Genomic DNA, 567,788 nt, shown 5'->3' on the forward strand with positions numbered 1-567,788 from the left:
CGGGCCATTACTCAAAGCTCAAATTAAAGACTCGCCATAAACCAAATGAGATCTGTCATTTGGCCGTCAAAACGGGAGCGCATACGCAGGAGGCGGCCGCTCCCTTTTACGTGCGAGGAGCGTCCATGTTTTTTCCATCATGAGTCTATTGAGATGTCAAGGGCTGTCACGAACGCAAGAGCCCGACTGCGATTGCTACTCGTGCTACTTTTTCCTCCGACGGCCGCAACGGATGCGAGGGACGCTTTGAAATTCTCCACCGTACTTCATTAAAGATATTCAAAGTCATTGGTGTTTAAAAAAAAAGAGAAAGAAAAGAAAAAAGGATGCCCAGGACCTTGGACATCCATTTTTTTTTTCAATATCGAGATTTTCGAAAAGACAAATTATCTACCAGAAACACTTCACATTAGTTACTCATCTCACCTTAGGCCTAAAAATCAATAGTTTACAGATAATTTGATTTGATATGTCACCTTTGAAACCTTTCATTAGAAGATCCGTGACCTCACAAAAACCTGAAAAGGTTTTTTTTTAATAATTGATGCTTCACGGCATTCCTTTTCAAATCTAACAAGTTACACAAGTACATTTCCTGAAGAAGAATCAAAAACCACTTACATAGGGGACCTTATATAAAATATATTCTGTGCGGCGACTCAAGTATGTCTTTGTACTGGACGACACGACTAAGAAATTAAGAGTGGTAAGGATTGAACCAGTCGGGGTGTAACGGCTCCTATTAGTTTCTCGCTCAGGGATTCTTTGACCGCGGAGCTCGGGCTTGAATCATTCACTGTGTGTTCTCCCGGAAGCTTATCCGTTTCTCCAAAGCCGGGATGACTTTTCTTTTTGAAATCTCAAGAAAGGAGAAGAGGCGCTAAAAGAGTTCCAAGACGTACCTGACAACAAAGATGGCAGTAGCTGTAGCATTGATCTAAGATTCAAGACTTTGTTTCTTCCTTTTTGCAATTTTTGGTTTGTCAGCGACATTCGTTCGAGATTCCGAACTTATTTTCGGCCTCTCTAGCTTCTGTTCTTCTGCTGACATTCAATCTTTTCAAATTTGAAAAATAAATGAAATACTCCTTGAGGACCTTTGAGCCCAGGTCCATGCCGCGTTGCCTTGAATGAGCTTGACAGATATAGAAAAACTTCTCCTCCACGTCAAGAGGAGCCAAATGAGTCGGCTCGGGCAATGGTGAAGTGGATGGGGACTCGCGGAGAAGATTTCGCTTCTATTGGGAAAACGGGGCCGGTCGAATTCATATTTTTACCACCCAGATAGAGGAGCCAAATGAGGCGGCTCGGGCATCTGATTAGGATGCCCCCTGCACGCCTCCCTGGTGAAGTGAATGGGGACTCTCAGAGAAGATTTCGCTTCTATTGGGAAAACGGGGCCGGTCGAATTCATATTTTTACCACCCAGATAGAGGAGCCAAATGAGGCGGCTCGGGCATCTGATTAGGATGCCCCCTGGACGCCTCCCTGGTGAAGTGGATGGGGACTCCCAGAGAAGATTTCGCTTCTATTGGGAAAATGGGGCCGGTCGAATTCATATTTTTACCACCCAGATAGAGGAGCCAAATGAGGCGGCTCGGGCATCTGATTAGGATGCCCCCTGGACGCCTCCCTGGTGAAGTGGATGGGGACTCACTTTTGGATCAAAGAATATGCCAACGACGACGGCATTTTTGCCGGCGTTTGCGGCATTCGCAACTCTTTGTCGTCAATGATTGCAAGTTGCTCGGCTAAAAGCGCGCGTGAGATTGTCGACACGCGCCGTCAGGAAATGCAGCATTTCGCACGGCCACCTGCCATAAAAGGTGGGACCCTCCCTCGTCTCCGTTCCCGCAAACGGTTGCCGCGCCTTAGAAGTCGGCGACAGCTTCGGGTGGGTTTTTTTTTTCCAGCCTTGAAGACATAATGACTAAAAGGACTGTGTGTGTGTGTGTGTGTGTGGAGGGGGGGGGCATAATGGTTTTAACATGGCCTCTGCACAAGAGCTTTGTGCCATGGCTCTTCTCTCTGAAGAGCTTTGTGTGCCGATTTGGCTCCAGAAATAGGCTACGTTTCAAAAGTCTTTAAATGTGCCTTGATGCCTTTTTCATTTTTTTTTTTTCACAATCAAATCATGCCAATGAGATTATGTAACGCTTGTTGTTTGTTTTTGTTTTTCCACACAGTTTATCAAAGAAGTTTTTTTTTTTCCTGTGATCTGCTTGAGAGGTGGACACAAAGCAATAAGCGCTTTCATATAAGAGGTAGGGCGGCCCGGTAGTCCAGTGGTTAGCGCGTTGGCTTCACAGTGCAGAGGTACCGGGTTCGATTCCAGCTCCGGCCTCCCTGTGTGGAGTTTGCATGTTCTCCCCGGGGCCTGCGTGGGTTTTCTCCGGGTGCTCCGGTTTCCTCCCACATTCCAAAAACATGCATGGCAGGCTGATTGGACGCTTTAAAAAATTGTCCCTAGGTGTGAGTGTGAGTGCGAATGGTTGTTCGTCTCTGTGTGCCCTGCGATTGGCTGGCAACCAATTCAGGGTGTCCCCCGCCTACTGCCCGAAGACAGCTGGGATAGGCTCCAGCACCCCCGCGACCCTAATGAGGATCAAGCGGCTCGGAAGATGAATGAATGATGAATGAATATAAGAGGTACCGTGTTGATCCTGCACATCATTCCAGATCCGCTAAAGATGATCAAGACCACCGCTACTTGTAATGTACGGCATTTTAAAAGACGGCGTGAGTGCAAGCGAGACACGTCTGCCATCTAGTTGCATGTGGTGGTATTACAACATGAAACTACTACAAAATAAAATCTTGCTTCATTCATGTATTTCTTTGCCGTTTCGCTTTTGGTTCTGCGCGGAAGATATCTTTGCATTCCCGCCAGGTCTCTGTTGCGGCGCTTTCTCTGCTTGGACGGGGGGGGGGGGGGGGGGGGGGCCCGAATACATGTTGGAATGTCTTCCATTGTGGATCTTTTAAAGCGAAGAGCTGAGCTGTTTTGGCAGGGCCGGCCGGCCAGCGCGGCCGAGTCATCCTTCTTTTTCCATGCCCCGGATTACCCGGAAAGCCTTCATACCTACACTTTGCACGGAAGTTGCCTTTCGCGGCAGGTCAGGCTCCAGTGATGCTTCCCACAATCCCTTCTCCAAACAGTCCGAAGAGGAACTCCATTTCCTCCCCCCCTAACCCGCCCCCCCCCCTTCCCAGATCCTCCGCTACTGTCTCTTACAACTTCTCCTTGCCAGGCATGTTGCGTGACTAGAAGGGGAGGCGGTGATAAAAAAGATTTCGAAACCCGTTGGCACGTGAGCCCTTTGTCTATTTTAGGAGAGAGAGAGAGAGACAGTGTGCGTATTCGGGGGCTTTTTTTTTCTGCTTTGAAAACAAAAAAAAGCCACAGGGAGAAATAGGCAATAGCAAGGCAAAAAAAATGGGGTCTGTTTCTCATTTGGCCTGGGCCTCGCCAGCGTCAGAAGAACCACAGCGGTACGCGGGGGGAGGAGGAGGGTGGCAGACCAGAGGGGTGGTGGGAGGGGGGTTGGGGGGGCAGAGTGTTTTTCCTGCAAAAACCACAGCCAAATCTTTTCGGGGGCCCTCGCCTCTTCAAGACTTGTCACTTAGCAACCCGACCCGCCCCGGCCGGGCTGGGATCCCATTCCGCCGCCGACTGTTTTTATTTGTGTATTGTTTTTGGGTTTTTTTTGTGTCACTCCCAACTTGCAACGTTTTGCTCTTCAATCTGCCACCGGGAAATTTGCGCTTCTTCTTTTATTCGTCTTGTTGGTTGTAAATCGTCTTTGTGTGACATGGCATTGTTTCGGAGGGACTCGGTTGCGTGGGCATCGCGGGGCGATTGCGTGCAGCGGTTTGTCGATTCACTTTTCATGTTGGACTACTCGGCCGCTATACTTAGCTTTTCGCCAAGTATGTAATTATGCCAGTTTGGCAAAAAAAAAAAAAAGAAAGCCGCAGTCCAAGTTTAATGACTCACACGGCAGCGCGATGAGATGTTCCGTGGATGATGAAGAGTTTCCCATCATTGATTGAACTTTTCTGGTCAAGAGAAAAGAAAAAGCAGTGATGAGCGTCCGACCCCCCCCGCCCCCCCAAAAAACCCGCTTTTTATGTTCTTTCTTTTCAAAGCTACGCGGTCGTAAGTCAGGAAACGTCGGCGAAGGCAAACCGAGCGTGCCATCATGCCTCATTGTTATCTACTGAAACGTCTCTATTGCTGAATCTTAATAACTCGAGGATGGACGTATGCGTCGAAAAGACATTTGCAGCAAAAGCCGAGACGTCCATCGCCAGCGCAAAGCCCATCATTAACTCTGAAGTATTATCTGGAGGAGCCTTTCATTTTCGGCTGGAAAAATGCCTCCCAAAACCGCATAAAATCATGTTCCGAAAGCACAACCGGTCCATCAAAAAGTACTTTTAGCGTTCGTCTCGTTGCTCTGTTGTTAGGCTGAACTTTGTTTTGAGCAACTGGTGTATTATCTGACCAATGGCCTGTGAAAAAGCTTTTTTGTGGCATACCTCAAAGATCCGTCTGTGATCCTCTGCCTTTCTTACCTCATGTTTTACACATTTGCCACGTCGCCACTTGTAAGGGATTTTACGGCATCGTGATGGCACAGATCGATGAGTTGATGAGGTTGAGGAATATATTTAAGTATGGTGGGGGTGGGGGGGGGGGTGAATGTAATGAGACAATTTTCCTGTGATTTATAAGCACCCCATAATTTCATCATGCTTTCCTTCAGAATTGTCATGTTGAATTATATTCATTCATTCATTCATCTTCCGAGCCGCTTGATCCTCACTAGGGTCGCGGGGGGTGCTGGAGCCTATCCCAGCTGTCTTCGGGCAGTAGGCGGGGGACACCCTGAATTGGTTGCCAGCCAATCACAAGGCACACAGAGACGAACAACCATTCGCACTCACACTCACACCTAGGGACAATTTAGAGCGTTCAATCAGCCTGCCACGCATGATTTTGGAATGTGGGAGGAAACCGGAGCACCCGGAGAAAACCCACGCAGGCCCGGGGAGAACATGCAAACTCCACACAGGGAGGCCGGAGCTGGAATCGAACCCGGTACCTCTGCACTGTGAAGCCGATGTGCTAACCACTGGACTACCGGGCCGCCATGTTGAATTATACTTCTTAGTAAACTTCCCTTGCATCCCTCTCGGAAGCGAGACTGCTTGATATTCATCTGTATTTATCATCAAAGCTTGAGAAAGAAATGCATTTGTGCAAGATGTAGCTAGCAGCTACAGCTAGTAGCTAGCATGAATCATGCACCAGCATGATTCATGCATCTAAAGTTTCTTTGTTTGTGGTGCAAAAGAACGCCCTGACATCCCAATGCACGGATGAGGATTTTAAATCAACTTCCGTTTTAATCTAAGAAGTGACTTGCTGCCTAACAAATTGATTTAGGCGGTCCTCGGTTGGACCTGTTGCCTTTCAATTTGGCATTTTCAGTCATTGGGGTTTAGTGAAACCTTAATCCGGCGGGATTATTCCAGCAAAATCGATTAAAAAAAACATCAGCGGTGGCAGAATCCTTTTTAATATCCGACGGTGCATCTGCCCAAAATACAGCTGGCCATGATGCTAACACGCTAACAGCTAGATTTGAAGCTAACATGTTTCGCTCGGATAACTTGGCGTGCATCCGTACCATACCAAACCTGAATACAAACAAACTCCGAACTATATTGCAATATTTCCCCTTGAAGGTTCGCTATCATGAGTGAGCATTCTTTTTATCGCTCGCGTTCTGGACATATCAAAAGCGACAGCGCTACGTCTCAGCTCAATGACATGCAATTGTCATTATCCTCATTTCTTGTTGAGAGGGAAATAAATAAAGATTTAATAAGGAGGCCAATCTGGAACACAATTGATTGTACTGAACAGAATGTCTGGTCTGTGTCATTGAAGTTTATTGCTGACTCGCAAGATGACATTCCATTCCCAACGACGCTACCCTTTTCAATCTCTTTTTCTATTATTTTGTCAAGTGGTCAGGAAGAAAAGTTCCTGTCCTCATTAAAAAAAAAAAAATTGGAATGGTTCTCAAATAAGCAGCGGATGATTCCAAAACACTCCACATAATGGCAGTTTTTAATATAGATTTTTTTTGTGTATAGTATTGATGGTTTCCTTCTGTATAACGTGATAGTGGTGGAGGGGGACTATCTGGCCCACGTAACGGCAAACGCTCCCCCCCCCCCCCCCCCGCCACTGGGCGATATATACATTATACCACCAAAGAGACTACTGTTGCCCGATGCTGAATCAATACATTAAAGTTGGCCGCATCCCAACGTGTTGCCTCGGAGTAATCAAATCAGGCGTTCTTCTCCGCTGCCTTTGCCTCACTTTCCAATTTCTGCTCTAAACATCTCGGTGTCGTCTTACCCGGCGCAGACTGCCCGTCTCTGGGTAGCGTGGCTCACTTTCGGGGTTACGAGCACACGACGCAAGTCCGTTTTGTGCCTCAAGGGCATCGAACCATAGCTCGTCGCATGGAAGCTCATGATTTGGAGCTGAAAAAATGAATATGAACACAGTGGGAACCGTATCAGTAGAATTTTGACCGGCAAATCTCGTGTCACTTCATATAATTGGATCATTTTACATATACGTATACATGCATACCTCAAGGGACATGACGAATCTATACGGTAGTTCATTATAGCCATTTCCAATCAAATGTCCGCCAACTACGATGTATCATACAGTAAGAACGTTCAGAAATGCAAAAACCGAATCATGTCATATTTAGGACGTGCCGCACCCGAAGCTGTTTAACCATGCATCCATCCATCCATCATCTACCGCTTATCCGGGTCCGGGTCGCGGGGGCAACAGCTTTAGCAGGGAAGCCCAGATTTCCCTCTCCCTAGCTACTTCTTCCAGCTCTCCCCGGGGGATCCAGAGTCGTTCCCAGGCAAGCTGGGTGACATAGTCTCTCCAGCGTGTCCTGGGTCTTCCTCGAGGTCACCTTGGGACATGACTGGAACACCTCACCAGGGAGGCGCTCAGGAGGCATCCGAATCAGATGCCCAAGCCACCTCATCTGGCTCCTCTCGATGTGGAAGAGAAGCGGCTCGACTCGGAGCCCCTCCCGGATGACCGAGCTTCTCACCTTATCTCTAAGGGAGAGCCCGGACACCCTGCGGAGAAAACTCATTTCGGCCGCTTGTATCCGGGATCTCGTTCTTTCGGTCACGACCCATAGCTCGTGACCATAGGTGAGGGTTGGGACGTAGATCGACCGGTAAATTGAGAGCTTCGCCCTTTAGCTCAGCTCCATCTTCACCACGACAGACCGATACAACGTCCGCAAGCTGTTTAACCAATTTCATCTTTCAATCTGTTGACCCCCGAACTCTGCCGTGATTTTGTTGCCATGACACATGATTGTCGAAATGGTTGACTTTGCTAATTCGTAGTCTCGGCTGAAATTCGACTTTGCAGATCGCGGGATTTGCTTCCGTTTAGTAGACGCGTTTTCAGACCAGGTGTGCCGTGCCTCCGGAAGTACAACCACGTACGATTCGATCAGTAGTATTGCTAAGCAACGGAGGGGAATCCCGCGCTCGACAGTTTTGTTCATAAGCAAGGTCGCGGGGACGGTTAGCTTGCCACGGTCCGTTGCTACGAAGGCCTTTTCGCTATTTTGTGGGGAAAAAAATCTGGTCGTTGAAGTTCTAAAGGTGTCCTCTCTAAGCAAAATGGTCCAGTGGCAATTGAACGGCGTGAAATTGGGACTTATATGTGAACCTTATAACGGTGAAAGGAAGTTTGACTGTATGTCTATATAAGTTAACTCCATTATTCAACAACTGTATAGTATACATCTGTGACTGTTTCTGCTTTGATGATTTAATTTCCCCGAAGGGATAAAAAAAAAAAAAAAGAATTGAAATCTCTCTCATCTTTCTAGTTTGGCTGGCTTTTTCTGCAGCTAGATAAAGACAGATGTTTTTTTTTTCTTTTTGCAGCGTAAATACAGTCCTGTATCATTAGATGACAGGGCATGTCAATGGCAAAAAAAAACTTCAGAGACACAAATTCAATGTTTAATGCTCTGCACAAAATGAGATTACATAAGAAAAGTGCAGCATACACTCTCGCATATGAAAGCTTTGAGTGCTCATAGTTTTCAGTCCAGGAGGACTTCTGGCACATAAATTCACTTTCTTTCCAACAAAGTGCATAGAGTGGAGTTTGCCAACTTTTTCTCCGGCACGTAGAAGAAAAAAAAAAGAAAAGAAAAGGGGTGACTACTTCCAATGGAAAATACTTTAACCTTAAAAGTTCCATATGCTTTCATTTCGACGACTAAGTGTGTTACACGGCTTGAAAAATACGGAGATTTTCTATCATTATGAGCCCGACTCAGGAGTGTGCAGTAAGCCACTCAGCGTCTCGTCAAAATTTACGGCTCGTAATTGCTTACTCTTTTCATCGTTTATAGGAAACGATTAAGGTTGAAACGCGGGCAAGAATGTCATTGATGTCGTCGTCCCTCTGAGGGACCGTCATTAAAAATCAGCCTTGCGTTTGGTAATCGCTCACCCGATGATTCAACGTTAATGTCGCACATAAAAGGCCACGCTTATGATGTAAACTGCATTTCCAAAAGTGATTTGATTTGTGTTGCAATAAACCACCAAAGTGGCTCGCATCAAGACACGGAAGTGTGAGCTATTACGAGAGCGTGACGTTATTCTTCGTCTCATTTCATCTTCAGGTGGAAATGACCCGGATTTTCTCCATATAACAATAGTCGTCGTCGTATCTCAAAACGAAAGAGCCAATGAGACGCCCAAAGAAAGCATCATGGCCACTTCAAACTGAAGCGTAGGAATCGTATGAAGATTTCACAGATTGTCACCCAGGCCTCAAAATGGCGGCCGCCTCAGTCGGTCGAGTTTTATTTGCGGTAGTGGAAACACCTACGTCTGGTGTTTCCACTCACCCGCTCAGCTTTTAAACACACTACTCTACGCACACTTGACCATTAAAGACAATCTTCAGGCTTGATTTCCTTGACGGTGAAGGCGCAAGGCCGTAGCTAATGCTAGCAAGCGCTAGCAAGCAAACAACGTGCAAGCATAAAACGCTTCACTTTGTCTCATTTCCCGAGACACACAAACACGCAAACGACCGCTTGAGGAGATGTGAAAATTCCTTTCCTAAAAGTCTATTACGTGACGTGTTGCTAGCATGTTACAGCTAAAGTATGTTACAATGTGATTATATACGATGGGCCACTCATGGCAGTCTTTAGCTTCACGTATCCGTCGCTTCAAAACATCAATGACACTCGGGTGGATTACAAATGTTCTTTTTATCGTGGCACTGCAATGGGAGCACCGATGAAGCTGTGAATTTGGGCACTGGTTTCGGAAAAATCAAATAATAAGGTGATAGCGCCGTGTACTCTCTACATTTGAGGAAGTGAAATAAACACCCACGCAGATGACTATAAGAGGAGCTACAGTACCATGTCCTCCTTGACCTGCTGGATTTAATATTGCGCGATGGTCGTGGGAGGTCTGCTCGGCGAAGTAAACTTCGGGGGGGCTTTACCGTCCTGACATTTATCTGGCACAACAAGAAAGCAAACGTACGCTAGCTGGTAGTGCTTGAACCGTGACACAGATGCCGCAAGAATGACATCAAAGCCGGATCATTGTAACCTAGCTTGCAGGTATAAATCATGTATGCTAGCGGCTCATTTTTGAAAGGTTTGTCGGGCAGGTTTAGCTGTTGCCGTGAGCCGTTAATTGCTGCTCCGGCTAATTAGCCGCGCGGGATATTATTGCTTTGGTTATCGGTGCGGACACCTGGCGCTCGCGTTCCGTAGCCCTGCCTTCTTCCGTCTCACTTAAAATAAAACATTAAGCTAGCATAAACATCCAATTGTTCACTGGGAAAGACAAAGTAAAAAAATGGGGGCAATCGTGAAGGGCGTAGGCTGTTTCGCTACAACCAAATCCAGAGTGGCCTCATGATCACAAACATACAATTGTTTGTAGTTACCCTGAGGGGGATGTTCATGTAAATTGCCCCATGATCAAATGAAAGCAAGTATCAATGACGATGCAGAAGACTACGACATTTTGGAGTGCTTTTCAGTGTGAGATCAGAACCGAGTCGAGTTGTTTGAGGCCGAGAGCAGCGCACTCATTTGCCAGCTCGTCTGCATCCCGACTTCAAAGTGAAATTCTCAGAGTAGCGCAAAAGTCCCCACCGAGTCTCCCGAGAAAGACATTCTTCCCTCAAACCGACCGCAGTTGACCATCCCAAGTGCTCACACTGTTGCGACAGGATCTACGTTATGTTTATACATTTTGTGTGTTCTCAACTCGAGCCCTGGAATTATTTCTCCAGTGTCAGTTCTTTACGGAGGGACTGAAGAAACTGGGATGGAAAGTCTCAAACTGTGGTGCGTTTAAAAAAAAAACAAACAAACAAAAACCGGTAGGCCAGTGGTTAGCACGTCGGCTTCACAGTGCAGAGGTACCGGGTTCGATTCCAGCTCCGGCCTCCCTGTGTGGAGTTTGCATGTTCTCCCCGGGCCTGCGTGGGTTTTCTCCGGGTGCTCCGGTTTCCTCCCACATTCCAAAAACATGCATGGCAGGCTGATTGAACACTCTAGATTGTCCCTAGGTGTTTCTGTTTGCCCTGCGATTGGCTAGCAACCGATTCAGGGTGTCCCCCGCCTACTGCCCGAAGACAGCTGGGATGGGCTCCAGCACCCCCCGCGACCCTAGTGAGGATCAAGCGGTTAGGAAGATGAATGAATGAATGAATGAATGAAACAAAAACTCTTAAGCAGAGTTTAAACACATGTAGTCACGCGGGAGCGTTTGGGAAACAAACATCGTATTCACCGCGGCTAATGAGCACATGGTTAAGCTCCTGGATTGACTGTGGCTCCCCGTGCGACACTTTCAAAGCCCCCGTTAGCATTAGCATGACGCTAAATGTGTCAGCCGCGGGCTTGCCAATATTGAACAGATTTATGCGTGACTTTGAACACAGCCGGGAGGTTACTGTACCTCGTTAAAAAAAAAAAGGGGGGGGGGGACAAAGTGTGGAGGGCTGGCGAACGTTGGACTTGGTGCCATGTAGGCCACGCCGCCACATCTGGGAAGCAGCTTGATGCTTAATGAGCGAGAGTTGGTGAACAGTGATCTGAATCGACACATGCCCGTTGATAGGTGCAGGTGGGCGGGAAAGGCGACCAGAACTTTGTGTGTGTGTGTGTGTGTGTGTGTGTGCGTGTGTGTGTGTGTGTGTGCGTGTGTGTGTGTGCAGATTGTCTTGCTATTTTTATTCCTTCTCAGTAAGACGAGTCAAATTTTTTTTTTTTCGGACTGTCCGAAAATGGTCTTGGCCCGGGCGTGTCAAAGGTCATTAAAGGTCTCCGGGCGATGAATAACTTTGAGCACCCAATTAAATCTGCCGCCGGCGTGCGGCACTGCGCTGCATATGAACGAGCGGACTTGATCGACAGGCTTAGATCAGAGGAGGGGGGGGGGGGAAACTCCTCTGTGATTTTTGAAGTTTCTCTCAGGAATCACACATTCCCTGGAAGAATCGTGCCAAAACGCTGGGAAGTGAGACTCAAAGTCGGTCATTTCAAACGGCTCGCCGGAATCATTTGCATTCCTCGGTTGTCCATTCCGGTGCTTCAGCAAAAGGAGCGATCATCAAGCTGTGGCGATCTGGAAAAAACATCAGCTCCAACGATTCCATACGATGATGACCTACTCTTGTTCCTAATTACTGTCATTATTGTACAGACACGAATAAAACGTGTCTCCTTATGATTGGGAGTGCACTTTAAGGTTTCCTTATTTGATTATTTGTAATGGGCATGATGATGACGTTTTCGTAATTGATGACCAGAGGAACAATCATGTGACAGAGTGTGCCCATGGACTTTTTTTTATTATATACTATATATACTGGCCCGGTAGTCCAGTGGTTAGCACGTCGGCTTCACAGTGCAGAGGTACCGGGTTCGATTCCAGCTCCGGCCTCCCTGTGTGGAGTTTGCATGTTCTCCCCGGGCCTGCGTGGGTTTTCTCCGGGTGCTCCGGTTTCCTCCCACATTCCAAAAACATGCGTGGCAGGCTGATTGAACACTCTAAATTGTCCCTAGGTGTGAGTGTGAGTGCGAATGGTTGTTCGTTTCTGTGTGCCCTGCGATTGGCTGGCAACCGATTCAGGGTGTCCCCCCGCCTACTGCCCGGAGGCAGCTGGGATAGGCTCCAGCACCCCCCGCGACCCTAGTGAGGATCAAGCGGCTCGGAAGATGAATGAATATATATACTATATTATATTATATATCTTCCTAACCGCTTGATCCTCACTAGGGTCGCGGGGGGTGCTGGAGCCTATCCCAGCTGTCTCCGGGCAGTAGGCGGGGGACACCCTGAATCGGTTGCCAGCCAATCGCAGGGCACACAGAGACGAACAACCATTCGCACTCACACCTCGGGACAATTTAGAGTGTTCACTCAGCCTGCCACGCATATTTTTGGAATGTGGGAGGAAACCGGAGCACCCGGAGAAAACCCACGCAGGCCCGGGGAGAACATGCAAACTCCACACAGGGAGGCCGGAGCTGGAATCGAACTCGGCACCTCTGCACTGTGAAGCCGACGTGCTAACCACTGGACTACCGGGCCGCCCTTGTCTGAATCATTTCGGTTTCATTTTGACTCTTTGAAATACTATTTTTTCCAGTAAAGTTTTTTTTGTTTTTAGCCCCCCAAATTTTCCAGTTTTTAAGACCTCTGTTGGTACGAGGTCCAATCTGTTACCTTTCATGCCGATGGAGCGGCTTCGATTCCTGGTCGGTGCCCCAAACCCAATCACAGTCGGGCGCAAGCACAAGTCCCGATTAAAAAATGCAAGTGAACCACCGAGATGAATGTCACAACAACAAAGACTGATAATTAAGTGCTTGGTGAAATTGCCTTCTCGCGCTGCGCGGGCCATATTTTGTCAAGAGGTGCTTTGAGGCTCCAACGTGAGATTTGCCTCTCCAAATCTGATTGCAAAGCGGTACTTGGTGGTCTCGATAGCTTTGTCCTCATAACGGGCTCTTGAGCCCGGTGGGAGGTCGTTCCGCAGCCATTTGTGGATGTTTCCCTTCATCATCATAAGGCTGAGTTACTGTTTCGCCAAACGCATCCAACTGCGCCCGAAAAGCCAGCCAAGCGCACTCTTGCAGCGCTTCCACGAGCTTGTACCTGACATATTTACTAAATAGTTGTCGGGGCCTTGTTTGCTTGCTTTTCATGTGGCATTAATACGCCGCATATATCTCCCAGTTGTTTGAAGACTCTTGTATAAATAATAGAAATCCTCCTGGCAGGCGAGGAGGGCACTCAGACGGGTTTGATGCATTGTTTGTACAAAGTTGTGTCTGGCCGGCTCTTTTCTCTGTTGGCCTCTCATCCAAACATTTCATCTCATAAAAGTTGCAGTACCGCTCCCACGGCGCTATTCCGCCAAGTGGGATGATCAATATTTGTCGTTCTTTCGTGTTGAATCACACGCGACCATTTCGGAGGCTGTCTGTGTTGCATTATACATTTCCGCCACTGGGGGAGCTCCTAAATGTCTCCAGTCCCGGATTTGTATGGTATTTGTGTGTGTGAAAGATTTGTTTTTAGCAGTCCAGTTGCAGGACCTGGATGAATGAGAATATCCACAAGCACGTTCCAGGGGGCGCTACAGATCAAATTTGACAAGCCTGCGGTGTCCAGTGGGGTTTCGATCACGGGAAAGCCTTCAAAATGAATGACTAATCAGATTGGGTTTGTGTGTGGTCGCTGAGGACTTCTCCCGATCTCGGTCTCCTTGATTAAAGTTCCAATGGGTCTCGTTCAAAATTCATTACAAATCGCATTTGCTAGCTTAACTCTCGCCCACAGATATGGTGTGGATATTGAGTCATGATCTCATCATCCAACGTTTATTGGATTGTCTTTCTTCCAGCTAACCGTAAACAACTGTATCATCCTGACGTGGCCCCGTAGTTCGAGTAAGAAAGATAGCCGCTACTGTGTTAGTCGCAAAACCGTCTGTGCTGCATTGCATGGATTTGCATAATCTCTCCTCGTCTCTTGGCGTTATCCAGGGAAAATTGTATTTTGCGATGAGAGGCAGCTGAATGTTCAACACTGGATTGAACACGTTTGATCAGCATAATAGCTCCTCATTCGTGCAAGGAACTAGAACTAGAAAAAAACTTGATTTCCTGATATGCCCGATTGTGACTTTGAGTCATTCCCAAGCAAAGCAAAACAAGAGTCAAACCTGGACAGTTTGTGGGCCGTGAATAATGCACAGGTCAAAGGTATGCTGGGGGCTCAAGGATATGGAGGCTGCCTCTCGGCCAAGACGCAAAGTCGAAGCATCCCCTTTATTCCAATTTGTCAAAGTGAGGCGAAAGCAACTGGCCAGCCGTTGGGATGTTGAGCTTCGAGTGAGTCTCAACAGCAACATTATTTGCCTTCTTCCTTTGTGCGATTTTACTTCCTGCCCGCTCACGGTACTCGACTTATACATGTGCACAACGGCTTTTTGTGTGCGTTCTCAGAAAACGGGATTTAGGTTCACAATTGCCGTGTTATTTTGAATTGACCTTTTTTTTCCCCATTATTATTCATACGAACCCTTCTACAGACACCCTTGAGGTTTGGAGGCGCTATCACAAGGGCAAGGCGGGGAAGTCGTCACTCAGGCAGGAATAATCGCTCTTTCATTTGAGATGTTCTATTCATTGCCCCCCCCCCCCCACAGCCCCCACCAAACTTCTCGCTTACATCGCACCTCTGGGCGGTCACTCGCAACATGAGGTGCTCTGCAGCAGAAGAACGTACTTTCCATATTGTAATTTTTTTCAAATCATTTTTATGATTTTGACAGCTAACAAGAAGCAGTTGAGAGGAAAAATATAGAATCTGGATAACAATGATCTCCGACCCCACTTGAAGCACAGGGAAGTCTCATGCACATTTTTTTTTACATTTTGTTTAAAATAACACCAAGACATCCAAGTTCTTTGGACCCAAAGGAATATGGTCAAATGGTGCAAAAGCAAAGAGGAGCGGGCTTGGGAGCCGCGGGCGGAGCAGTAAAACCAAGCATCGGTATGTTTGGGAAAAATGTCCCTTGCAGAAAATGTTCTTTCTAAGCACTTGGACTACATTTGGAAGCTGTGCTCGCTTCCCTCCGCTTTCCTTGATTGAAACAAATGAGGCACATTAGTACAGTTTGGCTCTATCGGCCTATCTGTAAAAAACGACTGCAATCAGCAAGAGAGGCGGGGCGCAATAATGATCATAATAATAATCCAAAATTGCAATTCCCTTGAAAGTTGATGGTTAGATAGGCCATTTAATCATCCGCTATCCCGTTTTCATACCGTTTATCCTCATTAGGGTCGTAGCTGAGCTGGAACTTTTCCAGCTGACTTTGGGCGAGAGTTGTGGTACACCCTGACCTGGTCCACAACCAATTTTAGGGCACATATAGACAAACAACTGTGGTCAGTCACATACACAAACTCTTTAAAGTCTTAAATGCAAGCCTGATAATGCTCCTGATCATTTGAATCAGGTGTGCTGGAGGTGGGAAACATCTAAAATATGAAGGATAGTGGCTTCCAGGGACGTGACGACACATGACTGCATTTCTAATCACAATGTATTGCGGATATTAGCATTTTGGAATTGATAGAAAATTCTAATTTTGACATGTTTCAATGCGACATATTTTCTAATTAGTTAAATAACCAATATATTCAGAATAGTTGCTATTATACGCGTTGAGAATGCTTTGTTTATTTCATATCAAAAAGAAAACGGAAAGAATTCCAGGCTATGAGACGTTGGTGCCGCATTTAATGAGGAAACACTGACCCCCTCAGCAAACAATACAGTATTGCAGTTTAGGGAGAACGTGACGTATCACTGCACGACGTGGACAACGGAAATGGTTCCAAGATTGGTGCTCTTTCAAAATACTCACAAAACTCTTGTTATATGCCTCCAGAACATCGTCAACACCCTGAAACGAAAATTATTGCGTTATTTATTCAACTTTATTAAATGTGAATTTAATTAAAAGCACTTAAACATGGACTAACGCACCTTTAAAATAGGAATATTTTTATTGCGAAGTGACGTCAAAGCCGCTGCTTGGCTGGATGCAAGGATTTTCAGGATGAGTTGTACAGAACGAGGCAGCTCACGTAAACAGCAGCTATGGATGTGACATTGCACTGATCTGATTAAGTAGACAAATTGGCGCTTTTTCCCTGCGCAAGTGTAATATTTTATTGCGTTCCTGCGCGCTGTTTGACCTTTTTTTTTTTTGCACGAGAAAGCAGAGAGTCAGATTTAAGCTAGGCTGCCACATAGCCAGAAGCCACATCAGCTGCATTTAGCAATCGGCGTAGCATCAACGTAAGCGAACTCTGCTCTTTGATGTAGTACTTGCGCTGTAAAATTGCGTATTTTTCACTGTCTTCTCAGATATTTCGGCATGGCAGAGGGAATCATGAGCAAAGCAGCCACGATGGAGATTCCCATTAACAGCAATGGAGACACTGGGACACAGCCAGAGGATGACAGTCTGGAGCAGGTCAGTTGATATCTTGTTTGATGGAATGTTGTTTGTTCAGCATCTCAGTGTCATGAAAGTATTCACCACAGTGGTACCTTTACTTACAAGCTCACTGAAAATGAATTGTGCCATCATCTCCCCCCCTTAAACAAATTCGTTTTTGTTTTGTTTTCAATGAATTAAAAAAAGTAGCGCTGTTTTTTTGTTTTTTTGGGGGGGGGGAAGGGGTGTGACCTAAATTCGTTTCATAAAACATAGTTGAGTTGACTTTTTTCTCACCACTGCACTGCATCAGTTTTTCTTAATTGTACTTCTTTGTAATGCTATGCTAATTTCATCCACAACTTAATTTTCTCTTTAAACTCTCCTGTCAACTTCAGCTTTACAGATGCCCTTTTATCCACAGCGCATTATGTATTCATACGTAGGCTGCCGTACTACTGGTTGTGACTTTGTGGAGTCCGCAGTGTATCATCATAAAGATATTTCTTTTGTTTGTGGCTCAGGATTTGCAACAGGTGATGGTATCGGGGCCCAACCTGAATGAAACCAGCATCGTCTCGGGAGGTTACGGCGGTCCAGCGGGGGGCATCATTCCAACCAGCACCATCAAAGGTAGTGACCACAATAGCACAGGCGATTCATTCCCCACCAACAAACCCAGAAGAGTTTTTAAATAGCGTTCAGTGACCGCAAGTGGTTGCCATGAAACAATGGAGGCTTTATGATTTACTATGATTGACCGTCACTGTACACGTGCTGACCTCCAGGCTGCTGCTTTATATTACCGTATCTCATAGGGCCTGCCATTCGTTTCAACCCCGAATATTTGGACAGAGGACGTGCCCCCGCACCTGCACCAGGTGCCTGTGCATTCTGGCGATGTTTCTCAACTTTAACCCTTTGAGTCTTCATTTTTTTTTTGTGTGTGAAAACTTTCCTATTTGGACAAAAAGGACTTGTATGCAGCCTTGCTCGCATGCCTACATTGACAGTTGAGTGGAAACATTGGTGCCTTAGCCCTCATGTTATGATTTGGTTTTTTTTTTCCAAGAAGTGTATTTGACAATAAAACGACTGGCCAATCCGGTTTCTCACCGCGGTTATGTACAAAAATATTGTATTTTCTGTCGTGGAGGCAGCACCTCTTTACAAACCTGCCGATCCGTGCATTGGGCACATAACGAAAAAAACAAATAGTTGCATAAAACATGGACTTGCATACCTGGACTGTTGCAAAAAACAAACAAACAAAAAACCCGCGACAGTGGTTAGCTTTTTGTGGTGGACCGAAGACACAAACATAACAGGAGGGTTAAAGGATGCACTAACCAACTATGAGCGTTTGTAATACTGGACTTTATCGTATGGTAATATTCAGACTGGCTGTCCTCGATTGCATTTCATCTCATTAACTCCATTCTTCCATGTTTCTTGAGCGCATGACAAAAAAAACCGCATGCTGGCCATATCTTCAATCGCTGATCCCAAAAAGACACATTTCACTTTTCGTTATCCAAAGCTTTTCTCACCCATCTTCCTCATCCTCGCTGCCCCGCCCCTTGCCCCGCCCATGCCCATCACAGACATCCGCATGAAATCCCGGGCCGCTAGCTTGCCCACCAGCCAGCCGGCTGCCGGTCGACTGGCGCAGCGCGGCAGCCAGCAGTTCTCAGGTATCCTCATTGAAGCCCGTCAGTCACCATCTTGTCATTCCGTAACTCTCGTGTCCATCGTAAATAACGCGAGTCAACGCTTTTATGCCAGTGCCCCCTTTGTTTTTCTTTTTGGAAGGCTCCTCAAACCATAACACCTGCAACGCGATTGAGGAAGTATCCCGTGGCGTGGCAGTGGAGAAGCTGGACAGTGTGAAGAAATGGGGCATCAACACGTATAAGGTAACCGCTGGATATTTTGCTGTTTGGGGGCGCACGCTACCGGTTCCTCCAATACCACTGCACATAGAGCCTGTCCAGGTCGTCACGCTAATGGGATGCATACTTTAGGCCCGTAGGAAATTGAAATTCAGAATACTAAGAGCACTTTGGAAGGGTCACTCGTGCCCTTTGTCACATCTCAGCTGGATTTCTGTCATGCGCTTGACTTTGAAGTCAGCCAATCCTCCATTAGCCATCTCCAGTTGGTCCAAAATGCCGCTGCTCGATCTGCCGCTGCTAAGATCTTGGCCTTGCCCTACCTTACCTCTCCGAGCTCAAGTTAATTTTATTTCAACTCTGAGCGCTCCCTTAGTTGTTTTTCAACCATCCGTTAAACCCCCCCATCAGTGCACCAAGCAGATGTTCTCGGAGCGCTTCGGCCGAGGCTCGCGGACGGTGGACCTGGAACTGGAGGCTCAGATTGACTTGCTGAGAGACACCAAGAGCAAGTATGAGAACATCCTGCGGCTGGCCACGGCGCTCACCAGCCACTTCCAGAGCATGGTGCAAACACAGCAGGCTCTCGGTGACACCTTCACCGACCTCAGCCAGAAGTCACCTGAGCTGCAGGTAGCCCACAGCGCGACTCCAGTGTTTCAGTGGTCATGTTCATTTGAAAATCATCTAAAAATATATTTGGGGGGGTAAAAAATAATGCCATGGAAATGATTTGATTTGGACTTTTTTTAATATGAATTCATTGGCCGAAATAAGAATTTTCGGACCAGTTTCGTGATCATCGGCTGATGATCTCTCACTACGCAGCGGTTGAGAAATCGTTAAGGATGTGCACTTTTGTCCCCCCCCCCCTCCCTCATCAGGATGAGTTTGGGTATAATGCAGAAACTCAAAAGCTATTGTGCAAGAACGGCGAGTCCCTGCTGGGCGCCATCAACTTCTTTGTGTCCAGCATCGACACTTTGGTCAACAAAACCATGGAGGATACCCTGATGACGATCAAGCACTATGAAAATGCAAGGTAACCCAAATGTTGGGTTGGGGGGTTCTCCTGCGTGGGTTCCCCGCAATGTGACGGCCTCCATTTTATGTTGTTTCGCGCCCGCTCAGGTTGGAGTTTGACGCCTACCGCTCCGACTTGGAAGAGTTGAGTTTGGGCCCGAGGGACAGCGCCGCCATGGTCCGCATCGACATGGCCCAGCACGACTACCAAGTGCACCGGGACAAATACGAGCGGCTGCGCAGCGACGTCACCATCAAGCTCAAGTTCTTGGAGGAGAACAAGGTTTGCTGCGCTCCGCTTCACTTATGTGACAAAACTGCACCATTTACACTGCTACCTTGTGTTTACTCTTTAAAAAAAAAATAATAATAATTCCGGTATTCTGAATAAGGCGGAAGTCACAACAACATCTGAGCTGTGTGACTTGGAGGGGGGCTAATGACAATGAAGCTTCTCCCTTCAGTTCAATGTAGGTGCAGGGCACCGATATGCCACCAGATGGTGCCAAAGTCCATTCAGTTCAATGTAGGTGCAGGGCACCGATATGCCACCAGATGGTGCCAAAGTTCATTCAGTTCAATGTAGGTGCAGGGCACCGATATGCCATCAGATGGTGCCAAAGTATTAAAAGCAATCATTGTCGTCAGCTTTTGAATGGCATTTTTTTGTCATAAACCGGCCTAAGTTATTTGCCGGATATTATCACAGGTACATTGACGGAATGTCTGCAGCTCACACAAGTCTTTTTTTTTTCTCATGTCACAAAGCTAAAAAAAAAATAATAATAATAATAATCCAGCAAGCACCATCGAGCGCAGGGACCGCCGGGCGTCATGTTTTTGATGGCGTCTGCTGTGTCCCAGGTGAAAGTGATGCACAAGCAGCTACTGCTGTTCCACAACGCCATCTCGGCCTACTTCGCCGGCAACCAGCAGCAGCTGGAACAAACTCTGGTGCAGTTCAACGTCAAATTGAAGCCGCCCGGCGCCGACAAGCCGTCCTGGCTGGAGGAACAGTGACAGGTGTTCTCTGGTGGGATCAACACTGAATATTAGAATGAGAAAATATGAAATAGTGCTTTTTTTTGGTGTAAATTCTCACTTGTTTACGGTACAAGTTTTATTTATATACATATATATTGTTTAGCCGCACACTATTCTTTGATGGTCCATTTATTTCCATGTATATAACAAATTGTAAAGTATAGACTTTTTTTGTGGACATAGCTGTTGGGCATTCTTTATTTTTGTCGTCTTTTTGATATTTTTTAGAACAGTAGATGAGAGTTTGGAAGTGATCCGTGTTATGTTGTGGATATCATTCCGGTCCGAGCAATACAGTGCAACGTTCCTCTTGAAATTGCTTCGATTCTTCGTTATTAATTTTCATCTCAAGAACCAAGGCCTGACAATGCACTGAAAGTCTGCCATTTTTCGGGGTCATTTCCAGGGGTTCTTTCGAGACAAACGTTTGTCCAATTACTCCAAAATTTGATGTATTTTGGACAGAAGGATGGCAGGAAGTTATGAGAATTTCAAGTTTCGCTAATTATGTCTGGGCGGCCAAACTTTTAATTTATTCCAATTGTGATTCAAAGCTGCCATTTTGTGTCAATTTCAGACATATCAGGTGTTCCTTCCAAAACCGATTTCCAGAGAGTTTGGTCTATTGCCACGGAACGTGAACTAGGTGTAGTAGACAAACGAACGTCACGGAATTTTGCAATTTGTAAGTCGTCATCATTATATTTGGGCAGAGCATGTTTGACGAATCACCATTGCGGGACTCTTAATGCCTCAACTTTTTGCAAGGTCTCATTTAAGGTCTCCACGCCGCGCTCCGAAGCGTTTTCACAGGCAGAAACGTATACACGCAATAACCGCTTTCATTTCTGCTCGCTTTCTTATAGAGCTGCCTCAATTGTCGTTTTACAAGATGAGACGGAACGTGTATATATTTATGTATATATTGAGTCAATCTCTCTCGGCTAGTGTACAATCTTTCAACTCCTGCTTTGGGTACCCGCTGAGCTAATTCAGCACCGTGGCAAGCGGCCTGTTAACAGGTTTTTTGACAATGCGTTTGAGATTCCGATTCATTAAATGCTTCGAACCGAAAAATGAACAGTGGTCATTGGTCAGTATTTTGAGCGAATGTGTTCAGAGAGTCCATTCTCTTTTCGGTTGTGTTTCTGCTGTGTTGTCTACCGTATGCAAGCAAGCGCCTTGTATTTCCACGTCGTTGTCCTTGTTGTGGTGCACTCGCAAATAAAGCTCTGCTGGATGATTTTGTTCCATTTAATGTGACGTCGATGTGCATGTTTATGATCTACGCAGTGTGATATCGCATGGAGTACTGTACTAGGACTTTGAACAGAATGTCTCTGGTTTGGTGTTGTCAGCTGCGGGGGATTTTGAACCACCCGCTAAAGCCCATCTAATCTATCTAATATGTGCCGTGGCTTGCCTCAGCGGCTTTTGGGAAACACGTTTTTATGGCAGTTCCTCAAAGTGAAAGTTGTGAAAAGCGTCCGATGGGATTACGTTTGGATCGTATTTGTTCTGGGAATCCCTGTGATAAAATATCATTTTTTTACTTGACCGCTTGTGATTGCGAATGGAGAGCATGCTTTTATTTATTAAGCAGTCGTATACACTATTAATTCACATTTAACTATAGTAGGCATGACTGTTTTTTTTTTCCTAATTGGGTTTATCAGAATTGAATTGTTCAAATCGCTATGATGAGGGCAGACTTTAAGATCAGGGCAAATCTTGAACTTGTCCCCCAAGAAGTGATTGTAAACAAGCAGCTCATTTGCATTGAGATGGATGATTACCCAAAGATTCCATCTTCACTGTCTCAGTGTTTGAATACTCATCCGAAGATGAAAGAGTTTCTATTCAATCACTAAGAGTGTGTGTGTGTGTGTGTGTGTGTGTGTGTGTGTGCGTGCGTGTGCACGCCTTGAAAACAAATCAATATTAATCTCTATCTTTCAAGCGCACCTCATCACGTTGCTTGAGTCCATAAATCCAACAGAGCTCACAGTCCAACCACTTGCCTAACAAGTAAGGGAGGTCCAGCAAGGATCCCAGAGGCGCTCCTTTCCCGGGAAGGTGAGCGCACGCTCCCTCCGCCGCCTCCTCTCCATGGGTGTGTCTTTCTCCTTTGGAGGGAAGTGGAATTGCGACACTCTTTCAAGTTTCAGCACGAGAGGAGCCAAGCTGGAATGGAAAAGTAGGACGCGGGATATCTTTTTAAGGGGCAAAAGCAAAGGTGAGTTTCTGCTTTACGACTCGATTGATGAAATTGCTTGTTGAGTCACTTCCGTAGTCTGCTATTGGATTTTGTCACACGGTTGCCCCTTGTTTCTTTATTGATGATATCTCTGAGGTCAGGTCCTAAAGACCACAATGCATACGGTTGCCAAAAACTGAGGGAGCAAACGTTTTCACACCCTGTACTCTTGAAGTAGAAGTACAGATATATGTGTCCAATACATTAATAGAAAAAAACTTCGAAGAAAAAGACTGGAGTTGACCTCTGAACGGACAGCTTGTCTGAGAAGAAAGATCACATGAAGTCTACAGTAACTGTTTTTAAGTGGGAGCTAGCATTGGCTAGCACTTTAAACACTTTAAAATGTGCTGTTACCAGAAAAAAAATATGTGCGGTCTTTTAAGTATTTGGTGAAAAAAATGTGTTATTTTTTGTTCGGGTTTTTAATATACTTACAGTTGCTGTGAGGTAAACGGCGTTGTTGGTTCATGCCGAATAGTGAGCCAACATATTGCTGGGAACGTCTTTTGTGCGAAATATTGATGACAATGCGGAAGAATTTGCGTTCATCACATCTTAAAATGGGCTACGTTTTTTGTCTTTTTTTTTGCAAACTTTTTTTGCTCGCAAAGACGAACCATGGTTGTCTGCCTCAAGATTCTGGCTAAAATCGAAATTGAGCCACTGAGAGGAAGAGTGGGCTTGCTTCACATTTGCCATTTTTAAGTTAAATATGCAAGTGTGATGAGTAAAGCTAAAAATCTATTTTTTGGTTACAATTTCGGCAGGTGGGGGGCAGTCTATTAATACAATTAACATTTTTGGAGTGGGGGGGGTGCAAGTGCATCTGCATTTTTATATGTGGGTTTTTAATTTTATTTTATTTTTAAACTTGGGATCACTCTGCCGCGAATGACAATGTCAGCAGTGGAGTTAGCCCACTTTAGCGCCCTGGTTGCTCTGCTCCCTTCACTTTCAGCAACTCTTTAAAATAAATTAATAATAATAATAATAATAATACATTTTATTTGTGGGCGCCTTTCTAGAAACTCAAGGACACCTTACAACAAGCAGTTAAAATCACGAGTACAATGTTAAAAACTACATCAAATAAGATAAGAAAAAATACAACAAAAATAAATAAATAAAATAATGGCTTTATGGTCTGAGTGAATAGGCATTAATTGGACGATTTTTAAAATTAAAATAAAATAATAAATAGTAATAAATAAATAATAATAAATAATAAAATAAAAATTAAAATTGGACGATAATTGAGCAATTTATTTTCCTTGTTTTTTTTTTTAAACTTGGGATCACTCTGCCGCGAATAACAATGTTAGCAGTGGAGTTAGCCCACTTTAGCGCCCTGGTTGCTCTGCTCTCTTCACTTTCAGCAACTCTTTTTAAAATAAATTGGACGATAATTGAGCAATTTCTTTTCCTTGACTGCTGATTTCAAATCTTGTCATTGTAAATATTATGACAAGCCCATCATTCACAATCACGATGGTCCTCTGAGAACAAACGCAACGACAATATGGTCTGCGACGTCATACTTCTTATTAATGATTACAAATAAAGTACCAGTACCCTTCGTGTGAAGTACTACTAGAATGAAATATGAACCAGCCAACTATATGATATAATTGTGTGTCTTTGAAGTAATAAATCTGTTGTAACAACCCCTCCCACCCCACACACCCTTTTATTTCCCTAGAAAGAATGCATCACTCTTCCTGTTATTGAGGGCACACCTGTTACACCCAAGTCCGATGAAAACAAAAAACCTGGTGCTGCTGCTGGCGGGCTTCTTGTCAGCCGGCATGCGCAGCTGAGAACACCCAACACCTTGCTGCTGAATCCCAATCACGATGGAAGCCGGTGATCCCCCGCCACCACCTCCTCCCCCGCCGCCTTTACTGCCGCCCCCACCTCCGCCGCCGCCACCGCCGCCGGCGCCCGGCCAGGGCGGCTTGAAACTGGAGCGTCGGCGCTCCAGGATGCGCAACTTCAACTGGGAGACCATCCCCAAGCACACAGTGATGGGCAAGCGCAACATCTGGACGGAGGACGCAACGGACGGCGACTACGAGCTGGACACGGAACACATGGAGGAGCTGTTCAGTCATAAGCGGGCCCAGCGACGGAACCAGCAGCTGCAACAGTTGGCCACCCTGGGCCGCCGCGGGGCCCTGGCGCCTGCCTCTGGGGCGGAAGTGGTGAGTAGCATGGGCTTCCCCTGCTTTTTATTACATTTTTATGACGCATATCTACTTGTCGCTATGGTTTGTCACTGGATTTATTGAATTTTTTTTTTAATGGACTTTTACAATCTATACACATTGCTGCCTTGATTTACGAGAAGGGCTGAAAAAAAAATGGAATGCAAAAAAGTATTCAGTCATCCCGTCTCCCTTCCCGGTCCCCTCGATGTTGCGATAAATTCTGTATTTTTTTTTCTGTTTTTCTCGGACCACTTTTTTTTTGTTAATAAACACAAGCGGTGAATTGTTCGGACCTACTGAAAAAAAAATGGACACATTTTTGGAGGTGCTGGAACGGATTAACAGCATTTCCATTCATTTCACTGGGGAATGTTGATTTCAGGGGCGGCCCGGTAGTCCAGTGGTTAGCACGTCGGCTTCACAGTGCAGAGGTACCGGGTTCGATTCCGGCTCCGGCCTCCCTGTGTGGAGTTTGCATGTTCTCCCCGGGCCTGTGTGGGTTTTCTCCGGGTGCTCCGGTTTCCTCCCACATTCCAAAAATATGCATGGCAGGCTGATTGAACACTCTAAATTGTCCCTAGGTGTGAGTGTGAGCGTGGATGGTTGTTCGTCTCTGTGTGCCCTGCGATTGGCTGGCAACCGATTCAGGGTGTCCCCCGCCTACTGCCCGGAGACAGCTGGGATAGGCTCCAGCACCCCCCCCGCGACCCTAGTGAGGATCAAGCGGTACGGAAGATGAATGAATGAATGAATGAATGTTGATTTCAGATATCACAGTTGCAAGCATAGACACCGAATGACTAAACTCGTAAGTCAATGCACCACTTTACTTGCTTCCTGTTATGCCTTTGCTTGTGGGAAGGGAGCGCTACAGTCACCGATGCAAATTTCAACTGATTATCGAATGCTGGAAGACTGACTGCTGTCGACCACAGCTCACGCCCAGACAAAATACATTTACACTCGCTGATGTCACACAGTTTACCCCGCCAGGCCTCGCCTCTTAAAGGCACCTAACTTACTGTTTACAATATAATTAGTGTGTTCAAATATGTATCAAAGGGTTAAAGCATGTGGCACATTTTATTCTCATTTCACTTTTTTTTTTTTTGGTGGGGGGGGGGGGGTCTGTGGCCACGCCATGAATAGACCAAATGATGTAACAGCTACGTTGCAATAAACAGAACTGAAGTGTAACTGAAGCAAGTTTACAGCAAACACTCAGCAGAAAAAAACGATTCTGCGAGGCTGTGAAAAGTGTCAGAGCGCTGTGTGCGCACGGCACACACAAATAAAAGGCAAACACGCCACGACGTCATGGTTCAGCTGTGTGATCTTTTTTTTCACACAGTGTGTGTTTGCTCAAGGAAGGTTGCCCCGTGCTGTCATGTACGAGAGCGCTCTCTGATGTCGTGTCAAATGGGGCCGTTTTTTTCCACAATATCTCGTGTCTCATGTTTGACATTTGTGTGTATGCGTGTGTGTGTGTGTGTGTGTGTGTGTGTGAGAAAGTACCTCAAGCATTGAATGTACTTTTGTATTCGGATTTGAGACTCTTGTTGAAACGAGCCTGTTTTGAGGGGGCGGTCACGTGGATGCATTTTCCCCTCATTGGAGCAGCACTTCGTCACTAAACTGCCATTTTACGCCAGTCAAAACTTTGTGTCTTCTTTTCTTTAGGTGTCCATTCTCAGCGCTAAGAGGAGTATGAATATTGGTATTTTCCTCAAGCAGTTCAGGCGGTGAGTCACTAACTTTATGCAACAACAGCACATGGCGCAACACAACAACGTGACTGCGTCACACTCGCGTGTCCCGGCAGGCCCGGTGGAGGTGAGGCGAGAAGCGTGTTGCGAGAAGCGACTGAGCGTGCGCTGAACATTCCGTACTGTCAAGTCTGCCATTAAACGCGGTGAAGTACAGTGCTGCCTTGATTTAGGAGTACCACTTTTTCATTCTTAGGAGCAAAAATTTGACTTCAGAGTGAAGTTCAGACACTCCACCTCTAGATGGCGGCAGCGAAATTTAACGACACCAGGCCGCTATGAGTTCACATGGCAGCCTCGCAGTGAAAGTATATGAGTTGGGGGTTTTTTTGGGGGTGTGTGCATATTTTGGTCCTAAGAAAATGAGCGAATGATGCCTATTGCTCCAAATTGTTGACAAATTTACCGCTGTATTTTGTGCGCCGCTTTCAAACCACATTCATGTTTGCCAAAAGCTTGCTTGCCGAGGCCCGCCGGTGCAACGGCAACGTTGAGGCGCTCCAACCTCAATAAAATGGATTTGAGAGCTGACCGCTGTGACATCAATGATGATGCGCACCCCATCTATGTTTGCCCTTCAATCCACAGGCCTGTCATGGACATGATTGGGGAAATCCAGGCGGGACACGGCCTAGGTTTTGGTCCCGGGAAATTGAGGGAGCTGCGTAAACTGCTGCCGGATGACGACGAGGTACCCGCGACGCCTTCTCTCACGTCAACACACACTGTTGACAGCGTTCTTGTAGCACAAAAAAAAAAAAGATTTTGTTAACCATTAATAACGGGACACACAGAGAAGTTCCTTTGATCAAAGTACATAGCAAAAATATTTGCCTTCATGAAGACTTTTTAAACAGTTTGTTGCTATGTCTGTTGACACATAAAATGAAGATGTAATCTTTTTTTAAGTCGGGAAAGAACTGTAAATTTTACCCAACACATTACTATGACCCTTGTGATTTCTTTAGAAAGGGTTTGTGTAAATTTGTTTCCAATTCTTAAGACTTAAGATACTACAGATACTGTGCACATACCTTACAAGACTTTTGGGCATTGTTCTGATATTGTTGACACTAAAATAAAGAGCTAAAAATGGAATTAATATCACACTACCCTTAATAAAGAGTTATAGATGTCTTATTAATGTGTAATTACTATTTTTAACAATTTAAGTCTTAGCTTTTTTGAGTAAACTAAGAACTGCTAGATTGACCAAATATGCTACAAAACACCCATATACCTCTTTGCAAAGATTACCTCATGAAAGGTTTATAATTTGGTTATTACTGCATGCAATGACACTTTGTAATGACTTGTTGTCATACACTGCTACAGAGAAATTACTAACTCTTAGACTAACGCTTTTACGCCCCTTTGCAAGGCTGCCCTTATGAAGAGTTTATAAATGCTTTATAAATTGGTAATTACTACTGGTTAGTAATGCTGTCAGATGAATGAACTACTATTAATTACGTTCAGATCCGGCACACTTGTGATGTTGGATTACATTTTTTTTTTTTTTTGCAGGTAAAAGAGTTGCTTAAATTTAGCGGCGACCAAACAAGCCTCCCAGATGCCGACCTCTTCATGCTGATGCTGATCCACATCCCTGGGTGAGAGCCTCATTGGATTCACGTCCTCCTTCCTTACTTTTGGAAGTTTCCGTTTGACGGGATGAGGTTCACTATTAGTGTGTGTGTGTGTGTGTGTGTGTGTGTGTGTGTGTGTGTGTGTGTGTGTGTGTTTGTCAGGTATGAGGAGCGTCTGAGTTGCTTGGTCCTTAAGGAGGAGTTTTTCCCCTCTATGGCTGAAATGAGAGAATTCATTGGCACTTTGAAAGCTGCTGGAAATGGTGCTCTACTTTTACTTCTTTTTTTATTTTTTTCAAAGCTAATTCTTTGTGCAAACTGAGCAAAATTCCCTTGTGTTTGTTTTCTCAGAGCTTTTGGATTGCGACAGTCTGCACTCAGTCATTCGTCTGGTTTTGAAGACGGGCAATTACATGAATGCCGTGAGTGAGCGCGACTGTGGGTGTGGCCACGTGATTGGCGCTGTAGGGGCGTGTGTCAGCTCAGCTTGTTTGGACAACAGGGCGGATACGCCGGCAGCGCCGTTGGCTTTCGGATGGCATCGCTGCTGAAGTTGGCGGACACCAAAGCAAACAAGCCCGGGATGAATCTAATGCACTATGTTGTGATGGCAAGTGGGACCGCGTGGCTTTCATCAAGTCGCTTTTTGCATGTCTCTCATGCATCTTTTCTAATATCATTCCGACGCTCTCCTCCAGCAAGCTCAGAACATTGACGTGGAGCTACTTGGGTTTCCCAAACAACTCGCCCACATTAAAGCCGCTGCAAGGTAAACACACGTTTGAGCCGGCGTTTCCGCATGGGCGTCGGCAGAAAGCCCCCCGTCGGCTCTGTATCGGTCGGAAAGCCGGATCCCCATTTCATCCACCCGTTTTTTTTGATCCACTTCTCCTCACAAGGGTCGCGAGCGCACTGAGGCCTATCCCAGCTGTCTTTGGGCAGTAGGCGGGAGACATTAAGAACTGGTCGCCAGCCAATCGTAGGGCACACATAGAGGAATGACCAATCGCGCCCACCATCACACCGAGGGACAATTTAGAGTGTTCAATCAGCCTGCCATGCATATTTTTGGAATGTGGGAGGAAACCGGAGCACCCGGAGAAAACCCACGCAGGCCCGGGGAGAACATGCAAACTCCACACAGGGAGGCCGGAGCTGGAATCGAACCCGGTACCTCTGCACTCCATTACCTTGTTTTTGAAACCTGGGAGTGGAGCGGAGTACCCGTAGAAAAGCCACACAGGGACAACGGGAACATGCAAATGCCACACAGGAAGGCCGGAGTCCGAATCGAACCCTGCACCTCTGCGCTGTGATGCCAGAGCCCCGTTTATTTATTTGTACTGGTTATTTCGTTTGTTTCTTAGCGAAACCAAAGTTGCCCCTCCTCCCCTGCACCAAACTCCGTAACGCCTCATGGAAAATTCGGTCATTCATTTCTGTGTATCGTCGTGAGTCAAGTCAAGTCAAGAGTATTTCTCGAGCACTTTCAAACAGCCATCGCTGCATACAAAGTGCTGTACATGGAGCGATTTAACATGCACAATAAACAGTAAGACAAATCGGTAATAAAAGCGGTAGAAAGCACCAAACAGTAAAATCAAGAACAAATCATGCTGAGTCCATTGATTTGTCGCGTCGGTATTGTCACTGTCAATTAGGAGTGTCTTCTTCCCCAGTTCCAAATATATCCTTCCGCCTTTTTCTCTTCAGAATCCATCAAAGTGACCTCGAAGCGGATTTTGATCGCCAGCGCCAAAAAGTGAACGCCGCCAAAGTGAATAGTTTGAAGCAAGAAGACCTCAAGGTTCAAATGGAGGATTTCCTCAAGGTGCGAAAGGCCTCCGGTCGGAATCATTGCGTGACTCTAATGAGGGCGTGACTAAGTGCTGTTCTCGGATCAGGATGCGGAGACCTGCTTGGACCAGGTGGAACAGGACCTGCGGGAGTTGCAGTCAACCAGCGACTCTGTGGCGGCGTACTTCTGCGAAGACCCCAGCAAGTTCCGACTGGAGGAGTGTTGCTCAATCTTCGACTCGTTTTGCAACAGGTTTCTACGAGCCGTGCAGGTTAGGTCCCTTGATTCCTGAACATGCCTGCGTACGTTCTCGAGTCGTTGTGATGCGCAAAAGCTGAATTGAGGCAAGTGGACTGTGTAGGGTCCTTCAAGGACTTTGTGCCAGGATTTCCGTCCTACAAAATCATAGCATAACATGGCGTCGTGCGCTCCAAATAATGGGACCACTGACGTATAAATTTGAACCGAAGAAGCCTCTTTGAAAACAGGTCCTCACCAACCAAGTCCAGTTGCCTCAATGCAACTTCCAGATTGATTCGTCACGCTTTGCCGTTTTCCCGCAGGAGAACACGGCCCGGGAGGTGGCCGAGGTGAAACGGCGACACAGGAACCGTCTTCAAAGCGCCGCCAAGCGCAGATCCACGGCCACCTGCTCAGTCAGAGACAAAGAAATGGAGGGGATCGCTTTGGAGTCCATCCTGCAAAACGTCCTGAGCAACCGACTCCAGAGGAGAAGGTCGGGACGACCCTCGTCGGTTCACGGCAGCCCGTTGAGCGCAACCCCCCAAACGGGAAGCCTTTCGGAGATCAGCTCTCAGCCGAACCTCCCCGAGCTGAAACGTGTCGGATCTTTAAAGGCGGATGCAATGGCGGAGAAAGAGTGGAATTCAGCCGCGGAACTCGGCGCAACTTCGCGCCAGCGGGAGAAGAGCTCGGACAAGGACACAGATGCTGCGGCCGAAAAGGCGAAGGGAGAGGAAACACTTTGTGCAGTCGAGGACTCGAGCAGTCGGACTCCCAGTGTTTCCTCCTCGGCTCGAACGTTCTCCGCCGCCACGGACAGTGACGTGGACGATATCCAGGACAATAATGAGGAAGAGGCCCAAAAACTGCGCGAAGCCTCGAAGAAGGTTTTGCTCTACCAGAGCAACCGAGGCAGCGTCTCCTCCGCTGAGTTTTCTGTTGAAAACCCCAAGACGAGAGTCACCCTGACACGTCAGCGGACCTTTGACATGGAGACCGACCGGTACCCGGGAGACCCGACAAACGAGGATCTTGTCAGATTCTTGCTCAGCTCTGCGCCTTCCTCCAAACCTAGCATCCCCCGCCGACACACGCTACCAGTGAAAGTCAAGAGGGACGAAGTTGAGGGGGAAGAGGACGACGACTTGTGGGCTCCCATCGCTGGACCCAGAGACACGCCCCAGAAGACCGCACGCAAGTCCAAGCAAGCGTTTGACTTTCCTGACCTACCTCAAAAACGAGACTCTCGGTCCACCGAAACGGGGCTTAGCCTGGCACCACCCGTCAGCCGAGACGAGGAGCCAAGCCACGATGAGAACGGTCAAAGTGTCCCACCCGAGAGTTCGTGGAGCAAGTCGGAAGCTCCCGGACGGTCGGACGGCATTTTCAAGCACCTTGACGATATTGAGAGCAAGGAAACCTCCCGACAATGTCTCGGTACGGCTGTGTAACGCGGTGTTTCCCAACCTTTCTTAAGCCAAGGGAGAGAGCACCAAAGACAAATGTCACTTAAAGGATATCAACCCGAACTAATGCTGATCTCGTCCCAGTTTAGAACTGCCTCAGGGATCCGGTCGCAGCCCCTTCCTGTTTGCAGGAAGAAAGTTATGTCCCGTGATCTTTGAACAGAACATTGTTATCTGCAGTGGGCACGTGGAGCAGGTGGACAAGAGTTGAGAAAGGGGGGGGGGCACGGAAGAAAGCGGGGGCTAGGGGGGGGGTCAGCGAGGCTGTGGGGTGAAGAGATGCAGTACTTGGTGGGTGGAGGGCTTGAAGTACGATTCACGGCGAGCGATGTGGGAATGGTGAAGAAACCGATCCAAGCAGGTCGGAACGGGTCTAGGAAAGTGTCAGGTGGGTCATGTGATAGAAGAGCCTCAGCTTGGGTGTGACGGGCACGAGAGGTTCTCTTTGAAAGTGGGGGTGTACGATTACACATACAAGTAAGGTCATCAAAAGGGACAGCCGAGGTTCGACCTTTTGGAGGCGAGGTCAAAGAGACTTGGACTTGAACTTGTTCAGAGGATACAGAGTGAGCGTGCAGGCTAGACGGGAGGTTGCGGAGGATAGGTGGAAATAGATGATGTGCCGTGGCGACCCCCCAACGGCACGAGCCGAAAGGAAGTGATTTTACTTTCAGTACCTTCTGGTTTGTTTCATGTGTTCTGTAAATGTAAACACAATCCTGCAGGGTTTGTGTGATTTGAAATGTAAAATAAAAAGTAAAATCCAGATTGGGCTTTTCGGAACTTCCCTGAGGTATGCCAGATGAGCGGGGGGAAAAAAAAAGGCTCCGCTTGAGTCAAGTTTTCATCAGAAGTGAGCGTTTTTTGCGAGTGCGACCACTAGATGGCAGCATGCTGCAGTCAGACGGAAAGTTGCGCTCAATCAAGCAAGATGTTGCGATTTTACACATGCGGTTATGTTTTGGTGTCGAGGTATCGCTAACTTGACAAAGTTCTTTCTTGTGATGCGTGCCGGACCCTCGGAAACATCTCCACATCTCATCTTAGGTGTTTTGTTTACATATGCGATCTTCATATTGTCCATCCAGTGATGTCATTTGGGTGAGTTTTTGCTTTCACACAATCTCGCCTTTGTTTTTTTTTTCGGGGGCGGGGGCTAGGGGTGGGGGTTCGTTTCGAAGGGGCTTAAATGGGTCATTGTTACAAAGGCGGCCTGTCACTTTGTGGCATGTTGCTAGCGCTGCAGCATTGTTGGCCCACCAAATAAACAAACACATGACGGTCGGCGAACATGGCAGCTTTTTGCTGCCCCCCCCCCCGCCCCCATTTGGTGCTTCGATCAAATACAAACATGAACGTCAAATGTCATCTTGTTTCAGTAAGCAAATACGTTTGTTTGCTTTTTTTTTTACGGGAAGGGATCATCTCAGGAGGCCGGAGCTGCAATTGAACCCGGTGTTGACCTCTGCACTGTGAGGTCAACGCGCTAACCACTGCATTACGGGCCGCCTACCGTGTTACATATTCAAGTTTTTACATCTATAAACGTTCAGACTGTATTCCAGGTCGCAGTTGGCGGCCATTTTCTGATTCGCTATGTCCCTCGAGGTACCTTGTAACCAAGTTCGACTGTACCAAATGAACGTCGCAGTCTGTGTCATTTATTTATCGAGCTATACCGAAAACCACCATACTGAAGTTATCGGGACACGATTGTTGCTCAGATTTTGGAACGGGATCATTTACTGTGTCTACTTTTTCAGGCGTTGTCGTAGATGTCGGGGTTTTATCGAATTCAACGAAAAAAAGAGGGCATACGCAAGGAACGTCGCTGAATGTCACCTTCACTCGGCGTACTTGACGCGTACGCTCGGTGCCAGGATGCGGCGGGGCGGCCATGTTGTCGGCGCTCCGGTGTGGAGGCGGTCTCCATGGCAACCTGGCAGTTGCAGAATGAAAAGCGGGAGATGACTCTGAAGGCGCCCCACCCCCCCTCCCGACAAACAACCAGCTGCCTTCGCAGCGCAGCATCACACCGCACGTCCCGATCAAAGTGATTGATTTTGTTCCTTTTTTTTTTTTTTAACATAACTGAGCTGAATCGAATCATTGCGGTGACTTTGTGCCATCTTGAAATATTCTCTATGAATTATTTAGTCAGGCATCGAGAAGCGGAGACCCCCACCCCCTACCCATAGTCAACTCTCATCTTTTTTTTTTTTTATTAATCTCCACCCCCCCCCCCCCCCGCCCCCCCTGGTAATCCTCGGCCTAAAATGTAATAAACGCCATCCTTTGTCCTTTTAAGGTGGACTAGCTGGGTGGAATCTTAAGCAAGCCAACCCCCCGCGCCCCCCCTCCCGCTTTTTTTTTTTTTTTTTGCATCACATGCACTCCTCTTGCCGTCTGTCCCTGAGATTTGGATCCTCACCCCCCCCTCCCCCTCATCCCAATCCCATGCAATTGGCTCATTTAGCTCCGCCCACAGGATGCCTGACCAATGCCGCATACATGCCACTCCCATCACGGCCTCCTCCTTCCTTTCCTTCCTCTCCTTTCCCTTTAGCCCCCCCCCCTCCATCCCTTCCACCACCCTCCTCCTCCTCCTCCTCCTACCAGGCAGACCCTGCCCTTTCCTTTGCTTTCTGTGGCTCCTCTGTACGCGTTTGGGACTATCGGACCGGACCGCGGGCTCGCACAATGGCCGGCTTGCTGCCATCGAGCCTGCGATGCTGACGCCCCGGCTGCATTCGTTCATCGCTGCTCCTCCTGCTGCTGGGATTTCATGTGAGTACCCCCCCCCCAACCCCAAGCCCCCCAGTACATGATACGGACATACACACGTAGCTCCTTTTGATGCTTGCCCCGGTCTGCACTCCCGACCTGCTAGCTGCGAATGAATAATTGATGTTTTGTGAAGTGAGGTCATCTGCTTTTAATTTGTGTTGAACCCAAGATGACCCCCCCCCCCACAAAAAACACGATTTTACGGGGTGTAAACATGGTGACAGGCCTCTTGTAGCAGGTGTGCCCCGTCTGCGCAGTCTGTTCAGTATGCGGGGTACATGTGAGTCAGCTTGTTTGCTTATGTCACTGTTGTGTGTGTATGGGGGGGGGGGGGGGGGGTTCACTGCAGCAGCCAAGTGATGTTCCCTTTGAACGAGAGAACGGCGGGCCGGATGATTTTGTATCGATGAGCGGGTCTTTGTGTCCGAACGAGCCCTCAGGCGTGTCAGAGGGAGGTTCCCTGGTTGGCCTGAGGGGAGACGATGCTCGTCCGCAGCGTCGCTGTCGGAATCCGTCATTCGGTGCTCGTGGAGAGGCGAGGGTGGCTCCGCGGCGGGATGTTCGGTTAAAATGTCGCCACGTAAGTGCGTTTGTGTGTGTGGATATTTTTTTTTTTGCCATCGCCCGTTTCACTGCAGAGATAATGGAGCTGGCGAAGGCCTCGTCTCGGTTGCTCAGGGAGCGTAGGCGCCCAAGTGAACGCGTCGGCTCGCTCCCACATCCCCAAAACATGGCAGGTGACACTCTTAAGAAGAGTCGGGTGAAAAATAACCCCAATCTGAGTCCAAAACAGAACCGATCCACCACTGGGGGTCAATTTGACCCAACTTTGGGGGTCAATTTGACCCAAATTGCTTTGTTTGAAACAACCCCACAGTTGACTTGTTAAAAAACAAAACAAAAAAAAAACCCGGCACGGTCAGACGGATCCAAGGAGCGGATTGGTCCATTTATGAGCCAAATTGGGTTATTTTGTCCCCCAACTGTTCTTGGAGTAAGGGCGGCCCGGTAGTCCAGTGGTTAGCATGTCGGCTTCACAGTGCAGAGGTACCGGGTTCGATTCCAGCTCCGGCCTCCCTGTGTGGAGTTTGCATGTTCTCCCCGGGCCTGCGTGGGTTTTCTCCGGGTGCTCCGGTTTCCTCCCACATTCCAAAAACATGCGTGGCAGGCTGATTGAACACTCTAAATCAGGGGTCACCAAACTTTTTGAGAGTGAGAGCTACTTCATGTGTCCTGATTGTGTGAAGGGCTACTAAATTGATACACGTCTGAAATAACTTTTGTACAAATTACATTTAAGCTAATGTTCTAATATTAACATTAGCTAGCTAGATATATACTGTAGCTAGCTAGTTAGATAGCTAAATAGGTAGCTATAGAATCTATAATACTGCCCATGTTTGCATTTTTAAATCATAATTTCTACGAGCAAATCACAATCCTAGCACTGGCGGGCTACTGGTGTGGTCCTCACGGGCTACCTGGTGCTCGCGGGCACCACGTTGGAGACCCCTGCTCTAAATTGTCCCAAGGTGTGAGTGTGAGTGCGAATGGTTGTTCGTTTCTGTGTGCCCTGCGATTGGCTGGCAACCGATTCAGGGTGTCCCCCGCCTACTGCCCGAAGACAGCTGGGATAGGCTCCGGCACCCCCCCGCGACCCTAGTGAGGATCAAGCGAGTCGGAAGATGAATGAATGAATGAATGTTCTTGGAGTAGGCGGCGTGGCGGTCGACTCGTTAGCACGTCACAGCGCATAGGTTGCAGGGTTCATTTCCGGCGCCGGCCTTCCTGTGCGGGATTGTCCGCCACCCTCGTGAGGAGAAGCGGATCAGGTCGTGGATGGATGGATGGATGGATGGATGGATGTTTTTACAGTTAAAGGGCCACAGTTATTGTGAACGATTGTTGTTCTATTTATGGGTGCGCCAAAGGTTAGCTGGGATCGATTTCAGCTCACCTTATTTGAGGACGAGCACGATCGAAAAATGTTTCGATGACGCCTGTTGGGATATGTTGCGATTTACAGTAGAAGTGTTTGCTACTTCTTTTTTTGTTGTTGTTGTCGTTGGTTGCATCAAATCATGAATGAATATTTCGGTGTGACTTCCGGAGCGACACATCAAAGTATCAGAAACGGATCCGATATTACGGATCGTACATGACTACGAAAGATGTAAAACAAAACATGTTCACGTTTCTCCATCGCTGCACGTTTTAACGCGCGTCCTAAATTGGTGCTAATTTGTGAAAGCGTGAGAAGAGGTGACGGGATGAATTGATGCCGTCTGCACTCTCTCTTTTGTTGTCTGGTCAAAATGCTGACGAGTCGCGTCGCGTGTTTGTCAGGCTTAGTCAAATGTGAACAAAGGTGACGCGCACGCTTTTGGTCAGCAACTTTGCAACGGGAGTTACGTAGCGTACTTTGGCCTCCGTCCGGATCGTCAAAGCCTTATCGATTTTCAATCGAGCAAAAGTGCGTGACTCCCTTGCGTGTATCCTGTCACCCCCCCGTGTTTTATTTTGACCTAACAGCAATTTGTCAGAAAATGACCAATTTTAGTGATGGCTGAGTACTGACGCCGGGTATCGGTATCGGGCCGATAGGAGCTTCTTTTATATCATTGTGTACTCGCGGAGGCTGCCGATACCAGCCCTGATAACTTATTTTAACCCTTGTGTGCTTCAAATTAAAAACACCTTAAGTTACGCATTTTACAATTTTTGTAATGATGTATTTTGTGTTATAAAAACATTCTTTTTTTTTTCAAACACTCAAAATGTTCAGAGGCATCTGTGCTATCCATATATATATAGTTTTTATTAGTTCTTAGGGGGGCAGCCCGGTAGTCCAGTGGTTAGCACGTCGGCTTCACAGTGCAGAGGTACCGGGTTCGATTCCAGCTGCGGCCTCCCTGTGTGGAGTTTGCATGTTCTCCCCGAGACTGCGTGGGTTTTCTCCGGGTGCTCCGGTTTCCTCCCACATTCCAAAAACATGCGTGGCAGGCTGATTGAACGCTCTAAATTGTCCCTCGGTGTGAGTGTGAGTGCGAATGGTTGTTCGTTTCTGTGTGCCCTGCGATTGGCTGGCAATCGATTCAGGGTGTCCCCCGCCTACTGCCCGAAGACAGCTGGGATAGGCTCCAGCACCCCCCCGCGACCCTAGTGAGGATCAAGCGGCTCGGAAGATGAATGAATGAATAGTTCTTAGGGATTTTTTATTCTTTATTTTTTGCAAAAGGAAAAAAAAATTGTGTCTGGAGGTCCCAACCAAGCCCTACTAACAATCCCGACCGGACGTGTGGTTTGAAGCCTCCTGCAAAAAGCCAAACTCATTTGCGATCTTCTGGCCCCACCTAAAAGTTGCACAATTGGAATGACCTCAACCCAACAATGTGTCATGCATAAGTCTGTCCAAGCGAAAACAAAGCCATTGACGTAAAAATCGCGTGCAATGCATGTTTACACATTAGGTTTACGATGCATTCAAAAATATGAATTATAATGAGTCTCTATGGTGCAAAATATGTAAATTGCGAAGATTACGGTATCAAAACCTTTTTTATTATTGCTGCAATCCCTGAGAATTATCAGACGGTGACGTCATGAAATTTAGGCCATTTTAGAACCCCTCCATACGTTTCAGCTCTCTCGTGTTTTTCCGAATGCCTTTGCCTTTGATTCAAAGACATCATTTTACATTTATCGCAAGCGGTGCACTACGAGGGTTAAATCAAATTTCACACATCAAAAGTACAAGAGGTATAGGATAACGTAACTCTTCCTGGAACTCCGCTCGCTTTATGCTAATATACGTCGCAAACAATGTGAATATAAAACGCAAACCGTGCAGGAACACGTGGAACAAAAACAATTCATTTAAAAGCGGGAAACTGACTTGAGTCATGAGTCAACTGAACTCTTCTCGCCCTTCCTGACCGTCGCTCGTTATGACTCTCCCTCATCCTAACCGGACTCGTTAAGCTAAGCAAGGCTAGGAAAGTACAAATATTGCTTGAAAAAACCCTGCTTCCTGCGTCCTCAGCATCCAGCCGAGTTAGCGTGATGCTAGCAGACTGAAAAAAAACCATCATTGTAAACTGTGAAGGACAAGTGAAAGCTGCACCTCGGCCACGGATTTCATCTCGCTATGATCTGCTGCGATGTAGGCCTCCATCTGCTCGTAAGGTCGTGGAAATCTTGTTTGACGGAAAGCATCCAGTCAGAAATGTGGATGTGATGTGGCCAAGCGTAACAAGAGCTTGTTTTTGGGAGGAGCAAAGCGTTCTGGGATGAGTCACCGCTGGCCGACCACATCGAGTGCGTGTTGACCCAAAAACACGCGTGCTTGTGTGTTGCAGACTCGTTTTGCTCGGCCTTCTCGCTGACTTCTGGTTCATGAAGGAAAATATGAGAAAAGGTTCTTTTTCTATGGTGGTATAAATATCACACTAAGGTTGGTTTTTTTTTTGTACAATAAAGTAAGCCGCGCTTTAAGCAGCCGGTATATGACCACAACTGGTGGAGCAACACATGTGGACAGATAATATAGCGATATTCTATTACAGCAACTGCATAGGTGTTGATTCCAACCCTAACCTTAAATGCTAACCTAACCAGAACCCCAACTTCAATCCTAACCCCTATTCCAACCCCAACCTAAACCCAACCATAACTCCAATCCTAAACCCAACCCTAACTCCATCCCCAGCCCTAACCTCAACCCAAACCACAACACTAACCACCCCAGCGCTAACCTTAACCCTAACCTTGACCCTTACCCCAACACTAACCCCAACCTTGACACCAACGTTGACCCTAACCCAGACTTGTCATCTAAATTTGAAACCCAGACCGAGGAACAAAACCCTAACCGTGGCTTTAAACCCTGACCACCATTTCAAACCTTGTCTCGAAACCCTCATTTGAATTGCTAACCCAGGCCCCAAACCCTACTTTGAAAAGCGAACCTCGGCAAAACCTTTCACTTGTCATCCAGAGTCGGATGCCTTGAGCTCGGAATGAATAAAGTCCACGCAAAATGCCGTTCACTTCAGACCCTCTGTGACAAGATTAGCTCGTCAAAGCCTTCCCGATGGAAGAGGATGATTGACAGGGGAGGCCCGAGCGAGAAGGGAGGCGTCGCCGATGCTCGTCTATCGCTTGTAAGCCGCTGGCGGGTCAAGTGGAGGCGCCGCCACGTTTCTGCATCGTCTCATTTTAATCTAGATGGCAGACATGCCCCCCCCCCCCCACCGGGTCCCCCTCCCCACCTCTCGTGGGATGTTAAGAAGCTTAAGTGCACTATCAGGTGAGAGTGGCAAGTGGATGAGCTCGTTAGGTGCCGATTTGATGGCGCAAAACAGTCTGACGTCAAGACAGTCCTCCTGGCCAGTAGGTGGCACTATAACTGTGGGCAGTGTCTTTGGTCACCTCTTTTGCGAACGTGTTCACTGACTTTTTATACATCAAAAGTACTTGCAGTATTGGTACTCGGTATCAGTGAGTACTTAATAGTAAATTGGTATCAGTGTGGGGGGGGTGGGGGGGCTATTGAACATTTCTGCTCTCCATTGTTTGAATGTGTGAACCGGAAGTTGAAAGGATTCTACACTTGAAAGGGAATTTGAAACTCGAACCTACATGAACGCCTGCGTTCCAGTTGCTATTTTTAATATTTCAACACACGTGTCCTCTCGGAGTTGAGCATTAAAAAATTTTTTTTTTTTGGAATGCTCACATCACATCTCATGCAGAACAAACGGCGTCAATATTCAAAGCGGATGAGATGAAAACCGAGAGGGAGCTTGTTCGAGAAAGCTTCACTCGAGTGGAAGGAACTTTGACGCGCCGGCTGTTGAGATAGAGGAAGGAAAGCGTGGGTGAGTGGGGGCGGGGAGGATTGTCGGGGGGGTGGGCGGGGTTTGCTGACGTCACTGCGGTAAATCAGAGTTCATGTGAAAGGAAAGTGTGTGTGTGTGTGTGTGTGTGTGTGTGTTAGGAGTCTTGGTCAACAAGGCAAGCTGGAAAATGCGCAGGAGGTCGCACAAGGCCACGAGTGCACCGAGAGAAGAAAGCCAAGACGACGAGCTGTTGAGCTGAGCCGGAATGTCGGTGTGAGCTCTGGTTTTTGCTGCGGAGGGGGGGGTGGACATGGGAGGGGGGGGTGGACAGCTGCCTGCGCACTGTGCACCAACTCAAATTCTCCTTAACCCCCAACCCCGCTCCCTTTACCCGCACCGGCGGGCATTAGGCAGGCAGGTGGCGCTGTCTGGAACTCAGCTGCCAGCTGGGCATGCAGGAGAAGGAAGTCCAAGAATTGCGGAGAAATCCGCACGTCCATATTTAGGGAGGAGGTCTGAAAGCAAATGGCTCGGATTGTCGAGTTCAGGTTTCGAGGCGGACGTCAGCGAACAGCGCGCGGGGCCATTTCTGTTCTGTTTTTTGTTGATTATTGCGTGGCTGTCAGCGGCGCGTGCGGTCTTCATCGTAAGCCTTTGCCTCGGCGCTCATGTCGGCGCTGCGTAATCCCCACATGACCCACTGACACGCAACATGGCGTCCGCACACTTCCTACACGCTTATGGCCGACATGAACTCATTCAATACCGGCCAATTCTGGACCAAGTCTGAAAAGACGTTTAAAACCGTCTTTGGGAGTGAATGGGAGTTAAATGGGAGGAAAGGTAAGGAAGTTCGGCTGACCTGGTCTCCGCGCAGGTCCCCCGTTGGCCTGAAGCTGCGCGTCCATGGCCAAGCGCGAGAGCGGCGGTGGCGGCGCCAGTCCCGTGGTGAGGCAGATTGACAAGCAGTTCCTGGTGTGCAGCATCTGCCTGGACCGCTACCACAACCCCAAAGTGCTGCCCTGCCTGCACACCTTCTGCGAGAGGTACGCCGGTTGCGCCGCCGTCCGACGCCCGCGCAAAACATTTCCGCTCACCTGGCACGTCAAGGCGGGTTCAAACGAAGGTTTTCCGGGTTGGGAATTCAAGACTTGCAAATTTGGCTTTCGAACAAGACTCAAGTGGCTTCAAGTGAGGTTTTCAAATGAGGATTAGGGTTTTGAATTAAGGTTTCGAACCGGAGTCTGGCTTTCAAATCAGGGCTAGTATTCCAAATTAGGGTTTCAAGACAGGCAAGGATTGGCGCCTGTCTTCCTTTGGAATTTCAAGAAAATGACGGCTTTCGGGTTCGGGGTAGGGTTTCAAATCAAGGCTTCAAACCAGGGTTGGCTTTTCGAGCCAGGGTTATTAATCCAAGTGCTGATTTCCTTGATCTTTTTCAAGTCGGGGGTGGGTTTCCAATGATCCATCCATCCATTATCTACCGCTTATCCGGGGCCGGGTCGCGGGGGCAACAGCTTTAGCAGGGAAGCCCAGACTTCCCTCTCCCTAGCTACTTCTTCCAGCTCTCCCCGTGGGATCCCGAGTCGTTCCCAGGCAAGCTGGGTGACATAGTCTCTCCAGCGTATCCTGGGTCTTCCTCGGGGTCTCCTCCCGGTGGGACATGCCCGGAACACCTCACCGGGGAGGCGCTCAGGACGCATCCAAATCAGATGCCCAAGCCACCTCATCTGGCTCCTCTCGATGTGGAGGAGAAGCGGCTCGACTCTGAGCCCCTCCCGGATGACTGAGCTTCTCACCTCATTGGGTTTCCAATGAGTCTTTCAAAAAAGACGAAGTGAAGGTTTAGAATTTCAGAGTCAGTGTTCGGTTTTCTAACAAGAGTCCATTATCTGACTTGTGCTTCGTCCGCCGTTTGAGAATACGACTGACTCCGGGTGGTCTATTGCGTGTCCCCTCCCCCTTGCAGATGCCTGCAGAACTACATCCCGCCGCAGTCTCTGACGCTGTCGTGTCCGGTGTGCCGGCAGACGTCCATCCTGCCCGAGAAGGGCGTGGCCGCCCTCCAGAACAACTTCTTCATCACCAACCTGATGGAGGTGTTGCAGCGGGACCCCGAGCGCAGCCGACCCGAGGCCTGCAACGTCCTGGAGTCGGCCAGCGCCGCCGGCGCCTCCCAACCCCTGTCCTGCCCCAACCACGAGGGCAAGGTGAGCGCACGCGGGGCAAACTTTCAACCACCCCCGCCGACACATATCGGATTCATGAATGAATCTGTCCCCCCGGGACGATTTGATTGACGCCACGACTTAGACCGGCTTTTCGCCAGTCTAAAGTCCAATCTCCTTTCAAGAGCAGTGAACTGCAATTTCACATCCGATGAGCGTTCTGTTTTGTTCCGGCGGTACTTCGATGGCCGTACGAAACGCTCCGTTGCGCCTCCCGCAGGTGATGGAGTTCTACTGCGAGTCGTGTGAGACGGCCATGTGTCTGGAGTGCACGGAAGGCGAGCACAGGGAGCACGTGACGGTACCTCTGAGGGACGTGCTGGAACAACACAAGTCGGCGCTCAAGAACCAGCTGGACACCGTACGCAACAGGTCGCCAGTGACGTCAGCCCCTTCTTTCCGCTTCAAATCTTTGCCTTGATTTTGGTTTTTATGGAACGCGGGTCTTAGAATTTCTAATGCTAACGATTAGCATGAGCGCCGATAGCTTGGGTCGGGCCGTTTCACGTTTTGGTGATACCGCGGCGGTTTGACTTTGACTTTGCCGTCTTTGCAGACTTCCCCAGTTGGCGGCGGCCATCGAGCTGGTGAACGAGATCTCCAAGCAGCTGACGGAGCGCAAGCACGGCGCTGTGACGGAAATCAACGCCACCTTTGACGAGCTGGAGAAAGCCTTGCGCCAGCGCAAGAGCGCCCTGGTCGCCGAGGTGGACAACATCTGCGGCGCCAAGCAGAAGGTCACCCCCAGCCCCGCCCGCCCGCCCGCTGGCGCTTTTTTGCGCAAACATCGTACGGACGCGGCGGTTGTTGTTGTTTTTTTTTTTGCGCTCAGGTGCTGCAAGCCCAGCTGACGTCCTTACTGCAGGGCAAAGAGAACATCCAGAGCAGCTGCGACTTCACCGAGCAGGCCCTGAGCCACGGCAGCGCCACCGAGGTCCTCCTGGTCCAGAAGCAGATGGGCGAGCGGGTCAGCGCCCTGGCGCGCCACGCCTTCCCCGAGTGCCCGCACGAAAACGGCCACCTGGAGTGCCAGGTGGAGACGGACGGCCTGCGGCGCTCCATCCAGAACCTGGGCGTCCTGATCACCACGGGGGCCGTGGGCCACACCAGCGTGGCCACCGGCGAGGGCCTGCGGCACGCCCTGGTGGGCCAGCACACCACCGTCACCGTCACCACCAAGGACAAAGACGGCGAGCTGGTCAAGACGGGCAACGCCGCCTTGCGGGCCCGGATCGTGTCGCCGGAGGGCGTGGCGGCCGAGGCCGAGGTGACCGACAACAAAAACGGCACCTACGAGGTGGGCTACACGGCCCGCGCCGAGGGCGAGTTCGCCTTCTCGCTGCTGCTCTACGAGCAGCCCGTCCGGGGGAGCCCCTTCCGCCTGCGCGCCGTCAAGCCCTCCGACGTGCTGCAGTCGCCCGACGACGTCAAGAGGCGGGTCAAGTCGCCCAGCGGCGGCGGAGGTCACGTGCGCCAGAAGGCCGTCAGGAGGCCCTCCAGTATGTACAGCGCCACCAAGAAGAAGGAGAACCCCATCGAGGATGAGCTCATCTACAGAGTCGGTGAGGCCGAGTCGCCAGCGACGAGCCCTTAATAATGTTTTTGTTTTCTTGTTTTTGTGTGTGTGGGGGCGTCGCAAATTTCATACTAATCGCAATTCTTTTAATTGCGCAATTAATCAATTAATTGCAATTAATTGCGCAATTAATCGCAATCTGCGATCCAAACTCCTTCTCTGTTTACCAGGAACGAGAGGACGCGACAAAGGAGAATTCACAAACCTTCAAGGCATCTCCACCTCCAGCAACGGCCGCATTGTGGTGGCCGACAGCAACAACCAGTCCATACAGGTCTCGCTCGCACGCACAGACACGGCACTCACTAAAACTAACGAAATTATATGCTAATTTGTTTTCGGATTTGTCAATTCATCTGAGACTTAAGCTTTCAGAGTCCATTTTAACTTGGGCGCTTCCAGCGACGCTCGCGCTGCTAGCTCTTCTAGCGCTGCTAGCTCTACTAGCGCTGCTAGCTCTACCAGCGCTGCTAGCTCTACTAGCGCTTCTTGTACTGTGCGAGCGACGTACAGTCAAGTTTTTGTTTTTTTTTTTAGCGCCGTTAATTAGCGATTGATCGTTATTTCAGGACAATGTATTGTTGTTGAAAGCAACGGTTTTTCAAGGCAATAAACAAACCCCCTAACGCGGGCTGGAAAATGAGTCAAGTTAGCCATTTCGCCGCAGCGAGCTGCCGGGAAGAACTTGAAAATAAAAGCCAGTCGAAGCTTTCTTCCGCATGCGTTATTTGGGTTTCAAACAAGGGTTAGGGTTTAAAAGTAGGGATCCAAACTAGGTCTAGGGTTTCCAACTAAGGTTGGGCTTTCAAAGTAGGGTTTCAAACTTGGCTTAAAGTTTCAAACTTTGGTTAGGGTTCCAAAGTAGAGATTCAAACTATGGTTAGGGTTTCCAACTAACGTTAGAGTATCCAATAGGGTTTGAGTTTCCAATTAGGGTGTCAAATTAGCTTTAATGTTTCAATGTCAGGTTTCAAATTAGGACGAGGGATTCCAAAATCTCAACTAAAATGAAGTACTTTCTTCTCCCAAAATAAAATAATAAAAACGAATGAACCAGCTCTAAAGACTAACAGAAACTAAATCTTCTTTGGCGTCTCCTTCAGGTATTCTCCAACGATGGCCAGTTCAAGATGCGCTTCGGGGTCAGAGGTCGCTCCCCGGGTCAGCTGCAGCGCCCCACCGGGGTGACGGTGGACATGAATGGCGACATCATCGTGGCCGACTATGACAACAGATGGATCAGCATCTTCTCCTCGGACGGCAAGTTCAAGGTCGGTCAACAAAACAAGGAATTTGATGTCCTCTCAGAAAAGTTTGTCATTACTCGTCGTTGCCACAAGATGGCGGCAAAACGGTTGTTTTTAATGAGACAAGGCTAAATAAAGCCCCTCCCCTTAACTTCCTCTAAGTTGCTTCGGCACCACGATGCAAAGCAAAGTCAATTCCGGACTATTTTTTTCCCCCACTCAATGTTATGCATTTTTCATTGTAACTTGATGACCAAAACGTTTTTCCACGATGCCCGTATGTCAGAACAAAATCGGAGCTGGTCGTCTGATGGGGCCGAAAGGTGTGGCCGTGGACAAGAACGGACACATCATCACCGTGGACAACAAGGCTTGCTGCGTCTTCATCTTCCAGGCCAACGGAAAGCTGGTCACCAAGTTTGGAGCCAAGGGAACCTCCGACAGACATTTTGCAGGTGTTATTCGTAGCCTTCTGAGCATGAGCGTGTTTATTTCAGAGTCAAAACGTCTTCCTGTTGCGAGAGACACATTCCAGATGACGTTTGGATATTTTTCCAAAACAAAAGTTGCCTGTTTCTCGAGCTCGCTAGCTAGACGGCTAAGTGTCTTGCTAGCTGGCAAGCTGGATATCTGTCAACGGTTTTTGCTAACGTGTGTTATGTTTCCTTCTCCTTGCTAGACAAAAGTGGCGCAAATGTAGCACTGGAACAAAAGCTGAGTAAATCAGGCCCAATGTTCAGTAAGTATATATCTATATATATTTTTTTTAAATAATCTTTTGCTAGCTAGACCAACTCACCCATTGTCCATTTCCTTGTGTGTCTCCTGTAGGTCCTCATTTTGTGGCAGTCAATAACAAGAATGAGATTGTTGTGACAGATTTTCACAACCATTCCGTGAAGGTACAGATCTTTAAAAAAAATATATTTTTTGCTTTTTGTTCAATGTGTGGTCACGCTGTGCATTCCTCTTCAGGTATACAACGCAGACGGGGAGTTTCTGTTCAAATTTGGCTCGCACGGTGAAGGAAACGGGCAGTTCAACGCACCCACGGGCGTGGCCGTCGACTCCAATGGGAACATCATTGTGGCCGACTGGGGCAACAGTCGCATCCAGGTTGAAAAAAAAATCCCATACATATGACGAAACTACCGGCAATAGCGAAATCTAGCTCCGATGACAGCATTTTACCGAGTCTCTTATATTGGAAGTAGTCAGAGAAGAAGTACAAATCTACTTTGTTTGTGTCAATGTGACTGTACGATACTGCCTCCCGGTGGCTAAAGCGGGCGCAGCAGAAGACGCAGCACAATGAATTTGATTGCAGTATGAAATCATGATGCAGACACGATTTAGATCTAGTTGGTGCTCTGTGTTTTGCATAGTATATTCAATAATACTTTGAAAAATGGAAAACTGTACTGAAATAATGATGGAATTCACAATTAATTTATATAGGTAGATAGAACTACTGCTCTTTTTTTAAATATATTTTTTTTAATCTGACGCCACGTGCTGTGTTCCAAACCAGGTGTTCGACAGCTCAGGCTCCTTCTTGTCCTACATCAACACGACGGCGGACCCCCTGTATGGCCCACAAGGCCTGGCCCTCACCTCGGACGGCCACGTGGCCGTGGCCGACTCGGGCAACCACTGCTTCAAGGTCTACCGCTACCTACAGTGACACGCCAACGCCACAAGAAAGTCCACAAGGGTGCAATAAAACCTTCGGTCTCACACGTCGGCGTGAGGCTGATGGTGTGCGCAAGGAATATAAATAAATCAATAAATAAATAGATCCCCCACGTTTGGTGACTTAGCTTCCGCCAAGGAGCAAATGGCGGCTACACAGCTAGCTTGATAGATTCAAGTATTAAATGAGCCATAACTACGTCCAAATGCATGCGATTTGATTTCATCTCCGCAGTGTGGTTCAGTTATCCACCGAGTATTGGGGCCACGCTCAAAAGAAAATAAATAGTCAACAACAGGGCGGCCCGGTAGTCCAGTGGTTAGCACGTGGGCTTCACAGTGCAGAGGTACCGGGTTCGATTCCAGCTCCGGCCTCCCAGTGTGGAGTTTGCATGTTCTCCCCGGGCCTGCGTGGGTTTTCTCCGGGTGCTCCGGTTTTCTCCCACATTCCAAAAACATGGGTGGCAGGCTAATTGAACACTCCAAACTGTCCCTAGTTGTGAGTGTGAGTGCGAATGGTTGTTCGTTTCTGTGTGCCCTGCGATTGGCTGGCAACCGATTCAGGGTGTCCCCCGCCCACTGCCCGGAGACAGCTGGGATAGGCTCCAGCACCCCCCGCGACCCTAGTGAGGATCAAGCGGCTCGGAAGATGAATGAATGAATGAATGAATAGTCAACAACAACAAAAAGCGAAAAAGTTGGATTTAAGTTGCAATAATACAAATAAAACTCAATTTGTAATTCTGCAGGGGTTTTTTTTGGATCCTGAGGGGGCAAAAAGTGATGAGAAAAAAAATTGGTCAAATTCCCCTCCCCCGAAAAAAATGTTGATTGTTAAAATGTTGACATTTTTCCTTGAAATTGTAAAACAATGACTTTTCTCTTCAGCTTGCAAGATTCAACATTAACCAGGTAAACTGTCAAACGTGTCCTCCTGGACTTCGGGATCAAAATAGTCCCGTTGAAATTCCTTGACTTGATTTGTTTTCCTTTTGAGTGTGCCTCACTTACTCGCCTGTAGTTTTTTTTTTTTTTTGACTGCTTAGCGTGAAACAAAGCAAGTGTCAAAACACGACCCGTGCATCGATTTTCTGTCTGTACTTAGTGTATATAGCTGAAGAAATGTAAATTATTGTGTATATTAAACCACGACGACGACAAGGGCGCACGTGCGTGCGGCGGCGGCGGCGACGACAACACTGAAGGCAGCTGTTTTCACACGCACGCTTTTCAAAACTTGCTTGACCAGCATACACTCAAAGAATATTTATTGCCATTCAAGCAGCACAAGAATCGTTTTTGCTCATCACTTTGGTTTTATGGGACTTTAAACGAGGAGGAGCAATAGTGAAGCAAAGATCATTTATTTGATGCTATACACCAGCTGTGCTTTGACACTTTTTGTTTTTTAAATGGATGTGCTTTTTTCCCTCTGATATATTGCTCTTTTTTCCTCTGTCCATATCACCTTTAAAAAGAAAAATATTTGAAATTTGTGATCATGTGAAACATGGTCATCAAAAGACTGATCGAGTGATCTATTTCATAAGTACATACAAAATAAACACATGGCAAATAAATACATTATTTCAACTAAATGTGAATTTATATTAAAATTATGTCAATGACACCCCCACCTATCACAAAGATTATTATTTTTTTTAATTGAGGGACTCATCTCAGGAGACACATGCTGGCCGCAGTTTTTATTATTGATAGAAATGATCAACCCACGATCATTCTTATACTGAAGGAACTTTTAAAAACGTAAATTAGCGACGGCAGATTCAATGAACGATGATTTTCTGCATTTCGTGTCCGCGCCATCTTTGTTGCGACTCCTCCTCCTCTTCGCTTTGCCTCCCCCTGCCGGTGATTGTGTGCCAACGCTCGTTGAATTGATTCAAACGAATATCCTGTTTTTTAAATGCTCCTTCTTTGCAGCTGTGACCTAAATACGAAGCATTTCATCATTGTGATATATTTATATATTTGTGTCTTTCTCACACACACACACCACTACAACAATACCTGGTTTGGTTTCTAGAAATATGCACTGCAAAATTGGTCTGGCACAGCTCTGGGGCAGACACGGCACCCCACATGCTTCAATGAATGACGGTCCTGCAGTGGCCCGCGTCTGGCTTCCATGATGTGGGCCGCATTCAGCCCATATCTGGGCCGCATTGTAAAACCATATCTGGCCCTACTCCGGCCTGACGCTGGGCCAGAACAGGTTCCCGATATCAGCCTGAATTCAACCTCCACTAAGCAACATCTTTTATGAGCCATATTTGACCCACATTAAAAAAGTCTAAAAAAAGACTTATATAAAAATATGTTTATTGTCATAATTTGTCTTTTTTTTCGGCTAAAAACGCCTTACTATACATGGTCGTTTTTTTGGGCTAAAAACGCCTTACTATACATGGTCTTTTTTGGGGGCTAAAAACGCCTTACTATACATGGTCATTTTTTTCGGCTAAAAATGGCTCACTATACATGGTCGTTTTTTTTTTGCAAAAAACGCCTTACTATACATGGTCTTTTTTGGGGGCTAAAAATGCCTTACTATACATGGTCGTTTTTTTGGGCTAAAAACGCCCTTACTATACATGGTCGTTTTTTTGGGCTAAAAACGCCTTACTATACATGGTCGTTTTTTTTGGGCTAAAAACGCCTTACTATACATGGTCGTTTTTTTGGGCTAAAAACGCCTTACTATACATGGTCTTTTTTGGGGGCTAAAAACGCCTTACTATACATGGTCATTTTTTTCGGCTAAAAATGGCTCACTATACATGGTCGTTTTTTTTTGCAAAAAACACCTTACTATACATGGTCTTTTTTGGGGGCTAAAAATGCCTAACTATACATGGTCGTTTTTTTCGGCTAAAAACGCCTTACTATACATGGTCGTTTTTTTCCCGGCTAAAAACGCCTTACTATACATGGTCGTTTTTTTCCCGGCTAAAAACGCCTTACTATACATGGTCGTTTTTTTGGGCTAAAAATGCCTTACTATACATGGTCGTTTTTTTCGGCTAAAAACGCCTTACTATACATGGTCGTTTTGTTTGGGCTAAAAACGCCTTACTACACATGGTCGTTTTTTTTCATCTAAAAAACGCCTTACTATACATGGTCTTTTTTTGGGGGCTAAAAACACCTTACTATACATGGTCGTTTCTTGGGGGGTAAAAACGCCTTACTATACGTGGTCATTTTTTTCGGCGGAAAATGCCTTACTATACATGGTCATTTATAGTTTTACATTAGTTGATCACATTTAAACACGAGAATGAAAAGACACCAAAAAATATTGAACAATTATTTATTTGCAGACCAGCGCTGTGCTTGTGGTCTATGTTACAAATACTTACAAGCACATACTGTATGCGTCCCCCCCTCCCATTTTTTTTTTTAAAACAACCATTCCCCAAAACATCCAAATAGTATATTCCTAAGTACTATATTGATGTATATACATAAGTACTGTACATACATGTGCATAAGAGAGTTCACTCCGAGCATTAGAGGACATAAACCAAGCACGATACAACGCGTGGACGGTGAGGATTAACGAGCAGGTTGCGCAGTGGGGGGGGGGGGAGAACCCACATCAAAATGTAAAATATGACAAATTGCGTAGATGTCCTTTTCCCTCAACGTAAAATCCCCAAAGCATTTCACATGATAAGAATGAAAAGTGACATGCACACGGCAGAACGAGGTCATCCATTACCAGAGATGATTTATGGGAACGATTCAATCAAGTTTGAAGGCAATTCGGACGATTCGTAGCGTGAAGCAAAGGAATATGCGAAGCAACGGACACAAAAGATGGCAAACTCGCTACAAAACATTTGACATTGTGTCCAACTTCATTGCGCTCAATTGAGATCTCAACCGCTAAAACGAACCCTAAACTCGTTGATGCCAACGGTCGATTTGAGACATTTTTAATGGACTATTGTCTTGATTGAACAAAATAACGTAAAAGACAGTGGGTGCACTTTTGCCTTCAGTAATTCAGCAGTTTGACATTTAAAGTGTAATAAGAAGCACACACAGCTAGACATGCACAAAGTGTGATGGGAAACAGACGAAAAACGCACCAGTTGCCACAAGTGGAAGGAAGAGATGCGTCCGCTAGCACCTCTGACACTAACCACTGACACTTTTGTTGTGTTTTTTTTTGGGGGGGGGGGGGGGTCGATGGGGTGGTATCAGAAGAAAACAACAAAGGACGAGAGAGCGTTGAAAGACATCGGACGGGACGCGCTTCAAGTAGATTGCGGAACACAAGCAAAAAGCTCTTGAGGCGCAGTTTTCTTTTTTTGTTGTTTTTTTTTTTAGTTCTTCAAAGGTGAGGCACTTGCAAAATAACGCAGGAGTGTGAAAGACACACTGATAAGAAAAAAAAGAAAAAAAGATAAAGTTGTAATTTTCACAATGGGGGGTAATCGAACAGCGAAAAGCAAAAAATTTTTTTTTCTCATAAAATTTCTTCTAGCAAAACTATTTTTTTCTTTTTTAATTTCACTAAGTTGGACCGTGATCCTGTTTATTTAGTACATCAAATGACAACTAAATTTTTCTTGTAGAATTGTCATTTTCTCCCAAAATAAAAATTTTGTTCAAATAACGGGGGTGTTATAATCAGACTATAATCTTGTCCTTTTTCATTTTAAATTTTCCAATTTTATTCGTGTAAAGTCAGGATTTATTTTCCTTGTAAAATTAAAAATAAAATCCGAACATTTTATATTAAAAAAAAATCCCCATAAAATGACAACTCTATCCTTTTTTTTGTGTCATGTAAAGTTTCGCACTTCTCACACAGACATACACACACGCATACGCACAGACACACACACACACACACTCCATTGTTTTCTTTCCTTTTCAATATGCGCTTACTAGTCCTTGTTGGAACCGGATGTTCGACCACGAGGCGCTCGTTCAGACTTCGGAGCAGTCACCGAGTGCTTGCGTCACCATTGGCTGGCCGCTTGCCGACGGGGAGGGCGCATCCTTGGCGTCACGCTTGTGCCGCACCAGAGCCACCAGCAGCACCACCACCAGGATGGCCAGCAGCATCCCGACTGCCACGCCCACCATCAGCACGGGCCCGTCTTGGTCGGCGCCGTCCTCGGCGTCGCCCAGCTCGCGCGGGACCACCCCGTCGGGGACGAGGACCTCTCTGGCGAGGTCGGCGGCGTCGGCGTCGCGCGCTCTGCGGTTCAGTGCGATGTGGAGGATGTTGGTGCCGCGGTTGTTGTCGGCGCCGATCTCCTCGACGTCGGCGGACCGGCGGTGCCGGCTCAGCGCGTGGTACTCCAGGCTCCGCTTGCCGATGCCACGGTTGGCGTTGTCCCGGGAGCGCACTGTGTAGATGGTGTGGATGAACCACTCTCGACCGGCGGACACCTGCCAGCGCAAAGTGCACATGTGTGTCACTTAACCGTAGTTTGAAACCCCAACCCTAGTTAGAAACCTTAACACTAGTTTACAACCCTACTATGAAACCCTAACCCTAGTTACAAACCTTAATTGGAAACCCTAACCCTAGTTTGAAACCCTACATTGAAACCCTAACCTAGTTAGAACCCCAACTTTGAAATCCTAACCGTAATTCGAAACCCTACTTTGAAACCCTAACACTAGCTTGAAACCCTAACCTAGTTAGAAACGTGATTTGGAAACGATAACGCTAGTTTGAAACCCCAGCCCTAGTTAGAACCCCAACTTTGAAATCCTAACCATAATTCGAAACCCTACTTTGAAACCCTAACACTAGTTTGAAACCCCAACCCTAGTGAGAAACCTTAACACTAGTTTACAACTCTACTATGAAACCCTAACCCTAGTTACAAACCTTAATTGGAAACCCTAACCCTAGTTTGAAACCCTACATTGAAACCCTAACCTAGTTAGAACCCCAACTTTGAAATCCTAACCGTAATTCGAAACCCTACTTTGAAACCCTAACACTAGCTTGAAACCCTAACCTAGTTAGAAACGTGATTTGGAAACGATAACGCTAGTTTGAAACCCTAACCCTAGTTAGAACCCCAACTTTGAAATCCTAACCATAATTCGAAACCCTACTTTGAAACCCTAACACTAGTTTGAAACCCTAACCTAGTGAGAAACCTTAACACTAGTTTAAAACCCTACTTTGAAACCCTAACACTAGTTTGAAACCCTAACCTAGTTAGAAACCCGATTTGGAAACGGTAACGCTAGTTTGAAACCCTAACCCTAGTTAGAACCCCAACTTTGAAATCCTAACCGTAATTCGAAACCCTACTTTGAAACCCTAACACTAGTTTGAAACCCTAACCTAGTTAGAAACCCAATTTGGAAACGGTAACGCTAGTTTGAAACCCTAACCCTCGTCAGAACCCCAACTTTGAAATCCTAACCGTAATTAGAAACCTTACTTTGAAATCCAAACCATATTTCGAAACCCTAACCCAAGTTTGAAGCCCTACTTTGAAGCCCTCACCTTCGTTTACAACCCTACTTGAAACCCTCACTGCAGTTTGATACTCTAAATTGAAACCCTAATCGCAGTTTGAAATCTAAATTGGAAACCCCAAATCTAGTCTGAAACCGTAAACCTAGTTTGAAACCCTACTTTGAAATCCTAAGCCCAGTTTCAACCTCAAAACTGGAAACCCTCAGCCTTTTTTGAAATCCTAATTTGAAACCCTAACCCGAGTTTGAAGACCTAGTTTAACGGTTGATTTTGTGTCCACAATTTTCCGTCTAATCCTCCAACTTCAGTCTCAAAATTGTTCCTAATGTTTTTCTGCTCAAATTCCAACTTGAAATCCAGCGTGCGTGTTTTCGGTGACCTGGAAGAGGGCGGCGGAATCCATGCTGAATCCATCTGATCCCGGCTGTCTGACCAGAGGGAGCGCGGCCGGGTCGTCCACGGCCAGGCGGGCGCTGAAGGCCACGTTTCCAAAAGACCCGGCCTGGGTCTCGGGCTGGGCTTTGTCCTAGCGACAAGACAAGATTACCGTAATTACATTTATGTGGGAGCCAACCAGTCCTCCATCACGTGTTTCCAGTTGATCCAAAACACTGCTGCTGTTCCACGAACCGTAGCTCGTAGGAGGGACCACATGACTCCAATGATGGCTCCCTGTTTTCATGTGGTCATGAAACAATTCAAAGGGGATTCCCTCTTATCTTGGGGCAATCTTTTAGGTTTGAGGCCGCAATGCCGCGCCGACCCCCTTCGAAGTGGACTTACGATAATTTTGAACCTGTAGAGTAGCGACGGCGCGTCAGCCAGGCAGCCAAACTCAAAGCCATTTGGGTTGTACTTGGGCACGTAGCCGTCCGCGCCCGTGCACAGGAACACTTTCTCAATGTTGCAGATGAAGGAGTCGCCCAGGTTCTGCACGGGGTCCACCATGACGCGTCCGTAGATGGTGTCGCCTGCACAGACAATTATCAGCACGAAGCCCCCGAGCGCGCCACGAGTTACTCCGCAGGGCGGCACCTTGCGCAAAAGCCGTGTCGCTGGTCTGGCCAAAGCCCGCGGAGCCGTCCGAGAGCCACAGGCTCTTTTTGGAGAGCAGCATCATTTCGGTGTTCAGACTGAACTCCGCAGCCACGGGATCGCTGACCTATGACAGCACGCAAGATAAACAAGAGTCAAGGTTAATATTCGTTTTCATACCGTGTGGAAATATACTTTATTCATGTCAGAATGAAGAAAAAATGTCCAAAGAAAAAACAGGTATTCGACTCTAGAAAAAAATGGATCCCACAGCAAAACTATTCAAAATAATTGTATCTCAAAGCGTCTTTCCCTACTGAAATGAATGGAAATGCCATTAATCCGTGCCATCGCATTTTGAAGGGTACGCCGATTCCAGCGAGAAAATTTCTGACAATAACTAGTTGCTTTCCTTTCATTCATTCATCTTCCGAGCCGCCTGATCCTCACTAGGGTCGCGGGGGGTGCTGGAGCCTATTCCAGCTGTCTTCGGGCAGTGGGCGGGGGACACCCTGAATCGGTTGCCAGCCAATCGCAACCACACTCACACCAAGGGACAATTTTGAGTGTTCAATCAGCCTCCCACGCATGTTTTTGGAATGTGGGAGGAAACCGGAATACCCGGAGAAAACCCACGCAGGCCCGGGGAGCCCAAACTCCACACAGGGAGGCCGGAGCTGGAATCGAACCCGGTACCTCTGCACTGTGAAGCCGACGTGCTAACCACTGGACTACCGGGCTGCCCCAGTTGCTTTCCTTTCGAGGATAAATAAAAAAAAATGTGAAAACACAATTTGTGGGAAGCATGACTGCCTCACAAATAGTCCTAAATTGATCGTTCGTAGAACTTGGCTGTTCTCATCTTGCATATGAGCAAAACTCAGGATCCATGATACCGTTTAATTTGGAGGGGCTCTTAAATGTTTTTTCTGGAAACCATTCATGCTTCTAGAAACTTTTTAGTTTTTATTGAAATGAACCATAAAACCTGAAAATTATTCCTCATCATTTTTTTTTTTGGTGTGGGTTTGCTGCAACAAATAGACTTTGCTTCAAGTTTGCAAATGTATGCTTCGGTTTGTGGTCACGGTGAAAATGTCGACAGTGTACCCCACTGGCGAGATTCACATTTCCCTTGCATCGTACCTGCTGAAATCGGATGTCCAGGTCAAAGCTGACGGGCTCTCTGGGGTTGCACGAGGGCGGGAAAGCGAACTCCAAGCCGGGAGGCGACGTGCACGGTAGCAGCTTCACCGTGTAGGTCCCCGAATAGTCGCGTACCTGAACGTGACGCGAGCACACCGTGAGACGCCGGGAATGAGGCGCAAAGAAACGAAAAAGCGCCAACGTTTACTCACAGCAAAGTCGGAGACGAAGGTCCACTGCTGGATGGGCTGGTTGTAGGTGGGCTCGCTGCGCACCAGGCTGAGGTTGAAGGTCAAGCCGGGGTGGTCGGCGCACATGACCATGGAGGTGAGGGCGGCGGCTGACCAAAAGGCACAATGTTCATTGGCAAGCTTTTTTTCTCAGAAGGTTCCAGAACCCGCAATTGTCACGTAAACAACTCAATATTGGTGAGATTAAAAAGCGAGGGCAAAATTCCTCAAGTATTTTCCAAAAGGTTGCCAGGAAATGTTCGACGCGGTCTTTATACAAGACAACCACAGATCACGCGTTGCTTGGCTGCAGTAGCAATTATATACCAGTAGAGGGTGGTGATGCCCTGTGAACTGGCACGAGTACTTTGACGACGTCCCGACGCTGAAAACACATCCGTGCCAGCAAACATTTTGTGTGGACTTTGGTGGGTTTTTAGGGTTAGTTATCCGACTTAGTTGACTTTTTAACCCAGTCCTTTTTCCAACATGGAACTTTTTCACTATGTTCACATTTTCTGAGACACTGGCTTATGGTTGCTTTTCTTTCAGCAATAATCAGCAAAATTACAAGCAAAAAGGGCCGCGTGTAATTTGATGTGTAATGATTCTTCTATAATAATAATAACAACAACAATAATAATAATAATATTAATAAGTACCATAAAAGATCTGCAATGCTGTGACACAATATGGTGAGTGACAACTGACTGTATTTTGTAGATTGATATTTAAAAAAAATACACACACACACACACACATATATATATATATATATATATATATATTCATTCATTCATCTTCCGAGCCGCTTGATCCTCATTAGGGTCGCGGGGGGTGCTGGAGCCTATCCCAGCTGTCTTCGGGCAGTAGGCGGGGGACACCCTGAATTGGTTGCCAGCCAATCACAGGGCACACACAGACGAACAACCATCCACGCTCACACTCACACCGAGGGACAATTTAGAGCGTCCAATCAGCCTGCCATGCATGTTTTTGGAATGTGGGAGGAAACCGGAGCACCCGGAGAAAACCCACGAAGGCCCGGGGCGAACATGCAAACTCCACACAGGGAGGCCGGAGCTGGAATCGAACCAGGTACCTCTGCACTGTGAAGCCAACGTGCTAACCACTGGACTACCGGGCCGTCCTTTTATATATATATATATATATATATATATATATATATATATATATATATATATATATATATATATATATATATATATATATATATATATATATATATATATATATATATATATATATATATATATATATATATATATATATATATATATATATATATATATATATATATATATATATATATATATATATATAGAAGGATTCTATAGGATAGAAGGATTCTATAGAACAGATTCTACCCTATACTGAGCAGCATTCCAATCACATCTCTACTTTAGGAACCAAAGCAAGAGCATTTTCTGCTCAACCGACCTTCACATGGAGCTAAAAAAGAAGCTGAAACCATTAAAAGCCGATCGCAGGGCAGTCTGCAGTTGAAAAAGAACCAAATTCAACATACCAGGATGCCGAGAGACAAACAAGCCTCGAAAGCGAGCCTCGGTGCGGAAGTTGACCACCAGGCGTCCCTGCTCGTTAATGCGCATGCTGGTCGGGTAGAGCGCGCCTGCGAAAGACATCGGGATCCGTCAGACGGGGAACTGTCCTTTCTCTCGACGGAAAGGGGGAGCATTTGTTTTCAGCTGCTTTACCTTGGAGCTCGGCCTCCGGCGGGCTGCCGATGCCGTCCCTCCACAAGATGGCGGTGTCGTACACAAAAGTCAGCCTCAGCTCGGACTGGAGGTCAAAATGCTGCCAGCCCCCGGCCCCCACGGGCGAGTGGAACACGTAGGACACGTGGAGCGGCACCCGCAGCGTCACGTAGGACTGGACCAGGTTCAGTACCTGCCATGAAAAAGAGGTCTTTACTTCACAGAAATCAATAGAAATTAGAAATGCAACACGTATCATTGCCTTGGTTTGATGTTTAGTTTGACGATCAGCAGCTTGACACTGGTTTTCAGAAGAAAAATTAGAAATACAACACGTATCATTGCCTTGGTTTGATGTTTAGTTTGACGATCAGCAGCTTGAAGCTTGTTTTCAGAAGACGTGATCACTATTTGCCACTTGAATTCACTGCCACCGTACAGTAACGAAATTGCTCATTTCTGCTTGCTTGTCCAAGCAAAAAAACAAATAAACCGTAAATAAAAATTCCAAGAGATGGCTCAACATTGATACTGAACAAGTCATGTGTGTACAAATGGGACCGTTGCTGTTCTCGATAGGGCTGCTGTTGTGCCCATTGTTCACTCTAGAGGAATATCATGATTTATATTGGCATATAATTCAAGGAAATGACAGCAGTGTAGCAAACTGGACGGCCTTCACTTCACGATGCAGCTCGCAGCCACCAGGGGGAGTACTCGCATTGTATTCATCTCATAATGCTCCATATCAGAAAAACACAACTGGCGATCGTTTTGTTTTTATTTGTTTGTTTGTTTTTGGGGGGATGGGGGGCTTAATTCCCAGGGAGTCGAGAAAGATTTCAATATCATAGGGCTCAATTCCTTTTTTTTATCTCTCATTTTTATTTGCACCATTTCTCTATTCTTTGCGTTGCTTTGTATGATGTCATTCCATTGTTTGAGTTTTGGTTTTCAGACCTTGGCGTCCTTATGCAAAGGCATGACAACAGCGGTCTGGTATTTCTCATCTTATCCCCCCAGTGTGGGACAAATATAAGATATCTTATCTTATCTTATCTTATTCTGGCTATTTACTTTGATGTGTGCTGTATTTGATTCGGTAATTGCGTTTTTTTTTCTTTTTCTGGTGGACCTCGGATCTTTTTTTTCCAACGCACGCATGCAAACATTCTCGGCAACCGCAACGTGATTGAGTTTTACATTGGGAACGGACGGACGGGTGTTAAAAGTTCAAAACGCACCAATTTCGCCCGACTTGCTCTGACACGCGAGGCTCGAAAGACGAGCTATCCGCACCTCTCTGACCTGCCGCGCGTGTGCCTGCCTGCCTGCGCCGCTCGGGTGAACGTGCTCAGGCGAGCCTCCGGGCGTGCATCGTGTGTTCATATTCATCCCCCTTGACACGACATGCTAGGCCGTAATAGATGGCCGTTCCTCCATTAGCTTATGTGGCTTCTCAGGGAAGCCCTTGCAAATTCAAGGGCCAGCCGGTGCTTCTTTTTCCACTTCATTCGCCCTTGTGGGTTTTGTCCATGACACACGTTGCATTCGGAGATGTGTTGCATTCTGACAAGGGTGGGGCGGACACAAGACAACAAGAAGTGCCACGAGTTGGACTATGTAGCTGAAAGAGCTTCCAAATGGCAGAACACACGTGGCTATGACCAACCTGTACTGAAAATGAAGCGGAAAAAAACATGTTGTGTTAGCGGTTGTGCCACCAAATATACCCGCATTTTTGTACTTCCTAAAAAATCAAAATCAATTCCTGGTCAGGAAGACAGAGGAAATCAAGTGGATCGCAACACTTCCCCCATTTTAGGGAAACGGTTGGGAATCAAAGCCAGCATCAGGGGTTTGTGAAAGACATGAGCTAGCTAGCTAACATGGGCGCTACGGTACACCCTTCGACTTTAGCGTGAAACGCGCGCGCCTGTGCCATCCGTTCGGCAACAGAAAAGTCAATTCATTAGTCGGTCCCTCAACGATCACGTTAATTAAGTCTGAATTTCCATCACGTCTAATTTTGGCTCACCTGTTCAAATATAACGCGAGGCCGGCCCTCTGGCTCCCTTTCCGAGCAATTTGCTGAACGTAACATCTTGTTTTCTACTGACAGTTTACACATTGAAATGACAGTGGGAGGAAAGAAGGCTAAGATCGCGGTTGAAGCCGGTTGTGGCGTCTTCTCAATCGCTCTGCCTTGGTCAAGGAACACCGAAGGGTTTTGTTTGGTAGTCTTCTGCCACCCATTTTTTTTTCTTTCAGTTTTACTCCCACCTCTGCACTCCGGCACATCGTAGTCCACAAGAGAGAGTTCTTTAATGAAGGTGGACAAAGACCTAGGGCGACCTCAGCTGCTCTACTCACAGGATGAATAATTAAAGCAGCGCGCTGGCACGTCTTATTTATGACACTGATAAAAGGCTTCTAAACAAGCGCGCAACCACCTGCCGGCAAACGTAAACTCGTCTTGTTATCTCACCAGAAAATGGATTATGAACATTGGATGCGGTAGTGTCCTGTATAGACGGTATTGCTCAAAGGCAATATCAGCGGTCGCGACGTATGATATGCGCGATGAAATACAAGAACAGTTTCAGAAATGCAGAAATTTACAAAAGGCAACTGGAAGCGCACGGCGGTCGAGAGCAACCGTTAATCCCGTTGGGTGACATTGTATGATATTTACCACGCAAGTTAAAACTATTAACGTCGTCTTTTTGAATGACAGGAAGAAAAAAAAACGTGCATCTTAGAAGTGGATCCAGGTTGGAATCCACTTCTAAATTATCTAAATTATTGTTGAAAGATTCATTCATTCATTCATCTTCCGTACCGCTTGATCCTCACTAGGGTCGCGGGGGGTGCTGGAGCCCATCCCAGCCGTCTCCGGGCAGTAGGCGGGGGACACCCTGAATCGGTTGCCAGCCAATCGCACGGCACACAGAAACGAACAACCATTCGCGCTCACACTCACACCTAGGGACAATTTAGAGTGTTCAATCAGCCTGCCACGCATGTTTTTGGAATGTGGGAGGAAACCGGAGCACCCGGAGAAAACCCACGCAGGCCCGGGGAGAACATGCAAACTCCACACAGGGAGGCCGGAGCTGGAATCGAACCCGGTACCTCTGCACTGTGAAGCCGACGTGCTAACCACTGGACTACCGGGACGCCCCTGTTGAAAGATGATTCTAGTAATTTTAAAGGGACAATTGTTCTTTAAAATTCTTTAAAAATGTTCTCATTTTTTTTAAATGAGCAAGAAACATGAAGTCAATGCACATGATTTACTTTTACGGACCACATGACATGACATGGGAGGCCACATCAGGCCCCCGGGCCTTGAGTTTGACACCTGCACGCGAAACCAACCCTAATGCTAGCCACCCAAAACTACACACCTGGAGCCTTAAACTTGTTCACCGGCAAGTAATTTTCACTTTGAGGTGGTCGCTCACTTCGCCGTCAAGATCTCAGAGGTCGGCGACTGGACAGATAATCCTCGTATATTATCTGCATCAATTGTGTAATGAGTCATAAGCGCTACGTCGATACGGGCCGTTGGCGCTGCGCATGGAGATCAGCCGGACCGGACGTGGCTGGAGGCAGATCACTTGCATTCATTAAAGGCGCACTGAAATGAACTGCAGACTTTGAAATCCCTCTTTAAATCTTCTTGTCTTTTGTCGGGAGCGAGGCGGCAAGGTGTCCAGGTGGCGGGGGAGGGGCGCTACAGCTAGTCACAGCTGCTGCAGAGAGCGCGTCAGGCTCATGAAAAAGGAGTGTTTTGTTTTTTTTTTAAAATACAAAATAGAGATTTATACATGATGAGCGCTCACAAACTTGCTAATATGGACAAGACAAAAGAGTGCGCCTGGCGGGGGATGATGGACGCCCCATGTGGGCTTTGTCATCACTGCGGAAGAGAAACGAGATTAAGGACGCGAGGGTCCTGCGCAGGCTTGTTTACTTTCAAGTCTTAAAATGAAGACTCACGCCAGCAAATTCTTTTTAATAGACGTGCAAATGATCTCAGGGTGCACTTACATTTGACTTTGCTCTTTTTCTACTTGTGTTTATTTCTATTGCGCAGGGTGGCGAGAAGAGCGGTTGCATTCAACATATGACGGAGCTCATGCGCGGCCATGCACGCCTCGGACTTTGTCGATGATGTTTTTATTTTATGAGGATTTATTGCAGTTCTACGAGATATTCCAAGTTGTGCAAGGTGTCGTTGTCATTTAAAAAAAAATAAAAATAAGGTAACTATCAAGAGCCACATGTATCGAACTTTAGGTGTCAATGCACCTCCATCTAGTGGGAGCGGAAGGTACTGCACTTTGATGGCATTGAACTTTGAAGCGACTGTTTACCTGCCCGTCAGTGCCGATGGTTCCGCCGCAGTCGCTGAGCAGCTCGGACATGTCGTAGTAGGAGGTGAACTCCCACAAGCACGCCTCCAGGTTGAGGTTGCGGTAGAAGCGCAGCGTGCTGGCGCCCCTCAGGGCGGCGCTGTACTGGTAGGGCGCCGTCTCGCCGATCACCTGCGGGTTCTTGGTGGCGTTGCTCAGGAAGCCGTGCCGCGTCTGGACTTCCGAGTAGTCCAGCAGGTTGGAGCAGCGGTGGTTGCCCACGCGGGTGCCGTCCGGGCTGAGGGTGAGCTCGAAGTTGGACAAGGCGCGGGTGGACACCACAGGTAGCATACCTGTAAAATGGACTTTTGAAATCACTTGTGGACGGAACCAAAGCCATTTGACAGTGTGGGGGGGGGGGGGGGGGGGGGACCCATAATAGTGTCACTTTTGTGGCCTTACCATCAATGTGAGGCATGTTGACAGTCAATTTGATGAGATTGGGATGGTCGGGGTTCTCGGCTCCGGTGTAGCGCAGCTTGGCAGAGAAGGGCTCGGCTCCCACCGTGCCCGCTACGCGAGGCTGGCACATGCCTGCCGCCCGGCCGCAAAAACAAACATCAAACGTTTAGTTAGCTCACCAAAAAAAAAAAGTGCGCGGAAATGATTTTCAGTTGCCAGAGCAGCGACGGCAGCTGCTCACGGCATGGTGGCATTAGCATAACAAACAAGAGCCAACGCTGAATCACCCGTGACCGGCGGAAAGGAAACAGCAATGAAATACCCAAAAGAAGGTAAAACGAGACCGCCCAAAGCCACTGTATTTTTTTTTTGGGGGGGGAGGAAGGGTGATATCAAATGTGATTAAATCCTTCATAAGCACAAACGATTAAAAGAAGAGTTTTGGCATGTTGAACATGTTCAGTGGGATTTTAATTTCCAACTGCTGCCTCAGGCTGGCGAGGAGATCCAGGATAGACTTTGAAATTGAGATTGGGATCGACACGGAGAAATGTTGCTGTTTTGAATCATGTCGTAAATATGCGGTTGGCCGCCGGAACACCAGAGCAACGCAGACTCATTTTGCTCTTTTAATTCTTCAAATTTTTTACTTTTTTTCCATTCATGCACGGACCAACCAAACCAACCAGAATCGGTTGGTAAGAAGGGAGAAAAATGGCTTCTGTCTACGATAAACAAGACCAAATTAGGGGGTGGGGGGTGGGGGGGAATTGTTCATGACGCCATGAACACTTTATTATTACACTGTAATGTGGTGGTGGGGTGGGGGGGGGATTTGTTCATGACGCCATGAACACTTTATTATTACACTGTAATATCACCACAGATTTAAACTACGGCCCAGGGGCCCATTTGCGGCCCGCCATCAATTTTTCAGTGGCCCGTGGCCTCTACTAAAAATGATGCTTGACGCAGCCCACAAGACCAGTAGAAAAAAAAAGAAAGTGAGGTTGGTGGTTGACAGAGTGACAATGGAGGATGTCGAAAAAAAATTGGTGCCGCTATACTCTTAATTGATTCGCATTCTGAACAGTTTTTGTGGGTCTGCAAAGATGCGAATGAACGACAACTAATTTTTATATTGTATTTATATTATATTATATTATATTATATTATATTATATTATATTATATTATATTATATTATATTATATTATTCATTCATTCATTCATCTTCCGTACCGCTTGATCCTCACTAGGGTCGCGGGGGGTGCTGGAGCCCATCCCAGCCGTCTCCGGGCAGTAGGCGGGGGACACCCTGAATCGGTTGCCAGCCAATCGCAGGGCACACAGAAACGAACAACCATTCACACTCACACTCACACCTAGGGACAATTTACAGTGTTCAATCAGCCTGCCAAGCATGTTTTCGGAATGTGGGAGGAAACCGGAGTACCCGGAGAAAACCCACGCGGGCCCGGGGAGAACATGCAAACTCCACACAGGGAGGCCGGAGCTGGAATCGAACCCGGTACCTCTGCACTGTGAAGCCGACGTGCTAACCACTGGACTACCGGGCCGCATATTATATTATATTATATTATATTATATTATATTATATTATATTATATTATATTATATTATATTATATTATATTATATTATTATAATATATTGTATTTACAACTAAAATAATTTCACTTCAAAATATTAACGAATAAAGACAATTAAATTTCAGAAGCTAAAATGGAGGCTGTGATCGTAGAGTGATTAGTACTCTGCCTTGTGGCAGCAGCAACCCCGGTTTGAATCCGGGTGATGGCATGCTAAACTTATTCGTTTGTTGTTTAGGGCGGCCCGGTGGCCCAGTGGTTAGCGCGTTGACCTCACAGTGCAGAGGTCGTGGGTTCGATTCCGGCTGCGGCCTCCCTGTGTGGAGTTGGCATGTTCTCCCCGGGCCTGCGTGGGTTTTCTCCGGGCACTCCGGTTTCCTCCCACATTCCAAAGACATGCATGGCAGGCTGTTTGAACACTCAAAATTGTCCCGAGGTGTGAGTGTGAGCGCGAATGGTTGTTCGTCTCTGTGTGCCCTGCGATTGGCTGGCAACCAGTTCAGGGTGTCCCCCGCCTACTGCCCGAAGACAGCTGGGATAGGCTCCAGCACCCCCGCGACCCTAGTGAGGATAAAAGCGGTTCGGAAAGCTAAAATGGTTTCTTCCACTTTATGCGAATGAACATGTCAGATTCATTATTCTCAAGAAGATTTTATTTTCTCAAGTGGTTGATTGAAAGAAAATCATCTGGATCCGGATCCATTTTATATCCAAATTACGTTTTGTACAACCGCGTGCCGAAACAAAACACAATCCAACACACCGCGTTGATGTTTTTAACGACATCGACAATGCACGGACGCTAACCAAAATGGCCGACATCGCGCACTCACCCTCGTCCGTGCTGATGGTCACCACGGGGCTGCTGAGCTCCAGCCCCTCGTCGCCGTCAGAGTTGACGGCCCTGGCGGCGCATTGCACCCTGGAGCCCGCCTGGAAGTAGATGGCGTCCAGCGTGATGAGCTTGGACGAGGTGAAGAAGGTGTCGAAGTCCACTTCGCGCATCGGGCCGGTGACGCCGTCCGCTCCCTTGGGGGCGCTGACGAGCCAGCGGTAGCGCGTCAGAGTGTTGTTGATGTTCTCGCTGGCGCAGATGGAGCCCGTTTTGTCGTAGTCCGGGTATTTGAGGTTACACGCCTGCGCCGAGGAGGGGGGGAAATAAAATGTCAAACTAGCGTCACACGCCGGCTCGTCTAGACTTTTTCACCATGAAGTCTCGGGGGCACGTAGAGACTGCGCAATCCCCGATATGATTTGAACAAACAACCTTTTATGGACACAATTCTAGGGCGGGCGCGTTTTGAATGCCAGCCGCAATTTCCAGCCCTTCTCCGGCGTGTGTTTGCATTTCATTGTAGATTTGCCTGGCGGCCCGGTAGTCCAGTGGTTAGCACGTCGGCTTCACAGTGCAGAGGTACCGGGTTCGATTCCAGCTCCGGCCTCATGTTGCATGTTCTCCCCGGGCCTGCGTGGGTTTTCTCCGGGTGCTCCGGTTTCCTCCCACATTCCAAAAACATGCGTGGCAGGCTGATTGGACGCTCTAAATTGTCCCTAGGTGTGAGTGTGAGTGTGAGTGGTTGTTTGTTTCTGTGTGCCCTGCGATTGGCTGGCAACCGATTCAGGGTGTCCCCCGCCTACTGCCCGAAGACAGCTGGGATAGGCTCCAGCACCCCCCGCGACCCTAGTGAGGATCAAGCGGCTCGGAAGATGAATGAATGAATGAATGAATGTAGATTTGACAGTTGCACATCACCACCATGCCGCCGGCTCGTCAACTCGTCATGCACTTTGGTGCATCCAGCCACTTGGAAATTCCAGTCTCAATTCTGTTGCGAGCCTGCCCGCTGCTCTCATTTTCATTGTGTGCGTGTGAATTTGATTTAATATGAAAATGAACATTCATCTTCCTAACCGCTTGATCCTCACTAGGGTCGCGGGGGGTGCTGGAGCCTATCCCAGCTGTCTCTGGGCAGTAGACGGGTGACACCCTGAATCGGTTGCCAGCCAATCGCAGGGCACACAGAGACGAACAACCATCCACGCTCACACTCACACCTAGGGACAATTTAGAGTGTTCAATCAGCCTGATAGCTTTGACCACCCCATGAGCAGCCCCAAAGAGCTCGCTCCACCATTGCGTGCTATGATGCTAATGTTAGCTTACAGGTTAGCCACAATATTTTACTTTATTTTTTTTTTGGATACGTGTGAAAAATGCTGGTAAAGCCGCTCCTTTCTTCAGAGCACTTTGAAACAGTCATTCATCACATGCACATTGCTGTAATGCACTTTACTGCCAGTCAATCCTCCATGAAGCATCTCCAGTTGGTCCAAAATGCCGCTCCCCGCCTCTTGACTGGTACTCATAAAGAGTGAGCAAAAAAAAAAAAACGTTTTGTTTGCAAACGCAAACATTTTTGTCACGGTTTCAGTTTCGATCGCTTTCCCGCCGAGCCGACGTAACCCGCTGCCGATTTCAAGCTAACGATGAAAGGCAATCGCTCGGATGACAACGGACGGGAGACGTACGGTGACGCAAACGACGGGGTAGCCGGCCACAGGCTGAAAATCTCCGTGCTTGTCCAAGTCGTCGTAGTGAAGCAAAGAGAACACCCTGGGCACCGAGGGGAAGGTAACATCCGCCATGCTGTTGCTCTCCTCGATGTAGATGACGGCTTTGGTCAGCTGGGGAGGGAAAAGCAAAGGCGAAGCTCAAAGTTAATTGCTCAGCGCCGTGCCGCTGACTCGAATCTTTCCAGCTGTTTGCCTTCACTTCTGCATACAAAGTATCTCTTCATGTATCGTTTGCCTCTCGCTCGTGCACGTGCACCGCATGTATTATTCACGTGCAGCAACTAAAACACGCCACTGCTCGGATTCGGCTCACTCTCGCTAGGATGTCTCGGGATCGGGGTGAGCCCCCATCCTGGCGCTGTTTAATCAAATCTCCAGTTACGGCGAAGAGTTTGCGAGACATTTTCTTAGGCTGTTTTTTTTCCCCTGCAAAAATATGCTGCAAACCCCCCACCCCCCCTCCCCTGTTACGTTGTGTATTCATAAACTTGACTCCTTGAAATTCATTGTGCCTTTTGTTTTTCTTAAAAACACTGATCTGGGAAGTGCAGTTATTGTTTTTGATTACATCGTTAATTCCTTATTCAAGTCAAAGCGCGCGTCACTGACCCGTCAATATTGAACATGGAGGAAAAAAAAACATCTTAATATAGCATTAGGCTGAAATACATCCGTCAATATTTTATATTTTTGTCATATATCCATCCATCCATCCATCATCTACCGCTTATCCGGGGCCGGGTCGCGGGGGCAACAGCTTTAGCAGGGAAGCCCAGACTTCCCTCTCCCTAGCTACTTCTTCCAGCTCTCCCCGGGGGATCCCGAGGCGTTCCCAGGCCAGCTGGGTGACATAGTCTCTCCAGCGGGTCTGGGTCTTCCTCGGGGTCTCCTCCCGGTGGGACATGACCGGAACACCTCACCAGGGAGGCGCTCAGGAGGCATCCGAATCAGATGCCCAAGCCACCTCATCTGGCTCCTCTCGATGTGGAGGAGAAGCGGCTCGACTCGGAGCCCCTCCCGGATGACCGAGCTTCTCACCTTATCTCTAAGGGTGAGCCCGGACACCCTGCGGAGAAAACTCATTTCGGCCGCTTGTATCCGGGATTGTATTTTAGTCATATATTTTAGTCAAAACAATCTCCGTTATTGATTGATTTCTTTTTAAATGACGAAGCAAATTGAATTCCATTCAACATCCCGAACCTTCTTTTGTTTTGTTGCAGGTCAAGTAAAAATTCGATCATCAGACAGATTCAACATTGCTGGTGACAAAACAGGTGGAACGAGCATTGTACGATCTCATTGTTCATATGTTTTTTTTCTATTTAAGATTCAAGATGGCGCCCGAGTAGGCAGCCTTCGGCAAGTGCTCTTCAAGAGCCTTGCTTTTTTGTTCTTTTTTGCCGTTTTTGTCTTTTGTTTTGTCACATGTTGTTTGTTGTTTCATTGTGTGGACCTGATATGGACCGTTTTCAGCGCTTTTTGGCCACGACATTCGTCAAAGGAGCAGTATCTGTGCTTGGTGGTTGCGCCTTCTCGGCAGCACGCCTGTACCAGCGCAGATTTTGATTGGGAGGAATGTCGGCCTCATTGACTGTCGGTGCTGGACAGACCTGGGGCGCTTGTGTTTTTTGCGCCAGTAATGGGCAGCATTTTTCACAACCCCGATTTGTTCAGTGGCTATGTCAGCGCTGTTGGACAGTCGGCGTTGGTGCGGCTGGATGGATGGCCGCTGAAGTTGAGGATGAGGAGAGAGGAGCGTTGACGAAGAGCGCCGATGCGTATTTGGAACCGTGAGTCGCCGCTTGGAATTGAAGCGGATTTCCATGGGACAGGAGAAGTGAACCAATCTCTTCTTTCGTCAATGGATGCTACAGCTTCTTGTTGACTTTGAAACTTAGCTTGTAGCCGACGTGTGCACATTTTGAGCATGACGTCTCTGATCCACTGGTTAAAGGACACTTTGATTCTCTCCTCTTTCATCTCAAACCGCTTCAAACAACAAAGCGTGTGACGGAAAAGTGGTTAGGACTGCACGACTGTCTTGTGTTTATTATTTTACCTTATGTTAACTGTTTTGTAAAGCGCTTTGTTACAGCTGCCGCTGTTGTGAAAGCGCTATATAAATCAGCATGTATTGTCGTCTGCTGTGATGCGGACGTTGTATCGGTCTGTCGTGGTGAAGAAGGAGCTGAGCCAAAGGGCGAAGCTCTCAATTTACCGGTCGATCTACGTTCCAACCCTCATCTATGGTCACGAGCTATGGGTCGTGACCGAAAGAACGAGATCCCGGATACAAGCGGCCGAAATGAGTTTTCTCCGCAGGGTGTCCGGGCTCTCCCTTAGAGATAAGGTGAGAAGCTCGGTCATCCGGGAGGGGCTCCGAGTCGAGCCGCTTCTCCTCCACATCGAGAGGAGCCAGATGAGGTGGCTTGGGCATCTGATTCGGATGCCTCCTGAACGCCTCCCTGGTGAGGTGTTCCGGGCATGTCCCACCGGGAGGAGACCCCGAGGAAGACCCAGGACACGCTGGAGAGACTATGTCACCCAGCTGGCCTGGGAACGCCTCGGGATCCCCCGGGGAGAGCTGGAAGAAGTAGCTAGGGAGAGGGAAGTCTGGGCTTCCCTGCTAAAGCTGTTGCCCCCGCGACCCGGCCCCGGATAAGCGGTAGAAGATGGATGGATGGATGGATGGAAAAACGTGGCGTACCTGCGTCTCCGCCACCATGTTCTCATCTGGTTTCAGGTGCACGGTGAAGGCCTCCCTCATCTCTCTGACGCCGTCGTATAAAACCTCCACCTCCACGTGGCGCCGCGTGTCCCCTTCTCGGAACACCAGCTCTGGAGAGAGAAGAAAGCGCCTCGGTCAAGCATCTCGTCGTCGGTTCGGCTCAGTCCAGCCCTCGCTCACCCTCTGAAATGGGATGGTAGTCCTCCCCCGAGGTGGCGGACCCGTCTTTGGTGTGGACTCGGACGACGGACGCCTTGGAGGAGTCGCCCACGCGCAGCACGGGAATTCTGACCACGGACACTTGGCCTCGTTCCTTGGGTTCGTTCACACTGAACTTGGTCTCACCGAATTTGATGACGGGCTCTGAGGAAGGAAAACCCGACGTCGGAGTACAAATCAACCGGGCGGGCGACGCATTTTGACGTCGGGTCAAGAAAGGAGACGGTCGTACTTACTGTCGGCGTCGTCTTTGATTCTGATGAGTGTTTCGTTCCGCCGTCCGATGGAGGCGCCGAACGGAGAATCGCTTTTTGGGCTTCCGAGCACGAGGCGCAGCTCCTCCTCGTCTTCGTGTTCCGTGTCGTCAACCAACTCCAGGACGCAAGGCTGCTCCACCTCCCCTGAGGAAATCCACAGACACTTTAGCAGGATTAGTTTTACATTCTTGGAAAGTGTTTTCGTTCGTTCTCAATCATACAACAAGCTGCATTTCCGAAAAAGAAAGGGGCCTAATACAGAGCCTTGGGCTATGTTGACATTCCACAGGTCAGTCACCCCCACATTCGTAGCCTTGAAAGCACCTTTCGGCCACAAAGGGTGACAATCGTATAGGGCAGGGAGCCAATTTGGCAACACGAGCTTCTTATTTTTCCAAACGATCGCGGCTGAAACAAAGTGCTACGCATAAATTAAATTGAATGTAAGGTACAAAGTCATTTGTAAACAAAACAGAAAAACATGGGCAAAGCCACACGCTGTCATGAAAAGGACCAATTGGCTTCAGCCAATTAAAGAAAAGGCCACGCGACACGAATGCGGCAGCAGAATCACGCCATTGTTCCAGACAGGAAATAAATAAAGGTTCAAGATAATAATACGTTATTTTACAAATGGCCATTCCAAATATCATTGGAACACTAATTAGAAATTTGGGGAACAAAAGTTCAAGGAGGATAGGAATATACGAGGCAGTGCGTTCATCTGAATTTAAATATATTCATTCATTCATTCATTCATCTTCCGAGCCGCTTGATCCTCACTAGGGTCGCGGGGGGTGCTGGAGCCTATCCCAGCTGTCTTCGGGCAGTAGGCGGGGGACACCCTGAATCGGTTGCCAGCCAATCGCAGGGCACACAGACACACCTAGGGACAATTTAGAGTGTTCAATCAGCCTGCCACGCATATTTTTGGAATGTGGGAGGAAACCGGAGCACCCGGAGAAAACCCACGCAGGCCGGGGGAGAACATGCAAACTCCACACAGGGAGGCCGGAGCTGGAATTTAAATATAGACGTTTTAAAAAGTAGGATTTCACATTTCTAGAAACGTTACAACAAAACTTTAACGATAGGACAGAGAGACTCATAATAATCATCATCATAAAAATATTATGATGATTATTGTCACTGCACTGATCAACACATTATTCCAGCATCAAACCTGAGCATAAGTAGCTTCATTTTATGTTCCTAATGTACGGAGTGTATGTGGCATTTTGTTGTAGGCCACCTGGTAGGAAGGTGACGACGGAAGCGTCCGTGTTGGGCCTCTCCACGAAGTCCATCATGACCTGGGCCGTCCCTTGCCTGCTGTAGCATCGCACCGTGGACTTGTGGCCGATGTCGCCGCTACGGTACACTGTTGCCGAAATCCGCCCCGACTTCTCGTCGCCCGCGTAGACGGCGTCGCGGAATTGCACCTTCGGCACTGCGACCGAAACAAAACGTAAAAAGCGCATAAATAAATCACAACCGACAATTGATCCGTATTTCACGATCCGCTCTCACGGTCTGATACGGAGTCGTTGATGAGGACGGCGGCCTTGGCGGGCTCCCCGAGTAGGCCGTTGACGGGCATCTGCAGCGCCAGCTCAAACCGCTCGGGGCCCTCCAGCGCCGGCTGGCCCAGGTCGTCCAGGATGGTCACGCGCAACGTCTGCATGGCGACACCCGGCGCAAAGTCCAGATTCCGGCTGATCCCTACGTAATCCGCTCCAGCTGTCCGCCGACAAAAAATGCGCGTGAGTGAGGCATGATTGACAGGACAGGGCGCTCGGGGGATGTGCGGCCAAATAAACCCCCGCTTCATCATCACAAATTACATTCCGAACCCCCGACCGCTATACGGGAGGGGGTCGATGCCCGACGTGAATCCGTTTGAACTTTCCATTTGAGCCTGCACAAACATTTAAACGTATCCAAACACATTTTTTAAAAACACATTTGGCCCCAAAAACGTCAAAATATTATATATATATCTCCATCCATCCATCCATCTTCTACCGCTTATCCGGGGCCGGGTCGCGGGGGCAACAGCTTTAGCAGGGAAGCCCAGACTTCCCTCTCCCTAGCTACTTCTTCCAGCTCTCCCCGGGGGATCCCGAGGCGTTCCCAGGCCAGCTGGGTGACATAGTCTCTCCAGCGTGTCCTGGGTCTTCCTCGGGGTCTCCTCCCGGTGGGACATGCCCGGAACACCTCACCAGGGAGGCGTTCAGGAGGCATCCGAATCAGATGCCCAAGCCACCTCATAAAATATATAAAAAATTACGTCAAAATACTGGCCATATTGCAACGCGTTTGACACGTGACATCGGTGAGTCAGCGCGCGAGTTGTGTGGGCGTGAGTGGTGGTCAACAGCAGCTCCTGTGCGGTGTGTGTTTGCGTGCTCATTATGTGGATGTGTTCTACTGTTCTCTTGGCGTTTGATAAAAAGCCGTTAGTGGCTCTCCTTTCCCACATACGAGAGCATTACAGTAAATATACTGTACCGTGATCTCCCGCCATTTTTTTTTTTGTCCCGCCATGCTCTGTTATTTGCTGAAAAGTTCACCTATTTGCTGTTTTAGTGTGCAGGACAACGCAGCAATTGCATTTTTTGAGCCCTATCGGGTGGCATTTTATTGCCGAGGAAGCACTTGAAGGAGAATCGGGAGTTTCAAAGAGATAAAAATGTGTTCTTGGCTGCCCTCTTGTGGCATTGAAGGGTAGCTATTTCCAAGCAACGCAAGCAAGATGAAAGGATGTGTCGACGCAAACGGCATCATTATTTGTCCTCTACTTGTTCGTTAAAGCCTTGCTGGTCAAGTGGCTCGCACACTCAGATAAAGCCCCCCCGCCCCCACCCTCCCTCTTAAAAAAATAATAACAAAGAGCACATTCATTCACAGTGTTCAGAGGAGAACCTAAAGAGAAAATATTGAAGCTATTAGCTGGTTTTTCATTTGATCGCATGCTTTATGTTCTTGATTTGATCAACGTTTGATTTATCGGAGAATTTTCTGTGACACGTTTGATTTCAAATGTCATAAAAATCCGTTCCTGCTTATACACATGAATCACGCCGTTTCGCATTTTGCTCTCTTAGCGTGACCATGCTAGCGCGCTTCGAGGCATTGCCGCCAAAGTCAATTTAGCTAATTGAATAAAATAATTTTTAAAAAAAGTTTCCAAATGGGAAATGTTTTGAATCCAAAGAGTTTCTTTTATATCAGGGGTCTAAAAAAATAGCCCCGAGTTCTCGCACCACCTAGTGCTTTGACCTGCACGCAAATATCCTCGTTTCCACGCTCGCTTTGAAGAGCCGGTTCAGATGAGGCCGGCCTCCGCCCACGGGCTTTCCTCATGTACTTACGACCGACCCAAAAGTGAGCGAGCGAGCGTTTGCATATGATTAGATGGTTAGTTACTCGCGAGGTTAAGATGCAGTCGAGGGAGTCTGAGCGAGAGAGGGCGGCGGCGACGCGGGAAGAATAAGAGCCTGAAGGGATGAGATAATAGCGGCTGTGAGAAAGGCTGCAGGAGACAGCGACTCAAAGTTGAAGTGCAAATCAACAATCGGAAGGAATTCCGAAAGCTTCGTTCGTTCCCAATCACACAAAAGGCTGCATTTCCGAAAAAGAGAGGGGCCTAAGACGGAGCCTTGGGCTTTGTTGACATTCCACAGGTCAGTCACCCCCGCATTTGCAGCCTTGAAAGCACCTTTCGGCCACAAAGGGTGACAAGCGGAGCCTATTGTTGACATTTCACTTAGCACCTAAAGCTAAAAGCTTGCCCGGACACGTACCCTCCGCCGAGACCGGATCCGTCTTTCGGGAGCGCACCGTGACGGTCCCGGCTTTGGACAGGTCGCTTCCCGTCCTCCACACCCGCACCTCCACAAAGCCGTCGCTCTCATCCACGTGGTAGTTGCCGTCGCCAAAGTAGAAGACGGGGGCTGTGAAAAAAAAATACAAATAAAAAGGACGGAAGCTCACATCGGGACGCCATGCATGCTGTAATCTTCTCTTGGCTGCACGACAACAGCGTCTGCTGCGTAAGAATGTCGCTGATTACAGGAGAAATGAAGGAAATGTTTTTATAAGGGCACACTGTAATTGGAGTGCTTTAAGTAGGACTCTCTCGCTTCCTGGATTCATGTTGGGGGGGGGGGGGGTTTACACCTGCAAGCACCAACATTTACATTACATTAGCGGTACGGAACATACAGTGCCGTGAAAAAGTATTTTCCCCCTTCCTGATTTCTTTGTTCTTTGCACGTTTAACTCGATTTCAGTTCACCAAAGCAATTTTGTTAGCAAACAGAGACTTTTTTTTCACCATATATTAGACGCACCGCATTATAAGACGCAATCTGCAATGCCTCCATTAGAGGGAGCTAACCTCAAGGAAACGCCAACGGAACGATCAGATGTCACAGTTGACTTAACCAGCAGCAAGTTATAACATTGACTCGTTAACGTCGAACTCTGTCGCCGATCGAGTTTGAACTCTGCGTTGTCAGCATGTCTCGAGCAAGGAGCCATTTTGTGGGGTTGACATATTACCGTAATAACCGTACATAAGGTGCATCGGATTTTAAGGCGCGCTGTGAGCCTTTAAAAAAATGGAAGGATTTTAGGTGCGCCTTTTAGTACGGAAAATACGGTATGATTATTTTTGAAAAAGCAACATAAAAAATACAAATCGTGCGTTTCTTATGATGTCACACACACAACCGATGAAGTGACCGATCCAACTTGGTCAACGGCGGCATTCGATCTCGAGTTCTATCCGAAACGGTTCCGCCGGCCCAAACGGCTGGGCGTCGTCCGCTCTCCAACGCGCTGCCACGAGGAACAAAGCCCAGGTGTTCCTTTCTCGTTTACGAGAGGCACGTAATGCATCGCCGGTGACGACAAATCGGAGGAGGCGGCGGCGAAAGACGAGGCAATAAACGCAATGAAATGAATGGTGACGGCCACGGGCAGAGGAGTTGTTGTTTCCATGACAATGGAACCGAGCACCTTGGAGAGGCTACTTCAGCGGTGGCGATGTGTGCGCGATGAGTGCGGTTGAGTGAAGGGGAGGGGATAAGGGGGGGGGGGCGCCGTGGGAGGAGGAGGAGGAGGAGAGAGCGTTGAATAAAATACGACGGCGGCTGTGTGAAGATTGGGTTATCTGAGGGAAGCCGAGCACGAGAGCAAATAAAGAGATCGTCATTTTGCCAAACATGGGCGATAACTGTCACAGATACGATTGCGTGCTCTGTCCGAGCACGCCGCCGCGCTTCTTTCCAGCTTCCAAACGGTGCGCCGTGACAGAGTACGCACACTGGTGTAAGGAAACGTGGCACAAGAAGGCACTTCAGGCCATGCTTGCGGCTGCCCCCCCCCCCATCACAGGAGCAGCCGTCCAAATAAAATAAAATACACAATATCGGAATTCCCCCATTAAAATACGACCGAGGCATGTTTTTATCGCATTTCTTTTTAAAGGTTTTTAAACACGTTTGGGAGGGGGCGGGGGGGAAGCTACAAATTGAATAATGTAAACACATATATTAAGAGAGACAGAACAAAAAGATTGTACAGTGTGACCAGTGTACGGATCCCTCTGTTTTTACAGTAAAAAAATACATAAAAATAGACAGCCTTGATTTTGTGGAGGCGTAAAAAGCAGGATTGCAGAGGAAAAACATTTTCAACCAAAACTTGCTTTCAAATTGACACCGTCTGAAACTAACTAGTCTCGTAGTCTGTAATTACATTCAAAATAAACAAGAGGTCAAATAAAATAGTTGTGAAATAAACGTGAGGGATGGACAGAGGCTTTAAGATTTTGTCAAATTGTGACTTTGCTACCGTGCTCGCATAAAGTGGTGACGGACAACTGCGCATTGCGCACACATTGGACTAATTCCAAAGTCATCGTGCAGGTCCGACTTCCAAAGCAGTACAAAATGGAGAAGTTGTGACTACCATTTTAAAAAATAAGATACAAATCACCATAGGCTGGAAAGTGAGTTGCTTGTAGGTGTAGAGACTCGCCTCCTAAGGACAATCTGTAATCTTACTCGGCACGATTGCCATTGAAAGCGAGGTGGAGAACACCCATCCATTCACTCAGTACACTTACGACACAGTTCAACACGTATTTGACACAAGCGGCATTGATAGGAGCTTTTAGGAGAACTTCTTTCCTTCTAAGAGGTATGATGAGGAGACGTTCAAGGTAAATCCTTGGCATTTCCACGTGGAAGTCGTACCATCTGGCCGGCCGGCGGATGCGCCCGCAACAGGACGAAAAAGAGCGGCGCTGGCGTCTGTCGCCGCGAGCTTGGCAGGACAATGAACCCCGCATCAAGAGTTGTGACAGGTGCCAAATTGCTTCCCCCCGCGGCAAACAAAGCAAAGACGCTTCGGGCCGCCTGCATCCGCCCGCCAACACCAGGAGTAATCAGATCATGTAGCAAACCGAGGTTGGCAGCCGGAGGGAGCTGGGCTCGGCGCGCTTTATCGCCGGAAAACGCCGGCGGGGAGCTTCAAAGAGCGACGACTCATTAAGTGAAAGGTAAACCCGCAAAGCGTCTCCAGTTACCTGAGCGTGAACGCGGATGATCCGCATTTAGACTTCGAGCGAGGCTGCAAATGATGAGAGGAATGTTCATTCATTCTAAAAACAACTTCAGGAAAAAAAATAAAAATAAACTTCCCGTTCCCATTCTTATTGTTCCTTGTGGAGAAAGTGTCGAGTCGGTTGCGGAGCAAACGACGGAACGCCGCACGGCAGATGATGGACAAGACAAAGGCGGTCAACTCTTGCATCAAACAATCGAGATCTCAAACGTGTCGTTCTTAACTTGGAACAAAGCCTACTTGAGTCACCTCGTGCGATAACCGCATGCTGCTTCACCAAAAGACAAAAGGCCGCTCGGGCAAAAAAAACAAACAAAAAAACGACAGGAGGGCTGTTTACAAGGAATTGTACGCGGTGAGACTTCTATTCAAGTGAAATTGCTTTTGACGTTGGTGCCCGATTAGCATTGTCACAGGAAATAATTCTCCCGCCGCGTACGTGCGGACATGAAACAAAGTGGAAAGCAGGCGCGCATTCATCCATCCGGCCCCCAGAGGGGTTGTCGACGGGCTGCTTGAATCCACTTGAACTTTACGTGACACCCCCGCGGTGCCGAGTGGCTTTTCTAATGGCGAGATTCAATTGAACCCTGGCAGGAGCTACCCCCCCGCCCACTCGGTGCTCCAGACTAAGATTGCTCCGGCAAAGTCAACTTTGGATGACAACGAGGCACTCGAGTTTGGAAAAAGCAAGCTGCGGCCAATGCGTCATACACAACAAAGTTTGGGGTTTATTTGTCCACATTTTTGGATCTGAATCATCTTTTTAACCGCTGACGATAACTCGATTTGTGACGATGTGTAGCAAGCTGTGACTCGATTTAACTTGGGCTGTATCGATCGCCCGAATCTGCCGAATTCAAACTTTCCTTACGAATTTGAGTCACTCAATGTTGCCTCTTGCGTGAATGATCCGCACTCAACGTTGCGTTCAATGTCCGGGCGCTTCATCGGAACAAAGAACGATTAGTTAGCATCTTGTGATTCTTTGCGCAACATGTATTTTGTTGTTGTTTTTGTTGTTGTTGTTTTTAATTTTAAAGAAAGCGCATTCAATTTGTCACTTTGTTAAAACAAAAGTACGTCACCATCTCCTAAACACAAGTCAAGAATGAGCGACTTTTTGTTTGGGGGGGGGGGGGGGGGGGTTACATCACCGTCCTGGGGAGTCCGCTTCTCGTAAGTAAGTGCCATTGACTACTATCGTCCCCGCGGTCGTATTTGCGTATATTTCGCGGCTTATCGGTTCATTTCAACAAAGCAAAACACTCGCCGTCGGCCGCGAGTCTTGACTCGACGCTTCATTGAAACAAGTCGAGAGCATTTTCGCCTTCGCCAAGTCTTTTGGGCCATTGACTCTTTGTTGAAAACAGGTCAGTACGTTTAAGTGCTTTGGACATCTGTTTACAAATTGAAGGGGAGGAATAATAACAGGCTGCAATTTTTTCCCCGTCCGGAGCCTCATACACACACACACACACACTGTCTGCATGGCAAGTCCTAATCATACCTTCAGAACCTGAAGCAGAATTAACTGCCAAGCGGACGATAAACGCCGCAAGTGGCGTCTTGTTCTTCCCCGAGCGTTCCGACGGCAGCTAAACACGCATCCGGATGCAGAGGCGCTATCCAAGCGTAATTACCTCAGCAAGAAAGGGCAGGCAGGTCTGCCGAGAAGGCGCTTTAAGCACAGATGGGGCCGTCCGCGGCCGGCGGCCCTGAGTCTTATATTCCGAGGACGGCCGTCCATCCGAGCGAGCCGCTTGTAAACTCGAGACGGCGGCTCGAGCTTTCCAGGCGAGTCGATAGGCCGGCTTTTGACCTGAGCGGAAGTTTCCAAGATGCGGCAGAAGGTGAACTGAGGCAAAGGCGGTTGAAGGCAGACTCGGTGCCGTACTGACGAGACGAAACGATGGCGCGGTGAGCGAATGATATCGATGGTCAGACGGTTTCATTAAAACAAGGTTAAGCGATCGACTTTTCTCGCCTTCGCTTGCCGGGTTATTAAGACAAAGTCACGGCGATTGGCTTTCATCTTATCTTCTCGCCCATCGACTGTTTTCTCAGCTATATTTGCTCGACGGTTGATTACCGCAACGTAAGAAGCGTCGAATTGTGTCTTAAATGTCTCGCAAGTCTTAAATAAAGACGATGGGGGGACTGACTTTTTGTCTCATCTGTTTTTGCACTAAAACAAAGAAAAGACAATCAACGGGTTTTTTGGGGTTTTTTTTGAATGGCTCCTGAATCTTTGGACACTGTTTGATTAAAAGTCAGGGTGATGGACTTTTGTCGACGCCGTCTTGTCTCCATCGTCTTTGCTTGACGATTGACTCCAACCATGTAACGGCGTTCGCCTTTTTGTCTGAACGACCCCGACTGCGAGCCTTTGCGCTCTGGTTCCTGAAGAACACCACCAACGTGCTTACTCCTTCAGGCTGTTTTGGTCGTTCCGTTTTTTTTTTGCCGCATATATCTGTGTGCCCTGCGATTGGCTGGCAACCGATTCAGGGTGTCCCCCGCCTACTGCCCGAAGACAGCTGGGATAGGCTCAAGCACCCTCCGCGACCCTAGTGAGGATCAAGCGGCTTGGAAGATGAATGAATGAATGAATGAATGAATAAAAGGTTCAGAGAAATCATGACAGTGTGACTCAGACAACGGCGCAGTCCTCTATTTGTACATTTGATGGCATCAAATGCGCACTTGAATGTCATGTCCGTGACCTTGACGCACACAAAGCGCGCTTCTTGCTAATGACACGTACATCTTTTCCATTTCCTTTGGTCTTTGGTTACTTTCGCTCTTGGGAGACACACGGATGTCTCCCGCTTCATGTTTTCCCTTTGACTCGGACACTTTCTTTGCCTCCGCACTTCACAATGTCCTTGCGACTCCTCGGATCGAACGTGCGGATTACCCCGAGAGAGCCGTAATGATCCGCGGGGGCTCCTTTAATCCCCATCCCGGGCCAAGTCTGTGCAGTCTATTTTGCGCGGAGTAAAGTCGGAGGCCTTAAGATATGTAAATGAGGCTACGAGCGGTTTGAAGTATTTAAAACAAAGACTTGGGATTGCGTGACGCCTCACAATCAGAGCGCCGTTTTGTTTTGTCGCGGGGGGCCATGTTGCAAATCAGCCGTGGCGCCGCCCCCTATTACATTCCGACTGAGAGACTCGTCCCCGTGTTCATTTGGCAGTTTGTTTCCCACAGACGACCAACGTGCTATCTTTCGCGCCTGAAAGCCACAAATCTCAGATCTCACGATACGAGTGCCAAACAAATCCGATTTTTAATTACACCCCGGCGGTGGGCGAAGGTGTGCTTGTTAGCGGGACTGAACGAGGCGCTCGGAAAACAAACCCTGCGCCGCATCGTTGGGGTGCGCAAAGTTATCAACACCGTAGCACTTAGCAGCGGGGTACAGCGGCTTGTCAGATGGACTGACAATCGGCGGCACATGCGGACACTTTTAGGGCATTAAACACACACACACGCATGTACACGCGCAGTCTGGGGACGTAGGAACACATACAGGAAGAGGACCAAACCAAAGCAATTATGAGAGGACCAAAAAAAAAAATCTGTACAGTCGTAATCCGAGGACCTTTCTACTAAAATCTGAAAACTCCTACCTCTCTGATCACCCAAAAAAAAAAGCGTACACATTTTGTGTACACATTTCATTTAATTAGCAACGACCGTTTAGTTCCGACGAAGAGCCAATGAGAGCGCAACTAAACGTGCGCTCACGTGTCTCTGGAGTGCCTGCCCACCCATCAAGTGTGAAATTACGCAACCCAATCTATCTTTTGCGAGCGTGTCGGAAAATGTGCCCGTGAGCAAAGTTTTGGCGGATTGTGTTCAGCAAAGTGTCTACTGCACGCGTAGATCTGTGACACAAATAGAAGTGCCGCCGCCGTGATCGAAAATACCGCAAGTGATGATTTGACTCATGTCTGGGCGCACCTTCTTCATATTCCGGGGCTAGCACTGCACAACTAGTTGCCGCTTACCTGCTTGCAAGCCAGTGGTTCGGCCCTTGATCGTCATGGTAACAAAACCCATACTCATAGACGGACGGGGCTGCCAAGTGAGGAGTGCTGATGTGAGGCAAACGAGCACGCTCAGGTACCCTCCGTCTTCTTGACTGCATTTCCTTTGATTGTTTTGGACTCACAGCCGAGAAGTTCAAACACAAAAGCAGGCGAGCGCTATTTAGACAAAAAGAGAGCCATGCCGTCTCGCGGACTCCTTATCGTGGCATCGTTTCCTAAACTGATAAACCAAACAACGATCAACAGTAAGAATGTTACCTCAGAAATCGACGAGTACATTTGAATGCGCGTCAATGCTTCGGTATTTGTTGAATGTTTTTTGGTGGGGTGGAGGGGGGGGCAAAAAAACGGATGATATTTGAATGGGTTTGAACATCATTCTCTTTGCCTGACATTGGGATGCGCGAGTCAATATCGGTCGATTAAATTAGCCGGCGATGTGTCGGTTGCTAACAATCCCGGCGCGGAAAGCTCCCGTCGGCTCGCTTTGAAGCCTCACAAATCAGCGCGATCAAAGCTCCATTCGGAACCCGAAACACAAAAAAAGAGGACAAAAATGACAAGCTGGAATGCCAAAAGGATGAAATGAATTGCAGCTCCATATATCACAGGGTACTGCAACACCACCTTGATGCGTCGCTAAATTTGCGAAAGGAACGCGGACGACGCCACAATATCATTCCTCTTCTCGCATACAAAGTCCAAAACTAATAGCAAGCCCCATCGTCCAACGAGACGGTCTTTAATTCCATTAAGTGGTGTTTTTAAGTGCCACGACAAAAAAGACGGCAACAAACAAAACAATAAATAACGAGCAGAAAAATTATGTCTCCAAAGCGTGACCTCACTCAAGTCAAGGAGGATGTGCCCAAATTGAGCTGTGCCGCGCATCCCGTGAAAAAGCTTTAGCGGCATTCCAGCAGCTGTCCCCGAGAGGCCACAATGCCCCCGTGTTCACCGCTGCTCAGGTTACGGCGAACGCCGCATTCCCGTCACGTCCGCTCCCCCTCCTCCTCCTCACTACTTAAGTAGGTCAAACAAATCCACTTGAAGCCGGACTTCCATGGGAACCTGTTACGCCGTCTGAAGCCCGTTAGCTAGCCAGACGGCGGCTTTGTTGCGCAGGTAGCAGGTTGGACGCAAGCCAGCTGGGGCTGCAATAACAAGACGGAGTTTGTGACCATCGCAACTTTCTGGCAAGCCCGGATTGACGAGGAGGTGCCAACTTTGGTTTTGCATCATCACACCGATGATCCGGCTTTCGGTTCCACCGGGCCTTTTTTTTTTTGGCATGATTGCGATGGCATCTGATTGCAATCAGAATCTGTGGAATTACAATCATCAGCTCAACTTTGTTACTTTTGCTTGAAATTAGCGTGTTTTTTTTTCATCTAAATCTAAATATTATCCCGCGTGTGTCCCTGGGAACCAAAATTGACAGCCTCCCATAACCTGCTTACTCAACAACACTCCGCCATATATCAAGTCCAAACCCCAACACATGCTAAAAATGCTAATGCAATGAGTTTTACCATCAAAGCTATTAGCATTTACATGATCAAAAAGCCATACACATGCCCACACACACTTCTTTTGAAGTAAGGCGTTTTTAGCCGAAAAAAACGATCATGTATAGTAAGGTGTTTTTAGCCGAAAAAAACGACGATGTATAGTAAGGCGTTTTTAGCCGAAAAAAACGACCATGTATAGTAAGGCGTTTTTAGCTGAAAAAAAACGACGATGTATAGTAAGGCGTTTTTAGCCGAAAAAAAACGACGATGTATAGTAAGGCGTTTTTAGCCGAAAAAAACGACCATGTATAGTAAGGCGTTTTTAGCTGAAAAAAAAAAAGGACGATGTATAGTAAGGCGTTTTTAGCTGAAAAAAACCCAACCATGTATAGTAAGGCGTTTTTAGCCGGAAAAAAACGGCTAAAAACAAGTATAGTAAGACGTTTTTAGCCGAAAAAAAACGACCATGTATAGTGAGGCGTTTTTGGACGAAATTTTTAGCCGAAAACACCCTCAGATGTAAAACACCCTTGTGGAAAATAAACAGAACACCCCCCCACTCCCTCCCCCTCGAATGTTTCGACACACGCTTCACTAGGAATGATTTGTCTAATCCGGTGGACGAATAGAAAGTTGAAAGGTGGTACGATGAATCCCTCTTCACGGGGAATAAGGACAGAGTGGACCCTCTTTCTTCACGGGGGAACGAGACCGAAGTTGACTGCAAAGAGCAACATTTCCACGAATTGCAGGGGGTCACACCAAAAAGTGAGTTTGATTGTCTGTAAGAGTTGAAACTTATGCCAATATTCCCACACAAAAAAGGTTTGTAACTGCCTTTAGATGCCACAAGATGGCAGGCAAAGCACTTTTGTGTATTAGACAAAGCTACGGCCTGACGACATGAAGCTCCTCCTCTCATTCCAACATAGCGTCTGGGCAACAAAATGTCAACCGATAGTGCCGGAGCGATATTTATACAAGACACAGCTTTGGCCACAAAAGAGTGAACAGGCAAGTTTCTCCGCAAATAACGGAGCGTATTTTGTCTCCCAAAAAAAAATAAAAAATACACAATTTTATCACTTTCATTGTAGCCCAAATTAAAACCATGGCAAAAAGCGACGCCGTGAGTTTATGTAAATATAAATGATGACCGCGCTACACATCAAAGACATGCTAATATGGGTGCAACGCTGATGCAATTGAAAAAAATTAAACCACCAACAAGCAGTTCGCTTCTCTTTTGGTGGATGACCATTTTATCTTTTGGCGGGGCTTACCGTCATCCATGTCGGGCACGATGGTGACGCTGGCGCTGGGGAAGCGGTCGCCCAGGCGGCCGCCCATGGGCATGCTGAGCGTGACGTTGAAGCTCTCCTGGGCCTCGTAGAGCGAGTCGTCGATGATCACCACGCGGCACGGCTTTTCCACCTCGCCCTTGTCGAAGCGCAGCACGCTGTGGTGGTCCTCCGGCCGCGAGATGTAGTCCGAGTAGGACAGCACGGTGGTGGGCACCGTGCCAGTGGCTGACCCTGAGGCCGGCCAAAACACAGCAATTACCGCTAATGATCGGCGCAGTTCACACTCAGACCTCCGGGAGGAGTCAATGGAATCCGTTTTCTTTTTTGGCCCAATCACATCGTTATCAAGTTGGCTTCACAAATTTCCAATGGAATGCCAAGCAAGTAGTGGGATTTTTTTTTTTGCCCTTTATGGGACTTTTTGGATTGTAAAAAAATGGAACATTATTGATAAATTCTGCTCTAGTGATGCGGGTCAAGTTGACCCAACGTTAAGGTAAAACTATGAATCACTTCCACTTGGAGTGATCAACATATGCAAAAAAAAAAAATTGGAAAATGGAATTCATGACGGAATTTCCCTTTTTTTCGGGCACTCCGAGATGATCAAACATTTCGGGTCAAATTGACCCAAGAACGTTCGTTTTTGTATTTCATCCCGTTGTTACTGGAATACTTGGCTCACAGTTCATTTCTTCGAGGTTTGCAATGAATTTTTACGTTTCAACTTCCTGTTTTGTTGAGTTAAAATTAAAAGTAGAAACTAACTGGACAATGAAAATAGTTCATTTCACATTTTACAATGGGAGGCTTCGTCGTGCAGTTAATCATCAGATTTTTTTTTTTTTATTGCATTTCTGAATCTTCGGATTGAACATAACCGGAGGTTTAAACAAGCTTGTTGTTCTTTTTCTTGTTTTCTTTTACGCTCTGGCGTGATGTCTGCCTCGATGGCTTTGTTTTTATTTCATGCTCCTCAAGTGTCCCATAACATGGTCACCAGCCCGACTTTGCCGGTTTTATGTCAGGAAACTTTTGGAAGATGTTATTACTCTTGGAGGTTCGAGAGAGCCAGAGTTTAGATATTATTCATTCATTCTTTCATTCATCTTCCGGACCGCTTGATCCTCACTAGGGTCGCGGGGGGTGCTGGAGCCTATCCCAGCTGTCTTCGGGCAGTAGGCGGGGGACACCCTGGATCTGTTGCCAGCCAATCGCAGGGCACACAGAGACGAACAACCATTCGCACTCACAGCTAGGGACAATTTAGAGCGTCCAATCAGCCTGCCATGCATGTTTTTGGAATGTGGGAGGAAACCGGAGCACCCGGAGAAAGCCCACGCAGGCCCGGGGAGAACATGCAAACTCCACACAGGGAGGCCGGAGCTGGAATCGAACCCGGTACCTCTGCACTGTGAAGCCGACGTGCTAACCACTGGAATCACAATCATCATCATCATCTAAAGTCATTTGCATGCCCCCCCCAAAAAATCCACTCTCCCACCATTTCTTTTACCTTGCTGGGTGAAGCAGACCACCATGAGCTCCTGGCTCACATCGCCGCTGCGCCTCACTGGCACCATCAGCTCGCCGACGTCCTCCTCGATGCTGTATGCGCATGCCGGAATGAACACGGACGACTCTGATGGGGGGTGCGGGAGGGGGGGGGGGGGGGTGAAGCATTAGGAAAGACAACTTGTGCTCACATCCCTTGATATCATTCGTTTGAGCGTGATGAAGCGAAGGAGAAAGTGCAATGAACTATTAAGGGAGCCCAAAAATCATTTAAATGCAAAACGTGAAGTTCACACGCCAATGGATGTTTCCGTCGACGGAACATTTACTCCCGGCGTGGAAGGGGAAAAGACGACTTCATGTTTCAATTAAAAAAAAAATTACGGGGCGGGTAGCAGCAGCACAGCGCTTCGACGGGATCGACACGAAAATGTACGGTTACTCAAATACAAATGTCCGGGAATGTCAATTATCGGCGGATTTTCATGAATCGTGGACCAAGCAAAGTTCTTCCAAGATAAAAAATACATAAATAGCAATTTTTTTTCTTGAAAATTATCTTATTATATTATCTTGAAAAATTTGTTTGTAATAATTTACAATGGTCAACAGCAAATTTTAATTCCAGATGGCCTTATGTGTCCCAAATGTATTTTGTGGGACAATACATGAGACATTTTCATTTCTTCTGTCTTTAAATTTGACCTTTCACAATAAAACTTTTACCATCCACCTTCTAATAAGCGTCATCTTCACGAAGGTCGTGGGCGTGCCCGAGCCCATCCCAGCCGCGATCATTTTTTTACGGGCACTTTTCATTCCCGTTGGCTCCACTTCCCCAATTAAAAACCACTTGAACCGCCTCTCTCTGTTTCTTTGTTGTCATGGTAACTACAACAATTTTCACGAGGCAGGACCGCCCCCTCAAAACGGTTTTTTCCCGAGGCTTACGTAATGCCAAGTGGAGTGCTGGAAGTTCTTTATCTCGGGGAGTAGTTTGACAAACGCTTGTCGCAGACACGTTGACGACAATGCAAATACGTCTTCGTTAAGCGCGCCAATCACGATGCGTGACTCATCTCTCTTGCGGCTTTGTTTGACTTTTCGCGAAGGCTTCAGTCATCATCGTGCACATGAACGCGACCTCGACAACACACACACCACCTCCGGGCGCCAGAAAACAAACAGCAGAAAGTGTTTTTTTTTCCGTCTTCCTTGAGCGGCCAAAACGCATCCAAAAAAAACCCAAAAAACAAATTCCTCAGGTGATAACGAACTGGTGTTGACATATTGCTTGGCGATTGTCCACTCGCCAGAGGCCCGATGTTGCAGCAGGACAAACAGAAAACAAACAGCAGAAAGTGTTTCTTTTTCGTCTTCCTTCAGCGGCCAAAACGCATCCCAAAAAAAACAAAAAACAAATTCCTCAGGTGATAACGAACTGGTGTTGACATATTGCTTGGCGATTGTCCACTCGCCAGAGGCCCGATGTTGCAGCAGGACAAACTAGCGATTAAACATGTTGATTAGCATAAATTGTTGACAGTCAATCTTGCCTGTTGCAGCCGGCAAAGTCCCCAGAGTCTTGCAAATGCATATTTATACGCCGCACTTTTCCCCAGCGGAGCACTCGTGTTTACAGAAGCACCTCTCCCGTATTTATTCCATGGCCGCTCCACATGCTAAAGCAGCGCTTGTTATCTGAACTTCCTCGCGGCCGCTTTTTTTTTCTTTCTTTTTTCGAGCCGTGCCCCGCATTTCCCCGCCATGAAAGCCTGACCCTAATGTGGTCAGATTATGATTCACATCCTCGAGATTGTCGGTTCTTCCCGGCGGCTCGTGAGGTTTCGAGCGGGTTTCGAGCGGGTTTCACACGTGGCGATTTCCCAACTTCAAACGTCAACTGCTTTCCGGGAGAAGATCAAATCTGATAATCGGGGCCTTTAAGCGATTGAAGGAACGTGCTCGAGTGCGGACTGATGATGTGTGTACGCGCGTACCGGGTGTAATGCGCTACTGGGTTAGGTTTTGGTGTCAAATATAAGGCCCGGGGGCCAGATGCCGCAGCTTAAACAAGTGAATTTGGAAATTTGAACCGACCTCAAAAGTCAAGGATGTAAACAACCTGTAAAAAACGACAGCAGTCCGAGAGTGGTTAGAAACCATGTTATCTCGACCATAAAACGCATATCAAAGTCTTAAATTCTCCACAAAGTAGATAGAGCGCCTCATCGTGCGGGTCGCGAATTCCAAAATCTGCAAATGCTGTTGTGTGACATAGACGTTATGCCGACACACGGGATATTTGGAGGAAAAGCGGACGTCACCGAGGACAGCGTGCGGACGTTAAAGCGGGCCACCATGCCCCAAGTAGGTGCCAGACATGTTTGATGGTAAACTTGGCCAGCTGTTCATTTCGGATGCGGAAGATCAAGACTTTGATGGATGGAGTTGATGATGAGGATTGATCCAAAAACAACACAAGTACATTGTTAAATACTTCAATAAAGTACAACCGAACTCAGTTTTGCTCCCACTAGCTTTTTTAAAAACAGACGCTTGCATGCTAGCATTTAAGCTAGCGCACGTTTTACAATGCCTGCGTACATTAACACATTGCATCTTGTGTATCTGTTAAACGCACCACCGGGAACTCACACCGGGGCTTTTAATACGGAGCGACCTCTTGGTTGTAAAAAGACGAGGGTAAAAATGCAGTGACTGACCGTCAGAAGGGTCCACAATCTCCACGCTGGCAGCCTCTGGGAATTCAAGGACGGCCATCACAGGCTCGGAGAGGACAATCTGGAAGGCCTCGGACACCTCGTACTCGCTATCTGGCAGGATGCGGACCCTCCAGGTGGCGGCGGTCTGACCCGGGTTGAACTGCACCTGCTTCTGAGCTTTGCCGCGAAAATCTTTATCCTTGAGGGCCGTTCCGTCTTTGGTGCCGATGCCTTGGCGGAGGACGCAAACAAAAAGCTGTGAGCATTCGCTATTTATTTATTTATTTATTTATTGCCACAATAAAATAAAAATGACTGACAATTATGCTGAAACATTTTGTTTTTATTTATTGTCAACAATTGCTTTATTTATAAAGAAACCTCCATTTATCGGAGGATCTGTTGCTAGCGATTCCCATTTCAGTTTCATATTCGGGTAAATTTAACAAGTCTGAATTTCGCTGATGGAACCGTCACCTCCAAACCAAGATATGCACGGAAATCGGAACTTTTGGTGCACTGTTAACCGAAAGCAGAGTGGATGTGGTCGCCCAACAACATTTGTCACCTACAAACGTCGCTGGCTTCCCAACCGCTTCGCTAGTCATAAAGAAACGCATCAATAAAACCGGGCCGAGTCCCACCGCCGCCTCCGTTGCTCAAAAGTTAGGCCGACATCTGCCCATCTTCAGTCCCAAGCTGCGCGTCTCAGATGGTTACGGTCGAGCTGAAGCCAATTATCCAACCTCCTCCGTCCGGAGCTCGTGTTTGACCTTCAGCGCGTCTTGACTTGACAGCGCGCGAGCCGTTTGACTGTCGCCGTGGCGCTGGTGGCGGGAGCGCCGAGGCCAGTAAAATGTCACACACAGCGACTTCATTGTCTCTTCTAACTGACCCAACAATACGTCGCAGGGCATTGGCAGTAAACATGGCGGCCCACCGCAGAGCAATTATTCCGGCAGTCACAAATGCCGGGAAAAAAAAGAAAAAAAAAAGTAAAGCTTGAAGTGTTGGTTTTTGGAAATGGGGGTCTTGAGAAATGTTTTAGGGCATCTTTGGGCATATTTACTTGTTTATTTGATCTCAAATGTTTGAGCACAAAGGTCATTTCGCAACAATTTCATTCATTCATTCATCTTCCGAGCCGCTTGATCCTCACGAGGGTCGCGGGGGGTGCTGGAGCCTATCCCAGCCGTCTCCGGGCAGTAGGCGGGGGACACCCCGAATCGGTTGGCAGCCAATCGCAGGGCACACAGAGACGAACAACCATCCGCACCCACACCCACACCTAGGGACAATTTAGAGCGTCCAATCAGCCTGCCATGCAAGTTTTTGGAATGTGGGAGGAAACCGGAGCACCCGGAGAAAACCCACGCAGGCCCGGGGAGAACATGCAAACTCCACACAGGGAGGCCAGAGCTGGAATCGAACCCGGTACCTCTGCACTGTGAAGCCGACGTGCTAACCACTGGACTACCGGGCCGCCCGCAACAATTTCAAGAAGGTGGAATAAAACGGTGAAACGCCGTTTTTTTGTGGTCAGTCAAATTTTGATCCTTCAAAGCATAATTGATGACTCCCACCACATTTGATGCACTTTGGATGACGTTTGAATGCCCAAAAGACAATTCCATTGACCTACAAAAAAATCTGAAGAAAACAGAAAACCATTTCAAGAAGGGCCGTTGGTGCTCGGGCCTCAGCAGAAGGAAAATGTTCAATAATTCCGCTTGTAGGAAATAAAAAGGTGTGCAGGTTACACACAGGAAATGCATATGTTTTACTTTTTTTGGGGGTGGGGGGCACAACAGATGTATTCACCTGCTTTTTGAAATAAAAGCAATGACTTTGATGTGTAAGTGGAGACATGAGGCAAAGAAGCACGCGCACAGCCCGACGGAGATAAGACGCTCCATTTTAGCATCCCCCCCACCCCCCCTCCGGTGGCTTGACTTGGCAAAGAGAACGTATTCATCGGAAAACTTTAGCATGCTCCCTGCGTGGCAGCGGTGACTCAGACAGACGCTCGCCGCACTCTAATGGCTGCCTTGGATTGCGGCCGGCCTTTTCCTAAATGACGGCGAGACGCGCCGCTTCATTTTAGCGAGGGAGGCTAATTGGCCAAAGTTATTCGCATGAAATGATTAGCGTGATTATCGACCGAGGCGGCGTGTTTGTACAGGCGGAGTTTTAATTCAAAACGTTTGATCATTTGGTCAGGTCCGCAGATGTTTGACCTTTTTGTTTGGGAAAAATAGGTGTTATTTTCTTTACGGCGAATCACGCTCGAGGGAAATGCGAGGCCGCGCTCAATCTAGTGAGCAATGTACAACATAAAAACGTGTATGGCCATTGAGGGGCTTATAAGGACAAAATTGTTCGGACTTATCCGATTTCAACGTTTGTGATCTTTCCATCACCGGACGGCAGGTTTATTGTTCTCGTTCACTCTTCATTGATCTGACGAGAGCTGCGGACCACAAAGGGCTCGTATGGCATATGGGCAAGACAAGTATTAAGACGCGGTCCATCAACGGGAGGTGAAAAAAAAATTGTTAGCTGCTATAACAGCTTTCATGCTTCCGGGACAACTTTCGACGAGGGCTTTGGAGCGTGTCTGAGGGGAGTGTTGAGCTCTGTTGCAAGACCGGAGCCAATTTTGACTTGATATTCTTGTTCCAAGGATGAGGAGAGATCAAGTTAAAAAAAAAAAAAACTAGTGGGCCTAAAGCATTTCTCTGAGGCACTCCAAAACACCAAATTGTGCTTGATTGATTGTTATTTTGGATGGGTTATGAACAAAGTCTCGACTACAAGGACAACGGTATTGGGACAAATGTCCATTTTGGAAGGATGTTGTGCAAAATCACGATTGTGGCGTGAACTAGGGCAACAAAATATTGGCTAATTGGCCAAAGTTATTCGCATGAAATGATTAGCGTGATTATCGACCGAGGCGGCGATAATCACGCTAGGATTATCAGGCGGGAGTTTTAATTCAAAACGTTTGATCATTTGGTCAGGTCCGCAGATGTTTGACCTTTTGTTTGGGAAAAATAGGTGTTATTATAAAAACAAAAAAAACTAGTGGGCCTAAAGCATTTCTCTGAGGCACTCCAAAACACCAAATTGTGCTTGATTGATTGTTATTTTGGATGGGTGATGAACAAAGTCTTGACTACAAGGACAACGGTATTGGGACAAATGTCCATTTTGGAAGGATGTTGTGCAAAATCACGATTGTGGCGTGAACGAGGGCAACAAAATATTGCCATAATTTCCCTCATCCAAAAAGTGTTTGACGGGCTTTTTGGACCACACCAAAATCATCTGAGCGTGCCAAATTGAAGTCATCCAATCTGTCTATCGCTAAATAAAAAAAAAAGAAATGAATTCAGTTGCAGGGGTAATTAAGTCGCGTCGTCTCAACTCTGACTGATTAATGAAAGATTAGGGGCAACGTCTCAATATTTTAGTCAATTTGCTGCATTTGAATGCATGCGGCAGCCTCGCCGTGTTTTGAATACAGACTGCGCGCCGAGTTCAAAGTGAAATTTTCTTTCATTTACAACGCAAGCATGAATAAAAGAGCAAACGCCGCTCTCCGGATAATCAAAACAATTTGAGTTTCCGCCCACGTCCTTTAAATACACATCCTTGTTTAGCTTTAATTTGCGAGGCTAGCACACGGGGATCACCGTGCAGTGATTTCACTTGTAACATTCCTTTTCACCCCCCACCCCCACCCCCGCCACCCCCCTTATAAGTAATTAGAAGTGAGCTTTTCCAATTTCACACCCCACATTCACGCCATACTGTCAGCTGCAATCTCCTGACACTTTTTTTTTTCCGTAACGATTCACGCAGAAACAGTTGCTTTTTATTTCAAACAGCGAGCGAATCGTGGGGGGGGGGGGGGGGGGCGAGGCGGGTGCCAAGCTGAACAAAGGTCAGAAATTTGCATCTTGCCTCCAGAACCGTTGCATTCGTGTCAGGGAGGGAGGTTGTTAATGACGCCACGCTAGCTGACCTTTAACGTCAATTTTAATGATCCTTTAAATCTATAGATGCCTAAAAAGCAAAACAAAACAAAACAAAATGCGGTATCCGAGGTAAACTTCCACTGGTGCGGCGGACTTCGCTAAAGTGGCTCCAACTGTCTCTGGCAGCTTTATCGTTTGTTTGTTTCCGGTCGCTAAATTGCTGGGTGTCAGCAATTGCAGGTGACCTCTCACGGGGGGGATGCCCGCCGAGCGCTATTGTGCATCTCCGGAGTAAACAGCGGCCCGTGGAGAGAGGTTAAGGGGTTGTGCATGTGTTGGGAGTTGGATAATATTTGCAGGCTCATAAAAGGCACAAGCAAATTACCCTCGCGGGCTCGAATGCGCATCGTGGCGCCGGGATTCTTTGCTTTTTTTCATAATGAGGAGGCTAGCCATCGAGCGTTTCTTCTCTGCAGAGATGCCGTCGTCGCTATCGGGCGGGGAGAGCCTGTGACGGTTTGTCGCAAATGGATACCGTTTGCTTTGCGACCACGTCGTCTGGTGTTTTTACACGTTACGAAGCCATTTCACGTGTTGAAAATAGCTGCAGAACAAGTCTCTTGGAAAGCTTGAGCAGTATCGTAAAAAACTTGCTCCGGCTCTCACTGAGAAAGTATGGATTTTTGTTTTTCTTTTTGAACTCAACTCAAGTGTATTTCTGGAGCACTTTAAAACAACCGCCGCTGCATGCAAAGTGCTGTACATGGAGCAAAAATAATTCAGACATACAATAGAATCTTCAAAAGAACTCTAAGATGAGCGAGCGAAAGGGATGCCAGAGTCGGAGTTATGTGCTCCCCTTCTTACGAGTACCAGCCGATTAATCGATCCAACCCCAGTTAACTCATTCAGTACCAGCCAATTCTAGACCAAGTCTGAAAATACGTTTAAAAGACGTCATTGGGAGTGAATGAGTTAATGGAGGACCGTTTGACTCCAAAGTCAAGCGCATTACAGTCAGCTAGCCGAGATGTGACGAAGGCATGAATGACTCTTTCAAAAGTGCTCTCGAGAAAGGAGAGATGAGAACGAGTACAAATCGTGAGATGAAGTACATCTGGGCAAGCCAGTTTTGTTTAATAACTGATTAGTTGTGATGATAGGATGTCGTGGGCCGTTGAAAATGGATGGTGGGCCGCTAGTGGCCCACGGGCCGGTGATTGGAAACCCCTGGGGTTATATGGTTAACCGACAGTGTGCATCCACCGAGGACGCCATTTTTCCATCCAGCTATTGTCTCGGACTTTGTATTGCCTCGGGTTCTGGTTTTTGACTTACTAACGAAGGAGGTCTCCCCCAGGTACCCTCGACGTTTCAGCACCACTTCCAGGAACTTGAGCTCCTCATCCACCACGTAGTGACTCCTCTCCAGTGAGATCCAGGCCCAGTTGAGACGGAACTGCTGGTTCCTCAGTTTGTTGCCGCCTGCAAAGCAAAAGAAGACTTTGAAAAGATTCATTTTTGACGCCCATTCGGGGTGGCGGGCGACTCGCTCGCCAATTACAAAGCACCTATAGAGAAAGAGATTCATGTTCAGCACCGACAGAGAATTTGGAGCCTGACGTGCAAGTTCTCGGGAGGTCGGAGGAAGTCTCCGGTGATGAAGCGCTTTTGAAAAACGACGCTGCGAGCCTTTGAGTGTCCGTGGGAGGTATGAAGGGCGGCCAAGCTTTACACCGGATCCGTGGGATCCGAGCCGCTTCGCTTCTAATTAAGATAAAAAGGTGCGGGGTTTCCCCCATCTGAACTGCTTCCATTCATCCTGGCCTTTTGAAGCAGCTTTCAAAAGACACACTTAAACCCCCCACCCCCACACCCCCTCGAAAAAAAAAATAACATGGCGCTCGTTTGGCGCCAGGCCCATCTGCTAGGCAACTTAGCATAGTTAGCATATTGTAGTTATGTAGTGTGTAACAGTCGGGGACGTGCAATCAGTAAACACTTCTTCATCTTTCGTAATCATTGTTGATGATCTCGTGATCAGCTGATCGTCCGGCTGCCGGTCGGAGATCGCGTGCTAGCTGGACACATCGGTCATCTCTCTTCTGGTGGGACGGCAATGGTGCCGGATTTCACCGCTCAAAAACCGTCGTTCCTCTACATCTGCGATCGTCACGATAGCCCCGCCCCCTGACGTAGTTGGTGCCAGAGCCCCGCCCAACAAATAATTGGGGTTGCATTCAGTATCAGAGCTGGAGCTCGACCCAATTTCAGTGGGGGGGGGGGGGGGGGCTAAACTGGACACTAACCTGGAACTAGCATGAGCACAAGCGCGATGGAAAAGGGCCACCGGACCTCCTACAGTTCTCAGACCAGGTGAAGTGTTAAAATAAGCAGTGTACACGTTGATAGAAAATGGTGAGGAAGTGGGGGGGGGGGGGCAATCTTTATGTTTGTATGTGTCAAGCTCCTGCAGGCAGCTGAAATAATTGCTTCCTAAAAGTCAACACACACTCAAGAGAAAAGATGGAGAGAGTCGCTGCCCGCTGGCTGAGGCAGCGACGATGATGCGGCTACGAGCGTAGAAGTCTGGCAGCTTGGAAAAGAGTGTGAAGGGGGGGGGGGGAATATAAATCATGTGTGGCGAGGTTCAGTGAATTCTTAGCGTTTGTGTTCAGCGTGACTGGACTTCTCTCGCCTTGTCCCAACCCCCGACCTGGATGTTCCGGTCAGTAAATCGGCCACCTCGCAACTATTTCCATTTCCTCTCCCCGGCGGGCATGTTGAAGATGTCGCCATCGACTGCTCTATTAGCTGCGACGCGTGTCGAGAGGAGTGCGCGGTCGACTCGCCGTTTCTTCTTTCCTTTTGACCCGTACGCCTACTCGGAGGCAGTCGAAAAGAAGTGATATTAGAAAGAAGTTGCCGAGCTATTTGGAAATTATTTCAACACCTTCCCTCGAGGCAGCCGCACTCTCTGAGTGGCGACCATCTGAAGCCACTCAAATACAATTAAAGCGTCAAGCAATTTCGGGACAATTCAATTGTCAAAGCTTGTCGCTGTGCGCCACCAATATTTTTGTGGTTTTTTTTTTTTTGTGCAAAATGGTTTGTTGTCTGGCTGTCGGCTATTCAACTCATCCCAGACAAGGCGCGCGGATGCATCGTTTCCAACGACGCCTGTGGGAGGTCATTATTCCAATATTAATTAAACAAAGCTGCTTTTCTGACGGCCTTAGACACCCCCCCTCCCCCACCCCCCCGGGCTTCATACACGTCACCTATTTCTTTTTGACTTCATTAACTGCTCACGATCATAATCACAGATGAGCATAGCGTTAATCTATTATTAGTCTTTTGCGGGAAAATGTGCCTTCAAGATTGTTCATTCATTCATTCATCTTCCTTACCGCTTGATCCTTACTAGGGTCACGGGGGCTGCTGGAGCCCATCCCAGCTGTCTCCGGGCAGTAGGCGGGGGACACCCTGAATCGGTCGCCAGCCAATCGCAGGGCACACATAGACGAACAACCATCCAAGCTCACACTCACACCTAGGGACAATTTAGAGTGTTCAATCAGCCTGCTATGCATATTTTTGGAATGTGGGGGGAAACCGGAGCACCCGGAGAAAACCCACGCAGGCCCGGCCAAGCCTATTTGGCCGTTTTCTTCGCACGGTGTTTACACACTCAACACTTGGCTCTGCCCTTACGTGCTAACCACTGGACTACCGGGCCGCCCCCTTCAAGATTGTCTGTTATGTAAATAGCCAACTGTGAACGAGGGGACCAATCTAATCTTTTTTGTAACTCGGACTTTTTGGACACCCCGTAGAAGTCGTTAGGCAAACTAACGACGCCGTGTCACGCCGATGAGTGGAGCAGACCTACTTCCCCTACTTGTGGCGTTTCCACCAAAACATTTCTACCTCCTCCCGCCTGACTCCTCTCTGTCATTGTGAAATGAGCCACGACGCACACAAGCGACCACATTTAACTTCCGTAAGAAATTGGGACAAAGTATTTAAAGTCATAACAACAGTAATTCCAAGAGGACCCAATTAACAATCATGAATCATATCACCTGAGGATATTTTCTCTTTAATTAGCACCTAGCTACAGCCTCGGCGCTGTTGAGAGCTTGGTGGTTATAAATAAAAAAAGCCCCATTTTGGATGCTGGCTCAAAAACAAAAACAAACATTCCGTTTCATCACGTTGCGTCCCGGCGATCGACTGCGAATCTTTTGATACTTTTCACGCTACCATCGCTAGCGCAATGAAGGCACGTTTGGCTAAAAGGCTACAAAAGGCGTAGTATTTTTTCCTTCCATTCATCCATCCATCCATCCATCTCCTACCGCTTATCCGGGACCGGGTCGCGGGGGCAACAGCTTTAGTAGGGAAGCCCAGACGTCCCTCTCCCTAGCTACTTCTTCCAGCTCTCCCCGGGGGATCCCGAGACGTTCCCAGGCCAGCTGGGTGACATAGTCTCTCCAGCGTGTCCTGGGTCTTCCTCGGGGTCTCCTCCCGGTGGGACATGCCCGGAACACCTCACCAGGGAGGCGCTCAGGAGGCATCCGAATCAGATGCCCAAGCCACCTCATCTGGCTCCTCTCGATTTTTTCCTTCCAACAATGACTATGCCTTCTTCTGTGAGGCGAAGACGATGAATAATCAATGAACACCTGATTAGCTTCACTTTTCCAGGAGTCACTCCATGGCGGCGGGGGGGGGGGTTAATGGAGTTCCTGAGTTCCTGACATGGTCATTGCGATTAGCAAATCATAATGTCAAATATGGTGAATAGGAGTCAAAGATTGAGACATGGAAGAATAATCATCTTGCAGAGAGCCGCCTTTTGATAGCTATTTTCCGTGTCCGGTCAGCCATCAAATGACGATGCGATTATGAATAGTCCAGTTCATCGGGTGCAAATTCATCATCGCCCAATTGCTCGCACCGATTCCCCCTCCTCAGCTGTCACACGAAGGGTCTATTTGTCTTTCTGCCTATCCACCTTCTCACTTGGAAAAAAAAATTAAATTCATGCCTATGGTTGTTTTTTTGTTTTGTTTTGTTTTAAATGCTGCATTCGCCTTGTTCTGCTTTTGGACAAACGAAGCCTTAGGCTTGGCACGTTGCTGTTATTCATCCAGCCCGCTTGGCGGAGGAGGACCGGTTTGACATTAACAAAGTAGAAGCTTGTCGACGCTTAAACTCAGTGGTGGATTCTTGTGTGTTCTGCAGCAGTCAACCGGCGAAAAACAGGTGACCCGAGTATGACGGGAAACCCCCGTCCCCACCCCAGCGGGGGTGAAGGAAGTGAACTTTGGTACTGGATAAATAAAAATTCACACACTTTACAGGACTGCACACACACAAGGCTAAATGGAGGCGGTGGAAGAGGTTCAACATGACTTCGATTTGTTCTTGATTTTACTGCTTGGTGCTTTCTACCGCCTTTATTACCGATTCGTCTTACTGTTTATTGTGTATGTTAAATCGCTCCATGTACAGCACTTTGTATGCAGCCATGGCTGTTTGAAAGTGCTCCAGAAATACTCTTGACTTGACTTGAAAACAAAACAATGTGTAAAGAATAAATATCCATCCATCCATCCATCTTCTACCGCTAATCCGGGGCCGGGTCGCGGGGGCAACAGCTTTAGCAGGGAAGCCCAGACTTCCCTCTCCCTAGCTACTTCTTCCAGCTCTCCCCGGGGGGATCCCGAGGCGTTCCCAGGCCAGCTAGGTGACATAGTCTCTCCAGCGTGTCCTGGGTCTTCCTCGAGGTCTCCTCCCGGTGGGACATGCCCGGAACACCTCACCAGGGAGGCGTTCAGGAGGCATCCGAATCAGATGTCCAAGCCACCTCATCTGGCTCCTCTCGATGTGGAGGAGAAGCGGCTCGACTCGGAGCCCCTCCCGGATGACCGAGATTCTCACCTTATCTCTAAGGGAGAGCCCGGACACCCTGCGGAGAAAAATCATTTCGGCCGCTTGTATCCGGGATCAACTGGCTGAGCGCCAGTCCACCAAAATAAGGTTGCAACAAAGAAATTTGCAGATTAAAAAAAAAATTTTAAAATAGAAAAAAACAGAATCAGGTTTCATCCAGAAATCTTTGACACAATATAATTTTTTTTAGAACAACAGGTCCATTTTGCAACCGGCTGACATGTTAATGTGTTAATAAGGAGTCACGTGACGCCATCCAGTTGCATGGCGTCGAGTTCGGCATGGAAGGCTCACAAACATGAGCATCCTTCGTCAGCCGGCAACTGCGAGCCATTTGCTCAGCCTCGAACCTCCGCGACAACGAAAACACCCCCCCCCCTTCGTCGCCACTATGTTTACACTCATCCATCAGTGCCGCGCATCAACATTCACACGCCGCGCCCGCCCGACTCTTTATCGCCTGTCACGGAAACATTAAGCATGCAAACCCCATTTGAAGATTCTGTATTTTTAGACGTATTGTGTCTGGTTCAGCCCGCGGCCCAATTTATCCGCCCTAATCAGCCCATCGGACTGTCTGCCCTGCTGGCTCAATCGACAGATGAAGGGTCCGCCGGGGATGCTCGCCGATGACCAAATAAGGCGCGTCTACTAAATGGGAGGGGGCGGGGGCTTGAGCCCAGAGGGCCACCGAGCTGGCACGACCCGGGCCTCGCATTCTTTGGCCGGCTCTCTAAAGGATTGTTGTCGCTCGTCATCCGCCCACTGTGTTAGTGCACGGAGTTCACGCTCTGCACTTTTGTGCGGGGGAGGGGGGCTAGGGGGGGGGGGTATTTGACACCAAGGCAGATTAAGGTTAATGTGCATGACGAACACACAGCGCTGTGCAAAACAAATTTACTTTGTTATTTTGACACTTCTCTTATGCTGGGGGGGTCAAACTGACCCCCCTCCCCTCCCCACCCCCAAGAGTAACAAGTAGTTTCTTTGGCATAAAACTCCACCCATTTTCCATCGCTGCGGTTTATCCCGACTGATTTTGGGTGTGAGGCGGGCTCCATCCGAGACCAGTTGCCAGCCCAGCACAAGAAGATAAAAACAAACGCGCATTGACACTTCAATCCGCAGCTACAGACGATTCAAAGTCTTCAATGAAGCTAGTATGCATGTTTTATGGGACGATGGAGGAAGGCGGGCAACCTGTCTCGTAAACTGCCTAATGAAAAGGTCAATTTTACGGCTTATGACCCCTTCAGGACTGCATTTGTACACCTGTAGAACAGCTTGCTGTGCTCTATTTCCCTGCTTTCCTTTTGGCTAAAGTGTCCTCCCCCCCCCCCCAAAAAAAAAACAATTTAAAAAAAAGAACATTGAATGAAATGCAGTGTTAATTAAAATATGCAGCAAGTGAGAAGTGACAGAAGACTGCAAGAACTCAATCAGGGGATCTCAACTCACTCCGAAGTAGGTTGTCTCCAGCACCACATGCAACTCTTCATCTGGAGACATTCATTCATTCATTCATTCATTCATCTTCCGAGCCGCTTGATCCTCACTAGGGGGGTGCTGGAGCCTATCCCAGCCGTCTTCGGGCAGTAGGCGGGGGACACCCTGAATCGGTTGCCAGCCAATCGCAGGGCACACAGAGACGAACAACCATCCACGCTCACACTCGCACCTAGGGACAATTTAGTGTGTTCAATCACCCTGCCATGCATATTTTTGGAATGTGGGAGGAAACCAGAGCACCCGGAGAAAATCCACGCAGGCCCGGCCAAGCCTATTTGGCCGTTTTCTTCGCACGGTGTTTACACACTCAACACTTGGCTCTGCCTTTACAAACATGAAGTTCAATTGTGAGAGTACGTCACCGGCTTTCATTTAAATAAAACGGTCACGTTCTCTCCGAATCATTGTGGAAATCAATTCATTGAACAAATCCTAATCATTATCCCGTGAATAAGATTCTAATAGCAGCCCCGTCGGTCCTGTGACACGACTTGTATACAAATGAGCGATACCGCGCAGAATCCCTGGAAAAAGGTCAACTTTCATCGACGAGACTCCAGCACTCAGTCAATGGCAAGCCCCCGAAAGTGTAAAAAAAAAAAACAACAACAACAAAAAACATGACTCGGTTTAAGGAATGAAAAGGAAAGCAAAAGTCTTCCTTCGGTATTCGTCATTGCTGGCAGCTTGAATGATCATTGCTTCGTTCTACGACTTTATGAATGTTATAAAAATATCCCAGCAGGACAAGTTGCACAGGTGCAGCACTTTTTGTTTTTCACTTCCCACTAAATCATTCCGTTAGGGCTGTCAGGAGACTTTCTTCTAAATCTTTTTTCATGCGATGAAAGTCATAATGGCGAGTCTAAATTCCAATTTCAATCAAATCCATACTAACGGCCGCTAATCCCAGCCTCGGCTATATTTTGACGGAATGTTTTGATTCAATAAAGCGCGAGACCGCGCCCGCATGCCTTTCAGCGGTCCAATTAAGGTGGAGGGGGGAGAAGATAATCCTGTAGAAGGGAGGAGAAAAAAAAAAAAGCGAGAGTGAGCTATATGGTCGAATCACCCTGAGCCTTGTATCGGCGCTAATGAGAGGGGGAGTGGAAAAGATTTCCAATTGGAATCATTTCACACACACCCTAAAACTAAAACCTCTTTTCTCGCATCCAGGGCCGCATGGCATAAATTGCAAAGAGCGCACCGACACCCCGTACCTATCTGCTCATTTCGAGACACCCCCGGAGGTGCCTGAGAGGAGGGCCGAAGGCGCCTCGGAAAAAAAAAAGTGGGGTCAGGGAAGCATGTGAGGCTTAGAGTGGAGTGAGGCTTTGCTCCCAGCAGGGAGAGTGCTGCGAGATTAACATTTGAGGCGCCGCAATGGAGCCGCTTTGGCCCCTCCAGACATGAGAAGGATGATAGAAGGATCATCAAAGGCACAAAAAATGGATTCTACTTTTGTGCCTGGTGCAGGTCTGGTCAAAATTTGAGTTTTGATACATTCGTAGACCAGTGCAAGAGGAGGGTGCCGCATTTAAAAAAAAAAAAATAAAGCAATTTGCGCCGTTGTGGGCGTGGACACGGCCAACACCGATCAAAGTAACTCCTCTCAATCCCTTAAGTGGTTAACATGGCGGAACAATAAAGTGATTTGCTCGTGTCCTACGACAGGTCAAGGCGCGCAGAATCCGTTTATAGGGAGCTGCGAGGGGACCACCCATGGGCTGGCGATATAAAGTTAGCTTGGGAGGTGACACATTTGTGAAGCTCCGATTGTACGTATGTTACGACCGATGCTTTGGCAATCACGTTGATAAAAATATCAAAAAAAATTGAGGCTACGACCACAACGCTACACTGCACTGTGGTCAACGGGTTCGCATTTCTGCCTGTCAGTGTAGAGAGGTCCTGCGTTCGATTCCGGGCCCGACCTTCCTGCGTGAAGTTTGTATGGGTTTTTTTGCGGGTATTACGGTTTCCTCCCGCATTTCAAAAACATGCATTGCAAAACATAGAGAGGTCCTGCCTTCGATTCCGGGCCCGGCCTTCCTGCGTGAAGTTTGTATGGGTTTTTTGTGGGTATTACGGTTTCCTCCCGCATTTCAAAAACATGCATGGCAGGAGTTTGTATGGGTTTTTTGCGGGTATAACGGTTTCCTCCCGCATTTCAAAAACATGCATTGCAAAACATAGAGAGGTCCTGCCTTCGATTCCGGGCCCGTCCTTCCTGCGTGAAGTTTGTATGGGTTTTTTTGCGGGTATTACGGTTTCCTCCCGCATTTCAAAAACATGCATTGCAAAACATAGAGAGGTCCTGCCTTCGATTCCGGGCCCGGCCTTCCTGCGTGAAGTTTGTATGGGTTTTTTGCGGGTATTACGGTTTCCTCCCGCATTTCAAAAACATGCATTTCAAAACATAGAGAGGTCCTGCCTTCGATTCCGGGCCCGGCCTTCCTGCGTGAAGTTTGTATGGGTTTTTTGCGGGTATTACGGTTTCCTCCCGCATTTCAAAAACATGCATTTCAAAACATAGAGAGGTCCTGCCTTCGATTCCGGGCCCGGCCTTCCTGCGTGAAGTTTGTATGGGGTTTTTTTGCGGGTATTACGGTTTCCTCCCGCATTTAAAAAACATGCATTGCAAAACATAGAGAGGTCCTGCCTTCGATTCCGGGCCCGGCCTTCCTGCATGAAGTTTGTATGGGTTTTTTGCGGGTATAACGGTTTCCTCCCACATTTCAAAAACACGCATTGCAAAACATAGAGAGGTCCTGCCTTCGATTCCGGGCCCGGCCTTCCTGCGTGAAGTTTGTATGGGTTTTTTGCGGGTATTATGGTTTCCTCCCGCATTTCAAAAACACGCATTGCAAAACATAGAGAGGTCCTGCCTTCGATTCCGGGCTCGGCCTTCCTGCGTGAAGTTCGTATGGGTTTTTTGCGGGTATTACGGTTTCCTCCTGCATTTCAAAAACATGCATGGCAGGAGTTTGTATGGGTTTTTTGCGGGTATTACGGTTTCCTCCCGCATTTCAAAAACATGCATGGCAGATTGATTGATTGATTGATTGATCTCGTTCTTATTTTGAAAGGTCAAATGGATCGTTCGGCTCACGATGGCCAGTTCGCAACTCTTGAATCGTGTACGGCTTCGGTATGGCGGATTCTGCCTCGATTTTGTGAATGCTCCGTTTGAGCTGCCGTCTACCACAGCACACCCCCAGACACTCGCGCACACTCGCTGACATCACATGAGCAGCCAACCACCTTCGTCACAGATCGATCGCAGGCAACCACAACAATGACGGGATTTTTAGACTTTCATTTTATGGGGTGTTAGATTGAATACATTTAAATGTGTCGAAAGCAAAAATTTTGTTCATTTTTTTTTTTATCATGGTTGGGGGTGGGTCTGGAACACTCCCAGCAATGAACGTGGGTCCAGATCAATTAAGTTGAATAACATTTTATTAGCATTGTATTATTTTCAATGAAACCTGGTAAGATGCACAAGATTCGAGCAGTGCCCTTTTTTTTTCCCTCCCCAGGATCACAAAGTCGAAGCCCTTGACTGAGCACAGCGGTCTGGAGGAAATTCCCAAGGCTCGTATTTCAAACGGGCCTCCTTTATGCGTGTCCCAGGAGACTTTAGAAGCAAAGGAAATACCGTACAAGGGCGATTGTGAGGAAAGGTCGTCTCGTCCTGGCACGCCGCTACACTGCCTCAGAATTCCCTAATTTGTCTTCTCAAAGAATTTGCACAAAATAAAACTCCAGCAAAGTTCTTGCCGGCTGCTTGCCGGGTCATTGAGGAAACGCGGGGTGTCGGGTTAGCGAAGTGTCGCGACAGACATGAAAACGGCGCAAAGATGTATTCTGCGCCTTGTGACTTCACGGCGGGATTTCAACGCTTGATCCCACGCGCTGTGCCTGCGAGCGACTGTTGTGAGGAATAATTCAAGGCACCTCGGGGGCAGGAGTGCGACGCCCGCGAGTCAACGAGCGCGGCGCCTGCCGCCTTGCGTTGCGGCTTGCCGATTTGCAGCCCGGAGCACGAGATGTTCCTCTCTAGGGCGAGCTGAGGAGTACATCGTTAGAGTACATCAGGTTCAGATATGAGCAGACTTATTGCAAAGTAATACCCGGCTTTTAGCTTCGCGTAGAGACGTGGAAGCAGACTAATCCCCCGTTTAGGGAAGCGCAAAGATCAAATCGTCAGCGTGGTTTTGGTACGGGTGCCTTTTGAATCATTTGTATGCTTTCCGCATCTTGACTGCAGAAACTCGTATTGGGCGGGATAATAAGCGAGAAATTAAAATGCGCCCTAATCTCCTGCGTCGCTGCGAAAGTGAACGCATTGATCACTTAGCTTAGCGGAGTTTCTACTTGGAAGTTTTGGGGAAAAGTTCAACGTTGTGACTGGTGAACAGAAATCATTACAGTGGCGGAGAGCAACAAAAAAATAAATAAATTGACAGGAAATCCAAGGAGGCATTACCATGTTGGAAAGAAAACAATCATATTTGTCATATTGTTTCACTCCAGCCCTGTAGGTGGCAGTAGAACACTGGATCTCCATTCATCAACCCACAACAAGCCACTATGGGTGAAAATGGTTGACGGCGAGAGATAATAATAATAATAATACATTTTATTTATAAGCGCCTTTCAAGACACCCAAGGACACTTTACAATCAGGAACAAAAACAATACGTATTTTATTATTTTACCCCTACGTCCTGATACACGCCTGTAAGAGGCGAGGCCTAGTGAGGTGGCACGTGACCCGTGCTTGCGAGTTTTTGGCCGTGAGCTGACAGCAGCTCCCGGCGTGAGTGTGCTGGTTGTGTTTATGTGCTCGACGGTTCTTCCAGCATACAAGAAATTGCTGACTGCCACACTAGTTCTCTCTTTTCCCACATGTGAGGACATTATTACGATCTATGAGATTGAGCAGGAACTCCAGTGACAGATGTGGGTTCAAAAAAAAAAAATAAGGTCTGCCATCTGGTGGTCTTACCAGAAAAAAAAAACATTTTTACCATTTGACATATTTTGGTCACAATAGGACATGTGTACACTTCCTACAAGATGTAGAAAACTGGCTCCAGCACCACTTTACTAGCACTAGCGTCGCTAAACTTTGATAAATGGTCGTGGCAGGAACCTTCCGGATAAAAGTCCAGAGGAAGGAATTTCACGGTTGAGTAAGAATGGCAGCAAAATAGAAAATGGCGACAAAACGAATGGCCCTGAATCGCATTTCTTATTCCTACATTTGCAGTTTTTTGTGTTCTTTTTTTTGTGTGTGAAACACCCTAAAATGCTGAGCGATTGCGTCAAACTATCTCACAGGAAAGTAGTAACTGGATTGGAGAATATATCTTGAGGTGAGGCGGCCCGGTAGTCCAGTGGTTAGCACGTCGGCTTCACAGTGCAGAGGTACCGGGTTCGATTCCAGCTCCGGCCTCCCTGTGTGGAGTTTGCATGTTCTCCCCGGGCCTGCGTGGGTTTTCTCCGGGTGCTCCGGTTTCCTCCCACATTCCAAAAACATGCATGGCAGCGTGGATGGTTGTTCGTCTCTGTGTGCCCTGTGATTGGCTGGCAACCAATTCAGGGTGTCGCCCGCCCGAAGACAGCTGGGATAGGCTCCAGCACCCCCCGCGACTCTCGTGAGGATCAAGCGGCTCGGAAGATGAATGAATGAATGAATCTTGAGGTGACGGATCTCAACTGCGGTAAGTAATCGGAGTCACAAGAGCACGTTCAATCGATACCACTCATCTGTCCGAATACCTTTCTCGCTTCTTCCTCCAACGTTTAGCCCGGGTCGTTGGCAGAAATTGCGGAGAGTCCTGCCACGTGTTTTCAAATATTTTACAAATGTAGTTTGTGATATATTTGGGGTTGAGACTATTGAAAAAAGCAATCAGAAACAATTTGGCGGGAGCGGGGGGGGGGGGGGGTCTATTATTTGTGAATTTTTTTCGCTATTTGTGGGAGGTCTAAGTCAATATCCCCTGCAAGGTAGTAGCCATTTTGTTCTCATTGTAAAAACACAAAGGAAATCACTTCCTGGCTCACACATAATGGGCTCATGGAGACCAATAATGAAAAAAATGCTGATTTCAGTGTGACTTCCACTCGGTAGCGCCGCTGAGTGAATAGAAAGGCAATGACGAGGAGCTACAAGAGGTGCCGGGAGAAAACAAAAGCAGCACAAAGAGGCAGCTTGGCCAGACTCGAACAAGATGGCGGCGGTGGTGGGGGTGCTTTTTCTTGACCATCCACCCCCACCCCACCGCCCTCACTCCCCTCAATCGCGCTGTATTTGCTCTCCCTCGTCAAAGCAAATAACGGCGGACTGTTTGCCCAATGCGGCGGACGTGAAGCCGTTGAATCTAAAAGTCGCAGCGCGGGCCCCCGAGCGCCATACTAATAAGAGCCGTTTTCTCCCGCCCCCGGGCTTGAAACGCAGACCGCCGGGGGGTTACATGTCGCCGTCGTGACTTGCAAATCGCGGCGAAGGAGTGACGGCGCCTGAAAAGGTAAAGCGTCGTTAAACGACCGCCGGCGCTTCTTTGTTTGCGGACGCTGAAAGGAGGCTTTCGATTGGAGCACAAAAGCTGCGTGCGCCCGATAAGCTCGCCCGCCGCCTGGCATTCATTAAAATGAGAAAAGAAGAACAGAACATCTCCAAAGGATTTACGGCCGTTTCTGTCTGCGTGTTGTAATACGCGATTGAAGATTAGCGCGCGCAGCAGAGTAAACTTCAGGTTGGCAAACGGATTAAGTGCCGAATCCAAACGCCCACTCCAACCTCAATCCACGGCTGTTGACCTTTGACCTCGGGAGAGAAGAGTCCCCGAGCCTCGTTCTAACCCTAACGGGCATGCATTTTCTGCTCGTCTCACTCAAGTTTTCCTTTCCCCGCGGTCTGAGGTTTGCAATTTACAGGCGGGATGGATTAGCGCATGTTGTGGTATTCTTTGGATCAAAGGCGATGTGAGCTAAGAGCTGTTCGGCCTCGCTACCAGACGATCGGATGTCACTCAAACGTATTTAATAAAGCAGCGACACAGTTCACAGTTAACGTTAACGTCGAACTCTCTTGCCGCTGCTCTATTTTCGTGTTCAACCGCGTAACCGATCGCCTTAAGTTTGAACTCTGCGTTGTCGGCATGACTCGAGCAAGGAGGCATCTTGGGGGTTGACATATTACCGTAATAACCATACATAAAGCGCATCGGATTTTAAGGCGCGCTGTGAGCTTTTAAAAAAAAACGGAAGGCTTTTAGGTGTGCCTTTTAGTACGGAAAATACGGCATTGTAACTGTATAACTTCAAATATCCGTTTCCCCCCAAAGCTAAACCGAGTAGCAACAGGAAGGACAGCCTGTCGATCTTGTTTGCTAACATCCATTGCAAAAGCGGCCCAGGCTGCTTCAGAGGGCTGAGTGATTATTCATTCATCTTCCGTACCGCTTGATCCTCACTAGGGTCGCGGGGGGTGCTGGAGCCCATCCCAGCCGTCTCCGGGCAGTAGGCGGGGCCTACTGCCCCTGAATCGGTTGCCAGCCAATCGCAGGGCACACAGGGACGAACAACCATTCACACTCACTGTCACATGCACAACAACTTTGAGTGTACAATCAGCCTGCCATGCATGGTTTTGGAATGTGGGAGGAAACCGGAGCACCCGGAGAAAACCCACGCAGGCCCGGGGAGAACATGCAAACTCCACACAGGGAGGCCGGAGCTGGAATCGAACCTGGTACCTCTGCACTGTGAAGCCGACGTGCTAACCAGTGGACTACCGGGCCGCCCACTCGGTATTATGTGGGTCTTAATAGCTGGTATTGAATGCGTTACATAAAGTGTGTCAAGTCAAGTCAAGAGTATTTCTTGAGCACTTTCAAACAGCCATCGCTGCATACAAAGTGCTGTACATGGAGCGATTTAACATACACAATAAACAGTAAGACGAATCGGTACTAAAGGCGGTAGAAAGCACCAAGCAGTAAAATCAAGAACAAATCGAAGTCATGCTGAGTCGAACGCCAAAGAATACAAGTGAGTTTTGAGTGTGTGAACGAGCCACTGCCGTTTGCTTCTGTAACTCTCCCAATAGTCACCTGAAGCCGTTTTAATGAGAGCGTAATTGTCGTGGCATCCTAACGAGGTTCTCAGTGGCACACATTTCATTTGTGCTTTTACTTTGAAAGACGACGGGAGAGTGCGTGAGGTACAATTTTACAGATAACGCAATAACGCCGCAAAACGTCTGCACGCCTCTCACGTTCAGCCGCGCTTCCACGCCGAGCTTTTGTTCTCGCGGAAAAAAATTCCCCCCCGGCACCTTTTTTTTTTTCCAGTGTGAAACTGATCTCATTCTTCATTCCTCTGGGCTTCCGCTGTCCCAGTGTGAGACTTTTTGGGGGGGGGCGTATCGTGTCAGCACAGCGTGCGGCGCGATGTCAAAGTCGCTTCGCAAAGCAGCTTTTGGAAACACTAGAAACTTGCGTTGTGTAAAGACAGACGGTTATTTGAGACAGATTTATTGGCGTTCATCACTCAGCGGTTAGCACGTGGGCTTCACAGTGCAGAGGTACCGGGTTCGATTCCAGCTCCGGCCTCCCTGTGTGGAGTTTGCATGTTCTCCCCGGGCCTGCGTGGGTTTTCTCCGGGTGCTCCGGTTTCCTCCCACATTCCAAAAATATGCATGGCAGGCTGATTGAACACTCTAAATTGTCCCTAGGTGTGAGTGTGAGCGTGGATGGTTGTTCGTTTCTGTTTGCCCTGCGATTGGCTGGCAACCGATTCAGGGTGTCCCCCCGCTTACTGCCTGGAGACAGCTGGGATAGGCTCCAGCACCCCCCGCGACCCTAGTGAGGATCAAGCGGTTAGGAAGATGAATGAATGAATGAATAATACCGAGTTCGGTGGCAAATTCAACAAAAACCACCACTTTCCGGCCAAAGAGTAGAGAAAATTAGTTTTTGCGAAGGGAACCATGTCAAGCAGAATGGTGACTTGAGTCCCATAATTCTACAAGTGTCGGTCGTATAAATACACCAGCTTTAAAACATATTTTTTGGGAATAGGCTAGCCGTGGTTGTAAAAAAATAAAATAAAAAAATGGAATCTTGTGACGTGTTTGTGTTTCGTCGGCAGATCATTTGGATCAAATAAAGCATTTCATTCCTTTTTTCAAAGACAAGGCCGGGCAGTTGAATGGACGCAGCCCACGTCACACACAAGGAAAAGCGCAACACCTCAAAGCTTCAGAAACACAAAAGCAAAGACACGAGAACTAAAAAGTAGCACACTAAACAATTATTAAAAGGACGGACACTGACAACAATGACGTGGATTAAAAAACAAAAAGCTTTAAAAGGTCAAGTAAAGGAATGCTTGTCAAAAGTAGCGTCCTAAAGTTGCTGATATTGAAATTGATTTCAAGTGCTTAAAAGTCCTTAATTAATTTTTAAAAGCCCAGTTCTTGCGATCCCAATGCCTCTTAGCGGGCTAATTTTTAACTCCTCACTGTGAGAAGTCGGATAAGCCCGGACATGGTTGAGTTGATTTCACGCTCCAAGACATTCTTCTTGGGAGGGGGCTGGGGCTTAAGGAGAGGAGATGGACTCTGGACTCTTTTTCGTACTTCTGCCAAGGAAGACAGGTTTTCACCGCAGTTTCTAGTTATGTGTAAGGTCCGACTGACCATTTTGAAGCCTTGAATCCTTGAATTGGGACTTTCGTTCATTTTCATCCTTGCCATCATGTCCGGCTGCTCCAGGCATTTGGACTTTTGTTTGTTTCTGTCAAACTGACAACACGGAGCTAACATTGAAGGGAAAATTGCATGTAAGGGGATGACAACATCAACACAAAAAAAAAAAAACGCCTCTGCTTTGGGCCACTTTGAAACGGGTCTGTCTTGACGTAGTGATCGTGTGATTGACACGTCTTGGGAAGAGTGTGGATAAAAGTCGAGAAAAACGGTGCTTACGCTACTGTTCACAAGTTTCAGGGCACAGAGACGATTGCATGCTTTCACGTTCACAATGTCGAGACCAGACAAAGTCAGATACCCAAAAATGACTTGTAGCCCTTGAGCGGAAATAATTTTTTTTCAATAAATGTAATCATTTAGAACTACAACAACACCAACCGTAATACAATAAAAATAATAAAACACACAAAACGAGCTTTGGGTCGTGACCGAAAGAACGAGATTCCGGACACAAGCGGCCGAAATGAGTTTTCTCCGCAGGGTGTCCGGGCTCTCCCTTAGAGATAAGGTGAGAAGCTCGGTCATCCGGGAGGGGCTCCGAGTCGAGCCGCTTCTCCTCCACATCGAGAGGAGCCAGACGAGGTGGTTTGGGCATCGGATTCGGATGCCTCCTGAACGCCTCCCCGGTGAGGTGTTCCGGGCATGTCCCACCGGGAGGAGACCCCGAGGAAGACCCAGGACACGCTGGAGAGACTATGTCACCCAGCTTGCCTGGGAACGCCTCGGGATCCCCCGGGGAGAGCTGGAAGAAGTAGCTAGGGAGAGGGAAGTCTGGGCTTCCCTGCTAAAGCTGTTGCCCCCGCGACCCGGCCCCGGATAAGCGGTAGAAGATGGATGGATGGATGGATGGATGGATGGATGGATGGATGGATGGATGGATGGACAAAACATGACGCCCTCCCGGCATAAATCGAACACCACAGAGATCAACATGTCGCCGAGCTCCGGAAGAGCATTTTTGAAACGACGAGCCAACCTGAATCCAACTTGTAATCCTGCTACATAATCCCAATTATGATTAGACGTCGGCAAAATCGGAAGGTTACGTGATGTGCTCCCTCTTACGAGTAGCAGTCAAGAGGCGAGCAGCAGCATTCTGGACCAACTGGAGACACTTCATGGAGGACTGGCTAACTCCAAAAGAAACCAGGTACGGTAATATGTCAAATTTTTTTTTCTTTTTTTTCTTCTGTTGCTGTTCAACCTTGTCGGAATTCTGCACTCGGCTGAGTGGCGGCTTGTTATCATGGCTTTTAAAGCTCTTCGGACTGTCAAGGCCGTCCGAGTGGATGTATTCATTGGTCTCGCGCAAACACTCAAGCGAGGTAATTGGGAAACCAGGCACGCTGTGCAGGTTAAAAGAAGCTTTTTATTGACACCTTTGCTGCCATCTTTTCCTTAAAAAAAAAAAAAAGCAAGATATGATTTGCGGGCCGCCATCTGCATTCTAACAAAACATGACTCGCTCCTCAACACGGTTTGTCTGCAAGACGTCTTTTTTTTTTTTTTTATCTTTGCCCCACGTTAACGATTCTGTTCGGGGGCTTTAATATTCGCTGTCGCATATTTTTAGACGTGCCCGGAGGCCTCCGCTACCCGTCTGATCCTTCATCAGCACGTTGGAGCCGTCCCGGCAGGTGACAGGAAGAGGCGCGGCCGCCTTGATAATACCACAAGCAACGGAGCACGTCTATCTTTCATCTCCTTCGACTGCCTTCACCTCCCACGTTTGCGCGGGAGGGATGATTCCACGTTGATGGAGGAGGGGGTCCGCACGCAGGCTGCCTCAAAGGGTTGCATCAACACCTTTCATGAGATAAGAGCGGCCCTATCGCGAAGATAGCGCCGGATCCGACCGCGTTCCGGCACTTTGCTTCCCGCCGCGCAACATGTCCCGCCTTGCGCTGAACTACATTTTGTCGGCTTACTCAACTTCCCACGCGTTTCGATTGCGCGCGTTTTTCTGTCCTACGTCATCGCGCCACTAATCAAAGGAGAGCACAGCTTGAAATCGGAGTTTTCGATTAAAGGTTCAGGGAGACGGGAAGCCTTGTGAGCATCTGATCCGGTTATGGATTAGGGCGGCTGGCATCGTGGTGCGTACACAATGCATGTTTTGAATCCATGATTCGTGTCAAGTCATCTCTTCGTATTTCATTCCATTCGACTTGTCGGGGTCGGGCTCAGGGGCAGGGGGAAGTTGGAGCAAGTTCAAGTGCTCCGTTTTGATGGAATGCCGAGATCTGGTATTTTATGAAAGAACCGTGACTTGAAAAAATGGCATCATGGGATGTGACGGAGTGATTTGGAAAACTGTCCCGGATATAATTTCACATTGAATTTGTGTCCATGTGTCATTCATATTCAAAAATGCCGTGACTTAGAATAGTGGAGAAAAAAAATTATGCAAATTATGTAGTAACATTTTTGGCCATAGGGCGGCCCGGTAGTCCAGTGGTTAGCACGTGGGCTTCACAGTGCAGAGGTACCGGGTTCGATTCCAGCTCCGGCCTCCCTGTGTGGAGTTTGCATGTTCTCCCCGGGCCTGCGTGGGTTTTCTCCGGGTGCTCCGGTTTCCTCCCACATTCCAAAAACATGCGTGGCAGGCTGATTGAACATAGAAATTGTCCCGAGGTGGGACTGAGATTGGATAGTTGTTCGTTTGTATGTGCCCTGCGATTGGCTGGCAACCGATTCAGGGTGTCCCCCGCCTACTGCCCGAAGACGGCCGGGATAGGCTCCAGCACCCCCCGCGACCCTAGTGAGGATCAAGTGGTTCGGAAGATGAATGAATGAATGAATTTTTGGCCATACACAAAAAAACGGACAAAAAATATTGCATTGGTAGCTGCCAGATTTTCTCAAGGTCACGTCTGGCATGCTACTGTCAATTTACCCCCAAAATGCTCTTTGGAAGTTTGTGCAACATATGTCAACTAGCAGACGGGAGTAATTAACACCACCCCCCGCCCCCAAAAAAAGAAAAGAATGGGAGGGGGGATATGAGAAGAATCCAGGAATCCATCCATTTTCTGAATCACGTATCATCAACAGCCCATCCCAGCTGACTTGGGGCAAGGGGCGTGGCTTCACCCTCGACTGGTTGCCAGCCAATCACAGGGAACATGTATAGATTCAAACAATGAGACCCCCACCCCACCCCCCTACACACACACACACACACATTTCACACCTCTAGACAATTCCGACTCTTTAGTTAGCCCTGAGATTAAAAACCAGGATGGTGGAGGAAGCTGGAGGTCCTGAGGAAAAGCCACGCGAGCTGATCAAACACAACCTCTCTCTCGAGAGAGAAAGAGAATGGCATCGTCAAGACTTTCACAAAGTTTATCCTCAGAGGAGTTATCCAGCAAATTGGAACTAAAAAGCCGCGGAGAGAGACGACGACGATGAGTGAGGTGTCTTGCCAAAGACAGCTGCATCAAGTCACACTTTGCTTCCCCGCTGTTTTTCTTTTCCTCGGGTAGATCACGTTTCTCCAGACACTAATTAATGTGCCCGCCAGAGGTGTGGATTATTTGTCAAAGACGAAGAGCGGGAACAATTTGTACAGATGATCGCTACTCTGCAGTAACCTGAAGTGACGGGACGGCCATTGTGATTCTGATTCTGATTCTGAGGGTTGGGACAGTTCCTCTGGTGTCAGGGCAGACCTTTTCACCTGCAGCGTCGAAAGTCCGGTCCTTCGAGAGCGCCTATCCAGCCGGTTTTCGATGTCTCCCTTCTACGAAACTGCTGATCCAAATGATCTGGATGGGGGGAGGGAAAGGGCTTCTACAAAGCTTTGGGGGAAGAACGAGACATCGAAAACAGCCGGAAAGGGGCTCTCCTCCAGGACTGGACTTGGACAGCCTTGATCTCAGGCAAGGTCCACACAAACGCACAATCAGGCCGCAAGACCAGCTTGGTTATTGCGAGGTAGTATGATGCTAGGACGATGCATCGGGGATGAGTTTAAAAACGGAAGCAAAATGGGGGAGGAGGGGGGGGGAAAAGACATGCTTTTGCCAGGGTACAGTGCAGGATCCCGGGAATTAAAGTAAGTTATTTTCAACTAAAATGGAAAACCTTTCCGATTGTTGATTGATATATGCCCCCCTGTGTGTCGAGTGATTGCAGGAAGTAGGAGTATTCATTCATTCATTCATCTTCCGAGCCGCTTGATCCTCACTAGGGTCACGGGGGGCGCTGGAGCCTATCCCAGCAGTCCTCGGGCAGTAGGCGGGGGACACCCTGAATCGGTTGACAGCCAATCACAGGGCACACAGAGACGAACAACCATCCACGCTCACACTCACACCTCGGGACAATTTAGAGTGTCCAAACAGCCTGCCACGCATGTTTTTGGAAGGTGGGAGGAAACCGGAGCACCCGGAGAAAACCCACGCAGGCCCTGGGAGAACATGCAAACTCCACACAGGGAGGTCGGAGCTGGAATCGAACCCGGTACCTCTGCACTGTGAAGCCGACGTGCTAACCACTGGACTACCGGGCCGCCGGAAGTAGGAGTAAAGTAGCGAAACACCGGCCCCACGTCATGATTTAGTCACACATTTCGTTAGCTAAATACAAGAAGACGCAACAGCTGATGCACACTTGCAATGTCACGCTTAAAGAAAGGGCAGTTCTTCTCTTCCGGCATTTGGGAGGATGAGCCGCGTCAAAGCCGGAGCCGTCGTTTTGTATACCTGCACCTTTCCTGAGCTCTTTCAATGTCAACAACAAATATCGAATTAGCCCAAGAGCATTCCATTTTAGCCTTCCCATATTGCTCCGTTGTTTTGAACGCTTCGGTTTGCCCGAACACGTTTGAAGTGTTCTGATGGCATCCTGTTGCCATGGTAGAACGACAGACGGAAAGAAAGAAGACTCCTGGCCGGCCTTGAAGCAAATAACAACCCCCGCCCTCCCGCCCCCACCCCGTCCCCCTTCGTCTGAGCTTTTCTTCCCAAAGAAGAGGAATTTTCTTCAAAGTCGGGCGCTTGAGGAACCTCAGTTCTGCTCCAGCGATATCCTAAGACGGCGATGACGACACGTATCATCATCATCATCCCAGGGAACAAGCCCGGGCCTGGAGAACTTAAGCTGCCGCACGCTGACTTTGGCAAGTTCAAGACGGAGGTCGGCAGGGTTTTCCCCCGCTGGTGAAACCGAGGGCATTTCAGTTCAAAAGGGTCTGAGAATCTTTCCGGAGGCGGTGCGCTTGGCTAGCAGGAATTTACAATGGTAGCCGCGCTTGAGATGAATACAAACTGCAATTCCAACACAACCTCTGGTCGATTATAGATATAAACTGTCCTGATAATTTCCATAGTTGAAGTGATTTGGTCGATTGTGGGGATGGCGGTGCACCAGCGGTGAGATTTAAAGGTGAGATACAAATTGTCAAATCATGTATTTTTTAAAAAATATTTCGTTCATTTCATTTTTGTTTTGGGGGACTTTAGAGGCGTTCTCCGGGGCAGGAGACGGCGTGTGCACGAAGCTACCACGAGCTAACTTATTGGATACTTTAATGCAGTCTTTCTCAAATAGCAGCGGGGGGTGTCGGTCGGGTGTTTGCAATACCAGGGGGATGCGCGTGAGTCAGGAGAACATGATTTGATGCGTTTTGTTTGGACGTTTTTCCTGTTCTAGAATTACGTGTAATTACACATCCGCTACAGTAGATGGCAGTGGTGCTTTATTTTTTTTCCCACCTTCAATTTCAGACGAATTGATGCATTTCAAACTTTTTCTGTTACAGATTTTTTTTTTAAACGGTTAAAAAAGTTATTCTTTGTTCTAAGTTGATCTGTATTTCTTTTTTTTGTTTTCTTTAATATTACTGAGGGAACAATATGATGCAGATGTGCGCTTATAAGAATGTCATGAGGAAATGTTTTCTTGTTCAGAAAACCCTTGCATCTAAAAAAAACGGTGTCGATTTTTTTAAGATAAGATAAGATAAGATATCCTTTATTCGTCCCACACTGGGGAAATTTACAGCCTCCAGCAGCAAGAATGTATGTAGAAAGAAGAAAGAAGAAAGAGAAAAAAAACAACAAACATCTTTCAATTAAATGCAATATGAACACAAAATGGATAAATAGCAGTACTATTTACAATTTTCCTTCACATCATTTAATTACTATTATTATTATGATTGTTATTTTTTATTCATCAGCCTGACAGCAGTCACTTTTGCTCTTCACTTTTAAAATAAAAGTCAACGGGGGGAAGGAAAAGTTGTTAATCATGGAGACTGCGTGCAACATAAGGTCATGCGCTTCTTGAATGTCAGTTTCGCAAAATGGGAAAAAAGTCATAAAAATCCCCGCCCCCCAAATGTCCCAAAAAACCCACATCTCCTGTGTTATAATGCATGGTGGCAGTTTGAACTTTTGAGGCACAATTGTCTCAAGAAAGCGCAAGATGAATACCAAATTCAGGCATTGGTGAACGCCGTATGTAACAAAATTGCTTTTTTTTTTTTTTTTAAGACCATAAGTCACTTTTTATTATAGTTGTGTTCTGTTTGCAGTGGTGGAGAACCTCACTTGGGAAAAACACCCGTCGGTAAGATACAGCGTAGTTGTACACGGAGCAATAATACTAAAAAAAAAAACAACAACCCCCCCCCCCCAGCCCCCATTGTTAAATGAAGACCCGCTCATTCAATTGTGCAGTGTATATTGTGACTTCGCTGTGATCCATCAACATTTTCAGGTCTGTAAAATAAATGAAAAGAAATCCGCGTTCACAACAGAGAAGAGGAATCGTAAAACTAACAGACATCTGCGAGAATGTGAAATTGAAACCTATAATGGAGCCGCGATGATAATACTTAATTCGTAATCGAGTAATAAACCTCTCGCCGAAATGTGCTTATTTTCTGTGCGTGAATGCGTGCGTGTGTGTGTGTGTGTGTTGGGGCGGGGGTCGTAAACAAAGGGGTTTGTTTAATCTCAAGCTGAGGGAAACGACGTTGTTTGGAGTCTGTTAGGCGTTGATCCATTTTTCACGCTCAGGCCGCTGAGCAGCCTGCAAATCACACGCCCATCAAAGGTGCAATAAAAAGGAACGAGCTAACAAGGCGGGCCCTCGCGCTCGCCAATAAAAGCTGCTGAGACAACAAATGAGTTTCGCGGCTCCAAGATGCACCTCGGCAGCAGCTTTGCATTCCCATACAGACTCCCGAGTTGCGCAAAGCGGCCTCGATTATCCCACGGGTCGCCTGGATCGATTTGACACTCACATGCGGCGTCAACGACATGACGCGGCACTACTGTCGTGCGCCAGCGACGGAATTTGACACTGGCGGTGTGCGGCAATCTTAAACCGCTCGACTTTAGCCTCGGAAATAAATGATCGCGAATGCTGAACTGCAAATGCGGATTCAACAGAATTCAATGTTTACCAATGATCGGTCATCATAAAATTCAGACAACGCAAAGCCAAGCATTTTGAGACCAATCTCAACCCCATCAATTTAAAAAAACGAGTAAATATTTGGTGAGCTGCCGAGTTTCTGACAGAAGTCCTTTTCCTGCTGCGGCGGCGTAACTCAAATGGATCCTTAAGTCGAAGCGAAGTTGTCATTACTCAACTCAAATGGATTTCGACAGCAACCACTACTTTACACAAAGTGCTGTATGTGGAGCAAAAAAATAATTCGGACAACAAAAAATAAACTAAACTAAAAACCGAGCCGGGCGGCCCGGCAGTCCAGTGGTTAGCACGTCGGCTTCACAGTGCACAGGTACCGGGTTCGATTCCAGCTCCGGCCTCCCTGTGTGGAGTTTGCATGTTCTCCCCGGGCCTGCGTGGCTTTTCTCCGGGTGCTCCGGTTTCCTCCCACATTCCAAAAATATGCATGGCAGGCTGATTGAACACTCTAAATTGTCCCTAGGTGTGAGTGTGAGCGTGGGTGGGATGGGCTCCAGCACCCCCCGCGACCCTAGTGAGGATCAAGCGGTACGGAAGATGAATGAATGAATGAATGAATAAAAACCTTAGCCTCATGCTAAGTCCAAAGCCAAAGATGAAAAATGAGTGCAGCAGCATTTTGGACCAACTGGAGAGGCTTCATGGAGGACTGACTGACTCCAAAGTAAAGTGCATGACAGAAATCCAGCCGAAATGTGACAAAGGGAATGAATTACTCATTCAAGGTACGCTTTTACAGTCAATGTTTGTTCAAAAAGCACCAGGAAGCCATGAACGGCAAACCCTTGATGGTACATCTTGTTCAGATACGCAAGACCTACGGTGAGCGAACAAAGCCGCGATCAATCAAGTGTTGCTTCACTGTCAAAAAGTGAACAAAGACTCAAACTCCAATTTAGCTACCCGGCACCTAGAGTGTTTGTCCTACACAACTAACAAGCTTGTAAGCCTTTCTTTTCTTGAAAGTAAAGCAGCTGTCACACGGGAGCAGCTCTGTAATCATCTCCCAGATGTTTTCGGAAGCAAACGCAGACAAGAGGTGGGGCGGCTGTGTAATTTACACTCACTTTGCAGCATTTTTAAATTTTTATTTCTTGCAAGTGTATAATTCCTATCATTGCTGCCAAGGACGGCGGACAAATGTCTCACACAGGCAGATAAGAGCGAAGGCGGAAAATGTAATTAATAATAGCGTAGAAAACAAGACAAGGAAAATGCAGAATCATCATTGACGGATGCCGCGGCGGTGGTGCCACACAAACACGAAGTCTATCTGGCCTCTCACATCCTGACCACCCATCATGCTGTTGTGCTCCGGCATGCTAAGGCGAGGCAGATAATCCCCTCTAACCTTGGGGCGAATGGGGGGGGGGGGGGGGGGGTCCGACAGGAGGGCGAGGTGGGCGGATTTAAGTGTGCCACAAGGTGTCACAAGCATTTACACGATGATCACATTCACGCGGCAGGCGAAACGCGAAAGGCTGAGCGGACACTTCATTAGGTAGACCCACGCAAGCTATTCATTCATTCATCTTCCGTACCGCTTGATCCTCACTAGGGTCGCGGGGGGTGCTGGAGCCCATCCCAGCCGTCTCCGGGCAGTAGGCGGGGGACACCCTGAATTGGTTGCCAGCCAATCGCAGGGCACACAAAGCTCACACTCACACCTAGGGACAATTTAGAGTGTTCAATCAGCCTGCCATGCATATTTTTGGAATGTGGGAGGAAACCGGAGCACCCGGAGAAAAGCCACGCAGGCCCGGGGAGAACATGCAAACTCCACACAGGGAGGCCGGAGCTGGAATCGAACCCGGTACCTCTGCACTGTGAAGCCGACGCGCTAACCACTGGACTACTGGGCCGCCCTCCACGCAAGCTAATCGAGCAAAATTTCTCTGTTATTTTTTTGTAAACCTATTTAATTAAAAATATGTATTGCAATCGTAAAATCCACATCATTAAAAAGAATACAATTGCATACATGTTTTGTTTTTAGACGTTAAAATGGTAGATTTTCTGGATTTTGGATGATAGAAAATAAAGACATTTCCATTTTTTAAACTATTACATTGAAAATACACGTCAGATAAAGCTCAAATTAATATTTTTTTACATCAATTTTATATTTGAAAATGGTTTTATTACACAAGGAATATAGAATAGAAAAGTTATTGGGGCTTCTAATATAACATAACTAGCTGGTTCGCCGCCCTCTGGGCGGCTTATCAGCTGGTTCCTGCGGAAGGCTGGTAAGGTGGGCCTTTGGCCCACAAAAGTGTTGTTGCTTGGTTCAACTTTTTGTTCATCTTCATTGCTTATCGCGAAAATAAAGAGATGTTTAGCTCTACTAAATAACTAACAATTTCATTGCAATGCTTGTGGGTAGACAACATTTTTTCGCTAAGATGCCCGCGCGATCGTAGTGAGCCACTGCCTGAGCGGCGCAGTGGCGGCGCAGTGGCGGCGCGCGGCGGCGCGGTGAAGTAGGTATGTTTTGAAAAGGGACAGACGGAAGGACAGATCGCGTGCGGGACGACGCGCAATATATATATATAGATTCAAACAATGTAAAAAAACGGCCTAACATGTACATTGACAATATGTTTAAAAATGCGCAATGTATCCAATGCGGCCGTTCACATTTTCACACATATCAAAATGGCCAAAATATATCTTAGACAGACAGACATGGAGCTAGAGATAGCTTGCTAGACAGCTAACTAGCTAACTACATAGTTAGCTCGATTTAAAATTTTTGAGAAATAAATACATATTGTATATGATACAGTATCCAATTTAGCTTATCACATTCAAAATCAGGCGGCCCGGTAGCCCAGTGGTTAGCGCGTCGGCTTCACAGTGCAGAGGTACCGGGTTCGATTCCAGCTCCGGCCTCCCTGTGTGGAGTTTGCATGTTCTCCCCGGGCCTGCGTGGGTTTTCTCCGGGTGCTCCGGTTTCTTCCTACATTCCAAAAACATGCGTGGCAGGCTGATTGAACACTCTAAATTGTCCCTAGGTGTGAGTGCGAATGGTTGTTCGTTTCTGTGTGCCCTGTGATTGGCTGGCAACCGATTCAGGGTGTCCCCCGCCTACTGCCCGAAGACAGCTGGGATAGGATCCAGCACCCCCCGCGACCCTAGTGAGGATCAAGCGGCTCGGAAAATGGATGGATGGATGGATGGATGGACATTCAAAATCGAAAGCTATCATTGAAAAGAGCAACGTGTATCCAAAGTGTTGTTGGCATTTACATTCCCTCCCGCCCGCTCTCACTTGGAACCCAACCCAGCTGATTTTAGGCCAGAAAACCACAGTGGGTACTGGAGCAGATGTTGAATTGCTCCACGGCCATTTGCAAGGTACATAAAGAAATCAGAGTTTCTTTTCATGAACCGCAGAAACGAGTTAAGTGCCAGTGCGGAAATTCAAACCCAGAACCTTTGGACTGCGGGGCAGACTCGTCCCCGAGTGCTGATGCAAGTGCCACATATTAATTCAAACGCGCTCCTGCGGTGGAACCTGCCGAACCTCAGCGTGGCAAGCCAAATAAAAAGCGCGTCTGTCAGTAATCACATCTTGGATGCTGACGGAGGGGATCAGAGCAGATGTGAACGCAGTTCCAAAAAACACTTTAGCGGGTAAATCGGGCCTCGTGTGTGTGTGTGTTCAAATAAACCCACCTGAACCCCCCCACAATGGTGCACTGCGGTTAAGCAACCTGTTGATGCGTTACACAAACGCAGCAAGAAAGCGCAAATCCTTTCCCGAAGCAGGATACTTTTAGAGCCATTAAGCAGCCTTTCATCACTTCCACATCCAGCTGTGATGTTTTTACGAAAACAGTACACCCCCCCCCCCCTCCCCGACTCCCTGCCCAGCCGCCACCCCCCCACCCTCATCTCGCCAACACACTTATGCACCCTGGCAAGAGTCGCCAAGCAGAGGAATTCACGAAAAGATCAGCGCAAGTCACAGGTGGAACAAGAAACCCCCCCCGACGGGAGACATTAACATGCGTGTAATTCCCGTCGACTGTGACTCATATTTGACGGGAGCCAATAGCGGCTGGCTGTGTGCAAAAGGGACATGGGGGCTAAGAGAGAAATTAAAAAAAAATGTCAAAAGCAAAAGTAATCGAAAGCCAGGCTAGTGGGATTTCCTTGGGGTTGAATAAAAACGTGCTGTTTACTGCGACTTGGTCACCGTTATTCTCATTTGCATCAGGAATTAGCTCTGACCAAATCCTACTCAGGAATTAGCCCGGGGGTGGGCAATTTAAATGCGGGAGGTGGGCACAAGTTTTCAGCGGTGCTAACTTAGGGCGAAGGACGACAAAGAAGGAGCTTTCTTGACGTCAGTCGTATCATCCAGCTCGTAGAAATCTTTTTTTTTTTAGGCTCCCGGTGATCGCAACAGCCTAAGCTAACGAAGCTAGCAAAGCTGGCAAAGCTATCCTGGTTCTCATCCGGGTACATTTTTACTCTCGGAACCGATTTCGCTGGGAGAATTAAGAAAGCTTGCTGCAAATCGACCGACTGGAAAGCGAGAAGCCAAAAACAGCCGTGAGCAATTATTCATTCATTTCATTCATTTTCCGTACCGCTTGATCCTCACGAGGGTCGCGGGGGGTGCCGGAGCCTATCCCAGCCGTCTCCGGGCAGTAGGCGGGGGACACCCTGAATCGGTTGCCAGCCAATCGCAGGGCACACATAGACGAACAACCATTCGCACTCAGACTCACACCTAGGGACAATTTAGAGTGTTCAATAAGCCTGCCACGCATGTTTTTGGAATGTAGGAGGAAACCGAAGCACCCGGAGAAAACCCACGCAGGCCCGGGGAGAACATGCAAACTCCACACAGGGAGGCCGGAGCTGGAATCGAACCCAGTACCTCTGCACTGTGAAACCGACGTGCTAACCACTGGACTACCGGGCCGCCCTCAGTGAGGAATTAGTCGACTTTTAAATTTTTCCGAGGTCGATAAGAGTTAGCTTGTCGGCTCCACCCACAACTCTCTTTCGCTAGGGAATTCATCCAATCAGTCACAGGGTTCGTAAATAGATGGTTGATACCATTTTTTTTTTGCCTACGCCATTGAACGTGGGCCGCTCATGCCGTCAAAGCGACGTCATTCTCTTTACAACTCCGTTACAGATGGAATGTCATTCGAAATGCAAGCTGATCAGGTTGACAAGTCGATCCTGTCAAACAAATACGTTAACGAATGAAACTCCAATGGCGCATCCATACCAATTACTGGTCGACAGCAAGAATCCTCGTCACGCTTTATTACAGCTGTCGTGCGCAAATGTGGCGACAGATAAAAGTCATTTCGCTCTGACCCATTGCCGAAGACGTTCGAGAAGAAGGTTGGGGGTGGGTTGGGGAGGGGTGGCTGTGTTTTCCTCAGCTGAAATTGACGGCCGACTCAATCCAATCATCCACCCAGCCCCCAACCCCCACCTCGATACCAGAGGCTCCATCGAGGGATGCAGGGCAGCCACCCGGCAAAAGTAAATCTTATTAGGAAAAAAAAATGTTCCTTCTTCACGGCCTCATAAGCTGCAGTGGAGTCAGCGTTTAAGTCCGAGTGGACAGGTCACACCACAAAACGTATCTGCAGTCATTAATGGGCCACCATAAAGATGATTGTGACTGCTTGACTGCTGTTATTTTGTAGCAGCCATTTTTTTCTGTGCAGAACAACCAAAGGTTTGTTTTTTTTTACACCACTGTGGAAACCCCTTCAAGTCAAATTTGAAATTTGACCTTGATTGCCAGAAAAGAAATAGGCCTAAAAAAACCTTAGCAGCCTCACACAAGCTCAGATTAATAAACATCCACTGTTAACAACAGGGGGCAGCCCGGTAGTGCAGTGGTTAGCACGTCGGCTTCACAGTGCAGAGGTACCGGGTTCGATTCCAGCTCCGGCCTCCCTGTGTGGAGTTTGCATGTTCTCCCCGGGCCTGCGTGGGTTTTCTCCGGGTGCTCCGGTTTCCTCCCACATTCCAAAAACATGAGTGGCAGGCTGATTGGACGCTCTAAATTGTCCCTAGGTGTGAGTGTGAGCGTGGATGGTTGTTCGTCTCTGTGTGCCCTGCGATTGGCTGGCAACCGATTCAGGGGGTCCCCCGCCTACTGCCCGAAGACGGCTGGGATAGGCTCCAGCACCCCCCGCGACCCAGGCTCGGAAGATGAATGAATGAATGAATGTTAACAACAGTAACTAACATGTTTTTGGGGGGGGCAGGGGCTGTTAACCTTCCTTTTATTTGTCAAAAATCAAATTCAGTTCAAGATGTACAATAACGTGCGACAATAACACATTTTCACTTGTGGTGACAGCACTTCACGGCCCCACACCCACGTGGAAAATTGAATCAAGCAAACGAGTATGTGCCGCTGATTTAACGCTAATGCTAACGTGTGTCTCCAAGATCACATTCACATCCTCAGGACGCCGTATGTATAATTCTTCAACCAACCTAAAATATGTGGGAGGAACCCGGAGGACCCGCTCAATTAAAAAGTCAACTTTTCAGAACATGACTCCCGTATAGTGTGTCTCTTTATGGTGTCAAAATGGAAACAAACTTGTTGAAAGAAAAAAAAAAAAACCCCTAAGCATCGTATAATTAAAATATGCAGTGCAGCAAATTTGAGAAAGTGACAATTGACAGAAGAAGATGACAAGAAATCCATCCGAGGCGATCTGAACTCTCTGCAAACTTTTTCGTGAAGCATTTCAACCCGCCTGTCACCGGAGACGAGAAAAGGGCGCAGCGGGGGGGGGGGGGGGGTGCACGTGGGAACCAGGGGGCCCCCGTGAAGGCTCATCCTTTGTGCGGCCAAAAGGACTCGCCGTCGGGCACGCTGCTTCGGCTAATCGGCCACACGGACGCGCTCGCCTCGGCTAACTCATCTTCCTGCGTTCGCCAATTGTTCCGTTCATCACACGGTCGCGGCGCGAGCGTGCACGATCGACTGCGAAGCCAGGTTATTAAAAATGTATGTTCCTGGATTCACGACGTACTTATTTCCCCACACGGCCGTAGCGAGCCGAAGCAACTCAATGTAAATCTTCCATCTGTGCAGCCGGTGTTTACCCTTAATTAAAAAACATGGCGAAGCGCGGCTGAGCGTGGCTTCACACCTGCACGGTAGAAATGAAGATCAGCTTCATTTTGTGTTTTTATCTTGATGCGGTGGGCGGGGCAGGGTGGTCCTCGATTTAGCACGTCGCCGACATTTTAAGACTTTACGAGGTTAGCTAGGTAACAAGCAGGTACTTTCAGTAACCGCCATTTTTTTCCCAAATATTTGTGATATTCAGAATCATCTTTCTTTATTTTTCTTTATTTTTATTATTTTTCTTTTTATTTATTTATTTTTATTTATTTATTTTATTTTTATTTATTTATAGTTATTTATTATTTATTATTTATTTATTTATTTATTTATTATTTTTTCTATTATTTTTCTTTATTATTATTATTCTATATTTACAGCCCAAAAAAGGGTTTTCATTGAAATATTGACTGGTTATGACTTTGGGCTGCAACAAACAATTATTTCAATCTTCAATTAATCTGTTGACAAGAAGGCTAGGGCGGCCCGGTAAGTCCAGTGGTTAGCACGTCGGCTTCACAGTGCAGAGGTACCGGGTTCGATTCCAGCTCCGGCCTCCCTGTGTGGAGTTTGCATGTTCTACTCGGGTCTGCGTGGGTTTTCTCCGGGTGCTCCGGTTTCCTCCCACATTCCAAAAACATGCATGGCAGGCTGATTGGACGCTTTAAAAAATTGTCCCTTGATGTGAATGTGAGCGTGGATGGTTGTTCGTCTCTGTGTGCCCTGCGATTGGCTGGCAACTGATTCAGGGTGTCCCCCGCCTACTGCCCGAAGACGGCTGGGATAGGCTCCAGTACCCCCCGCGACCCTAGTGAGGATTAAGCGGTAAGGAAAATGGATGGACAAGAAGGCTTGACTTCAAAAAGAAAAATCAGGGGTGTAGCCAGAAGGTTTTCAGTGGCAGTGGCCAGCGTGACACAATACCTCAAGTGAGTACTTGAAGGAAAGGTTGTTTTGATTTCTGAAAACGGCAGGGTGCCTCGTGTCGGTTCAAACTTTGCGCGACTTCTAGCAACTTTGGTACCGACACGGGTTCTGTTTCCACGCCAGGATATGGAGTTCCGGCTAACGGGTGACTCACCGCTGTCTTCGATGGAGAACTGGAAGACGTCGTTGGTAGCGCCGGCGCCCTTCCTCAAGACGTAGCAGATGGTCATGTCGTTGATGGCCGCTAAATCAAGAGATGCCAGAATATCAGTCGTTGTTGCTTTTGACCTTTAAAGGTGCTCACGGCGCAAAGACTAAGGATGTGTGGTGGTGGGTGGGGGGTGGGGGGTGCTAGACACGCCGTTGTTCGCTTGACGCACAGATCATTCACTAAAACGTCTGAAATGATGGTTAATTCACAGCAAAGAATGTATCTTATCTATGCCGGTGATGTATAGTGACAGGCAGAACAATGAAAAAATGCTCGTCCACTAGATGGCAGCAGGTACAATTGTCCTTTGTGCCCACCTGTTGCCATTCTTACAACACAACAATAGCAGGCGCACATTTCTCACTGACTAAGTGCAATTGTGACTTCATTGAGAGCGGACCGTCGCTAGTTGAGTACGTTTAACTTTGTGAGACATTTTCGCCGGCCGGTGTGCTCGTTTATTTATTTTCTGGTAATATCAAACGATGAGAAGAGAAATCTTTTCAAATATAATAAAATAAAATATTGTAGGACCTACACAATTCAATGAAGGGAAGTAAAAAAATATACGACTGAGTTGCAAAAATGTGCACACCCTCCGAACAACTGGGATAGGCCATGTTAAATAGGAGGTCAGCACACACTGGCCCCTTTCATGTCTTTCTGATGAACCGCAAATAAATTGCAGCTGTTCTTGGTGGCTTTTCTTGATTTTTTATTGATTTATTTTTACTTCTAGCCCGAATCGTTTTGGGCTAAAACAGACTGTTGGAATGATGGGCAAAAAGCTTTGTTTCACCAGACCACAACAAAATGTCCACTGAAGGTGGCACTGTGCTCAATAAAGTCTAGGGAAAAAAAACAGCGCGACGCTAACTGACAAGTGCATCAAGTCCAGTGTATGAAGTGCTGCCTCCACAAGTGAAAATTCTTTTATTGTCTCTCCGGGCAGTTGTTTTTTTTTTCACCCGCATTCGCGAGTCGAAGCCGCTCACCTCAACGCAACGCCCTCATTCTGCCCCCGAGGTCATTTGGCCATTGAATTGCGCTTCAGCACTCGAATCGCAAAGAGCAGCAGGAAATGCACTTGACTCTGTCACGACCCTTGAATCATATAAAAAATACATTTGGCTCTATTCCTGAGGTTCCTTTCTTGCTCGACAGACTGTTTTTCACAGCTCTGACTCCGGAACAGCCGCAGGTTTACACCCATTGCCATCTTCAATATTTGATGGCCAAGCGTTTTCCCTTCAAAGAGATCGATGCATAGAAGAGCATCTCTGCGTATGACAAAAAAAAAAAGCCCAGGAGACGGCGTCCTTATTTACTGTCTGTTTACTGGTGAAATATTGAACAGGCCTCTCGGCGTAACTTGCAGTGCGCAAAAATTGAGCGATGCGACATGACCTCCACTCTCTCCCTTTGACGTATTTGCCAGTTATTTATTGCGACGCCTGTGATCTTCCTGTCTGCGAGCGCAAAATGTGTCTCCAGTATGGTACGCATCACCTGCGCTACGCTCCCTTGAGTGTAATCCATTAGGCTCTCTTTGAAATTCTCCCGTGAGATCCACGGCCGCCTGAGGAGCTGGCATATTTCGGCACTCGTAATAGCAGAGGCTTCTTGAGTGAAATTTTTTTTATTAATTAAGACATGAAAATCGTTCAGCATTTTTTTTGGGGGGGGGGGGGGCGGGGCACCATTGCCGCTGCTCAACCCGTATTGTTTTGTGTTTTTTGTTATTGTAAAGTGTCCTTGGGTGTCTTGAAAGGCGCTTATAAATAAAACTAGCTGGTTCGCCGCCCGGAGGCTAGTTTGCTACTAACATCAGCTAGTTCCTGCGGAAGGCTGGTAAGGTGGGCCTTGGGCCCACAAAAGTGTTGTTGCTTGGTTCAACTTTTTGTTCATCTTCATTGCTTATCGCGAAAATAAAGAGATGTTTAGCTCTACTAAATAACTAACAATTTCATTGCAATGCTTGTGGGTAGACAACATTTTTTCGCTAAGAGGCCCGCGCGATCGTAGTGAGCCACTGCCTGAGCGGCGCAGTGGCGGCGCGGTGAAGTAGGTACGTTTTGAAAAGGGACAGACGGACAGACCGCGTGCGGGACGACGCGCAATATATATATAGATGTATTATTATTATTATTATTATTATTATGAGAAACACAGCAAAATACCTGCCGAAATTAAATATATTATGGAGAAAAACAGACAAACATGAGCTGTCTATGAATGTAGTCTCTCGATTTCTTTCCCACCCAGCCAGTATAGAATTTCATAACGAAGAAAATCTTTTGTTTCTAAAATTGAGGAAAAATGAAACAAAACAACATTTTGGCCAGTTGTGATGTCGCGGTCCAGCTAATTCTACGACATCAGAACTGCATTGTAAACAAAGGACATTGCCCGTAGCCACACGCCCCATCTAGGCTGCGTCGTATTTAAAAAAACCCGAAACAAAACAAAGCACAAGTGAGCTATTTGCATGTGAAGAAACTCACCGACAAAGCACAAGTGCCTCTCAAAACTGAAATCATTTTTTTGGAGTGACCAGCAATGACCTCTTACCTTGTCTGAAAGCGGTGACGGTGGCATTCCCTTTGCTCGCGTCGATCAGGTAGCCATGCTGCGGCGGGGCGGTGATACGAAAGAGCACGGAACCCTGCTCGCTGTCTCGGTCTTCGGCTTTCAGGAATTTGCTGGTGATCACAAAGCCCAGGCGCCCGCCGTCTAGAACCCGCAACGTCGGCGCGCCCCTGTTGACCACGATCTGGGGCACGCCGTTGTCCAACGGGAGGATGCTAATCTTCATGACCTGGGGCTTTCGGGTCTCGAAGACGGTATCGGGGAAGACGTAGAAGTCGGCGTGTGTGCCGTCCGTGACCGTGAAGGAGAAACTGTCCTCGGCGCTCTCGGTTCCATCGTGCTTGTAGCTGATCATGTTCTCGTTCAGGTCCTGCTTGGTGAAGGAGGTGACGGGCCGGGTGGTGTTGAAGAGCAGGCGCCCGTGAACGGGGATCTGGGTGACCGTGAACTTCAGGAGTCGGTCCGCGGTGTCTCTGTCCTCCACCGTCAACTCGAAGGGTGTGACGAGCTTGTTCTCGCCCTCCGTCACCGTCATGCCGTGCACCGTCACCACCGGCTTTTTGTTGTCCACGTCCGCGATGGATATACGGAAGGTGCGGAAGACGGGGTTGTAGCCGTCGGTCACTTCAAACTCGAAGCTGTCCATTTTCACCTCGTCGTCGGCCGTGTGGGTGTAGAAGATTTTGTTGCCTGCCAGCTGAAGCTGCGTGAAGGACGAGATGGGCATTCCGGGCGTGTCCGTGCACTCCAGGTGGCCTCGCACCGGAGCGCGGGTGATTGTGAAAACTAAGTGCTCATCCGGGCTGTTGTGGTCGCTGGTGCTAAGCAGGTCTGTTGTCAGAGTGACCCGGCCGCCTTCTTTCAGGGACACGCCTTTACTGACCACGTAAGGGAAGACCATGTCGATGCCGCCCACCGTCACATAAAAGTATCGGTCAATTAAAGGGTTGAAGCCATCCGTCACGTCAAATTTGATGAGGTCGCGGACACCCTCCTGGCCGTTGTGCACGTAAATGATTAAACCCTGGTCCAAATCGGCCTGGGTGAAATTCATCCCGGCGGTGATGTTTCGCAGCACGCCGCTCGCCGTCGTTTTCTGCAAGTAACCCTGGCCGGGCGCGTGGCGAACGACGTACGTCAGAGCGCTGTCCTCCGAGTCCAGATCGGTGGCCCTTAAAATGTTGCCGTTGATGACTTTTACCTCGCCCACTTCAACATCGAGACCGTCGTTGATCGCCATCCTGGGCGTCTCGTCGTCCACGGGGATGATCATGACGATCACGGTTTTCTGCACGCCGAACTTGCCGTCGGTGAGGAGCACGTCAAAGCTGTCCTGCGTGGTCTCCGTATCGTCGTGCTCATAAACGATGCTGGAGGCCTCCCGGATCTGCTCCAAGGTGAAGTTGGACACGGGCACGGTGCCGGTGGTCAGTTGATTGAGAACAAATCCGTGCGCGGGGGGTCTGGTGATGACGAACGTGAGTTGGTCAGAAGGGACGTCGGCATCGGCGGCGTTCAGGATGGGGGTATCGATCACGATGTTCATGCCCTCCATGACGACAAACTCCCTCATGTAAATCTCGGGCTTCTCATCATTCGCCGGGATGATGTAAATGGGAAAAAAGTGCTTCTCCGAGAAATTGATTCCGTCGGAGCATCTGAACGTGAACCTGTCCTCGACTGGCTCCGCTCCTCTGTGGATGCTTTGAACGTAGTAAATGTGATGGCGCTGAATGTCCTTGATGGTGAAAGCGCTGACAGCCACGCCGGACCTGGATTTCTCCGAGCCGGGGGCCGGGGAGATATTCTCGACGTAGCCCGAAGTCGGCTGCACGATGATGGTGCACAGAAGGTCCTCGACGAGCGTGTCCACATCATCCGCGCTGATATGATGAGTCTGAATGGCATTCTTCTCACCCTCCAGGACGGAAAACAGCTTGCCCACAAAGACCTCCGGGGCCTGGCTGTCTAGGGGCAGAATCGTCACGCGCACTCGGACTCCGGTAATCTTATTGCCTCCTACCGTCCAATCGTCAGACATGTCCGTCAGAGTTAAGGTGAAAATATCTTCTCTCGTGGTGAAACCCAGTTCGCCGCTGGTGTGGGCGTAGATCACGTGGCCGTTGATGATATCGGCCTGGGTGAACATGGCCGAAGGGACCCCTCGGACCAAAATTTCGCCGAGCGATGGCGGATCCTCCACGATAAAGGTCAAACGTAGGTCGTCCGTGTCCTCGTCTCTACCCTGAATGACATGACTGGTAATTTCCGTCGCCCCGTTCTCCAGGACATCGATCGAGGAGCCGATGGTGCCTGCGGGGAGGCTGATAGACGGGGTCTCATCGTCAATCGGTTTGACGTTAATCTTGACGTTGATCGGGACCACGTGGACCCCGTCGCTGACGTCTATTTGGACCGAGTCCGAGGTCGATTCGTCCCCGTTGTGAACGTAAGAAACTCGACCGTTGTCAATGTCCTCCAGGTTAAATGCATCTCCTCTCATCATGTCCGCGAGCAAGAACCGGACGTGCCCGTGCAGAGGCGGCTGAGAAACAGTAAAAGAGATCCGTTTGCTGTCAGTGTCTGAATCCGAGGTATACAGCTCGGCGCTCGTTATGGTATGCGCGCCCCGCTCCGGCACTGTAAATCCAGAGTTGGTGATCAGCGGCGGCTTGTTGTCCACAGGCTTTAGGAAGATCGTGAAAACACCGTTGGCGCCGTTCCCCGAAATATCCTCCACCGTGTATCGGAACTGCAAAACGTGCGTGGTGATTCCCAGCTCCAGATCGGGCGGTCTGTAAGCTATTTTGTGATGGTTGATTTGAGCCTGCGTGAAAGTCGTGACTTCAACCTCGGGGTTTTCGGTCAGAACCAGAGCTCCCAATACCACGGGGCTGTTCTCGTCAGTGTCCGTCGGCGGTCGGACCACGGCGTACTTGAGGTCGCGATCCTCCGAGTCGAGATCGGTGTAGCGTAGAAACTTCTTCCGCAAGTGCGTGAGCTGATACTCGTGCACGGTCATTTGCAGCGTGGCTTCCGGGTGCAGCTCAGGCGGGAGGTCGTCCACAGGGAGGATTTTGATCACGAACGAGCTCTCCTCCGAGCGGTTGGGGGGCTCGTTGTCATCTTGAACGCGGAACTTGAACTGATCCATGAGCGTGCGGGTGCTGTGGGGCCCGACGTGCTTGTAAAAGACTTTGCCGTCGGTCACGTCCTGCTGCAGCCATTCGGTCACCGCCTTCTCGTACATTTCCTCCTCCTCGTTGAACTTCCACGTCGACGGGTCCTCCGGGGCCTCGGCCTGGCGTAGCAGCACCTGCCCGATGGCGGAAAAGGGCGGCTGGATTGAGAATTTGATGGTGGAGTCCTCCGAGTCGATGTCGGCCGCGCTGAGCATGAGGGAGGAAACGGGCACCATTTGGTTTTTGAAGAGGACCAAACCGGTGTTGGCGTTGATTATCGGCGGCTCGTCGTCGGTGGGCACGACGGTGATGGGAAACAGAAACTCCACCTCGTGCGAGCCGTCCGTCATTCGAAAAACGATGTTATCGCTGTAAGTGTCGCTGCCGTCGTGCTGATAAATGACTCGGCCGGCGTTGAGGTCGGCCGGCGTGAAAAATTTCCCACCGGCCCCCGAGACGCTCAAGTGCCCGTGTTTCAGGCCTTCGATCACAGAGATTTTGACCTTGTCCAGGTTGTCTTCGTCACTGATCTCCAGATTTTGTGAGCTGGACAGCGGCCTGGACTGTCCCTCGTACAGCAACTGACCGGTGTTCTTGGTCACCACCGGGGCCAACGTGTTCATGGGCTTCACCACGATCATGAAAGCAAAAGGATCCGACACAGCTCCCTCCGTGTCCACCACCTCGAATTCCAGCTGGAAAATCCGCTCGCCGTCTGAATCCACCGCGGGGGGCTTGTAGGCGATTTTGAAGTCTTTGAGGTCACCCTGATAAAAGGACATTATGGGTAAATTCCTGTCGTCCGTGCTGACGATGTAGCCCTCCTCGTAGGACAGTGGCGACGTGATGTTGAAAATCAACTCATCGGGGTCCGACTCGGCATCCTCGGCGGCCAGCATGTCGCCGGTGAGTGCCGTCATAACGAACTGGTCCACTTCCATCATCATCATGGCCAGGAAGCTGGGCTTGGGCGGTGTGTTCTCCTCGCCCTCTTTAATCCTCACTAAGATTTGGAAGAACTCCTGCTTGAGAAGGTTTCCCTCCTTGTCATGAAGCTCCACCACCATGGGGATGTAATCTCTGCTCGGCGACTTCAAAGGAAACGTGTGCCGGTAGCGGAGGTTCATCTCGATGAATTCCTCGCAGTCGGTCATTCCCGTGGCCAGGTTGCTCTCGTCGACCAAGACTCCATACCGGGGCAACGCGCCTTCTCTGGTCAGGGGGGTGATCCTGCACCGCTGTGCCAGCCTGTCAAATGTAAATTCCAAAACGCGCCTGTCGATGGGGTTGCTGGAGCCCAGCACCTTCTCCACTGCGAGCGGCATGTTTTTGGTGAGCACCTCCAGCTGCGTGAAGACCACCTCCACCTCCATCATGAAAGGGATCACAACGGTGTCGGTCTGCGTGTCGTACCTGAGCTGCAATCTCACCCGGTCCCTGGCTGGACTCCGCGAGCCAAAGTGGGAATACTTGACATCGTTGGGGCCAAATTCACACGGGAACTTTTTAGGGGTTAAGGTCCCGGGTCTCTGGGACAGAGGGTCATTGTCCAGCACGGTGATGCTGCACCTGTCACCGGGCTGAACTTGAACCACCAGGTCATTGATGGGGTCCACAAAGGCTGACCTCCCGAAAGGCACGCGGATGCCGTTGTTGGCCACCAGCACGGTGTCCTCGGACAGCTCGGACCTCAGCGCGTAGGACAGCCCTCGGTCGTTCCCAAACTGCGCCTCGCTCGTTGCGGTGAGGACGAGCGCCAGCGTGAGAAAAGCGGCGCCGGAAGCGTGCGCGCGCGGAGGAGGCACTGCACCCATTTGGAGCTGCACAGAGGAGACGCGGTTTAACTTTGCGCACACACACACACGGGGACTCACTCACACACGAGCACGCACGCAACTAAAGTTGAAGAGTCACACGGCGTCACGCAGCCCCCACCACCAAGGTGCACCATTCTCCCGCAGCGTCTGTACACTGGCGAGCCAAACTTCATGCTCGCTGCTCTTGGAAGGAGTAAAGCGCGGCCGCGCCCCCCTCGCATCCTATTGGCCGCCGTCACGGGGGCAATCTGATTGCACGGAGAGGTGATGAAGACTCATCGCGTCAATTCTGTCCCATCCGGCATCTTTCCACTTGGGTCTGTGTGGAGAAATCCCCTCACAAGCAACGTATTTGCGTTGAAAGACGAGGGCTGAAGAAAAGGTCTGCAAGTGGAAAGCTTTGTCTCCCTCTTTCGGCGAGAGCCGCTCATGACACCTTTTAACGAACGCGTATTCTTGACCTTTCTCGCCTTGTTCTCCAATGTGCAAAAAGAAATGGATAGAACAAAATAAGTCGATGGGGTGAAATGACCCCCCCCCCCTTTTTAAGTACACAATCAAATACAAGATGCACCGATATGGATAGCGACACATATTGATGATTGTGGGTGACGTTTGCGTCCCATCAAACTCCGGTTTATTGATCATGCGTTTCAGGCTAAGTGCGCATAGGCAAAAAATACAATACACATCGAAAAATGTCAGGATGTAGTGACTATATCTGCCGCTCAAAGAGTAAAAATGTACACGCTCGGGGAAGTATTCATTTAACGATGATATGTTTCTGGTGCAATTTCACCTGCATGACACTAAATATGCAATTATGTCTATTTCTTAACAGGGCTTATAAAATACACAAATGGATCTGGTATCAACCAGCCCGCGTTATCATTTGAAGTGAACTTCTTCATAACTCCCAATATAATTTCTAGACCTTTTTAGGACCTAAAATGAAGTGAAAACTGCCTGGTAAAGAAAGAAGTGCTTTGAGTTTTTAGTGAGGCTTTTTCCTCTCATCACGCCAGGCCCCAAGATGTCAGCCACTTCTTTCAGCGACCCCCCACGCGCCCGCCCATCCGTCAGAGGAACATTCTCCGGACGCGCAACAAGCCCGGTCATGATCCGCCACATCAGTCTGCGGCGGCGATGATGAAAAGAGAGCGGACACCCACGCCGAGCAGCAGAGCAGCGGGGCAGGTCAAAGTGAGCCGTAAAAAAATATCAAAAGCCAGTTTGAAGCATCATCCACATTACTGAGCCGGGGGGGTGGGGAGGGCAGGGGCGCCTTGAAAAATAGAAAAATGGCTCTTTTGGCTTAGTCGGGCAGTCGCAGCCTTCCATCTGCGTTTGCTTCGCCGCGCGCAATTTTTTCGTCCCCTCTGGTGCCTCGTCGAATTTGACCTGGGTCATCACAAGTGACCCCTTGACCCCATTTGGATGCTTTTCATGTCATCCTGAGGCCAAAACAGTGCTGGACCGTGTTGATAAATGCGGGAGGGGCAGCCATGATGAACCCATCGATCAACAAAGAGGTGATGATGAGAGCGCGGCTTCACAAACATTTCTTGTGTGCTTGAAGCCAAGAAATGTTTTCGGGGAATTCCTTCTAATTCTAATATCGCTTCAACACTGCCATGTTGAATGCCTTTCGACTTTGAAAAGCCCCCTCGTTAGGGGGAGAGATGTTGATTTTTTTTTTTTTTTTTGAAGGGCTGAAAACAAGCAGCAGAAAGTGAAATTTGTTCCCAGCGAACTGATTTTCTGCCTCCGTGACAAAACAAAGGAGCCGACCCGGGTTATTCCTTTCTCACATTTTGCTAGCGATGCCAGATGGGCCCTCGGCGGTCATTCCCCAGACGGGGGCCCGCCTGACGTCATCGCGGAGGCAATTTCAGTTCATCAACTTTCTGTCAGGTACGATTCTTTTCCGCCGCTTCAAGCGCAAAACAGTGGCAGCGCCGACGCCGAGCTCGGGCCCCACCAAGGCAAATTGTGCAACGTGCGGAAACGGAAGGCCGAGCCGCCCGCCCGCCAAATCCATCTTCCCCAATTTTCATTACCCTCGGGATGCCGCCCGACTCAACAGGCGCCATAACCCAGTCAGATTTAATCGTATTCTTTACCTTGGCGGGGCGCTCCAATTCCCCCTCAGCCCCAGCCCCCCCCAACCCCTTTGGGTATGCACTGTGGCTGGACTATTACGGATGGCGGGAGCAATCATACGGCTTTCGCAAATAAGTCAAATGATGTTGATTTACAGCCTTTCATTCATAAATGGATTCATTGCAGGCGACCTGCAAACTGAAGATGATACGCGGGGATGGAAAGAGAGGAAATTCTGCATCTCAACCAAACTTGCTTGTGACCTTTCTACATTGTTTTGGTGTCTTAAAACATGACGGAGCAAACTGTAGTACGATGCCCTCAATGGAAAAAAATCCTACTTTTAACCTATTTTTTATTTGTGTATGTATATATATATATATATATATATATATATATATATATATATACAATACAATACATGCTGATTTATATAGCGCTTTCACAACAGCGGCAGCTGTAACAAAGCGCTTTACAAAACAGTTAACATAAAGTAAAATAATAAACACGACACATAACATAAAACACGGACAGTCGTGCAGTTCTAACCACTTTTCCATCATACGCTTTGTTGTTTGAAGCGGTTTGAGATGAAAGAGGAGAGAATCAAAGTGTCCTTTAACCAGTGGATCAGAGACGTCATGCTCAAAATGTGCACACGTCGGCTACAAGTTAAGTTTCAAAGTCAACAAGAAGCTGTAGCATCCATTGACGAAAAAAGAGATTGGTTCACTTCTCCTGTCCCATGGAAATCCGCTTCAATTCCAAGCGGCGACTCACGGTTCCAAATACGCATCGGCGCTCTTCGCCAACGCTCCTCTCTCCTCATCCTCAACTTCAGCGGCCATCCATCCAGCCGCACCAACGCCGACTGTCCAACAGCGCCGACATAGCCACTGAACAAATCGGGGTTGTGAAAAATGCTGCCCATTACTGGCGCAAAAAAACACAAGCGCCCCAGGTCTGTCCAGCACCGACAGTCAATGGCGCCGACATTCCTCCCAATCAAAATCTGTGCTGGTACAGGCGTGCTGCCGAGAAGGCGCAACCACCAAGCACAGATACTGCTGCTTTGACGAATGTCGTGGCCAAAAAGCGCTGAAAACGGTCCATATCAGGTCCACACAATGAAACAACAAACAACATGGGACAACAAAAGACAAAAACAGCAAAAAAGAACAAAAAAGCAAGGCTCTTGAAGAGCACTTGCCGAAGGCTGCCTACTCGGGCGCCATCTTGGAAAAAAAATATATATATATACGACAGTCAACAGTCCACACAAATAAGACCACAGTTCATACCTGTTGTAGGCCACAGCTCATACAGGGACTTTCACACACAGGCAACCTGACCACTCGACTACGCTCCTTAAAGGCACACTACAGCACAGTTCACCATCTTAACTCCGTCAGAGTCGAGTGATTACACTTCATAGAGCCCCTTTTTTTCTTTAAAGTCACTTTCAGTATGTTTTTATACAAGACAGTGATATTTTTCTTCTATCTCTAAAAATCGGACAAGTCAAAGGCCTAGCTAAGCTGCCGCGACTCATTCATCCGCGCTTCCGACTCGACACTTCACATCTGTTTTTAAAATCTCAAACTACCCCGCGGAGGTGTGTTCACCCGTGGTTCAAAGTTGACGTCGCGTCATCATCATCATCATCGTGCTGCCACCGAACCTGCGGGGGCTACTTTTGGTCTCTTTACACTGCGAATGTCTTCACTTGTTTTTGTTTATTCTTTTGGACGTGTTTTTGTGAAGTACATTGAGTTGCCTCCTGTATGGAATGTACCATACAAATAAAGTGACACTAATATAACCTTTTAGATTTTTCGATTTGAGTCCCTATTCAACAACACTCGGTTGAGTGCCTGTTGCGGCCCAAAACATTGGTGGGGAGGAGGGGGAATATTTCAAATATTTCCACATTCCTCCTGCCGTGCTGTAATGGACTTAATCTGCCCTCCGAGCCATCTGTCATCTGTTAACTGGTGTCAATGATGCTTCCTGATAGATGTAGACTTCACTTATGGGCCTTGAGTTTGATTTATAACACCCTGGCCCCTGGTCGCCCCTCACACTGGAAAGAAAAAAAAAAAAAAAGAAAAGGAAAAAAAAACATGCATACACACTGACAGGTTTAATGGGAACCAGCAATTGACAAACTCTTGCTCATTCTTGTCAGGTGATGGGTTGTTGCTGAGAACCACAAATACCTGCAAACAGTCACAAAGACAACCTCTAACCCAGCACGCATCACCGTCCCTCCGAGGCGAGGGGGGGGGGGGGGGGGGCCAGGAATGAACCCTAGTCGAGCTTCTTTTTGCAGGGAAATACCCGATGAGTTCTTCTAAAAACATCAAATGCGCTCCTGGCTCAGGCTTATTTTGCATTTGCTGCCAATGCTTGGTTTTGAATATTTTTCTTGACAGATTTTGTTTACCCTGAAAGGGGCAACATGAAAGAAACCAAAAAAAAGCCCACGATAATCCATATACATCTTCATTCATTCATTCATTCATTCATTCATCTTCCGAGCCGCTTGATCCTCACTAGGGTCGCGGGGGGTGTTGGAGCCTATCCCAGCTGTCTCCGGGCAGTAGGCGGGGGACACCCTGAATCGGTTGCCAGCCAATCGCAGGGCACACAGAAACGAACAACCATTCGCACTCACACTCACACCTCGGGACAATTTAGAGTGTTCAATCAGCCTGCCATGCATGTTTTTGGAATGTGGGAGGAAACCGGAGCACCCGGAGAAAACCCACGCAGGCCCGGGGAGAACATGCAAACTCCACACAGGGAGGCCGGAGCTGGAATCGAACCCGGTACCTCTGCACTGTGAAGCTGACGTGCTAACCACTGGACTACCGGGCCGCCTCCATATACATCTATTTTTATTATTTTTTTTCAGTGGCGGAGCTACTCGGTGCTCCATAGCCCCCCCCACTGGCCACCTCGGAACGACCCGGAAGATTCAGACCACGGTGGTTCTGCGGTGCAGATCATTTTTTCCGCCTGACTGCCCGTCCCCACCCAGTCGAATTACACTTGGATGGCCTCCCTATCATACGTCCAGACTGACCATCTACCCAAACGAGCATTGCTGCTATCTGGCCAACTCCTCCAACGACGACGTTGGAGCCAAGTTGTTCTCGTGCCATACAAAGCGTGTAGCTGCACGCGAACTAGTAACTCCCACCCTCACATATCGAGTACGTGATTGCACGGCTCTGTTCGGGTTGCATCAATGTGTCAGTCAAGCGCCGAGGAGGCCTGGCAGCACTAATTAGCTCATGTTCACCTAATGATGTTTGAATTTCTGACTATTGCATCAGCGGGGTTGTTTTAGAGCGGCGAGGCCAAAACCTGGCGGGCGCACGCGGCACGGCTCGGTCCAGCGTATCGGAAAAGGAGCCGAGGAGCATTTGCTTGAAATCTCAAGAGGAGTTCGGTGCTCGTACTTTTGTTGCAGAATTGGGGCTGGGAAAACACTTCCTGAGTAAACGATGCGATTAATATTAAATGATGTTGCTGTAAACATCTTCAGTTGCTGCTCTTGGTGCCCTCAAGCCCGCGGCGCTAAACCTTATTTATTACGCACATAAAACTCCTGAGTGAGAAAAGTTGAAAGCAGTAAACAACATGCCAGGAAGTGGACCGGAGGACTTGCTAACATTTGTACCATTAACCATTTTGTTGGCCCAGATTTTTCTACACCCAAAAAAAGAAAGGACGATCCCTTGGGGTGTTTTTTTTTTTACGTCCCCATAAGGTAAAAAAATAAAATCCCCAGCTCCCGAATGGACCAGTATCATAAGTCACGTAGAGAGAGAGGGGTGGTGTCTGCCCTCTAGTGGACAGGCACTGCGCCATCACTGCAGAGGCACCTTATCCTGCTGTGCGATTGGTCACTCCGGCTTTTACTACCATGTAGAGCAGGTGAGAGAGCGAGGGCGTTGAGAGAGAGGAAAAATAAAAATATCAATGCCTACAAAGACGATAAATACATTTTCACTCATGGAGGCATCACTTCATACAATACAATTTATAGACTCGGTCAATTAGTGAGCAGATCCGTGCGTATCTGACGAGAATGACACCAAGCCACCGAATAGGTGACGCTAACAAATGGAGATCCAAAAAAATTCAATGCAGCTCCGCCTACCATGTGGTTTTTCTGCCATGGGAAGGTACCCTGACACCCAGTGTTTCCAAACATGATGGAAATTCAACTCAACTGTATTTAGAGAGCACTTTAAATTCCACTCTTATATTGGGTCTCATCAAACTATGTGAAGATGCAGATTTTTTCCTCTTTCCATACCATCTTCCGAGCCGCTTGATCCTCACTTGGGTCGCGGGGGGTGCTGGAGCCTATCCCAGCTGTCTTCGGGCACTAGGCGGGGGACACCCTGAACCGGGTGCCAGTCAATCGCAGGGCACACAGAAACGAACAACCATTCACACTCACACTCACACGTAGGGACAATTTAGAGTGTTCAATCAGCATGCCATGCATGTTTTTGGAATGTGGGAGGAAACCGGAGCACCCGGAGAAAACCCACGCAGGCCCGGGGAGAACATCATTCCATACCAAAAATAGCAAAGTGCCTTGTGAATGTCTTCTTGTGAGTGACAATAGCTAGCGCGTACAATGTGAGTGCACGTCCTGTAAAGGAAAGTCAGAAAACACTCACTTCCCCAAGACCACAAGGACATTGACTGAAAAGTGCCAATCCGTATGGGGGGGGGGGGGGGGGGGGGAGAACTTGAAATGAAAGCATTGAGATGAAGAGGGAGGTGGCGGCTTGACAGGATGTGTCCACAGAGGAGGGAGAAAGGGAGGCGGCGGGAGGCGGACTGCCCGACATGTCATTGAGTTAGTGCATCCACTGCAATGAGGGACTTCTGACTCTGGAACGGAGACGATACAAGCGTGTCATTTGTTTCCTCCATTCTCTTTGACATTTTCCGGCTGTCCATCGAAGGGGTTATTTTGCACTGTGGAAAAGGTAAGGCCCAGTTTCTATTCAATGGAGTGAAAGAGGGGGCACAAAAACAAAAACAGAACTAAGTGCTATGATGTCATTCAACATTTTTTACATGCGAATTTACAAAATGAGTTCTATTATCCGACATCAGGTCAGGTTTGGATCAATTAAAACCTGGTGTGACGAGTATAGTACTAGTACAGTGGGTCCACTGGTAAGCATATCTGCCTCACAGTACAGAGGTGCAGGTTCGATTCCAGCTCTGACCCTCCGGTGTGGAGTTTGCATGTTCTCCCCGTGCCCTTAAGGGTGATCTCCGGGTACTCCGGTTTCCTCCCACATTCCAAAAACATGCATGGCAGGTTTAAATTGTACCCAGGTGTGATTGTGAGCGCGAATGGCCGTTTGTCTATGTGTGCCCTGCGATTGGTTGGCGACCACTTCAGGGTGTACCCCGCCTACTGCCCGAAAACGGCTGGGATAGGCTCCAGCAATGCAGGGATGTTTATTGTGTACTCGACCCAGTATAATCAAGGTGCTGCTGGAAAATCCTTGTTGCGTGAAAGCACAGTTTGACACAGATTCTACCAATCGAGACCGAAAGATATACTGTATGTGATCAGTAGAGTCAGGGGGGGGGAACCGTGTGAACAATGTCCCAGCTGTACTGCAAGAAGACGGACAACTCCTCGTTCAGCGACCGCATCCCCCTGCGCATCGTGCGGTCCGAGTCGGAGCTCTCGGCCCTGGAGCGGGCCTACCTCGGTGCGGTGGGGAAGGGCGACTACGCCACAGTGAAGGAGGCCCTGGAGGAGGCCGAGATCTACTTCTGCATCAACATCGACTGCGTGGACTCGCTGGGGCGCACGGCGCTGCTCATTGCCATCGAGAATGAGAACCTGGAGATCGTGGAGCTGCTGCTCAGCTACAACGTGCACGTGGGCGACGCCCTGCTGCACGCCATCCGCAAGGAGGTGGTGGGCGCCGTGGAACTGCTGCTCAACCACAAGAAGCCCAGTGGTGAAAAACAGGTACGGTCATCCCAAAAAAGGGTGTACGATTGTCTTAACTGCTATTGCGGTGCCATCTTGACTGACCGGTGCCCCAATTTTCACCAAATTACAAGCTCGAGACAAAGTCCGGTTTTTGACCCACCGACAGACTGAAAGACAGATAGCTTGAGTACAGACCAACAAAGACGACAACACAGGCAACAGACAGACAGACAGACCAACCAAGAGACCAACTAACGGACCGACAAACTGATGGATCGATACAAGCGCACCAGTGAGACGGAATTCAATTTTTAGTCTAAGCTACGCACGAAGGAGACACTACGGCTACCTCCACACTGTCATTTCTCTTACCCGGGTAAACCACAAGCGACGTCCGATCTGGTAATTGAACTACTTGTCTATTCCGTAAAGCTCCCACCCATAATGCTGGACAAACAGTTTTCGGACTTCACCCCGGACATCACTCCGATCATCCTGGCGGCCCACACCAACAACTACGAGATCATCAAACTCCTGGTGCAGCGAGGCGTCTCCATACCTCAGCCGCACGCCGTGCTGTGCGACTGCCTGGAGTGCGTATCCAGTTTGGATGTGGACGGCCTGCGCCACTCGCACTCCCGCCTCAACATCTACAAGGCGCTGGCAAGCCCGTCGCTCATCGCCCTGTCCAGCGAGGACCCGTTCCTCACCGCCTTCCAGCTCAGCTGGGAGCTGAAGGAGCTCAGTCAGGTGGAGAATGAGTTCAAGTCCGAGTATGAGGAACTGTCGCATACGTGCAAACGTTTTGCCAAGGACCTCTTGGATCAGACCCGGAGCTCCAAGGAGCTGGAAATCATCCTCAACTACCGCGACGACATCAACCCACTGCTGGATGACAACACCAACGATCTGGCCCGGGTGAAGTTGGCAATTAAATACTGCCAGAAAGAGGTAAGTTACCTTTTCAATTTATGGTGGTAGGAGGGGGGAGGCAGAAGTGTTGGTGACACTTTCTGAAGTCTTGAAATGGACAAGTGTGTCGCCATAGTCCTGTCTAAAGGGAGAATGATGAAGGCAAGCCAGTCCAAACCCAGTCAACATCCTGTGAAGAGGTAAACTTATGGTCCTGAATACGGATTATCGACTGGAATAATTGGCTGTAAACCGTTTTTTATTGCTTCTGAAAAAAACAACAACGGAGACATCAGCCTGTCATTAGAATTGCAAGGTCTAAATCGTAAGCATAGTGGCCTCGTGACAAGAACCGCGTCAAGATGAGCCACAAATGGCTCTAAATGGTTGGAGGCGTCCCGAGGGAGCTTTGGGCAGGCCCGTAATTGCAAGGCGGGTTCTTAATGTAATGCATTACTGTTGCCTCCTCAGTCATATGCCGATTGGATTAGACGGCGATCATGACAACGTGATGCCTATTTCCCTGAAACTTGAAATATTTGAATCATTCGCCGCACATTTTGGTCATCGGACATTGCGTGAATGATTATCAGGTCTTTTGCACAAATTTGTACCACACCCACAGGCTCTATCTGTCAATATTGAGCGAGATTGTACTGAAGAAAGATTAAAGAAAAACTAAACAATAACCTGAGAGATCTGCCGCAATTGAGCACTTGCCGAAAGCTTCCGCTAATGTGTACAAATGACTTATTTCCCTCGTCATAAAGGCTACAATTAGGAGCATGAGAGGCAAAACATGCTCTTTGGACAGTATGTTCTGCACCTTCCTCGCGACGTTGCTTATTTGATTGCGCCAATTCTGCTGCCAACGATGCAACAAGAAGCTTTCTGCAGGTTGCTATTGTGGTTTTTCTGATCGGATGGGTTCCAAGGTGGTTACAGACAAGCTGCGGATCATTACAAGCACTTAGCAGCGGTCTAAAAAGTCTCTTCCTGCTCCCAGTTTGTGTCAGCAAATGTCATCTAAGGTAGAGCAGATTTCAATGACGTAGTCACACCAACGACTCTTTTGCTCGATGCCATACGTTGCCACGACACGCGATTCGGCTCCTCCACGGGCAAGATGGGAAGTTTTGCCGGGATTCTGCGTGGAAAGATGACCTCATCGACCCGCCCATTATGGAGGGAATCCATTTGGCCATAACGAGGTTAAGATGAAATGAACTCCCATCACCAGAAAAAGACGTCTTCCAGATGTTTTGATCAGATCTTGTTGAGCAGAGGATAAGAACCCGATTCGTCATTTAACGGGAGGACAGATCATTTGTGGAATGTTTTTCAGTGTGTAGGGGAAAGTAAATCGGTTTCACCATTCTCGCCAAGAAAATGATTTGCCACTTTCAACTCATCCGTCAGCAGTTTCCTGACTTAGGCCAAGTTGCAGGTTGCTTCTTATCTCTTTCTTTGTGGTGTTTGCAGTTTGTCGCCCAGCCCAACTGTCAGCAGCTGCTGGCCTCCCGGTGGTATGATGAGATCCCAGGCTGGAGAAGGCGTCACTGGGCAGTGAAATTCATCACATGTATCCTCATCGGGCTGCTCTTCCCCGTCTTGTCCATCCTTTACTTGGTCTCACCGAAAAGCCGTTACGGCTTATTCATCCGCAAGCCCTTCATCAAGTTTATCTGTCACGCCGCTTCCTACCTGACATTCCTGTTCCTGCTCTTCTTGGCATCGCAGCACATTGAAGCCCCACAGCGTGACTTTCAGGGCCCGGCCCCGACCGTGGTGGAATGGATGATCCTCCCCTGGGTAATCGGTAAAGAATATCGGTTCTCCTATAATTGGCCCTCCTGCTGGTGCTACCATCATGATCCCACGGTTTGCTTGTGTGTTCAAGGTTTCATCTGGACAGAGATCAAGCAGATGTGGGACAGCGGGTTCCAAGATTACATGGATGACTGGTGGAACATCATGGACTTCATCATGAATGCATTGTATCTGGCAACTATTTCCCTCAAGATCGTTGCCTACGCAAAGGTACTGTACAGATGAGTACAGAACCGCGATGCATGGTTGCGTGTGAATGATTGGACAGTATTGGTGCAATATTGTGGTGGCATTTACAATCGGTAGGTTCTTGTTCTGACTCATTACAGTCCTTGACAGTTGAAGCACCCGCGAAAAGTTGAAAAGTTTTCACTAGTGGTGTGCTGAAAAGGAACAAGGGAGGTCACAAGACTGTGGACCAGGACTGTGTTAGAAGGGGATGTTTACAGGAAAGGTAGACCCGGGTGTCACCCGCAAGGCAATGGAGGAAATATTAAATTGACGGAAAACAGCGCTAAGTGGGAGGAGGTAGACGACGAAAAGCAGGGGCCCCGGGAAAGAGCTCTGCGGCACACCTGAAGTCAGTGGGCAGGGGAGGGATGAGAAGGACTTGAGCTGACTGACCAAGTGAACAGTACGGGGGAGCCGTGCTGCTCATTGACAATCCGCCGCATATTTATTTTGCAGTACAGTGGGAACAAACCCCGATGCCACTGGGAAATGTGGCACCCGACTCTGATCGCCGAGGCATTGTTTGCTATCGCCAACATCTTCAGTTCCCTGCGTCTCATCTGCCTTTTCACCGCCAATTCTCACCTGGGCCCGCTGCAGATCTCGCTGGGCCGCATGCTGCTCGACATCCTCAAGTTCCTGTTCATCTACTGCCTGGTGCTGCTGGCCTTTGCCAATGGCCTCAACCAGCTCTACTATTACTACGGAACCGACGTGGGCAGCAAGTGCAAGGGCATCCGCTGCATGCAGCAAAACAACGCCTTCTCCACGTACGGTCTACACAAAACCATTGCCGATGACGAATAGCGTCGTTTGGCGGCACGGCGAACCTGATGTATGGCGCCTTTGTTTTTCAGGTTATTCGAAACGCTGCAGTCATTATTCTGGTCTGTGTTTGGCCTAATTTCCCTCTACGTGACACGAGTGAAGCCGGACCACAAATTTACCGAGTTTGTAGGAACCACCATGTTCGGCACCTACAATATCATCTCCCTGGTTGTGCTGCTGAACATGCTCATTGCCATGATGAACAACTCGTACCAGCACATTGCCGTGAGTGGCCTCATCTATTGTTTAACCACTCCCGTTTGTCTCGTGTTCGTTTACAAACCCCCTGTGTTTTCTTTTTAAGGATCACGCGGATATCGAGTGGAAATTTGCCAGAACTAAATTATGGATGAGCTACTTTGAAGAGGGAGGAACTCTGCCGTCCCCGTTCAACATCATACCCAGTCCCAAGTCATTTTATTATCTGACGGGATGGGTACAAGCGCGTGTGTTTCGGAGGCCCAGCTTGAAAAGACTTGAAACATTTGAAAGTTTAGGGGTAAGTCATTTCATGCGGTTTTCCTGCATCCGTTCACCGGGAGAATTATTTCAATAGCCGCTCATTGAAGGGGACAAACAGTCATATACGCAGATATCAAAAATGAAAACATCCACGAGGAGCATGGAGGAGCGCCTCACATCACCCCCGCCAACCAGGCTGCTGTCAATCGCTTCAATTTTTTTTTCTTTACATTCTCTTTTATGATGTTTTATATTTTACAGTACAGAGATATTTGATTTATTCATTCATTCATCTTCCGAACCGCTTGATCCTCACTAGGGTCGCGGGGGGTGCTGGAGCCTATCCCAGCTGTCTTCGGGCACTAGGCGGGAGACACCCTGAATTGGTTGCCAGCCAATCACAGAGCACACAGAGACGAAAAACCATCCATGCTCACAACTAGGGACAATTTAGAGTGTTCAATCAGCCTGCCACGCATGTTTTTGGAATGTGGGAGGAAACCGGAGCACCCGGAGAAAACCCACGCAGGCCCGGGAAGAACATGCAAACTCCACACAGGGAGGCCGGAGCTGGAATCGAACCCGGTACCTCTGCACTGTGAAGCTGACGTGCTAACCATTGGACTACCGGGCCGCCCCTATTTGATTTATTTTTACAAAATACAGGGGTGCAAGGGATTCATGTATTCCATGTGCTGTACAAATGTAAATTGTCTGGTCAATACGCAAAAGCACGTGATTGATGGAAGATTTACGCCTGTAATTACAGAGGCGTGCGGCGGACAATGTCAGACTAAACCACGAGTATCAGGTAAGGCACATTTCCATGATTGACAAGAGTCTGCCTCTCGGCAACTTCAACGTCAACATTAGTGTGTATTTTTCAGGAGGTTTTGAGAAACCTAGTGAAGCGCTACGTCGCTGCAATGATCAGAGACGCCAAGACAGAGGAAGGCTTGACTGAAGAAAACTTCAAGGTAGCGTAAACCCGTTAAACCAAAAGACCTGCCCACCAGGGCCATTTGCTCCCATGAAATGTTTGGTCTTCGTCATCGACAGGAACTCAAGCAGGACATCTCCAGCTTCCGCTACGAGGTGCTGGGAATGATGAAGGGCAAATCGCAAGGGCGAGGGGCTGGAAAAGTAGCCAGCTCCCCCTTCGCCTACCCGGGGAACTCCTTCAAGTATTCCCCGAAATGTTGCACGGAGGAGAGGCTGGACGTGTTTGAGCTGAACCCCCACTACGCCAGCAACAGTCCGAGCGATGGCTGCGTCACGACTGCCAAAAGCCACCTTGGCGACGCCCCCAAGCAGAGGCCGCCCGGGAAGCTCCCTCAGCACTGCAGAGGAATCAATTCCACCTCGAACAAGAGCTCAAAGTGTTCGGAAAGCGCCAGAGGACAAAACCGCGAGCTCAAAAGTCCGAGGGTGATCGTGCAAGTCGTACAGGAGGTGGAGATGGACGCTCAAGAGAAGGAGCATTCATGCAAACTGCAAACCGCTGGACATTAATGACCTCGATACAGCGACACGTTCATCCGAGTCTGCAAATAATACATTCGCTTTTTTTTTTTTTCTTTCTGCTGCTTTGTGGTAATTTATTAAATGAAGACACTTTCCCAACCGTGGCCTAGTTCGTGTATGGTTAAAATAAGAAACCATAAAACAATACTAACTCTGGGCTATACTTCAAGCGGTTATGTTATGGGTACAATAAATGACTCATAATTTACAGAAATGAAGCGGTTTCAAGTAACCTCAACACATTAAATTTGTACTAATGATATGGTGCACAGCTAAATCATTGTGACACATTTTTGTAGCATATTGCCCCCCCCCCCCCTTTTTTTTTTAAATGTGTGTGCAATCAAATAAAAATGCAACTCCTGGAAAGTCTGCAGATCCTGTTGTCCAAATAATTTGCTGCGTTTGCTAATTTTCTCATGTGGATGTTTACAAAAACTATCGCCATCGTTTAAATTGACTGGATCAGTAAAAATTTTGCAACGTGAAACGCAGAAATGATCTTTGGCTCGATGGGGAAAGACTTTGACACGGTGTCACAATTCCGATAGGTTTTAAAACTTCCATTTTTGGGCAAGTTTATCTGCTTTTGCTTTCCCACCGCTCATCCTGTTTACCAGGGGCACAAAACCGTCCTTGTAAACAGTTTATTTCTTCTACAAATGACCTCTTTAATAGTTTGGGGTGTCTATCAAACGTAATCGAAAGCGCCAAAACTGGATGTCACTTAAACTTATCCCCACTCGGGGTTTAGAAGCTGATGTAAACCAAACATTAATTTTTTTGTCGCCAGTAATTCAAATGGGATGTGAACCGAGGGACAGAGTTACAAGGGGAGTCTATGTATGCCTATTTTGACAACAGAATCAGTCGGAAGAAAAATAGTGTCTGGATAATGGCGTCGATAGAGCCTCGTCAACATTCATTCCGTTCAAAGGGTTCCCTGCCGTTACGGGCTATTTCAGACGTCTCTTTCACTCAACTCTTGGTTGCGCTACAACTCGGCAGTTTCCCAATTGATTTGCAGTGTTGACGCCCTAGCGCAGGCATGTCCAAAGTCCGGCCCGGGGGCCAAATCCGGCCCGCAGTCGAATTTCATCCGGCCCTCGGCCCCTGTCATAAAATCAGTGCCGTCTGGCCCGCAGGTTGGGCGCAATGGAACACGTGTTGCATTGACTGAGGTCTCGTCGACTGGTGAGTGATGTTTCATAGAGTACTGCTTCCCTCTAGTGGCTAAATGAGTAATAGCATTCACTAAATGAGTAATAGCATTTAGACACTAGAGGGCATCACTCACGAGTTAACAAGACATCACTCCGTGTTTATCCATCCATCCATCCATCTTCCATACCGCTTGATCCTCACGAGGGCCGCGGGGGGTGCTGGAGCCTATCCCAGCCGTCTCCGTGCAGTAGGTGGGGGACACCCTGAATCGGTTGCCAGCCAATCGCAGGGCACACAGTGACAAACAACCATCCGCGCTCACACTCACACCTAGGGACAATTTAGAGTGTTCAATCAGCCTGCCACGCATGTTTTTTGGAATGTGGGAGGAAACCGGAGCACCCGGAGAAAAGCCACGCAGGCCCGGGGAGCATATGCAAACTCCACACAGGGAGGCCGGAGCTGGAATCGAACCCGGTACCTCTGCACTGTGAAGCCGACGTGCTAACCACTGGACTACCGGGCCGCTAAAAATGAAATTTGGCACTTGCCTTGTCATCATTCATAGTTCTGACTTTTATTTTTGGAGGATTTGTGGCCACGTGAAATGTAGAAAGCGAGGCCCATCGGGGTTCTGTCAGTGCAGTCGGATGTGGGACTTGCACTGGAAAGACAGACCGACGTTTGCCTGGAATATCCCAGATGTGTCCCACGTGGCTTCCGTGCGTTTCCCGCATGTAACACTCAGCAGTGTGAAAAATAATTGGAGGTTGTGTGAACAATGCAATCGCAATTTCACATCACCCAGTCCAGTAGATCCAATTTCTCTCTCTATGCCAGCAACGACAAATAAACGTTTTCTTATCTCCTTATATTATCTTACGGAGCCGCTACTTCACTTTTTTGGGTGTGTCGTGAAGTTTTTCTTCAATCTTGGATGTGCCTTGGCTCAATCCAAGTCGGAAAACGCTTGACCGAGCATGACCTGACTGCGGTGGAGAATTAAAAAAAAACAAAAAAAAAACAAGGAGTCCTTTTGACCACTAGGTGGCACACACACACACAACATTCTGCAAATTCATCAACTGCCCTGCAGCATGTGTTGACAGTACTAAAGAAAAAAAAATCCAAGTCTGCCTTTCGTCACGACTATAATTCCGCTTTGCGACGTAACAATACGCTATTAATGAGATTGCATTTACCAGAAGACGCGTCATCCTCAGAGCCGTTTCGAACATTTTGCTTACCTTCATTGAGCTCCGTGAAAGAGAGTGTGCAGGTGTGCCAAATAAAGTGTCCTCTGATTGTATTTTGTCCTTAAAAAAAAAAAAAAGCAGAAAAAAAATGTGCATTTTGAAACACATATTTAAAAGAACATTTTGAAATTGCATTCATGGTCTTATTTTCAAATATGTTGATAAACAAATTAGATTAGTTGCATGACAAAGGACACTGAAGGAAAAATACTTTGAGGGAGGCCCCTTGGAGCATTGGCGGAGTTTCCTGGTAGTACTTGTGTGCGTGATGGTGTCATCCTCCTGGAGCAGGGGGGGGGGGGCCGTATATAAACTCCCACTCGGAGCGCAGCCCCTCATCACTTTGGCTGTGGAAGGCCGACAAGGCAGCAGGCAAAAAAAAAAAAAGGATGAAGCTCCAGTTCGCGGCCGCCTTGGCACTCTTTGTGCTCTCCTCCTTGTTGGACGGGGCACACGCGTCGGCCTACGACAAGATTGTGGCGCACAGTCGCATCCGGGCCAGGAACCAGGGGTAAGAAACAAGAAATGCTTCGTCTTAAGAGTTGTAAAGTTGAGTAAAGTTGAATATTGTCAATTAAATGGAGTTTTGTGTTTTTAAAGCAAACTCATGTTTCATGTATATACGTCATTTTTGGGAAGGATGGAATTTGCAGTTTCCATGAACTGCAGAATGAATCAAATGAAAGCATGCGTTATGTCACTCCTCACTTGACTTCTCCAGCGTTCATAAGAGTGACTGATGTTTCCTCCCCACTGCCTCAGGCCCAACGTGTGCGCCTTGCAGCAAGTCATGGGCACCAGGAAGAAGTACTTCAGCACTTGTCGCAATTGGTACCAAGGCGCCATCTGTGGGAAGAAAGCGTGAGTAGGTTTCATTGTGTCCGATGAGACGAGTGCAGTGAAAACATTTATTGCAGTGACCAAAGTGCGAATTTTTTGGGGTGGGGGTGGGTATTTTGAAGATGTAATAATAATAATAATAATAATAATAATAATAGGGCGGCCTGGTAGTCCAGTGGTTAGCACGTCGGCTTCACAGTGCAGAGGTACCGGGTTCGATTCCAGCTCCGGCCTCCCTGTGTGGAGTTTGCATGTTCTCCCCGGGCCTGCGTGGGATTTCTCCGGGTGCTCCGGTTTCCTCCCACATTCCAAAAACATGCATGGCAGGCTGATTGGACGCTCTAAATTGTCCCTAGGTGTGAGTGTGAGCGTGGTTGGTTGTTCGTCTCTGTGTGCCCTGCGATTGGCTGGCAACCGATTCAGGGTGTCCCCCGCCTACTGCCTGAAGACAGCTGGGATAGGCTCCAGCAACCCCCGCCACCCTAGTGAGGATCAAGCGGTACGGAAGATGAATGAATGAAAGATGAATAATAATAATAATAATAATAATGCATTTTATTTAAAAGCGCCTTTCATGCCACCCAAGGACACTGTGCAGACAATAAAAAATACAATGTAAAAATTTGTAAGCGAGATATTATATAAAAACAGGACATCAAATCATAAAAAGATGTGAAAATGGAAGAGCTATGTGTTGTAAGCAATCCTGAACAGGTGTGTTTTTAGACGGGGCTTGAAAGTGGAAAGAGGTGTGGCAGTTTTGGAGGTCCGGAGGTGGGTTGTTCCAAAGCTTTTGGAGCAGCATGACTGAAGGCCCCGTCACAAAAGGCGGAAAACGGAAAAATGATTGGCACCCATTCAGAAAGGGTTAGAATTGAAAGTTGAAATATTCAAAGTTCCATCCCAGAAAGTGTCTTCAAGAGGATTTGGTTTCAGGGAAAAACAAAGCACCTCGAGCGTGTGGTGCTGCGAAGACTCTCTGTACCTTCCGCTAACAACCCAGGCTAAAGTGGGCTCCTCCCCCAACATGCAAAGCTCGCCGCGCAGCCGAGATGCATCACTTCACGAGACTTCCTTGACTACAATGTACTACTTAGCGATTAGACAAGGCTTTGGCTCCTACCTCAGAAAGAGCGCATAAAAGGCTAATCATTTTTAGCTTGGAATGGGCTTCGGCGGGAAATAAAACACAAAGCGATAACTTCACAAAGGACGAAGGATGAGAACATGTGTTTGGAATTACAAAACAAGCATGAAGAATGTGAGCAGCGTTCACCCGTCATCCACGATAGAGTCATTCACGCATTAATTTTTTTTAAATGTTTATGTATATGAAATATTAATTCCCAGCGCATGTGAATTCGTCTTCAGTGTCATCTCTTTTTTTATATTTGATTTTTATTATTATTTATATTTTTTTATTTTTATTTTTTATTATTTTTATTTTTTTATTTTTATTATTATTTTTTTATTACCGATTCGTCTTACTGTTTATTGTGTATGTTAAATCGCTCCATGTACAGCACTTTGTATGTATAGTTCTTTTTTTGGGGGGGAATAAGACGTTTTCCAGCCCGAAAGACATCTGGTAGGCCGCTTAAGGATGCGAGCGTTTGATCACATCCAAATGGGACCCCAAACTTTTTCAAGATCGCAAACTCTTTGTGATCACGGGTAGTCTTGTTCATTAGCTTCGGGAGGGGGGGGGGGGGCAGTGGCCACTGTTTGAGTGTCAGTGTGGTGAACCACAGACTCCAGGATGTGGCTCGCAATTGCTGACACGATTCATGAATGGAAAAGCCCGCCGTTTAACTCCAAACTGCACCGCTTAGTTTTTCTCTCTCGCTCTCTTGCCATTTCTGGCTTTTCAGCACTTTTGTGTTCAAACATGGAAGGAAGCCCTTGTTTTTTTTTTTCTTCATTTTTTTTTCTCGATATGATAGCTTCATCATGAACAGTTTAAATTTGCTTTTGAGTTGCACTGGATGACCCGCTTTGCACTTGCCACGTCATGAGGCACACCAGTGTCCAGCGCATCGCAGAACATGGCAACTTGGCAAGTCATGAGTTGCGCTGTGGGAAATGATCTAACTTCACTTATTTATGTCTGAAAAAAGTTTATTTGCTTACAATGTATGCGACTTTTTTCACCCAGTGACAGGCAAAAACAACGAAACAAACTTCAACCGCAATAATAAGGTGAAATCAACATCTCAGCGAGATTGTCAATTAACATTATTCATTTGGTCAGCGCAGATTTTGCAGAATTTCTAAATTTGATGCATCGAGACTCCGATTTTGTTCACTTCATGATGTGTCCAGCGGGCGTCTGGAATGAAGCAACAACAGCGTCAAAAAGCGTCACTTCTGCGCGACAATGAAGCCTGCGCATTTACTTTGTGTAACGCTGCAGTTGCTTCCAGATAAAAACGTGCAAGCTTTTTCCTGCCACAAAAAAAAAAAACGACCAATACACCAACACAGCATCTTATTCTTTCAAGAAAACAACTTGGTGTCCATTTCCTCACAATTAGTCTTCAAAAGCATCTTCTATGCCGCGAATCAGTAACTGTATTGGAACGCAGCCCGAGGGAAAATGTCCGACGTGACCAATTTACCGTAATTTTTTCCCCGTTTTTCTTTTTAAAGGAAATGCTGACAAGTCAAAAGTATCCGAATGCTTGGCCAGACACAATCCCTCTGTGTGAGAGAGCAACGTAGCAAATTATTATTATGATTTTTATTTTTTTTCATATGCTGACTTTGCCCTGACTGAGCTGCGGTGTGATGTCATCGCAGTGCCGCCAAATCCCACATAAACCGCAAATAAGAACGATTAATAACAGGGTGATGTTAAAATCGAATCCTGTTTTTATTTCAAGATGAGAGCTTCTTCTTCAAAAGGAATTTGGTAGTATGAGTTTTAAACCACATTTGAGAGAAAAACAGGTCAGTTCATGTGATGGGACAGATAGCTAGCTAGCTAGCTAGCTAGCTAGATGTTTTTCTTCAACGAGGGTTGGCCACATTTGGTGTTTTTGTCCTCTGACTGCAGACTGCATCCAAGACAGCATCTTTTCTTCATCTAATGATTCCAGCGTGCAACATTTTTGGTGTGTTTAGCCCCCCCCCCCCCCAAAATGCCTGAATGTGCACAGGCTCACTATTGTTGACCATTTCGAAGCGCAGGTGATTCACATATGGAGCCCTCCGCCTCCCTCCCTCTTTGTTTTTCAGCTTTCACACGGAAACTTGTGGATATTTGGTCATACATTGTTCGCTCTTGGTTTATATAATAAGGTTGTTGAGGTTTTATTTACAAGTGGAAGCAACCGCGCAGAACTTGAGCTAACCATGTATATATTCCAATACCGTATATATCCGAATGTATATAACTGTGGCTCTTTTTTTATGTCATATATGTCGCCCCTCCCCAAAACGTTTATAATAGTGGATATGAGGTCCAAATACTTGCGGCTGTGTGAGGTATAGCCGTGTTTATATCCAGCAGCTGCACTTTATAAAAATAATTCTTATACTGCATTTGTCTTTCTCCTGTTGCCCCCGTGGGTGACTGGTGGGTGACCCGTACCTGCACTCCCGGCAGCAAACACGCACGTTCTAGTGTTTGCTGGGAGACGAGCATGGCATGAAAAGTGCATTGGTGACTATGGCTCACCTTTCCCCCTTCTGGGGGCATTACAGAAAGTCTCCAGTTAACTCGCATAAAAACGACTGCAATTAAATGTCACACTCCGACGTTACAAGGGTCCAAACTTTAAAAAAAAAAGGTTCCAGTCAAATCTAACCAAAAACATGGCTGACGACAACGATAAGACTGTATATTGGGTCTGTGTCTTCAGAGTAAGGTAGTGACACATGTCATTTTAAGGCGCATGATGAATTAGTTTGTCCAGTACTTACTCCTTTTCACTCATTTCATTGTATTATATTCATGTCCTTGAACTGCGTTTCTGTTCTGTCGCTATCTGCCCCGATTCCTGTGCAGTTTCTACTCGTTTGTGCTGTAAGCGCGCGATAGTTTGAGTTCAACAGTTTCCATGGAAGAGACCATAAAGGGTCTTTTTGTGCTGACCAAAATGTTCTGGAATCCAACATTGAGTATGCCGCATATTCCCGCGTGCCAAAATGAGGTTAACCAAACGCTAAGCAAATAGCAAACTGATTGTGAGCACTCTCTCTGTTCTATAAATCTGCTATTTTAATGTTAGCTTAATCCAGGGGCCAAGCTTTCCCCATTAGCTTTTGGAGCCAGATGCTAGACGTGGCATCTTTTGGTAGCGACGGAGACAAACGGACACATCTGGAAACACTGTGACAACGCCGTCGGTCGCCAGATAAAGCATATAATCCCACAGTGTCTGTCGTCAACCTTTTAACGGATTTGCTAGCCTTCGAAGGTGGATAATGCGCTTATTTCACTTTGCAGGACCATCCTTTACGAGTGCTGCCCAGGATACATGAAGCTGGATGGAATGCGCGGTTGCCCTGCAGGTGCGTGGCGTTCACCGACATACGTCGGAGTCAATTTATAAAAGCTTGATTTGGGCATACCTCCCAATCCCGGCGAGCAGCGGCTTGTTATTTACTCTGGGAAGCGATGCTCTCGCAGGTTGCTGACACGTGTTCTTTCGGATGCCGGTGTTTGACAGAAGAGAAAGACCAGGCTGCCTGTGAAGCATAACAACCTTCAGTGGAAGTCACGACAAGGGAACATATTTGTTATTTAGCATTCCTGATGACCATGCAGGTTGAAGAAGGAGTTGAAATATTCTTGATTTCAAACCGTAAAAAGTTTTCTCCACTGTGATGACGCAAGAGGAGTGCATAATAAAGGCCTCTTTTATGGACTCGCACCGGTGTCTAAAGACATTAAAATGGTGGCGCAGCAGCTAGCTAGTCAGCGGCTGATTAGCTTGCAGCTAATGCTATTAGCGGTCCACCGTCCATCCATCCATCCATCCATCATCTACCGCTTATCCGGGGGCAGGTCGCGGGGGCAACAGCTTTAGCAGGGAAGCCTAGACTTCCCTCTCCCGAGCTACTTCTTCCAGCTCTCCCCGGGGGATCCCGAGGCGTTCCCAGGCCAGCTGGGTGACATAGTCTCTCCAACGTGTCCTGGGTCTTCCTCGGGGTCGCCTCCCGGTGGGACATGCCCGGAACACCTCACCGGGGAGGCGTTGAGGAGGCATCCGAATCAGATGCCCAAGCCACCTCATCTGGCTCCTCTCGATGTGGAGGAGAAGCGGCTCGACTCTGAGCCCCTCCCGGATAACTGAGCTTCTCACCTTATCTCTAAGGGAGAGCCTGGACACCCTGCGGAGAAAACTCATTTAAGCCGCTTGTATCCGGGATCTCGTTCTTTCGGTCACGACCCATAGCTCGTTACCATAGGTGAGGGTTGGGACGTAGATCGACCGGTAAATTGAGAGCTTCGCCCTTTGGCTCAGCTCCTTCTTCACCACGACAGACCGATACAACGTCCGCATCACTACCGATTGTTGTGATATCAAAATCACAAGTCATGGGGGGGAAAAAATGAAGGCCCACGATTGGTTAGAATAATATTTTTTTTTATATCTAAATAAAAAGCCCAAATTAGACACCTTATTTTGCTCTGGCTGGCCAAATAAAAGGATGTGGACGATGGAATCTTGCCTTGTGTCTAGAGTTTGGCACAATTGGGTTAACTGATGAGTCTTAGTTGCCCATAGGCGAGTGTGAATGTGTGTCTAGTCTATTGATCGGTTCAGGGAAATGGATGTTTTCCAATTGGTTGGAATTTTGAGATGTGGTCATTCTGGAGTTCTTGTTTTCCCTTCCCACCCCGCAGTGGCCCCGATCGATCACGTGTACGGCACGCTGGGCATGGTGAAGGCCCATTCCACCCAAAGATACGCCGACATTTCCAAGCTGAGGGCCGAGATCGAGGGATCCGGCTCGTACACTTTCTTTGCGCCCAGCAACGATGCCTGGGAGCTTTTGGATGAGGTGAGGTTCGACAAACGGATCGGAAAATCTTCCGCCGATACCCAGAGCTGGCAAAACTGCTCACACTCTGTACTTAAGGAGGAGTCAAGATATTTCAGGTCTCATCTGTTCAGAATGGTTCTTTTTCTTCTTCCCCCTGCGACAGACCATGCGGGCCGCGCTTGTCAGCAACGTCAACATTGAGCTATACAACGCCCTGCATTTCCACATGGTCAACAAGCGCCTCCTGACCAAAGACTTGCGCAACGGCATGACCATCACGTCCATGTACAACGACCTGGGTCTGCTCATCAATCACTACCCCAACGGGGTGAGTGGCCTCATCGTTTGGCACAAGCCGCCCCCGTGGCCTGGCTTGGCCTGGTGGCGTCCCGCATGATAGACGCTGTGGCGCCCCCGCAGGTGGTGACCGTCAACTGTGCCAGGATCATCCACGGCAACCAGGTGGCCACCAACGGCGTCGTCCACGTGATTGACCGTGTCATCAGCGCCGTCGGGACCTCCATGAAGGACGTGATCCAGGTTGATGATGACCTGGAGACGCTGAATGTGAGTCGTTTCTGCTATCGTACCCTCAGAAGGTTGTTTTCTGATGAACCTTGAAATTTTAAAATGAGCGTTTTATGCTCCATTTACTGTGACTATTGTGTTTCGTGTCCCTATAATAGCAGGGCGACATGCTCCTTTCTATTCTGTGACATCGCAGCATTACTGGCTACGTAGTGACGTAACTGCAGATGAAGTCTTCGGTTTAGCAAGTCTGCGCCTTTTCACCATGCAAACAAAAATAGCTTGTGGACTCTGCTACTTTCCGGTGTGTTGTAGCACGCCGGATTATCCAGTTGATGATCAGAGTTATCAACAAACACCAGTTCCGCTCCTTTTTTTGGGGGGTGGGGAATGGTTATTTGCGTTACTACGTCTGTGTATAGCTAACCTCCTTCCTGTTTACATTCTTGCGGTGAAAAAGAGACAAAGTCAATGTTACGTGACGCATTTTGGCATCTCGCATGCATGGACGTTCATCTGGGTGTGCCCCAATTTCTAACGTGTAAAAAGTCCATAGGCTTACTGATTTTCTTCAAAATTATACTTATATATATATACTTAATAGTCTGTGCATCTATCTGTTATTTTCCTGCAAAGCAATATTGCGATCATACAGATAACCGTCAAAACACTAATGATGTGAAAATTTCCTGCCGTTTCATCTCTAGTACTTATCAAGTTGCTTTTCCCTGCTAAACGCGACCATGTTGCTTCCGTCCCTCCAGGATATTGCCCAGAAATCCGGATTGTTGGACAAGCTGGATCAGCCGGGACATTTCACTCTCTTCGCCCCCACCAATGAAGCCTTTGCCAAGCTTGGAGGCGGCGTGCTCCAGAGGCTTCAGAGAGACAAGCAGGTCCTCCAAGGTACAGCGCATGTTTGCTCCCAGGGATGATTAATCGTACCCTGACATCGCTCAGCGCTGCATTAAAGTCTACAACCGTAACAAAAGGTGCCTTGGTGGCTAAAAGGTGAAGGTACCAGCATACTTCAAAGTACTCAGGCTTTGCGTTTGCTTGACTTCACCGGTTCCGTCGCAGCCAATTGGAAACAGCTGAAACCGCAATATTCTGTGCAATGCGTCTGGAACATGGACACACTTTGGCAGGGCACGCATAACAAAGTTTAGTGGGGAATAATAACTAAAATTAGTCTCCACTTTCAAATGGCGCATGTCATTGTGAACGGAAAGCCAACAGATGAAAGAAAATGTTTGACAAGATAATAGGATCACACATTTTCGCTGACAAAGTCCTTTTGCGAGATAGCAAAACTGTCCCAAAATGGCATCAAGGTAGTGCTGCTCTTGTCTGCGGCAACGTAAAACAGATTTCCTTGGAAGCGGTCGTTATATAAAGTAAGATGGTCAACCTCAAATATCAGATTGGTTGATGATGTCAGACCACCCAATCCCACACAAGTTAAACAGAACCGTGGCAGAGTCCCAAGTGGTTCTCCTCAAGGACCCGAAGGATCCAAGGGTCTTCTGGCTCCCGAGAGCTTCTGTTTGTAGTGTAACAAGAGATCAAGCAACAAGCCACGCAAGCAGCCCAGGAGCCAATTCAACAACCGAAAACGACATTCATGACGGATTCGTCTTTGCTTTCCAGCTCTTCTGAATTTCCACCTTCTGGACTCTGTGCAATGCTCGGAGGCCATCATGGCTGGCAGCTCTTACGAGACCCTGGAGGGCAACCATATTGTAATTGGTTGTGATGGCGAGGGCTTGACCGTCAATGGCATCAAGATGGTGCGCAAGAAGGACATTGTCACAACCAACGGCGTCATCCACCTCATTGACCAAGTGCTCATGCCAGACTCAGGTTCGACCCACCTTCCTTCCACAATCTCTGGGCTTTTGGTCTCATCGACCTAGTGCAGTGTGACAGATCATTAATTCAAACCTCAAACCAAACCATACTGTCCTGCGGTTTTCGAAATAGTACACGTGAATCCTGCATGCCAGAAAGCCGTTTAAGGATTGCTTCCAGAAGACTTAAGGCTTGTATTGACGAAACCCCAACTGTCAGCCCAAGCGAAAACCTCACCGGAGGCTGATTGGTTTGTAAATACTGGCCCTGTTTTTACTGTGTAAGGATTGTCTCTGCTTTTCCAGCCAAACAGGTGATGGAACTGGTGGGGAGTTCCCAGTCCACATTTGGTGACATGGTGTCCGAGCTGGGAATCTCTGCTGCCATGAGGCCCGAGGCCGAATACACACTCTTGGCCCCACTCAACACCGCCTTCAACGGTGAGTGCCATACTGCCCAATCTGATGTGTCCATAGGGAGAATACTTTGAAGATCTCCTCCGTCCCACTGCCACACCTTCCATGGAGGAAGCACGGTGTGGGGACCATGGGGTGGGCTCTCCTCACTGTGGGGTTGATGTCACGAGGTGGTTAAAAAACTCATCGGTGGTATAGCCCAATGGGTGGATGAGTTCCACACCTCTTAAACATCACGTGGACATCGGGGGCAGTGCCCAGATCAGCCGAAGGCATCTGACCATGTTCGCCAGGCTATGCGTTGACATCGATCGATCGAGTGGTTTTTCCATGTTTTCGCGGCAGATGAAGTGATGACCATGGATCAAAGAATGCTTAAAATTATTCTGGAGAATCACATCCTGAAGAAAAAAATCACTCTCGGACAGCTATACAATGGGCAGACGCTGGAGACCATCAGCGGAAAGCTCCTGAGGGTCTTCATCTACCGCACCGTGCGTCCGTCCTCTTTGAAAAACATCAAGCGTTCGCGCGATTGAGCCGTGACCTTTGAGCGCTATGTCTCGGTTCTTTTGCAGGCCGTGTGCATCGAGAACTCCTGCCTCATCAGGGGCAGCAAGGAGGGAAGCAACGGAGCGCTCCATCTCATGAGGGGCTTCCTCAAACCCGCCGAAAAATCCATGTATGAGATTCTGAGAGAAAAGGGCGGGTTCAAGTAAGTACAGCGGTGGTCTTGATGAAAACTGACCGTGGCATTATGATGCTGCGTCACCCGTTGGAACCGCAGTGTTTTCAATCTTTCCAAAGAGTAGCGGCTGTATGGATAATAGATGTGGTTGCGGGACTCTCATGCCAAGTTTCTCTCTGTGCTGCAGGATCTTTTTGTCTTTGATGGAAGACGCCGGATTGACTGACTTGCTCAGACAAGAGGGAGACTTCACGCTATTCGCCCCTACCGACAAGGCTTTTGCCGGTTTAAAGGAGAGAGACTTCGCACTCCTGAAGAGTAGGTCTCCAGAGCAGCTTTTTACGAAGACGTGTTGCTCGCCGTTAATACCGCTCTCCTCTCTTTCAACTCAGGTGACACCAACGCTCTCAGAACGATCCTCCTGTACCACATCAACAACGGCATCTTCATCGGTGGCGGTTTGGAGACGGGAGTCACAAACCTTCTCAAGTCCCTGCAAGGCAGCAACCTCAAAGTCATGTTTGTGAGTGGAGTTACATGCAGTAGCATATTTTTTTGAGCATATGAAGCAGTTTTTTTGTGGTGCAATTCTCAAATGGGCTCAACTTTACAGCAAGCTGGTAGCTATTAGTATGAGCAGTCATCAGAGGTCTTGGGTTTGAGGTTTGCGGATGTTTCGCAGGCAAACGACACCATGCGAGTCAACTCGGTACAAATCCCAGATTCTGACATCATGGCCACAAATGGCGTCATTCACTATGTCAACCAGCTCTTGTATCCCGCAGGTACGATTTTCCACTTTTCAAATAACATCTGTCACGCTGTTTTTGTTTTTAAATCGCAAGTTTGTGCACTTTCATGCAGATATACCCGTCGGAAACCAGGATCTCCTCTCGCTACTCAAGAGGCTGGTTACCTATATCCAGATTAAGGTGAGTCAGAAGCTCGGAGATTTGAATATTGTTGCGTTTGAAATAGGTTCCCATTTTTATGTTTGTAACAGTGCTTAGGAAGGGTGACTAAAGTAGTACAACCCCCCGAATTTGTGGTTCTACTCTTGAAATGCACACCTAGTCTGTGCGCATCACCAAATGTCGCGTCACCAAATGAAACTACGCTAACATACTTTCCCTTTTGAATTTCCAGCACATTCCAGGCTTCAGATACCAGGAAATCCCCCTCACGTTTTTGAGTGAGTAATAAAAGAATCGAAATTGAAGATGCGCTCTCTTGAGTCCATGTTTCAAATCTCCCGAGAGAGCTTCTGCGCTGTCATTAACGGCTTTCTCTCTCCTCTTGTCATTAGGGAGGTTCGTCACCAGAGTTGTCTCAGGTACTGTCATCACAATGAAGCATCATTATCGTGCGATTCCTCAGCAGGAAATTCTCTAACCGGGCACCAGCTTTGTTTAGCGAGAGGACCGCACGTCCCGTCGTTTCATCTCGCGAGTGGCCAATCTTCGTACAATATCAATTGGCAGATCACTTCACCCGGCTCAGTTAAATCCTGCTCACAATTATGAATCACGGTAAACTGGCATTCGAACCTACGCACCTCGATTTGCACTTTTTCATCAAGCCGTCTGCAACTGGAAAATCTTTTAAATCTACGAGAGGTTTTCCATGGCATGTTTCCTTACGGACCACAAAGGGGAGTCCCCTAGCCTTGGTGGAGTGACCAAAAAAAAACCCCTCACAGAAACCTCGGTCACATATAATGCACAACACAGATGCCACTAGTGATGTCATGGTTTCTTCCTTTGTAGAGCACAAAGAAAAAAAGTGTGTTGTAGGGAGACGTGGGGGACTGGACTCACATGACTTGACACACGATTTGTCCCTCCTCGCTGCTGTAGCCGTTTACAAAGAAAGAAATGACAAAATACAAATTCCAAGCAATGCCCCTCGCACGTCCTTCTTCATGGGTAATCCTCAAAACGATCCAACTCCGCACACATACGATTGCGGAGGCAAAAAAAAGTCAATAAATAAACCCCAAAGTTGGACAAACGAAAAGCTTGAGTGAGGAATCCTCTGATGGTGAATCACATTGTTTTTGTTTGTTTGTTCTGACCCAGTCAAAGGTCGATTGGTCATCCCACATCCCTGAAAATGACGGTCACCCTTGTTTTATTTAGCTCCCGACGTGACCAAAGTGACCCGGGTCATCCATCAGGAACCGCCCATCACCAAGGTGACCAGAGTCATCGAGACCGACCCCGCCATCACCCACGTCACCAGAGTTGTCTCAGGCATGTGTTTTGACGGGACCAGAAACAGCCCCATCACCCAAACATCGCAGCCGCTGTCCGAACCGAATCTTGAGCTGCGCTTATCGTGTCATTGACTGTGTCGTTTCCAGGACCTCAGTATTCAGTGCGCACTGGCACCACCCAGCTTGGCGTAGACGGTTAGTCCAACGATCTTACCGAACGCCGTTGGGTCTTCAGAAACGACATTTTGCTCCAATTTGGATCTTCCCTTCTTCTCGTATCATCTAACCTTGCAGAGTTCTCCACCATCGAAACAGATCAAAATTTCGACAGTGACCAACTTGTGAAAATGATCAAAGGTGAGGCAGAAGCGAACCGCTCGGTTCGTGTACGCTAGCAAGGTTTGATCACATAATGTTTGCTTGCATCCATATAGAAGGCGTTTCAAGGAGAAACCCTTCCCGAGGACTTTTAGGTAAAGCAATGGTTCACCCGGTGAATTCCGCCAAAGAGCAGTTCATACAGATCAGCTTGCGAGCTGGCTGAATGGCCTTGTCTTTGACAGAACAGTCTGAAACGTGGTTACTGTCGCTGTGTGTGTGTTTCGTTCTGAGAAACTTGGAAGTGGGTCTGGTTTGACTGCTTTCTTTTGTGAAACCAGCTCCAGTCAACCACAAGGTTTTGCATTGAACTTGATTCCTTGATCTATCGCCACGTTCTCTAGTTTTTATAATGACGCCTCGAGGACGGCGGCTTCGGGCAGCCACTGAGGCCACAGAGTGAAGACGATGAGCCATTGAGTCGAACTGATGTCATCCTTGTGGCCGCTGAGATGGCCCCGGTCCACCGGGTTTGTGCTTGTGCTAGACCCGGACCGGGGCCCAGGTTTGCACCAACCGGTTCTTTCTTTTTCCACCAGTGGAATTGGCTCTAGCTCCGGTGCTTGAACCTGGTGCTTAAGATGACTCCAATTATTTGTTGGGCCAGACTCTGGGGGTATGAGTATGGGTATGGGGGTATGAGTGGTGTGTGCTAGGGGGGCTGTTTGGCACTAAATGGAAAAGCGGGACGATTCTGCCTTGTGAGAACAACCGGCTTTGGGATGAGGTCATGAAAGCGGTGCAAAAGCTCGGTGAACTAAAGCCCTTCCATAGCTGATCCAACGTCGTGACGAATCCACGTATTGGACCACAATTTGAATTTACAGCTTTCAAGTCGTTGGCCTTGAAAAGACAAACACAAGGTTCCCGCCAGACAGCCTGCCTTAGCAGAACATCTGGAAACGAATAAACAGCTGCTCGGGAACAAAAACGCATCGCGCAAAACACTTTTCAGTTAATCCCTGGCATCCAGGAACCGAAACATAGTGGAACATGATCAAGGTTCGTATTTTTTCTCCCCCCCCCGGCATCTCTTGCAGGGATTAGAGTTAAGTAACCTGGGGAGCACGGGGACCTGCAGCAATGTTTCAGATAAAATGCATGCGATCGTTCATGATTATGATTCAATGGTGTGGCTTTGCTTTGATGCTCTGAAAGCTCACCGGAGATTTCATCAGCCATCGCTCCGCTGATGGTACACATCAGAATCAGAATCAGAATCATCTTTATTGGCCAAGTATGTAGAAGACACAAGGAATTTGTCTCCGGTATAACACGCTGCACTAGTATCATCGTGAACAACAAAATCATTGAACCATTTAGAGTAACCAGTAGTTTTGTAGTACCATTTTGTGGTGCAGGAAGAGTGACTATGTCAGTGACTGTTTAAGGAGTTAATGGCTAGAAGCTGTTTAAGTGTCTACTGGATTTGGTGCGCATGTATCTGTAGCGTCTGCCTGAGGGGAGTGGCTGAAAAAGGTGGTGGGCAGGGTGCGGGGGATCCAGGAGGATTTTCCCTGCCCTTGTCTTGATTCTTGCAGTGTGCAAGTCCTCAAGAGTGGGTAGGGCGGTGCCAACGATTTTTTCTGCCGTCCTAACTGTCCGTTGATTGTTTGCCGGAGTTCACCTAGCGCAACAGTTGGCGCACAATTTAAGGGCCATCTTAAGCACCAGTTTCAAGCACCAGAGCTCGAGCCAATTTGGGTGGTGGAAAAAAAATGGAACCGGTGCTAACCTGGGCGAGCTCGAACACGAGCGTGGTGGAAAACGGCCATCGGAGAGGAGATGGTTCCATTCGCCTGCTTTGCCAAGTGCCGGCAATGTTGATGCACAGCCTCTTCGACACCTCCTCTAATTGGGGGAAAAAATGTATCCAAACTGTCCTTCTCTTTTCTTGTCTTCCAAGCCGGCGGCAGGCGAAGAGGAAGGCAGTGAGCCCAGACGAGGGGGAGGGGACCGGACTTCAGGCAGCGAGGCATCACGGCACGGCAGCTTGAGAGCGGCTCGCTGACACGGGGACGCACTTTAAATGTCATTTCAAGCGTACTCGCGGTTCAAAACGGTTTCTGCTAAGCAATCTCAGCGGCACTTGAAGGGTCTCAAATGCAAACATTTTGGCTCGACTTTCATATGAGCCATTAGAGGTGCAATAAAAGGAAAAGAAAAAAAAAGACGGTCCAATCCTACACTTATCCACCGTGCGTTTTAATGCTAGTCGAAGCAATGAAACTCAAGTAGAAGATTTTGTAAATCCGAGCATGATAGATAAGTCCATCAATGAGGTTTTTCAGACCCTGAAATGACTGAAGTTGTTAAAAAAAAGTTTCACGCACATTTTGATCTGTCTCTCATTTCACACAATATATCCATCTCAACGTTTCCCCCCTTTTGTCTCTTTTTTCCCAACAATTTTCCAATAAAGTGCATTCTTTGACATCAACATGCGTTTGTTTCCGATGAAATGAATTCAGTCCATTCGATTCAACGGCAAACCATTTGAGGTCTCACAAAAACACTTAATTCAATCATTCGCTGACATATATGTAACCATAACATTTTTCAGAATATTAAACAATGGTTGAGTGAATCGAAAGGACAATGGACCGAGAAGTGAGCCCTGTGGAACTCTGTACCCATGACTGGGAGGTGTTCCACTGCAGTCTGCTTTATACCGACTGATTTTGGCAAAAGACTCAACACACAAATTCACAATAACTGGGGCCCAATTGATTATGGCTCTTCAAACATCAGGCAAAATAATCTTGGTCAAAAATATACAAGTGAGGCTTGGCAGATAACTGGAGATTATTTAGCTTTTGTCAGCTGGAAGTACGCGCGACGTCATGGCGAATATCTCCATCGGAGCTCATTAGAGGAGCACCTAATGAAGTGTGTGACGTGTTGTGTAGCCATTTGGTCGGCGGTGTCCAAACAAAATGGCCACTCTGATGGAACGCAGGTTCTTGGCGAGCGTGAGGTGTTCGACAGCGGGCGCGCTTCCATGTGAGTGAGCGCTCGAAGAAAGACGCTGCAGAGTGACGGGCACCCGGTGCGACGCTCAAGCTGTTTATACGACCTCCAAGTGTTCTAAAATCGTTTAAGGAGCCTTCTCGCGTGCCCACCTCGTACACCAGGGAGTGGTACGATATCGACATACAGATTAGGGACGTTCAATGCCGCGATGTCACCAAATTCTGACCTCCCTGCTACTGGCAGAAAAGATTTTCTGCACGTCAGATTTTTTTCCTCCCTTATTATCGGTGGCTGGTATCAGTATCCTTTGCGAAGACTCCATACCTTGAAATAGGCTGGTATCGGACCAATATGATACCTGGTATTGATACTTGCACATTCCTAGTACAAAGAAATCAACAAATACGACTGCTCAGTGAGTTGCAGTCGTATTAGTGTTTTTTTTTATGTCTTTTAGTATTGAAACAGTGTCTACATGTGTTGCTGCACCTTTTGCGTTCAAATATCTGATGTCAGCTTTTACATTTTCCATGCCAGGTAATTTTGATTTTTGTCAAGTGCAAACAACATCGCAATAAACACGCCGCAACCATTGGCGGCCATACTGAATTTATGTTAGCGTCAGAGTGTAAAATGTGATCCAATGCGTATACGAGGAGCACCGCATGTCCTGGCGCAGCCATCGATGAAAACACGGAAAGCTCATCGTCATGCCGTCATCGCGTCGGTGGAAGCGGCAAAGGTCCATTTTCTGATGTGAAGCGGCGGGGATACAACTGGCAAAGGACGGATGCCGTATTTCATTTTCCATCTCTCAGAGTCCATAAAAGCCGCCCACTTGGAAGCGGAATTTGGCTGGCTGCGGAGGCACCGGAGGTTTACGCAGCCTTGGAAGTGGGTTTTAGGAGTCACTTAGGCACTCGCCACTCACGACTCACAAGAACTTTTATCAGTATAAAATAAAATTGAAACCTAACTTAAAAGCCTAACCCATCCTTCCATCCATTTTTTGATCCGCTTCTCCTCAGGAGACTCGCGCGGGGTGCCAGAGCCTATCCCAGCTGTCATCGGGCAGTAGGCCGGGGACACCCTGAACTGGTTGCCAGCTAATGGCATGACACACGTAGACGAAAGACCATTCATGCCCGCAATCACACCTCGGGACAATTTCGAGAGTTCCATAAACCTGCCGTGCATGTTTTTGGGATGCGGGTGGGAACCGGAGCACCCGGAGAAAACCCACGGCAGGCACGGGGAGAACATGCAAACCCCACATAGGAAGGCCGGGGCCGGAATCAAACCCTGCACTTTTGCACTGTGAGGCGGACGTGCTAACCAGTCGCCCACTGTGGCGCCTGTAATTCAATTTGAATTTGAAACCCCTAACCCTAATTTATAAATTCAACCCAGTCTCAAAATCTGAATTTCAAAGCCCAACCCCGTCTTAAAACCCTAATTTGAAATATAACTGCAAACCCCAACATCACTTTTAAAACCATAAACCGTTCTTAAAACCCAAATTTCCATCCATCCATCCATCATCTACCGCTTATCCGGGGCCGGGTCGCGGGGGCAACAGCTTTAGCAGGGAAGCCCAGACTTCCCTCTCCCTAGCCACTTCTTCCAGCTCTCCCCGGGGGATCCCGAGTCGTTCCCAGGCAAGCTGGGTGACATAGTCTCTCCAGCGTGTCCTGGGTCTTCCTCGGGGTCTCCTCCCGGTGGGACATGACCGGAACACCTCACCGGGGAGGCGCTCAGGAGGCATCCGAATCAGATGCCCAGGCCACCTCATCTGACTCCTCTCGAACCCAAATTTGTTCAGGTAAATTTAAACCTGCTTTGAATCTACCCCAAAACGTGTCTTCACATCGGCAACGGGATTTAAAAAAAAACACAAATGTCAAACCTACTTCAAAATCCAAATTTGCGCGCATGACCCCGGCAAAACGTCTGGCCAGATTTTTTTCTTTCCGCATGGACAAGAGGGACTTTTACAGCATTCTTGTGTGACACGTGTGTTGTTGAGCGTGAAAATCGCAGCCTTGAGCAAAAAACACGCGAGGAAGAATTCTTTCCATTCGCGCGCGATGTGTCGGGACAAGCGGCACCTTGGCGTCGGGATTTACGTCAAAAAACAAATCGTGACAAATCGCTCTGCTTTCCTATGCCCCAAAGTCGGCAAGTTGTTTGGCCCGAGTCCAGACAAGCGTTGTCATATGAACACGTGTACGATGGCCGCCTGCCATTTTTCCGTCTTTCAACACATAACCCCGCCGTCAAATCGCTCATGGCTCATAAACTGACTTTATTTATACTGACCCGTCACCAGTCATTTGATAAATTGATAAACATACAGTACGTGTACAGCCAGTTGAACAATTCACCCCACATTTATTGTTCCCACTTGTCTTTTTATATCTATTTTGGGCGATTTTACACTTGACAAATTGCTCTCCCCAAAATCTGTTCCCGCTAAGGTTGCCACCCATCCATCCATCCATCCATCCATCATCTACCGCTTATCCGGGGCCGGGTCGCGGGGGCAACAGCTTTAGCAGGGAAGCCCACACTTCCCTCTCCCTAGCTACTTCTTCCAGCTCTCCCCGGGGGATCCCGAGGCGTTCCCAGGCCAGCTGGGTGACAGTCTCTCCAGCGTGTCCTGGGTCTTCCTCGGGGTCTCCTCCCGGTGGGACATGCCCGGAACACCTCACCAGGGAGGCGCTCAGGAGGCATCCGAATCAGATGCCCAAGCCACCTCATCAGGCTCCTCTCGATGTGGAGAAGCGGCTCAACTCTGAGCCCCTCCCGGATGACCGAGCTTCTCACCTTATCTCTAAGGGAGAGCCCGGACACCCTGCGGGTTGCCACCTGTGCCGTAAAATACGCAATTGTCCTTTAATCGGGAATTAAATGCTGCAATAGGGGACGCAGTTTGTTGCGTCTTTTTCTAATTGTCCCAACGTGCGTGACAAGACTGTACAGCAGGCATGTCCAAAGTCCGGCCCGGGGGCCAAATCCGGCCCGCGGTCGAATTTCATCCGGCCCTCGGCCCCTGTCAGAAAATCAGTGCCATCTGGCCCGCAGTTTGGGCACAATGGAACACGTGTTGCATTGACTGAGGTCTCGTCGACTGGTGAGTGATGCTTCATAGAGTACTGCTTCCCTCTAGTGGCTAAATGAGTAATAGCATTCACTAAATGAGTAATAGCATTTAGACACTAGAGGGCATCACTCACGAGTTAACAAGACATCACTCCGTGTTTATATTGACTGATATGTCATATTTCAAATTCCTGTTTCAAATGAACCAAAAGAAATTCTTAAGATTGTTGAAGTTAAAATAAAAATGGAAATGTGAAACAGACTGGCTTACTAAAATTTGTTGAACAATATTGTTGTTCAATGTAAAGAATGTCAGCCAAGGTCGGCCCCCCGACATTTTACCACATAAAATCTGGCCCCCTTGGCAAAAAGTTTGGACACCTCTGAACCTTAGAACGTATGACTGTGACTATTTTTACATTATCTGTCTTCATGTCCGACGTTGCCATTCAAATCTCGGTTCCTCAAGAGTTCCAAGAGCGCCACACCAATGCTATTCGTTAGCCTATCTACAGCATTTGTTTGTTAGCACTGAGCTAAGCCTTGAAAGTCAAACGCCCCCAAAAGTGAGGAAATTTTGGAACTGAGCGATAAAGCTTGTGCAAAAACAAAGTTGATGCTGGGGCGCATCTCACTTTACGACAAACAGACATGAGTTTAGTGCGGCTGGCGTGCGTTCGCGCGGAAGGTCGCGCTGGCGTACGCTGGAGGGAATCTTACAACGTTTGGACATCTCACACGCATTTCTTGAGCAGCCCGTGTGCTTCATATTAGTCGCCTTTTTTCCCCCCGTGTCGTTAGCATAGCAGCGCGCAGGCGTCGCAGCGTGCATGGGGGACAAAGTGTTTTTCCAGACAGGAGAGCCTCATTTCATCTGGGGAATTAGCCGGCAAGCTGCGTGACTCCGCTCATAAATCACACGAGAGACAGAGACAGCTTTACTGACCGGACGCTGATCATAAAAAAAGCTCCTATCTCTTGGTCGACCGTTTTTTCACCCAAGTTTTCATCGTCATAATCCAAGAGAACATAGACGTATGTTCATTTTAGTTTCTTTTTGTATTGATAATTCATGAAAGGAGGCGGTCCGGTAGTCCAGTGGTTAGCGCGTCGGCTTCACAGTGCAGAGGTACCGGGTTCGATTCCAGCTCCGGCCTCCCTGTGTGGAGTTTGCATGTTCTCTCCGGGCCTGCGTGGCTTTTCTCCGGGTGCTACGGTTTCCTCCCACGTTCCAAAATTAGGCTTGGCAGGCTGATTGAACACTCTAAAAATTGTCCCTAGGTGTGAGTGTGAGCGTGGATGGTTGTTCGTCTCTGTGTGCCCTGTGATTGGCTGGCAACCAATTCAGGGTGTCCCCCGCCTAATGCCCGAAGACGGCTGGGATGGGCTCCAGCACCCCCCGCGACCCTAGTGAGGGTCAAGCGGTTCGGAAAATGGATGGATGGATAAGCCAGATGAGGTGGCTTGGGCATCTGATTCGGATGCCTCCTGAGCGCCTCCCCGGTGAGGTGTTCCGGGCATGTCCCACCGGGAGGAGACCCCGAGGAAGACCCAGGACACGCTGGAGAGACTATGTCACCCAGCTTGCCTGGGAACGACTCGGGATCCCCCGGGGAGAGCTGGAAGAAGTAGCTAGGGAGAGGGAAGTCTGGGCTTCCCTGCTAAAGCTGTTGCCCCCGCGACCCGGCCCCGGATAAGCGGTAGAAGATGGATGGATGGATGGATGGATAATTCATGATAGGTTGATGCATCCAGCAGGCATGAGTGAGATTTATCGTTGAGTTTTGGTTGCGCTGTCATTTAGAACGTCTTTACATCCTAACAGTAAGCCAGAACACGATGGCCCAAACTGCAATTTGTTTTGATTTACTGATACCACCCCCCCCCCCCCCCACAGAAAGCAGAAATAATCTTCCAGGGTCAAACTTTGGCCATCGTGAACTTTTACTATAGAAGTGTAAAGTTTTAAAGCGGATATGGACAAATGGGAAAGTAACTTTTAAAGGGCTCCATAGGCATGGAATTTGGGTCTCCGGAATGAGAATACAAAACCGAGTGCTGCATAATTTTTTGTCAGATGACTGTCAAAAAAAAAAAAGTGTCTTGAAACAAGCCATGGAATAAATTTGCAAACGTGGGAAGTAAAGTCTGAGGACAAAGTTGGAGTCGACAAAGGAAAATGCTGCCCGTGCGCCCAAGAGCACCGTGAAATCACATGACTCCTGTTGTGCAAGAGACACGCGTGAGTGTGTGAAAGTATTTTCAGTACATGAAAGGGGACACTTTCACCTCTCTCTCTTTTCAACGTCCATGTTGAATTATGATATAAAGATATTGTTACGTTTTTGATGCACGGGACACGGCGTAGAGCAAACGGAGCAAATATAAGGGCTGCAGGTGAATTATAATTGTACAAACAGGTAATTCCACCAAATATTCCCTGAATTAATCAAGTAATTGGATAAAAATTGAAAAATTATTTTTAAAAATGATTCCGGCAGAATATAAATATCTGAAACAATTCCATTGTATTTGACCTGCAGTCTAACAAGAGTTGATACAAACTCGAATTTTTCCATTGAGAGTTGGAATTAGAAAACAAGTAATTAAAAGGCAAAGAAATGATAAAATACTGACGGACTGCTCTTAATCACAAATACTTTTTTTTTTTACTGCTGGGATTCACCGCCCACAATATTCATCATCAATAACAGCATGGCCATTGCACATAAACCTAATAGCTTCCATTCATAATTCTGGAAATATACAGGAGTAATAAATTACGTTTGTTGTAGGGTGGGGGAGGGGGTGGGGCAAGCAGACGTTACATTTCCTCTTAATTCCACGTACAGTATTTCAGTATTTGCATTGAAACGGAGATTTAACGCCCCCTTGTGACCTTGATCGGCATTACTAATTTTGTTTGCGGTAACTGAGAAACAGCTATTTTTAAATGCACGACGTGCAATTTAGCACAATATTTTGTCAGCACAAATTTTGAAATAAATAATATTTCTTTATTTATTGAAAAACTTTGTCAACTGCAGGCAATTGTCGTTTTCAGTCCAGGTAGCAGGATATCGCCGATATTACCTCAGCTTTTTTCCCCTGAAAGTCACACGGAATGTTAAAAAAAAGTGATAACCTCGCCTTTTGTAACAGTAAACACACCTTATTAACGTATTTGTGACATATAATTTGCGTTGTCGCCCTTGACGTGACAAAAGGGTAATTTCGTTCGTTTAATGTCAGCGTTTCCTTTTATTCCTCCAATTTCTATACAGTAAATTAAATGAGTATTGATAATACCCGGCTGTCGATGGTCGAGTAATTACCCCCGCCCGGCTCCAAAAACATTTAATTCACTCAATGTTCCGTTTCCAATCACGAACGTTCCTTTATTGCCATCTTGTGATGAAATCTAGAAAACGGCATTGGTTTTGAATTGTCAAAATAGCGACATTGTCACTAAAAGTCCGTGAGCTTCTGGTGAGCAAACTTCAAATTAAAAGGTGCGCGCGTTGTTTCTCGTTGATTTGACTACACCGGCCAACATTGGTCATAATATTCTACGTCACGTCTTGATACTATATAAATGAAATTCCGCAATGCAGAATTAAAAAGCGATAATAAACACACTTGATTTCAGTGACACGGCGATGCTGCTTCCGGTATGAAAGAAAATAAATTCGAAACGACCGCTGTCGCTACTCGCTCTAAAGTTGTCTCGACGGCTCTTGACTGCGTTCTTGTTGCGTCAGGGTCCAAATTTATGCAAGCGAACACCTCAGGGAGTGATATTTGCCGAGCACACAATAACACTTTGAAAGGTTAGCCGCCGAGTTCACCGACCGGCTGCGACGTTGGGAGGTAAGTTAACACCGTTACGACCTAACGGGGAGCTAATGCTAACTAACTGAGAACAGAACAGAGCTGTCGGCTAATCCCACGTAGTTCAAAGTCCTGAAGTCGCGCAGACGAATGGCCACTCAAACATTATATTTTAAGATTAGAACAACTGCTATGTGCAGAGAAGCGAATGTGAGACGAATAGTCTGAAAGGTTTGGGGTGGGTGCGTCATATATCCAATAAAATATACTGTAGCACTCTGCCAATGAAATAGCTCTTGTTTGATAGTTGTTTTGCATGCACGACAAAAAAAAAAGTAACTACACGACACTGCCAAATATTTCCAGTGTCATAGCTGTTTTATATTTAAAAAAAATGCTGTCACTGGTACCTGCGTCCTAACCCAATTATTTAATAAGTGTCTTATTTCACAGGACATGGAGAAGGAGAAAGAAGATGCATTCGACCACGCCAGGCTTGAGGTAATCAAAGACAGCTACAACAGAGGCTTCGAGTGTATCAGCAAAGCGCTGACGGCCGACGAAGCCCGAAACAACCATCAGGCCCTGGAGCTTTACAGAAAGGGGCGCAAGCACCTCCTTAGGGGCATCAGCGTGCCTTCGCAGGGGGCCGAGTGCGTGGGCAACTCCTGGGACTCGGCCCGGGAGATGCAGCGGAAGATGCAGGAGACCCTGGACAACATCACCACGCGCCTTGCCGCGCTGGAGACCGCCGCGGGCGCCGAACGAGCCATCTACCCGCAACTTCCTGCCGAAAATGAGCAAGTTAAAAGCCTGCCCGGCGGCGGTGCACCCGCATGCGGCGCCGTGGCTCTCGGGGACCAGCCGCCGGCGTACTCCCCCCAAGCGGCCGATGGCCACCTGTCCATCTCGTACGGTACCGAATCGGGCGAGCTGTCGCTGGTTGGCGACGACTTCTACGGTCAGGCGTCCAGCGCTGCGTCGTCACCGCAGAGCATGGGTGAGGATGCAGAGGAACTGCTGTGCATCCCGCAAGGGGTGCAGATATTCTTTGTGACGCCAGAGGGGGATGTCAGCGCGCCCTCGTACCCGGGCTACCTGCGGCTGATCAAGTTCACCAATGACTGCCCCGGGAGGCCACCAGCGTTTCTCCAGGTAATTTTGATGTTGGGGAGCATCAAATGTAGGGCACAGTGCACCATACATTTATCTTAACGACAGCCATTTCTATGGAGCCTGAATCGAACCTTTTGTGTTCGTTACTGACGCCATTTTAAGATAAGATAAGATATCCTTTATTCGTCCCACACTGGGGAAATTTACAGCCTCCAGCAGCAAGAATGTGGGTAAAAATAAGAAAGAACAAACAAACACCATTCAATTAAGTGCAATATGAACACAAATGGATAAATCGCAGTACTATTTACAATTTTCCTTCACATCATTTAATTATTATTATTATTATTATGATTGTTATTTTTTATTCGTCAGCCTGACAGCAGTCGGTAGGAACGAGCGTCGGAATCTCTCCTTCCTGCAGCGCGGGTGTAACGGTCTCTGGCTGAAGGAGCTACCAAGTGCTGTCAGGGCGGGCTGGAGCGGGTGGGAGGGACTGGCCATCGTAGCTTTTAGCTTAGTTAGCATCCTTCTGTTGCCCACACCTCCTCCAGAGTGTCAAGGGAGCAAGCCAGGACAGAACTGGCCTTCCTGACCAGTCGCTCCAGTCTCTTTCTGTCCCGGGCCGAGATGCTGCCTGACCAGGAGACAATGCCATAATGGATGGCCGAGGCCACCACAGAGTTATAGAACGTCTTAAGGAGTGACCCCTGAACCCCAAAAGACCTCAGTTTCCTGAGTAGGAAGAGTCGGGACTCTGTCCTTTCCTAATCAGGGTGTCCGTGTTTGTAGACCAGTCCAGTTTGTCGTTGAGAAGAACACCAAGGTACTTGTAGGAGGTCACCCTTTCTATGTCCATACCCTGGATGTTCATCGGTGCTGGTGAGGACTTTTTCCTGCAGAAATCCACAACCAACTCCTTAGTTTTCCTCGGGTTGATCTGGAGGATCGGGTGGATCAGGAATTTTCGCACTGAAACGAATTTTCGGCCATGTGTCATTAATGTGTGCATGCGCTTAGTGTTGACTCTTGTGTTTTTTTTAAGTCATGTGAGCTCTCTCTCCCAATGATATAATTAAGTCACTTAATAAATCAGGACTTCGGACTTTGAAGCAACAGACTCTGCAACGTTGCGCAGCCCCCCCTTCTGTCAAGCACAAAAAGTCATGAGGCGGATAATTGACTCTTCAAGGGGGGAATTTCCCAGGTACCCTTTGGCGGCAGATGACATCAACGTGGCGAGTCACATGAGTGAAAGTTGTGAGCAATACGCATGCGCGTTGCCATGTCCACATAATCCTGTTAGACATGCGGCAGTCCAAAGAGGGGAGGGACGGTCTCCTCTTCGTATCCGTCCTCCACGTAAACCCAATCGAGCTTCCTAAACTGTGGCCGCTTGACCTCTCTCTCTCAATTTGTCCCCTAACCCAATAGTTTCATCAGCATCCTCCTGGGTTAAAAAAGTAACGGCTGTTTTGACACCGGAAGGAGTAGAAAGTGCAGATGCAGTATGTCTGAAAAGCTCTCAGAAAAAAAACAAAAAAACGTACTTCTGTAAATAGACTTTGTGTCTTCGCACGACGACAATTAACAGATCCTCCTCCCCCTGGCAGGTGTGCGACTGGCTGTACCCGCTCATGGCGGCAAACTCGCCGGCCCTGCTGTGCAACACCGGCGTGTTCATGTTCCCCGACGTGATGGCGCCGGGACATTTTGTGGGCGTGGTCCTATCGTCGGAGCTGCCCGCCGCCGACCGAGAGCGGTTTCGGGATCTGCTGGCTCAGATGACGGACCTCAGAGTGCAGGTAGTCTCTTGCGGTGTTTTTTTTTTTTTTTTTTCAAAGTGGGACGCCCGCAATGCCACGCAAATAGTTTTGTAAAGTTTGCCAAATGTAAAATTGTGACAGGGCGGCCCGGTAGTCCAGTGGTTAGCACGTCGGCTTCACAGTGCAGAGGTACCGGGTTCGATTCCAGCTCCGGCCTACCTGTGTGGAGTTTGCATGTTCTCCCTGGGCTTGCGTGGGTTTTCTCCGGGTGCTCCGGTTTCCTCCCACATTCCAAAAACATGCGTGGCAGGCTGATTGAACACTCTAAATTGTCCCTAGGTGTGAGCGCGGATGGTTGTTTGTTTCTGTGTGCCCTGCGATTGGCTGGCAACCGATTCAGGGTGTCCCCCGCCTACTGCCCAGAGACGGCTGGGATGGGCTCCAGCACCCCCCGTGACCCTAGTGAGGATCAAGCGGTACGGAAGATGAATGAATGAATGAATGAATGAATAAATTGTGACAGACGATTATTTTAACACAACAAAAGTGAATTTATTGACAAAGTAACTGTTGTGTATAAAATATATCTTCACAAAAAGCCTTGTTTCCTGATACACCCCCCCCCCCCCCCCTCCCCAAATTTGTTACTCAGCAGCCTTTTTGACAGTTTCATTTGAGGAACACCAGCCTTGCTCGCTCTTGCCTCAGCACGGTCGGGATTTGAGCATTAAAACGGCGCTAATGCTCTTATCAGCTGCTATCGGAGCCTCGGCCGCCACACAAGGTCACTTTAGATGTGACGCTTCTTGCCCATGGAACTCATCGTGCGTCGCCAACTTGGCACTTTTCCCTTTTGTTAAGTTGCAGATTTGAGGCTTTCGAGTCAAAGAGAAGCTTTTTTTTTTTTTTTTTTACTGGTAAACAATCGCAGTTTTGTGACCGCGTCATGAACGGGCGCCATTATTAAGGCAGCGTTGCAAGCAGACTAGCATCGAGCCGTCTTGAGGGTTTTGCTGCGCCATGTGTTTGTTCCATCAGGACGCGGACGAAGCCGTCGAGCCTGTGAATCTCGGCAACCGAGTGTCCATCTCGACTCCCGCGAAGGAGCCGCCGAGCGAGGAGGCAACGGCGGCGGCGGCGGCGGTGGAGGAGGATGACAAGAATTTGCCCGAGTGGAGCGAGAAGGTGGCCAGCGGCATTCTGACAGGTGAGATGGCCACAGAACGACCAATGCTTCCAATCCGAATTGGGCATCGGGGCATGTGGCTCAACGTTTGTGACGACTTCTCACGTAGGCGCATCGTGGCTGAGCTGGGGGCTGGTCAAAGGAGCCGAGTTCACGGGCAAGGCCATTCACAAGGGGGCGTCCAAACTGCGAGAGCACATCACGCCGGAGGACAAGCCGGCGCACGTTAGCCCCGCCGTCACCAAAGGCCTCCACGTCGCCAAGCAGGCCACGGGAGGCGCCGTCAAAGTCAGCCAGTTCCTTGGTGAGCGCGGCCGCGTCATCGGCGTGTTTCTGCGTTATATATATATATTTTTCTTTTTTGGGGTGTGGGGGGTGGCGATTGACCGACTGTCGTGTCACTGCAGTGGACGGCGTGTGCGCCGTGGCCAGCTGCGTGGGCCGGGAGTTGGCGCCGCACGTCAAGAAGCACGGGGGCAAGCTCATTCCCGAGTCCATGCGCAAAGACAAAGACGGGCGCTCCAACATCGACGGGGCCATGGTGGTGGCCGCCAGCGGAGTGCAAGGTCGCGCCGTGCCCGCCCACGCGGCGTCATTTGAAAGCCGCCGCGCACTGTTGGGGAGGGATTCCGGTGATCAAACCCAATTTTGGTTTTCCAGGATTCGCCACCATGTGGACAGGCTTGGAAGTGGCGGCCAAGAACATCACGACGAGCGTGGCCTCCGAGACGGTCACCACAGTCAAACACAAGTAGGTCACTTCCTTTTTTTTCCCAATCTTGTCCCATCATGCTTGCTGTGACATGACCGTGAGTGCGTGCGGCGTGTGTTTTGTGCCGCGCCCCCCCCCCCCCCCCCACTTCCCCTCTCCAATTTGCTTTACAGATTTAGGGGTCTTCAAAATCTCCTAGCCCCACCTAACGGCAACATGTGATCACTTTCTCCATTAAAAACGCAATTAAAGCCTTGACTAACGACGAGCATGACGCCGGCTGGCCTTTCTACGATTCCAAATCACTTTTTTCCCTCTTTGTGGAAAATCCGTCCTAATTAAATGTTCTTCTCAAAGCCTTGGCAAAAATCCTTTTTCTCCTTCTTAAAAAAAATCTTTCATTTGACACAATGATAGCCGAGATTAGTACGTTTGTGAAAATAAAGGGCTAAAGAAATGGAGGGTTTTATTTCCTTTAGAATATTTAATTCCTTATTCAGGCACTTAGGAGATGTGAGCTTTTTGCTTAATTTATTCCCATTCTGTTGCTAGATTGTTAGCTTTTAAGCACATTTTCATCCCCGTACTGAATACGACAAATATGTTTACCTTCAACGAGGTAATTTATCATAGTGAACGATACATTATATAGACTTGGAAGAAGAGCTGCATTTTCAAAAAAAAAAAAAAAAAAAAAATCTACATTTAAGACGGTTTGGCACCTTTACACAAAAAGTGCCCCAAGGCTCAAGAAGAAAAAAAAAAATTTCACTCTTTTCAAAAACCTCGCCAAAATGACCTCATTTTGAGGGGGCGGTCAAGTATCATGCAGATGAAGTACTGCACACCTCACCGCGCGACCTGCGGAGTTTGCCAAATGCGTCTGTCATTAGCGTGACAACAAGCGGCAGAGCTTCAAAGCCCACAACGTGTGCCAACTGACAGAATTCAAAAGTCAGCAAGTCCTAATCAATTTCCCCAATCACTCTCAGCATGGCACCTTTGCATATTAATTCCTGTCTGTGTCCCGCCTTTCACCCCCACCTTGCCCACCCCGTCAAAAGGTACGGCGCGGTGGCCGGGCAGGCCACAGATAACGCCGTCAACTCAGCCATCAACGTGGGCGTGGCCGCCTTCAACATCGACAACCTCGGAGTCAAAGCGGTGGCGAAGCGGACGGGTAAGCACACGGCGCAGGCCATCCTGGAGGACTACAAGCTTCAGGACCAAGCGGGCGCGCTGAACCAAGTGGAGAAATCCAGCAAATAACCCCCCCCCCCCCCCCCACCCCCGACCACCGTCACCAACTCTCTTGCCTTATAATTCTAGACTCATTGAAATGTGTGCTTCGCAAGTATGCGGTTTAGATTTACAAGACTACTAATTGCTTTCAGAACTAAAATGACTTTGATGTAGAGATTTTATTTTGTGAAATAAATATATGTGTAATATATTGTATAATTTTATATGATACGAAGTAAAGGCACAGACTTGACATTGCTTTTCGTCGCACCACATTCATCTTAGCATAGCATCACAGATGAAGTTTTTTTTTTCCTTTTCCTAATCCGGTTTGTACACTTTCACTGTTTTGTTTGTTTTTGAAGTTACACCATTAATCACTGCCTAAAATGACTGAATGTCCATAACGTTTTGAAGCAATCAAAAATTCATTTCAAACCAAAGATGAAAACTTGTATTCATCCTCTGTCAATATTAATGTTTAAAGTGCATAGCGAGTTATTCCAAATTGAAATATTTTGTATGATGTCGTAATTTGAAGTGTACATGTTGCATATGTTTGTATAACTGTCCCAAACGTGTGACTTAACTGTAATGCTGCAACTACTGTATTCCTCTATGCATACAATGCTGTCCTCAAGAAAGGCAGAAAACCTCTTGAAATCACAACATTGTTCGTTCACTTTGCCTCTCCAGCTATTTATTTATTTTTTTGATGCAACAAGAATAACCTTTTCCCTAGCTGTGAGGTTAAGTGGATTGGGCCTTTCCCAGCTAAATGTGCAATGAAATAAAAACATCAATATTTTAATGACTAAAACTGGATTTTTGTGTCTATTTATTTCACGCCCAACTTTCTTTTAGGAGAATGAACACAACAGATATTCAAACACCGGGGTTTCTTGAACTGTTAGCCTTTCAGGGCTAAGATTAGCTGTGTTGTTGTTTGGCTTGTTAGCCAATAGTTGGCTAGTGACCAGAGGAGTAGCGCTACCTTCATTTCAAACTTAAACCTCAACAGTCTAACTTTTTAGACAAAAGGAAACCAAAAATCATTTTAACTTGCACAAAGCTTGATACAGCCTTTCTCTGTGCTGTGTTAGCCTAGCATAGCGCAAGAGATGATCACATATTTGGTACAGAGAGCTTGGTATTCACCCGAATTAATCTACCTGCTAATCGTTATCAAGATGCAAATATTTGACAAAAGTGCAGTATCACAGCACACAACTGATTGAACAAGAACAAAATAATGTTAAGGGCTACTTGAGCAAATCTAGTATTTCCGGTGACTAGCGAACCTCTCAGGTTTATAAACGTTACTGCGCATGCGCGCTTCGCCCTAAACGGGCGCAGGTCCGGCGATCGCCACTGCAGTGCAATAGCCGAAGAGGAGGGAGGAAGAAAAATGACGATGAGGAGTTGGTAGCAGGTGGAAGAGGGGGATGGAGCTCGGGGGGGGGCACCGGCACCAGCACTGCCTCCTCCTCCTCCGAGCGAGCGAGCACAGGGCAGCCGGGCGTGCACACGCAGCAACAAAGGGAGCCTCGCTGCGTCTGTGACATCAAATGAATGCATCGAAAGGCAACGTTCAACCTGTTCTTTCTTGACACCCTTCTGCTCACATCTCGAAGGTAGGACGAAACCTATCCAATTCATTTCCGTTGGTTTATCTTGTCTTTTTTTCCCTACCTTGTAAGAAATCTAATTGCCATGTTGCTTTTATGGTCTTTGCATATCCTGCATAGTTTGTGCATTGTTATTATACATTTAAAAAAACGGTGAAACGTCCTGATCGTGGAAGGTGTCACAACAAGCAGCATGGGATGGGTGTGACTTGCTCCTTCTTGTGTGTCCTAGCAGCTGCATGGTTCGAGGGGGGGGCTTCTGACGTTCCAACGCGAGCGGATTTGTGCGGATTTCCCCAAATACACAATTTAAAACAAGCTCCCAAATGTCTTCAGAACATGCCCGACATGCTTTTAGCAGCCAATTACAGTACATTTGTCACCTTATTATATAGGCCTTGCTGAAATGAGCCTGTTTTGAGGGGGTGGCGCTGTTTTATGAAAATGGGAATGGGGGGAAAAAAGCCAGCGAACAAAAGAGTTTCACGGTTGTCTAATTTCACATTTGGCAGGTGGACAGGTACCCCAGGGACCCAACTGCTGGGTAGTTCAAAATCTGTTATCCGTAATACGGTTTTTTATATGGGTGGGTTAGGGCGAGCCACTTACTTTGATGCACTTTCACTCATTTATTGAACGGTACAAGTAGCTTCACACACAATTGGAAAACACGAGCAAGGAGTGTGACAAAAAATGTGGTTGATGCAAGGGGGACAGCACTCATTAGGCCACACCCCCTTTATGGGCACTACCCAACCTGTGTGTGTGTGTGTGTGTGTGTTTGGCTTGATTATGGTACAACTTCGGAAAAACAGTTTATTATTGAAGACTCTCATTAATTATATACAACTAGCTGGTTCGCCGCCCTCCGGCCGGCTCATCAGCTAGTTCCTGCGGAAGGCTGGTAAGGTGGGCCTTGGGCCCACAAAAGTGTTGTTGCTTGGTTCAACTTTTTGTTCATCTTCATTGCTTATCGCGAAAATAAAGAGATGTTTAACTCTACTAAATAACTAACAATTTCATTGCAATGCTTGTGGGTAGACAACATTTTTTTCGCTAAGATGCCCGCGCGATCGTAGTGAGCCACTGCCTGAGCGGCGCAGTGGCGGCGCGGTGAAGTAGGTACGTTTTGAAAAGGGACAGACGGAAGGACAGACCGCGTGCGGGACGACGCGCAATATATATATATAAAATAATAATATAGATGTTCATTTTCTTTTTTTTTTCTATTGATTCAATTTTTTCAATGGGTGGGTGGGGGTGGGGGATTAACACATACATATGTTCAGTATATATAGCAATACTCAGCTATGAGCTTTGTCATGGAAATAATGAAGGTCACAAGTCAAGTTGCCACCATAAGTTCCCTTTTTGCTGTATGTTTTTTTTTTGGAGGGCGCAAAAGCAGCGTCAAACATGGAGCTAGAGCACTTTGACGAGCGGGACAAGGCGCAGCGGTACGCCCGCCGGGGCTCCAGGGGCAACGGACTCCCCAGCCCCACTCACAGCGCCCACTGCAGTCTGTACCGAACCCGGACGCTGCAGGCTCTGAGCTCGGAGAAGAAGGCCAAGAAGGTTCGCTTCTACCGCAACGGGGACCGTTACTTCCAAGGGATCGTGTACGCCATTTCTCAGGACAGGTTCCGCTCGTTGGACGCACTCCTGGCCGATCTCACGCGAGCGCTCTCCGACAACGTCAACCTGCCGCAGGGGGTTCGCACCATTTACTCCGTCGATGGCACGACGAGGATCACGAGCATGGAGCAATTGGACGAAGGTGCGCTGTTGTCTAAAATTGACGTCAAATTGCCCTCGGGCTCGCATTATTTTGATGATCCAACGCATGTCCGCATACTTTTAACAGGCGAAAGCTACGTCTGTGCCTCCTTCGAGCCGTACAAGAAGGTGGACTACATCAAGAACGTCAACCCCAACTGGTCCGCCGGCGCCAGGACGGCCGTGGCGTCCCCCCGCGACCCGCCCTCCCTTGGCAGCGGCAGGGCCGGCTCGCCGGAGACCCGCGAGAGCAAGGACTTCATCAAGCCCAAGCTGGTCACCATCGTCCGCAGCGGCGTCAAGCCCCGCAAGGCCGTGCGCGTTCTGCTCAACAAGAAGACGGCGCACTCCTTCGAGCAGGTCATGACCGACATCACCGACGCCATTAAGCTGGACAGCGGCACCGTCAAAAGGCTCTTCACGGTGGACGGGAAGGCCGTATGTACCCTCTTGCTCTTTTTCTACTCTAGAGTTTCTCATCTAGTTTTTGGGTGAGCTCTGACCCATGCGGACCAATATTTTTATTTATTATTTGGCAGGAAAAAAAAAATCTGATAAGCGATCGACCAATGAATATTTAAAAAAAAAATGTATCATGACTAAAATAAGATATTTATTGGTACCGGACAACAATACAGGTATGAATTGTTGGTACAACATTTGACTGCAAAGTTGATATTGAAAAGCCATTGGGAATGGGAAATTCGATTTCCGGCCTCGACTTAATGTACTTCTATGGAAAGGAAGTGAGACGACACACAGCAGCAGATGATCGATCCTATTTAGTGATTTGGCTCTCATGTTCTCTCGATCAATGGAAAGAAAAACAGACAGATAGCTCGCGAGCTAGCTTGATGGCGAGATACACTGGGAAAACAGTGTGTGTTGAATTTACTCTGTTTTATCGTGTCGAGTGGCTGCAAGCAACAGAAACCTCTGGATTCAGATACATTTTGACTAAAATAAATGTGTCTGCTTCCAGATAATTTTTCTTATCCATGATAAGGATATGTGTTATTGTTAGATCATGAGAGTGCAGTTGTTTTACAAAAAAAAAAAACATTTATTCAGTGAAATTACGCAAAACAATTGTAATTGTGCAACATTTGTAACTCTTTTTCAGTAACTTGAACATGACACTTTTTGATTTTAACTTCCCATCAATACAATACAATACAATACATGCTGATTTATATAGCGCTTTCACAACAGCGGCAGCTGTAACAAAGCGCTTTACAAAACAGTTAACATAAAGTAAAATAATAAACACAACACATAACATAAAACACGGACAGTCGTGCAGTCCTAACCACTTTTCCGTCACACGCTTTGTTGTTTGAAGCAGTTTGCGATGAAAGAGGAGAGAATCAAAGAATCAAAGAGAATCAATATGCCACCATGTCTTTCTATGCCAGTAATTATACAACTTAACTCACTTTTTTTTGCCGTCCTCCCCCCAAAAATCCAAGTGAAAATGTTTCAGTGCTTTTTTTTCCTTGTTGAGGTGGAGATGTGAAGCACAAATGACAGTTGAACATCAATAAGATAGGGTCTGTACCTGAATTTCTTGACCTTCTTTTTTTGCTCCGGACATAATTAGCGCTGCAGAGTCCACCGAGCACTCTTGAACGAATCCTCCTCCGAAAATGGCTTCGTGTTTTTCGCGATGTTGTGGGCTATCACAAAGCGGGTCCTGGTTGCTCCTTCCCTGGTCGCGCGTCGCTTGGTAAAATCGCCGTGTTATTTGAAAAGCTGCGCTCTCCCGCCATCAGTCCAATGTCGCCATTTTCCTGTCACGGCGAATCACGTCATCGTCTTTCAAGATGGCGACCGGCTCACCACAAACTAAACACACGGGTTTACCCCCTGGCTTGGGTCAATAAATATTTAAAAGTCCGTATTTTCTTGAAACCGAGGCAGTCAGCGCCCACCTTTATTTTTATTATTTTATGACATGGGCGAACATTTTGAAGGGTGACCATGACAGTGAATTGTTTCTAATCACGCTGTCTCTGCCAGAGTGCTTGTACGTAAATGACGCGCGCACACCGTAAGCAGGTTTCAAAGTAAAAGTACTGCTGTTTTTGTCCACGCAATGTGCCAAAATGTGAAAGTAGATTTTATTTTCTTAATTCCAATCCACTTTTCACAAGCCAGAAAGAGCCAGGCCTAAACCCAACACACAGTATCAAAGTTTTTGAAATTACTGATGCTTTTATTTTCTTAATTCCAAGAAAATTTTCGTGGATTAGTAAAAGCAGCATTTGACCCGGATGTGGACAGACATTATAGCTTGCGAGCTAGCTCGCTCGATGATTGATACTCTGAAAAAAGTGTTGAATTTACTCAGGTTTACATTGTCAAGTGGCTGCACTAAATAGAATCGCCTGGATTTAGATCCATTTTGACTTAAAAAAATATGTCTGCTTCCAGGTGAGTTTATTCCGCGCAACCACTTGACAAAATTGACTTTTTTTTCTCAGTGTCGACGGGCAGACAGTCCTCAGCTCCCGAACTAAGCTCGTTCCTGCCGTCCCTGCTCTCGTCACAAATATCTGATGACTTTCACTGCCCCTCTCCTCCTGTCCAATGGTGTCTATGGTTTCCATGGAAATGTGATTTACCGAGCCGGTTGCTAAGGAACTGCTGCAGAGCGGTGCAGCAGGCAGAGATGTCAGTGGAGCAGCCTGCTCGAGAGGCTTCTGGGATGCGGCGGCACCGAGATGGAGCGCATGGCACCTCGTCCCACAACTGTGTCCCGCTTGAGAGCTTTTCCACTCGTATTTCCGGGTGGCAATAGCCAGAATGTTTCTCAAATGGCACCACTAGGAAAGGAACTCGACTGTGTCATCGCAACCTGAGTGATTGGGGACGTGTATTCCCAATTTATTTTCTTTCGGTACGCTTTGGAGCCATCAGATGGAGTCCGCGATATTGGGGGTGCGGTCAGACTCTTTCATGTAACTAAAGAGATGTAACTATCCATGACTGACTTTGGTCTGGAGGGGGGCGGGGGGATTTGGTTGGTCTGTGGCCTCCCACTCACCGCAGTACTGTAATGGATCTACGACTGCTGGGCCTGCTCATGTGTGGAGCAGATAGGTTGAAAATTCAGTCTGACAACGCGCCCGGGAATCTTCTTTTCGAGACAGATGACAATTTTGATCAGAAGAGTGGGAAAGTGCTCCCCTGTTGTTGATTTTGCGGTGGAGTCGTGTAACCGGGGCACCGGTGATTGTGCTGCTTTTGATTGATTTCCAGCGGGCCTGCTGGCTCAGTGACACAGCAGCCCCATCAGGCCTCCCTGCCCCCACCCCGATATCCGCACCCCTCCCTCATCCAACACTCTCATTGTTGTGGAGCAGGAGCGTCCTGTACGAGTATTGACCGAGCGACTGGCTTTTAATCAGCCGGTTGGGCCGAATGATGGCCGGATGGATGGAGTTTGCGTGTCAAGAGGAGGACGTCGTCAATTTGACGGAAAGACTAAGCAGCCGGTGGATTTTTCCGCAGCTTTATCGAGAACAGTTTGTCAGCCGGTGCTAGCAAGGTGACCGTTTGCTATTTGGCAACGCTTTGCATTTGTTCTCACACTAATTGCAGTCCTTATCCAGCAACATCTATATTTAGTTCTTCAAACCAAAAAAAAAAAATCTGATTGTCCCCAGCAGAAGGGAAGCTATTTTCGAGCACTGCCTCGATTTTCGGCTGCAAGATGCTGACGGTGAATATCAAATACGCAGTTTCTGGACTCTTATGCAAGGCCAATTTAAAGAATGAACGTTTTTGCCACATTTTTTTGTTTCTAGTGTTCATGCCTTGGCCATCTGGGGGCAGTAGAATGCAGGCGTGCATATGCTGTATGTGGAGAATGCCTCAATGCAGTTGTTATTGGAGTCGGTTTTTGCAGAGGATAAAGAATATATGCTGTTGAGCGTTATGATATTATCAATCTACATCCCTTGCTTAAGACATTATGACTTGGCCACTTAGATGCTGCTTTGTTAGGCTGTCTGTGGTGTTTCCTATTAAGGCAGGGATTAAAATGTGGGATAGGGTTTCAAAGCAGGGTGTTTCAGGGTGGGGTTCGGGTTTCAAAGTAGAGTGGTGCTTTAAAAGTAGCATTGGGCTTTTCAAAATAAGGGTAAGGTTGAAGGGTAGTGTTCAAAAGCAAGCTTTCAAAGTAGGGTTAGGGTTTCCAAGTTGGGTTTTTAAGTAGGGTATGGGTTTCAAAGTAGGGTTCGCTTCCTTTCTAGGACCACATTGGCCTCAAATGTCGGGGCGCACACGGTAACTGGACTTATGAAGCAAATATTTCCACTCATTTTGTGCTGAAATGTGAAGGGCAAGTTTGTCAACAACAATTGTTCAATAACAGTAGTAGAAAAAGAACTGCTCATTTCTTTCTTGAGACAAATTCTGTCTCCACCACCCCCCCCCCCCCCCCCCACCGACCCCCCACCTCATTGCGATGGTCCTTTTCCTCAGCTCACCTGAAGAGAAGCGGTCAGAGGAGGAGGTTTTGATTTTTAGCGCTCTGCTCTCTGGCCTGAAGAGCCGTGCCCTTCTCATCACTTTTTTCCTCAATGCCCCCCAACCCCCCACCCCCAGTCTCCTTGACAACAGCCATCCTTGCAGCTCCCCTCCCGCTGGGACTTGGGACATGTTTTGGAGGAATGGCGGACGCAAACGGGGGTCCATCAGAGTGGTCAGGCGTGTCTGCTCAAACCGATTGGGCCCGATGCTCTTTGTTCGACCATTTTGCCTGGACCGAGTCGCAAAAAGAAAAAAAAAACATGTCCAAGGCAACGCTTTGAATAATATTTGCGCTTGTTCCAGCCAGGATGACATCAAGCACGAACTGCTTGAGTTAAGCTGGCAGCGGGGCTCTCGCAGTAAAAGGAAATGGGCCTCAGTTAAGTGTATCAATATCGGCTTTTAGGGAGAAGGCCGAGACTCCATCATCGTCTTTTGATTTATTTATGACCGCTGAGTTGGCTTCATTCTGATGAGAGCACCGACTGCATCCACTAAGACATTTGTTTACCTATTCGCAAGCTTTCGTGATTTCGGTGAGGCATGCTCCAAGGTTGGAACTGCCATTTTTATGCAGGCTCCCTCTTGTGGCACACAAAAGAATCACCGCCTAATGTAATTTGCTTGGACATCCATCCATCCATTTTCCGAACCGCTTGATCCTCACTAGGGTCGCGGGGGGTGCTGGAGCCTATTCCAGCCGTCTTCGGGCAGTAGGCGGGGGACACCCTGAATCAGTTGCCAGCCAATCGCAGGGTACACAGAGACGAACAACCATCCACGAAGTTGAAATTTTGGTCCAGATTTTAGCAATCATGGTAGAAGTTGATTGATTCATTCATTCATCTTCCAAGCCGCTTGATCCTCACTAGGGTTGCGGGGGGTGCTGGAGCCTATCCCAGCTGACTTCGGGCAGTAGGCGGGGGACACCCTGAATCGGTTGCCAGCCAATCGCAGGGCACACAGAAACGAACAACCATTCGCACTCACATTCACACCTTGGGACAATTTAGAGCGTCCAATCAGCCTGCCACGCATGTTTTTGGAATGTGGGAGGAAACCGGAGCACCCGGAGAAAACCCACGCAGGCCCGGGGAGAACATGCAAACTCCACACAGGGAGGTCGGAGCTGGAATCGAACCCGGTAGCTCTGCACTGTGAAGCCTATTTGAATTTCATTGGCGTTGCATTTTTTTTTTCAAACATAACCAATGGCTGTAAAAAAATAAACAAATAAATAAAAACGTCATGATCATGTTTTGCAGGTCGCGTGCCTTCAGGACTTTTTTGGCGATGATGACATCTTCTTTGCTTGCGGGCCTGAAAAGTATCGCTACCAGGATGACTTCAGTTTGGACGAAAGTGGTAAGTGAAAAAAAAAAAAAATGCCGACTGGGTAGCTCCAGATTTGGAGCAGGTTGGGTTCCACTTTCCCACTGACTTGTTTCTCTCCCTCTCCAGAATGCAGAGTGGCCAAGTCGTGCTCGTACGGTCGTCTTCCCTCAGTGCACGGTCGCTGCTCTCCGAGAAGTGGCGGAATGTCTCGCAGGAGGAGCAAGTCGCCCTCATCTACTGGCTCAGGTGAGGCCACACGAGGGCGCCATTGCACCCAGGACCAAAGGCAATGACACCTCTGCGGTCCTTTTCGCCAGCCAACGGGACCGCGGGGAGTCAGCTCTCCACGCCCCGATCGGGGAAATCTCCTTGCCCCTCCCCCACCAGTCCGGGCAGCTTCAGGAGACGCCAGGTAGGAGGAAAGGAAATTACTTTTTAGTCCTTAAAACACAACCAAGGGAGCAGGTGGAGGTGCGCTTGCAATAATTTTCATTCGAGGTTGAGATAAAACGGTCTGAAAATGACAAACGGACAAATGTCCCCGCAAAACATGAAAAACAGCATAAAGAGTGTGACACAAAATGCCAAAGTAATGTCAATGATGATAATTGTGCTTTTTTTTTGTGGTTGTGTTTAGGGATCCCAGCACAGCTGCTCGTCTCTGTCGTTGGCCTCCACCAAGGTGTGCGGCTCCATGGACGAAGGCGACGCACCCAGCAGCGAAGGTGAGACCGACCGCACCCCACCCTCTTGGAAGACCCGAGCAAGGTCATTTCATTCTGCCAAATCGACACACCCTCCCCCGTCCCCCACTTCCAAATGTCCGCAGCCGAGCCCATGGATGAGACCGCTGTCCCCGCCTCCATCGCTGAGCGCTACAAAGTGGGTCGCACTTTAGGCAGCGGCAACTTTGCTGTGGTGCGGGAGTGTGTGGAAAGATCCACGGCGAGAGAATACGCCCTGAAAATCATCAGCAAGGAGAAATGCCGAGGAAAGGTGCTCTGTTGTCATTCATCCATCCATCCATCCATCCATCCATCATCTACCGCTTATCCGGGGCCAACAGCTTTAGCAGGGAAGCCCAGACTTCCCTCTCCCTAGCTACTTCTTCCAGCTCTCCCCGGGGGATCCCGAGTCGTTCCCAAGCAAGCTGGGTGACGTAGTCTCTCCAGCGCGTCCTGGGTCTTCCTCGGGGTCTCCTCCCGGTGGGACATGACCGGAACACCTCACCGGGGAGGCGCTCAGGAGGCATCCGAATCAGATGCCCAAGCCACCTCATCTGGCTGGGCGGCAGCCAAAGGAGGGGACCCTGGCGGTCCGATCCTCAGCTGCAGAAGCTAGCTCTTGGGACATGGAATGTCACCTCTCTGTTGTCATTCAGTTCATGTTTTTTTGGGGGGGTGGGGGGAGGCTTGCATAATCATAAATCGGCATCTGCAAGTTTAAATATTCAAAGATTTTTATTTTTCAATATTTTTAAATACGATGGTGGTGCACAAGCAGGTATACGGCTATGAAAACAAAAACATGTGCAATACTGAGTTGTATTCTATTCCTTGCCGTGCCGTTTTCAGGAGCACATGATCCAGAGCGAGGTGTCCATCCTTCGACGGGTCAAACATCCCAACATCGTGCTGCTGATTGAAGAGATGGACACCGGCAATGACATTTATCTGGTCATGGAGTTAGTCAAGGTATGTCAAGCATTTAGCAGCCGTCTCCCGCTACCGGTTCCATTTTGAAAGCTATTTTGGAGTCCTACAAGCGTGCTTCCCCACGTGCCTTTGTGCAAAGGGGGGCGACCTATTTGACGCCATCACCTCGTCCAACAAGTACACGGAGCGAGACGCCGGCTGCATGCTGTTCAACTTGGCCAGCGCCGTCAAGTACCTGCACAGCCTCAACATCGTCCACAGGGACATCAAACCCGAAAACCTGCTGGTATGCAAAGGCGCGCCACGGGGGAAGACAATTCTCAAACTGAGAAACGGATGGGTTTTTTTTGGGGGGGGGGGTTGGTAATATTTTGCCATATCATGTAAACATACAAAAAAATAACACTCTAAACCTTTCATTCATTCATTCATTTTCCTAACCGCTTGATCCTCACTAGGGCCGCGGGGGGTGCTGGAGCCTATCCAAGCCGTCTCGGGGCAGTAGGCGGGGGACACCCTGAATCAGTTGCCAGCCAATCGCAGGGCACACAGAAACGAACAACCATCCATGCTCACACTCACACCTAGGGACAATTTAGAGTGTTCAATCAGCCTGCCACGCATGTTTTTGGAATGTGGGAGGAAACCGGAGCACCCGGAGAAAACCCACGCAGGCCCGGGGAGAACATGCAAACTCCACACAGGGAGGCCGGAGCTGGAATCGAACCCGGTACCTCTGCACTGTGAAGCCGACGTGCTAACCACTGGACTACCTGGCCTATACATTCAAATTCACATTTTTAGGGTGGGGGCAACCCATCCCCACAATTTATAGGAAAAACTCACGATTGGCTGGTTTTTTTATGCTCAGGCCAAAACCATGTCTAATAGAAAACTATTGGTACCATCTCGGGGCGAGGACCATGTTGAAATGAGGTGAAGCGCTTCATGCCATAGCCTTGTCTAATAGAGAAAAAGCGCGTTGTTGCCATCTTGTGGCAGCTGTAGACAATTACAAACTTTGGTGTGACGATCAATTACTTTTTGCATCAATGAATTTTTGCTAATCGCAACAGTTAACAAAATTAAATATAGTTATGACCTAAAGTCAGATTATTTTTGAGAACAAAAAAGTTTTTTTTTTCAAAAATAAAAGCATCTTTTCTTGAAGTATTTAAGTGACTTGTTAAAATGTGCCTCATGAAACTTTGATCCTAATATCTTTAAATTATGTGATGAACTTTTTTTTTTCTTTTCCCCAACAAAATACATCTCTGTCCTCGTAAAGATTGCACGCTGTTTTTCTTGTGCGGTGTGTGTGTGTGTGTGTGTGTGTGTGTGTGACGAAGGTTTACCAGCACCACGACGGCAGCAAGTCCCTGAAGCTGGGCGACTTTGGCCTGGCCACCGTTGTCAACGGTTACCTGTACACAGTGTGCGGCACGCCCACCTACGTGGCTCCGGAGATCGTCGCCGAGAAGGGGTGCGTCTGGCCCATTTCGCTTTCTCAAGAAGCAACTTTCGGGGGAAGTTCCTGGAAATTTTGCCACCCGAGTGGAACCTGACGACATTGTGCCGGTGTCCCTAATGGCGTGGCTTGTTTGTGTGTGTTTCACGTTCAATTCCAGGTATGGCCTCAAGGTGGACATTTGGGCTGCGGGTGTGATCACTTACATCCTGCTCTGCGGCTTCCCGCCCTTCAATTGGTGCGTGCTCATAAAATCTGGTCATAAATCTTGCCTTCGTCGAGCTCTGCGTTTATTTTATTTTATTTTATTTTTTTATCGCAGAATCATTGTTAAATTGCGCAATCTGACATTTTTGGAAGGTCTCAGCCCCGCCTTGGAACAGTAGAAATCAAGGTGTCAAACTCGAGGCCCGGGGGCCAGAAGTGGCCCGCCACCTCATTTTATTCGGTCCGCAAAAGCGAAAACAAACATTTCAAATTCCACGATGCTAGCTAAAATCTGTCCCAAAATTTAAAATTCTCATCTGCGATAAATAAGGAGGATAGTGGAAGCAAAACCGTCATGACTGTAACTTAAACTTCTTTATTTAGTTTCAGTCATCACGTCCCTCCAAGGGAAACGGTAATTATAATGTGGCCCCCCCGACAAAAATGAGTTTGACACCCGTGCTGTAGGGGGTGCTACTGCTACGCTATTATGCTCACAAAACAATACAATTCCCAAACGGCCTCCGATTTGATGAATAAAAGAAACGACTCGACTTATTTCACCTGCGCATTTTAGCCGGCCTTCGACCTGTCTCATCTATCGATGATGAAGTCAAATGCGTTGATGTGCTTGCACAGCGGCGGCGAGGACCAGGATGTCCTGTTCCAAGAGATTCTGAAGGCCCGGCTGGACTTCCCGTCACCGCACTGGGACAACGTGTCGGACTCGGCCAAGGTCGGCGGCCACGCCGGCAAACGGAGCTCGTTGGCGGCCGCTCGCTCTTAACGCGTATTCCGCTCTGCAGGCTCTCATCGGCAGCATGCTGCGGGTGGACGTGGACCAAAGGCTGTCGGCCGGCGAGGTGCTGGAGCACCCCTGGGTCAACGTAAGGAGACGGCGAGCGTGTCACCGCTTCCCGCGCACTCAAAACGTCACGCGGCGGAAATGTTTGCTTTGGCAGGAGGACGGCGCAGCCGGGAACCAACGGCAGCTGCCCGTGGCCGTCAGGATCAAGAAAAACTTCAACACGGGACACAAGGGGAGCAGCGCCACGGCCGGCGTCATGGTCATCACGGTGGGTCTGCGCACCCGCGCATCGGCCGCACTTTTATCTGGGGAAAAAAATAGATGATTCTTTGCTTTTTTTTTTTTTTTTTTTTTTTTTTAAATCAAGAAGGGCTTTTTAGGGGGGAAATGGTATGAAGTGGGCGACCCGGTTGTCCAGTGGTTAGCACGTCGGCTTCACAGTGCGGAGGTACCGGGTTCGATTCCAGCTCCGACCTCCCTGTGTGGAGTTTGCATGTTCTCCCCGGGCCTGCGTGGGTTTTCTCCGGGTGCTCCGGTTTCCTCCCACATTCCAAAAACATGCGTGGCAGGCTGATTGAACACTCTAAATTGTCCCTCGGTGTGAGTGTGTGTGCGAATGGTTGTTCGTCTCTGTGTGCCCTGTGATTGGCTGGCAACCAATTCAGGGTGTCCCCCGCCTACTGCCCGAAGACGGCTGGGATAGGCTCCAGCACCCCCCGTGACCCTAGTGAGGATTAAGCGGTTCGGAAAATGGATGGATGGATGTCCAAGCAAATTGCATTAAGTAGTGATTCTTTTGTGTGCCACAAGAGGGCGCCTGCGTAAAAATGGCAGTTCCATCCTTGGAGCATGCCTCACCCTCGTGAGGATCAAGCGGCTCGGAAGATGACTGGTATGAAGTGACAAATGTATTCATGTTATTGAGAGAAAAAGGCCCATTTTCCAAAAGTACTGTAAAAGAAAAAAGGTCGCAGATTTCGACAACAAGGTTGTTTACTGGAAGACCCCCCCCCCCAAAAAAAAAAAATCCCCCACTTTTTCTGGCCAACCGTGTCTGTTTACTCCCTCCGTCAGAACACGCCGCTGGACAAGGAGAAGCAAGTTTTCCGTCAAAGACAACAGCATCCCGACGCCGCGCCGGCGGCGGCCAGCTTCCCGCACGGCGCTCGCTCTTCCGTCTGCGCCGCGTCCGCCCGAGGAGGCTCCAACCCGGCACTGGCGTCGCCCGCCGACTTCACGTCGGAGTCAGACGACTACTCTCCGTCCGGTTCGGCCGACACGGCGCGCTCACCCGTGTCTCCGTTCTAAGCGGGTATCATGGACGCCCGCCGCCTGCTCATGATTTCACTCAACACTTCACAAGCCACGATTGTATTTGAGCATTCAACCGCCTCGTTAGCATCGTTAGCATCATTGAATAGTTCAAAATTTTCAGAAATTACCTTCTTCGCAAACTCACTGGCGCCAATTTTGCTTTCAGGGTCGCGACGTGATTCGGCACCAAATTTTTACCGTTCGACTTCTTCCACATTTGTCAAGTCAAGAGTACTTCTCGAGCACTTTCAAACAGCCATCGCTGCATCCAAAGTGCTGTACATGGAGCCGCCGAACACGCTGGCGCACAAGCGGCCATCTTGATCACAGCATTCAAACACGTTCATGTCATTCATGAAATTTGGGGAATTCGTACACAAGGCAACTCACACTCCCGCCAATCCAAGTCCCGTTCATTTCGAGAGGTCCTTCATCGCAAACAGTGTCAAAAGGGCTTTCTTGATCAAGTCAAACCTCTCCAACTTGTCGGTTCACAGTCCAACCACTGAATTACTTCCAAAGAATTGCAGTTCAGAGTCCGCTCTTCAGTATTCACGGGCAACTTGTACAGAAACGAGTTCCAGTTGACAGGTTCCACGCTCAAGCCACTCAACTTTGCTCCTGAAGATGCCAGCGCTCTGCCGCCGGCTTGTGGTCAAGATTGTGTACTGCAGGAACACGCCGGCCTGCTTCACGGAGATTTGAAGCTGTTGATGAGCGTCGATTATACTCGCGCAGCAAAGTCTCGCGTGACTTTCAGCAAACTGTCGCTGCACTTGAAGGTTCCGGTGCAACATATTCCATGAGACCTTCCATTGGATGAAGCCAATAATTTGCTGCTATAATGTTACTCCATGTGTTATCTGTGCTGTGCTTTTTTTTATTTTTTACATGTAATAATTGCGTGCTGATGGTTCAAAAACGTCACAATGTAAGAGCACATGACTGAAAGTGCAATTAGAGGCGCCATGCCCCCAAAAAGCACAGTGTTAAATGTGTTTGAATGAAGAGACAAGCGAATGAAAAGAATCATAAGAAACTAAACGGAAGCTACATGATGCATTGGATGTAGCACGGTGCTTCCAGTCAAATATGACATTTTGTTTATTCAAAGTCGTCTTTATTTTTCTATTTTTTTTTCAAAGGCGAGGAAACGTGAGGCTGTAAAGTGCATGTGCGCATCTTTGAAACGCGCTGTTCCAACTTGCATCGAATGTTTGTGTCCACCAATATGCCCCGGCTCGCTTGTTTGTGCTCGTACCACGCGTCACTCCGTTTTGTTTTTTTTTTCAAGGGCTCCGAAAACGTTTGACTGGTCGAGAATCAAATCGCACAAATTCTGTTCAGAGTCCTTTATTTTGCGGGGGGGGGGGGGGGGGGGGGGGGGGGCACATTCTCCCCGCAGTGTCAGTAGTATAAAACGGTCTTCAATGGAAAAAAATGCGTCAGTGTGACGTAACAACATACCCGTGCGTATTATCGAGATCCATAATCCAATTCAGGATATATCGAAATGGATGAGCTCCTTTGAAAAGGGACATATGGAATATTGACCTTTTAATAGCTTACATACACTTTGTGTGGTCTCTGGAGTGCCTGCTCGCCCGTCAAGTGTCAAATTAAACAACCGAATCAATCTTTGGTGAGTGGTCTATTTCGAAACACGTGTAAGCTTTTCTTAAATTGTTTTTTTTTATTTAGCTTTTCTTTGAAGTATTTATGACAAATTTGGCATACATTTTGATGAATGACTTGGTGAACTAAATATTACACACTACTGACTGCAAATAGCAGCAATCAATGTGTTGTACACCCATGATGTATTGTAAGGAATCTTCAGCCGAAAAAAGCGACCATGTATAGTAAGGCATTTTTAGCCGGGAAAAAAACGACCATGTATAGTAAGGCGTTTTGTGCCGAAAAAAACGACCATGTATAGCAAGGCGTTTTTAGCCGAAAAAAAAACGACCATGTATAGTAAGGCGTTTTAGCCGGGAAAAAAACTACCATGTATAGTAAGGCGTTTTTAGCCGAAAAAAACGACCATGTATAGTAAGGCGTTTTTATCCGAAAAAAACGACCATGTATAGTAAGGCGTTTTTAGCCGAAAAAAACGACCATGTATAGTAAGGCGTTTTGTGCCGAAAAAAACGACCATGTGTAGTAAGGCGTTTTTAGCCCAAAAAAACGACCATGTATAGTAAGGCGTTTTTAGCCGAAAAATTCGACCATGTATAATAAGGCTTTTTTAGTCGAAAAAAATGACCATGTATAGTAAGGCGTTTTAGCCGAAAAAAACGACCATGTATAGTAAGGCGTTTTTAGCCGGGGAAAAAACGACCATGTATAGTAAGAAGTTTTTAGCCCAAAAAAACGACCTATACCTATACATGGTCGTTTTTATTCGGGTTAAAACGCCTTACTATACATGGTCGTTTTTATGGTCGTTTTTTTGGGGCTAAAAACGCCTTACTATACATGGTCGTTTTTTTCGGCTAAAAACGCCTTACTATACATGGTCGTTTTTTTGGGCTAAAAACGCCTTACTATACATGGTCGTTTTTTTTGCGGCTAAAAACGCCTTACTATACATGGTCGTTTTTTTCAGCTAAAAACACCTTACTAAACATGGTCGTTTTTTGGGGCTAAAAACGCCTTACTATACATGGTCGTTTTTTTCCCGGCTAAAAACGCCTTACTAAACATGGTCGTTTTTGGGGCTAAAACGCCTTACTATACATGGTCGTTTTTTTCGGCTAAAAACGCCTTACTATACATGGTCGTTTTTTCTTCGGCTAAAAACGCCTTACTATACATGGTCGTTTTTTTGGGCTAAAAACGCCTTACTATACATGGTCGTTTTTTGGGGGGCTGAAACGCCTTACTATACATGGTCGTTTCTTTCGCCGGCTAAAAACGCCTTACTATACATGGTCGTTTTTTTTCGTCTAAAAACGCCTTACTATACATGGTCTTTTCTTTTCGGCTAAAAACGCCTTACTATACATGGTCTTTTTTTGGGGGGGCTAAAAACGCCTTACTATACATGGTCTTTTCTTTTCGGCTAAAAACGCCTTACTATACATGGTAGTTTTTTCCCGGCTAAAAACGCCTTACTATACATGGTCGGTTTTTTTCATCTAAAACGCTTACTATACATGGTCGTTTTTTTGGGCTAAAAACGCCTTACTATACATGGTCGTTTTTTTGGGCTAAAAACGCCTTACTATACATGGTCGGGTTTTTTCGGCTAAAACGCCTTACTATACATGGTCGTTTTTTCGGCTAAAAACACCCTACTATACATGGTTGTTTTTTTGGGGCTAAAAACGCCTTACTATACATGGTTGTTTTTTGGGCTAAAAACGCCTTACTATACATGGTAGTTTTTTCCCGGCTAAAAACGCCTTACTATACATGGTCGGTTTTTTTCGGCTAAAAACGCCTTACTATACATGGTCGTTTTTTTGGGGCTAAAAACGCCTTACTATACATGGTCGGGTTTTTTCGGCTAAAAACGCCTTACTATACATGGTCGTTTTTTTTCGGCTAAAAACACCCTACTATACATGGTTGTTTTTTTGGGGCTAAAAACGCCTTACTATACATGGTTGTTTTTTGCGGGCTAAAAACACCCTACTATACATGGTAGTTTTTTCCCGGCTAAAAACGCCTTACTATACATGGTCGGTTTTTTTTCGGCTAAAAACGCCTTACTATACATGGTCTTTTTTGTTCCGCACCTGCCAGTGAGAACCATGAGAACCAGCTGGAGTTTACGAAATCCATTTGCCCAACAGATGAGAAGCAGATTGTAAAAGAAAATGAAATCTGGACAAAGCTTTTTCCCCCCCAAAAAATCTTTTTATTCTTCTTTTATCTCATTAAAAATGCTGAAAAGTGACGTGGGGGAAACAACATTTTTTTAAAGCGAAATCCTGCTGTGACAAGTTCAGACAGAAAGTAGCAATAAAAGCACTTGGAAAAGAAAAAGACATTCAGTAAAGTGACATGGTCATTTTTTAAACACGTTTGCATGAATAACATCTAAAGAGAAAATATCCCAGACTTCAAAAAAATATATATATAGAGATATATATGTATATTTAAAATGCAACTCAGAAAACATAAGTATACAAATAGGCAACGAAGTATCGCGGCATAAATAAATAAATAAAAAACAGCGATGCATAAACACATTCACAATATCAACTAATGAATACAAACAAATCTAAATGATTCTCAAATGAAAACGACAAAAAGCTTATTTTCCAGCTCTCCTCTCATAGGTTTGCCACAAAATATGAATCCATTTGCATACTTTAAATTATGAAATATGTTCATGTCATGACTGCACAGTTGCACTTATTTATTTTTTGGGGGGGGGGGGGCGGGGGGTGCACAGACTGAATGTGTGGTGTCATACAAGCTAGGAGGACGCTTACACGCAGTCTCCAAGTGCTTGAGCATCACTGTTGTTGTGTGTCCGAGTGTTGGAAAACAGTCTGCTAAACATGCTACAATTTCGAACGGCACGACCTGCTCGGGTTGTTGCTCCCTTGAGGAGGAGGAGCTGGTTGGGGACGTGGCCTCACACAGTCATTAAAAAAAATAATAATGTTCTTTCATTCTTTGACTGGATCAGTGGTTGATTTGAAATGATTCTTGCATGATCTCGAAAATCCAGATTTGCGTGTTTGAACGTTTCTCTCCCACTAGAGGGCAGTGTTCAAGCACAAATGCGGTTACAAGCGAGAGCTACCAGCCAGCCAGGAAGTCTTGAAAAAAAGACAAAGGCCTGACTTGAAATGGATTTATTTTTACATTTACAAAAATGAGGATATCAAATTTTAAACGTTAATAAGATAAGAGGAGAATTGTCAGCAGGTCCAACTCCCCCACTTGGAGAGCAAGTTAATGGATGCCATGAATTGACCTCCACACATCATCGGCGGGGGGAACAAGACGGAGAAAACAAATTTCTCCCCTGTAAATGTCACCTTAATCATGGTCGTGACTCACCCCCCCCCCCCCCCCCCCCCACAGCACCCTCCCTGCTTAGTTTGGCTGTGTGTTTATGAGCTAGGATGGAAAAACTCCTCATGGTTGTGTGCCGCGTGACTCTCTGGATGTTTAAACCGGACATAAACAAACATATTCCTGCTTGACAGGAATTTTCTTCCCAAGTCCAGCATGTCACGGTCACATCCTGACACCGGCTTGTATATTTATGGGAGATAATCCGATTCCGTTCGGTTTACGAGCAAGTCTCGGAACCGTTTGTTGTACATTTCCCACGTTCTCGTTTGGCTCGCGCAACTCTGGCAGACGTCAAGCGCGTCGGTGCTTGAAGGCAAACCTGTTTTTTGCCAGGCCACCGGGACGGGGCCCGCACGCGACGTTGTCGTCGTCTCTCTCGGACCCCGGTCGCGGTTCTTGGTCCAGAGTGAGCGCCGCCGGGTCGTCGCTCAGTATCGGTGTTGGTGCTCGTAATGCCAGCGGTTGAAGTCGATGTTGAAGGCGACGATACTTCCTGAGGCCATCCCAGTGATCAGGGTCCTACGGAGCACAAAAAAATGTCGGATAGGCCACGTGCATGTGTCCCCACGTGGCCAAAACTCTGCTGTCCTTCAGGGGGGGGGGGGGGATCACACACTTTGACGTCACGCTCAGAGCCCCCCGGCACCGCCGCACAGGCTCGTAGACTTGACTGACGTGTGTGTGTGTGTGTGTGTGTGTGTTTGTCTGTTTATTGGAGCAACGTGAAAACAGAGAGCTTCGAACGGACAAAGAAGCGGCTGTAAAGTAAGTCGACTCGCTACGGGCCACGAGCCTCCCATGTTAAGGCCGCTTGTACGCCGAGTCAAAGCCAAACTGACAAGCGTGGCGCAAACGCGCACCGTGGAGCTTTTTCCTCAGGCTACGCATGATTTAAAAGTCAATCAGGCTTTTTTTTTAATCGCAACATTAGATTTTTTACACATATACTCGGCTTCCACCCGCATTCTGAAAACACGCACGCTAGCTTGATGGACCGCTTTAAACGGTCCCTCGGTGGCGTGAGTGTGAGCACGGACGGTTGTTCGTCTATGTGTGCCCTGCGATTGGCTGGCGACCGGTTCAGGGTGTCCCCCACCTACTGCCCGAAGACGGCTCACGCGGATTAGAAAATAGATGGATGGATGTTCTATACAGGCATTCTAAGAATACTCCTAGATTTTCATTCATTCATTCATCTTCCGAGCCGCTTGATCCTCACTAGGGTCGCGGGGGGTGCTGGAGCCCATCCCAGCTGTCTTCGGGCAGTAGGCGGGGGACACCCTGAACCGGTCGCCAGCCAATCGCAGGGCACACAGAGACGAACAACCATCCACGCTCACATTCACATCAAGGGACAATTTTTTTAAAGCGTCCAATCAGCCAGCCATGCATGTTTTTGGAATGTGGGAGGAAACCGGAGCACCCGGAGAAAACCCACGCAGGCCCGGGGAGAACATGGAAACTCCACACAGGGAGGCCGCAGCTGGAATCGAACCCGGTACCTCTGCACTGTGAAGCCCACGTGCTAACCACTGGGCTACCGGGCCGCCCCTCCTAGATTTTTACACGTCAAATTTAAAATGAATTTCGATTCTACAGACAGCTTTCTTTTGTGGCTGGTTTGGAATGCAACGTCCTTTGGGGATTAAAAAAATATATATATATAAGACAAGGTGGCATCGGTTGGCAATTTGTGGCTGACCTTTGATCATGGGACAGGTCCATGGCTCTGATGGCGGCGTCGCAGGCCGGGTACACGTAGAGTGGCTCGAGGCTGCACGCCTGCCACACTTGGACCACGCCGTTGTCGCCACCGGTGGCCAGATTGTGCCCGTCGCTGCTCAGCACCATGGCCTTGAACCCCAAAAACATTCATCAGGCTCACTTTTTGGCATGCAACCGTGTGCGTAGTTTGCATTTTCCCCGTCGTGCCTCTCGTAGTTGTTAACAAACTGCCGATTTCAGATTCTTTACTCATTTACAAGATGCTTTAGGAAGCAAATAAAACCCTGAGAAGTCAAAGTAAAATGGAAAACAGCACAGTACAATTCAGTGAGTAAAAAAGAATCAAAGAAAAATGTTTTTTTTTTAAATAGAAACAAAAATTGAAGCAAAAAAAATCTAAACAAGTCAATGAAAAATAAAAGGGAAAAATTTCTTAATGAGGGTGGCCCGGTAGTCCAGTGGTTAGCACGTCGGCTTCACAGTGCAGAGGTACCGGGTTCGATTCCAGCTCCGGCCTCCCTGTGTGGAGTTTGCATGTTCTCCCCGGGCCTGCGTGGGTTTTCTCCGGGTGCTCCGGTTTCCTCCCACATTCCAAAAACATGCGTGGCCGGCTGATTGAACACTCTAAATTGTCCCTAGGTGTGAGTGTGAGTACGAATGGTTGTTCGTCTCTGTGTGCCCTGCGATTGGCTGGCAACCGATCAACCGATTCAGGGTGTCCCCCGCCTACTGCCCGGAGACAGCTGGGATGGGCTCCAGCACCCCCCGCGACCCTAGTGAGGATCAAGCGGCACAGAAGATGAATGAATGAATGAACTACTTAATGAGTCAAATGAAGTAAAAGGAGAAAAAAAAGTTGTATGAACACCACAAAAAGTCATCTGAAAAAAAGAACAAATCAAATAAAAGTACATGAACATGAAACATATCAAAAAAGAGCATTCAGCGGAATTGAATAATTGCAATGCAAAAAAAAGTCTGCAAAAATAAAGCTGCTTTTGCTTGTTTTCTAGCCCGTTTTGTGTGTGTGTGTGTGTGTGTGTCCTCCTGACCCTGGTGCTGTCTCGGAGTTCCATGTGGGCCAGCAGCTTGCCGTTGATGCTGAAGTTGCAGAAGCGCCCGCGCTCGTAGTACACGATGCAGTGGCCCTCGCTGGACACCGAGATGAGCCGCGGCCGCCGCCAGCCCTCAGGACCCTCCAGCGCCCGCAGCAGGTCCCCGGTGATGGTGTGCACAAGGCACGGGCCATCTGCTAGCCAACACACACACACACACACACGCGCAGAACGCACACACTAAACTGACCACATTTTCAACTTTGAACGCTGAAATCTTCTTCGCTCATCGGTACGGCGCTAATATTAGCCGCTCTTTGCAGAGGACAAAGAATATCTTTTGGTGTTAAATTGTCTCCGTGCCACTGGACTGTTTGGATTCAATACGCGGCTTGAAGGGTTACGTCACCGCAACATAAAGTTAGCATTCAGCATGTGGACTGAAAGGACGTGTCTGTTTTAAATACAAAAGGTTTAATTGTTGTTGTATGACGCTTAGTTTTAGGGGCAACTCCAGATGGGAGTGGCAATAAAAAGCTTACAAGGTACCATTGTACTGGACAGAGTTTTTTTTTGGTGGTTGTTTTGTTTGACATATAGGCTGGCTGACCTTTGCCCCCGCTGATGACCAGCCCCAGCTCTGCGCAGACCGCCACGCACGCCACTTCCTGGTCGTGGCCCGTGAGGACAGCTCGCGGCGCCGGGTAGTCGCCTGCAACAGGCCACACAGACAGCACTCAGATTTAGATTCTGTACAAGAAAGGACCCCGTGATGCCGTCAGCCCCGGTCATCACAGCGGATAAGGAGCAAGTTTGTGGCGTACTGTGGCACAACGCGGAGTTTCACCGATATTTATTGAGCAGAGGCACGTCTGATATGAGAAAAAAAGCTTGGTAGGTTCCATCCATAAAAAGCTACAGGACTCAATTTTCTGTTAGACCTTCAAAGATTAGCCAAATGGCTAAAAATGGCTGCCGTTGGCTCTCCCAAAATGAGAAATCGGCGGCCATTAAATGAGTTAAGCTCTAAAAAAACAAAGATTAAAATCATGTCGGGCGGCCCGGTAGTCCAGTGGTTAGCACGTCGGCTTCACAGTGCAGAGGTACCGGGTTCGATTCCAGCTCCGGCCTCCCTGTGCGGAGTTTGCATGTTCTCCCCGGGCCTGCGTGGGTTTTCTCCGGGTGCTCCGGTTTCCTCCCACATTCCAAAAACATGCGTGGCAGGCTGATTGAACACTCTAAATTGTCCCTAGGTGTGATTGTGAGCGCGGATGGTTGTTCGTCTCTGTGTGCCCTGCGATTGGCTGGCAACCGATTCAGGGTGTCCCCCGCCTACTGCCCGGAGACAGCTGGGATAGGCTCCAGCACCCCCCGCCACCCTAGTGAGGATCAAGCGGTTTGGAAGATGAATAAAATCATGTCGTTAATTGTCAATGAATTTGATTGCCTGTTAGTTGTCAATTCATTTCCGTACGGACTATTTTTACACAGTAAGCCAATTAAAATCACGGCCCGAAAGACGTCAGTCGTACATGACCGCAAAATCGGGCATATTGGGTGACAGCTGGGATCTCTGAGCAGATTTTTCTCCAAATCAGATCACGGTTTATCTGATCAAGCACATAAAGACAAGCTAATGCTACTATTTGGGGCTAATCCCTTCAGTCACGCGTCTGAGTGACAATGGTTGACAGTCGCGGACCCCCAAAGCCCGCCCGCCTCCCCCCGCGGTGGCGGTCCGGTGGGCCGGACTGTGATGGATGTGGTCCCGCAGAGACCGCGCGGGACCCTGAGCCGCGCTGTCAGTGCCAGCAGCTGCTCTGAGGATGATGTGGGGGTACTTCTGGGGGGGCGGGGGGGGGGTTGCTTTGACGAGGACAAGTGTCACAGCAAGCCTCTGGGGAGGTAACGAGGGAGCTGAGGCCGTTCACCTGCCCGACAAAAGATTCAATCTCAGTCGCCTTCACCCTGGGGACGAGCGCAACTGGCCCGTCCGTCCGCTCGGTGCTGGCGTCGGGCGGTGGGGGGGTAGGGGGGTGATCGAATGAGACCGACCATTTTAATTATTCAACACCTTTTTGATTGACATGGCCTCAACTCATGACGACCGCCATTTGCCAACACGTAAAGCGGAAATAATGCATATCATCAACACCTTGGCAAAAAATGCTTGTAATTCCCGACATGAACCACTAGATGGTGGCAAACTCCGTTTCAGTTATTGACTTTGCAAAAGCTCTCACCAGATGGCGCCAAAGCTTCACAATGACATCAGACATGGCTTTGACAAACTTGTGAAAGCCGAAACACAAATACTGTATGAGGAGATTTGAATACTTTAAACTGTAAATAAAACACAAAGCTATGATTGAGAAAAAAAAAACATTCCAACTCCTTTCAGATAACAATTTATGTTGTACATTTCATACACAAGATAACTCAATGTGCTTCACATAATTAAAAAATGACAACATTTACAAACGTGTTCAAGGCTTTTAAAAGCAAAGTCAATCAATCAAAAATATCTTACTCAGCGAACAAAAAGTGCAAAAACACGATTTGGGAAAACGTGATGTTTAAAATACTTTGACAAAAAATTCACATACATTTTGACCGACTTCTTTTCCACACAAATGGCTTAAAGATGACTTGATTTCAAAACCGCCCCCCCCCCCCAACAATTTCATTGTTGAAGAAGATATTCGCAGTGTTGAAGATGCAGCAGGGGAATTCTATTTCCCCGATGTAACCAACACAAAAAGGCTCCCCCGGCTAATTGGACTCAGCCGAGCCGAAATTGTTAATTAGCCGTCGCCGCTTCTGTCAACTTCATCAAATCGGGACTTGCGCGTAGAAGGTGTGAAACACAAAGGCAAAAAACCCAAAAAAACAAAACACAAAGCCACTTACTGTTGGCGGGGTTGTCGCCAATGATGTGGTGCCTGCCGCTCCAGTACCACAGAAGAAGAGTGGCGTCTCGGGAGCCCGACACGATGTAGCAGTCGCCCCCGATGTACGACTCGGAGCGCGCCACACACGTCACCACGTCCCAGTGGCCGAACACGATCTGGGTCAGCTTTCCTGCTCGGGACACACAATGTGGCAGGCATGCGTCCGTCATCGCGTCACAGGCTGCGTTAACAACCCACAAGAAGGATGATGGAGACCCCTCCCCCCCCCTCCAGCCCGTTCCCCCAAAAATTCGGCACGATGGATGGATGAAATGTACGGTTACAAGCGGCCGAAATGAGTTTTCTCCGCAGGGTGTCCGGGCTCTCCCTTAGAGATAAGGTGAGGAGCTCGGTCATCCGGGAGGGGCTCCGAGTCGAGCTGCTTCTCCTCCACATCGAGAGGAGCCAGATGAGGTGGCTTGGGCATCTGATTCGGATGCTTCCTGAACGCCTCCCCGGTGAGGTGTTCCGGTCATGTCCCACCGGGAGGAGACCCCGAGGAAGACCCAGGACACGCTGGAGAGACTATGTCACCCAGCTTGCCTGGGAACGCCTCGGGATCCCCCGGGGAGAGCTGGAAGAAGTAGCTCGGGAGAGGGAAGTCTGGGCTTCCCTGCTAAAGCTGTTGCCCCCGCGACCCGGCCCCGGATAAGCGGTAGATGATGGATGGATGGATGGATGGATGGATGGATGGATGGATGAAATAGCGCAACAACCGACACCGTTTTATTTCGTTGTTTTGATTACATTTCGGTTCCTTGTGTGTCTTTTGCATGTTTTGGTTCCACGTGTTGTCATCAGCCCGGTTCCTCGTGCAAACCAATCAGCTCCCTCCAACCGCACGCGCCTTGTCCATGCGTTCCTCTTTGCCTCGTCGCTTTGCTCATATTTACTTATTTTTTTTCAACAATTGCTTTTTATTTTATTTTGTAAACGAAAAACATTGTTCAATTTTATTCATTCATTCATCCATCTTCCGAGCCGCTTGATCCTCACTAGGGTCGCGGGGGGTGCTGGAGCCTATCCCAGCTGTCTTCGGGCAGTAGGTGGGGGACACCCTGAACCGGTTGCCAGCCAATCACAGAGCACACAGAGACGAACAACCATCCACGCTCACACTCACACCTAGGGACAATTTAGAGCGTTCAATCAGCCTGCCATGCATATTTTTGGAATGTGGGAGGAAACTGGAGCACCCGGAGAAAACCCACGCAGGCCCGGGGAGAACATGCAAACTCCACACAGGGAGGCCGGAGCTGGAATCGAACCCGGTACCTCTGCACTGTGAAGCCGACGTGCTAACCACTGGACTACCGGGCCGCCCTGTTCAATTTTAGCTGGAGTTATTCCATTTTTGCTCACTAGCCTTGAGGATTACAAAACAGACAACAAGACAAAGATGGCTGCCGACTCATCTTTGTCACTTCGGAAACATTGTGAGGCACTTTGTTGCAGTCGCCAGTCTGGTTATTAAAATATAGTGGCCATTTCTTTCAAAGTGCTTGGAGGGCATCAGGTACTAAGATTTAGGGGGGCTTGGGGGGGTTCACTACTCACGGCCGGCCGGGTTCGCCATATGACAAAAGGGCCATTCGGCAGAAAACAACACGGCGGACTATCGACGGCATCATCCACGCACCAGCGCGTCCACCTTTTTGCGCCCACCTGTCTCCGAGGAGTACACGCGGAAGCTCTTGTCCCAGAAGCCGCACACCAGGATGTAGCGGTTGTCAGCTGTCACCACAAAGCACTGCGTGCTGATCTGGATGCTCTGGTCCACTAAGTCTGTGATCTGACGCTTGTTGCTCGCAGCGCCGTTGGCTGCGGCGGCAAAGGAGGACACGCGTCGACACGAGAACGTTACAAGCGGCGTACGCGTTGGGAGAAGCCGCGGGCGCGGGCCAAGTCGTGGCTATAACTCACCAATCAGAGGGTCCATCTCAATTGGGAGATGATGAGCCTGTTCCAGGGAGTATCCGGGTGCTCCTCGGAGGCCTGAGGTAAAGAGTACGCATTTTGAGTGGCGGAAAGTACACAGTATTAGTGATGTGGTGTGTTTTAACCCTTTCACTAATGACTCGGCATGACTTCGATTTGTTCTTGGTTTTACTGTTTGGTGCTTTCTACCGCCTTTATTACCGATTTGTCTTACTGTTTAGTGTGCATGTTAAATTGCTCCATGTACAGCACTTTGTATGCAGCGATGGCTGTTTGAAAGTGCTCTATAAATACCCTTGACTTCAATGGACGTTTGAACACAAACGGTGGAGCAACACATGTAAACATATAACAATTCTCACAGGAATATGTATTCTTTATCCCTGCAAAGAATAACTGATTGACAGCGGCCTGCTGAGTCTATTTCGAAACACTTCTTGTGTGTCTCTGTACTATACTGCCCCCGATGGTGGTCCAGAAAAAGCGCCTTTTGACTTCCGCTCTCTCTGTGAACAAATATATGAACTTGATTGAAAAGATTTTTGGCTATTGATCTATAAACAGCTGAACGTCCGCAAAGGTTTTCACTGTCAGGCGGAGCACCGTGAACATATCCGAGGCAACACACACACACACACACACACACACACACGAGTTTTATAGCGAGGGTGGTGTGGAGGAACACCTTTAGGATGAAAGGCCACTGTATCGGAGAGACGAAACGCATGAAGACATTTATAGCGGGCAGGAATAAAAATCAATGCGCGTCGTCGTCAGAGCCAAACCACATTTCCTCTCTCGGCTCCAAAATGGCCGCCCGTGGTCTGCAGCTGCCCTCATTAGGGCGGCTAGATTCCCTCTCAATGTGTTTTCCACTCTGACAGCTGGCAAGTGTGATGAGAATGGGCGCTGTGCTGGAGCCGCGGCCTGATTTCCAAACAAGCATGGCGTTGGCCCCCTGACCCGGAGGTGGCGGCTGCGTTCTCAGGTTGGGGGGGTGGGGGTGGGGGCGGGGTTAACGCGGTTCACACGCCGGTGAAAGGCAACATGTGGAAGTGCCCAGGTGAGGCTTTTATGGGCGCGCCCGCCACTCACCGACAGTGTTGTGCCATCGGTTGACGGCGAAGAGGCGGCTGCACGTGACGGTGACCACGGCCGGCACGGCGAGGTGCGGTAGCGTGTTGGCGGCCACGTGCGTCACCGGCGAGTTGGACGGGAACTTCAGCACCATGATGACGTCCTGCTGCAGCTGGTCCTTGAACATCAAAGGACTCTGCGAATGCACGAAGACGGAAGGGGAACGTGCCGTTTTTTTTTTTTTTTTAAACATTTCAAACAGATCCTGGGTGCATTGGCGTAACAACATCGCCATGACGACCAGGGCATAGCAAGGGTGTTCAAATAAGCCAAGGGCTCCTCGGTGTTGTCAACTTGACAAATTTAGGATTTAGCAACTTTTGCAACCAATCAGGTGATGATTTAAAAAAAAAAAAAAAAAAAAAAAAGCTACAAGCAACAAATCTGGAAACTTCTCGCGGCCTTATTGGAGAATTCTGGAGCTTTTTACTTTGCCCCCCCCCCCCCGCTGATGGAACGTGCGCATTTTTCATCCCACATTTTCATCCCACAAATCACCCGCATTTTTGGGGTGATTTGACAAAAGCATGTCACCCACTTTATTCAATTATTTAAATTGTGTGTGTGTGTGTGTGTATGTGGGGGGGGGTCTCTTTGAAATAGTTCAGAACTGCCCCCTCCCCCTTTCCTCCCAGCATGCTCTCTGCTCTCACCAGGTGCATGGCGGAGCTGCGTGGAGGATGTGGCTCGATGAGCAAGTGAGATGGCGTCTGTCCAAAGCTCCGGATCTGCGCCTCTGTGGCCTGCGGGTGGGAAAGAGAGAAAGAAAGAGAGAGAGAGAAAGAGAGTGAGAGAGAGAGAGGGCTGCTGTCACAGCGGATATGCGTCAAAGTGATGGGTCAATGCGCTACTTGACAATGTGAGCAAATCCCAACTCAGCCTAGCCTCACGCGGCAGTGGGGGGGGAGGGCGGGGCGGGGCGGTCGGGTCGGCAGCGGGCGTGCGGGGTGCGCTCCCGGGACCGCCCCCCCCCTGACCCCCCCTTCCTCATCCGCCTCACCCTGCAGAGTCATCCAAGTGTTAGTATGGAAGAGACAGGCCTTTTCCTATTAACATGCTTGGCTTAGCCATTCCCATTTGCAGGCGCGAGGGGCCCCCCCCCCCGCTTGCACAAACGCTAACCTGGAGTGACATCCCAGCCAGCCCGGACGGGGCCGCGACGCTGTTTGGTGCAATTGTGAGGAAGACAAAGGCCAGGGCGCAAATACGCAACATGTTAACACGCACGAATATTGAGAGGCAGGCAAGGGGACATGAGGCCGCCTTCAAATGTGCTTGCTTCACACGCAAGGAAATAGTTGTCTGTTTTGAAGAAGGCGTGCACGCGCACGCAGACAACCGGAGCACCAAACATGAAATTGCAGACTTGCTCTAAAAACAAAACAAAAATTTTTTTTCAAGTCAAATAAAAACAAACTAATGTGTTTGTGTTGACTTTCAAGGTTCGATTTCTGTCGACGATTGAAAATATCCTTGACGGAGACGAACGTGCATCAAGGCAAATCAAAGATTGGCGTGGCTGTCATTGATGTTGATGGGCGGGACCGGCGCCGGTTCCTCCATCACGAACGGAGGCGTGCGCAGACGCCCGTCACGGTTGGCGCCGAGCCCTCCCTTTCGGACTGGGGGGCTGTACACACCGCTTAAAATCACACACGGCCAATGGGCAGCACATGCCAGGGCTGCGACCGCCGCACGGGATGTTCTGAGGTGATTCTGGATGAGGACAGGCCACCTGCTGCGAGTACCCCCCCCCCCCCCCCCCACCAAAACAACTTCCTCTAGCCCCGCAGTCACTTCCAATCTGGCACGACGCTGATGTCGAGACTGTTGACATTCGTGTACAGCCCCTTAGCCAATCAAAATACAGAAAAACAATGCACTGAAAAAAATCGGGGGCGGCCCGGTAGTCCAGTGGTTAGCACGTCGGCTTCACAGTGCGGAGGTACCGGGTTCGATTCCAGCTCCGGCCTCCCTGTGTGGAGTTTGTATGTTCTCCCCGGGCCTGCGTGGGTTTTCTCCGGGTGCTCCGGTTTCCTCCCACATTCCAAAAACATGCGTGGCAGGCTGATTGGACGCTCTAAATTGTCCCTAGGTGTGAGTGTGTGTGCGAATGGTTGTTCGTTTCTGTGTGCCCTGCGATTGGTTGGCAACCAATTTAGGGTGTCCCCCGCCTACTGCCCGAAGACAGCTGGGATAGGCTCCAGCACCCCCCGCGACCCTAGTGAGGATCAAGCGGCTCGGAAGATGAATGAATGAATGAAAAAAATCGGAAAAATGAACCGAGTTATAGCGGGGGGGGGGGTGTTACTGTACATCCGTTTGTTAACAGCAACAACATAAGCGTAGCAGTAAAGACAAATAGCGTCATAGAAATCAAAAAATCAAAGTGCACAAGAGCAATTTCACATTTGTCTTTTATGTAATCAGCATAGCGATAAAGACAAAATAGTCGTGACACCTTCAGCAATTCCCACCAAGCTCAGAAATGACACCATTTCGGCGATTGTGCGAAGTCAAAATGGCTGCCTGGCGCACTTCGGCTCTCTGGTGTATTGCGACAACCGAACGAGGATCTCAACAGCGGCATGAACAGCAAAGACAGCTGGAGCAAAAAAGACGGCCCGTTTGGAAAAGAACCCAGAAAAAGGGAACTCTTCAAGGTCAAAGGTCAAATCTTAGTTTTCAGGGAAAAGGCCTCTACGGCAGCTGGAGAAAAATCCCACACAAATGCGAAATCGGAATTAGCATCCTGAGGAAACTTGCTACAAATACTTCATTTGCAGCACATATCGGCATTTTGGCATGAACAGTTGGAAAAAAATTTCTTTCTTGAAAACAATTCCTACTGTGCTAATAAATCAAATCCTCACATCGGTAAAATGAATTCCTTTTTTTAAACAAATTTCAGTGGGACACGTCTGCGCCGCTCGCTACAAAATGACGAAAAAAAAAGAGCCATTTCTGCAGCTTCAAGTGACTTTGCGGGCCACGGGACGGGAGTATCTCTCTCTCTCTCTCTCTCGCACGCAATGCCGTAACACAACAACATCAAGGCTGTCAGACAGAAGGAGGACGCGCCCTCTGCTTGACCCGCTAAGCAGCGTGGGATCGCCGTGCGTCACGACACCTGAAGCCGACAACACGCCGGCAAGAATGATGGGGGGGAAGACACGCACACGCACACACCCACAAATACTGTAAAAAGCAGGGCCAACTACTCTCCTGAGTTTGAGCAGCATCAAGATGGAGAAACTACTGTTATTAGACGCTGCCCCCCCCCCCCCCCCCACAATGTACGCATTCATTGGTTGGCCTGTACATGTCAGAGAGCTCAGCAATATTAGTAAATATATCTATCATCCTGGAAACGTATTTCAGGTGGAGCTGAGCACAAATGGGGGCGGGGCTTCTTACGCCATCTTAGCAAAAAGGACGTGATTGGAGAGGACAATGTTTGCGGATTAGCTTAGCGCTAGCTAGCTGGTATGAAGGAACGCGGATGGGATGAATTTAAAACTGGACCAAAACAACAGGGTGGGGGTTCTGCCGTTGGCCGGGGCGCCGCGAGGGATGCTGGAGGTTCAAGTTATTTTCAACTAAAAAGGAAAACCGTTGCAAAGATTGATGCTAAAGTGTACACGAAAAGATACTTTTTCAAATAAGTGAACGAAAAGCCTTTTGGACAACGTATGGTGTAGATAAAGCACTTTCTAAGTGCACTGCATTTATTATTTTGACCACGAATAATTAAAGTGGATATTCGGTGTGAGCCCGAGCTCAATTTTTTTTTTTTCCAAGTCAAAAAAATAACGCGTGGCATTGGTTTCACTGAATGACATCAAAGTGTGGTGGACATGTCGAAAACAAGACGCATGAAAAAGTCTTTCGGACTCATGGGTGGTCGAGAAGAGGAAGCAACCGTTTTGGGGCAACATTACAAGACAACTGTCCAACTTTACAGGTCGACTGAGGAACTTTTTTGCGAGAGCCCGCCCCCTTCCCCAATATTCATCGTCCGCTAACCTGTCAGTGAAAGCCGACTCCTTTTAAAGGTCACTCAAGGTCAAGTGATGACACTTTTCGATATGACCTTCCGTGTCTACTTGCCCTCAAGCTTTGGTGTCTTTGTCAACTCATAAGCAGTCAAGGATTGGGAGGGAAGGCGGTGTGTTGGGGGGGGGGGGGGGGGTGTGGCTTGAAGGGAAGGGCAGGTACGGCAGGGAGGGAGGACGGCCGACAAGAAATAAAGTCCGACTGATGATTAATTTGTCTGCCTCGTCCAGAGTGATGTCACGCGGTCGGAAACCGAGGGGTGGAGGTGTCATCGTGTTTTTTTTTTTTTTTTTTGGGGTTGGGGGGCAGTAGCTGTCAGCAGGGGCCCCCCCCATCTGACATGTGGCCGACGCTTGGATTTCCTGACATGCTGACGCTGAGGCGACTAACGGCGTTGATGCAATTCGTCAGCTGTCAGCGGCCCACGGATGAATCAATACGGCGTTTTCCGACATCGCGGCGGGTCCTCGCGCGACTTTTAGAGGGCTCGATTCAATGCGCGCATAATTCCTTAAAAGTCACAGGAAAACTGTTTTGTTTATTGGACAAATGATGAATGAAGGATAATATCCCCCTTGATTGATTTAAAATGTTACGGTACAATTTTTGTGTCACTCATCAATTTCCGTGCCTGAAAAAAAATTAAATTTGAAAGAAAACCGAGTATAACGTTGCTTGAAACATTTTCAATTTGATTTTAAACATTTCTAAAGTGAATCTGCATTTGTATTCTCTGTCCCGCCACCCGCCCGAAATCAGCAGCTAAATCTGTAGAAATGTCGGAATCTCAAGACATTTCTCCGCAAGACAATTTTCCGGCGCATGACAACAACAAAAACCAAGGGGGCGAAAGAGGACACTTGGATCAAGCAAATCTTGGCGAGCGCATTTGCATAATGGTCACTTGATAAATAAAGGCGCGGCTGGAAGTGACAGTATATAAATGAGTTGTTTTGCAGACAGCAGATGGCGGATATCACAAGGAAAAGGAGACTCGTCCCCGGAAAAGGCCCACAAAGCACGGCAGCTGCCGCCGCCGCCGCAATTAAGCCGTTCACCAGCGCCACACCGCGGCTCATAGATATTCAATTAACGTGTCGAGAACAAGGAGATGCGCCCGCTCGCCTATTGACGGCCTGACCTCTGCCCATCGATCGCAGGATCACTCGCACGCTCATTGATCCCAACGGTTTGTTGTTCCAAACGCCACAAGACGGACGAGACGAGCGAGCGCCGGGACGGGACGGGACGGGACGTGAGCGAGGGAGGGAGAGTCACGGTCACCATGGAGACCAGTCTCGTGTACAGTACGGGGTCAGCAGCCCCACATCGACCGCAAATTCATCATCACACATTGGTCAAAGATGAAATGTAAATGTAGTTAAGTCAAAGTTAGACAACCTCTGTGTGTGTGTGTGTGTGTGTTCTTGTACTCACGACATTGTGAGGACCGGCATGAGTTTTTAACCAACAGAGTGAGGACATTTTGACGAAGTGAGGACATTTTGGCCGGTCCTCACTTTGACACCCTGTGTGTGTGTGTGTGTGTGTGTGCGTGTGTGTGTGTGTTTACCTCTCTGGTCAAAGGGTCTGTGATGGCGTCTAGGCTGACGCCGCCCTCGTACGTCAGGTGGTGAAAGACGTTGAGGGCGCGCACCGCCTCGGGCCCGCGTTGCTTGTAGCCGAAAACGAGGTCAATCCACTGATGCAGCTGACACGACACAAACTCGCTCTCCAGCGCCTGCCCGACGAGCACAAGGGGCCAATTAGAGATGAGGCGCCCCCGCCTGCACCCGCGCGCGTACGCACGCACACAAAGAGATGACACACGTTGTCCGTTCGCATTCGGAAGCGCTCGCGTGTGCAGATGACCTCACGGGACCTTGCAGGAACAGCAAAACGCACGAGCAGCAATGTACACAGCTGCCGCCCTACATAAGCGATATGTAATCATATTGATACATTTTTCACTGAGAAATTTGGGAAATATGTTTGACTTAAAAAAAAAAAATGTCCTCACGTAAGATTAAAAAAAAGAGGATATAATAAGGAATAAGGACTGGAGGAATTTCTGCATTGTTTTCTGCATTGTTTGCTGAACAATTACGGAAAAGTCAAATGCAAAAAAAAATATCTATATATGATTTTTGAAGGATTCGAAGCATTTCTGCCTTACTCACTGAGAAAACAAATGTCGCCTTCTCTATTGTCTGAGCTGCGTTGTGCCGTCATCAGGCTCGCGTACCATCTCGCATGTCTCTGCCCACTTAAAGCCAACGACTCATCATTTTAGGAAGACGAATGGCTGCGCCGCTAACCGGCATCCAATTTAGTGTAAAACCAGCCTGATGAACGACCTGCGAGGGCGCATTCCTCCGCCGCCGTGTCTTTTATTGTGCGAGCGGAGAGGCGCGGATACGACGGGCGGGCCGGGCAGGCAGGCTGATGAATGCTAAGTGTACGCCGCACAATACGAGTGCCGGCGGAAGCGCTGCGGAGAGCGAGGAAAAAAACAGCCATTAGCGACAAAGGCTGCACTCGCGCACGCACGCAGGCACAGTTCGCCACAGGGCATGTCACCGCAATTGGAAGTGGCACATGCAAAGATGGAAAGTGGGAGGGAGGGAGAGAGAAAGGGAAGGGAGGAAGGCGGGGTGGGGGGGCAGAGCCAAATGAAATCATAGAGCAGGCGAGAGGTGCTGCAGACTGGAACAAAAGAAGAACCCCCTCCAAAAAAAAAATGGCGGCAGAGAGAAGATGGCGACGGCGGCGTCATGGCGCGTTGTGGAATTCAAGCGTCCGAGACTCCCACCGCCCCGGTGGGCCGGCAGACTACAAGAAAGGTCACCTCTGTAAGAGCAGCCCCGGCTCTGTCACTCAGGCTGAAAAGGTCAAGCGTGTTCTGGCTGTGTTCTGCCAGCCAGCCCCCGAAAAAGAAGAGCTGGCAAAAAAAGGACAGAGAATCTACCTGTCCAGTTTCTTTTTCATAAAAGGAACGTACCGTCTCTACATCTCGACTATGACGCGCTTTTTGGTGTCAGACATTTCTCCATCAAGTGTTCCCAGTTGCTCCATAATACCGCTGCTCACCTCTCAGAAAATAATAAGCCAGACTCGGTCTGATCCTCACCATTCTATTGATCCTCACAAAGTCTTCGGGGGTCTTGGCCCAGGGCGGCAAGTCCACGTCGCCCACCATGACGCGGTCCTCACGCATTCCCAGATGGTAGCCGTTGGCGTTGACCAACATCTCCGGCAGGTAGAAGAACTCCGGGATCAGCTCCTGAGGGTCGGGACCGGCACACGTCGTGATTTTGCAGGTGCATTTTTGGATCGTATTTATTTGGCTGGTTGATATTTTTGAAGTTAAGTTATTACTAGGGCGGCCCGGTAAGTCCAGTGGTTAGCACGTCGGCTTCACAGTGCAGAGGTACCGGGTTCGATTCCAGCTCCGGCCTCCCTGTGTGGAGTTTGCATGTTCTCCCCGGGCCTGCGTGGGTTTTCTCCGGGTGCTCCGGTTTCCTCCCACATTCCAAAAATATGCTTGGCAGGCTGATTGGACACTCTAAATTGTTCCTAGGTGTGAGTGTGAGCGTGGATGGTTGTTCGTCTCTGTGTGCCCTGTGATTGGCTGGCAACCAATTCAGGGTGTCCCCCGCCTACTGCCCGAAGACGGCTGGGATGGGCTCCAGCACCCCCCCCGCGACCCTAGTGAGGATCAAGCGGTACGGAAGATGAATGAATGAATGAATGAATGAGTTATTACTAAGAAATTCTTTACCCAAAAAAGCGTTTTCACTGGAGCACGTTTTCAATGTGCGGCGTTAACGTTTGAACCGCACATCATGTTACACAATCGAAAACATTAAACTGCCGTAGAAGAATGAGAGGAAGGCGAACGGTAACAAAAACACAGCAAACAGCGCGGCGTGAAAAGTGAGGGGTGGTGTGAGTGTTTTTTTTTTTCATTTCTTTTCACACTTATTACGACACGCCGAAGTGCTAGCGTGTAAAACTGAAGTGAGTCATTGTTGTCGGATGTGACAGCGGAGGAAGCGGGCAACAGCTGCTGGAATTCACTCCCGATTGATTGACAAGCTTAGAAAATATGCTACCGGCACTTTAAGCAAAGGTGCGACCGGTATTTCCCCTCCGCGTGAGACGGCCAGCCAAACGCCGACGCAATGAAGCGTCTGCACACCGGGAATGTTCACGTTCCGCGCTCGCGCCTGACAAAAGACTCGGGACAGCAAACGGCTACAAGAAGAAGGAGCTCACTTTAAAAAGCGTCATTCTTCTTGGAAACCCGATCTTAGACTTGAAATCTTCATCTGAAAGCGTATCCTTGTTTTTCCAAAGATTCATTTTCAACCCCGACCTGGGTTTGAAACCCGGACTTGAAATCCGAAGCCTTGTTTCCAAACGCTTGAAACCCTAACGCTGCTCTGCTAGCTTCATTTTGAAACCCTCGAGCTGAGAACGCTAACCTGAAATGTCAGCGCTAACCTTGTTTACAAGGTCATTTCCAGGGAGTCCGTTTCTCTCGGCCACGACCTGTGCATGTGCGGACAGATTGCGCATTCACGACCGGGGGTCGTTGAGGTGTTGTTTCCATCTGACTAGGGAGGTCACGCGACCATGGCGCGGACAAGGCGGCCCCGCCCTCGTGGTTGTCATTACTCTGCAGGTTAATGAAGGAGAGACCCCGGGAGACACAAAGGGCTTTTTTTTTTTTCCAATCAGGCAGCTCGATGGCCACCTCTGTCCGCTGGGCCTCGGATGACCTTCCGTCCGCCGCCTGACTCTCGGCTCAAGTCTTGACTTGGCTGTCAGGGCGCTTCATTAAGAACAGAGGCCGCACAAGATTGACATCTAAATGACGACAACGACAAAAATCAAACTGACTTTTGAAAAGTGTCATTTTTCTTCTTCCCTCGGAAGCCATTTTGCTTGGGCTTCTTTTAGCTGCACAAACGCAACAAGTGACCTCAGACGGTGTCAAAATGGATTTTCTATGCGCTATTCACACTGCGGTCAAATCTGGATCCGATCCAGATCCAGCACAGGTATGTTTAGCATTGCAGTGGTGGTTTCTACATGTGCACTGCATCAAAATCTGTCCGCTGACTTCAACCTCCAACTGAAAATGCTCATTTAAGACATTACACCGTTGTTTCAAAATATACTTTGAAACCTTAACCCTTACTGGAAACCCAATTTTGCGATTGAAATGGTAATTTTGACCCGGAAGCACAATTTGAAAAACTAATTTGAATTTGTGTGGGATTTTTCTTTTCTTTTTCTTTTTTAAGGACCGAGGAGGATGAGGACTTGATGTCACATTTTTGGGGTCAAAAATATCGGTGGCTGGTATCGGCAGCAGTACCCACGACCTTAAAATAAGGTTGGCCGGATCCCAAAACCCGTATCGATGCCGATTCTGATTTTGCCAGATGTCACTTTGCCACAGTGCATCTGAAATCCATTTTCCAATGACCGCCGCTCAAAACTGAATAATTCATATCTTAGCAAACGCAGCATTGTGTCTGGCACAAGATGGCGACGGAAGCTCGAGTCAATCCCGAGCGGACATTCGACGGCAACAACAACGTGGCACGCGCAGCGAGCTATTTGTTAACAGGGTGCCGCGTGACCGCCGGGCTGGCAGCGAGCGAGGACGACCGCTGTCCCGACACGGAGAAGGAGTGCATTTGAAACGGCGCTTGTCATTAATGCTTTATTAATTGCCGCCGGCTAGCGCGCCCGCTACCAGGGTGCGCTGGAAATGGATGACACTTTGAGGTCAGCGCCTATTCCTGTTGCGTGCGCGCGTGAGTGCGTGCCGTTGGACGAATCACGAGGCTTCAGCGCCTTCTCTTTCTGCTCTTCTTTCGTTTTCTTCCACGGGGGCTTTGGCTTTTTGTACGGGCGCCTGAGATATTATATATGTGGAGGGGGGCGTTGAGCACGGCATTCATGATTAATAGAATGTGTTAGCGCGCCGCTCTCGTGTGTAGCCGGATATGCGCCCGCCGGCCCAAATATTAGGTACACCGAGCACGACAGTCGGACTCAGACTGAGATTTGCGGATCCTGCCTTGAAACCTGAATGGTGACGCCGAACCCTCAACAGAAAGCCCAACCCCGCCGAAAAACTGGAATGTCATGACATATCTTTGTTGAATACCCAAACCTGTTTGCGCTTCCCAATCTGAAAGCCTAACCCAGGTTTAAAACCCTAATTTGAAACGGCAACGTGGTTTCCAAACCCTGCTTTAAAAGCATAAGCGCTTATCAAAAGCCAAATTCAAAACACTGAACCCTTGACACTCATATGAAGCCCTAAACTTGGTTTGAAATGGAAATTTAACACCCAAACTACAAACCCTAACCGTGGCCTCAAACACGTAAATGTGTCACCTCGTTTCCAATCCCGAAATCGACGCCCTATTCTTATTGGTTTTAGTATTAAATTGACTTTTTGAGGAGCGCCGCCCACCCCCCAAAAAAGGTCATTCATTCATTCATTCATTCATTCATCTTCCGAGCCGCTTGATCCTCACTAGGGTCGCGGGGGGTGCTGGAGCCTATCCCAGCTGTCTTCGGGCAGTAGGCGGGGGACACCCTGAATCGGTTGCCAGCCAATCACAGGGCACACAGAGACGAACAACCATCCTCGCTCACACTCGCACCTATGGACAATTTAGAGCGTCCAATCAGCCTGCCGCGCATGTTTTTGGAATGTGGGAGGAAACCGGAGCACCCGGAGAAAACCCACGCAGGCCCAGGGAGAACATGCAAATGCCACACAGCGAGGCCGGAGCTGGAATCGAACCCGGTACCTCTGCACTGTGAAGCCGACGTGCTAACCACTGGACTACCGGGCCGCCCAAGGTCATTCAGTGTTGGGCAATAAAGTCAAGCAAAGTCCATCTCTAAAGGATTGTTTGACCTCTCTTCTTCTGTACGTTTTTTTTTTTTTAAACACCCATTTCTACTTTGATTGTTGATTTCCAATTTTGGCTTTTTGTTAGACTCGTAATAAGCTTGGACCCATAATAAGCTTGCTTTCATTAAAAAAAAAAAAAAAACATGAAAACCTATCCCCTGTTGAAAAACACACAACTTGACACCCTAACACCTTACTTGTATCCCTAATTTGAAACCCTTGAAAGTCTTGAGAAAAAGAAGGGTGACGCTCGGAAGGGGGAAGTAGCACCTCGGCTACTTCCCATGCATTTTTTTTAAAGAGGACTCACCTTGACGTCAGAGGGATCCCGCTGACAGTTCCTCCAAGAGCGGGCGATGGAGGAAAAAATGCGGTCCGGGTGGTCAAATGTGTCATTGTTGGCGCTGAGAAACAAGCTGGTGAACGGCTCCTGAGGAAGCCACACACACACACACACACACACACACACACACGCACACACACACAAGAACCATCATGTCTTCTGTTTCAGACCTCAGCATATAAGATCAGTTCCTACCCGAGAGGGAAATTAACAAGCTTTCTGGCCAAGCACAACGAGCGTGAATGATAATTCGCTCAAATTAGTTTGTTTTCTTTTGCGGCGTGGCGTCGGCGGGCATCAGGAAGCAAGGGATTGTGGGAGCAAACCCGCAGAGGCCAATCTAGGCGCTGTCAAGGGAAGCTCCTCAGTTCATCAGCAGCCCCTTCCTACTAATGATGGGGTTGGGGGGGAGGGGGGGGGCAGCTCTCGGAGTTCCACAAACAACTTGTGCCTCCTCCTCCTCCTCTTCCTCCAGTAAACGAGGACCAGAGTAAGTGTGACGGACACGTCTGCAAGCCTGAAACGCATAAACCTGTCACCCCCCCACCAGCCCCACGACTTACTCCCACCTTCAGCAAATCATTACCCAGCCACTCTTTATTTAGCACACATATGCCGCTTTACTGGCCTGTGAAATGTGGTTTTTTTTTTGGGAGGGAGTGGGGGGGGATTTGGGAGCGGCTCCCGCCAATGGAGACGTAGCAGTGTCATCGGGCCTGACAGGTGATGATGCGCTAATGCTAACTGCAGAACGGGGAGAGAGTCTGTTGAGAGGGGGATGCATGGGTTTTTTTGCGGGTGGGGGGGGAGAATCACTCACCATTACAATTTGGAAACATTTTATGAGAATTAATTAACGGCACTTGATGGGAATTCCAAGGGATAAACCGGGAAATTACAAACTCAAACATGGAACTCCAAGATACTTTGGGATGGGTGGATGGAGAGATCGAGAGAGAGAAAAGACAGACAGACAGACAGACAGACAGACAGACAGACAGAAGTGAGAATATGCCAGTATAAACCTCCCAGAATGTCATTTTTAATGTAGTAATTTCACATGGAAAGTTGCAGACTGAAAATTCTATTGGTGAGTGACGCCCCCCACCCTAAGCGCCCCTCCACCCCAAAAAAACATCCATACCCCTCTCTATCTGCAGAACTGTCTCCCCGTTCTGCAGATAGCGTTAGCGCGTCGTCACCGGTCAGGTCTGATAACGCTGTTCCATCTCGATTGGCGGGTGCCACTTCCCTCATAAATTTTTTTTTTAACAGGTCAGTAATTGTCCAGAAAGTTCTCTGCGGTTTGCGTCCCGACTCACCACCCTGATGAGCCAATGCAGCACAGAGGCAGCCGTGGAGCAGTAGCGTCGGTAGTGGTACGGCGGCGTCTGGTCGTCGGCCAACGACTCGAAGCGCTGGGCGAAGAACGCGGCACGCTTGGGGTTGAGAGCGCCGACAGGCTGCGGGGGCCCGGGGGGGTGCACCCCAACAAACACAACAACAAAGAAGAACAATGAAGACCTCAGCCAAAAATTACACCCAAAAAAGCAAAAACAATAAAAACAGCAGGGGGCCCAAAGTTGACCTCTGTGGAACACCGTACAACAAAGCTTGCAACTCTACCCTCGACTTGAAACCACAATTCATTCATTCAATAATTGTGTTCATTTAAAACTGTAATCTGGGATTTAAACCTTATCTTGAAACTTTAACCCTGTCGAGAAATCCAAACTTGAAACCTCGCGGGCGTGCTGGAGCCTGTCCCAGCTGTCTTCGGGGAGTAGGCGGGGAGGCCAATCGCAGGGTCTTGAAACCCTAATTTGAAAACCTAATCCTATTTTGAAACCAAGGCTTGAAAACTGTATTAAAACCCTGGTTGCAACCTTGAAACGTGGATATCGATCCCTGGTATCAGTACTTGGCCATCCCTCGTCTTGTCATTAATACTTGTAATGGCGTCTTTTGCCCTTTGCTTGTGCTTTCCCATCGGCGCCTTCTTCAAACCGTGGAATGGCTCCTATTAAGCATACGCTTAGCCACCGATAAATTGCCTTCTCTGCCTTTTCAATCAAGCCTGCCAATACGAAAGCCCTGGAGGCACGCCGGCGGTCAATATTAATACACTCGCCATGACCCAGTCAGTCACAGTGAAGGATGACGGCGGGGCGGTGGGGAGGGGGGTGGTCGGCGTAATCAATGGCAGCTTTCTTGCCTGTGAGCGGCGACGTGAGCAAATGAAGCCGTTTGGGTCCCGAGCTACATCTGGCCACGAAGCCAAGAATAAGTTTATGGAGATCCGCGTGGATTTACGAGGTGATAATAGGTCCGCATGTGACTCGTCTCGGGCCCAGCTGGAGCACCGAGTGGGCTGCAAGGCGTCTTGCACGCCGTAAAAAAAAAAAAAAAAGAAAAAGAAAAGAAAAACAGTTGTGGTGGATGATTCGAACGTTCGACAGTGGGTACAAGTGAAATTATTGGGGTTTTTCTTGCTTTCATGACAAAAACCAGCTGCTGAGTAATGACAGCATGACAGAAGATTATACAGGCAAGCTACTTCCCCATGTTAAATGAAACATTAACCCCGATCTTGTTCTTGCATTGCAAATATGACATTTTTCCATCGCTTCAGACCCCAAATTTGAAACCCTACCTCTGATTTTAAACCCTCAGTTACTTTGTCAAAGCCCTTGTTTAAAACCACAACACTGGGGTTACAGCCAGGCTCAAAAAACATCATTTGAAACCCTGACTTGAAAGCAGAACCTGACACGAAACTAAGGATGGGCGAGTACCGATACCCAGGTACCGTGTACTCATGGACGCAGCTGATAACACGTACCGATATTGAAGGCAATACTGTTCTGGTGCAGCAGCGTGACACATCTGCAATCCATTCACTGCGTCAGAAAGAAAGGTCTTTAGGCACAATTTTGTGTATCGGTACTCGGTATCAGCGACTATCCAAAGGGTCATATGGGTATCGTCTGAAAAAAAGTGGCATCGAACCTCCCTACTGAAAAGCCTAACTTCAAACCTTAACGCGGGTGTTAAACCAGACCTTGAACTCCCAGTTGAGGGTTCACTCCTAACCGTGGGTTGAAATTTGAAACTTTGAAACCCTTCCTTGAACCCTTATTTGCGGCTTGATAACTTCAAATCAAACTTATCAGCATCGTCAGTGATCGATTAGAAACTCAACACCCCAACTTAAATCATGACTGTGACACACAAATTAGAATGAGTTGAAAACCCAAACACTGAGCGGAAACCCTGATTTGGAACATTATTTAAAACCCCCGACCCTCGTGTGAAACCCTAACTTGGGCTTTCATCACCCTGTTTTGTAACCCTCATGAAATCCAGTCCACCCCCGACTGCGATCCGCGTGCCGTTGCCGTCTTGACTGAAACCACAAACATGAAATCGTCAAAATGATCCAATTCTTCCTTTCCCAAAACGTCTCCCGAAGTACAATCAAGCGACGTATCCGTTTCGATTGCGGGAGCGGCGTGAGGGGGGGGGGTAAACGCTTTGATTTTTGCTGTCCAGGAACGCGAGCGAGGCCGCAGATGTTATTTTTGTCGGGGGCTCGCTGTCATATTTGGGCAACGTTCACCTGACAGATGGCTGACGACGGCTGCGGTCGGCGGCGCTACACGCACGCGGCCGGCCGCAAACGGTGAATGAAGCAAAATAGATGAAAGCTGACAGTTGATCCGATTCAGGAAGCATTTTCATGCATTTCCCCGAATCGAAGGAAGAATAACGAACCGAGAGGAACGCCGGGCCACTGGATTAGCATTAGCGTGCCATTTGTTTGGATTCTGAAACAGGAGTCGTTTTGTTTTTGGGGGTTTTTTGGTGGCGTCCGCATGAACGTGGCAACCCATCGGCGGCGTCTCGTGTGGAATGCCCGAGCCATGCAGGAAGATAAAATGATCAAATGACTCAATCTGAATTCGAGATTCTGTTTTGGATCAAATCAGGAAAAGGAGAACGGTACCGTCTGAGAAGAGCGAACACAACTACGACGTAACGACTTCATCCGTCGCAATCAAATCCGCAATGAAAGGTAAGACACGTTGACGACAAAATTCGGTCGCTAGCCATTAGCCAACACCCAGCGGAGCTACTGAGAGCTCAGTGGCCCATTTGCGCCGGCATGAGGCGAGTGAGTACGATTATTTCCCTTATCTTGCTTAACTCTTGTCACGGGTCGACTCAAATTTTGGCAGAGTAACTTTGGACGTGGCGGCCCGGTAGTCCAGTGGTTAGCACGTCGGCTTCACAGTGCAGAGGTACCGGATTCGATTCCAGCTCCGGCCTCCCTGTGTGGAGTTTGCATGTTCTCCCCGGGCCTGTGTGGGTTTTCTCCGGGTGCTCCGGTTTCCTCCCACATTCCAAAAACATGCGTGGCAGGCTGATTGAACACTCTAAATTGTCCCTAGGTGTGAGTGTGAGCGCGGATGGTTGTTCGTCTCTGTGTGCCCTGCGATTGGCTGGCAACCGATTAAGGGTGTCCCCCACCTACTGCCCGAAGACAGCTGGGATAGGCTCCAGCACCCCCGCGACCCTAGTGAGGATCAAGCGGCTTGGAAGATGAATGAATGAATGAATGAACTTTGGACGTGAAGATGATCGTGGACTTCAGGAAACATTCTTCTCCTCAGTTGCCCCTCACACTATCCAACTGCCCTGTGTCAACCGTCGAGACCTTCAAGTTCCTGGGAATCACAGTGGGAAGTCAACACCATCTCCATCCTGAAAAGGGCCCGGCAGCGGATGTACTTTCTGAGGCTGCTGAGGAAGCATGGCCTGCCACAGGAGGTGCTACGACAGTTCTACACGGCAGTCATCGAATCAATCCTGTGTTCTTCCATCACGGTTTGGTTTGGGGCCGCCACAAAAAAGGACAAAATCCGACTTCAACGGACAGTTAGGACGGCAGAAAAAATCATTGGCACCGCCCTACCCACTCTTGAGGACTTGCACACTGCAAGAATCAAGACACGGGCACGGAAAATCCTCCTGGATCCCCCGCACCCTGCCCACCACCTTTTTCAGCCACTCCCCTCAGGCAGACGCTACAGATCCATGCGCACCAAATCCAGTAGACACTTAAATCAGAATCAGAATCAGAATCATCTTTATTGGCCAAGTATGTAGAACACACAAGGAATTTGTCTCCGGTATAACACGCTGCACTAGTATCATCGTAAACAACAAAATCATTGAACCATTTTAGAGTAACCAGTAGTTTTGAAGTACCATTTTGTGGTGCAAGAAGAGTGACTACGTCAGTGACTGTTTAAGGAGTTAATCGCTAGAGGGAAGAAGCTGTTTAAGTGTATACTGGATTTGGTGCGCATGGATCTGTAGCGTCTGCCTGAGGGGAGTGGCTGAAAAAGGTGGTGGGCAGGGTGCGGGGGATCCAGGAGGATTTTCCGTGCCCTTGTCTTGATTCTTGCAGTGTGCAGCTTCTATCCCTCTAGCCATTAACTCCTTAAACAGTCACTGACATAGTCACTCTTCTTGCACCACAAAATGGTACTACAAAACTACTGGTTACTCTAAAATGGTTCATTTAAGGTTCAATGATTTTGTTGTTTACGATGATACTAGTGCAGCGTGTTATACCGGAGACAAATTCCTTGTGTGTTCTACATACTTGGCCAATAAAGATTCTGATTCTGATTCTGACGTGCTTGAAACTTCAACATGATGACACAATTAGCAAAAAGCATATAGCGGCTAACCAATCTGTGGCGAATGCGAGAAGTTCCCCCAGCAGTCGCCCTCACTGCATCAACCGAAAACACTTGGTGGCCTCAAGGTCAAACACATTTTACAACGGGAGGGTCATTGGAAAGAAAAAAAAAAAGTCCACCAATGGAATCATTCCATCCATCCAAAGTCAACAGCAGTCTGGGGGGATGACAAAACTCTCCGCCTGTGCCGTTCCGAGTGACTTTTGGAGCATGGAAACAGGGAGGCCTAAATGGAACCACGTGAAAACCAACTCCAGTGTCCGTCGGCGGCTTTGAAACGAAGGCCAAACGCGCACGCCGTGTTTGTCGAGGAAACCTCGCTCGGCACGTCACAATCGCGCAGTGTTGGTCCTGGCGACCGACGGCGTGTGAAGTGAACCGGGGGGCTCGTATACATTGTGTAGGAGAAAGAAAATAAACAGTCATCTTTCGTCTGAGCCGCAAAGTCAAATTCAATTAAAGCTGAGCGCGGGGGCCCTTGCGCAGCCTCAACTTTGGATCGCACGATGTATGCAGCGTTGGAAGGAAAATCCGAGTGGCACGATTGCAACCGCACGTTTTTGCCAACAGGGGGCGCCTACGCAGCTCGTCAAGTTGGTACCCTCGTCACGTACAAGATGTCTGGTGGGACCTGTGTTTTTCACTTCCTATGGCGTCGTCAAACTTGACCCGAACCGTTTTCCGAACCGAGGTTTCGCAATTTAGCATCAGCTGTCAGTCGTGCTGAGGACATTTTCATCTTTGAGAGTCCCCTTGAAAACGGCCAATCAGATGGTGGCTTCGGGTCAACTCGTGATAGACCCGCCAATGAAATTTGATTTTCATTTCATATCGTTACAAAATAGAATCGGGCGGCCCGGTAGTCCAGTGGTTAGCACGTCGGCTTCACAGTGCAGAGGTACCGGGTTCGATTCCAGCTCCGGCCTCCCTGTGTGGAGTTTGCATGTTCTCCCCGGGCCTGCGTGGGTTTTCTCCGGGTGCTCCGGTTTCCTCCCACGTGGATGGTTGTTCGTCTCTGTGTGCCCTGCGATTGGCTGGCGACCGGTTAAGGGTGTCCCCCGCCTACTGCCCGGAGACAGCTGGGATAGGCTCCAGCACCCCCCGCGACCCTCGTGAGGATCAAGCGGTACGGAAAATGAATGAATGAATGAATGAATGAACAAAATAGAATCATATGGAGCCAGATACTCGCGTTCCAGCTGGAGAGCGCAATCCATCCCGCGCGGGAGCACGCCCCACTTTAGATTTCACAAGGAATTACGCCCGCCGCGGCGCGTTGCGACGTCGGCACACGTCGGGAGTCGTTTGCGCTCGCTTTGCGGCCGCGGTCGCATGCAATCAGGGGAGGCGGGCGCTCAAAAACAAAGCAGATGTGCGGCAAGCGAGCGCCGCGCGAAAGGACGGCTAAGAAATGCTCCATCGGGGGGAAAAGGGAAGCGAGGTTGTTCCCAAGACGACAAGTTCTCTCCGCGTCACACGCCATCTCTTCTCTGATTGGCTGAGGAGAAGTCACACAATTTTATTTCGGCAGTGGTTGCACAAGATAAAAATCATCTGGCTCCAGATACATTTTGAAGCAGACTAAACCTCGATTTGACGCAAACTCAAATCAAATCAATCGTCAAGCGACGTCAAGCTTTTCTGACTAATTCCGCCAGTTATGTTAATTACTATTAGCGACGAGACCGGTAGGATGACTGAGTCACGAGATGAGCGATCACAAGTCACAATGCATGTGACTTGATACAACAGCAGCGCAGTTTTGGCATCGTGTCGCGTGAGGCAGCAATAATTCAGAAAAAAAAAAAAAAAAAAAAAGCAACCAAACAAACAACTCGCATCACATGATTGAACAGCTACGAGGAACGTCAGCGCGTTCTTCTCCTCGTCTGTCAGCCGCTTGTCAAGTCATCAGGAAATAATCGTTAAGACTCCGAAGGTGCAACGCATGGTGATGACTTGACATCCAAATATGCGGCGCCCGGGGGGGCCCGCGGGCGCCTCCTTTCACAGCCGATTGGCAGGTAATTGCCGGCGAGCGGGTGAGCGGAATATCTGGCGGTGTGCAGCGGTTAAGTGCGGACGTTTGAAACAATGCCGTCCGTCAAGCCGCGCTCAGCCGAGAGCGTGACAAATGAGACGTTAATGTGCTTTGTGACGCGTGGGAAAAAGAAGAGGCGCGTGCGCGCAGGTGTTAGCCGCGTTTAAGAGGGGTTTTATTTGCGTCGAGGCAAATATTACAATATTGTGGAAAATGTACATTTGGAATACTTCTCAAAAGTAAAAAGTTATGTCCGACGAGAAATGGAGTCGTGTCATTTGTTGGCTTGATGAGTGTAACTAAATTCTGTTTTTGCATTTTGGACATGGCGGTCACCCCGAGTTCACATTCGTCCTCAAATTCATTTTTCTTCTTTGGCTTTTGACTCGGCACGAGACTTGATTTTGAGTGTCGGTGTTTTTGTGCTTTTATTGTGTTTTTGATCGTTTGATTGCCGGTTGTGGTATGAATTCTTTTTGGCTCTCGAAATGCAGTTGAATTAAGTTGAGCAAATCATCTCGCTAACCGGGCCAGTGCCAGTCATCCAAAACCGGTTCATGTAGGATTCTGCTCTGCCCCCCTTGTTGTCACGGTAACCGAAGCCCAACTCTCAGACTGGAGCGGGTGGGCTGAGCAGTGTCCTTATTTGATTTCAGGGAAGTTGTTGGAGGACAGAAAATAATGTTAGTGTTTGTGTTCAAAGCATTCCAAAAGTTTTTTTTTTTTAATGGATGACATTACTTTTTAAATAAGTGTCCTAGGGCGGCCCGGTAGTCCAGTGGTTAGCACGTGGGCTTCACAGTGCAGAGGTACCGGGTTCGATTCCAGCTCCGGCCTCCCTGTGTGGAGTTTGCATGTTCTCCCCGGGCCTGCGTGGGTTTTCTCCGGGTGCTCCGGTTTCCTCCCACGTTCCAAAAATATGCATGGCAGGCTGATTGAACACTCTAAATTGTCCCTAGGTGTGAGTGTGAGCGTGGATGGTTGTTTGTCTATGTGTGCCCTGCGATCGGCTGGCTACCGATTCAGGGTGGCCCCCGCCTACTGTCCGGAGACGGCTGGGATAGGCTCCAGCACCGCCCGCGACCCTAGTGAGGATCAAGCGGCTCGGAAGATGAATGAATGAATGAATAAGTGTCCTAATATCCATCCATCCATCTTCTACCGCTTATCCGGGGCCGGGTCGCGGGGGCAACAGCTTTAGCAGGGAAGCCCAGACTTCCCTCTCCCTAGCTACTTCTTCCAGCTCTCCCCGGGGGATCCCGAGGCGTTCCCAGGCCAGCTGGGTGACATAGTCTCTCCAGCGTGTCCTGGGTCTTCCTCGGGGTCTCCTCCCGGTGGGACATGACCGGAACACGTCACCGGGGAGGCGCTCAGGAGGCATCCGAATCAGATGCCCAAGCCACCTCATCTGGCTGGAGGAGAAGCGGCTCGACTCGGAGCCCCTCCCGGATGACCGAGCTTCTCACCTTATCTCTAAGGGAGAGCCCGGACACCCTGCGGAGAAAACTCATTTCGGCCGCTTGTATCCGGGATCTCGTTCTTTCGGTCACGACCCATAGCTCGTGACCAGAGGTGAGGGTTGGGACGTAGATCGACCGGTAAATTGAGAGCTTCGCCCTTTGGCTCAGCTCCTTCTTTGTCCTAATATATTTGAAAAATACATCTGGCCAAAATGTTGCATTCTGTGCTTTTACGCATTGTCAATAAATTCCTAAAATGGTGACATTGGAATATTTTTTTTCCCCTATAAAGTATTGAACCGTTACCGTTTTACGGATGCTGTCAGTGTGCGACATTTTACACTCATTTCACCAGAACACGAGGCACACCTGCACAAGTTTAACCAATATCATAAAAGTCGCCTTTGCAGCCATTTGCGAAAAGTGTCATTCGGCTCTCGGGTGCGCCGAGTGTGTGCAGTATGTCATCCATTATGGAGTGTGGGGGTGGGGGGGTGCGCGCAGAGCCACGGGGCTCCAAGGACAACTGTCAAATGTTTCGGGCCTGTGAACTCATGCTAATGAAGGCAGCTCCGGCCTGTAAACAGCATGGGAGGATGTCACCGGAATACATTTGCAATACATAACCGTCTGCCCGGGGGCGGGTGGGGTGGAGGGAGGGGCACACGGACGGACGGACGGACGGACGGACAGGCGTGCGACCTCTCTTTCCTGAAGAAAAACAGCTGCGCAAATATAACGACGTGCAACGGGAGAATGTCGAGAAGACAAATTGTTTCGTAAAGTTGAACGAAGCGAAATGTGACGGGCGTGAAATTTGCGCGTTTGTACGTCTTTGGGGGTGGAGGCGTGGCCTAGTTAGTAGGGTGAGGGTCGGTGTCTCCTGCACGCTCTTTGTGCGCGTTCTCATTTTGTATTTGTGCGCTTGTACCGTTCAATCGACGGCTAAAAGCGCGCCAGTGACTGCGGCCCTCCTTTCTTTTGTTTTTCACTTCACGCTAGCGTCGTCGTAAGCACGGTTTCAGATAGTTGTCATTTATTTTTGGGCTTTATTTTTCCAGACGTTTTATACTTAGCGTTTGACTTTGCTCCTGACTTTGTCCAAATTTGACACGCTAACACTGCGCCGCCACGCCAGCCATGCAATTTTATGCTTGTACGATTTTTCTTTTTTATCGTCCCTCATAACTCAAATGCATTGTCTTGCGTTACACACAAACTAGAATTGCATTCTAGCCAGCCAAGGACAAAAACAAAATAATAATAAATAAACTGCCGAGGATCAACGTGACAAAGCGAGTCAGTAAAGAGATGTGAGTCAGGAATGCGACTGTTTTCAGGTCAGTGAGCTCAACATTCTGAGCGAGAGAGAGAGATGAAGAGTGGGGGGGGGGGGCGGTGTGAATCAAGTAAAGCAGGCCAAAGTTTGCGCTAGAATGATCCGCTGTCTTTTCAGCCGCATCGGAGAACAAAACACAGACAGAAAACAAAAACCCCAATTACCCACTGGAAGACAACCGGATTTTGGAAATGTTCCTCATTTCTAGACCTGGGGTGTCAAACTCATTTTTGTCGCGGGCCACATTGAAGTGAGCATTTTCCTTGGAGGGAAGTTCTGACTGTCAAGAACAAGATTGTTTGAGTTACTGTAATGAGGGATTTGGTAACAGGAAAATGCTTACAATCGCTCTCTTATTTTTTACATATGAGAAGTTGAAATTTTGGTCCAGATTTTAGCAATCATGGTAGAAGTTGATTCATTCATTCATTCATCTTCCGAGCCGCTTGATCCTCACTAGGGTCGCGGGCGGTGCTGGAGCCTATCCCAGCTGACTTCGGGCAGTAGGCGGGGGACACCCTGAATCGGTTGCCAGCCAATCGCAGGGCACACAGAAACGAACAACCATTCGCAACCACACTCACACCTAGGGACAATTTAGAGTGTTCAATCAGCCTACCACGCATGTCTTTGGAATGTGGGAGGAAACCGGAATACCCGGAGAAAACCCACACAGGCCCGGGGAGAACATGCAAACTCCACACAGGGAGGCCGGAGCTGGAATCGAACCCGGTACCTCTGCACTGTGAAGCCAACGTGCTAACCACTGGACTAATGAATGAATGAATGAATGAATGAATGAATGGTAGAAGTTGACATGTTTGATTTACTGTCGCGGGCCACATAAAATGATGCGGCGGGCCAGATTTGGCCCCCGTGCCTTGAGTTTGACATCTTCTTCTAGACTCAATATAATATTACGGCGTGCTGTTGCGTGCGCTACCTTGGAGAGATCTCGGAAGTTAGCGGGCAGGGTGAGGTCCAGTTCCTGAGAGTCGTAGCTGGCCAGCACCCAGGGGAAGAGCGGGTAGCGGTTCAGGTCGTTGTATGTCCTGCCTGGAACACAACAAAGCAGAGAGGCAGCGTGAGTGAAAGCCGCGGGGAGCGGCGCGCCGCATTCCGACGGGCCCCGCAAATCTTGCCGCCCTTAACCGGACGTGCTATATGAGAACGCTCGGCGCTTGCCCGCTGAGCAGAGAAGACCGCGCACGGGCACGGGGGTCGACCTCGGCCCGGCACGTCTGCTGGTTTTGATCCGCCTGGCTTGCCAGATGTGAGTCGACGAGTCCCGCGCTGCCAGCCGCAATATGGCTTTCAGATGGCAAAACATGTCGGAAGAAATATGTGGGAAGATGCACGGAACGTGTTTTCGCTTGTTTGGTCGAGACGCGCAACAGCTGCGGGGGTCAGGGGTGAGCCTGTCATCCGCAAGACCGTACGGACACTTTGGCGGATTGATTTTGGAGGCCAATCATGACAGCAAGTCGAAACAATGCACGTTGAGACGTTTCCAGTTGAAAATACACCGCGGGAATTGTTGAAGCGGGATACGCGGCCAGCAGGCGAGCTTCGCGTCCCCCTCATCTGTCGAAACCCGAAACTAAAAAGAAAATAGAAAAAGAGTGCGAAGTGTGAATCCCATGCACCCCCATTGTGATGCAATGATTCCGTGATGCTAATGAATTAGCGAGGAAAAGGTTAAAAGATTTTTTTTAAAAAGGCGGCGTCAAAGTTCTGCAGAGTTTGGAAGCATCATCACCACAAAAGAAAAAAAAGAAGCGCCGCGCCATTAAGGCGTCGGCGTAGCAAGAGTCGGGGGGTGTCAGGATGTTAATAATAGCGGAATAGTGGTTAATTAGAAGAGCGCGTCCCCTTCGCACCTCTTTCCGGCACTTCTTCACCCCCACAGGCCAACTGTCTGCTGCTTTCCTCCGCCGCCTCCTGACGTGCCTGTCAGCCCGGGTCATTACCGGGGGATTTTTTTTTTCCTTTTTTCATTTAATGAATTTCCCGCATTTTTTTCCCTCCATCTTGCCTTTGCGTCTAATTAGCTGACAATAATGTATCGAAGGAGCCGAGCGCCGAGGCTAAATATAAATATGCATGAACGCGGCGGCGTGACACCTCTCAGGGCCTGGCTCGCCTTTCCCTTGTTCGCTTCACTTCAGATCAGAGAGGAGACTGCCGAGTTTCTCCAATCCACACTCGTACACTCTCGACGAGCCTAATTAGCCGGACGAGTGTGCGCTTCAAACAGCTCTCAACGAGCGTCGAGGAAGACCACTTAAGGACGAGGCAAAGAAACCGGGCCGCCGCCGCCGCTGCCTGGCACTCCTTCTGCGACGTCGCCAGTCACCGCACCCCTACGCCGAAGATGAACATAATTGCTTTCAACATAAAGCTTTCCGTTCCGATAAAATCTCTTCCACGATAGGCCGAAAATGAGTCCAAATCAATGGAGTTGACTGATGGCAACAACATGAATGAGCGAGCAAAACTACAGCTGCAATTAAGTGGCCACATCAGGCGGGGGGGACGAGGCAGAACGAAGATATGCATTTTGTGCTTTTTTTTTGGGGGGGGGGGGGGGTTAAACCAATCCTATCTACATAGACTTAAAGCTTCGGAAACAAGTCTCGAAATGAGTGCTTTTACATGTCCTTGTCTGTTGCGCCTCATCAAAACGCATCCACCAAAAGACAGTAAAAGTAGAAGAAATGGCGAAATAGTTCGCTTGTAGTTCGGAAATAGTTCGGAGACTTCTCATTCATGACATAGCATCAGGAGCAACTGGGCGATGAGTCATCTTGCTCAAGGGCAATTCGACATAGTCACTAGGGCCGGGGATCAAACCAACAACTGCTTGGTTGGGAGAATATCACTCCATCTATCTTGTATCTATCTAACTGTCTGTGTTGCTAACTGTCAATCTATTTAGCTCGCTGTCAAGCTAGCTGTCTATCTATCTATGTAGCTATCCATCCATCTTTTGCTGCGACAGTCCCACCACCGGGTACGCCAAAGTAAAGTGAAACTAGATAAAGGAGTAAAAGGAGAGCTGCCGAAACAGTCCCAAAAAGAATTGCTTGGCTCACGTGACCTAGCGCGGCTAGCGAAGCTCCGTGCTACTCACAAAGAAGCAGCTAGCCGTCAACGAGCTTCAAGCTAACTACTAGAGCGGCTAAACACATTGCAGAGTCGCTCCTAAATCAGTAGTTATCGACTGCCTAGTGGCGGATTACGAGAAAAGATGGAGAAGCCATGCTAATTGCTAAGCTAACATAAGATTGACACGGTTAGCGCGTTAAACACTGGAATTAAGTGCTTGGGTTATGGAGTCCCCTTTTCACATTACGAGAAAAGATGGAGAAGCCATGCTAATTGCTAAGCTAACATAAGATTGACACGGTTAGCGCGTTAAACACTGGGATTAAGTGCTTGGGTTATGGAGTCCCCTTTTCACATTACGAGAAAAGATGGAGAAGCCATGCTAATTGCTAAGCTAACATAAGATTGACACGGTTAGCGCGTTAAACACTGGAATTAAGTGGTTGGGTTATGGAGTCCCCTTTTCACATTACGAGAAAAGATGGAGAAGCCATGCTAATTGCTAAGCTAACATAAGATTGACACGGTTAGCGCGTTAAACACTGGAATTAAGTGCTTGGGTTATGGAGTCCCCCTTTTCACAGACGTCTGGCTGGATCCGCCGCAAAGCGCAAAATATTCAACTTTGAACAGAAAAATAGCAGGACAATTAAAAAGTGTCTGGGATCTGGAGTTAATAAACCAATTAAGGTGCGACATCGACTCATTCACTTGGACGTTAAGATTCGCTAACTGTAATCCAACCGCTTACTGCCAACGACATCTCGGTTACATTTTTCAATGGGGAGGTGTGCAAGAGGTTCTCATCCGGTTTGTCGGTGAAATTCAGGTTTGTCAACCCCCTGTAATGAGTAACAAGTCCCAACGCGGTCTTCGTACCTGCGATGGTGTTGAGGAACATGAGGTACTCAAAGTTGGAGATCTCTCTCCTCTGCCAGCGCTGCGTCATGTTGGATGACTTGAAGAGCTGCCGAGGGCTGGCCAGCGAGACCCGCCTGGAAAAAAAAGAAGACGTGCGGGCGGTTTTCAAACGTGCCATTTCGAAAGCTGAGAGTGTGTATTCAGTTCCGGGGGAAGCTGGGACGTGACCAAAACGCCGAGCTTTGTGTCACGTCTGGCACGGGTTGAACACGCGCTACGTCCGATGACTCAACACTTCATCAATTAATGGATCAATCAGGGTTTGGATTTGAGCCTTGAAGGGCTTAATTTGTCATTTTGGCAAGACATTTTGGACAATCGCACGTTTTGCGGAAACACGCTTGGGAAAGGCCCTTTTCTGTTGCCAAGCGAGGTCCACAAGGTCACGCTTGAATGAGAACGCTGCGGAAGAACAAGCGTAGCAAAACACCTTGGAAATATCTTTTGAGGATATTGAACTTTTTTTTTTAATCGGTTAAAAATCAATGGCGACTTGACAAAATGAAAGATTTACATTGATCGAGGTAGTCAAGTGCAGCTAAGAGCTTGGGGACATTAAAAAAAAAATTTGACAGCAATGACATGGAGGAACGTTAACCGAGGCGCATTAACGTGGCGATGACTTCAAAGACGTAACATGTTCCCCAACAGGGGCCTTATTAAGAAGACTTGACATCCGTACCATACTAATTCCCTGCTAGCCATTTTCGAAGCAGTTTCTAATATTGCCAGAGCATTTTTGATCTTTCAAGAGCCAGGTCATATTTGCACAGCCTACCAAAACACAGACTAGACTCTCTTATTTCGCACAAAAGAATCTTTTTATTTTTTTTCGTGATTAGCAGTGGAATTAAAAAAAAAAAAAGCCCCACCAGATTCTGACCCAAAAGCGCACAACAGTAAGAGTGCGCGATGGAACAAGTGCCAAGTCTAGTTCCATCCAGTATAGTTGCGCATAAGTGCAAGTCTAATGCACAAAAAATTTAAAAAAAATAAGCCAAGCATCAGGACTTGCCAGAGAGTGCACCAGCCCACCTGTCTTGTGGGAGTCCATAGCTGGTCCCCACGCCGACTCGAGGAAGACTATGCACCGCTTTCTTCACTGTGGACTGGTCAGGGAAGTTAAACAGGACGGATGCTGTGAACGCACACACAAAAGAAAAACATTTGACCCTTCTAAAGCATTCTATTCTATTTTGTTTTGTTGTTCGATGAATATCAGCCCAATTTATTTATTCATTTATTTTATAAGTGAGTCGTTAAATTATCCTAAAATGACATACTGTACAAACTTCCCGATAGTGTAGTCTCCTTTTATTCTTAATTCAGAGCTAGCATGTAACAGGACAGATGCTGTGAACGCACACACAAAAGAAAAACATTTGACCCTTCTAAAGCATTCTATTTTGTTTTGTTGTTCGATGAATATCAGCCCAATTTATTTATTTATAAGTGAGTTGTTAAATTATCCTAAAATGACATACTGCACAAACTTCCTGATAGTGTAGTCTCTTTTTATTCCTAATTCAGAGCTAGCATGTAACAGGACAGATGCTGTGAACGCACACACAAAAGAAAAATATTTGACCCATCTAAAGCATTCTGTTCTATTTTGTTTTGTTGTTCGATGAATATCAGCCCAATTTATTTATTCATTTTATTTTATAAGTGAGTCGTTAAATTATCCTAAAATAACATACTGTACAAACTTCCCGATAGTGTAGTCTCCTTTTATTCCTAATTCAGAGCTAGCATGTAACAGGACAGATGCTGCGAACGCACACACACAAAAGAAAAAAATTTGACCCTTCTAAAGCATTCTATTCTATTTTGTTTTGTTGTTCGATGAATATCAGCCCAATTTATTATTTTTTTTTATAAGTGAGTCGTTAAATTATCTTAAAATGACATACTGTACACCTTTTATTCCTAAATCAGAGCTAGCATGTTTAGAATCCCTCTAATTAGGACCCTGCATTTAGTTAAGGCACCCGTCTGGGCACCCTTTAGAGCAGAGGACCCCAGTTGTTGTGATTCACTGCAGCCTATGTGGGGCACAACACAAACATAAGCACTGAAATTCGTTCTTGAAGAATGAGATTTGTTTTCTGTCTACACAGTGCTAGATTGATATTATTGAGTTAGTATTTACCTGTGTGGATCGTTTTTGTTATTTAAATGCCTAAATTCAGTGGTTAAGCTAACAGTAGCATTCTGTGTGTGGGCAAAAGAATGCGATTTACATCAAAGATAACATGGTGTATGTTGTATTCTATTCGCTCGATTTATTAGCAGTTATTTGTTTTTTCCTGTACCTTTATGCTGACAGCGACCCTATGTGGATTACTTTTCTACATATACCATTCATAACAGCTCTTATTTGTGTCTGCCAGAAAATTCCACATAAAACCCACCATAAAATGCCATCGGGTAACATTCTTTATACCTGAACCTTGTGGTGGGAAATACCTTCACACATACAAAAAAAAAACAAACAACCAAGCAAACACGGCATTGCCGGTGTACTAATAGAGGACCCAAGCCCCACCAGATGTGATGCAATACAAAAATGGCGTACTTCTATTGGCCATGAAGACCTCCACGGCTGTGTTCTGCAGCAGGTGACACCTGGAGAAGACGGCGCGGATTTCGCTGAACATCCACTTCCCATGCAGACCTTCTGTGTACGCCAAAACCTGAGCCGGGACACATTTTATGGCACTTAGCAACTCAGTCTGACTTTGCTTACCTTAAAGGAAAGCTTACGTAAAACAATGAGAGCCCATTAAGCCCCCCCCACCCCCACCAGAACTCCACCATACAAAATGTACATGCACATGAAATCCATTATTTTAATGTGACAATGGATTTGTGAGTTAGCTGAAGCTTGGTCCTGGACTTCAAATCTGCTTTTCACAAAAAACGTGAAAGATTCATGCATTCAATTCAGAATACCAACAAAAAATTTTTTTTAACGTTTTAACCATCAAGTGTCTGCACAAAATAAAATCACCTGGATACAGAACCATGACTTAACTAGATTACTGCATTTGGACCCATTCCGGGCATTCCCAAGTGAACCCCATGAGGCGTGTGACACATTAAGGGGAAAACAAGCACCCCCCCCCTGCCCCCCACCCCCCAAAATCAATAAAAACATTGCATTGAAGGCCGAGGTGGCAGACGACAAAAGGACGGGAGCCGCAGGGCCGCGCGTATCGAAAAGTACGCCAATTGTTCTGACAGGTGAGAATGGGCTCCCCCCCCCCCCACTCGCAGCGCTCCCGCCTTTTTCCATCTCGCTTCCCTCCGAACAATTTTATCCCGCGGCGACCTCATCTGCTCTCCCGGGTCGTCGCGGCGCCATCTCTTGAGAGGCATCGTGTGAGAATCAAGATAGAGCGCTAACACCGACGGCCAGGTGTGCGTGTACACAACCGTGGCTCGCAACCTTTATGGGGGGGCGGTGCAAAAAATTTCACAGCATGCCAGAAGAAAAAAAAAAGGATTTATACCACATTGAGATTTTGAAGTATTTTTTGAGAATTTTTCCATGTACTTCCTACATTTTCAAACGATTTATTTGTCAAAATAGGCTTGTAATTGTTTTTAACATCATCATCTTCAACTCATACTCATTTCAAAATAGAGAGCGCCGGCGGTGTGCAGCAGGGAGCGCGTGGCCGCCGCCTTAATTTCTCCACGGAATAGCCGGCCGGCCGGCCGACCCCGCCCGGCTCTCTGGAGCTCAATTAAAATTGGATTAGATGAAGATAGCGGATGTGCAAGCCTCCGCATCCCTCAACTGATGCTCCCCTCCAGGGTAATGCCCCCCCCCCCCCACCTCATTTGACACCTCTGCAAAGCACCACGACACAGCTCCCCACCCCCCAACTCAAACAGTTGTCATAGTGACAGCGCGGGCCAAGAGGAGGGGCCGGGGGGGTTGATTGCTACGAGAGGACGGCAGGTGAGGGTCATTTTTTTTTTAAAGCCCCCTCCTCATCTTTCTTTGCTACGTCCAGATGTTGAGGGGGGTGGGGGGGGGGGTGCAAATCTGCTGTGTGCAACGTCCAAAGGCATCATGAGGAGGTTTGAACAGCTTGTCAGGTGAGATGTGGCATTTCCGTGACCGTATTTGGGCGTCGCAGTCCACTCTTTCAGCGCTTCCTCATTCGACAACAAAAAACTTTGTATTCAACTCAAATACATTTTCAGTCAATGGATCGACTCCGAGGACAGTTTGGCGAGAGAGCATGTCTGCCTCACAGTTCTGAGGTTCCGCGTTCGAAAATGTTTGCCAGAATTATTAAACGGCAACATGGCTTCATGAACATATTCCATTGGATGGATTCCTTTTTTTTTTTTTTTGCTTTTGAAAATTCAGACCCTGAAGACGGTTTCAAATCTGAGATTTTGGTGGGTGAGCAAGTCCGAGATTTTGGTGGGTGAGCAAGTCCAAGACCGAAAATGCAGTTTTACAATTATTTCTCTGGCAACTAGATCTGGAGATTTTTCCCAATTGCTTCTACATTTGAACAACAGTTAAGTATACGTGGCAAGAGAGGTGATCCTAAATTGCTTTTTTTTTTTTTGTTAAAGCATCTTTTTTTTTTTGCTCAATATTTTGTCAAAAAGGACTGCATTGATCAACAGCAACACAGCCTGATGAATAATCAAAACTGCAAGCCCTGTAATCAGTGTGACCTCGAAATGTGACATTTGGGAGGCATGTCTATCACGAGTAGTGCCACAAAAAAAAAAAAAAAAAAAAGTCTCAAGCGGTTATGCCTGAAAAGACACAGGAAGTCCTTTTTGGAATCAGGCAGCCATTTTGGGACAAACTTGTCTTCAATATATTATCTGATTGTTATTCAATTTTATAAGATAGCCTTTATTTGTCCCACACTGGGGAAATTTATTCTAAGCGGACTACTTTTGCAAGCGTTCCTCATTAACACACACACACACACACAGACACACACACACACACACACAAAAAAAAGTCACGTTTCATAGTTTTCCGTGCAGTTTCTTTCGGACCACTGCCCTGTCCAAGTGTACATTTCTGTGGCGTGACAAAGCGCAGGCCAAAGGGCGAGCTGTCAACAAAAGGGAGGCTAAAGACCAAGTGAGGGAGGGAAGTGGGGGGGGGGGGGGCAGGGGGGTAGAGCTGATTTCAAACAGCCTCAATCAGAAGATTTGTCATAACAACAAAGCTTTTCGGGCTCGAAAGCCAACGCGCGGCGGCCCCTCCCTCGCCATGTCGACTCGGAGCGTTGACAAAGCCCAGCGCTGATGTGTGTGTGTGTGTGTGTGTGTGTTTTGTTTTTTGTTTTTTCTTCTTCAGGAGGCCCAGCTGTAAAAAATGCCATTTAATGAACCTGTCTGCCGAAGCCGTCCCCTGCCTGTCAGAGGTGTCAGCCGCTGACGAGCGCTGGGGACGGCCGCCTCCAGTCACAGACAGGCCTGCCAGCTGGAGGCTTCGGCCCCAATCTAATCACGCCACCAGGAAGGGACCGGCGCTCTGCTCTTGGTCTGTCACGCTCAGGGGCTGCGGGAGGGAGGAGAGGAGCGGCGTGGGCGCTCGATGATGGAACGGGTGAGGTGGGGGGGGGGTGTTGGGTTGCCGCCCAAGCCTTTTGTCTCCGCACAGGTCCCCCCGCCGCGCATGCGCCGGGCGGCTGGGTTGACACACAAGGCCGGCCGGCCGGCCCGCCCGTGACGCAATTCAACATGGCCCGCCTCTCCTTCCTGACTCGACGGAAGCATCACGAAAACTAAAAAGATTGGTCGTGTCCCGGGGTTGTCGCTCATTTTTGTTAGCCGATTCTGAAAATTCGAAACATGCCACAAGTCACACCAGGACGTCGCATCGTTGAGATCCTTACAAAGGCCAAAGTACAGTTCCGTCATTTATTCCGTCTTTCATAACTTTGCTGCTGTGAATTGGGAATTTCTCCATTGTGAGACTAATAAAGGTTTTTCTTATCTTATCTTATCTTATTTTCTGGCTATCCGATGACAACCGTGCCTGGAGGTCATGTGTCATGTTGCTCCTATTATCTTTCTTGTTTGGGGAATTTATTACTTTTCAACTACAATTTCTCATTGAGTCACTGTGCTTAGCTCCCCCCCCCCCCCCCCCCCCCCTCTATTTGCAGTGAAAACTGCACTCTTTCTCAGGCGCCGCCATTTTGTTTAGGCCGGACGCGAACCTGCCGCCCGCACGCGCAGCCGACACATGGGCGCCGCGCTCTCTCATGCCCGTCATGGAATTGGGCCATCCTCCCGTTCGCCTTTGCGACTTGACGTCGGGCGACATCGGACGCGATGAGGAGGCGGCGCGCAGGTGACGCCGGCGTTTGAACCCGCCAGCCTAACAGACTTTCAAACGCCGGGCGCCTAACGCTAAGTGGAGGGACTCTAATCACATGTGACTGCCCGGCGGCTTCGACTACACATAGGGCTGAGACGCCGTGATGGATGTTATTAATAAATCGAAACGGGGCTTGTGGAAATCCGCCTGCTATATTTTTCTCTCCGAGATGGGAGAATAATACAATTGGGCGTGACGGATATATTTATACGGGTTGAGTGGAGCGGTGTGACGGAGGGCATCTCGGCACTCGCTCACTCTTGCAGATTTGGCTAATAGGCCCGGTCCCGTGGTGGAAAAAGGAGGGCGGGATTACCCCATACGGCCCTTTTCCATTGTACCGTTTCGACCCTGAAACGGTACCGTGTGGTTCCAATGGAACAGTTCCTGAGAACCTCTTCCGACCGGGTTCTAGAATGCAGGATGACATCGCTGTCATCTGATTGGCCGCATTTCTTAAGCAATCCGCAAGCCCCATTTCTTGGTTTCAAGCAAGCGCCACGTCTTCAAATACAGTATATACAGGACACATACTGTATATATATATTTTGTTTTACAACAGTACTTAACCATATGTAGAGGTGGATGGAATAAGTGAGCTCTCGGTTAACATTTTCACGAGCCGCGCACACGTCGCCAGATGTCATTTAATCGAATGGAGTGAATGAGAGCGAGCGCCGTCTTTCAACGAAGCCGCTTGAATTTCTTTAACGTACCACAAGGGGGACCCCCACGTAACAATAATAGTGCTTGTAGCACACTGCGGCACGAGTTCGAAACCTAAGGCACGTTTTCCAGAGTGAAAGTTGTACTATTACAAGAATAAAGTTGTCGTTTTGATATTTGCTTTTGAAAATACGGTCACGTGTCGCTGCCTTTTCCTGCAAATTGATTGAGTGACTGGATGGCGCCCTCGAGACTACGCCGCTGTCGAAAAACTGACTGTGAATGACTTGCTGCAGCGATTTCTGGTGGGAAAAGCCAAAAAGTCACAACAACCTGTTCAATAAACATTCGAATTTACAAATCCAAAACTGTACGGAAATAAAAATTTTAAAAAATTAAAAATGAATGAATGAATGAGGGCGGCCCGGTAGTCCAGTGGTTAGCACGCCGGCTTCACAGTGCAGAGGTACCGGGTTCGATTCCAGCTCCGGCCTCCCTGTGTGGAGTTTGCATATTCTCCCCGGGCCTGCGTGGGTTTTCTCCGGGTGCTCCGGTTTCCTCCCACATTCCAAAAACATGCGTGGCAGGCTGATTGAACACTCTAAATTGTCCCTAGGTGTGAGTGCGAATGGTTGTTCGTTCCTGTGTGCCCTGCGATTGGCTGGCAACCGATTCAGGGTGTCCCCCGCCTACTGCCCGAAGACAGCTGGGATAGGCTCCAGCACCCCCCGCGACCCTAGTGAGGATCAAGCGGCTCGGAAGATGAATGAATGAATGAATGAATGAATGAATGAATGAATGAATGAATGCGCAATAAAAAGTAAACGATTGTCGGCAAACGCACCAAAGTTCAAGTCGCTGTTGCATCAGGTAACTCGGGAAGAGTTTTCCTGCGGCAACATGAAAGTAACGCCGCCGCATTTAACTTGAAATAAAGCGGAAACGACAGCAATGGCCACACTTTCACATTAATCCATTTTTCCATGCCGCAAAGAATTAGCGCATCAAAGCACGTCGCCATCTGATCCTTCGCTCACTGACAACTGTTCTGAAGCCTCTTCCAAAAATGCCATTCCGCCGCACTCGGATAGGCGCCGTATATAAATACACTCCATTCCGGTTGAGGCCCGTATCTGGAGTTGAATAAAGTAGGAAGACTCCGAAAGCAGGTATTGGTTGGTGGTGGGGGAGGAGGGGGAGGGGGGGGGGAGATGGAGATTTGCATAATCAGTGTCAGTCTCCATTTGGGAGAGAGCTGGAGTGTGGCGGGATGACACGGCGTGGCTGCTCGGGTAGAGACCGGCGGGATAAAGCAGATGAATATGCATTACATAAACTGACACTTCACCGGCCCGCATGTCCAGCCAAGTTTGTCAATAGCGTTTATGTCAGCGACGCCATTTTGCGCGCATTAGCGAGGCCCCCGCAAGCGCCGTCTGCAAGGTGGGAGGAAACACTTTGATTTTTTCTCACTACCTCCTGCTTACTTCTCTCATCACATTTGGGGGTTTTTTTTGTTCCATTTACCCTGTTCGAATCACTTACTATGCCATCAAAGGACTCGCTCTGTCACAACATCGGAAAAATCAGAAACTGGACAAACAAATGAATAAAAATAGGCCCATGAAAGCACTTTTTTCACCAATTGACCTCGATTTGGGTGAACGAAAAAGTCTCAAGGGGCTCATGGCGTGACAAATCCCTCCCAGGAAAAGGGCGCCACTTGATTGATGGGCTGTTTTGCGGATGCCATCTAATGTGGGCGGAGCATTGCGACAAACGTGTGATGGTCCTTTTTCAGTAAAGAAATTCGAGGAAAAACAAAAATTGGCTTTTTGACTGGTCAATACCAATTATGCTTGATCTCTCTCTCTTAACTCAAACGGCTTGCTAATTGTGCCTTTTTTTTTTACGAAAAAAAAGCCCAAAAAATGTGACCATCATGTTAAATGGAGCGCACTTTCAAAGTGTAGCTAGCGCTCTATACACACCAAATGTTTTCCAAAGGGCTTCACCACACCTCTGAAAACATATCACCGACGTGCTGAAACAGCGGTGTCAATTTAGGGACTTTGGGTTTCCTTTTTAGTTGAAAATAACTTCTTATAACCTGCTGGATATTTCACGTCGTACGCTTTTTTTTTTAGCTAGCCAGTGCTAATAAGCTAACCTGGGAGATTTTGGCAATGTGGGGAATTACGCGCAAAGACCCATGAGAGAATTATAATATATTCATTCATTCATCTTCCGAGCCGCTTCATCCTCACTAGGGTGGCGGGGGGTGCCGGAGCCCATCCCAGCTGTCTCCGGGCAGTAGGCGGGGGACACCCTGAATCGGTTGCCAGCCAATCGCAGGGCACACAGAGACGAACAACCATTCGCACTCACACTCACACCTAGGGACAATTTAGAGTGTTCAATCAGCCTGCCACGCATGTTTTTTGGAATGTGGGAGGAAACCGGAGCACCCGGAGAAAACCCACGCAGGCCAGGGGAGAACATGCAAACTCCACACAGGGAGGCCGGAGCTGGAATCGAACCCGGTACCTCCGCACTGTGAAACCAACGTGCTAACCACTGGACTACCGGGCCGCCCAATTATAATATAATATATATATATATATATTATATGTATAATAATACCCGCGTTCCCTAATTATGATTAAGAAGAGCTTGAACATGCGCGTTTACACCGATTTCCCCCCCCCCCCCCCCCGGTGCCTGTAAGTGTAAACCTCTTGAAGCATGCTGGAGTTTGCTAACAAAGTCAAGAGGGGAGCCCGCCACCCCCCAAAGAAGACACTTTAGAGAGCCCATCAAGCAGATAAACAGCTTGAGAGTTTGGAGTATAAGGAGCTTGGGGCCCCCATCTTTTCTTAATGGGACTTTTTCCAGAGGCTTGTCAGCCCTTAAGATGACTGAAAAATCTTTCCTGGCCGGGATGCCACCAAGCTGCCGCGGCGAGTGCCAAGCTGATCGCTTTTGATCCCGCTTATCTTTTTTTTTTTTTTTTTTTAATAGTGGCGTGGGAGGGAAAGGCAACAAGACAGGGATGGAGGAGAGCAAGCTAAGCAGTTGGACGGGCGGCGCTGATGAGCAATGAGCCGCTCCTCCATTAATCTTGTCTGCCTCACCTTTGTTGCCTTTCACAAACGGCCTCATCCATTCTCCTTTCATCCTGCCAATTGCTTGATCATATGTCCCACATTTCATAACATTCTCCCCGTCACCTGCGGCGTGTCATGCAGGAGCAAAGCGGCCCCGATGGGGTGGACGCCCTTTGAGGATTATGCCGGGGCTACACCTCCATCGGGAGCGCCATTTTCGCAGGCATCCGGCGGAATTAGCTCGATTTATCTGTCTGCCTGGGAAAAAAAAAAAGTGGAACAGGTTCCTTATCGGCTCGGGGGCGCGGGGGGGGGCTTGTAAATGCAAATGTGCGCCTTTTGTCAGTAGGCGTCACCGCTCCGGGGTTGAGCGGGGCCGCGCCGAGCCGAGGCTACGGTAATCCGGCACTGCAGCGCGGCCGATAATTTGTGCCTTATCCTCATGTAATGATAGCGTCGGCGTCTTTTTACTCACGCTAATCCCGCCACCGAAGCGAGGAAATGCCCCGGCTGAGGTTTGTTAGCGGGCGACTAGTTTGGCAATGAGTTGCTGAGACCATGTTCGACAGGAAAACAAAATGGCGGATTTTGTCGCCGAGGAAGAAGGAATTATAGTACAACTAAAAAAAAAAAAAACATCCAATCCGGCGGCCCGGTAGTCCAGTGGTTAGCACGTGGGCTTCACAGTGCAGAGGTACCGGGTTCGATTCCAGCTCCGGCCTCCCTGTGTGGAGTTTGCATGTTCTCCCCGGGCCTGCGTGGGTTTTCTCCGGGTGCTCCGGTTTCCTCCCACGTTCCAAAAATATGCATGGCAGGCTGATTGAACACTCTAAATTGTCCCTAGGTGTGAGTGTGAGTGCGAATGGTTGTTTGTTTCTGTGTGCCCTGCGATTGGTTGGCAACCGATTCAGGGTGTCCCCCGCCTACTGCCCGGAGACAGCTGGGATAGGCTCCAGCACCCCCCGCGACCCTAGTGAGGATCAAGCGGTTAGGAAGATGAATGAATGAATGAATGAACATCCAATCCCACCCTTGCTGTCTGTTTTGAGGAGGCGGACCTTTTTATGCAAATGAGCAACGACTCACATTTGTCAGAGATTTTCATGGCGCGGGCCTTTCAGTGATTTCGATATTCAGGAATTTGCAGGTGGCCCTTTCGACCTAAAAATGAGGAAAAAAAAGATTTGTCTTCAAGAAGACAAATTTCCACATTTCCCGTGCGTGGTGTTAACTTGTGGCACGCTTTCAAAATAACCGACTATTTTGCTATTTGCTGGTATTTTTTTTTCTTTTTTTTTTTCAGCTTTTCACTTTCAATGTGGCGCATGTAACATGTTGAAAATGTATCTAAAACATATTGGAATGGATTTTAGGGGGCCGAGCTCCAAAACTCACTTTGTAGCGGCCATTCTAAATTGAGAGAAAAAAAAAAAAAGCACCCTGGGCACCAGTTGCATGGATACAAGAACACCGGTGTACTTGGACCCCGTTAATGACATAAACGAGGAGAGATGTTCACAGAATTTTTCTGGAAGCAAGTGAAATACGCCCCAAAGTGGGTGTATTTCTAAAGCTTTGGAAAAGACTCTTGAGACCTTTGTGGTCGTCCGGCGGGGATCCCGGGCGTCGCCCGTGCCTGCCAACCGACGACTCTCTTCCCTTCCCCTCCGCCCTAGAACAAGCTGCTTTGGCGCGCTGTGATTTGACTAATTACGTCGGATTAGAGCGTATTCACGCAAGATGTTCTCTCGAGGGTCAGCGACACGACACTCTGCTGCCCCCCACCCCCTGCATGCTATACACAAACCAGCCACTAGGACAGAACAAGGCTACTCACTGATCTTTTCATTCGGTCCACCCAGTGAGATACAATGCGAGAGCTGGTGAAAAGAGGGGGGGGGGGGGGGGAAGACTCCCATGCAAACAAAGCAACTTCTAGCCTCTTTTCTTTTTTTTGACCGAGTCAACGAAATAACAAAGATAACATAATGTTGATTAAAACTGCTGGTGTTGCACATGCCCAGTTCAAATGGGCCTTTGACTTCTACAGCCGTCAATGGCAGTGGACGAGTTCATAAGAAAAATAGCAATCGAGTAACGTAGCAATCAAATATAAGTAAATGGCTTATTCTGACATGGTAAAGATCGCTCCTCAGTAAGCTGTGCTCATACTAGTTTGTAACATAAGCCTGTGCGCGTCCTGATTGTCTCCGCGTGTTGCTCCACCGTTAGCGTTCAAAATGTCTGTCGCTTCTCACACCACCGTACACACGCATTAACGCGAATGAGCCTCGGAAAATGCCCGCGAGTGTGTGAATTCAATTGTGCTCAATCCATTTGCCACAATGAGGGGGGGCGGTGGGGGGTGTGGGGGGGGGGGCGTCGTGGCTATTTGTATGTGTCATAATGGCCTTAAAGGCGGCCTCATATGGAGGCAGAATACCAAAGAGGCTTACAGCCGCCGTTTCATTGAACATTTAGGCAAAAAAAGTTCCAAGGGGCCGTGCGTGATGAAAGACGGTAAAGCCGGTGGGATCGGCGAGCCTTATTGTACAGAAGTCACATCAAATTAATACTGAGGGCCACTCGCAGCCTTTCTTCTCCTCGGCTTTTCACAACGGATTAAGCTATGAAAACTCCTAAATGACTAAAGCACCTATTAGGCTCCGTGCTGCCGCCTTTCTTCTGCCTCGCCTTTGAAAGTTGCTCCGTGCGCGTCACGGAAACTTCCATTCGCAACCTGCCTGTGCACTTCAAAGCAGGAAAAATGGATGCCGCCACTTGGACGCAGCTAACGTCGTCGCGTTGGGAACTCGCACAATGTCAATATTTGCATGATCATTCACAGCCGAAGTTGAGTGACTTGACTGGCCGATTTTTAGTCCTGGTCACAAATAACGAATTTTTTTTTTCTTTCCAAAATCAATATCATCATATTTAAAATGAGACTCCAAAGTCCTGAAAAAGAAAAAAAAAACCCTCCCTGATTGAAAAGGCTGCAGGTCCGTTCGCTCCGTCTCCAATTGTCAATCAAATACGTTTTGGTCATAACAGGACATGCTCACATGGCAGAATAACCCCCCCCCCCCTTGCCCCCGCCACCCCAAAAATGCACATTTTCCAGTGTAAAAAGACAAGTCATTTAAATTAATGTCTTCGTGTCTGACTTGAGGGGCAGTGGTTAGCACGTGGGCTTCACAGTGTAGAGGTACCGGGTTCGATTCCAGCTCCTGTGTGGAGTTTGCATGTTCTCCCCGGGCCTACGTGGGTTTTCTCCGGGTGCTCCGGTTTCCTCCCACATTCCAAAAATGTGCATGGCAGGCTGATTGAACACTCTAAATTGTCCCTAGGTGTGAGTGTGAGTGCGAATGGTTGTTCGTCTCTGTGTGCCCTGCGATTGGCTGGCAACCGATTCAGGGTGTCCCCCGCCTACTGCCCGGAGACAGCTGGGATAGGCTCCAGCACCCCCCGCCACCCTAGTGAGGATCAAGCGGTTAGGAAGATGAATGAATGAATGAAAGTCTGACTTGAGTCAAATCCTCTGCCGATAGCGCCACCTGTTGGCATGGCGCTTCAGAGAAAGCCATTCGCATTACGATGGCGGGGGAGTGGTGGGCGGGGGGGTGGGTGGCGTTTTATTGAAACCCCTCTTGTAGCAGTGGAAGTAGTGAGCACCTCTCAGGCATGCAGAGCGAGCGTTGCCGTTGATGGTGGGGGGAGAGGGGGGGGGGGTTATCCGTGCACCCTGACTCGCCTTCTCTCTGAGGCTCTTCAAAGACGCGCAGGCGGTGCATGAATTGTAATTATGGCTCCTAACAGGATTCGAGAGCGGGCACTTGAGAAGCGGGTCGTGTGGAGTTAAACGGCTGTCACACACACTCCAAAGCCGGGCTGCCATGTGAACAAACCGACAAAAGCCGCGCTCCCATCCAGCCTTGGGCCCTTCTGGGGCCACTTTACCTCTCGCCGGGAGATTAGAGATCAGCTTTAAAAGCAGCCCAAATGGCATCTTTGAGTCCAGGTTGCACTTTTTCGGGCTAATGCACAAAAGACGGCCAAGACCAGCAGTGTGGACGTACTTTATCAGTCATCCTCAAGCGAGGGATGGGAGGCTTTAAGGCAAATGGGATAAAAGGGGGGGGGGCAGTTCGACATCCGATAATTGGTACCATCTGAAAAACCAACGGAAAAAAAAAAAAGAAATCAGTGTCAGATTATCTCCCGACCTGGCCATTTGGAGTGACGGGGGGGGGGGGGGGGGGGGGGGGGGAAGAAATCATCTGTGCTTGCACAAAATGCTTCAATGTGGCAGCCTTCAAGTTCCCAAAGGGAAAAAAAAAAAAAAAAAAAAGCATGACGTCCCCCACGCCTGACCCTCGCTCGATCCTTAATTGGATTGTGAGCAGCGCTGAAGAAACATTTGCGGCATTGTTCACTCGGGCTGCGCTTTTCTTTGGAGCAGAATTCCTTCCAGTGGTTTGCTTAGCCCAACAAAAACATTCAAACCGCCGCTGACGGGGAAACCTTTCAGTTTTCATCAGCCAGACCTTTCTCCCCCCCCCTTTTTATTTTTTGCTCCGATTCGCCCACCTCCTAAAAATCACGCTCAGCGTCTGCCCTGAAATAAAAACGTATCTAGTACAGAGCGCGGCCGCTTTCATTAGCAGCGCTTTGCTAGCGCCGGCAGCTAGCGAGCTAGCAGCCATCTTGTAAAAATCTGCTTGATGTTTGCCGTTTGTGGGCCGAGATAGAAGAGCCAAAAGAGCGATTTCGCTGACTTCAAGCATCTTTTGACCCGATATTCTTAACCAGGTATTCTAATTAGCCATTCTTGGCAATACGTACGCCGAGATAAAATAAGAAAAAGCGCAATTCCAGATCTCATGGTCTCATTTCAAGACTTTGTCATTAGCAGCGCTGTGCTCGCGCCGGCAGCTAGCGAGCTAGCGGCCATCTTGTAAAAATCTGCTTGATGTTTGCCGTTTGTGGGTCGAGATAGAAGAGCCAAGAGAGCGATTTCGCTGACTTCAAGCATCTTTTGACCCGATATTCTTAACCAGGTATTCTAATTTGCCATTCTTGGCAATACGTATGCCGAGATAAAATAAGAAAAAGCGAAATTCCAGAGCTCATGGTCTCATTTCAAGACTTTGTATCGGCCCAGCGCATTTAAAGCCACTTTGCAGGCACGTGTTTTCATTTGCGTCTTTGCAGGTGAAACTTTTTTTCTAGAATTGTCGACAAAAACATGATCTAGCGATGCCTTTAACATTTACATCAATCGAGCTCATTACCCCCTCATGTGTTGCTTCAAAAAAAAAAAACTCTAATGAAAATAATGACAATAATATCTCATTAAGGGAGCGAATGAGCGACATGGGGGAGAATTAATAGCAGACAGGTGTACAACACACCGCAATTATGGAAGCTGAAATTAGTTCACTGCCTCCAGGCAAACACCGGGGAAATTCTGTGTGTGTGAGTGTGTGTGTGTGTGTGTGTGTGTGTGTTGATGGTGCTAGCTTCTGGGAGGGTTAGCAGTAGTGCAGACACGCAAAACAACAACAACTAGACACAAAAAAAAAGTCTTAAATGTGTAAATTAGGGCGAGAGGTACGCGCGGCAAAGCGGCTCCCCCCCCCCGGCAGACGCGGGCGGGCCGAGATGAGACGGAAGCGGGGAAACGTGATCAAGGCGAGCGCGCGGCGGCTCGGCAGGCGTCAGCGCCGCCGCTCAGCTCGGCGGCAAAGTGGCGGCGTCTCCTTTCGCAGTCAATCATTCATTCATTCATTACCGAGTGCTGCCTCTCCGGCGTTTGTATTTTTGACCTATCGTATTACTTACTGCCTTGGTAAACGTCTAATCCACCCCCCCCACTTCGTTAGACGGTGTCAACAGCCGACATGCTTGCCCCCAACCCCCAACACCGAGCAACCCTCTTGGAAAAAGACACACACACACAAATGCACAAGAGCGATGTATGACTCGGAACATGCAATTTGAATCGAGATATTTTTTTGTAAGGCTATTAGATGCGACAAGAGGCTGCAAAAATGTTGGAATTATCCCCCCCCCCCCCCCGCCCCGTCCCACTCACCCCCTTGTGGAAAAATCCGTGATACATGTGGACACACATGGAACGGTTCAGAGGTCACCACAATTGTACCCAAGGGCACTTCGGGTCACCCCCAAGAACCCCCCCCCCCCCCCCCCCGAGTAGCCTGTGGGCCTGTTTTAAAAATAGCTCACCAGTGATTTCCTCGGAATGTTGTTGTACACTGGAAACAAAAATGGTCAGGTGGATATCCAGAGACATTTTTTTTAAAGTAAACGTATCAACCAATTTGCAGTTTGGCTGCTCTTTCTTCCACCCAAAGTAAGAAGGATTCAAAGTGTTTGGGGGGGGGGGGTCATAGTTGTGGGGAAGTTACAATTTAAACTATTAGGAAATGAAAAGGGCGGCACGGCGGACAACTGGTTAGCGCGTCGGCCTCACGGGGCAAAAGTGCAGGGTTCGATTCTGGCTGCGGCCTTCTTACGTGGACCTTGCGTTTTCTGCCCGTGCCTGCGTGACTTTTCTCTGGGTGCTCTCCTTGGTTTCCTCCCACATTCCAAAAACATGCACGACAGGTTTAAATCGTCCGCAGGTGCGATTGCTAGCGCGAACGGTCGCTTGCCTATGCGTGCCCTGTGATTGGCTGGCAGATTAGAAATGGGATGGTGAATTCGTCACAGTTTCATTTGAATGAATTGCCCTGCCCGAACGCGTAACATCCATGATCGTTTGGATCTTAAAGAAGACCCGACCCGGGGACAATATGTAAATGCGTGTCTAACGCGGTCCGAGTCTTGTTAATTGCCGTATAAAATAAGCAATTGGCAAACCCGCCCCAAAAGTCTGCACACCAGCATGGCGGATGGAAATGAGGTGGGCTCCATTTGACGCCGGTGCCGGGGAGCGGGCTCATATGAAGCACGGCTCAGTGGCAGCCACAACTAATCAAGAGAGACAAAATGTCTCGCGCTGCCATCTTTGCCTCGCGTCCTCCGCAGAGGCGAACCTCCCCCCCCCCCCCTTTTGCTTTCTTCTCCTTCTCATCTCGGCTCCTAAGGGGAAGCTGACCCCGCCGTAGAAGTGGCGGCGCAGCAGTAAGCAAGGAGGGAGAGGGGGCGGTGGGGGCGGGGGGTGGTTGCTAGGTCAGGCCCGAGCTCGGAAACCGGGTCACGATACGCAACGGGAAGGAAGATATTTTGCAAATGAAATAGGTCAACATAATGCTTTTGTTATTTTGCCTCCTGCATCAAAAAATGAATAACAATAAAATAAAAATCCTCCCATACCGACAATCATTCTGTGGTTGTTAAAAACAACAACAACAAGAATGATTTTTCTTGGGGTTTTGGATTTATTATTATTATTATTTTTTAATGAATAGCTTTGGATGGAAGTAAAAACTTCCCGCTCGTTCATTGGGGAAATAAAGTCATATAAACGAAAAAATGAAATTAAGAAAGATAGAAATTGAATACATATAATAATTGACAGTTTGCATAAAATCATGGAAAAAAATCCGTGTATCAATATAATAAGTACAACGGTACCTCAAATGGTCAACGACGCATCTTATGAGACCGAGTCGGTGCGAACAAGTTCGAGTTGCGTGCGTGGCCTTATTTGAACAGAATTGGTGCAGCAACGCATGTAGACAGACAACAAAACAATAGTTGCAGGTATATATTCTGCAGTTTACAGATTCACGTATTCGGGAAACTTTTCTTCGTGTATTACGGATGTCTGGATTACACTGCCACCTGGTGGTCAAGGCCCACACACCAAAAGAAAGTATTAAAGAAGTTCATGTTGTTCTGGGACCGAAACGGATTCACGGAATTTCCATTTACTGACAATAGGAAAGATAATGTGCGATTCAAGTGTTTAGAGTTAGAGTAGAATTAAAGTGAAGATGGGTTTTTTTTTTAAGTCCTTAATTTTTTTTAAGTCCTCAAAAAAAAGGCTGTGTTTCGGATCTCTCAAAAAAAAAACGGTGAATTTGTGTGATTTATGTACTGGGGGAAAAAAAAAGGTTGAAACACTGCTTTGATGGATCTTAAAAAAAAACCCCGATAAAAACTCTTGAGCGCGCTCTGCGGCGGGGCGTCGCGGGTGAAGCCCCATCTCTTCGGATGATAACCCAACAGACATAAATCACGGCGCGAAACAAGGCCGACACCGTCCGATTCATTAATGGAAATGATGTGTCAATATGCTGCCGTCCATTCACGCGCGTCAGCTGGCCCCGCCGGCACAATGGGCCGGGGGCCGACTTATGAACTCCGGCCGAGTCCATAAAACAACTGGCGGCGCCGCTGGGGAGCGCCCCCCCGAGACGCCGCCCTCTTGCACGGACCAGCAGATGACACAGATGGGGCGAGAGCAAACAAAGCCGAGGGGCCCTTTGTGCGCGCCGGCAAAGCCTTTCAAGAGCCATTCATGCAACAAATTGGGCAAATCTGGCCAGGCCGTGGCCACTCCCGCTTTGCTCTTTTATTAGCGCCAGGCCGACGTCACACTGCGGGCGGAGAGTCTGATTTACTGCGGATTCACCCCGAAAAAAAAAAAAAAACCCAAAACACACTGCTTAATAATTACGATATAAGCAGACAGCGAAAGCACTCAACAGGAAGACCGTTGAGCGAGAAGTATCGTTCGGTTGCATTTAATTGGCACAGGAAACGCGGAACTGCAATCCGACTGGCTGCCAACACGGCCTAGCGGGGAAGCGCGCGATTTATCTGAGCCAGTCGGTGAAGAAAGATCATACAAAAATGACACCCCCCCAAAAAAATTTTTAAAAGCGTTTTATCCCGTAGTAAAGTTCAAGATTTCCAATTTCGTCTCTGGCACAGCAAATGATATCTCATGACAGATTAGCGGTTGGAAGTAAGACATGGCGTCATGTTAGCCGTAGCGTCGACGCTCCTGTTTTAATTCATTCATTCATTCATTCATCTTCCGAGCCGCTTGATCCTCACTAGGGTCGCGGGGGGTGCTGGAGCCTATCCCAGCTGTCTCCGGGGAGTAGGCCGGGGACACCCTGAATCGGTTGCCAGCCAATCGCAGGGCACACAGAAACGAACAACCATTCGCACTCACACTCACACCGCGGGACAATTTAGAGTGTTCAATCAGCCTGCCACGCATGTTTTTTGGAATGTGGGAGGAAACCGGAGCACCCGGAGAAAACCCACGCAGGCCCGGGGAGAACATGCAAACTCCACACAGGGAGGCCGGAGCTGGAATCGAACCCGGTAACTCTGCACTGTGAAGCCGACGTGCTAACCACTGGACTACCGGGCCGCCCTATATCTATATATTCATTCATTCATTCATCTTCCGTACCGCTTGATCCTCACTAGGGTCGCGGGTGGTGCTGGAGCCTATCCCAGCCGTCTTCGAGCAGTAGGCGGGGGACACCCTGAACCGGTTGCCAGCCAATCGCAGGGCACACAGAGACGAACAACCAACCACGCTCACACTCACACCTAGGGACAATTTAGAGTGTTCAATCAGCCTGCCACGCATGTTTTTTGGAATGTGGGAGGAAACCGGAGCACCCGGAGAAAACCCACGCAGGCCCGGGGAGAACATGCAAACTCCACACAGGGAGGCCGGAGCTGGAATCGAACCCGGTACCTCTGCACTGTGAAGCCGACGTGCTAACCACTGGATTACCGGGCCGCCCGCTCCTGTTTTAAGTTCCACGTAAATGGCGATCAGTGAATACCGATACCAGGTATTGATAATGGGTTGATAACAGCCTTATTTTTAAGGTATCGAATAATTCCGATGACTGCCGATACCAGCCGCCGATACTTACGTTTAAAAAAAATTTGCACGGGTCTTTATTTAAAATTTGTTGTCATTGTGTTAAATATCAAACGACTGGCGATAACCAAAGAGTGAATACTCGCGCTGGTACTCGTCTGGAAAAAAAAAAAAATGGGATCGAACATGCCTACGGATCAATGAGGGCAGTCCAGAGCCAATGTTGATATCAGATATCGCCATCCGGTATCGGCAGGAAAAGGAATTGATTCTTTTGGGCTGTAACAGGCATGAGCCTCAACACACGTGTTCCGTTGTCGGCGTTCAACAGCAGAATAATAGACTGACAACAATTTCAATAACCGTTCGGAGCGAAAATTTTGCAAAGCCAAAAAGATTTTAACGATATAAATATTTGACCAAGCAACAACTTGCAAGTAGGGCAACTCCAAAGTCGGACTGCAGAAACTTTTTGTGACCGTTTGGTGGCGTGGGCCGAGATTTTTACTGCTGTAAAGGTTGAAAAACGCTCCTCGAACGAATGTCCGCCCGGGGTGGCCACGATCTTTACAAATGTCCGACGCTTTCCCCCTCCAAGCCGGTGCCCTCATCAACATATTTTTGGAGAATGTCGTCCGAAACCGAGAAACGCTTGAAGGAGAACAACATCGGTCTTGAGTGAGCGCCGTTTGCTTGCGCGCAGGTCATTAGATAAGCGCGCCAGCTTCCTCTCATTAGGCCCCGGCGCATTTTTTTTCACGGCGGCAGCGGCGGCGGCGGCACAAGCAATCTGCATGGAGAGACATTTGTCATCATTAGCCCCGCCTCTGACAGTTGGCACCCGGCACCTCACATCTCCGCGACTTGGCAATTATGAGCCCTTCATCCCTTATTTAGGCAAACCTGGCCTAATTTGATCCCGGGGCCTCGAACGCCGGCCGCGCCATTCGATTAGCGGGGGCGGCGCAGCGGCGTTGCGGCTCGAGTCCTCTTTTGTTTGTCATCCGGAGGGGAGGCGGATCTGAGGAAAAACCCGTGAAGGTGACGGCGTTCCGCGGGAAGCGCGGAGGAGCGTCTCGGGGTCAGTGAGCAGATGATTACGGCGCCCACGCGGAGACGGTCGACGCCTAGCGTAGCATGAAGATTAATACGCTCCTTTTTTTGTACCAAACGCACACAACAACAAAAAATCCCAAAAAACTGTCGTCATTTGGTGGCAAATTAACTCTGCGCAGTTTGTTTCCGAAGAAGCATTGGTCACGGCGCCTATATAGCCCGTTGAAACCAAAATGGCGGACTTCCAGCGTGCTGCCAAGCACGTCTCTTCTGACTTTTTGGTGGGTTTTCTCATGATAGGCATGCCAGCCAAATTTCAGATTGCAATGTGAAAGTGGCTGACAAAGCACGACCAAATTTGTGACAATGTGGCCTCGGTCATCTGTCTCGGGCATATGGTTGAAATTTTGCTCGCAATTTGACAAAAACGGCTCCTCCAAAATTCAAGCGGCTAAATGAAACGGACTCGTTTGCGAGTCATTCTCCCGGTTTACTCATAACGATGCCTACCAAAAAAGGCGCCGTTAAAGACGCCTGAAGAAATGTGTCACGAATACACCACAAATGGCCAACCCTTCTCTCGTCTCAATCAAGCCATGCAAAATCGCAAGCTAACGATGACAAAGTTGCAACCAAATTATGAAACGTTCATTTAAAAAAAAAAAATCTTGTTCTAAAGGCAAATTTAGTATTTTCCCAACTCTTAATTTGGCACGCATACGCACGTGAGCCGCACTGCTGCTAAATTCATGCAAATGCATGCATGTCATTTATCACAAAGGCTGACAAGCGTAGCATATTGCGCGGGGGGGGGGGGGGGGGGGTTTGAAGGGCCAAATGAAGCTGAGACAATCAATTACGTTTCTTAATTTACACTTTCGCCACCTTTTTTTTTGTGTGTGCAGTGAGAGACACGCGCAAAAATGTTTCAAAACGCACGTCCGGTAGTCGAAGTTTGTGTGGCATGGCCGTGCGCGCTTGATGTTGATTGGCTGGTTCCAGTCGGAAAAGGTGGCGAGCCTCCAGGCGACGAAGGAAACTAATGAATGGACGCAAGCCAAAGGGGGTCCGGCAAAATTAGTCGGCCTCCTGCGGCGACACCATATTGCCGGGGAATAATAATAATACTAATAACAATAATAATGCTCCGTTATTTAAAAAAAAAAAAAAAAAGAACAAATGATCCCACTGACAGTCTCATGGTGGTGACAGTCAATTTTCTAAACGCACGCTAGCAGCTCACCCACGGGATTCAAACAATGTCGAGTTTCGGATATTTTTAATGGGATTTCGACAGAAAGATGTCATTTTATTCCGTACCCGGAATTGTGTTAGCGCATTAGCTTAGCAGCCTCGGTATTAGCTAAACGTCCCTTTTTTAATTTTTATTTTTTTAACTTTCAACTTCAGCTTGACATGTGCCGCTCGCTGAATTGTAGCGCACCAAGAAAGACAACTTGAATGGCTTTTTTTTTGGGGGGGGGGGAAAGCATGCAGGCACAATCGGCCACCGTTTTATAGGATTGATGAAAACAGAAACGTCAAATATGTTCTTATTTTGTAGGACAACGTTTTTTTTTCGACCAAATTTCTGGTTGCCACGTCCAAGAGGCCGGAGGCGCTACATTTCTAAATTGTAATATTTTGTTTGCAAAGTCATCAAACTCATGGTCGCGTCAAACCAAATTAGCAGACTTCCTGGATGTTTTTTGTGGGTCCAACTCAAGGCCGCGACCTCAGAGTCATAATTTGGTAAAGTTCATATTTTAGTCACCAATCCACACTATTGGTCAATCGACGCACGTATGTGATTTTTACAACTTACTGACAAATCAAGTGTCGAAAACGGCTCGCGATCTTTGACCCATGCTCACGCTTGAGTAATAAGGCCGTTTTTTTTTGTGGGGGGGGGGGGGTCTCCTGAGAAGTGACGATTTTTGCACAGAGCACGATTGTCAAAATCAATCGTCTTTGTTTGTCGCCGATTTCAACATAGCCCGGATGCATCCACACATCACCATGAGCACGAGCGTGGCGGTCAAGAGGGGGGAATTTCCAGTCGAGTCCGGCTGACCCCCGCAATCGCCCGCCACGTTAACAGGGACAATCGCTCTTCAGAAAGAGGAAGACGCCAAAGAAAAATGGAGGCCAAGAAGCAAAGAAGCGCCCTGCCCATCGCTGCGGAAACAAAAGAGGCCTTGAAAACAGGGTCACATGCGCCGCGAGAAATTTGGGGGTGCGGGGTGGCTGACAGCGGGAGACGCCATTTTGATTTACACAAGAACGCGCGGGTCCAAAAACTGGGCCCGCGCCGGAATCGCAGGCGCATATATTAAAGAGCGCAGGGCTTCCTCCTCCCTTCTTGGGCAGGCGCGCGAGCAACACCGCTCCCAACGTGGTCGCGAGCGTGGCACCGCAGGGTCCGAGACGAGCGGCGCGGCGGAGGGCCCCTCCTGCCGGCGGCGCCTTTACGAGACAGCACATGCTTCGGATTAGCGGGGCCGTAATCTGGGCAAAATCCCCCGCGCTGCCGTCACGCACGCGGACGGCGACGGGCCAAAGAAGCCGAACGCTGACGTCGCGGCGCTCTTCGACGGGAATGTCGGACGCGGTCTGCTTCTAATCAACGAGGCGGGCCGGGCCGCAGTGGGAGGGAGGATGGAACGTTTGGCAAGACGGGAACTGTACGCTCCAAGGTCACAATGTTACGTGGGATTATGAAGTGAATAGGGCAAACGTTGGGGCCAAAATACATGATGGGGAGGCTTGTTTTTCTTTTTTCGGCAAGTTGTGGAATGACGACAAATCGCATGGCCATTTGTCAGCAGACTGACTTGCGGGAAAGAAGAAAAGTCTTTGATGGGACGGCTTTGAATTGTCCCGCTCGGAGGATTTATCGGTTACAAAATGTCAGGCCTCAAAGATATCAAAGCACGAGATTGGGACATGCGATGCTGTCACCGCTTGGGCCCCACGATCGTCATTTACGATGTGATTGCGCAATCTGTTCACGACCGATTCCGATGACCGCCGCTAGGTGGCGCATGCGTGTTTGAGACCTGCAAAATCACGGTTGTGACGCCATTTGTCTATCCATCGGTCCCACTTGGGTCTTTCTTACTGCATCTGTTTGTTTTTTTCTCTCATTGTACGTCAAAATAATTGATAAATATTTTTGTGCTTCAATCATTTTTCAACACACACACACACACATATACACTGTGCAGCCCTCCCAAATTTGAGCCTTTCAACAGGAAAGATGTTTTGAAAATGTCAGATTTCGGTATGTGGGACAAATAAATAATATCATGTCCTTCCTCTGTCGAATCGAATCGATGATCTTTTGTGTACCCCCCCCCCCCAAAAAAAGAAAAAAATTGCCAGCATCTGCTCTTCCTTTTTTTCTGACAAGTTCTGGACCAAACCAGTGAGTGAATGTTAATTCGTTTTAGTACGTTTCCTGTTATTGAAATATTTTTTTGAACAGAGAAATGAAAAATGAGGACTTGTTTTAAATTCGGAAAAAACGGATTCAACGAATAATCCAAAAACTAAATAATTGACCAATGAAGCGATGAAAATCTAAATCCAAGAGAAAAGCACATTCTGATTTTCAAGTGAAGAGTATATGCGCGTACACGTAGAAACAAAATGGAAATGTATTTTTCCTTCCTGGAGTTGAAGACGCTCATAAACGGCTGGATTATTTTTTAATAATGACACGTGACAACTGAAACGTTTTCAACTGTTGTCTGTGAGAAGAACGCTCAACGGATTGCTTCGTGGCTTTTGTGACGTTTCAGAACGGAGTTTTATACACGCCACATATCCACCAAAAATAAATACAAAAATACCAATGACATTTTTTGGACAAAGAAAATCTAAAAGGTCTTTTCCAAATAGCTTGGAAGAAAAATTCGGTCTGGTTGAGTGAAGAAAGCTAGAATGCGGATATCAACGAGTATTTGCCACGCTGACGACGAGCTTGTCATTTCTACAATTGAATAGAAAATACATTCGGGGTGGTGGGGGGGGGGGGGGATAATAAAACAGCACCCCCAAAAAGTGCTATTTTTCCCCCTTGCGCGTGGGTTGTATTCCCTCTTGCGTCGACTCGTACTGGCTGTGGGCCTTCCGACGAGCCCAAGCCGTCTATAAAGAGCCCCGGGACGGGAGCGGAGTGGTTGTGACGTATCGCGCGGCCATTGGGCCAGCCCGCCACAAGCCCCTCCCCTTGCCATAAAGCCAGCGCTCGCGCGCGCGAACACCGCGGCGATGCGAGCCGGCGGAGCTCATTTTTTTTGCACTCGGCGCAAAGCGCGCACGCACACTCGGCATTCGGCGCAGGACAGCGGGGGCCCTTTCGCTCCCTTCTTCGCGCTCACTTGCGACCGTCTCTCAGCCATGTTAAGCCGCGAGGCGTGAGCGCCGCGCGGCCGTCCCGGAGCTCGAAGCCGGCCCGCCCGCCCCACTCCTCAAGCCCCCCGTTCCGAAGTGGGGTTTACTTCCACCACCACCACCACCCCCCCTCGCCCCATCCCTCTTGTCGTTCTCCTTTTTCTCCGTAGAGCGTTGCCTTTTCTCCTCTAAAATTGGCTCCCGTACAAACCGCCGCGTTGGATCCGTCGGCGTACTGCGAGACTCCGGTGTACAACCCGGATCTCTGCCCCAACATGATCGCCGCGCAGGCCAAGCTGGTGTACCACCTCAACAAGTACTACAACGAGAAGTGCCAGTCGCGCAAGGCGGCCGTGTCCAAGACCATCCGCGAGGTGTGCAAGGTGGTGTCGGACGTGCTGAAGGAGGTGGAGGTGCAGGAGCCGCGCTTCATCAGCTCGCTGAGCGAGATGGACAACCGCTTCGAGGGCCTGGAGGTCATCTCGCCCAGCGAGTTCGAGGTGGTGCTCTACCTCAACCAGATGGGCGTGTTCAACTTCGTGGACGACGGCTCGCTGCCCGGCTGCGCCGTGCTCAAGCTGAGCGACGGCCGCAAGCGCAGCATGTCGCTGTGGGTGGAGTTCATCACCGCCTCGGGCTACCTGTCGGCGCGTAAGATCCGCTCGCGCTTCCAGACGCTGGTGGCGCAGGCGGTGGACAAGTGCAGCTACCGCGACGTGGTCAAGATGGTGGCGGACACCAGCGAGGTCAAGCTGCGCATCCGCGACCGCTACGTGGTGCAGATCACGCCCGCCTTCAAGTGCACGGGCATCTGGCCGCGCAGCGCGGCGCACTGGCCGCTGCCGCACATCCCGTGGCCGGGGCCCAACCGCGTGGCCGAGGTCAAGGCGGAGGGCTTCAACCTGCTCTCCAAGGAGTGCTACTCGCTCAACGGCAAGCAGAGCTCGGCCGAGAGCGACGCCTGGGTGCTGCAGTTCGCCGAGGCCGAGAACCGGCTGCTGCTGGGCGGCTGCCGCAAGAAGTGCCTGTCGGTGCTCAAGGCGCTGCGCGACCGCCACCTGGAGCTGCCCGGCACGCCGCTCAACAACTACCACATGAAGACGCTCGTCTCGTACGAGTGCGAGAAGCACCCGCGCGAGGCCGACTGGGACGAGAACTGCCTGGGCGACCGCCTCAACGGGATTCTATTGCAGCTCATCTCCTGCCTGCAGTGCCGCCGCTGCCCGCACTACTTCCTGCCCAACCTCGACCTCTTCCAGGGAAAGCCGCACTCGGCCCTGGAGAACGCCGCCAAGCAGACGTGGCGCCTGGCCAGGGAGATCCTCACCAACCCCAAAAGCTTGGAGAAACTCTGAGGTAACCCGCCCGACCGCCCGAACGACATCTTTTCGCCGGCGCGCGCACGCGCTTCCCGGTCCGATTCCCGCTTTGACGAGACTTGAAACGCGCGTGGACATTTTGGATACCGTCGATGTGTTGATGGCGTTGTGAGATTGTGAATGTTGGTGTGGCTTTTGTTTTTCTTGATCTCCCGGGAACGAAAAAAAACAACCTAATTTATACTTTTGCTCGATACGGTTTGTACTCCTCGTTTTTTTTCTCTCTCTCGCAAAAAGTTTACATTTGAGTGTAAAGCATCTGTTAAAAGAAACATTCCATCGAGTTACTTGAATTTTTAATTTAAAGAATCTTTTTATTGGCCGTTCTCTTCTTTTCTTTTTTTTTTTTTAAATGACTTGCTCTGCCACGATTTCTTTGGACTAAAACCTATATATAAATATAGTAAATATATCTGACGGTAAAATTGAGGAAAAGACATGCACTTGAACTACACTGGATTATAACATCTGTGACCTGTTTGTTTGTTTTTTAATTGTCATCCACTTAATTTAAAGAGCTAATAAAACCAACTGTTATGTATTTATTCGTCGTCGAGCTTTTGTTTGGGGGGGGAAAAAAGTGACTCTTAAAAAAAAATTTAAAAATAGAAAATACACGGATGCCACGAAAATGAAATTCAAAGCGGCTGATGAATTTTGCTGCACGGCAACATGGCGCGTTGCCGTCGTTTCGGGGAAGGCGTCGCGTGCGTGTGCAACTGACCTTGGGGCTGACCCCCTTAAAGGCGGGGTCGTCCTCGTCCACCTCGAAGTAGATTTCGCTGCCGGTGATGGAAAGGGTCCCCCGAGCCACCAGGCCGGGAGCCACCAGCTGGGCCGGGCTGCTCAGCACCACCGGGCCTGCGCGGTGCAAAAGAGCCACAAAACAGCGCGTCAATTGCATTCGCTTGAAAAGAAAACAAAACAACAAAACAACAACAAACATGCAGTGGCAAGTATTTTTTTATATACGTGTAGTCGCCACGTGACAACAAAACACCTATCGAGTTTTTTTTTAAAGTCACTCGCGTGTGTTTAATTTTGCAGGATTGTCAATTCAAAAACCAAAAAGGTTTTTTTTTTGCATGACGTGGAGTCAATAAATATCCTGACAAAATCAAAACGTTCAGTGAAAATAAAATATATATATATATATATATATAATAAAATCATTTTTATTTTTGCAGGGTTGGAACTGCGAATTAAGAAAAAAAACCCAGGTCGTGTATTTCATACGATGCAAAAACGTATTGAAACCAATCATTTGATAAAATTGAATCCATTTTTTTAAGTTATGACAAACTGCGGTGTGGTTTATTCCCGACAGGGTCTGTTTTATTGTTATTATGTCGCTTGTTTGCACAAGTTGAAATCAATACACTTCGTCACACACACATACACAAAAAAAAAACCCAAACGTCATAAAATGAACCACTATTGAAACACACCACTCACTATCCAGTCTGGGTTATTTAAAAAAAAAAACAAAGAAGAAATGTCGTTTTGTTTTGCCTGCAGTGTAGCAGTGACCAAAAGCTTACAGTGGGGGGGGGGGGGGCACTATCTGCAGTGAAATGGAGTCATTTCTTCAATCAAGTGTCACGTTCCTCTTTCGCATTCATTCCCAGCAACTGTGGTGACACTTTTCTAGGCTGTGATCTGATTTCATAATTTAAGACCCCCCCCCCCCCCACCCAAAAAAAAATGTCCATCGTCAACGAGCACAAAATGACGAGTGCAACATCAAATATTAGGAACGGGCCTGGCATCGGAAACGAAAACAAGGACAAGAAACAAGCTGCCGCCTTCACCAGCCAGCAGTTTGCTTGCCGTTGTCGCACATTGATTGTTCACCGCGCTGCGCGTGCACGCGGCCACGCATGCGCGCAGGATGGGGGGGGGGGGGATCCGGATTCTTCATCGATCCCTTCAAGTCAAGAGGAGCCCACTTGAACGCGCCGTCCGTCTTCATCGGCGTCCTCCAGGGCCAATTAGAGGGACGCCGGTGCGCGCCCCCCACCCCCTCGCACCAAACGCGCCTGCGCAGCGCCTCGACGCCATCCAACCTGCCCTCGGTTATCGCGTTTGGTGACGTCACTGCGAGTAATCCGATTGTTGGCAACCAGATTATTGTTGTTCGTGTAATAAAACCTTCGGATGGCGAGCTAAAGAGGCGCGGCGCACACGCACGCGCTGATCGGCGCGTCTCTTGTCTTGCAGCACATTGCAAGATTAATAAAGCGGATTATAGAAACATTTTAATCCCCCCCCCCCCCCCCTCGGAGAGCCTTTCAGAACTGGGCGATATGGCCTTGCGAGGTTTACATGAGAATATTGAAATTAAGGGCACGTTAACACGAGATTTAAATTCAAGCAGCTTGCGTGCTTCGTTCTTTTTTTTCCCCTCGGTGGATATAAATTGGAACATTTTAATTTTGCAGGTATTTGGTGAAAAAGTCTAATTTTCGGTTTATTACTTCACAATACACCCGCAGGAGATCGAAAGTGTAATTAAAAAAAAGCAAGCAGGCCATTACTCAGTTTGCTTACGCCTACGCATTGGATACTTCATTTGGTACGGGGTGTGAAGAATAACACAAAGAAGAATTATGAAAGAAGAAACCACGTGACTGCTGCTGTTGGAGCTTGCAATTGACACGGTTTCGAGTTTAAAACTCTACGAAAAAAAGAACCAAAATATTCCGGGTTTTTTTTTTTGTGTGCGTGTGACCGAAACGCAATACAGCAATATTATTTTTATTTTACAAGGTACGTGTCGATGATAATTAAGGGCGGGTCATATTGACGCATTGACCACTGTGTGTGTGTGTGTGTGTGTGTACCAAATTAAAAATCTAAACTAATGACACGATGGTGACATGAGTGACCATTTGGATTAATTTTTGCGCACATGTACCCAATAAAATGTCTCAGTCGGTGCCTTACATAATGTGCACACCATGCTAAGGCTTCCAAATAAGGAAGAATAATTACACCAATAATTAATATCCTTGGCTAAAACATACGGGATGCAAGAGTACGTTCATCAAACGTTAATACAAGACACGCGAATATTTATATTTCTTTCAAACAATTTTATGCTGCAGGTAAACACGACACATCATTTTAAAAAATTGTGAAAGCTTTACAAAATAATATTTTTTAAAAATGTATTACCATTGTTAATTGAACAAAATACAAAGTAATTGTTGAATTGACAAACAATACGTGACACACACACACACACACACACACACACACACATTTCTGAATTTAACATGAACAAGGCTGTAAAAAAGTGATACGAGGATGAAAGGTAACCGTGCGCATGCTTCGCTTCCTGTCCGACATAAACACGGAAGTGGTTCCTTTAGGCGTCCACGCACATGCCTGTACATTATTCGCATCTCTGACCGAAAACTCTTCACGCGAAGTGCACTGAAAATTGTTGAATTGACTCGATTTTATTTGGTCAAGTACCTGCGAAAAATAAAAAAAAAATACAATCATCCGGATCCAGAGGCATTTTTTTTAATAAGACGCTGGTGGTACGAAGAGCTACTTCCATGTTAGCAATGCTAGATGTCAAATTTCCATTACAACAATCGACTTGGAAAAATGTCTCTGGATCCGAGAGATTTTATTTTGTGCAACCATTTGATTGAAATAAGACAAGGGTATATTCAACACACGCTATATATGTTATATGTATGAAATATGCTAGAAATAAAGCGACTCAAATCGTTCAAATGACGGGCTCGTATCTTGAAAAAAGCTCGGCTCACGTTTAGCTCAACGTAGCACTCTATCCTTCCATTTGGACATAATCGGCCTTAATCACAACTTCTCTTTTTGATAGAGAGTAATCCGTTTTTTTTTTTCATTCCGGTCGCTTGACTGTGAAGGTCGGCGGGAACGAGTCGGGCCTCTCGGTCACGCCCCCAGGCGGGAGGGCGCCGATGAGACTGGCTGAGGTTGAAAGTGGCGCTCGGCTTTTTTGCCAAGATGACTGTGTTTGTGTGAACAGCTAGCTCATTCCCGCATCTTGTGTCACTTAATGTAAAAAAAAATAAAATAAAATACACGACATGGAAAAAAGTATTTGGACGTGTGCTCGTTACGCATGCCGGAAGAACACGTTTTTGGCAAGTCTTCCAGGAAGACTTTCTTCCAAGAGTTTTTCCGAGAAGTCTTTTTACTTTGTACTGCAATTCGGTTGTGTTTAACTTTGAAGATCAATCGATTTAACTTGAATCCTGAATGTTTAATTGGAAATGTTCGGTACAGTTTTTGTAAAACTTTGATGTGCGATACATTTGAATCGATTCATTATTCATGCGCACTCGTAGCGCTCGGTTAACGAGCGTCACCTGTTTTTTTTGCTCATGCGACGTTTGCGATTTGGAACATTTGAAGGCTCGGCGGCAACTTTTCCACATCACACGTGAATGCCTCTGAATAAATGACAGCCACCGAGGAGAGCGCATCGACTTGGTGACGTGACCCAGTCCAAGGTAAGGAGATGCACATTCTCCGAGGCAAGAAGACGGAGCGCTGAAATGCAACCAAGTGGAGACTGCGGCGCCTGCGGCTAGGCAACAGGGTACGCTAACATTAGCACGTGTGTCGTCTTATCAAGCATTTTCAATTCGAAAGTGATTGATTGAAAATATCCAATTTGTAAGCCTGTGCGGTCTTTCGCCCAGAAAGTGATCATGCAGTACCCTCCCATACCACAAGGGAGCAGCAACAGCGAGCCAATTGCTTTGTATTTCGACTAGATACAAGCCAATTTTTGACGCATGAATGCAGGACGACGGTGAAACAATAAATATGAACGATGATAAAATACTGTTTTCTTTGTGTTCATTTGATTGCAAGCCAGAAGGGTTCATAAGTGCCCGTTGATGGCACAAGATGGTGGTAGAGGACTTGTTTTGTTTAAAAGAAGCTCCTCAACTCACTTCATATTGTTTTGATGACACCAAGACACCACCAGATGGCGCCAAAAATCAAATAGCTGATTGTTGTTTTCTTTTTCCGCCCCTTGAATCGCAGAGGACAGTTTCCGATAAAAGAATTTGGATGTGTGCCGTTTTTGACGGCGAAACGCCGTTCGTCGGAATTGTGTTAACGCAAGCTAAGGGGTGGAGAGGGCCCAACTGGCCATCAAAAGGGATTACCTCTGCGTAAGAATACTTTTGGGGTTGGCTTGAAAAGCGTCTCCAGAACAAAGACGGGATCTCGCGTGAGAAGCCACAAAATGCGGTCTCGCATGCGGTTTCAAGCGCGGCTCGGCTTGGCAACGCGACGCTTTTGGACGGCCGCTGAAAGCGCAACGCCGCCTCGCGCGCCCCATTGTAAAGTGGCGGCGGCGGCTCGTAAAGACACCCGCAACGGATTGATAGCGCAACGGTACAAATTATGGGATGTTCCCTAGACCCCGCAGACTCTACGACAGGATGTATTGGGGATTGTGTTTCAAAAGGGACCGACCGACTCGTTCTGGAAAACGGACTCACCGCCGAGGCCGTCCGTCTCCTTCTCCTGCAGCAGGCCGGCGGAGTCGTCGTCTCCCTCCAGGATGGGCTCAATTTCGGGGCTCGGGCTGGGAAAACTTTGTCCCGGGAAGACCAAAGTCTTCCACTTAACCAGCTCGTCTTCTTCCGTCGCTGCCCAAAAAAGAAACACGGGACAACGTTATAATATTCATTCATTCATTCATCTTCCGTACCGCTTGATCCTCACTAGGGTCGCGGGGGTGCTGGAGCCAATCCCAGCTGTCTTCGGGCAGTAGGCGGGGGACACCCTGAATCGGTTGCCAGCCAATCGCAGGGCACACAGAAACGAACAACCATTCGCACTCACACTCACACCGAGGGACAATTTAGAGTGTTCAATCAGCCTGCCATGCACGTTTTTGGAATGTGGGAGGAAACCGGAGCACCCGGAGAAAACCCACGCAGGCCCGGGGAGAACATGCAAACTCCACACAGGGAGGCCGGAGCTGGAATCGAACCCGGTACCTCTGCACTGTGAAGCCGACGTGCTAACCACTGGACTACCGGGCCGCCAACGTTATAATATTTGGACCCAAAATAGTTTTATGCGCGCGGCACGTCGACACCGTTTTAATCATCCAATTAAAATGTTGTCATTGTTTTAGCGCAATTTATTTCCCCACACGTTAACAACGGTCAGGAATATTTCCGCGCGGCACTTGTTTTTCAACGAATGCATCAGAAGTGTGAAACTGTCACACTTCGGTTTGCCTTTAGCGTCAAACGTCAAAGATCGGCTAACAAAGCAAGAGCTAGCGCGCGGCTGTTTGCGTGTCGCGCCGTCGAAAGCGGGAAGATGCTAACGCGCCATCGTAGCATATAAAAGCCGCAGCCCCTCGCAGTTGCCGTCTTGAGCGCATTTTGAACATCACACGTACGTTTGCTTTTATTTCCAGACAAGGTCAGGAATGAAACGCAACGTTTGCGTCTTGAAAGACCAACGGGCTCGCCGTCGATTAGCGCCGCCGCTCGCCGTTTTCCGAGACGTGACAGGAGGCGAGGCTGAGCAGACAGCGCAATTAGGTTGCGCCGGGACTTCATCATCTGCTGCCGGCAGCTCGAAGGAGAGCGCGTCTTCATACATGCGTGCAAAAAACAAAAGCGGGGGGGGGGGGGGGGGGGGATTTTTTTTTTTTTTGCAACGCGTTCATCGGCTCGGAACAGCCACCCCCAGATTGGAATTTGTCAAATGGAGGAAAGAAATCAGATGACACATCCACAGCAATTTTGATCATCTTGCCTGATTTATTTTTTTTTGGTGGGGGGGGGGGGTGACGTCACATATCAAGAAAAAAATATATTTTCCTATTGGATGTTTTCACAAGATTACGCGGCAGAAGTTGCTTGACTACTACCGGTGTGTGGCCACAGTTAGCTTGTAAAAAGAACTCAAGTTACTGAGGACTTGCTTGACAAAAGTAATTTAGTTACTTGACAAATTACTTTTTTAAAAGGAGCACGTGGACAAGCTACTCTCCATGGTTTCGTTCAGCAGATGGCGACAACCCTGCTCGTGATCAAAAAAAAAAAAAACAATGCCCGATTTTGCCGCTTTGTTTTTTTATTGATAATCAAACAAAAACAACCTTTTGGATTGATCGGAATTAGAAATAAAAAATCTGGATTCCGCCTGATATAAATGTGCTACTTGTCTTAAATTTAAAAAAAAAAAACTTTTTTTTTTTTTTTTTTTAATCAATTGGCTATGATTGAATTTTCCATGGCGGCCGGGTAGTCCAGTGGTTAGCACGTCAGCTTCACAGTGCAGAGGTACCGGGTTCGATTCCAGCTCCGGCCTCCCTGTGTGGAGTTTGCATGTTCTCCCCGGGCCTGCGTGGCTTTTCTCCGGGTGCTCCGGTTTCCTCCCACATTCCAAAATCATGCGTGGCAGGCTGATTGAACACTAAATTGTCCCGAGGTGTGAGTGTGCCCTGCGATTGGCTGGCAACCGATTCAGGGGCAGTAGGCCTCGCCTACTGCCCGGAGACGCCTGGGATGGGCTCCAGCACCCCCCGCGACCCTAGTAAGGATCAAGCGGTCCGGAAGATGAATGAATGAATGAATGAATTTTCCATCACAATCACAGCTTGGCCTAACCCAAAGTGAAGCGAGCACGTGAGGACTTCCTATCATAAATATTGACCACGTTGCACTCTTCCGATTGACATCTTGAACCGCTTCTTCGAGCAGACGGCAGCGGAGGAATCAGTCGTGGCACGCCGCGCAACACGGGGAAATCCGAAAGTATCTTCGGAAACGAAAGATACGAAAATCTTTTGGAAACAACCACGCATCGGTCAGGAGGCGCGCCGCCCCGTCATCGGGCTTTTGGCGGCTTTGATGGGCAAAGTTCGGGCCACTTAACAGGCGCCTGGTCTTGCAGAGGTCACATGAAAGAAAACAAAAGCAAAAGACGCTTCTTCCTGCTCTGCCTTGTATCTGGAGCGCGCTTGGCAGATGCAGGGAAGCACTTCAGGGGAGGGGAAAAGCAAAAAAAAAGCAAAAAAAAAATCCCCACGAGTTTGAGAGGCCAGAGTCTCGCACTGGCAGGGGATGAAACGTGTCATTTAGTAAAGTATCCCCGCTGAAAGGCTGATGAGCAGACGTGCCGATGTTTGGATTGGCACGTTGGGAGCGCCGAGGCCCGACGAGACTAAATAAACGCGGCTAATTCCGACAAGCGCGCAGAAATCACACACGGCCGCCCCTGAGCGCAATTTGGGAAATGCGGCGGCGGGATCATCAAAGAAGGCGAAGGAATTCAATGCCGCGTCGTGCGCTCAGCCACATTCAAGCTCCGGTCATTTTTTTTACCGATTGACCGCGGCGGCGAGGAGATGCAATCACATTTTTGACGATCATCAAGCTTTCAAAAAAATAAATAATAATAATATTCATTCATTCATTCATTCATTCATTCATTCATCTTCCGTACCGCTTGATCCTCACTAGGGTCGCGGGGGGTGCTGGAGCCTATCCCAGCCGTCTTCGGGCAGTAGGCGGGGGGACACCCTGAATCGGTTGCCAGCCAATCACAGGGCACACAGAGACGAACAACCATCCGCACTCACACTCACACCTAGGGATAATTTAGAGTGTTCAATCAGCCTGCCATGCATATTTTTGGAATGTGGGAGGAAACCGGAGCACCCGGAGAAAACCCACGCAGGCCCGGGGAGAACATGCAAACTCCATACAGGGAGGCCGGAGCCGGAATCGAACCCGGTACCTCTGCACTGTGAAGCCGACGTGCTAACCACTGGACTACCGGGCCGCCCCATAATAATAACAATAATAATAATAAAGACCCCAAAGATTTTCGTGAGCAATCGAGAGCCCTGAGTCGACAACGGATTTCCATGACGGCATAAACTGAATTTGTATGCAGGATGTGCAAAGACAAAAAAAAAATCATCTTCGTCCAATCGCATCGTTCCAAATTGGTAGACTTTAATCATAACGAGAGCAGGCAAGCCCATATTTTTCCCCCCCCATCTTGTTTTTTTTTTTTTTTTTTTTAACCCATCGACAGCTTTTTCCATTTGCCTGCAGCATAACATCGAAATGCTGCTTCAGCGCATTTGCTTTCAACTCGGGGGCTCCACGACTTGACCCGAGTCTGCTGACCTCAGAGTCCTACCGGGACTCAAGTCCATTCTACAGCCGAGTTAAGTCCGATGTTCTGATCTCTTTGTTCTGGTCAGAACCCGAGCGGCAGTGACGTCGTTCGTTTGAACACACACACACACACACACACACACACACACAGACGGGCGCGCGTGCATGGTGACCTCAAAGAGAACTCAAAAGGCGCTTTTTAAGTTTTCGGGAGCTCTGTTTTCTGTCTGCCGCTGTCAGATCTCTGTAAATAACGGCAGCGATGCGGCGCGAGGCATCGCGACATCGTAAGGGAACGCCGGCTCCGTCGACTGACTTGAAAATCCAATCCGTTCCCAGGGGCCGCGCCCTCCCGCGCCGAGAGCTGCCGAGACCGCCTGGTGGCTTCCCAATATCTGCTTCGAGCTTCGCCAAGGGGATTAAAAGCAACAGGCTCGTATTTCCTGCCATGCGAAATCCCCGCTTGAGAGCGGCCGCGGGAGTGCGGCGCTTAAACATCATAACGTTGATTTAGGGCCGCGTTTACAAGGCGCTTCCTCTCAGGGAAATCGCGATTCAATATCTGGGGATGCGCTGCCTCGTGTTTGAATTAAAAAAACATTTCGGTATCGGTATCGGTATCCGGGCGGCTCATCAGCTAGTTCCTGCGGAAGGCTGGTAAGATGGGCCTTGGGCCCACAAAAGTGTTGTTGCTTGGTTCAACTTTTTGTTCATCTTCATTGCTTATCGCGAAAATAAAGAGATGTTTAGCTCCACTAAATAACTAACAATTTTAATTGCAATGCTTGTGGGTAGACAACATTTTTTCGCTAAGATGCCCGCGCGATCGTAATGAGCCACTGCATGGCGACGCGCTTAGAAGATATATATATTTTTTAATCCCCTTGGCAGCTTTTTCCAATGGCATGCAGCACAACAGCTAAACGCTGCCTCACCAGGTTTGCTTTTTATTGACGTGAGGCCAAACAATCCCACACTTTGCGTCACCAAAGGGACGAAGAGCAGAATAATCATACGCTGGACTATGTGGCCCTTGTGAGATTCGAGGCTGGAACGGGACTCATAGAATCATGACAATTTGCGCAAAAGTACATTTCCTGTCGTACGTTGGAATCATGAAGTTCACCTTCCGCCTGACGTCAGATTAGTGGCACTGCGCTGCCGAGAACAATCTTTTGCGTCTGTAGCAATCAGAGCCAAGCGAGCAGAAGAAGGAGCTTGTCACCTGACCGCAAGGACACCCGGAGGTAAAACACCCCCGTTAAACACTCAGATCAATATTAACGTGACTTCCATTTCATGCTTGCCCGCTTCCAATCAGCCCCCAATCTACCCCCCCCCCCCTCCCCAACGGCGGGCCCTCGGCCACGACGACAGCGAATGTGCTGGCTAAGCTGCCAACGCGGCTAATAGACAATAAGACGCAGCGTCGCGCCAAATTAATTGCGTGCGTGCGCAAAGAGTGATGACAAAGGTTATGCCACTGCGCCGATGCGAAAGACGCTTTTTATTTTTTTTTGCTCAAACATCCCCCCCCCCCCCCCCTCCCCCGCCCCTGCTGTGGCACCTCTCGGACGTGGATTATTTTGGGTGATTCTTTCAACAAATCAATCACCTTCTGGAGGCCTCAACGTGACTTTACGAGGATGTAGACGAGGGACGGGGCACCTGGCAGCTTGTGGGATTATTCATTCATTCATTCATCTTCCGTACCGCTTGATCCTCACTAGGGTCGCGGGGGGTGCTGGAGCCTATCCCAGCTGTCTCCGGGCAGTGGGCGGGGGACACCCTGAATCGGTTGCCAGCCAATCGCAGGGCACATATAGACGAACAACCATCCATGATCACACTCACACCTCGGGACAATTTAGAGTGTTCAATCAGCCTGCCACGCATGTTTTTGGAATGTGGGAGGAAACCGGAGCACCCGGAGAAAACCCACGCAGGCCCGGGGAGAACATGCAAACTCCACACAGGGAGGCCGGAGCTGGAATCGAACCCGGTACCTCCGCACTGTGAAGCCGACGTGCTAACCACTGGACTACCGGGCCGCCCCCTTGTGGGATTAATTTTTAAAAAATATTCTTCAAAATAAATAAATAAATAATAATAGGATAAGATAAGATAATAATAAAAAGAATCAGGAGATTTATGAATCTATACTACAGCACGAGTAGGCCCATTGATTTTTTTTTTTGTGGCTTTGGAATGACAAGGCAGGAGCTCAATAGTACTCCGATTTTGAATGAGTTGATTTCTGTGTGGGGGGGGGGGCACAAAATGAGTTCATGTAGTTCATGTAGATTTGGTGTTCAGCAGTTTTGTGCCATCCTTGAACGGTCATTTTTTACGCAAGAGAGCCCTTAGCGCTTCGGTTTTTGTTTGAAATCCTTTATTTTTTTTTTGTTGGCTTAGGAATGTGGATATTTTATGTTTTGCGCAAATGCACATATGTTGTTCATATTTAAAGTGGCATTAAAAGCCTCCCCCCCCCCCCCCCCCAATTGCAGAGATGAAATGGTTCCCTGCAGCATTTAAGTTGCTTCGACTTGATGTACAATGTAAAGAAGCAAAAACGGACTCAGCAGCAGACCCCCCCCCCCCACTTGGAGGTTCGAATAAAATGATCCCCTGGACCGGGTTGACCCACTGACACGGAATTTGGTAAAGACGACGATATGCGACTATCGTAACCGACGGCGGAAACACGCCAGCCGCGTCTGTGCAATTTACGATCAAATTCGTCTGGTGTCAGCCAAAAAAAAACAAAGCTCCAAATGACGCCCTAAAAAAAGTGCCCGACTCTGATATGCGTGTCGAACAAAGTGCTCAAGTGGCAGCATGAAAAAAAAAAAAAAAGGCACAAAGCCGAACACAATCTCGAAATAACTCCTTTGAGCGCGCACAACAAATAAATAAAAAGGGAGGCGGCCGGCTCTTAATGTTGCGGAGAAAACAAAGGCGACGGTGAGGCTGCGTCGAAACAGACACGGGCCACTCACTCAGTTCTTTGTGAGGGGAAACAAAAAAAGAAAAACAATCGGTTCTCATCACTTTTATTCCTTCAAGCGAGCGGAGGAAGAGTGACGCGTGCCGCGAGCGCCGCCGCCGCCGCCCGTCTGCCCTTCTTCAAACGGCAAAAGATGGCGGCTGAAGCCTGTCTTGTCATATGCTGCTGTCATAGCACAAAAAAAAGTCTGCATTCTTTTTGGACAACCTAACGTTTCTCCATTAGTGCCAGATCGGACCGCTTTGTTCAGCGGAGAGATCGGTGCTGTTGAACGGTCTGCGGCTGGATGGATGGAGGTCTTGAGGAGCCGACGATGAGAAGAAAGGAGCGTTGGCGCGGACTGCCGATGCGGATTTGGAGCTGGGAGTCGCGGCTTGGAGTTTGAAGCGGATTACGTGGGACAGGAGAAGTGAACTAATCTCTTTTCGTCAATGGATGCTACAGCTTTGTGTTTGCTTTCAAAACTTAGCTTGTAGCAGACGTGTGCACATTTTTCAGCATGATGTCTCTGATCCACTGGTGAAAGGACACTTTGATCCTCTCCTCTTTCATCTATAACTGCTTCAGACAACAATGTGTATGCAGAAAATTGGTGAAGATTGAACGACTGTCTGTGTCCTATGTGTTGTCTTGTGTTATTTTTGTTATTTTGACTTCAAAATGGCGCCGCGAGAGTGGCTGCCTTTCCAGCAGCTCCTATATTTTGTTGTTCTACTTCTTACTGTCATAACTTTGCTGCTGTGAATTGGGAATTTCTCCATTGTGAGACTAATAAAGGTTTTTCTTATCTTTTCTTATCTTATCTTTAAAGATGAGTCTCTGGGGGGGGGGGGGGGGGGTCAGCTGCAGCCCACTAAAAAAAATGTTTGACGGAGAGCCCGTCAAGTTCTGGATGTAACGGGAGTTCGGGAGATGGCGCGCTCGCCTCCGAACCTTCGGCCACCTTCCGACAAAATACTTTCGACGGCGCAAAGGAAATGTCGCCGAGTGAGCTGTCGTGACGAGCGAAAGCCCCTTTTCAAAAGGTGAATCCTGGAAATGAGCGTCTGACTTTGATGCCGTGCTTTGAACACATGACGAAGCAAAATAGGAAGAGAAAGAAAACAAAAAAAAATCACCCATGTCCGTCTGGGAAGGAGATCGTCAAAGTACGATCGTCGGGATCCGCCCCAAAATGGCCGACATCGCATTCAATTTCCCTGTTATGGGTCATTGAGACTTTTTTGGTGCATCCTATCGTGTGAGGCGCGTCTACAAAATTTGCTCGAGAATTCGCCGCACTATGTTTGAAGCGTGAAGGGAGATCCCGGATTAAACGCAGACTTGGTTGCGGGTGACGAATGCGAAAGCCTCGGCGCGGGGGTCAGCGCTGCGCGTTTTGGAGTCGCCGATTGTCTCAATCGACCGGGCGAGCCGAGTTGTCATCGACGGATGACGTCGGAGCTTTGTTTGCCCGACAACATGTCAACGCGTCGCGGTGAGCGCACGGAATGAGCCAATGACGGCGATCAAACCCGCGCCGCCTCCAAAACGCACCCGCGCGCGGAAAATTAAGAGCAGACGGCACGACGATTGCTTGCGCCGACCACCTGTGGCTCAGGAGGCAGCTGCCATATGTTGGACCGCATGACGTCCTGAACTTGGCCAACGGTCCTCTCAAGATCTTTTATTGATAAATTGATGAATGTAATTGTAAAAAAAAATAATACAAATTCCATCTTTTTTTTCCAAAACGTGACACGATTTCAAATGGACCGTCCAGAAAAAAAAAAGCACAAACATAAATGGACTACGATTCAGTTCAAGGTTTGGTGGTTAACGCGTCCGAAAAAGGGGAAAATATTTCAATTTATTTTAAGTGGAAGCAAATTACGGTTTAAGTCTAAAAAAAAATGTGTCAAAGTCGACATCAGTGTATTCTGCGCAAGCACTTGACGATTTAAAATTGAGTCCCCAAAAGTTTTTTTTTTCAGTCTCGGTCTCAAAAACAATCAATTAAGAATCACAATTGATTATAAACGAATTTGATAATCGATTAGTTTAACGCAGGGGTGCCCTTTAATTAAAAAAGGTGAAGGTGGGCAGAGTGAAAAGGGGTGGGGGGGGGGGGTCTACCGCAGAACTTTTCTCTATCCTTGAACATACACGTAAAACATTTATGGCTCAAAGAAGAACACAATTTATGTTCAAAACACTGCAGTGAATAATAATTCATAATTCAAAAATAAAGAATAATTCAATTTTAGGAGCAAAAAGTATTTTGTATAAATATATATATATAGTATATATATTTTTGCTATTTAATCAGGAGGCCAGCAGGGCTGCTAACTAGCAGCGCTTTTGCGGAAAAGTCAACATTGCCTTCCTGACATGTAAATTTGACCCCCCTGACCCCCCCCCCCCCCTCCCAGCCTCTAAGAACATGTTTTGACGGGGATAAAACCCCCAATGAAACTCACATGTCACGTTCCATTGGCAGCCCTCGTAAGACCGCGACATATTCAAAAAGATGCTAATGATCAACATTTGGAGACGATTGCACGCGTGTGTGTGTGTGTGTGTGTGTGTGTGTGTGTGTATGAGCTCACCGTACTCCTGCAGAGTTTTGCACGAGACCTCCAAGTGCACAGTGCCCAGCGGGTTCCTGACGAATCGCCGCCTCCGCCGCAGGTCGTCCTCCCAGTAGTCCAGACGCCAGAAATCGGGAGGCGGCCTGGGCAAGAAGAACACAGAAGCAGGCGGCGTTCGTTAAAGCAACGCCACGCCAAAATAAAGTGCGGTGGAAGGAGATTTGGAAGAAGATGCGTTTTAGTCAAGAGTCGACAGAAGGCAGTCATTAACTGGCCCACTAGTAAGAAAATGTGGTATTATCCAAGAGGAGACTGAGGGCCTCTAATTCTTATCATGGGGTTGTGGGCCACATATGCAAATGAATTTCAAGAGGATAGAAGGACAGACAGAAGACACACAGACTGAGGGCGTCTACTTCTGTTGGGCACACGACGGAGACGGATGTTATCCAAAACGAGAATAAGGGCATTCCCTCAATTTTTCCTTCAATCTTGAACTTGTTGGGAATTTGACGCTTATTTCTTCGTTGACAGTGCGGGAAGCACATGAGCAAAACTGAAAATATTTTTTTTGAATGACCCGACCTCAAATTTTCCCGAAACGATCAAAGCCAAGGTTTTTTTTTCCTCCTCGAAGCCAAGTATTGATGAGCCAAGTCGATACGACGCCGTGGAAATTGGCCATTGTGCATCCAGAAGTGTCAGGGGTCGCGCGAGCATCGGCGGTAAGAAGAGACGGCAACGCTTGCGAGAACAGCAGGGGGCAGTTTTAGTGCCAGAAACTGCCACCGCGGGGTCCATAAATCACACGGCGGCGCTTCATTACCAAATCCGGCATCAAATTACAAGTCAAAATGGCGCGGCTCCCCTCGTTTTTTGTGCGCGGGTGTGTTTTTTTTTTTTAAACAAGTCTTGTAAATCAAAAGGTAGGCATCTCACACAGGCAGGCAGCACGGGTTCTAATGACCTGAGAGGGGGGGGTTGATGCACGATTCTGTTAAAGTAAGCCTCCCCCCCCTCCCCCACCCCAACCCATCCCTGCCTTGGGCTCCCCTCCACCCCCGCAAATGTGCGGCGGTGATTAAAATAACGCGCTGAAATATTCATCGTAATGATTCCCAGAGCCCTGGAGCGAGCCCACTGAAAATTGCATTTTTATTCATTATTAATAATGGCGAATTAGGGTTGTTAAAAGCGCCAGCTGAAAATTATTCCAGCATGTGGTAACCATCTTTTTGTAAATGATTATTGCGACATTAGCCAAGACGCGGCCGGCGTGGCTTTATTGCGGGGCCCCTAATGCAGCCCATTAAGCGCCGGCATCGGCAAGGGGTGACTAAGTGCCGCTTGTTCACGCGCGTCAGCTTCAGAATTTTGCCTTGGTGTTTTTACGACCTGGTTGGAGGTAATGCGGGAGAATGTGGTGTGCCGCCTTCATTTGCCCTTGAGCAAGGAAATTGTTATTCACGGAATTGTTCATATGCGGCCACTCGATAATTGCGACTCTATGCGTTTGGATGATACAGCGGTTGCGCCACATACAGACGAATACTACTTTGCCTTACAGAAACGTGTTAGCAAAATGCTAACACACAATGCGAAATGCCATACAGAGGCTAACAAAGCTAGCATTGATGTTGTGGTAGTTGTAGCACCTGAAGCCGGAGTTATTTGAACACAAAACTTTGCTGTAACACACATAGACAGACAAGACTACAATACTAAAGGGTCTATATTCTTTATCCTCTGCAAAAACAACCCTTTCTTCTCTTGTTTAGCTTTTAACCTGGATAGCTTAAAAATTTGTGTTTCCACCATGTCCGCGTAGATTCTCAGTCACGCGAGTCATGGGTTTGTTTAATTTTCTGTGTGCCTTGAATCAATTAAGTAGTCGATGAATTCAAATGATGAATACAATTGAGGTTGTCAATTTCAGCTCAGAGCGCCGAAAAATTTTTGTAAAAAAAAGGCTAGATGAAGGCAACAAATATTACAAGACGCTTGACAGTAAAAGCTTGATGGTAAACACTGGGGGGAGGGTGTGCAGGGTCACATTTTGGCCACTCCTACTTCAAACGCTGCGTTATTACGTTGTTATAATATAATTATTACATTGATGTTTGAAGCATAAAATTACCTACAACATACCGAAGGTACAAAAGGCCCCGCGCGTTACTCCAACGAGTTCTTGGCAGCCGGCCGTCGACGTCAACGCACGCAGGGCTCGCGCCAGCGTATTGACGGAGTCTAAACAGATTAAAGTGTTACACGGATCACATGACAACGTCTCTCTCTCACACACACACACACACGCGCACACACACACACGGAGTCCTTTGTGTGAATAGCGCGAGTGTCAGAAATGAAGCGGCTCAGGAGACTTAGCTGAGGTTTGACAGCAACAAGAGCTCACTTTCAGTTAAATATCAATCAAAAGGCAGCATCTGCGTGCACAGAGGTTGCGCGCCGCTGTCGCAGAGGCAAAGCCAATGCCTGGAGCTTGTCCTCTGTCAATCTGAGCGTTTAAAAAAAGGAGGCGGAAGAAAGAGAGCGAGATGTCAGTGGGCGGAAAAAAAAAAAAAGAAGAAAGCCACGTAAATGATATTGTAAATGCCGGATTATGCCTCGCCGAAAATGGAAATCCACACATTTTTTTCCAGGCCAAAGATTAGCTTCGCCTAATTCGGGGGTGCAAAGTAGGCAGTGGAGGATTGCGGCGAGGGGGGGGGGGGTAGTTTGGGATAAAAAGCTTCCACTTTGAAGATCCAAGCAAGCACATTGAAAGCACTTGTATCGGGTTTAGTGCAGGTGGTTCATTTGTCGACAAGTGATGGCGTAAAGAATTTGTATTTGCTTGCAAATCCATCGCTGTTCGCAGCATTCTACTGGAGAAAATGAGCCAATTTTCAGCATGTGTATTTTCTTTGCGATATTTGAATATATCCATGAAATTGCTGTGCACCTTGTCGTTTACGGGCATAGTGCCTCTTCAAAAAAATAAATAAATAAATAAAATAAAATAAAATAACTCCTAAGTCTTTTCTATGAAGACACTATGACCAACGGCGTGACTGGAAAACGGCGTGACTGGAAAAAAAAAGGGTATTTGCAAAATAAAATTTGAGCTTGATGTTGTCTACCCTGTCACAGTCAAACTGTAAAAATCCTTCCGAAATCCAAAATGGCTTTGGTCAACAACCCGCTTGCCAACTGGATCACGTGGCTGAGGGAAAGGTCCATTGCGCAATGTCCGAAAATGTCCACCCTGTCATCGTAAAACATCCACTGATCTAAAAAAACGTCTCAGAAAATCGAAAGGCGGTCCGTGGTCACCTTGCCTAGCTGAAACATTTTGATAAATAAAGTTCCCGTTGTACTCATTTCCTGTCCACCCCGTCATGGACAATCGTAATTGCAGTCCGTTGCACTCATTTGATGCCCTATAAATGTCCACCCTGTCACTATCCACCCTGTCTGCGAGTCTTTTGCGCTTTGTATTGACACTGTCTGCTCACAGATCATTCAATCTATTTGGATGCACGCGCAGCCTAAACGGGTTGCGTTAAGGAAGGCCCAAACACGGCGCGCCAAACACTCCATCCACAATCAGCGCGTTTGGAAAGCCGCGGACCTTCCTTCCTTCGTGGAAAAACATCCAACACGTCTGGGCTTCATGACAGCGATAAAAAATGGCCGTGACGAAACCCGCCCGGATACCGGCAGAATTTATTAGCGCGCTCGCCAATCAATCACCTAAATGGATTTCAAACTGCATTTTAAAAGCTAATTTTCCCGCACTGATAACCTTCGGGGAAAACGGGAGCGCCGTTATTTATGGAGGCTTTCAGCTTTGGCTAAGTGTGGCGGGATAAATGCAGCGAGGGGGACGACGTCGTCTGACTATTACTCTCCTCTTTGCCAATCGACACTTGAGGGTGGGGGGGGGGGCGGTTTCTGTTTGTTTGTTTTTTTTTTTAAACTGTGCTTCATCCAAGAACCGCCGTATCGGTGAATTATTATGCTCATAAAACTGCAGGGGTGAGACACGTTTACAAATAAAATGAAAAACGATGCGGTTTGAAATGGAAGGGAAAACTGCAAGTTACTGTGGAAATGCTGCGCACCCCCGCCCGGTGCCTCGGAGGTAGCGGGAACCAAGCGGAGAGATGCGAGGGGGGTTGCGGCCTTTTGCCTTGCCGCCGCCCTCTCATTGGAATGACCTCTAAATCTTTCACGCTCGTCTTCTGACTCATTATCGGCTTTTGACTCTGCACGAGACTTGATTTGGAGTTGGACTGTTTTTATGTTTTCTACCGTCTTCGTGGTTCAGTTCTTGTTTCATACAAATTCCTTTTTGGGAAATGCTAACCTAAACTTGCCGCACTTTGGATCAAAAATGATCAAAATCGAGTTGCAGGGCAAACCTTGCGCATTGGAAGGGATCGCGTCGCTTTGCTGTCAGTCGCAGCGATCAAGTTGCTATGTTTTCAGTCTTTTGCGCAAACGCTGACGCACACGCCCCCCCCCCCCCACCCACACACACACGGTGCCGACTCGCAGATAAAGGGTCCTCCTTTATTCTATTTATACTGGTGGGAGGATTTGCGCCAGGCAGCCGGCAGGGAGGACACAGACATGCTGATTCAATAAAACGCCATTATGCTCCGTTTCAAGGCGTCAATTGGCGACATGAGTGAGGGGGTAATTATTATAAATACCAGTAGTCGGTGACAATTCTATTCAAGGGGGGGGCGTGGGGGGGGGGCTTGATGCCTGGTTTCTCTCTCTCTCTCTCTCACCCCCCCCCCCACACACACACTTTAACAGACATGTACGTTAACAGTGAAGACAAGCCGTCTCTTCTTCCAGATGACCTTGGACACTCGGTGACCTTAACTGGCATGCAAGTATGCAACAAAACGTGGCAATGGCTGCAAGATGCATCGGGAAACAAGAAAAAAATTGAAATCCAATGTTTCCAACGTGTCACTCGTATTTTTCACATAGGACATCACGGAAGCACAGTTAACTCATTCAGTAGACGGCCAATCCTGGACCAAGTCTGTAAAAGACGTTTAAAAACGTCTTTGGGAGTGAATGAGTTAAGTGCGCTTGAAAGGCGTGGCGTAATTGGTGGATAGATAAAGTGTACACACCCCTTTTCCAATGTTTGAACGTCATTTCAAAACGTCCGTGTATTCTTTGGAACTACAGCCTCTCCAAATAAACAACTGAGATCATGTGTTTGCACAAGTGTGCACACCCTCCCCTAACCGGGAAAGTATTTGTGTTCAGACACATTCAAACTCATAAATAGCAGTCAGCACGCAGCTTTGCACATGTTTCATTCATTCATTCATTCATTCATTCATTCATTCATTCATCTTCCGAGCCGCTTGATCCACACTAGGATCGCGGGGGGTGCTGGAGCCTATCCCAGCTGTCTTCGGGCAGTAGGCGGGGGACACCCTGAATCGGTTGCCAGCCAATCGCAGGGCACACAGAAACCAACAACCATTCGCACTCACACTCACACCTAGGGACAATTTAGAGTGTTCAATCAGCCTGCCACGCATGTTTTTGGAATGTGGGAGGAAACCGGAGCACCCGGAGAAAACCCACGCAGGCCCGGGGAGAACATGCAAACTTCACACAGGGAGGCCGGAGCTGGAATCGAACCCGGTACCTCTGCACTGTGAAGCCAACACTTTTCACATGTTCTAGTAGGCTTTTCCTGAAATTTTTTTTGTTTGTTCTTTCAAGCAGAAGCTGTAAAAAAAAAAATTTGTGCACTAACACGGACTGCTATGATGATGATACTCACACGACCATGCTAAGTCTGTTTTGTACATTTTGGACTATTATGTATACGCGCTTCAAGTCTTCCAAATGAATGTGGGAACACACTCAGGTGGCCTGCTGCCAGCGCTACGTTAACTGCTGTAAATGCCCGTCTGTTTTAATTTTTTTTTTTTTTTTGGTTCATGACCTGAAACAAGTGACACACTACTCCCTTGTTTCCTTTTACAGTCGTTTATACAGGAAGTAAGGGGGGGAAAAAAATGAAAAGAAAAAAAAATTCTGGCTTGCGTTGAGAGCAAAACATCTCAAGTAAATGCTAGTTCCCGTCAGCACATGATGAAAGTCATTCGTCTGCAAGCAAAGCTAAAAAAAAAAAGAAAGAAAAGTAACCTTGTCTGTCGAAACCAAACAACCAGCTGCTGCGAGATGAAAAATAAAAGAATACAGCAAAGCGGTGGCTGGCAGCCACATGCTATTTGGGCCACTTCCAAACCGGCCAGTAAAGTCAGCGAAAAGCTAGTCAGTCATTTCCTCTTGAAAAAGCCATCAGGTTTGATCAGGCGTCACATGTTGATCGCCGAGCAATATACCGGCCTGACATCGTGATCGCATTAGCGCGCGGGGGCACGCAAACACGAGTGCGCTTTCATCTCATCGACGTTTCTTATCGTTGCTGCACTCAGTGCGCTTGTAAAAAAAAATAAAAACAAGACTATATAAAAGAACGACATTGACGAGTGTATTTGCAGCAACAACGACGTAGCTTTGCCAAACTTAGCTTCATGCTAACAAGCTGTGCAAATCTCCGCGCACAGTTAGCATCAGTGTCACGGTGTGGTCACCCTGAAGCAGATATTTGAACACACATTGTGGTGCTATACGTGATGCGAATGAATGAATGACATCTGTAGTATTGCGTCATGCGTTCAATCGTACGCCAGACACTACACCATCAAACGGAGCCATCGCCAGGACAGCGGAAACTTGTGTCAAAAGAAATCGACCTCGTCTCCTTTTCCAAGCTTGAAATAACAATACTGACGAGAATAGATTCTTTATCCTCTGCAAAGAAAACGACTATTCCTGCAGCTAAATGAGAAGCAGTGACCATCTCAATGGCCAAGGTAGGCACTATGAATGACAAGCAAGCATAAATATTGTAGACCGCCATCTTCTTTCTGAGGCAGCAAGCAAGCTAACATTGCACATAGACATGCTAGCCGCACGTCTATGCCGTAAACAAACACAGCACAGCTCAGGCTCTGGGCTAGCGGGTTTTTCGAAATTGCGCTTGTGCTGAAAAGAAACAATAAAAGCCGTTAGATGTTGCAAATAAAATATTTTGCTGTCCGATTATTTCCTGCAAGCAGTTTCCAGCTGAAATGGTAAATGTCACATTTTTCACAAAGGAAATGCACTTTCATTGATTAGCATTTGTATAAATATTACATAAATTAGATTAGTGTACTACAAATACGATGTGCCAATACGACAGAGCAAAAACTCCTGCCGAGTTTTGCGCCATTTAAAAGCTGTGATACGTAATAAATCTACGATTTATGTCATGTGACCTATCCTTGCATGAGTGAAGTATTTTTCTTCAAATATATAACAAGTATAAAGTCCAAGTTTTTTTTTTTAGGAATGAAAGGTGTTGTTTGTTTTTTTTTGCTAATACGGGTGTCTTTCGAAAAGTAATATTTTTGAGAATCAACCGCAGCTGCACAATCTCCCGAATGTAAACCAAACCATTCATTCATTCATTCATCTTCCGAGCCGCTTGATCCTCACTAGGGTCGCAGGGGGTGCTGGAGCCTATCCCAGCAGTCATCGGGCAGTAGGCGGGGGACACCCTGGATCAGTTGCCAGCCAATCGCAGGGCACACAGAAACGAACAACCATTCGCACTCACACTCAAACCTAGGGACAATTTAGAGCGTCCAATCAGCCTGCCATGCATGTTTTTGGAATGTGGGAGGAAACCGGAGCACCCGGAGAAAACCCACGCAGGCCCGGGGAGAACATGCAAACTCCACACAGGGAGGCCGGAGCTGGAATCGAACCCGGTACCTCTGCACTGTGAAGCCCACGTGCTAACCACTGGACTACCGGGCCGCTGTGAACCAAACCACAACCTTCAAATTAAATGTACCTCACAGTAATTTTTTTTGTGCACGGTGAAGCTGGGCGGACCCTTAACAGTGCCCCACCCCACCTGCCAAGTCCCCCCCCCCCCCCCCTACAAGAGCCCCCTCCCACGACCTTGTTTTTGTGTATTAGAATTGATGTTCTTTGAAAGCGAGCCCAAACACTGGCTGGCTCCCGGTGCGTAATCATAATTTTTTTTAAAAAAAGAAAAGCGTTATTGTCCCCATTCGTCACGTGTGAGGGACAAAACTGGTGGCGAGGAGAGTGAAGCCAATGTTTCATTGCCTTAACGCAGATCAATAGACCTCCATTTTGCTCTCTGCTACAGGAGAGAAAAAAAAAAAAGTAATTATACAGAAGAAATCTTGACAATCAATAGAGCAGTCGGCTAAGGTTAAGGTCTGCTACGGTCGCTGATGGACGGAGGATCCTTCGTCGGCTGTCACTGACGCCCCCCCCCCCGCCCCCCCCCCCCCTTCTTCACACTCCCTCTGGTGAATGTGGAACCCCACTGGAGAACAAAGGCTGGTTTTTGCCTCCTTCGGACGGTTTTGTAGCGTGTGCGGTAATTAGCCTATTAGCATATACCAAAAAGTCATGATAGTGACCGCATTTTTTGTGGCTATAGTTCCCGTATGATAGTCACAGAACAAATTTAAAACAAGAAGTCAAATAAGTAAAAGGATCGTTGAAGCCGCAGCTCGCTCAGGTATAAAAATGTCCGAATCGTAGAAAAGCTTGTCCTTGTGCCGAGAGATTCATCCACCTTGACATCTACTTTCGCTTTGCCTCAACTTTATAATCCAGCGGCGGCAGTTCAGAGGTCAACAACAGAGGCGAACAGCGGGCGAGGAAATCATTCCCTCCTGTTCCCAGTCCCGAGGAAAAAAAAAAAAAAAAACAAAAAACGCTTCTGACATCCAATTTTCAAGTTGATTTATCAGCGCAAAGCCAAAATTGATAGTGTGTCATTACCAGGCAGGGGAGCTGTCGTGCCGAGACGTATAAAAGGGGCTCCTCGTTTTGATTTAGCGCGGCGGATCAATACAAGCCTATACTGTTTCAATTTGAGGGCTATTGATTTTTCTGTGCCCACTCCATACAAGGCGGGGGGACATTTATCACGGAGGAGCCGTATAGCGCCATCTAACGCGGCAGCGCCGAGAGGAGGATCTGCTTCGCCTTCACTCGGGTCACGTGAGTACAAACCACCGCGCTTCGTTCGCATTGGGTGACTTTGCAGTGGGGGCAAAACTTGCACATGGGACGGGAAAACAAAAAACAAAAGTTAAACCAACGGCTTGTATTTGGAAAAACTTTGAGTCACCCGTATCTCGAGGTACTTGCTTACTGTTTGTTTAAAAAAAATTATTCATTTTCAGTGGGATCTTTTGAGAGGCTGGAACGGATTAATGGCATTTCCATTCGTTTCAATAGGGGAAGATGCTTTGGGATAAAAAAGGTTTGAGTAGAACAAACTATCCGAGCGTCACCATATTTGTATTTTTTTGTGTACTCTTACATGAGACTCATTTACATAATTACTGCCCCGCAAAGGGCCGGTAATTATGTAAATGATGTAGTTATGTAATAATTATGTAATTATGTAGTGCTTTGCAGCCATTAGAATTATGTATTATTCTCTACCCATGACTTGGAAGCTAGTCTGGGTTAAGATTACCAAATATTTTCAAGCAGTTTCAAGCGGCACGTTGAAGTCAAATGTAAAGCAGAGCTGGAGGCAGAGATTAGCTTTTGCTAACAACGTTATCGTCTAATAAGCGGCACACACTTGAGTGCTTGGCTGTCCACAGGGTTGGGCTATTCGTGCATGTGCCATATGCACAGATATAATGAATTTTGTGTGCGTGTGTGGTTATATATATGTACACGCTCACACATACTGTATATATCCACATACACGTGCATCTCCTTCAAATAAGATTGTTTATAATTCATGCCACAGCAATGATAAATATCCTGGGGCAGAAGTTGAGATTTCAGTGCATTAGACTGAAAATAAACATTTACAGCAAAGCTTTCTGCCCCTCCTCCCTGCCCCATTCACTTCAACATGCCGCAGGGCTTTATATTTTACAAGAGCGGCATAAATGGGAAAGTTAATGTAGCATTGAATAAGACTGAGCTGCCGCGCATGCGACGTCGCCCCCGAGCACTCGGCGGCATATTGCGTCATTTTTCTTCAACAGCAGGTTACCATTAAATTTGAATTTGCCGTTTTTTTTTCTCTTTTTTTTTTTGGCGGTGCCATTTACAACACGGCCGTCTTTGGTATCAATGCTTTGCGTCAGACACAAAGCGAGAGAGGGAGCGAGAAAGTGAGAGAGATCCATAAATATTTGAACGGGAGCCCAGAATCCAGTACGAGGTTTTTTTTTCTGTCCTAACCGCTCCCTCAGAAGGTTCAGGGTGTTTCGTGGAAACGTTTGCAGCCATAACAAACACAACTTGTTCAAATTCAGTTTTTCATGAGACGAAAATGAAGTGTAAAACAAGCTCACGCCGGATCATGTATAATCAATCACTCATCTAGGCTACTCGTCATCATCCCAATACGTGATCAGATCGGAGGCTATCAACGATCCACTGAACACATAAAAAAACAGGATCATTATTGTAATTAGATGACGAGTGCGCATTGGACAGCGTTGGCGACCAAGCGCTACACAAACAACAACGCACAACTGCAAATATGCAGGGGTTCACAGTACAATGATGTAATCATTTTAATCATCTGTAGAACGCAACGGAAACTATTTGGTGAAAAATGCAGCGATATAATTGTGCTCTTTCTGTGACGACGAAAGATGGTGGCCAAAGCCCCGCCCCCCAACACTAGCTTAATGATAGGGTAGGAAATTGCTAAGAATTTTGTGATTCAGATTCCATTATCGTTAGCGCTTATTCATCCGATTCCTTCTTGAGCCTCTTACCAATTGTCATTGGGTGAGGGAATGAAATACAGTAGTACAAAGATGACATATATACCGAAATGTGCGGATAGCTAGCGAGTTAATTACACAGAGCTTGCTAGCCAGACCGCTAGCAAGCTCTTTAGCTAGCTAGCCAGAACCGCTAGCAAGCTCTTTAGCTAGCTCGATAGCGAGGTAGACAGATAGCTAGCTCACTAGCGATATAGATAGCTATCTAGCTAGCGAGACAGATAACTAGCTAGCTAGAGAGCTACTTGAGGATCTATTTGTATTTTTTTGGACTACTCTTGCAAACTACGAAAGGAATAATGATGAGACCAATTGGCAATATAGATAGCCATCTAGCTAGCGAGACAGATAACTAGCTAGCTAGAGAGCTAGTTGAGGATCTATTTGTATTTTTTTTTTGGACTACTCTTGCAAACTACGAAATGAATAATGATGAGACCAATTGGCAGAGGAAACAAACATAACATGTGTGCTCAGTTTGTCCAAGACGAGTGCTTCTTCTTGATCTTTCCACTTTGCTGCCGGCGGCAAAGAAGTGGAACGAGCGCTTATTTTAACAAGACCCATGGGGGGGGTCGAAAAGAGGAGGGAGGCAGTCCGAAACGACCGCCAGGTGCTGGTGTGCGTTGCTGAACAGGTCAATGAATGCCTGGACAGACCCCCTCCCCCCGCCGCCTCCGCCAACAAACACACACACGAACACAGCCGCCAAACTGTCGGATGAGTGGCCAATCTAGCCCCCCCCCCCCCCCCCCCTGGGGGCAAAAGGCCGTTCTGTGCTGTAATTGTGTTTGCTGACCCAGGAGGATTTCGGGAAAAATGAACCGGCAGCCTCATCCCATCAAAGCAGAGTTATGAGGAAGCTTCTCACTCATCTGGGTTGTTTTGTAATCTTCCAACTCTTTATAACCATGACTCAATTGAACCCCCTCAGCCCCCAAAACTCAGCTGGGTGATTTAAGTTTGTTTTATTTTGGAAATGGGAACCCCCCCCCACCGATGTTTTATCTCTTTTTTTGAGGACCTTTGTCTTCCTGACACAAATTATGAATGACCCGATACCATGAAATAAGGCCAGTATAGGCCTGGTACTGATACCTAGGACCTTGATATCGGTCCTTGCCCATTCCTAAAAAAAACAAAAACTAAAAAACCCCTCAAAATGTTTTTTTGGAATATCAGTTTGGCACAGACAAAAATCTTTTGTCACTGCTTTGAATTTCCATGCTCACCTCTGGCCCAGCGTCCCCCAGGCGCCATGTTTGTTGGTGAGGATGTTGACGATCTTCTGCCGCAGTTGACTGGCGGTCACGTGATCCCGATGCTTGGCGGCGCCGATCAGGTGCTCGCACATGGTCTCTTCCTCTCGTCTCTCGGCAGCGTACTGGCTGCAGTTCGACTGATTTCATGAGGGGGGGGGGGGAAAAAGAGGGAGGCGGAAAGCTCATTCAACATCTTTTCAAATCAATATGCATGTACGTACTTTATGTTGTTGTTTTTTTTTGTCATGTCTAATTGGGTCAGTGACTCTGAAAACCGGGTTAGGGTTTACGTCTTCCCAATAAAACAAACATCATCGTCATATTACTCCTTCCTACCCTTGTGCATCCATCCATCCATCCATTTTCCGAACCGCTTGATCCTCACTAGGGTCGCGGGGGGTGCTGGAGCCTATCCCAGCCGTCTTCGGGCAGTAGGCGGGGGACACCCTGAATCGGTTGCCAGCCAATCGCAGGGTACACAGAGACGAACAACCATCCACGCCCACACTCACACCTATAGGACAATTTAGAGCGTCCAATCAGCCTGCCACGCATGTTTTTGGAATGTGGGAGGAAACCGGAGCACCCGGAGAAAACCCACGCAGGCCCGGGGAGAACATGCAAACTCCACACAGGGAGGCCGGAGCTGGAATCGAACCCGGTACCTCTGCACTGTGAAGCCGACGTGCTAACCACTGGACTCCCGGGCCGGCCAACCCTTGTGCAATTTTTAGAAAATGAGGCAGTTCCATTTAGCACACGTAAAACAACTCTTGCGATGGACTGCCTAGTCATTTCCAAAACAGTACTTGTTTGTTTGTTTGTTTGACGGTAAACTCCCGCCATCTCCATGCAGACGGTGGCGATGCCGCTTGAGGAACTATTGCGAGATCGGCATAAACGCGTCCTTCCAATGGCGCATTTGTCACACTGACGAATGCCCCGGCTTGTGTCAACACACTTGAGCGCGCCGAGATATTAGCAGACAGTGCGGGGATATATTGGGGCTCCCTCGGAGGACAGCCGTAAATCACCGGTCGGTTGGAGGGGTGGAGGGGCGGGGGGGGGCTCCCGGCTAGGCGGGTGGGGCTATTAAGACCAGAAAGGAAAATAGTTTAATAGAGCCGCGAGGACCGTCAGCTGTCAAGGACGGAGCAAGAGCTACATATCACCGCGCCGAGTCTATTATTGGCCCCCTTTTGAAGAGGAAATGGGCTCTTTTGTGTCGGGCAAAATAACAAGGCGGACGTACAAATTGCCGGCGTTGGGCCGAAACCTCCTATATGTCACAATTTTGGTCAATTTCCTATTGCCATTAAATAACGTTTGAAAAATACGAGACAAACTAAAAATAAACTTGCTAGTTATTTGGGGAGAAAAAAAAAAAGTCTGAGACACTCAAAACTGAATCATCACATTTTTACAGTAATACAACACGAAACATGATAAATGAATACAAAATGTATAATTGAATATGAAAATTGTCGACGATTTTATTCCGGTGGGGTTTTTTTTAAGAAGAACCTTGAAGTTAAGTACAAATGAAAATGTGAGAATCACAGATAGTTGCTGTTCTTAGTCGGAGATTTTATTTTCACCTTATCGTGCCTACTTTAATATCTAACTAGCAATATTAATAGCAATAATATAATAGCATAAGTAGCGGCCTGGTAGCCCAGTGGTTAGCACGTCGGCTTCACAGTGCAGAGGTACCGGGTTCGATTCCAGCTCGGCCTCCCTGTGTGGAGTTTGCATGTTCTCCCCGGGCCTGCGTGGGTTTTCTCCGGGTGCTCCGGTTTCCTCCTACATTCCAAAAACATGCATGCAGGCTGATTGAACACTCTAAATTGTCCCTAGGTGTGAGTGTGAGTGCGAATGGTCTCTGTGTGCCCTGCGATTGGCTGGCAACTGATCCAGGGTGTCCCCCGCCTACTGCCCGGAGACGGCTGGGATAGGCTCCAACACCCCCCGCGACCCTAGTGAGGATTAAGCGGTTCAGAAATGGATGGATGGATGGATGGATAATAGCATAACTAGCAATTTGAACGCGAATGATTTCATGTCAAGCGCATCCTGTCGGAGTGCGTAAACCTAACCCAGAGCGACCCGAGCTCTTTGCCGCTTGAAGGCGATTTGTCTTATGAAGGCCTCCCGGGGGGGGGGGGGGGGGGGGGGGGGCGGCTGATCTTCAAAATCTAATTTGCTAACAGAAGCCGGGAGCTAATTGAATTTCCGCATCAATTTTAAAATCTGTCAGATATTATACTTGAACGTATCGCTCATCAAGAAGCTAACTCGATCCGGGCGCGGTATCACGTGACGCGTGGCGGTAAATATCCTTTATATGCGTCGCGCCACGCCGCCCCTCACGCTGTCTTGATTGTAAAAAACGCGTCTTATGGGTGTCCCGAGTCTTTGAAGAGGTACGGCGGGGATAATAAAGTGTTAGCTGTCTGGCGTTGGCAGACAGAACGGATGGGGCCAGGTACACTCGCCCCCCCCTCTCAAAACCTTCCCCGTCTTCTTCTGACATTGCACATCCAGACGTCTGCGGCAGTTTATCAGGCGGGTCAAGGATCCCGAGCCGAGTGTAAATCAAGCAGCTGTTGGAGGACGGCTGCTGTTGGCAGATAAGAAAGTCATCACTCCCCGCGCGCGCTAGCTGCTAACGGAGGTGACGCGCTGTGGGCCTCGCCGTGTGCTTGCTTGTAGGACGCGCGCCGATACAAATACTCACACACGACGACAACTGCCTCGATATTGAACACGCATCGAACATAACCCTCAAGCCACCTAGCGACAAATGCTAGCAACCTCACCTTACCTAGCTAACGTACAGTAGCTGAGCTAACTACATACACAGCTAGCGATCAACCCAAACACCATTTTGAATTGGCTAGCGCCTAAGCTATCCGGCTAGCGATTTTTATTTATTTTTACAATTTTCAACTCAAAAGGTTAGTACCTCAAACTCGGCGTGTTTGTGGACGTCCTCGGCTCGTTGTCTGTTCAGGATGAACTCGGCCTCGTTGGCCACCCGCACGATGTGGTCCTTCATGGCGTGACACAGCAACCTTCAGAGAATAGACGGTCAGATACGAGACGCGTACGACGCTCGGAAATGCATCATTTGGCTTCTTTGACGGGTCAAGACTTGCAAGAAGCATTCGCATATGCCTCGGCGGCTTCAAAGGAGGGAAATGGCGCATTTTACACGTCATTAGGCTGGCATTGTTTTAATTAAAAGCTCTCGATTACAGTCCGTAATTTTGCCTGCTGTCCACCAACACGGCGGGCTTGAGCACGCAGAAATAAAAGATGTCCGTCCATCTGCGATTTGGACAGCTGTTCTGCTCTGAAACTACAGTTGAGGAGTTCCATTTGGATAAAAGTAGTGCTTTGCAGCCATATTGTGGCATCTCCAGGCAATTGTAATCCTTTGAGACTCTCAAACTTTTCCCGTGAGTGCCAAATAACTTCTCCCTTCTCTGACAGGGGGCGGGGTCAGTTTGAAATGAAATGTGTTGGGCCCGTACCTGGCCCGCGCGCCACAGTTTGCGAACCATTGCTTTAGAGTGACATCACTCTTTAATCACTGGACATTTTTTTTTGTATGATTCTTCGAAATTCTTGTCAGCTCAAATGAAACGGTGCACCCCCCCCCCCCACTTTTGAATCGTAATCTTAACCAACGAACAATAACACCGCGGTCGGCGCAGTGCGCCACCACCGCCAACTCTTTGTCCGGCGCCAACGGGGTGGGAGACGCTGGGAGAAGCCTGGGCCAGACTGGCCGCACAGGATCATTGGTGGGGGGTGGGGGGGGAGGGGGTGACCAGTCCAGATGGGTCAGCAGATGGGTGAGGAGGCTGAGCCGCTCCTGATCTGCTCAATGGGAACACGGCGCCATCCCTCCCAGCTCAAGTCTGGGCACGCCACACAGCAGGCGGGAAGGAGGACAGCGCCACAACGTGGCAACGAGGTGGACATCTTCATTCTCGATCTACGTTCCTGCCCCCCACCTTTGGTCACGTGACTGAAAGAAGGAGATCCCGGGAACGAGATTTCGGACACGAGCGGCCGAAATGAATTTCCTCCGCAGGGTTTTCCCTTGGAGATGAGGTGAGAAGCTCGCTCATTTGGGAGGAACTCAGAGTGGAGCCACTTCTCCTCCACGTCGAGAGAAGTCAGATGAAGTGGCTCGGGCATGTGATGAGGATGCCTCCTGAACGCTTATCTTGTGAGGTGTTAGGGGCACGTCCCACGTTAGGAGGCCTCAGGCACGACCCGGGCTGACCTGGAATGCCTTGGGACCCCCCCCCCCCCCCCCCCGGGAAGACCTGGAAGAAGAAGTGGCTGGGGAGAGGGAAAGGCTGGGCTTCCCTGCGACCCACCCCGGATAAGCGGTGGACAATGGATGGATGGATCTGGAACGAATTCAACAAGCTGGAAAACTCACTCTTGACATTCCAAATAAAATCAGCGCAAAATTCACCCCCCCCCCCCCCCCCCCGCCAGACACCAGTTTCGGCTGGCAACATGATATTGGTGGACATCTAACACAAGGAAATGGAGCATAAGTCGGCCTTTTGGTTCCACCGTTCAAGCAACTCCTACTTGGGAATTTGAAGCATATCTGAAGCAGATACTCGCCACAGATGGATGAGAGATTTTTTTTTGGGGGGGGGGGGTTCTAAGACCTCAAAAGCGGATTCAATCAATATTTGGCGTCCAAATCTGAAGACCATTTCAACAACAGCGCTCGCAGCTTGATTGAACTTGATTGAGATGCTCCTGCCTTGGCCTGGCTCTCGGTTGCCCCCCCCCCCCCCCCCACGGAATTGAGCGTCCGATGAGGTGACATCGATACGGAAAAAAATTCAACGAGGCGAGGACTGCGTACCTTCCTTCGTTGATGAGCTCAATGAAGGCCAAGCCGGCGTTCTTCTGGATGGAGTTCTGCCACTCCTGACAAGACAACAAACCAATCTTCAAAGTCAACTGCGTCGCAAGGGCACATTTTTCTCAGAGCGTCGCCCCCCCCCCCCCCCTTCCGTCAAAAGGAAAGAGCGTCGAGTTCACTGACAAGACAATGGCGGCGGTGAGAAGCTGCAAACCACATGTGTGATCTTCGCCGTCCCGCTCGGTGAAAAGATCCGTAAACACCGCGCGGACATTAATTGCGGGGATGAAACCGTATCCTCCCCGCTTTTAATGCGGCCATTTCCTCCGGCCTGCGCAGTGACAGATTAGCGAGCGAGTTGAGCCCCCCCCCCTCCCAAAACCCCTCCAGACCCCCACCTAGCCTGCCTGACTTGCTATTCGCCGTCTCTGGAAATGATTAGAAGACCTCGCTGTGGGAAAAGCCGCCTCTCTCTCCCGTAAAAATCACGGTGGGGAAAGAAAGCGGTTACGGGAACAAATTCGGGTCAGATCACTGAGCTCATTGAAGATGTTTTCTGTCAAAGATTTGCGCCATTGCGCGCGTAGCATCGCGCGGGCGTGCCAGCAAGATTTTTTTTTTTTCTCGTCTTACCTGATACTAACATGGCGGCGGTGACCCGCGCACGTGTTTAGTCCAGGAGACGCTGCAAACAAACTGCTGAGCATCTGGTCTCCAAATGTTCCCTGTGCCCCCCCACCCCCCAACCCCCAACCTCTACATAACTCGCACCCCTCCACCCCCCCTCCTCCTTTTTTCGCCCCTGTGATACAGTATCTGTAAGACGCTGTGGATTTGGACGGGGGGGGGGGGGGGGGTTAGGGCCCCGCTCGGGCGCTCACGTGACAAAAATAAACACAGAAATGGAGGCGCACGGGACACCTACGGACAAGGTTTTGATGGACGGGTTTGACATTTCAAAATGTTGATAGAACTTTTCATTTCGTTTTGTCGACAAGAGGCGATAGGGGACCGGGTCTCAAGTATAACGATGCTAGCTATCGGGCTCGATCCCCAAAACGTTTTTTGTTTTGGGAACTGATCTGGCAGCCATTTTTTCTCACAGGTCTGCGTAACATTTTTCAAACACGTTTCGGTCATGACAGAAAAGTCAAATTGACGAGCCAGCCGCTCCACGATCAAGTCAACTCGACTTAAAAAGTCACCGCAGCTGCTGGACATAAAGTAAAAATCAGACGTGCAAAAACGACAGTTCAAATGATAAAATGAAGAAGCAAATAAAACAGCAAAAAAAAAAAAAAACAATGAAATCCTAAAACATTGCCGAGTTGAAAGACAAACAATAAAAATGTGTTTTTAAGACACCTCTAAAAAAAAAAATGGACGACGAGGGGGTCTTGCCCAACTATTTCGGGGACGTCATTCCAAAATTGAACGATGGGCAACAAAAAAAAAAAGTTCTGGGCGGCGACAAAGAGGTGGAAGAACTCAGAGAGGTAAGCTAGCCTAAGATGAATAAAAGAAAAAAAAAGAAAAAAAGAGAGAGATGGATTTAGCAACAGCACCAATTTGCGAGTCCAATTTCAAATCTGTGTTCAATTTCAAACCCAATCATATACATTATGTACATTTATTACATCGTTATAACAAATGACAGTGAATAAATTCCATATCCCATCACAACCAAAAAGCGCCTTGTGACAATTTCAGACATTTTCCACATTTTCCCCCATCAATGACAGCAAACAGATATGAACCTCAAATCCCATCACTGGGGTTTTGTTTTTTGCCCCCCCCCGCTTTCATCTGACTGAGATTCAGCAGGACGGCGAGTATTTGTGAGCGCTTGGATCCGACCTGTCAGAGCGTCCGGAGCCTTTCGCTTTTATCTGCTGGCTGATGCTCTCCACATCTGGAGGCCTTCCATCACTAAAATCTCCACTGGCTCCGCTCCTTCTCGCCGCCCCCGCCCACTCGCTCCCCCCCCTCCTTTCCCTCGCGTACACTCAAACTGTTACAAGAAACAGAGCTGCTTGACCTTTTCGCTCGGCCCAGGAAAGCGGAGCGGAGCGGCGTTGGCGTTTGCGCAACCGTGACGGCCGCCATTAGTATGCAAGAATAAGAGGAGGCGGGTCGTTAGCGCTAATTCATGCAGAAAAGTGACAGGCCGCTAAACAGTGAGGGTTCAAGGGGTCAGCAAAGCACCCCGCTAGCTGTCCCAATGCATTATTGCAAAGAGGGGGGGGGAGGGGGGGGTGCATTTGCTGCTTTGCACGATTGATCAAGTTGGTGCACGTCCTCGCTTGACGGGTTTGTTGTTTGGCATTCGCAAACATCGCCTACGAAAGGACGTCGTTTGCTGAAAAGCTCCCCTATTTAAGATTCCGCTGCCATCTGGTGGCATCTTCGTGCCAAGGCAACATGTTGAAGTGAGTTGGGGAGTTTCATCTCGTCGTTGGGCGTGCTTGCACCGCCATCTTGTGGCATCTGTAGGCCATTACAAAGCTTTTCGGGTGGAGCGTCAACTACTTGCGGGGTTTTCCTGTACAGGCAATCAATCCCCCCCCTATTTGCTAGTGGATTCGGGACCGAGCAAAAACCATCATAGTGCGTCCATTTTTGTCACGTTCGGGGGTTGCTAATGTGGCGGCACACCCATGTTAAGACGACCAGTCTTAACGACCCAGTTAAGACGCTTATCAGCGTGAAATCCAAAAGGCGACGGGTTAATTTCACATTTTGGCTATAGAAAGAAGCCCTTTCGGAGAATTCATCTTGCCCCGGGTCAAATTGACCCGTTAACAGAATTGCCATCGGTGGGCGGTCTCTGTGCGAAAGGACGCAGGGGGCACTTCTAGTAGGCGGGGCATCAACCGGAATTTCATCCTCAGAGCCACTTAATGGCAGAAAGCTCTGGAGCAGGCGAAATGCTAGCTGAGGATCCAGGGAGAATCAATTGGGGGGGGGGGGGGGGGGTCTCACGTGCTCTCACGTGCAATAAATTCAAATGTCCAGCAGAAAAAAAAGCATCAGAAAGGGGAGCCCCTCGGAGAACTTGAAATAACTCAACACCGGCTGTCCCATTCGGACATTTTGTTTTTTTTTTGATTGGAGACTGAATGGCAGCTCCCGCGGAAGCGAGGCCAAGCACCCCCGGCGGAGAGAAGACGTCGGCGGCCGAGCCCATCCGCCCTCTGGTGTCTTGGATCCAACCAAAGAGGCACCAAGTAATGGCTTCCTTATGGCCGTCCCGATTGCGAGACTGATGGGCTGACAGAAGGTATGTTAAATATCTCCCTTCTTACTGCTACATCGGGGGCTCCGACCTTGCTTTAAACAAGGGCTTAACAGGAGCCTCGCAGGGGCAGTTTTGAGGTAATCACTCAGTCGGGGGAGGGCTGGGGGGGGGGGCGGGATGAGGCCAGGCGAGAAAGTCGCTGCTGCTGTTCGGCGGCGGCAGGAACTTTCGACATCAACAAAAGCACGCGGTTATAAGTGAAGATGATACATACGTGTTACGTGACCTTATTAATGATGGCAAATATGAAGCTAGCCAGCGGAGGCGAGTACGTGCGCTTGGAAGCGCATACCTCGGGGGGGTCAATCGATCCCCCCGAGAAGAGTGGAAGGCAAACTTACTTGAGAACAAAGCAGCATCACCAGCTCCACCACCGACGTGCTTGACTTCATGCACACCAGACCTGGAGAGAAAAAAAAAAAGAATCAACACGCCGTTAGCTTAGACCAGGGGTGTCCAAACTTTTTGTAAAATGTCGGGGGGGCCGACCTTGGCTGACATTCTTTACATTGAACAACAATATTGTTCAACAAATTTTAGTAAGCCAGTCTGTTTCACATTTCCATTTTTATTTGAATTTCAACAATCTTAAGAATTTCTTTTGGTTCATTTGAAACAGGAATTTGAAATATGACATATCAGTCAATATAAACACGGAGTGATGTCTTGTTAACTCGTGAGTGATGCCCTCTAGTGTCTAAATGCTATTACTCATTTAGTGAATGCTATTACTCATTTAGCCACTAGAGGGAAGCAGTACTCTATGAAACATCACTCACCAGTCGACGAGACCTCAGTCAATGCAACACGCGTTCCATTGCGCCCAACCTGCGGGCCAGACGGCACTGATTTTATGACGGGGGCCGAGGGCCGGATGAAATTCGACCGCGGGCCGGATTTGGCCCCCGGGCCGGACTTTGGACATGCCTGGCTTAGATAGATTGCTTTTTGCTTTTTTTTTTGGGATGTAGCGTGGTAGAAGCTAGACGACACGTGCGCAACATACTTTCATATTTTAAACTCCAAAATATTGAGCTCAAATGTCAATCTTCCAGTTCTTCCAGTTATTTTTCATGTGGTCGAAATTAACGAACACATTAAAGTGCAGTCATGAGCCACACACACACACACACACACTCATTTTGTGCTCATTAAAGGCCACCGAGACTGGAAGAAAGTTGTCGTCATCTCCGGAATGACGAGCCGTCACTCAGAGGAGAGCGACGACGTCGGTCAGCCACAAGGCGGCGCTGTGATGGCTTCGTGCGGCCCGCCGGCGTCAGCACCGCCGCTTGTTGCCACACTTTTGCAAATATCGGCAGTGCTTCCGTTTGCTGGACTTGGTTGGTGGCGTTACCCCGCCAGGCGGGTCGCCGTCATCGTGTCTGCTTTATTGGCCAAAGACAATTATCCATATTGATCGAATTAATGATTAATTAACAGGTTGTGAAAAATAAGGTGACCTTGACTTTTTCTTTGTATTCGCGAGAGTGCACCGTTTGAAAACGTCCAATAAAATTTCATGCAATGAAATAAATTGTCTTGCCTCCTAGTTCACATCTTTACAGTTTTTTTTTTTTATCATGCCCTTTGACCTTTTCTTTCTGACACAAAGCTATTTTTCAGTGGACACCGCTGGCATCTTCTTCCGTAGTGCCGCTGGGTAAAAAAAAAAAAATTTGGTTTTGACGGCAACACGAACGGATGGTGGCCAGATGTGAAGTTCGCCGCCACCATCTAGCGGCGGCGCGTCCCAAGCCGACGCTTCAACGAGGCGGCCCCCAAAGGAGCACACCGTAAAGACTCTGAGACCAAGTGACCCTTCTCTCGTACACGTGGGGGGGGGGGGGGGGGGCGCCGCCGTCGACCTCTCGTTACGGCGCTGACACGCCGCGCCGTGTGTGACGCGGGAGTCGGGCGCTCGTCTGACCTCGGCCTCGCGCCGGTAGACAAACTAAACGCGTTCTCTGGAAACAGGGAGCTGCCAGTCTTTTTGGCGTAAACGGCGGCCTGGGGCCAACGCGGCATTGTGGGGCGGGGGGGTCGACGTATCGGGCGGCGGCCGTCACAACAGCGGCAGTGTTGGTGCGCCGGCCACCAGCTCCCGCAGCTCAGCGTAATTGCAACAGAGACCGCATGTCTGTGGGGGGGGGGAGAGGTCAGGGTGAGGCAAAAAAAAGGGCACCAAGGAGCACAAGGGGGGGGGGGCTCCACCCCGGATAACGTTAGGAGTGATGGATGGCTCATAATTCCGAGTAAAGGGTGCGCCTGTGCGCCCCCGCAACAGTGTTCCAACTGTGGTGGAGAAGGACGGAAGGAAGTTGGAAGGGACCTCCGTCAACAACCGCAAAGATTAGCGCAAATAAAGATTGGACTTTGAAGGCGCTAAGAGGGCCGCGGTCGCTGCGCGCCGTGTCGCTGCTAACTAGTGGCGCAAGGAGGCCATCAACATTTTTTTTTTGTTAGCCGCAACAGGCAGGACCACAAACCGGTGGGTTAATAAACGCTTCGATTGACTTGAGGGTGAAGGTTGGAGTTTGAAATATGTGAGAAGAAAGGTGCAAAGACGGATCAATTGAGCTTCGGCGAAGTGTGTTTCGCGTCTCCGCCTGCAAGTACGCAGGACGCGTTTTTGGGATGAGAAATTGAATTCAAAATGTGGCTGCCGAAATGCTAGAAAAAAATGTGTTGCGATCTGCTGTTGAGTACTGGAGGCCTGCAACTTCTCTTCAGCACAATGACTTGAATTCCAGCCGTGCCCCCCCCCCCCCCCCCCCCCGTTCCACGTCAAATGACCTCATTCGCTGCCGTCTCTCGGGCCAACTGGAATCCAAATTTTCCTCAAGGAGCTTTTTAAACTTTTACACCGGTCGTCTGTGCAATTCAAGCTTCTGCACAACTCTCATGACAAACACAAACCAGTAGATGGCGCCACTGGAGTGGAGTTGAGGGGCTGAATATTGGTTTGTCACATTCTTCAGGGAGAGAAATGATAAGACGGTGGAAGAATGTTCCGCTCCTTCGGGACCTTTGGATCGCTCGGTTTGGATCATAACATTTTTTAATAATTGCATTGAGATGTAGCTCCTCCTTAACAGAATTTTTGACTGATTCTAATCATCCCAAATTCAAGATCCACAAGATTTAAGAGCAGCCGTTTCCACGTTCGCCCTCCAGCAAGCAAAACAAGAGCATGAAAACAAATCACATTTCTTCAATTGCCGTTGTTCAATTCCGCCATCCGTCTGTCCCAGCCGAAAAATAAACGGTGAAAAATGGAATAACTTCGAATGGGGATCAAACGTCTTGATTTCAAGACCATTCTTGAACTCAACGCGGCGCACAAAGGAGCTCGACAAAGTGGGTCACAAGTGGCATCCTTTCTCTCTGGCGGCGCTTATTTTTAGCCGACATTCAATGGCTCTGCACTCCAGCTGATATTTAGCTTTGTGTTAGGCAGAGAAAAATATTGCGATTCGGGCAGTATTTAAAGAACACACGTTCATCCCCATCTGGGACGACGCGCAGATAAAACGTCTGCAAACATTCGCACGAGCGAGGTGGTAAGAGCCATCGGTGAAAAGAGGTCAAACAAAAGCCAGTTTTACACACACACACACACACACACATTCCTGCAATTGCTGCACAGTGAGGACCGAGTAAAAAGGCCTACAAAGCGAGGACCACCCTTTCTGGTTGAAAAAGAAATGAAAAAGACACATTTCTAGACACAGGAGGGCGCCCTTAGGCAATACATTCCTTTAGATTAAATAAAACACCAAAGGTTAAGAAAAAGTTTTTAACTAGATAAGTGAGGACCGGGCACTGGCCATGCGTTCTTAATGATTTTGAAGTAGATTAGGTGCCGTTCACCTTACTAAACATTTAATGATGTAAATTTATAATCAGATAAAACGTCTGCAAACATTCGCACGAGCGAGGTGGTAAGAGCCGTCGGTGAAAAGAGGTCAAACAAAAGCCAGTTTTACACACACACACACACACACACACACACACACACACACACACGTGGCTGCTTCTAAAATAAAATCACCAAATTGAATTTCAATTTTCGAACATGGACGTTTTCCGTGCGTCCAATTACGATGTGTGCTGCATATTGGCAATATACTGTAAATAGCAAATCTACCATCCTGAAGGCTCGGCTCCTCCCAGAACACTGCCGCATGAATGCTCATCGTTAGCCGTGTGCTAGCAAATCTTTTTCGTCAATTCTCTCCTTCTAAAAATGTGTCTGGTAAGCAAGGCCGCGTGGATCTGCACCACGTGCACGGATCCGCTACTCAAATCCCATCCGTCAATTTTTGCAAAGTGTCATTTGATAGCTGGCTGATGAAGTACTGCCTCGCCCCAATGAAAATTCATGTGTTGCATCTTGTTTTAAAAAAAATAAAAAATAAAAAATGTGGGCGTACCTTCAATGAGCAGCTCCTGTCCGTGACTGCCCAGCAGGGTTCGCGACAGGAAGGGCGCAAAGTCCACAAAGATTTCCCTCAGCAGTGGGGCGACCTTCTCCAACGCTCGCTCCAGTTTGGAGGTGATACTGCAAAGGCCAACGTGGCAACATTTAAAATATGGACTAAAAAAAAAAAAGTCAATTTTTGTGTCTTTGTGTAAATTTCGGAAAAATAACCATAATAATACAGTCATAAAATATCGAATAAACAATCGGGCAGGACCTTTTTTTCATTCAATAGTTATCACTAATTTTCATAATGCAACACAAGCAACGCATGAATTTGTTACGTTGTTTCTACATCTATTTTCAAAATGAAACGAGAGATTTTTGTTCTTTTGTTTGTGTTCCAAACTGTGAAACTGAGCCATCACTGAGCGGCGGGTTACGCCAGGTTACGGCGGGCACGGCTGCCATGGCAACTGATCCCCCGATTTGTGCAGAGGGACACACGTGAGCGGAGAAAAAGCCCGGCTCTCCGGCGGGACTGTCACAAACTATTAGAGCCGAAGGGAGACGAGGCAAGGGCACTCGGGCACAAAACACACACACACACACACACACACACGCATATAACGCAGAACCACGAGCGGGGCAGGGCGAATTCTCTGCGGAAAAGACTCAAATCCATCCAAGGCTCATTCCAGACTTGGCTGACACGCCACCACCGAACGAGAACATTTCAAGTAAGCCACGCACGAACGACAGAGACATGTTGCGTTACTTCGGGCCTGACCGATTCATCGGTGGGCCCATTTCGTGGGTCAATTAGCTCGTTGAAAAATAGCAACAAAAAAAAACATGTTCAAAAATAATAATAATAATTTTTTTTATCACAAGTGAACAATTATGACAGACAAATCCAATGACATCCCCCCCCATACCTCAAAAAATGTTCTGCTTTTTTTTTTTTTTTTGGTAAAAAAAAGCTCCAGATTGCGCCTAAGATTTATTTGTTGCTATTTCTGAATATGTTTTATTTATTATTATGTTTAAGCGCCCATTTAGCGGTTAAAAAAAAAAAAACACAGTGTGACCCCCCCTCACATTTCAGGTTAGGGGCCAGTGGGCTCCGTATTTAAAAAAACAAAAAAAAAAAAGGTTGGTTTGGAGGTATTCAGACTTAGGAGACCAAAACTATTTTTTTTCTTTTTCTTTTTTTTCAATTATCATCCGACTAAGCAGTTAATTATTCCAAAATATTTTTTTTCAAACGGCAAGCAGCTGCAGAAAGCTCCTTAATTTTTTTTTCTCTCTCTTTTGTCCCCATCTTATGTTTAAAATAACAGATCACATTACTGTAGTTTGATTTTGTTGCTGACCTTGCTTCTTTTGAAACATTTTGGATGACATCTTTTAAATAGTCGTCATGATGCCTAGTTCGTGTCCCTGCGCATGTATGCAAGCCGTGCAACTCGAAGCGCGTCTCCATTTCCAGAAAGAGAAGCGAAAAGCAGGAGCGACATGACTCAGCAGTCGTCGTGAACTAAATCGACAGCATGCCAAATGAAGGTCATCGTAAAGAAAGAGTGCGCTGTGGACGCTCCAGCTGGACGAATCAAATGCTATCATGCCTTATGATAAGATAAATGAACCTTTATTTGGCCCACACTGGGGAAATTTGAACGGCTTTTTTCAAAAATGTTTGATATCAACAAAGGGTCCATTTTCTCTTCCCCCCCGAAACGCTGTTGATGAAAATTGCTCTTTCTGCTCGGTGAAAGTTGACTGGAGGATGCTCGTACCTCATGTTCTCAAGAGTGTCTTCGGGCATGGGCGCCACCGTCTGCACGGCGGGGAGGTTCCTCCTGGTGGCGCCGTTGACGAGGGCGGACGAGGACGACGGCCCGGCGCCGCCGGCGGAGGCGTCGATGGCTCCTGAACGTGGCAAAGAGGACAGTCGCCATTTCAAATTCCAATTGACAAAAAAAAATAATAATAATAATAATAAAAATACAATGAAAGAAGACATTCATGGGGTGTCATGTACACGTGAGCAAAGGGGTTGGGGGAAAAAAAATGAACTCGATTATTATTTTTTGGGGGGGGGGGGGCTGGAATGGATGACTAGAATTTCCAAAATGAAATGATGTGACGTGATGACAAACCGGATCAGATCTGGATTCAATTCATTTTCAGCCTGCACATATAGTAGAAGTTCTATTCAAACACTCCAGGAGATTTTGACATATTGATCACCCACCCCCTTTTTTTTTTTCCAATGCTTTTTTTTTTTTTTTAAACCCGAATTTAACCGGATCAGATCTGGATTCAATTCATTTTCAGCAACTTGTTAGCCCGCACATATAGTAGAAGTTCTATTCAAACACTCCAGGAGATTTTGACATATTGATCATCCACCCCCTTTTTTTTTTTTTCAATGCTTTTTTTTTTTTTTTTTTAAACCGGAATTTAACCGGATCAGATCTGGATTCAATTCATTTTCAGCAACTTGTTAGCCCGCACATATAGTAGAAGTTCTATTCAAACACTCCAGGAGATTTTGACATATTGATCATCCACCCCCTTTTTTTTTTCAATGCTTTTTTTTTTTTTTTTTAAACCCGAATTTAACCGGATCAGATCTGGATTCAATTTATGTTCAGCAACTTGTTAGCCCGCACATATAGTAGAAGTTCTATTCAAACACTCCAGGAAATTTTGACATATTGATCATCCACCCCCTTTTTTTTTTTCAATGCTTTTTTTTTTTTTTTTAAACCCGAATTTAACCGGATCAGATCTGAATTCAATTCATTTTCAGCAACTTGTTAGCCCGCACATATAGTAGAAGTTCTATTCAAACACTCCAGGAGATTTTGACATATTGATCATCCACCCCCTTTTTTTTTTCAATGCTTTTTTTTTTTTTTTTTTAAACCCGAATTTAACCGGATCAGATCTGGATTCAATTTATTTTCAGCAACTTGTTAGCCCGCACATATAGTAGAAGTTCTATTCAAACACTCCAGGAGATTTTGACATATTGATCACCCACCCCCTTTTTTTTTTTCAATGCTTTTTTTTTTTTTTTTTTAAACCGGAATTTAACCGGATCAGATCTGGATTCAATTTATGTTCAGCAACTTATTAGCCGGCACATATAGTATAAGTTTTATTCAAACACTCCAGGTGATTTTGACATATTGATCATCCACCCCCTTTTTTTTTTCAATGCTTTTTTTTTTTTTTTTTTTTTAAACACGAATTTAACCGGATCAGATCTGGATTCAATTTATGTTCAGCAACTTGTTAGCCCGCACATATAGTAGAAGTTCTATTCAAACACTCCAGGAAATTTTGACATATTGATCATCCACCCCCTTTTTTTTTTTCAATGCTTTTTTTTTTTTTTTTTTTAAACCCGAATTTAACCGGATCATATCTGGATTCAATTTATGTTCAGCAACTTATTAGCCCGCACATATAGTAGAAGTTTTATCCAAACACTCCAGGAGATTTTGACATATTGATCATCCACCCCCTTATTTTTTTTTCCAATGCTTTTTTTTTTTAACCCGAATTTAACCGGATCAGATCTGGATTCAACTGACTTCATCGGACTGAAGACGTCCCGACTGCCTCCCACGTTAACCGCCCAGATGGTGGCGGATTTGGAAGACGGCAGCTTGAACGCGAAGAAGCGCCAAGCGATCCAGTGCTACCCTGAACCTGAAGCGCTATCAGATGTTTGACATGGTGACAATAAAGCGTGTTGTGCTTTTCGGAAGCGGGGGAAACCCCCAAACAATGTGAGATCATGGGGGGGGGGGTGGGGGGGGGACTGAGGGGTGGGGGGGGGGGTGTCTGCGTGAATGCCTCTGGCTTTTCGCTGCATTGGCCTCATTCCTGTGCAGGCTCAACTGAGGAGAGGGGATTTTTTTTGTTGTTGCTAATGTTTATTTGTTTGTTTGGACAGCTTCCTGTTAAGTTGCGGGTCAAATCGACCCAGTTAAGACGCTTATAAGCATGAAATCCAAAAGGGGGTTAATTTCACATTTTGGCAAAGCGTGCAATGAGGCTGTAGAAAGAAGCCCTTTCGGAGAATTCATCTTGCCCCGGGGTCAAAGTGACCCGTTAACAGAATTGCGAGAAACCCAAGTGCGCAGGGGCGCAAACAAAAGGTAACGGCGCTCCTCGAGGTGAGACTGTGGAGTGAAACGTCAACACGGAAATGTACAGCGCACATCTCAAGCAGGGAACACAAGTGCATTCGGGGGGGGGGGGGGGCAAGTGTGTGTGTCGCTGGCTTGCAGGAGGGGGAATTCTGCGAGCTCAAACAAAGCTCGCCATTATCCGGCTCCGTGCGAGACCGCCATGGGGAAGTCTACAGCGCCATCTGGTGGAGTTTAGGAAGAAGGAACATTTTTTTTCTTTGAGGGTGGGGGGCAGAGTGGGTAAATGTGGATCACATGGTTGTGTGTGGATGAACAAACACGTTCACGGGTCAATGTGACCCCTTTTAAAGCAGCATCCACATTAACAATTGGTCTGAAATGAATCGAGTCCACGATCCAAGGAAAACAGATTTTGACTTTTGTTTTCGTTTCTTGATGGCTACACAGCTACTGTATGTGGATTCTTTGCCATAAAACAACTGGTTTGAATATTTGACCCCTGGACCACCTCAATGTGCAAAATTTTGATTCAAATTGGTGAAAAAGTCAAGCGATGATGGTTGACACCAGATTCGGACCGATTCTCACTGAAATTCGACCCACGTTTAACTGGATTGGATCCGGAGTGATTTTGTTTTCATATTTTAATCTGTGGGCCCCGCCCTCCGAGCATTGCAAATCGGAACCAAATCAGAACAGGGAGTTAAGACATTCGGATTATTTTTCCGGTATACGGATCCGACTTTATCTGGAACCGATCAAGTTTCAAATTGGTGTGATGTGAACAGAAACGTTCAAAGGAATTTGTTATGGCGTGTGGACTTGAAAGTGAACCGAATCCGATCTGGATTCAATTGGGTTTGACCGCAAATCCTCTGAGCCGGCACACCCAACGCCAATTTGATTCAAAGTGGATTGGATGTCTTCAAACTAACGTGTGAACTCCAAATGGAACTGGATCAAATGTGGATGGAATTTGCTTGGCCGTTTTCAAAAATCGGACCGGCAAAATAACGGGAGCGTTCGGGGAGCTGGCAGCAGACGTACCCATGGTGTTGATCATGCTCTTAGGGTTGCTCGAGGCAGCCGCAAAGATGTTGGGCGTCACCGGGCCGGTAGCGGGGCTGCCCCCCGCCGTGGTGACGGCAAGACCCCCCGGGGGCGGCTTCTTGGCGGGTACCACCACGCTCCTGCGGGTCCAAACGTTACAATCTGACACGCATCAAGCTAACAGCCAAAAAAAATTTTTTTTAAAAATTTGTTTTATACAAGCAAAAATGTCAACGGGTCAATTCGACCCGCAGTATGTTTAGTCTGCCCACCCTGGTCCCCAAATAAAAATCCAAACATGATATGCTTTGACTACATTTAGATTGCATAATTGATAATGCGTAGATGAATCTTCGGCATTTCACAAAACGCACGTAATTACGAGAAAAAGGTCATTTCGTGGCCGCCGATCTGTGATGCAATCGCTCGTGACTGGACAAATGATCAAAGACAGGAACTTTTGTAGTCGGCGCATCTGCGTTTGCTCTTTGGATTCGTGTGGATGTCGGATGACGGCTGATAGCCAGCTGAGGCCCCGTTTGGGTGTGCAAGCGAAAGGCCGGCGTCTGTCGGAAGTCCGTCTCTGGAAATGCTCAAAGCCGGACAACGCACAATCCCTCCGTTTCATGTCGCATGTTACAGGAAACGCTTGCGATGTGACCCCCCCCCGCCCCCCCAGCATGTACAGCTGAGGAGAGAGTACGGCTGGGTGAGATCTGGTCCACCTTTTCTTTGGTTTTTTTTTTGACAACACATCCCCACCAAATCTTTGAATTAATTAGTTAATTAATTCCATCCCCACCAAATCTTTGAATTAATTAGTTAATTAATTAGTTAATTTTTAAAAAATTAATTATTTAACAAAGTTTTGCTTTGTCAACACAAAGCAACAATTTTAGTGCTGAAAAACAAAATTTGGCGGACATAAAAAGTACGCGTGAAAAAAGTCTCAAAAGGTCCATGCTCGAAACAGAACAGGAATCCTTCAAAGTTCAATCGGTAGCGCCCCCTGGAAACTTGAGTGGAAAAAAAAAATACATTTCGTCCCCCGGCACTTATCAAGACAAAATGAACGTGACGTGGATGAGAACAGGCTGCACAAAAAAAATAAAAATAAAAAGTCTCGAGGACCCATGCCAGAAATTCAACAGGAAGTCGGCCATTTTGGTTTGAAGCGGCTTCGTCGCCGACTCGAAAGTTCCCGCGAAAGAGCACCACTTGGAAAGAAGCGGGTGACGCCGAATTGCGAAGCTTTTTGAGTCCACCCTGCAGAACGCGTTTGACGATCGCGGCGTGGGTGCGAGGGTTCGTTCGGGCCCCCGCTTTTCTTTATTCCTCGTTCTCTTGCGTTGCTGAAACCCATTCGCTTCGCAGCCTGACAACCGGCTTGACGGCAAACCCAAAATTGCACTAATTTTGTTTTTTCTTCTCCTCGGCGCCGCAGATCAAAACCCGCCAACAGCGAGTGAGAGAAGCAGCTTGAAAGCTCGCCAAAGTACGCATCCTCATCTCCAGAGATTTTTTTTTTCATTTTTTTTTTTTGGCGCTCTGAAGCTAACTGATGACAAGCATCATTTATCTGCCGGCGCTTTCTTCTGCTCTCCTCATCGACAGCTATCAGAACATCTCCCGGAGACGAGGGAACCGCTGGAGGAACGCCGCCCGAGCCCCCCGCCCCCCCCCCACCCCCCACTCCCCCCGCGCTCACATTTGACGTGAATAATTCATGAGCCCGCCGCTCATGAATCATGCATGGCTTATCTAGAGCATATTTTATTAATAGGATTGTCTTAATTGAGTTGCGGCGAATAAAGCGGGGATTCATCTGGGAATGAATATTAACGAGGCCCCCGCGGCGCGCCGTGCCACATAACCGCGTGGGCGCTTCCTTTCGGTGGCGCCCGTTTCACCTCATCCCGGCGTGTTTCCTGTCGTGATACAAAAGGAATCATTCGCCTCCATCGATCGTAAGGCCAAGTGAGCTTTTCTCGACCGCTTTTTTGAATGACGTCAAGCAGGTGTCGTTCGCCTGGCGGCCATTTTCCTTTTCCCGACGTGGTCAAGTTCAATCTGCGTCCATCCCGACAGCCCAATGAAAGGCCGGCGGCTCATTTGGCTTGACAGGGTGGCAAACAATCAGACACGGCGAACGGGAGACGACGCCTCACCGAGTCATACGGCGGGGACGGCGTGTGCGTGAAAGGTTTTTCAAAAACGATCCTCTCGGCTGTAGAAACTCATTTGGGGCCGCCGCATCGCGTTAGCGCCGCGAAGGCTCAGGCGGACGCAGGCGGCCGCACGGACCGCTTCTGTTTAATCTGTCATCAACACCCTGGAGACCCCCCCGCCACCTTCATACACCATACCCCCCCTCGCGCCCCCCAAACCGATTCATCAGGCTCACCTCGCAGGCCGCGGCGGTTTCGGGTTTACGCGGGCCAATCTTGCAGTTTTCTTTGGCCTTCGTGTTTAAAGCGCACTCGAATGACAAGGTGGAGAGGACTCGAGTCATGGGACTCGACGTAGACTCGCATTCAAACTACAAAAAAACAAAAAAAAAAACAAACAGCTGCCGGGCAGATTGTCATCTGGTGGCCTGAAGATGTCCACATTTCAGCTTACAGAAATTGGATGATGACACGTTTGTGGTTTTCGAGCTCATCTTTGCCTGGTGAGCCTTTCAAGTTGTTTTTACAAACTAAAGTTCATTTTAGGACATTTGAGATTGATGAGTTTATTAGATCAAATTTAATGAATTAAAAATACACGAATTTTCGTCTTTGCGGCAGTGGACGAATGGGCACGTTGCCATTTGACGTTTTGCTTTATTTGATGTTCATGATTAAAAAAAAAAACCAAATCAGAATCAGGTTTTCCCCTCCCCTTGAATTTTTAAGTCATTATTTGGAGGACTAATTTTGTTGACTTGACGAGTGTCGCCGGTTCCCGTGAGATTTTAAAAGGTAAAAAAAGTCAAGGTCGAGTCACCGTAAAGCGTTTGGTACCTGTCAAAGGAGTGGAACTGCATGGGCGGTGCCCTCTGGGCCTCGGCCGCGAGGTCCGGGCAGGAGACCGTCTCTAGCCCCGCCTCCATGCCTTCCATGGGCGGGGCCACCAGACTCTTGAGGATCTCCTTGACGTTGAGCCCCGAGGAGGAGGAGGAGGAGGGCGGCAGAGGCTCGGGGAAGAGCTCACAGCCGTTGACTACGCCGACGAGCCCCTCGATCGGGACGCTCGGCTCGCTGCGGGGAAGCGAGCGCTCGTCTGAAGCCGGAGGGGGGTCTGGAGGGTCCGCAAAGGTCTGTCCGGCTTCTGAGAGGGCAGAAACATAAGTCAGAGACTGACAACATTTTTAGAAAGGGACAAATATTTGAGACCAATATATCAATTGCATTATGCGCTCCCCGTCCACAACATTGGGAACACGAGGTGCAACATATCAAATATATTGACAGAAAAAAACATGGTGCACACGATGACCCCGCCCCTCCCGCATGTGCCGGTTATTTGAGTTTTTTTATGTGGCTGTTGCAGAGGGTTTTTTTTTTCATTCCCATACTGTGCCCCCCTCCTTTATAGATGCGAGGTTTGGGATGTGCCCCCCCCCCCTTCACCCTCCCCTTTCCTTGTGTTTTTCTTTTTAAATCAAAGAAAATCAGGTCACCATTGAGAGACCGGTCAGGTTTCTGCATTCTGTCTCCCTCTGCTGGCTACTGAGATATTATTTGATGCGTCCTTTTTTTTTTTTTTTTTTTTTTTTACTTAATCCCTGGAAGCGAAATTCATTTCGTCTCAAGAATGTACACCAGCTGACAATTGGATTTTTCTCACGCCGAAGTAGATTCGAGCAACGTGAGGGGTGCGCTACCTTGTGACAAAAATGACAATGACAGCTTGAGCTGAGATTTTTTTTTCTATATACAGTCTATCGATTTTCTGTTCCACATTTCATTCATTCATTCATTCATTCATACATCTTCCGAGCCGCTTGATCCTCACTAGGGTCGCGGGGGGTGCTGGAGCCTATCCCAGCTGTCTTCGGGCAATAGGCGGGGGACACCCTGAATCGGTTGCCAGCCAATCGCAGGGCACACAGAAACGAACAACCATTCGCACTCACACTCACACCTTGGGACAATTTAGAGTGTTCAATCAGCCTGCCACGCATGTTTTTGGAATGTGGGAGGAAACCGGAGCACCCGGAGAAAACCCACGCAGGCCCGGGGAGAACATGCAAACTCCACACAGGGAGGCCGGAGCTGGAATCGAACACGGTACCTCTGCACTGTGAAGCCGATGTGCTAACCACTGGACTACCGGGCCACATTTGTGATTTGAAAACATATTTTAAACCATCACGTTTTAAAATAAACCACTCGTTAAATACCTCCACCACCATTTTTTCTTCCTCCTTGTGGGTGATTTGAAGACTAAACCGTTTCTTATGTAAAGACAAACAAAAGAAACCAACGACGTAAACCGCATTCGCGGCAGGTGAATGGACAAGCGTGAACATTCGGAGAGTCGAGGACTCACCCGCAGCAGCGGGCGCGCCGTGGCCCGGCTTGGCGCTCGTCCTGCCCGTCTCGCGCTGAGGCTCCAAGATGTCGCGGTACTTGGACACCATGAGAACGGAAATGAAGTAGACCACGGCCAGAGCCAGGAACTGAGCTTGCTTGCTGTCGTCCTGCCGAGGAGAGTCACGAGACGATGCCTCACATTGCTCTTAAAAGAATGATGGCAAATGGATTTCTTTAAAATAATGAAGCTAAATACTGTGGGCAGCCTGCTTGTCCATCAAATGGGAAATGACACAACCCAATAAGTCTTCAGTGAGCTGACAATTTCTCAAAAGGGGCCGGGGAGACCGGACGACACCCTGGACCGGTCACCGGCCAATCACAGGGCACGATGACCATCCACACTCACATTTACACCCCCGAGCGGACACCGCAAAACACAAATTGCATTTTTCCTGACATCAGCCTTGCTCACCACGTCACGGAAGACCACGGCACGCAGGCGGTTGATGTCCACATCCTGCAGGAGGCGATCGGGGTCCTGGATGGGAGACATGTTGGATGCGGTGAGAGTAAAAACTGGCACGTGAAACAAAAGGCAATGAAACGCTGTCTATTTGAAGACCAAAACATGTCACTTGGCTAGGTCCGATAGCAAAATGCTAACATATAATTGACACCACGGATGGAAATTAAAAGAAGCTACTTTATAACCCACAAGGTTTGATACATACATAAATAAACGAGAATAAAACACGAGATATTTTCACACCGTATTCAAGAAAATGTCATTTGGTTTCACAGCTAAGAGCGAGCTCAATGCTAAATGATATCATAGATACAAACAAGCGCTACTTCTTCAACACGCGAGCGGCAGCATCGCACGTATCCAGAGACAATTTGAACACAAAATTAAATGGGATCGTATATTCAAGCGCAATATGACGTACAGGCATACGGTGGGCTTCGTCGGGGACTTTCTCTGCCTCTCTTCTCTTAATTATGCTGCACGAGCCAGATGAGGTGGCTTGGGCATCTGATTCGGATGCCTCCTGAGCGCCTCCCTGGTGAGGTGTTCCGGGCATGTCCCACCGGGAGGAGACCCCGAGGAAGACCCAGGACACGCTGGAGAGACTACGTCACCCAGCTGGCCTGGGAACGCCTCGGGATCCCCCGGGGAGAGCTGGAAGAAGTAGCTAGGGAGAGGGAAGTCTGGGCTTCCCTGCTAAAGCTGTTGCCCCCGCGACCCGGCCCCGGATAAGCGGTAGAAGATGGATGGATGGATGGATGTACTGTACATTCGGTGGGGACAGCAATTCTAAAAGTGCTCAACGGCTCCCTCTAGTGGTACGCAAAACAGTCACTGCCCAAGTACAGTTCAGTTAGATTGAACAATGCATTTGCATTCAATATGGAGTTTCCTCTTAAATTCACATTTTGCTGTACATTTGATTTCTTTATTTTAATGCGCAATACGTTTGAATGAAATCATTATTCAACAAGTAGCAAATCATAATCCAGTGGAGGACGCAGGAGGGGAACGCCCCGGGGGTTTTACTTTCAGCATATATAAAGAGCGGGAGAGCGCCAGTGGTCACATACTTGTCGCAAGGCACATTTTTCTCATTTTTCAATGATGATTCTTATTTTATCAATGATCAAATGTTGGATCTCGCGGTGACTCACAGTATTTGCTGGCATGTCCTGGCACTTGTTGTTGTTGGTGGTGGTAGCGATCGGCATGTTCCCGCCGTGCCGGTGCCTGCACTCCAGACAGCTCTTCACTGCCATGCAACACACTACACACACACACACATACACACACACACACACAAATACACAAAAAAGCAAGTAACTCAATTAATTTGCATATCAAATCATCACACACAATGGTACCGATGTGTCTTTTGCCTTTGAGGGGTGTGGCTGGTGAGTACGGAGCGAGGTCAGGTTGGTGATTCTCGAAGGCCCTAACATCTGCTCCATGCTACTTGCCAAGGACCAAGCCATGGCCCATTTAAAAAAAAAAAAAAAACCTCGACACAAATCTGGAACGTTGTGGTATTTTGACCCCCGTCCCTCAAAAAAACAAAAAAAACCGGATAAATAGACAAAATAAACGATCGTCACGGTGAGCTTACCGAGTCTCAGGCACTGACGCATGAGGCCGCCAGACGACATGTTCTTCTCCGCCTCGATCTCGCTGAAGTTGAGCGAGCTGGAGAAGACCAGCACGTCCACCATCACCATCAGGCGAGACAAGAAGGTGACGGCCGTCTCCGACGACATGCCCTGCGTCGCCTCGATGTTCTCCACCTCGACGGGAACGAAGAAAACAAGAGACAAAGTTGAGATATTATGTCTTTATATATTCATGTGATTGCATCATTATTATTATTATAATTATTATGAAAACCCGTGGGAGAGGAAAAACAGGGCTCATTCATAAACAAAGTAATACAATTCATTTAGAAAAGTTGCAAGTTAAGAAAAAAAGTCTCAAACAAATCATGTTGTGTGCAGAACCCATCCGACCACTAGGTGTCAGTACAGCCTCACAGTGAGCACGTACAGACGGAGAAGTGGCGGCTGAGAGCAGCGGCAGGATGCCACCGCAGGCAATGATGATGTTGTCCACCATCTGCGAGATGAGGTGGATGGTGTTATGGACGAAAATGATGTTCTCACTGCTGTTCACGAAGTCCATGACAGACTTGCTGGAATGGCTGCGGCCGAGAGAAAAGAAAGAAAGCCGATATTGTACCCCCATTAAAGCGAGCCGACACGTGCGTGTGCGAGCGCGAGCGCGCGCCCGACCTCCTCCAGACGTGCACGTCGCTCTCCAGGGCAAAGAGCAGGTCGGCCAGGAGCCTCTGGTGCAGGGGCGACCACTTGAACTCCGGGATGCGGAACATGGTGGTGCGAGGGCCCGGGCTGAACTGACGCCGCCGCTGCTGCTGCTGCTGTTCGTAGTCCCGCTCTGGCAGGGCGCCGTCGCCCGGCAAATGGGCTCCGTCCGTCGGACTGCCAAGTCGGCTGTTTAGGCTCTGAAGGAGAAAAGTCGTTTGAACAATTCATCTAATGGTGATTGCAAATTTGGCGGCCAGGATTAAATGAACACGATCGTTGGCGATATTTCCATTTTACATGTTACGAAATCTAATCGAGCACTTTTTCAAAGTGTAGTCAATTTTCAGATTTTGTTTTCATCATGAATTCTAACATGATCATGTCCTTTTTCCGAAACTCATATTTTCATTAAAAACTTTACATGTTTGTTTGTTGAGAAGTCAAAAAAATAAAAAACGTTTTCCGCTCACATTATGGATAACTGTGATTAATAATCGTGATGACCACACTGGTCAAAACATTTATGATTTTTATTTTGGCCATAATTGTCAAGTTATTTTAGTCGAATGGATGGACGGATACGAGTTAGCTTAGCATGCTAACTGGTTAGATGTATGGAAGGGTGCTAGTTAGCTTAGCATGCGAGCTGGTTCGGTGAATGAATGATGAATGCTAGTTAGCTTAGCGTGCAAGCTGGTTCGGTGAATGAATGACGAATGCTAGTTAGCTTAGCGTGCGAGCTGGTTCGGTGAATGAATGATGGATGCTAGTTAGCTTAGCGTGCGAGCTGGTTCGGTGTATGAATGATGGATGCGAGTTAGCTTAGCATGCGAGCTGGTTCGGGGAATGAATGATGGATGCTAGTTAGCTTAGCGTGCGAGCTGGTTCGGTGTATGACTGATGGATGCTAGTTAGCTTAGCATGCGAGCTGGTTCGGTGAATGAATGATGGATGCTAGTTAGCTTAGCATGCGAGCTGGTTCGGTGAATGAATGATGGATGCTAGTTAGCTTAGCGTGCGAGCTGGTTCGGTGAACGAATGATGGATGCTAGTTAGCTTAGCGTGCGAGCTGGTTCGGTGAATGAATGATGCATGCTAGTCAGCTTAGCGTGCGAGCTGGTTCGGTGAATGAATGATGGATGCTAGTTAGCTTAGCATGCGAGCTGGTTCGGTGAATGATGGATGCTCGTTAGCTTAGCGTGCGAGCTGGTTCGGTGAATGAATGATGGATGCTAGTTAGCTTAGCGTGCGAGCTGGTTCGGTGAATGAATGATGGATGCTAGTTAGCTTAGCATGCGAGCTGGTTCGGTGAATGAATGATGGATGCTGGTTAGCTTAGCGTGTGAGTTGGTTCGGCGAATGAATGATGGATGCTAATTAGCTTAGCGTGCGAGCTGGTTCGGTGAATGAATGATGGATGCTAGTTAGCTTAGCGTGCGAGCGTGTTCGGTGAATGAATGATGGATGTTCGTTAGCTTAGCGTGCGAGCTGGTTCGGCGAATGAATGATGGATGCTAGTTAGCTTGAAATGCGAGCTGGTTCGGTGAATGAATGATGGATGCTAGTTAGCTTAGCATGCTAGTTTCATAATTTTTTTTGTCGCGTCGGGTAAAACTTCATACGCTTCATGAGAAATGACATCACCGAGTTCATTCACAAGGAATGATGAAAATGCAACGTGTCCCTCAGACGACCTCCCTCCCCGGGCGGCGCGATAATAAATGACGACGACGACAACAACACCTCAGTGCCGCCAATAAACCTGAAACGAACAAGTCGGCAAGACGCAACGAAAAGCAGCCTGTTCAAATGCATCAGCGGCGGCGAATTGAACACCAACTCAAAAAGACATTTCTTGATCATCGGCACCATGGCGGGAATCCATATAGGCAGCACGGTGGCATGGTGGTTAGCACGTTATGCCTCGGGTTCAGGAAGTACAGAGTTGGAATCTCGGCTCAGGTTGGTCTCCCTACGTCTACAAATTTCCAAGCGCAACATTATAGGAACCTTTGACCTTATCGGAAAAGCAGCGTCGTCAATGACTTTGATTCTCAGCTTACGTGTAGTCTAACCTGCGTGGTTGTCCTGGTTTGAATCTTTATCTTCTCGCCATCCTCCGCCGTGTCCGAGGGCTTCTCGCTCTTGCTCCACATGGCCAAAAGGTCGCCTTGAGAGGGCACCGCAACTGAGATCGAGGCCCCCTCCGCCGAGACTTGGAGCTCATCCTTTTCCGAGATGCCAGGTAAGGAGGCAAAGTCCGAGGTGGCCAGAAGGCGCAGATCTTCGCCCGGTCCCAAAGGACGAGCCTGGTGCAAGTCGGGCAACAAGAAAGCGCTGCCCTGAGGGACGCCGTCTTTGTCGTCGTCCAGCGAGATCAGAGGAGCCGAGATCCGCCGCTCCGTCGCGCCGTTCTTCGGCGGCATCACGGCGCCGTAAACATCGTCCAGCAGACAGTCCGCCTCCATCAGCGGGTCCGCGTCGTCCATCTTCACCTCCGTCGCTTCCACCTTCTCCGCTTTGATGTCCACGAGGAGGTGCCGGACTTCCGCTGCGATGCCGCCCACCGCCGCGCTCCCCTCCGGCTTGCGCCCGTCGTGCCAATCGGCGCCGTCGCTGCCCGGCGAGCGGGAGCCGCCGTCCGTTGTTTCCGCCATGTCCACAGAGGACGTCGTGCCGGTGGCCTGAGCCGACAGACCCGAGATGGTGCTGACCGAACCTTTCTCCCCTTTCTTGATGTTCACCTCTTCTTGACGCTGGTATTCGTCGTACATCTTGGCCAGGTACTCCTTATGCGCCTCGTATGTCACCTGCGAGGCAGCGTAGGGACAAATTCGGAAATAAGCGGTGCGGTATTCCCTCGTACTATTGTGGCGGTTGCGCTCCGGACCACGACTGCCATTTTTGATCACTTCACTCGAGCACATTTAAAGTAAAGCGGAAAAAAAAAGCGCTCATTGTTTTTGGCAACAGCGATATGAGGATGGACTCATTCCCCGCAGCGCTCGATTCACGTCTTTCAAAATAAAATTTTTTAAATGGTGTCCGAAATCTTGTTCATTGAGTAATTGAAGTGAGCAATTTTTCTTTTCTTTTTTTTTTACTTTGCTTGAAGACGTCTTGAGCTCGTTTATAAACGCGGGGATGGCGATGGCTAGTGATGGGGAAAAAAAGCGGAAAGGGGCGTGGCCTGGGCTGGGCGACCAATCACAACATGTAAGACATCATACACGTCCAATCGCGGGGCTGTTTCTAATCGGAAGATGGAAAGACTGATCGAGAGAGCTCGTGAAAACTCGACGATAAGGTACCTGACCCCCCCGCCCCCTCCACACCCTAAAATTTTCTCAACGGATTTAGACGATTCACAAAAATGATCAATTTAAGAAATTACACGGCGGATTTCCACATTCATTCATTCATTCATTCATCTTCCGAGCCGCTTGATCCTCACTAGGGTCGCGGGTGGTGCTGGAGCCTATCCCAGCTGTCTTCGGGCAGTAGGCGGGGGACACCCTGAATCGGTCGCCAGCCAATCGCAGGGCACACAGGAACGAACAACCATTCACACTCACACCTAGGGACAATTTAGAGCGTCCAATCAGCCTGCCACGCATGTTTTTGGAATGTGGGAGGAAACCGGAGCACCCGGAGAAAACCCACGCGGGCCCGGGGAGAACATGCAAACTCCACACAGGGAGGCCGGAGCTGGAATCGAACCCGGTACCTCTGCACTGTGAAGCCGACGTGCTAACCACTGGACTACCGGGCCGCGGATTTCCACATATGGGCGAAAAATTGCCATCCCGGTAGAAATGCTTAAATGCCGTTTGAAAAAAAGTGCACCAAAAATAAAGCCGTTTTTTTTTTTTTTTTTTGGGTGACTCACCTTGGAGTGCGCGATGGAGAGCGTGTCCACCCACACGCGCCAGCCCCCCCACTCGTGCTTGATGGCGTGGTACAGCAGGATACGGAAGATGTCGTACACCATCTCGGTGACCTTCTGCTCGTCCGGGCTTTTTGGGTTGACGTAGCCCAGAGAGAACATCCAGTCCTGCCACACCGAACACTGCAGCAGGCATCTGCAAGCCGGGATGGCGCAGATGCCAAAGGTCAACTATGAGAGCCGGGTCCACATTTTGACCTTTACGGCGCATTCCTTTTTTTTTTTTTTTTACTTGCAGTACCCTAGGTGAGAATTTCATGACAAGTCAAAAGTGCTCAGTTCCATTTTAATGCGAAATACAGTCCCCCCCCCCCATTATTTTTACCCCAAAAAAAGGTCAAAATGCACATTATCGGACAATACAAAAGTAAACAACATTCCATAAGACAAACGGGAATCATGACTTGGCCCTCTTCAAAATGTGCATTTGGGAGAGGCCAATTTCCTGGGGTGTTTTTTTTTCCTGGGGTGTTTTTTTTTCCTGGGGTGTTTTTTTTTTCCTTCTTTTCATGCCACGTTGCCCAATTGTGCCACTTGACAGCAAAACGTTGGAACACTCGCACGTTAGCACGACAATTAACTTTCCTTTCAGCTGCTTTTCCGCCAGTGATTTCGGCAAATGGGTTTCAAAAAGCGGGGGGGGGGGGGGGGGGGAGTTGAACTAATACATTCTGATGTCAGGACTACAAGGAAGAGTGGGCAGAGAGTTGGGGGAGGGGGGGGCGGCAGGGCAACTGCAATGATTTTGATTTATTTGTTAATTAACACTGTGAGGCACAAAAATATTCATATTCAAATATTCATATTCAATATAAATCAATATTCAAATATTCTTTTGACGCTCATATGAGCATCCGGAGACAGCCCAATGTCAAACGTATACCCGACAACAAGAACATTCTTTGCAAATGTCGCTAAGATGCCCGTGAAATTCTTTTGTCCAAACGGCACAATCCATGAAGAACGGCCACAAACGTTTGAGCCCGATTTTTAATTTTTTTTTTTTCCCCCAGCCAGTTTGGAGCGCGTGGGCGCCGTCTCATCCACACGAGACACGACTCACCTCGCAACCTCCTCGACCGCAGGGCCGTCCACCAGCAGACCTACGTTGCCATGACGACCGCTTGCGACTGATTTTGAAGGCGCTGAACGTTGCCCTCGCCTCAGAGTTCGTTCGAGGTCACCCATGTTTGTTAAACGCTCGCCAGACATTTGTCCAGACTCTTCTTGCGATGAGAAAAAAAACGTGTTTCCCCCCCCCCTTACGCGCAACAATAATTATATTATATATAATAAAATATTATCTTATTATATTAAAAATAATAAGAAACCAACAGCATGGAAGACGTAAGCAAACGGGCCTGTCGGAAAATGATGAGATGAGCCCGGCGCAAGCTTCCCCCTCGCTCTTCTTCCCTTCGACGCGACGATCAGGAAGATAATCGAGGGGGGGTGGGGGGGGGAGTGGCGGTGCCGCTTACCGTCGGTTCTCTCGGCTGCTGCCGAACAGTTTGATCATGTCGGAGAGGAAGAGGCGGCGGATGTCCATCAGCTCGGCGCCGGGGGCCGAGTTCTTTAAGAGGGTCGCCATCACTTTGAGGATCACTGTTACGCACGGCGAGCCCACAAACACACAAAGGGGGGGGGGGGGGGGGGGGGGGAGAATAAATAAGAAAATAAAGGAAAATAAATAAATAAGAAAATAAATACAATTGATAAATAAATCGATTTATTTATCAATTTTATTTATCCGTTATTTATCAAAATAAAAAAATTGATAAATAACGGAACCATTTTTTCAAACGAGATCAATGAATACAAATCCGTCCGTCCTCGGCCCGCCGCGCGCGTCCAACGCCGGACTTACTTGGGTTCTGAATCCTGACGCTGGAGTCGGGCTCGGCGTGCGGCTTGTGGACCACCTGCGTGCACACCTGCTCCGTGAGAATCTGACGTAGGGAGAAGAAGACGGCAAGCACGGTCACGATTCCCGTCGGTGTCGCCATCGCACGGCGACGCGGCTTTACCTCGTACAGCGCGTTGTAGGTGGTCACGCTCATGCCGCCGCCGCCGCCGCCGTGCAGCAGCAGCTTCTCGCCCAGGAGGGTGAAGAGACTTTGGGTGTGCATGATCTCTACCTTTCGTCTGTGTGGAAAAATTATTTTGAAATACGCTGCCTTTATTTTGAAAATATTATTCCGAAAGTAAGGCGGCCCGGTAGTCCAGTGGTTAGCACGTCGGCTTCACAGTGCAGAGGTACCGGGTTCGATTCCAACTCCGGCCTCCCTGTGTGGAGTTTGCATGTTCTCCCGGGCCTGCGTGGGTTTTCTCCGGGTGCTCCGGTTTCCTCCCACATTCCAAAAACATGCGTGGCAGGCTGATTGAACACTCTAAATTGTCCCTAGGTGTGAGTGTGAGTGTGAGTGCGAATGGTTGTTCGTCTCTGTGTGCCCTGCGATTGGCTGGCAACCGATTCAGGGTGTCCCCCGCCTACTGCCCGAAGACAGCTGGGATAGGCTCCAGCACCCCCCGCCACCCTAGTGAGGATCAAGCGGCTCAGAAGATGAATGAATGAATATTCCGAAAGTTTTTTTTTTTTTAAAGTTAGAATGACTTACTTGTGTCCCAAATGTTTGAGGAAGTAGGCAAGCACTTTGAGCGACTGCACTTGAATGCCTTCACTCTTGGATGCCAGAAGTTTGTAGAGCACCCTGCCAGACACACAAAAGACAAAAAAAAAAAAAAAAAAAAAGAAAAAAAAAAGAAAATGGCACAAGCGTCAACTTCCTCCAATAAAATGACGCCAGTTGAGTTGATTTGATGCATGCGTCAGATTCCGAAGGCGGGGGCGCTTCTGGGTTGATTTTGACGCCATGAACACGTTGAACAGCTCAAGCGCGGCCGCGGACTCACCGTATTCCGTTTCTCTGGTCGAAAGCGGGAATCATGGAGGCCGGGTGCTCGGACATGAGGGCCACCAGCAGCTGTAACACGTCGTGGAGGTTCTCGTCCTACGGACAAAATTGCACAGGAGAAGGCCGAGCTTTGAAATCTTAGTCAAGTTCACGTTAATGCTCAGGGATGGCCGTCTTTTTTTTTTTTTTTTCCCGACCGACGTGCCCATGTGGAATGCAAGAGTGTGATCCTTCGATCCGAAAAGTTGGATCACTCCCGAACAATTTGATCCCCCTCCTTAGTTTTAATTGTAATCTCAAATGCTGTTTTTTTTAATGGTTTTTTTGGTGGCAGCATTTTCATGAACGATGAACGAGCAAAAATCCCCGCAACTCCGAACAACTTGTTCAAATTCTTTGCAGATGAGTGGCAACGCTTGGAGCTTTAAAAAAAGATCAAATCAAATATTTCCGGTAGGAGCCAACTACCGCACGGAGGAGTCTTGGGCAGCTCAAAAGTGCCCCGACAAAGTCAAGACGCGTGCCGCAGCGTACCTCATGCATTGTTAACAAATAGTTGAGGATGCTCTGGAGCTCGTCTTCCTTCACACCTCGATCCTGAAATTCAAAAAAAAAGGGAGATGTGAATTCAACAATGATACGGAAAGGCAAGTTTTCATCAGCGAATCCAGCAAAAAAAGACAGATCCTGTACCGCAAAAAACACATTTTTTTTTGTACGGAATTTCTTGTGTTCGGTCTCGGATTATACATTTTTTTGTTGCCTAATTTTCGCTGCTCGCCAATAATCATGTTGGCCCATGAATGGGTTTGTCCCAAAACAGATCAGGGTGGGGGTATAAAGACCGACACCGTATTGATGTATTTACCTACGCACAAGCATAAAGATACTCTCTTGAAAGGCAGCCGTGTAGGACCCCATGTCATGTTTTGGTTCAAAGACAGTCTTCGGATGTTTCATGTCACCAAAACTTTCATCTCAGACACACTCAATGCTTTTCCTACTTCGCTTTTGTGACGTCACGGGGAGAGGGCTTGTTCTCACATCAGAGGTTGACGACGGCGCCGAGGTATTGCACCTCTGGCTGTTATGAACCGTGATTTACAAATCGGAATCGTCCAATTCTACACGACAAATATGTACGTCAAAGGCATCAAAGCGTTGGATTCTTTGAGTACATTCTATAAAAAAAAAAACAAAAAAACAATACAGCATCAAACTGGTAACATTTCGTTTTGGGTGATAGCTAGCTAGCTATGTAGCTAGCTATGTAGCTAGCTATGTAGCTAGCTATGTAGCTAGCTATGTAGCTCGCTATGTAGCTAGCTATTTAGCTAGATACGTAGCTGCCTCGGCGCGCGAGTGATCCAGATGGGTTTCTTGGGACTAGCTACATAGCTAGCTACATAGCTAGCTAGCGATCGCCCAAAACGAAATGTTACTGAGCTTGGACAAATTCCAGTCATATGTATGCAAATATGGAATTGTGAATAATGAATTCTTGGCAATCATTTCCTGTCCTCTTTCCATTAGCAAGGGATTTGGAGTGGCCATTTTAGTCTTTTGGGAGAAGGCCACGAGTGAAGCATTTGATATCGTCTCTTGGGGCAAATTGGGCATTTCCGTAGTCAACTTCGGGCTAGCTACATAGCTAGCCCGAAGTTGCTGTCCCAAGAAACCCCATCTGGATCACTCGCGCGCCGAGGCAGCTACATAGCTAGCTACACTACGTAGCTACACTACGTAGCTACACTACGTAGCTAGCTATGTAGCTAGCTATGTAGCTGCCTCGGCGCGCGAGCGATCCAGATGGGGTTTCTTGGGACAGCAACACGGGGGGAGTGAAATGAGGTGACGTTCAACTCTCATTTGCCGCTTTTAAACGACACTCCAGCTTGAATATGGCTACAGTGCCGATTGGTGAGAGAAAAAAATAAAATAAAAAATAAAGAAAGAAAACATGCCAGGACAAACTGTGCTTCTATTTTGAAGCAAGAGCTTGGCAGGAAGATAAAGAAAAGAGACGAGCAGGCGCCTTTAAAGGCTAAGACGGAGTTGGGCTCGTCGGGGGGCTTTGAGGCACCGAGTCGGCTGGGAGATACCTTCAAGATGAGTTGTTTGAGAAAGAGAAGCATGGAGGCCCGCAGAGAGATGATTTCTTTCTGGGTCGGCCTTGGACCATCTGGAGTGAAAGTGAGAGCGAGAGAGAGAGAGAGCTGAAGCGCTGCAACGTGCACATACGCTTGTTTACATTGTTTTCTTATTTTACTCTTGGTTGCTTTTAATGATGCGCAGTTACCGTTTGAAGTCACCAATAATGAGCTACCCATGGCCGGCATTTGGAAGAAAGGAGGCTCCATATTTGACACACATTTTCCACGCTTGGCTTCGTCTTGAACGGGATGGGGTTTTTTTCTTCTTTTTAATCATAAGAGGTTGTGATTAAAAAGAAAAAAAAAGCACATGAATCAACTTTCCAACATTTACAGCATCATTGAACGTGGAATGAAAAAACAAGTCGTGGCGCAAAGGTGATCCTCCGGAAGTGTAATAAAAAGCGGTCATAATGATTGAATGAATAACAAAGACGGAAGAAAACACTAAAACAGCCTAAATTAAAAATCAAGTCTCATGCAGAGTCAAAAAGCCAAAGAAGACTTTTGAAGATGAGATCACGCTCACAATGCATTGTGAGCGACATTCACCTGTTGGGGGGGGTAAATTTTGCACGCACTACATTTGTTTTTCCCTCTGGACAACTCCCACTACACACACACACACAATATATATACTGTATATATATTTATCTATATATACAGTATATATCATTCATTCATTCATCTTCCGAACCGCTTGATCCTCACTCGGGTCGCGGGGGGTGATGGAGCCGATCCCAGCTGTCTCCGGGCAGTAGGCGGGGGACACCCTGAATCGGTTGCCAGCCAATCGCAGGGCACACAGAGACGAACAACCATTCGCACTCACACTCACACCTAGGGACAATTTAGAGCGTCCAATCAGCCTGCCATGCATATTTTTTGGAATGAAACCGGAGCACCCGGAGAGAACCCACGCAGGCCCGGGGAGAACATGCAAACTCCACACAGGGAGGCCGGAGCTGGAATCGAACCCGGTACCTCTGCACTGTGAAGCCAATGTGCTAACCACTGGACTACCAGGCCGCCATACAGTATATAGATAGATAGAATCTATATTCATTCATTCATTCATCTTCCGAACCGCTTGATCCTCACTAGGGTGGCGGGGGGTGCTGGAGCCTATCCCAGCCGTCTTCGGGCAGTAGGCGGGGGACACCCTGAATCGGTTGCCAGCCAATCGCAGGGCACACAGAGACAAACAACCACTCACACCGAGGGACAATTTGGAGTGTTCAATCAGCCTGCCACGCATGTTTTTGGAATGTGGGAGGAAACCGGAGCACCCGGAGAAAAGCCACGCAGGCCCGGGGAGAACATGCAAACTCCACACAGGGAGGCCGGAGCTGGAATCGAACCCGGTACCGCTGCACTGTGAAGCCGACGTGCTAACCACTGGACTACCGGGCCGCCATACAGTATATAGATAGATAGAATCTATATAGATAGATAAAATAAACTGTGATATCCTTCAATATTGTGTGCCCCTTGTTTGGACAAATCCTTTTTCTTTTTTTTTTTTAAACTTTGATTCCATGTTTGGCCTGTCAGGCGGGTTACACCACCTTGGCCGTTCATGCGGCGACAAAGCCAAGAGCCACAGAGCTCTGACAAACACGAATCAATGATGATGCTCCTCGGGGACGAGGCTACCTGTTAAGCGTCTCACCGGTGATGAATAGAGAGGAGTGTGGGGGGGCGGGGGGGAGAACTGTGCCGAGATGAGAGTCTGACGGGGAAGAGCTGATAAGAGCATCATTAGCGTGCGCCGATGCGTCGGAGTTATTCACAAGCAATTATGTTCAACAGCTCAACGCGGCTCTCGTTTCTCCCGATGGCAGATTATACGGCGCTCCTCGCGTTACCCAAGGGCAGGCGGAGTTTATTGAAAAATGATTTATTTCCGTGTGATTAATGCAGTCATCGCCTCGGGTTCATGACGGATGGTAGTTATGTCACGGCGTGGACGGAAATCAAAGCCTCCTGCGGGGGTCTTGGAACCGTTGATGGAGCTTGCAAAAGATCGGACAGGGGGCAGCGCGAGACTGGAACATAAACGGTTCGGAATTTGTTCCTCCGCCGCCGACAAACTTGTCATCGACTGTGCATAATGAAAGAGAAAAAAACAAAAACGGACCGTATGTCTTCTTGTTACACGGAGAACCGCCGTCGTGGATAAGATTCAAGGACAGAAGTGCAGTGGGCCCAGGTGTTCAACACAAACGAATTGATTTTGACGCTGTATTTTAAGGAGCCGTGAGGAAAATATTAGCAGCGACTAAACGTTGAAAAACTGAAATATTACAAAGATTGCATGAAGTTTGGCACTAAAAAGTTGCATTTAAATCAGGTCTAATATGTAATGACATGCATTGTTGCTTCATGCTGTGAATGTGTCCCAAAAAAAAAATATGGCGCCCTCTGTTGGACCAAATTGAAACTAAAATCAGTCGCAGATTTGGAATTCAGCGTTCAGCTTTGAAACAGTCCTCCGATCTTTGCGATCCGTTTTTTGTGCTCAGGCCAAAGCAGTAACAGCATCTCTTTGCTGCCATCTGGTGGCATCCAAAGTCAATGACAAATCCTGACGCGTGGATTGTCAATTGTGGATTTTCGCCATTTGTGCAAAAAAAAAAAAGCCAATATCTCAGAAATGCTTTTGGCGCCACCTCCGATTCAAAGTTGCCGTCGTCATTTACGAGCCGGCACACGTGGAATATGAACGTCAACAAAAGATCATCACGTCCGATAACAATACTCCGAATGCCGCACATTCCCCTGCGCTCCTCGGGGACTTTGCGGGTGTAAATATTGGCGGTGTCACGCGGGGACACTTTTGAAAAAGCACCACAATTAAGCGCCCGTGAGGGCAATCCATCAGGTTTGGCATCGGGGGGGGGGGAAAGCCTTCAAGCGACATTAAGCCCTGGGAGGCCGCTAAAACGGCGCGCGCAGACAGGCGGCGAGCAAAACGGCTTTTCATTGCTCATTAGCGAATGACGGCTGCGCGACAAAGAGCGGAGGGGCCATCGATTGAGACGGACGACTCCGCGGCTCAAAAGGAACTCGGGAGGGGGGGGGGGGGCTCAAGCCTTCTCCACCGCGGCTTTGGCGCATAACCGCATGATATACGGCTTTCATTTGAAAGGCCTCACTCTTAAAAACCCGAGGCGGGGTCGGGGGGGAGTGGGGGGGGGAGCTTCGACGTCCTCCCCGCGTCGCTATAATTGAACACTTCATTACCTGCGCCGCTCTCTCTTCCGAAGCGCCTTTGTTTGCTCATTTCTCAGTCGACGATGACGGAGCCGCCAAATCAAAGCTGAGGATTAATGGCGGCGTGATATAACGCCTGCAGGAAGAAAGCCACCCCCCCCCCTTTTGAGATTCGTCTTCGCACCCGACGACGACGACGACTTGAGTCTCTCGGTGCGAGGATTCCGTATGTCATCCATCTGCTCCGATTGGCCGAGACCGCTGCGTAACGACCAAGGTATAAACCGGCATCGTTCGCTAACCTAAAAACGAAGACGAGAGCCGCGCGGTCGACTTCCTGAAACCCGCTAAAGTTGGTCAAGAAAGCAATTACCGTATTTTCACGACTATTGGACGCACTCTTGCCCTCGTCCGAGTCGTTCATTTGCTAAAAAAAAAGATGACAAACGATTCCTAAAAAGAAAGGAAAAAAAAAAGATGATTAAATCTGCGCTCCTGCTGCCCTCGTCTGAGACGTTCATTCCTCAAAAGAAGGAAATGTTCGTGTTGCCTAGAAAGATGTTAAATAGGATTTCTTTTTTTTTTTTTGAACTGAATATATTATTGTTCTTCGTTTCATTTACTGGAGAATTAAACAGCCAGTAATTCGATTTTCCAACGTCATGAAGCTATTTCTATTTCTGGATGGGAATTGAACAGAAAACTCAAGGAACGGATAGCAAACTCGTATAAAAGTCGAACTCGTTCAGCTCGCTTTGCTGCGAGACAACGCGAGACGTCTACCTGAAGAAGACGTTGATCTGATCAAAACAAAATTTGGTGAATGTCGATTATAACTCATTTCTTCCCGGGCCCGTTCATCGCTGCTTTCATTCGCTTTGTATTGGCGGAATTTTGATCGAGCTCTCGCATTAGCTTTTGTTCTTGTTTGTCCAGGTGCAGCTTAAGCACTGAACATATTCCGCCGCCGCACTTCCTAATTGGCAATAAAACGCGAGATTACGCGAGATAAATTGCACCTGTGGTTTTGAAAAACGTTTTACGAGCTAACATCATGCAAGTTTGCTTTCGCACAAAAGACCCAAGGCCTCATTTGTGAAGCGGCGAACGTGCCGTTAGCATAACCCGGCTAACCCAAAGCTAAAAAGGTCACCGCCGTTCTTAGCGGGGAATCGATTCAAGAAATAGAGGCCTCGGCTGGCTCATCTCTGGCGGGAGCTGTGGGGAATCCGTCTTCATCTCGCGCTATCAGACGCTAACGTATTCCGAGAAATTAGCAGTGAAGCGTGTCGCTAACAATGGAAGAAATCAGCCCGCGACAAGTGTTACGCGCTCAAGATGAAAGCTTTCACCGCCAGGGAGGTGATTACATCAAGGCGGGCCCGTGGGATGAATAAAAAAAAAAAAAAAGTCGCGGGTGATAGGATGCTAATAAAAAAAAGGGGGAGAATGAGAACGGAGAGTGAAAGTGACAGTTCAAGGACACTTTCAGCACACTGCTGTGACTGACTTCACTCCTTTCAAGCGCCACTGCTGAACTCACTCTGGAAGTCAAAGTGTCTTTCTAGAACTTTTTAAAACAACCACCGCTGGATACAAAGTGCTGTTCATGGAGCCAAAATAATCATTAAAACAACACCTGAAAGACAGCAGAAAGCACAAAAAACATTCATTCATTCATTCATCTTCCGAGCCGCTTGATCCTCACTAGGGTCGCGGGGGGTGCTGGAGCCTATCCCAGCTGTCTTCGGGCAGTAGGCGGGGGACACCCTGAATCGGTTGCCAGCCAATCGCAGGGCACACAGAAACGATCAACCATTCGCACTCACACCTAGGGACAATTTAGAATGTTCAATCAGCCTGCCACGCATGTTTTTGTAATGTGGGAGGAAACCGGATCACCCGGAGAAAACCCACGCAAGGCGGGGAGAACATGCAAACTCCACACAGGGAGTCCGGAGCTGGAATCGAACCCGGTACCTCTGCACTGTGAAGCCGACGTGCTAACCACTGGACTACCGGGCAAAAAACACAAAAAACAGTCAAACTAAAAAAATGAAGTGAAGCCAAAGAAGAAAAATGATGAGGCTGCGAAGGGACCGGCAACGGAAAAGGCTCCCTCGCCTCCGAGACACCGCTTAGTCCTCAGAACCGCTAATCGTGTCTGCTCTGCAGACCCGAGACTCCAGGCGGGTCCGTCTTAGAGGTTTGGAAAAAGATTTGGAAACAAAAGACCTCTAAAATGTGAGCAAGCGAAGGGAGGCCAGAGTCAGTCGGAGTCATGTGCTCCTTCTTCCAAATACCGGTCAAAAAGGCGAGCAGCGGCGTTATGGACCAACTGGGGACACTTAATGGAGGATTGAGTGAGAGACCAAACACCATCACTTCTGTCTTGTTTTCATTGAACTTTAGTGTCATTCGCTTCTTGATTTCCTCCAGACAGGATAAAAGTGGCCTAACAACACAAAGTCAGCCTTCGGTTTCCACACGCGTCCCCCTTTGTGGACCGTTTTAGTGCGGTCCACAGAGCCCCAAAAAATGGGCTGAGCGGTTCCCACACGCGTCCCCCTTTGTGGACCGTTTTAGTGCGGTCCACAGAGCCCCCAAAAAATGGCTAAGCGGTTATAATGCGGGATGGACGGAATGCCAAAGCCAACTCACCGAGACCCTTTGGGGCGATGCCGCTGCCGCCTGCCGGGTTGACGGCCCAGTAGTAGTACTTGAGAGTATGCATGAAGCGGAGCACCGTGCCGCCACGCCGGATGGTGTCGTCGACGGCCGCCGTGCCGATGAATTCGGAGGACAGGTACGTGTACAGAGACAGCTGGATCTGCGTTTGACACATGTGTGGCACGTGAGTTGACTATTGCCGGGAGGAAACTTAATCAAAAATGTCAATTAAAAAAGATTAAAAAGAGAGAGACTGGGGTCCTCAAATTTATGAATCCAGGGAAACAAATCGGTGCGGCTTTCACGTATAAGCCACGAAAAAGTAAACTTGTGAAAGTATGAGCCGTGTAATTCTTCTTCCCGCGACACTCCCCCAAAACATTTCTTGGCTCCAAGTGTTGCTCGCCGCCACCATTTGACACCGGCCCGCGCCGCCGGCCAGCGCAGGAGAAGGTACGGCGGCGTCCTGAGGGACGGCACCGCCGCCCGTGGCGCTCAAAGTGCTCTCAGCCACTTCATTATACCTCAACGTTTGTCTCATTTTTCTCCCTCTCGCTCCGTCTGCCGCCGAGGATAGTGGCAGGCCAGCCTCCAGACAATTTTGCATTTATTCACCCCCCCCTCATATTTATTCATGGCGGGTCGCAGCAGCAGCAGCAGCAGCTGCTTTCTGGAGACAAGCGTGTTTCCAACACGGCTCGTGTGATAACTCCTTTTGGAGCAACACGAGTTGGCCCCCCACCCACCCCGGGCTCACCTTGGCGGGGGTGTGGATCCAGATGGCGGCGTTGAACAGGATGTGGTCGCAGAGCTGCTTCAATAGCGCCGCCCCGTACGGCAGGCCGTCCAGATACTTGGCGAAGGAGAGGAACTGCTCCAGCACCGAGCTGCTGATGTGGGCGCGGGACGACTGTGGGAGGAGGCGACAAGGAAGTCAACGACTGACACGGAAAAGATAATTGCGCGCGGCAGGAAAGTGGGACGCGACTCCGCCGGTTGGCATTTTTCAATTTCTTGTCAAATAAAGGCGAATCTAAAAATGAGACGCAATTACAGACAGCCCCCCACAGATTCAAGGCTCGCTTTTCAAAAATATTGCGGAAAAACTCATCCATTTTGGCTCTGGTGGTACTATGTTTTATCTAGGGTTGGGGGGCCGGGGGGGGTCAGCGGTGGCTCTCAGCGGCTTTGGAAAATAAAATCATGACTATTTCATCCTGGTGTCCCATTGCTTCCATCACAATCGTCTGATTCCCGTGATAAGAATACAGTGAAACTCATCTACAACGAAACCTACATGGGTGAAAATACCCACTAGTGTGAAAAAAATCATGCACCATTCCCACGGTCCTACCCCCTATACAACGAAAAACGTGTACACATACATACGTTTGTGTGTGCATGTGTGTTTAAATCTGAGATCAAATTTGCTACAGTGAAAAACCCCCTGTTGTGAAAATTTGCTTGCGGCAAACATGATTTCGTTGTAGAGGAGTTTCACTGTACATCAATGCCTTTTTTTGCCAAACACACAAAAAGCAAGAACCTGCGGCTCATACGTTGCAGCCCGCAGCCAACTGGAGAGTAGCCCCCTGTGGGCGGCGTAGCATCTCATTTTGGATCGATTCTTTGTCCCGCTCAATAAATGGCTGAGATGATGGCTCTCCTTGCCCACCTAGGAGGGCATGACAGGAGCGTAATCGCTCCCGACAAACGTGACTTTGCATCGATGCGCTTTGCCGACATCTCTGCCCTGCCGGGGCTCCGGCAAAAGGCGAGAGGAGAGAAAAATGAGGAGACGGCAGAAGCCAGGGAGGCGGTTTAATCATATCTTGAACAGATGGAGCCATACGCCAGGGTGTGAAAGCTGGCGGCGGGTCGCAAGCGAGGAAAGGGGCGGGGGGGTGGGGGGGGGGGGCAACTTCCACGCTGGCGAAGCCCCCGACTGACAAAGTGGTGCGATTCCTCAGGAAAGCAGTCTGAGGAGTCTGCGTCACAACAGCATCGAAGAAGAAAACAAAAATGTTTGCTTTACCTTTTCGAGCAGGTAGCCAATGACCAAGAAGCCTTTCCCGCCCAGCATCTGCTCCTGCATGGCCACAGAGCTCTTCAGCAGTTCCACCAGGAAGGACAGGAGGGTAGCACTGCCAACACAAAACCACGCACCAATTGCTTTTTTTAGGGTGTGGGGGCGGGGGGGTTGTCTCCTTGAAAAGTTCAACATTTCCTTTTCTTTTTAGTAAAGTGCAATGTCAACGGTTGGTCTTCGGTTTCAGAAAATGGCCCTTTTTTGAGGGGGGGGGGGAGTGCTAATTGTCTTCCTTTTGAGAATGCGCAACATCGGTGGTTTATTTTTTATTTTGGAAAGTACAAAATCAAATGTCTTTTCAGAAAGTTTTTTGTGTACTCTTTCGGAAAAGGCGTCATCAAGAGTTTATTTCCTTTTGGTAAGTGCAACTTTTTTTTTTTTTTAATTCAGTTTTCTTTTGGCAATGTTTTTTTTTCAGAAAGCATCACATTAAGTGTTTGTTGACATCAAAAGTGATTTTTCTTTTTTAGGAAGTGCAACATCAACCGCCATCTTTCTTTTTTGTTGTTGTTTTTTTGCAAGTGCAATATCAATTGCGGGCGGCCCGGTAGTCCAGTGGTTAGCACGTCGGCTTCACAGTGCACAGGTACCGGGTTCGATTCCAGCTCCGGCCTCCCTGTGTGGAGTTTGCATGTTCTGCGTGGGTTTTCTCCGGGTGCTCCGGTTTCCTCCCACATTCCAAAAACATGCGTGCCAGGCTGATTGAACACTCTAAATTGTCCCCAAGTGTGAGTGTGAGTGCGAATGGTTGTTCGTTTCTGTGTGCCCTGCGATTGGCTGGCAACCGGTTCAGGGTGTCCCCCGCCTACTGCCCGAAGACAGCTGGGATAGGCTCCAGTACCCCCTGCGACGCTAGTGAGGATCAAGCGGTTAGGAAGATGAATGAATGAATGAATATCAATCGCCCGTTTTCTTTTGAGTAGAATGCTCATTTGTAAGACACCATCTGGGTTAGGAAACCAATCACCAGAAGGATGCTTGGTTCAATTCTTCCCACTTCCAGCGCCCATCGTCTCTCAAGTCTTCTGAACAAAACAAACCCGTCCGGAAAGACTCGATATGAATGCTGATCTGAGGGACTTTCTGGAAAGAGGCTGATGTTGCGCAGAAGGTCACCTTAAGGGGCTTCACGTGCGAGTAGAATGCAAGCGAGGAGCCACAAAAGGTCGGCTAAAGGCGCCTTGTCCATTGTTGCATTGATGCTTTTGGCTGAGCGACAGCGGCGGCGAGCGGCGCTCCGTCATCGGCTTTGCCGGGGCGTCCTCCGGTGGCCTCCGCTCAAGCGCAACAATACACAATCGCTCCGGCGCAGGCTGGCCCGGAGATGCGCTGCATGCATACAAAGTCGCGGCGCGGGAGTGTCGCCTCGTCTGTTTGCGCCGCGCCAAGTCGCTCGTTCGCTCCGATTAAAAAAAAAAAAAAAATCAAATAAAAATGATGCATTCAAAAAGGCAGGAGTCTTGTAAAAAGATGACCTCCAAGTGCAAGTCAAAGACGGAATGCCTCCGTGTCGTCTGCGTTTATCGCTCTCATGCTTTCTTGATGAGCAATTTTGTGTGCAGGATAAGGGCAAAAAAAAAAAAATAAATTCTCAGTTAACATTTTTAGCTGTGGATCGAAGGAGTTCAAACCAACAAGTTAGCCCGAGCAGTAAAAAAGGTTAAAAAAAAAGAAAAGAAAAGATACATGCGTGACGGTGCAGCAGTTTTGAATCCTTTGGCAATGCTCATCACCGCCACCAAGAGGACTGGAGTGGAACATCATGCATTTGACGAAGGCCACATCCACAAAAACACGGTCAAGTTGCACGAGGGGCAAATTGAACAAAATTGTCAATTGCAAATAGTTTCAGTGATTATCCCCAAAAAATACCCCCCCTCATACTGTACACAGTCGTGTGTTGTGGAAAGACTCCAAAGCGGCAGCGCCGGGTGGACACCGAGCAAAGATAAGAGACGACTTCAGAGGCGGAGCGCTTTGGCTCATGGGGGGCTCTCCGGCCAAACTGTTGGCGCCGGTGCCAACAGCCGGAGCTCTGATCCAAGAGCTCCGGCGCCATCCGCGGCTCGGCTTTGGAGTGACCGGATCAGGAGGACGACGGCTTGCGACGTTAACCGATGAGAGTCATCGACGCATGGAGTTACTTTGCGGAGCTGAGGTCCAGCGGAAAGTACAACTCGCTGTTTGATGTTATTCTGAAACTATTCATTCATTCATTCATCTTCCTAACCGCTTGATCCTCACTAGGGTCGCGGGGGGTGCCGGAGCCTATCCCAGCTGTCTCCGGGCAGTAGGCGGGGGACACCCTGAATCGGTTGCCAACCAATCGCAGGGCACACAGAAACGAACAACCATTCGCACTCACACTTAGGGACAATTTAGAGTGTTCAATCAGCCTGCCATGCATATTTTTGGAACGTGGGAGGAAACCGGAGCACCCGGAGAAAACCCACGCAGGCCCGGGGAGAACATGCAAACTCCACACAGGGAGGCCGGAGCTGGAATCGAACCCGGTACCTCTGCACTGTGAAGCCCACGTGCTAACCACTGGCTACCGGGCCGCCCTTATTCTGAAACTAAATCAAACAAATATTTGATGGCCAGGGTATCTGGTCGTTTTCATGTACGAAGGAGCTACGTGCGTGGAATTCGCTTTTTTTTTGTGTTTTTTTTTTTTAATTCACAAAGCGAGACCGTTAGCAGGTGTCACAATGCAAGCGCTCTGACGTTCTTGTTTCATAAGAAAGAATAACCGATGGCACTTAGCTTCCACTTGTTACACTCTGCCGGCCAAGCAATTTTGTGGCCACTGCGAGTTCCTGACTGCCAAAAAAGCACGCGTAACATTTTAGCTTGTTGGCGAGACTCCGATGTAACCCCCCCACCCCCACCTACCCCAGAAAGCATCAATTGTACTTTCACTTGTGGAGCTCACCAGACGCTGGTCTCCAATTGGCTTTCGTTCAAATGATGATAGTCCAGCTGAGCAAAGAGTGGGAAGAGAACCTGGATGCCTCCGATAGAGTGGATGGCCCGGTGGATGGAGTGAGTCACCGTGGCTTTTACATCCTGGGGGGGGGGAGAAAAAAAATAAAATAAATCACGACCAGAAGATATGATCTCCATCCGGGTGGAAATGGCTCTGATGGCAGCGCAAAGTGGCAAAATGGCTCCATGCCCGACGACTTCCCCGGTGCCGGACTCGTAAAGCGTGACGTTTTTTTGCAAGGAGTTGGAGTGACCTGAAGCATGAGCGCGTGGGGCGAGTGCACAAAGATGGAGCCGTGCTCCTTGGGGGACGACTCCAGACACAGCTGCGCATCGGTGGCTTGGGCGTTGTAGGCCAGCGCCACGGCGCTCGCCAGCTTGCCGTCGTACAACGCTCGCTTGTGATGCTCGGCCAGGTGGATGTCGCTCTCGGACTTGAACTTGAACGTGCTCTGGGGGGGGACGAAAGGAAACCAAACGGGGGGGTGAAATTAAAATATCCGTTTACCCAAAAGACGTGTTCTGGATTGCCGCGTGCCGATCGACTCGGCGACCGTTTGACAAATTGGGAAAAACGGGACAGCGCTTTGCTCCGCATCCTTAAATACTTTTAGACAAGCAAACAAAATATGGACTTTTATTATTTTATTTTTTTTAAATATAGCTTCGAGCAATGATGTAGGGGCACTAACACCTCCTTTTTCATGGCAGCGACTCAAAATGCTCATGTTCTCCTTGCCCCGCCCCCCTGATCTGGAGGTGGGGGGGGTGTGGGTGCGAGGTGATGATGAGCCCGTTGGATGTCGCTGTACGGATTCCGCATCCGATCAACATGGATATGATTTGCGCCGACTATGAAGATGTCTTCATTGGGCTCGGGGGGGGGGGCTCTTGTACAAATTCCCAAACTGGCATCAAAGCGCCCCTGAGGTTGCATCGCGAACGTTTTTCAGGCTTTGGTCACGTGACGTTCGTACTCTGACGTCAATTTCAGACAACAGTAGGCGGGTGGGGGGGGGGGCGGGGGGATCATGTCAAAATGGCAGCCAAGCTTGGGAACAGACCAAATTACGTTTCTGTCTTGAGGCACTCCTGTACTTTTTTTTTATGACTTTTATGACTTGAGCAAAGAAGTACTTCGTCACTTTGGCCTGAGCACCCCCCCCCAAAAAAAAATAAAGAAAACAACAAAAAATGCAGAGGATAGGTTCTAAAAAATCTTCAAATGAGTGAATTTGCAAATGCCAGACTGAAAAGATGCACGGCTTCACACAACATGCGAAGCATATGCAATGATACGGATCTGTCGCAGCATTTTATCTTTTTTTTATCTTCCTGGTTTTTATTTTTTGACGCGTTTCTCTTGCATTTTGGTCGGCATATTCTGCATTTAAAATTGTGTTTGCCACCTAAAAAAAAATTTGATTTCATATAGTGGAGATGATACAATAAAATAATCTGAAAACAAAGTGTGATCCTATTTGACAAATAACTTGATGTATTAAAAAAAAAAAAACAAATTAAAAAGTAACGGAAACTAATCTCATCTGAGACTATTTCAGAATTTTGTGCTTTAAGTGCCGCGATCAAGATGGAAAAAGAAGGCGTCGCCCGCGGCCCGCCGCCGAGTCTCTCGCATCTTTTTTCAAAAAAACGCGGCGACTGGCGACGCCCATCCATGTGTGGAAGTAATGAGCTCAGAAGCTGTGGCTGAAAAACAGCCGGAGGCATCGGAGCAGGCAGTCCATTGGCCACCGAGCCACCCCCCCCGCCGCCCCCCACAAAAAAAAACAAGACTCCAGAGTGTATTGAGTCACTTTCTGTCCTGTTGCCAGAGGCCACCGTTGATTGCGGAGGTTTATCCCCTGTGATGCACTCCAAGGGAAAGTTCACTTGACAAAGCCAAGAATTGAACACCAGTGAAAGGGGGGGTGTGTGGGGGGGAGGGGGGGGGGGGGGTTTAGTTGAACTGCCAAGCCGGCAAAAGAGGAAAAATCTCAGATGTGGTCCAACGAGGGCATCCTGCACAGACAATGCAGTGAAAAATATTTGCCTCCTTCCCGATTTCCGTGTTCTTAGCATACATATGCCAATTTAACCAAAAAAAAATAATCCAAACCTACCTGCCACTATGTGAAAAAAAAGTCCCCCCCCCCCCTGAAACTACGACTGAATTGTTTTATGAAAGTGCAATATTGTCCCCTTAAAAAAAAAAGCACCGTCAGTTGGAGGCAGGCAGTTTTAAAACAACCGACTAAGGCTATAGCTAGCCATGTCGTCTGCTAGCCAGAGGTTTAGCTGAACTGTGTTTGTTTACGAAGGAACAACTGACAGTGTGTTAAGATCAATTTGTGGAGTGAGGGTTGCGTTCATGCATGAGACAACTAAACCAGTCAACGTTGTTACAAAAGCACACATTGGAAAACGTCGCCCGCGGGGGGTTCAGCAAAGCAGAGACTCCTCAACCCTCGGCGAGACGGCCATTCAAATCGAGGCTACGCTACACACAAACAGCAGGACACCAGTGACACATTTATTTTTTATTTTTTTGTGGGGGTTTTTTGGCGGTCTAATTCGGCCCCCCCCCGCAAGGTCATCGTACCTTATAGCTCGGTCCGAGCTGATGGATGGCGAAGATCTGCGCCGGATTGAGAGCTTCGCCGAAAACGTAGACGGCTCCCAGCTGGCCGCAGAAGACTCGGTTGGCGTCGGCCGTCTCCGAGGAGCCCAGGAAGCACTTCTCGTAACTCTGGCGAGAGAGCGCAGGAGGAGACGTCGTTTCAAATATCGGGGCTTTTTTTGACTTTGAACACTTCATTTCCTTCCCCGAGCGACTCCCATTTCTTCATTCCTATTCTGACCAAAGGTCTGCCAACACTTTGACCTTAAAAAAAAAAAAAAAGATCAATGAAATGCTCCACGGTTGAGCTCGATTCCCGAAAGGACCAAAATCCATTTGAACAAATTAGGACTCTGCGTCGACGTTTGGGAAGTGGGGAATATTCCATTTCAAACACTTTCCGAGCGTGCCGTGATAACTTCCGTCACGTGATTCCGAGGAAATAAGAAAAGGATCATGACAGCGTGCTTGACTTGTTTTCTGAAAAATTGCTCGTTTTGATGAGCCAATGTTGTCTTATGCAAATGAGTGTGGCCTAAGCCCGCCCCCAATACGATTTTTGCCTTTTTTAGAAATGTGCTTTTTTTTTAGCCTGGGGCCAGAAAAAGTCGCTTGGACCAGCGATCGATGCGTTCGGAGGAAGTAGTACCTCGTCATGCAAATCAGCAACTGCTCACGCTTTCTACTGTTACGTCAATTAATGGGAATTATAATTCACCATCGAGAAAGTAAAAGGTGTCGACAGAGTTTTCATTCGTGGAGGCAGCACTTCATGATCAAGATGCCAAATTGCCCAAACACATATTAAGGGTCCAAGTAGGGAAGTTTAAAACGAGATGGGAAAAATGGGAGGAGTACAAAAAACAAATGAATGAGGGAATGACACCACAAATCGGGATAGGTCACTATAGATTACGGATATAAATCCAACATGAGGGACACCTCATTCATTCATCTTCCTAACCGCTTGATCCTCACTAGGTTCGCGGGGGGTGCTGAGCCCATCCCAGCTGTCTCCGGGCAGCAGGCGGGGGACACCCTGAATCGGTTGCCAGCCAATCGCAGGGCACACAGAGACGAACAACCATCCACACCCACACTCACACCTAGGGACAATTTAGAGTGTTCAATCAGCCTGCCACGCATATTTTTGGAATTTGGGAGGAAACCGGAGCACCCGGAGAAAACCCACGCAGGCCCGGGGAGAACATGCAAACTCCACACAGGGAGGCCGGAGCTGGAATCGAACCCGGTACCTGTGCACTGTGGAGCCGACGTGCTAACCACTGGACTACCGGGCCGCCCTGTTTTTTGTTTTTTTGTTTCCCTCCCCCCAAATAGTTTTGTATGTCATTTGTCGTTTCCTATGTTAAAGGGCCGTTACAGCCATGCATGGACGTTGTAGTGGAAACTAAACACGGGTGGAAATGAACGACGTCTTCTGTATTCATATGTTCAGATTTGTATGTGTGGTTGAATTAATAAAAATGCTAGTTACAAAAAAATAATAAAATTTAAAAAAAGCCAAATTGGCAGGGGGTCCTCGGTTTGGGGGTTACGTTACTACTGCGACCTAAACCGAATTTGCACTCAAGTCGAAATATTTGTTATTTACTTTGAATAGTCAGAAGGAAAAAAAAAAAAAAAAGAACGACTGTCCAAGCCGCATTAAAAAAATAGAAATAAATAATTTGTGATGTCTGTAGCTAATGCTTAGGAGGAGACCATCAAGCACGGCGATCATTTAAGCAATGTGCCGTGCCTGAGAGTGTAAGCGTGCAGCTGTTTATTCCTCATTGAAACATGCAAATGGACTGCAGAGTGGAAATCTTGCCCACTGGCCGCCGCCCCCCCCCCCCCCCGCCCCCACATGCGTTCATCCCTCATCCACTTCCCTCCAACATGTCTGTTCAGCATATGAATATTCAAGCTTGGGACCTGAATGGAAGACGCGTTTCTTCAAATGAAAACAAGAAAAATACGGGCAGGTCCGTGAAGCAAAATAGCAGTGCACTTGCATCGTTTGTGTTGACGTGCCAGGCCATGTCTCCGTAAGAAACCAGTTGGCCGTCGACGTAGCAACGGATCTCGCTGTTCCTCCAGCGGCTGTAGACGTGGACGATGCTGATCATGTACCACTGAGGGAGATAATCAGAGAAAATCGAGCTCGTTCAAACAGCCATCGCTGCATACTAAGTGCTGTACATGGAGCGATTTAACATGCACAATAAACAGTAAGACAAATCGGTAATAAAGGCGGTAGAAAGCACCAGACAGTAAAATCAAGAACAAAAAAAAACGTACCTCGAGGGACGTAACCAATCCGTACCTTAGAACGTGAGCTCATTGTAACCATTTCCAAAAAAAAAATAAAAAATGGCCGCCAACGATGTGTATAAATACCGTATTATACACATCATTGGCGGCCATTTTTTTTTTACACTTAGAGTTGTGAAAACATCAACATGTAATACAGTATAAAAAGAATTGACTCCTTGAGTTCTGTGATCTGCGCTGGATACATTGTCAAAAATGAAGATTTTCAAAGGAAATACATCTTGGTTTAAAAAAAAAAAAAAAAAAGGTCATCTGGCTGAAAAAAAGATGGGATTAAATTCACCTCGTGAAGAGGTCGCGAATGTGGATTTTCTTGGATGTTCTTTCCGAATAACAAGCGCCAATTGCGTTATGCGAGTAAACACGAAACAAGCAAGCGGAGTCTTAACATCGCTCTACAAACGATAACGCAAAACGATCAATGATGAGCTGATCTCTTGTCAGAACTCCCATTGTTGCTTTTTTGTTTTTTTTTCCATCTGCTCTGGAAACCAGCGAGGGCGCTGCAGAGAGGCGTCATTAGAAAAAAAAACAGCAAAAGCCGCACTCACCTTTCTCGGCTGGAAATCGTATTTGACGCAGTGCTGGAAGCCTTTCCCTTTGGATTTGAGAGACGTGACGATCAGACAGTTGCCGACGAAATGCGCAGAGTAGCCGATGCCTTTGCCGGTGCGGAAACTGGATGCACAAATGGACAATCGGATGTTTATGCTCGCTTCGGCATATCGTCACGTTGAAATAAATTCGGGAGCGGAACAAAAAAAGCAAAGCAAAGGTTTTGTTTGTTTGTTTTTTTTAATGCCACCGCTAACGCTTTGCCTCACATCGGGAGCATCGAGGACCGTTTTTGAGAAAGCAACCCCCCCGGGCTGCCTTTTGAAGTCAACACACTTTTCCTCTTGTTGACACGGTCGAGTTGCAAAGATTAGCTTGACATATCTCGCACTCTCTTGCCACCTGAATATAGAAGCGCCTGGCCAATATTCCTTCCTTTTACGCGGACCAAACCTCTTCGATGAAAATCTTTTCCATGAAACGTCCCTGATCCAGGTGAGGGTCCAGAGCAACCAAAGGACACGCCTACTTCATGGCTATCTATCTCGGACCAACATGCTATGACAGAATGTACATTGCAAGTCTGTTCATATTGCCCCCCCCCCCCCAAACACAGTGTGAGCTTTATCCTGCTAGAGAATGACCATTTCGACCTTGGCGAAACACAGCGTGTTCTCATAATCGACTCGGACGTGAGGTCAGGGGGTGGGTGGGGTTCCAAAAGGAAGTCGGTGACGGCGCTGCTCCGTTTGCAGGTCTCCCGAAAGCAGTGGGAACGGGACACTAAAGCGATCGGCATGATGGGGGGGGGAGGAAAAACATGAAAAGTGCAACTGGGAGAAAAAAACAATAGTGGATGGGCAAAATGGCGCCCGGTTGAGATCATCACGTTGAATTTGTTCTGTGACCAAGACCACCATCGCCATTTGAAACCGATCGCAACCAATGGTTGGCATGGATCCGTTCCCGCGTTCTCCCCAAAAAAGTTTTTCCATCTACCTTTTAGTCTAACAAATATCATCTTGGCTTTCAATAACGGAGTACCGCAAGGCGGTTTTTTATCGACACGGCACATTTGAGACACACGCAGGGCAACGAGCACTTCCAAACCCGGCAGTTCGCCACATTCAGGAGCAAAGTTCCCCGAGTTCCCGGCCACGAGTTAGTTCACGTTTGCGAGTCAAAGGGAAAAACCAAAAAAAATTGCTCACCAGTAGAGATAGGGCTTGTCCTTGCTCACGTTGATGTTGTTCAAGGGATCCCTCCTGAACCAGGTGTTGAACGTGAAGCCGTTCTGGTAAGGCCACTTGGCAATGGGAGGCAACGCGATGGCCTGCCGAGAGAAAAAGACGACGTTACCGCGGCGCCCCCTAGCTCCGTGTCAATGTCGTCTCCAAAAAGATGCCATGAAAGGGAAGCGAGATGGTTATTAGTTTGGGGATAGAATACATGAAAAGTACGTGGGCTTCACAGTGCAGAGGTACCGGGTTCGATTCCAGCTCCGGCCTCCCTGTGTGGAGTTTGCATGTTCTCCCCGGGCCTGCGTGGCTTTTCTCCGGGTGCTCCGGTTTCATCCCACATTCCAAAAACATGCGGGGCAGGCTGATTGGACGCTCTAAATTGTCCCTAGGTGTGAGTGTGAGTGTGAATGAATGATTGTTCGTCTCTGTGTGCCCTGCGATTGGCTGGCAACCGATTAAGGGTGTCCCCCACCTACTGCCCGAAGACAGCTGGGATAGGCTCCAGGACCCCCCGCAACCCTAGGGAGGATCAAGCGGCTCGGAAGATACATGAAAAGTCTTTCTTGAATAGAAAGCGTCTCAAAAGCACAGGCGGTATCGGTTGCTTGGTATCGCCATCGGCGAGTGTGGTAAGGAACATCCCGAAATGGTGCCACGAAACAGGGAGTGTCCTTTGAAATGATGAAACGGGCAAAATGTTTACTTAGCTCATAGAAACATTTATCTTCCGCCCCTGCGGCTGGTTTTCTGAAATAAATAACGCCTTCCCGCGTACAATAAATTTCATCTCCCTCCCGCTAAATGTGTATTAAGCGTTGAGCCGTCTTTAAATAAATCTCACCCTGGCTGGCGTTGTATTTATTATTCATACGAGAAAGAACGTGACAAACCGTTAAAATTAATGCGTCGCGGAAAGCCGGGATTTATTTGCTTAAAGACGGCAAATGATGAGACGTTTGTTGGATGGCGTAGCGCGCCGAACGAGCTTCCGTTTGCTGTCGGATAAACGGACCGTCATTGGGTAAAACGTGAATGAAAACGAAGAAGATTATTTGGGGAGTTTGACATGAAGTGACGAGATGCAAAGGCAAAAAGTGCGGCGCGACGACTTACAGCGGCACTGCGGCCGGGGAAGTTGAAAAAGGCGTCGGGTCCGTGTCGCCGGGGCGTGTGGTTGAGCACGGCCAGCATCTTGACGGCACGCCTGGGCTGCGTGGAAGAACGGGACGGCGGTGGATATGGCGGGGTGCACTCGGCGGCGGCGGCGGCGGCGGAGGCGGAGCTCGGCGTGACTCACCCACAGGCCGCCTTCCGCCTGCAGCATGCTGAAGAGGAGCTTGACCTCCCCCACCGTGATGCTGTAGCCGGCCAGCACGCCCAGCGTGTCCACCAGCAAGTCTTCAAAGGCCACAAAGCCACGCGGGTCAAATAACGCAAACGGCGAGAAGGCCTTGATTTTGCTTGTGGGGGTCGGGGGGGGGGGGGGGGGGGTGTATTTTTGACAAAATGTTTCAAAATGGATTTTCTAGTTTTGGCATGGCTGTCATTTAATACTTCTGGGTCAAAAGTATGTCCCAAGAGCTAGCTTCTGCAGCCGAGGATCGGACCGCCAAGGTCCCCGCCTTTGGCTGCCGCCCAGCTCGCATTGCACCCGACCCCTTTGACTCCTCCCACGGGTGGTGAGACCATGAGAAGGGGGACCCACGTTGCCTCTTCGGGCTGAGCCCGGCCGGGCCCCAGTGTAGGCCCGGCCACCAGGCGCTCGCCAACGAGCCCCACCTCCAGGCCTGGCTCCAGAGGGGGGGCCCCGGTGACCCGCGTCCGGGCAAGGGAAACTGCTCTCCCTTAGAGATAAGGTGAGAAGCTCGGTCATCCGGGAGGGGCTCCGAGTCAAGCCGCTTCTCCTCCACATCGAGAGGAGCCAGATGAGGTGGCTTGGGCATCTGATTCGGATGCCTCCTGAACGCCTCCCTGGTGAGGTGTTCCGGGCATGTCCCACCGGGAGGAGACCCCGAGGAAGACCCAGGACACGCTGGAGAGACTATGTCACCCAGCTGGCCTGGGAACGACTCGGGATCCCCCGGGGAGAGCTGGAAGAAGTAGCTAGGGAGAGAGAAGTCTGGGCTTCCCTGCTAAAGCTGTTGCCCCCGCGACCCGGCCCCGGATAATCGGTAGAAGATGGATGGATGGATGGGTCAAAAGTATTCCCCGCCCCCCCCCCCAAAAAAAAATCCATCCGTTTTCTCACATTCGTGAGTGCTTTTACACTCGGCAAGGACATTTGACAATATTTCCTTCCAATACGAACAGTTTGCTCATAGTTTAACATTTTCCCTACTTGAAACTAATAATTCTTTCTTCTCTCCTTCCGAAATCGAATGCTCTTATTTATTTTATTTTGGAGCTAATATTTTTTTCTGCCGAGTATTTCCAGACACGAAAGGAAAAAGCGACAGGCCGCACCTGCAATCATGTCATCCACCGAGCCGATCCGGAGCAGCAGCCGCCGGACGAGGCCCGCCTCGGTGCTCATCTGCAGGTTGCGCACGCTCTTGCGCAGCATGGCGGTCAGCACGTTCCAGATCTCCGCCTGGCAGGCGACGTCGCAGTGCTCCAGCAGAGCCGGCAGGCAGCCGATGCCGTCCGCCTCTTGAATGACAAAGTTGGCCTCCAGATCGAACTCGCCCGCCACCAACTGCACAGCGAGAGCGGCAGCGGCATTATGGAGCAACTGGAGACGCTTTCGTGGAGGATTGGCTAGACGCCAAAGTCACGTACGTGACAGTAATCCAACCGAGAGGTGACGAAGGCATGAACGACTCTTTCAAAGTGCTCCCGAAAAACGGAAAGACTTTACTTTCGCCCGACGTCTAAAATGATTTTCCATCTTTCTCCCGAGCAATCCATGTCATGTCACATCTTTTTCCAAACTACGGCGGTAGAAAAGGCAAAAGCCTTCAATTCAAGCTATGTACCCAACAAAACGCATCAAAGTTCTCCCGCTACCGTGTTTTGCGCTAGCTAATGACAGCTGCTAGCTACTGTCTCCAATGGTGAGAGATCCCCCCCCCCCCCCCATCAACCCCCCGCATAGCTTCTGGGAAACACTTGTCAACTGTTTAAGCTTCGACATTGAATAACTCGCATGAATTGAGGGCCGCTTTTTCCGGCATATGGTATCCCATCTCCCTGAAGTGAGGCGGCTAGTCATCATTTTCCCCTCCAAAAGGTTTGCTCAGAATTCAACCATCCGTGAAAATTAAATAGCCTCTTCTCGAATGAAAAGTGGCGCCACCCCCCCCCCTCCCCGCTTTTACTCACAAATAAAACAACAAATCAATAACGCAGTTCATCAAGTTCAACAAGCATGAAATGAGCCCAGCCCAAGACGCGCATGCTAGCTGCGCGCCCGCCCGCCCGCGCGAGCTCCGACAACAATAGATGGTCGGACAGCAAAGTGTGCGGGGTGCAAAACGGGCCTGAGCGCATGACGGTGATTGACAGCTTAATGGCAGACGTGGGATGAAAAGTCATCGGCGGATGGACACGGCTTCAAGGAGACGATAAGGTGGCGCTGTTGCTATTAAAACAGCGTTGCGATGAAATAGCCCGTTAAGAAAAGCCCGCGTTTGGCTACACTCTGGCCTTGTTATTTTGCCTCCCGACGCCGCATACTTAACCCCATTAGGGACGATTAACTCGTTCGATCGCAGCCGTTTTCACTGGAGCGACCTCCTCAATCCCAGCGTTTTACTGGATTTGGACTGATCTTGCAAGGCCCACAGAATATTTGGTTCTAATGATAGAAAACATGGAGCCTACGAAAAAATAAAGTTTGGACTCTCTTCTGTCAGCACAAAAAACATTTTTACATTCTTCAGCAATCGGCATTACAAAATGGCTGCGTTTCATGGAAATGGCGACTCCTGGGCAAAACACGGAGAAAAAGAGCTTTTTGTAAAAGCATGCATTTCAATCACGGGAGGCACCACTGCCACCTACTGGTCGCTTTTTTTTACATGATTTGCAACGCAAACGGCTTATAATAATAATAATAATAATAAATTTTATTTATAAGCGCCTTTCAAGACAGACTTCCCTCGTCTCTATGACGCAAAAAAAAGACTAAGACGTACAAGTACGTCCTTGGTAGGCGGGGCCTAATTTAAAAAAGACGTACAAGTATGTCTTGTGGAATGAAAGAGTTAAAGGGACGGTCCTTGCTAAGTGCATCATTTATTTTATTCATTCATTCATTCATTCATCTTCCGAGCCGCTTGATCCTCACTAGGGTCGCGGGGGGTGCTGGAGCCCATCCCAGCTGTCTTCGGGCAGTAGGCGGGGGACACCCTGAATCGGTTGCCAGCCAATCGCAGGGCACACAGAGACGAACAACCATTCGCACTCACACTCACACCTAGGGACAATTTAGAGTGTTCAATCAGCCTGCCATGCATGTTTTTGGAATGTGGGAGGAAACCGGAGCACCCGGAGAAAACCCACGCAGGCCCGGGGAGAACATGCAAACTCCACACAGGGAGGCCGGAGCTGGAATTGAACCCGGTACCTCTGCACTGTGAAGCCGACGTGCTAACCACTGGACTACCGGGCCGCCCTCATTTATTTTATTTTTTCTTTTAAATTCTCATCCTCCGTCCCAAAAATCGAGATCTCGTTACGTCCATTTCTGTCAATACGTTTGAATTCAAGACAGAAGAAAGTTTGCCGGACCTGGAAACCGGCAAGTGCAAGCGTTGCGATGACCTAAAAACGTCATCATCATCATCCTCATCATCAGTTATTTGGAGAAGAAAGCTTACGATGGGCGCTTTCTTCCAAAGCCGTTTCATATTTGCAGTGGAAAGAAACACGGCAAGCTAACGAGGCGGCGGCAATGAGCCGCACTTGAGGAAACAATGAGGGCGGACACGGGGGGGGGGGCGGAAACAAATCCATCCGCAAACAGAGTCAGCCTGTTAACCGCTGTGGGAAATAACAAGAGCGGCGCTAAGCCAGTGGGTGAAAAAAATCAAGCGTCCACTTCCACCGGCGCATTCGTATGCAGACGGGCCGGCAGAATAAATTGCGGCTTGTCGTCTTTTTGATTGGAGGAAGCCACCTCATCATCTGCCGGCTCGATTCATGCGGCGAGCACCCATGCCGGGACTGGCCAATCAAGTTGCAGTGAGCGCTCTTGACTTGCCACTTGAATTTGTTCTCAGCCTCGGGATGAAAAGTGCAAAATGTTGGAAAGATGCGCACAGTGGACCAGCGCTATTTTCCACAAATGGTGGCATTTACAGGTCCACTGAAAATCATTTCAATTATTTCATCCAAACATCCCGAAGACGAAGAATGTCGGCAGACTTTTCAGCCACTGTTTCAATGGGCACGGAAACAAATCCAGTATGGCTTCCATTACCATGGCGACTCAAGGGGCGGGCTACTTGTTGATCAACAATGTCATCAATCCAACGAGCCGTTTTGTTCTTTTTTCCTCAAACACACGTGATTTGATTGTCAAGACAAACCATCCATCGGTTCATTATCTGAATCCCCAAGACGGCGTGCCGGAGCCTATCCCAGCAGTAGGCGGGGCACAACCTTAACGGGTTGCCAGCTGATCGCCGGGCACCACGTCGACAAACAACCATTCACGCTCACAATCGCACCTCGGGACAATTTCGAGAGTTCCGTGAACCGGCCGTGCATGTTTTTCGGAACGCGAGAGGAAACCGGAGTACCCGGAGAAAACCCACGCAGGCCTTAACGGGTTGCCAGCTGATCGGCGGGCACCACGTCGTCAAACAACCATTCACGCTCACAATCGCACCTCGGGACAATTTCGAGAGTTCCGTGAACCGGCCGTGCATGTTTTTCGGAACGTGAGAGGAAACCGGAGTACCCGGAGAAAACCCACGCAGGCCTTAACGGGTTGCCAGCTGATCGCCGGGCACCACGTCAACAAACAACCATTCACGCTCACAATCGCACCTCGGGACAATTTCGAGAGTTCCGTGAACCTGCCGTGCATGTTTTTCGGAACGTGAGAGGAAACCGGAGTACCCCGAGAAAACCCACGCAGGCCTTAACGGGTTGCCAGCTGATCGCCGGGCACCACGTCGTCAACCAACCATTCACGCTCACAATCGCACCTCGGGACAATTTCGAGAGTTCCGTGAACCTGCCGTGCATGTTTTTCGGAACGTGAGAGGAAACCGGAGTACCCGGAGAAAACCCGCGCAGGCACGCAGAGAACATGCAAACAAGGAGGGCCGGAGCCGGAATCGAACGCCGTACCTCTGCCCCATGAGACCGCATTTCCGCGCTCCCAGGAGAGAGAAAATTCAGTCGCTAATTTATAGGATTTCAATTAAGCAACCGTGCGCCGGATTAGGAAGGTGCTCGGAAGCTCGATGGAGCCGTGCCGTGTAACGACTTGATAACGATGCACAGACAGCGGGGGGGGGGGGGATTTTTCGACTGGGCGGCTGCAAACTAATGGGACTTTAATTGGGCTCTAACTGGTCTCGGTTGGGCTCACGCCGCGGTGACTGATGGACAGCTTCACTCGAGTCGGAATGACGGAACACCCGGGATGTATTTTTTTTGTCAAGGTGGGGGGGGCGCGGGGGGGGGGGGGAGAGAAAGAAAAGGTGGAAACGGACGGCGTCACAGTATCGCTTCGGTGCCATTTGGCGGCATCTTGGGGCTGCAGTGAGTTGAGGAGCTCCGTTTACACAAAAGTAACCCTTTGGCGCCATCTTGTGGCGATTACAGGAGAGTATAAATCTTATCCCCTTAAATTTGCCTTTGACAAGAACAACATGCCCCCGCTACAATTCTGCATCGCTTCGTGAACATTCCAAAACATGTCACATGATGTCATATTCTCCCCCCCCATTGAAATGAACTGAATCTGTTCCAGCCCCAAACTTCTTCAATCAAGAAAAAAAAAAAAAGCACTGTATCGAAAATAATTTGTTTTTTTAATTTTAGAAAGACAAAGTACCGTTAGATATTTGAGTTGCGGCGTGCTTTTAAGAGGTGCGGCCTGGTGAGGGACGTCAGGAGGCGGAGTCGCGTTTCGTGAATTGCGGGCTGCAGCAGCTCCTTGCGAGTGCCTTCATTTCGTATTTGATGACGCAAAGCCCCCCCCAAAAAAAAACAAAAATATGAATGCGCTCAAACGGAAACGGGCCGGCCCAAAAACAGCTTTACGATTCCACGGGGAGTTAAAAATCGCAATGCGGGATATCTCGGCCCAGCGCGCCAAAGCCGAGGCGGCTGAGCGCGAGCCCCCCCGGAGAGTCTTTATCATGCGTTCACCTTGCAGCAACTCAAGCGACTCATTTGTTATGATGTCAGAGGCAAGAAGAAGAAGAAGAAAAATGCCATTAACAACTCGGGAAGGGTCACCAGACTTTTGCAACACCGTTATTCTACGTTCATCGTAAACCGGGTTGAGCTTCGCGGTTAAAGCCGCGGTGCCCATTTGCGACCGATGAGGTTCCAAGATTATTTAACAACCCCCCCCCCCCCCGCCCCTCTCCTTCGTTCTTCATAAATGTGCTCAAATCCAGACATTCACCTTGGCAGGAGCGGCCAGGCTGCGGCGCTTTTTTGACGTTGGGCCTCGTTAACAGCAGGCAAAGACTCGCGATCTAATCCCATCATGCTAACAACGGAAGCAAACATATTTCCGGCTAATTAGCTCTAATTTCCGGCTAATTAGCTAGAGAAGAAAAGCCGCTGACCTTGACGTCCCATTTGTCTCGCATCTCGACCGCACCTCAACAGCGTCGGGACAAAAGCCCATGCGCCTTGCTTTCATTGAATCCGGCACGTGGCGAGGGAAAAGGAATTGAAATAGCTTCCAAGTTTGAGCTGCGTTGCAGTGCCTCGTTGTCTGCCCTGAGTGCATACGGGCGATGGAGGAAGGACCAAACGAAACGACGCAACGGCCGGCACAAAGCCTCCTCCCACGTCACACTTGGGATTTTCTTTCACCGATCTAACAACCGGTACGATTCGATGAAGAAGCGTTGTCGCGTCAAGTCAAGTCACGCCGCAAAACAACCAAACGATTGCGGCATTCGGCGATCGACGTCGCCACCAAATTGCTTCAAAAGAACAGAGGCGCTTGTGAATCTTCCGTCTGTTCGGCCGGCGCCTCATCCTCTCGCTCAGACTTCACTCTGATGTTTGTGCTGTGAAGACGGCAAAAAAGAAAATGAACGATTGAAACGCCGACAGCCTGCCCGAGGTTTGGGATACACGATCTGCAGAAAGGAAAAAATATATATATATGAATGATGTGCTACACAGAAGTAGATATTACCTCTGCAAAGGCAGCTATAACAACCCCCCCCCCCCAAAAAAAGTGATTAAATTCATCAGTCACAATCAATTCAGACCCAACGAGCTGAAATATCGCAATGGTCGGTTGTCAGGATGGACAGTCTCTCAGGAATGAGCTCATCAGAGGCACAACACGGATGGGAAGCATCGGAGACCAAAGTCGACAGCCCCCCCCCCCCCCCCCCCCAGGTAGGAAGACCAGCGAGGAGATTTATGGATGCGGTGAGGCGAGATTTGCGGAAGATTTAAGCGGACAGGATAGACGAAACGGGACGGGTTGCTCACAAGCCGAGCCAGAAAGATGTCTATCGGAGCCACGCGCGAGACTCGACGGGAAATCAATCATTTCCAGATCGAAGCGGAAGATTGATTCCGGGCCTCACGGCGTGAAAAACTCCGACTAAATGAGTCCTAATCACAGGCAGGTACGTACGTATCCGAAGCAGCTAAGCGACCGTGGCATCGTTGACCGGCATCCCGAAATCTATCAAGTGTGTGTGTGTGGGGGGGGGGGGGGGGGGGGGTCAATTTTGTTCCCGTCTGGACCGCAATTCAGGAGGTAATTATTAAATCATGTTCGTAGCGCAGGCGAGACGTGCCCCTCCGCTACGCACCTGCAACGAGTCATTAGCAAGGAGGCTAAAGGAAGACGTTAGCTTGAACATAACGGCATACGCGTAACGTTCAAATAAAAAGGCCGCCAAAAGTAAGAATGCCGCGCGCTGCCTAAACGTTTACATGAGCGCGTCACATTTGCGCACATCTCAGACATTTTCTGTTACACCCCCCCCCACAGAGAAGAAAATTCTCGCCCATTGCAACTCTCCACCGCGACTCTCCATTGTATCATTTGTCGAGAAAACTGTTTTTAGTACACCTCCGTGTAACATCGTTAACATTAAAGAAGTTTCAATTCACAAAAAGAATAACGATGAACATATTTCTGAGCCCGTCGCGGAAATGATTTGAAGTGCATCAATTTGCCTGAACTTTAAAAAAATGAATACATAAAGAGGAGAACCACTGCCACCTACTGAAGTGGATGTGCAATTGCACTTTATTCTCATCAGTCCCCCCCCCCCCCCACACCAAAAAAATGTTTGCCACTTCCCACGGGGGTCTCGGGAAAAAAACACAAATCGCCATCAGAAGAATACGATCAAACGCAGCCATTCCTGCTTCTCTGGTCACCAAACGGGATAAGAAAAAACAACAACAACAACAGCAAAAACAACAAAGGAATCGTCTAAAAAAAAAAAAATCAATGCGAAACCTCAGTTCCATCGGGACTGGTCGCCCGCACGACAAACAGACAGCTGCGGCACGCCAGCCGACGTATCGGCGGCGCCGAGCAAACCCGAGTCGTTGGATCAAACCGCCACCCGCCGTGTGTGTGTGTGTGTGTGTGTGTGTGTGTGTGAGGCTGCGCTCGGGTGACCGATGGCTCTCTTCTGCTCTTATTTGGTCTACTGTGTAATTGCATCAACACAACCCGTCAGCCTCAATCTGCCGAGCGTCACCAGCGGAATGAGGCTCGCGCCGAGCGGCTCAAGCGTCAACAAACAAACATGGACGCCAAACGGTGTTGCAATGCTACACCGGGACTCAAGCACACTGAGCTAGCTTAACGGCTCGACTGATAGCAAAAAAGAAAAACCGGGGATGTTGTCCAAAGACAATGAAGTCAATAAAAGCTGTTGCTAATTTCCGCTAGCCCACCTCAGGGTGTTTTGCATGATGTTAGCATTCAGCTAGCGGACTTTCGTGAAATGAAACATTTCGGAAATCAAATGTACAATGTTTAATTTTCTCTTGTTTTTCGCACTTTCAGTGGGAGGGGCCAAAGAAAAACTGTCTTTGTCTTCAGCTTCACAATCTTGACCCATCCATCCATCCATCTTCTACCGCTTATCCGGGGCCGGGTCGCGGGGGCAACAGCTTTAGCAGGGAAGCCCAGACTTCCCTCTCCCTAGCTACTTCTTCCAGCTCTCCCCGGGGGATCCCGAGACGTTCCCAGGCCAGCTGGGTGACATAGTCTCTCCAGCGTGTCCTGGGTCTTCCTCGGGGTCTCCTCCCGGTGGGACATGCCCAGAACATCTCACCGGGGAGGCGTTCAGGGGGCATCCGAATCAGATGCCCAAGCCACCTCATCTGGCTCCTCTCGATGTGGAGGAGAAGCGGCTCGACTCGGAACAATCTTGACCCAAATACTTGAATTTGATTCGGCCAATTTCCAAACTAACCGTCGCCACATTTTGACATTGCGCTCTTTGTGATGTGCCATTTGATACCGTCGTTAAGATTTAAGCGCCTGAAGTCTTGGAAATGTTTACAAAAGACGACATTTTGCCGATGCTTTCACGTTAAGCTAACGTGTAATTTGTGTCATTTCCTTTCTGGTGTGAAAGCAAGACAAACGACGGTTTCCCGGGAAACAATGCACCCCCCCCGTGGTCCAAGCTTGTGCTTCTGCGGCTACTTTCTGGCGCAGCCTACGAACCGGGCCGACGAGTGTTTGAAGCAAGCTTTGCTGCAATCGGCTCCGGCTTCGCGCGCAGGATAAACACGAGATAATAAACGGATGGACGGGGCCCAACGATAGCAGAGCGCATATTATGTTGAGTGAACAGTAGCACAACCGGAGCGTGATCGGAATACCAGCCGGCCTCTTAACAGGCACATGAAGCGGGTGTGCGCTCCCACAGCCAAGAACCACATGTGCCGCAGATACTAATCTGTCACGCCCCCCCCCCCCAACACATGGCAATCATTCGGCCAGCCGCGGGAACACCGGCATCCCGTACGGTCCGCTACGCCGCTAAACAGCTAACTAATTCCATGCTGAATCATCTTCAGAGAAACGGCGCGGCCCTAATCTTCCTCTGCCGGCGAGGCTCTCCGGCCAGATGTTCCTTTCAGAGCCGTGCGACTAATAGCATTAGCCCGCGACACAGATTTAGCATACGCACGTCGCTTGGAAAATGGGGCCTCCGTATGCCGACATAAAGCCGCGCGACGCGTTCCCGGAGCTAAATAGCAGTTTGACAACACGGCGAACGGCAGCTAGCGAGCTAGCGAGCGAGCGAGCTACGCGGCAGAGATGAAACTTTTACAAACATTTCAGAAGATGATCGTGACCAAAATGATTACGATTATCGGAAGTCACTCCATCGTATAAAAAGTCATGAAAAAAAAACACCACCCCACTGATGTTTATTTTGATTTTATTTTTTATTTTTCACTCTTCCATTCCAGGCGGCCATATTCAAGCTCGACTTTTTGCTCAACTCCAAGAGAATGTTTTGTCAAATGTCGGCGCGGGCCGGGGGCCGCTTCACAAAAAAAAAAAAAAAAAAAAAATTTAAAAAAAGGGTTGGAGTGCAGCCCACCTGCTCATCCCCCCCACCCCCCCACCCCCGTTTGGAAAGAGGCCGCGCCCACCGTGTGCTACGTCCCGAGTTGAGAAGCCGCCACAATCAAATTTGAGAAGCGGGACAGTCGAGGTCGCGACGTTCCCCCTTTGGCTCCCACCAACATCTTGACGTCGGAATCGGAACATTGAACCCCCCCCCCCCCCCCCCCCGAGTTAAATACGTCTGCCCGAATGGCTGATTCTTAACAGACGGACTTAAAACGTAGAAGGGAGGGTATTGAGCCATTCCAAAAAAAATGTTGATGAATTGATTGATTTGTCAAGATGATCCCTGGGTATTCATCAGCACGTCATGTGGCTCTCGCCGAGTCCTTCAAGCCTCACGACTGGCGGGATATGGAGACAAAATATGGAAATCCGACTCGGCATTAAAAAGCCTTTGAGACGAGGGCGTCGGCTTGAGCTGACCTCTTAAAAGGAAACGACTCGGGGGGGGGGAATTAAAAGGAAGCAGAGCCACGCGGGCGTCCGCCGTAATCCACAAACCCGCATTGGCAGCACACCTCATTCATCGGCCGGGTCATTCCGTCATTCATACTCCGGACGGGTAAGGGATGGCGCCATTTTTTTTTTTTTTCCAAATCCACTTTGCCTCACGAAGGTCGTCTAAAGCGGTTGCCGGCCGCTCGCAGGTCACACGTCGACAAACAACCCGTCGCGCTCACAATCGCACCTTTTCGAGTGCGATTTGGGAATGTGGACCCGCAGAAAACCCACGCGGGCACGGGGAGAGCATGCAAACTCCCGGAAATCGAACCTCCGGACCTCTGCACTGCGAGGCGTTTGTGCTAACCATGTCCGCCGCGCCGCGACCTCCAGATGATATTTAAAAGCTTTACAATGACAAAAGTACCCAAATAATTCAATTTCCAAATCATAAATTCATTTCAGGAGTAGAACCGAGTCATCAGGTCAACGAACGATGTTGCCGACAACACCGCAAAGAGACGTTTAGGACGAAAGAAATACGGCGTTATTTGAAGAGACCGCGACAAGGACAATGAACAAGGTCGTGTAAACAAGCTCAAGGTCAAACGCTCTCCTGCAAACGACTGCGGTCAAGTTTCAAGGGCCCGTCCAAAGAGATCCTGCAAAGGCCCGAGCCGCTTCGGACGGAGATTTTTATTCCGGATGGCCCTGAACGGTGAGAGAGTGACGACTGATTGCCTTGCTCAAGGGCAAATTGCCACCGATCGGAGGCACCGCAAAACTCTTCAACCCCACGCGTAAAAATCTGACAAGTTGCCTTCGAGCGAATGCCGCTGAAGATTTGGCGACGAGTGCGTCGCCTTCTTTGACCGAGGGCGCGCAAGTTTTGGCAGACGCGCGTCGGTTTACGTCTATTTCTGCTCCGGCGCTCCGCATTCGCCGCAATCGTGTTCGCCCCCGCCGCTCCGAGCAAGACCACTCGGCTTGATCGCAGATGCGGCTCATCTCCATACAAATGAGCACGCGCGGGCGGGCTGGGCAGGCGGGCTGGGCTTTTGCGTCTTTGCCGGGGTGCGGCGCAATGGCGAGGGGGGAGTGGGGTGGGGGGGGGGGGGGAAGACATAGAATTGAATTGAGTTTGGTCGACTGCCAGTAACAGATTCAACATGCTCGTCCCTGACTGTAAATGAGGACCGCGTCTCGCCAACCACAAAAAAGTCAAAGTACCGGGGCGGTGGGGGGGGGGGGTTGGTGATTTTTATTTTTTTTCTGTGACCACGCTCATAGCCAAATTCCCGTCGAAACCAACAAACGCGCTCTTAGCCCCTTCGAGTCCGCAAACGTTTTTGCAAAAGCAAAAATGCTGGCGCGGTCCTAAGCTAGCATGGTCGCGTCAAATGCTGATGCCCGCTAACGCGAGAAGCCAAACGTCAACCGGTCGCCATCGATTGAAAGCCCCGAGAATGAGATAAGCCTGGAAACATTCTTGCTGCTGGAGGCTGTAAATTTCCCCAGTGTGGGACGAATAAAGGATATCTTATCTTATCTTATCTTAAAAGCCAGAATAGTCACAGGCACATCATTGCATGCTTTCCCCGCCCTGGCCACCAGGGGGGCCAGTAAAATCGAAGACAAAGAGACACAAACCGAGACGGACGCGTTTCATAAATGATTTCGCTCATCTGCAATCGTCGTAACGTCAGTCATTTTTTCAAAGTGGACGGAAATCTTGGACTGGATTGTCTGTCCGCGTCTTTGTTTTCCATATCAGTTGCCGAAACACAGCGAGTGTGGATGCGAGCCATTAGCCCATTAGCATCGTTCCCGATAAGCTAGCGCTTGATTTAAAGTTCTGTTTGTTTAGTTTGAGAGTAAACTTTTTGTTTTTTCTTCAAGAATTGGTCACTATTTGCCAAACCGCTTCATGTTGCCTACCACTAAAAACCTTGACCTAATTACGACTTATCGCGGCTTGAAAAAAAAAAAAAAAAAAAAAAAGAACGATCCAAATACTAAGAAATCCTCCTGCATCGTTTTCCTTTCTTACTTTTCATCTTCGCATCTTTTCCAGCGTTCGTGTGAGCGGCTGCCGCGCCGATCTAAAACCGCGACACCATCGTCACCTGTTGAGCGATGTCGAGCCCCCCCCCCCCCGGGAAGAAATGGCCAAACGTCGTCCGGACCGGGAAGAAATATTATTGCTAATTAGAGCGCAAATGGCGGCGGCAGATAAATTGCCTTCGCGCGGGTCATCGATCAAGAAGCCCTCCCGAGTCAACGGCGCAGACACAATTTTACTTACAATTTCCACCAAGGGGGAAGGACTCCATTAGACTTTGCTGACCTCTCTTTCTTTCTTTCGCATCCCAACGCTGATCGTTTTCAAGAACTCCCACAGTCGGAAAACTCTGCTGCACCTCGAGATGGAACTTTATTTCCGCGACGACGATGAAGGAAAACAACGGCGGCCGTGCTCAAAATTGTGCAAATGAAACATGCCGGGGATTAGTAAGGGCGCAAATGGAAACGCGAGTGACTTTTGCACCGTCCGAAAGCGATGAAATAAGAAAAAGGACAAAGACGAGCAACCAAATGCACAAGAGACATATATATATATTATATATATATATATAAAAATATTTATATATAAAAAAATATTTTTTTCCTGAACCCCCCCCCCAAAAAAACAGAGATGGCACAAATATGAGATAAAGAGGGAAAAATATGAGTCGAAACATGACAACAAGAATGGGAAAAAAAACAACAAAAGACAATATTCAGACAAATGTGGAAAAAACAAAAATATTTGGAGAAGTAGAAAAGCCTTGGGAAAATTACATTAAAAAAAATATATTCATTCATTCATCTTCCGTACCGCTTGATCCTCACTAGGGTCGCGGGGGTGCTGGAGCCCATCCCAGCTGTCTCCGGGCAGTAGGCGGGGGACACCCTGAATCGGTTGCCAGCCAATCGCAGGGCACACAGAAACGAACAACCATCCACACTCACACTCACACCTCGGGACAATTTAGAGCGTCCAATCAGTCTGCCACGCATGTTTTTGGAATGTGGGAGGAAACCGGAGCACCCGGAGAAAACCCACGCAGGCCCGGGGAGAACATGCAAACTCCACACAGGAAGGCCGGAGCTGGAATCGAACCCGGTACCTCTGCACTGTGAAGCCGACGTGCTAACCACTGGATACCGGGCCGCCAAAAAAAAAAAAATGTATATATAGAAATAAATGAAAATGTAAGACCAAATTCTAGACAAAATGGAAAACGTGTGAAAATGTCATCCTACTGATTGAATGATGGGAAGCATCTGGCTTCTGCGAGCGCACGACATGGAGCGCTTTGTCCAAAATCGACGGCGCAACTTTTAATCAAGCGCGCCTTATGTACGGATGTCAGCTTTTCGGTTCGTCAACTCGAATTTGAATTCATTGCGACTTGCGCTTTGAAAAATATGTTCTACAAATGAGTACACGTGCGCAAAAATGCACTCTTCAAGTCTAGAATCAAAGTTGCTTGCTATTTTGCTACGCACGACAATCTCAGTCATTCCACCGGTGATGTGAAACGTTCCGACTGTCGGGAGCATGACCCCAACCGACACGTCGGGTTGCGGCGGACGGGAAGAGCCGACAGGTTGCCAAAGGTGAGCGTGTTCCCTGGTCATCGCCGGGAAGAAATGAGCTTTCATGTCAAGAAAAAGGCACCGGTCGAAGCATTGCCAGAAGCGATAACGAGCAGATGTCAAGGGACAAAACATAACCGGTGCATACCGTCGGCATCCGCCCGATGCGGGTGGCCTGAATGGAGATGAAAATTTACGCGGGAATGCGGCAGGCGGAAGGAATGCGGTTCTGCAAAGCCGTCTTATAAAATGCCGATTCATTTATTCATTCATCTTCCGAGCCGCTTGATCCTCACTAGGGTGGCGGGGGGTGCTGGAGCCTATCCCAGCTGTCTTCGGGCAGTAGGCGGGGGACGCCCTGAATCGGTTGCCAGCCAATCGCAGGGCACACAGAGACGAACAACCATCCGCACTCACACTCACACCTCGGGACAATTTAGAGTGTTCAATCCGCCTGCCACGCATGTTTTTTGGAATGTGGGAGGAAACCGGAGCACCCGGAGAAAACCCACGCAGGCCCCGGGGAGAACATGCAAACTCCACACAGGGAGGCCGGAGCCGGAATCGAACCCGGTACCTCTGCACTGTGAAGCCGACGTGCTAACCACTGGACTACCGGGCCGCCCCGATTCATTTAAAAAAAATAAAACGCACCCGCATAAAGATGACCCAGCTCAATGGGAGCCGGTCCAAAAGGTCAATTTGACCGCTGTGAATGGTAAACAGTGAAGTGGCTTGGCGCGAGCGCTCATGACGCCGCGCAATCAATCATCACTTCCGTTATGATCGGGACTCATTCATTTTCCTGGAATGCATTTGGACAAATGGCCAATTCGTCAGCGCTCGTAACACGGCCACGCCGTCCAATTTATGAAATCCACCCAAGTATTATCTCCGGATAGCAGATGAAGCCATAAATATACTCCGGGCTGCGTACACAAAAGAGGCCTTTCGTCAACGTTTGGCTCAGGTGACGGGCAGAACCGTTGACGAATCGCATCGCTCGGAATTCGATCCATCGTGGGGGAGTGGATCGTTCGGATTTGCATTCGGAGCTCCCGGGTGAGACAAACTGACTGGTCGCGCGGTGGACGAGTGTTTGAAATGCGCCTCAGCGACACACACAAGAAGAGAGCCGGCAAACAAGACTCGGTCGCTGGTGCCGCTCCAGTTTTGGACGAATTAAAAATGATTTCTTCGGTCAATTGGAGTTCAGCCGGCGCCTTCCTTTGCATGAAATTAGGCCAGAGCCGTCTTTGTTTACTTGCGGCGAATGCTGCTGCGCTTATCAATTTATGACGAGATTTAGTCTGCGGCCATGAGATGGCGAGCCCGCTCGGCCGCGGGAGACGTCTCATTCCGGCTCATTTGGGGTTTCCAAATTCAGTGTTTTTTTTTAAACAAAATGTAAACCGTTTTCATTGGAAAACGGAACTTGAAAATAAATGGGTCATCGTTTTAGATAAGCTTCATTAAAAGGAATGCAGGTACCGAACCGTAAGTATGCAGGGGGGTGGGGGGGGGGGGCTTCCACTGTACATCATTCAATAGAATGAAAAAAAAAAAGGACAAATATTTGCCAGTGAGTTTTGTTTGACGATCGTATGTCAACATGTGTTGCTCCACCGTTTGTGTTCACACATCCAGCGTTTGACTGCCACTTTGATGCTAATCGTTAGCCCTTGTGCAAACGGAGTTTCTTGTATGTTAGCATCGAGGTAGCGGAATGTAGGTGGTTGTATTAAATACACAACGTGTAAATGTCTTTGTTTGATGTTTACTTTGAGAGTGACCGTCAGCCGAGCATGGCGAGATTCAACTTGAAACCTCAAGTTGAACATGGATATGCCAAACTGCTGCAAGGGGTGAAGCGATTTGAGTCACCTGCCACCATACGGTGCTCCACCATCTCAGTTTCCAAGCCAAGCCAAAGGTTGCAACAGCAAAAAAAAAAAAAAGCTCTAAAAAAGCTCGTACGTATAGTCGTTCGTATCTCAAGGCATGACAACAGTTAAGTGTCTCGGCTAAAAACAAAGGATAGAAATCACTGCGGTCAATTTTACACACACAGAGTAGCTCATTTCAAGGGCAGGTGGTTTGGATGGTGTTCCATTTGTCATTTATCGACTTTTTTAGCCAGCAAACCAAAAAGTTGTGTCCAAATTGGAAACTACCCCGCGCCATCACTCAACCCAGCTGTGCAAGTGGAGTTCACGACTCAATACAGTATTTACTCTGCCTCTCTTGGCACATTTCACATAACCTACTAAGATGCCAGTGTGTGTGTGTGTGTGGGGGGGGGGGGGGTCCTCCCGATTTGTCAACAGAAGATTGACATTTGCAGAGAGTGAAAAGAAGTTTACTCACCAAATTGAGCACCGTGTCCACGATATCCCGGTTGCTAACCTCCCCGGCTTGAATGAGTCCGCTGAGAACGGCAAATTTGGTTTGTATATCCCGGATGGGAACCGATGGGTCGATGATGCCCGCCTGCTTCAGCGCCGAACCCGCGCCGGACATCGCCGCCTTATCGTCGGCGTCCGCGCTACGCCCGCCGTCAACCGGCGCAGGTGGTCGCTCCGTGCTCGGCATGGAGCCTGGCATGGTCCCCCGCCGAATTGCTGCTGGTGCTTGCTTGCTGGCGGCGGCGGCGCTCGCCCCGAGCGCCGAGTGTCCGACGCTGGTTTGGAGACAACCTTCCGCTGTCGCCGAGCTCCGGCGAGAACCACGCGCAGAAACCCGGGGCAGAACACAAGCCGGCTCGGTCGGTCGCGTGCCAGCCGGTCCCGGGTCGTCAACTAACCCGGCTCGTCCCTTTCTGCTCAGCTGTGCGCGCGCACGTGCATTCCACTCTGCCGTCCGCGTGCTCGGCGTGCGCGTCTTTCCTTCATCTCGGATGTCACCGTTTGGAGTCTTGAGGCGCTGTCAGCGCCGCCCGCTGGCGGCTCCCTCGAAGTGTCCCAAAAATCACTCAACTGCGGATCGATTTGAGGCGAAGCGCGTGCGGGTCAAGGGGCTACTGAAGAGCCTGAATGGTCGCATTGAAAACGAGTGAAAGTCGGAATGGAACAACAACCGCGCAGGGGGGGGGGGGGGGGGGGGGGGGCGTCCTTCCCGTTTTGCAGCTCTCCCGGGAGCAATACACCTGATTCAAATCAGCAGGATGGCCGGCTGATGAGCTGATCATCTGAATCAGGTGTGTTGCTCCTGGGAGAGTCTGCAAAACAGGCCGGACGGCGGCCCCCCAGGACCGGAGCTGGACATACCTACCTGCCTTAGTGCATCCTGAGTGCAGGCGATTCTGATTTGACTCCACGATAACATGCTCTTTTTTTGTGTGTGTTGAAAACGATGATAAAACGTGTCGTGATGAGTGGAGTCGTACTGCCCAGTTGACTCACACCCTAAAAAGTTTCAGTTGTATGTTTTCTAATTGAATCCATCATAGTTTGCGGGTGAGGAGACGACACACACAAAAAAATCAATTGAAAGTTGTGCAGAAAGGCCTGCAAGGGACAGCGTGGCAACAAAACCGCCATCATTGGGTTGGCGGGAGGCTTTTTTTTTTTTCAAAGGTGTGTTGAAATAGTTTGCTGTGGTCGTCTTTGACAAATTGACCAGAGTAGAATATCGTTCCTGCAAGATTAAAAACAAAAACATTCCCCCTCCAGGATGGTCGGACTGCACTTGTGTGCGACTTGTATCGATCGCATGCAGTCGTACGGTGCTGGATGCAGTCGTACGGTGCTGGATGCAGTCGTACGAACGAGCCAAATTGGAGTCAATCAACTGAAGTCACTCAAGTACGGTGACATTATCTTGTCTTTTCTATTCCTGCGTTCAGTTTAAAGGCGTCTCTTGCCTGCAACAATCATGACACGCGAGTGTTGCTTCCAAACTCACCAGTAGAGGTCGCTCTCGACTTCATCAGACAAATGACTGGACTCGGATTTCAACAACTGCGGTCATGACTCGTTGCACTCGCTGTCTGCTGTGTGACTTGTGCGTACCTGCTTTGCATGTCGGGAGTCAATGGAACAAAAGCACCCGATCAATCTGATAGATTTATTCCAAACAAACAAACAAACAAACAAACATGTCTTCTGCCGTCACCAGCAACACGCAATCGCCAAAAGCCGGTTTGATCGAGTCAAACCTTCTGTCATTCGCAGCCATGGGAGGTCCACAAGTGTGACACAAACAATTTTCATTTCAACGCCAAAGTAAAACCAGTTTACATTTTTTTTTTGATAGATAACACCCGATCGATCGGAAATGACCGTACCATCTGCAATATATACACCTCGGTGGCATGTACAGTATATTCACACATTTACAAGAAGAATAATTATAGCTTTCCATCTTAAAAGGATTATTATGTACACGCTTCCCAGAAGCGTATGAGAGTTTCAATGTCATAGACATTGGGGGTTCAAAGTTGCTCTTGGACTTCATCACGACGGAAAAGGCTCAAGGGTTTCAGATTTTGGTCTCCGGACCGTCCGCGATGAGCGGCTGAAAGGAGTTGCGGATGCGAGCGGCTTCCGCTGCACAAATGTGGCCGAAGGCTTTGTTGTACCAGTCCGGAGTCCTTCCCCTGAAAGCAAAAAGAGCACCTTTAGCTCCACTTTGTGGTCAGCCAAGGACTCCCCCCGCCCCCTTTTCCGTATCTTGTGTGTGCGCCTTTTCTTGGATTTGTTACCGACAGCCTCTTGGTATTTCAATTGTCACTTACTTCAAATCCACTCTGCAAACGTGAGTCAGCCTGGACTTCCCCGAGCCGCAGGGCTCGAGCAGGTAATTGGACTCCAGGACAATAGCTCGAACCGCTCCGACGGGAGGACAATCCTCGTGCTCGATTGAGACAGAAACCAGGGAACAGGTGCCTTTGGGCAAGTCCGTCCTCCATGACCTCGGGGGAAAGAATGAAAGCGCCGCTTTACGCGTACAAAGTTGGGCGGCGACATCCGTCGGCGTCACAAAACTCACCTGAGAACCACAAAGTCTCGGCTGGGATGAGGCGGCATGCTATTGAGGACGTACTGAAAGACCTCCGTCTGCTTGTCCAGCGTCTCGCGCACTTTCCACTGCAGCAAGTCAACATCCCACAGGTGGCGCTCCCGCAGCACGCGGTTCAGGACGACGGACGGCGGCGCCTCCACCTCCACGGAGGCCCTCCATCGTCTCAGCGGGTTCCCGTCACCCACCTGGAAGCGGTCCGACTCGGGTGACGCGCGGTCATCGTGCGACCGAAAGCGGCTCCGAATAGTTGAAGGGGGGTGGGCACCTTTTTGTAGTGGAGCTCCGTGTTATCGGAGCTGCCGCAGGACACCCAGGATTTGGATTTCTCACGGGCCTCTTTGAGCAGGTTTTCCAGTCTCCCCTCGACGTGGTTCTCGTGCGTTCCGTTCTCGTCCTCCAGTCGCTTGAAGAGCTCGTCAAAGGTGGGCGCCTGCAGGGCGGCCTCCACGTACGAATTGCGCGACTGGGTGACCATTTCGCGAGGGATCTGATTTGACAAAGGAGAGCGGTTGGACGTGCGACCGTCCCGAGCAACAGACGGTCGTTGTACCTCAAAGAGACGGCTGCACTCTGTGATCATGTGAGCGAGACCCTGCGTCGCCGCCAAATTTTCATTCAGGTCCTTCTGGTCCGGTCTGCCGCTGGCGTACTTTTTCTGCATTGCCCTGAGGGTGATGGTGGGTAACACGGAGCCCATTAGAGAGCTTTGCTTTGTTTGTACTCAGCATGATGTCATAAAACGCAGAGCCTTCAAAAAGAGAGGCCGTCCTTTTAAAAGACTCATCGACTGCACCCCCTAGGGTTCCGAAAACTGTCCGCTTTTGAATAGCGTCGCGGGTGACCATCACGAATGAGGAGTTCAGAGGAGTGACACGATGGCGGCATCTGGTTCGCTGTTACCTCGGGGAAAGATTGTCTTTCTTGAGTATGTTGAGGTGGAAGAGCGAGGGCGCCAGGCACACTGCGATGTTCATGGGCGTCATCTGGTTTTCCTCCACCGAGGACGTCACGTCGCTCAGGAAACAAAGTAGCGTCTGCAGCACCTCTCGGTTTTCGTCCGACATCAACATGATGGCAGCCTGGACAGCCTGCAGTCTCTGGTCCTTGGGTACATCTGCGTGTTTCGAGGCATTTCTTATCAAAACGCCTCGGCCAGACCTCAGAAGCCGGACCGCGGAGGCCGAGCGCAGGTGTCCTTACATTGGTAGATGTGGAGGAAGGTTTCCCCGAGCTTGCTGGTGAGCAGCGGCTCCGGGAGATCGCGGAAGAATTGTTTCACCATGTCTGCCACGTCGTAAGCCGATTGGTCCTCGTAGTCCACGTTGTCTGGGGAGCTTTCGTTCAACTGCCTTAGCGCTTGGATCCTGGATTTTACACCCGATTTACGAAAGAGTCCCACCTGCCGGCGAAACAAACACAACAGGCCGCGTCATTGTTGGCGGAAACCGGAAGCTCAAGTCAATCGCCCGTTACACGCGCAAGCTGACAGCGTGCACTCCGGCTGACCTGGTCAAGACACTGGCTCCTCAGGTACCGCAGGGCCTGCTGCAGGCCCAGGGGCAGTGGTTGTCCGGAGCGCTGCACGTGAACAATAAGAGGCACGCCAAACACGTTCTTATCCTTGTAGTCCGGAACCTTGGTTCTCTTCATAAACTTCGGCACTGCCCTAGTGATGAACAAAAAGCACATTTGGGTCAAGTCCAAGACATACATTGACGCACTTGGGCCAACTGCCTGAGTGCTCGATTGAGACAGAAACCAGGGAACAGGCACTCGGGCCAACTGCAAAGTGTGTAAAAGGACGCTGACCAGGTCCAGCCGTGTTTGCTGGACAAGGAGTACTTTTCCATGATGGCAGTGAGACGGAGCAGAGAGAACTTCTGCGACAAACTCAGCTGGCCTGCCGACTGGTTGGACATCTGCAACGATGCCACCGAGTGGCTGAGACGATTTGATATCTGAAAGCTGGGCCATCGCAAACTGGAGTGACGAAAGAAACGGCAAAGTCAGTCATCTGCGAGAAAGACCGCGCGATCATTTCAGCCATACGGGTAAGTCTTACCGATTGGGTCTCGTGAGGGAAGCCCCTACCCCCGAGTCTCTCCTTTCCCCGAGTCTCGTCGCCTCCGTGTCTGAAAGAGACGCGCCGTCGCCGGCGCTCGGCGCGGTCTGGCTTTCCGCCGCCGAATCGGCCTCAAAGTCGAGCGTGATCTGACTTAAAGACTGCAGGCCGACCGAATCGTCCCTTGCTCCGTCGAGCCTCGACACCGCGTCCCCGCCCGGCAGAACATTTTTGGACCAGTGGTCTACGATCTGCTGCAGACCGCTGACATGCATCAGAATGTCATCCAGGTGAGGAAACAGGTCTTCTTTCTCCAGATCGATGAGGTCCCCGGTGCTGGCGTAGAGATGAGAACCGGGGACGTTGTCGTAAACGCTGACGCGGCTTCCTCGAGAACAGCACCGGGTGATGGGCCTGGCTTCCTGCCGGCAGGAAACGAGCGCCGAGTCCAGGCGCGTGCTGCCTGCGTGCCAGTTGACCGAGGCCCCGTCGGACGGCGAGAGGCTCTCAATGGACAGCGCTTTGGGGAAGGTTCCTGGCTTGTGGTCATTGGGAATATGGACCACCAGGTCCTCGTAGGAGCAGAATTCATTGATGCGATTTTGTTCCGCGACCTGCTTGCCTGAGAAGATGTCCACGTCTTCTAAATACATGCCGCTGCGCTTGTGGTCGCTCCGGTACAGCTGGCGATCTTTAAGCCTGGGTGTGCTGCCCGCACTTCCGCCAGAATGGCCGCTGCCTTCGCTGCCGGACCGGGACGGAACCTGACGGGATGGCGGCTCCGGAGTGCCGCCGTCTCCGTTTATGATCTCCGCACACGGCAGGTTCTTGAGGGCGCGGGGCTCCCTTTGCAGCACCGGCGAACTGATGACCAACGTCTTCCGACCCCTGGCGAGCGCTCCCCGGGAGCGCAGCGTCTCCATGCGCTTCAGGAAGTCTTTGGCACGGGTGCGACTTATCTTGCCGCGCTTGTGGGGCAGTGAGCCGTAATGACCGATGTCTTTGGCGATGTGAGACATTGTAAGCAGCGTCAAGTCTGGCATGGCGACGGAATCTGGGCAGGTGCGGTTGGAACCGTCCGAGTCCTCGGTGCCCAAACCCAAAGGCCCACTGCCCCCACTGCTCTCGCTGTGTACCGAGGATACTTCTGGCTCACTGAGGTCCGTCAGGACACTTTCCCTGCTGGTCGTGGTTCTTAGAGGCAGGCCGTCTCCAGCGGACGGATCTAACCCTCCGTTTCCAAGGAGACAGTCAATGTCCTGCAGCCTGGACCAGCGTCGGCTGCTCCATTCAAACGTCCATTTGTCACTGATGGCAAATAGGTCTTCCTCGTCAGAGTCTTCGCTCTGGCGAAAGACATAAAACATCTAATCAGGGAGTCGGAAGACAGGACGGATTTTAGACCGTGAAAGCTTAATTTATGAAGTACTTTGGCGATGACAAGAATAGAGACGCCACCTGAGGGCGAGCTGCTCTCACAACAACCACATTTCTCCTCTGTATTGACACTCAGGAACCTCAGCCATGTGTAGGATTACCGAGAGTGGATTGTTATTACCAGGAAGGACAATGAGTGCGACCTGCCCGCAGGAACCGGCGGAAGCGTCTGCTCCAACTTAATACTGTTACGCTATCAGGAAACCGTGATGCAACGCTACTCTTTTGAAAAGACACTGCCATAAATAGAGCACGCTACTAAAAATACCTCCGACGATAGTGCAAAGTGGGCGAGCAAGAACATCTTGGCGACATCCTGGCAATATATGATCAGTAAGCAGTCTTGGGTTTTCCGCTTGACGTAAATAAGACGAATGAATCGCATTTACTTCCAGGCATGGGCAGGTTGACGTATTCAAAGCTCGGGAATGATTAAAACAGCCTTGAAGCAATCAGAAATCCAATCGAATGATGTCATGACAATCCAGCGGAATTCTTACTTTCTTCTTTGGGAGGCTGACATCAAGTTTCAAGGAGGCACACTTATTTAAGGTGTTGAGTCGCCTGAAAGAAGAAAAACAAAACGAGAAACTATCAACGTCAGCATACGACAGGAAATGCACAAATTGTCATTTAATGAGGACTCCAGTGATGACCCTCCGTTCGGATCAGACTTTTTTTCAGCAGTGTAATTCGCTTTGGTTCCGGACCAATGTCCACATCCAACCGGAAATTCCGTTTGACAATTGACAGCACGTCGTCCATATTCTTATGAGCTTTGCAAACGAGTTCACGGCGAGGCGTTAAGTCGTCTCAGAATTCTGCCAGGACTGACCACGCGGAGATGTATCGTGATTTTCACGACGATTGAGGCATCGGTCACCCGACAGTAAATGGGCTGCGACTTTCGGGGTTAGCCCGACAAGTTCCCATAGTTGTTATTGTAGCTAGCAGGACACGGCTAAAGGGAGGATTTCTCAGCCGGGGGCCCCTTTTAGTCCAAAAGGCCTCCCGAGCTTTGAATGCGGCGGCTAAAACAAGAGGCAGGCACCAAATATCAACTGAAATCAATCGCGGCTACAGCGCCTTTGAGTCGGAATTGCTCACTCCAAATGTTACCATAGCGATGGCGGGAATCACACTGCAGTTGGAACACTTTCCACTGGTGTTCCATTTGTCCCCGTGGCCACTTTGGAATGTAGATGAGTTGCTTTAGGGCCGTTTAGAGTCGCAGTATGTCGAGCGGGGCGAAGCGCCCTGGCGCTCCTCCGGCTTTTTCCCTCTCTTCATTGTTGCTATGGTTACCGCGGCGGGCCAAGTGTCTTTTTTCAAACTCGTGGATAAGTAGTGCACATCTCGCGTTTGTCGAGCACAATGAGCTCAATGCTCAAAGTCGTTCATATTTTGTTAGCATTCCCACTCTGACTGCTCAAGGTTAGTTTTCCAAGCACAACCAGATGGAAATATGAAGACGTTTGATGTCTTTACCTGCAAAGAGGCTCAACCAGATCTTTGTCCAGGAAGTCATGGTCTCGTTTCACGGGGCTGATGTCAATGGGGAACTGGGAATCTTGAAGGCCAAGAAAACAGTCGCAATTAAAAAGAGGTCCTTTTGCGTCTGGCCATCGGTGGCGACATTGAAACAGGAAGTCCAACGAGCAAGAGAGGCAGGATGACATTACGTATTGCGCCGGCTACGGGTGTTCTCTTACATAACGCGGTGGACCGCATCCAGAATCTCTGAATCTGAACATTCCGTCGCATTCATGTAAAGTCATTAACTTCTCATGAAAAGCGGGGCCGGCGGGCAGCCACGACCGCTCGGACTCAAACAAGGCTCGGGCCTGTTCCTCGGGCTCTTTGGCTTTCGAGCGGCAGCGTTACATCTTAATCGCGGATTTCATCCATAGAAGCGGTTTGGGAGAAGCAGGAAAGAAACTCGCTTTTAGCAGATTTGCAATTTCCTGCCCGCCATGAACCGTTTCTGCCTCGACGGTGGATTTAGCGCTGATGGGCTTGCGTTCCAGTCCTGTCAGCTCACGACCAAGAGGTGGTGGTGGGGGGATGGGGGGTGGGGGTTCCAATCAGAGCCCAAGAGCTTGGGAAATCAGCAAGATGGCTCACGAATTTCCATCCATATTTAACTTTTTTTCCGCGGCATTTCCAAGACTATTTTTGGTGCTGGAGTGCCACGTAGGAGGGCCACGCTCAAGGGACACTTCTGGGCTTTGAAATGTCTCGTTCTTTTTCAACCCTGGAATTTTTTCTGATACGGCTCACTGCCAAAAAGCCCGTCCCCCCCCAAAGTGTCTCGGGTTCATGTTGTAAGCCGAGCAGATGTTGGTCTTTGTTTTTGTTTCATTCGGTTGGCTCCGGAGCATCTCCGGGACTATCAATGAGCTCCACTATACACGCGGCCCCCACGAATGCACGGAATTGCGGCGTGGCCGACAAGACCGACTTCTGTGCCCGCTGGTCGGAAAAAAGGCCGCATTCATCTCGCCAAAGGCGGCTTGTTTCGCACCCACTGAAATAAAAGCCCCGCAGGGGGGGGGTTATTTTGGTTTACGATCTTCGCCGGCTCTCACCCCGGCAGCCTCTTGTACTTTGTGACGAGCTCGGGAGTTTTCACGGTTACCTTCAAAGAGTTGAGCATACTGGGGAAACCCGGCGGCCCGCAGCCAGTCGCACGCCTCCTTCGCCTCGACTTCTGCAAACACACGACAGAACGCGGCGTAAGGGAGACATACGCGACTCGCAAAAACAACAACAAAAACAAACAAAACCTGTCCATGTTGTTTTACAATTTCCATCTGAACGCCAAATATCCCAAACGTCTTGTCAGTAGTAGATTTTATATATCCATATATTACTTGTTCTGTCCTGGGAGGCCGCCCAGTTTCAAATTAGCCACTGCCCCCCCCAACCACCCCAAACCCCCGCTCCCGCCACCCCCCGACAGTGGGGTGTGCGAGGCGAGAACAGATTTTGTTACCATGATGACAAGGGGCGGAACTAGAAGGTCTAAAAAGAGCAAATCCCCCTTTCACGGATGGTATTTTCCCTGATGAAAGCAGAACTTCATCTCCAAACCAGCAAATTTCACTGCCTCGTCATCAGTGCTTTCCACTGGTAGGCGCCATCTGGAACATTCCAACGGCTTCTTTCCCCTTGCCGTTCACTTCTTCAAGACCTGACTCCAATTCATGTGCCGCATCTCCGCAGTGCCACGAGGGCCGTTTTTATTCTTATGGTTCCGTCACTCTTGGGGCATTCGCGCCATTTTTGTAGTTCATCCGTATGACGGCGCTATCGCTCAATCCATTTTTGTTCTTTGTCAGCCGGGTCCCCAAAGTTTGTTTTGCGAATTCAAATAGATTTATGTGGTCGGACACGATCACATCTGATGGGTAGGCAGTCATGATTTGCATCCCAGTGGTTCAAAAGTCGATTTTCCATCATGTGGCCCCTTGAAGAACGGGAAGCCGAATGAACTGAAACCACAGTGAGGTCAGTTTCATTCTGACTTGACCCAAAGTGACGCATTGCACATGGACGGAAAAAGCTTCGTCGACTTCTCCAGGACGTGTGGGTGTGTTGGGGGAGGGGGGAGGACTACCCCCGCCAATTTTCCATCCGCCCCTACCCCCCAACATGTTTGATTATTGCCAGATAGCAGGAGCAGGGACGTGACCTTGCTGGTCAGCCGACCTGACTCACACGATCCGGCAACCAAGTCATTTGACTCTTCCAATGGCCTCCGAGGCACGACAACATGTCCCGCGCTAAAGCTGCTGTTTGCGTGCGTCGGTGTGAAAACATGGACGCGCTAGTAAAAAAAAACAAAAAAACAAAGCAGCCTGCTACTTTTAGTTCAATTCATCTAACCGGACGCTCGCCAGACCCGTCATTAGCTCCTACATGTTAACGAGAGTTAACGAGATCTAACATAAGAGGCGCATGAAAAAGCAAAGTTCTGCCAACATGAAGGAATTGGGTCTTGTGTCACTCTTCATAAATTCAGCGATTTGTGTTTTGGGCTCTTTCCTAAACACCCTCAGATGCCACACGATGGCGCCAAAGCCATCAGTCCCGGTTCCTGTCATCTATAGGATTGTGTCATTATCAGCAAATGACATATTGGTTTGCAACCCAAAACCTCTCGGATGAGGTCACTGTCACGCACTTGACTTTGGAGTCAAGCATTCCTCCACGAAATGTCTCCAGTCGGTCCAGAATGCTGCCGCTCTCCTCTTGACTGCTGGTACTCATGAGAGGGAGCACGTGACTCCTACTCTGGCATCCCTTCACCCGCTACATTTTAAAGTTCTTTTGACTTGACTATCCTATTTTTTGTTTTTCCAAACCCCGACGCACCCGGCCTCTGGTCTGCGGAGAACTAAGTGGCGGCTCAGAATTGAACGTTGGGCAAGCCCCCTCGCTGCCCATCTTTAAAACTCATCTGATTTTTATTCTTTGGCTTTTGACTCGACTTTTTTTTTCAATTTGACTGTTTTCACGCATTCTACTGTCTTTGTTATGAATTTGTTGTATTGATTATTTCTGTCGAGTGGAGTTCAAAAGGCAACATTTTGTTAGATTTCCTCGAGGAGGGGGGGCGCAAGTGTGACTCCAAACGCTCTTTCAAACACACAACGCAGAGACGTGACAAAACGATATGAAGACATCAAGCTGACACGACCCCGCCGCGGCTGTTGACATGGCCAGGAAACAAACTGTTGGCACCTTCCCATTAACGCTAACACAGCGCTTTCCCGCCGACGCTGACGCAACAGTGTGACGGGACGCTCGGCATTCACGGAACAGATGACAAACCCTTTTTGCCTCAAATGACATAACATTTTTTTGGGGGGAAGTACCGCCTCCAAATCTTGATGTGCCACCATCATGACCAATATTAGAATACGGCAGCCGCTCGAGCCTTCTGTAGTTTGAACAATTAATGAAGTCTGTCGCATAGAATTATCAATTGTGACGGGCAACGCTTCATGTTGAAAAACTGTTTCACGAAGCTTCACGAGTGTCACGAAGCTTCACGAGTGTTTCGGTCTTGTGACTCCTGCACAATTTTTTTTTTTAATCCAAGTTCCTCTTATCTGCGCACTGAGAGCATATTCCAAGCCACAAAGTGCATCCTCTTTGCGTGTGAATGTCATTCTTTCCCCCCCAAAAAAATGAAAATAACAAACCAACTAACATTCAAGTGAACCTTAAGATTTTTCTTTGACTTTCTACACATCTCGTCAACATTTGCGATCAATTCAGCGAGAAGTGGAAAAGGTCATTCGGCCACTATTTCCCATCCTTTATAAGCCAAGGCAAATATTTGACCGGAGAAAAATCTCATGGCACGATAGCAAACACAAATGGCCACCAAGAGTAGTAGTAGTAGTCTGCTTGGCGGAACGCATGAAATTGTTCTGCCCGTCGCCGTCGCGGGCATCAACACACAAACGTGGCAAAATGATTCGTATGAAGTACAATTGCCGATCCTCTCAAGTGAAATGTGATCATTTACCGTCACGCGTATGCTTACCGACGCCACCTGGAATCTTCAACCAAGTAAGACCCAACCAACGTACGCGGCTAACGCTTCTGAGAAGAGCGCCGGCGATCCGAACCAACCCCCCCCCCCCCCCCCCCCCCCCACCGAGACTCCCTTTTTGCCTCGCTTCGCATGCGTGTGTGACGACTGGCAAATCAATGACGAGTGACTTTGCTCTCCAGCCCTGACCACCAACAACTGAATAAATATTAGCAGTTCCCCCGCACCTCCATGTCTGTCCTTGGAAGAGAAAAAAAAAAAAAAAAAAAAGGCCTCCACTGTTTACCCCGTCGACACGCCGCCAGCAAGGTCTGTTCCTATCTGCCGCGTTCACATCTGCATCACCAGGAGGTCCAGAGCTTCTGCTCAGCCTCGCCTCCCTCCCGAGTGCTTAACATCCTGTCGTCTTGTATTGTTTCCACATCCAGCAGCCACACAGCCCCCCCCCCCTCACTCCCCACCAACCCCAAAAGTAACAAGAGCTGGGTATCCCTCCGTGTTTGGCATTCTGTAACGCGACACGGAGACATTCTGTCCTCTCATCCTCTCTCCCGAGGAAATCTCCCCTGGCTAAAAGGCCGGGGCGGGCGGGCGAGATGCCAAAGAATGAGAGCTTGTTTGCTCTCTCGGCGACCCGCTGCGCGCTGCGCTCGCAACCTGTTTACAGTCTAGAGTTACACGGCCGCAAAAAGCCGAGATGCCGACTGCCACGATAGCGGAGAATCTCCCAAGATGCGGCGTACTAAAGAGTGTGAGGTGAAGAGAGGGCGAGTTATGCTAAGATGCTAAGCGCCCTAACACAAAAATATACAGACATGAAAATCTTAATTGAAACAACAAAAAAAAAAGCCCTGACATTCGACTTGGGACCAGCCCGAGATTGTGATCCGCATGTTGGGCACCCCTGTTCTAGGGGATAAAATGCAACAAGCAGATGTTCTTGGTTTCTCTGCCTAGAGTAGTCAAGTCAACTGTGTTTCTGGAGCACTTTCAAACAGCCATCGCTGCATACAAAGTGCTGTACATGGAGCGATTTAACATGCACAATAAACAGTAAGACCAATCAGTAATAAAGGCGGTAGAAAGCACCAAGCAGTAAAATCAAGAACAAAGTCATAAAGATGGCATCGAAAATTAAGTTTCAGCTCATCCTCCTGACGCCCTAAGTTCCCGATGTGCTAAAATAAGATGAATCAAAAGGCTCTTTGTCGGGATATTTTAGTTCTACTTGCTGTAGTGAAGCCATAATTACGGGAAATTATTTGTCAATCACTTCTAGGTTATCAATATAAAACAATCAATGCATTAAAAAAAACAAAAAAAAAAAACAAAATGCAATTCCAGATCGAACTGAATGTGCTGCGTAGCCACATATCCTTACGCCGCAGCGCAAACTAGTTCCTCGCATGCCATTTCTAAGCTCAAAATGTTGCCGGGGGCCACCGCCAACCGACCGGTTTTGGCCGAGGCACGTGACTGATTCCATATCAATCAATATCATGGTGACGGTTCACAATTCCAGTGATGAGATATCCTTCTCGGGAAAAAAAATGGTCATTTTTTTGCTGCATGCTTTGAATATGGGCTGCAAAGAAGCGCCCTCTGGTGGACTGTTTTGAGCGAGGCGTAGCCCGAATTTTAGCACACTATTTTTGAAAAATATTTCCTTTTTTTTTTTTTTTTTAAACAGATTTAAGGATTAAAAAAAAAATCTAAAGAGTGACCTGGCAAGAGGGCTAGCTGCGGTCACGAAGCTATGCTAGCACAGCAGTCGAGTCATGGTTACAGTAACTCGATGGAAAAGACTTCTTGGACATAAATGATCAAATAGACTGTCGAAAACCATCACTTGGCGTCCGTCCCTCACAAACGTTTGCGTACTCACGTGAAATTTTCATCCTATAGCCTGGCTGCCTCAAGGCCCTCGCGATTCCAAAGTCACAGCATCTCTTATTCCCACGTTCCCGCTCGCTCTCAGCGCAGTTTGGAGTCGCAACGGAGCTCCTTCTCCTTTTTCTTTTGCCATCTCACCCCCGCCGCTAGCTCCCCCCCCACCCCATCACCACTAAAGGCCTGTCCCCACACTAAATCTTTCCTTCAACCCACCCTCTTGCTGTGCGACACTCCCACCCCCCTTGCATGTGCCCAACCCTCCGACCCAACGGTGCCCGAGACAACTCTTGTCAGACCCACTCGCCACGGAATTCTTGAACCCACGCACGGCGCCCCCCCCCCCCCTTTCCAACCCACAACAACAATCTTTTCACTGTATTCTCATCCGATTACATCATCAAAGCTTTTCTCTCTTGGGAAGGTTTAGTTCAACCACTTGTGGTCTTTGCCAGGTGGTGCAGAAGGAAAAAAAAACAAAAAACTAACAAAAAATAAAAACTCAGGTTGGTTTAGAGAGGGGGAAGTGGAGGGGGGGGGGGTTATGACATAAAGCGTCAGCAGCTGTGAGTCACAACTTGGTCGTCTGCCGAAACTGTCTGGAAGGAGTCCACCGATGAAAGGATGTTGTGTTTTCCGTGTCATCTGAGAGAGTGATGACTTTCTTGTGACAAATCGCACGCGGCCACAAGTAAGCGCAATCTGGCGCTGAAAAGCGTGTCCTGACGCCTTCCGAGAAGACCGCAAGCGCCCACTGCGTGATGGCGGCTCAAGGCCACGTCGGCCGCCGTCAGTCTTTCGAGACAGATTGCGTTCGATTATTCTATTTTTTTTAAATCAGCACCGTTTAACAAGCAACAAAAGTCTGCCAATATATGAAAGGGTGAGTCAGATGTTCATTTTAGCCAAATTCGTTTTCTACCTGGATTGGATGGAGATGGCTTTCAGGAATTTGGTTCCATCAAACACGCACGCATTCGTATAACAACAGAAAATGTATTCAAATTCGGGCTGATGCGGGTTCTCTTCAATAATTTGAGTGCCTCAGAGTTCATTTTTTTTTCTGCCTCGAGTACCCGCATAGTCACGAATGTACCTGAATTCTGTTTCTGGATTGGGGAATCGCGTGCGCCGTATATAAACAACAGTATAAAATGTTGCTGAATCTAAAAAGGAAAACCAGTTGGCGGTTCATGATGAGGTGGAAGTGTGGGGTCTTATGGATCCCTTAACGAAGGAATAGAATTAATATGTGTTGATTTTTTTTTTTTAATGTGAAGACACGATCATTGGCTGGACAATTTGGGTCGGATATGCTATCCCAAAACATTTGACAGCTGCAGCCCGACTTCACATGTCAACCCAGAATGGGACAAGTCCAGGGAATTATGAGGAGATGTAAACTACTCATTCTTTCAACATGCGGAACACATGCGATTACATAAGACATCCCCCCCCCCCCCCCCCGCCGCGTCCATTCCGCAGTTTCCTGTAACATCGGAACATTTTCCAGATGTCGCTCCAGTACCTCGTGAGCCTATCTGCCATGTAATCCTTGTAAAACACGACTGCCGAGAGCCGGCGCCCGCCTTATAAAGCCGACAGGCGAGCAGATGGGACGACGGAGGCGCTCCACTTTAGTCGGCCTTTTAAAATAAATACTCGCCGCTTTAAAAGCACTCGAAAACAAACCCGTCGGCTTTATGCGCGCTAACGGCGTAGACCCTTGGAAAATGTGTCTGCCCTGTCGCATCCTGACGCCTCACCTCCTACCCAACCCCCCGCCCCCCCCCCCCCTTCCGCACCGCACTAAGGCGCCTGACTGAATCACCCAGATGAGACTTGAAAATACAGGTATTCCTGTACCCCCAGCCCCCACCGAAAAAAATTAATTTTAAAAAATCAGATGAGGCAGTGGATTTGATACATAGCTGGAGTTGTTGTTTCTCGTTTTAATAATGATCATAAGAAAATAATGGACTTTTTTGGGCTCATGATTTTTAAATAAAAAATTTGATTCAAATAGTAAAAAAAAGTATTTTTGAAATGAATAATTTGTGGTTTCCTTTAAATGATGACTAACTTGAAAAACATTGACAAATTTTTCAAAAATATAGTAGTAGACTTTTTAAATACAAATGGTGATTGTTGTACTAATATCATAATTTTTATAATAAAAGTTCTAACAAAATGCTACTAAAATACCTTGTATTTTAAATAAGTCATGATTTTCTTTTAAGGAATAAAAGTCAAATATTTTTAAATATTACAAATCATGATTTTTTAAAACAATGAATTGTTTTTAAAATAATTCTCTTTTTTAATATATATATACGTTTAAAAAAATAAAAAAACAATTTAAATTGCAATATATAAATATATATTCTTAAATTAAAATGACGTTTTTGAATGTGGTTTCGAAATAAAATCTCAATTTTTAAGTAAATATTTCTATCTATTCTCAAAAATAAAAGTAAATCAAAATAAAATAATAAAAAAACCCATGCCGAATCAGAATATTTTAGTGTAAATTAGCATTCTAAAACAAAGCATTCAGAATTAGCCTTGCTAACCGCGTGAAGCCTTGCTAAAAGGTGTCTGCCTCGTTCCACGAAACCCTCCCGCCGCACTGAGTGAATCACTCAGACGAAGCTTGAAAATAGACCCGTCCCAAAAAAAACCCAAACAGATGGTGAGTGTTTACATCAAAAACACCTGGAGGGGTTTTCAGAGAAGAAGAAAAAAAGGAGGAGCATTCGCCCGCAAGGATGTGTCGTCACGCTCAAGGGCCTGAGGCTGATGCCTGTTTTCCGTCTTTGTGATGCTAATCGCACACACACACTCACACACTCAGCAATCAGCCGACAGTAAAAAAAAAAAAAACACACCGGATGCAGCGTGCCCAAAAAGAAGCTCCCGTTTACTCTGTCAAACACACGACGTCAGTATCGATTCCGTCTCCCGGAAGCCAAATAATTGCGTCGGAATGTTGGAAATTGTTTTTTTTCCGAGGGTGGCTTTTAATTAACGGCCCAGCGGGACCCCCGACAAGCGCCACAATGGCACAGTTGTCATGCTCGAGACGAGGTGGCGCTTAGCAAACACCAGCCATGATAAAAATCGGAATTGCTCTAAGATGAAGGATAAAAAAAAGAGATCATGAAATCATGATTCCTTTTTACATTTCTGGATGGGGGGGGGGGGGGGGGGCTGACGCGTCCTTACCGCCAAACACAATGCTTCAATCATCCGTCTCCAGCGAAGTGACTAACAGTCAACGCAGGCCACTAATTACACAGAGCCCGCGTTGAATCACCCGCAGACTTCCTGAAGCCACATTTGATTCCACAAGGGGGAGGGGGGGGGGGGGGGCATTGGGCACTGGGGGGTGGCGCATCGTTGGAAAATGATTTCCCCCAAGGCCACGTTGCCGGGGCGACACAGGTACACTTAGTCAAACCCGGAAGAGCCGGCAGATGCTCTCATTCAGTTCTGGGGTGCACACGTTTGGGCCAAGTCCTGTTGTCTTCATGCCGGTCATGGGACAGCGGTGGCAAAAAGCACCAATCATAATCGCCCGCACCTTTTCATGTCAGATTGCACTCTGCGTTCATCTCTTTAGTCTAAACAGTGAGGCCTAAGCAGCTTAACGGGTTTTTTTCCTCCGATGACACACAAAGAGGAAGAGCTTATCGATTGCCAGGGTAAACAAACAACAGGAGCCGGAGAGCCGCTGCTGTTGACCGTCGTCAAAGCACGCCGGGTCAAAAGTCGTGCGATCGCCGCATCGAATTCAAACAAGAGCGGCACAGATGGGGGTGGGGGGGGAGGTGGTCCACCTTCCGAAGGACACCCAGACAGGCGGGCCTTTCATCCGAAAACGCTGCTGCCGGTGAGCATCCGCATTTCATAAGCGGGGGCAGAAAAAATTTTCAAGCTATTTTCATTTCATTTTTCCATTGGTCTTAAATGTATGGCAGCGCAACGCCCCAGCCTCCCCCAGAGGAAGCCCCCCCCCCAAAAGGTGATGCCCGGCGACCCAAACGTGACTTGAAATCCGACTTTGAAACCTAAAACCAAAGCCCCTCAAATTTGAGATCTGCGATGCTCGGAGGAAACCCAAACTTATTGAGACCCCAATTTGAAACTTGAAACACGCTTCAAAACTTAAGTTTGAAACCCTACCCCCAAGACTGAAACTCTCCTTTGACACCCCCAAGCCCTGCTTTGAAACTAGAGAAGGCCCAACAACATTTTTTTTGCACCCGAGTCCAAGTCAATGAAGAGTCATTCAATCCCTTGGCAAAGCATCACAACAATGCTTGTTTCTCTGCGGCGCAAAGCATCTTGATGACCATCTCAAAGATCTTCATGAAAGAAGTGCTTTCTTTAGTGATTACCCCAAAAAAAACCCTCAGGTGGGGATTTTGCAGATTCCACTAATCTGAGCCCCGGTGTTGATCTTTGCGGCCTTATCGCCAGGCCGCTTTTTCACGATTGTCTTTTGTCCACAAGATGAATAAATAACTCGGTGTAGGTGGAATATGCACTGAGGGCTGGACAGTAGCTCACTGTGTGATGTCACATTCCCCCGCCCCTAATGATCCTTTGTCCATTGTTAAGATTGCTGAGCCTCCGAGACGGTTTACTGCAAATGCGTCAAAGACAGCATTCCGCTTACGGAACTTCACTCTTCATGGTGTGGTACTCGAGCCAAAGCCTTAATACAAAGCAGTGCTTTGGCGCCATCTAATGAAAGCTTGATGTCAAGGAACTATGTTGAAGTGAAGGACACATTTGAGGAACACGGGCCATGGAGCGAGTTCATCTCGAAGCCAAGGTTTCCGCTCGACTGTAAGCCGCTTCAGTGTAGCGTTTCGTGCCGGACGCTCGTAAACGGCACAGCGAGACACAAGGGAGGAAAAGCCCCCCCCCCCCCAAAAAAGAACCTCCTCCATTTTGGTCCATCTCATTTGGAGCCGGGTCCCAGAAGGGGACAGCGTGGGGGTCGCCTCCTTTCGGGAAGAGTCAAGAGGGGAGGTTGGGAGCGACGGGGGGTGGGGGGGGGTCGGGGGGGGGATAGCGCGGTGACCGACGACATCAGAACAAGGGTCCCCACCGTGAGAAAGCCCCTCTCAGGAACTGGGCCATAAAAAGCGGTCCCCTGGCTTAATTAACGGCCACAAGACGACGGCGCGGCGGGAACCTTCTTCCATGTGTGCAAGTGTTCATCTCTGCCACATGGGGGCGCTCTACCTTAAGGGGAATTTGCAGAACAGCGCCTTGGCTTCAGACTCCAAATGACTCTGTGGCCACTTGCGGCGCAACTTGAAGTGAAGAGAAATGCAACGAATTGGTTGCAGGCCCAATTTGGGGGGAGGGGGGGGGGTTCAGTGTTTTATGATAGGAAAAGCAAACGGCACTCTGCGGAAGGCCCCTAAAAAAAATGACAATAGAGAGAACGGAGTCGGCGTTGAAATAAATATTGCACTGAATTTACTTCATTTCATTTTGTCAAGTGGTTTTACAAAATAAAATCATAAAATCAGTCCAGATCTATGCAGGTTTTAAGGGGCACGATACATCTTCCGGATCCCGTTGATTTTATTTTGTGCAACCACGTGATGAAATATAATCAAGTCAATTCAACCACTATTTTTTTTTCTGTGTATTCGGACACGATAACGAGTACAACAAGCGAAGTAAAAAGGAATCAGGCAAAAAAATACTCTTGCTAAACCACACACACACACACACACGCGTGCCTGTTCCAGTTAATGTGTGACCACGCGCTTCTGTTACAGTGCAAACGGGGCATTTGCGAAACGTGGTACTCAAGTGACTGATTAGCCAGGATTCGACGGCTGCTCGGCCGTCACCAAGCTTTGCTGTAGCGAAAGGACTGGACTCGGGTCTGCCACCTGGAGGCCCGAACCGTGAATCGAAACGATCGCAGGTTTTCTGTCCTTGGAAGGCCATACGGACGCTCAGCAGACACTTGATTAGGCACGCAGGAAATTACTCATAAGTTGCCAACAGCGGCTTTTAAGACGGTGTTAAACTGTGATGTTGATGGTGAGGGGTTGCGTCTCATATTTTTGACCTTCTCGTGTAATCCTCAACATGCATCACGTTTATCATCAAATATAGTTTTTAGGAACCGCATGTCTCATTTGAGATGAACACTCAAAACTAGCTGCCCTGCCAAATTTGACATTTGTTGGAGTAAAGAAGAGCTTTGCCATGTCGAGAGAACATCCTAAAAGTCGCTGTGACTAACTTACTTAGCCGGTGCGAATTGAAAAGTACAGACAGCCCCGGTGGACACCCCCCCTCCCCTTCCACGGGGGCTGTGGAATAGGAGCTCATCCAATAAATGGGAGCTCATGCATTTGAAGTGCGGAAACGCCAACGGCGGATGTAAGCAGACACGCTAATCACATTGTCAAATTGGCTTCTTCTTCTTTTACGCCCCTGTCTCTATTTACTACGCGGCGGAAGGCAGCAAATCAAAATCTGCATGACAACGACTAGCACATAAAGCCCCCCCCCCCCCCACCCCCACCCCTCCGCTCATGAATAAAAGATGAAACGGGCTGTCGCAAAGCAAGCAAGCTTCCGTATTTGTGCGGAGAGTAAAATTCTTAAGAGGCACAGTAAATCCTTCCAAGTACTTGCCAGGCCAAGGACCCGAATAATGTTAAGACACTCCATTCGGTACACACTCTTCTGTTACCCAATAGGCCCCACAAGAACAAGCCTCCTGGACCAAGATTAATCACGACTTAGTTCGAGGTCCAGCTTCAGCTCAATTGTTGCGAATTTCAGTTCGACTCCTTCGAAGTGACGGCAATGTGCAGTCATCTGCGGTGCTCGGGTCAAAACAAAACCAACCCCCCCCCCAAAAAAAAAAAGAAAATAGCAAGCATATTTTGTCAGAGTAATGAGCAGAAAGACCAGATATTTGTAATCAAATGTCCCAAGTCAAAAGGCTTGAGGAAAAAAAATTAAGACACTCAAGTCCAGATAGCTGAAAAAGACACCCGCGGGACTTCCCACGCTAAGTCGTGAGCTCACCTTGCTAATAAACATGCTGAATTACATAAAGTACGATCGATATCTTTTTTTTTTTGTTTGTTTTTGATAACAGAAATGCAAACCGTACAGCCTTGGCTGGAATTTTAGGGAGGGGGGGGGGGGGGGTACATAACTGTACGTCCCCTTCTTAGCACTCACTCACTTCAACCTGCTGTGTCAACAGAAGTGTGGAATGCAGGAGACGCCGCCGCCGCCGCCGCCGCCGCCGCTATTTATGCAGATCTGTGTGTGCGCCAACTCCACACAGTGCTGCAGTCACGCTCTTAAAATACTCGCCGCTATCTCCGGCATTTCATCATGCCGGAGGTGAGGCCGAGCAAAAGGGATCGAGAAATGATTCACAAGGGGGCCAAAACGCTGCAATTCAGAATTTTAAGGACGCCAAGCATACTGATATGGGGGGTGGGGGGGGGGATATTGGTGCCAATGATACCACGCTGGAGAGTACCTACTGATGAAAATATAATCGGGGGGGGGGGGGGGGGGGTTCTTTTTCAAATGTCATCAAAGTCGGTGATTTCTAGTTACAGTAAGGTTTTATGCTACTGCATACAACTCCATGCAGTAGCATTAGCATTAGCATTAGCACAGATGCTAGCAGTGAACAACAAGAAAGGAGGATGTCCGCTATGACCGCAGGCAGCCAAAGGCACTGAAATGTGATCGTTGTCCATGTAGCGGACACGGAGACGTCTCAAGCACGGAAGCGCGGCGCAGACGGTAACGCTAAAGCATAGCATTAGCACGGCATGCTAGTTGAACTATCCATCCATCCATTTTCCTTACCGCTTAATCCTCACTAGGGTCGCGGGGGGTGCTGGAGCCTATCCCAGCCGTCTTCGGGCAGTAGGCGGGGGACACCCTGAATCGGTTGCCAGCCAATCGCAGGGCACACAGAGACCAACAACCATCCACGCTCACACTCACACCTAGGGACAATTTAGAGCGTCCAATCAGCCTGCCATGCATGTTTTTGGAATGTGGGAGGAAACCGGAGCACCCGGAGAAAACCCACGCAGGCCCGGGGAGAACATGCAAACTCCACACAGGGAGGCCGGAGCTGGAATCGAACCCGGTACCTCTGCACTGTGAAGCCCACGTGCTAACCACTGGACTACCGGGCCGCCTGCTAGTTGAACTAACTTCGGGTATAAAGCACTTCTTCGGAGCGGAAGCGAAATCGAGGGTTCGGGGTTGACATGACGGCAGATGCGCCGACGATGTCAAAGGGTCACATTTCCCCGTGCAAGAAAGTAACGCGTGTCCCCGTGTGGCGGGGGGAACCACATGAGGCGTCTGACTCAGCGGAGCCGCTTGAGCGTGACTGGAAAGAAAGCTGTCATAAGGACCAAAATATGGGGGGGGGGGGGGGGGTGGAGGCCATCGAGCCGCGTAAGCGCTGGTTTGCATACGGCGGGTGTCACGGTGACAGCCATCATCGTCACCTTCAACGCGCAGAGCGGAAATAAACAGAAGAAACTATTCCGAAGTAAACCGTTGCCCCTTTTTTTTACCTCCATAAATCTCCAGATGAATGTCAAGAATCGTGCCGGATCCTCGTAAAGCCGTCAAGGGTCCATCCAGCTCTCATCAATGTTTACACCCCAGCGGCTCGTTACATAACAGCCTCCCTTCTGCCTCTCTATTGTCAGTCAATAGGAATTATTTACCGCACCCGCAACACCCTCACGTTGGCTGAAGGTCAAGTTTGTCGGCACGTATATACACACACGCACACACAACATGCCCGCACGGCAGTACGCGGCGACCTTTTGCCAGAGACAATCAGCTGATGTGGAAAGGAACACAACAAGGGCTCGCCCCTCATTCCTTCCCGTACCCCCCCCAGCGTGAATTTTACCACTCATTTTTTTCCAGCATACTGCCTTGTTATTAACATTGTTTTTAGCATTAGCATTTGCGGCTAGGGTTTCTACGTCGGAAATTGCTCTCGTGAGGTGGGAAAATTAAATTCAAGTGGATGCCCTGAACTGTGGGAGAGGAGGAGAGTCTTCTGCTCGACATGGATGTCCCCATTGTGGGACAAATAAAGGATATCTTATCTTATCTTATCTTGATTATGAAAGCACAAAATGCGTGTATGCGTGTATGCTTATGCTGGAATATCACGTACGCCAACGGGATGACTACACCCGCTAGCGCGCAAGCAACGCCTTTTTCTCTACATTCATCTATTATTTGAACCCCTTACCCTCACGAGGATCGCGGGCATGCCGGAGCCTATCCCAGCCGCCTTCGGGCAGTAGGCGGGGGGGGGACACCTCGAACTGTTGGCCAGCCAATCGTAGGGCACACAGAGACCAACAACCATCCGCAGCCGCAATAACACCTCGGGACAATTTGGAGCATTCCGTTAACCTGCCGTGCATGTTTTTAGAACTTGGGAATAGGACCCGGAGAAAAGCCACGCAAACCCTTGAATCAAACCCCGGAGGTCTGCACTGTGAGGCGGACGCGTTAACCATAATATGAACAATTATACATCAACGTTTTTGATATCTAACGAGCATTTATCCCATCCACGCTCAAACTCACACCGAGGGACAATTTAGAGTGCCCAATTAGAATGCCACGCATGTTTTGGGAATGTGGGAGGAAACCGGAGCACCCGGAGAAAACCCACGCAGGCCCGGGGGGAGAACATGCAAACTCCACACAGGGAGGCCGGAGCTGGAATCGAACCGGGTACCTCTGCACTGTGAAGCCGACGTGCTAACCACTGGACTACCGGGCCGCTATTTTTTTTTTCTTAAATGTACGAATAATTTGGGTGTTGGGGTGCCTGGTCCAGACATGCAAAAATACCTTCTTTGTTTTGACATTCAGCAACCGTTTGGAAACAAACGGAACCTCGGCGGAACAGCAATGGCTGAAGTAGAAACAGATTCTCATTAATATACTCGACATAACACAATCCACAAGTCAGGAAATTCAGATTTGTTCTGCAGTTCTCTTGAAAGAACTCAGTCCATCCCCCGAGGACTTGAGCGGACCAAAACGACCGTAGCGTCATGGCTAAAAGTGAGAATGGCAGCCCAACTTTAGCCATGTGGGACCAATTCCTAGGATTCTCTCACTGTGCCCCCCCCCCCCCCCCGCCCCCCGCCTACCTCCAGCTATCCTCTTGAGGAGCTGCTCCCTGGCAATGATCCGTCCCAGCCTGTAACCGGAGCGCCGACGGCGGTGGTCCATCCTCAGATAGATGTCCCGGCTCTCTGGGGTCATGCTTCCCAGACACTCGCTGCCCGAGGACTCCTGGAGTTCTCGAAACATGTCCGTCCAAAGGTGGGGGGAAGGGGGGGGGGGAGAAAAAAATACTCGCAGCTCCGGCTAAAGCAATCCAACCGGAGTGGCCGGGGACTCTTCACGCAGAGGTGCAAAAATCCTCGAGTGAGCCGAGTGGGACGGCACACAGGGGGTGGGGGGTGTCAGGAGTGGTCACGTCATCCGGGGGAAGGCCAATGGCCGTGAGGCTGTGGGGGCCCAGCCCACCTCGCAGAGCTGAATCCAGGGTTTGTGTGAAGGCCGGTTAGCACGGGAGGGAAAAATAAATTGCCGATGGAATGCTGACCGAATGAGTAAGGAGCGTAGTTGGGGTGGGCTTAGAAAAATAGTGTGGAGGGGGGGGGGGGGGGTTTGTTTGTTTCTATTTTTTACATTGAATCCACCCTGCTCCTGAACAAGTCGTCTAGTGTGGCCGGACACGCAGAGTCAGGCGAGGCCCAGGAAGTGACCGAATGGTGCTGGCACAAGACCGCCTCAAGCTGTTTTGCTGGCTGGAGAATGCTGAATTCAGTTCAAGCGCATGACACAAACACCCCCCCCCCCCCCAACACTCCAAAGAGGCCTCTCAACAGGTCCCCTCAAATTGTCAGCACCCTTTGGAGCTAATGGCAAATTCAAGCCTGGCCCGATAACCACGATCAAGTCCGTCCACACGCTCAAGTGAGAAGTCGATGACTGCTTTTGACAAAATGAAGCTCCTCAACTCACTGATGTGGTTCCCTGGCATTAAGATGCCCCCGGTTTGGCCCGAGCGTCAAAAAGGTTCGGCAAATCCCGGAGGGTGGCTTCCTGAGAGAAATCCAACCCATTAGTGAAAACTGAAATCTGTCAATGGCTTGGATGAAGCTCAAATTTGGTCGCCATCGGATAAAATCTCAAGACCTTCAAACGTCTGCTTCGAAGCTTTTCAGACGTGGCTTCTTGAGATTTTTTTGTGGGTTTACTAATGATAGATATGCCAACCAAATCTTAAGTTTCAATATGAATCTGGCTTCGGCGGCTGAGTTTTCAGAATTTATCATCAACTTTGCCCCTGCAAATGATGACTTCAGACCAAAATGGCCGACTTCCTGAATGTTTTTTCAGGCTTCTTCAGCGGCGGAATTTTCCCAAAAGCCCATTTTCGGCCTTGGCGGCGCACGTTCAGGCACTCACTCCAACATGTGCTTTTTATTTATTTTTTCTCCACTTTACGACTCGACGACAGCATTCTCCGCGCACCTGTATTAAAGTCCACATCCGGACGCGCCCAGTCCCTCTCAGGATCCGGCCCACGCTCGCGGTGACGCCGCTACTTTGTGCCACACAGTCCCGCCTGTGTCGGCGTGGCGCCATGTGACCACGTTAAACACGCAGCCCTTGTCTGTGCACCCCCCCACCATCCAACCCAGTCCGGCTTAAGCTCACAAAGAGCACAATTCAGCCGCACACTTCGGGGGTTTTCATAAACGTCTCCTAGGATTAGACGCCAAACACACACACACACACACACACTCTCAGGTGGAGTTGCTTTTTTAAGCGGCGTGCGATGGAGTCACATCACTTGGGTGATTTCATCGGGGCGGAACACAAACACCTGGCTTCATTCAGAGAATAACTACCGTACACATGAGCGGCAGCACGATGGTTGGCGTGGGGTTAAGCCCCGCCCCCTCCAAACTGTGACTGCTGTGTTTACTTCCTCGCTAGACGTCTCGGCGGGTGCATTCCAATGCCACGTTGTGCCCATCGCCTCACGGAATCCACCGCCAGCTCATAACCGACCACAAATAAGATGCGGGAACTCGTCCGGGGCCATTTTATTGATTTCTTTCTTTCTTTTGAACAATAGTTGTTGTAATGTTAAGGTACAAAGGTCGTGTGCGATATAGCGTACACGTTTAAGATTCAATTCATTCATTCATTCATTCATTCATCTTCCTAACCGCTTGATCCTCACTAGGGTCACGGGGGGTGCTGGAGCCTATCCCAGCTGTCTCCGGGCAGTAGGCGGGGGACACCCTGAATCGGTTGCCAGCCAATCGCAGGGCACACAGAGACGAACAACCATTCGCACTCACACCTAGGGACAATTTAGAGTGTTCAATCAGCCTGCCATGCATATTTTTGGAATGTGGGAGGAAACCGGAGCACCCGGAGAAAACCCACTCAATTCAAGTCAAGAGTATTTCTCGAGCACTTTCAAACAGCCATCGCTGCATACAAAGTGCTGTACATGGAGCAACTAACATATACAACAGTACACTGACTATATGAAGTGTCAAATAAGTGTGTGCTCATACTTATGCACGATTGAAATTAAAATAAAGAGTACACGTACGTTTATGTGTGCGGGTACATATACGTTTTTGTTTTGTGTGTGTGTAGAGATCAAATTTGTTACAGTGAAAACCCCCCTGTTGTGAAAAATTCCTTGCTGCATATATGATTTCATTGTAGAGGAGTTTCACTGTAGTCAAGACTCAATAAGTCTAAATTATGTTACAAATGTCAAAAGATGGCAAAAGTGGCATAAAATAGCTCATAAGAAAAGAATTAATTGGTAACGTGATGGCTTTCCGGCGTCAACGCTTTTCCGTTTCAGGCTAACGTAACTTACGGAAAGCTGGTTGGACTCGTTCAGTCGGAATAGTTTCACACAAATGAAAGGACATGAGGTGAGACTTTGAAGGCGATATTTTGTCAAGTTTTGACGGCGTTTCAAATTTGAGAGAGAGAGAGACCTCGTGCGCCGTGGGCGGGTCGAGCTCAAAGTGGAACAGCTCCGGCGTCGACCGCTAGCAAACGTGTCCCGGCACGCCTTGCCGTCTGCGGTTCCGCGCTGGGCGACTGCTACGGGGGAAGCCAAATGGGCCCTTCGTCATCAGCGCAGGTGCTTCCACTCACGGCGCCTGAGTCAGCACGGCTGGCAGCTCGGAAGGGAATTCGATCAATTAGCAGAATCGTCGTCCCGGCTGGGATTTCCCCACTTTGAGCGTGGCTGCGTTCCCGCCGCTAATTAGCGATAACGGAGACAAATCTGACTTCTGCATTCAAGTCAGCAAAAGGGCCAGATTTAAAGATGAGTCTCAAGTAATCATCTTGTGCTGATCATCGGGCTAAAATTTAGCATGGGTGATTATTTTGTGGTGTGCGTACACGGCAACGACCAGGCCGAAATTGAGGATTGACTCACACTCGGCATTCAAAGTCTGCAAAGGCCCGAATATCTGACATGTCTACAAATCCTCAACAGTGGTGTGAGGCAAACACATACCAATAATCGGGCCGAATTTGAGCATTGTCAACATTCCAACTTTTTTTTGTTGTTCTTCGATGTTGTGATCATAACATCCTGACTTTTTTTTTTCTAAAAATGTTTCAACTTCTAAATTCCTGGTTTTAGAGGTACACGTCAAACTGAGTCCTTGGGAAAATTTCTCCCTTGTAAAGTGTCCCCGGGCGCAAATCGTTGGAGAAGGAGCGCATGCAACATCTGCACTCTACTATCGTGACTTCATCTCCTCGTAGCGTGCCGTTCCCACGCCAAGGCGGCTGGCGTTCATGTGTCACTTGCTACACGGCCGATCGCCTCGCACTGCAAGATGCGGCTACTTCTAAAATCACTCCGTTTCCCGTCGCCTACGTCGTCTTTTGGGTCACGAGTGACCTGAAGCCTGTCCCGACTGCACCGCAGATTGGTCGCCGGCCAATCGCAGGTTACAGTCCTCCTCACACAACCAGCTTGATTTAGAATCTTGAATTTACCCCGTCAAAACCCACGCGGGAACATTATGGTTTTCAACAAGATTTAGATTCAAACCCAGAACCCCTCCACTGTGAGGCAGACATGATACCCTCCGCTCCACTATGAGAGAAAAGGACTCTCGACATGCAGGAATGTGAAAGCTTAAAAAGTGTACATACTGGATGAACGATATAGCTTTGATACCGAACGTCTGACTAGTTTCAATGCAAAGACAACCCATAGCGCCACCCTGTGGCCACACCGGGCCCGCGGGTGCAATCGTCTCGTGCACCCCAAAACCCCTCGACAATTTCCTACAAGTGGGCAAAAAAAATATTTGCCCTGGTCATATTACATTTTGGAAGCTAGCGTAACACATGCCACACATCTGTCAAATGTCTCTTGATTTTATCAGAACTGTCAAAAAAAGACTTTCCATGTTAAATAACACGCTACGCCGTCATAAATTAAAGGCGAATCCGTATTTGTTCGTTCTTTTGTTTTGTTTTGTTTTTTGCCCACCCCTCCAGAATCGGGATGCAGCTCGAGCGTAAGAAGCCGGGCTCGGGGCCGCCTCGCCCGGGGCTTCCACTGACCTGCCAGCCGCCGCTCGCGGACATTCCTCCAGAGTAAGTCCCAAGCTTTGGACGTGGAGCTCCGCAGCTGCGCGCTGAAAGACCGCCGCAGCTTCAGCGTGGCCGACGTCCGTTTAGACGTCATCGCCCTCGGACATACTAAACGCCGTATATCCCTCAAAAATCCTCCAAAACAGAAAAAAAAAATCCCTCGGCTTTTTTTTTTCCCGCTTCACTTTCAAACGGCTTCTCCTTTCCACTTGTCCGGGAAAGAAAGAAAAAAAAGCAGCAATGTATCCACGTCAAAGTTAAAACGTTCTCATCAACGTATGAAATGTAAAGAAACGATGGCAATCGACTTTCACGCTTCCCACCAGATGTGCGCGCGCGCGCGTGTGCGCGTGGGCGACAGAGGAAAGCCACGCATGGCGAGAGCCCGAACAGTTGCGATGCGTTCAATGGCTGTGGGAAATGTGTCAACGCTCAGGTGAAACTTCAAACGTGAGAAAATGTGAAAGTGGGTGACTGGCACGAAGAGGCAGAGCGGCCAAACGTTACACAAAGTATGATTTCAACTCTACTTGTTAAAAAAATAGCATCACATAAAAAAAAAGGCACAGTCTAAAATATATTCAAGTACAAAAAGGACAGTCACGTTATAAAAAGGAGCTACTTGTATTTTCCTGTGTGGTTTCTACAGTATGGGACAATTCCAAACACAAATATAAATTTCGGTCCAACTTTCTGAATGGGTTGTAAGGGGGGGGGGGGCTTTAAGTGCTGAGCGTGTGTACGGTTGCCGCCCTGGCGGCCAATCACACGCAAGCATCATGAAGACAATCAGGCCGCCCGCAGATCTCGTGAAAGCTGCCGCCGACCGTCGAGAGAAGGTCAACGCCTGAAAGGCAGGAATGCGTCTTTCACTTTCAGCGCCGTTGTCGCAACATCCTCCCGCCCCAAAAACGAGGCCAAAGAGTGGCGGATAAGCACGCAAACCAAGTTTACCTCGACAAAGGCCGAATTCCAAACTTCGCATTGTGAAGGCCACGGCGGGCCGATAGCGTTATCGGCCGCACGGATGTTCAGGGCTGGTCTAAATTCCGATACTAACGTGACCAGAGCGACTGAAAACTCGACTGGAGCGGCCTCTCCAAACCTCGCTGCCACCTGTCGCTTACCTTTTGGGTGATGACGTCATCAGGTCAAGGAGAGATGAAAAGTCGCAAAAAGGGCAGCACTGTTGCAAAGGAATTTGACGGACGTCATCGCGTGGTGACGAATGTTGCCGTCCGAAGGCTCACGTTTGCGGACTTGACCTGCAAATTCTTAGAAACGATTAGTGAAATGAAAAAGACACAGATGCTAATTGCGCTATGATCGTCATCTTGCCTAATTATGGTTAGTTAGTTTCAGGTTTCTTTTTTCCAGACACTGGTTTCTTTTGTTTTTTTTTTGGAGTGAAGAGAAAAACTCTTAGCTGGCCGACAGTACTTTACTTTTTTTTTTTTTTACTTCATCGGAGCCGTCAGTACTTCCCAGGAATGCGTCTTAAAAACCTTTTCAAGATACTTCACCAGGTCCGATACTCTGCCGAAATCGGCGAGTCCTCGCCGCGCGAAGCTGGGCCAATGTCAATTTGACACACAGCCACCGGGGGCAGCACCTTTTCTTTTTCCACACACACATTTCTTCTTATTGTCATAAATGAAATTATTCATTCATTCATTCATCTTCCTAACCGCTAGATCCTCACTCCTGTCTCCGGGCAGTAGCGGGGGGACACCCTGAATCGGTTGCCAGCCAATCGCAGGGCCCACAGAGGCGAACAACCATCCGCGCTCACATTCAAACCTAGGGACAATTTTTAGAGTGTTCAATCAGCTTGCCATGCATGATTTTGGAATGTGGGAGGAAAACGGAGCACCCGGAGAAAACCCACGCAGGCCCAGGGAGAACATGCAAACTCCACACAGGGAGGCCGGAGCTGGAATCGAACCCGGTACCTCTGCACTGTGAAGCCGACGTGCTAACCACTGGACTACCGGGCCTAAATGAAATTATGAACCGCTTTTTATTTTTTTTAAATATATGAAGGCTAAATATTTGTTTTTAATACGTCTCACTTATGTTGGATAGTGTCGGACGTCGAGGTTGGAAGGTGGAAAACGGCTGAACGAGTGCAAATGGGAGAATCGGACACGCGCGAGCGTTTGGTCAAAGTGTGGCCACGTTTTGACCCGTCTTGACGTGAATCAGCAGAGGGGGAAAACACCGTCTCCAGAATGCGGCCCGGCTCATTGTGGCAGCGAGTCGACGACAGAAGAGGAAACATCCATCAGGCCTGCGAATCCCACCCTCCCCGATGCTGACGCGTCCTCTTTGTTGCTTTTGGACCACTTGAAGCAAGAACACGCCGAAGAAGCGCACGTTTGACTCGATTGCCATTGTGAAGCGAAAGAATTCCGCCGCTTCGCCCAGCGTCCGCCCATGTCAACTAACAGGAAGTTGAGACACGGAAACATTCACACAGACCACCAGGACGTTTACGCACAAACGATTTGAATAGAGCCTCTGCGAGTTCTCGTTTTTCTTTTAATGATTTTTGCCAAGGAAATTTCCTTTCCTAGCGCATCCAAGCGAGATCATTCTAGAGTACTTGGAATGATCTACAAAATGCTTAGAAAAGTTGCCGGAACTGTCAGCCAGGTAAGAGGTTTTTTTTTTCCTCTTCAAAATAAAATAAAATAAAGAGAGATGATTGTCTGTAAAAAGGAAACCTTCAACTAATTAACCATAAGTCAGCAAGATGGACATCACAGCGCAAACGGTATCTGCGTCTTTTTCATTTCGCTGAAATTTCGCCTTTTTAGCTCTCCTTGACCTGATGATGTCATCCAGCAAAGGTGAGGCAAGGCTGGTGGCGAGGTTTGGAGAGCACAACCCCCCCCCCCAAACTCACACACCATCGTGTGACAACAAACCACCCGAACGTTAACAGAAAGTTGACAAAACGTAAATAACAAAGTCGCCGTGAATAGGCACACTCTTGGGAAATTGTAACGAGAAACAAACCGCTGCGGCGAAGCTGGGGGTGTAGGCGGCGCAGGGGGTGGGGGGGGGGGGGGGTGTTACTCAACCACGAGCAGGGTTGAAACAAAGTATGTGAAGTTGCCAAAAATCGAGCAAGAAGTTGAAAAATGCCAGATGTGAGGGAAAAGTGATTTTCTCCTCCACGCTCGGGTCAGGCTCGGTCGGGCTTGGCCCCCTGAAATAGTCTGGGAGAGTGCACTCATGGAAAACGGGGCTGAGGGAGCGCGCGGGCGGCGTACACATCCAACACCAACCCCCCCCCCCAAGGGCTCGTCTCAGGCATGTGCTATAAATTTCCTGACCACATATTCCCAAGTCGAGTTCATTTTTCCAGAGGAGCCACACATGTGGTGCATATCTGGCTTGAGCTTATGGCTGGAGGACGACGGACGGGGTGGCTGGGGTGGGGTGGGGGTAAGGGGGGGGGGGGCTGACTCCATTAAAGTGGTCCCTAATCTTGTTTTCTTGAGGAGCTTCGTCATGGTTTCTTCTCGCTTATTGCTTTCCCAGAGGTCAAGGCAGACTTGTTAGTTTGAGTCTTTTTTTTTTCTTCTTTTTTGTGCGCTCGTTTTGCGGCCCACACAGTTGCCACCAACCTCCAGCACCCGGTTTGTGTCAAGTACCATCCCACTTGCCCCCAATCGCTCCATATTTTTTGCACTGATTTCCACACCCCCCAAAAAGTCGACAAATGCAAGTCGACACAATCGAGAGGGGAAAATCGACACACACTAAGCTGGAAGTCGGAGCAAACTAACAGGAAGTTGGCACACTGTCGGCAAGTGGCAGCTCACCAAACGGATGTCGGCGTGACAAACTAACCGAAAATGGAAACAATCTTCCCGGAGTTGCCGGCACACAAAAACTGGTGCCTTGAAACAAACTCCTGGGCAATTGAACGTGAACAAACGGGAAGTTGAAATTAGCGGCTCGATGAGGCGGGATGAGCAGGAAGTGGACACGCATGACCTGGAACCCGAAGCTCACGAGCAAGAAGCTGACTGGCACAATCGGGAAAATGAGAAAATATCATCAAAAGTTGGAATTTCGGTTTGAAAGCCCGAAATTTGGCTTCTCAGGCTGCCCGGGCGAGGCTTTTAAAGGAGGATTTGAAGTCAAGATGAAGCTTCCAAGGCAGGGGAGGCTTTTCACATCACCTTCAAGCCGAACTTATGAATGCAACATTTCCAACCGTGATGAAAAGATTTTTGCGCTTGTCAAAAAAGGTTCCCGCTCCGTGATTCCCCAATATTGACAAACGTGCGCGAACAATGAAGAAAAAGTCACCAAATACGCAAGCCCGCCCCCCACTCCGCTTTTTTAAAAAAAATTATTATTCATTTTTTCTTCTCTCCCTCTCTTCACTGGCCGCCTCCGCACTCAGGAAACCGCAAGTCATTTTCCATCTTTCCATGTGTGGAATTTTTCATGCTGCCTTCACGCCAGCGGCCCCCCCCCCCCTTTACACTCATGAGCAGAGGCTCATAAATTGAGCGCATGATCTCACCCGATTGGCGACCAATCAGTTGGACTCCACCCAAGGCATGCGGCGCGGCTTTTTTTAAATAACCACACCGGGCGACAACATTGCCCGGGGGAAAATTTTGCTTGAAAAACAATAAAAATGGTTTTAAAAAAAGAATATAAGCCCCTCCCCCCAAAGTGATGTGATGTTATTTTCCAGAGCCACCGGAATGAAACGTGCAGACATTTGGGGGGGGCATGTCACATTTTAAAGGGGAACTTAAAGATGCGCAGCATCTGTTGGGTGTTTTTTTTTGGTCCATTCCTGTTCAGAGCGAAAACTCCAATTTAAAAAAGAAAAAAGATGGCATACGCGGTGGTCTCGACGCTCGGGTTTCCCAGATTTACACTTGGGCTTGGTCACGCCACATATTTCTCACACGCACACACACACACACACACATACAATTAGCGGTTGCATAAAAGTGACATGGAATGTTTACGTCCACTCGTGCCGTGGCATCATGCCCCAGAGTGCAACGTGAGCTTCCGCTCAAATCCCACAGCTGCGCAGCCCCCCCCCCCCCCCCAACCTCCACCTCGCCTTCACGCAACATCACGACAAGCCCTCAGCATGATGCAAAGAATGATCTGACGCCCGGGCCTCATTTCTAGTTTTGATAATTGATCCGCCGTTTATTTGTAAAATGACAAAACTATTCTTTGTAATCTTTTTTTTAGTATGTACCATTTTTGGAGTAAAAATCCCCCATTCTTAATTGTTTTGAATATAGAGCACGTCGGAACCCCCCCCCCCCCTCCTTTATAAGGAGTCAATTATTTTTTTTCTAACTGAAAGAAAAAAAAATCATGTCATATGACCAGCATTTTTGAAGCGTTACAGAAAGAGCAAATGTGACGATAACCATAGAACTGGTTATGGGCATTATTAGAGCATAGCGTTACCATGGCGACAAACGCACTTCCCACACAGCAACATTTTGCAGAAAGTGTTTTGACGATTTTTTTCTGATGCCACCACCGAAGCGAGGGAGGGGCGCAGGGTGAAACGTGATGCTAACCACTGAGCAGATATGGACATTACAAGAGTGTAGCGCTAGCATAGCTCCAGAAAATTCCCACCGAAGAGTCGTCATCCTACCTGCTCCTGCTTCACTTGTCATCGTGTTGAAAACCTGGAAGAAGAACAACAAAAAAAGTAAGCGTCAATGTGGTCGCACAATTATTTTGGTCAAAATTAATCGGGAGCTTCTGAGGTAAGCTGAAATGCGTTAAGAAGTTGACAGATTTGTTTTGGGTAAGCTGGGCCTCTCGCTGAAAGCCTGGACGACGACAACGTCAACATTCCTCTCCGTTTTCCTGCCTGCTGTGATTTACACTCGCCTGCTTTCCACATTTTTCCCCTGGCGGCGACTCGGCCACTTTCCACCGCCGTTGACCTTCTCTTTGCGTGGCGCGCTCGCGTTTCCAATTTTCTGTCGCTGCGTATATTTTGAGGGGGGGGGCCGCGGCCGGTCGCGTTCTCGAAAATACTGCGCTCGTCACTCGAAACATTCAAAAGTCAAATCATCTTTCCGATTGAAATGGATGGAAAACACATTACCCAAAATATCCCCTCAAAACGTATGCGTTCTTGATTTAGGAAAACGAGCACTCTGTAATATTTTTACGTGATGAAAACAGAGCAACAAAAAACTCATTTTATCATCAAACTCCAAAATCTTTCTGCTGGAGTACAGAAGAGAGTTGACATTCCCTTCAAAAGTTGTGGGGTCGCAATGACTCATCAGAGCCAAGCCCTCGGGCACGGCCTGGGAAAGAAATTGCTCGAGTTCAACTTTTCATTTGACAAAAAAAAAAACGTGCAAAATTGTGAATTGTTTCATTCATCCTTTTTAAGTTGCAAGCGATATCAATGCCCTTCGACCGTCCCGACCCACCGTCCCAACCGTCCTCGCACGCGCGTCGATTCGTGCCGCCACATCTTCCATTAAGCCCTGAAAATCGGACGCCCCGCCGGGATTTAACCCCGCAATTAGTTTTGCCCGATGTTCACAACTTGGCCACCAGGGGGCAGTATGAACAGTCATGCGGACACAAACAAAAGAAGAACAGTATAGTACTTGTTCTTTTTGAATTACTTTTGTAAAATGAAAATATATATTTTTAATGTCCTTAAGACAATACAAAGACATGGAAATACATATGGAGGGAGTAAAAGATTAACGGAAAACAAAACAAAACGCTTTTCAAAAATCTCCCATTCAGTAGGACCACAAAAACTTTTTTTATTTTTGATTTTAAATTGTCACCAACTAAAGGGAAAGCAGCAATCAGGAGAAAAGACACTTGGCTACGTTTGAGTAGCGCTAGTGAAGTTTTTAACACAGCGCTGTCACAATGATTGATGGGGGGGGGGGGGTAATTAGATCTCGTCAAAAACGTCAAGGCGACAATTGGAGCGCAAATGAACCTTGCCGACAATCTGTCGGCAATAAAAATCATCTCCGTCGCGCAGCATGACAGTCCGACGACATGCTAATCAGCAACAACAAATGTATGCGAAACACTCTAAACAGAGATCGATAATAGACTTATTGAATAAACAAAACGAGATCTACTAATGAAATGCTGGATTGAATTAAATGGAATTCAATTAAAAAAAAATTTGAATGAATATTTTTCAACTTTTATGTTTTTGGATGAATAATTCCTGGCCTATCTGTGATCATACAATCAATTACATGAATAAATTCCTGCTCGTTTCAAATTTAAAAAATTTTTTTTACAATAATCATTTACGAAAATGTATTTTAAAGCTTTTCACCAAAACCAATTTGCTGCTCATCCTCGAGAGAGAAGTCCGTCTGTGTCACATGGCCGCTTCCCGCCGTCGTATGGAGCGCTTACGTAAGAGCATTTTTGTCTGCATTTTTTATTTTATTTTTATTTTCCCGCCGAACAACAAAATGTCTCAAGGCCAAACAGAGAGACGGCGCTGGAATCCGGCGCTGCGAACACCTGAAACATTCTCAGCTGTTCTGAACGCGGCCTTCTGTCGCTTTCCAGTAGAAAGCGACAGCTGGCGTCTAATTCGAGAGGGCAAACCTCCACCGAGGCTTCCACATTTGCTAGTTGTAAAAAATGGTCATCTGCTTGACTCGGGTTGCGGACCCGCATGGAATTGAACTCCTTTCAGCGCTCACGATTGACATGGCCGTCAGATGTGACGTGGTTGCGGCGTGCTCGGTCTTACTTGACTGCCAAACTGGATCTGATCCAGAGGAAGTCGTGATCAACAAATTCCATCGACCGTATCTTCGCGACCAAAAGGCGCACTTGAAATTAAAAGTCTTTCATTTTCCCTTCAGAGGCTGCGATGCGGGCGGCCCGGTAGTCCAGTGGTTAGCACGTCGGCTTCACAGTGCAGAGGTACCGGGTTCGATTCCAGCTCCGGCCGAGTTTGCATGTTCTCCCCGGGCCTGCGTGGGTTTTCTCCGGGTGCTCCGGTTTCCTCCCACATTCCAAAAACATGCATGGCAGGCTGATTGAACACTCTAAATTGTCCCTAAGTGTGAGTGCGAATGGTTGTTCGTTTCTGTGTGCCCTGCGATTGGCTGGCAACCGGTTCAGGGTGTCCCCCGCCTACTGCCCGATGACAGCTGGGATAGGCTCCAGCACCCCCCGCGACCTTAGTGAGGATCAAGCGGCTTGGAAGATGAATGAATGAATGAAAGGCTGCGATGCTCATTAGCATGGTCCCGAATGAAGACCTGAGCGCTACGTCGTCAAGGTGTGGGAAAGTCGCAAAACTCACCACTCTGTTCCCTGCGGAGGCACGGCGAGGACCGCAAGATCCGATTCGGCTCGACCATTCCCCTCGGCTCGGTTCGCACGACCAACCCGGTCCAACCCGGACCGGAATAGGACAAGACGGGACAGGAGCAAAACAAAAACTCTTGGTCGCCGTCTGCGGTTTGGAAAACCGAGTCCTCGGCGAGCATTCGACGCCAACACAAGAGCTCGTATGCGTCCTTTGAGAGGACGGGGACGATGACCTAGTCAAGCATCCCAAGTAAAGACGACTCGGCCCGTCAAGCCAACGGCAGCGAATGGCGGGGCCGCTTCTGCAGATGCCCTGCCAGGCATTCGCCAGCCCCTGGGAAGCATCCCCCTCAAAGAACCCAAATGGAAACAAACACAACAGCTCCTCTGTGGCCCACGAAAGGAGACTTTTGTGCACTGGGCGCTAACCTCGGCATCGGAATGAGCACAATGGCCGCCTGTTCCGGCTCGTCCTCGTCACTCGGAGGACGTGCGGTACCGGATCAGGAAAAAAAACAAAAGTCAGACGGATGCGCGACAAAGACGGCAGTGTCCTCTTCTTTGGAAAGAAGAGGAAAGAACCTCGTCAAGCACAACAGCGATGACGACGCGAATATTTTACAAGTGGAGCCAACGCCTGCTAGCTAAACAGCTACACGCCGCTAAGCTAAATTGATTTTGGCCCAATTGACGACACGACCAGTAAGCAATGGAGAAAGAGAACTTTTTCCTCACCCGTTTCTTGCGTGCGGTGCAGGGCGTGTCAGAAGGGGAGGAGCCTGCGCTCAAGGCCTCCTCGATGTCCAGATTGAGCTGGTCCAGCTTCTTCATCAGCCGGCTCATGGACTCGGACCGGGGAGGCTCGAGCTGCGGGGACTCCTGGAAGGAATCAAGAGAATGATTCGGCGTAAATCCCGATTTCTTGCGGGTGACGCGTTCCAGATCCACCTGCAGTTGGTGAAAACCATCAGGATGGAGATGTATCCCTCTAATGCCAACAGTCATTGGGACTCAACCACCGAACATCTGTTAGCATGCAATCATTGTATCAATTCTTATTCCAAACAGGCCTCGTATGCAATCGCAAGAAACATGGGCTGTAAAACTCTTGTGACTTTGGCAATTTCATTTCCTCCTAGGTTATGATGTTTTTGTTTTTTTTTTGTTTTTTTTTTTTACAATTCATATTGTTATAGGCCGATTTTTGTTCAAGTTAAGATTTTTGTTGTGATAATATCGGATCGTTTTCTTGTCGCATTTTAATTATGCAAATTTAAGACTTTGGTATGGTTATTTTTAAGCTAAAATAAAACAAACATTTTCTTTTCATATTTTAGCTTTAGTCTCCATTTTGTTTCTTGAAATATGACTTCAAAGTATTCTCATAAAATTATGAGGGCCCCACCACCTACCACCATCATCATCACCAAATTTGGACTTTATTCCCTTAAAATTTTCTTCCATAACAGCAGAACTCTCGTTTTCTCATTTTACTGGGGAGGCAGGGGAGGGGGGGGGTTACCTCTTCACTTATGAACAAAAACAGGTTTTGAAAAAACTTTCATGGTGAGTTTGAATTGGTCCACATGGAAATGCATTTTGTTCTGCCGCTTCTCTTGGGGGTGAAAGAGCAAAGACTTGGTGGTGGGGGGGGGGGGGGGGGGGGACAGGCAGTCATGGAATGCCCGCTTTTCTGCCTTTCAATGCAAGCACATACACACAAACACAAACACACACCCACGTAACGTGTATAAATAGAGCATCCTCACACGGTGGAGAGCAGGGCCCCAAGATGTGCACGGCCGTAAATCAAAAGGACGGACGGACTCACTCACTAAATGCTCAGGATGAGATCTGCCTGTGAGTGACTATCCACACACACACACACACACACACACACACACACACACACGCAAGTGCGCACGTGTTGTTCAGTTATGAAATCGAAAACCATTTTGTTTGACTGATACTGCGTTTGACCCCAGAGGCTCCCCCTGGTGGTCGGCAGGAGGTCAGCAAAGAATATGGGCCCACTTTAGCGGAGTTTGGCAGAGGAAACGTCAGCAAGCTGAGGCATCGCGCCGCGTGCTCCTCACTCGCGAGGTGAATTTGTTCCGTCACCAAGATTAATTTGCTAATATAACAAATCATTATCTCCCACTGAAATGAATGAAGTGTCTCATGAGAAGGGACTTTGGTAATTGTTCCGCGTTGAGATGGCCTCGCATCCGTCCATGACGTTTGAATGCTAATGAAGTCGCGGCCGCAGCAAAGCAACGCGACCTCCGAGAATCGGGGTCATTCCAAAAGGAGGTCGGTGTCTGATTCACAAACGGACACAAAAAAAAAAACTTTTTTGTTGCTTCCTGTTGTCCCCATCGGTCCATCCTCCCGCCCCCGGCGCCATGGCAACCGGGTCCCGCTACGGATCGGTGTTATCATGTCGGTTGGCCAACTCTAACTTCATCGGTGCAAATTGTGGGCATTGTGTGAGGGTGACACTGTCGGCTTTCTAATGGAAATGAGGAGCGGGAGAGCGCGGAGGGAAGAGCGCCTGCTCCGAGCCACCCAGCGAGAGTGCCCGCCGATCACCATGGAGTCGCTCAACCAATGGCGCTAAAGGCTACCTGGACGGCTGCCGCAAAGCGCATTCCACTCCCGATGCGTCTGCTCTCAAAAGGCCAAGGCGCAGAGAGGAGCTGAAGCTTCTGGAAACACTGAGCTGCTGTCAAGAGAGCGGCGGGGAAAATCGCGCACACGGCGCCCCCTCATGGTCGGCTTCATAACCGCGTGCCACAAATGAGGATGGGCTGCTCCGGAGGACAAAGAATGCCAATTGAGCAACAGGTGACATGTTGGTCCATTTTTTTTGTTAACTCATTCAGGACCAGCCAATTCTGGACCAAGTCTGAAAAGACGTCTAAAAACGTCATTGGGAGTGAATGAGTTGATATGAAAATGCAGATTGTCCAAAAGCAGCAGGAGACTACAGCGAAATCTCGAGGCCGACCTTGTTCTCGTCATTTGTTCACAAGTCAAGGGCGCATTAGTCTCGAGATGGGAGGTGTGCGTGGGGGGTGGGGTGCAATTCTGGGGACAGTAAGGTCCGTCTGTCCTACAAATAGAACAATAGTGAGCGCTCGTCTTTCGGTTGCCGGTTGTGTCACGTCCCCGCAAGGACTAAAAAGGCTTGTGATCACGTCAAACGTTTGATGTTGTCGCAGGAGGAGCAAAAAAAGACTGATTGGAAAACAGCCGAGATGACCATTGAGATGTCAACGATGGAGATAACGGCAGCGTGCTGCGACTCGAGTAAAACTCAAAACGTTAGTCTACGAAAAAGTTGTCCAAGCATATCCTGAAAAATAGAAATGAGTGGCTGCGTACCTCCTTCCTCCGGCTGTCTGGCTCCGCTTTGAAGCGACGCGTATCGCCTCCTTTGGACCTTCTACTGCAGTCGCTCTGCCTCTTGCGCCATCGATGGACTCGGCGCTCCAGGAACACGTCATCGTCCCCGTCGCCTTCGCCGTCGGGCCGTTCGGCGTCCTGGTCCCCCGAGGACTCGGCATCATCCAAGCTGCCGTAAACGTCGGCGCGATTCTCGGCGTAGTCCGAGAAAGTGATGGAGCTCTGCTTGTGTTTGACGATCCGGGGCAGTTCATGGGTTCCTTGGCAAGAATTAGCTGCGGGTGAAGAGCGTGCACGGTAATTCTTCGATGTTTGACCGTCACGGATGTTTGAGAGCTTCTTGAAGACGACCTCCTCACAGTCCAAGTCGGGTGCGTCGGCCGAATAATTCTGAGGCTTCAACTCTCGATATCTGACGGACACTTGACCGTCGCGCTCTACAAACCGACTAAGGCGGACGCAGAAAGAACTTTGCTCGAGTCCGCTGTGTCTCGGTTCCGAGCGGGAGCAGCTTCGAGACTCAGGAAGAAGGTCATCCACTCTGTGGTCCAGGACAGGAGATGGACCACATTTCTCTTCGTGTAAACTCCGAACAGCCAGAACATCTCCAAGCACCCCGGACTCTTGTCCTTGCTCCACGACAACATCCAGGCTATCAAGGCCAACACAAACCGATGTGTCCTTTAGTCCCTTAGTAAGCACTTCCACGCGTGAGCGGCATTGGTTCTCAAGACTATGCTGCTCACGACATTGACTCAAGAAGCCAAGGTCTCGAGGGCCATGTCCTCGTCCAGTCTGCCGCGAGTACAATTCCTCAACCGGTTCTGCATTATTAGCATACGTACAAACAGAATTGTACCCGAGTCCTTTGGAAACCAATTCCAAGCAGCGCGGACCCTCGGGAAAATCCGCTCGGTGGTCCTGGGCAAAACGTGGACGGTTAGGAGCTAAGCTCAGATCATCTCGTCCATGTTCCTGAAAGCATAAATCCTTTTCAATGTCTGCTTTGCTTCGACCATCACACGCAAAAGTGTCCTTTAGTACGTGCCGTCCTGCTTCAAACTGGCGGCAGAATGACACCTCAGTAAGAAGAGCATCTCCGTTCTGGTCCTCAGCGGGAGGTGGTCCACAGTAGTCCTTCGTCGAGTTCAACAAACTCCAGTTTTTTAAAACTTCTTGTCCATGTAAATCCACTGCAAGTTGCTCGTTACTGAGACAGAGACAAACAGAACCGTCCTTCAGTTCTTTCGGACCCTGTTCCAACTTGGAGCAGCACGGACCTCCACCAAGACCGTCCCCTTTCAGGTTCTGTGGACTGTGGCGATCCTGCCGTGAGCGAAGTAAATTTAAGTCTTGATCAGGCTCTTGGAGAACAAATTCCACGGCCGTTTCCACGCCGTGAACAGAACAGTCCCTCCGTCCGCGAGGAAACGGTTCCAACTGGGAGCAGCACAGACCTCCACCAAGACCATCCCCTTTCAGGTTCTGTGGACTGTGGCGATCCTGCCGTGAGCGAAGTAAATTTAAGTCTTGATCAGGCTCTTGGAGAACAAATTCCCCATCCGTTTCCGCGCCGTGAACAGAACAGTCCCTTCGTCCGCGAGGAACCGGTTCCAACTGGGAGCAACGTCGGCCACCCGGGATAGGATCTTCTCCTTTCGGGTTCTGGCTCGGACAAGAGCGATCCTGCGGTGAGCCGTGTAAATGCGGGTCTTGATCAAGCCCCCGTAGGATAAATCCATCAACAGTTTCCGTATCAAAGCAAACTCCAAGAGATTCATCCTTGAACGCGTCGTGTCCTAGTTCCAAAAAGTGTGAATCCTCAGGCGGAAGCTCCATTGTCGTTAATGTCTACAATTTGTCATGACTTAAAATGCGAGGACGGCTGTGGGCTTTGAGAGCGTGCGTGTCATCCAAGATCCTCGGCGTGATTGGGATCACCTGAAAACGGAGTCAAAGAGGAAAGAACAACACGTGACGTCGGGACTTGATTTGTCTGCGAGTTTGTCATCTTAGCCTCGCATCGTATGAACATGCGAGTGTCCTCTTGTGTCATCCCTGCGGTCGTGCGTGCCGCGGATTTGAACATCTGGCATTGGGGGTGGTGAGGGAGGTGGGATGGGGGGCGTTCATGTCTGGATCTGTTTGACGGCGGTGACATCATTCTACAGAGGAATCCGACGGCTCTTCCTCGCAGCGGGTGATTTAGTGCCATCCGTCAGGAGAGATGGCACATCAAGCGGTGGCTAACGTCCCGCTCGGCTCACCCCCCCGTCTTCACCGCGTACCTTGGACACGTAAGGTCATCGCTGAATTCCAACTCCCGCGTGGTCAATCAACACATTTGACCGCCCCAAGGCAAAATGATCTCACCTGGCAGTCTTACGACACACAAGAGAAGGCTGCAGGTGGCAACGGCCTGAAGAATCGACACAATTATACGCCGTTTAACTTTTGGGATGCGAGTCGGTAACAGGACCAGAAAAAAAAAAATGGTCGGACCGATGGAAATGCCAAGTTATGAGTGATGAGAAAGAATAATAAATAATGATATTATTTTCGCAGCACTTTCAGGTAACAGGTCAAATCAACCCAAATTCTCTCCGTGAGCAAACCCACAATGTTGACGAAACATGCTGTACAGTATTTCTAAAAACTGGGGTGAAAATGTTTTTTGTTTTTTTTTAATGGTTGGGCCTGGAAAAAAAAAGTTATCTTTGGTTTGATTCAGCGCAGTATTGCATTGTAATTGTAAAAAATAAAAAAAATTTAAAAAATTATAATAATAAAAAGAAGAATTAGAAAGAAGACTACTTTTTGGAACGTAACCACCGCATTAATGTGAGCCTGGTTCATTTGGATTTTTTTTTTTTCCGCGTCTGCGACTTTTGGGTAAACGAGGAACTTTAATGGTGCACCTAATCAACAAATTGACATTGATCATAGACGGATTTATTAACTCAACTCGAACGTGTGGCCTTGACTTGAGATGAGCTCACGTCCGGCCAAAGGCAAACGCGGTCTTGTGTCGGCGTCCCGTAACACGGCATCGGCAGGACTCACCTGCGGAGTGGAAACGCGACGCGTGGGCCAAACGGAGCTGGGGGCGCCCCCACTGCCGCCGCACACGGGGGGGGCCTCTGTTGTGACTCGCAGGCGGGCTCGTCATCCCCCCCGCCGTCAGCTTCTCTCACCTCCTCCCTCCCGTCCGTCTGTGCTGATGTTTCCTCGCCGGCGCTCCAAACAGGTTCAGAATATGCGCCAGAAGGTTAGCGGGAATGTCTATTTGTGAGGCGGACGGGAAGGGGGAGGAGAAAGAAAGGGAGAGAGAGGAGTGAGAGATAGCGCTATCACTAAAACCAGGCGAACATCCGTTTGGTCACAGAAACAAATCAGGATGATTTGTTTTTTTTTGGTCCATAGAAAAATGAAAATATTCACAAGTGCTACTTTAAAGCCTCCCGATTTGGGAATTTGGCTTTGAAATGAGGCTCGCGTTTGAGTCATCGCAATCCAAAGCGGTGACGTCGTTCGCCGCCATAAATCACACACCTGGATTTGCTTCGACTTTGCCTTCTTCCAAGTTTTGCCTTCTCCCGGCAAAGAAACGCCTCACATTTTCCTCGTTCACAGAATCGCCCAAAAGCCGACGGGTGAACCTTTGACCCAGGCCAGCAGAGGGAGTTGCTGAGTTCTAACACGCAAAGACAAAAAAAAAAAAATTTGAAGATGAATGAAAAACTGCAAGCGTGAGTAATCTTGGCGTTCACCTTGGTTACTGAATGAGCTAAGGCCGGTGGAGATGGAGCTTGTGTGGGGGGGGGGGGGGGGGTGATACCTTTGAGCCACACAGATGCGTGTTCTCCCGAGTCCTGATAAAGAAAGAAGCACAACAGCGAACAAACAGTGCAGACCTGAAAGTCGCCAACAGAAAAGCTCGGCCCAGATACGAGCCGGGGACATTTTGTCCTGCACTTCCCTTTCGGTCGGAACATTTTTCTTAGTTACTTAGTCAGTTAGCTCCCACGCAAAAGATACAATCAAACTTGCAGGATTATGTTAGCGCTCATTTTAGAACAAGGAATGTAAATAAGAAGTAACTTACCAGAATTACTCAAAGAAAGTGCTGATTTTGAAAATGCCTTAATTCGGCAGTTTCAAGGGGGGGGGGCGTTTTTAATCTGGATTTCAAAGCACTCACACATGTGGCTGACTTCACTTCTGTTGCCAGCAAATTTCATTTGTGTGCCGCAGAACAGCTAAATGCTGCTTCACCGCGTTTGCTTTGACCTCCGGGACAGTGGTCCCTATCAAGAGGCGGCCCCAGGTGCAAAAACGCACAGATCACACCGCCCCCATGAAAGATCTCATCACTGAGACGCGCGGCACGCGCCGTGCTGGTGGCCTTTTATCTTCGCCCCCGCCGGCGTTTTTGCAGCTGCACCATAGCGGCAAAAAAATGTACGCGCGAGTTGTTGTTTTGTAACGCAAGCGGCGAGCGAGCGCGACGAGACATTCCGGTAATACCGCGGTCTGACTGCACATCTTGGCTTGCTGCTTTCGCACGTGGGACGAGTTGGAAGGATATGGAGGGGGTGTCCTTCAGGAGTGTGTGTGAGTGTGAAGAAACAGTTTTCGTGGTGCAGTGCAGGTGAACAAAAATTTAAAAAAAATTTTTAATTACACATCAATGGTGTCTCATGAATGTGTATTTCAACATTTCGGCAGAGAGCGGTTGTGTGTGTGCGAGTTACTACTCTCTCATAGCCCCTCATTGGGGTTTTTTACCCCCCCCCCCCCCCCAACTCTGTCAGCGATGTGCACACACCAGGAATGCTGGATACACACACACGCTCCAAATGAATGGAGCGCAACAACAACAACACGGCGGCGTGCGGCAACTCGCTCCGCCGGCACTCGCAAACCGAGCCGCAAATTCCTCCCGCTCCGAGGCGACGAACGCGCACGTTTTCTTTGCCGTGTTGCAATTGCGCGGTCTTGTAATTGACAGCTGAGCAGCCACCCTGGAATTCGCGTACGCGACCCGTGGCAGTCCAAGTTGACGTGGGACGGGCCTCTTCTTTGGTACAAAGGTCAAACAATCCGCCGATGGAGGCCCGGAAGACGAACCGTGGCCACTTTTCATGACAAGCCTTGTTGGCAGTCGGCACTCAACTGGCTTTTAAGTGCGGATGTTCAAATGTCGGTGTCAAAAGGAGATTAGGGTTTCCAAAATGTATTTTGGTTTGGGTTTCTAAGCTCCGAGTGACAATGAGGGATTCGGGACATGGTTCATGTGTTAAAGCGTATAATGAGGGTTTCGAGCCTGCATTGGGGAAACAAATTGAAATGCCAAACTTGACTTGAACCGCTAACCCTGGTGTGAAAAGCTAATCTGAAGCCCTAACCTGCATGTCAAACTTCTGCTTGAAACCCAAACCACGGGACCAATACACCGAACCCTCAGGCTCAAGTCAAGTCAAGTACAACTTTATTGTCTAATGCGCTGTATGTGCAACACACAGCACAAGATGAAATTTCTTCCCTCTCAATCAGACAACAAGAGGAGCCGCTGCGGGTGCCCGCGCCACCATCAACGCAACAGTTAACATAAAATAACACAACACACAAGACACAGACAGTCGTACAATCTTACCCACTTTTCCGGCAAACAATTTGTTGTTTGAAAGGGTTATAGAGCGATTAAAAGTTTTTGATCAAACCTTAAAAACCACTCACTAGTTTGAAGTTGGGGTTTCAAGAAATTGTTTGGGTTTCAAATTTGAGTTTCAGGATTTGAAACTAGAGTTTTCAAGTAGAGTTTTAAAGTCCATTTTACAAGCTGGTGTTGGTGTGACAAAATTAGGTTTGAATCCAAAGGAAGGTTTTTTGTTTTGTTTTGTTTTGTTAAATAGGTTCCAAAATCAGGAAATAAGTTTTCAAAACAGGGTTGTGGTTTCAGTTTGAGATTTCGGTTTCAACGTATAGTTTTAAACGAGGGTTAGTGTCGGCCTCAGGATGTGGCATGAGTGACGACACTAAGTTCGGTTGAGAATACAGAGTTTTATTCCTGGCAACCTGTGAGAACTGGTCCCACGAACATGAAACATACAAACAAGTGCATTACAAACCAAATAATAGGCAAAACCATAAAGACAATTGATTTAACATAAATACACACAAATCTCGTGGGCTCACACCCATAAAGAGCTAACCTTTGCCGAAATCGTCATCTTGCCTCATACGGTCGATTCTTGGCAATTTCAGGTTCTTACAAAAATGGCTACGCAGAGCTTTACAAAAAGCGCGTCTTTTAATGCGCGCCAGAAAATGTGCGCGGCAACTCGGGTCGGGTGGAGCTTTATCCGCGATAATTGGTTCCGGCCAACAATCGCCACTCGATGGCGTCAGAACACCGACGATCAAACGGCGTAACCCTTTAATACCTGACACATCAAGGAATAGGCAGAAAAATCCGATTTTGGTTAACTGACATGTTCATTAACCCTTATAAAAAAATCCACAAAAATATTTTTGCCATATCATATTGTTTTAGATATTTGTCGTATTTTGAAAATAATCATATTTTAAACGTGCAGCATTAAATTTGATACAGATGACTTAATGTAATATAAAGAATGAGTTACAAAATGAAAATGCATGTATCAAATATGATACAAATGGCATTATAGGGTTATTGTGAAATATAGGCATTTGTGCTATGAAAACGCTGCATGCAGGGCCGACTCCAGGTGGTCGCCTCGGGCGTCCTCTGCTGGAGGGGGCGCCAAATTGCGCCGCTGGTTGCTGAGCGTTTTGAAAGAGTCCCGCAGACGGGACGTATTTTTCATGCACTTTGTGTATTTTGAAGGCAAGTTTAAACGTTACCATAGCGACCAGAGAAGGTTTCAGTCAGACAGGACGTTCCTCGTGTCATGATTCGTGTTTATTATGTTTAAAAAACACCGTTTTCATGCCGGCCATATATTATTTTGTTGTATTTATCTACCCACACCTAAAAAGGCCGGGCCCTGAAAATATTGTCCGACATTAAACCGGTCCGTGGGGCAAAATAGGTTGGGCAACGCTGATTCAGACGGCATCCCCATCCGTCAGATTTCATCTTCTTCCTTGTAAAACGCAAAAAATAAAATAAAATCACAGGCTGACAAGGCAGCCATCCTGCAAGCTTCAAATGCGTCTCTTTGACAACGCAACGTCCCAAAACCAGAACGGATTGGCACCAAAATGTATTTAATTCAAGTGTTGGCCTGTGCTAATCAAACGCTAGAATGAAAACTCGCGAGATTTCATGAGTGACGTCAGTAGCCTTAGCCTCAATGATATGCCAAAACTACTCTTGAGACTCCACAACTCTCAGCACAAAACCTTTTATTCACGAAAAAAAAACGACAGTGTTGACAGCACAAACACTTCCTTGGCACAATGTTTCAAGTTTCCATGTAAATCACAAAGCACGACAACGTCGATTCACAGTATGAGAAGCGGGCTAGCGCAGTTTCGCAACAACAACAAACAAACAAATTACGATTCTATCGCGGACTACAAATACAACTGGAACCAACACTTAGTTTCCACACGACGATTTGAATATTTTGTGTCAATAAAAAGGAACAGTCGTGCGTTGCAGCCACGGACGAACTTTTGCCTCGACGGCCACGCTTAAAGCTGAGCTGTTCAAACTCGAGAGGCAGACAAACATTCATTTAAAAAAAAAGTCCAAAATTTGTGCTTTTTTTTCCAAAGTATTTTTCTCTGCACTTGTATTCTTTTCCATCTAATTTCTGTTTTCATTTTCAGATATTTGTTGGAATCTTTTGAGCATTATTGCTTTGATTCTGCCGGTGTGCCGAATGTTTTTTGACTTGTGCCCACTCGCATTTCTTCAGCACTGCCTTCTTTTTGCTTGAAGCTATCTCTTCGTTACATTTTCTGCCAAAAGTGTGGTACAATTTTGTGTGTACCCCCCCCCCCCCCCCCCCCCCCCCCGCTCCCTCAATAAAAGTAGTAAAAGCAGAGAATTCATCAAATTCAGTATTCTGTAGTAGTAGTAGTAGTCATGCTTTTCTTTCGGGGTCTATTTCCTGTAATACTGGTCCCCCCGCCCCCTTCTTTTTTTAGATTTTGATCATGCCTTAATAGTAAAATAAACTGTTCACAATTGATGACGCATTTTATTATGAGTGTTTTATTTTTTTTAAAGTGTCAGTCTGACAAATGCCCAAATTAAAAAAAAAAAAATCAAACAACTACTCTGCATTGCAGCTTCAGAGAAACGTTTCTCGTTTGTAAGACTTAAGGAATCCTCATTATCTTTGTAAAATAAAATTTTAAAAAATCATAAAAAGGGGGGATTTAGTGCCATAGAACTCGCACGCAGATCTCCCCCTGCCCCCTAATTTCCCCACTTATTATTTGTGCGTTTCATCTATGGTAATATTGCAGCGGTTTTCTATAGTGCGTGTATAGATTTTAGGCCTTCATGAGCATTATTGCTTTGGCTCTCGCAGTGTGCCTAATATTTAATACTTACTTGTGCCACTTGCATGAGCAAAACCCCAAAGATTTTTTAGATTCATCTTCGGCAACTACAGTCTTAACATTTCAATTCCGACAGATTTAAAATAATAATCAATAAATAAATCATGTCCGTGAGCATTTTCTACAAGGTTGCGAAATCTGTTCTGTGCTTTTTTTCGACCATTTAAAAATCGGGTCTATCCAACCCCCTCAAAGTGATTTGAAAAAAAAAATATGATAATAAATATGAACAGTCGTGCGGTGTAGCCGCGGAATAACTTTTGCGTTTGTAAAACTGTAAACTCCTAAAATCATTAAATAAAAGTCAAAACAGGGAGTTCAAGGAATCATCAAGTGAAAGTAAAAACGGAGATTTCAGTGCTAAAAGTCTGAGGCAGACGATAAAAATGGCAAAATAGAAATCTAAAAAAAAAAAAATAAAAATAAAAAAAAGAAGAATCCAATCAGATTTTGCCGGGCTCCACCTTCTCGGCCACCACGCACCAGTTGGCGTGGTCGAAGTAGGCTTGACGGACGCGCAGTTGGGCCACGTGATCGGCGATGAGCTGGGCCAGCTCGCCCTCCCTGAACACGTGATAGTACCTCAGGCAGGAAGCGTCGGTCGCCGCGCTTTCCCGCCGGGCGGGGCCTTCCCTCTGGAAAGGGACCAGATCGGGCAGAGCCAGGGCGCCGCACTCCGGCGCCAGGGCCGCGCCGCCGCCGTGCTCCTCTTTGACATCTTCGGGCTCCTTGTGCAGATCGGCGCCGGGGCCGAAGACGTCCTCCTCGGACCCGACCGTGGAAGGCGGAGAGAAGAAGCTGGAGAAGTGCTGGATGAGAGCCCATCCGGGGCCCTGCCGGCCCGCCGCCCCGCCCGGTATAGTGCTGAGCTCCCGGGACGACAAGCGCGAGACGGACAAGCTCCCAAAGTCCAGGACCGAGTCCAGGGAGCGGGAGAAGAACCAGAGTCTGTGCGGCGCCCCGTCGGCCACGGACGATGTGCTTCGGACCTTCCTGTGCTTGTCGCCGCCGTCGTCGCCCGCGCTCTTGGCGCTCGCCCGGCCCGGAGGCGGCGACGGGGGTCCCACGTCAGGCGAGCGGAGGTTGGGATTCCACGGCACAAAGATGTCCTGCTTCTCAAACTTGCGGCGCTTCTGCTCCATGGCCCACACGTAGATCATGACGCGGCCCCCCGCACGCAGCGTGCGCGCCATCTCCCTTATTGCTCGGATACGACGTTCTTTGGTGGACAAATGGTGAATGACTGCAAACGTCACATGCAAACATTTTAGCGTTTGTCCCATTTTGTAGGTTGGGGGGCGGGTGTTGGGGGGGGGGGGGGGGTTTACTGTGACGACCGGGCCTCACCTGCGATGGAGAGCACGGCGTCGAAGCAGCCGTCCCGGTAAGGCAGGCGCAGCCCGTCGCACATCTGCACCTCGTGCCCTCGGCTGCCGGCAACGTCCACCAGGGGGCGACAGACGTCACAGCCCAGCTTGAACGCTTCCTCGTTAACGCCGAGATATTTGCCATTGCCGCAGCCTGCTCGGGCCGCAAAAGTGACGCGTCAGAACAAGTGCTCGGGAAAATTTAAAAAGGTGCGTCCATTTCATCACCTCATTATTTTTCATGTCCAATTAACACTTTTCAAAAAGATATTTCTTGCCACCGATTGGAGGAAATCCACTTAAGCTGTCATTTAAAAAAAAAGAGCCTCATCGAGCCTCAGCAAAGCGGGCTTCTGTCAGCGATGGGCCATCATTCTAACGAAATGAAAGGAAAAAAAAAAAGTTGTGGCCAAAAGTTTCGAGAAGCCAGGCTCAAAGAGGGCGGGGCACCCACCGACGTCAGCGACGATGCTCCCGGGCGGCTGGTCCAGCAGGAACTGGCGCACCTTGGGCCAGGCCTTGTAGCGGCTGTCGTTGAAGTAGGGCGCAATCTTGTCGTAGACGCCGTGCACGTGCTCTCGCTCCAGCCGGCTGGCCGCCTCCTCCATCGTCGGCGAGCGCCTGCCGTCGTCACGTCTGCGTAGCCAACGGGAACGAGAAAAAAAAAACAACAGATTCCATTTCAAACAATTACAGTCGCTATTAATTAGCACCGAGGATGTCGCATCGAAGCATCTCGACACCTGCCGCAAGGTCCTCTTTGCATTCATTAACCTTTCTGAGCGAGGACCGTTGAAAACAATTACAACTCGTGTCTGGTGTCGCGGCGCCTAATCATTTCTTTTTGTCGAATCCATTCCCGCGGCAAAGAAGCAGCACGTCTTACCATTGATATTTGCAGCTGGCCCAATGACAGTTCAGTTCTGCCAGCTGGCACCAAGCTGGCATTTGCTTCCAAAGCATCTACCGGTATTTTTGCAACTGTTCGCTCCCTGCCGCCGCAGCCCGAATGACCCTTCTCGCAAAGTCCTGCGAGCGCTCTACTGACAGAGGCAAGAGCGTCCAGACATTGGACGTGCGGAACATTAAACACTGGCGACGGATACGGTAAAAGCCTCCGAGCCATTTGCAGAGCTGCTCGCATCATCCTCCTCAGTCCATCCAAATGGAAGGAAAACATCCCTTATGTAACGCGGTCCTCATTCAGTTACCCCCCACACCCCACACACACACACACCCGACCCCTCCCCATCCCCATCAAAGTGAGGTACTCCTTATGTAATCGGCAAAAGGGAGAGAGAACCTCAGACCTAAAATGTAAAAGCGGGATAGCATCCGAGCTATGCAGCGGAGTGGAGCGTGACCTCGCCCCGGGAGCAAGCAGAGGTCACGCCGTGCTCTAAACAGCATCGACGATCCTTAAAATTGAACAGACCTGAGCTGCAGTCAAGGTTGCTAGGCAGTTCATCCCTCCAAAACGCAGACAAACGGGTTTACCCGTCAAAGGGTAGCCCGCAGCCATGACTCAACTTGACGGTTTAGCCTCACTCACCGTACTCGTCCTTGGAGGAGGTTTCACAACTTAGGAACGAATCAAGTCGAAACTCACCGTGATGTCCCCGCGGTATATTGCACAGAAACACTTATTTTCAAAAAAGATGGCGACATTTTCCAATGGATTAAATCATATCATTTAGTCCGCGCGCATTGCACCAGCTCACCATGAACGGGCCGAGAAGCGTCGCCGCGGTAACCGCCTCAGAGCTCCCGTCGCCCGGGTCGCCGCGAGTCAACTTTGCCGCTCCTCCTCGCTAATTGGCATCGGGCGGCCCCGCACCTGCTGCTGCAGCCCAGGGCGGCGACATTTCGCTCTTAAATTACGTACGTACGCGAATACGCGTTACATTACGTCACACGCGTGGAAAAAGGAGCCGCCGTCGCGCGTGAGCCCCGTGCGTGAGCGGCCGCCGACAACGACCCGACGCCGGACGGCTGGGGAGCCATCGTGTTCGCCGACGACGCGGCTAACACCTGTAAAGAGAACCGTTGCGAGGGTAACGGCTACTTCCGGCATGGCTGAAACAATAAAACAATTCAGAAGGGTTTCGCCCAAAAGTGGTCCAGTACTTATAGGAAACGTTCATGCCTCAGTTTCAAGAATCTTAATTGGCGTCTTTTATTTTGAAACGCCCCATGTTCCTTTTTTGTCCTTTTATGACAAAAACTTGACTCGGATTGGAACGAGTGTTCTGTGGTCGAAAAAAGAAAAGCACGCGGTGCAGTAGTGGCGACGCTCACCTGGATTGGCTCGCCGCATCACGTGACCACTACACTCCACCACTCGCATGCAAACGAACACGCGCACACAGAAATTCATTTCCCAGCAAACAATGAATAGCTGCCATAAACTCAGTCTCATTATGTTTTTCTCTGTATTGTGTTTTAAACCGAGTGAACGTGGCGAAATACGCCGCGTTTCCCTCTTGGCGGACGGGGGCAGAACACAATTCTGCTTAGCAACGGGCAACCGTGTGACCTGACCTGTCGTCAAGTTATCATTTTGTAGTTGAAGAATCTGGAAATGTTATTTCTCTGGTCAATGGCCGTCACGTAAATTATAAAATGCCATGATGGTGTATTTAATTTGAAAGGCATCATTGGACCTGAAAAAAAAACATGGAAGAACAAAAAAAATAATCTAATTTTAATATAAAGTTTGTATCTTGCTTCATTTGCGTCCAAATATTTATAGATGTCATTATTTCAGGAATTCGATTTAAAAAAAACAATCAAATATGATGCGTCATTTTTCAGCACTGGAGCTTCGTCACCATCATTAAGAGAGCACAAAGGCCCACGGACAGCCAAACAGCCGCCAGGCGTCCTGCATTAGCTTTCAAGGACACACTTGGCAGCCTCTGAGTAGTTGAGCTTCTGGGCAAAAAATGAAAAAAATTCTGGACCATTCCACCATGTTTGTCAAGCCGACTGTTGATCGGAACATTGCAAGTGGTAATTTACTCCATGTAGCATCTACTTTTCAACTGTCGCTTCACACATTCAAACTCCCTGTGGGAAAAAGCACGTGTTGAACTCTCTCACCTTAAAAAGTGTGGCTATTTGAAAACAGCAACAAAAAAAAAAATCTAAGATTAAAAAAAAAAAAGAAAAATACACATGCATTAAAGAACAGTGAGAACAATCTGACGTTGACGTTCATCTTTTTTTTCCAATTGAAAAAATAACAAAATCACAGTGCCTTGTAAAAATATATATAATCATTTCTTTTCTTAAAAAAACAGAGCAGTAAAACTTCTCCAATTTACAAAAAGCTGTATAAAATAGTTCAAAGACAAAACGAGTGAGTCTTTTTTTGGCGGCGGGATCCCGCTCGCTCTATCTGAACGAAGCTCCGCCTTCCCTCCACTCGGCTTGGCGCCTCTGGTGAACGTGCTGCGGCTCCTGAGAACTCAACACCGCGTCCACGGAGATGGGAGACCAAAAACGATCCAGCATCTGCGCGATCTTCTCCTGAGGCACACCATGCTTGTTCCGCCTGTTCGGGGGGGTTGGAAAAAAAAAGCATTTTGTTGACTATTGTCTGGGCCAATAGTGCCCAACCAAAATTAGTTGTCAAGAGATGACACAGAACTTGTTTCCCCCCCGATTTAGAAAGTGCTGCAGCCTATGGAAATGAAGCTCCACCGAGGAGTTTATCGTTGCTAGGCACCAAGATGCCACCAGATGGCGCCTACGCAATAGTTTCAAGGACCTTTGGACTTGAGCACAAACAGCAAACGTGGGATCGGCTCCCGAGAGTAACCCTCAAAATAGTGTTCTGTTTGACCTAAAAAAAAAAAAATGAAGCAACCTCAAGAAAGAAAAAAAAATGTTACTTCTCCAGCTCGTAGGGATCATACTTCCAGCTGGTGTCTGGTTCACAAAAGTCTACCCGGTATCCTTGCTGTAAGGCCTGCGGATGGGAGGGGCACGGGGAGGGGGGGTGACGGTCAGATTATAAAAAGGAAAATGCCATCTCCATGTTGTAGCCAGAAGCTACTCGCCATTTGGACGTAAGGTTTCATCTCCCAGGCTTGCAGGTTGGTGTTGTCGATGATGACGGGAGAGCGGCCGTCGCGCATGGCGGCGCAAGCTGAAAGGCCAAACCAACAACTTTTGAACCGAAAACAACAGTACCACCGAACGAACGTGCTGGCAACACACAACTTTTTTTTTTCTTTTGCATTCCTCGTGAGGAGCGCTGCATTTTCTCACCTCTTCGATGGTTCCACTCGTGTGCGTCTCCGAGAAGGCCCGCTTGGTAGCGGTATCCGCCGTTATGGGCAAAGTAGTCGTCTGTGCTCAGGATGAGGCCGCTGGGAGCCGTCGCCAGCAACTCCCTGTCAGAGAGATATTCATTCAAAAAAATAAGAATAAATAAAAAGCAGCAACACGTGAAAATCTCAAGAGTTGGATTTGAGCACAGTCCAAACCGACAAATTTGAGCATTTTCACATCCTTATGAGAAAAGTCATCAGATTATCGTATTTCTCTAAGAAACGAAGATACTCTAAGACAGGGGTGTGCAAACTTTTTGCCAAGGGGGCCAGATTTTATGTGGTAAAATGTCGGGGGGCCGACCTTGGCTGACATTCTTTACATTGAACAACAATATTGTTCAACAAATTTTAGTAAGCCAGTCTGTTTCACATTTCCATTTTTATTTGAATTTCAACAATCTTAAGAATTTCTTTTGGTTCATTTGAAACAGGAATTTGAAATATGACATATCAGTCAATATAAACACGGAGTGATGTCTTGTTAACTCGTGAGTGATGCCCTCTAGTGTCTAAATGCTATTACTCATTTAGTGAATGCTATTACTCATTTAGCCACTAGAGGGAAGCAGTACTCTATGAGACATCACTCACCAGTCGACGAGACCTCAGTCAATGCAACACGTGTTCCATTGCGCCCAACCTGCGGGCCAGACGGCACTGATTTTATGATGGGGGCCGAGGGCCGGATGAAATTCGACCGCGGGCCGGATTTGGCCCGCGGGCCGGACTTTGGACATGGCTGCTCCAAGATCTTATCGAGTGGGTTTTAGTACGCATCACAGAAACTGGTTAAGATATTCAACATGTCTAGCCCACTTCAAAAGACGTACCTCGCCATTGTTGTCTTCCCCGAGCCCGGGAGGCCCCTCATGAGAACGAGCACCAACGGCGAAGTTCTGTCAAAGTTGTCATAGCAACGCTGTTGCTGACTTTCATCTTGTTCAGAATGACATTGCGGTGCGTCGCACAACCACCCGGGATCATGAGCACCACCGTCGCCATTACCCGGGTTGCCATGGTCATAACGAGGTGTCCCCCAGAACGGCCGACTTGTAGCGGGATACCAGTCGGCGGCGGCGGGATTCCCATGGCGGGGTGGAGGTGAACAGTGCGGGTATGGAAAAGAAGGCAGGCGGAATCCGCGGGACGCTCGGTGACTCGGAGTTGGGTGGAATGCCGGAGGAGGATAATAATCCGGGCGATACCGAAGAGACGCCCCGTGAGTGGAATACGGCTTGTTTTTGTGCCAGTGAGGCCACGATGGGTGTTTGACTGCAGCTCTCCTGATGTCGTCGTCCCCGAGAAGTTTTTCCGGACGTCTGCTTGTTGATGAAGTTTCCAGTTGGATACAAGTGGCCCGTTCCTTCTCGACTTGATCGTCAATGGCTTGGATCTCTTTGTAAAAGTCACTCAGCGAGTCATCAATGTTCTTCTCCGGGGGGAAGGCGGGCCCAATGAAGGTGGCGCTGGTGAATCCCACCTCCTTTAAAACGCGTTGGACATCCGTCGCCTCTTTGCGGACAGCTTCACCCTCGGCGGTAATTTCGTCCTTGTCCGCTGGAGCATCGGCAGAAATTTGGATGCATGAGGGAGCCGCTTGAGACATCTACACAAGATTTTTTTTTGAAAAAGCTCTTTCAATTTAAAGTAGCGCTGCAAGGGTCACGCATCTGTAGAATATATTGATCATTATCCCATCTTAGCTAATGTAATTGTGCATTGTGAGGCGTGGGTAATTATCTCTGACCACTTGGGGTCGCTGTCATATTCTACACTGTCGTATCTGTGACTTTAAAAATGTGTACGGGTCACTGGTTTGTAATGGCGTTAAAATCACGTTGCGACGCGTCCGTTTGAGAAATTACATTGGCTGTTTGTCTATTTCGGTTATCCATAGCGCAAAGAGAGCAGCGAAATTTGGTAGCCTCTTGTTGGGGAGGCATACGCTGGGTAAATACAGCGAGCAATTACGTCACCTACCATTATCAAAAATAATTACGTTGTGATCGAAGTTTTTTTTTGCATTTTACTGAAACGAATAGTTTTTAAAAATTGAAAAACGTTGAAAAATCAAAGCATCACACAAACTGCTCCTTTAACTATAATGACTACTTTGCTTGTGAAATTGTACACTTGCTTGTTGTCTCGTTTTTTAATTCAGTAGAGTGGGAGGCCTTAATGTCTCAGCGTTATGACTTTTCCTAAAACCTCATCGCGGGGCATTCTATTGTTATGAACAAAACATGGCACTTTGTTAATTCCACTTGTATACCAGCCATTAAAAAGTAAATAGCCTATAATATCAGATGACCGTACAAGCCAGCTAGCTAAAGAAGCCAGCTGACGATTCAATTGAATGTTACATCGGAGCCGCGTCAATTAACTTGACACCATCACATAAATTAAATGTTACCAGTTCCCGTTCAACGCCCAAAACGTGCTTACTGCTTACCTTAAGTTATGTGATGAAACGAAACGAAAGCACGGGCGAGATGACAGCTAACTGCACCATTGCTAAAGCCAATTCAGTGTTTACGGAAATGACATCACCGACGACGTCATTCACTTTGACGTCGAAAGCGCCGCTTAATGGCCGGCGGGAGACGTTGCATTTTTTCCTCTTTCATTCAGTTCCTCTTGCTGCTAACTGCTTTTGCCTTTTTTAACGTTTTTACATACAAAACAGTAGTACTGTAATATTGTAATATTGTATTGTATACCTGTATATATATATATACACCCGATTATATATGTTTTCCTTTGAGATACCTCCATTATATATGGAGAGAGACAAATAATTTATTCAAACAATTTTTTTTTACATCGTGGCTTCCTTTAACAATGCAGCAGAGTGCAGTTATAGTGCCTCATTGGAACGCAAGGCCTGCGTATCAATCATAGCGAGCTCATGGTCGTTCACCCACGCTTCCTCCTCCTTTTCATCAGGCGGACTTGCAGACACAGGCGCCAGGTTTGGGGTGTGTACAGTTTTTAAGGTGCTGGCTCTCCGAGGAGGGTTGAAGGTCTTCTTGACGAAGGGCGAAGCAGCCAGGCCCAGGGGGAGAAACAATGGCGGAGGAGACGGCACGCGAGAGAGGTAGTCCACAGCTCGCCTCCTCTTCAAGCTTCTCGGGTCTTTCTCCGACGAAGAAGTGTCGGCTGCGGCCTGGAGGTTCCTGCTCGGTGGAGTGAAGGAGCCGAGGCTTCTGACCGGCTGCTGAGATGTGGTCTGTGAAGGGCAACACGCTTATAAGACAAATTACGCAAACCGAGCTCAAGTGGAGAAGAAACCTTACGTTTGTCAACGCGTGTTGCGTGGGCGGAGTTTTCGGAGGCAGAGCGGGAGAGCACACGTCCCTCTTGAGCAGCTGGGAGAGTTTGTCCTCGGCGCACACAAAGAACGTCTCTTGTTCCTACAATACACGGATGCAAACATAACCTCATCCAGCCTCCGAAGCCGTCGTCTCACCGATGCAACCATCGAACTGACTACACCCAATTCAGAAACCTACTGACCCACCCCCACCCCAATCCCGTTTTCCCCTTCCGAGTACCCATCTCAGCGACTTATCTGGGCATCAAGAAATGCTCTTGAGCCGAGAGAACGTAGGTGCCGTTGCTGTAACTTCAGACATTGATGATGACAGTTACTCCGTACCTGCAGGAGGTCCCTGAGCCGCCCGAGGGCCTTTTGAAGATGCTCTTCTTTGGGTTTGGTGGAGAAGACGGTGAGGTCCCCCGCGTACACGACGGGGGTGGGCCGGGTGGACCGGCCCCTCAGCTGCAGGTTGCTCAGCGCGAGCAGCGCGCCGGGTTTCACGACGTCCGCCAGGCCCGCTTGAAGCAGGCTGCTGAAGCAGAGGACCTTCACAAAATTCACCTTGCCGTCCGCCAGGTAGAAGGCAGGGGAAGGGCCTGCGTCAACCACCAAAGATCTCAAATCAAAGTCTGCTGGATTCGATTCAATGGAGGATGGCGCACGGACCTTTTCCATCCAGCACACTGACGACGCATCCCGTCAGATCAACCTCCCCGCACGGAGGGTCAAATTCCAGCTTTTGAAGAGCCACAAAGTCGGTAGACACTCTCGGTCGAAAGCATGCCGATAACCATTCCGGAGAAGCCTAAGGGGGCGGGGGGAGCAGTTCATTGGGTGTTTGATTTCACCTCCCTACCTAGCGCCGACTATTAACCAACTTGCCTAGTTAAGCAAGTAAAAGAATGAATATCGCTCACCTGGAGTTCTTGAAATTGTGTTTTCTTAGTGGCGCTGAGCTGAAGTGCCCCAACAGCGCCACGCTTCTTCCTGTCCGACGTGGCCAAGTTGTAGACTTTGTATCGACGACTTTCCTTCAACAAGGCCTGCACATCTGAGGACGGTCGCCAAAGGTTCAACTGGTAAACTTGAGACCAAAAAAAAAAAAAAAGGAAGACGTGAGTGTACGTAGAATATTGGTTAGGTAGGTGACATAGCAAAAGGCGGCGGCTCACCGTCGCCGGTGGGATTCAAAGAGTCGGCGACGCAGAGTCTCCAGACAGGGGTGACGTCTCTCTGAGGGCAGCTCGTTTGGCCGCCGTCCGTGTTGTTTTCGGTGGCGCGACGGTAGCGATCCTGCATTTCGGCCCGTTTCTTGTCCATGAGCGAGCGGCCGTACGCCCGCAGCGTCTCCAGCTGCTGCTCGCTCAGAAGGGCCTGGAAGCAGGAAGTCAAAATTTTGACCTTGAAAGCCATCAAACTTACATAGCATCGACTGTTCTTGCATCTCGCAACTTGTCTTCCCCCCCTCCCCCCTTACACACACTTAAAAATACCTCCTAATCCATCTTAGCTTCCTTCCTACTCATCCAAAGGACCCACCGTGCTCTTCAAACAGTATTTTGTTACCTCAAGTCCAGCTAGGTCGTCTCCCACGGCCTCGTAGAGCTCCTGCCCGTCCTGCAAGCTTCCAATATCTCGATGACTGACGCTCCTTCTCCTCAGTCGACGTTTGCTGTCTGCAAATGACCACAGTTCAATTTGCTTTGGGGGGAAAAGTCATCTTTTGTATTCTTCCCCATTCGGGTAGCAATCATAGCATGTCCGGCCTGCCCCGATAGTTCGAAACTGGCCCCCTTAAGTCACGATAATCGGCACCTTGCACAACAATAATAGAAATGGAAGTCGATCCGAGTCGTACCGATGTCCTCTTGTTCAAACTCTGCTTGTATCTTGTCGTAAAGCACCTCCATGGCCTTTTGCTTGCGGCCGTTGTGGCGCGCCGCCTCCTCCTCTTCGGCACGGGCCAAGCGGAAGACCACGCCTCCGTCCGACTTCCTCTCCATCCACTGAATATGTATACGCATAGTGTAAATTTCACCCAAATATTTTGGTTTATTGATTCGAGCGAGTACCTGAACGGGGTAACTTCTCAGCACCACAATGTCCACGCAACCGACAGGCCCCCCGTTACTGAACAGTGACGACAGAGGAAGCAGGTACGGCCGAGGATCTTTGTAGAAACCCAGCTTGGTGTCCCATCGCGCGGGTCTGCTGCTGTTGGCGAAAATCTAAAATAAAATGTTTTAAATTACAATATGAGATCTTGTTTCTTGCTGCGTGTCAACGACAGCCACAAAGCAGGTGAGGAATCCATCCATCCATCCATCCATCATCTACCGCTTATCCGGGGCCGGGTCGCGGGGGCAACAGCTTTAGCAGGGAAGCCCAGACTTCCCTCTCCCTAGCTACTTCTTCCAGCTCTCCCCGCGGGATCCCGAGGCGTTCCCAGGCCAGCTGGGTGACATAGTCTCTCCAGCGTGTCCTGGGTCTTCCTCGGGGTCTCCTCCCGGTGGGACATGCCCGGAACACCTCACCGGGGAGGCGCTCAGGAGGCATCCGAATCAGATGCCCAAGCCACCTCATCTGGCTCCTCTCGATGTGGAGGAGAAGCGGCTCTTGGAGGAATCTTGGTGTGGATTATTGACTCTGATCAGAGTTTTGTCCAAAATGGTCTACCCGCACACAGGAAGGCGGCTCTGTCCGGCACATGTGTGATTCCACAGTCTGAACTAGTTCCAATTAGCCACCGAGCCAGGAGAAAAGGTCACAGTCACACAAGGGCCTAGCACAAGTCACCTTTCTCTACTTATGTACCGGTTAACAGCTCGAACAATCATCCCTCACCCTCGAAAAAAAAAAAAAAAAACACGTTGCCTTGGATGTACCTTCAACATAAGCGATTGGGGCGCTTCCAGCGGCGAACAGGCTTCCTGCGAACCCACCAGCTGAGCGCCGTGGATGATGAGCTTCCCGCCCGCGGCCAGTCGTCCCTTGCGAAGCAGAGCGCTCAAGGGCTCATCCAGCTGCGCCTTCACCGAGTACCAGCCGTCGGTCAGCCACACCACCGCGCACGGGTTCGCCACCCGGTCTTGGGAGACCACCCCGCAGATGCAGAGAACCAGAGTTTTGGCCGGCGTGTCGTCCTTTTCCATGATCTTCCTCAGAGCGGGCCTGCGGCTGTGGTCCACCTCCACGTCATATCTGACACGCACGTTGTCGAGTTGGTGATTGCAACAAGGCCAAAATAGGCTGACGGGCGACTTCACAGTGCAGAGGTACCGGGTTTGATTCCAGCTCCGGCCTCCCTGTGTGGAGTTTCTCCCCGGGCCTGCGTGGGTTTTCTCCGGGTGCTCCGGTTTCCTCCCACATTCCAAAAACATGCGTGGTAGGCTGATTGAACACTCTGAATTGTCCCTAGGTGTGAGTGTGAGTGCGAATGGTTGTTCGTTTCTGTGTGCCCTGCGATTGGCTGGCAACCGATTCAGGGTGTCCCCCGCCTACTGCCTCCGGGACAGCTGGGATAGGCTCCAGCACCCCCGCGACCTTAGTGAGGACCAAGCGGCTCGGAAGATGAATGAATGAATGAATGAATAGGCTGACAGGTGAGCTGGAGCTTATCCCAGCCGGCGCCCGGCACGTAAGGACAAACAACCGTTTGCATGGAGGACAATTGTAACGTTTTGGGAATGTGGGAGAGAACTTACGCAACCATGAAGGGGGGTGGGGGGGACACACGCAAAGCCCACATGGGTAAGCCGGAACTTGGATTCAAACCCCCGACCTCAGAACTGAAAGGCGGATGTGCTAAGCACTCACACACACCACGCTGACCCTTATTGCGTCTTGACCCAAAATGGCCGCTTCCAACCAAAATGGCTGACTGATTATCCCGGGCACGGCTGTTTGAAACGTATTTGTGTGCCCTGTTATGACAAACATGTCCACTAAATATCATGTCAATCAGTGATTTCGGGGGCTCCCCCCCACCCCCCCTCCCCCTTTCAGCGCAGGCTTTGTCCTTCTCACCTGTACTTGAGCTGCAGTAGAACCCTCTCAGGTGTGAGGCAGCGGCCTCCCATAGTTTGCGGGAAGGACCTCTCCATGGAAGCCAGCTTCCACACGATCCACCTGTAGTGATTGTACACCCACTCGTCAGCGAGCAATTTGGGATCCACGCCGGGCGTGTCGCACAAGGCTCTGTGGGGGAGACATCACAAAACGTCGCCATTTTGAAAAATTAAAAAAAATTCTCAAAATTCCATCCAGCACACGTTTCAAGCTTCGGTTGCTGCGTTCTATTAATTCACCACAAAACGGCACTTAATAATTCTACACGCTGGACTTTTAAGCACGTATCACATTCCTAGTTTGACAATCAGCGACCTGCAGAACTGCTCTTTGCCGGCCGTCCCGTCCTCGCTGGGAATGAGCCGCCCGCCGTCCGCAAGTCGGATGCCGCTTTCGTCTGCGAAGGCGTCCTTCTTGAAGAACAGCTCGAGCCGAAAGCGAAAAGCCTCCGCCGTCTCGCCGGTGATGTCGCACACGTGCCGATGCACTCCGTATTCATACAGCTGTAAACCCAAGCCGACAAAGTCCAAATACGTAGAAGATGAGCACAAAGCTGTGTGCAGCGTGCCCGTCCATATCTAATGTCACATGACCAGAGTAGAAAGTGCTTCACGGGGTGATTTGGGGTCGGGGGGGGGGGGGGGGTGAAAACTCACCTGCTTCTGGGTGTACTTGGCAGGGGGCCTCTGAGCCGCCGCATCCCTCAAAGGTATCCTGGTGGCTCCCGAGGTTTTGGCTCGAAACAAGCTGCCAGGCAGAGGCCTCACTGTCTGCCGCATCTTCTTCCTGATCCTCATGTCTTGCATGTCTCGGGCCAGCTGCGCGTTCGCTAGCGGCGGCCCAAAGCAAGGATTCATCTCTCTTTTGTGTCCCGTAACGAAAAGATGCAAAATGTTTACCTTGACCCCAAGATGCGTCGGTAGGTGGGATGCGGCCGTAGAAGGGATCGGTCATACTTTGGTCTGAGGCGGTTGTGGGTGGGTCCTCATTGTTTTGTGTCGACTTTTTAGAGAAGAGTTTCGTGGAATCCCATTCGACGACTGTCCTCTGTCTTTTAAACGGAGGAACGAAGGCTGGAGGCGTTGCGATGTCGCTCCTCCTCGGTCGGGCCTCGGTCTTCTTGAAAAATGGCAACGTCAACCCCGCCGGCGAGGGCTGCTGGTTGCTCTTCGATGAAGCGGCGGCCGCTACGGAAGCCGTGCCGTCTCTGTATGGGGGGGGGGGGGACAAGGACAAGAGGGTGACGACGGTGTGTGTGATGGTCGCACCACGCTATCGGCCGGCGGCTCACCTGCGCGGCCTGGTGATGTTTGGGCCGAGTGAGACGTCGTACTTGAACACGGGCCTGTCCTTCAATAGACCTTCGAAAGAAACGCAGGAAAAATAAGCCAAATAAAAAGTACGCGGGGTGGAACGCCCTAATACTTGTTAAAATGTGGACACGTGAAGGCCCTTTGAGACGTTGTTGTGATGAGTTGACTTGACCTCAAAACCTGCCCCGAGAACGCAGGCTAAATTTTTGCTCCTCGGCAACTTTGGTCAGATTTTTAACAATTGCAAATCTGTCAATTGGACTCTCAGAATTGTCAAGCGGCGTCGTACCTTTGGGAGAACTCGTTTGCGGGCAGAGCGTCGATCCTCGCGGGCTGTCGAGAGATCTGTCAAATTCTTCCAGGAGTCTTCTTTTTGAGGGAGGCTGCCCTAGAATCATTGAAATCATCATCACACGACAATTAGTTCCTGCTTCGAAACTGAAGCCGACGGCAAGTCCGCGACGATGCCGATTGGATCTTTTACCAGCCAATTCGGTGCCCTCGGCGAATCTTTTCTCGCGTGCTTGCTCCCGTGCGGGCGGGCAAGAGGCGCTTTCCAACGTCATGGAAGGTCCGGCGAGACTCTCGTCCTGCAGCAAAGCTTTGGTGCAGTCCAGCGCTTCCTGGGCCAGAAACAACTGCTGCGTTTCAGTACAGTCGCTCAGGTCCAAGGACTCCAAGTTTACAATTGCGGCTTCCTCCGGCATCGGGATCGTTCCTCCGCCTAAGGCAGCCGACGCTTCCTGTCCGCGACCTCCGACGACCTCCGCGTGGGCCATTTCGTCTGCGGCCGCTGGCTTTTTCTCTCTTTCGCACGCGCTTGGACCTGGAGTAAGTCCAGATACCAAAGGCACACTGAAGGTTTTTCCCCGTGCGCCCGCTTGGACACCATCACTGAGGCCGATGTCATCAAACAGAGCTTTGGCTTTCTGCAGCGCCTCGGTGGAAAAGGACGCGGGCTTCCCGCTGGCTGCGCTGAATCCGCAATGGCTTATTTGGCTCGGACCGACGCCGCATTGCTCGCTGGGGGGATTATTTGCCATCTTTGACAATCGGAAGCCAGCATCTTTGTCCACGACGCTTTCATCCAGCAAGGATTTTGCTCTCGCCGCGGCGCAGTCAGACACGAGAACCTTTTTGCCACTGGCTGTGCTAAAGCCCCAATGGCCGGCTGGGGATGCGCGGGCCGCATCACTTGTGCTTTCGGGACTCTCGGCGAAGAAGGATTTTGACTTCTTGAGAGCAGCGGACCCAATAGAAGATCTTCCGCCCTCGGCCGTCCGGAGTCCCGCATGTTGCGGACCATCCCGTTTGGCTTGTGGCAAACTAGCGTTGCGGTGGAGCTTCTGGTTTTCACCCTCAAAGTCATTGAAGAGAGATTTGGCTCTCGTCATCGCTTCATCAGAAACGGACAGGCTCCTCCCGCCGGCAGTAGAGAATCCACCGCCGCTCGGGGAAGATGAGCAAATAGCCGATGATGAAACTGCGGGTTTGGCCAGGTTCTTATAATGCCTCGTGTTTTCATCGTCTCCAAATGGAGCGGCATTCTTGTTTCCAAGCCGGGTCTCGGGGGTATTTTTGCTCACTCGAACATCTGACGTTCCATCTCCAGTGGCCCTCGTGTCCGAAGTCAAGCCGAGATCGCCAAAGAGGGACCTGGCTGAAAATGACGCAGGTTTCTCGCTAGGTGTCAAGAACTCACTTTTTCTCTCGAGCGGATCATCGTTCGGATGGTCCTCGACCGAATCGCAATCGTCGAGCAAGAATTTGCCTCTCTGAAGCGCAGCGGAAGAAACGGTGACCCGTTTGCCTCCCGCTGTCTGAAATCCACCCGCTCGACAGTCGACGCCCGAGGAGCCTCCGGGTTTCATTTTTGCGCCGGGGTCAGCCTCGTGGTCTTCTTGGAAAAAATCTTTGGCTTTTGCTGCAGACACGGGTAGCGCGCTCCCACTGGCGGCGGAGAATCCGGCGCCACTCAGGGAAGAAGAAGAAGAAGCGACATCCAAAGATGGATTTGCAGGCTTTTCTCCATCGCGATGAATCCAAATGTTTGGCGCATCCGTCTTCACGTTCAACGCCTTTGCGCAGACTATGGACGGATTCTCTTTGACAGACGTTCGATCGTGACTGTCCATCATGCCTTTGAAGTGAGCATCCGCTTGTAGCGTCACCTTGTGGGGTAAACAACCAGCCAACGTTTCTTTGCTTGTGCTATTCCCTCGTTTCGAGCCATACGGAGTCAGAGCGGGACTCTCCAAGGTGGAGCCCGGGTCACCTCTGGCTGCAAATGAAGCTGGCAGGAAGTCACTTTTCCCCGAGGTTTGTTGTTCCTCAACCGCAAGGTTTTCGTCGAGCAAGAGTTTGATTGTCGGAAGAGCAGCGGAAGAAGCGCCGGCGACGTTTCGGCCCGCAGCTGCCAGGTCAGCGCGTTGGACGCCTAAAAAGCTTCCGTGTTGCATTTTGGAGCTCGGGGCATCCCCGGCGTCTTCTCGCAAAAGATCTTTGGCTTTTTTCAGGGCTGCCGCAGACACGAGGACCTTCTTCCCGCTGGCAGTCGAGAACCCACCGGCACTCAATAAAGAAGAAGAAGAAGCGACATCCAAAGATGGATTTCCAGGCTTTTCCCCATGGCGATGAAGCCAAACGTTTGGAGCATCCGTCTTCACGTTCAACGCCTTTGCGCAGACTATGGACGGATTCTCTTTTGCGGACGTTCGATCGTGACTGTCCATCATGCCTTTGAAGTGAGCGTCCGCTCGTAGCGTCACCTTGTGGGGTAAACAACCAGCCAACGTTTCTTTACTTGTGCTACTCCCTCGTTTGGAGCCATACGGAGTCAGAGCGGGACTCTCCAAGGTGGAGCCCGGGTCACCTTTGGCTGCAAATGAAGCTGGCAGGAATTCACTTTTCCCCGAGGGTGGAGAGCTGCCCGGGTGTTCCTCAACTGCAAGGTTTTCGTCAAGCAAGAGTTTGATTGTCGGAAGAGCAGCGGCGACGTTTCGGCCCGCAGCTGCCAGGTCAGCGCCTTCGACGCCTGAAAAGCTTCCGTGTTGCATTTTGGAGCTCGGGGCATCCCCGGCGTCTTCTCGCAAAAGATCTTTGGCTTTTTTCAGTGCTGCCGCAGACACGAGGACCTTCTTCCCACTGGCAGTCGAGAACCCACCGGCACTCAATAAAGAAGAAGAAGATGGATTTGCTCCATTATTATCACGCTGTCCATTTTCGAACTGATCATTTGGACAGTCAATCTTATCCCCAATCGTGGCATTTGCCGTTTTTGCGTCCTTCGCGCCAGAAACAGACGGACTCTCCGGACCGCGGTCGAGGTTGTCGAAGAGGGAGTCGTCGGCAAAGAGTGAATTGTCTGAAAAGGACCCGGGCTTCTCGCTAGCAGACAGCAGCTCACTCTTTGTCGCCGTTGGAGAACAGACAGGATGTTGCTTCACTTCAGAGCGATCATCGAGCAAGAGTTGTGCTTTTTTGAGCGCGGCTGAGGAAACAGCAACTGGTTTGCCTTTCGCCGTCCGGAACCCGCCCGGCTGATGGAAAGAGGAGGCTCCGTTTTTAACGTCTGCACTCGGGTCATCTCCGCGGTCTTCTTGCAAAAGCGGTTTGGTTTTTGCCAAGGCCACCGCAGACGCCGAAGTGTTTTCCCCATCGCCACTCCAGGTCGAAAACTCCAGCTCCAACCAGGAACTTGCAGCATTTTCACCGTTTTGATGCTCTGGCTTTTCATTCTCAACAGGATGGAGTTGACCATCCATCGTATGCACGTTGGCAGCATTTCCTCGTTGTCCGTCGTTTGTCTTTCCACCGGAAACGGGGAGACTCTTTGAAGCGGAGCCCAGCTTGTCAAAGGGATCACTGGCTGAAAACGAGCGAGGCTTCGCGCTCGCCGTCAGCGGTGGCTCACTTTTGCCGAATGCTCGCTCGCATGCCGGATGTTCCTCAACTTCATGACAAACACCGAGCGAGGATTCCGTTTTCTTCGGCGCAGCGGAGGAAACTCGTTTAGCTCCTGCGAACTGGGATCCACCCGGCAGAGGGTCAACCTGCCCGATTCCTGATTCCTGATTCCGAAAGTCCTCTTGCCGGGCGCACGCAAGCATGTTGCCGGGACTTTTTGGAGCGCTTTGATCGGGTATGGCGGATGAAAAGAAGCCTCCCAGTGGCTCCTCCGTGTCGTAGCCGTCGACGAATTGCTGCTCATTCCGAGAGGTGCGCACGGGCAGAGCGGACCCATCGTTTTCAACACTCGCCTCCGAATCCTGAAATAAATGTTTGGTTTTCTTCAGACATTTTTGGGAAACTGTCACAACACTTTCTTCAGCTTCTTTTTCCGTAGTATGTGCACATAGGGGTTGCCGAGCAACAGCGGATTCTTCAAGATGAGTCGTACCGCATGAGGTCAAAGTCGTTTTCTCGTTTGCCTCTGCGCAAAAGCTGTCATCGAAATCGATCCCGGACAGCAAGTGTGCCTCAAGGTCTTTGTCAGCTTTCCAGGAAAGGGCGGAAGCCTCTTTGCCCGGTTGCTTTAACTTGACGGTTCTGAACTGGGTAAAGTCAAACTGGCTGCCCGCTTCTTCCAGGAGGGCGCACAACGCCTTCACGTCGGCTTTCTGGGAGGCGGTCAGCCGGCAGTTGGACCGGTCGCAGTTTCGGGCCCAGGAAGCGGGAGCCGCCGCTGCGGGAATTTCCTCCGTCGCATCACGGGCGCATTCGAAGGCTCGGTCGGCTTGACCCGCAACCGCGTTTGCGTTTCCGGGACAATTTGAAGCATCCTGAACCGGCTTGACCAATGAAGAGAAGCCTTGAAGCGACTCGTTTATGTCGGAACTGTCAAACGGCAAATTGTTTTGGGAAGCTTTTGGTGGACAGCTCGGGGGAGAATACGACCCCGCAGGAATTTCCTCTTTGGGATCACCATCGCAACCGGTGACTCCATCAGCCTGACATGTCACCGTGTTCACGTTTGCGGGACTTTTTGGAACATTTTGAGCTTGTTGGAAGGAGCCATCGAAGCCTTGTAGTGTCTCCTCCCTTTCATCACTATTTTCCCACATAAACTTTTCAGAGAGACTTCCTGGACAGCTCAATGCAGAATCGGACGTTGTGGGAGTTTCCTTAGCAGGGACGCTTTTCATGGGTGGCCGCTGAGCATCACACACGTCAAAGAGTCGTTCATCTTTCTGCGGGTCGCCTGCCGATATTTGCATACTCTGGTTCGAAGTCGTTTTGAATTCAGACACTTGAATCGAGGGAAGAGAAACATTTACAATCTCTTGCTTCCTTTCACAACCGTTGGATTGAAGTGAAACCAGAGGTTGGGTTGAGTCTTTGAAACTCCCTCGCGTGTCTTTGGTGTCAATCCACGTTCCAAGTAAAACCTCCTCCAAACACATCTCGTGTTGTTTAGTAGGTGTGGACTCGAACGTCCGCCGGTGATGCAGTTCCCGTTTCTCCGAGCGGGCCGCAGTCGCATGCGAGACGTCGGCATCGGCCGACAGGAAGCCACTGTCGCTCGGTGCCGGCTCATCGACGGACTCGGCGAGAGGTACTTCATCACCGTGAAGCCCGACTTGCCTTTTGGCCTTCCGTCGAGCAACTCTCAGCGCGGTCAGACAGGCAAACGGGGAGAAGCCGCAAGGAGGAGGAGAAGGCGGAGGAGGAGGGGGCGGGCCCACTTGAGGTGGTGCGCCCGGATAGGACATTTGACTCAAGTCTTGCGCAAATGCTCGGCAAAGCTGCGACATCTCCAAATCCTTCGTGTTGACTCGACGTAAGGACGGCTTTCCTTTTGCGACGGCTTCCCGTTGCTGAAGCTGGTCCTTCCCATCCCCGACGTTACAAACGCCGGCTTCATCGTTGGCTTTCGACATCTGCACAACAGGCAGCTTATGACCTGAAATGAAAGTACAAAAGTCAATGGCGTGGATGTCCAATGAAAGGCAACCATCTCCATATTGTAGCGGGCTGTGTAACGTGAATCGAGAATGTTTTGAAAATTCAGCCCAGTGAGGCCAGTTTCACTGGATGTCATAACATTTCATTTTGTGAAATACCTTGCACCGAGTTGTTCTTTAACGAGAGCTTCTCCTTATCAATGGTGTAAATAAATGCCGTCTTTTTCTGGGTGAATCCAGCACACTTGAAAGACGCGCTGACCGGACTCTTGGCTCGTGTTGCGCATTTATCTTCCACTTGTGTGGCAACGGTGGTGGCTGGAATTTCTGATAGAGGCAACGGTGTCCACAGTGTCATTTCACTATCTTCGGTTTCCACTGGAGGATTTCTGCATAGCGCTTGATCGGATTCTCTTTGCTCCGAAAACGCAAGCTCGGACTCCATTGAGACATCCAAGGGGCTGCTGCTGTGTCCTTTTTCTTCCGTCCTTTCGGTCTTCACCTGCCTCAGTACCGAACTGCTGTTGGTCAAAAACACGGGCAGGCTGTTCTCGGTCCCGTCAGGAACACTGGGCGCCGGGCTACGGATCGCCTCAGGGGGCGGCTGGCTCCGGGTGCCATCGTTGTGCTGCGGGGATGGCCGAGGCGACTTTTGGAGCGTTGGATGAGGGCAGGCCTCTGGGCAATCAGAATCTGTAACGTGGAGAAGGAGCGTTGTTCAATATTCTTTGGCAGCATCATAATCTGATTTTTTTTTTGGGTGGCCTGGAAGTATTTTTTAATACAAGTAATTACGACTTCACCGTTTCATTAGCATTGGTTAGTGATAGACCACGACATGTTCTGACTCGCATACAAATTTGGATGACGTCAGTGCCGAAATACAGAACTGTCGTCATATGAGGATTTTCATTCATTGAAATGGCGGAAGGAGATTTAAAATATTATCGTTTGTTATTTGATTTACGATCATCATCACGGGACAAATTGAACTCACATGTCAAAGGAGAAGTGTCACAGCATTTGTCATACCTTGCAGAACCTCAAGCGGGTCATTGCTTTGCGTTGACGCCAACCCCTGTCTGGAATCGTTGGACAGAGATGGGAAGAGTTTCCGAACCAGCTAAGGAAAAAGTGACAAATATCATCTTCAAGTATACGGTGTAGTTAAAATATCAAGCAAAGTGTACACAAGAACTCACCACGGCACTCTTGCCCATACAAAATGTCGTCGGGCTGGGACTTTCATTTGTCTTCGCTGCAAGTCGACAAAAGCAACACCGTGGTTGTCAAGCTTTCCATACAGTAGGAATACGACAAAATTCTTGCTTACATATAATGAGGGTCGAAGGCAAAGCCGGCGGCGTATTCAGCGAGCTGGTCCACGAGATATCGGGGTGAATGTCGGCGCCCAGGCTCTCGGAGATGCGTTGGGCGTAATTGGCCTGCATCATTTCAAACCCCATTGTTGCCATTTTCCTCTCATGTCAAGAGTGTCACATTTATGGGAGAATAAATGAACTTACTGGGGACACTTGTGGTGTGTGAAGACCATCTGAAGGAAAAAAAAAAGCCCAAACAAAACAAAAATCATTAAGAAAGGACATTTTAGACTTCAAAAGGTGAAAAAAAAGAATATATGTGTTTTTTTAAACTGAATTTTCTCATACATTTTAATCAATACCACAATTCTAATAAAATACAATCAAAATATTGTGTATAAATAACAACAGTCTAGTAAATTTCAATTAAAAATATATATATAATAATTACCAAACCAGTTGGGAGTGCGTGGGCGTGCATATCCATAATTTGAATGCGGGACCCTGTGTATGACATCATGTGGTTTGTTTCACAGATTTACCAGCAATTGAAACATGCACCAGAAGCGTCACTTCACTTACGCGTCCTTGGTAAGCCCAAACAAACACGGACTCCTGGTGTCCCACGGCAGCAGTTCATTCTCTAAAAGGAAAAAAAAAGGTGCACATTTTGGACACTTAGCAAAAAATAAAAATAAAAAAAAAATAAAGCTAGAAAACTAGAAGCAGAGCAGCAATGTTGTTGGATGCACAGATTTAAGTTATTATCGGCATGACACAGCGCAATTTGATGGCTTGAATTGCTGCCACAGAGCTTGCTTTTCACCGTCTTGGGTGAAAAGCCCAAGTTGACCTGACTTGATTGAATCATGTGAATAGATTCAAATCAGAAATGTAATTTTCCACACCTTGCTGGTAGTCATTATCCGGGGATGGAACATAGCTGCGTCTGAACACCCGAGGTATCGAAGAGTGTTGACTTTGGGCCACATCGACAGCAGCAGTTTTGCGCAAAGGCGTCTTGAAGTTTGCCTCCTGATTGGGACAAAGTTCTTCTTGGTCGTCCGAATCGGAGAGGTTTCCTTCCTTAGAGGACGCTTGTGTGGTCAACACCTGGAACCAGTCGGGGTCCAACTGTCCCAACTCTTGTCATGAAAAGAAGACGATTGTAGTTGAGAAAAAACAAACACATTTGAAACTCATATGAATCACTAATCCATGCACTAAAACTATTTGGTTAACTAATTCAACCCCCAAAACATACATACCACCTCAGCTTGTTTGGAGGTCACTCAGACTGTGAGTCCAAGTATATACAGTACTGTGGTTCTTGGACTAGTGTGTGTTGCCAATTTTCCTTTTGGTATATTATGCGAAGCAATGCACACAATGTTACAACGAAAAGGAAACGGTAGCCGAGTAAACGTCCGTGATTCAGCGACTGAATGTCATAATGGAAACGACATGTTATTTGACTTCGTAAATTTGCCGTCATTGAAAAGAAGACTTTGGCGTGGATTGGAATGTAGGGTGCTCATCGAGCAAATTCTTTGTGGACAGACAAGTCACATTTGTATTTGCAGTCGTTTATGTCTTGTTACCTTTGCAAAGTTCTTCTGTCAAATAGTCGTTCATGCTCCGCGAAGGGAAGAAATCCACCTCACGAGGCTTAAGTAGTCCTAATATTAGGTCTTGTTTGGCACACCTACAGAGGGACAGGTGCCGTAAAATGAAGCTCGATTGAGATTGAACCCACTCAAAATGACACGGACGAACCTGAAAGCTGTTAAAGACGAATACGACCTTTTCGACCCACTATGAAATTAGAAAATGATGTGAATTCGACTCCACTTACCATAACGGCGTGAGGTCAACTTTTAGAACGCCAGAGCATTACACTTAACGTATCAAAGTTGTGAAACAAAACCAAACTGAACTTGGCAAAAGTGTGTCGAAGCTTCAAGGAAGCTAATGCTACAGACATCAACATTTAAGCTAGTTTTGTACCAAACAAAACTCGCGCGCCTCGCTGAATACCGGAACTCCACTAGGCTTGCCTTCAAAATAAGAGATTCGGCAAAATAATCGAAATACAAATGCACTGTACAGTACAGTATTTATGAACATATTGCCTTCAAAATAAGATTCACCACTCACGCTCCTTTTTGCGTGGTATTTGCAGTACTGTATTGAAGTCCATTTTTTTCACCATTTACACATTTCTGTTGTAGTACTGTATCCCCAAAACATTCATTGTACAAATGAACAATATTTGACAAAGGTACATTTTATTTTTAATTGTAACATTAAGTGTACACAACACCAAATTCAGGACATGGCAAAGACTATTTACAACATCCGACTACAACTTCTACATCTTTAAAAATATGCATCTCTTCTACTCACTATATTTGCAAATTTCACTCCATCCATGCATTATCCAAACCTGAAAGTCTCGGGCGCGCCGGAGCCTATCCCAGCTCTCTTCGGGAAGTAGGCTAGCTGCACCCTGAGCTGATTGTCAGTCAATCGCAGTCAAGTCACATTGCAAGTGGATAAAAACAGACTCGAATAAAGCTTCCAATAGCGCTATGTACAGTTATTCATTGAAAATAGTTTTGTCCGTAAAGAAACTAAGAAGTGTGTAACAGGCTCCAAAAATAATATTTTCCTTAAATATAAATGTCATTTGCTAAAAAGCTGTTCCAAATACAAAGTCCAATTTTTTTTTGTAATGCATAACGCACTCATAGCATTACAGTAGATCTGCAGCATTTCAAAGTAGTTTGACTACAGTCCATTTAAATCCATAATTCCCATCTAAAATGGCCGCCGAATAAAATCCCACACGTACACACGCACACATCACTGAGTAATACGTCCTCCCTTATTACGTTTTTCTCTCAAATACATTCTTTACTGCACAGTAAAATTCTTCCACTTGTGTGAAAGAAAATTGCACAATTCCCCTTTAAGATGAATTGCAAAGCTTTGGTATGTTATTTCTATTTAGCGTGTGACCGGGAAGTATACACCACGCCAGAGTGCACAGAAATCCGCGTGCCAAGATGGTGGCAGAGTCGAGAAGATTTCAGCCTGTAATAAGATAAGGTGCATAAATCAAATGTATTGGGCAAAAACTGTCACTACTTATGGATATGGGACTTTTGTCTCTTATTTTCAAGAAAATAGCAAAATAAATATATATCCATCCATCCATCCATCTTCTACCGCTTATCCGGGGCCGGGTCGCGGGGGCAACAGCTTTAGCAGGGAAGCCCAGACTTCCCTCTCCCTAGCTACTTCTTCCAGCTCTCCCCAGGGGATCCCGAGGCGTTCCCAGGCCAGCTGGGTGACATAGTCTCTCCAGCGTGTCCTGAGTCTTCCTCGGGGTCTCCTCCCGGTGGGACATGCCCGGAACACCTCACCAGGGAGGCGTTCAGGGGGCATCCGAATCAGATGCCCAAGCCACCTCATCTGGCTCATCTGGTTCACTCTTGTTTCTCTTCAGATCGTATAAATAAATATATATATATATATTTAAAATATTTTTCATGAAGGTGTGTAAAATTTTGAGGGGGGAAAGGGAAAAGCGGTGGCGACGAAAGAAATGAACTCTTTTCGGGCGCAGTTGCGTGTGAATGCCTCGTCAGTAGTGCAAGAAGAGCTGTGGAGCGTGTCGCGCTCAGAGGCTGGATCCCGACACCTTGGCGTCGGGCAGGAAGGCGGCGACGGCCCAGTAGCCGCGCGCCCGGCCGATCACGTCGCGCATCTCCCCGTTGAGTTCGGTCAGCTTGGCCGTGACGTCGCTCAGGTCCCGTTTGGAGCCCACCAGAGCCAAGGTGCCCGTCCGGCCCAGCGTCTGGTTGCGGAAGTAAATGCTGAGCAGGGTCTGGACCTCGTCCTCCGAGGGGCTGCCGAAAATGTGGTTGGGCCACGTTGTTCTGGAAACAAAAATATTTTCCTTGGAGTTTACGTCGTAGGATGTCCACAAGTTAAACTCACGGTCACTGTCAAATATTTTCAGAATCAGTGATGCTCTGAATAATTGCACCACAAATGAAAATGAACTGATGCAAGTTGTTTATTTGTGATGCTTGAAAGGTTTGAAATAAAGAACAATGACAGAGAATATTTACTCTGTGATGCGTTAAAAAAAAAATTTTTTAGGTGAAACTATGGCTCTGAATGATTCAGCGATTCGCAAAATGACTTGCCATGAATTTGATGATTGATTCATGGGCAAACCTTAACCTTCAAACCCAGCCAAAAAATTACCGTTTGAAATGGAAAAGTAATTTTTTCAATATTTTGGCAATATTCCGAGTTTCCACTTCACCCAGTAAGATAAGATAAGATAAGATATCCTTTATTCGTCCCAGTATGGTCCGGTTTCGTCCCTGCGCCATGTCACCTGCACTCCCGAATGTAGCGAATGGCCGAGGTGAAGCCGCCGCTCTTGAGAACTTCCAAGATGGCCTGCACAGCCGCCTCGGACGAGCTGAAGGCGCCCGGCTCGCCCGGCGTCCTTTTGTCATCTTCCAACGCCGCCGCTCTCAGTTGGCTCCTCAAGTCGCTCAGCTCTCGGGACATGTCGCTGAGCTACGGGTCACAAAGTCAAGGCGCTTGCGGCGTTATAATCCCAAAGCGCTCACGTTTCAAACTCATCTGACATTACCCTGCAAAATCACAACTGAACCCTTCAATTCTTTGTATTCACTTTAATTTTTAGTACAGTATGTCGAAAGTAGAATACCGCAGAGTGCTTTTTTTTTTTTTTTATTCGTCAAGGCGTCACTCGGTGTACCTACTTTGGGACGAGAGCCGATTGCGTAGACCTGCTCGACCAGTTTACAGTAGGCCTGAAACAGCAGTAAAAGCTGAAAGTGGAGTTTGTAGAGTCTCTGACACAGCTCCAGTTGCTGAAAACAAATGTGCAAAAACACAATTTTCAGTCATCATTTCTAGGCCAACCTAAAGCAGATTTCAGACGTGAAATTATGAAATGACGACAGTGAGAAAAAGAAGCCCCCGCTCCAACTTACAGCGAGTGATCCCATTTGCTACAAAGCCAGCATGTCACAGGACGGAAACAGAAGAGAATCAAAGGGCGGCCCAAGCAAGTCACGTTGTGTGCCCCCCCATCCCTCCACCACACCGCCCCCATGGGTCAAAAAGATGATTTGGCTCACATTCACGGGCAGCATAGCAATTTCCCTCTACCCTTTACTAAAAATGGTGTCTTAATGTGTGACTGGCTGGCAAGCAGCACGTCCACGAGGCTCCTGAAGATAAATGGACCAGATCAGGGATGGATGAGACTATATTAGGGGGCGTGTCTTACCCCCTGTGGGAAGTTACGGTACGTGAGCGTAAACTTTCCACGATATGCCCCCCCCCCCCTTTACGATGACATGCGCCAAAAGAAGCTTATGAAAAGTATGTAAGGGGGAAACACTCACAAGGAGCTACGGCGTCACACTGATCGCAATGCAGAAGTGTGAGAGCTTTTAGTTGGAGTGGAAATTATTTTTAACACTATTCCAAATGCACATAAGCGAGAGAGTCGTACATCAAGTACCCTCCTGGCACCCGCTCATCCCAAACATTCTCAAAAGGTCTCCAGAAAAAGGAGTTTTGATGGACTTTTCGAGAGGAGCCAGATGAGGTGGCTTGGGCATCTGATTCGGATGCCTCCTGAACGCCTCCCTGGTGAGGTGTTCCGGGCATGTCCTACCGGGAGGAGACCCCGAGGAAGACCCAGGACACGCTGGAGAGACTATGTCACCTAGGTGGCCTGGGAACGCCTCGGGATCCCCCGGGGAGAGCTGGAAGAAGTAGCTAGGGAGAGGGAAGTCTGGGCTTCCCTGCTAAAGCTGTTGCCCCCGCGACCCGGCCCCGGATAAGCGGTAGAAGATGGATGGATGGATGGATGGACTTTTCATGGACCCCGCGATGCTTTTAAAGCCCCCCAACCGCCTGTTACCTTTTCCTCCTGCTCCATGGCTTGGCGTGTCGTGTCAGGACTCGGGAGGAAGGCGACCTTACAGCTGCTCAGCCACTTCGGAACCAGAACGTGGAATGATTGATTGCAACTCACCCGGATATTTTCCAAGAACCGCTTTCCCCTTCCTTACCGTGAGCGTTGCCTCCTTTTTGCTGTTGTAAGTATCCAGGTACTCTTGCAGCTCCAGCACGCTGAATTTCATTTTATCCAGGAGACCGTACGACATGATCTGGGAAGAGTGAACAACCAGGCGTTGCGGTCCAGATACCTTCGATACAACACGGCGTCTGAAAAATCATCCACTGACGTGTCAGGTGACTCACCGTGTCGGCGTCAATAAACAACAAGGGGCACTCGACACACGTGGTCAGCATTTGAGACGACCTCAGCAACTTTGCTCCTAATCCTCTCAGGCTGTCGTTGAGGGAACTCACGGCGTCGCGGGTCAGTGAGCTAAATTTGCTCTGGATACTCTGCGATCAAAAAAACAGATCTTCAAGTCCACAACTTGGTCCACAACTGCACTGTTATGCGCAAAAAAACTACAACTTGACTACAGAATCCTGCCGAACCCTGACCTATGTGAACGTGCACACACTGCCTGTTGATTTGGTGCTGCATTTTTTTTTTTTGTGCAAAAATCCTTCAAAGCGGGATACACAAAAAAAAAAAGGGTCTTCCTGTCCAAGAGTCAAGAATCATGGACTTACCTGGAAGAGGCAGCAGAAGACGTGGAAGGTGTAGACGGCGCAGGAGCCGTCCGAGTCGCGCGCCAGATGGTTTAGGTGTGCGCGCCAGGCCTCCTCGGCGTTGTCGCACGCCGCCGGCTGGAATGCCGCCAGGATGGCGGAGAAGAAGGGCGAGGGTGGCGGCGAAGAGCCCGAGCCCGAGCCCGGCGTGGCGTCATCTCGCTCCTCCTCTGCGAGGCTGATGGCCAAAAAAGAGTTCAGACGGCGTGTTTAGCCAGTACGAGTGGAAAAAAAGTTTGATGATGACACACGGATGAGGCGATTGCAACTAAGCTGCAATAATAAAACTCTTCCGAGCCGCTTGATCCTCATTAGGGTTGCGGGGGGTGCTGGAGCATATCCCAGCCGTCTTCGGGCAGTAGGCGGGGGACACCCTGAATCGGTTGCCAGCCAATCACAGGGCACACATAGAAGAACAACCATTCGCACTTACACTCACACCTAGGGACAATTTAGAGTGTTCAATCGGCCTGCCATGCATGTTTTTGGAATGTGGGAGGAAACCGGAGCACCCGGAGAAAACCCACGCAAGCCCGGGGAGAACATGTAAACTCCACACAGGGAGGCCGGAGCTGGAATCGAACCCGGTACCTCTGCACTGTGAAGCCGACGTGCTAACCACTGGACTACCGGGCCGCCCCATAATAAAACTCACAGAGGATAAAGAATATATGACCGGGAGTATTTTTTGTATGCTCTATTGCACGCTTGTATTCAACAAAAGTCGTTCAAAGGGGAAGTCAAGTCATTAAAATTCTTGAGAATACGTTTCTATGCGCCCCCAGTACGTTACTTCGTTTCCGGGGAAGAAGCCGGGTGGGCGTACCTGGGCAAGCCGCTGTGGAAATCCGGATATTTGAAGAGAGTGAGCGCAGCCTCCGGAGTGTCGCCGCAGTGAAACTCAGGAGGGAGGGAGCTTACGGGGGGCCACGCGTCCCGCTCGTTTGGGTCTTCATCTGCTTGTAAAAACTGTTTGAAAGCCGGAGACGCGCTTCTTCAGCGTGTTTAGACACACACAGCAATGCACGGGCGGTAAATTGTGAATACAGTGAACCCTCGACCGATGTACGTACTTTGGGGAGAACACAACACCCCAAAAAAAGAAATGTCGGAAATACTTTGGAGGGGAAAAAAAGGAAGTAGAGTGTATGGTGACTGTTGGGAGATCTCGTAACCTGAAATAACGATTTCACGACAAGTGTACGAAGGCAACTCGAAAATGTTCATTTCACTGGCAAATGTCCACGCTTCACGTTGGGGGGGCTCTTTAGCGAGGGTTCACAGTATCCACCAATAACATGCACAGCTGTCAACATCATGATTTTTTTTTTTTTGGGGGGGGGGCGGTAAATGGTTGCACTAACCTTGCCAGGGACGCTCCTCGAGGTTTTTGTCTTTCTTTAGAAGGATTTGTTGTGCCAATTCAACTGATTTTGGGTCTTAAGTGCCAGCCAGCACACTCCTTTTCATTTCGGGGGGGTTGGGGGGGGGGCAATGTGTACACCTTGTGTAGATCCCGCATGCCCATACATGAGTTCTCCCCGCCCCCACATAGAAGCAGTAGGTATACACATTGCCCCTTATAGCAGAGCGACACACAAGGGAGGGGGGGGGGGGCGCTTCTACGATCCCAGCATCATTTCTACTATTAAATAAAGCGTTACGATAAAGCCGGCTTGGCCAGTTCATTCCCTTCTAACATGCAAAAAGAAAACGACACGAGGGTCACATGCTCTTCTAAAGGAGAGGAAAAGTCAAGAGAGGAGAGAACGTATGAGGAAGAACCCAAAGCGGTGAAGGAAGAACCCAAAAGTAGAGCGAGCGTAGCGACTATTTAGCAAAATTGGTGAAAAACTCAAGAATGGAAGAGTGGTAGGAGCTGGTCGTCTCCAGAATTTCAGCCACCCTGAAGCCCTTATTCACCCGCTGCTTCGAGTCCTCGGGCAGTTGGACCTCGAAAGTGGGATTTTGGCTGGCGAGAGGCGTGGAGTTGGCTGACACGTTGCTACAAAAGGAGGGAGAATCCACGTTACGGATCTCGGCGGTTGGGGAGAGGTCGCCGGCCTGCGAAAAGAGACACGTCGGAGGTGGCTTAAAACAGCGAGCGAGGGGGCGCCACATTCCGTTCATATGGCAGAAATCCGCTTCCGTGCTCGCTGTCAAGCGTGTACGGATGGCACACTTAATAATCCGTGACAGTGTGGATATTTCATTTTTTTCTTTGACAAAATACCCATCCTCATATCATCAATGAGATATCGGGCTAACATATCCAGCTACTGCATTTCGGCCATATGGCACAGCCGGAATCCGAAGCGCATCCGGTAGGCAAGAGACGACGCGATCTCTGATGGCCCCGCCGATAAACAAACCCTCACACGTCATTTGACCAGAGAAAAGTGGGTAAATGCCTCGAATCATCCGCACTACGTTGCGCAAATCCATCGATGGCATTTCAAATCGCATGTTAGCATGAAGCTAGTGGACAAAATGACTGAACATGTTGCTTTTCAACCCCTTTCACGCACCCTGTAATCTGTAATCTGATCAAATGATTAGCTGTCCACTGTTGTAACCAATAGCACGTCGGCTACACAGTGCAGAGGTACCGGGTTCGATTCCAGCTCCGGCCTCCCTGTGTGAGGTTTGCATGTTCTCCCCGGGCCTGCGTGGGTTTTCTCCGGGTGCTCCGGTTTCCTCTCACATTCCAAAAACATGCATGGCAGGCTGATTGAACGCTCTAAATTGTCCCTAGGTGTGAGTGTAAGTGCGAATGGTTGTTCGTTTCTGTGTGCCCTGCGATTGGCTGGCAACCGATTCAGGGTGTCCTCTCTTTTGCTTTATGTATCCGTTATAATGTCAACTTTAACTGGGAATGACAAATAAGGGTGAGTGACTCTTGTATAAGTCAAGAAAGAATATGTGCCCCTACTAGCTGCGAGCGGGAGAGGATTTGGCTGGCCGAGAGGGAATCCTCCTCCTCCTCCTCCTCTTCCTCTTCCTCCTCGGAGGAGGACTCCTCCGAGTCGTCATCGCCAGTGACGCGGCTCAGGCCGGGCATGATGCTGGACAGGTGGCTATCATCCTCCAGGGCGCGCAGGTCGCTTTGGTCCAGGCTGTCCACCGAGTGTCGGCGCACACCCCAGTTGAAGTTGTCCACCGTCTCACCCTGCGACAAAAAAAAAAAAAAAAATCACAAACTTCCATTGTGGCTTTCATTTTTAATTTAAATGTAAATTACATTTTTAAATAAATAAAAAATCGACCTCTTAATATGTATCGAATGCACATAGTCACTAAACATGTGATTTAACAACCACAAATTTTCGGGTTCCGGGTCAAAAAACGACAACCACCACGACAACATGCATACTTCATGTGCCCAGGAATTAGTCACATCTCAAACACGCTGCACAAGTGGTGGCATGCGCGCACAGCAAAAAGAGCAGAGAAACTTACCTGCAACTCCTGGAGAGCGCACAAAAAAAAAAAAAAAATACAACATTACTTCATCGCTTTTTCATATGCGATCATACAGTAAATTTTCCGAATGACATTTTTGTGGAAAAGGCATATTAGCGCTGAACAGCTGCCACTGAAATGAAATGAGTGCTTCGCTGAACTGCTGAAATTGAAAGTTGGAATGTGAAGGATGAGGAACTTTTTTTTGTTTGATGCTCCATCTACTTGAATGTTGTTGTTGTTTTTTTTTCCGATATGGGTATTGTAGAATTTTTGCAATGGGTAAAATAGCTCCCTTCATGTCCCAAATTTGTGAATAAATGATTTGAATCGGTCGAAAAATGTGTAAGGGGTCAAAAAAAAAAAAGTGAGGAAAATCCAACTGCTCTCAAGGACATCCTGCGGCATGCACTTTATGTGAACTCACCTCTCCGTCTTCAAGCTCCACATCCAGGAAGTCAAAGTCTCGGAAGACCCGGAACTGCTGCTCCGAGGTGGTGTCGTCCACCGTGTCGGCTTCTCGGCTTCCGTCTTCGGATGAAACCAGGCTCGGCTGGCGCTCCATCAGATCCAGCTCGCCGCAGCTCGAGAAAATCACCTGTCACCCGTTTAAAAAAAAAAAAAGGACGTTAAAAGCGCCGTTCTTCAATGCCGATGAGATGGTGTTACGCCGTAGCTTTACCGAAGGGTTTTTTGTGAGGCCCACTTCCTGCCCGCACAAAGACAAAACGTGCACAAGTTTCTCTCTGGTTCTTTTCTGCAGAGAAGGGGAGGAAAATAGGCTTTGAAGCGGCAGAAACTTTCAAGGAGGCAACGAAACGGGAACCTGGGAAAACTTGAACAAAAATGAACTTTCCAGTCACATCACCTGGGAAGAGCGAGGCCTCTTCCAGCTGACCGGCACCAAGACCTTCTTGGATGTGGACCCCAGAGAGCCGGAGGAGGAGGAGGTGGAGGTGGAGGTGGAGATGGTGCTGCGCGTCACCGCCGCGCTTCTGCTCTTGCCGTCTCGGAGCGGGCAGGGGCGCAGGTCATCGTAGCGGCGACCGATCACGGGTGTCTGACACAAACGCGGCCGCGTAAGTCCGGGAGGAAAAATCCGCTCTGCACACTTAGCGGGCCCGTCCAGGCGTCTCGGTGTTGTTACACACACAAACACGCACGTCGTTGGCAAAGAATCACGGATATGCGCACAAAAGACAGGCAGCGATGATGTGACATCACATCCTGCCATTCATTCATTCATCCATCCATTCATTCATTCATCTTCCAAGCCGCTTGATCCTCACTAGGGTCGCGGGGGGTGCTGGAGCCTATCCCAGCCGACTTCGGGCAGTAGGCAGGGGACACCCTGAATCAGTCGCCAGCCAATCGCAGGGCACACAGACACGAACAACCATCCACGCTCACATTCACACCTAGGGACAATTTAGAGCGTCCAATCAGCCTGCCACGCATGTTTTTGGAATGTGGGAGGAAACCGGAGCACCCGGAGAAAACCCACGCAGGCCCGGGGAGAACATGCAAACTCCACACAGGGAGGCCGGAGCTGGAATTGAACCCGGTACCTCTGCACTGTGAAGCCGACGTGCTAACCACTGGACTACCGGGCCGCCCCCTGCCATTCATACGGTACACAAATAGCTCAGTGTTCCCGTGTCCCATTTTTTTTCTCCCCCCACGCATGCTGCCGCTTATTTATTTTGTTGACCTTTTCAGCTTGGAGTCTAATCATCAGTTGAGGGGAACATAAGGAAAGGGTGCGGTGGGTAAAACGTTTCCCTTTTTCGGAAGAATTTCAGCAAGATTTTTGCACCACACCCTGGAATAATGGCCGCGGGGAGTTTTAGCGGGGACGGGGGGGGGGGGGGGGGGTTCCCGCGTGTGAAAAGAAAGAAGTCTCACATAAAGCGGTGTAAGAAGAAGGTCGTTCACCTGGGATATGTCAAAGTGGAAATCCAGCGTTTTCCCGGGCAAGGCCTTGGACGAGCGCTCCCACGCTCGGCCGACGTCCTCGCAGGAGAGGTCGCCGGAGGGTTGCGCCAAACTGGCCGAGCGGCTCACCACCAGCTTGAGGATGTCCAGTGCTTCCCTCCAGTGGGGCGTCTACAGTCGGCACAGGTGCACGACATCACCGTTGGCATGTTGCCGTTATGTGATTTGATGGGAGGGTCTATTTTAGGGGACTGGAGAGGTTCTGGCAAAGGGCCGCGGAGGGAAGAAGCTGGGGCCAGATCACTTTGGATTCCGACCACCCGCCCCCGTCTGCAAACATTTTGCTACTTTCCGAATCTGGGGTTCCAAAGCTACTTATGTCAAAACAAAGAAATGCTACTCCACACTTGAGTGACTAAACTATCGGTCGTGGCTTGAACTGGTCCTGGCGGGAGCGATTTCCCAAGTCTGGACCGCCTGATGATCTGATGTCTCCGAAAGATCAGCCTGAGCAATTATCCTGTGGCGTGAGGTAGACTAAATATCGATAATCGGGGCCTCATTTGAGCATGCGGCGACCTTTCTGATTGATATAATAAATAGAGTAGTGATGTTTTCATTAATCAATATATATCGTTGTATTAATGATTATTGTGTTTAAAGTTTGTTTATTGCATAAATGCTTGAATAACATGTTTTTACTGGAACTCTTGAGACACATCCTGTTATTGCCGAAAACTCATGATTAAAAGCAGAAGTACATCTGCTGATTGTATGTGGAAAAAGTACAAAACAGGATGTTCTCGTAAGATATGCCACTTGGTTACACAACAAAAGTAATGTGGCTGGGGGGGGGGGGGGGGGGAGTGAGAATGGCCACTCACCCCCTCCCTAGCACACATTATAGAATAAAAGGAGGAGGACCGAGATCATTCGGTCGAGTCTGCTGTGGGTAGCGTACGGACGCCCAGCTCGTATTGAAGCTCACTCTGCTGAGGGTGTTGGCTCTCCACCCTACTGGCATACGGTAAGAGTTCTTTAGCTTCATACAACTTGTTTGAACTGTGTTGTCACTTCTGTGTGGGACCAATAAAGTGCCAGAAGTGTCTTGTCGTTATTTCTGAGTGCCTATCTCAGACGACCCTTTATAAAACTTGATATTCATTCAAATTGAGTATCAGAAGTGTTTCAAAACACTGATCAAGGTCATCGTAGGACGTATCGGAACGATTATCTTCATCGATTATCCTGTGGTGTGAGGTGAGGTATGTTCAGAGTGATTTATTATTTTTTTTCAACGTGTCACACAAATCGTTTTTCACAGCCGGGGCGACGACGAGCAGTTGGCCACCACAATGCAGTTAGCAGATAAGCTAACAGTTAGCGGAGCTTCTGCAATATCTCCACGACCCGGACTGACAGCCAATATGGTTGTCGTGAAACGTAGTCAAGGCCTCACCTGGGCAAATTTCTCGATGGTCCTGAGGACTTCCGTGTTGAACGTTTTGGCTTGGATCCCGCTCAGGTCCATGTGACTCAGCAGACTGTAGATGATCTGTAAAATGGTCTGCTGCATACCGGGGAGACCTTTTTCCAACAGCTGTGGCACAACGAAGCCAAACGATTTCAAGAAGAAGAAGAGGAAAGCGACTTTGGCGACATTCATAACAAGTGTTTGCCAAACCTCCGCCATGTACGTGACCAGGTTGAGCGTGAGGTCGGAGAAGGCCTCGTGGAGGTACCTGCACACCACGTTGACCCACGAGAAGCAGTTGCGGCTGTAAGAGTGCGTCTTGTAAAGAGTCATGACGTGGGCCAGGTTGGACAGCTTGTCGTGTTTCTCGTCGAGGCACACCTCCATACAGACACAGCGGGGTAAGAGTCTTGTCAAACATTGACCTCACCTCATAAAATACCAGCAACACAAAAAGTGGTCATGTAAAAGCAAGAAGCAGGAAAAAAAACCTGCGCTATCCTTTCGGCGACATCCTGACAGAAGTCCGTGGGCCCATCAAAATTCTGCACGAGATGTGGGAGCAGGCAAAGGACGTTCAAGGGGAAACCTAGCGTGGAAGACAAAGACCCTCACAACGGACTTCTTGGAGTACGGTGCTCGCCGGTTTATCAGGTGGACCATACGTTGAAAAGCGACGTAACGTACCGATAGCTTGTGAGGTGTCCACCACGGACACCCGCGAAACGGGCGTGAGCTGCCGGAAGATCTTCAGCGTGAGGTCGACGGTGGCGGCGGACGTGAAGCCCTTGAGCAGCAGTTGCTGGAGCCCCGTGAAACTGCTCCACTTCAGCTGGCCCTGCAGCTTCTCCAGCCTGTCGCGGTTCTCCCGCTTGTCCAGCGACACGTGGCCCAGAAGCTTGTCCAGAAGCCTCAGCGACATTTGGTACTCAAACTCAAAATCGGACTCCATCAGCGACACGGCCACCCAGAAGACGGTGGCCAGGAGGTCGCCGGGGTGGTCCGAGACCACGTCCTCGGAGGACGAAGAAGGGCTGCGGTTTTTGCTCGCCGGGGGCCGCCGCTCGCCCGCTTGGATGCGGTCCAGGGTGGCGCTGCGAGGCGGGTCGCTCCAACTGTCCGCCTCGCCCAACTTCTTGGGCACGGAGGAGCTCCTCTGATGCCGGCTGCGCTCTTCTCTGGGGCGGTAGAGCTGCCCTGTGCTCTTCCTGTTGGACATCGACTTCAGCGCGGTAAGGAGATCCGGAGATGACGCTCTGCAATGGCAGGTCACGTTTCTAAACTCAACTCAAGTGTATTTCTCCAGCACTTTCAAACGGACAAACACAAAGTGCTGTACGTGGAGCAACAGTCAAGCAACAAATCAGTGACAAAGACGGTAGAAAGCACCCAAAAGCAAAAGCAAGAACAAATCTTGAGTCATGCGGGAGTCAAATGCCAAAGAAGTGAGTTTTGAGGCCTCTGTGGATCAAACAGCTGTTTGGACAATTTTGCCCTTCAGTTCCTTGTTCGAGAACAGCGAGTTGTGCATCAAGTCCTACTGGACTGCATTTTTTTGGGCTTACCCGGTCAAGACGGCCATCAAGTCGTGATTCTTGAGGCACTCGGCCAAGTTGTCCACCACCGATTCCAGCGTGAGTAAAACTTCCATCACGTAGCCCTGCAAGACGACACGTGAGCAGATAACAATAACGTTTTCTGAATCAGATTTTTTTTTTCATCAGAAAGCTCGACTGTATGTTGTTGTTCGACACCAGGGCAGACAACAGACACTTACAGTAGCAGCTGTTCGAGGCTAATAATTAGCATAATTAGCATAACGTCATTCGCCTGTTGATTTTTCCCTCCATCCAATTTCTGAACCGCTTCATCCTCACAAGGGGTCGCGGTGCGGTGCTGGAGCCCATCCCAGCCGTCTTCGGGCAGTAGGCGGGGGACACCCTGAACTGGTCGCCAGTCAATCGCAGGGCACACAGAGACAAACAAGCATCCCCGCTCACACTCACACCTCGGGACACATTTCAAGTGTTCAATCAGCCCTGCCATGCATGTCTTTGGGAATGTGGGAGGAAACCGGAGTACCCGGAGAAAACCCACACAGGCCCGGGGCGAACATGCAAACACAGGAAGGCCGGAGCCAGGATCGAACCCACGACCTCTGCGGTGTGATTTTTTTGTTGATTTTTCCATGTTTAAAAATGGATACAAATAGAAAGTAGATTTTAATTTATTGGGGGAGGTTGTTCTGGTCTCGTCATTACTTGAAATGATTTGAATATATATATATATTGGTTTCACGTTTATGCACACGCTAACCTGCACTTCCTCTCCGTGTTCCCCGACGACCTCTACCAGCCTGGAGAGCAAATCGGAGACGGCGTGCGCGCAGATGGGCTGGCGCAGTGCTCGAAACACTTGGAAGGAGCGGCCGGCGTAATGACGCGAGGAACTGCACAGGGCCGTGTGCAGGGCCACGTTGCTCAGCTGCTGCTCCAGCTGTCTTTCTAGAAAGGGCGGTCGGAATACATGGAATGATGTTCTCAGAAAATGAACAAATGGCATGTTCTGTTGATGGAAAGGGCGGAAGTTCTCGACGGAAGGATTACCGGGTTCTTTGAACACGGCCATGACATGGCGCAAGAAGTTTGTAAGCTGGGCTGTACTTTTGGAAACGGGATTCTTGGGTGAGATGTCCTCGTGGGACCACATGGGTCCACGTGCTCTACAAAATGCATACGCAGCGCAATTATTTGAAAAGATTTGACATGGTTCACGCGATTCACATGCACTACGGGGGGTCATTTGTTTCCAGATCAAATCATCTGGAAGCCATTCATACACAAGGGGCATCATTTGTCATGAAACCATGACAGGTCATTATCGTTTCAAGATCCATCCATCCATCCATCCATCATCTACCGCTTATCCGGGGCCGGGTCGCGGGGGCAACAGCTTTAGCAGGGAAGCCCAGACTTCCCTCTCCCTAGCTACTTCTTCCAGCTCTCCCCGGGGGATCCCGAGTAGTTCCCAGGCAAGCTGGGTGACATAGTCTCTCCAGCGTGTCCTGGGTCTTCCTCGGGGTCTCCTCCCGGTGGGACATGACCGGAACACCTCACCGGGAAGGCGCTCAGGAGGCATCCGAATCAGATGCCCAAGCCACCTCATCTGGCTCCTCTCGATGTGGAGGAGAAGCGGCTCGACTCTGAGCCCCTCCCGGATGACTGAGCTTCTCACCTTATCTCTAAGGGAGAGCCCGGACACCCTGCGGAGAAAACTCATTTCGGCCGCTTGTATCCGGGATCTCGTTCTTTCAGTCACGACCCATAGCTCGTGACCATAGGTGAGGGTTGGGACGTAGATCGACCGGTAAATTGAGAGCTTCGCCCTTTGGCTCAGCTCCTTCTTCACCATGACAGACCGATACAACGTCCGCAAATCGTTTCAAGATTTTTATTTTATTTTGTAATAACTCTAACATCAACCTGCAGTCTCCACCACTAGATGGTGTCCAATCGACATGCTTATGAGCTCCAGAGAGTATTTGCAAATTCTCAGCCAAGCCTTTCCACATGCATTTAACGGTTCTCAGTGGTACCTGCTGGTCAAAAACTCAATGAGCTTGCCGGTCTTTTCGTCAGCGGCGGCGCGGGCCGCCAGCTCGTCCGAGATGTCGGGCAGGTCGCCGCCGCTGCCGCCAAGGCTCAGACTGGACGACGCGGAGGAGGAACTCAGACCGGAGTCCAGCACGGGAGATGCCTGACCCTCCCTCAGAAAGTCAAAAGCTCCTGGGGGGGCACAAGAGAGGAAACGGCGCGCTGATGGGATCTGTCAAATTGCAAAATAAAGTGCTTTATAAGGGGGGGCCGGGAAGGAATGGGAAGCCGGGTAATGATGTATTTATGTGCCGTGGGGATGTGTTATTGCACTACTTTTAGCAACATAAACCCTTTGGAAAAATCTAGAATGTCTTGACATTTGGGGGAATAGAAAATCTTGGTACCAAAATATCCGGAACAGACAACTTTTTTGGGGGGTGTACTCCATTTATGAGAGGGATTTTGTGTGGGCAGCAAATTTCCGTCTCGTGTTGTCATTTTAAGGAGTCTTTTACGTAGATGCTCCACTATAAGCGCAGAGTAGGAGTACTTGTGCCACCTGGGGAGAAAACCTACCGTAGTTGACCGCGTAGCGAGCTGCGAAGCCACAGCAGCGCATTGGAGCCTTGACAGATGGCTCCACTTGGGGCAAACGGGTAAAAATAGCCACGTGGAATGCTTTAATCAAGACCTTTGAAGTTCCCCCAGCGCTGCATATTGTTTTTGGAACAAGCTCCAAATATGCTCACCTCAGATAAGAGACTTATCTACAAGCATTCCGACAGCAATGTAAGCCATTCCCCTTTCTTGACGTTCGCGCCAATGCCGACTTGGGCATTTTTTTTCTCTTTTTCTTATACCTGATGTTATGAACTCGGGCTGAACGGCGGGCTGGCAAGTGAGAGTCTTGGCTCCGTCGAGGTGGCGGGTCCGCAGCAGCACCGAAGCCACGGCCTGGAAGTTGTGGCGGCAGGACAGCGCGATGAGCAGGTGAAGGAGGAGACGCTTGCTGTGCTCGTATACCTCCGGACGGTTGTGGTCCAGGCCTGAGGATGAGAAGACATCACACGTGCTTCGATGAATCCCATTTTTTAAAATTTATTTTGTTACTTCACTCAAGCGGCTGCATTGCTGAAGCTCACTCACAACTCGACTTTGTTGTAAAATATCCATTAAACAGCGGATTGTAATTTGATGACATTAATTTGAAGTGCAGGGTGGCCCGGTAGTCCAGTGGTTAGCACGTCGGCTTCACAGTGCAGAGGTACCGGGTTCGATTCCAGCTCCGGCCTCCCTGTGTGGAGTTTGCATGTTCTCCCCGGGCCTGCGTGGGTTTTCTCCGGGTGCTCCGGTTTCCTCCCACATTCCAAAAAACATGCGTGGCAGGCTGATTGAACACTCTAAATTGTCCCTAGGTGTGAGTGTGAGTGCGAATGGTTGTTCGTTTCTGTGTGCCCTGCGATTGGCTGGCAACCGATTCAGGGTGTCCCCCGCCTACTGCCCGAAGACAGCTGGGATAGGCTCCAGCACCCCCCGCGACCCTAGTGAGGATCAAGCGGCTCGGAAGATGAATTTGAAGTGCTTGTAGGTCAAAGTACACCAAGATGCCACCAGATGGCCTGGGCATAAAAAAATTATATTTTTTAAATCACCAAAAAGGTGAATTTGTGAATGCGGAACCGCAACTTTTTTGGGTTCACTGTCCGACATCTTGCTCCCACATCCCCCAAACATGCATTTTAGGTTGTCAGAGTGGATGCTTGTTTATCTATATACAGACTGTGATTGGCTGGCGACCAGTCCAGGGTATACCCTCTCCTCTCACCCAAAGTCAGCTGGGATGGTCTGCATCTTACCCACAAATCCAAATGAGGATATGCAGTATAGAAAATGGATGCTCTCCCTTAGCCGACCTCAGTGTGACACGCACAGAAAGCCGCGGTACGACTTACGCGCGACTTAAAATACCATGCACACTATATCACACGAGTTAACTTAATTACATAGTCGGGGTTTCTGAGACGACGACAAATTATAGTATAGACTTACCCAAAAATAAGGCGTGCAGCAGCATTGGGAGGTGCAGGGCCCAGTCCTCCTGCACGCTGTGGTCCACCACCATCTCTGTCATGAATATGACTCCTATATTACACCTGGGACGGGAAAAAAACAAAAGTGCTTAAAACACAAACTTGTGAAAGCGAAGTAACTGCTTTGAGAAATCAAAGATCATCATGGGAGTGAATGTTGTATTTAATTCCATTCAGTGTTCCCAAGCGAACGAGATCAATCCAAAGTGGTACAGTATCACCGAGTCCAGACCTGTGTAGAGGTCCTCTCGGGGTGAGGGTCTCGGGCAGGAAGTCCACCAGAGGAGCCCAGCAGCCGCCGTTGACAGGCATCGGTAGAGGATGGGGGCGGTTGCTTTCAACCACGGCCATCAGCCAGTCAGCATAAGGGGGGAGAGGTTCAACACCTGTGGAGGGACTATGGCATCAAACTAAAATCGATGGCGAGATCAAATAAAATAAGATAAGATAAAATGGCTGGTAGCTAGCTGAACATTGGTTAGTATATTTGTTATCTAGCAATATGTTAGTTAGTTTAAATTCTTAGTACATGTGAGGTAGTTCAGCCTGTTAGCTAGCCAGATGCTCGTTAGCTTGTCGGTTAAACACTGTCTATGCTAGTTATCGTATCTTGTTAGCTAGGCAGCTACAAAAGATCCATGAATGCTCATTTAAACAGGTTTATTTCCACTGTTGTTTTCGTTTCGGCTGGGAGAAGTGACGTTTTCGTCATGTCTCGCGCTAAAGCCAACGCAAGCTAAAGCAAATCTGGTCCCTGACCATTTCCAGTACGTTCCATGCAGTCATGATTCAAATTGCCGACATCAACTCAGTGGACAGACAGACGGGACTGTGCCATTTATACTTAGTGGCGTAATCCCACTAACAAACAAAGCAACACCTCGACTATGTCCTTTAGGCAGGGGTGCAAAACTAGAGAGAGGGAGGTTGTGGTTGCCACGTAAAAACAAGGCCATTTAAGGACAACTTGATGGCATGACCTCAAACCAAAAGGGTGTAACCAAGTTGCATTTCAGCCCAAAGGAAAGGCTCGAGACCGGCTGCTCGTCACTGCCATTTCTCACGGAAGCCTTTTCAAAGAGCCCCGGGACACTCTGCATGCACTGTTTCAATGCATTATCAATGACACCGACGTCCGTCGCCATCTTTTTATCCCTCCGGCCTGCTCTCGCCAGACGGTGATGAAATTATTGATTATGGCGAGCGGCACTCAAATACACTTGGATTTACCTTCATCATATGAGCCTCCCGAACTGTTGCTGTAGCCAGATTCCAGACGGTGGTGAGCTCGCGTGACATGGCTGAGCCTGAGGTGGGACACACATCACTCACTTCAGCAGGGTACATTTCAATCATCAGGACGTCTTCTCTTCTGATCAATCCAGAAAAGGGCTGATTCTGAGAAGTCTCTAAATGGTGTTCGTCTCCTCTTTTGACTCAAAGTTCCAATTTTAGGCAATTTTCAAAGATTATCGTCAACGATTATCTGGCCCTGTGCAGTGTCCACATACGATAATCAGAACAAATGTCCATTTGTCCCCCTTCTAATCAACGTCTTAAAAGTCTGATGATCAAATGTCCAAATCCTGTGGTGCAGGGTAAACACGTCACGTTAATTGGGCCAAATCAGAACATTCGTCGCAAGGTTTGTGATTTCACCTCTCCTCGTTATCCTTTGTCTTGTATTCATCTGCATCCAGGAAGCTCTCCTGTCCTGCCACCACATTGTTGGTACTCGATGCGGTTCCTTGGAGAAAGAGCCCAAAAGCCAACCCTGTTTGCTTACAATCAGTTAGGTGCTTTGTCAGCTGTCCGCCCAGGAGTTAGTTACCTGACGCCGCGTTGACAGCGGCCTTGCTCGAGGCAGTGAAACGATAAAACGGCGGGCTGTCGCAGTGCTGGACCATCGGGTTGACCGGGTCCGTCTGCTGCAACTCCCAAATCAACTCCTCCATGGTTTGCATGGTGTTGTTTCGACACAGATAGATCACCACCTTCTTGATCTGAGCACACAGGGGGAAGATTATCACAGAAAAGAAGACGCGTAGCCTAGTCTTTGGGTCCTGGGAGTGAATCATTTAAACGTTCATGCTTTCCATAGTGGCACAAAAGACGAAAGCAGAAAGTTGTAGCATTTGTCTTACGAACGGCAGGAGCGCGGTGTCGCTGCTGACGCCGCATAGGCTGATGAGAAATTGCAGCGCGGTTCGCAGGTTGTGGCTCCACTTTTCGTTGCATACCAAAGCATTCCATGCATTTTCCATTTCGGATCCTGGTAAGTCATCTCCAAACTGGCCAAATACAAAAACAATGCCATCAGCTCAGTCCGAAATGCCGCAGCCGAGGAGTTGATGTTAGCATTTGGTGGAATTTGATTTGAGGTCCAGGTCCTGCCCATATCAAGGTTCATTCTTTGCACCAGCACTGCATCGTGAATTTTTGGGCAATTTATTATATTTTTTTAAAGGATCTTCTTTCCCTGGCTACCTTGTGCTGGGCTCAACTTTAGTTCGAGAGCACATTAAATACAAGAACTGAGAGAAACTCCTGGACATAAAAGTAATAAATCAAACATTAAACATAAAACTATTCCACCTAAAAAAAATATATGAAAGTAAGCCCAATGGGACCAAACTCTATCACGTGAGTCTTCTTATGATTCATACATATTAATGGGAAAGTGGTTTCAAGGAAAAAATGACTTTCTTCTTCATTGGCACATCAGGTTGACTGTCATCAGCGTAGATATGAAAGGGAATATGAAACCTCAGTATGGAATTCTAGGGGAACAAAATGAGAAAAGGGCTCTAAAATTGATCCCTGTGGAACCCCATATCTGTAGCTTATTTTCACCACCCTACGCTTACCCACTTCCATTATCGAAATACCTTACTTTATTTAACGATCTAGTACCTGACCTTACTGTCCTTTTACCTACATTTATCCGATTCACTAGCTACCTTTAATACCTTCTCACTTGGTTGCAGATTTTCACGCATTGCGTTTGGGTCTGGAATGTATCACCCGCAATAAATGGGGAGTTTGTTATGACGGCCGCAAGATGAATTTACCTTGGCGGTCATGTACATGAGGTTGTTGAGCACCAGGGACGTGGCTTGCTGGGAGCCCCAGCCAGTTCCCCTCAGAATCTGCTGGGGGGAGGAGGCAGAGGCGCGCCGCCCACTTGCAGAGGAGTCGTCGTCAGAGGACGACGGCGTGAAGGCCGGCGGCAGCAGGCCGCTATCTACCAGCTCGATGTTGCTGAGCCAGGGTAGGAGATAAGTCAGCATGATCTGTCTCCCGTTGGGGTGGGTGCTGGGGAACCTCTGGCTAACCTCTGGAGCACACATAAATAAATCCTCAGAGGAACATCGCACTCCTATCCGAGCAAGTTGTATGCGGAGCAAGTCTGGGCAAAATCTTGTACTCAACAAGGGCCAGCTTTGATACTTCAAATCAAACAAATGGACCAGGTCATAAATAGATTAAGCATGTTGCTTGCGGGTCATACTTTGCCCACCCCTGGTTCAATAAAGAGGACGCATTTGTAAGTGTTACAGTGGTTCATTATTTGTAGCATACAAACAAGACTTTTTACAACACCTGAAAAAAGCGGGAGCGTGAGTTCAGGGTACATCCTGGCCAACTGGCTGGAGAGCTGAGGGAGCGAAATGCTGTAGAGTGGCGGCAACCCAGCGTGAGTGCCGTAAAGGACGCCGTTAGGCTTCTGCCCAGCCATCTTCTTGGAGTCCACAAACAGCCTGGCCTCGAGAATCTGCTCCAAAACAGGAGAACGGGATGAGTGGACTTGTCAGACCAATGCTCGACTGAGGACTTGTGAAGAGGCGTGTCTTCATCTCACCTGCATCAGTTGCATAGAAATTTCATAAATCTCTCTGTTGGCATCGGATGCCTTGAAGAGGACCAGATTGAGCAGCGTCACGATTTCGCTTGGGTAGTTTCTGCAAGTCACCACAAAGGAAAAGCGGACATTCAAGGGTCAAGCGCCCCAAAATTCCAAACTATTGTCAGATGTCTCTCAATGAAGAATTTTCAAGTAGTCACCAAGGATAATAATAATCATAATAATAGCGCTATTATTAGTAGTATTCATTAGATGATTTCTTTGTACCTGCGGCTGCAGACCATGGCAATAGCCTTGAAGCAACCCGAGGCGAGCCGGTAGGATCCTGTGTAGCAGCGATCCACCGCCCAGTTGAACAGGTTGACTTGGTCGGCGTTGAGCTCCAAGAGCAGGACGACCACTTCGCATCCAAGCTGGTGGACCTGAGTCCAGAGGAGAGCCTCAGCAAAAAAAACATCAAATAAAGAACGGTGTCTTACATGAAAATAAGCATTGCGTACCCGTTGGTCCTGCCAGGCTAGGATGTTGTCCAGCCACTTGTAGAGGTAGCCATCTGGAGAGAGGCCCGCGTTGTCAAAAACCGGGCCGCAGCACAACACGGCAGACATGGCCTGCAAGAATGCGAACTCAAGCTCACGCATTCCATTTTCAGGAGAGCTCAATGTCGATCACAATAGTGGGAACTCGAGTCTCGTCAAGCTGGCTTTGGGTTTGGGAAGCGTGCTCTGCGCTAGTTTGGCAGCCAATTGCAAGAAAGCAAACCGGCATTGATGTAAACAAACAACATTCGCGCTGAAATGTTTACACGCAGAGTGTTTGTATTGATTGCACCATTCATTTAACATGCAAAGGTGCATCGGCGACTATGGCTCTCCTTGCCCACATGCGAGGGTATACCCAACCAATTCACGTTTGTGCAAGTGTACTAACAAGCAGGCGGCATGGCCCCTTACCTTTAAGGCGCAATACTGGTAGCGTGTGATCTGGTGAGTCCTGTCACTGTAGCGGTCCAAGGGGGTGAACATGATGCTAAAGGGCCCCGCCCACTGACTGAAGAGGATGAAGAGATGATGTCGGAGGCTCTGCTGCGGAAACAGGAAGCGCCTGTGGTGCACTGAAGAGGGGAAACCAGACAGGCTCTTATGTGTCGTCTCACTTAATTAGCAGAAAGTCAGCAGACCGTTGAAGCCTCCTAAACACTCAAGCGCCAACATTGAATTTTCTCATTAAGCATCTAGCTACATATGATGCCTGCGTCATGAAGAAGCTCAATTTGCGCAACTCTTCCAATCAATATCTTACCGTACGTCGGGTAACCAGGGTTTGGAAGTAAGGTCGATTTTTGTTGTTGTTGTTGTTGTTATCGTCATCAGCTAATTTAGCAATTAGCCCGTTCACAATGTTAGCAAAGATATCATTTCTGCATGAGCCAACATCAGTGAGACATTTTTTCCCCCCTTTTCTCTCCTCAGTATGAGCAAAACTCAAAAAATTCAATTTCTAGAACACTTTTTGAGATTATGTGATATCCACTGTACAGTTAAAAAAAAAAATTAGCTTTGCACATTTCATAGTGTTTTACTTTTACTCAAGTACCGAAGCTGAATCAGTGCTTCTCCTTTTACCGTCTTTTTTTTCTTGTCGGTGTCTGTACTTTGACTTCAGTACAGACTGTGAGTATTTTCTGCCACCACGAAGATGTTTGCAACTACCTGGCACACACTGTATGAGGTTGGCCACCATGGCGCTGAAGTGAACTCGAATGTCTTTGAGGATCTCCGCGTCTTTGTCGGCTTCTAGGAGCATCCGCGTCAGATCGACGTACTCCAGGAAGAGGGCGCCCAGGGCGAGAGTGTCACGTTCCAGAGCCCCGGTTGTACTGCGTGAAAAAAAAGGGAATAAGACTAAAAAAAAAAAAATGGGTTTGCTGTTCGAGGTGTTGTGAGGGGAACCGACCTGTCACTGATTACGCCAGCATCTGCCAGCAGCTCGAAAATGCGCAGCAGTTGAAGTCGCAGAAGGTCCCGGCGCTCACGCCGCTTCTTATTCTGTGGAAATGATCCAGCAGGACCTTCACTAAATTCTCTCAATTCAAGTCCAGGTTTAAAAAAAAACTTCCATACTTTTATTATCATGCTTATGATTGAGCTCTTAGAAAGATTTTTCATTCTTGCATCGTTTTACATTCCGTAATTTTAGTTCGCTTAATTGACGTACTCTGTTTTAAATGTTTCTAAAGCACGTTGAGCTGGAATGTGCCATACGCAGTCACCGAAGCTCTCTTGCCTTGCCTCGTCTTCATTTAACAACTTAGCAGTCTGCACAGTTGTGCTTGTCTTTTGCTCTGAAGCAAATCAAACCAACCAACCTCAGGTCTCCTTTCCAGTGCTTCCTTCATGAGCGGATGCAGTTCCTCCACGAGTTCCCTGAGGCCGGACAGACAACATCGGTCGTCGCGTCAATCAAAAAGCTACGACAAAGAATTCTCTAACTGCATCCATCCATCCATCATCTAACGCTTATCCGGGGGCCGGGTCGCGGGGGCAACAGCTTTAGCAGGGAAGCCCAGACTTCCCTCTCCCTAGCTACTTCGTCCAGCTCTCCCCGGGGGATCCCGAGTCGTTCCCAGGCAAGCTGGGTGACATAGTCTCTCCAGCGTGTCCTGGGTCTTCCTCGGGGTCTCCTCCGGGTGGGGCATGACCGGAACACCTCACCGGGGAGGCGCTCAGGAGGCATCCGAATCAGATGCCCAAGCCACCTCATCTGGCTCCTCTCGATATGGAGGAGAAGCGGCTCGACTCCGAGCCCCTCCCGGATGACCGAGCTTCTCACCTTATCTCTAAGGGAGAGCCCGGACACCCTGCGGAGAAAACTCATTTCGGCCGCTTCTAACTGCATTCAAGCTAAAAAAATATATAGATGTTTTATTCAAAAGCATTGGAGATGCATGACCACAATGCTCTGCTTTGCCCAAATGAATGCAGGTCAGTCCACTTTAATGACATCAAGCTCCAACTCGCAGCTCGCCGCACCCCTGTTGCTGAACGGAGGGGGGGCCGTACGAGTCTGCCAAATACCTGAAGACGAGGGAGTTGGTGCGGCCAAAGCCCAGAACCAAAGCCTCAGTCAGCTCCACGCTCTCCGACCTCATGAGGGGGACCAACTGCTTCAGGAGCCAAGCCACGGACGGGCAGCCCGGCACCACCTGAGACAGACAACAAACAATCGGAGGCCACGTAATCGATCCCGCCACATTGGATCCGTCGTCAAGTCACATCTCTGACCTTGTTGTCGCAGCCCACGGCGGAGTCGGGCGTGGCCGCGGCGATCTCGGGCGTGGATGCTCTGAGGTGACCCGCGCTCATGATGCTGGGCTTGGCCACCCCGAAGCAAAGGATCAAATAGTTCCTCCACAGAGTCACGTAGTTGTCGGCGCTGCTCGAGGTGCTGCTGGTCTTCTTCGCGTTCGCCGCGTGACTGGAAATTCACACGGTTGCATGTTGTACAGGAGGTTCATGAATCGTGTTTTGTATTAGGGGGCTTTTAATAAGGACATATAGCACTGCATTGTATCAAAACTTTGTAAAATAAAAACTAGAGAAATCAACTTTAACACAGCCAGCAGCAAAACGCTACGTGTATTTAATGTTTTTTTTTAAGTTAAAAAGGTGTTAAATTGCTGCTTATTAAAAAATATATTATATAAATATATTGAAAATATGAAACTGTAAAATATTTGAATGGATGAATACAGGAATAAAAAAATAACTGGAAGAATTCAAGGTTGAATGGCTTGAGAAATAACACTACGTTTTCAAAGATGTAAAAATTTCTCACCCCAAATTTTTTTTGGAACAAATTTTCAAATGAATTCAATATTTTTGAAAACTGAAATCTCGAGATTTTTAAAATTCCGTTCATTTTGTGTCGTCGTTTGATATGATCTATCCTGCCCGTCTATGCCCGTGTAAATAAAGCCAATTGATGAACTCTCACTTGGGGTCGACCAACGGCATGAGCGTCTGCAGCCGAGCGAAGGCGTAGGGCCACGCGTAGCCCAGGGCGGCGGGGCAATGTTTGGGCAGGTAGTCCTGTCGCAGCAGGCTGTACATGCACAGCACCCACGGGTCTTTCGCCGACTGCGCCAAGATCCACACGTGCGACGGGCTGCGGATGTCGTAGCGGCTGTTGCCCAGCCGGCCGTTCCACTCGGCCAGCCACTGGAGGTCCACGTGGGGGCCGGCGGATGTGCCGTCCTGGAAAAACGTTTACGTCGAGCTTCGCATACGACTCCGTCAAGGTCAAAAGGACGTGTTCCAATTATAAGAAGAAGGATTTGTCTTCGAATGCGGATCGTTAACTCATTCACTCCCAAAGACGTTTTTAAACGTCTTTTCAGACTTGGTCCAGAATTGGTACTGAATGAGTCTGATGGAATTTTGCAAGCCTCTTGCAACTTACTGTGTCAGAGACGGCCACGCTGACAAAGCTGTCCCAGATCACAGGGCTGAGCTGGTCCATGACGTCTATCATCGGTTTATCGTCGTCCTGCAAAGGACGAGGTAGGACTCTGAACTCGACAGCGCATCGCGTGGCGTCACCTCGCCGCCTGCGATCTTACCTCCGACCGCCCGTCCGCGGCAAAGAGGCCGCGGATCTCCTTGAGCACGGCGACGGCGAGCCTTCGGGTGCTGAGCCGGCAGGAGCAGAGCAGCACGAGGGCCAGCCCCTCGACGGCATGCAGGACGGCGGCGCGGGGGCCTCGCTCGGCCGCCGTCTTCACGTCGGAGCTCGTCTGCAGCAGCTTACGAATGAGACCAAAAAAAAAACGCATTCAGAGATTGCGGCGACCAGATGAAAACATGCATTTCCAGTTCCGGGCCAGTCCGAGGGAACCGTGGCAAAAATCAACCGAGTCGAGTCCCGACTAAGTGTCGAGCAAGTCAAATCCTTATAAATGATCCATCAAGTATTTCAGCACCTCGTCAGTGTGCATCCGAGCCACGTGGTCGCTCTTCCCCGCCGCCGCCGCCGTCAGTTTCCACTGGGTGAGGAGCTGCAGCAGTAGCTTGAGCGACCCGTCTAACAGCCCCTGGTGGGTGTCATGGACCTCGCGCAGCACAAAGCCGGCGAAGCCGAACAGCACGTCTTCCCGCCAGTCCAAGAAGTCCACCAGCAGACTTTGCAAAGAGTTCTGGGCGATGAGTCGGAGCTCGCCGTCCATGTGGATCGTCAGTCTAATGGACGAAGAAAACACATTTTTACAACGCAGAGTCCCCAATGAAACGGAATTGTGACGGCGAGGGGGCGGTGTAGCATCCTTTTTGCCATTCGGTTAGCTTGTTAGCGGCTTACTTCCTGGATAATGAATGCCATTGGGATTTTTCACAAAACTAACTAACCAGTTGAGTTAGATCAAAGCGAATTCTAATAAACTGTTTGTCATCTCACCGGGAGAGCAGGTCGACGAGCTCCGTCTTTGACATCCCGTCGGGCATCATGCGAGGAATGGCTGCCACGCACGTCCTGAACAAGTCAATCTTGGGTTTCCTTTCACCCCTGCCACACATTTTCTGTACATTTAAACATCCTGGTATGGAGGTAAGCGTCATCAATCCATTTATCATTTGCTCTTGTTATTTTCAAATTGAAATCGAAAACGCCACAGGAACGAATTTGATTGGGAGCTCAAATTGTGACCTGGGAAATTGGTGGAAAGAGCAAATGACACATGGCGGTCGAGTTCTGTCATCTTGAGCATACGTGATCATGTCCTCGGGCTCTTTGTTCAACATCTGAGCGTTGGTCATCATCATGCAGCGTCCCACTTCCTTGTCCAGGTGCCTCAGGATGTTGTCGATAGCCTTACGCACGTGGTAGTAATACTGGGACATCCCTGGAAGGGGAGGAAATACACCGCTTACATTGACTGACTAATATAACTCAGTCCATGACCATCCATCCATCCATCCATCCATCATCTACCGCTTATCCGGGGCCGGGTCGCGAGGGCAACAGCTTTAGCAGAGAAGCCCAGACTTCCCTCTCCCTAGCTACTTCTTCCAGCTCTCCCCGGGGGATCCCGAGGCGTTCCCAGGCCAGCTGGGTGACATAGTCTCTCCAGCGTGTCCTGGGTCTGCCTCGGGGTCTCCTCCCGGTGAGACATGCCCGGAACACCTCACCAGGGAGGCTCTCAGGAGGCATCCGAATCAGATGCCCAAGCCACCTCATCTGGCTCCTCTCGATGTGGAGGAGAAGCGGCTCGACTCCGAGCCCCTCCCGGATGACCGAGCTTCTCACCTTATCTCTAAGGGAGAGCCCGGACACCCTGCGGAGAAAACTCATTTCGGCCGCTTGTAACCGGGATCTCGTTCTTTCGGTCACGACCCATAGCTCATCTATGGTCAGTCCATGACCATACACAAAAAAATCCCAAATGCCAAATGTTCTTGAAAAAACACCCAAACACATTTTTTGCTAAAAAAAATTTTAAGGTGGAAAAAAGCACTGGAAAGTATTGTGCCATAAAAAAAACACGTGCAGTAATTACGTCGTAAAAAAAAAACCCAGAAAGAAATCAAACGTTTTTCCATTTTTTTATATTTTGGGAGGGGGTATCCATGTCCACGGTGTGACCCCCTTTACCGATGACTTTGGCCTCGTCGTCCGTGAGCGTTTTGCTCAGGTACGTCTTCTTTACTCGCAGCGTGTTCCCCGAGGGTAAAGTGCAGCCGCTGTTGGGTATGGGCGGCTCGCCGTCCTTCTGCTGAAGTCTGTCCGCCACAACCAGGAAAGCTCGCAAACCGATATTCATCCTCTGCACAGATAGGAGGCTTGCTTTACAGTCAGGTTGAACGCGGTTTCCCGTCATGCTTCATTGGCAGTGTGTCGGTCGGTACCTCTGGGTTAAGACTGAAGGCTTTTGCAGGTTTTCCCACGCACAGGAGGTCGAAAATAATGTCTTTCATAGCAAAATCGAGTCTTTCCTGTCGTGAAATCAGAGGTAAAGAAGACGAGGGCTAAGAGGAGAGGAAGCGTTACCGCGAGGCAGCTTTGGGCTCACCTGCGCAATAAACTGGATGATTTTGACAAAGATGTTGAGAGGCATGTCTCTCGGCACCACGCTGCGAGAGCCTTTGGGGAAAAGTGTCGTTATGATGGTGTTGAGGCGGCTGGGGACAAAATAAAAGAGAAAATCGCAGATGCTGTCATTCGCAAGACCGATAAACACCAAACGATGCTGAGAGCGTGAGGACGCCTACCCTTGCGTCGCAATGTTACTCTCGCACTTGATCCTGATCGTGTAGACCCACAGCAGGCGATACAGAGACTCCAGCGCCACGCGAGCCAACTTGGGGTCTCGACTCTGCCACCCAATCACACCCCGAGCAGAGAATCACACACCGTGGCATTCAGGCCGACGTAGCGGGGACCGACATCTGAATGTCGTTACCTTGAGATTTGAGAGGCAGTTGCCGAGGAAGACGTGCCATCTGTTGAGGAAGAACTGCTTCTGGCTGACGCACAGCAGGCAAGTCACGAGCGGGTAAAACGCCTGTCGCGGCGGGGGGGGGGGGGGGGGGGGGGCAAAAGGAACACAGTCTCACGGTTATATTGCGCAAGTGTGATGCGACGGAGATATAAGTAGCGCAGCGGGTGAAATGAAAGATGCCAGTGAGCTTGTTTTGCAGCCGTTGACTAACCAGCGAATGCTTCTTTCTGGCCGACAGGTCCAGCGTTGTGTCATACAAGCTGTCCACAAAGTTCCTCAGGCAGGGAACGTTCACCTCATTCTTCACCGCCTGCGACAAGGACAGTCGCAGAAGCACAGGACTTCGTTTGTTTTGTTTTCCCCACCGTTTGATAAACTTGACAATATCCGTACGATAAAGCGGCAAATTAGCTTACCGCCGCGACAGGAATCAAAATCTCAACAAAGAGCCCAGCCAAGGCGTGCTTAATGTCTTTGTCCTTCACCTCCAGGAAGTATTGGGCGCATTCCTGCAAAGAACACACTAGAAGTAAACCGATTTTTCCTTTTTAGATGACATCTGAGCCTGTGCGAAAAGTCCTCTGTGACGACTTGAATTTTGCATCTTTTCCCAATCCGTCTTTCTTCTTCTGAGCTCGGGATTTGCTCTCGACATGCCCGCCATCGCGACGTCCGCCAAATTTTTTTCGATTACCTGCATGAACTGAAACGAAGCTTCGAAATCCTCCACGGGATACATCTTAATTCGAAAGAACTTGACTCCCATGATGAGGCTAATGGTACTCTGCACCACGTAGGGACTCTGCTCTTTCTGCCTGAGCTCCTTCAGCTCTGTCATGAACTTCTTCTTCACGGCAGGAAACCTGAGGACCGTCAACACAACCGCATGTCCTACGTGAGACTGATGTCACCCCGTCAGAGAAATCAGCACTTCCTGAGTGTCATAAAAGCGTGGCACCATTCCAGCGAGACTGGGAGATTCTATTTCAAGACGCACGCCTCCTCAAACTATCACCCCTAGCACCCCACACCCCCTCCAAACTGTAGCCAGTGAGTCTGCACTGTAAAGATGAGCTCCTGATCCCTCTCAAATTGAGCCAGAGATGGCATTCTTCGGGCGGACTATTTATAGTTTGCTCATTCATCACCAGGGTTTATACGAGCGCCACTCTTAGTGGCTGCCCGTGCGCTCGCTCGTGAGAAAATTCAACATCTCGTCTTTGTGATCATCAAGCGCGTGAAACAACGTTTCATTCGCGGCCGTGTAGGGTTAAATCAAACAATCCTGGTTCTATTTTCAGATCTTGGTTCCGCAACAACAGCAACTGGACACGCCATCAATTTCCAGCCCTAGTTTGGTTGCGACGGTGTAAAATGTCCGAAAAAAACGAGAGGTCCCAAAACACGTTCCAGTCTCCTGAACTGGAGACGCGGCACAGAACTCCACAGCACCCGATACCATAAGACCGCATGTACTCACTTGGACTGAGCCAGTACGCCAATGACCTCGGCGTAAAGGTCCGCCGCGGTGTGCGTGTTGCCGGTGTTCGGACCGTGATATCTGTCAAAGAAAAGGGGGGTCACGCGAAAAACGAGTGGTCAAGAAACGCTCAAAGCGAGACTTTACCCTTTTTTGTATCGAAAGTGCTGAAAGGCCGAATCGATGACCTCGTTGACCGAGCTGTCGGGTACGGGGTGCAGCGGCATCTGGGAGAGTCATCGGGAGACACAACAGAATTGTTGACGGCGTTTTGAGAGTTGACCGCGGAAAGGAAGTCACCTGCTTCAGCACTTCTATGAGCGCCAGGGAGAAGATGAAGTGGATGGCCAAATCCCGCCTTTCAAGTAAATAATCCCGCCGCCGCTCATCACTGCAAACAGACACGGCAGGCGAGGTGGGTCAGCATGGAGTCGAGCGTTTGGCCGTGTCTCTCGGTCTCACGTTTTGGATTTGGCGTCGGCTCTGGGCCGGTACTCGTGCAGCTCCTCCTCCAGGCCGACTTGCCGTTTGTACCAGTCAAACAGAGTGCGCAGGATGGAGGGCAGGCAGTACTCGGCCAAGGAGCTCATGGTGCTCATCAACTGCAACGGCAAGCAAGATGCGTACGGCCGTCAGAAATTGCGATACGCACAGTACAACAAATTGACGGATAACTCGTTTTGAAATCAGAAGTCAAGAATAATGACTGTTTTTGTGGATAACATACAGCAATTTGAAATTTTGGTTCAGACTTTAGCAAGCGGGCGGCCCGGTAGCCCAGTGGTTAGCACGTGGGCTTCACAGTGCAGAGGTACCGGGTTCGATTCCAGCTCCGGCCTCCCTGTGTGGCGTTTGCATGTTCTCCCCGGGCCTGCGTGGGTTTTCTCCGGGTGCTCCGGTTTCCTCCCACATTCCAAAAACATGCGTGGCAGGCTGATTGGACACTCTAAATTGTCCCGAGGTGTGAGTGTGAGTGCGAATGGTTGTTCGTTTCTGTGTGCCCTGCGATTGGCTGGCAACCGATTCAGGGTGTCCCCCGCCTACTGCCCGGAGACGGCTGGGATGGGCTCCAGCACCCCCCGCCACCCTAGTGAGGATCAAGCGGATCGGAAGATGAATGAATGAATGAATGAACTTTAGCAAGCACCATCGAACTTGACATGCTTGATTTGCTTTCGCGGGCCACATAAAACGATGTGGCGGGCCAGATCTGGCCCCCGGGCCTTGACTTTGACACCAGTGCAGTAGAATAACACAAAATGTGTTTTCGTGTGAAAGTGATGATGAGGGCTTGGGCGTTTTGGTTCCGAGTAAAAGGGGGCAGGTTGTCACGTCACGGCTAAGAAGGGAGCCAAGGTGCACCCCCTCAAGCCGCCTGCGTCGACTGTAGGAGGGCGGGGGTCAGGGAAAGGAAGGAACGGGCGCGTTCGGAGCACACAGGAAGGGAGGAGAGTCTGGCGGGCGGGCGCGGCGGGGCGAGGGGGGGGGGGGGGGTGCGGCTATACAAGCGAGGCCTTCATTGCGCGTGAGGCCTGGAGAAGAATCCGGGCTGTGTGCGCGGGCCGCTCCAATGTGCTTCGTGCACTTCGGCACAAACGCGACGCTGTGGGCCGCCGTGAAAGGAGGCTCTCTTGCGCAGGCACGCACCTCGGACCGGCGCCAAGGCTCAAGGTAAACATGCCTCGCCCTCCGACCGCTCACAAACAGCTTTTGTCGGGGCGCGTGTGCCAATGAGCCTTTTTCAGGTATCATCCACTTGAAGGTCGGGGATGCACCCGAGAGACAACTCTTTGTACGCGCGTCATTAATAAAAAGACGATTTTCCTTCGTATATCCCGTATGAAGGAATGGACAAAATGATGACAAACAAATCTGCTTACTTGGTCAAACTGAAGATCTTCCCCCCTCTGAAGAGACTTTGACAAGGGCTTTTCCTGCAAAAAAAAAAAAAAAAGTTGTTATTCTCTCAAACTGGAGTTTCACCCATTCCGCATTTCTGATCTTATTCAGAGTGATGAGCGCGGTGGCAGTAGGAAAGCTGCTGACGATGTGAAAGATGCGCCATTAATGGCTCCTCGCATTATGAAAGTCCTCCATCATGAGATGCCATGACAGCTTTCATGAGGGATTAATGCCACCTAATGAGTTTCACGCACATCCTCTTCATTAATAAATGGGGGGCCGGATTCACAGTTAAATGTCGGGAGCACAAAGAAAAAAATATGTCATTCAATCACTTTGTCAACAAGCTTAATAATTTATGCAAAACAGTGCAACTCAAGGAAAAAAAAAAATCAAGCAAGTCAGGCGGCAAAAATGAGAAAATGAATTTGCAACCGTATTTCTCAACACGCCGTACGTTGCACGAGAGGCACGCCGGCTCCCTCTTGTGGTACGCAAAAGAATCGCTGAATTGAAAGTTCAAAACCGTGCATCATGTCAATGTGGCTTGAATTATTATTTTTTTAATCTTTCATTTGCTTCTTTTGTAAAATGAGTAATAGCTTTAAAATCAATCTGACAGAACAAAACGGACAAGTTTTTGTCTCAACATATTTTCGAAACCGTCTGCTGACTCACCAGCGGCTCCGCCATGATGACGCGGATCTTGTGCTCCGACACGGTGGCGAAGGCGGCGAAGAGGCTCTTCAGGACGTACTCGCCCGGCTTGCTGTCCGGGTCCACGCTGATGGGCGCGGCGACCGGCGGGCCCTTCTCCCCCTGAGGACTGCAGACCGGAGGGAGGGGCGGCTTGTTGTAGCCGTTGGCCGCGGGCGAGGCTGCGGGAACAAACACACCAAGAATGAAGAAAAGGCTTGAAGACGCCGGTCGCATTGTGCGCATTCGGAACATTGAATTTAGTGATACTTTCGCTCACCACTAGAGGGAGTCCACATACTGCGAGCGCACTTTGACAATCGTCGATTACAGTCAACAAAACTTTGCAGTTTCGTGTCCCAAACTGAAGACACCCAATTTAAAAATAGGTCAAACTAGCGCTTTTTTTCCCACGAATGAGTCAAGCGATTAATTTGTTGCAAAAATAATACTCATCGTTAATAAAAAGCGGACTTCCAACTAATGAGAGTTCAGTGCGCCAAAGACAGGAGGTTTTCCCCAAACATGGACATGAAAATTCTCGCCGTGATGAACAAACCTGACAGACGCTGACCAAAGGGCAGCGACTCTGGCTTTGCCGCGCAAGGAAAGGAAAAAGCCTGACGGGCGGCAGCTGCTGTTTTCATTTCCAAGCAAAGAGGTCAGTGATGTGCGAGGGCAGCCAAAGATCTCTCAAACGCGCCCAACCGCATCGTGTCGCCTTTGATTAGGTTCCCCCCCCAAAAAGTACACGAGAGGAAAGCTTCTTATCGCTAAATGTCCGAAAACTGTGATCAATCGTCACCAACAATTTTACATTGTTTTAAAATGCCCCAATATGAAAAACCCAAATTTCGATGAATGTGGTCCATCACAAATCTATGCTAATGCTGCACTTTAGTCACGATTATCCAAAAAATATTTGGATGCCGAATAAGCGATTAACTTCTCCTAAAGACATTCCCATTCAGTTTTCCAGGAATCTTGCAGGTTCTCCAGGTCTTGCCGGGCCGTGTGCGCGCCATGTCACTTTTCAAGGAACGAGCAGCATGCACCTACCCAGGCCCTTGATGAAACTGATGACGCTGGCTTTACTCCAGCACATGGCCGTTGCGTCCATGGTGGGGAAGAAGCCAGATGCCGTAATCGGGGCTCGTATCCTCCTCCGGCCCCCCCGAATTCTCCCCTATGGAAACCCGCCGACGTCCATATCCTGCGCGTCAGCTGGCCGCGTCCTCCCGGGGAATAGTTTCCATGGTGGGTGTGCGTAAACGGGCGCAGACTAAGACGGGAGACCACACAAAACTCGTCTGTCTCTCTCTCCTTCCCCGTGGTCCGTGTTTGGCTTCCCCCCTCTCGTCTGCCGCCGCCTTCCAGGAGTGAAGGTCAAGTGGGAATTTTTAGCCCGGGCAAAGTGTGGTGATGCTACGGGGGCATAGCTGTGTGGTTATAATTAGCCCCACAGAGGAGGGGGGGAGGCTGGGGGGGGGGGCACTAGACTGACATGACAGTCACACCATCAGACATCAAGATGGAAGGAACAATTGGGTGGGAGGCCGTTTGTGTCTCAGGCACGTAAGGGGGCTGGCGGGGACATGACATCAGCGACACCGTGCCGAAAACAAACCGAGCGTGGTACACTTCCCTGAGGACCGCGCAATGAAGCAAACGAGTGGCTCCCGCCCCCCACGCCCCTCACACATCATCTATAATAACTTCATTTAGGTTGCAATAGAGAGACCGCAAGGTCACAGGAAGGCATTTGTCCGTGCAGTCGCGCTATTCTGACAATTTATGAAAAAAATAACCTGGGAAGCGACGGATCATTTTGTTTTCCGTTTTTAACCGATGCAAACAACATCCCAACAAATTGGTTCACCAGCATTCATTCATTCATTCATTCATTCATCTTCCGAGCCGCTTGATCCTCACTAGGGTCGCGGGGGTGCTGGAGCCTATCCCAGCCGTCTTCGGGCAGTAGGCGGGGGACACCCTGAATCGGTTGCCAGCCAATCGCAGGGCACACAGAAACGAACAACCATCCACGCTCACACTCACACCGAGGGACAATTTAGAGTGTTCAATCATGTTTTTGGAATATGGGAGGAAACCGGAGCACCCGGAGAAAACCCACGCAGGCCCGGGGAGAACATGCAAACTCCACACAGGGAGGCCGGAGCTGGAATCGAACCCGGAACCGTTCACCAGCATTCCACGATGGATTTCTTTCAATTTATTTTTTTTCCCCTCATAAAATCCATTTAACCATGCAGATTCAATTATCGATACTAATAATTGATTGAATTCTTGATTGATTCTCTTCCTGATCCTCACTGGGTGAGAGAATGGAAGATCATCATTTTGTATATCGTATGATATGATACATTTTGCTGCCAGGAACGTTTCAACTGTTCTCGGCTATTTTGATGCTGCTGAATCCACCCCCCCCCCCGCCCCCACCCGCCCCCCCCTCCAAAATGGCATTTTTTATGAATTGGCTCTATTTTCATTTTTTCATGCCCAAGTTATGACAGTGGTATTCTCTTACTGCTCCAACTGATTTTTGTACAAACCCTCAGATTTTGAAACAATTTGCAATAAAGCTTTTTAACTAACTCAACTAAATCGATTTTGTCGTGTCCGCAGCAGACGACATTCTCCTGAGGAAGGAGAATCAAAGCAACGCATTCATATCCACATCGGAATTAGCAGCCATTCCTATCGGGAGTGGGTCAGCACCTTTTAACTAGACCGCCATGTCCACAAACACAAACAGCCCCTCGACTATAAATAAACGCACTGGAGTCGAACTCAAGGCTAGTAAACACTTGCGCGTCGTGTTAGGTAATCAGCAGGAACACCCGTCCCGTAGATTTGTGATGTCACGTTTTTTTTTTTTTTTAACGCCGGAGGGACTGAAATGAATACATAAATAATATATCAACATCGCCTTTGTTAGCACACAAGCCTCACTGACTCGCGTTCCACAACGAAATGGAAAATGAATCAAATCAATAAAAAGGGTGTGTTCGGTGTTTAAATTCTGTCGACATGACATCATTTTTTTTTTTTATAACAAACTGAAAAGTGAATCGCTCTTTTGAGAATCTGTGGTGACGTTTATGTCAGTCAAGTCACAGTCGGATGCCTGACAGGAGCTACTGGCGCTATTTGCGTTGACACAATGTGACCCTTTTTTTTAAACCAATTCAAGTAATGGGATCATTTCAATAAAAAAAATTTAAAAATCACGAGACAAGCAGTAGCTGACCACCCACCGCCAACCCCCCCATGGGGCCCCAATGGACAAATTCAGCTGGTTGCAGGTGAAGTTGACACAATGTGACCTTTTTTTTAAAACCAATTCAAGCAATGGGATCATTTCAATAAAAAAAATTGAAAATCACGAGACAAGCAGTAGCTGACCCCCCCCCCCCCCAACCCCCCCATGTGGCCCCAATGGACAAATTCAGCTGGTTGCAGGTGAAGTTGACACAACGTGACCTTTTTTTTTTAAACCAATTCAAGTAATGGGATCAATTTCAATAAAAAAAATTTAAAAATCACGAGACAAGCAGTAGCTGATCCCCCCCCATCCCCCCCCCCCCCCATGTGGCCCCAATGGACAAATTCAGCTGGGTTGCAGGTGAAGCTCCACTAATCCTATTAGTGCGTCCTCCCGCTTACTAAGAGCGCTTTAGACCATGTGAGAACTCGGCACACTGCGCTTAGCAGCAGCGCATACGAGTTGGCATGCTGACTCATTGCGTGCGCTCTCGTATCAACACCGGATCGCGACAGACCGGATTGAAAACTGCCGGGCCGAGTCTCCAACTGCAATCGAACGCCTACGTTCGCACAACACAAACAACCGTGATTGAAACACTGAAATATCCTCACACAACTGAACATTTCTGCGCTAGCTAGGTTAGCTTAGCAATTAGTAAGGCTTGGAGCTCATTCACAAACGACGACAATGATTACCGTTTTGGACGTGGTCAATACGGTCAATACATTTCCCCAGATTTTTTTTTTTCCGGTTTGCACCATTGAGAAATTCTGGTCACCCAAATTGGGTGCACTCTCGAGCCCCGATGAGGACACATGACAAACTTTAGCACTTACTCTACTGGCCGGTGTGGACAATGACTTTGCTTATTTAATGACAGGGACGACTATAATGGATGTAGCGTAAATATGTCATCACGAGCTGATGGAAAAACAAACAAACAAACAAAACACACACACAAAAAATGGCGCAGCAATGAGCGGCTGAATTGTTGCATATAATCAAGCATGTCACGATAATGACTCAGTGCGCGACGGGCAACTTCTCGGAGGAAGGATGCGTTACTGCGGCAATGCTGTTGCTAAGAGACGGCCAAATAGAAGTTCCACTGGATGTAAGCTATGGAAGGAAAACAAATGGGCACGGTTGTCAAACCTAAGGCCTGCAGGCCACGTGCAGCCCTCTGTGTCATATACATGGCCAGCCATTTTTTAAAAAAATGTTTATTGAACACGATGAGGACAGTAAAAAAAAAAAAAAAAACAAGCTCCCTTATATCAACCTGACACAGCTCACAGCCAGACACCAAACGCCAGCACAGCGGGCGCCGCCTATTAACTCATTGAGTGGCAGCCAATGCTAGGCCAAGTCTGAAAAGACGTTTAAAAACGTCTTTGGGAGTGAATGAGTCAAACGCACAGATCTAATACGGATGGATGAGAAATGTTTGATATTTTCACATTCGGTACATTTGCAATGTGTTGTCAGTGTTTTTAGCTTTAAGCGGAATGGGTACAACTCGTTTTTGACGGTGGTGCAGGTTGATCTGGAAAGTATCGAAAAACTGCGTTTTTTTGTTTTTTTTTAAACTGCATAGTGCCGTTACAGTTGCATTCGTCTGCATCCTGCACGACCTTAAAAGCCGAATCATGATCAACCTTTTTTTAAAAGGAGAAGATTTAAAGAGTCGTTTGATTTGGTGCAAATTCCTCGCAAAAGTCAAGCCTCGGTTAAATCGAAAATGGGACCAAAGCGCTACTCACAGCCGCTCCATGACTTGAGCAGAGATTTGATGCTGATCTCAAAGAAGCCCGAGTCCTGCTGGCTGGCCATCATCTGCCGTCTCAAGCCGGCAAGTCGGGGGGGGGGGTCCTCCGACGTCCACCCACTTGCGCCCTTTCTCCCCCCCCCGCTAGCCTCCACTGACGCTGGGCATCGCGCCGTGGACAGTGAGAGGCGGGCGGTGGGCGCTGGGAGTGCGAGTTCCCTTTAAATCGCTGCGCGTGGAGGCCGGCAGCGCAGGGAGCAATCCTCTTAGCCGGCGCGCAGTTAATAATAACTTGTGTTTGTCTGCCTCATGATCATAACATGAATGATGATGATGAGGATGAGGAGGAGTGCCCATCATCTCTCATCTGTCGTCGATGGAGAACAACTTATGAGCACAACAACACTGCAATGTTTGGAGTGCAAAATGTTTGGAGTGTAAATCAGACAAATGGCTTGAAGGGAGGGCCGCTTTTATCCGCTTATGCAATTTTATGTTGAAGAAGGCAACATGGAAATATGGGTGCGGTGCCCTTGGATTAAAAAAAAAAAAAAAAAAAAAAGCTCCATTAAGTTCTGCTGAAATTTGGGATTTATGGCCCCCAAAAAGCCCCCCCCCATCCCCTCATATTTTCCCAGCATTCCCTGCCAGGTACATCGTTTCCTTGCAGGGGCTGAGCTGACGGCCAACTTATTTGGAGACATAAAAGACGTCAAAACCACGACACGCGACACCGTCAGGAAGTCAAAATGAAAAGTGCCCCGGGAGCAGTCATGGTTCATCTTATGTGCTCCTCAGCATTAACGACCGAGAGTCTGAACGATTTCACGGATGCCAAAAAAGGATCAGAGGACGCCAACTTGGAGCCTTTTCTAATTGAACAAAAATCCAATTGTAGATTGTAGAACTTGAGCAACAAAGATGATCGCATCTTCTCCACAGTTGCCATCACGAGGAAGTTGACACGTTTGCTCGGCTCTTGCGGGCCACATACCAATGCGAAACCAATATTTGGGAAATGACATCTCATTAATATTCATATGCTATACTGTAGTTCCAGTGATGAGATCATCCACACTCTGCCGCATAATCCCCACAACTGACGCCATCAAAACACTTGTGCACTATTACATAATGTACTTGATGGTGAGGAACCGTCACGAACCGCACTCCCCCCCCCCCCCCCCCCAGCCCACAATCCCCACTGGGCCACATCAAGACGTTATTAAGAGCATTAGCAGGCGCTGGTGATGGTGAGGTATGCCAGCTATGTGTGGACTGTCTCTGCGCTAGGTCCCCCCCCCCCCCCACTCCCCCAAGGGCCCCTTCACATCTTGGGACCTTCGCTCCTTTCATACTGGACGGGTCATTCCACAATGCGAGTATATTTTTGTCTGAGTTTGAAAGTTTTGTTAGAAAATACGTTTTGGCCATGTCGCGCGAGAGAAACAAGCCGCAATTAGCAAATGGTGAAGATTTATTTAAGGAAAAAAAAACAGAATCGCACCTCAAATATTGAAATACAACAGGATACGCGGATCAGATGATGGACGGATGGATGGATGGAACTACATATAGGAGCTTTCAGTAGCTTAATGCTAACACAAGGCGGAACAACATTGCTACGCGGGCGACCAATTAGCATCTACAGTACGTGATGTGGGGCGATCCTTTCAGTGGCAGACGTCTGAACACAAACAGTGGGGCAACACACGTAGAAAAATAATACTCGCAGGAATGTATTGTTTATCCTCTGCAAGGAATCACTATAATAGACTGGATTGCTTGTATTCCTCATTAAAAAAACACACACACACATTTGAAACGATCTGGGTTAGCAGCTGTTTTCCCAAAATGATTTCAAGTATGGTTTGTTTCCCAAAAACCTGGTCTCAATTCTGAAATGAGCTCAACGTTGCCAAACGGACTCAACAAGTGCGCCATTTCTTAAGTGAATACGGACCCAACCTACTTTCAAGGATGGTGGGCCTCTTCTTGTGCCGCATCTTTTTAAACTTCCCTCTAAAGTCCCGCGGCGGGAAAGCATCCAAATTGGCAAGGCGCCCCGGGACCACCTCATCCTGCGGGCACGCCGTCCCCGTTCCCGTTCCCGTCCCTCTCTGGGCCTCCGAGCTCATGTTGCCAGGCGGCGAGCACCGGGTCACTTCCATCATTCTTCCATGTGAGGAGGATACGTTCCCTTCGTCTTCTTCTTCTTCTTTCCTTGGCCCCCTCTCTCTTCCTGCTTGCCGCCTCTCTCTCTGCCTGCTCATGTGTGCTAACCTCACCACTTGTCAGGGCAGTTGAGCAAGTTAGTCTCTCCCCCCCCTGCCCCCTCCCCACACAAAAAAAAGTCATGAATCGGACAGGTATTAAATTACTTGGACAGCCCCTTCTCTCTTTGGGGCCAAAAGGCGAGAAGTCAAGACTATAAAAAAAAAAAAAGAGTGAGGGGAGGGAGGGACTGAGAAAGGCAGCAACATCCCCGCCTAGTGTGTGCGACTGTGTGTGTGTGTGTGTGTGTGTGTGTGTGTGTGCCCACCGGGCATTGCTGAATACATATCCTGTATTTGTCTTGCGCTATTTGACGGGTGGAAATGGTGCACACCCTCGCCGCAAACGAGATGCAAAATGAGGAGTGAGATGAATTTCAGGCCTTGCTGGACTGAAAATGGGTAAAAAGCAAGAAGGACTCAAACATTGATTAGTACAAAGATAATTTAGCATACGTAAGAGATGATCAATACATTCAAAATAGATGCGGCGCACGAAAAAGTCAATCTAAACTATACCGCGGGTATCCAGCACTACTCTCTGTAAAAAAAAAAAAACAAACAAACAAAAAGCCTTCTCTCATGACCTACATCGGCAATACAAATAGCCTGTGTGTGTGTGTGTGTGTGTGTGTGTGTGTGTGTGTGTGTGTGTGTGTCCCAATGTGCGTGTGAAGGCGTATTCCTGTTTCCACAGTGACACCTTGGAACAAGTGGCCTTTCCACTACACTCCTCAAGTGCGTTTTTTGTTTGGGGCGGGGTGGGGGATAGTAACATGACTTTACTTTGGACAGTAACATGCGCCCTCTTGCGGTCAATGCATGTATGACAACAATGCCAACAAGCGGGTTGAACATTTTCACAGTGAAAGATTGAAGTCAATGCAAAATGAGCTTTGCTTGGAGTAAAATGAACATCTCTCGTCTATTCTTCAAACTACTGACAACGTAATCGTTGCTCATAACCAAGTTCCCCAATAAACGAGCATTTCATGATCCCACATTTCCATCGAGGGAGTGGGACGGACGAGGGAGCGAGACCAGCAGGTTTATCGTTGCCATAGCGAGACGCTTTTGGATTTGCACATGATGAATAATTAACGGACATCGGGCCGACTGACAACTACAACCACTTGAGCTGCATCGCTTGGGAGGAAATGGGGGGGGGGGGGCAAAAAAAAAGCCTGTGGCCTGGCAAAGTTCTGCACACCAAAGGAACAAGCAGCGGCGCACCTGTTCCCACTTGACAATTCTGATGATCAACAACTCACGGAGAGATGAAAAATACTCATATTATGTTTTATCTATTGATGTTTTTATTATTTTTTCTTCGGAAGGGGATAGGGGGGGGGGAGAAGGGGGATACCACGCCTTTACTGGTCGCTACGAAAAAAAAGATAAAGTAACAGTTGATCTCGGCGATGAAGAAGGAATGGGGGAGGCAAGGAAGCAATACGACACGCGCAAAAGAAGAAAAAGTACCTCGAGATGCAGTCGATGATGTCATTTTCTTTCCCACTCGCCCCCCAGCCTTGACGTGGCACCTTGAGAGTCCCCAGCAAAGAAGTCTTGCTCCGGTCCACTTTGGGTCTCCAGTGGTTCCAGTTGGTGGCGTTCAGGTTACGGCAGCCCTCGTTCGTCATCAGGCTCAGGTTCTCCTGAATAATGAACAACAGCAACAACAAGGAGGAGGTGCGAGAAGGTGTTTGCATTTGACCCATTTTTAACGTCACTGTGCTTAAAATAAAAAATCAGAGTCGACGCAAATTGCCGATGAAGTGGCAACCCAAAATAATAACGGGGGTCACACGCTGACCCTAACACAACAACACTGCTACAGTCCAAGTGGACATCAACAGCGATGAGTGCATTGTTTTGCCAGGAATATCTAATAAAATGGCAGATGGAAAAAAAAAAGATGCCAGCGCGACGTCCCAATAAGTGAATAAAACAGCAACATTAATCCAGCAGATGGCGCCACAGGACCAACTTCGCAAAAAGTGAATGCGATTGGCAAAACCGGGTGAAATGCCAAGATTTGAAATTCATTCATCCATTCATTCATTCATTCATTCATTCATTCATCTTCCGAGCCGCTTGATCCTCACTAGGGTCGCGGGGGGTGCTGGAGCCCATCCCTGCTGTCTTCGGGCAGTAGGCGGGGGACACCCTGAATCAGTTGCCAGCCAATCGCAGGGCACACAGAGACGAACAACCATTCGCAACCACACTCACACCTAGGGACAATTTTAGAGCGTCCAATCAGCCTGCCCCGCATGTTTTTGGAATGTGGGAGGAAACCGGAGCACCCGGAGAAAACCCACGCAGGCCCGGGGAGAACATGCAAACTCCACACAGGGAGGCCGGAGCTGGAATCGAACCGGGTACCTCTGCACTGTGAAGCCGACGTGCTAACCACTAGACTACCGGGCCGCCCAGATTTGAAATCCCCCCCCCCCCAAAAACTGCCTTCCCGAGGTTCAAGATCCGGGGATGTCGTTACTATTTGTCAAGCCTTTCAGACTCGTTTGCGATCAAGGGTTATGTAATTACATTTGACTTGAGAGCGGCAACATATGACTTGCCAAATATTGCAATTGCAATAAATATGTTTGAGTTTCATTTTGGTTTTGGAAAATCAAGTGTGCGGACAGAGGATGGAAATCAAATCCTGCTTTGCAGAGTCTCCTGTCAACAAGTCAGTGTTTTGGCCACGAGAGTGAACGCTGAGTTGATTTAAGATGATAGCATGCCCACCAGCTCCATCCAGACCACTGCCAAATTGCTTTGCCAACACACACACACACACACACACACACGCGCGTGACAAGAGTGATGGCGAGTGACGGTGCAGCAGGTGCACCATCGTGCAAACCCAAAGAGAAGATCATGCAACTAAATTATGCAATAAGACTCCAGTCCCTCGTATAGAAACAAACCCACGGGAATCATTTTGTTTCTGTCCTCACCGTCACGTAACAAATCATCCAGAAACAAAATACAGAAGTACAACGAAGAAGAACTTGTGTCAATGATAATCCAGACACTAAAAAAAAAAAAAAATGAAGCATGGCTGGAGTAAAAGTGATTGCACCAACTCGGCCATTTTCTTTTGTAGCTCACTTTTGACGACCAACAATTGAGATGCAATATGAAAATAAGGACAGCAACTTTTCTTGGCCTTCCTTATGCCGTTTCGAATAGTCGTACTTCTTTCCTCAAGTTGTGTCTCAATACACATGCAGCCCTGTAAAGCGACCTTTTGAAACCATATTGGGGGGGACGGGGTGTGTGTGACATGACTCAGCAGAAACATCATCAGTTTCTCTTTTCCAATTGTTCTTCACCTTTTAGCAGAGCAGCTAACAAAAAAAAATCGACATTTCCAAATCATCTTTGGAATCATCACTTGCAAAGGTTCCCCAAATCGATGGCGGCGCAGACGGACGGGTGAGCGAGCGAGCGAGAGCGCTTCAAGGCTACTCGAGAACAATGTTGTTTGCTCTGTTTGAAAATGATACACCGCGTCTCGCCTCCAATTCACGCGCGGGCCTCAGGGGAGGTGTAAAGACGTCAGTCACCTTGTGCCTGCGGGGGGCGAGCGGCATCGCGCCAGGCCTTCCATCATCCCGACAATTTTTGGAGCGCACGCCAGAGCCCACTTTCAGCTTTGCAGTTGACGCTAACAAACGTTTGATGCGTCGGCTCAAACGAAAGGCTGAAAGACAACAAGAAGAGAAGATTTGGAAATGAAGTGGAAAAAAATAGGGCATCATTTAAATAATGCAAAGTGGAGCGTTAAAAAAGGAAAGGTCTTGACTTGGAGCAGCAATCGTGGCCGCAAAATTCAATCTGTGCTTGGCAGACGAGAAAGACGCACTCGGCGTGTGCTTGATGTCAGAAAAAATTCATAAAGAAAGAATAATCACCATCGGCGCCGCGCAAAAGCGCAATTAAATGACACCGGCGCTGTGGCTGTTTTGCTTTTTGTTTGGCAGATAACAACCACGCTTGCTGGAAGCTGGCGAGAAACGACAAAAGAAGCAATCGCCAGACAATAGGAACACTGTTCAACAAATGTTTACTATTTTATTTTAATGAGATGCAAGGAAACGGAGCCCCACATAAGAGGCTAATTTCGTTCTGCTAACCTCGTCCGTTTAGCAGTTAGCCGTTTAGGCTAACTGCTGCCCCTCACCCACAAAAAAAATTAAAAAAAATAAAATAAAATCATATTACAGCGTTTTTCAGGGAGATAACTTTTAGTGCTTTTTTTTCATAAATTGAAGTGGTCATGATAAGTCGTAGTTTCCTAATCTTAAATCATGCTAACCATTTTTTTACACACACTTGAAGCATTTTAGACTGTCCCCAGAACATGAACAAAACCTTTACTTTGTGGAAAACATTTTCTAACAGCTAAGATATTTATGAATTGTTTGATGAAGTTGTCTTTCCATAGTTTGAGGAGGGACATAATGGCGAGCTCGCTAGCTAGCATCAACGCTAGCTAGCGAGCTGCTAGCATCAACGCTAGCTAGCATTCTCCAAATTCCAGGAGAAAAGAGCGCGCCCCTGCGAGCCATCCGATGAACAGGATAGTCACGTAATTAGTCAATCCCTATGAATATGTGAACTAACGGTGCGTCTGAATTTTTACCACGTCTATTATCAACTCAATTTACTTGTCGGAATGTAAATCGCAGCGGCCATTCCGAAGGCTTCGTTTTTTGCCAAATGGCGGTGCCTGTGACGTCAACGGTGCAAATGTCTGCTTCCAGTTGAGAGAACAGAGCACTAAATGTAAATATGTCCATGAATAAATTTTTCAAGACGGGCGACAGCAACCCGATAAAAAAAACAACAACTAATAAATAACATTAACAGGCGTTGAATATCAAGACAGAGTTATGGGAGCGTGTCAGAAATCATTTCTAATCCTGTTTGCTATTCCGTTGATTGACTGCTACAGAAGCTCCGCAGCTGTCACTCAATGAGCGTGAGCGTGCCGCAAGTATCTTATGATGTGAAGGTCAATCAATTTGTTCCGGCAGTAGCGCGTGGAGATGTTAAATGATGAATTGCCCCGAAATCCGCGAAGCCATTAAGTGAAGTGATTAGTATTGACCTTTTCTTTTTTGTGTGTGTGTGTGTGTTTACATCGCTTTGCTTCGCCAGCGTTGTAAATCTGTCACACAACATCTTTCTGTCCTGGATCATTATGATGAGCATTATTTTACACAAGTTGATCTCCAAGCAACAATGGCGATAAAAATACATTCCAAACAATCGGGTGATGACAAACGAGTGCTGCGGCAATACGTTATGTTATTTCTTTGAAAACAGAATACGTTGCTTTTTGTTGCATTTTTCAGGTATCGCCATGACTCTTTACTCTGTGTGAAAGCCGAATTTAAAACTTGAACCATGACTTGACACCACCCTCGCAGAAAGCAAAGTCGAAACCAATCCTTTGCATGCCACCGTCATTTCAAACCCTAATTTGAAACCGTAATTTGCCCTAACCCTCGCTTGAACCCCCGAACCTGGCTTGGCACCCCCTGTATTAAATATAAAATACTTATGAGGAAAAGAAAGTGTCTATTTGAGCACGGCAGCCACTGACAGTCTTTTTAGATGAATTAATGATAGCAGCCCAGAGCTGACACAAAAAAAAAAAAAAAACAGACTTGACTGTTCCATTATGTCTCCTGTGTAGCAATTTGAACCTTTCGGGTTACTTGATCCAACCTGGATTTCCTCCGGGATAAACCAACAGTACTGTATGTCCGTACATATTTCTGAAATCTCTTTTCATCTCGAAAGCATGTAGGCAAGAGAACCGAATCTTCTCGCACCTCATGCTTTATTTCAGTCGTAATTGGGCCTCGTTAAAATCCACCTCTTAAGGCCTCCCCGCTGCAATTTGCTTTACACATTTGTGCGAGGTCTCCTTTATTCCGGCTGAGTGGGCACTAATGAACCCGGAAAAGTAATGACTTCCTTTTATTATTGTGCCCGGAGAGTACTTGGATCTTTTTTTTCCTCCTCTATCGCAGCACATGACAAGCAGATGTTTGCGACCTGGAGTTGTGCGATAGTGCCTGTGAGAATTCGAGTTTTAATTCCCAGCTGTGTCATTGCTTCTCACAAACGGCATGCAAGTGTGCATTTGAAAGAAGGAGGGAATCGTTCTTCACATTTGAAAAAGATCTAATTAAAAAGGGTAGGCGGCCCGTTAGCCCAGTGGTTAGCACGTCGGCTTCACAGTGCAGAGGTACCGGGTTCGATTCCAGCTCCGGCCTCCCTGTGTGGAGTTTGCATGTTCACCCCGGGCCTGTGTGGGTTTTCTCCGGGTGCTCCGGTTTCCTCCCACATTCCAAAAACATGCATGGCAGGCTGATTGTACACTCAAAGTTGTTGTGAATGTGACAGTGAGTGTGAATGGTTGTTTGTCTCTGTGTGCCCTGCGATTGGCTGGCAACCGGTTCAGGGTGTCCCCCGCCTACTGCCCGGAGACGGCTGGGATGGGCTCCAGCACCCCCCGCGCCCCTAGTGAGGATCAAGCGGTACGGAAGATGAATGAATGAATGAATAAAAAGGGTGTGAAAACAGGACAGTTGTTGGCCGGGGGGGCAGGTGGCATCTGTAAGATCAAATTTGCAGCGCATTAAGCACCGTAATTCGACTTGAATGTGTTACTGTGGACACAAAAACAGCCCGCACATCTGAGGTGAAATCGGTAAAAATGATCTTGACATTACTGTGAATGCATTTTAGTCCGACTGACTAAAAATGGGTACGTTTCGCTCGACGACTACGCACGCATAAATGAAAGCCCCCACGTATGCGTTCAAATAGTGCACATCGAGTCAAACAGGATTCAAACGCTCATTGTTAAAAATGGACATTTTTATTTAAAAATAGATTTTACAGCTCCAGTGGCATCTTGTGAATTCACAGAGAGAACATCATCCGTAAGATTTCATCACACATTTTTATATATATATAGATATGTATATTTCTTATCTATATATATGAATATTGACATGCTTTGCTTGAACGACAGGTTTGGATTTCACAGCTCCGTCTTGGCGCTTTTATTGTCAGCCGAGCTTTTATGGTGGCCGTCCCTCAGCCATTTGTTAAAAACGACCACGGGGTCGATGTTCCAGTGTTTGTGGAAAGAAATGGGCACCTGGTGAGCAAGCAAGTCGGCCGAGTAGTCCTCCGGGCGAGCCTGGAAGGGAACCGCCACGCCGGGTTATCATCGTAAACTCCATTGTGATGCGACAGAAAAATAATACATAGATTTTGTTTTTTTTTTTAAGATTGCGGTAATCTGCTGGAGGAACGCTAAAAAAAATAAATGAAAGACTCGGTTTCAGTAAGCACTCCCTGTGCAAGATAAATGCAACAATTAAAACAAACAAACAAAGTGCTTTGAGACTATGATGACGTCAAAAAGTGCTGTTATTTTTTTTCAAAAAGCATTTTCGAAAGCAATCTTTCCCCAAATGCACAACATTCCATGTGCAACACAAAAGCAAACTTTTGCTGATTTATTATTTCATTCAGTGGTGCCGCTGAAGGGGACCGAGGGTTCAATTATTCTTTTGAAAGAATTGTCATAAGAAAGAATAGTTGACAATTTTCACAAATTAAAAAGGAAATTTGAGTTACAAGAATGGATTGGATGGTCGCTGCTGGGAAAAAAAAAATGTTGAAAGGCAAATAATTATACTGAGATACAATTGATGTGAAGATAACATGCAAATAAGAAAATTAACTCATTCAGTACCGGCCAATTCTGGACCAAGTCTGAAATGACGTTTAAATACGTCTTTGGGAGTGAATGAGTTGATACATTTTATGGAACGGCGTTAAATTAAATGGCAAAAAAAGTTGTTGAAATAAATGATTCGATTATACAGCATCCTTTGGATCGTAAAAAAATAAATAAATTGCAATATAAATAAGAATGAAAAATGTTTTGGATGACTGAATACAGTCATATTGTTTTTTTTTTTGCTTTTGTCATTATGGCTCATTTCCAAATCACAACATGAAAATTCTGAAAGGTGGTCGGTCACCTGATGGAAAAGTGGACTGTGGGTGGCGGGGATGCCCAGAGCGTTGAGGCACATTCCCAGCACCATGTCGTCCGGCGCGTCGTCGCTGTAACACTTGCAGCCGCTTTGCAAGAGTCGCGCCACTGCCTCCCGACTGAACACCATGCTGCAGACACACAAGTACTTCAATACTTCCAAAATAGAAGCTTATCATGTATTTTGGTTCGGGTACTTGTGCGCATCTGGGTTAAAAAAAAAAAAATCAAATAAGTTATGTGTGCATGCTTGGAGCTATTTATTAGTCGCGCCAGGAAAATATCTACAGTATTTGTATGAAGAGAGAATCAAAAAAGGACACAAGCGCTTTTTTTCAGTCTCTCGGAATCTGAATTTCCATATTTTGTCATCTACAATTCAATTTACTTTTTTTTTGGCTGATGTTTTAGGACATAGCTGTGGCATTAGGGGGGTTTCCAGCCACCTATTTCTATTTGAATTTTCAGGAATTGCAGAAATAAACCTGAATGCAAAAGCTCGACATTGGAAAAAAGGTCTAAAATGAACACACAAAAAAAAAAAATGACGATTAGCGGGGGTGGATTTTTTTTTGTGCATCAATAAAATGCACATTCTGGCCACGGAAGCAGGTTTTGCGAATAAACGATGACACGACTGGTCGGTTATTATGTTAATCTTACATATTGTAGTCATAAAAACGTTTTTTTTTTGAGGGGCGAGGGGTAAATAATTTCACGATTGAATAAAAGAAGCAAACATTACCGCGGGAACGCGCCCACGTTCACATACAGGCGGAGAACGACGCCATCTTTTCTTTGGAATCTCCTTTTTATGACGGCTCGCCACCCGGTGGATGGCGACGTAATTGCGACCGGAGTTCTTCCAATCCACGAGCGCTCCTTCGCCAACCTTTCCGCGATCACTTTTGTTGACAGTCGGCCGAGCGTCTCGTGGCAGAAAGACGCTCTCACATGACTTCATGTCATGGCGCCGTCAGTCTCGTCTCTTCTCGGTATTTGCAAAATAGCGCTGCCGGGAACGGGCAGACGTAGCATTTTCCGTTTTTCCTACGGGGACAAATTGTCCCGCCGTAACGCGGATGTCAAAATCCTCTCGAGCGGCGTGCAGCTGCTTATGCTCAATGTTTAAGATTAGCGGCAGAACTCGAGTGCGCTCGCTCACATTTTAATCTGCACCGAAAGCCAAAAAGCTTAGGCCACAAAACGACATTTCCCTCTTGGCTGAGCTGCGTTTTTTTTTTTTTTTTTTTGGGAAGCGAGCACAAGCGGTTTATGTTGAAATGACAGATAACGGGATTTGCGCGAGACATCCGGCGGGCGTCTGGCGGTTCGAGCTCACCCGCCGCCTCCCGTGACGTAGCTGTAGCCTCCCTGGCTGAGGCCGTAGCCGTAGCGCTCGCCCAGATACACGGCTTCCGACGGTCGGTAGCAGCTGAGCAACGATCGCAGTCTGGGGAGGCTGAGGCACAAACACACACACACACGCACCAGTGTGGGAATAAGTGCAGTTCCTCAGGCTGTATCGCACGTGTCCAGCATTCCGCGTGAAGAAGCAACTTGACGGACATCAAGTGAAGTCATCAAGTCGAACATCTGCCACAGTGATTACGATGGCGGAGTTGGGTGGGCCGTCATTGCGCAAACCTGATCAGCGTGTCGTCGTCCACGACGAGGAGCCACTCTGCGTCGGGGACGTCGCCGCTGACGAATCTCTTGAGGATGGCGAAGGTTTTGCCGCAGTGGCCTGCAAAGGCAAGACGGCGTTTTGCGGATGATTTGATTTTGAAAGGACCGCGCTGGACACATACGTAGTTTCGGACCAAGGGAGGCCCAGTTCGGTGCGTGAGGACCCATTTAAAAAACAAGAACCAGTTGAAGACCAAGGAAGGACTAAATGACAACAGCGTCGGGCCGAGCGAGAACCGGTCTAGGACACGAGAACCAGTTTTGGAATAAGGACCAAAGAAGAACCGTTTCATACCAAGTGATAGGTAAAACCAGAACCAGTATGAGACCACAGGTGAACCAGTTTAAATCCATTTCAGGACTAAGTGAGAGCTCGTTTCGGAAAACGCAAGGAAAGAAATAATTAGGACTGACAGAACCAGTTTAAAGAGACATTTTGAACCCAGTGAGGACTACTTCAGGACCAAGTATTCCTGGACTGGACTATGTCTGACCTTGGAGTTTTCACCGCAACCGATTGTTGGAATGGACCGGCTGCTACGATCAAAGCCGACCCGGTTCAAGGTTGACAGATGCTGCCTACGTAGGAGGAAAATGTTTTTGTTGAACACGGAGGCCGGCGGCACAGCCGCTCCGACACACAAAGAGCAGAATTGGGAAGTACGAGCACGGCAACATAGTCATCATCCAGACACAGACGGAAAACCCCCGGGGGCCGGCAACGCACGGAATACAAGAGAGGAGGCCTTGCTGGATTATTCATGCGCCGGTGTGTTTGTGTGTGTCTGATACAGCAACAACTAGTTTCAGACCGAGTAAGGACTAAGGGATAACCTACGCAGGGGCCAAATGAAGACCAAGTGTCGTTTAGAAAGGGCGAAGGACCAAATGAGAACAACCTTTGGTGAGGACCAGGTGACAACCAGGTTAAGGACAAAGTGAGAACCGGTTGAGGCACAACTGAAGATGAATTCTGGACTCAATGAGAACCGGTTCAGGGACGGAAAAAGGCTGCGCAGGCGTTGGCACGCCAACGAGTGAGAAATAAATACGGAGATGAATAAAAAGCGGCAGCCGAGCGGCCGGGCCTTGATGGCCGGTGACTGCCGGGCGTCGTTAGCATAATGCTGCGGGTCGTCGCGCGGAAAAGCAACAGACGGGAGGGAAACGACGCGCGCCCGTCTGCTTGAAACTCACACCTGAGCTATTTATTTGAATTCTTTTTTGGGGGGGGGGGGGGGGGGTCGCTCCCAAGGACGAGTCGTCTCTTATTTGATCATCGTCGTTCATAAACATCAATTCATGTGAAACGGCGTTTCTTAAACCACAGATGAAAGCGGTGGCATGCAGAACAAATGCAAAAAGCAGTTTTGAGTTTAGCGCAGCTGGCATCGCGTTGGCTTATATATGAAGGCTGCAACGACAAATCAATAAAATTGATTAAAATCAAGTTTTGTCAACAAATGTCATCCACGATTCGTGTTGCACGATTATCGGCTCGCTTTCAATGTGATGTCATCGTGCGCTTTCGCCGAGTGTGTCGTTCCTGCTGTACATGATTCGGCCTCTTAGGGGCAGTGTGGTGCACACGGGCTGATCATAGTAGAGAAGAAGGAAATGGGCCAAGTAAGTATACAAATATCCATTCAATCATTCATTTTCCCAACCGCTTGATCCTCCCTAGGGTCGCGGGGGGTGCTGGAGCCTATCCCAGCTATCTCCGGGCAGCAGGCGGGGGACACCCTGAATAGGTTGCCAGCCAATCGCAGGGCACACAGAGACGAACAACCATTCGCACTCACACTCACACCTAGCAACAATTTAGAGCGTCCAATCAGCCTGCCATGCATATTTTTGGAATGTGGAAGGAAACCGGAGCACCCGGAGAAAACCCACGGGGGAGAACATGCAAACTCCACACAGGGAGGCCGGAGCTGGAATCGAACCCGGTACCTCTGCACTGTGAAGCCGACGTGCTAACCACTGGACTACCGGGCCGCCCTGTATACAAATAAATAAATAATAATAAATGCTTTAACACCCCCCCCCCCCCGCTGCAAATTCTGAAATGAGTAGCAATAATAAACCACCAGTCAAACCACTGAATCTGGATTTGCTGAGAATGAAGTTTAGAGTAGTCACCAAAAGTCAAAAAAATGAGAGCGCACGCACGCTCGAGCGGGTCTGCTCTGCGGTCTGACGAGCAGCACGGCAAACGGACCGCGACGCCTCGTTAGGGCGTCACGGATTGGAAAGCGACGCATTGCGCCGCTCTCGTCCCTCCCTTGAAAGCGGCCGCATCATCCCATTAAGGTGCAACACCAAAGGTCTCGGGCGACCTTTTCGTCGCCGCTAGCGATCTGCTGTCTGGAATAATTTGCCCCCCCCCCCCCCCCCCCCCCCCGAGTGGTCGGTAGCCTCAGGCAAAGCGCGAGAAAGAGCGAGAGAGAAACTCGGCGCGCATCCTGTCACGGCGACTTGACATTAGTGACTCAGCAAAAACGGGACCTTTCGGACAAGTCTGGCCCGGGGCGGAACACAGAAAGTGGCGCCGGGCGCCTTGGGAGACAGAGCTGTCACCTTGAGCAACTGCGAAAAAAAAAAAAAAAAAAAAACGCTGCAAGGATGCAGAAAATTGCACCTGTGAAATACCCCCCCCCCCCCCCCCAAGTTGTGGTGCTCAATTGTCAACATGGACGGAGCAATAAAACGGTGTAAGTAACTGTGACTGTTCACTGTCTGTTTTGAGACATAGCAGAATGAACAAATGTCGAGGCCTGTGCCGGTTGCGCGCCCCCCCCAAAAGGTGCCGAGTTAGGAGGAAACTGGCTGTCATCTGCCACTGATTACACATCATCCTCGGAATGGCGATCGTTTGCGTCCAAAGGTAACCCGAGGGAAGCTTTTCCGCTCACCTCTCTCCGTGTTGGGGACCCCCAGATCCACGGTGGGTATGGAAGCGTCGGCGTGGTCGCTGTAGTACTCCAGATGGACGGCGTCGCTCTCCCAAGTCTTCTTGATGACGGGAACTGCATGCCGTTTGGCGAGAAAGTCGCAATATAAAGCCCCGACTTCCAACAGTGCGACATTTGCAGCAGGGCGCGCACGCAAAATTGATTTGACATTTACGGCTGAGCCCGTCTGCGGCTGGAAATAAAACCTTTTTACCGCGCTGGCAATCAAAGCTCGGCATTAGATTGGTAAAGGCGGCAAAAAAAAATCATCGCAATGACAAAAGACGCTCACCCCTTTCATTGTGAAACTTCTTGCAGGTTTTCACAGCGACAAAGATGTTGTCCTGACTGACCGGCTCCCCCTTTTGGGGAAAACAAAAAGGAAGTCGACAAGGGCACAAGAGGTGAAGTTTAGCCGCGGGTGGTTTTTTGACTTCATACTCTCGCTACATGTCAATGTTGCATAAAGAAACGATTGAGTGATTAAATTCATTCATTCATCTTCCGAGCCGCTTGATCCTCACTAGGGTCGCGGGGGGTGCTGGAGCCTATCCCAGCTGTCTTTGGGCAGTAGGCGGGGGACACCCTGAATCGGTTGCCAGCCAATCGCAGGGCACACAGAGACGAACAACCATCCACGCCCACACTCACACCTCGGGACAATTTAGAGCGTCCAATCAGCCTGCCATGCAGGTTTTTGGAATGTGGGAGGAAACCGGAGCACCCGGAGAAAACCCACGGAGGCCCGGGGAGAACATGCAACCGGGCCGTAGTCCAGTGGTTAGCACGTAAGCTTCACAGTGCAGAGGTACCGGGTTTGATTCCAGCTCCGGCCTCCCTGTGTGGAGTTTGCATGTTCTCCCCGGGCCTGCGTGGGTTTTCTCCGGGTGCTCCGGTTTCCTCTCACATTCCAAAAACATGCGTCGCAGGCTGATTGAACACTCTAAATTGTCCCGAGGTGTGAGTGTGTGTGCGAATGGTTGTTCGTCTATGTGTGCCCTGTGATTGGCTGGCAACCGATTCAGGGTGTCCCCCGCCTACTGCCCGGAGACGGCTGGGATAGGCTCCAGCACCCCCCGCGACCCTAGTGAGGATCAAGCGGCTCGGAAGATGAATGAATGAATGAGTGATTAAAAAAAAAAATAATAATAATTGACTCACGCAGGGCGGAGGCTGGAGGTGGAGCGCGGTGGCGCACGGCTCGGCCCTCGGGGAATCTTGGGGTTCCGTGCACAGCTCGGGCACGGCGGTCAGATGGGGACCCTTGCCGTTGTCCCAAATGTACAAGGCCACCTGCCGCAGCGCACGCAAAAACTGCTGGCACTGACCGGAGCGGTTTGTGCAATAAAGCAGTAAAAAACACGCACCTCGTGTTTCAGGTCAATGGTGAAGTCCGATTTCAGGGGCTCCTCTCGGACTTTGTTGGCGAGTCTTTAAAAAAATTATTTAAAAATTTTTTTAATGACAACCTTACAGAGGATCTTCAAAGCAAACTCTGGATGAGCTCACTGACCGGACCACCAAGGGGATGCTTAAGGCCCACGCGGCAGAGAAGTCGGGGTATTGAAAGACAGAAGGGTTGTCGGCAAAGGCGTAGTGATGGATGATGGTGGACTCGTCGTCGTGGAGCGGCTTCCCCAGGAACCATTCCTGGTGACAAAGTGCTACATCAATCCTCAAAATACCGCTCAAGCCCAATAGGGACCCAATTTTACTGCAGTTAAAAAAAAAAAAAGGAAAATAGCCACACTGTCCTCTTTTCACTCTGAAATTGCGCGTCAAGGGGAATTTTGAAACATGTTCGTCTAAAAGATGGCGTCCATCAATGCCAAACGACACAAACGTAGCCCCATTTTGAGCCGCCAGGCGTTGTGTTGTAAAGTATTTCCAAAGGGGGAAAATACCGGAAAGTATACGTAGCATTGCGACTGACGCTACGTTTGCTAACCGCAAAGCTAGCAGCGAGTTAGCCAAACTGACTGAATCTTGACGGAAGCACGCGACGGGTCGCTGACGGATTGCGACTGACGCTACGTTTGCCAACTGCAAAGCTAGCAGCGAGTTAGCCAACTGAGTGAATCTTGACGGAAGCACGCGACGGGTCGCTGACGGATTGCGACTGACGCTACGTTTGCTAACCGCAAAGCTACCAGCGAGTTAGCCAACTGACTGAATCTTGACGGAAGCACGCGACGGGTCGCTGACGGATTGCGACTGACGCTACGTTTACTAACGGCAAAGCTACCAGCGAGTTAGCCAACTGACTGAATCTTGACGGAAGCACGCGACGGGTCGCTGACGGATTGCGACTGACGCTACGTTTGCTAACGGCAAAGCTAGCAGCGAGTTAGCCAACTCATTGAATCTTGACGGAAGCACGCGACGGGTCGCTGACGGATTGCGACTGACGCTACGTTTGCTAACCGCAAAGCTACCAGCGAGTTAGCCAACTGACTGAATCTTGACGGAAGCACGCGACGGGTCGCTGACGGATTGCGACTGACGCTACGTTTGCCAACCGCAAAGCTAGCAGCGAGTTAGCCAACTGAGTGAATCTTGACGGAAGCACGCGACGGGTCGCTGACGGATTGCGACTGACGCTACGTTTGCTAACCGCTAAGCTACCAGCGAGTTAGCCAACTGCCTCAATCTTGACAGAATCACGCGACGGGTTGCTGACGGACTTGTCATGGACTCGAGTCCGAGACACGGAACGATATTTATCTGGTAGTGTGACAAACGACAATATAGTGGTGTCATTTGAGAAGATCGTAAAGCGGGGTGAAATGTAGCCTTCACAGGCAAAAACACGAATGAAATCAAACTCAGCGCCACTTTGCAGAGGATCAACACTCGACCCACATTGGTGGCAAAATCTGGAAGTAAAAAAAGAAGAAGAAAAAAATAACATCACCGGGCAGGCGGCTTTTTAATTAGCGCAGCGGCGGCGACGTGACTGACACGTCTGTCGACTGTCACGGCGAGCCGAGCAGATGGCGGAGTTCTTAATTGAGAAGACACTTTGTACCTTGCGATGCCTGCTTCTTTTTTTTTTTTTTTGCAGAAGGAGGCAGAAGGAAAAAGACGGCTTACTTTCTTCTCATCAAACTTTGCGAGCGCTTCGACGAGCCTCGCCGTCTTGACGCCCGTCTCCTCTTCCAGAAACACCATCCACGAGGAATTCTTCCCGAAGGTGCGAGACAAACTGAGGACGCCGAGAAATCCATTGTTAGAAGCAAGTTTGTCTTTTTTTTTTTTTTTTGATGCGCTTCAGATTCCCTTTCGGGTGCTTGGAGCCAGAATATAGACCGTTCGTAAGCTAAACTCGCTCATTCGCTCATTCGTTCGACTCACTAAGGCAGCAGAGGGAGGACGCTCCAGTCCCCCTCGTTGTCGGATAAAGTGTGAAGGAGCAAAACCGCCGGAGGGTTCTGCAAGACAACAAGGCACCACATGTGGACGGTCTGATCGGCATCCCAAGACCCCGAATCACCTTTTGTCATTTCTGTAAATGTCATTCAGGCGCAAAAAATATACTTTCCGTTTGATTTAATGTACCCGTTATAAGATAAGATAAGATAAGATATCCTTTATTCGTCCCACAATGGGGAAATTTACAGCCTCCAGCAGCAAGAATGTATGTAGAAAGAAGAAAGGAGAAAGAGAAAAAAAAAATCAACAAACATCTTTCAATTAAATACAATATGAACACAAATGGATAAAAATTATTATTATTATTATTATGATTGTTATTTTTTATTCATCAGCCTGACAGCAGTCAGTAGGAACGACTATAATACTATTATAATATAATATATAATACTAATATATATATAATAAGAATATAATACCCAAAGAGGAAATTCAACTTGCCTTCTACTCTGCCGGATGTATTTTCGTCATTTCGTAGCTCATTTTGGGAGAAATGGTAACAACTGCTACTGCGTCGTCGCGGGAGGGCTTTCTCGGCTTCTCCGAATTCGACGACGACATGCTACACTCAAGGCGCGCGACTCTAAATCCAGCCGGCTCGATACATAAATACAATTTCCTTGAATTCTAACTTACACCGTGAAATCCCCGAAAAAGGTTTTTGGTTTTTTTTTCGCGATATGGCGGCAACAGGGGCGGCCCGGTAGTCCAGTGGTTAGCACGTCGGCTTCACAGTGCAGAGGTACCGGGTTCGATTCCAGCTCCGGCCTCCCTGTGTGGAGTTTGCATGTTCTCCCCGGGCCTGCGTGGGTTTTCTCCGGGTGCTCCGGTTTCCTCCCACATTCCAAAAACATGCGTGGCAGGCTGATTGGACGCTCTAATTGTCCCTAGGTGTGAATGTGAGCGTGGATGGTTGTTCGTGTCTGTGTGCCCTGCGATTGGCTGGCAACCGATTCAGGGTGTCCCCCGCCTACTGCCCGGAGACGGCTGGGATAGGCTCCAGCACCCCCGCGACCCTAGTGAGGATCAAGCGGTACGGAAGATGAATGAATGAATGAATGGCGGCAACAGCTAACGTGCCGAAAATATGTCGGCTAAAAGGAGCGCAAAATCAAAGCCATCTTGAAAGTCGACGTGGGGAAGCGTGCGGCTCATTACGAGCAACGCGTGCCAGCTGACATTATTTCTCATTTCGGCAACGTCGGCGCCACCCGCAGACACGTCGGACAGCAGGATGAGGATGCGCATGGAAGCACAACAAATGTCTGCATATCCAAAATACATCAAAAGCAAGATCCTGGGCTCATGCTGCAGATTTAAAAAAAAAAAAAAAGAAAAAAGGATGCGGCAACATTTGTGGAAGTGGATCGCTTTCTTTAACGAGTCTATTTGTGCTTTTCGTGCAATGCAGAAAACAAGTTTTGGGACGGAGCAACGAGCCTCATCACGAGTGGGTCAAAAATCAATGGGAAGCTTCAAAATGTGTGTGAATGGGGGGGGGGGGGGGGGGGGACGTGGTGTTGAATCCTACCTCTGAGCGAGCACGCGCCTGCCGGATCAAATCCTCTCGCCGTTTCTCCGCTCGCCCGGTGTGGAAGGAGTTGCTCTGACTCCGGATGATGAACACCACCTCTCCAACATCTGCCCGATACAAAAGGCCCGCAGGGTGAGGGAATTAAAAACGGCACCGATCGATGACCTTCATCCCCGTGGTGGGGATGGAGGGGGGGGGGGGGGGGGGGGAAGCAACCGCGATGATTTGCACTAATCTCCGTCGGCCGTTGGGGAATAACAAGCACGGCATCAAGAGCTTAATTAGGTGGTAGAAACCAGAAATGTCACGGCCCGCGCGGGTGTCACTGAATGAAAAATGTGCGCAGCTTCTGCAAAGTAGCACAACAACCAAAGAAGAGCTTTCGAAATGAGACTGAGCAACACCCGCCCCCGCTTGCATTCTGTGACACTCTGTCGGTGAATGTCTCGGCCCTGCGTGACATATTAAGTGCATCCTAATGGCGCACTAGAAGCTTTCATGGGGCGTATTATGCTTCGGTGAAATTAATTCAAGCTCATATATCGGCAAAGAATCACTTCAAGGTACGTTTGGCATCGCGACCGTGCCCTTATGGGGTCAAAAAATGGATTGTAAATGTCCCAATGCGGGACAAATAAAGTCCCGCTCGTCTCGTCAAACCAATCATTCAAAGCTACAGCTGTCGATTTCAGGTTGTGTTATGTTAGAGCCATAAGGAAAATTTGGTTAAATTATAAATGCAGCCTTTTGAATATTCATTCATTCATTCATCTTCCGAGCCGCTTGATCCTCACTAGGGTCGCGGGGGGTGCTGGAGCCTATCCCAGCTGTCTTCGGGCAGTAGGCGGGGGACACCCTGAATCGGTTGCCAGCCAATCGCAGGGCACACAGAAACGAACACCATTCGTACTCACACTCACACCTCGGGACAATTTAGAGTGTTCAATCAGCCTGCCACGCATGTTTTTGGAATGTGGGAGGAAACCGGAGCACCCGGAGAAAACCCACGCAGGCCCGGGGAGAACATGCAAACTCCACACAGGGAAGCCGGAGGTGGAATCGAACCCGGTACCTCTGCACTGTGAAGCCGACGTGCTAACCACTGGACTACCGGGCCGCCTGCCTTTTGAATAATTAGAATTTAATAGATGCAAGGCGTTTGGTTTATATTTGATATTTTATTAGAACAAATTTTTTTAAGAACATCGAAGTATCTGGGCTCCATTGGTTGTCCTGTTTTTAGTCTGTTAAGAGGCTAGATTTATGTAACATGATTAGGAAGACAGTAGGGCATGGAGCAACACCTTTTTTTTTTGACCGTACTTTGTGTTTGCTTAATTCGTACTTTATGGAACTGATTTCGTATTTCGTTTAAGTGTATTGTATAAGTTTTATTAATCCATTTGATAAAGCCTTAATTTGTGTTCGAGAAAATAAAGAGATTCGGGGGGGTTTTTTTGGATCAACGATGGCGGCCTAGTGTATTCCTTGTCGTCGCCGTGGAAAGGAAAAGCTCGTCGAAGAAAAGCACGAGTCAAAACCTACATGCCCTGCTGACGTAGCGACAAAAGGATAGTAAGTTGCCGCTACATGTTACAACATAACCAACCATTTTGACCACGTCAGGACAGCACACATTTTCATTTTCAAATGTCCAAGTACAAAGTCATCACAAAATACTGAAAAATACAGATAAGTTGGCAAAAAGAAATAAAATCCACTCGAGTGCAGTCACAGTCTTGGTACTTTGCTACTTCTCACCACTTCTTTTTCTTAGACCTGAAAACTGCGCTGCTGTGAAAATAATCCGTTTTGTCACAGCCAAGTGCAATGCTGCATTCATTTCGATGGCAACTGCCAGGTTTTTTTTTCTCGCGTTCAAAATTGCCTGCCGGTCACCTCCAGCTAATTTGGTGCCCCCCCCCCCCACCGCTGCCCGCCTCAGCAAGCCAAAGCAATCGATATCACTCAATGCGGCGTAAAGCCCCAGCTGTACTGACTGAGGGATTGATGTCCCTCTGCAGCCGCTTGGTATCTCAACTGTAGTTGCAGCGTAGCGCCACTACGGAGGCGCTATATCAACAGCCGTGCGCAGGAAAGGCCGGAAGAAACGGCTCCGGTACGCCTCCGTGTCCTGCGCGTATGCGCGTCAATATTGTAATGACGACTCCTTGTCAATAAATCTAACATTTAAAAAAAAAATTAAACGGTCATGGCTTTAATGGCGTTTTGAATGCCATCAAAGACGGCTGCGTTGTCAACAAGGGACAAGCGCAAACCTTGCCAGAGAGGAGCCAAGGGCTTAAACGATGCCATCTCAGGAACAAATTTGATGCAGGAGAAACCCTGGCAACCGCTCGCCTGCTTGTAAAAGTCCACAGCCCAGAGACATGAGACATTTTTGTCCCTTTTGGGCGGTTTGGTTGGTACGCGGCCATGCGAGAGCCGGGGGGGGGGGCTTTCCGTTGGACTTTGTTCATGCATTTGCTCATCCGTCATTGAGCGCTGTCACCACTGCGGACCTTTAAGTGGATGTCACATGGAAGACGAATGGCGGTGCGAGCTCGCCGCTTTCATGGCGAGCCGCGGCGATATCCGGGGTGGGGGGGTGGGGGGGGGGGGGGCTGCGGTGCGCTCGTCTGTGAGGCGAATGTCATCAACAAACGGGAAGAAATCCAGATGATATCACAGGGAGCACATTTCCTTTATATTCAGCGGCCTTCAGATTGATGCGTTTCTGCTTCCTATCAGAAATTGCGATTCGCAAAAGCCCGCAGCTCACATTTTGTCTCTTAAATGGGGCTGAAAACTGTGACCGGTCGTCACAAAAAGCAAACAACAGTGCAGTCGACAAGAACTGGGCCGGACCGTGAATACTAAAAATTGAGATTGTAGGCTACGGAAATGCAACGGGGGAGGGGGGGGGGAGTTGGGATGTGTTGGATGAAACACAAGTTTTTTGTTGTTTTTTTTTAAGAAAAATAAAATCATCCCAAAAAAAACACAGTCTAGTATCCGTTTTCCACAAAAAAAAAACGAGAAAAAGAAGGAAAAATAAACAAGACAAAAATAAAAGACCAAAATATGAAAAATATAGGCAACAAAATCTGAAAATATGCTAATCTGCGAGGATGCGGGGGTCTACTGTTTTGTGGTAACTTGAGAGTGATCCTTTTACTCTCGATTCTGATTCGATAGTGTCAGCCCTACACCGGCCACCAACGCGGTTGCCTCGGAATGAAAATCCCGTGGAGACTTCGGTACGTTTATTGAAGTCATGTCGTTGAATGAGAACTTTTTACATGTTCAAGTACTACAGAATGTGATTGCTTTTCCCACTTCTGAGGAAAAGCAGTTCGACACATCTTGGGTTTCTCGCTGTCTTGACAGGCAGCTCAGAGGGCTCGTTTGTGATGAAATGTGCAAAAATGTTCTCGGCAACTCAGAAGAGGGCCCGGCACCAAATTACGTTCACAAGTTCAAAACATCATTTGCAGAGAAGAGGGTGGTAAATTGTGATTTTCAAACACACTGAATCCTTTGGCCTTTTAATAAGTGAAGCGCTGCGGAAGAACTCGTGCAATAAATCCATTTTAAGCAAACTTTTGCATGTAAACACCTTAATGTGATCACGGATGTGTACGCGTCCATCTTTTGAAAATTGGAGCAGGCTGTCTCGCCTCCAAAACGGGTCTTTGTAAAAAATGGATGGTGAGTCTGGCTTGCCTTGTAGAACACTTCCATTTTGGCTTGAACTACCCTAAAAGGAAAGTTTTACAATGACCCAAACTTGAACAACAACTATTGCTAACATGCTAACAGTTGGTATGTTAACATGTATACGATTCCCTTTGTGTCCTGTGGTCAGGTATTATTGTCAAAGAGAAAAGCTCACAAGCTAACAGTTGTGATGCTAACACTTAGCAAGATAGCATGGAGGGCGGAGAAAATGATGAGGCACTTATGTCGTTGCATACAATTGGGATCATATTGAGAATCGATAGCATGCGAAGATGCTAGCAGTCGTTTAGCTAACAACAACAAGCGGTTGAACCACAAGTCTGGATTGCATCCTCCGAAATAAACCGGGCTACGCCGTAGATGCGCTAAAATCGGTGGGTTATAAAGGAAGGATGTCCGCCTTCAAATTCCAAAGTTTTCTTGACTTGGATGTCGTCACGGTAGGTGCTCGGGAGATATGACGATGGGACTCGAAGTGGCCCTCGGTGGAAAAAGCTCGGACAACCCCGATGTTGACATTGACGTCCTTTGGAATTACGCCGAATCAAGGTTCAGAAATCCAAGGTCACTCATATGAACAAAGTCACCCAACGAAGACGAGAGTCCGCACGTCCGATCTGAGGGAGAGCAAATCCACCCCCCCCCGCACCCCCTCCTCCAAATGTCCCGTTGGGCTAGCTAAATGGCCGACTTTGCATACGTTTCCAGAAAGCCCAGATTGACAGTTGAATCAGATAAAGCGGCTCCCAATCCCTCATTGCAGAGATAAAATTGTGTCGTGTGTCGAGAGGAGTAAAAAGGAAAAAATAAAGTGGGGGGTGGGGTTGGGGGGAAACTAATTAAGATGTAGGCTTTCGACTCAATACTAATAGCTTTTGATTCATCATTAAATTGCAGGAAGTAGAAGAAAAAAAAACGAAGGGAAGATGGTGGAGAGTGTCCTTCACTCCGTCCATTGTGTCCTTCGCCTTTCAGGTGAAAATCAGCATCTGCCAGCGTCTGGCCACTCACCAGCGACCGTGACGGACGGCGAAGGCGCGATCAATCCATTGATCCGAATGCACTCGGCTTGCGGCTGTCAAACATGAGCAAAGGAAAATGGGCTCGCTGCCCGGAGAAGTCGGCCGACGGACGGTTCGAAGAATGTACAACGGGAGGAGTTTACTGCCAAAGGGTCGCATGAGCGCTCGCAACGGCGACTGGGCGTGGCTTAGGTCTCGGTTGCCGTGCGAGGTTTGGGATGATGAGAATTTGTCAGCGGTGACAAGTGATCCAGTACAAATCAGCAGCATATCCGCAGGTTGTATGTGGGGAAATAGTCTTCGGCATTTCTGAAGAGGTCCCCCGAAGCAACAAGAAAGCCAGCAAATAAATCCAGAAATATATAAAAAGCAAGACTTCAAAAAAAAAAAAATCACATTTCAGCTGGAACAATGACATGTGTTGGGCACAACACGTGTCTCAGGAAGCCATTCCTAAAAAGACAGGAAATTTGCCATTTTGGCTCCAAGCAGCCATTTTGGGCAAGATTCAAGAAAAACAACAAAATGGTTGTGTTCATTTTGGCCATGCCATCCAACATAAAACTAGAGCTCCATAACCCAGTTTCACCGATAGCCATCCTCGGTAGGTTTGCCAATCGTGAGTAGACCAACAAACGAGTCTCAAGAAACCACATGACAGTTGAAGAGTAACTGCAGTCTGATGACTTGACTCGAAAGAGCAAAGCTGTGAGATCAGCTGTCCATGGAAGACATTTTGGAGTCACGCAGTCGTGACCTCATTCCCGCTTACGACCTTTTCCCAATCCCCAAAACTCCTTTCAACTTTTGCATTTGCGATAAATAAAACAAAATGTGCGCAGTAATGCCTGCGATGGATCGGGCCCACACAAACAATATTCTCCACAGGCCCGTCGAGTCTGACTGGTGTGAAAAAAGGCAATCACTTTTTAACTCTGCGTCAAACAGCGTGCTTTCCCCCCCCCCACCTGCCCCCCCCCTTCAAGACGGATGTTTGTATTTGTGGCAACATTATGAAGTCGGTTGTTATTGCTTGTGTGGGGAATGAAAACGGACAGGAGAAAAAGAAATAAATCAAAGACAAAGAGAGAAGAACCCATCTCAGATTGAGACTGGATAATCCCCGATGAAGCTAAATTTATTTTTATTTTTGCACCTTTGGTTTGTGTGTGTCGATTCCCTGATGGGGAAAAAAAAATACATTTATAAAAATATATTTTTTATAAATTATTTTTATGATAATAAAATATATATTATATTATAATAAAAAATTTTTTTTTAAATTATATATTTTTTTATTTATTTTTTTTGCTCACTTGAGTTCTGACCTGAAATTGGGATGTCAAAGTCGGCTTTCATGTCCTTGCGGAACACCGAACGAATGCCCCGTCTGGAAACGGTGTCCGATATGAGGAAAAAAAAATCCCGTTTGCCAAAGGTCTGCACTCCACCGAGTGCCGTTTCCAATTCATTCTTTGTTTACTTTTGGAAGCAAAATGATGAAGAAAATGTCAGCTGCTTGGATTTTCTGTCATCGTCGTCGCACGGATTGAAAAACAACAAGTCGATGTGGGATTTGCCAAGCAGTACTCGGTCCCACCTCGAGCCTGGATGTTTATTTAATAAGCAGTGAGCGTCTGATTTTTTTTCCACTGTTTGTTTTTTTTTTTTTTAAGTACAATGCATTGACATTTGTACGCACTTAAACTATTATTGCTACACCAGCTGTCATGTTGGCACAGTGTCAAACAAAGACTTTGCCTGGATTTTTTTTTTTGTTTGTTTTTTGCGCTTCCTTTTGTCTGATTAGACTCACCGAGTTGCCTGGCAGGGATCCCCTGCGCATCTTCTTCCCGACTCTGAAAAACACAGCAAGAAAGAGGCGCTTTAATAATTAAGGCTGACAAGAAGGAGCGGGGCGGGGCGGCAGAGGGTGCAAAATAACCAATCAAAAATCCCCTAAATCCGCACGTGGTCGCTCGGCAACAAAACATCGCGATGGGTGAAAATTGTCGGGTTCGACGGGTAATTAGGACAAGTCCCCGCTGTGGGTGGCATGAAGGAATAACGACCGGGTTCGCCGCGGTGCTAATTGCGCCGCGAGCGCTTGGGGCGGGCTGTGCGGCAGACGACGGGGAAAATCAATCGCAAGCCGAACGCGGGTTTCAAGTCTCATTTTTTTGCCTTTTTCAACCGACGCGACATGGCGCCCGTCCCCGCAAAGCAGCCGAGTACGAGTAGATAACGGCCAAGAGGAAAAGTTGAAATCTGATTCATGACGAGCCCCACCCTTCAGAGAGGCGGGAAATTCCACTGCAAGCAATTGGACGGCTCTTCATTTCGAAGCCACGGTGCTAAAAGTGCTCGAAACCAAAGCCAGGATGTTCCGTGTTCCCCATTAAAAAGAACCGAAACGTCATTCATCCGTTCCAGAACTCCCACAAAAACAACTCGACTTTTTTCGCATGGATTTTTTAAACAGCAAATTGGTAAAAACGAGGTCTCGATTTTTGGGGAGGCCGATGCTGATTCCGATGTCGGGCACAATAAAAAAAAAAAATTCAGATAACAGATTCATCCACCAATTAAAGGTGATTGTATAGAATCAATAAAATACCTCATTTGGATATCAACATTTTATAATACTTTGTCTTCAAGTATATGCTTAATTTGACAACAGAGAGAATAATCGGCAATCATCGGGCGACTTGTGTCAATGTTTGAAGCTCAATATACTTGCCTTATATTGCTATGTGTTCATGTTTTGAAAATAAATACATGAATTCATGAAAAAAATCTGCAAACATCGTTTGAAATCGGTTGAAACTCGTCCAACGTTTCGGCCAATGGCCAAATAAAAACATGACGGATAACGTAAAGAAATAAAGTTGTTTCATAAAGTGCAGTTAGTGTACATTGGAAGAAGGCAAAAGTCACTATAGCGAGTGTTGTATTGTGCCTTTAAGGGGCGTGGCCTAGCATACGACATCGGGGGACATGTTCGGTCAGTCAGCGGGTGAGTTGCGGCCTACTTTGCCGAGCTTTGTGTCGTTTCACACCTCACTAAGTCAAGCGTTTGTGTGTTGTTCATTTGCGGTCGTCCTCATTCAAGTGCTTTGAGCCGATTCTGTGGCGCTCTCGCTAGGCAATTACAACCCGATGATTTGCAAACTCCTCGCTATTCCATCTACATTAAAAAAAAAAAAAGTGTTACATAAGCACCCAAGATGCCCTGAAAGCCCAGTGCTGAACCTTTGCTTTGGAAGCGCCTCATACATAAGCTCATGCCTTGCGCCACAATCCATCCCCGAGGACACACACACACACAGACACACTCGCACCGCAGATGTGTCAGGTCGCATTAGCTTGGTGCAAAATGATGCGCAGACCAACTGCAGGTTTGCGAGAAAAAAAATCTAACGGGAGACTCCGAACGTCGCAGAACATTGAAAGCTAGCCGTCCACTCGCTGCAATGAGAGAATAAAATGACGCACGCGCTTCAATGATTGCCCGGCGTCGGGGTTCCAAAGCCCCCCAAAAATTGACATTAAGAATCGGAAAAACGCATGATAAGATGAGAGAATGAACTTTTTTTTTTTTTTGCTTTGTTTTTCCGTTTCATTTTGGACATTTGAGTGAGTTTCAGAGCATTCCACGATGCATTTTCTTTCCTCGGAAAATGTTAGCGCATCGCCAAGTTATGGCTTTGAACATTTCCCCATTTGTAAATTTCCCCAGTGTGGGATGAATAAAGGATATCTTATCTTATCTTATCTTATTTCTGCATGCAACTCAGCAGTATGTACTTGAAGCACACGTATGATTAGTCACACTTCATCACTGTGGCAGCTTGCAAGCACCATGCGTAATGACGCGCATCCCGGCAAGGTAAATTAAGGATGCAATTAAGCAGCGGGAGGCCGGCGGTGGGGCCGTAACCGTAGCAACGGGCCTCCGATGGCCCACAGTGGGTGGCGGTAAAAAAAAAAAAAAAAACTTCAGCCTGAAATATGCACATCAAATATTCATTCTAATTGAATACTTCTTTGTTGAAGTAGTTCAGAATGCAGAGTGCGGACTGAGAAGAAAAAAAAAGACTCATCGAGTCGATCCACATCCGCTCCTGCTTCATTTTGACGTGGGCTAAAACCGCAAAGGAACGACGCCATATTTTATGGAGTTGAAGTTGTCAAATTTGGCCTCGAAAGGGCTCTACCCCTCGAAATGAAAATCCTTTTTGATGTCTAATCTTCAGGTGGATTTCATTTTAAAAGACTTTATTAAGTGGAATGCAAATAATTTGGCGGGGGGGGGGGGGGATGATGATGCCGGTTCATGGAAAGAAGACGTGCTTTGTCAAAAAAAAAAAAAAAGCATCAACAAAGGCGACGTAAAAGTTGCAACAGATAACTATTTTGATCATATTCATATCTCCATTACTTTTTGATTAGTGAAAAAATGTGATTTAAAAAAACTCACTTGGTCATCGAGTCGTGTCAACTTTTTTGCCTTAAAAAGTGTCTTTTTTTTTTCAAACCGATATCCATGATCATTTTTAAGAAGCATTCAAAATGAAACAAAATCTGCACTTTATTATTTATTTTTTTTAAACAAAAGACTTTGGGGCAGATGAAGATGAATTTTCATCACTGGTGACAAACGAGGGAGGATATTGAAGCCACCTTCCTCCGAAAGGTTAACGAAAGGTTCCAGCGCCGTCCAATTAAAGCCGATTCACAAAAAAAAAAAAAAAACTCAATTTCACTTTGCATTTGCACGCCAGTGTAATGACAAAGGTTGAATATTTGACCTCGATGTCTCTTTCGTGAAAGAACCAAAATACACGGCGCTAAATATGCCAGCTAATGGCGTAAATATGAACCTCGGCCCCCGAGAGGACCTCCCCCAAGGGCCCCCCTGGATCAACCCCCCCGACTCAGACTGCACGCCGACGCTTTGGAGCATCGTTTGATGAGCGCTCGGCTCAGCTGCCAGAAAACGCACCAGACTGGAGAAAATTGTTGACGGTGCTCTGAACCTCGTCGCCGCGGGCAACCGCAGCGGCCCGGCCGGGAGTGAAAAACCGTCACGGGGTAGTCCTTGCACTCAAGCAGCCATCGCTGTGATATGTGGTGAAGGACGAAGCTTTGCCCATTTGGTGGAACATTTCGACACCAATTCAAGAAGCTGTGAACCGCTTTTTCCTGAAAATCTGCTCAAAGCACCCGCAGGACCAAAACGATAGCAGCAAAGCGCATCAACACATGACAGGAGCCAGTGAGAATTTAATCAGAGTCGATTGATGTTATTTATTTATTGGGTTTAATGGTGATGAGTCCAGCTGGTTGTAGCCGGAGGCTGGGGGGGGGGGGGGGGGGGGGGGGGGGCTCTCCCTCGTTTCATTTCGTCTCGTTCGGCCGCAACCTTCATCGGAACGACTCGAGGCCAAGCGATGATTAAAAAAACGGACACGCGCCGTTGCACTGCCAAGATGAAAAGCAAAACAAATTTGCAAAGTTTACAAAGCTAAGAAGCCGAGCAGTCATTAGGGCCCGAGCATGAAGCGGTGCCAAGGCCCTCTCAGAGTCCTTGGATCTTCTTCTTCTTCGGATGAATTAGTCATTCATGTCAGGGGAGTTCTCCACGTGCCGGAAAACATTCCTTTCTAATTTGTTAGCTGTGGGCGGGCTGCAAACAACCCGGTGTGCGTAGACCCTCCAGATTCTCACACACACGCATCCACAAAAAGCTCGAAGTGCCGTTGTTGCACGGTAGCTCAGCCACAAAGCTCCTTGCCGCCCCGCGTCGAGCTCCACACATGATTGAGGTCTTTTTTTTTTCCCTCCACAGTTTCCGGGCCGTCACGTCTCAGAACAGACGTCACGAAAAGTTCGCCATCAATTACATGCGCGTGTGATACGATCTTCTTCTTGAGTTGATCGACTTGACCCGCCCACGTTGATTTTTGGACTTAAGAATGCGTGCGCATGCCCGCAGGAATTCTACGGTTCACCAGCGGTGGGGGACTCCAGTTGGACCACTTCAATTAAGTCTCCGCTTTTAAAACGGGGAGCGGCTAGGCTAAAATTTCACACCAGCGGGCACGAGGGTGGAGCAGGGAGCACTTGGACAAGGGAGCGGAGGTATGACAGCGTGGGCGGGCGTGTCCAGTGACAAGCCCACAGTACCTGAATAACCTTCTGAATCCAGTGATTGAGCCCCGACGTGAACGCCACAGGCCTAATTTCATCGTCATGGACGACAAGGCTCCAGTTCCTCGAGCTTGAGGTGTACTTCAAACGGAATGGCCTGCAATCAATTTCATCTTTTTTTAAAAAAAAATCTTTTTCAGCCTTTTGGTGATGAGCGTACATACTGGTTATGTTTCGATGTCTTAGCAAGCTTCTCGCAAGGCCGTTTTGCACCATTTTCCAGCCTTCCTCACATTTGCTTGAAATGTTCAGACATTACCGGGGGGAAAAAAAAAAAAAGATTTTGACAAAGTCGAATGGAGATGAGAGAAGGCCCGGGCAGTAATTTTCCATTCCTGTAAGAAGCCTCCCCATGTCAACACGCTCACAGCGAGGCCAAGAAGCAAAGCGTTCATTATTTAGTGAGCTGCAAAGTACCAACGCAAAAAAAAAAAAAAAAAAAAAAAAAAAAGGCTTAAGACAGGCAGACAAATCAAAATGCAACTTTTTGCTCCCAAAGCTCATCATTCAGCAATTAGAGAGGCGGGGTAGTATAGGGAGCCTTTTGTTTTCTCTGAGCAGGTAATGAAAGTCTTAAAACACAAGCAAGGGGAACCCGAGCGACTGGACCATTCACACAAGCCTTGTGGTTCAATTTGCTCACAGAACACTGGAGTTTAAAAAAAAAAAAAATTTAAACGGCTTACCTGGGAGGCTTCTGCTGAGCTGCCAGCAGCTACGATGATGAGACCTGCAGGGAAAGGTCAAAGGTTACCTTTGGAGAAAATTCATGTCAGCAGAAATGAATCATTTGAAATGAGCAATTTCTCCCTCTGATGTTTCGGCCCATTTGGAAAATTCGGCTCCTGGCCCCGGTTTTGCCGAGCGACATTAAATTCGCCAGGCGTGTTTGTTACAAGACGACGCATCCCAAAAAAAAGTCACAGAAAGTCAGCCATTTTGGCCGATGAAGGGGCGGTTCGGCCATGGTTGATGACGTGCCAGACGAAAAAAAAAAAAAAAAAAAAACAGGTTTAAAAAGTTAGCCCCTGAACCTACTTTGACTTTGTAACAATACTTCAAACTTGTCACGTTGTGCCCGAAGCGATAGAATGATCGCTTTGTGCACAACAAAATAAGGAAGTGGATCCCCGAAATAGCAGACACAAAAAGAGATTTTGTCAGGTAACAAAAGGAGTCTTTAATAACGAACACAAAATACCCGACAGGGAGGATAACAAAAAAAACGCTGGTCAAAATAAGGACCAGGAATAGAATAACGCGAACAACAGAAAACGCTTGCGGAAAACAAAAGGCAAGGAAGGTCTGATTAGTCAATATAATAATGTCATACGCAAGAGGAACAATGGCGCGTAATAATAGCCACAAGGTTTAAGAGGCAACGAATAATCGGAATAGGAATTTGAGCGAGAGAGTATTGGCGCGGCGTGGAATTCTCCGGCAGTGAGTAGACTGCCAGAGCGTCCAAATAAAGGCTGAGCAATTACTCCAAAATGGGTGACCGGTGTGTAAAGGGCGAGCAGAAAGCCCGCCCCCTGCTGGCAAACACGGGATGTGACCAAACGGAGACACTTTTGAGTGCGCATCGTCCGGATTGTCGTCCGTCACCGTTTAATAACCGTCTCATAATAATAATTGCACCGCCGTGATCCGTTTCTTTCCAATCACGCCGCCATCGATCCCCGGTCCCAGATCCTCCTTGTGGAGAACTTCCCGGGAATCAATATGGTGAACAAAAGAAAATAAAAATAAAAAAATAAGGGCGGCCCGGTAGTCCAGTGGTTAGCATGTCGGCTTCACAGTGCAGAGGTACCGGGTTCGATTCCAGCTCCGGCCTCCCTGTGTGGAGTTTGCATGTTCTCCCCGGGCCTGCGTGGGTTTTCTCCGGGTGCTCCGGTTTCCTCCCACATTCCAAAAACATGCGGGCCAGGATGATTGGACGCTCTAAATTGTCCCTACGTGTGAGTGTAAGTGCGAATGGTTGTTCATTTCTGTGTGCCCTGCGATTGGCTGGCAACCGATTCAGGGTGTCCCCCGCCTACTGCCCGAAGACAGCTGGGATAGGCTCCAGCACCCCCCGCGACCCTCGTGAGGATCAAGCGGCTCGGAAGATGGATGAATGAATGAATAAAAAAAATAACAACAACCACACTAGAGTCACACAGCCGGTTATTAAATCCGACTCTCTGCCAACAGCGGTTCACCGAAACGGTGACCTCTATTCGACCTCCACACTGATAAAGTTTTAAAAAAAAAAATAAAAGTGCTGAGCTAGCCATTAGAAGACAACTCGAGAGTGTTGATGAAGACATAAAAAGCAGCAGTTCTCCAGCAACGAGCCTGCAGACGTTCATTCTGCAGCCGTGCCGTTAATCATAAAAAAATGTCTCATAAGAATCGACATATTTCCCTGCCGGGCCAGGCCGGCTTTTATAAGCGAGTGTGCGGTGGGGCCTGGTCAGATGTGATTGGTCTCATCTATTTTTCAAAGGCCCCATTTGACTTCCAAAAACACTTTTAGTGTCAGCGCTCAAGCCCGAGGTGAAGCCAGAGCCGTTGGGACGGAGAGAAACACTAAATGGAATGACCGCATGGGGCCAAGTTGCGCGTAAATGGCAGAAAAGAGCACCAGCGAAGCCCCTTTCACATTGGCTTCCGTCGGCGTGTCATTTTTACCCTCGATAAATCCCGTCTGCTTGACAGACTGCTGATGTGCCGACACGCTGGCTCGACGGAGGGAAGGCGGACGTCGCCGAAGACAGCAGGCGGACGTTCAAGTGGGAAGAGGAGAGGCTAAAAGCGCGACCCCACTAGGTGGGATCTGGTTTCTAGAATGTGCATTGCGCAAAACGGCATTCCCAAAATGGCAACTACGAAGATGATGATGATTACAATTGAAAGCAGCATCAAAGTCACTTTTGCAGTCTGAAAAGTCATCGTTGGAAAGTGGCCCAGATGGTTGCTGCGGATGCTTTTAATTCTGTTCTCAAGTCTGACCTCTCAAGTGCACCTCATGGAGGACACGGACCCGGAAAAAAAAACTTCCAACAGCAGCAGATTTGGCCCGAGTAGACACATATACACATTCCTGACTTTGTCCTGGACGCCGCCATTTATATTCCACACAGGCGGAAGGAGATACCCCCCCGAGCCGACTGAAACACGTCCGTGGCAAACAAACGAGCTTTTGGCACAGGCACAGGCACGAGGCGCCGTCATGTCCTGCGGTCACATGGCCGCCCGTATTGTACAAGTCGAGTCTGAAGGGAGTTCATTTAGGCCACAGGCAATTTCTGGTTATTAAATCAAACCGCCGCGAGATGTGTGCCAGGAGACTCGATATGTACGAAAGCAGCTTTCTGCAACCTTTATTAAGGCACATACCTTGAAATGACACTTTGAAAAACAGCATTTCTTTAGATTCTCGTGTTTTTATACAGAGGCGGCCATCGGGAATTTCGTGAAAATGCGTTTGTTTGGAAATTGTCCAATTGGAACCGATACATTGCGTGTTAATTGATTTTCATGCCATGTCGAATGTATTTGATATACAGTGCGAGTAGACTGTACTGCGCGACAGCGCTTTTGTGGCGTGCCTTTGCATTCAGTGCACAACCTCAGATGCGCCAACGCAAGATACTGTACTGCTGCATGCACTTCAATATGCCACGCACCCACGCACACACACACAATATGATTTGAAATATAATATTTTGGTTGATGATTTTGTTGCCCTAAAAACAAACATAATCTTGTCGTGTATTTATTTCAACATAAATTCCCATTTTTAAAAAACCATGTTATTTTGTATTATAATAAACACTTTGTAAAGAGCCGGTGCATCTTTCATCGACTGTATATTCTAAAGTCGAAATACTTAAGACAAATGTCACCACATCTTTTACTGACAGCTCCAAAACCAAGTAAGACATGGAAATGCAACCCTTTCACAAGATGACTCTGACGTAAAAAGTAGAAACTACAAGCTATTCAAAAGCCAAAGGTCATCGGACAAATATTTGCAGGTACCTGAACAAACCTACTCCTGTACAATCAAGTACTGTACTGTACTGTGTTTCTACTCCGTTACTTGGCCGTTCCGTCATTTTTCGACGTTAGAGAATTTACCCTGCAAACTTCCTCGGGAAGTTGTCAGCGATCACTTGTGGAACGAAGCGATACTTCTTTTTTGTAGTGTGATAAAAAAAAATTAACAACAGCAAAGCATCGTTCGTTAACCCCCCCCCCCCAAAAAAAAAAAAAAAGTGAAGGCGGCCAACTCACCGAGGGGGAGCAACAGCAAGCCCGCGACGTACCACCGCCTGTCCCCAAGCATTGTCGTCTCGGTTGGCCGAGGCCCGGTGACACCAGCCCCGGCTCCACGCGGGAAGCTCGGCGTGTCGGGGGCTATCTAAGCGCGGCCACAAGGTACATGAGACGCGACGTCGGAGCTCTCGAGCACTTTGACGAGCAAACGGGGGGAGTGAAGTGAGGAGAGAGGCAGAGCTCTGGAAGCGTTCGCTCAGCCTGTTCTCTTCTCTCGTGGTGGGAGGCGGCATCGTCACTTGAGCACCGCGGCTCAGGGGCGCCCTCATGCAGGCCGGCACTGATACTGCACCTGGTCGGAGCCACACTTGGGTCGGTTCATCGCTACGTGCGAATTCGGATCGTTTTTTTTTTTTTTTTTTTTTGTCAAAGCCAGAAAAGAATTTCCCTGATGAGGAAAATGCATATTTTTCTCTGGAACGTATTCTCTCTGGAATGACCTCGCACTGAACATTCGGCAAGCCCCCTCGCTGCAGGGGCGGTTCTGGATCAATTTCACTGAGGGGGCCGGGCTGGGGCACATTCAACCCAGGGCTAAAAAGACAGATTTGAAATCTTATTTGACGTTTTATTTCTTCAAACTTTGAAATTGTAGTGTCCTTGGGTGTCTTGAAAGGCGCTTATAAATAAAATGTATTATTATTATTATTATTATAACATTACAGTGATGAGAAAAAAACACAGTATTAGGAGAGCTAAAATGTCTGCAAGCGTAACAATACGCCGTGTCCATCTGTAGAGAATATTCAAGCCAGGGGATGATATGGTACCAGCCTGCCGGGGACAAAAATTGCAAATACACTGAACCTGGAATGGATTCATGCCATTTCAGTTCATATCAATATTGGAAAGGGATATTCAGGGCAACTGTACGCTTCTTCTTATTATTATTGTGATTTACAGCCGTGTCAGACTGCACTGCATCATACAGAGCTGAATATTTCGATTCCCCTGCACCTCCAGGCATAAGTCACGTCAATTTGAGCCAGAGCGGGCTCATTAGCTTTTTCAAAACGGAAAGGCTGAATGCAAAGCGCACGGAAATCAATCGAGGGACGGTTGCTATGAGTTACCACCACTGAAAAGAAATACACCGCATAATACGCCATATACACCCCGTCGTAAAAATACACACGTTAGCAACATTAGGACGTGTGACTTCCCAGAAGGAGGGCGGGGGTAGAAAGGCGGGAGCCAAGGTGAAGATGAGAAAGTGGCGCCTTTTAAAGCTCCCCGGGGGAGATAATGCAGCCTATCGCGCTTCACCGGCATTGTACACAGTGGACTGTGCAAAATGCAATTTTGCATGCATTCCCCCCCATGATGCAACACGCTGTTATTTCCACATTTAATGGCACTGTTCCCCCCCGCGTATGCAACGCCTCCTTCGGCCTGACTGAGCAAAAGGGATTTGAAGGAAGGTTTGCTTTCCCATTCGATCAGGGTTGCTTCCGGGAAGAGCGGATGCGGAGGCTCCACATGGCAGCCTGAGCAAATGTCCCTGTGCGGAAACATCAAAAAATGTTTGGATATTTGCCCACTAAAATGAGATTTAAATTTTTTTTTTTTTTTAAAGACCAACTACAGCAAGCCTGTAGAGCGGATTCAGATTGGCCTTGCTGCTTTACAGCGCCTCAGACTTATTTTTTTTTAAAACTATGAATTGTATCCAGTCTTTGTTAGTTTCTATTGCTCGAGGTGCCTCGTGTATACCTCGGAAGAAAACACGTTTACGTTGCATGACGCGAGTGTGCCAGAGAAGAACTGTACCTATCTTCGGTACATCTTAGCGCGCTCGCACTAGCCAAACATATCAGATTTTAGGTGTTGAATAAAAAATAACAATCATAATAATAATAATAATTAAATGATGTGGAGGAAAATTGTAAATAGTACTGCAATTTATCCATTTTGTGTTCAAATTGCATTTAATTGAAAGATGTTTGTTGTTTTTTTCTCTTTCTTCATTCTACATACATTCTTGCTGCTTGAGGCTGTAAATTTCCCCAGTGTGGGACGAATGAAGGATATCTTATCTTATCTTATCTTATCTTATCTTATCTTATCTTATCTTATCTTATCTTTAGTGGTCACCTTGTGTCTGAATTCCCTTAGATCACAAAAACAGAATGTTTTAAAACCTGTAATAAAAGTATTACACGTCGACGCTTCGTTTTCAAATCCACGGTGGCGCCGCATAAAAACTGCCAATTAAAATTCGGCTTCATTGGCCTGCGGTGCTTGAGGAGCCTCGCAGGAGTGTGGGAGTTGTTTCCAGACACTCAAGGAGAAACGTGTCGGCAGGCGGTGGAGGCGGTGGAGGCGGCGTTAGCTGCAAGTGTGTGGACAGAACACCAGCGTGCCATGCGTGGATTTGTATTTCTTTTTTCCACCAAGGGGGCCTTCTGAGGGGGCTCATCAAAACCACCGCGTGGATCCTTTTGACTGCGGCCCGCCTTGAGATGCATGTTGTTTGTGTGAACAAACCTATGAATTGTCCATGCGCTACCCAGAGGCGTGCCGTTATGTTCCGAGGACATGGTGAGGTTCAAAAGAGAAGATTCGGAACTCAAAATCTTGCGTATATTTGTAAGGTACGAGATTGTCACAAAAAACGGTGAGGGGAGCACTTAGGTTTATCGCATCGCGTATGTCACGCCCACATCTGTCGTGGCCTTTTTATTACTCTTTGGATTACTTGCAGGGCGGCCCGGTAGTCCAGTGGTTAGCACGTGGGCTTCACAGTGCAGAGGTGCCGGGTTCGATTCCAGCTCCGGCCTCCCTGTGTGGAGCTTGCATGTTCTCCCCGGGCCTGCGTGGGTTTTCTCCGGGTGCTCCGGTTTCCTCCCACATTCCAAAAACATGCATGGCAGGCTGATTGGACGCTCTAAATTGTCCCTAGGTGTGAGTGTGAGTGCGAATGGTTGTTCGTTTCTGTGTGCCCTGCGATTGGCTGGCAACCGATTCAGGGTGTCCCCCGCCTACTGCCCGGAGACGGCTGGGATAGGCTCCAGCACCCCCCGCGGACCCTAGTGAAGATCAAGCGGCTCGGAAGATGGATGGATGAATGGATGGATTACTTGCAGTCATTCTGTTGATTTCTATGATTCGTCAAGATGTGAATAACCGGAAAGAAATGCAATCGCGTCACAGTCATGGCCTGTTTATAATGGCAAAAATAAAAAAGTAGCATTTTTGTTGCCCAAAAAGTGATCTGCGCGACATCGCTTTTTTGTGCAATTTCTAAAACTGAATTCTTGCCGTGGCACAGTGGGACACTAAACGAGCTCCTCAGGCGGAGTCATTACCGTAAAACACAATCAGAAGATTGCGGCTCCCATCATTGGGTCACATTTTCCACTATAAGCGCTGCGTCATTTTTTTTTTTTTCTTCCTCTCCCAATGGGCCTCTTTGGGCATTGCGTGTCACCATCAGATGTAATGAAAGGAATCATGAGAAGCCACCTCATTGGATCCTACCGTCTTTGGAGGGGAGTCATTTTCTCTCCCAAGTGTGCTCCAGTCGATTGCGGAGCCATAAAAGGAGGTTCACCTTGACAGAAAGGCGTCACGTCAAACGCGCAGGCTTGATCGATTTCTCTGGATTCGGTGGTGAAGCGGAAGTCGTTGCATGGCGGCCTGTTGCCAAGTGACATTGTACCTACGGGCAAAATGGAGAAAGGTTACACACCTTTTTTTGTTCAACGCTACGCTTTCGTTCTTATCTCACGTTATTGCTTTGTCCGAGTAGATGTATCATTTCAAACATCAATATTCATCATGTACAGCATCATATGGAAATCAAGTACTCCAAGCGACTGGATATGGCGCATGATGATGTTGCTCCGTTTGTCATTTTCAAAACAGAGAAGAGTGGGAATCATTAGACCAGTCGCCTGAAACCAACATCAGCACTTCAAGCTAATGAGTTTGTTCCAATTCAATTCCATTTTTACTGCCTTATGGTCACTCGCATCTTTGTTTTACAGTAACAAAACAGTCAGTAAAAAAAAAGAAAATGCACAATTATATATATTAAATTATTTTTAAAATTAAAGGCAAAGTTAACAGCTTGTGAGCGTATATAAATGGTTGATGACGTAGACAATTTCGCCGAGGATGCCACATTGGCACCCCCCCAGGACTGCTCAAGTTGATGTGGGTGGTGTAGACGCAAAGCCATGAAGTGCAATATGGCGCTGGTGACATCTTGAGGCCAACATGAGAACTTTTCAAGTAGGGTTCCAAATCAATACTGTGGTGTGCCTTAATGGGGGGTGGGGGGGCTCTTTCTCCACTGTCTGCTTGACATTTCACAGGATCACTTTTCTTGGGTAGAGCTTGAGGCAAATACCTCGAGGCTGAGAAGAGGCCGATCCATGGCGACTCTGAGCTGCGTCCTCGCGAAACATGGACGCCATAAATGAGTGAGAATGCTGCGAGAATGGAAATGTCCTGCCTGGTTATTGGGATTTCCACAACCGTGTGCAGACCAATTTTATAAAGGAATCTAATGAAATCACTCAAACTAACACATAGAGAAACGAAGGCGTGAGGGTGTCTCACACACATTCGTGGGGGTCCTCACTCTAAAACCTTTTCAGACTTCTGATAAAATAATAAAACCAAAATGGAAATGTTAAACCATTTATCGTGGCTAGATTTGCCTTCGTTCATGTTCATATCGAATTGTTCCACGGGGATAAATAAAGTTTCCTGAATCTGAATATCGTTTTTGTCCATAAGAAAAACGTGATTTTTAGGAATATTATGGGGCATTGTTTGAATTTGCATATACCTATTGCACAATATTGTCAATTTGACATTCATTCGAGTTCGTTCATTTTCAAAAAAATGAATCAGAAATGACTCCACAGTTAGCTACTCTGTACTTGAGTAGTTTTTGCCACGACCTACTCACTCAAGTAACTATGTGGTGGAGGACTACTTTCTTTTTTGTTATATATGACCAGTGAGACCGTTGCCGTTGTCGCTCCTCTCACTGGAGTCCAATTTGTGGCTCCTGTCGCTACCCGCGGAGCATCTTGCAAGTAACACTCGGGGTGCCGGCGGTAGCGCGAGCCTATTTGCCATTCAAGTTTAGCGCCACGCCGTCCCGCTCCAGACAAGCAGCCAACCGTCCCGCCGGTACAAGTGGCCGCTTGCCCAATTAGACACTCGCGGGGGGCTCGGCGGCAGCCAATGTCCGCCGGCTGCAAGGCTGCCGACAATCAGGATAAACACGCGAGCATCATCATCATCATCGCCGCGCACTCGCATCGTGATTTTTGTCCCATTGTCTGAGACGACACACGTACACGCGCGACTACTCGAGGTAAGCCGTCGCTTGTCACGAACTTGTTGGATCGCGTCGGGTTGGAGTGCAAGCCTTTACCGCGGAGCGCGTTGCCCGTGTGTGAGCGTCTATGTGTGTGCATGGGGTGGGTGGGGGAAAAGGGTGAACTTATTTGAATGACAGCGATGAGGAAAGGATGCTAGCATAGTGGGACGCGCGAGTCTTTCGAATGGTTTTGAGTTGTCCGATGTTGTTGGGGGTGGGGTGACGAGGGGGGGCGAAAACGCCTCGGCGGAGTCCATTTATTCACACAACGTGGAGTGACGGGTAACTCCTCCCAATGTCAACACGCACTCAAGCCGTGGGTCAGCCTAACGTCCGCAGTTGTATCAACGGCGCGCTAACCTTCGAGAGCTAGCCCGTTACGATAGCCTAGCCGAGCCTAGCCGCAGCGAGCTCGAGAGGCTAACGTCTAAGTACAGAAAGTGAACTTAGCACCGATCCAAAAACCCCCACAGGACAGTCATGACCATGATCAGCCCTACTTTATCTCTGCCGCTATACCTTTTCCAAGCTTGGCACCGCTGTGCGACGAGCGAGGAGGGCCTGCGGCCTACCGTTAGACGTCGGCCTTCGCTCAGCCATTTACGATGGTTAGCTAGGTGCGCTAACAGCGCGGCTAACGAGCTGGAGGACACAAAGCGAGCGCTCAGGGCGGAGCTAATTCTAATGCGTTCATTGACAACATTCACCTGAGAGTAAAATACCCCCCTCTTATATGAGTGTGGTTCCTGGAAAGCAAATGGTACTCTCATATTATGGTGTAATGCAGTACCACAGTGGTCATAATGTACAAAACCTCATCAGTTATTCACCCAGACTCCCTCCTTTTCCTTTCTCCTCCCTCCGGCCCCATTAAACAATAGACAAAGGCAGACACTACCCAGACATGATTCTGTTCTCATTTACATATTGCCTGTGCGTCTTTAAAGTGTCATATATTCATTCTTTTTTTTCTAATTTCCTTTGTGTGTGTGTGCACACCTACAGTCTAAGGGAAAATGGGGAAGGATCCAAAGAAGCCGCGGGGCAAAATGTCCTCCTATGCCTACTTTGTGCAAACGTGCCGAGAGGAGCACAAGAAGAAGCATCCTGAAGCCAGTGTCAACTTCGCAGAGTTCTCCAAGAAATGCTCAGAGCGATGGAAGGTAAGGGATGACCAATTGTCCAAGGCAGGGAAACTCCTTTCAGTTCTGGGGCCGCATTCACTCCGGTTTGATCACAAATTTAGGTTTGCATCAAATCATCTGCACTTTCGTCACAAAATCTTTTAGCGGGGAGCTTTTCAAAAGGAGGGTGCCGCTGTCGCCCCGCCCTGCCTTGGACATATGTCAACATCAAAGTTCATACGCTTCTTTGACACCAATTACTATTTTCCCAGAGATTGGACAGTATCTTGTGGCATCTCGGGCGATTGCAGAGAGTGCACAAACCACAATTATAAATTGCAATACATATATACATAATATTAGAGTGCATACCTACATATGGGGGCCTGGCGTGCAAAAAAAAAAAAAAAGCCCTGCTACATTCTAGATTTGGTGCTTGTGTTTTAGACAATGTCCCCGAAGGAGAAAGGCAAATTTGAAGACATGGCCAAGCAGGACAAGGTGCGCTATGAGGCCGAGATGAAGAACTACATCCCCCCCAAGGGACAAAAGATGAAGCGCTTCAAGGACCCAAATGCTCCCAAGAGACCCCCGTGAGTACACTTTGAGTTGACATCCAATGTTGTTTGTGCTCGTTCGGTTTACGTCAAACTCGGGAGGGGCTTAAAATGTGGTATTGGGGGGGGGGGAGAAATTAACAATCAATTTTTTAAAGCTAATTTCTACGTGTGCGTGCGCGTGCATTTTTTTTTGTAGTCGTTATAGTATTCTGTCTCGATATTCTGTCCGATTAATCGTTGAACAATTGTGCATTGTATTATATTTTTTTCACCCATTTTATTCAAATTGTTGGAATGTTGTAATATCAGACATTTCCATCACTGTTTCCTTATTCATTCTATTTTATATTAAGATGCATTTTTTCTACGCATTACTTAATTTTTATGCATATACATTTGATATTTGCATTTTTCACATTTATCCTAGAAGAAATATTTTTATTTCATTAATATAAATTTCCTTGATTTTTGCATGCAAAAATACCGTGATAAGAGTTTCTTAATTTGTGATATATTGGTGAGACTATTCCAAATTCCCATTTACTTGAATGTCACATTGAGTAGACGCAAATGCTGCACAGTGGACTTTGTCCAACCTGAATGTACGTTTCCTTCCTCCACTTTAAGACGGCAAACTTGCGCATGCGCCGGTCACGGCTGACTAGCGGGGCCCCCACTTCTGCTTCAGTCGCATTCGGACTCGGCTGACCCGAGCAGAGCGCTAACTCGGTTTGCGCCGTCTGCCAACAGGTCGGCCTTCTTCCTATTCTGCGCCGACTTCCGCCCGAAGGTGAAAGGCGAGCACCCGGGGCTGTCCATCGGCGACACGGCCAAGAAGCTGGGGGAGATGTGGAACGGCTCGTCCATGGAGGACAAGCAGCCCTACGAGAAGAAGGCGGCCAAGCTGAAGGAGAAGTACGACAAGGTGACGTCACGTTCCCTGCCGCCAATTCGTGCAAAGCTATTTTGTTTTGACGACCTCTCCCCCGGTTTTGCCGTAGGATATCGTGGCCTATCGCACCAAGGGCAAAGTGGATTCCAGCTCAGCGGCTGCAGCGGCGGCGGCGGTGGCGGACGATGACGAGGAGGAGGATGAGGAAGAGGAGGGAGACGACGACGAAGACGAGGAGGATGATGATGAGTAGGAGAGGGAGACGGGAGGGGAGGAAGAAAGTGGGGGAGGGACCTGAATTTTGTCCATGCCAGATAACCAACCACAATGTACTCAAGCCACCATGTTGACGTCCAAATGGAACATGTGTATATTTAATGTTTTTAAGATGTACTGTACAGTGTTGAGGAAAAAAACAAACGCCACATATCTTCCCTTTTGGGGACTTTTCTTGTGCTTGTTTTTTCTTCCCCCGCCAGCAGGACAGTATTAAGTCCGCTGCAGGTGTTCCCTCTCGCTCGGAAATGAGATTTCCCAGTTTTGATTGTAAGGTCTTGTTTTTATTTTGAAAAGTCTTCTTTTCCACGTGCCATCCTCCCTGTCATTTTTTATTTTGTTGGAATCCCACCAAAATATCAACAAAGTGCAGCTGTCGACATTCAAGAATGTCCTGTCGTAAAATAAATGTTTTTCTGTTGTTTTTTTTGTCTTTTAAAGAAGTCATTCTTTTGCTCTTGCCATTGACTGCGAGAATCGAAGTCAATGGGAAGACGTACCTTGGAAGCTCAACCGGGTAAAAAAAAAAGCCATTTCCGAGATCTAAGATGACAACGAAGCAAGGAGAATCAATACATTGGGAGTGCTGCACAAGAACAATTCAAACCCACTGAAGGCCTTTTGGCTGATGAGGGAAATTGCGGAGATGATCGTCCTAATCAGTTCCAAATCCCACAAGTGCAGATTAGCAAAATTCCCGCGCGCATTTGAATTCATTAGACGTGTAAATATCCCTTGTGGTTAATGTTTCACACTCGGCGCCCGATATTTAATAGGCCAAAGACTCTGTGTGTGTGTGTGTGTGTGTGTGTGTGTGTGTGTGTGTGTGTGTGTGTGTGTGGTGTTTGGTATCGCAGGCCGTCTTTCGGGTCACAAGCTGCTGTCACACTTGGAGTCTAAAAACCAGGGACTTGTAACTTCAATGTCAAAGGGTGTGGGGCTGGGGGTGGCCACCATTTTTCATCAGTGCTACTGGGTACACATACTTCCTAACCATCCGTATGACCCCCCCCAAAAAGCTATTTCCTGCACACACACAGAAAAAACATTCAAGACCATTCAAGGAGAGCACAAAACTGCTGAACAGCAAACCAATGTTCAGTGCAAGACCAACAAACCTCATTCGGCGTCACCAAGTCAAAATGAGATCATCTCATCACATCTCGCAGACTGTTATGGTCGTTTTCCAACAGTTATATTTACAAAGATGACCGTTGTACAAACTACGAATAATGAATGCATGTTGCAGTGCAGAAAATGGCGCCAATCCCCCGAATGCTCAACTCCTTCGTTGTTCTTTTTTTTTTTGCCAAATCTCTCAATTTAAAGCAAAATGGTCGTCTTTGCCTGAGTAAAGTGTTAAGTCGGCATCCCGGGAGATGGTGGAAAGTGTTGCAAAGCACAATTTCCGCTGTTTACTGTTTGCCGAACCCCCCTCGAGACTCATTAAGAGAGTCGAGCGGGCGTCTGCGGAGACCGGAGACTTTGCGTTTCCTATTAACAGCTCGCAAACAAAAGAAGTCATTAAACGTAATGAGCAGCAAACATGAAGGCAGACGTGACATGCAAATCCCCTTGCGGGAATTCTTAAAATGTCGTCAGTGACGCACGAAAACATGATACCTAGGCCCGATTGATTTATTCTTGAACGGTGTAAAAAGATACATTCAGAAATGACAATGTTGTCATCTGAAGTACATTCGGTGTGTTTTGCACTATATCAGGAAACGTTTGTGTCTAGAAACCTTTCACCGGGAAAAGTTTGGGTGCTAAGATACAAAAAATCCTTCAATTTTGTACGATGAGCCTGCGACGAAGGAAAATTGAAGAGGGGTGCCACATGCGTGATTAAGGGAACGGTCCACCGAGGATGATCCATTTTTCACAACACTGTCCCCCTTTGATGACGTAGTGAGGCTCAAGTGTGCAAAAAGCATCAATTCTTGGCGTCATTAACATGTGCCGAATGTAGTCGTAAAAAAAAATCCGCATTAAATACCGACTGGATTTTTCAGGGGTCAGGATTTTACTTTTACTTTTTATAGTTGTAGTCTATTTTGGATCAACTGCACTGAAGAAAAAAAAATCGTTTGTTTCCATTGAATGAGCTCGATTCGAACATGGACGTCGGTTGCGTATGATCGAAAACTTTTCAAGTGGCATATTCGAATGCTTTTTTGAGGAAAAGAATAGAAATATCACCCTAGTTGAACACATTTTAATCATGTGCAACCGAAATTGAAGTACTTTTATGTGTGCGTACAATGTAAGTGACTTTGATTCGTGTTTATCAGCGTATGTTTCCTACTACCGCTGACCAGCGCTAGGGGGCAGCAAAACACACCAAAGAAAACAACCAATCCAGCTTTCCCACTTGGGCTCCAAAGATTGATTGTGTTGAGTGTGGCTCCACCTATTGGCTATTTGTTAGTAGCGCAGCATTTCCCAAACTTTATTGAGCCAATTCAGGCACACGACAGGAATTTTATGACAGAAATCTCACGGCACTTGACACCAGCAACCACAAATGTCACAAAAACGACACCAACTCTACAATGATCTCAATTCCATGACGTTTTGTCAACTAGCTTAGAAATGTGGGCATGAAGACAAAGCCGTTCTATTGTGTGAGCGTTAACAAATTGACAACACAGGATAATTGTACATTCCGCCACGTAGCCCTATCTATCCATCCATCGATGTAATACGCTACACAATTTTAGTCTGGTGACAACGAATTTGTGGCAAGAAAAAAACGTGTCGTTTTCTAAAACCTACGAGCTTGAGGAATGGCGATCCCTGACACAGGATTTGAGGATTCTACTCCTAAAAAAGTGCACTATATTGTCCCGGATCTCTTTGGTCTTCATCCCGTAGACGATGGGGTTGAGCGACGGCGGGAAGATGAGAGTGGAGGAGCCCATGAAGCCCCTGAAACTGGGCGGTAGTTGCTTGACCCTGTAGGAGATGATGGTGAACAGCCCCAGACACTCCAGCAGCAGGAAGACAAAGAGGTGGGTGGCACACGTCTGCAGGGCCTTGGCCTTGGTGTCGGATTGCCTGCCCTGGAAGCACACCAACAGGATGCGCGCGTACGTGTACGCGATGACGCCGTTGGCCAGCAGCTGGGTGACGGCCACGATAAACAGGCCGTACGCGTGGTTGGCGGCCGTGTTGGCGCACACCAGAGCCAGCAGGGTGGGCTGGTCGCAGTAGATGTTGCTGATGGTGGAACGGCAGCGGGGCAGGCGCAGGAACAGATAGAAGAGCACGGCGATCATCAGCAGGCAGGCCAGCCAGATGGCGGCGACGATCCTCGCGACGTGGCCGTACGTCATCACGGCGTTGTACTTGAGCGGCAGGCAGATGGCCACGTAGCGGTCGTACGCCATGGCGGTGAGGATGAGCACGGTGCCCGCCGCGTAGACGTGGATGAAGAAGGCCTGCGTCACACACGCCGGGTGCCACAAGCGCCCCGAGCCGCTTCGCAACTCCTTGAGGAGCTGCAGGAAGAAGGCCGACGAGCCCAGCAGGTCGTTGACGGGCATGTTGAGCAGGAACAGGTGCATGGGCTGCCGCAGGTTCTTGCTCAGCACGATGGTGAGGATGAGGAGCAGGTTGCAGAAGAGGATCACGGTGTAGCTGAGGCTGGCAAAGAGGAAGGCGGGCACCGCGCCTTCAGGGGGGATGCGGAAGTGCTGCCACACCAACATGGAAGACGCGTTGTACGGGGTCTCCATCTTGAATCTGGAAGGCATTCGGTCTCTGTTGTCTACGTTTACACGACTCACAAAAGTGAAATTTCAGGATGAAAAGTCATCAACGAGTCTTGGCATACATCGTTAGAGTGGTAAGAAATCGTGGGCTGGACGTAAGGTCATACTTACCAATGTCTCGCGTCCGTATGTACTTGCAGTCGAGCGCTAATTTAGCATTCAACGCTAGTGCAATAAGAAGAAGAAAAGCCGCGTGCGGTCGCTCATTGCGACACGGCGGTGTCAACGAGCGAGATGGTCCGGGTGTGAGGCGCCGCTTTTGTAGACGCCAGGAGATGAGCGACAGGACTAAAAACTCTTTTGGGAGCTCGAAGAGGTTTGGGCTTTGCCAACCTCGCCGACACAACAACAACAACAACAACATGGCGACAGGAGATGAATCCGTCTCTTGAGGATTTTTCATCTGTCGGTCTCTTTGCGTGTCCACCTAGCGGCTTACGTGAGCTACCCATCGATGAAATTCACCCATCTAACCTGCAGACCTGCGTCTGTCCATCTATGGATCTGTCTATCTACATATTTGTCTGTCATCTTTCGATCGCTCTCTTGTTGATCAGGTTGCCCTCATTTTTAATGTGAACGGGGGGAAAATAAGCCCAATGACTAAAACGAGAGACAGATTTTATTTTTTATTTTTATTTTATTTTTGGGGACGTCAAGCATTATGATGATGCAAGTCGACTTGCATCGCCCGTAATCACACGAGTCTCAAGGGGCTACACAAGTCTACATTTGACAAATATTAGCGGTATCCAAAGTGGGTTACTCAAAATCTCGCTCAGAAGGCAGGAGAAAAAAATACATCTTCAAATGGGGCCCACAGGAGAAATGGGTTGTATTTTTTATTTCTAGTTGTCAAAATTCAACATCAACAATGGCTGAGGGGGTGGGGTGGGGGGGGGGGCTAAAACACACACACACACACACACTTACACTTTTATACAGGCATTGAAAAATGTATCATCCAAAATGAAATATATTAAGAGGAGGAAATAGTAGAAACCGGAGGCTTTGAAGTAGTAGACATGGCGCGAGTAGAAATTGTACTTTGAGTCGTCAAGATTGTATTGTAAAGTGTCCTTGGGTGTCTTGAAAGGCGCTTATAAATAAAATGTATTATTATTATTGTTATTATTATTATTGTAGGTCATATTGGATCGTATTCATGTCGCTGTCGAGTTGTGGAGGCTGAAGTACAATTGCGATGTTTCTCCCGCTTCAGGTTCCAAGAGGAGTCACACGATATTGAGGCGAAAGGGCAAACGTTTGAGCTCAAGGGCGGTGCTTTGTCTTTTTTTAATAGCCAGCTCGTATGAAATCAGTCATTCTCCTTTTTTTAAATTTTTTTTTTATTTGCAGTTGACATTTATCTTCATCATGCCGTTCAAATTTTGGAAATATGAGAGCAAGACACCAGCCAACAATTGATCAGAGCGAATTGAGCTTGTTTTTCGACGCTTTTGGCACAACTTGCTGTTTGTTCCCTGACAAGGAGCCGAGTTGCAAAATGTCACAGCAGGTGTTTGAGCCTTGAATGGACCCGACGGATTGCCGAAAGCCGACGCGGTGGTGCCTCGGGCGTTCAAATGTTGAGAGCGGGTCAAATTCAATTTCACCGGTTGGGGTTACATTCGACGGCAAAGCCCCAGGTCCCGACCCTCCGAATTGCCGTTTTAGACAAAGACTCGTTTTTTCAAAACCCCGAGCAGAGCGTTTCGTATTTCACTGGTGTACAGCCCGTAGACCAGGGGGTTCAGGAGAGGCGAGATGAGAAATATCAACACGCCCATCGCCTTCTGCAAGTCGCCCGACACATTTTGGAACCTGTGCGACAGGATGGTGAAGGTGCCGGCGATCTCGAAGATGATCAGGATGAGCAGCTGAGCCACGCAGGTGTTGACCGCCTTCTTCCTGGGCTCGGTGCGCCTGGTGACCGCGCACGCCATCAAGATCTTGACGTAGGAAAAGACCTGGACGGACAGGCTGAGCGCCTGCACGACGGCCGTGCTGACCAGCCCGACGACGTTGTTGACGGACGTGTCGCCGCACATGAGCTTGAGCAGCGAGGGGTTGTCGCAGAACACGTTGGCGACGTCCGAGCGGCAGCGCCGCAACCCGGACTGTAAGGAGAAGAGCGCCGTGATCAGGACCAGGTCCAGAGTCCACACCGTGGTGACGACGCCGACCACCACCCCGGGGGTCATGACGGTGTTGTAGCGCAGCGGCATGCAGATGGCCACGTAGCGGTCGAAAGCCATGGCGGCCAGGATGAAGAGGATGCCGCCGCCGTACAGGTGCAGCAGGAAGGCCTGGAGGACGCACAGCGGGTACGGCGTGCGGTTGCTCTCGGCCAACACGCCCGCCAGGACTTTGGGCAGCATGGCGGTGACGCCCATCAGGTCGTTGAGGGGCAGGCTGAGCAGGATGAAGTAGACGGGCTTGTGCAGGTGGCGGCGTAGCGCGATGGCCGCCAGCAGCGTCACGTTGCACAAGACGCAGAACAAGTAGACGAAGATGCCCGCCAAGAAGATGGGGTACTTGCCACCAGGCGGGACCGCAAACGTGGCCAGGCTCACGTAGGCCGTGGCGCCCGCAGACCCGTTTGACATTTTCACAGTGACACACCCGCGACCATCGAAGTGGATGGGGAACGGGTTGAGGGAGCGTGAGGAGGAACGGAGGAGGGTCTCCCCGCATCCTGCTTTTAATGCAGTCGCCGACCATAAACGGGTGACATCACCGTCCTCCCCCCGGGATTATCGACTTGTTTATCCGAGTATCTGTGACATCGGCAAAAGCCGGATTGCTTCGATGCCTTACCATGAGGGAAAAAATAACTGGTTCTGAAATTTGGTTGCAGTCTCTGGTGGTGTCGCGGTACAAGCTGCCGCCGGTGAACGGTTTCCGGCCACCGCCCCAATACCGGCCCACCGCCAGTCCCGAACCGGCATTAAAAAAATGAAAGGTCCAAACTGCGGCCCGGTAGTCCAGTGGTTAACACGTCGGCTTCACAGTGCAGAGGTACCGGGTTCGATTCCAGCTCCGGCCTCCCTGTGTGGAGTTTGCATGTTCTCCCCGGGCCTGCGTGGGTTTTCTCCGGGTGCTCCGGTTTCCTCCCACATTCCAAAAAACATGCGTGGCAGGCTGATTGAACACTCTAAATTGTCCCGAGGTGTGAGTGCGAATGGTTGTTCTTCTCTGTGTGCCCTGCGATTGGCTGGCAACCGATTCAGGGTGTCCCCCGCCTACTGCCCGAAGACAGCTGGGGTAGGCTCCAGCACCCCCCGCGACCCTAGTGAGGATCAAGCGGCTCGGAAGATGAATGAATGAATGAATAAAAGGTCCAAACTGAGCCACTCGAACTTTCCATCCATCCATCAATTTTCTGATCCGCTTTTATCCTCACAAGGGTTGCGGAATGTTCTGGAGCCTACGCCAGCCGTTTTCGGGCGATAGGCAGGGGACACCCTGAACTGCTTGCCAGCCAATCGCAGGGCACACACACAGAGACGAACAACGCTCACACTCACGCCTGGGGACAATTTCGAGTGTCGATTTAGCCTGCATCCATGTTTTTGGAATGTGGGGTGCAGGGGGGGGAGTACCCAGAGAAAAGCCACAAAGGCACATCGGGGACGACATGCAAACTCCGCACAGGGAGGCCGGAGCCGGATTCCAACCTTGCCAAAGTGCTCACTAGTTGACTAGTTGAAAAAATTCAAGAGCCTATTTTGTCCCCCCCCCCAAAAAAAGTATTATCGACTACCAGAATTACGTCAGCCTCAGTACTGTCAAAACACCTTGTTATTATTAATGAGTTCCTTTGGGAGCGATCCAGATATTTATTTTTGTTATTAACTCACTGCCTGGCATGCTAATTACTCCCTGTAGGCTCCGTTTCATCTCCCGGGCGCCAATGACGACGCCATTTGTTAGTGTGTTTTAACGACGGCCCCCAGTGTGACCCCCCCTTGTTTGTTTTGTTGACTTTCAACTGTGTCAATGTCACAAGTTGGAATCAAAGCGGCGCTCTGGGTGGCCACTTGTTTTTTTTGCCTTTCGCTCGCAACCGTGAAGAAAAGCAAACGACATTTCAAAAACGCGTACCAAACAAATGGGAGGTATCCGGATCAACACGGCACTTATCGATCCGCAACGAGGTGTCGCGTTTCCGGTCGATGTAGCCAACGGCGCAGAATGAGGGACCCGAGTCGTCCCAAAAGGCATCAAAAGTGGACGGCTGAGCCTTTTTGTTGATATCTCGGGGAAATGCGTGGCGCTAATTGAATCGTTCAAGGGGTCAGGGAGTCCTCGGGAACTGTTGCGCACGGTTAATGGCCACAAGGCGGCAGCGATTAGCACCCTTTGGAACGGATTAATTGTGTCTTGCCCCACCCTTGAGACCCAGTGTGGACACTTCAGATCCTGAGTGGTCCCTTAATTAATTGGATAGCAATTGGCTACAAATCCTTTGGCCCTGACAGAGACCCCGAGAGAGGAGTGCTTATCGGTCGCCCAGAGAGCAAGGAGACGCGGAAAACATTTCAGACAGGCGGGAACAAGTGACGACATTTTAATGGAACAGATGTTCAAATTGTACGCGACGCACGGACGACATTTGGTGGCATCCCTTAACGCGCGACTCCACCGAAGCGACGGGCGAGACGTCAGACGGCTTTGCCCATGATGAGAAGACTCATGAAGAAGACCATGATGAAGAAGGACCACATGAAGAAGCGGTCCAGGACCTTGGCCACCTTCTTCCACTCGCCGGTCCTCTTTTGAGTGGCCCGTTGCTCCCTGTAGCAGTTGGCGATGTACGCCACACTCTACATGAAACCGACATTTCATTGGATAGGTTTACATACTTTAAAACTACAGCTTTGGAGGGAGGGGGTGGAAGGGAGATTGTCTACTACATGGTATTACTGACATGGACCCTAATGCAAAAATATATATATATAAATTAAAAACTGAAATGATTTACGAAAACGGTGAATGCAAATACAAAGTGAAACAGAATTAATAATCTAAACAACTATTTTTTTAAAAACTTTCTATCAATAAAATATTGACAAGTGCCCCATATCAATTGCAATCTTTTTTTTTAATACACTCCCGACGCGCGCACACACACACACGCAGAAAAGAGCCTTACCTGTCAACATTGAGACACAAACAAACAAGCACAATAAACTTTGCATTTCCGATCGTTTCATGCCGCTAAAAGCACAGCAATTCCAGATACATACACAATAATGAACTGAGATGACAAAAAAAGCGAAATGACACGAAGCAGGCTTCGTGGACTGTATGCTTTAGCTTCGTTTCACCTTGTGTGCGTTTGTGTGTGGAACGGGACAGCCCGGGGAGGCGGGGCAAAGTGCCGATGACGTCAGCGCCCTCATGTCGTTTGTTGGCTTCAGCACCGCGGAGAGCTTAATCGCCCCCCCCCAACCTCCTGCCCCGCGAAAAAAAAACATCCGGATATTATGAATCGACCACGTAACGCGTGATCCGAGGTGTTTGGGTGCGCGCGTGCACCCCCCCACCCCACCCGCGCGTGCACGTCGTGGGTTGGTTTGGCGCTGCAGCCGGCCGCCCCCCCTTCATCTCCATCGACGACAGGCTCAGGAGCGGGTGACAACGTGTTCTTTTTTTTGTCGCGCGTGTGTGCGTTCATGTTTTTTTTGTTGTTGTTGTCACGCAATGGCTGCCATCTTTACTAGGTCATTTCATTAGGAACACCCGCAAAAAATGATGCTTGGCCGAGATAATACCGTAATAATCGTCAACGGCTGGTTTCTTATCGTGGCTGGGGAACCTGTGCTGCTGCATCATACTGCGGGCGTATTGACACAGTGGTAATGCGTCGCAACAGCGTCGCGTCCGACGAGACCACAAAAAGAATCGCTACACATGACCGATGAGTGTTGCTCGTTGCTCAGGTGTTGTTGCCCTCTAGATTGATGCCTGTTGCAATCTGTGACGTCAGATCTTGAACAGAACAAGTCATCGAATACCGTTGGACGTGCACCTGTTCGGGTTCGCAAAGAGATTTTCCAGACAGCCATGAGCATCATTTCTAAAATCAGAGTTCACGACAGTCTTTGAGTCGCCGATCGCCTTCGGAGGTTCTCGACGAAACTCATGACCTGAACTCGTGACTGGGAATGTTAATAGAGATGCGCTGAAGACGATGTGAGATCACCTGCCAAAGCGTTCAGAGTGGGCGTGGCTCACAGGATGACATGTTGTTGTTGTTGACATTCTCCCAATACCAGCAAGCCAATGCCCGTCGCACAGTACGTTCCAGTTCAACCGCTCGACGGCCCGCTCTTGGCTATCGTGCGTGATCTTGCGTTCCAGTGCCAGTGAGCTCACCCCCTCGGGTGTCATGCCAAACCCCAGCTGTGTGCCGTCAGGGCTTGATCCAGAGCTACGTGGGGAAAAAAAAAGTGACATTTTCTCCCCGAATCTCTCCACCGATCATACTTGAGGGTTCCGAAGCGATAAAGATCCGATTGTGAACAAGAAGGAGCCGCACGCAAAGGTGAGCGAGTGGAACTGCTTCCTCATTTCAGTCTTTGACGGACCGCCGTCGTTTAACTTTACGTCCGGTTTTTGTCTGCATTGTTTCCGCGCAATTCACGCGTCTCGGAAGACGTAGCATTACAACGGATTACACGTAACTCACCCAACTGTGCAGCGGCCATCTTGATGGAATTCTCTTTCACCGCTTAGCTGGAAAAAGCTTCTTTGTGAACATCTCGCCTGGATCACCGTCACGCACTTTATTTCGGAGTCAGCCAGTCCTCCATCGAGCGACTCCAGTCGGTCCAAAATGCCGCTGCTAGGCTAACTTGCTAACTGGAGCACAGAACTGCAATTCTGATTCTTGATGGAATTCTCTTTCACCGCTTAGCTGGAAAACGCTTCTTTGTGAACATCTCGCCTGGATCACCGTCACGCACTTTATTTCGGAGTCAGCCGGTCCTCCCTCAAGCGACTCCAGTCGGTCCAAAATTCCGCTGCTCGGCTAACTTGCTAACTGGAGCGCAGAACTGCAATTCTGATTCTTGATGGAATTCTCTTTCACCGCTTAGCTGGAAAAAGCTTCTTTGTGTACATCTCACCTGGATCACCGTCACGCACTTTATTTCGGAGTCAGCCAGTCCTCCTTCGAGCGACTCCAGTCGGTCCAAAATGCCGCTGCTCGGCTAACTTGCTAACTGGAGCACAGAACTGCAATTCTGATTCTTGATGGAATTCTCTTTCACCGCTTAGCTGGAAAAAGCTTCTTTGTGAACATGTCGCCTGGATCACCGTCACGCACTTTATTTCGGAGTCAGCCAGTCCTCCCTCGAGCGACTCCAGTCGGTCCAAAATGCCGCTGCTCGGCTAACTTGCTAACTGGAGCACAGAACTGCAATTGTGGCCTCGCCTCACTGGCTCCATGTGCATGTCGGAGTTCATTTTAAGATGATTTTCTTTTGTCTTTTAATCTTTCAATGGCCTCGCTCCACTTTGCGCATCTGCCCGAAGTGGACCGGACGCTACTCGGAGGGAGGTTGAGTCTTTTCTGTTTGGAATAATCTTCAGTGAAATGTTCAACGAGCCGTCCATCTCAAAAGGCGTCGTTGCCGTTGTTTGGCTTTCAACTGGGCGCACGTCTCATCATAACGCTGTCGACCGCGTTATGATGCATGTCGGCTCTTTTCTTGGGCGGCCGATGTGGCGCATCACAGCTCACGCATCAGAGTGACATCAAAGTAGCGTTTGCCCCACTCCTTGGCTGCACTCTTGTTTTTGCGGAGGGCTTTAGCTCGATGTGTAATGTATGTAGCGCTGGCGTTTGGTTGAAATCTCCCATGTCCCCCCCCAACAACCCCCCATCGCCGCCTCTATTGGTGGCCGCTCTTTTAGACAAATTCCGGCGCAATAGAAAGCGTTTAGCTAGCGTCTTTGTCACGATGCAATCTTAACGATTGAACAAACATTTTATTTTCATTTCTGGTTCTCGGACAAACGATGGTTTTCCCCCGTATGATGAATCCGCCCGGCAACAGCGATATTTCAATAGGAAACTCTCAAACGCTGAACTCCAGCGTGAACATTTTGGTAAGCTACGCTACGTCGTCGAAAAAAACGTGGCTCGCCCCGCGTGCGAACCAAGTGACGTTCCATTTTCAGTTCGTAGGCTTTGACATGACGTCACTGCAGCCCTTCCGGGGAACGGCCGCCGATGTCCAGGAAGGATCACGAAAGTGGTTATTGCGGCATTTCACCGCCTTGTCGAAGGTCAGGACTCTGCGTAGGCTAGTCAAGATCATCAGTTTTAAATCTGTTCTGAATTAATCTGTTCGGGGCGGTGGGGGGGGGGGGGGCGTTAGACCAGGTGTTGATCATGTCACAGACGTTTGCAACCCGGCAGGTTGAAAAAAGGTCAGCTGACGCCTTTGTGGGCCTGATGACCGGCTCCCGTTTGTCGGCAATGGAAGCGGCTCCTCCGTCGCCATCTAAGGGCAAAAGTCTGCCGGTGCGCTTTGGCGGAGTTTTGCATTCCTTTTCTGTCTCTGGCCTTCCCTCAGGGGCAGCAAGCGGGAGCCGCCATGATTTCGGGCACGTACGGCAACGAGAAGCCCCTGGTGATCCGCGTGCCCTTCATGACGTGCGCCCTGGGCATCGTCTCCCTGCCGCTGATGGCCCTGGTCACCTGCGTCCTCATCTCGTCCATCTTTCACTTTGAGGACTCCACGAGGACGCACTGCCACGTCAGTCAGTCAGACCGAGATGACATAAACGTCCCGTGCTGGCCTTTGACCTCGTCGCGCGACTGGATTCCTTCCCTCGACAGGTTCCCAACTACCTGCCGTCCATCAGCGCCGCCATCAGCCTGAGCCCCGAGTGCCACATCTGGCGCTTGTGCGTGGGCCTGCACTCGGCGCCCCGCTTGCTGGTGGCCTTCGCCTACTTCAAGTTCTACAAGGTGCGCTTCGCCGCCCGCCTGCCCGAGAGCGCGCTGGCCTACCTCAGCCTGGCCTTCTCCGTCTCCGAGAACCTCGGCCTGCTGCTGCTCACCTACGTGTCGTCCAGCGAGACCTACCGTGAGTACTCCGGGGGGGTTCGTGTGGCTCTTTCAGCACCCAAAGGGTTGCACGGGCTCCTTTCGGCTGCCCAACGAGGTTCCGTACCCACAGGACGAACACCCGCACCTTTTCTAAAGCGGTGTCGCACCCATTTGGCATGCGGGTTGTTTCAACACACCCACTTGTCCTGTTAAACATGTGCAACATCCACCCTTTTCCTTTCGCCAACCACACCTGTACTACTGTACACCCACATTTTAACCCAAGTGTGTTCTGTGGGTGTGTTGCAACACCCACACTTTTCTTATGGGTGGGGTGGGGGGTTGCACACGTTGGGGAAAGTCTTCCCACTCCCATGGGTAAAAAGGTTCCGTACCCACATTTTAACCCAAGTGTGTTCTGTGGGTGTGTTGCAACACCCACACTTTTCTTATGGGTGGGGTGGGGGGTTACACACGTTGGGGAAAGTCTTCCCACTCCCATGGGTTAAAAAGGTTCCGTACCCACATTTTAACCCAAGTGTGTTCTGTGGGTGTGTTGCAACACCCACACTTTTCTTATGGGTGGGGGTTGCACACGTTGGGCAAAGTCTTCCCACTCCCATGGGTAAAAAGGTTCCGTACCCACATTTTAACCCAAGTGTGTTCTGTGGGTGTGTTGCAACACCCACACTTTTCTTATGGGTGGGGTGGGGGGTTGCACACGTTGGGGAAAGTCTTCCCACTCCCATGGGTAAAAAGGTTTCGTACCCACATTTTAACCCAAGTGTGTTCTGTGGGTGTGTTGCAACACCCACACTTTTCTTATGAGTGGGGTGGGAGGTTGCACACGTTGGGGAAAGTCTTCCCACTCCCATGGGTAAAAAGGTTCCGTACCCACATTTTAACCCAAGTGTGTTCTGTGGGTGTGTTTCAACACCCACACTTTTCTTATGTGGGTAGGGGGGGGTGCACACGTTGGGGAAAGTCTTCCCACTCCCATGGGTAAAAAAGGTTCCGTACCCACAGTTTTAACCCAAGTGTGTTCTGTGGGTGTGTTGCAACACCCACACTTTTCGTATGGGTGGGGTGGGGGGTTGCACACGTTGGGGAAAGTCTTCCCACTCCCATGGGTAAAAAGGTTCCGTACCCACATTTTAACCCAAGTGTGTTCTGTGGGTGTGTTTCAACACCCACACTTTTCTTATGGGTGGGGTGGGGGGTTGCACACGTGGGCGAAAGTCTTCCCACTCCCATGGGTAAAAAGGTTCCGTACCCACATTTTAACCCAAGTGTGTTCTGTGGGTGTGTTGCAACACCCACACTTTTCTTATGGGTGGGGTGGGGGGTTGCACACGTTGGGGAAAGTCTTCCCACTCCCATGCGTAAAAAGGTTCCGTACCCACATTTTAACCCAAGTGTGTTCTGTGGGTGTGTTGCAACACCAACACTTTTCTTAAGGGTGGGGTGGGGGGTTGCACACGTTGGGGAAAGTCTTCCCACTCCCATGGGTAAAAAGGTTCCGTACCCACATTTTTTTTGAATAGGGCCATTGCACCCATGCGGGTGTGTGTTCAACCCCCCCCCCCCACACACATTCCATACACACGGAGCGCAAGAAGTAGCAAATGTTTACAGGTGTGCCCCTTTCTTTAACGCAAGCGTGGCCTTCCCCTTTTCCGTCGTAGTTGTCCACAAGGAGGGCTTCGTCCTCTTCCTTCTCAGCTCCTTCGCCTACATGCTCATCACGTGCCGTCTGTGGAAGGCCATCAAGAGGTTTTCCTTGAACCCCGAGGTAAGTCGCTCCTGGTGGCGCACCTTTTTCACACCTAGCGCCAGCGTTTCATTTTGTTCGTGTGAGCGCACTCTTCATCGTTCCGTTTCAAATCAACTTTCTGATTGAAATCACTGACGTACAAACGGGCCGACTGTTAGCAAGTAAATCCGGCGCGTGAGATTGAAGTAGAGGATGAGACGGGACACAAGTAATCAATCAAAATAACGTCATTTAAGTAAATTCATTTATTTTAATTGGATTTTTCAGCCCGTTTATGCATTTTGAGTGCGTTGAGCAAGATTCTGGCCACGTGTGTACGTTACCGCAATGAAACCCTGACCGTGGATGGTATGGCATACACCGACTTCTCAGTTACAGAGCGGATTACCAACATGGTCGCGTGCACTTCCGGGCACCCTTCGGTAAAATGTTTCGTCACCCCGCTGAAAAAAATTCTCCATCTCCCCACAAATAGCGGTGGTCTCAGAGCATCAGAAATAATGCAACAAAGTACTGTCGGTAGGCTAATAATAAGGATTGCCCCCATCCAAAGCATTTCATGCGCTTCCCTCAAGAGTGAGACGGGTGTGTGACGACTCCGATCTAATTTCACTGTGTGGTCGCCATTTTTGAACAGATGATGATGATGATGATGATGATGATGGTCAATTGTTTTTGTCATTTTCCCAGGATGCCAAATCCCATCACTGGAAAGTGCGTTTACTCATCCTCAACTTGAGCTTCTGCGCTTTTGCCACATTCTTTTACATCAAACACAACTTGTACTGTGAGTCGGGGAGTAAGTATGACATCATCACGCCGCCGGGCCGTTCAGTATTTTGGAGGGAATTTGTGTTTTTTTTTTTTTTACAGTTCAAATGACCTTATTTGGAATACTATTTTACATGTAATTTACGAGAGTTAAATCAGTGCCAGTGTGACATGCTCAGCTAGCTGTTATATTTCAAGTTGGTTGTCCGGAGAGGAAAACAAAGAAGCTGTTTTTCAATGACGCGAGGGAATCACTTTTTACTCCAGCTACATTGTGCCTCGGGATAACTCGAATTTACACAGCATGTTTCTGTCCACCAATTCTGGAATGGCCCATTATTACAATTAATAGTTGACTCCCCCCCCCCCCCCCCCGACCCCCAGGTTACACATTGTTTGCCCTGTTTGAGTATCTCATCGTCTTCTCCAACATGGCCTTCCACATGACGGCGGCGTGGGACTTCAGGAGCCACGACGTGATGGTTATTTCCTGCTCGGAGCCGAAGGACTTCTGACTAGAGACTTCCTCCAAGAAACCCCCTCCCACATGTGAGGAGAGGACATAAAGTAGATGCACAGAAGCTGGAGGACGGATGCCAGCGTGCCAAGATGCTTAAATGTTCCTCGCTCCGTTTTATTGGTGACGTGCATGAACACGGCTGCTTGTTTTGCTTACTTGTGCGGGGAGAGACTCGACAGTAAGTCAAATGGCAACAGCTGATTTGATCGCAGTGTGCCAAAGGGGCAGCTCTTTAATTGAGCTTTAAAAAAAGCATTAAACAAAATCATATTTATTGCAGAGCAGCAAGCACAATATTATTTATTGTAAATTGTCCTGGAGCTGCCATGATTGCTTTGATTTTTTTTTCTCAGAAGAACATTGTTCTCTTGAAGAGGAAATAAAAATGACTTTAAAAAAAAATCTGAAAAATATTGACTTTTTTTATTTTGCATTTCAAAGAATATTTGTGGTGTAATATAATTTGTGTTGAATGTCAAATTTAAACGTAACCACCATTTTAGGTTGTTATGAACTGAATGACATTTTCCAAACGGGAGAAGAAATGACACACTAATCCTTTTCATTCTTTTTCAAAATGATTACTTCGCACACAGATGACGACTCGTACACAAATTTGAAAGCCACAGTTGTCCTCTTAATGTGTAGAAATGTTACAGAGCAGGGAAGGCAGTCGTGGAAATACCAGGATGACAGTCTCTCATCGAGTGCGCTAATTTGTCTTTGTGAGGACAAAACATGGACCCAAGCGGGACATCAAGGCTAGCGAGTCTATAAAGCCACTTGTGACAACATAAACTTAACACTGGTAAATGTTAAAAGGCTAGGAAGCTAGTCTTGCTCAAACAAAAGTATATTAGTTAGCATCGAGTCTATTCGTATGCGTGACGGGTTTGGCTATCAAATGACGTGGCGCGCCTTTCCATACTCAACCACAAGATGTCCCCCTCGAGTTATGCCCTCAAATGAGGTCCATGTGCACTCCGGATCGTTAGGGGGCGAGCGTTGCAACTTGACACCTGGGGGAGGTGGCGTAAATCGTAAAAGAAGAAGAAGGTCCACTTGTGTGTCCACATTCTGCGTCTCTTTGGGTTCCGAGTCGGCGTAGTCACTCAGTTTCTCTGGGCTCCGCGTTGTGGGGAACGAGCCAAAGAGAGCGACACTTTCCAAGGTGGACCGCGTCCTCGCTTTCGTGCTTTTTGGATGTCCGAAGCGATGTTAATCCAGCAGTGAAATCACGTTGAACGCCGCTTCTTTATTCATGACACGTAAGTTTTGGTGCTGATGAAGTCTCCTGTAGCAGCTAGTTGATGACGGTCCGACTCGTTCAATCGGACTTTCAACTGGCGGCGAAGAAGCCGCCGGTTGAAAGTCTCCGTGAACGGTGCGGAAGATGTCGACTCAAACGTTGACAACGTTTTTTTTCATTGAACGACTTGCTCGTCATGCGAGCTAGCTTCAACTCGAACTAGCTTCGGCGTTCGAACCGGTGGAATTTATTTCGACGTGTTTGTGGGTCGTACGCAGATTCGACATTTTTGTTTTCTTGGGACACGAACTCTACATTCGTTGAGGTATTTCGCGCAGGCAATTTGGCTGTGTCTGTCTAATGTTGAGGCTAACCGAAGTTACAGAACTGTTCTTCGTGAAGTAAAGTAGGGATGGGCGATTGCCCTTAAAATCAAACTTCACTCCCCCAAAAATCCGATGACCAAATCTCATTAACGACACTCCTCCCTCCCTTCAATAAAGAGAAAAATCAAACGAAAGTTACCGATGCAAAGTTTAGCTGTTTGAATTTTTGTATTTAATTGAAAAACAAGTTGCCATATTTTTTTTATAATTTCACACCAATTCCTTATACATATTTATATGGCCCTTTCCCCCCCTTTAATCGACTGAGAAACGGGAGCATTTTGTTTTGCGAGTCTGCTGACATCTTCAAATGGATCGTCTGTCTGTCTTTGAATCATTAATTTTAATTGCTAATCTGATGTGTGCTAATATGTGCACGGGGAAGAAGAAATACAGGTTTTACATAACGCATTAAAATTTGAAGCCTCACGAGGAACGCTAGCAACTTTGCGCCATTGTTGAAGAGGAACCTCACCCGAAAAGTAATCTTGATTTCTGTCTATTTCATCGTTATTTTCCTGTCCAGAAATATTAGCTCTCGGAGACACAATATTAGCGGATTGTGCTCCAGTTGCTTGCCATGATGTTTGAAGCACTTCTCCTCTTATTTTTGCAGCAGAGGAGCAGACATGGAGCTCAACAAAGTGGTGACCCTGTGGATATTTTGCTTGTGTCTCATTAGAGGAAGCCGGACCGACAGGCCCGGTTCGCTCTCGGCGGATACTGCTGAAAATGCAATATCAGGTGAGAAATGTTGCCAAGGAGGGCAAAATATCCCATCAATTCCCAAAGAGTTTACAGTAAATGTTTATGGAATGTTGAGATGGATTTCACGTTTAAAGAAAATGGAAAGGAACTAAGCATCAATCCAAACATTTTGCCTGCCGATAAATTGCAAATCGCTCTCCTTGCTCACAGGCCAGCATGTTCTTGAGAAGCAATCACTGTACTTGCATGAAATCCGGTTGTTAGAGTCCGGATTATTTTAAAATGTTCTTCAACAATATTTAAATTCCCGAAAAATAGCTAGCCTTCAGTTTTGTAAATTCCATTCTTATTTCTGTTACAAATTTTGTTGTTTGTATTTTATTGCATACATTTTTTGTCACCTTTTGTGTCACATTTCTGTCCGTTTTTTGTGAGACTTTAGTCTCCACACCAACCCATATTTTTTTTCTGGTATTTTTGTCAATTGTTTATTCCGTCCTGTTTTGTATTTTCAAAACGTAACCTTCACTCATGCCTGTAGTCATGACGCCACAAAAATTGAGTATGAAAAGCGCCGGGTTATTCGCATCAATTGCTCCGAATTCAGACGGAAAGTCTCTCACTCTGAAAACCTTCCTCGCGGGTGCACAATTCAGTTCTGATGTTAAGCGGTGGCCGAGTTTGAGTCAGACAGCTGGACTCAAACCCGGCGTGCGTCTTTGCGCCGGCTCTATATGTGGCCCGGCTGAGAATAGTTTGGGCGGCCCCGCATTCTCCGGCGCGCATCAAAACGCTTTGTCAGACAGGAAGCAATTGACCGATGCGGTATTCTCGGTTCCCCTGCTACTCGGTCACGTTTCCTTTCGATTCATGAAAATCATCTGGAAATGTCAAAGCAAGCCATTCCTCGGCAAGCAAGTGACAGGGTGGAGATGTCGTCGTTTATCGTAGAAAACCGCTGTCGGTATCATGCCCATTTATTATCCAGAACCCTGCCACGCATTCTTAACACAAGCAGGAACAATGCATCCATCTGTCAAGCCATAGTAAAAAGCAGCATTCAGAACTGGGAAGAATGAAGAGATTTTTTTTTTGTGGCATGCTGATTTTTTTCGATACCATTTGAATGAGTGGGCCATCCCTGCTCGTGTGCTGAGCAAAGTTCGGGGTATGCCGTTGTAAGGAGCGACGGCGAAGTGAAGTACTCGAAGAGCGGTGGTACACTGCTTTATTTCAGCAAACATACGATCATTTATATACCAGCAAAGCGGACGTTAGTGTAATCAAACGTCCAGCCCACCCGGGGGCTGTGATTGGTTGGTAGCGAGCGGCAGCGGGGGCCGCCGATTGGCTGATCAGTCTCACGGCGCGAAATTCAAATGTCGGAGTTCTCAGAGGGCATTTGTGGTTGCTACACCCTGACTGCAGATGCTTTGATAAACAATGACTTCTCCGTTGCGGGTGTTGGGGGGGGGGGGTGTAACAATTCCGTGTGCGTTGAGATTTTGTGTCAAAAATACCTGGCTACGCACACGCGGTTGGAATGCGCCCAACGTCCCTTGAAAAGAGGAAGTTCCCCGAGGTGAATTGTTTGGAGGGGGGGAATGAAGCACCGATCGTCATTTACCTTTCAACAGAGTCGTCGATTGTCAAACATTGAACGTGATCATCGAGGGGCCGGCTCATTATTGAGGAAAACGTCTTCCGCTTGGTTGGCTTGACTGCCTGTTAAGATTAAGATTAAGAAAACCTTTATTAGTCTCGCAATGGAGAAATTCCAGATTCACAGCAGCAAAGTTATGAAAGGAAGAAGTAGAACAACAAAAAAATAGGAGCTGCTGGAAAGGCAGCCACTCTCGCGGCGCCATTTTGAAGTCAAAATAACAAAAAATAACACAAGACAACACATAGGACAGAGACAGTCGTGCAATCTTCACCACTGTTCCTTCACAAGTGGCTCCTACGCCTTCAGGCAGTCTTGTGAGACACTCCGTTTATCCCCCGCCCCCCCCTGCGGGCCAATTATCATCATTATTTATTCCATTAAATAAATAAATCAAATTGAAGGGGACAAGGACAACCTCGCCCGTCACCTCCAACTGGGCCGTCGTTTCCGTTCAAGTTGGCGGTGCTCACTTCGCTTCCTGCCACCTGAAACGACTCTGGCACCGATCGCCGTGAAAAGGTCAATAGAAAAGCGGGTGTGGCCAAAAGTGCTGCCAAGAGCAAAACCGGCTGCAGTTTTCAAAGCCACCTTTTTTCCCTTTTTTTTCCCCCCACTTTTTTTCCCTTTTGTCCATTGTGATTGCGTCACACAATGCACGGTGTTGTTTATTATGAAAATAATAGTAGTGGACTTCCTCATATAGCAACAAAGAGTATCAGCCATCTGTTCGGCCTGAGCAACCAATAACCCCCCAGGCCCCCCAAAAGGCATACAGAAATGTTAACTTGAGCCAGCCACCGTTTTATTCCACTTAAAAGTCTCCCTGCTGTTATATTTTGTTGATTTTTTTTTTTCCTGACAGTCAGTGCAGGTAGTCCATCCAGTGTAGCCTAGCCTGGCGTCTTCGTGGTTGGCACGCCAGCCTGGTCATCCCACTTGAGGAAAAATGAAGACTCTTGAAGATTGTAAAATTGGCTGCGGGTGCGAAATGCGCTGCAAGTCTCGCATCGTGAGCTTTTGCCGTCTTTTCGATGGCGCCGGATCGGCGGAAGCTGCTCAGGCTGCGTCGTTGGAAATGTGTGGCATCTGCGCTGCGCTGACAGTGACTTGCATAACTGAAGCTCTTAAAAAAAAAAAGGGAAGCAGGCCGACTGGTTTGTGAAGCTCGTATCTGCTTGTCAGAGGTTTGCAAGGCAAATGATGGGCGGCGTGCGCAGGTGAACACTTTCACACGATGACAACTTGTCAGCTGCGTTTTTTTTTTTTTTTAAAGGGGGGGTGGCCGTGTTATGTCCTCCCAACTGCCTCTGCAGGTTAAAATGCACAATCTTTCACGTGAAAAATGCTTGGGAAAATGTTGCGGGTGTCTCGTGCAAAGATTTGCCAGGACATGATCTGCTGCTGCTGCGACTTGGACGCTCTCGTTGGGATATGAACACCGCGCACATACATGCGTTGCTCATATGCGGAAGGTTTTATTTGGGAGCCTTCAGGAAGGCGGAAGCCGGCGCAAAAAAGGGAAGGATGCGGCGCTGGTGGGGGAAGACCGGAGTCACTCCTTAAGGCCTCACTGACCCGTGACATCATCGTCTGCCTTTCGCTCAAACGCGCCAAGCTAACCTGCCAATATTTCAAGCCGCGGGACAAAAGCGACCACCCGCAACAACCGAGCATTGGAACAGGGCCGTGTGGATTTTATTTCTTTTCTTGAGCCGAGTCCCGACTTTGTCCCTGGCAGATTTCTGTCGCATCGACGAGCCGCTGTGCCGGGACGAGAACCCCATGCTGAGCTTCGAGGCCATCCGCAGCATCCACAAGCAAATGGACGACGACAAGAACGGCAACGTGGACGTCGCGGAGACGGACGGGGTAGGAAGCGGCGTTTCCATTCCTCGTAACGAAAATGAATTCAACTGTTGAATGAATGAATGAATGAATGAATTCAGCGAATGTTGGCGATATCACTTGAGCGCTTTTGCAAAATGTTACTTGATGCCACCCGTTGTCATCATGAGCTCACACGTGGTTCGTATGCATGCTCACTAGATAATCCGTCGGACTGCACGCTCTCTCTTTCAGCTCACTATTGCCCGAAAAGCCTTTCCTCTCACGCGTGACGCCATCGTGTGATTGTGTTTGAGTGCCCCCGCCCGTCCCAAAACCGCGGATAACATCTTGAGTAAGGCAAAAAGGAGCCTTGCGTCATGCACTCAACTGCCAATGTGGTCATTTCGCAGTTCCTGAGGGAGGATCTGAACTACCACGACCCCAAGGCCAAGCACAACAGCTTCCACGGGGACGACCAGTTCATCAGCGTGGAGGATCTGTGGAATACCTGGAAGGGCTCGGAAGGTACCGCTCGGGCGTCACCAGACGGACGACCGTTTTGCGATGCGGGAGGGGAAACCGGAGAAAAGTTACGGAGGCGGGGACAACACGTCAAGTCCACATGGGATGGCGGGCCCGGATTCGAACCCGCGCCCCTCATACCCCCCTGCACGGTCAGGCGGACGTGCCACCTCGTCCGTGTCCAGTATTTGTTTTGGAAATGCGCAATTTGCACACATCGCAAGTTGCCGCGCGCGTGCGCTCTCCTATTTCCACATGAAAACGTTTCCAAACTGCAGAGGTGATCATTGTTGCGTGACGCTCGCTTCACGTTAGCTTCCTGCGACAATGGTTGCGACGTTTCCCCAATGGGCTGCGTTGACTTAGACGGTCGCTGAAAATGGCCTGATCGGAATCGGAACAACCCTACTGGTGGCTGTAAAAAAAAACGTCTAGCAAAAAAACATTGGTCTGATGCGCACATACTCGCAAAGATGCGCCGCGCAGTGAGTGCTGCGCGACTGCCACACTGCCCCCAAGTGGTTGCAGTTTGTCTCTGAAATTTTTTTTCTTGAATTTTTTTTTCTTTGCCCTGAGCAGCAAAACAGTTTTATCATGGAAATGATGGTGAGAACATCCCTCTTTAAATGTGCCCCCCCCCCCGCATAATCTGTGGCTCACATAATCTGCCTCTTGACCTACTGATCAAGGCGCTCTCTCCGCCGGCACGTCAAGCAAAGAGCGGCGCACTCTGCAACATCCTCCAGCCTGTCGACACACACGCTGTTGCAACCCCCCCCCCCCTTTCCCCCCTCTCGAGCGGTCGGGCTTTCATGTGGCTCGCCGTTATCTGCCTATCGCGTCTTTCGCACCCTGGCTGTCGGCCGCCTTTTCTCACACTCGTAGCGCCCTCGCGCACGTTGACTCTGCGCCAGCGGCTTCGGAGCTGGTTAGGTTACCCCCCCCACTGCTCCCTCCCTCGCCGCTTCACGGTTACGATACGGGATCGCTCGTTTTGGGAGACGGCCCAGATGCAAACGTTACGGGCGCTCGCCGGCTACGGCGCAACGTAAACCTGCGTTCTGAGCCCACTGCCGAGTTGGCCAACGACCAAGCGGTGCAAATTGTCTACGGCTAGTACCACCTAAAAAAAAAAAAAGAAAAACGTCACCAATTGTCGTCCTTGTCCAAAAGGAGCCGGGTTTTATTCCTAAAATGTCGTTGCAAACTGTAACTGTAAGCGGCGGTCATGAAAATGTTCCCATTTCACGTTGCTACTCATGTCCAGCAGCTGAGCTAACTGCCCCCCCCCCCCCCCCCCCGCTGTCCTCAGTGTACAACTGGACGGTGGACGAGGTGGTGCAATGGCTCATCACCTACGTGGAGCTGCCGCAGTACGAGGAGGCCTTCCGCAAGATGAGCTTCAACGGCAGCGCCATGCCCAGGTGAGGCCGCCGCGTCGGGACCACGTCGGGGCCGCCGCCACCGATTCATGACGGTTTCCACGCTTGCAACGCCGACTCGCAATCTTCCTCCCCGACGTGTCTGTCCTCCTTCAGGCTGGCGGTGAAGAACGCCACGCTGACGCACGCCACCCTCAAGATCCTGGACCGCAGCCACGTTCAAAAGCTGCAGCTGAAATCTCTGGACACCGTGCTGTTCGGGGCGCCCCTCAGTAAGCGGCGGCGGCACGTTTCACCTTCTGTTTTTTTTTTTTCAATGTAGCATGCGCGATTCTCTGATTAATTCCACTTCCTTGTTGTTAGCTTCAAAGGAGCCGAGTGCAGCGGGAAAACTCCCATTTTAGTTTTTGCTTCAAAAGCACGTGAAAGGATCCAAATCCAACCGCGAAGGCTTGCTGATTTATTCGCCAAAGTCATGTGTTGTCACGCGTGACGACGGAGTGACTCTCGCCCATCAAAGAGGCCTCGATATATTATCTTAACGTGATTCGACCGATAAGCGCTTCGGTTCATGGATGGACGGATGATTCCTTTGGAGTCATTTAAACGGCGATTCAATAAGGTACGGCGTTTCCGTCGAAGAGCTTCATAAAAAAATGAAGACGCGTCCTGTTTATTAAGAGGCAACAACATGTACAAGCTGAGCCGAGAGGTCTTGGTTAAAAAAAAAAAAGTTGGCGCGCCGCCGAGTGAAGAGGAAGTGTTAAATTCAAATGTTCAGCTGCGGCCGCACGGTTCGATATTCTAATCGCACGCGTGAGAAACCAGGAAACCTCAAGGCCGTCGTTCTGTTGGTTTTATCTGAGCACATGACCGGCCAGCGCCGGCGATGTGGATTTCGGCCCCCAGGAGGGCGCACAGGCGAGCGGCGTCTGGCTTTGACAGCCTCTCCAAGCGCCGGCGCCCGCCGCGACTTCCTCGGCGGCGCGGCAGCATTTTAAGACACGCGCACAATGAGGCCCGGCCGGCCTCTTCCGGACAAGCTGACGCAAGTCGGCGCGCCGAGTCGAAGCGCATCGGTTGCGTGTCACCGATTGCACAATGGCAGATGTCACGCTTGTTCCTGTGCTGACATGAACGCAACCGGGCGAGCTTTTTAGCCTTCTTGATCCTCCCCGTGCAGGAGGAAATATTGCACTTTGGGTGACGAATAGGTCGGACGTGCGCGAATGAGTGACGGGTGACTCGCAAACCTCGCCGACTTCTCAATCGAGGGACTTCCGCAAGGAACTGTCGCGCACGATAACCACTCGCAGGCAACGTTCTTACAAAACGACGAGGGGCTCTTCCGAGTTGACTTGAAAGCAGGTCGCGACTTGAACCGGGGCCTCGCCCAAATATTTGGATCGTATTACCGTGAATATTTCATCACGCCGCTCGGAGGGATGTCAAGTCTTGTTTGAAAAATGTGACCAAAGAAAAATGAGCGCACCGCATTCTTGATTTTTCTGCACGTTGCAGTGAATCGACACAACCACCTGAAAGACTTCATGCTGGTGGTGTCCATCGTCATCGGAATGGGCGGCTGCTGGTTTGCGTACATCCAGAACCGCTACTCCAAGGATCACATGAAGAGGATGATGAAGGACCTGGAGGGCCTGCAGAAGGCCGAGCAGAGTCTGCACGACCTGCAACAAAAGTGAGTCCAATTTTTATTTTATTTTTTTCCGTTCCCCGGCCCTACCAGCACAGAGGGAACCTATGAACCTGCCCGTCAGTCACTCTCCAGGTCCGTCCCGTGCAGGGGTCCCAAACGTCAAAAAAGGGCCCTGGAATATTCCCCAAAAAGTACACACTGATGCGAACGTTTGAACGACTCCACCCATCCACCCATTTTCTTCCGCTTGGGTCGCGTGGGAAGCCGCTTGACCGAGGGAGCCCGTACTTTCCTCTCCCCCAGCCGCTTCATCCAGCTCTTCCGGTGAGCAGCAGCACGGGGCGTTCCCATGACTGCCGGGTATTCTCTCTCTCGCCTGCGTCCTGGGTCGCCCCCGGATCACCTCACCACGGCGGCACCCGGGAAACATCCCGACCGGATGCCCGAGCCTCTTCATCCGGCTCTCCTCCCGGTGCACTTGTCTCTCAGGAACAAGTCCGGACGCCCTGCGGAAGAACTATATCTTGACCGCTTGCATCCGGGATCTTGAATCTCCAACTCAAATAGTTTCTTGGTGATTCGAGTGACCTCATGAATAGAATTGCCAAAAGGTTGTTTTCACACGAATCCTTAATTTGTCAAGTCAGTGACTGTTCAAGCCTCGGTTTGTCAGTCCAGGAGGCTTGCAATCCTTCTCGTGAGTGCATCGCAGTCAGTGGTCCTTAAAAACAGCCTTTTTTGGGATATATATTATATCCTCTGCCGCCGCTTCTTGTGTCGACCGCCTGGCTCGAGCGATTCCACATATTTAAACGGTCTCGCAAACCCTGCCTTGATAAGATAAAATAGTCGGCGTCGTTTCAAGCAGCGTTTCAGGGGATCGGAGCAACTATTTTTGGGGAGGCTAATACAACAAGGAATGCGGACAGTGTGCTCCCGAGCGGGCGCACCGTCTCTTCTTGTTCCTTTCAAGGAGACGCTCACACGGCGAGCTCACGCGGCGATCTCACGCGGCACTCCCCCTTTTCAACTTGCGGCGTTGATCCGGGGGACGGGATGCGCTTTGACTGGAGGCGGCGGACCGGCGAGGCCTTCTTTGCTGGTCCCGACACTAAAAATCGCACACACTGACCTACTTTTGCAATCTCGGCGCTCACATCTCCCAGAGATAGCGACCGCTAGGTGGTTATCGCAGCCGATGCATACATCGGAGTACATCATCATACATACATGAGTAGTCAAGGCCGATGTACGATATTTGGACTCGATAGAAAAATTTTCGTGTGTTTTTTAAACACATTTTCAACATGCTGGGTTTTTTTTCCTTTTCATCTTCGACAGTAGACATTTGAACATTTTTTTTTAATCCAATTTGTGTTTCCATTTCAATCACGTCAGCCGAGGGCCTTCAGAAGTGCTCATTGAGATGGCGCCTTCGTTTGCCTTATGGTCATAAAGAACGGTTTACAACCGTACCCGTCCGTCTGCAGTCGCTGCTTTTTTGGTTCCTGCTATTTGGTCGCTTCGGACCATAATGGGCGACTTCCTGTTCAATTTCCGGCGCGGGTCCTTTTCGAGTGTCATGTCACTCAGTCACAACAGGTGCTGAGGGCATTTTTTTTTTCGATCTTTGCAGGGGGAGCGACTAAGTGACCGCTGTCACTTACTAAGCCACGCCCCCTTAAAGGCACACTGCTCAGGTGCAAAGTTGTTGCGCAACTCAAAGAAGCACTAAGTCGTTTTTTTTGTCTTCTTTTATATATATTTTTCTAGACTGGTTTTATGAACCGCGTCTGCTCTACTTGGTGACTTTTGCACAAAATCTACAATTCAACCAAGAGCTTTTTACAATTCTTGACGCCAAGGCAGTGTAGCCGCCGTATGCCCACCGTTTTGTCCTGATCCCTCCTGCCAGCTGCTCCCGTTCCATACGCTCAAACCCGGGGCCACTTGATACCGCCGCGTCCCTGAAGGGAGAGACCTTGGGAGGAGGCTGGATTTCCAGGGAGCCCTTTCGAGCACCCTGCGATTCAGAGACGGAGGTGTTAAGCATGATCGTTTAACATGTGGGGGCTTTGCTGCTAATTCTGCCACATTGGTGGGGGTGGGTGGACCTCGAGTCGTGGTGCGAGCAGAGGGTGGGGAAAAAAATTGTCAAGGACGGCGTCCAACGAGTCGTTAACACAACCGTTAGCATCAAGAAAGTACGGCTTCGTCTCTTGGAAAATGTCCTGCGACGTTTAGTTGGAATCGCCTCAGTGCAGCCTCCTTTTCCCGGGATCGGGATCGCCTTTCATTCCCACCCCACCCTCCCCTCGTGGAGGTGCTGCTCCTGCACGCCAAGCGACGGTATTCCTGCCGTAAAAGAATATCCCCCAAACACCTTGGGCGCTATTATGATGGGCTGGGACTCAAGTTAAGGGCTGTGCGTGACTAAGCACTGAGTAATTGAGTCATGGGCGATCAAGCCCTCCTTCTTTTGTAAAGTCATGCTCACTTCTAAAAATAGAAGTGCTCCGTGTATACACACACACACACACACACACACACAGTTCCGCGTGGTGGTAGTACACAAGCATTGAGCAACACACACACACACACTGTACTGTTCTATAATTGCACGCCGACAGCTGTTCTAGCCTCTGATGCCGTTTTATTGAGCGCGCCAGCCAGAGTCAGCGCTGGGCTCTGCTCATGCCAGCTATGCATACGTCGGCGCACCGGCCACAAGGTGCGGCGCACAACGGAAAGACGTTGCCCGGGGATTGCGTTTCGTGGACACGCTCAACGCAGCGGTGGTTGTGCTTTGGGTGGTTGTGGCTCGCCTTGCTCATCTTGGAAACATTGTCTGGAACGATGTGACAAGTGTGAGCGTGAACGGTTGTTGGTCTGGCGCATGCCCTGCGGTCGGCCGGCAACGGGTTGGGGGTGAGCGCCGCCTGCTGGCGAAAGGCTCCTTCACGCTCGGGACTCGACTGAGGATGAAGCGGATCAGATGATTGGTTCATGTGTGAATCAAGTCTTTGGGGATTTGATACATTGAGCTCATACAAGACGGAGGGCGCAATGCTATTTGAATGATTGTGCAACTCGTGTCATTGTTCCAAGAAAGATGAAATTGTGGCGCGTGTTGGCGGCAGGCTGCAGATCGCCCAGGAGGAGCACCGCTCGGTGGAGGTGGAGAAGGTCAACCTGGAGCAGAAGCTGCGGGACGAGATCAGCACGGCCAAGCAGGAAGCCCAGCGGCTCCGGGAGCTGCGCGAGGGCACCGAGAACGAACTCAGTCGACAGAAGTACGCCGAAGAGGAGCTCGAGCAGGTATGAAAGGCGCCAGCAGCTTACGGAGCGGTATGGATGCGCGCTGATTATATTGCCCCCTGGTGGCAAAGGTGTGCACACCAGTAGGACCCACACGCTGTGTGAAAACGTGAACTCGGGATGCAACGGTTGAATTTGTTACGTGCCATCCAATGTATGACCGAGTTTTCTTGATGGATTAATTTGATTGTGGACGAACGGTCGCAGAGTTCAACGAACGCGGTCTTTGACGTCCCGGGCAGGTGCGCATGGCTCTGAAGAAAGCCGAGAAGGAGCTGGAGTCGCGGAGCACCTGGTGCCCTCCCGAATCGCTTCAGAAGTGGCTGCAGCTCACCCACGAGGTGGAGGTCCAGTACTACAACATCAAGAAGCAGAGCGCCGAGCGCCAGCTCCTGGTGGCCAAAGAGGGGGTCCGTCCCACACCCGGCTCGCGTTGGCGAACGCGGCCCCCGCGCTTTGTCCGAGCGGCAGCCGCCTTTACTTTTTTCTCCCGCAGGCAGAGAAGATCAAGAAAAAGAGGAACACCCTCTTTGGGACTTTCCACGTGGCGCACAGCTCGTCCCTGGATGACGTGGACCACAAAATTTTGGCGGCAAAGTGAGTCGCAAACGCAGCAAGTCTCTCGCAAATTCATTTGAATTGAGTGAACAAAAAAGATTGACACACTGGAGGACGTGTTGGGAAGCATCTTTCACATTCAAATCTTGACGATTTCTCCCAGAATTGCCGTAACCCCCCCAAAAATGCAATTCAAACGAATGAGACGTTCAACGACAAAAAAATCTTTTGCATTCCGGCCAAAATTTCAGAAAAATCACCGGAAGTTCTTTTCCACTTTTCAAAAAATCTTTCTCTCTCCTCCACCACTTCCATCATCTTCAAATGAATTTGAAAAGACAATATTCTGTAGCAGTGAGTGAGTAGATTCAGACATTTGTATCGGGTGACTGACTGGGTGTTTTGTCCCCCCCCCCCCCCCTCGCAACCCAGACAAGCGCTGGGCGAGGTGACGGCCGCCCTGCGCGAGCGCCTCCACCGCTGGCAGCAGATCGAGCTGCTGACCGGCTTCACGGTGGTCAACAACCCGGGCCTGCCGTCGCTGGCGTCGGCCCTCAACCTGGACCCCGGCTTCGTGGGGGGGCGCGCCACGCCGCAGCACTTCCTCGTGTCCGACGACATGGACGACCTGGACGAGGACATCCTGCCCGCCGTGCTGCAATGTAAGAGCTCGTCCGAGTCGCTGGGCTCGTCGGCCGCGAGTAGCAAGCGATCCCTTAAGCGCCCCAAGATCCTGCTGGGGAAATCTAGACATCAGAACTCGTGAGGGGGGCGGGGGGGCTTGCCCTTTGACATCCTGCAACGGATGTCGTTCGTCTCAGCTTGCGTCATTGTCATTGTTCCGTGAGCCACAACCCCGCCCCGAACGCATCTGTGTGTCCGCGTTGGTGACCGGGGCTCTTTTTTTTTTTCCTGTAAAAAAGCAAACAAATCTTGGACTTGGACTTCTCAATAAGAAAATTTTTGTGCTGTACATTTCGTCAGTGATGTGTGTTCATTTGTCTCGGATTTTTAAGGAGTGACTTTGTAAGCGCAGCCCAGGCTTTCCGTGAGTCTGGTTTGGTTGTGTGGGGACGCGTCTGTGTTTTATTTGTACTTTTTCCTCGCTTCTTGCAAACGATTTTCTGTTGGGGCGATACGTGCGCCTTACTTTGGCGCAGCGTAGCGCTGCACTGGCACTTTTGCCCAAAGGGCCCAGTCGGCGGCCAGGGATGCTTTTTGTCTTCCTCAACCGTCGCTTGAGCGGTTCTTAGTCCGACGTCGACGCTGCGTCCGCACGCGTGTCCGCTAGCGGGGCCGCGCAAGATAAGGCGGAGGGAATATGTCTGGCGGCTGGCCTGGGGAAGAGCCGAGCCACGTCGCTGGGAAAGTCTGGGCTTCCCTTGCGAGGCCGCCCGGGAGAACCTGAAGATGGCCCGACAGATGCTTGAAACCTGCAGGGCAGTCCAGGCGCTCCAGAGCACCTCAACTTTTTGTTGTTTTGACAGCCTTAATCCCAAATGGATTTGCCTGATCCTCGCCCACTCACAAAATGTTGGATCACACGCACACACACACATTAAGACTAATAATCGAAGCCCCTTTTAGTTGTGTTTGTTGCGGACACACAGAGACGAATTGACTTGGCTTCAAGAGTAAGTCTTCTCATCGGCGTTAATTGCACTTGCCTCTCTCACTCCCTTCCCTCTTCACATCCGCATCACCGCCACCCCTTTTCTTCCCCGCCGACTCCTTTCGGTCAACTTGCAGATGGCGCTCGGCTTTTGGAGCGGCGAGCCAGTGACCTGTGGTCCCGAGGCTCGGATTGTCAGCCCATGTGGAAAAATCTTGGTTGGCTTTTACTCGATTTGACCCCCCCCCAACGCCCCTCCGACCACCCCGAGTAGAAATCAAAGCCACCTCTGACCCAACGTGACAAATCACTGGCTCCCATCTTAACGACGGTCACCTTGCTTTTAACCCCGTCGCCACCCAGCTTTTGCTTTTCGTCATCATCTTGATCCCGCCTGGGAAAGCCGCCATTTCACCGCCTTTGCTTCATGTCACTTTTCTGTACCAAAACGAGCCCGACACCAACTGAGTGGCAAAATTGTTGCATTTCTCATCCAAAAGGCGGAAAATGTCGGCTTTGACTAAAGGCTAAAATCATCACGTTGCTATCCGTCGCCTCGATGTTGCAAGACATTGAACCCTCGTGTGCTCGCAACTTGTGTATTGGCTTGCATTTTATGGGGAACCATCCCCCAGCTTGCCGTTTTCAGCCATGTCTAATGTAGAAATAGTGCTTTGGCGCCAACAACTGGCATCTGGGTGCCAAGCGATGACATCCGACGGAGGCAGCAGCCTCATTTTGTCAGGCTTCACCGTGTCTCATCGATGAAAAAATGCCTTGCTGCCAGCTTGTGGCATCGATCAACCTGTCGGGGTGGGCGGCCAATCAAAATGGTGGCCCTTGGTGATTCCCGCCCACGCACCACGCACGGGGGTTCACTGTCGCGGCACCTGGCTCCCGATTCCATTTTCCTCCGCACGTAAGGAGAAAAGACACCACGACTGGGTTGGGATTTGATGAATGACTCCGTGTTTGTGTTGCCCTTGTTTGGGGGGGGCGTCGCCGTCGAGATAAATTCAAGATCATCGTCGTATATATTTGTCACCATATTGGCGGTGTAGTCATGTTTGTATCAACTGACACATGCGTGTGTGTAAAAAAATCTGTTGTGGATGTATAATATAGCTGCTTACCGAGCTCGTAGGGGAGCATCTTTATTAAGTGCATTCTACTGTCTCCTGGTGGCCAAGGTGTGGCATTGACTTCTGAAAACGTTATAACTTTTTTTTATTTTATTTTTTTAAACTCTGGCATGGTCATAAAAGCCATCCCTTCCATCTATTATTTGAACCGGTTTATCCTCACGGGGGTCTAGGGTGCCCTGCAGCCCATCCCAGCCTCTTGGGGCAGGAGGGTGGGGTGCACCCTCAACTGCTTGCCAGCCAATCACAGCGCGCACATAGACTAACAACCACCCGCGCTCACACTCGCACTCACACCTCGGGACAATTAGTGTGTTCCACATTCCATACCGGAGCACCCGGAGAAAACCCACGCAGGCAGGGGGGAGAACATGCAAACTCCACACGGGAAGGTCGGATCTGGAATCGAACCCTGCACTTTGACGCGCGAACCAGTCATAAAATCCCTCAAAGCAAATACGGAGTCCATTCCAGTTTGTTTGGAACCAAATCCCAGTCAGTTGTGCGTGTGTTTCCGCCGATTGCGGGCACCGGGCACGGCGCTTTCCGAGCGGCGAGTAACGTGGTTGTCGCTTTGTGCCCACAGCTCCCAGCATGATGTCCCTGCGCCAGCGCCACATTGACCCCCACCTGGCTTTGAGCTCGCAGAGGTTGGTAGAGGGTTCCCCGTCTGAGGGCCAGCAGGGGGAGGGAGCCTCGCACCCAGGTCCCCCCCGTCCTCGGCCCGCCTTCCGAGAGTCCCGGAGCCAGTCTTTCGGGCACCTGGAGAGTCTGTGTCTGCCCCCGCTGTCCTCCGCCGTGTCCCACCCCGCCATCATCTGTAGCTCGGGCGCCGCTGCGCATTCCTCCTCCGTCGCCGCTCATTCCTCGCACCTTCATCAGCCTTCTTTCCAGCCCATGGACCCGATTCCCGACCTCACTTTCTCCGACGACTCGGAAGCGCACTCGGCGCCTCGCGACAGCTTCGGGTATCCGTCGCCCGCGTGGCATGCGCGTGTGGACGCTCGGCACCCGCGCTCACAAACGCGTGCGATGGAACCTCCCGTGTCCGAGCAAGCCCGACGTCAATTTTGGCAAATATGGAGTTGGAAACAAAAAAACTAAGTAAAGAAACCTCATTTTCAGAAGACGTCCGCTCCTTTGGCCAAATACGATCAATCCATTTGATAAACCACTTGAGGAGGTTCCACTGCACTCGGAGCAGCGTGACTCAAGTGGGCTTTGCATCCGTGTGACGTGGCTTTAGCTTAGCACAGTCTCCCCTTTTGCCTGAAAACTAACACGTTTGGCGTCGCCATGTGTCCCGGCCCGCTCCCGCAGCGTCGCCAACGTCGCAGCCGCTCACCTTGCTTCGCTCTGATCTCGCCTTTCCGCCCGCAGGGACCTGAATCGCTCCGACTCGGACTCGTCGCTGTCCCTGTCGGCGTTTTCCTCCAAAGGCCTCCTGATGAAGCCCGTCTCGCTGCTGCACGGCTTGCCCAACGGCGGCGCCCGGCACCACGAGGGCGGCGCCGGCGCCGAGCACCTGCCCGACAGCCCCGTCCTCATGCGGAGGGCGCAGCAGCAGCAGCAGCAGGAGTGGGCGGCGGCGTCGGGCGAGGCCCACAGCCCCGCCGAGTCCACCCGCTCGCTCAGTTCCACCGAGCCGGATACCCCCTCGCCCACCTGGGCCAAGGGCGCCGGCGCCACCCGCATCCCGCAGCTGGCGGCCAAGAAGAGCCCGCTGGAGGAGGACAGCGGCTCCACGGGGGAGGATACGGATTCCGCGGCCGCACGCAAGAAACACACCTTCAAGATCTTCAAGAAGCAGAAGAAATAAGCCCCCCCACACCACCACCCTTTTTTCCCCCCTGTGTGTCTTTTAATTTTCCTGCGCTGCTTGTTCCAACCTTCTGGACTGTGGGAGCAAGCAGGCGCTTCTCGTACTCACAAAAAAGTTTGCCTTCTGCGGCTGTTGGCTGAAATTCTTTCTAAAAAAAACATGGAATGAGCACTTTAAATATCCATTAGGCAAAAATACCCCCCGCCCACAAAAAAAAAAATGGTGGATATTTTTAAGTGAAACTTGTCTGCCAATCATAGAAGGGGCTTCCCTGAGAGGGCTGAGGAATAACCACCTCAAATTTGAGGGGTCTTTTTCCGAACGCAGTGACCGAAGGCGATGGCACCAAAAAAAAATAAACAACAAAAAAACAACCCAACATTCCTCCTAAAGGCCATTTTTTGCCACCAAAAAAAGTGCAATTTCTACACAAGGCTTTAGCTGATTTGAAGAATGGTTGCCGCGTTGTATTTGGTTTCAAGTGACCTTTCCTACCAAGCTTTTCATTTTGGGGCAAATCCCGTCACGTCGTGTGCGTCGATCCAGAAATGTCAGCCGACAGCCGCGTATTTCCGACTTGCCGTGAGTCGTGCGAGTGTGCATTTGTGTGTGTTTTGGGGGGTGATGCATTGTCAGTTATTTATTCTATGCCACTCTCAAAGGGAAACAACCATTTTTTTCCCCCCGTGCATGTATTTGGTTTGAGTGCTGACAATTCCCCCGCCCCTCCCCTCATTTTATCATAGACTCATCGATGACTCAAAAGGGGACATCGAGTGCGAGCGATACTTTTTGGGGGATTTTTTGTGGCCTTGTAACCCAGACAAAACGACCCTGCGCTATTGAAAGTGGGTCTGCCAGCGGTTCTTTATTTTCTGTGCATGGCTCTCATTTGAAGCAACTATTTATTTGAACAGACGCCTTGTGTCCTAAGGAGAAAAAAAAATGTTACCAAAAAGAAACAGTCGTAACGTTTGAGGTCCTCAAACACAAAAATATTTTTTTGAGCTTCCTGGGAACATTTGTAAGCGGACAGATAATGCTAAATCTCAACATTTGTTTTTTTTGTCTCCACGATCGGGCACGGCAACAGAGTTTGAGAGTTATTTTGAAGCTTCACCGTGAAAAAGTGGATGCGAGGGGCCATTCGTTGTGGCTTGCAGCTTTAATTTCTCAATTTTTTTGGGGGGTGTCGTTATATGGTGTGTAGTAGATCACGGATGTGTCGTGGGTGCTGGAAAAGGGCTAAAAAAAAAAACCCCACCCCACCCCAATCCTGAAGCAGAAAGACCAAGGTCCTCACATCAAAGTGCCAAATCGCCGTTTGCTGGCCAGCATGATGTTCGCTCGGAGCGTGTTCCGCAAGCAACGAATCTTTTGTCTCGTATTGTTTACATTTGTCAAGGGGTCTCGCGGAACTATGCATCTGTACTTTCAGCTTTTTATCAACCAAACAAACATAAAAGGCAGTCGGCTGAATTGTCAAGATGTGGTTTGGTGACAATTTTACCAATGGCTGCTTTTGCGTTCTTGGCAAATTTGCTCCATGTTTTTACACGCCAGCTGTACTGAATGTTTTTGTTGATGCATGGCAAAAGTGCTGCCCCTGCCCAGCCCACCAATCGCCCTGTTCGAACTTCTGACCTTTCAACTTTTTAGCTTCTATTTATGACATCCCCACCGTATATTTGTACAGAGACAACTTTTTTTGCATCTTCTGTGATGGTCTTTTATGGCACTCTTGCATGAAAGCAATAAAACTATTTTAAACAAAGAATTGTGGGACCATTTGTTGTCTGTGCTGCTTCATATAGAGCCCTTGGGCGTTGTCTTACTACCTGCTTAGCTTTAGATTTCATATCTCAGACGTCCAAAGAAATTAGACGTCGTCATGCGAATGCTGTGAGCTATGAAACTCCAAAACGAGTCCTACTGCGGCCCTGCCCAGAAGTCATTCATGTCAGAGACAGCCTAGGTTGGGGTTCACGTTTGAAGGGGTGCCCGCCCTGCTCTACAAACAAAAGATAAATTAACTTAAACTTAAATAAGTTTTCTGAAGCTGAAAATCTCGACAAGAAACAAAGACGCTCCGATTCGCAACGACGCAAAGAGAACACCAGAGGGCAGTGTTTCATCACGTTCTCCCGACCGATAACTTCGAATGGGTTTTGGATCAAAACACAATTTGTCGGTGCGTGTTTTACACACAAGATTCATCCCCCCACCCCCGTGTAAGGAGTCATAAGAGCCTCACCTCAACATGGCAAAGTTTTAATATCTGATCGTTCAACTCCTGAGCTTTTCTTTGTGACATCCGTGCCGTATTTTCGACAGACACAGCTCTGTATCTTCTGTGAGGGCTTTTTTGAAAGTGTTGCATGAAAGCGTTTGGATGCTTTTTACTCATTGCTTTTTTGAAATTGGCTCAATTACTTTACATTTTACAATTATTTTGGCAAAAAAAAATACATTTGCTTTTGCGGGTCACATAAAATGATGTGGCGGGCCGGATCTGGCCCTCGGGCCTTGAGTTTGACACCTGTGCTCTAATTTGAAACCCAAACCCTGGCTGAAATCCTCATCCCATGTCTTTCAACCGCCCAAAGTTCGACATCCAGCAAGCGAACTTCCCAAGTGGGACAGCGAGACAAACGACCCGAGAGACGCGCGCCGCTTGATGAAGCGCGATCTATTTCGGTCCCGTGCATTTGTCTTTGCGGATAATTTGCTGACAGCGGCGCACCGCGCCATGTGAAAATTGCCGTCCTATGCGTTATGTTACATCACATCGCGCGGCGGCTTGAAAAAGAACATCGGGTGCTTTGCTGGAAGTGGAACACAAGCAGCCTTCTGGATTCTGCGGATTCGAGCCAGACATGAGCGCAAGCGTTTGGTAATATGTTGAAAGGGAATAACATTTGGATCGAGGGCTAGCATTTTGGTTGCAGGACACGTTCAAAACAAAGCGTAACCCCAAACCTGCCTTGACACCTTAACCCTACTTTGAAACCCTCCAACAATCAAGCTTGTCTGCGATCCTAACACTTGACGATGAAACCCTAGTCCAGATTTGAAAGTCTAATTTGAAACCATAACCTGAAACCCTAAACATGGCTTGACTTCCAAAGCCTAACTTGCAAATTTAAAACCACAAACTTAAGGCAGCCTGAAAAAAGCACATTTGAAAGACGTGACCCAAATTGTTTTTGTAACCCCAATCCAGATTTGACACCCTCATTTAGGTTTGAAACATTCGTCGGCGCAAGGGTGTGATCCCGTGAGCGCCACCGTGGTGACAAAGCCGTCTTTCCTCAAAGTCACTTCTGAGAGAGAGTGCATGAGGGATGAATCTCCCCCCTGAAATTCGTCAGCGTCTCATCAAGGCTCGCGTCGTGCTCCGAAGACGAATGTTGATGCGGGGCCGTGCATCACCGCCTGTCAATGGTGGGCTGTGGGGGAAGTCAAGTAACCGAGAACAGATAATTAATGGGCTGAAGTCGTTTTTTTTCCCTTCACGTATCTGCACTTGAGTATTTATTTGCTGACGTCCTTGTACTTTTGCTCCTGAAACATGTAGTACCAGTGAAAACCGCAGGGTGGCAGGCATTGCTCCCCAGCGCCGCCAAACCCGCGGCTGTAATCGTGAAGAAAATCATCGTCTCATGGCCTCCACAACGCCGATCTCCGAAGTACACGAAGTAGAAACGCCCATCCGTTGAAAGTCGGTTTACAGTGCTCTGGTGTGCTCCAAAAACATGGACATATTCAACTCCAAGTCGAGCTGCTGAATAATTGTCACCCCATTCCATCGTTTACTTTGTTGCCCGTCCCTGAAGTGGAAGGTAAGATAGATCGGCAAAACGGCGTTTTTTCACCGAGACGTGATCCAGCTTGTTTGTGGACTTGAGGACGATTCTGAATATGTGTGACTTGAATTTCATGACACCCTGAATGTGAATGGCACAATGAACACAGACCAGTCGGAATCAGCAGCAAATTGTTGTTTCCCCCTTTCAAATAATCTAATCATTTATCGCAAATTATTTCACGGACCCCCGCGGCTCACATATCCCATAAGTTTAAGAAGCACTGATTTATATCCGCCCGCTGGCCGACGGTGCCTCCATTTGTCTTCCTCGACCTTTTCGCGCACGCACACCCCGAAGAAAAATGTCCGCAACGCTAACACGAGGCTTCTTTGATTGATCATCCCATATCGCGCCGTAGAGATGAAGTGCAATTAAATGCGTTAAGAATGCAAATATTCTCCGATTGGGTATCGCAGTCAACAATGATGAATTCTCGAAGAAAATAGTCGCAGTTGTGAAGACGACGCGAGACCGGCGAACGCAACGGGAAGAAGTCGAAGAAGATGACGATGATTAGGAGTAGGAGGTAGCCAGGAGCCGTCGGGAGTTATGTCTGAGTACAAATTTGATAAGAATATGTCTTTAGAATAGAACTTTTGATTCTTACAGCCAATGTCTCCAAAGTCAAAATGCCAGCGCTGATTTTACGTTTGCAATGAGACCACAAAACAAAACTGTAATTTGACCTGAAATCTTAACCGTTATCCAAAATGCTAATTCAGGTTTGGTCAAAGTTGGTGCCATAACCCGAACTTCAAATCCTACCCAACTCTAACTCTAACTGCAGTCTTGAAATCCTAATTTGAAAAGCGATTTGTCAGGTTTGGGAACAAACCGAATCATGTTTTGGATCCCAAAAATGTGAATAGCAAATATTATTAGACATTATTATTATTAATAATAATATTTATGATCAAGAACGCAAAACCAACTCAGTCCAAAGAGAAGTCGCAAAGCCCAACGCTGTCCGGAAGCCCTCCCAAACATTGTCGAGGGAACGAACGTCCGGAGCCAGTTGAGTGTTGTGACTGTTCTTCTGTCCTTTCTCCATCGGGGGGCGCTGCTCCCCATGTCTTCTCAAGCATTGTTCCTCCACGCCCTCCTCACACTCCACTTCTCTCCCCATCCTTTGTTTCACTTTCCCCCTCCAAAGGTGGCATGCTGTGTCTTTTTCCACACTCTGTGTTTTATTATTATTATATTTTGCTCCAACCCGTCAATGGCTCACGAGCTCGTCTATTGTTTGAGAGCCCGGGGCGCGAAATGTGTTTTGTCCTCAAAACAACGAGCCCATTGACGACCGTTCAGTGGATTTGGCAGCGGATTTTTTTTTTCGCGCCTTTCCACCATTTTCTCTCTTGAAGAGCCGTCTCCCGTCGTGACGCCAGCGCCCGTCAAAAGAATCGCTCGTCCGTGTGCTGCTCTTCCAGGCTGGCGCGCAAGTTTCGTGCTTGTGCCGAGGCAGACCGGGCGTGGTCTCGAGTCGTTTTTGAGTCGCATCAAAAACGTGCTTGAAAACGCTGCGTGAGGCTGACAGACGAGTCGTCACCGACCTTTTTGTGTGACGTCACACTAGGGCTGCGGGATGATGAGGGCGATTTCTTTGTCAACCCCCCCCCCCCTCTCCCCCGCCTTAAATTGCCTTCTGAACATGCAGAGCAATCTCTTGACGCAACATACAGTTTTGGCCGCCGATTTTCAATTTTTTTCAGATTTTCAGAAACTGATCATGCGGCGGTGATCTGCGAATGCTTTCCAGAACTGTGGAAAAAAAATGTTGTGAAAACAAGTGTAGCCATGAAATTCCCCCCCAAAAATTTTCACATTGTGTGTAAGCCGCTTTAATAAATATATAAAGTTGAAAATGGTCATTGTTTGCGGACTAAGTCTTGGCTTCAGAACAGGCGACAGTAAACACTATCAGCGGCGAACCAGAACCTCCCGAGCCCGTCGCAATCTGTTACGAGCCGCCGCCAAGAATGTCAGCCACCCCCCCGCCCCGCCCCGCCCTCAGCCCCCATTAGGCTTTGGCATTCCATGAAATAAACGTCTAATTAAACAAAGAGGCATTCGGCTTCCCCTCGCTGTCCTGTTGACTTTGTCACAGCGCTCATCCTCTCTCTCGCCGCATCAAAGCGGCGTGGCCTGCAGGACGCGACGACCGCATCCGGGGAAGAAGGGCCGCCATTCGCGTCCTCGTATCTCTGAGAGCCAAAGCAAAGCTCTGTCTGATGACTTTGGGTTTGAAAATCCGTTGATGTTCCGGTGGCCACGCGCTTCTCTTCAAAGTCAAGTCCCGAAGCCGCTTTCGCAGACCGATACTCCGCCATACTGAGTGCCAACACCTCGAGTCCCCTCACTTCAACACGAGGCCCAAAAATTGTGACGAACGACCCGTGTTTCTGATGCAGGCGATCGTGTTTCTGAAGCAGGCGATCGATCGTGTTGTGCCAACTACGGCGGCGCGTGGTTTCAAGTTTGGGTTTCCGGCCTGGGTTGGAGTTTCAAACTAGGCTGATCTTGGATCATTTTTTGAGAAAGAAAGCCCGAATGTATGAGAAAACAAAATGTACATAACTTTTTGTCCCCCAAAAAGTAAATTTTTTGAGAAAAACAAGGAAAATTTGAACAAATTTTCCATAATAAGTGGAGAACAAAAATTGAAGAGGAATTTTTTTTTCTCAGAAAGAAGTTGGGCATGGTTTTTTTTTTCGCCCATGAAAAAAAATTACCTTTTCATTTCCCCCCCCCCCCCAAGAAGAACAAAAACTACATGTATGTTTTCAAGAATAAAAAAAAGGTATGAAATTGCGTATTTCTGCGGGATGAAAGTTTCTGTTTCAAGAAATTCCTATGCTGTATAAAATGGTTGAGGGGAAAAAAAATCAGCTGATTGTTGTGTTGAACAACTCCATCTTGCCTGTGTGCAACAAAAAACAGGATTTTAAAAACAGATCTGGGTTGCTACAAAAAATAAAAATCTTTGAATCAAACCAAACCCTTGTCGCTGATCATTCGCGACTGCTGTTGAGCGCTCCTCCGTGCATCCCACGAAACCCGCTGCAGCTCTGCTTACCTTTTGGCTTGAGCATGATTGTGCGTCTGCCTCTATGTTTTCCATCCACACATTTTCAAAAATATGTTTTTGTGAAAAGAAAGAACAAAAACCGCGTTTTCCCTTTCGTGTAACGTCTTGGCATGCGTGATAGGAATATCCTTGGGGGGGGGACTTGATATTACATTTTTCATATGGGCTCCAGTGGAACAAACACAACTTATTAACTTTGTCCCATGTTTAATGTATTACACTTTCAACATTAAGAGCGCAAGATTATTTGACGTGAGAGTTTAATATCGGCGCCAGCGAGATGCCGAGCGTCTGCGATTGGGACTAAAGGCCTGGCGTGAGAGAAATTGCAAAGGTCTATTGGAATCTCCCCAGGAAAACGCTCGCCATGGTAAAGAATCAAAGGGCCGCTTTACCTACAGGCCATTTGCAATCGCCCCCCAATAAGCAGAGAGTGACAGGCCCGACCTTGGGCTATTTGTAATTTTATACCCCCCCCCCCGACTACATTATTAATCCCCAAGGGGAATGGTGACTCTGCCACATGAAAGTACAAACCGAACGTGGACTGAGGCTGACCATGTTCGCAGTGTGGAAATTTGCAGTCAAGACCGCCGCCGTCACAATTTCAGGCCAAAAATCTTTCGTTTAAAACGAGGCTTAGTTTTCCAAATGATATTTGGTTTAGAAACGGCGTCTGCTTTTCAAATTTTGCTTTTAATATTAACCTCATTCCAAGCGTGGTGTGGTCAAAACGTGCGCGTAGCTGGCGTTTTCTTTCCTTGGGCGAGGGGTGTTTGCGCCGTTGTGGCAGTGAACACAGCCGACTGACTTCCGAGTCAAAGAATGTGGCTCCACTCATTCCCTTCCAAGTCAATGCAGGAGAAGCGCCCACGTAGTCTTTGGCATTGCGGAAACGGACCTGAAAGATGGAAGCATGGCAAAGTACACCGACAAGGAGTGCCGGCAGACCTCCACTTTTGGCTGAAGTGGACCAGGAGACGGCATTCCACGCCGATCGTTTGTGTCCATGTGTGAGAATTGTGTTCAAACAACTGCGACTAGATTTTAGCTAGTCCAAGGTCTCATCTCCTTTCCGTCACCAAATTTCAATGTCGCGTTTCAAGCCCGGGGTTTCAAATCTGTCTTGAAAAGTGCCGGTCATCAGAAGCTAACGTCGTTGGCCAACTCACAAAGGTGAACGAGACTCTGCCCACCATGAGGGAAATGTAGCCATTGCTCTACCAAGCCACTTTGTCCACTTTTAGACAGACGGCCGTCCTCTCCGGCTCGCTTCTTGATTGTTTTTGGCTGAAGCACTCCCCCCCCCCCCCCGAGTGCCGACGTTGATGTGGAAGGACGTTTCAATTGAACGCCGTCTCCCTCGTCCACAATTTGCCTTTCCGACGGTGACAACTTTAATCAGGGGAAATTGAAGTTGGAAATGTCACGTCAGCTGCTCCATTAAATCGCTGTCAGCGGCAATAATAGATATGATCATGTCTAGAAAGTTCGAGCAGAGGGGGTGGAGTCACAAATTTTCGTAACCAAAGATACCTGGATTTTGGCGGACCCTTACAGTCAACTGCTGCTATTATTATCCATCCATTTTCCAAGCCACTTAATCCCCACTAGGGTCGCGGGGGGTGCTGGAGCCTATCCCAGCCGTCTCCGGGCAGTAGGCGGGGGACACCCTGAATCGGTCGCCAGCCAATCGCAAGGCACACAGACACGGACAACCATCCACGCTCACATTCACACCTAGGGACAATTTCGAGTGTTCAATCAGCCTGCCACGCATGTTTTTGGAATGCGGGAGGAAACCGGAGCACCCGGAGAAAACCCACGCAGGCCCGGGGATAACATTCAAACTCCACACAGGGAGGCCGGAGCTGGAATCGAACCCGGTACCTCCGCACTGTGAAGCCGACGCGCTAACCACTGGACTACCGGGCCGCCCCGCTATTATTATCACCGTCATTATTATTATTATTCATTCATCTTCCGTACCACTTGATCCTCACTAGGGTTGCGGGGGGTGCTGGAGCCTATCCCAGCTGTCTTCGGGTAGTAGGCGGGGGACACCCTGAATCGGTTGCCAGCCAATCGCAGGGCACACATAGACGAACAACCATCCGCGCTCACACTCACACCGAGGGACAATTTAGAGCGTCCAATCAGCCTGCCATGCATGTTTTTGGAATGCGGGAGGAAACCGGAGCACCCGGAGAAAACCCACGCAGACCCGGGGAGAACATGCAAACTACACACAGGGAGGCCGGAGCTGGAATCGAACCCGGTACCTCTGCACTGTGAAGCCGACGCGCTAACCACTGGACTACCGGGCCGCCCCGCTATTATTATCACCGTCATTATTATTATTATTATTATTGTTACAAGGGCAGAGAGTGGTCCCCATCCGTCCGTCCATCCATCCATCCTTTTCCTCATCCGCTTTTTTCGTGCGGCCGAGATAATCCGGGAGGGTGCGGACCAAACCGGATTGTTCTGGGAGCGGCTGCCTAATCAGACCTCTCAGCTGTAATTAAAAAAAAAAAAGAATTTTTTTTTCTGCAAACGTTTTTCTACAGACATCAATTTCAACTTTAATGGTGAAATCCGAGTTGGGCGGAAATTGACGTTGTCAGCGTAACGGATCCCTCCCACGTTGGCGTTGACGTCCCCAAAAGCCAGATTGGCAGGCATCTGAAGCGGCGGGATGACGGCCCCCCCCCCCCCCCCCCCCCGTCCTCGTGCCCTCTGCCGTTTGTCGCTCATTAAAGCCGCTTAGCGCGAGAGGGCCCAACTGCGGCTGGACCCGCGTAGCCATATGCGGACGTCCTTCTGCCCCCCCACCATCCCGATCACCATCAACACCGACCGCCACCCTTGTTTGACACGAGCCGTGCCGGTGCCAGATGAGCTCTCGTTTGACGAGCCCCCCCCCCCCTCCTCCCACCAGTTCACCTGTCAGCCCGAGTTCCTCTTCGGCTTCTAAAACAACGCTGACACCTCCGGCGTCCCTCCTCGCCCGTCACTCTTTTCTCCTCCGCGTCACCTTCCTCCAGCTCTCGGCGCTAAGGAGTTCGCCCCAAGCCGCTGCGCTTCGTTCTCCCGCTGAAATTCCCTCTCCAGTTCTCGTACAGCTGCCGCCTTGGCGCCCGTGACGGGGCTCGATTTGGAGAGACAAAAATAAAGGCAAAGTACTCCCCTGAAGATGGGACAAAATGGAGTCGCCGGGCCTCATGACAGCTTTTACTCGGCGAATCGGTGGGGGATGTCGCGTCACATCGGCTCAAATGTTTTTATTTCAACTTCACACGGTTTCTTCTTGATTTTGTTGAAAAATAACTCGACCCGAGTGATCGAAATGCGAGCAGAGTTAGCGCAGCTTGCCCGCGTCAACATTAGCATTAGCAACCCATATTGTTTTGTGTTTTTTGTTATGGTAAAGTGTCCTTGGGTGTCTTGAAAGGCGCTTATAAATAAAATGTATTATTATTATTATGGGCGGCCGGGTAGCCCAGTGGCTAGCACGTCGGCTTCACAGTGCAGAGGTACCGGGTTCGATTCCAGCTCCGGCCTCCCTGTGTGGAGTTTGCATGTTCTCCCCGGGCCTGCGTGGGTTTTCTCCGGGTGCTCCGGTTTCCTCCCACATTCCAAAAATGTGCGTGGCAGGCTGATTGAACACTCTAAATTGTCCCTAGGTGTGAGTGTGAGTGTGAATGGTTGTTCGTCTCTGTGTGCCCTGCGATTGGCTGGCAACCGATTCAGGGTGTCCCCCGCCTACTGCCCGAAGACAGCTGGGATAGGCTCCAGCACCCCCCGCGACCCTAGTGAGGATCAAGCGGCTCGGAAGATGAATGAATGAATGAATATTATTATTATTATTAGCGGCTTCGTCGCTAATCACGAGCCGGCAGCCCCATTGTGTCGTCTTTCAATCAAGTAGCAATGAAGCTAACACCGTACGTAGGATCGGAACGTTTCATCGGTCATAAAATGATCCTTGTTGACAGCCCCTGTCCTTTAAAACTGGCACCCCCCCACACCCCCAAAAAAACAAACAAACATTTGCTGGTATGCTAACAGCTCAACTGGTCTGTAACACAAAACAGGTTGGGGGCTAGCGAGCTACGCTACTGTACGTCTGTGTGTGTTTGTGTCTAAACAACTGTGAGACAAAATGCGCTGAATTCATGTTTGGCCGCAGCGTTTCGTTGCGAAATTCGTGCGGCAACGCATCTGTCAAGGTTTCCGCATGCGTCACTTGAGCGCACGCACGCAATTGGTTTGCTCTCGGGCTTTCTTTGACATTTTCGTCTTCTTGCCTCGCCATTAATTATCCTGGCGCCGCTACGTGAACTTTTGAACATCCGCGTTGAATGTTGTTGATAAACGACGTGTTGCTCACATCCCAGCGTGGTGGTGGGGGGGGGGGGGCGGTGGGGTGGGGGTTCATTCATCGAAATAAGGCCCGAAAAGCTGGCCTGATTAATGATGATGACATCATGTTTGGAGAGAAAATGAAAAGGCACTCGGCCGACAACGCGCTCCAGCGGTCGGATCAAAGAAGAGCGCGGCATGCCCGCTCGCCAGATTATGTATTTGCGGTCGGCTGGCAAATGTTCCCCCCCGCCTTGATAAATTGGAGGTCGTTGGCTGTCGAAGCAGCTTTGGGGTGCGTCGGTGCGTCGCACTTGCGTTATTTTGCCTCGTAACTTTCGGTAAAGTTTTGCTAATTTTAAGAGGATTTCATGTCGGGAACTTCTTGCGACCAAGGAGCACGTCTGGCGAGCAATGCAAAAATAATCCGTATGAATGATATTGATGCGTCGTATTTTGTCGATGACATTTTGTGGAAACCAACAAAAACGCTTCTTTTTAGGAAAGAACAACATCAATAGTGGGGCGGCCCGGTAGTCCAGTGGTTAGCACGTGGGCTTCACAGTGCAGAGGTACCGGGTTCGATTCCAGCTCCGGCCTCCCTGTGTGGAGTTTGCATGTTCTCCCCGGGCCTGCGTGGGTTTTCTCCGGGTGCTCCGGTTTCCTCCCACATTTTTGTCCCTAGGTGTGAGTGTGAGTGCGAATGGTTATTCGTTTCTGTGTGCCCTGCGATTGGCTGGCAACCGATTCAGGGTGTCCCCCGCCTACTGCCCGAAGACAGCTGGGATAGGCTCCAGCACCCCCCGCGACCCTAGTGAGGATCAAGCGGCTCGGAAGATGAATGAATGAACATCAATAGTTTGTCTTTTTTTCGGGAAATGAACAATGTCGATCGATAATTGACGGCTATTTACATTTATTCAGTTTTTAATTTTTGGGTCATTTCCAAATGACAATTTCGTCGTGAAATCGTTTTACATATTGTTAGAAAATGAGCAACTATTAATTCGGATTCAGGTATGACTTTGGTCCGTAACCTCCGTCAGACAATCGACAAAAAATGTTGTTTTTTTTCCAAAGTAAAAACAAATGTTGCAAATGGATGCAAAAAAAAAACTCTTGAAATGGAAGGAATTTATTGTTGAGAGGCACAAATTCTGAGGATTTGGAAAACTTTCAAGTTGAAAGTTTGTTCAACGATTATTCAATGACCATCGACGATTATCAATCAATGAATTCATCATTTGTACCTGGCAAGGCTTCTTTTCTGTCGTTTCATACTCGAGGTTCCTCAGCGCTTCACTTGATTATCGGTCAAAGAATCGTTCAATCGATCGATTCTTTCGATTAATCATAATTCGAATCGATTAATCGTGATTATCGTTTTGACGGTAATCGTCGAAAGCTAAAAAAAAATTATTCTTTTAAATTTGACTCTTCCTGCCTGATCTTGGATTTGCCGGTTTGTAGCCTGCCGTGAATGCGAACGGAGCGGCCATTTTTTTTTTTCCCCGCCGGCGACCCCAAAGGTGCCTGCTCGTCCGAGTGGCCTCGTGTTCCCGTATAACGAGCCGGCGGAGATTGAGTGGCCGGCTGCGGGTTGTTTGAAATGACGGAGTGCTGGAAATGCAGGGGCCGCGTACGCCCCCCCCCACCCCAGGCCGGGCCATTTGCAGCTCGGCGGCACGGGGGTGAGCGCCATTTGGAAGATTGACAGCACGATCGCCGACATCTTAATCACGTCGGCCCAGCCCCTTAATCAGGGCGAGTAGGACTGTTCAACGTAATGCGGCAGTCCATCAGCGCGCCCGCCATCATTCCCGTTAATAATTTGGCTCACCTTCAAAGAACGCTCGCTGGCGGAACAGGCGGGAGGGCGGACGAACGCCGCCTTTTTTTCTTTGCGATCACTTTCATGTGACATCTCGGCGGGATGACTGTAGCGCGCTTCTTTTTGGAGTCTGCCAGTCTTCGCTCAACCGTCGATCCGAAATTCCCAACTGGAGCTCGTAGGAGGGAGCACGTAACTTCTGCTTTCCTTGACTGGCTCTCTCCACGTTTAAGATTAAGATATCCTTTATTTGTCCCGCATTGGGGAAATTACAATCAGAATTCAGAAAGGATTTAAGGGTTCATTTTTAGTTTTTTTTTCTTTTTTGGCTATTAATCATATAATCATTAATATTAATTAATGGCTATTAAACGAGCTATGGGTCGTGACCGAAAGAACGAGATCCCGGATACAAGCAGGACAAGTTTTCTCCGCAGGGTGTCCGGGCTCTCCCTTAGAGATAAGGTGAGAAGCTCGGTCATCCGGGAGGGGCTCAGAGTCGAGCCGCTTCTCCTCCACATCGAGAGGAGCCAGATGAGGTGGCTTGGGCATCTGATTCGGATGCCTCCTGAGCGCCTCCCCGGTGAGGTGTTCCGGTCATGTCCCACCGGGAGGAGACCCCGAGGAAGACCCAGGACACGCTGGAGAGACTATGTCACCCAGCTGGCCTGGGAACGCCTCGGGATCCCGCGGGGAGAGCTGGAAGAAGTAGCTAGGGAGAGGGAAGTCTGGGCTTCCCTGCTAAAGCTGTTGCCCCCGCGACCCGGCCCCGGATAAGCGGTAGAAGATGGATGGATGATGGATGGATGGATGGCTATTAATTTCGAAATGGTCTCCCTTCACATGTGAGAACCAACATTCTTTTCCCTCGGTAGGACCAACAAATAAAACAAACAAACAAATCGCCAAATGTCATCATGGCAGTATTTGTGATCGACACGTGAAATTCAGCCGCGTTCCATATCGCCTCCTATGTGTGAAAATCAAAGAATAGCTTTCCCCCCTGCTCGTGCCAATAAATGAACACCAGAAGGCTGTGCGCCACGAAGCGCCCCCGCCCCCCTCCTCCTTCCCCACGCCGTGTGAAAACTGATCCGGTTTTCTGCAAGAGAGCCAAAAAGTCTCGAGGAAGGAGAATGTGATTACGGAGACACCTGAGTTAGTCAGAGTGCACTTGGCTTCTGCCGTCGCATTTTGAAGCAGAGATCTGGAGGATGATGAGGAGGAGGAAGGTGGTCCATATACACACATTATTCCCTTCCTTCAATTTGGACCGATGAAACGTGCTAGCGCAACGGCAAGCTCGTGGCCTGGGCGGCCGGACGTTAGTGTTGGCAAGACGACGATAAATATAAAATATATATTTTATATTTATTATTTTTATTTATTTAAAAAAAATTTTTTTTTGGGACGCACTGCTATAAAATGTAATTGCACATCCACAACAGTAGGGGGCTGTGGCTGATCTGATTGATTTATTATTATTTTTATTTCATTATATCAGGAAAAAAAAACAAATGAGAACAGTATATATATAAAATGTACACTATGGACTTTTTATTGAAAACATTTTGAGACGAAAGCGATTTATTTTTTATTTTTTTGGATGAAAGCGTTCCTATTTTTAACACTTTTTGGGGGTCACAACATTGTTGCGGCTGAAAGTGAGTGACTAACGCCATCAACTCGATCGCATAAAATCCACTCATGTGCTCCTTTCTTGGAATTAGTTCAGAAAGTACCCCCCCCACTCCCCCCCCCCCCCCCCCCCCCGCGCGAACATAACGCTAATGTGTTTCGAGCAAACGTGCCATTTACCTCGTCCGTCAGCGGGCGAGCTTAATAGTGTCGTTAAGGTTAGCGTCTATTACGAGTGACTAATGTCATGTTGCTTTACGGCGCGCCGCTAATGCGCGGGGCTTGGAAAACACCATTTTAATTCTGCAGACCGCAGCAGCCGCTGTAATTGAGATGTTATAGTGTGTTTTGAGACATTGAGGGTGGGGGCGAGCACGCTAGCTGTCGGAAAGCGTTATTAAATTGAGTGCGGGGCGTATCGAGTCGGCGCGCCGGCCGCTATTTGCGTGAAGAGCCGCTGACCTTGATCAGCCGCCGGCAGCTTTCCATCCAAATTGGAGAATTCTAAATCGTCCAACGGAGAGAAGGCGAGGAAAAGCATCTTTTAATCGTTCTTGTTGATACTTGATGAAATATGAAACTGAGACTGTTCAAAAGTTGGAGGCGGCACAAAACCAAAAGTTATTAGCATCGCTAAACACTTTTTAAAGTCCTCAATTCCCAGCGAACGCCCATGGAAAGTTTCCCAATTGAACTCTTTGCAAGATTTCCCAGTTGCACTCGCTATGGAAATTGCCCGGAAATTTCCACTCGGAGCTGCTATGATTGATGCCAGCGACTTTTAGTCTTCAGTCTGGAACCCACAAAAACACCACGTAGACACTCACCACATCGCTTCTTCTTCTTCTTGTTTTATTTTGACATTCAGCGAGACAAAATGTCCATCTGCCAATCTGTCGGGAATGCGCTGTGGAGGTTATTAACATGCCCTTGCCCCCCCCCCAAAAAGGTTCAGCTTCTCCATAAATCGCCCGCCAGGCACTTTTATTGCCGCTTGCAAATAGAAAGCCGTGCTGTATTTTATGACAGCCATCACAAACTCATTGGGATTCTTATTATGCCTCTGTTCTTTTGGCTTGGACCCACACCCACACACACACACACACACACACACACACACACACACGGGGGCGCAGCTCGTGTGCACAAGTTTACACTGTCTGAGAGAGAATATAATCCCGAGGTAATTGCACTTTGCCCGTACGTCACATTTGCATATGGACCGGCCTCTCCTCCTATTTGCAGCCAATTGCTGATCGGCGCACAACGCCATCAGAGACGCGGACCGCCGCCCATTTACATCATCGACTGGTGCATGTCGTTTCCCCCACAAATGTTTTCACCTCGGAGGGATTCGACGAGCAAATGTTGTATTTTGGGGGGCCATCGATGTTTCCATTGTGTTTGGAATATTCGGTGACCGTGCGGGTGTCTTTGTAGCGCGTGAAGGCCATTTCTGTCGAGATTGCGTTTGAGTGATGAAAAGCTGCATTGAAATGCGCTTGCACATTGCAAGGCGGGGAAGTTGATGGAGAAGTATGGGAGGAGGAGAAGTGGATGTCAGCGGTCTCTGAATTGGGGATTTTTAATGGGGGATATTTTTGGAGTGGGAATTCTGAATAGGCTGAATGTTAGTTCAAATGATTTGAATTGGACAAGAATGCATTCATAGTTTTACAAGAACAGTGGGGGCGGCCCGGTAGTCCAGTGGTTAGCGCGTTGGATTCACAGTGCAGAGGTACCGGGTTCGATTCCAGCTCCGGCCTCCCTGTGTGGAATTTGCATGTTCTACCCGGGCCTGCGTGGGTTTTCTCCGGGTGCTCCGGTTTCCTCCCACATTCCAAAAAAAACATGCATGGCAGGCTGATTGGACGCTCTAAATTGTCCTTAGGTGTGAGTGTGAGTGCGAATGGTTGTTCGTTTCTGTGTGCCCTGCGATTGGCTGGCAACCGATTCAGGGTGTCCGAAGACGGCTGGAATAGGCTCCAGCACCCCCCGCGACCCTTGTGAGGATTAAGCGGTTGGGAAAATGGATGGATGGATGGACAAGAACATTCATTCATTCATCTTCCGAGCCGCTTGATCCTCACTAGGGTCGCGGGGTTTGCTGGAGCCGATCCCAGCTGTCTCCGGGCAGTAGGCGGGGGACACCCTGAATCGGTTGCCAGCCAATCACAGGGCACACAGAGACGAACAACCATCCACGCTCACACTCACACTCACACTCACACCTAGGGACAATTTAGAGTGCTCAATCAGCCTGCCACGCATGTTTTTGGAATGTGGGAGGAAACCGGAGCACCCGGAGAAAACCCACGCAGGCCCGGGGAGAACATGCAAACTCCACACAGGGAGGCCGGAGCTGGAATCGAACCCGGTACCTCTGCACTGTGAAGCCGACGTGCTAACCACTGGACTACCGGGCCACCCCTGGACAAGAACAGTGAAATCAAATAAAAGTAGCTTTTTTTTAATTGAGAAAACAATATTTTGAGAATATTTTAAGTAATTAATATTATTTTTTTTAAAGAAATGTTTATTTACACTGAAAGTATTACGATGACTTTGGCGATGTGATCCACGCAAGCAAGCGATTCCAAAATGCGCTCCTGAGCTGCTGGGATTAGGAACACTGCGAGCCAGCAGATTATCAAGTATCTGGCCAGGCAGATGCGCCCAAGAGAGGAAAAAAAAAAAAAAAAGGCAGAGGCACAAAAAAAGAGAGCCAGATCTCCATCAAGGCGAGGAGGGGATGATCAATTCATTGTGCCCGTAACCGAGAAAGAAAATTTCACGCTGTCAACACATCAAGACGACAGCTCACCCTCATCTTTTTTGACCCCCCCCCCCCCCCCTCCCCCACTTCACTCTGGAACGTCTTCACTGGCTGGCTATGGAACGTGACACACACACATGACAGAAAACACACAGTGGCATGCTTTAACCCATATTTGCTGAGTATGTTAAACGCCTGTGTGTAAATTTTTTAAAGAGGTTTAGCCAAACCCGAGCTGGAAACGTTTGCGCCCCCCCCTCCCCACCCCCTTTTTTTGCCCAGTGGAGCTTCGTCCTTATCGGCGCGCTGCACCCACGCCACTGCGCCTGTCGTCGCCAGCAGCCGACCTCCTCTCCTGCTTGACCACATTCATCCCGAGGGCTCTTGTCTGGGGGTGATAAGCTGTCAAACGTAGCGGGAACTGTGCAAAGCGCCCCCCCCCCCCCTTTCCCCGACAAAATTCCCCTCTGCTCTGCTCCCGTCCACAGTCTCCAAGATGGAGGTGGACGACTCATTCTTTTGAGGGTACTTCAAAATACTTTTTGAGTTTTTTCGAGTCTGATCGGGTGACACAGTCGGTTGGCTTATGGCCGCCTCATGTGCGCCGCAGGCCCAATTCTCAGGCAGCTCTCGTTATTTCTTCACTCGCTCACATTAAAACGGATAACGCACGTCGAACGCTCTCACACCAGAGCCAATTATGTCATTGAATATTTGTTTCCTCCCGTGTGCGTGTGCGCGTGTGTGTGTGAGACAATGGACTAGCGCAACAAGCTAACATCGGCGCGTGTCGACCGAGCTCTCTGAAAAAGTCTGAGGCGATAAAATGATGGATTCACGAGATCCATATCAAGCCTTTGTTCACAAGCAGGATGGCCGAGCGCTCAATGAGTGCGCAGAGTCTTTGTTTTGATGTGAAAACAACTTAACAAAAACCTCGCGGGCTCACAGGGGACCAAAAACAAAGACGCCGGATGCTAATTTTGCCAGATTTCTCTTGTCTGCGCCAGCTAATTTTACACTCGACGCTCCCCACACACGTACAAACATCAAAGTCAGTCTGACACCAAGCCACAGTTTGATTTCACAACATCACAGTGTATCTACTGTGCTACTGCACGGTTACTGGAATGATCTTTTTCTAGCTTTAGCACAACATCTTGTCCGTCAACAATGCCAAGCTAGATACTTCGATGTCATTGCCTCGTGACTTTATTACCTACTGGGCCTCCGCATTCGATTATTGATTCTCGGCTACACGGCTAACTTTAAAACATAAAAATAAATCATCGAATTAGCACTCGCACTCTGTTAGCTAGCCATTCAGGATAATCTTCACCTTGCGCGACAGGAATGAACAGAACATCTCAAAACAATTAGTTGCCTCAAAACCCATCACTGTAAACCACTGGGGGCAATATCCAATCTCAATTTGAGGCCAAAAACGATCAGGGTGTAACCTGCGAATAGTAGCAGTGTTGCGGGAGATGTCCATTTAGGTTATTTGAAAGAATTAGGTTGTTTGTTTTTAAGCCTAAAAAGACCATCATCAAAACAAGCCATGCGTTATTTATTTATTTATTCGCGGGTGGGGGTGGGGGGGTCTTCAGACTATAAGATGCAGATAAAATTAGTTTATTTTCTCCAAAATCTAGTGTGCGGCCCGGTAGTCCAGTGGTTAGCACGTCGGCTTCACAGTGCAGAGGTACCGGGTTCGATTCCAGCTCCGGCCTCCCTGTGTGGAGTTTGCATGTTCTCCCCGGGCCTGCGTGGGTTTTCTCCGGGTGCTCCGGTTTCCTCCCGCATTCCAAAAACATGCGTGGCAGGCTGATTGGACGCTCTAAATTGTCCTATAGGTGTGAATGTGAGCGTGGATGGTTGTTCATCTCTGTGTGCCCTGCGATTGGCTGGCAACCGATTCAGGGTGTCCCCCTCCTACTGCCCGAAGACGGCTGGGATAGGCTCCAGCACCCCCCGCGACCCTAGTGAGGATCAAGCGGTTCAGAAAATGGATGGATGGATGGAAATCTAGTGTCTGCCTGTATTTTTTTAAGAACGTTGAACTGAAGTTGCCAAAAGTGCTTGTTTTTGGGGGTGGGAGGGGCCAGCCAGGCAGCGTCCTCAGCCAGGGCGCTGTGCACCTCCCCACCTGAGGCTTGCCAGCACATCGCCCACCTGTAGCTCATCAGCTCGTTTGGGCAGGTCTAAGATGGCTCCCAAAGCAGTCCTCGGTGCAAGTTCGTGTTGTAAGCACCCCCGCAGCAAGCAGTTCTCGCGTCCTTCCTCTCCCCGCGGACTCTTTGTGCTCTCGCTTGAATGCTAAGTAAGTTTTCAGTTCGAATTCTCCTGAGTTGACTTTGCAAGACCAATAAACTACGCCAGGTTTCGGCTAACGCCATCCTTGTCTGTTGCTGTGCTGTTTTAACCCGGCGCACCTCATAAATGGAAATTTCCCCAAATAAACTTTGTCATTGATACTGCGCCTTGTAGTCCAAAAAAAGCGAGATACCTGGTGGGAGCCAAAGCCGAGTCAATTTAGAAGTTGCCTTCTTGTGTCCGCGCAAGAAGTGACAAGTGTTCTTTGTAATGAGGTTTGCGCTAATGACAGATGTTCCTGTTAGCTACTTGGAACGGGAAAAACAGACGTCTCTCTCTCTCTCTCACGCCGAGTGTGCGGAAAGGTTAATTATATTCTCAGCGATTGTGATTAGCGACAAGCCCGCGAGAGCGTGACGGAACGCTAAAATCGGGTGGGCAGGTAGAAAATGAGCAAGGATTGCGTGTGGATATTAATTTGTGCCGCAAGGCTAAAAAAAGAAAAAGCGAGAGATGGCTTTGGAAAGCTGTAATTAGGGACATAAAGTCGCAAGTCTTGATGCCTGTTGGAGCCGCCCACTTAGGGCAAGCGCCTGTTTTATGAACTCGGGAGCGGTAGAAACTGCGGAGCTGACAAAGCTCCGAGGTTATGAGGCTTTCAAGTGCGGCCGCTAGCTCAGTCCGGGCGGGGGGTGTCAAGACTGGGCAAAGGTGGAGCGCAGAGAGAACGCGCTCATCCAGCAACTTGCTACGCGATCGATGGGTTGATGCGATACCATCGATCCCCTGAGCCCCAATCAGAATCAGAATCATCTTTATTGTCCAAGTATGTAGAACACACAAGGAATTTGTCTCCGGTATAACACGCTGCACTAGTATCATCGTAAACAACAAAATCATTGAACCATTTTAGAGTAACCAGTAGTTTTGTAGTACCATTTTGTGGTGCAAGAAAAGTGACTACATCAGTGACTGTTTAAGGAGTTAATGGCTAGAGGGAAGAAGCTGTTTAAGTGTCTACTGGATTTGGTGCGCATGGATCTGTAGCGTCTGCCTTAGGGGAGTGGCTGATAAAGGTGGTGGGCAGGGTGCGGGGGATCCAGGAGGATTTTCCGTGCCCTTGTCTTGATTCTTGCAGTGTGCAAGTCCTCAAGAAGTGGGTAGGGCGGTGCCAACGATTTTTTCTGCCGTCCTAACTGTCCATTGAAGTCGGTTTTTGTCCTTTTTTGTGGCGGCCCCAAACCAAACCGTGATGGAAGAACACAGGATTGATTCGATGACTGCCGTGTAGAACTGTTGTAGCACCTCCTGTGGCAGGCCATGCTTCCTCAGCAGCCTCAGGAAGTACATCCGCTGCCGGGCCCTTTTCAGGATGGAGATGGTGTTGACTTCCCACTTCATGTCCTGGGAGACTGTGATTCCCAGGAACTTGAAGGTCTCCACGGTTGACACAGGGCAGTTGGATAGTGTGAGGGGGCAACTGAGGAGAAGAATGTTTCCTGAAGTCCACGATCATCTCTACAGTCTTGAGCGTGTTCAGCCCGAGGTTGTGTCGGCCGCACCAGAGCTCCGGCTGCTCTACTTGTTGGCGGTACGCAGACTCGTCGCCGTCTTTGATGAGACCGATGACTGTGGTGTCGTCTGCGAACTTTGAGTTTGACAGCTGGATCTGTTGAGGTGCAATCGTTTGTGTAGAGAGAGAAGAGCAGTGGCGAGAGGACACATCCCTGTGGGGCTCCATTGCTGGTGGTGCGTATTGATGATGTTGTTGCTCCCACTGTTGTTCTTTCTTTTCCCGCCGACAAAATTGGCCCTAGCTCTGTGCTTGAAACTGGCCCCGATGATTTGTTGTCGCTGGTCTTTGGCCACCAACTACATCAGGGGGGGCGGGCGGGTGTGGTTTCGGCACCATTGCGTCCTACAAGAAGCTAAGGTGCCTAGCGGATGCTAATCATTATCGAGTCAACTTTGGATTCTCCAGGTTAGGTTTGGGGTGAAGTAAGAACAAGCGGTCAAGGTTTAGAGGATCGGAGGGATTGGTGGGTCGAAGGAACAGCGGGTGGCTAAATGAGGGATAGGGCATAAGCAAGTGTTTGGGTTAGCGTTTAGTTGGTAGCGCACGCAAGCGTTTGGTCGAATAGTTTGTTTGTTTGGGTTGAATCCTCGCCGTCGCGGTCGGAATCTTGGCTTGTCTCGCTTGGGCTGGACCAGAAACGTTTCAGAATGTTTGTCTTGTTTGGAGACACTTGACAAAAGTGAGCCCAATTCCCTACCGGGCTACTTTGCCTTCTCTCGTTTCTCTTGCTACTTAGCTCAAACTTACACAGTCCGGACCGATCCGGTCGAGAATGCCTGTCGAGGTCGTCACCGTAAATATGAGCCGGAGCGTTTTTCTCAGCGATTTTAGTCCTCTGAGATTTTTTATTTTTTTGTTTCCCAGGTCTCCCATATCAAAAGGTGGATCACGCTGTCATCTCTCGTAACAGAAGCCAGAGTGCTGTGGAATGACTTTCGCCCCCCCCCCGCCCCCTCCCAGCCCCACAGTGATAGAGGAGGGAGGATATTCCAGCAGCGGCAGAAACGGTGACAGCGCCTTCAGCAGCTGCGACGGCATCCACAGCGGCGGCGTTACGCGACGGACGCAGAGCGTTGGAGAGAGACGGAGAGAGCGAGGGGGGGGGGGGGGCGCCGTCTGTCTGTCTGTCTGTCTGGCTTGAGTGGGTGTGAGCGAGCGTCAGTTCCGATGCACCGCGCTCAGCGTGGCATCGCGGCGCGGCAGTCTGCGCGTTCCCATCGGTTCCCCCCCGGTGCTCCTCAAGGCCAAGGCGGGGGATGAAGCAGCAGCAGCACCAGTGAAGACCCCCCCACCCCGCTCCCACGGCTGGTGGCATCGCACGCGAGCAGCTTGAGCGGCAGCGCCGGCAGAATGGCGGGCGAGCCGGAGACTTAACCGCTGACGCCGGCGTGACGGATGAAAGCCCGCGCGCGGCCGCCCGCCCCAGGAGCCATGTGAGAGCGTCTCGGGCAAACCAGCAACTCTTGGACATGTTTCCCAGGTCGGAGTCTGGAGTCCTCCCCGCCTTTGAACTTGTTTTGTTTCTCCTGGTGCTCTCCGGATGTCCCGAAGCCACCTACCCGGCTCGGACCAAAGGGAGATGGAACAAGGGAGGTAAGAGAGCGCGCTTCCTCGCGTTTGCCGTTCGGCGTCCGGGTTGCCGCCGATGCGATGCCGAGGACGCCGAGGGAAACCTCCTGTTGAGTTGCGGGTCCAATCGGTTTCTCCTTTGGAATTTGTTACATCATTGAACACTTCCCGGGTCAAATGAACGACAAGTCAACATAACAGGAGGGTTCTTTCTCCGTTCTGCTGTAATTGGGCGACTATTTGGCAGTGGTCATTCGTGATGGGATAGAAACCATGTGGATGTGTTTCATGGGTCAGATTGACCCGGAAGCCTTCACGCCATTCCCGTTTGTTGTTGTTGTTGTTTGGCACATATTTGCAGTGAAATGTTGTGATTGTTTTTCTTTTGTTTCTGGCATGTTTGGATGAGTAACATGGGTCAGATTGACCCGGAAGCCTTCACGCCGTTCCCATTTGTTGTTGTTGTTGTTTGGCACATATTTGCAGTGAAACGGTTCTGAAATGTTGTGATTGTTTTTCTTTTGTTTCTGGCATGTTTGGATGAGTAACGGCGGGTCAGATTGACCCGGAAGCCTTCACGCCGTTCCCGTTTGTTGTTGTTGTTGTTTGGCACATATTTGCAGTGAAACGGTTCTGAAATGTTGTGATTGTTTTTCTTTTGTTTCTGGCATGTTTGGATGAGTAACGGCGGGTCAGATTGACCCGGAAGCCTTCACGCCGTTCCCGTTTGTTGTTGTTGTTGTTTGGCACATATTTGCAGTGAAACGGTTCTGAAATGTTGTGATTGTTTTTCTGTTGTTTCTGGCATGTTTGGATGAGTAACGGCGGGTCAGATTGACCCGGAAGCCTTCACGCCGTTCCCATTTGTTGTTGTTTGGCACATATTTGCAGTGAAATGTTGTGATTGTTTTTCTTTTGTTTCTGGCATGTTTGGATGAGTAACGGGGGGGGGGGTCGATTTGACCCTGGAAGATTATTGCCGTGTCTGAAATATTCACGCATCGCTGTGCTTCGGCAACCGGTCTGCAAAGAAGTTGTTTGTGAGTTAGATGTAAGATGTTTGTTTTGTTTCGGATCTGACTAAACGTGTAACGCAGGGCTGGCAAACCGGTTTGTGTCGCGGGTCACTTTGGAGTTGCGTCTTCCCTCGGAGGGGCGTTAGCACAGCGAAACCCAATATTTGTTGACGTCCTGTTATTTCTTGTACGCAACCAATTGATGGATGACTAGTTTTGTCATCGCAAAAGTCAACTACTTCTTTGTTGTATTCGTTTTTTTTTCCAGATGAAG

At 48.6% G+C, this 567,788-nt stretch overlaps 21 protein-coding genes and 2 long non-coding RNA genes across 48 annotated transcripts; 12 read left to right on the forward strand and 11 right to left on the reverse strand.

Annotated features, from left to right (window-relative positions):
• The first annotated feature begins 16,229 nt into the window (after positions 1-16,229).
• On the forward strand, positions 16,230-21,869 carry LOC127608970 (arfaptin-2-like). Of its 4 annotated transcripts, XM_052078561.1 has the most exons (10): positions 16,230-16,527; positions 16,597-16,705; positions 17,194-17,302; positions 17,488-17,550; positions 18,274-18,363; positions 18,482-18,585; positions 18,973-19,194; positions 19,446-19,603; positions 19,693-19,867; positions 20,449-21,869. In XM_052078561.1, exons 2-10 carry the CDS (start codon positions 16,607-16,609, stop codon positions 20,602-20,604), a joined length of 1,176 nt encoding a protein of 391 aa, XP_051934521.1. In that variant the 5' UTR covers positions 16,230-16,527; positions 16,597-16,606; the 3' UTR covers positions 20,605-21,869. The 4 variants fall into 4 exon arrangements, with proteins under 4 accessions (XP_051934521.1, XP_051934523.1, XP_051934522.1 ...); XM_052078563.1 differs by lacking the exon at positions 18,274-18,363 and having other exon boundaries at positions 16,231-16,527; XM_052078562.1 differs by lacking the exon at positions 17,488-17,550 and having other exon boundaries at positions 16,231-16,527.
• Positions 21,870-22,650: 781 nt separating this feature from the next.
• On the forward strand, positions 22,651-32,723 carry LOC127608909 (FH2 domain-containing protein 1-like). 2 transcript variants are annotated; one of them, XM_052078412.1, is made up of 12 exons: positions 22,651-22,864; positions 24,588-25,089; positions 26,776-26,837; positions 27,450-27,552; positions 28,389-28,474; positions 28,613-28,713; positions 28,802-28,872; positions 28,953-29,064; positions 29,153-29,219; positions 30,164-30,281; positions 30,355-30,519; positions 30,812-32,723. In XM_052078412.1, exons 2-12 carry the CDS (start codon positions 24,742-24,744, stop codon positions 31,940-31,942), a joined length of 2,364 nt encoding a protein of 787 aa, XP_051934372.1. In that variant the 5' UTR covers positions 22,651-22,864; positions 24,588-24,741; the 3' UTR covers positions 31,943-32,723. The 2 variants fall into 2 exon arrangements, with proteins under 2 accessions (XP_051934372.1, XP_051934373.1); XM_052078413.1 differs by having other exon boundaries at positions 24,592-25,089.
• A 1,816-nt stretch (positions 32,724-34,539) lies between these two features.
• On the forward strand, positions 34,540-47,625 carry LOC127608913 (tripartite motif-containing protein 3-like). Its single transcript, XM_052078431.1, has 13 exons — positions 34,540-34,744; positions 41,462-41,630; positions 42,554-42,794; positions 43,033-43,184; positions 43,369-43,549; positions 43,645-44,374; positions 44,559-44,662; positions 45,492-45,659; positions 45,922-46,090; positions 46,315-46,374; positions 46,467-46,537; positions 46,611-46,751; positions 47,167-47,625. Exons 2-13 carry the CDS (start codon positions 41,491-41,493, stop codon positions 47,317-47,319), a joined length of 2,310 nt encoding a protein of 769 aa, XP_051934391.1. The 5' UTR covers positions 34,540-34,744; positions 41,462-41,490; the 3' UTR covers positions 47,320-47,625.
• A 4,031-nt stretch (positions 47,626-51,656) lies between these two features.
• On the reverse strand, positions 51,657-132,788 carry frem2b (FRAS1 related extracellular matrix 2b). The gene is made up of 24 exons (XM_052078321.1): positions 127,466-132,788; positions 124,838-124,927; positions 93,251-93,397; positions 87,930-88,160; positions 85,205-85,330; positions 83,668-83,919; positions 73,986-74,135; positions 71,710-71,919; positions 71,432-71,629; positions 70,159-70,323; positions 69,884-70,066; positions 69,683-69,813; positions 66,928-67,083; positions 65,232-65,535; positions 62,788-62,919; positions 62,347-62,678; positions 57,965-58,157; positions 57,775-57,879; positions 56,208-56,335; positions 55,996-56,130; positions 54,850-54,976; positions 54,598-54,785; positions 54,194-54,340; positions 51,657-52,760 (listed from the first exon to the last, which is right to left on the reverse strand). Exons 1-24 carry the CDS (start codon positions 132,477-132,479, stop codon positions 52,293-52,295), a joined length of 9,312 nt encoding a protein of 3,103 aa, XP_051934281.1. The 5' UTR covers positions 132,480-132,788; the 3' UTR covers positions 51,657-52,292.
• A 7,434-nt stretch (positions 132,789-140,222) lies between these two features.
• Positions 140,223-146,477, forward strand: LOC127609021 (short transient receptor potential channel 4-like). The gene is made up of 9 exons (XM_052078648.1): positions 140,223-140,613; positions 141,010-141,528; positions 142,972-143,529; positions 144,007-144,320; positions 144,408-144,603; positions 144,683-144,877; positions 145,610-145,651; positions 145,728-145,817; positions 145,900-146,477. Exons 1-9 carry the CDS (start codon positions 140,236-140,238, stop codon positions 146,350-146,352), a joined length of 2,745 nt encoding a protein of 914 aa, XP_051934608.1. The 5' UTR covers positions 140,223-140,235; the 3' UTR covers positions 146,353-146,477.
• Positions 146,478-149,122: 2,645 nt separating this feature from the next.
• Positions 149,123-164,134, forward strand: postnb (periostin, osteoblast specific factor b). 7 transcript variants are annotated; one of them, XM_052078415.1, is made up of 22 exons: positions 149,124-149,295; positions 149,547-149,645; positions 154,075-154,139; positions 155,479-155,636; positions 155,782-155,946; positions 156,039-156,185; positions 156,911-157,052; positions 157,797-158,009; positions 158,303-158,437; positions 158,759-158,907; positions 158,992-159,128; positions 159,289-159,419; positions 159,494-159,624; positions 159,784-159,886; positions 159,966-160,033; positions 160,248-160,293; positions 160,408-160,434; positions 161,240-161,353; positions 161,464-161,512; positions 161,597-161,673; positions 161,751-161,789; positions 163,601-164,134. In XM_052078415.1, exons 1-22 carry the CDS (start codon positions 149,174-149,176, stop codon positions 163,627-163,629), a joined length of 2,346 nt encoding a protein of 781 aa, XP_051934375.1. In that variant the 5' UTR covers positions 149,124-149,173; the 3' UTR covers positions 163,630-164,134. The 7 variants fall into 7 exon arrangements, with proteins under 7 accessions (XP_051934381.1, XP_051934375.1, XP_051934376.1 ...); XM_052078416.1 differs by having other exon boundaries at positions 161,464-161,511; positions 161,611-161,673; XM_052078417.1 differs by lacking the exon at positions 161,751-161,789.
• A 7,176-nt stretch (positions 164,135-171,310) lies between these two features.
• Positions 171,311-178,442, forward strand: LOC127608935 (spartin-like). 2 transcript variants are annotated; one of them, XM_052078475.1, is made up of 8 exons: positions 171,311-171,639; positions 172,039-172,755; positions 174,330-174,521; positions 175,521-175,689; positions 175,778-175,972; positions 176,076-176,234; positions 176,329-176,419; positions 176,554-177,125. In XM_052078475.1, exons 2-8 carry the CDS (start codon positions 172,057-172,059, stop codon positions 176,600-176,602), a joined length of 1,554 nt encoding a protein of 517 aa, XP_051934435.1. In that variant the 5' UTR covers positions 171,311-171,639; positions 172,039-172,056; the 3' UTR covers positions 176,603-177,125. The 2 variants fall into 2 exon arrangements, with proteins under 2 accessions (XP_051934435.1, XP_051934434.1); XM_052078474.1 differs by lacking the exon at positions 176,554-177,125 and adding an exon at positions 177,445-178,442 and having other exon boundaries at positions 171,315-171,639.
• A 531-nt stretch (positions 178,443-178,973) lies between these two features.
• Positions 178,974-192,697, forward strand: LOC127608915 (serine/threonine-protein kinase DCLK1-like). Of its 2 annotated transcripts, XM_052078435.1 has the most exons (16): positions 178,974-179,255; positions 180,643-181,027; positions 181,115-181,464; positions 186,828-186,927; positions 187,024-187,143; positions 187,215-187,309; positions 187,535-187,622; positions 187,727-187,893; positions 188,472-188,591; positions 188,692-188,838; positions 189,902-190,035; positions 190,181-190,258; positions 190,867-190,963; positions 191,034-191,114; positions 191,190-191,303; positions 192,110-192,697. In XM_052078435.1, the coding sequence occupies exons 2-16, from the start codon at positions 180,667-180,669 to the stop codon at positions 192,341-192,343; spliced, it is 2,286 nt and encodes a 761-aa protein (XP_051934395.1). In that variant the 5' UTR covers positions 178,974-179,255; positions 180,643-180,666; the 3' UTR covers positions 192,344-192,697. The 2 variants fall into 2 exon arrangements, with proteins under 2 accessions (XP_051934395.1, XP_051934396.1); XM_052078436.1 differs by lacking the exons at positions 178,974-179,255; positions 180,643-181,027; positions 181,115-181,464 and adding an exon at positions 184,560-184,576 and having other exon boundaries at positions 192,110-192,691.
• A 3,494-nt stretch (positions 192,698-196,191) lies between these two features.
• LOC127608540 (neurobeachin-like) lies at positions 196,192-356,562 on the reverse strand. Its single transcript, XM_052077661.1, has 56 exons — positions 356,104-356,562; positions 340,338-340,569; positions 339,172-339,272; positions 338,988-339,083; positions 337,845-337,966; positions 336,630-336,756; positions 335,760-335,879; positions 333,724-333,870; positions 331,376-331,573; positions 331,069-331,202; positions 328,080-328,188; positions 326,802-326,954; positions 326,036-326,204; positions 320,108-320,187; positions 318,540-318,602; positions 318,004-318,101; positions 317,709-317,801; positions 317,118-317,235; positions 316,958-317,039; positions 316,572-316,695; positions 315,034-315,226; positions 313,220-313,954; positions 311,112-311,341; positions 310,867-311,020; positions 310,436-310,610; positions 309,981-310,093; positions 308,770-308,835; positions 308,315-308,461; positions 306,780-307,114; positions 303,772-303,914; positions 300,352-300,484; positions 298,566-298,693; positions 294,471-294,532; positions 290,832-290,896; positions 288,894-289,002; positions 285,899-286,065; positions 273,772-273,896; positions 264,517-264,666; positions 259,719-259,855; positions 234,762-234,879; positions 233,219-233,321; positions 232,142-232,257; positions 229,098-229,210; positions 218,866-219,006; positions 217,511-217,630; positions 213,382-213,534; positions 211,825-211,992; positions 206,849-206,938; positions 206,154-206,331; positions 205,044-205,115; positions 204,786-204,941; positions 203,080-203,250; positions 200,780-200,881; positions 200,167-200,363; positions 199,092-199,243; positions 196,192-197,908 (listed from the first exon to the last, which is right to left on the reverse strand). The coding sequence occupies exons 1-56, from the start codon at positions 356,338-356,340 to the stop codon at positions 197,818-197,820; spliced, it is 8,211 nt and encodes a 2,736-aa protein (XP_051933621.1). The 5' UTR covers positions 356,341-356,562; the 3' UTR covers positions 196,192-197,817.
• LOC127609031 (uncharacterized) lies at positions 241,464-248,415 on the forward strand. Its single transcript, XR_007964455.1, has 3 exons — positions 241,464-243,179; positions 245,686-247,147; positions 247,396-248,415. It is a non-coding gene; the product is annotated as an uncharacterized LOC127609031 (long non-coding RNA).
• Positions 257,501-259,539, forward strand: LOC127608980 (putative nucleotidyltransferase MAB21L1). Its single transcript, XM_052078577.1, has one exon. The coding sequence runs from the start codon at positions 257,891-257,893 to the stop codon at positions 258,968-258,970; it is 1,080 nt and encodes a 359-aa protein (XP_051934537.1). The 5' UTR covers positions 257,501-257,890; the 3' UTR covers positions 258,971-259,539.
• Positions 356,563-357,809: 1,247 nt separating the features above from the next.
• On the reverse strand, positions 357,810-397,635 carry LOC127608894 (stAR-related lipid transfer protein 13-like). 5 transcript variants are annotated; one of them, XM_052078354.1, is made up of 16 exons: positions 396,207-397,635; positions 393,555-393,698; positions 390,136-390,169; positions 364,896-364,967; positions 363,746-363,827; positions 362,758-362,821; positions 360,821-362,166; positions 360,568-360,738; positions 360,265-360,424; positions 359,959-360,157; positions 359,659-359,872; positions 359,309-359,423; positions 359,024-359,245; positions 358,726-358,943; positions 358,472-358,648; positions 357,810-358,333 (listed from the first exon to the last, which is right to left on the reverse strand). In XM_052078354.1, exons 2-16 carry the CDS (start codon positions 393,660-393,662, stop codon positions 358,216-358,218), a joined length of 3,300 nt encoding a protein of 1,099 aa, XP_051934314.1. In that variant the 5' UTR covers positions 393,663-393,698; positions 396,207-397,635; the 3' UTR covers positions 357,810-358,215. The 5 variants fall into 5 exon arrangements, with proteins under 5 accessions (XP_051934314.1, XP_051934318.1, XP_051934317.1 ...); XM_052078358.1 differs by lacking the exons at positions 393,555-393,698; positions 396,207-397,635 and adding an exon at positions 392,812-393,024; XM_052078357.1 differs by lacking the exons at positions 390,136-390,169; positions 393,555-393,698; positions 396,207-397,635 and adding an exon at positions 384,441-384,828.
• Positions 397,636-399,300: 1,665 nt separating this feature from the next.
• LOC127609030 (uncharacterized) lies at positions 399,301-400,267 on the reverse strand. The gene is made up of 3 exons (XR_007964454.1): positions 399,998-400,267; positions 399,780-399,921; positions 399,301-399,509 (listed from the first exon to the last, which is right to left on the reverse strand). It is a non-coding gene; the product is annotated as an uncharacterized LOC127609030 (long non-coding RNA).
• Positions 400,268-404,487: 4,220 nt separating this feature from the next.
• LOC127608973 (probable tRNA methyltransferase 9B) lies at positions 404,488-408,205 on the reverse strand. Its single transcript, XM_052078566.1, has 4 exons — positions 407,878-408,205; positions 406,611-406,792; positions 406,137-406,310; positions 404,488-406,032 (listed from the first exon to the last, which is right to left on the reverse strand). The coding sequence occupies exons 2-4, from the start codon at positions 406,762-406,764 to the stop codon at positions 405,233-405,235; spliced, it is 1,128 nt and encodes a 375-aa protein (XP_051934526.1). The 5' UTR covers positions 406,765-406,792; positions 407,878-408,205; the 3' UTR covers positions 404,488-405,232.
• A 1,155-nt stretch (positions 408,206-409,360) lies between these two features.
• On the reverse strand, positions 409,361-413,051 carry LOC127608964 (NEDD4-binding protein 2-like 2). Of its 2 annotated transcripts, XM_052078541.1 has the most exons (6): positions 412,949-413,051; positions 411,327-412,102; positions 410,432-410,556; positions 410,221-410,309; positions 410,053-410,129; positions 409,361-409,712 (listed from the first exon to the last, which is right to left on the reverse strand). In XM_052078541.1, the coding sequence occupies exons 2-6, from the start codon at positions 412,100-412,102 to the stop codon at positions 409,553-409,555; spliced, it is 1,227 nt and encodes a 408-aa protein (XP_051934501.1). In that variant the 5' UTR covers positions 412,949-413,051; the 3' UTR covers positions 409,361-409,552. The 2 variants fall into 2 exon arrangements, with proteins under 2 accessions (XP_051934501.1, XP_051934502.1); XM_052078542.1 differs by lacking the exons at positions 410,053-410,129; positions 410,221-410,309.
• Positions 413,052-413,293: 242 nt separating this feature from the next.
• LOC127608541 (uncharacterized) lies at positions 413,294-428,539 on the reverse strand. Its single transcript, XM_052077662.1, has 27 exons — positions 428,277-428,539; positions 428,023-428,126; positions 427,330-427,566; positions 427,004-427,064; positions 426,873-426,925; positions 426,626-426,654; positions 426,433-426,580; positions 426,302-426,357; positions 426,132-426,222; positions 425,259-425,792; positions 419,681-425,098; positions 419,486-419,584; positions 419,175-419,244; positions 418,783-419,090; positions 418,540-418,712; positions 418,199-418,386; positions 417,842-418,012; positions 416,701-417,016; positions 415,888-416,043; positions 415,674-415,821; positions 415,382-415,491; positions 414,988-415,189; positions 414,733-414,899; positions 414,482-414,620; positions 414,155-414,411; positions 413,793-413,909; positions 413,294-413,725 (listed from the first exon to the last, which is right to left on the reverse strand). The coding sequence occupies exons 2-27, from the start codon at positions 428,054-428,056 to the stop codon at positions 413,354-413,356; spliced, it is 9,654 nt and encodes a 3,217-aa protein (XP_051933622.1). The 5' UTR covers positions 428,057-428,126; positions 428,277-428,539; the 3' UTR covers positions 413,294-413,353.
• Positions 428,540-428,692: 153 nt separating this feature from the next.
• Positions 428,693-466,305, reverse strand: LOC127609020 (protein furry homolog). Its single transcript, XM_052078647.1, has 61 exons — positions 466,222-466,305; positions 461,152-461,351; positions 460,452-460,505; positions 459,034-459,173; positions 458,872-458,962; positions 458,719-458,798; positions 458,572-458,652; positions 457,786-457,954; positions 457,508-457,600; positions 457,303-457,401; positions 457,053-457,154; positions 456,862-456,965; positions 456,663-456,771; positions 456,499-456,585; positions 456,245-456,416; positions 455,363-455,495; positions 455,051-455,158; positions 454,581-454,836; positions 454,221-454,403; positions 454,061-454,147; positions 453,596-453,855; positions 452,884-453,076; positions 452,677-452,804; positions 451,968-452,025; positions 451,556-451,647; positions 451,312-451,478; positions 450,553-450,713; positions 450,100-450,210; positions 449,867-450,021; positions 449,597-449,696; positions 449,338-449,509; positions 448,806-449,071; positions 447,879-448,025; positions 447,566-447,737; positions 447,394-447,481; positions 446,965-447,041; positions 445,967-446,120; positions 445,694-445,797; positions 444,505-444,690; positions 443,644-443,833; positions 442,655-442,770; positions 442,365-442,552; positions 441,614-441,708; positions 440,736-441,304; positions 440,540-440,637; positions 440,259-440,429; positions 440,034-440,174; positions 438,575-438,745; positions 437,508-437,699; positions 437,322-437,396; positions 437,067-437,237; positions 436,110-436,346; positions 435,101-435,241; positions 434,004-434,146; positions 433,139-433,355; positions 432,752-432,901; positions 432,559-432,657; positions 432,408-432,482; positions 431,233-431,343; positions 430,836-431,023; positions 428,693-430,365 (listed from the first exon to the last, which is right to left on the reverse strand). The coding sequence occupies exons 1-61, from the start codon at positions 466,292-466,294 to the stop codon at positions 430,107-430,109; spliced, it is 9,009 nt and encodes a 3,002-aa protein (XP_051934607.1). The 5' UTR covers positions 466,295-466,305; the 3' UTR covers positions 428,693-430,106.
• A 9,265-nt stretch (positions 466,306-475,570) lies between these two features.
• LOC127608943 (beta-1,3-glucosyltransferase-like) lies at positions 475,571-507,487 on the reverse strand. 3 transcript variants are annotated; one of them, XM_052078494.1, is made up of 16 exons: positions 507,378-507,487; positions 505,071-505,178; positions 497,878-497,921; positions 492,795-492,837; positions 486,213-486,322; positions 484,604-484,680; positions 484,343-484,454; positions 482,763-482,899; positions 482,617-482,680; positions 482,411-482,542; positions 481,542-481,611; positions 481,211-481,324; positions 478,254-478,353; positions 477,949-478,068; positions 476,593-476,737; positions 475,571-475,739 (listed from the first exon to the last, which is right to left on the reverse strand). In XM_052078494.1, the coding sequence occupies exons 2-16, from the start codon at positions 505,171-505,173 to the stop codon at positions 475,578-475,580; spliced, it is 1,533 nt and encodes a 510-aa protein (XP_051934454.1). In that variant the 5' UTR covers positions 505,174-505,178; positions 507,378-507,487; the 3' UTR covers positions 475,571-475,577. The 3 variants fall into 3 exon arrangements, with proteins under 3 accessions (XP_051934454.1, XP_051934453.1, XP_051934455.1); XM_052078493.1 differs by having other exon boundaries at positions 507,431-507,472; XM_052078495.1 differs by lacking the exons at positions 505,071-505,178; positions 507,378-507,487 and adding an exon at positions 501,476-501,784.
• Positions 506,678-510,134, forward strand: LOC127609005 (high mobility group protein B1-like). Its single transcript, XM_052078628.1, has 5 exons — positions 506,678-506,852; positions 507,864-508,021; positions 508,430-508,575; positions 509,293-509,467; positions 509,544-510,134. The coding sequence occupies exons 2-5, from the start codon at positions 507,875-507,877 to the stop codon at positions 509,685-509,687; spliced, it is 612 nt and encodes a 203-aa protein (XP_051934588.1). The 5' UTR covers positions 506,678-506,852; positions 507,864-507,874; the 3' UTR covers positions 509,688-510,134.
• A 2,199-nt stretch (positions 510,135-512,333) lies between these two features.
• LOC127608989 (olfactory receptor 52B2-like) lies at positions 512,334-513,493 on the reverse strand. Its single transcript, XM_052078601.1, has one exon. The coding sequence runs from the start codon at positions 513,466-513,468 to the stop codon at positions 512,485-512,487; it is 984 nt and encodes a 327-aa protein (XP_051934561.1). The 5' UTR covers positions 513,469-513,493; the 3' UTR covers positions 512,334-512,484.
• Positions 513,494-515,041: 1,548 nt separating this feature from the next.
• On the reverse strand, positions 515,042-516,231 carry LOC127609013 (olfactory receptor 146-like). Its single transcript, XM_052078638.1, has one exon. The coding sequence runs from the start codon at positions 516,093-516,095 to the stop codon at positions 515,160-515,162; it is 936 nt and encodes a 311-aa protein (XP_051934598.1). The 5' UTR covers positions 516,096-516,231; the 3' UTR covers positions 515,042-515,159.
• Positions 516,232-518,966: 2,735 nt separating this feature from the next.
• On the forward strand, positions 518,967-525,947 carry LOC127608990 (post-GPI attachment to proteins factor 2-like). Of its 4 annotated transcripts, none has more exons than XM_052078603.1 (7): positions 521,411-521,607; positions 521,680-521,787; positions 522,078-522,260; positions 522,344-522,593; positions 524,242-524,348; positions 525,021-525,129; positions 525,568-525,947. In XM_052078603.1, exons 1-7 carry the CDS (start codon positions 521,518-521,520, stop codon positions 525,579-525,581), a joined length of 861 nt encoding a protein of 286 aa, XP_051934563.1. In that variant the 5' UTR covers positions 521,411-521,517; the 3' UTR covers positions 525,582-525,947. The 4 variants fall into 4 exon arrangements, with proteins under 4 accessions (XP_051934564.1, XP_051934565.1, XP_051934563.1 ...); XM_052078602.1 differs by having other exon boundaries at positions 521,467-521,607; positions 525,486-525,941; XM_052078604.1 differs by lacking the exons at positions 521,411-521,607; positions 521,680-521,787 and adding an exon at positions 518,967-519,114 and having other exon boundaries at positions 525,486-525,937.
• Positions 525,948-526,645: 698 nt separating this feature from the next.
• LOC127608923 (stromal interaction molecule 1-like) lies at positions 526,646-545,247 on the forward strand. 4 transcript variants are annotated; one of them, XM_052078450.1, is made up of 14 exons: positions 526,646-526,889; positions 527,873-528,000; positions 531,369-531,499; positions 531,868-531,982; positions 533,292-533,403; positions 533,518-533,633; positions 534,883-535,060; positions 538,159-538,336; positions 538,579-538,746; positions 538,833-538,933; positions 539,327-539,556; positions 540,644-540,724; positions 542,235-542,616; positions 543,029-545,247. In XM_052078450.1, the coding sequence occupies exons 2-14, from the start codon at positions 527,886-527,888 to the stop codon at positions 543,465-543,467; spliced, it is 2,346 nt and encodes a 781-aa protein (XP_051934410.1). In that variant the 5' UTR covers positions 526,646-526,889; positions 527,873-527,885; the 3' UTR covers positions 543,468-545,247. The 4 variants fall into 4 exon arrangements, with proteins under 4 accessions (XP_051934410.1, XP_051934408.1, XP_051934409.1 ...); XM_052078448.1 differs by having other exon boundaries at positions 526,648-526,889; positions 542,235-542,298; XM_052078449.1 differs by lacking the exon at positions 540,644-540,724 and having other exon boundaries at positions 526,649-526,889; positions 542,235-542,298.
• The last annotated feature ends 22,541 nt before the right edge of the window (positions 545,248-567,788 follow it).

This window comes from Hippocampus zosterae, chromosome 10 (genome assembly GCF_025434085.1).
Source record: "Hippocampus zosterae strain Florida chromosome 10, ASM2543408v3, whole genome shotgun sequence".
In the NCBI taxonomy this organism is placed as follows: domain Eukaryota; kingdom Metazoa; phylum Chordata; class Actinopteri; order Syngnathiformes; family Syngnathidae; genus Hippocampus; species Hippocampus zosterae.

Excerpts from the sequence above, each read along its gene's own strand:
- LOC127608980 (XM_052078577.1), top strand. The coding sequence starts at position 257,891 with ATGATCGCCGCGCAGGCCAAGCTGGTGTACCACCTCAACAAGTACTAC.
- LOC127608970 (XM_052078561.1), top strand. The coding sequence starts at position 16,607 with ATGGCAGAGGGAATCATGAGCAAAGCAGCCACGATGGAGATTCCCATT. Across the intron at positions 16,706-17,193 it reads AGGATGACAGTCTGGAGCAG|GATTTGCAACAGGTGATGGT; the intron begins GTCAGTTGATAT and ends TTTGTGGCTCAG. Across the intron at positions 18,364-18,481 it reads CGGCAGCCAGCAGTTCTCAG|GCTCCTCAAACCATAACACC; the intron begins GTATCCTCATTG and ends TCTTTTTGGAAG.
- LOC127608964 (XM_052078541.1), bottom strand. The coding sequence starts at position 412,102 with ATGTCTCAAGCGGCTCCCTCATGCATCCAAATTTCTGCCGATGCTCCA. Across the intron at positions 410,130-410,220 it reads TGAAACCTTACGTCCAAATG|GCCTTACAGCAAGGATACCG; the intron begins GCGAGTAGCTTC and ends TCCCATCCGCAG. Across the intron at positions 409,713-410,052 it reads GATCCCTACGAGCTGGAGAA|GCGGAACAAGCATGGTGTGC; the intron begins GTAACATTTTTT and ends CCCCCCGAACAG.
- LOC127608909 (XM_052078412.1), top strand. The coding sequence starts at position 24,742 with ATGGAAGCCGGTGATCCCCCGCCACCACCTCCTCCCCCGCCGCCTTTA. Across the intron at positions 28,873-28,952 it reads CGGGCAATTACATGAATGCC|GGCGGATACGCCGGCAGCGC; the intron begins GTGAGTGAGCGC and ends TTTGGACAACAG. Across the intron at positions 29,220-30,163 it reads CACATTAAAGCCGCTGCAAG|AATCCATCAAAGTGACCTCG; the intron begins GTAAACACACGT and ends TTTTCTCTTCAG.
- LOC127608913 (XM_052078431.1), top strand. The coding sequence starts at position 41,491 with ATGGCCAAGCGCGAGAGCGGCGGTGGCGGCGCCAGTCCCGTGGTGAGG. Across the intron at positions 42,795-43,032 it reads GCCCCAACCACGAGGGCAAG|GTGATGGAGTTCTACTGCGA; the intron begins GTGAGCGCACGC and ends CGCCTCCCGCAG. Across the intron at positions 43,185-43,368 it reads CTGGACACCGTACGCAACAG|ACTTCCCCAGTTGGCGGCGG; the intron begins GTCGCCAGTGAC and ends CCGTCTTTGCAG.
- LOC127609013 (XM_052078638.1), bottom strand. The coding sequence starts at position 516,095 with ATGTCAAACGGGTCTGCGGGCGCCACGGCCTACGTGAGCCTGGCCACG.
- frem2b (XM_052078321.1), bottom strand. The coding sequence starts at position 132,479 with ATGGGTGCAGTGCCTCCTCCGCGCGCGCACGCTTCCGGCGCCGCTTTT. Across the intron at positions 85,331-87,929 it reads GATTGTGGACCCTTCTGACG|AGTCGTCCGTGTTCATTCCG; the intron begins GTCAGTCACTGC and ends ACCCCCCATCAG. Across the intron at positions 69,814-69,883 it reads CTACCATCCCATTTCAGAGG|AGCTGGTGTTCCGAGAAGGG; the intron begins GTGAGCGAGGGC and ends TTCTCTCTCCAG.
- LOC127608973 (XM_052078566.1), bottom strand. The coding sequence starts at position 406,764 with ATGGAGGAGGCGGCCAGCCGGCTGGAGCGAGAGCACGTGCACGGCGTC. Across the intron at positions 406,311-406,610 it reads GAGCATCGTCGCTGACGTCG|GCTGCGGCAATGGCAAATAT; the intron begins GTGGGTGCCCCG and ends CGGCCCGAGCAG. Across the intron at positions 406,033-406,136 it reads CGCCGTGCTCTCCATCGCAG|TCATTCACCATTTGTCCACC; the intron begins GTGAGGCCCGGT and ends TGACGTTTGCAG.
- LOC127608540 (XM_052077661.1), bottom strand. The coding sequence starts at position 356,340 with ATGCCAGGCTCCATGCCGAGCACGGAGCGACCACCTGCGCCGGTTGAC. Across the intron at positions 337,967-338,987 it reads TCCCCGGCCGCAGTGCCGCT|GCCATCGCGTTGCCTCCCAT; the intron begins GTAAGTCGTCGC and ends TTCTCTCGGCAG. Across the intron at positions 320,188-326,035 it reads CATCGCCCCAAAGGGTCTCG|ATGGTCCAAGGCCGACCCAG; the intron begins GTGAGTTGGCTT and ends CTTTCACTCCAG.
- LOC127608541 (XM_052077662.1), bottom strand. The coding sequence starts at position 428,056 with ATGAACGACTATTTGACAGAAGAACTTTGCAAAG. Across the intron at positions 419,091-419,174 it reads AACATCACCAGGCCGCGCAG|AGACGGCACGGCTTCCGTAG; the intron begins GTGAGCCGCCGG and ends CCCCCCATACAG. Across the intron at positions 418,713-418,782 it reads CGACGCATCTTGGGGTCAAG|CGAACGCGCAGCTGGCCCGA; the intron begins GTAAACATTTTG and ends GGCCGCCGCTAG.
- LOC127609020 (XM_052078647.1), bottom strand. The coding sequence starts at position 466,294 with ATGATGGCCAGCCAGCAGGACTCGGGCTTCTTTGAGATCAGCATCAAA. Across the intron at positions 450,022-450,099 it reads TAGCCTGGCAGGACCAACGG|GTCCACCAGCTTGGATGCGA; the intron begins GTACGCAATGCT and ends CTCTGGACTCAG. Across the intron at positions 433,356-434,003 it reads TTCCACAGCGGCTTGCCCAG|CCTCGCAGAGGAGGAGCGAG; the intron begins GTACGCCCACCC and ends TTTGGCCATCAG.
- LOC127608989 (XM_052078601.1), bottom strand. The coding sequence starts at position 513,468 with ATGCCTTCCAGATTCAAGATGGAGACCCCGTACAACGCGTCTTCCATG.
- LOC127608990 (XM_052078602.1), top strand. The coding sequence starts at position 521,518 with ATGGTTTTCCCCCGTATGATGAATCCGCCCGGCAACAGCGATATTTCA. Across the intron at positions 521,788-522,077 it reads ATTTCACCGCCTTGTCGAAG|GGGCAGCAAGCGGGAGCCGC; the intron begins GTCAGGACTCTG and ends GCCTTCCCTCAG. Across the intron at positions 525,130-525,485 it reads CTTGTACTGTGAGTCGGGGA|GTTACACATTGTTTGCCCTG; the intron begins GTAAGTATGACA and ends CCCGACCCCCAG.
- LOC127608894 (XM_052078356.1), bottom strand. The coding sequence starts at position 380,105 with ATGTTTCGAGAACTCCAGGAGTCCTCGGGCAGCGAGTGTCTGGGAAGC. Across the intron at positions 363,828-364,895 it reads GTATGCTCAACTCTTTGAAG|ATTCCCAGTTCCCCATTGAC; the intron begins GTAACCGTGAAA and ends TTGGCCTTCAAG. Across the intron at positions 362,822-363,745 it reads CTGGTTGAGCCTCTTTGCAG|GCGACTCAACACCTTAAATA; the intron begins GTAAAGACATCA and ends TTCTTCTTTCAG.
- postnb (XM_052078415.1), top strand. The coding sequence starts at position 149,174 with ATGAAGCTCCAGTTCGCGGCCGCCTTGGCACTCTTTGTGCTCTCCTCC. Across the intron at positions 159,420-159,493 it reads AGACTTCGCACTCCTGAAGA|GTGACACCAACGCTCTCAGA; the intron begins GTAGGTCTCCAG and ends CTTTCAACTCAG. Across the intron at positions 160,294-160,407 it reads AATCCCCCTCACGTTTTTGA|GGAGGTTCGTCACCAGAGTT; the intron begins GTGAGTAATAAA and ends TCTTGTCATTAG.
- LOC127609005 (XM_052078628.1), top strand. The coding sequence starts at position 507,875 with ATGGGGAAGGATCCAAAGAAGCCGCGGGGCAAAATGTCCTCCTATGCC. Across the intron at positions 508,576-509,292 it reads AATGCTCCCAAGAGACCCCC|GTCGGCCTTCTTCCTATTCT; the intron begins GTGAGTACACTT and ends GTCTGCCAACAG. Across the intron at positions 509,468-509,543 it reads TGAAGGAGAAGTACGACAAG|GATATCGTGGCCTATCGCAC; the intron begins GTGACGTCACGT and ends GTTTTGCCGTAG.
- LOC127608923 (XM_052078450.1), top strand. The coding sequence starts at position 527,886 with ATGGAGCTCAACAAAGTGGTGACCCTGTGGATATTTTGCTTGTGTCTC. Across the intron at positions 531,500-531,867 it reads ACGTCGCGGAGACGGACGGG|TTCCTGAGGGAGGATCTGAA; the intron begins GTAGGAAGCGGC and ends GTCATTTCGCAG. Across the intron at positions 533,634-534,882 it reads GCTGTTCGGGGCGCCCCTCA|TGAATCGACACAACCACCTG; the intron begins GTAAGCGGCGGC and ends TGCACGTTGCAG.
- LOC127609021 (XM_052078648.1), top strand. The coding sequence starts at position 140,236 with ATGTCCCAGCTGTACTGCAAGAAGACGGACAACTCCTCGTTCAGCGAC. Across the intron at positions 140,614-141,009 it reads AGCCCAGTGGTGAAAAACAG|CTCCCACCCATAATGCTGGA; the intron begins GTACGGTCATCC and ends TATTCCGTAAAG. Across the intron at positions 144,604-144,682 it reads ACTCGTACCAGCACATTGCC|GATCACGCGGATATCGAGTG; the intron begins GTGAGTGGCCTC and ends TTTCTTTTTAAG.
- LOC127608943 (XM_052078493.1), bottom strand. The coding sequence starts at position 507,458 with ATGGCTGAGCGAAGGCCGACGTCTAACG. Across the intron at positions 492,838-497,877 it reads GCTCAGCAGAAGCCTCCCAG|AGTCGGGAAGAAGATGCGCA; the intron begins GTAAGCCGTTTA and ends TGTGTTTTTCAG. Across the intron at positions 481,325-481,541 it reads GAAGTTTCACAATGAAAGGG|TTCCCGTCATCAAGAAGACT; the intron begins GTGAGCGTCTTT and ends AACGGCATGCAG.
- LOC127608915 (XM_052078435.1), top strand. The coding sequence starts at position 180,667 with ATGGAGCTAGAGCACTTTGACGAGCGGGACAAGGCGCAGCGGTACGCC. Across the intron at positions 186,928-187,023 it reads CTTCAGTTTGGACGAAAGTG|AATGCAGAGTGGCCAAGTCG; the intron begins GTAAGTGAAAAA and ends CTCCCTCTCCAG. Across the intron at positions 191,304-192,109 it reads CCGGCGTCATGGTCATCACG|AACACGCCGCTGGACAAGGA; the intron begins GTGGGTCTGCGC and ends TCCCTCCGTCAG.
- LOC127608935 (XM_052078474.1), top strand. The coding sequence starts at position 172,057 with ATGGAGAAGGAGAAAGAAGATGCATTCGACCACGCCAGGCTTGAGGTA. Across the intron at positions 172,756-174,329 it reads GGCCACCAGCGTTTCTCCAG|GTGTGCGACTGGCTGTACCC; the intron begins GTAATTTTGATG and ends TCCCCCTGGCAG. Across the intron at positions 175,973-176,075 it reads CAAAGTCAGCCAGTTCCTTG|TGGACGGCGTGTGCGCCGTG; the intron begins GTGAGCGCGGCC and ends GTGTCACTGCAG.